Source organism: Falco punctatus, assembly GCF_963210335.1.
Source record: "Falco punctatus genome assembly, chromosome: 4".
Classification (NCBI taxonomy): domain Eukaryota; kingdom Metazoa; phylum Chordata; class Aves; order Falconiformes; family Falconidae; genus Falco; species Falco punctatus.
Genome location: NC_137583.1, coordinates 75865653 through 76322854, shown reverse-complemented (window position 1 = coordinate 76322854; position 457202 = coordinate 75865653). Strand labels below are relative to the sequence as shown.

Sequence of the window (457202 nt, the reverse complement as noted above, 5' to 3'; positions counted from 1 at the left end):
CTCCTAGCATTTTCATTAACCTTGTCAATATTACAATCTTCTTTATTTTGCAGTGCAGAGAGCTAACAAGCACTTTTGTTTCCCCTTTGTTTTTTTTTTCAAATACAGCCCCATTTAATTGAATTCTATGCCAGGACAGGCTGCTATTTCATAATACCTTGGTCTATGCATCTACTGAAGGAAAAAGGAAAAGGAAACACTGCAGTTCCACCTGTAGCTGACCACTAGACAGATCAAGAGAACACAAAAACCTCATAGTGAAATTTTGTCCTGTCCTGGGACGTTTATTCCAGGTGGGTGCCCCCGGCCCTGCACCCCAGGATACAGGTGTACACATATGTTTTATTTCTCCCCTCAGTTACACTCCACTCCCCCAGCTCCCCCTCGCCAAGGCCAGCCCAGCGTTACCTTCCTGCTGGCAGGCCAGGGCACGGCCACTGATGGGAGCCTGCCCGCTGTGCCACTGGCCCTTCACTGCCACCGTCATAACAACACTCATCCTGCCAGGGCCACCGCCAGCTCCCCACCATTGCCACCACCCCAACCGATGCCCTGCATTAAAGCTCCTCCACTTTCACAGAATCACAGAACCACAGAATGGTTGGGGTTGGAAGGGACCTCTGGATATCATCTAGTTCCACCTCCTGCTAAAGCAGGTTCACCTACAGCAGGTTGCACAGGATCATGTCCAGGTGGATTTCAGATGTCTCCAGAGGAGACTCCACGGCCTCTCCAGGCCACCCGTTCCCGTGCTCTGTCACACTCAAAGTAAAGAGCTGTTCCTCATATTCAGATGGAAATTCCTGTGTTGCAGTTTGGGCCTGTTGCCCCTTGTCCTGTCGCTGGGCACCGCTAAACAGAGCCCGGCCCCAGCCTCTTGACACCCACCCTTAAGATATTTGTAGACACTGATAAGATCCCCTCTCAGTCTTCTCCAGGCTAAGCAGGCCCAGCTCTCTCAGCCTTCCCTCATAAGAGAGATGCTCCAGTCCCCTAATCCTCTCCATAGCCCTCCGCTGGACCCTCTCCAGCAGTTCCCTGTCCCTCTTGAACTGGGCAGCCCAGCACTGGCCCCAGCACTCCAGGTGCTGCCTCACCAGGGCAGAGCACAGGGGCAGGATCACCTCCCTCGACCTGGTGGCCACACTCCTCCTCATGCACCCCAGGATCCCACTGGCCTTCTTGGCCCCAAGGGCACCCTGCTGGCTCATGGGCACCTTGCTGTCCACCAGAACTGCCAGGTCCTTCACAGAGCTGCTTTCCAGCAGGCCACCCCCCAGCCTGTACTGGTGCATGGGGTTATTCCTTCCAGGTGTTGGACCTTACACTTGCCTTTGTTGATCTTCATTAGGTTCATCTCCACCCAACTCTCCAGCCTGTCTAGGTCCTGCTGAATGGCAGGGCAGCCTTCTGGTGCAGCAGCACACTCTGTCCCCTCATCCAGGTCATTGATGAATAAGTTGGACAAGACTGGACCCAGCACCGACCCCTGGGGAACACCACTAGCTACAGGCCTCCAGCCAGGCTCTGGGCCACTGATCACAACCCTTTGGGCTCTGCCATTCAGCCAGTTCTCAATTCACCTCATTGTCCACATGTCTGACCCACACTGCCTGCACTTGCCTATGAGCATGCTATAGGGGACAGTGTCGAAAGCCTTGCTGAAGTCAGGGTAGACAACATCCACCGCTCTCCCCTTGTCTACCCAGCCAGCCATTCTATCACAGAAGTCTATCAGATTGGTCAAGCATGATTTCCCCTTGGCGAATCCATGGTGACTGCTCCTGATAACCTTCTTTTCCTCCACGTGCTTAGAGGTGATGTCCAGGATGAGCTGCTCCATCAGCTTTCCAGGGATGGAGGTGAGGCTGACTGGCCTGTAGTTTCCTGGCTCCTCCTTCTTGCCCTTTTTGAAGGCTGGAGTGACACTGGCTTTCCTCTAGCCCTCAGGCCCCTCTTGTGTTCTCACGACCTTTCAGTGATGGAGAGTGGCTTAGTAATAACATCTGTTAGCTCCCTTAGCACTTGGCAGTGCATCCCGTCAGGGCCCATGGATTTGTGGGTGTCAAGTTTGCCTAAATGATCTATAACTCCATCCTACCTAACCAAGGGAAAGTCCTCCCTTCTCCAGTGCTTGTGAGTACAAGTCCAGCAGCACACCTCACCTCGTTGGCTCCTACACCACATATGTCAAAGAGTTGTCATCAGTGCTCTGCAGAAACCTCCTGGACTATGTGTGCCTAGCCATGTTGTCTTTCCAGCAGATATCAAGGTGTTTGGAGTCCCCCATGAGAACCAGGGCCTGTGATCGTAAGGCTACTTCCAGCTGTCTGTAAGAAGCCTCATCGACTTCTCTCCCTCACCAGGTGGCCTGTAGCAAACACAACAGCGTCACCCATGTTGGCCTGCCCCTTAGTCCTTTACCCATACGCTCTTGACTCATTCTTCGTCCACGCCTAGGGACAGCTCAGTACATTCCAGCTTCTTTCTCACATAAAACCCAACTCCACCGCCTCTCCTTGCTGGCCTGTCTTACCTAAAAAGTACACGGCCATCCATGACAGCGTTCCAGTTGTGCAAGCTATCCCACCGTGTCTCTGTAGCTGCACTAGGACCACAGCCCAGCGACCACACACGGAGCTCCGGTTCTCCCCGTTCGTTCCCCGTGCTGCGCGTGCGGTGTACGGGCACTGCAGAGGGAATCGAGCGTGTGGCTGTCCCCGGAGGGGTGCAGGAGGATCCACCACAGCCACACACCCCTGGAGGCAGCTGGCTTTCTGGTACTCATCTTGGGAGGCAGCTAAGGAACATACACCGCTGCTCTGGCTGGCCTGGCGTATCCCCCAGCTGGATGCGATGGCGTGAGCAGTGCCACTCTGGACACCCCCCCCCCCCCCCCGAGCCCACCGGTGTGAGGCCTGCCTGGCCAAGCCGGCTGGCCGCTGCCTCCCCTGCGCAGGTGGCGCCCACCCCTCCCCAACAGGCCATAGAAGCCAAACCCTCACACCGGCTCCAGCCGCGAAGGCCGCAGTTGATGCGCATTGCACACCTGCTGCTGGCTGCGCCCTTTCCTCGCACTGGGAAAATGGAATTAAAACCAGCTTGGGCACCAACGTCTGCCACTCGGACCCCCAGGGCGTGATCGTCTCCTGTGGCTCTGCCCGGTGCTGGCTTGTTCTGTCATTCGCGCCCCCGTGACAGAGCAGCAGCGGCCGGGCGGTGGCACTTCCGCGGCAGCACCTGTCACCGGCCCCCGCCCCACCCCGCCGCCCCCCTCCCCACTGCGCCCCCCCCCCCCCCCCCCGCCGCCGGGCTGAGGGGCGGGGCGCGGCTGAGGCGGGGCGCTAACGGCCACAGCCCTCCGGCAGCGAGGGCCCGCGGTGGCGGCGCGGTCCCGCCAGGCGGCGCTGCGTGGCCGCCGCCATCGCTGCTCCCCGCAGCTCGGCGGCTGCTCGGGGCCGAGGCGGCTGCGGCGCGGCTTCCCGGGCGCGGGGAGAAGGCCTCGGGCTGGGCCGAGGCGACGGCGGGCGGCGGCGCAGGGTCTCGGCAGCGCCATGGGGAAGCGGGACAACCGGGTGGTGAGTAGCACGGGCGGTCCGGTGGGGAGGTGGCGGCGGGGCCCGGGCCGGCGCGGCGGCCGCCCCCAGGATCCGCCGCGGCGGCGGCAGCAGCTTCGGGCGGGCCCCGTTGGGGAAGCCGCGGGGAGCGGGGCGCTGCCTGAGCGCGGGCAGCCGCGGCGGCCTAGGCGGGCCCGTCCGGCCGCTGCCGTGCCCCGGGCGCGGGGGCGGAAGGGCCGCCGCCCCGCAGCCGCGGGGAAGAGGGGCCCCGTTCGGGCGGGCCTGCGCCTCGGCGGGCGAGAGGCACTCGCGGGCCGGGTACGCGGCGGCGGGGCCGGGGGGCCCCGTGCCGCCAGACAACAAAGGCGGGCCCGGGCCCTGCCGGGCCGCCCGGCCGCGGTGGGCGCCGCGGGGAGCGGGGCCTGGGCCGCCCGGGGCGCTGCGTGCCGGGCCGTCCCTCAGCGCGGGCGGGCGAGTCCCCGCCGCCCCCGGGCCGCGCCGCGCCGCCTTGTCAGAGCCGGCGGCGGTCGTGGCCGGTGCCCGCTTTGTGATCTGCTGCGTGAAGGTGATCAAGATGCTGGCCGGGTCCTTACAAAACTACGGTGTTCCCCGTGGGAGCTGCAGCATTCCCTGAAGTAGCTCCGCTCCTCGCGAAGCCGGATTTCCTTAAACTTGGCGTTCCGCGGTACCGGAGCGGTTTCAAATGTGCGAACCCTCGGAGCCAGCCGCCGGGTGGCCGCAAATGTGCTCCTACACACCCGGCGGCAGGACCTCACTTTATACTGCTACCGCGTTCATCCCTCTTCGTATTTTTCTTGAAAACTTTTTAATAGCAGTTAGCCATTCACCTTATGCTCATAACTCATTTAGGCACTGTAAATTTACAATTAATGAGCTTTACGAGTAAAACCAAGTCATAGTGTTCTCTACCCACACACCCCCACCTCCCACCCCCCCCTTGTCTCTGGTATGTGCTAGGAGTTCATACTCGGATCCATTCAGGGAAATGTCTTTGCTTACCTTGGTGGAATAATACGAAATAAGACATGGTGGACATAGTTTGTATATGTGTATTTGTATAATGTATAAAGGCCTTTGATTACTTTATTGAGGCATCAAAATAAGTGTACTGAGAAAGTGTGGACAGTGTTAGGCTGCAAGACCTGGCCTGTGCTCAAAATGTGTTGCCCTCCCATAATGTTTTTGGGTCTATTTGGGTGTCTTATATTCTTTCAATGAGACAGTTGGGATGCACCTACCAATGCCAGCAAATCTTTACATTCTTACATAACGTTCATTATGCTATGACAGCTGCTGGCACAGACAAGTTATAATATAGGAAGGACCCTTCACCTCTGTTCTATGATCGTAAAGCTTCCTACCTGTTGCTTCTTTCCCATGACCCTTTTTAAATACACCATCGTTTTGACAGTTTGGATATGGAAAATAAATTTAGGTTTTTCATATCTGCAGGATACTTGCAAGGCAGTAATAGCTTGTATTGCTTGCCCGAAGAACCCTAGCTGACTGGAGCCTTATGCTTTTCATAAGCATGAAAGCTATACAACAGATACCTTTTAATAACTGCTTGAACAAACTGCCAAAAAAAGAAAATGAATGTGCAGACAAGCACTTTCTTTACTGAGGGTGCATTTCTGTGCTCTCTCTGGCGAGTGAGGTGCAGTTTGGCAAAGTAGCGTAAATACTTGTAAGAAATGTTTATTGATAAAGTAATTCTTCATAAATAAACCTGTTTGAAATTGCAAGAACGTCTTTTAAGATGTCAGTTTCCTAATTGTGGTATATATTTCCTAATCGTGGTATATAGAGCAGTATTCGGTCATTATGCACTTGCTTCTAGAAAGTTAAAGAAGGCCACTTGAATGGAGGAAGCTTCCTAGCTGCTTATCTGGGATCAGTTTGGGGAAGTAGAAAAACAACACTTGACAGTTCTGGCCTCTTCTGCAGGTAGTGAGTTTTGTTTGGAGGTGGTAAGGTGTTTGTTTCAGGTTAGCTCAGGTAAGAAGGTAGCTAATTTCTATTAAATTTTAACGTTGGGTATAATAATTATGTAAGAAGATAGACCTTTCAGATATAAATTGTTGAATGGTAACCGGAAAGACTTGACTTGCTTTGCTCCCTGGAGTAAGCCAAGTGATTAAGCACGTTGCTGTTGTTTTCTATAGTGGATCTAGTACATTGAAATTACCTTTGTTCAGTGAAAACAGTGTTCAGATACTCTCTTCCAGCATTGCTGAAGGAGCTCATTTTCTACTTGAAGATGAATTCAAATGCAAATACTTATTTGTCATATAATGAAATGCTAGAGTTAATAATGTGAATACTTATCTCTAAGTGCTGTAACTATTTGAGTGCATACATCCACCAGGCTACAAAAGAAGGTGCCAAGCTGAGGTTCAACTAGTTTAAATTGGCATACCTCAGCATTTACCTGCCCATGTTAGTTAGTCCCTTTTTGTGTGAAGTAAAGGAACACAGCAAAGCCCCAAGAAATGGCAGCAGACCGCAAAGTTAAGAGTTGCAAAGTCAACCTGAGTCAAAAAATGGTCCACTTGAAAGACCCCTCAGATTGCTTCAGTGTGGTCTAGCTGATGGACCATGAGCCAAACTCCGTGTGGGGACTGTTTCCCTCTGGCCTGCTGCCCCATCCCAGGCAGAGCCTAGAGTCTCTTTTCCAGGACCAAATGTGGTCCCAAGAGCTGCAGGCCATCAGCCTGCTCACAGTCCAGTCCAGAAACTCAGTGTTGCAGTGTCCACTGCGTCTGCAGTAGGGGGAACAAGAGAGGAGGCGGCAGCTGCGGTTTTTGACAGCTTTCACAAATGCTCACTTGCTGTGCGTGGTGGTTTCCAAATGCTTACTTTATGGCCTGATAAAAAGCAGTGCCGGCATGTAAGAGCTACTGTGCGTATGGTCAAATCTTTATTTTGAATCTACAAAACGTTGTACTTCAAAAAAAAAAATAATCTTGAGCTGGTCAACTAAAGCTAATCATTGACTGTTGGGTCAGTGTTCTTACTGTGGACAGTAAGAACAGCATGTGTTATGTTTTGCAAAAGTAAATTGTGACATGTTGAGAGGATGTAGTGGTAGAAGCCCTTGAGATAAGGGGGTACATGTACATTCCTTTTGCATAAGTAAAATATTGGTATAAAAATAATAATTGTTTGCTAGTTAAGAGTTTTTTCATGAATTGCTGAGGTGGGTTATGGTTTCTAAGTTTTAAATTAATCTTTTGTAAACTGTTACGTTTTTAGGGTGAATATGAAGAGGCTGCATGGGTTTGAAAAATGGAATACCTCATAAGATATTTAAAAAAAAAAAAAATTTCCCCCTCCCTAAAATAGCCCTAAATCACAGAATTTTCACACATGCATGACTGTAGCACAGCATCACCACTTGCTTGTTTTGGTGTTACAGCAAGAAACTTTATGCAGAATTCGTTGAATCTACTGTCATGAATTTGAGCAGAATTTTAAAGGCATAGTAGGATCACTTGTCCCAGAGACAATATTTCAGCAGTTGTGATACTGTACTCGGTTTGCAAAATCATTGCTCAGGGAGGGGAATTACTGTAAGCAACATAGTCTCTTTGTGGATGAGTTCTTTCTGCCAGTCTCTAACTGAAAGCACATACCTGAGTCTTTCTGCCAGACTGAATCAACTTGGTTTAGTTAAATATTTTATATCTTTAGAAGCAAGTCAGAATTATTTTTCAACAAGCGAGAAGAAGTTCCTATGAAGAACAAAAAGGACAGATTTTGATATCACAGCGCAGCTAGTGAATTTTATATTTCTTTTTTTATTTCATATTCAAGGCGTATATGAATCCCATAGCTATGGCCAGAGCGCGAGGTCCTGCCCAAAACTCAGGACCAACGATACAGGACTACTTGAACAGGCCAAGACCAACATGGTAAGTGGCAACAGTTGTCTGTCTGTCCTTCTGACCTTTTGAGAGAAAGATTTGGTCCCTCTTACTAAGATGACAATGGTACCTACCTCCTCCCCAGTAATACATCTTGAAAGATGCCTTGTCTTTGGCCAGGGTGTTCTTTTTCAAATATGTATTTAATCTCCTCTTTTAAAAACAGTATAAAGAATAGTATTTCATTTTGAATTGCATATTTCTTATTTGTCTTTAAATGTTTTGGCAACAGTTTCTCAGAAGAGGAAAACATCAGTCATTTTACCTCTTTCACAAATCCTACTACCTAAAGCCTGCAGATACCTATAATTCTTAAACAAAGTAATCTCTAGCAAAAGCTTTTGCTGGTATATTCACAGAACACAGTTTACCCAACAAAATCATCGCTTTGAGATTATCAACAACTTTACATTCAGTCCATTTTGCCTCCTCTCATTAGACATTAGAGAACAGTTCACCTAATTACAAAGTTAGGTTTAGATCTTTCAGAGGGATTTAATTACCATACTTAAGTTATTACGGTTAGGTTACGATATGCATAACATCTAAGATGCTTTCATTCTTCTTTTTGTTGGAAGTTCAGCCAAAGTTAAACTTGAAAAAAAACTACAAAAAGTTAGATGCCAAAGAAGGTATTTTTAATTGTGAAAATTGTGATCTATCATCCTTTTTATGTAGGGAAGAAGTGAAAGAACAACTAGAAAAGAAAAAGAAAGGATCCAGGGCTTTGGCTGAGTTTGAAGAAAAGATGAACGAGGTTGGTAATGTTATTAGTATGTTAGTACTTGATTCTTCATATCTTACATACCACTTTTCTTCCGTTATCTTTAACAGCACCAAGTGGCCATTACATTTTACTTCACTCAAGCTTTCAATGAGTAAATATTTTGTCTCATTTGTGTCAGAAGTTAAGGTTACCACTTAACCAGTGAAGAGTTATTCTCAGTTAAGAGAAACACTATATAAAAAGTTTCGACAACTGCTGCTGAATAGAACTTTTTAACTTTTCAAAAATGTAAATACAGTTTACAAATGCATGTGTTTATATTAATAAATGAAACTCATGCACTTTCCAGTATGATAAACTGAAGTCTGTTGGGCTAATCTTCTCTTGTTTAAGGTCACATGATCCGAATATATTTTAAAAACGTGTATTAGTGGAAATGTGTCTTTGGCAAGAAACGTACACATAATATTAATATGGGAGAAGGCACAGAGAATGGCCTTCAATACACAGATAAGACTATAAAGCACATTCTCTCTCATCCTAAGATGATCAATTCCATGCTGGTTCCCTGCTATGAATGCAACCGTTCTGATGCTTGTGTTCAGTACCTACTGGAGATCAGCACAGTGTAAAAGTTCACGTGTAAGTCCTGTTGTGTATGTAGGAAGAAATTAGTATACAATGAATTAAACTGTTCCTGTTCCTTTTTGGATTCTGGTATCTTGAGCTAAGCTTCAAGCTGTAGTCTCCGTCACTGTGTGTGAGTTTCTAGTTGAAGTAGATTATGCTCCTGCTCTGTTACTGGAAGGGTATAGTACTCGTAGTACTCCTGCTACTACCTTTTTGCCTAAGAAATTATACTGGTATTTGGAGGGTCATGGTGTGCTATTCTGAGAGGACTGGTTGTTCTGTGCTCTGCCAATTTTCGCTTGGTGAGTTTGATTTAGTATTTTATTCCTTTCCTGCTTTTATCTTTGCTTTATTATGAAATAATTGAAACTGGCATAGATAGAAGATAACAGCCTTTCAGTATGGCAGAAAGGTAGGAGGGGGTGCAGCAAATAGTGAAGTGGCCACGAGTTCTTCCTGAAGCTCTGAAGGATAGATCTCTGAAAGCTGAAAAGATTACAAGTCTCTGAATGAGTTGCGCTCTCTCCTGTTTTACTGACAGATAATTTAAAGAGAGCACCTGCCTAATAAAGCACAGGCTGTTGTTACAGACCCCTCGGGTAGCTCTGGGTAGCTGGTATATCGAAGTACGCGACCCACCGCAGTATTGCGTAGATGGACCATGGAAGCACGTGACACACAGCAGTGTATCTGGGCTCAGCAGCACTGGTCAGCTAATTCACCATATGCTGACTTGGGTTTCTGTGTATCATACTGCATTGCACAGGTATAATCTTGTTTAATTCCCAATTTTTTTCTGTCCCTTCAGCACAATATGTGGATTATTGTTGCTTTGCCAATACAATACCAATGCGGCTTCATTGTGAAGAAAGGGAGGATCGGAATAGTAGTAATGAAGAAGGGAGCATGTGGTGTGTCTGACAGGAAGCAGGAATAGCACAGATTGGAGCTAGCAGCCTTTCAGTCTGATGGGGGCAGGTTGGATATTTCCAAGCTCTTGAAGAGGGGATTTTAGGTAGACATAAAGACCTTGTGAGGAATTGAAAAGGAGGAATGAGAGGAGACTTCTATGTGTGCAGTGTGTTTGGCCTAACAAAAGTAAGAGTGTTTCTATGAAGTTTTTCTGGTAGGGTACCCTGGCCTTCTGAAGTGCTGTAGCAAGAACACTGTGATACAAAAGTAAAAATACCGTAATTAACACCCTCGAAGATAAATTCCACAGTCCTAAATCCAAAAAACTTGAACATTAAGGTGTGAACTAACATGGTATTTTTGATGAATATTATTCTTCTGTAAAATCAAATGCGTTATAGCCTTGGTTAACATTATATGTTGTTTATTTTCTGTGGGTTTTGTGAAGGCTATAATGCCAGGTAGAGGACAAGATTTCGAAAAAGGCCTCTTAAAAAGACCTATTTGGAAATAACACTTGTGTCACTGTTTCTGTTTGTGGTTTTTTTTTTCAGAATTGGAGGAAGGAACTGGAAAAACACAGGGAGAAATTACTGGGTGGAAACGAGAGTTCCTCCAAAAAGAAAGAGGTACGTTATTTTTCAGTTTCATACAGCCTGTGTTTGGAACTGCATTTATCATCGATGCTGCCAGTACAGAATTTCATAAATACATTTTAAAAGCCATCATCAAAGTACATAAACCTAAATGCACAGCAGAAGAACATCATGCCAAAGTAACATTTGTTTTATTCTATTTTTAAGAAAAAGAAAAAGGAAAAGAAGAAATCTAATAGGGTGAGCAAAATTTTCAGTTTTCTGAGCTTTTTTTGCTTTGGGTTTGTTCCTGTTTGTCATTCAAGTTCTCTTGGAAAGAGAGAGTATAACTAATTTTTAATTTAGCTGTTAAAATAACTTATTTGAGAGGGGTGGCATACATTCTGTACAAGCAGAATTTTACTTCTGCTTAAAGGGAGGAAAGGAGCTTTAAATAGATATCGTTAAAAATGTTAGAAGTTACTTTTTACAGTTTTAATAAATAAAATCTGTAAGACGAGCTGCTTGGAAGTAAAATTTTGTTGATAGTACCTTGCAAATGAATAAACTTTAAAGGTAGGGTTTGGAGGGACTTTAGAATATTTGCCAGACAAAATGCTGCATCTCACAAGCTTCACTTTTTGTTGTGTTTGGTCAAGTTGTCTTCATCTTCCTCTTCTTCATCAAGCTCTGATTCTTCCAGCAGTTCATCTGATTCAGAAGATGAGGTAAGAACTAATAGAATCTAATATGTTTTGTTAATGAGGCTTATTAACAGAGATTTTGGTAATATACTTTAGAATATTGTTTGAGGGCTTGGATCGCATAAAACTGTTTTTTATGCATTTGATACATATAAAGTTGTGAATTTTAGACATGTATCTCTTCAAGAATTTCTTTGAGGACTATAAATTTTTGGTGCCTGGCTTGTAAACTGGATCAATTTCTGTTTTAACATTGAATTGTATATTTTCTCAATAGAATCCCCCATCTAATCATAAAAATGCAAAAATACCATTTTTACTTTTTAGCAAAAATCTTTATTACAGATAATCAGATTCTACAGCACACATCTAAATAATAAACAGAACCTGGATTTTTCACCATTATTTCAATGCAGGAGAGTTATGAAGGTCTTCCTCTTAAGAGAATCTGACTGTAGTGTACTTTATTCCTTCAAGAGAACATGCTAACATGTAGGAATTTGGTGTTCCCTATTCTTTACATTTAATGTAAGTCTTTAATTCTAGTGAGAATAAATTCATTTTTTCTTTTTTTTTCCTACAATATTTGTGGATAGGATAAAAAGCAAGGGAAGAAAAGAAGGAAAAAGAAGTACCGCTCCTCACGGAAATCTTCAGCAAGCTCAACTTCTGCATCTGAGTCGGATAGCAAGGTAAATATGCAGGTGTGTTACCCTTGGCAAGTTTTCTTGATCTGTGTTATAAAGACATACACACTTCTGATTTTCACTTACTTGGGTGGGGTTTTTTATCTTCGAAATTTTAAACCATGCATTCTGTAGCTGAGCTGCACTTGTATCTTCCAGATGCAGTCAGGAATCTACCTCCACTGGTCACAATGCCTGGCAGAAATAATTTGATCTTAGAAAAAGAACATGCTTTATTCCAACAACTTTTAGCTATTTTTCTGAGTTCAGACATAGGCAGCTTTTGTGCTGCTCAAATGTTTAGTTTTACTACTACGTTAGCACTTAATGTTCTGTGAAATTCTTGTGAATATGCTATTTAATTGAACACCATCTGTGAAAATACAGCTATTACAGGCTATCAGTGGCCAAAATATTGCCTTTCCAAGTATCTGTGGACTGTGGATATACGGGCTTATTCATTGAACAAAAAAGTAGAGAAGATACATGAGGCAATTTGTTCTCATATGTTAGCATTGTTCTGTGTTACACTGGATGGTAATTGTACTTCTTGCCTAAATATTAATAATATAGCAAGTTGTTAAGATTTTATGTGTAGACTTTATCACAGGCTTTCACTGGAATACCTAATTCAGTGTGGTATAAACGTAAGGAATTTGTGCTAATGGAACTTTTAAAACTTCTGCTACATAAAGGGACACAGATCTATTACTGCTGAAATTGGAAGACAGAAAACTCCACGGAAGTATCTTCCTAACTCCTGCCTGATCAGCAGAGATGGGCTTAGAGAGAGAATAAGAACTCCAGACTGTTATATGTTAGACATACGTTTATGTGGTTATAGTAGCGATAGCTGGTACCCTTTCCAGAGGCTCTTTACATGTACTGCAAGGACTTTGTTACCTGTTTCCAAGGACTTTGTTACCTGTTTCCATAAAGACCTTTTTACGCTGCTGGTTCAAGAAATTAGTAGCTGCATCAAAACTATGACTCTTTTCCTGTTAACTGCAAGGTAGAAAGAAAAACTCTGAAGAACGACCTTCAGTAGACTGAAAAAGGCAATGGGTCAAACAGCTTTTGGGATTTCAGCCTTTTTCCTGAAATAGTTTCGTCATGGTTTGTTTTCCTTTCTATTTAGGACAGCACAAAAAAGAAAAGGTCAAAAGAAGATTATGAAAAAGAGAAGGTATTTTTACTCTTTAAATACTTGCATGAGAACTGCATTTTACGTACGCACTTTTTAAAAAAAATCTTTACTATTGAATGCTTCAATTTACACCTATGGAAATGTTCTGTCCAAAGCTACACAGTCAGAAGGTATTCAGTACCCCAGTTTGACTTAGACTATTAGTTGGGATCAGCTCCTGTTTTAGTAATTCTTGTTAGTGGAAACTGCTAGATCTGTTCATGTTATGAAGGTAAGTGAAAAAAGTATCTGATCTGCTGTAAGTAGATCAGCTGCATTTCATTATTTTGGGTTTTATCATGAGCAGTCACATTGAGCTAAAAATACGTGTGGTGATATTTCAGTGGCATGCCTGGTAGGATACTGGCTGGTTGCTGTAAATTAAGGAATGTTGAGCAGAGGATATATTTATCTAAATGTAGTCATAATTGCAAATATTGTACTTATGACAGCTTTGAAAAATTGCAGAGAAAAAATTATATTGGCTTAAGAAAAAATTATTCTATCTCTGAGCATGAAAACCCTCTCTCCTTTCTGCTGCCACCTCACCATTTTGTCCACACATCTGAGGACTTCCTTCTGTTTAATGCACATAATCTTGTTGACCTAAGTTAGTTTACACATAGGGTAGAAATAACAATGCTTTCAGAGTCCTCCCTAGTCTTTCTCTCCAGTTACCTCTCTTATCACATTGGCCTCTACCATCCCAGTCAACAGTATTGACTTGGATGTACAAATTCTCTGTTGTGTAAGGCGAATGTGTCAATACATTTATTCCATCACCACCCTCCGTGCTGCTGCTTCCATTTCACAGAGCTTCCATTTCCCATCAACTCCTTTTAACTTCTAGGTAGCTTTGATTCAAAGACCAAGTGTCTACCAGAACCCCTTACTGTAATGCTGCTTTCACACATCCTCTGAAAGCAAAGGGCCTTTGGGGACTAGAGGTCTTCTACCTGAAGATCCCCCATTCCTCAAATGTGTTGTATCATGTCTACTTTTCCTGAGTATTTTTGGGAAAGGATTGTGGTACCTACAATAGACTAAATAGCACAACTGAGATGTGTGATCGTACCTTGCAAAAAGTTGATTAGCAAGAAATTGTTTTCCGTTTCTGGCCTTAGAAACCGAATGGAAGAAACTAGCTTCAGTCTTAGGAACACCTTGCCTGGTCCAGAGGAAAGGTGGGGAAGCTGAAAAGTAGCTCATCAGAGCAGTCATGCAGCATCAAGATTGTAAAAATAAAGTCTGTCCTTTCAATGTACCGAGATTATAAAGTGTTGAAGTGCAGCTGGCAGGGACAGCTTTTCCCAACGGGAGACAGATATAGAGGGAGCTTTTTCTTTTAATCAACAAAGCAAGAGTCTGAAACCGCAACATTTGTATGTGTGTTTTGAGACATCTTCATTTACTCAGTATCTGGAAGTGGTGAAACATTTTATTTTCAAACGTTTACTCCTTCATGTGTTATTCTTTAAAATAAGAGACTATACTGTAGTAGTATTGCTCTCGCTTATAGAAGGCTGCTGTATCTTGGTAACAAGAGAAAGGAATATACAGAAAAAGGATTATTTCCACTAAAAGCATTTTAACAGTTGGTAGGGTAATTTGTCAACAATATTCTCAACAATATTTAACAGTATTTCGCAACTTAGAAATAATATTTCAATTTTAAGTTTTAAGCAGAAGTTCTACAAAATTTGAAAGGCCTGACTTTACTCACCAATACATTACTTTGTGTAGGAAGGCAAAAGTCACCACAGGAAAAGGAAGAAAGCCGATCGCGGTGATGGACCTTTATCATCAGACTCCTTATCAGAATCAGATCAGACAGAGGAGGTCAGTATGAAACCTCAGTTTCAGATGTGATAATGCTTTAGCTTACTGATTCGCATGAGTGAATGAACAAACCAGCTTAGATTTAATCTGTTGTTGAAACTGTTCTGCTCTGTGCAGTTGAATTCAAGAGCAGCACATTCAAAGTTGTTTGTGGTTTTTTATCTTTTAATAAAAAATTTTACTAGAATTTTTAGTACAATTCCTATTACTTAGAAGTAAATTAGAATTAACTTTCTTGAAAACTTTCAACTTTTAATGGATATTTTAGATCTCAATGAAATGAGGTTTAAGTGATTGGTGTGGTGTCCTTCACAAGAAATCTGCCAATCTATTCAAAATCATAAGAGAGAAATGAAGATGTCTAAAATGTTTTGGCTCCCTTTTCTAGTGAATTAGAAAATTTTGAACATAATAACCTTACTCTCACCCTTGTGTATATCTACTTTGAGGATTTGTATTCTTGTAGGATTACAGCATTTGGGAAGGTTCCAATGTGTTTTTTTTTCATTAAGAATTTTTGTGACATTATTGGCTTAGTAATTTTACCTTTATATCTCTGCTGTGTCTTGTTCTGCTGTGTATTAAAAGCGGAGTGTGTTTCCCAAATCATATGTGTATAGGGTAATGTGTATTCTAGAACATAGCACAGAACAGATAACCAGTGTTTCTTCAGTATGTTTTACCACTGTTGTGCCATCATTAATTTATATGCAACAAAACCTCAAACTTTTATTTAAAACAGCACTTCCAAAGCTGCTTTCCCATTACATTAGACTTAATTCTTTTCAGGTGCAAGTGAAAAAGAAGAAAAACAATGAGGAAAAAGAGAAAACAGCAAGTATCCTTCTTACACATACTGTAGTCTTAGGGTATAAATATTCTGTACTTGATTAGTTTCCAGTTTCACGTTTTTCAGTAATACAGATGTCTTATCACAAAAGTCTATTGTCACATGAATTTAAATTAACAATTTCTCTATTTACCTGCTGAAGTCACTTTTTCAGTTGTTGAATTAAAGGAAGGATTTTTCACAGAGATACGTGATTTGAGATTTGTGTAAGTTTAACGCTTATTGTAGCATATATTTTACTGTATCAACCTACTAGAACTAGTCATCTGTGTGGTATTGGGTAGGGTAGCAGTTTGCCACACAGCCATCAGTGCTGCTTTTTTATCAGTGTCGTGCATAATTCTTCCATGCTAAGCCCCCTCTACCAGACCGTGAAAAGGGCCTTAGGATGTAATCGCTGCAACATCTACACGAACATAATTCTTCCCCCAACCAAATAAAAAGCTGTCAACAACCTATTACTTTTCTTAATTTTGTCTATTTGTTTCTGTTGGTAAAAGTGAGAGGAAGGTTCAGCAGTGATGTATATACAACTCAAATTCATGACATACACCTGAGGATCCTCAGTTAGGAGTATAGTGATTCTGAGATCCTAAATGTCTGCCAGAGATGTCTGTATCTTTCTATCTCCTGTGTCAGCAGCAGTGCTCCTAATCGGACATCTCAGCTGTCTAGATGAGTTAGCGTGAAGGGAAGGTTTACATTAGTCGCCTAAAAAAACAAGCATAGGAGTGTCAGTGATAATACACATTGTCCATAGTACTTGTTTGGTTTTTCATAATCATATAAGTTGTTTGCCATGAAATTTCTAGTGATACAAAGCTTTCATACCAGGATTTTTTTTGCTTACATAATGTCACATCTATTTACAAATTCCAGTTCAAATTCTGCTTTCAAAAAGACAGAATTGCATCTCTCAGCTTCTGTATTACAGTGATCAGGTTAATAACTCCAGGACTGAATCCAGTAGGGTTAGTTGAGTGTATTCATATTTACAATTGAGATCTTAATTGTTTTACTTTAAATGATGTGCAAGTGCTGGAGATTCTAGCCAAATGTGGTTGAACTATTTAATTGTGCACAGTAAAAGCAAGCACTTACTTTAGAATCTGTAAACATTCTAGTTACTCCCACATATATAAGTTGTCACTGCTTGTCAAAGCACTTCCTTAGTACTTTCTCAGAAATCTATAAAGCACTGAAAATCATCTAAAAGATTAGAAAATGTAATAGTGATGGTGATAAGGGGTGTGAAATAGCCAGACCATGATGGAGACAAATTGAAGACTGCTTATTAATAGTACAAATTACTGGGTAAAATACACATTTTCTTTTTGTGATCTCTAAATAGGCTTTTACAGAAATCTCTTAGGAAATCTTTGTTAAGATACCCTTTCTGTGCTCTCATTTTGCACTAGCAGAATTTCATAGATGGCAATTTTATTATACAATAGCTTCAATTTAATTTTATTATTTTTTAGGATAAAGCAAAAAAGAGAAAGAAGCACAAGAAACATGGTAAAAAGAAGAAAAAGAAGATTGCTGGTTCAAATTCGGATTCGGAATAATAATAATAAAAAAAGACTATCAACAGAAGTGCAATGACTGAAGGAAACTTAAACTGTGAAATGACAGCAAACTTTACCAAACTGCATGAGTTTTCCTGTGTTCTAGAAATATTCATAATCTTTCAGTAGCCAGCCAGATGCAGCTGTGCTGGGAAAGACCATTGTTATTGCCTGCTGCTTAATACATGAGGTACAACTTTTATAAAATTGCAGTAAGCAGTGTTAGATGTTTGAAACCGTATGAGATGGTAGTCCAGCAGAGATGTAAAATATCGGAAAATAAAAGTTGAACTTTTTAGATAGTAAGAGTAGTCTTTTAAAGCATTAGTAATAGTCTTTATTTGTAAATCTGGACAAAGAAAATCCCAAGTTCATCCTGCAGGTTAATATTATACATAAACTATTACATGCTGGTGTCTGCTAATGGCATTTACAAAATGGGAAATTAATGATAACATTTAAAATGCTGCCTTTGTAGAAATGTTTATGATCTGCCCCATTACCATCTTCATGCTTACGAGAAAGGGAATGCTACAATTTTGGCTGACTGCATAGGGTGCCTTTGCCTTTGATTCTTGCAAATCTGCTATTCTTGATCCATGCAGCATCTCTGATTCTAGGGAAGCCAGAACTATTGTCAGCAGACTTCTGAATAAGCAGTTCTGTGCTTCTAAGCATGTGCTTCTGCATTAAGCAAGAGCAATGACATTTTGCAGTATAACTGACATTCGAAACCTGAAGATTTTACCTCTGCTTCTTTGAAATAGTGATAGCTCTTTGCTAGTAAATATGCATATTTCATTTAACATAATTTTGGGTTAGTTGAATACTTCTTGCAAACACTGGGAGCTTTCTTTGCATTATCTTTAGAATTGTTTTGCATGATTTGTACCATTTTTAAATTAACGAAATGCAGGTAATCGTTTGTTGTAACCAGTTCTATGAATTATGTTCCACATGCAGAGTTTCATGTATGTACTTAGTTACTCTTATAGTTAAGTTCATTGCTGTGTTTAAGTGCACACTTGCTGAAGATACTTAGCATGTAAAAAGCAGGGTTTTGATACCTTAACAGCTTCATATTGAAGCTGATTTTACTCTAAGCAAGTTCAGTGGCAGACCTGTTACATGATGTGTCCTGTTAGATAACTACTGCCAGAATCTCATTAAAGATACTGTTTAAACAGTTTGTATTTATATTTTTGTACTTGAGGGCTACAGAATGTTGACTAAATCAGAAAGCTGATTTACTTTTAAATTAGTTGCTTTAGAAATTGAAAAAAAGCTTTTGTAAATTAAACGTGCACACAAGAAAACACAAGCAACCATTTGATTTTAGTTTTTACATGAAATTCTCATAGTACCTTCCACTGAAGTACCTGTCGCTGGGCTTCCATTTAGTTAAAAACGGCCTGTCCCTCCTCTATGGTCAGCTGTAGATTTTGCTCTTGATCCGCCCCTTTTTTTCGTTGCGCAGGTGCTAACTTAGGACTTAACCTCTGTTGCATACAGATGTTTCTCAAATATTGTATTGCCAAGAATTGCAAGACCTTTAAGACCTTGATCGTTAGTCTGCAAACCATAACCAAAAACGGGGGGGAGAAAGGTGATTTCATGTTGGCATTCTACAGAGAAATTGACTTCAAGTTCTTGAGAAAATACAACTGTTGAGTCGCAGCAATGTCCCTCTAGACTGTAGTAAGAATATGTTGATCAGATATTTTATACTGATGGGCTTGATGTTACTGATTCTAGATGCTGTTTTGCCAGTGACGTTGTAAAGACAAGGTGAAGTGAACAGTAGGGGGTTGATTAGGGTTTGTGTTTGATTTTTTGGGGGGTGGTTTTCTTTTTGAGTCATGGTGTTGCAGTTTTGGTAACAGAACTTGTAACGAACCATAGCGTAAATGCTGTGTCCTGTGTGATACCGTATTTGACTTCTACACAGCCACCTGCAACGGAAAGAAATAAAAATGGAAATGAGCCCCAGTCTTCCCAATTCGTAAGCTGGTATGTCATTTTAATTGCCTGAATCTAACGTGTGTGTGCTGGTCAGCTGCGGGCTTCAGGTGCTGCTGCCGTGCCTTGGAAGCGGTGTAGCTGCTCGAGGGGCTGACAGGCCGCGGCAGCTGCCAGCAGAGCTGCTTTAATAGTGACCGTGACACCTCTCCGTTTGCAATACGTACAGGAACGCGTTGGCACTCCTCTCGCGTCCTGCTTTTCCCGGAGGAACAGCCTGGTGGCCGCCCTGCACGGGTGGGCAGCCCGAGCGCGGGACGGTGGTGCGGGATGCGGGTGGCGCCGGGCGACCTGTTGGCGTTACAGCAGCGGGACGGAGCAGGAATGAGCCGTGTGGGAGTAAAAGCGTTGTAAGGTCCTCTGACCGCAGGGGAGCAAAGCGGGATCGCACGTAGTAGGTAACATTAGCTCTTGCTTCCGGAAACATCGATTGAGGTTTGAAGTTCAGTTATTTTATTTCCTACACCCGCCGGTTGTTGTGTGTGAGGAAGGTGTCTGTCTGTTTATGCGTGACCCCCCGGAGCCGCCAAGCGGCGCGGCCCCCGGGCCCGCTGTGCTCCGCCCGGCCGCGTTGCCGGGGAGCGGCGGGGCCGGGGAGCGGCGGGGAGAGCCCGCCCGCCGCCATGAGCAGGAAGCGGCTGCAGCAGCTGGTGGAGGCGCTGGGCCGGTCCGCCCGGCACTGTGAGTGCGCGGCCGGCGGGGCGGGGGCTGCGGGGGTCGAGTGCCGCCGCCGCCTGAGGGGCGGGCGCCGCTGCCGGCCGCCTCCCGTTGTCCCGGCGCCGGGCCCTGCTCGCCCGCCGCCGCCCCCGGGGAACAGCGGGTGGGGGTGGGGGGCGGTGGCTGACCCTCGAGGTGCCCGGGCCCGGCGGCTTCCCCGCGCCAACTGACGTTACAAAATGTGCCCGTTTGTTCCGGCCGGCAGTTAATAAAGGCGAGGTGGAGTGTCTGGTCCGGCTGTTCGACGCGCTGGTGGCCGGGCCCGGCGCCCGCCCCGCCGCCGTGGGCTTTGACCGCAGCACGTTCAGGGACACCCTGCACGGCGCCTTCGGCATGACGGACGACATGATCTTGGACAGAGGTGAGACGGGGGGCGGAAAAGGGTGTGCGATCTGACGTGCGGAATTAAGTTCCGTACCTCAGGATAAGTTATAAAGCGGGTATGTTTATTGCGGCACCGGGTGCAAAGGGGGTCGCTCCTCCATCTTGCACACTTGGTTGTGCTCACAATGCACATTTATACAGCGAAGTTGGTTAGTTCTGCCCAAAGTCTACACCTACTAATTATTGCTTTCTCGCTTCAATTTAAAGGTACAGTTCATTAAAAATTTACTGCGCATGCTCCCCGAGCGGGGTGTTCACTCTCTTCGTGGGGGGCTATTTGAGGAAGGGGTCGTGATCTCCCACTACCACAGTTACTTTATCCTGGTGTCCTTGAGCCTTGTCACTTCAGTGGGTTTTCTTTTAGCAATTAGCACGTCCTGTCAGAAGGCTACTGGTTTTCACCCTTGCAGAGTGATTTAAAGAATCCATCTTTTAGGTCAACAACAGAGGTCTTTGGACATTTCCCAGCTTTAGATAAAACTTAAGTATATCATTCTTCAGGTAAGTGGTACACCGTTCATCATTCAGGAGCTCACCTACACCGGTACCAACTGTCCCTTTGGAAGCGCAGAGCGGCCCGGCCCCAGACCTTCTCTCGCAGCCGGCGGGGCTCCTGCCTGCCTCTTGGCGCTTCTGTTACCTGTGCAACTCCTGCCTGCAGAGTTTTAGGGGTTTCACTGTATTTTCTCACATCACTACGTTGTTGACTTGACGAACAAGCCTGGACAAACCCGTGCCGGCTCACCCTTGCCGGGACAGCAGAGGTAGAGTTGTGCTCAGGAGCTGCTGAGTAAGGGAGGGCTTCCCCCCTCCCCCCTTCTTCGTGCGGAATTATTTTCTCTTGGTTTAGCGTGGCTCACGCTGTCGTACGAGGGAGACCGGCCGTAGGGGGCAGTTGTAGTGCTGCGGCTGTCTCTGTCGCAGTTACTGCGCTGTCGCGACGGCAGAGGGCAGCACGGTGTCGCTGTCTCCCCCGGCGGCCGCAGCGGGACTGCGGGCGCCGCGCGAGGGGCAGCGGGGTCTGTGGGGCCGGGGGTCCCGGGCCGGCGTTCGGCTGGGGCGGGGGGGCTGCTGCAACGGAGGCGCCGCGGACAGCGCTGGAGGAGCCGGGAGGCGGCGGGCGGAGGTGGGAGCATGAGGCAGACACCCCCCTCGAGGATGCGGCCGGGCCGCGAGGGCAGCTGCCCTGGGGCCGCACGGGTGGTCCCTGAGGCACGGCCGCGCAGGGGGTGCGAGCCTGCCGTGCCTCCCAGCTCGGGCTGCTGAGAGCCACCCCTCGGTTCGGCGTGGCCCTCTTCGCCAGCAGGAGGGGTATTTACATGCCGTAACGTAAAAAACCTGTTGTCGTTTTGCACGAGTCAGGTGTGTCTTGGAAGGCACCTTACATGAACACGTCATTAAAAATTATTTTAATGCTTACATGCAAGGGAGCCGATTTCAGTTCGCAAAAGCAAACCTATTGTTTTCCAGTTCCAAAATGCTTGGCTCTGTGTGTAGAGGCATGTTTGTCACCAACTTACTAATTAACATTCAAAAATACGAATTCTTACAGATGTTAGTTGATGCTTTGAAAAAGTCTTTGATTTGTGCTACTGTATTATAGGCTGTATGAATAGTGAAGCTGCACGATTGGAAGTTGCTTATTTCAGGGAAGGGAGAAGAAAAAGATTTTGGTACATGAAAGACCAGAGAGAGTTATTTTTCTTGGTATATTTGAAATATTTATGTATCGTTTCTCAGATTACATTCTCCAAGATTTTCTGCAACAAAACCTAGTAACTGAAATCTTTTTCTGTATTGAAATATGTCTGAGCGTAAGGGATATTGGTTTATTTGTTTACATCTGCATGGCAGTGCACTTCCTGTAGCTAAGTCAGGAAAGCAGCAGATCAAACAAAATATCTTATCCCACAGGATTCTGGAGTGGAAGAACAGTAAACTGAGGGGCAAAATCTATTGTTACATTCTAGAAAGATTCAAGAAGGGTAATCATACCTTGGGTGAAAGCAGAGAAACATCTTCAGAAAAAATATTTATATTTTCGTTGAATTTAAGAAAATATTCCTATGTTTGTGTTCCCCTATTCTATAAATTTAAAAATTATCAATATGCTTCCCAGTGTTCCGCACTTTTGATAGAGACAACGATAGCTGCATCAGTGTGGTGGAATGGGTGGAAGGCTTATCAGTATTTCTTCGGGGGACGTTGGAAGAGAGGATTAAATGTAAGATTTATCTGTACACTTACATTTAGTAGTAGTCACTGAATTCACGCCTACTAAGTTACGCACTGCTTTTATTTCTTATTTCTTATTATTTATTTCTTGTCATTTATTAGTTGCTCTTACAAAGTATTTGGTAATTGAAGAGTTTTCTTCTGTGTAGTTTGGTGAAACTGACTTCACAAATGGCTTCTCCAAGACAGGTTTTCCGTGTAAACTGCTGTTGTCATAGCTGCCACCTTATTTTGTTGCTTACAAAAACTAGCATTTGAACTGAAGCTTGTTCTACAGTATACAGTTTTGACAGAATGTATGTTTTTGTATTCACAAACAGAATTAGAAAGAAGTAAATGTAGCTCAGGCTACATTTGCATTTGGTTATTTTGGCCAAATAACACAGTCTGAAGCCAACCAAGCCTGTGCCAGCATTCATTTACTGGCACAATGGGGGCACAGCAGCAGTTGCATTAATTCCAGCAGTTCTTCAGCTTGGAAGCATAGATGGAAAAACTGAGTCTGTAAGATGGTCATGAGAACCTCCACAGTAGTGATGGAGAAAGATGGGGGAATAAAAATAGCAGGAACTTTAGAGTTTTAAGGAATTACACAAAAAAATAAAGCAGGGCACGTGGGGGGGAAATTGTTATAGACAAAGGAGAATGACAACATGATGTTTCCATAGTTCCCCCGCTGTAGCATCAGCCATGCCTATGCACTATATAAATTCATCTGCAAAGTGGCCTGGGATGTCACAGCACTAGGATGTGTGCCCGGGATGTAATTCAGTGTGTCAATACAACTACAAGCAGTAAAATACACAGCCCTACTGTAAACACTGTAGAATATACTAGAGCGTAGTGATACACAATGTTGTCTGTCGTAATTGTATGCCAGTAGTTTTTCACTGTAGACATCGCCTTTGTCAGAAGAAAAACAAATAAAAAAACCCCAAATAACTCTTGAGTTCCAAGATTGAAGAGTTTTGTTTGTTTGTTTAAAAGTTTTGTGAAGGATAGTAAAGTCTGTTATGATCGTACATTTCTGATTCCAGGAAGGTAGAAATAATTAGACGGGGAATTAGGCAGATACTCATACTTAAAATACTCCATTACAGGGATTTTCTCTTTCCATTGATGGATACCTCAGTTGTCTTTTCCATCCTAGTACAGCTCATTCTTCCTTTTTCTTTTCTTTTCTAACCCAGCTTCTGAAATATCAATGATGTTTTGTAACTGCAGTGTCCTTCTGATACAGACAGCTGGTCCCTGCTGTGGTGAATTGGGCTTCTAAACCAGAACCTTGGTTCTAAATAGACAATTCTAGAGAAGATCTGCAAGTTATTATAGTTTCTGAGAACTGAAGATTATTTATTTGAGCAGAAACAGATTTTTAACTATGAAGGGTAAATAGGCAATAATTGGCTAGTATGTGTATCAAAATGTGATACATATATATTTAAGATACATATGTATGATGTGGCTCAATAGATAAGCTGTACAACATAAAATGCACATTTTCTGTCTGGATCTGTCAACAGTTTTAATGTGTACAGTACAGTTTGTATGACCTTGAAATCAATTTATCTTTTAAAAAGACTGTTTTGAGGTTTACGACCTGAATGGTGATGGATACATTTCAAGAGAGGAAATGTTTCAAATGCTGAAAAACAGCCTTCTCAAACAACCATCAGAAGAAGATCCTGATGAGGGAATTAAGGATTTGATAGACATAGTACTGAAGAAAATGGCAAGTACTTACTCCTTGTGATAATTGAGTGTCTTTCAAACTGAACCTTAGAACATTCCTATGAGATAACAAACTACGGTGTCTGATCTCCAGTGGGATTCTGAGCTATGGAAGGAGTTAGGTACTCAAGGTAAATAAGTCTCTTGAGGAAAGCCAGAAATATAATTCAGATCTAATGAGTCCCAGTCCAGTATCTTCAACTGAAACTTAATGTATTATGTGAATGTATTATAAACTTTATATATAAACTAGCATGTCTATGTGTGCATCTGCATGCCCAGTCAAAACAAATGCCCAGTCAAAAGTGGAATATTCAAAAGCGTAAGCTGCATTTATTCCAGTGTTAGGCATCTGCAGTGGCTTTATTATTAAGTATGTTTGTGTTTTATCAACTGGTTGTGAAATTTATTAATCCGATTTATGTAATTTATTAGAATAGTAACCTCAAGGTTATTAAGGTAAAGTTTGTCTTACTGTGATTAATCTAGGATATTCAGATCAGTGTTTCAACATTTCCATCAAATCAAGAAATATAACCTGCCCTCTTATAGTTCAAAAGATCTCACTTCAAACCAGGTCTTGAATCCCAACTCCTTTTGTCTAACCCATCTTTCCTGTTTTTCAAACCCACTCCTTTTGCACACCCTCAGCTGACAGTCTGTCTTGCTGAGTTACTGAGAACTCTTGAGTTTAGTCTCGTGCAGAAAGCAAGCTATTTGTTCATCTTTGGAGCACCTACACACACAGCTTTCCTACAGGCTGCATCCAAAATGAATACCCTTATGTTCTGGGCAGCTGACAAGTGGGCTATGCTAGTCCAGGCACAAGCACTATGCTCTAGACATAATAAATCTTCAAATTTGTAAGAACATACTGTAAACTAACCATGTACATAATCCCGTTTCAGCTTTCCCACAAGAACTTAATAAAGCTTTGATATGTTTGAATAATTCCCAGATCTGATTTGGCTGCTGGGCAGTTGTCAGAGTAGGATAGTGCTACCTGTATCAGATAACTGAACAACTGTTAGGTATCCAAAAATGCATTTGTGGAGTCCATCGCTCAAGAGAAAATTACTCTTTGAGCAATTGCCTGTACGTACCGTGGCATTCTGACTTAAGCGTAAGTCCAGTCCCGTGATACTATTTTCATACCTTGAAGTATTTGTAAGGAATATGCTCATGCCCTGCCCTCCCTTGTGCTGAAGAGTATAAAAGGTAGAGAGTACCCAGCCACTTCTGTTTCTCTTAGGCATCCGGTGGCGGGTTTTCCTGCTCAGGAAATCTCCATCTGCGTAGCTCCTTGCCTCTGCTTTTCTGGCTGTTGGAACCTGTGTTCTCTGCATGTTCACCAGCTATGATGGTTCATTCCTTGGCTTGATCTTCAAAAATGTTGATTTGGCCCTGTGCCCTGAACACTAGTCATATCTACCTGTCAATCTTCATTTTAAAGCCTTTCTTTTATCTGGTTTAAGAAAGTACTTATGCTCACCATAGCACTTGTTGGTGGTTTAGGCTACCATGTCAGCAGAAAGAGGAGGTTTTCAAATTGCAGAAATACTAAAAATGCAAGGATGCTTTTTCCACCCCCAGAGGAATATTCTGCTGTGCTGAGATTCTGCAGTACGAAGGAAGTGGGCTGGCATCAGCACACTCCACCATACGCTTCTGGGTGCTGTATGTGAAAAAGACAGGGCAGGAGTGTGCCTGCTATAGAACCCACGAGAGTAAAGTATTTCCAGCCTCGTGAATAGGATGTAGGTACACTCATGATGTAAATAACATATACAGAATATATCCTAACGTTTTCTCGTACTTTTAAGTCTCCTTTTAATTTACCAGAGTGCAACTGTGCTTGAGGTTTATCTGTGCAGTTTTCAGCTCAGCCTCTTCCCATCTTAAAGTTTTGCCTTCTCTGGAATTCTGTTAGGAAAGCCATACGAGATAGTTGAGCTTGCTCCACCTTTTATGCCTTAAGTAGAGGCAAATGATACGGACCTTGCCCGAGCAGAGGACTGATGGCCCAAAGAAAATGACTTTTGCATACAAACTAAAAATAGAATCCATGTCAGTAAAATGACCTGCTAAACAAAAATACAAGTAATCATCCTTTACTGAAGAGTTCCTTTGTTTTGTAGGACTATGATCATGATGGCAAGCTTTCTTTTATGGACTTTGAAAAAGCAGTCAGAGATGAGTATCTTCTCTTAGAAGCCTTTGGACCATGTTTGCCAGACATAAAGGTACATAACATTGAGTTTAAAAAAGTGCAATATTTTCTGTACTATTGGTAAGGAGATGTAAATATTATGGTGTTAATTGTCATTATGTGGGGCCTGCTGAAGTCAACTGATAGATGCCTCACTTGGGAGATGCACATGTGTGAGTTCCTGTTTACCTTTCGCAGCGCTGGTGTTTCCTTATACAGTACCAGAGAATTTAGGAACGCACTTTTCATCTGTCCTGGGGCAGCAATATAATGAATGATCCTCAATAAGCATCTGATCAGACTAAGAAAATGAGAGTGTTCTCTTCAATTGTTTATCTGAAAGATCTCCAGGAATACAACTTTCATTTCTTCTTTCTTCAGTGCCACTGGCAACACTTGCCATCACCTCATTTATAGACTCTTTTTTGGGAGAGGCTGGTAACTTTCTAAAAAAAATACCTTGAGTAATTTTCATCTTAGTGTGGCACTGCTGTTTTTTAACCTAACTGGCCTGTATTTGTTAGAAATAAATCTAATTCAATTCAGAATATTTTAAGATGGTAATGCAGAACGTGCTTTTCCCCTCAGTGTCAAGTTCAACTGTGGAGAGCATTTGTGCTCTATATAAAGAATATTTTTTTCCTCATCCAGTAATCATTATTCTATTTGAATGGCACGTCATTTTAAAATACCGATAGTTGTGCCTTCATAGAGGTGGAAAAACAAAATTCTGAAATACAGGCAGTGTTTCCTAGAAACAGAAAAGACTGTAAGACTGCGGAGAACACCACAAGTTTTTGTTTGCTGGAAACCTACACTTTCTGCCAGCTCACCTGCCTGGCAGGCTGGAGGACAGGAAGGAAGAGCCTTGTAGAGTGATTGCAGGCTGTACTGTATCGTGTCAGCTGCAAAGCAGCCGTTTCCAAAATGCCAGACTTCTTGGCAGGCTGTCAAAAGACTTTGAAGGATTTTGGAAAACCCAGGTTAAGTACTCTGGTTTTTTACACCAGTGAAAAGGTTTTAAGAAGTTTCTGAGCAAAATTACATTCATAAATCAGTTTGCTGTCACCGTTGGTGATAAAGCAGGTACACAACTCGTGGCAAGAGGTAGGAAACTTGGCTTGTTTCTTGCTTACAGTATTCGGGCCCTCTGTTCTGTACCCTACCCAGCTTTTGCCTTTTTATGAGGCCTGTAGTTTCAGCTACCAGCTTTACAGGTAGAAAACCTGTAATGTACTAGATTTCCCAGTGGGGTTATGTTGGGGAAATTTAATTGTACCCCTTGACTCAAATTAAACACTTGTTTCTAGTTAAATGTATTTTTTAAAAATGTAATGAACAATGTATTGGACTGAGTTCTAGCACCGTAAGTGGTCCTACAAGAGTCCACAAAGATATGCCATGAGCTGATCTGTTACATGGGCTTGGACCCAGCACCAATCCTGTTGAGTGTCAGCGTGGGGCACCATAGCCCGGTGATGGGCTCATCACCCCAGCACCAGTTCTGCTGCCAACAGCAGCCCTGGAGCGCTCCCCACTCCAGGACTGTTACAACGCAGTGCTGTGGATAGTTATCTCATCATCAAGGGAAATGTCACTCCTTTACTCATTCCTTCGTCACACGTTACCACTGCCGAACAGTTACAATGTGAATTTCCCCTTCGGTTGTAACTTCAAATATTCTGACTAGTCTCTTGGTGATGATGTCATTAATGCTATGGAATTTACCTTTTCAAAGCTAAAAAGCAAGAGGTACCCTAAATGTAAGGACTTTCCCTGCTTACACGTTTCATTTCAGCACTTTTTCTGGCCAAATTTAAATCCTTTAGTAACTGAAAATATTTTGTTTTGTTTTACAGAGCAGTATGGCGTTTGAACAGAAAACTTTCCGGGATGTTCGTAAACTCTAACTCCAAGTGGAATACTGTTGTAAGAGGTTTTTTCTTCACTGTTCTTCATGGTATGGTAAAAATAGGAGCAACTTAAAACTGTTGCCAAGTTTCAATAGTCCTTTACTGTAAAAGCTACTGAATAAATAGTTTACTTCTATTACTCTACCTAAATACAGTTCTTCAATGAGTTATGTAATACATTACACATTCAAAGACAAGACTGCAACAATAATATATTATACTGGTTTGTTCATTCCAAGAAACAAATTGATACAATTTTCAACAGGGAATTACTCTGTAATGCAATATAAAATAGTTTTATTTTTTATATTAAAAAAATAAGTATTTTAATCTATAGCCTTTAAAAAAGGACTGTTGGAAGATGCTGCCAGCAGTACCTATATTCTTCTTCTCTGCTTTACAAGTGGTTTGGCTGAACTAGTCTCTGGCTTTTCCACAGATGTCCTTGAAACAGAATCTGCCACCTAAATTGGGAGAAAAAATAATTTTTAGTAAACTGCAGCCACTTCTTTTTTTTATGCTGAAGTAAGGCCACGTCTCAAATCTGAGTATCGGGAGGGATGTATTACTGTAATCACACTTGTATGGAACTTTCCTGCAGAAAAAGGGGAAAAAGGTAACACCAAATGCAGCATTAAACACAAGGGACGTGAAACTTGGATGTGTTACCAGAACCATTTTTGTATATTAACCATGGAAACTGATTTCAGATACTCAGTAATAAAGCGTTGCGTATCTCCCTACCAGAGGTATTTAAAAACCGTACCAAATCTTACTTTGAAAACTCGGGTATTTCGGGAAGAGATGAGAAAGCAAAAGTCTGTTCAGACACCTATTTTAGAAATGTATTTAATATAAGCAGTGACTGGAGATAAGCTCTTTCAAATCAATCAAGTTAGTCATAGTCAAGGGAGCTTTTTCGTATTATAATGTAAATGGAAAGTTACCAGGAGTGTTTGACCTGCTGACTGATTAATGTCCTCCATAAAAGGTTATAAAAAGCACTTCTACCATGCTTCTCGGCATAGAATTTGTAGTTCTGTACATCTTTTAATGCCATAAGAAGTGTTGGAACAAAATTACATTGAACTCCGACTTTGTTATTTTTCACTCCCTTTCAGAAAACAGATGCAAGTCATGTACTTGATACTGGAGTCAGCACAACTACCTGCAAAGTTGCTGCGCCTCCCCATGTGGGGGGGTGCGGAAAAAGTGTCATTTACTAAAAATCATTTAGGACCATGCACTGACACTTACACTTGCTGAAGTGTTGTGTAAGACGTATGGAGTAGAATTGCCTGCAATATTTTCATTATGGAAGAGTTAAATAGTAAGAACATCAGCTTCATGGCAAATAAACTGCTAAAACTAAATAAATGTTGAAGTAAATTATCTTAGGGTCTCTATTTTTATGGGTAATGAACACATACTATATGTGTTTGAAAATGAAAACATCAGAACTTTTGGAACCCATACCTCTTTCAGTTTATTTCGAATTAATGCAGCTGAAGTATTCAATGAATCATCATCCATATCCACTTTAGGTATTTCTGGTAGCTGTGGACCAATAATGACTTCAGTATTGTCCACACTTGTTCCAATAAGGGAAAATTTGTTATCTTCTTCTCTCTTCCTCTTACGTTCTTGCAGGTGAGTTGTACGAGGCATAAACCTATCAACTCCATTATCAATCGGAACCATTCTTTGCTGCATGAAGGAAGTTGGTGGAGTGCATCCTCCTGGATGTACACTTGGAGTTAGGGATATGTTTTGACCAAAGTACCCAGAAGTTCCAGTGCAACTGTTAGCATACTGGGGAAATGTCAACAGACCCTGATTAGGATTCCCAGGTGGATACCCCGTGTGGTGGAACACCCCATGAGAATTTGTAAAGCAGGATGGATCCCAGTTACTGGCTGCACGTGATCCTGATGTACTCCACAGACAGTTGTGCTCGGAGCTCTTTGAGACTGTCTTCTTAGGCCCCTCTACTTTCTTTAACACAAAGCAGTCTTCAAAACAAAAAAAAGTAGCTTCACAATTTCACATCATTATTAGTTCTAACATGTAACAAAAAACATTTAGTAAAATTACAGAAGCAATACCAGTGGTCCTTCATTCCCAGCCACCCTTCTGCACTTCTTTTCTCTTAAGCGGCACCTTTCAAACTAGTTTTCCAGCCTAGTCCCTCTGCTGGCTTGTGAGGAAAGCCTGAGCAGAAGTATTTCAACAGTTTTGAGAACACAAGGCAGATATATCTAATGCTGAAATTGGAACTGGAGGTAAAAGTCACTGATTTGCAAGGACTGGCTGTCTTGCAACATTGAAAAAACAGGTGTTCTGATGTGAAGTCAATGATTTTACTCACTTTAAAATATTCTCATGCAATGAATAATTATATGAAAGTACACAAGCACAGGAAAGGAGAAGCCTGTGTTCAGCAATCTGCTTATTTCTTAGCTTGCCCAGCCTTCAGTGCTGCCTGGGAATGCTGCAGTACAGTAGCCTTTATAAACCCAGCCCACTCCTAGCATTCCTCCTGTGCCAATATGTAGGCTGGAGATTTTTTTTGATGAAGGTTCTAGTATAGTCACCTTCCTCACAAAACTGCCCCTTTGGGCATGCCTGAATAAGCTGGAACAAGGGTGAAAAGATGATCTCAAATTTCCTGCCACTGCTTTAAATTTCTGATAACATTTTGCAAAGAAAACAAGAAGAGAAGGAAGTATTTCATTATTAAAGGGTCTTAACCAAACCAAAAAGTTACTCTGAAGAAGGTACAGCCCTCTAAATACTGAAATATGTCTCCAATCTGCTGCAAACAAAATGCATCTTTAAAACAGCTACCCAAAAAGCATTTTCTTTAATGGCCATTTAAACCAAAACCCTACCCACCCCTGAAGTGAGATGTTACGATTCTATAGGAAGTTTAATTACAAACCTCTTTGATTTGTTGCTTTTGCTATGTACTTTCTTCTATCCTGCAACTTCTCCCTAGTTTCTTGGACTGTTTCAAATTCTGGAGCGTAGCACACATGCAGCAAACTACCAAAGAAACTTCGTTCGTCCATTTTTTTCTTGGCCACCCTGAAGGGAATTAAATTGTATTGGCAAAACTGAGGATTTTACTTCAACTCTCTAGAATCTTAACAGATTGTAAATAAAGAAGGTGTAGAAGATTAAGACAGCAAGAGGCAGATACTGCCCTGTCCAATACCTTGCACATTGCAGTTTCTGGAATTTTATAAGATAAACTTCAGTAAATTGCTCTGCTGGATATTCATCTAGAGCGTGGTACTCGTCAATGGCACCATATAATGCAAATTGTTCAACTAATTCCTTCATAACACCTAATGCTGGAACTCCTTGTATTAGTAAATAACGAGATTCCAAGTTGATAGTATAAACCTGGAAAAAAAAATAAAGACGACACAAAACAAAATACAGTAATCTAAAATGCTCACATTCTTGTTTTACTGCAAAAGCAAGGAATTTCTCCGTGTTTTCTGTTGTTCCTCAAATCCTCTCAGGATGCTGAAAATCCCTCTGTGCTCTATTTTGACTGCACTCTTGCAGGAACATTAAGTACACGGCTATCTGGGACCTCTTCATCACTGAGCAGGAACTAAACTCAAGCTTCTTACTCAAAGTAGAACACAAATTAGAGCTGATTCTTTCACACCAGGTTAGGGTACTGACATTTGCTGAGTAAAATCTCTCTCTGGCTAATGCCCTTGCAAGACTGACTAGTAGCCAGCTAATATGAGGCGGTGTCATGATAAAGAAAAAAAAAAACCACACTGAAAAACCTGTCTTGTTCAGAGACAGAGGTCACACAGGTAAAACGGGGGAATCCACAAAAAAACCAGCCAGAAGTACAACAATTCCAGATCACGTATGCGCAAAGCTAAGCTGTCTCCTTGCTCTGGTGCTCAAACAACATACATTTTTAATACAAGATACAAGAAAGATGACAAGAGAAACAAGGTCTTTCCCCTGCAGGTTAAAAACCAGCCACTTTTTTTCTGCTTTGTGTAATGACTGTCACATAACACAGACCCATAAGGGAAGTTCTCTTGACAGCTCACGACATACACTGGGCAGCTAAGCTATTAAGGTCAAAGGAAGTTAATTCTTTGTTAAAAAAACCCACATTTAGACTGCATGAGTTACATGTATTTCTCAAAAACCAGAAAATGCAGGACAAAGAGAGAGCCACTAAGGAAACCAGCTCTCAAACTGCCATCACAAAAAACAGTCTCTGCAAATAGGTCGCACAAATTGGTTTTGTGACAGCGGCTTCCTCCTGCCTGCTCCTTCTCAAGCCAGCCCTAGAAGGTGCCGTTACAGCCCACCGCCGCACGTCAACAGCACCGACCAAACCCAGATCCAGCGTTCGTGCTGCTGTAACGCGAGCCCCTGCCGCGCAGCAGGCACAGCAGCGCCCTGTGCCCCCAGCCCCGCGCTCCCGCCGCCCCTCGGCCAGCGGCGACAGGCGGCCCCGCCGCTCCCGGGCACGGCCCCGCACCGCCGGGCGGACACCCCGCCCGCTACGCGCGTTCCTGAGCGACCAACTCGCACAGTGCAGGGCGTGCGGTACCCGACCCACCCGGCTCCGCTCCAGCCCTTCCCCCGGCGCCTGCTGCCAGCCGAGCCCTGCCCCGCCGCGCCGAGAACAACAACCAAAACCACCCGGGACGGGGCCGAGCACTAATGGCGGTGCGCAGGCGGCGCCACAGCCGCAGCCGGGGGCAGGCGGGGAGCCGGGCTGGCGGTCTGCCCCGCGCCCCAGGAGCCGCAGCCAACGCCCCCGGTCCCGCGCGGCCCCGCCGGCCCCACCTTCACGGCGCGCGGCCTCCGCCCCTCCCGGTATTTGGCGCGCGACTCGCAGACCCCGAGCTGTGCGTGGTGCTTGCAGGCATCACCCAGCCCGCCGCTGCCACCGGCCGCCATCTTCCCATCGCCCACCGCGCCCCGCGTCAGGCCGCTCTAGCTGCTCGCCGAGAGAACAGCCAATCGGGCAACGGGCAGAACTCCCGTTGGCTGCAACTGAGGCGGATATAGACGGGGTCGGTAAACCAGACCCAGCAGCCGAAACCCTCGATAGAGAAGCCAATCAGAGGCAGAGAACGGGTATAGTGCCGCGTCCGCATTGGCTGGCAGCGGGCCACGCCCCTGCTTCGGGCGTGGCAGGGGAGGGAAGGGGGCGCTCTGGGAAGGGCCGTCCCGCCCTCTCCGCCCGTCCCCGGGGAGGCAGCGCCCTGCCAGGGCGGAGCGGGCGCGTGGAGGTGCCGGGCTGCGGGGCCCGGCTCGGCCGCCGGCGGCATGTGGGGCAGCGGCAACCCCGGCGGAGGGGGAGCTGGAGCCGCTGCGGTGACGGTCGTCCTGAGCGGGACCCGAGACTGCTTCCTGCACTTACCTCCCGTGCTGGCCTCTCACCTCCGCCTGCAGCAGGTACCGGCTCGGCGCCGCTCGGGGCCCGGGCGGAGGGGCGTCTTGGGCAGGGAGGATCATGGGAGAGCACCGGCTCCCCGCCCCCCAGCACCCCGCTGCAGCGGTGATACGAAGAGCCCCCTCCCTCCGCGCCTCGGCCCTCCCCACCGCCGGCTGCGGTGTCGCTGTGGCGACGGAGCGCGTGGGCCCCCCCGCCGCTGGGGATCACCCGCCGCCCCGGGGACGCAGCTGCCCCGTGGCCACGGCGACAGGCAGCCCCGCACGCCGTCTCGGGCGGGCCGGGCCCTGCGGGGGCGCTCCCTGCCTGCCCGGCCCGGCCGCTCAGCCGGGGGCGGGGGATTGGGGCCCGGCCTACACCGGCTTTCCCAGTAACTCGCTGGCGTTAACCGAATACTGTGCAAATTAATCTCTCGGGTGTGAGGTAAGGTGGTATATCCGAGCTGAACCAGCGTTCTTGGTGTACGCGAATCGTTCGTTATGTATTCCTGTGCGGAAAGGGACTCCTGTCCTGCGAAGGCCTCTTAGGTAGATTGCTCGCTTGCAGGAAGCCCACCTTCGATTCTAAATAACATTTCCATGTGAAAACAAGAGCAGAGCCTGTGCACATCCCTTGTGCAATGAACACGAGAGTTAAAGCTCTGCTAGCAGAACAGACAGGTTGAAAAATGGCAAGAACGAGCAGGTGAAGGGGAGCAGGCCAGGAGTGAAGCTCAGGAGTGGAGGTGGCAGCCGCAATCCTGGCAAAGCCCCTTCTGGCTAGGCTGGCCTCAGCCAGTATGTGTAACCTGCTCATTTCCCAAGGCCGAAAAGGACATTTCGCAAAAGTGCAATCATCTAGACTTGTAAAAACCTGCTCTTTTCCTTTGGGGTAGTAGAAGAAGGTTGGTAGGGTTCCAAGAAACCTGGTATAAATGTTAGCTTTGCTTCTGCTACGGTTTCTGGATGTCTTACAAATTTGCTGATAAGAGGGAGGGAAGAGGAGTGCAATTCCTTTGAAGTCTTGTGACGAGTGTTATTCTGTACATAGTTGGTTATGGTGGGCTCCCGCTTTTACTTAACGTGATCCACAAAAAAATGCATGATCTCTGAAGTCTTGAATGAAAATATTAAAAAGGGGATAAATAATTACATTAATAGATTACACTGAGTAAATCATTAAAAAATGCAAATGGAATCAAAAGCTAAATCTAATTGCAGAAGGTATTAGATAAGTGAGTGACAAAATGATCTACAAAACTCAGTGTTGTGTGGCAATTAAGACACTATGGGAGAAACTCTTATCTGTGTGAGTAGAGGGAAGAGCTGTAAATTAAATATATCATTTAGTAAAAGAATCTTGGAGCCATTGTAGATGTTCTCTGAAACTTTTCAGAGTTCACCAAAAAGTCAAATAATACTTGAAATTATTAGGATACAGTTGCAAACAGAACAGAAAATGGGACTATATTAATAATTAAATCTGTGATATGTTCACAGTATACATTGTCTCGGTCACTTGATTTTCATTAAAATAGTAATGTTTGAAAAAAATGTCACTTGAGTGATACAATCTAGGGTATAGTCTCTTTATATGGAAACTGAGTGGATATACTAAGATTCTTCAATTTGGGATCAAAAGCGCTGAGCAGTTCTGAAACAAATTAATAAAATCATTTTGGTCTGAGTTCATGTGATTTGTCACTTACATTAAATATTCCCCATCTCATGAAAGCAGTCTTGGAGTCCATGCAAATGTTACAACACATATAAAGTTTAAGCGTATGCTTATGTTTTTTCCTCATTTGAGAAACAGAACTGTGTTACATTTCTGTAAGGTATTTCCTTGACAGACTATAATACAGAAGAAGGGAAGAGGAATTACTGTTCTTACTTAAACATAGTCCATAAAAACTAAAAGCTGTTTAACAGTTGAAACCAGCATGCTTTTCTGTGTTGAGAGTTGTAAAATAGGTAATGTGGAGAAAAATTCTAAAGATGGTTTTAAGAAGTTGGCCAGTCTGCCAGAATTAAAAAATAATTCTGTCACTGCTAATAGAAACACCCTTTACTAACACGTTGTAAATTCTGCAAGTTATTTTTAGGGAATGTTAATTAAAATAGGGCACATAAAATCCAGATAATATTTTTAAATCCTCTGATCTAATCAAATACAGTTTAGGTTGACTAATAGTCATCTTATTTAGCTTGTTTGATGTTAACTTAATTTTATTCCTTTGAAATTTGTAGGGCCAAGCTGTGAAAGTATCCTGCAGTCGTCAGCCTGTATTTTTGAGCTGGATGGAAATCAGGCGTCGAGGTCACCAGGGTGAAAATATTGCAGAGATTAACAGACAGTTAGCAGAGAAACTTGGCATTACAGATGGAGAACAGGTTTGCAATGCAATCTTTTCTTCTTATTTAAATAAAGACTATATTGTAAGATACTTGGTATCTTGTAAGAAAAGGTATTTACCTTTCAAGAAAAGGTAAACAAGTTAACTAGGACCTTCTTGTTTCATATATTTAGACAGTTACTTCATTTATATCTGCTCGTAAGAACAGTTAACAGTCATTGAATGTCTCAAACATGAAAAGATTTGCTCTTTAAATCATTAACAATTGCCTAAATCTAAATAACGTTAGGATAGGCTTGTGGGTAGGTCTTTCCCAGGTTGGAGCCACTCTCTGCAGTGCAGTTTGCTTTAGGAAAGTACACTTCTAAGCAGCTAAATAATTTGGGAATTATGAGAATATTTTGCTAGGGGTTCCTGTTATTTTAAAATAATGATTGACTTACTGCATTATTCTTTGACTTGTTTGGGGTTTAACTTTTCATCCCTTTTTTCCCCCCTTCACCATATGTCCCCATGCATCCTCTGGCTTTGAATGTGTGTTTAAATTGGCCTCTTACTCTTGGATGCTGTGTTAAACTTTCTGTAAATGATTCTTTCATTGGACAGAAGTTGAGAGAGGCAGACAGAGCTTCTTGACGTAGGACTATTAAAATATGAGCATCCAAGTGTGGGGTTTTGGTTTTTTTCCATTAATGGGTGGAAATTTAAGTGAACAGGAATAGAAAAGTATTCCTCTACACAATGTTATTGTGTAGTGTGTTCATATACACCTATTCTTTCATATGGAAAATTTTATTCAGGTAGTAGAAGACATCAAAGAATGTGGCTCAAAGCAGTGTATTATCTTACCTTATTAACTTTTTTTAGCATATTCTCTCTAGAAATGATGTATCAATTTGCAGAACTTTACAATTTACTGGTTCAGCGGCAAGGTAACAACCTTTTTTAGTTCTAGCAATTAATAGCCTTCAAGAGAAAAACAGTTGGCAAAGGAAACCTAAGAAAACCTCACCTAACTGTTGCCTAGAAATAAGCATCTGTACGGTCAAATACGTGAATAATTAGGTAGTTAGCCATTGTTTGGATTCAGGAATTATATGTTTGCAGTGTTTCATAATAATAGGCTCTTCTATTTACCATGCTGGGGAAAAGATACTCCTCTCAACTTTTGCTTCAAATTGAGGACCTAGAAGAATTCAAAATAAATTTTTACTTTTATATATTGCTCTCAGAAGACAAGTAACTAGTTTTGTCTCAAGAAAAAAATAATTAAATTTATTTTAAGATGTATGACATGATATTGTTTTAAAACTGTTACTTTCTCTCAAATGGAACCTTTGGTAGAAGTTGACTTTTGAAATGTATGCTTAATGGTTTCTGAAAAGCCTAAGCCACAATAGCTTTCATCATCCCTCCTGATGAACTTTATGAATGGTTTCACAGGAAGCCTTGCTTCCACAGAACCGTTTTAAAGGAGCTGGTTCTGCTTTTGTGTTATACTTTTTCCTAATTTTTTCAGCTGTTTCTGCGCAACCTAAATTTGCCCGCAGCTTAATGATTTTTTTCAGCATTCTAAAGTCCAGAACATTTAAAAATAAAAATCAAAACATTAAAAGATGATTATGTGATCAATATGCATTAAAAAATTATTGTTATCAGCTGGTAAAGCTCTTGATGCTTTTCACATTCGCTTCCATTCATGGCTTGTTGAAGTCCCCAAAGCATGGCCAATGCAATCTATTTCCCATCTGTTCAATATCCATATTCTGCTTGTGAATTCCCTGGTGTCGTTAAGAAGATGTATGTTCAAAGTAGTGAAAGCATATAATGAAGGAGATGTCCGTTCTGTAGTTGCATTAAAGGTGGAGCTTTTATGTGTTTAAAAGTAAGTAGTTAAGCATTTTGAAATAGTGTTACTTTTGCCAGGTATTTCTTGAACCATGTTCCCACATCTCCTCCTGTCAGCAAGTAGAAGTGGAACCACTCTCAGCAGACGACTGGGAAATTCTGGTAATAAAACCCTTTCCACTGTTCACGTTCTTTTCTTACAGATGACAGAGATTCTGATGCAAGCATTTTTTTTGCAGAATGCCCCATTCTTTTCAGCCCCTAAAGAACTAATAAATGTGATGTAATGCTAATTTGTATTTTATATTTCAAATGATGTATTAGAAGGACATTTAGAGTTTTTACCTTCAAACAAATGTTGAAAATGAATGCAGTATTTAATTGATAATGGTACCACATTTCCCCAGGAACTGCACGCTTCTTCTCTTGAAAACCATCTTCTTGACCAGATTCGGGTAGTATTTCCCAAAGCCATCTTTCCTGTATGGGTTGAACAGCACACTCACGTTTACATCAGAATCGGTAAGCAAAAGCGAAGGCTCTTGTGGAACCTTGAGTAAGCTGTTTTGCAGGAGTGGATGCATTCATGACCTGCTTTGTTCATACTCAGGTACGCTTAAGCCAGCAGCCCCCTATGGGAGATTAGAACCATGCACGGAGCTTCTAATACGTCCCAAAACACGCGAACTTGAGGAAAATACCACCAGCACAGCTTCCACAGAAAGTGACATCTTGCTCAAAAGTTTTGTGAAAAACAACATGGAGCAAGAAGAAACAGTAAAGGATCCTTTTGCCAAAGAACCTTACTTAAAGCCAGGAGTCCTTGAACAGAGTAAGGCTGATGCAAACATGACATTTGGCTCAAATGTTCTCCCAAATATATGGAATTTCATAGGGAGCATTTTTTCTCATACATCTGAGCAGAAACAAAAGACTTTGTGTGATAAAGATGAAGTGAGCACCTTCAAAGACAAGCTGCTGAACTTAATTCACATGGATTCCGTTTTTAGAGTATGTCAGTCCCAGCCTCCCAGCGTGCAGAATGCATCTACCACTCATGCGTTTCTGAAATGGAATGCTGTTCATGTTTTTCCATGGAACTTAGAATTTACTGATTTGGATCCAAATCCTGTAGTATCATATGGCAGAATTAATCAGCTGCTTTCCCCGAGACAGCGTCAACAAGAAGCAAAGCAAAATCTGCCATCTGAAAAGCAAAAGCAGTTGGCTAGTACACAAGACAAAAATCATTCTGGTTCTAATAGCAGTCAAGCATCCAGTGAGGGTTTTGTTGTTCAAATTGTTTGGAATGGATTTGAAGACCTAAAGAGTGTCATAGAGTATCGCCACAGTGGGGAAGCCTTACATGTTGGAAGAGTTTGGGTCAGTTTGAGCACACTTATCTTTTGGGCTTTTTATGCAGTAATATTTTCTGTTGGATAATTGTGGAACTGGCTGGTTAACATGCAGTTTTGGGATATAAACTTTGTGTTAAGCTCTCGAGTATACTAGAATCAAATAATATTTACTAGAGCTGTGCTTTGGTAAGCTGTCTCATTCTGGACTACATTACTTACTGTCATCCTCCAAGATGTACAGTGTATTCTGGGATTCTTCATCCTTAGCATTTTTTTCACCGAATGGGGAAAATGCCTCAGTGTTTCTGGAGGGAATGCATGGTTTCTTCAAAATCTGCTGGTAGTCATTGTATTCAGGAAAATGTGAAAGTATCTACTTACCTACACTCAGTACTGCATAGCAAGATTCTTTTTGTCAGTTAGCACTTTGAAATGTGCTTTGGACTTTAGGTGTCATCAAACAGTAAAGTTAATGGGATCACATATCCTACCGCCACACAATGTTTGTGAGTGCTTTTATATACTCTTTTAAAATACCCCTTAAAATTAATATAACTAGGTTTTATGTAAGTTAAACTATTTTTTGTATGCTGTTTTGCAAGGTGGCATAAGTCTTGGTGTATAGGTGCTGACATTTCAGCTTGTCCTGATAGAACTACAGCCTGGTTATGTTCTGTCTTTCCTGGAAGCACATGTGGGACCAACAAAAATAGATAAAATGCACTCCAAATCACTGTTTGATTATTTTGACATAATACACTTTTCACCGTTCACTTACGTTTTTTTGAGAATGGGAGCAAGAGCCTGTAGTAGTCTTTACCACTAAATCTTTTGAGACACTTAACAGTTTTCCAAATGCCAGCAATCATAAAGTCTTTTAGACTTATCAAACATTTATGAGATGTTTTCAATTTCGATATATGTTTAAAATATCACAGAATATTTGAAAAGTAGTTTGCTTTTTAAAAGGGCAAACTGACTAGTGCAATTTAAGGAGGCTGGGTTTTCTCTCTCTGTGCTGCAGATGTGCTTAGTTCTGATCTGTGTAATGGCCTATTTATGTTTACCTGCCCATGTAAAATTAATTTTAATCAGCAAATGAAGGTAGAGTTGTTGGGTTTCTTCTATACTAAAAGCATTCTTACAATGTTCTAAGAACTCCGCCTAATTCTTCTTTTTCAACCTTTTGGGTTTTTATTAAAGAAGTTAGTAGACCATCAGCTATAGTGAGCACTTTCACAATTAGGATAGAAGGCAATTAGAAGTGTGCATGAGAGAACAAGATTTGGACACTACCATCAGTTTTATGGTTTCCTTCTATTCTATACAGATTACAACCAACAGACAGATCAATGGTCAAATCTAGAAGTTCTGTTAGTGATGAAGAAACTGATGTTGTATTATAGATGCAATATTATAACTGTTTTACTTTCTAATATTTCCTTTTTTCTTTGCTTTTATTTTAAATATTTCAGATTCCAGATGGTCTGAGGAAAAAACTACATATCGAAACACATTCAACAGTCCGAATTAAGTCAATTGAGTCTATTCCTAAAATTCCTGTATCTCTGACACTACAACCTAAACAGAACTTAGTGAGTTTATATTCTCGGTCATGTACATGTTCCTATATTGGAAAACTGATAATGTTGCTCTGGTCAAGTTGGGATTTTTTTTATGTTTTTTTTTTTCTTCATTTAGAAGATGTCTGTCATGTTTGACGTAATTCCAAAGGTGTGTCTTTTTTGAATAATTGCTTTATCTTTCTGCTGTGTAAGTTTAAATTAAGAAGATGCTGTAATCTACTTAAAGCTTATCTAGTAATGCTTTTTTGTATTTTGTTGAATGATACTGTAAACATCAAGCCATTAAATTTTAGTTTGCACTTGGAAATATTTCAAATAGTTTGGCATGCTATCTGTAACAATTTTCTATCTGAAGGAATTGGTAGAGATCACAGAGGGTGGACGAAATAGAACTTCTGGATTCTGACTTCTGGTTTCCTGAAGCTGTTAGACAAATGCTGTATAGTCCCTTTTAAATCCTAGGGACTTAATGTTATTCTCAAATTGTGAAAATTTCTGATGTCTGTCTTATTAGAGAGGATGTTGACATGAAGGAGAAGTAGCATTGGTAGGGAAAAGATACATTTTTCTGTCTAATTAGGTCTCAAACATAAAACAGTTGCTGTAAAACCAGCAACAATAATCGATAATAATTTTGCATCAGACCCTCCCCTGCAGTACATTAATACTGATTCAAACCTAGCAAATGTTCAGTGTATACATTTAAGCCTATAAAAATAAAACACAAAAAAAGAAAAAAGAATTACAGAGTTAAAGAGGAAAAAATACCCATTTTCATTCTTCTGGGGGAAGACATGCTTATACTCTTCAAACATTGCAGTGCCCAGTAGATTTCTAAGAAAGAAACTGCTGTAAAATTATTACAATTTTGTATATGCTGTTTAGGTTTTTACTTCCTTTTAATGCTTCCTTTCAATTTTTCTTTTCCTTGTACTGAAGATTTAATTTTCTAGAGTTGTCTCATTTAATCCCTCTGTTTTCCTGTGAGGCATACCCAGTCTTCAGAGTGAGCATCTGTGACAGTAAGAACATACTTAGTACCAGTTCTTACAGCCTGCCAGGTGTAGCTGTGGAATGACGTATTTCTTCATCATGTACCATATTCTTGTTTCTGTGTGACACTGGCCTGATTTGTCATTTTAGCTGCCCTTCAAAAGCTTAAATACAGTGCTTCCCATCATAGCAGGGCTTATGCAAGTTTGTTCTTTATCCCCAGTATTCTAATTTTGTTTCTTACCCACAAAGGAATAGTTGAACAGCATTGGGTTTTTATATTGGAATTAACAGAAGTATTCTGGCAGTAATCTGCTAAAATTGTTAAAAGTAGTTGTGTGGGTTTATGTTTTAAATACAGATTCTTCCCTTTCTTTCCTTTCTGATTCAGTTGACATTTTTTAGTTCTTGGAAAAAACAGGCAAACACAGAAAGAAATACAGCAGTATCTTTCCATTCCTTTTCTGAACACTGCTTCCATGATCTTGGTTGATTCCCCATTTTTTAGGTAGGAATTAGGCTTCTCTGATTAGGAACTCAGCCAAGAGATACGCAATCTAGACTTGATTTCTTTTCCTATTCCATGTATCTGGGTGATCAGGGGTAAGCTGTTTGCTCTCTTTGCCCGCCTCTTGAAGTTTGTTGGTGGTGCCCGGATAAGCGCAGGGTTCTTTGTATATGAAGTGTGTTATACAGGGAAGAGAGGGGTATTCTGAGAACCCAGAATAAGTCATAGGTCAATATTGGTGTATACCCTGGGTGGTCATTCAAACCCAGGAGCTGAGTAGTTCGCTTGGATCTGGCAATACAGATAAGTAAAACAAGAATAAAGGCTTTTCCTTGCCCTCAGGTCAGTGTTTCAAAGATAAAATCTTCAGAGGTGGCGAAAGATTCAGCTGTTGCCATAGCAAGGGCTAGGCAGATGCTTTCCATGGAGCAGTTGACAGAAATGGTGTTTGCTGGAAAAATGCCATTTTCTAAATAAATAAAATTCTTGTATCTTCTTCCATCTCTCTGCTACCATAAAAGAAACAAATGCCTCGTGCAGAGGAAGAAAACAGTTTTACTTACTAACACCTTGTTCTGTTTTATTTCCCTCTTTCTTTTTTTTCCTATTTAGCTTAAAGATATACATGAAGATGATATTAAATCTGCTTTCAGTTCTTGGCTGCAGGATTCCACTACTGATGATCACCCGTGGATAATGACAAGCACATGCTGTATAGATCTGTCTGTTAAAGAAGGTAAGGAAGGATAATAGTGTCCTGTGGTGTAGCTGTCTTAGCTGTCCATTATGGAATTTACTTAGGCAATATGCCACTTAATATGTGTATACACCATTTAACATAACAGATACCTCTTTAAACTGAAACTGTAAGCATGAATTATGCTTTAATAATGATCAATATTTATTACTCTTTCTTTTTTATTATATCTTAGTAATTCAGAAGACACTAATCTGTTCCATCTTGTAAGGAATAAAAACTGAATTTATTTGGATATAATTTAATAGTTGTTCCTTGGGTTTGTTACAGGAACGGAGGAGTTTGTCCTTAGTGTAGTGCATCCTGTGCACGTTGAAGAAAATAAGTCTGAGAATGTTTTTATACTGAGTCCCAGTTTGCTGCAAAAGACTAATATACAAGTAAATATCACATAGTATCAGGTATCAAGTAATTTAAGTTGTTATATTTTGTTAAAAATGTATTACTTTTTATATATAATGTATTTAGTTTCCATTTTTAAGTAAATAATGTCAGACTGTTCATTAAATTATGTTTGCATTCTTTAGATGTTATTTTATAGCCTGAGGTATTGCTAAGATTCCAGGCGTGCCACACTTGTCACTGAATTTCATAGTCTGTATCAAACTCTCAGAAAAATCAGTTAGAGCAGAGGAATGTTAGTACTGTCCAAGTCTGAACATACTGTCCTTATACTTTGTTGATCTTTCCCTTAATGCCTAAAGCACTGTAAAATCACTTCACAGTGTATCTGGCAGGAACAGTACCTAGTTCTGACAAAGATTCAAACCTACCAAGCTCACACTACCTTCTCTTTCATATAATTCATGTGCCTTCTGTTCCTTCAGTCTTTCCTTTCTCAGAAGAATAAATATTTCTATTTAACATTAGGATTACTGTTTCCATTAATAATTCTGGTTGAACCAGTGGCCATGAGCCCAGGCTTATGGTTATAGGAGTGAGATAACGTTTTCATTTTTAAACTGATAGTTACATTTTAGTGGAGAATTAAGGTGTCCTCTTCTGGCTGTTTAGAATATAGTTTTTTCTGCAAAATTCAGGATTCCTGTTCCAAAAAAAAAGTAAAACTAGCTTTATTTCTACTGGTGGTAGAGAAGTACAAGAAGGCTTCTACAAATTGTGCTAGTGACTGGTGCTAAGATGAAGGGGCAAAATGTGTTTCTTAATAGCAGTGCCAGCATCTCCTACCAGCCTGTTCTCATCTGTGAACCTCTCTGTTAGCCCTGTTTGTCTGCCAAGAGTGAACTAGACTGAAAAATCCATGCAGGTAAAAAAACCAAGGTGTTTTGTCAGGTTATTTTTCATCCAGGCCAGACTCCTGGTATAGTTCACTATCCTGCCTCACAAGTGCTTGTGCCAGCACAACAGGGAGGGCAGAGGAGAAGGAACAAGTAGTTACAGGTAGGGAAAGAGATGATGGGCTGCATAGTGTGGTAGAAAACAGCACTTGGCCTAACATCTAGTCATAGGTTGTTACATCACTGTAAACACTGGGTTGTGTTTTGAAATAGTTGTATCTATGTCATTTCACCAATGCATCTTTCTTTCAAGCACAGTAAGCTTCAGCAGAGCATACATGCAACATTTTCTTTACACAATTCCTAAAATGGCTAGTCACTTTGATACCCTTCTCCTGTAGTTATATTTAATGTAAAGTACTAACTCTTCCCTTTGTTGTAGGTTCTTTTACATCCTCTAACTAGAAAAGCTGATGGTGACAGCCAGCCACCTATATGTGATACAGACAGGAACCTTCCTTACCACAAACTAAACGATTTAGGGTGAGACATTTTCATAGTAGAAAACATGGGAGGGAATGGGAATGAGAATTATAAATAAATAAATAAATTGGTGGAAATGCAGCTTTTTTGAAAAGTAAGCCAGGTCTAAAAAAAAAATCTCTGCACCTTTTGCCTTGTGCCAGGTTCAGACCTTATCCTAGTAAACGTAAATGGTTAATTTTGTCCTCTGAATAGTCTTACTGCAGTGAATAGAAAACTTAATGTGACTGAAGCTGTTCACATTCTGAAAAGTTCACCATGTCTGACAGTAGGATGGGAGGTCTCAGAACTGCCTAAGTTTCAGAAGAAATACTAATGATGCCAAGTACAACATATTGTACTGAGATACGCCGCGGGTAAAATGTGCCCTTCAAACTCAACAGCTACTCAGTTAACCTGCTAGGTGGCCCGTGGCAGAGGTGTAGTCTGGAACTAGCCATAGGACATGCTGTCTCCCAGCAAATAAGTAATAATGCAAAGCTGTGCTCATTGATATAAGGGAAGACAGTGGTACCACGTAGCAAACTTCGAGTAGGGATGGGACAGAGGGGACGTGAGAGAGTTGGAGTGTTGTGGTAGTATGCTATCAGCTTTGTGAAAGGCAACTGAGGATATTACTGAGGTATTTTGAAAAGCAACTGAGCATATTATTATTGAGGAGGGAATGGGAATTGATGTGGGGGTATTGTGGTAGGGGTGGGATGTCATAGGGTAGGGATGTTAGAAACCAGGATTCATTTGTTCATTCCATTTTTCATGGAACAACACTTTTTGTAGAAAGTTGAAATACAAAACTGATAGCCTTGCTGTTTGTGGATCTGAAAGGAGCATTGTTGTGTTGAAAGTTACAAAGATTTAGGACAGGTGCAGGATAAGGATGTCTTCAAAGCAATTATGTGTTGCTTTATTTCTGAAAAGCCTGAGTTTTCCAACCCAGGCATGCTCCTGGGGTTTTTTTTACTGGTTTGTTAACATTCCTTAGTAGGTTGTTACTCAGCCACTCAAACAGGTGAAGTCCCAAAAGATGGTGAGCTCTTACCTTCTGAGACCTACCTCGTGCTAGGATGGTGTACAACGACTAGGTAACCTTGCCATTGTGGGAGTCTTCTGCAATATCTGTCCGTGTCCCCTGTGTCACCACTGCAGAATAAAGCTGCTGTCTCTTCATACTGAATTGTCTTTAGCTTTTTCTTGAAAAGGTGAAGTATGTCACAATGTGTCAGCATTGAAACTTCACCATACGGCAGGCCATTGCTATTTACATCACGTGTATTGATGCTACCCTAGGCCATTTAATGTTTTATTTGCTCTGCAGGGGACTGGACAAATTAGGAACATCCTCATTTGAACACATAAGCCACAGTCTTCTGGGGCGTCCTTTATCTCAAAAGCTGGCTGCTGTTGCTGTGGGACTGCGAAGTGGAGGGGTGCTTCTCACAGGAGGAAAGGTACACACCTCACTACTCTCTACTTGCAAACCCCCCCAGGTTGTTTTCCCTATTTACAAAACTGTTTTTCTTAGTTTTCTTTGATACTTCGTGAATTCCAAAGAATTAACAAACAAGCTGAAGAAAGAGCAGTTAATTGAACAGAATTAATTCAATAAAACATTATATTATATACATACATTATATGCACACTTTATAAATATATATTCATATTTCATGTATGTATAAATATATATATAATGTAAGTTTTAAAGATTGCTACCAATGCAGCTAGGGAATTAATCTACTTTGTGTTCAAAGTATAATAAACACATCATGTCTCTGAAATATTTGAATGAAAATAAGAGTATAGTATTTTCTCCTGTGTTCTAACATAAAATGGCAGTGGAGTTGATATGCTTCTTTTCCTGTTGCCTCTTATGTGATCCATTTAAGGTCATATTCCACCGAAACTAACAGATGTCTTAACACTGAACTCAGTGGAATCAGAGCACTCTCTGCAGTGGATGTATCCACTCTTGAATTTGTTTATACTTGTTTTGCTCTATGGCTTTGGTCTCTACCAAGTGATATAAAGACAGCATTCATATATACCTGGTGAAAATAAAACCAGTGTGTGTACAGCTTTCTCAGCTTGTTAACCGGTACATTCTGTGACAAAAACAGAAGGAGCTAGTTCTGTCGATTTACATTAGCTCACATTTATTTTTGTAGGGAAGTGGAAAGTCAACATTAGCAAAGGCCATCTGCAAAGAAGCATTTGATAGACTGGACGCTCATGTAGAAGTAATCGATTGTAAAGCTTTAAGAGGTACGATAATATTTTTTTATATATCTCAAATGTTTGCTGTATGATGAAGAAGCACAATTATGAAGTTGCTATATTTAGTCTGCATAATTTCTCTAGTGTTATTACTGCTTTTGCAAGGATATTTGATGCCCTGCAATAAGCATCTTTCTCAGCCTGATGAAAATACAGCTGCTGTAAGCTTATTTCACACTTTTATCAGTTTCTGTCCCATGTACCACCACCAAATTCAAACCATGCTTGCCATGCTTATTTCTAATTATTGCAAAACAGGAAGAAGTTGCAAGTTGAACTATGTTTTTTTTTGGCTGTGCTAGCTGGAACAAACGTTACATTAACAAATCATAAGTATTAAAGATTACCTGTATTACTCAGTGAAATGATGACACAGGCACCAAAGAAAGATCAACCAACCAGCTGAAACCTGATTTATGATGACATATTTACTAACCTAGTATATGTTGGCAATAGTCATCTAACACTCATCATTATAGATGATGATGATGAGATGGATGAATCCTTAGGTTTTGTGAGTTCGAAATAAGTAGTTTGCACCAAAGATGGAAGAGGACAAAAAAGGCTTTTTTTTAGTCTTTCACTTGCTGGCTTTCCTAAATAATCTTGATGTTATAGAGGCAGAGAATACTCAACTGTTTTCATACAGAGTCCTTGTATTGCATGGCTATACTCCTTTTTTTTCTTAAGTTCCTGCCAAGCTCCTTGCTCCAGAGAAAAAGGGAAAGATTGATAAAGAGCTAGGTCCTGCACTCTGAAAAATTCTTCTAATTGCAGGACTCCTTAGTAGCTAATTTAGAATGCTGCTGCTATTGCTCTAACTGTCTAGGAATTAGACCTGTAGACTTCTATAGTGGTTGGTGAAAGATGATTAATATAATTTTAGTACAGGTGGATCCTTCTAGTACTTTTTTTACATGGAAGATATGGTCTCTTTACTGAACTGCTGACTTTGCTTTAATCTTGGTACTTGGATTTTACAGGAGTAAAGTTAAGCTACACAAATCAAAACATTGTAGTATTATGTGAGCACGATGTGGTCAGTCTGATGATTTTTTTCCCTCATATGTTTTGTCATTAAAATTGTATTTTCTGTTTTAGGAAAAAGATTAGTAAACGTAAGGAAAAATGTGGAAGAAGCTTTTTTAGAGGCAGCATGGAGGCAACCATCTATTCTTTTGATGGATGATCTTGATCACATTGTTGGAGTACCTTCTACACCAGAGCATGAGAACAGCCCTGAAACCATTCAAAGCAATAGACTTGCTTATGGTAATATTGTGGTACCTGTGGATAAAAATATAATGCAACTTAGAATTTCTTGCACCTGAATCATACTGTCCTACCTGGACAATTCTGTTTGTCATTATTGCCTGTGGACCATGTGGTATTCCATGGCAGGGATTCACAAACCATGGTATGTAGACCGTTTGTGGACCACTAGCAGAATCAGAACAGTTCACTCTGGAGCTTGGAGTAGTCATTGCCAATGGTACTTACACCACAGCTGCTGATGGTAATGCCTGTTGTCAGTACCACTGCCAGCTGTAAGGCTTTTCGGTTCCCTTTTATATTGTTTGTGCACTCAGATATGTTCCAATTGCTTACAAATTACAGGTGAATCTTTAACTGATAATTACTGATAAGATCAGTATTATAATTGACATATCATTAATATTGATCCTGGTTTCAATTATTATTATTTGTAATTACAGAGGTACATATATTTGGTACTTATTGATATTTAGAACCAACTTCTTTTAGCTGTGTACTAACGTTTTTGTCATCCTACTTGGTATACTTTGTAGAAGTTCTGTTTTATTTTACAATGTAACAATCCACAGATTTCAAAAATAAGGTAATTGTTGTAGCTTGATATCCCATATACAGTTCCTTTTTAGTCCCTAAAATCTAGGCAGTGATAAGTTGCAAAATAAAATTTAAGTGATCAATATCTTTATTTTATTAGCTGTATTAAACTCTGTTCATGTAAAATTAAAGCCACAGCAAAAAACCACAACCTTCCCTTTCTTAGCTCCGTTTGAGGGAGTTAGCATATTTTTAAATTAAATTATTTTTGAAGTTCAGCAAATCTTACTATAATTTCTCTTTTAAAAATCTGCATTTAAGTTACTTGCAGAAGTGTTTGTGTTTCTTATTACTTTATTTACAGGTATAATACATACAACAGAAGCTTTGAGTTTTAAAGAATATTCCTTGAAGATCCACCTTGTATCCATAATTTCTTTGACTTCCATATATTATTTTTTCCTAGACGGCTTATTTTCTAGTCTTTGCAACTATTTTCAATCTTACAACTTTCCCTTTTTTTGTTTGCATGGAGGGAATAATATTTCTAGAAGAGTGATCATAACGCACAAAAAAAATTAAATAAATCCTTGTTTAATATCCTGTGGTAGACATCATCAGTGATGTTACAAATCTAGCTTTTAAAGAGCACTTGTGATGGTATTTTATTAATGGAATGTACTGTCCTAGAGAAAATAACTATAAATCTCTCTTTTTTTTTTTTATGATTAAAAAAAAGCCTGTAAACATGGGAGTAAAACAAATAAATAATGTTACATTTTGTGTGCCCTAATGCTGCTCTCCAGTACAGTAGAAATGTCTATTATGAAATGCAGAATCTTTTGTTATTTTGCAATTCATGGAGCAATGTCTTCTGTGTTTAGTTTTGAAAGATCTGATAAAAGAAGTTATTTCCATGGGGAGTTTGATTGCATTAATTGCCACAAGTCAGTCTGAACACTCCTTACATCCTTCCCTGGTTTCAGCTCAAGGAACTCACATATTTCAATGCTTCAAATGTATCCGATCTCCAGATCAGGTAAATTTGGGTAAAATGGTTAGTGTTGTTCGCCTTCCCTGCAACCTCAAATACAGTACAGGAACAGCTGCAGAAACAGTAGGTTACACCCAAAGATAAGAAAAATATCTGGAAGTCTTAGAAGTTATTTCCTGATACTTAAATACCTCAGAAATTACATATGACATTATAATGGTTTTAAAGAATAAAAGTAGTCTAGTGAAAACTCCCAGTTGCCCCCACTTATTACTTGTAAGGGTATTCTAGAGGAGCAGCTTTGAAAAAGTAAATGTAAGTCACTACAGTTAGATAAATGAGATTAAACATGAGTGTGTTTTTTCACTGCTCAGAGGAATAAGTATGTCCCTATAACATGTATTTTTTTAAAACGTTCCTAAAACTAAATGTTAATTTTATGGGAAGGGTTTGGGTTGGTTTTCTATATTAATTATATCGCTCTACTTTTGATTATGGTTCATTTTGAAAACCGAAAAGGAAAACCAGTATGACTTCTTTGCAGAAGACTTGACACTTTCTACCTGTGCATGCCCTAAAGACATGACACAGACATGGCAACTCATTTGTATTTCACAGTTGTTCCTGCCTGCTGGTCTGCTGTCCAGGATAGCAATTAAAAGGAACTGAGGAGAGGATTCTGCATTAGATATAGTGTAGCTTTCTCCCACTTCCTGCAAGTCTACTTTTATTATTTTTAATACAAAAATGATTTAATAAAAAAAATTAATAAGGATGAGACATCACTGGAAAAGTCAGGATCTCAAAAGACAGAAAATTATCTGATGTATTTTAATATAATGCAATATATTTAATCTCAAATATATTCTGCTCAAATTGGCAAAACGAAGGATGTTCCTTTTTCTGTGAAACAGAAAAACTGGTTGTAAAACTATAAAATCTGGGGCGTGGAGGGTTGTTACATTATTATTTTTGGCTGTAAGATAGCTATGGTGAGGTAAACATTTAAGGGTATAAAACTGGTGAATTTATTGAAATTCACCTGAAGAACTAACTTCTGTTTATCTTCGTGCCTGCTCAGATTTTGTTATTGGAAGGTTTGGTGACATGTAAATATTTAAGGAAATTTTAGTAACTCGTATGTTTTTACTTTCTGAATTTCTGAAATTCATATGAGACTAGTAATACACGCTTGCTGCATAATTCTATTTTTCAGAAGCAAAGATGTGAAATGCTGTATTCCATAATAAAAATGAAACTGAATTCTGATGTAAAGAAGTTCTCTGATCTTGACCTCCAGTGTGTTGCAAAGGAAACGGAAGGTTTTGTTGCTAGAGATTTTACTATGCTGGTTGATCGTGCCATTCATGCCAGTATTTCCAACCAGAATGCATTTCAAAATGGTGGTACGTTGACAACAAAATCTCTTACTTCATAGCCTTGCTTCTGTCATCCAGAACCTGTGGAGTAATACAGAAATAAAAAGGCATTTTTTTTATGGTTTATGTTTAGAATGTATGTAACTGTTACATATTGTGAGGAATTTGTTACTGGTAGGATGTGTGTTCTTTTTTTTTTGTTCAGTTTTTTTTCTTTTTTTTTTTTTTAAGTAGAATTGATTCTGTCAACTGTGGATTTTCAGAAAGCTCTAAAAGATTTTACTCCATTAGCTCTGAGAAATGTCAACCTTCATAAACCTAAAGACATTGGCTGGGACAAGATTGGTGGCTTAAAAGATGTGAAGCAAATACTTATGGATACCATCATGTTACCTGCAAAGGTAGACAAGCTGTTTTTTTTTTTTTAATTAGTTACTTGAATTTTGTACATAATGTTAGCAGGAGAAGAATGATTTTTAAGGTTTGATACAGTATTTGACAGAAAGACAACAGGTGTGACTTTAAGCTACTTTTGTAACTTCCCAGTCTTCAGCTGTCTTCAGCTACTGAAAGACTCTTTCTCCTTCCCTTGCCCTGTTCCAAATACAAACGGCAATGGCTTGTGCTTTCCTGCAGATCAAGTGTTGCAGTACTGCTGACATCATCTTTGCTCCGTGCTCTGTTGCAGTGTTTGTGATTAGGCTCTGTGATGATAACATTTTCAGCTGTCTTCTGCAGTACTTTTGCTAGAGTATTCTCTTTTGGATTAATGCCAGTCCATGATTCCCCTTTATTTTGCTTTGAGCTTTCTGCCTTCCTTAAGACTTCATCAAGCATTGAGATGAGCCATCCATTTCAGTCTTCAGAGAAATGACCGAACAGTTTTCTGTATAATGGACAGAATCTTTCACTGTATACTTATATAATTTGATCATATCAGTCAGTGATTAAAATAAGAATTCAGAAGTGCCAATATGGGCTTTATAAAGCTCTAGTGAATTCCTGTTTTGTCCTGTTTCCTCTTAGTAGAAAATGCCACTTACTTGTATTTTAAGTACATATGAAGTGGGTTCCTAGGCTTCAGTCTCAAGTACACAAGCCCAGATGAGCTGTTGTGATAATAATGTGGATTAAAAAAACTGGAGGCGTAGACAGAAATTAACACTAGTCAGTGATATTACAGTGCACTGCAGAATAATTACATATTTTAGAATATGTCTTGTTGAAACTCTTTTCCAGTATCCAGAATTATTTGCAAACCTGCCCATACGACAGAGATCAGGAGTCTTGCTGTATGGAGCACCTGGAACAGGAAAAACACTGTTAGCAGGAGTAATTGCTCGAGAAAGTGGAATGAATTTCATCAGCATCAAGGTAGCAAGATTATGAAGTTTGATTGATTCAGTTGATTAACTGAATGAAACAGCTTAACATAATACCTCTGAGTATTTGTGATGGCAAAATTCCAAAGTAAGAAACTGACATTTAAAATTTGGTATATCTTTGGATATCCTACCATCTGACTTCTGGAACATCACAGTTTTATTACTGGGAATTTTTTTTTATATATCTATAATTATTCATAAGGTAGAATTATAAAATTTAATTAGATGTTCTTAGTTTCCCATTTTTTATAAAAAGATCCTGGATTTTGGTTCCATTGGACAATGAAGTTAAGCAATGCATTTTAAACATATTTTCAAAATACAGTGTAAGCCATTGCCTTGTGATACTGTAACATATGTTCTGTCATAGTAGAAAAATAGAAATTATTGCTTTAAAATAAGTTGGAGTGCTTCAGAGATTCTTTTGGTTTATCTAGACCACTCAGCTCTTCTGTTCAGAGATGCCATTCTTGGCTGCAAGAAAATTCACTGTAGTATATAAAATGTAGGCTGATGTTGAATCACACATTAAAACTAAGAAACAAATCATGAAATTTTTATTTTATTTTTTTTTAGGGACCAGAGCTGCTCAGCAAATACATTGGAGCAAGTGAGCAAGCAGTTAGAGATATCTTTTACAGGTTGGTTTTGTAAAGATTGGTGATGTTATCGATGAATTTTATTGGTTGAAGCTCCAAGAAATAATTTGGTTGTCTTAGGAGAGACATGGCATCAGATCACAAAAGCATCTGAAATATGATTAGTTGTGCTGAATCAGATGTTCAGATCTTGACAAGTTCAACTTGACCATCATTATTTAAGAACTGAACATTTTGGCTGAGATTGGAGTGCACTTTTGAAGCTGAACTCCCAGTTCTTTCCATTTACCATGCATTGGTCCACATCACAGAACTGTCTTGGAAAACACATGCAGAATTCCATTCCCAGCTGATTCCAGGACACCGTTGAGTAATGCGTCAACTAGTAATGAACACTCAGTATACGGGTTCATACTAGACTTGGTATCAAGGTCCTCTGTGCCAGTTGTTACTACAAATCTGCCCTTACTGATTCTCAGAGTTCACTAATACAGACATACCCTACACAGCCTTTGCTTCTTGTGTAGTTTGAAGTGTAGGCAGTCTGTTAGATGTACATAAGCCAAGACCTGATCTGCAGTGATTGGATTTTTGAACTTTCATGTATATTAACATGACAGTTGAGTATTTCAGAAATTAGTAAGTGCAAAATGTGCTATAAAAATGAGCAGTGATTCCATTGCAATCTAATTCTTCAGAACCTCTTAATTTCTACAGAAAAGATTTCATGTTCTCTCTTTAAAGATAACTGAATCTTTGCTTCTCTGAAGCAAAAAGCAATTACCCTTAATATTTCTAAGCAGTTTTACCTGTGACCCAAACTTAAATAGAATTTAAGTATTGCTGCTTTTTTTTTTTTTTTTTTTTTGCCTTGCAGAGCTCAGGCAGCTAAGCCTTGTATTGTTTTCTTTGATGAGTTTGATTCTATTGCTCCTCGCCGAGGTCATGACAACACAGGAGTTACTGACAGAGTGGTCAACCAACTTTTGACTCAGTTAGACGGCGTGGAAGGCTTACAAGGTAATAATTCATCTACGTGCTCATTTTTATGCAAAAATTTAGCAGATGTTAATTGTGTTTTTTCTGTACTTTCTAAAGGGGTTTATGTGCTAGCTGCTACTAGTCGCCCAGATTTGATTGACCCTGCTTTGTTAAGGCCAGGTCGCCTGGATAAGTGCCTGTACTGTCCACCTCCTGATCAGGTGAGGAAACAAAACATTTTAGATCGGAGGCAAGGAAAAAAAATCAAACTAATGGGGTTTATTCTCCTTTTCTTTATATTTAGTGGCATTTCAAACCCGTACAAGCAGATTGGCTTGCCCAGCTCCAGTAATACAACAGTATAAATTCACTGATTTTAGTGTCAATGTGTTCACATAAAACTAGGGAAACACAAGGCTGTTTACCACAGTCTGCAGGACCAAATCATGATCCTGTGGATATAGCAGATTGAAAAAAAATAAAATTAAAAAAGGAAGCTAGTTGCAGAAAGAATTTGGATGCAGGGTAGTGTTTATCATGTTCTGTGTCTTTCTCTGAATTTGAATCCAGTGGATTTGCCATTTGCTTGAAGTGAACTATAGCCATTCCCAACCCAACTCTTGAATTACCTAAAGCTTTCCAGAGTAGTTTGATTCCAAATTCAGTTGATCCCACACTTTTTTATCCACATTTAATTTGGAATATTCAAGCTCTTTTAAGTCAGATGCGTCACTAGTTAGGAAAGGAATGATTCCCATTGGTTTCAGTAGGCTTTGGATCAAGTCTTAGAGGCTGTACAATGTGTGCCTTTGATTCTCCATTTTATGAGGAAAAAAACCAGTGCTGTTCATTTTCAGATTAGCACATTTTGCAAATGCCGTATAATTTAATTCTGAAACACACATGAAGATGATGAATCTGTGCCTTAAGAACACAGATGTACTCTTTTTCCTTTTTTCTTTTTTTTTTCCTTGTAAACTTCTGGTTTGGAATATTCAGGTAAACATAAGTTTTTCACTTTAGTCGTACTTCTCTTTGGAAAAGGTTGTGTGAGTAGCAGAGTTCACTGTCATATTTTTATATATTGCATATATAAAAATCCCAGATATTAACTGCATATTTAAGGAAATATATTTCTCTGTATACTTTATTTGGTACAGTTTCTCTTAGACTTTTCAAGAAAATGTAACAAAATGTATGCCTATATTTTAAAAATTGCTATACAGTATGTCCTATACATACTATTATTAGGGTAATGTCATCTTGAAAAAAGATCCTTCCTCCCTCGCATAGGAGGTTGCTTGTGACAGGGCCAAAGCACTATTTAGAAATCAGAACAAGGAAGAAAATAGGTTGCTTTATTGACTTTTTCTTTTTTCTCCCTTTTTACAGAATTCACGCTATGAAATCTTAAAAGCTCTCAGTCATTCCCTGTCCTTGGCAAACGATGTGGACTTTCAGGATTTGGCAGCAAAAACAGAACGGTTCACAGGGGCTGACCTAAAAGCTTTGTTGTACAACGCCCAATTAGAGGCAATCCATACTAATTTAGGTTCAGGTTTAACACAGGTAAATAACACTGATATAAGAGAAGTCTCTCCTCCTTTTTATTTTGATGTTGATATGTTTGAAAAGGCTAATTTTATCCTTTTTTTTTTAACCAAAATTATGTTTAATAAGATGTAATTTTCCAATATTGGTATACAGACAATTAAAGTTTTAGTATCTTTGCAGAAAAATGTAGGAATAATTTAACAAACTAGTTTAAATACTTAAATACAATTTTTTTCCATTTTATGGTAGGTGTTTAATGTTAAATAGATTTATGTAGCTATATCTGCTCATCATTGTTATGAGGAATGACTGACAGATCAATAGGAGGTATCACACTCAGTTTCTTAGGACCAGCTAGCAAATTCAGTTTTGAGGTGACACATTTCAGATGATGGAGGAGGCAAGAAATTGGTGGGTTTTGTAGAGTTGCTCCAACAGATTGAGTTTGACCTGAGGTCAGGAGAAAAGCAGCGAGAAGATGGGGTATCTGAAGCGGCCTGCTCTGGCTCGTCTTTCAGGCACCAGCTAATACTTGCACTTCCCAAGTACAGGATTGCACCCCTGGCTTATACCCCTTACGTGGCTGACCGTTCCTTTCCTCTTTTAACCTCTAATCAGCCACCTCTCCTCATATTTTTAATGCCGGTCTTCTGGTTCTAGCTGGAAAGGGGCAGGCATGGCTTCTGCTACTTGGTGGTCAAAGGGAGGGGTTGGGGCAGAGGTGCAAAAGCAAGGAGACTTCTCCGGTTCTGTTACCAAGGGATGGGGCTCTGAGGATGCAGCCCTTAGTACTGGAAGGGAGGGATCTACAGCATATCTTCCCTAATAATTCCTTCGCTTGTAGCGTCAGTAAGTAGTTCTAAGGATACCTGATGATTATGCATCGATAGAGGCGGCCATTATCTAAAGCAGTTGTCTCCGGAGTGGTGTGCACAAGACAATCCACTGAGGTGCAGGAAGAAAATATTAGAACTTCAATAGCAGATGTATATAAATTACAAATAAATAAATGTGCATCTATTTGGTGGAATGTATTTAGAAATGTTTTACTGATAGGGGTGTACAAACAAAGATTTGCAGACACCATTCTAAAGCAACAACCGTGACTTCTACACCAATCCTTAAAATGTGTTGACTGTGACTAAAGGTGAGTACAGCAGTTAGGCACTGTAAAAGTAGATTTACCACAATCTCTTACAGCACTTTACACAAGACACTAAATTGCCTAGAGGGAATGGTTGAGACAGAAGTGATACAGTTCTACAACAGAAAATGCGCATGAAGTTTCCCAACACTTGCTGTCACTGAGGGAGTGAGGCAGTTCAAAGCAAACAAATAAAAACCTTAAGATTCTCTCCTCAAAGTACTTCTCTAGCGTGAAGACAGAAAGTTCTGCTTAAAGGCATTGGATTTTCCTAGCAATATATTTAGAAATACACTCCCAGAGAAGGACAGAATACTAGAATCAAATGTAAATTGATACTTCCACTCGCACTGTATATTACATTTTTAAATGTATTTCAGATTGCAATTGGCTCTGAGTTAACACTTCTAATGTTCTGTTCTTTGTCACAGGATTTTGGTTCTAGTTCTGATAGTGACTTCAGTCTCTCTTCCATGGTTTTTCTAAACCACAGCAGTGGCTCAGATGATTCAGCAATAGATGGAGACGCAGGGCTAGAGCAATCTCTTATTTCTTTAGACATGTCTGACTTGCTTCCTGAAGATCCAAGGTCCAATATGTATCGTCTTTATTTTGGAAGCTCTTATGAATCAGAGCTGGGAAATGGAACTCCTTCAGAACTGGTAAACTACTCGCTTCCTATTTTGAAATTTCTAAATATTATCACTTGTGAAGCAGAAAAACTGAACTAGGCAAGTGGTGCGGTTTTATAAATACAATTATGTCTGCTTTGTCTTTCAAACTGTCTTTAGCCTGTATCTTGTCCGTGGTGTGGCAGCAGATGGAGGGATGTCATCTGACAAAATACAATATGGACTTCTCTGCAACTATGCAGGACTTCAAAGTCAAAATCCCCAAATATACTGCTTAATACTTTATAATAAAGCAAACTGTATTCATACTAGATCTTACTGTCTGGTCCAATGGCTTTTTGCCTTTCAAACTTCAGTACTAAAACAGTTTTTTACTTTGTTTGTTGTTTTTTGGTTTTGTTTTAACTTAGTTTTATTACTAAACAATGACCATTCAGTTTTCAAGGATTCAGTCAGAATCTTAAGAATCAGCCAACGTTTTTCAGTTTCCAATAGTGTGTGTATTAATGGAATAATCTGACCATGGAATTGTGTAAATAACAGAAGTAAACTTCGGCTTCCATCCTTGCTTTTAAGAAGCAGAATTCCTGTTATAGTATCACATTGCACAGAGGGCAGCACATTCTCTGGCTAGCTTGCAGACAGGAATGTGCTGGCTACCCAGCATGTGCGTAGTGATCAGCTGGCCAGCTTGTCTTCCTTGGCAGCTGCTGTGTAAGCAAAACAGAACATGCTGTCTTCGAGCTCCTTATGGTGAACATACGACCTCAGAGTTCATGTGTGATCCACGGGACGTTAATTTTCAAAATCTGTTGCAGAACTACTACTACAAGTAGTTATCAAGGTTGTTACGCTTTTTTTTTTAATTCAAAAGTGTATGGCATTGATTCTTAAAGCAAAAAATTGCTTGTTGACATTGGAAAACAAATTTCTGAGCACTAAGGTGCTTTTGTGTGCTTTATCTTACATAAATTGAATGCTGTCATCTATAATGCATCTTTAGAGACTTCAGTTTTCCTCCGAGTGTGAAAGTTTTTCAGCAAGGTTACAAGGACCTTGATCTCTTTAAAGTTGTTGAACTTAAAACTTGCATATTTTATCAAGTGACAGAGAATTTGGATGTGATAAATATTTAAATAATGAGGAATTTCAAAGCTTAACTACATAAATTTGCCCAGATTTCTGAACCACTGATTTTCATATGTACATAAAACAACAGAGTTAGTAGACCTTTATTCTTTTTGAGATAGGCCATTGCAAAAATATTTAGATTTTTTCCGAACATGAAACATGTCACTTTGAAACTTTTACTCTTCCCCAAACACCTTGGCAAATTAACCTACATCTTTCTGTTCAAAAAGTTATGTGATATATTTTATAAGAGAAAATACTCTTTTTGCCAGTGGAGGCAAGCTTATACTGAATTGTAGGCTAAATCTTAATGGCAGAATTACTCTTTTGGATCCATAATGAGGTAATTATTTCTTCTTATGGTCAATTTAGAGCTCTTTGTGTTTATCTGGACCAAACTCCCTAAGTCATGATTTTATCAGTGTGACGCAGAGAGACACAGCATCATCACAACCTTCAATGCTTAGAACAGCTTCTCAAGAAGACTACCTGGAAAATAACCAGGAGCAGCAAACAGAGCACCTGAGGACAGAAATCAGTGCTATCAAAGCCAATCACAGAAGCAAGAATGGGGTATGGCAGTTTTTTCAATTATTTAGTCTTAAAGCTTTTCTGTTGTTCCCCTACACTTGTTGGTATTTCAATAAATAACTTCTGCAATAATATGTAACGTAACAAAAATAGCAAAGATGAAAATATGCCAGATGTTGCATTCATATGACAGAATAGTTGTTTCTGTGTTGTTAAGGGGGTGGGGGGTTGTGGTTGTATTTATAATACATTTGTCTGTACATGTAATGGGGAGGTTCCAGAGTTACTGGTATTCATGGCACCATGTTTCTGTGGTAATTTTCCATTGTCTGTTCATGGTTCTGTTTTCAAGGAGGACAGCACCCTTAATCAGTCCGTGCTTGCCAAGAACAGTTTAATTATTACCCAGTCCCATCTGATGGCTGCACTTGAGGGTATAAGACCATCCATTAGCCAAGATGACTGGAAGAATTTTACTGAACTGTAAGTATTACGTTTTAGTAATTGTGAATTCAGTGGAGATTTGGTATTTTCACAGCCCTTATTCATCAGAAACACAATAGTTATTTAATGTGGGGAACGGCAGTGGAGTTGAATAGCTTCTGACGGCAGTTTTTTTCAGGAATATTAAATTACATACTGGGAAAGGGAAAATATGTTACCAGTGCGTTGTCTTTTATTGTTTTTATTAACATAAGACCTAGAAATTGTAATCACAGACCAGAAAACCCTTGTATTATGTTAAGACCTATACCAATACGAAAAGGCACTGATTCTTTAAGACTCAGAGCTAGGCCCTTCCTGCTCTCACTGAATGGTAGCCCCTCATACTTTCAAATGGCTGGATTTTGTCTCTCCATAGTGGTCTTTGTAGCTGCCATGTTTGGGAAACACACAATCATCTGTGGAAGTATAAACATACTGAAGAGGCGAGTATTTCTCCTTAGACTTGGAAAAGCTGGAAACTGGTACAGGGATGTTCTGTGATCTCATCATGGGGTTATTCTGACATAAAGATTGTTAAGGAGTTGTCATCCTCAGCTGATACATGGATAAGGGAAGGTCTTATAGCAGGGGAAAGAGAAGGAAGGGACAGGAAAGGAGAATGAGAGATGCTTCCCAGGAGTCTATACCACCCTGTCCACTTCTGTTCCTTGTCCCACCCACATCTGTCCTGTCCCCTCAAAAAAAAAAAAAAAAAAAAAAAAAAAAAAAAAAAGCCCTGTAGAGAGCTCTCAGTCAGGTCTGTGGATGAAGACTCCCCCAGGTCTGAGAAGACATGCACTTTTCAGTTACATAAAAACATACTTAAACATCTATAGTTCTGTGTTGCATTAATGTACATCTGAAAAGGCATATGCAAACAAGGGAGTTTCATAAGAATTTGCTAATACCTTTTTCTGTTTCCAGGTATGATAATTTTCAGAATCCCAAGAAGAGGAAAGGACAAGTTGGCTCAACACTCAGACCAGGACAAAAAATTACTCTAGCATAGTAACTTGTATTTACTTGTAATTGATAAACTGTAACTAGGAATGACAAATGTGATTTAAATCAGATTATTTATATTCACATGGATTTATTAACACAGAAGTTGAAGATAAGTTTCTTTTAAACTTACATGCTGTAAAATTACATCATATTTTATTTTGAAGAAAATAGTCTTCTTTCAGAGTGGTATTAAATTTTTGAGAGAACATTGGTTATGTTCTGTCCAGTTGTTTATCACATAAAATTTTAAATTTTGCTTTTTATCAGTATAGGTGCCAAAACATAACAATGATTTCCTATCCCTGTTTATTTCCTCACAACAAAAAGATTCTGTTTGAAGAAATTGTAATATCTAATGGTGAAAATGTTTTAAAAAAAATCTATAAAACCATTTTCTAATGGCCTTTGGAGGGCTTAGAGAAGAGTGCTACTTCATGTGTTTATTGGTAGGTAATTAGATTAATACTTCCAGAAAAACTACAGGAAAAAAAAAAAAAGACAAACCAAGATAATTGTGTCTTGGTTTCTGCCACTGCTTATTATTCAGAAAAATATCAATTGCATTTCACAAAAATTGTATCTTCTTATCCCCATCTTTTCTTCTTGGAGGCTGTTCAGAAACATCTCTGATGTTTGGAAGTTTTCTGATGTTACACCCAGAAATTATTCACAACTACCATCTTACATGAAGGCTGTTAGAGTTGTTCTCCTCAGCTGATACGTAGATAAGCAGGTCTTAACAGAAGGGGAAAGAAGGAAAGAACAAGGAAGGAACAGGAAAGGAAGAAAGCTAGAGATGTTTCCCACGAGTCTGTGCCACCCTTTCACAGCATTTTGCCATTATTGGAGAGTTTTACTTGCTTGGTTTTTCACTAATTTTCCTTCCCTACTATTTACATACCTGAGGTAATTAGAAAACATTGATTTTTTTTAAAAATTATTATTATTATTTTTGGGGTTTTGGTGGTCTTTCATAGCTGTTATGTGCCTTTTCACACCTGTATTGCATTGAGCCATTGGGCATTATTACCCTTTCCATGATCACATAGTATGTCCAGGCTTCCTCTGATCACTTCTTCAGGTACATTAGTAGCAGCAGCCTTCCAGAAGTTGCTTCTATATGTTTGATTATATGGTCCCACTATATTTTTTTCAATTTGTTACTTCATTCATATATCATGCTACATCAGTAATCAGAAGAACCCATCGTATTGACCGTATGATTATATTGTTCACTGCTGTCTACTGGTAATTCCTATTCTCAGTGCCAGCAAATAACCCAAAGAATACATGATTTGTATGTTTATTCTTGCAGCCTGGTGCAGGTGAAGCCCGTATATACTGCAGGTCTTGATACAATACAAGTCTTAGCTTATAGCAGTTAATAACCCTGATTTTCTCATTTATGGTGAGCTATTGCTTTTTACTCGTGCTTAACTGTTGCTTCAGAAGGTTTTGAAACTGAAAATTCTTACTGCATTACTACAAAGCTCTACTATATTGAATCCCACTATGTCATTAACATCACACTTGCTTCTTAAAAGTGGGTTTAGCATTGGAGCCATAGCCTAGATTGCCTCTAAACTTGAGTTCATCTTTCTTATATAACAATGTAATTATTTTTTTTTTTTTTTCCCCTTGGCCACTTTATTTTAAATGGCTGTAGAGGTGAGTATGAATAGTGGTTGCACAGATGAGCAGTTTGCTGCAAAGGAGCAAGTTATTCCCTGTCAGATGCTCCATGGCAACTCACATTTACACTGCGGTAAATACAAGGTACTTTATCTTTTAACAGATGAGGGCTAAAAATCATTGATACTGCTAATGAAGTGCAGCAGCTGGCAAGCCATAACTACTTGCTCTGCTTTGTTTGTGTATTAGAACTCAAAAACTTAATGGTTCTTTTTTTTCAATTTAACTTTCTAGGTTCAGTAGTTCATTTTGGGCATTTCTGGCCTTCAGGATGTAAGTTATTTGTTTATCAGCTTCTTGTAATCTTTTTTTTCCTACGATTATTAGTGCAGTGGCATTTTGAGCTCACACAAAATATTTTTTTCAAATACTGCCTTGGGAAATCCACGATGCTGGATTATGTTGACTGGAAAAAGTTTTGGGAAAAAAATGAGATAGCGGGTCAATTCTAATTCTGTTAAATGCTGATTTAATCAGTGCAGTCAACTCTACTGAAAGGCTCATGTGTCTGAATGTGGGTATTAGAATTTGGTAATTCCTAATAATCAAAATCTGCCAGACTTATTTTTCCAAGAACTGGGGATGCTGACATAAATAATGTTTGTTGTTTATTTGGGAAACAGAATTTCTGTTGTCCAGTAAAAACTTTGTAGGGTATTTATTGTATAACTTCTGCGTCTTAAGGAATCAAACTTTGCACCATTTCTAAAGAGAAAAAAATAGAAAATATTTCCTACCTCATTTGAAGTCAAATTAAAAGATAAGCAATGTTTGCTGAGGCTTAGATTGCATTAGCCTTATGTTTCATAATAGACATCACCAGCTAGAAGTCTGCTTGACAATATTTTAAGCATGACAGTTAGCAACCTGGTTAAAAACACACAAATTTGATGATTTACATTAGGTTTGAAAAGTACTTTGGATTTAGTTCACCCAAACAAGTCTTAAATTTTGTGTGGACCGATCTACATGTAACACAATGCAAAGAGTTCTCCCTCCTCCTCTTCTGGCATTAAGGAAGCAAAGTAAATTTCTCCAGCCCAAAAGCAAACAAATCTTTTAAAATATAATTTCAAAACAAAAGCATTGTATTAATTTAGTTTTATCACAGGGTATTTTACTCAAATTAACTGAGGGGGTGTGTGTGTGTATACATATATATGTATACATATGAAACATGAACATATAATTGGCCTTTTTAATATTATGAATCTAATTTATCATTTTACTTGTTGCCTAATTTATTTCATAACTCCTAGCTGTTATGAAAATAGTAAAATACATACATGCCGTATTATTGCACAAGGTGTTTATTATTTAATACGTCCTAAGCTCATCTAGTAGCGTGGGAGTGAAGCCTACTTTCCAGGGAGTTAAGATAGCAATCACAAAATTGTAAGGAATGCAGGAACTTGGAAGAGAGCAGAAGCAGAACAGAATTTCTTGCATGAGTTAGGCTGGTATTTGCAGCATTAACCCTATGGAACGAAGCTGGGGGACTGGACTCCAGTTTGTCAACCTCAGTTGGCAGGTAAGTGATTCATTCTCTCATTCTTATCGGGGAATAATCCATTTACAGCTGCCACTTGAGCACCTCTGCCAGGGCTGTCGAGGTGGTTTGGCAGAGGTCTGTCAGGTTGGCACTCCTTCAGCACATTTCATTGCAGGGGTCTGTAGAGTCTCTGTTGCACTTACTGTGCCCTCTTAAAAATAGGCCACCAGTTAGCATGACCTTGGCATCAGATGTAAGCACGGGTTAAGTGAAATATTTTGCATCTGAAGCACAAGGGAGATGACAACTTGGTCATGATGATAATGTGTTTGACCTCAGTGCAAGCTGTTGTAATACACAAGAAGTTCAGCATTTTAAGTAATACGCAGTTTTGCCTCAGGTACAAATGTGGAGACGTAGTTCTATAATCTGCTTTAGCTTTTTAGCAAGTCGTCCAGTAGGTTATTTCTCTCTTTGATTAGTAAGTGCACAACAGGGTTGGAGTGGTACAAATCTTGCTTTAAGGCTCAGTTGCTGTAGTTTTCCTATTTATAAAAGGGACCAAATGGTAACAATCTGTCACAATTGATCTGTGCACTGACATGAAAATCTGTTGGCTAAGGTTCAGTGTGCTGTGCCAGTGATGCAGCAAGGAGATCTAGGATGAAATGCTTTCAGATGCTCACATAGTGGTAGGTAGAGAATTGCTGAATCAGTTTCCTAGTATTTGGTCACAAGCGTTAAGTCAGACTAACAGAAATAAAGTGTGAAAAATTGTCTCCTCTGTATCTTCTAGCAGCTGGTGGGGCTTTTGCACGTACCTCAGTACGCTGCCTTCCTGTGGCATTGTACAGCAGTGGTGTCGCGTCAGCTGCCATTAGATAACCAGGGCAGATTTTGCATGTTTTAGAAGTGCTGTCACACACCAGTCTCCAAAAGTCTTTAGCAGCTTGTATTGGTTGTGACAGTTTAGTGAAGTGTGATACCTTAGGGAAGAAGTCAGTTTGGGACTCCTAGGTGCAAGATGCTGACCTCTTTCTTCATTGTTTACACAAAACCAACTCTTACGATTCTGCAGTAATTATTATCCCGCAATTTAGGCACAGCTGTAACAGTACTATCTTGTGGAGACCCAGGGGATAGGTGGGTGCTGGCACCACATTTTGGTACCTCAGGGATTGCCAGGGTCATACAGCTGCTGGGCCATTTCCCTTCCTTCCAGAGAGCAACAGCTTTGCCGAATCAAAAGCAAAATATGTGAAAAAAATATGTGAAAACACCCACAAAATCCTGTCAATGCTGTTACTATGCAATTCCAGTATACGCACCACTAGGATTAAAGCCATCCTCACAGAAAATGTGCCATTTTTCCGTTGGGAAGATATTTGGATCCTTCAGATGAAGTAGTTAAAAGATTCAGGGCTACTCTCCATTTCCCTCATTATTGCCAAGTAATATATAACAGTAATACAGTTAATAATACTTATTACTTTAATACAATACTTTAACAGTGCATTGGCAAATAACTGTGTAACTCCAGCACCATGACCTTGTTTAGGTACTAAAACGCTTTTCGGTGCAGGACTGTTTCAGTACTCGCCATGAGCCAACTCTTACCCCTTTTCTAACACCCTTTTTCCCACACCCTTTTCCCAGGATTTTCTTATTTCCTAAATGCCTAAAAGACATTTTTTATTTCTAAAAGACAAAAATGTTCTTCAATTAAAAAGCAGGGGTTTAAATATATCTGTAGAAAGTAACACTTGCAGCCAGTGTGTTGACACTTACTTTTTTCTACGGCCCCCGGGGGAGAACACGGCCGCGGCCTCCCACAGGCGCCCGCCCCGCCCGGCCGCCCCGCAGCAGAAGCTGGTCCCGGGCGCCTCCCGGCGTGCCCCGGCGGCTGCGGAGCCGCGGGCCGCTCCCAGCGCCCTGTACGGCCGCGGAGCTGGTGGGAGGCTCCGCCATGCTGCTGCTGCCCCGCGGGGCCCGGCGGCCGCGGGGCCCCTTCCCCGCCCTCGCCGCGGGGCTGGGGGGCGGCTCCCGGCGGGGCGGGGCGGCGGGACGCTGCGGGACCCCCGCGGAGCGCGGTGGTGGGCGGCGGAGGATGAGCGGCGACCGGGTGGACGGGGCTGCCGCGGCGCCCCCGGCCCCGGCCCTGTCTGCCCGCGGCGCTCGCATCGCCGGCGGCGCCCCGGGGCTGCTGGACGCGGGCTTCGCCCTCTACGTGGCCGACCCGTTCGATCGGGAGCGCAACCCGCAGGTGCGGGGGGCGGCCGGGCCCGCGGCCCCGGCCCGGAAAGCTGCCGGGCGGGGGGGGCCGGGGCGGGGGGCCCGGCCGGTGCCTGCCGCCCCCGCAGCGGCGCCCTCAGCAGCTGCCGTCCCCTCCAGGGCATCCTGAACCTGGGTACGAGCGAGAACAAGCTCTGCTTCGACCTGATAGAGGAGCGAGTGAGTGCTGCCGGCCCCCGGCCGCTTACCGGGGCGGGGCGGGCTGGGGGCGGCCGGCGGCGGGAGCCCGGTGCGGTGGCCTGGGGCTGCACGCTTGGAAACACGCTTTGCCAAGTAATGCTTAGGTTGAAAACTTGCCGCCGGTGGAAAACCAGGATGGTTTTGGTTTTGCTTCTACTTCAGTTGCGTTTAACGGAGCGTGTGCCCCAAGCGGGGCTGGCGGTACCGGGGCCGGTGCCTGCAGGGCGGAGGACACAGTTCGGCACGGCAGCCTTCGGGAAGAAGCGTGTTTGCAGAGGGGGAAGTCGCGGCCTGATGAGATGCTGGTTGTCCGATGGCAAAGCCAAAGCTTTGACTGAAAATGCGCCATCCATGGAATTCAGGCTTTGAGCAAATTTCAAGTTGTAACGTAAACATTAACGCTACGTGTGCGCCGCGGTACGAGCCAGTCTCGGAAACGCCACTGTGGGGAAATGGCACCTTCTTTAAAGACAGTATTTCCCCCAGAGCTGTTAGTACTGGCTCATCTGCGGGAAGGCATGGGGTTCTGCCTTAGGCGTTAACCACGTGAAGCTCCAGTTGCCCGGCCAGCCCTGCAGCGTGCACTTGCCTCTTGCTTCTCCCTCCCGCTTCCATGAGGTGATGCGCAGCTGCTCCTGCCTTTGCCGTGCTTGTGGCGCAGGGTCAGGCGTGAGCTCCACGTACAGTTGGGTTAGCTGATGAGCTGGCAGTGCAGGCAAGTCAGAGAGGATTTTTGTTCTTTGGAATAAATCCAAAGGAACGTCACAACGAACGTAGGACTGAGCCAGTTTTCAGGGGGTGCGGGGGGCACCTGCTTCAAGAGCAAGAAAGCAGCTGCTGGTAATACAGCGAGTTTTCTTCTGTAGTGGATAGAGTTGCAGTCACTTTTCTTCTGTTGGTTGAGAAGCTAATCAAAGTTGACGTGAATTATAAGCTGGTATCATAAGTATCGCAAGCATTGTTTGAGCTTTAATGTATCTCAGAAGTGGCTGCCGAATCTCACAGGTACAGCTGGGATGCGTTTCCTCAATGTGTTATTCAGGACTTGGTTTAATATATGACAAAATAACCCAATAAGTAATTCTTTCATTATTTTCTTCCTTCCTTTTGGTGATGTTTTAATGTTCTCTAGTATCTTAAAACTAAAGAAGTTTAAAGTATAACCATAATTGTAACTCACTAATTTTTATATTCTCCATTTCCTTAACATTAATGAATAATGGGGTTTTAAAAAAAATATCTTTTACTCTGCTACAGCAGAACAGAAACTCCCAAGAACACTGTGTTTTGCATTCTCTCTCTTGCATGTCACTAGTTCACAAGACCTGACATGAATTATCTGGAGCCTGATCTTTTCCAGTATTCTGATACACAAGGTACTAGAAGGTAAGAAGTTTGTTTTTCCCATTTATCACATTGCTTGTTGTCAGCCATGCCCGGGGTGAAGCTGGGTGCAGTTTCACTCTTCTGGTAAGCCCAAAGGATAGGTGTGTTACTGTTAACCTGCATGCTGGCAAGCTCTCGGATTCCTGTGCAGGAGTTGCTTTTCTGAGTTTTTGTTCGGGTTTTCTTCCCACCCTCGGTGTGCCACAAAGACCCAGAATGGCAAAGGTCAAAGATCTGGGGGCTTGTTGGCAAGCAAGAGAGCATGTATTGATGTGGAGAATGGTTCTGATGTGGGGAATCACTCTTGGAATGGTTCATTCTAGTCTTTAGTAAGGGATAATCTGAAACTCTGGGGTCTGTGAAGAGTAGAGAGGAAATATTGGCTCCCTGGAGATCTATAGGGAACTCCACCGTTGCCTTCACTCAGGCTATGAAAGCCTGTCTTGATCTAAAGACTTGTCGTTGACTCAGGTTCCACTGTTTCACCCAAATTTTTGTCCAAAAAACAGATGCGACTTGGGCTCAGAGATGCTTTCTTTTCTCGTTTTTCTAGTGTACAACAGTAATAGTTGAGGCACAGTCACTGTTATTCAGGGTAGCAGATGGCTTCTGTGTGCTCCTGTCTTGCAAAATGTAGTGTGCTAGATATCTGAGGAAATTGCATTATTTAATCAAAATCTTCAAGGCTTTTGTAACAGAATGAATTATGTGTTTTTTCTGGTTTTGGTAAGCTTCATTCCTCTGTGTGTATTTTGTGCTTTTATTTCCTGAGAATTACGTGATTGCCTATTTGACTTTAATTCTGTATTTTAGCTTCAGAGAAGAAATTGCCAAATTTCTAACTGACTATGCCAGAGCTGCAAAAGCATTGAATCCAGAACATGTAAGACAAGTGCTTTATCTCTGCATCTTATTTTTCCTAAACTGATAAAGATGAATAAATCTGAACACAAATGTCAGCAAGATCCTACAGGAGGGATATATGCAAGATTTGCAGAAGTCTTAGTGGTGTTAATTTTCCATTTGAAAAAGCGGGCAAGCTTTAACACTCAGGGACTAGTGTTATAGGTGTAGTAGGGTGGCTTTTTCATGCTGTTTTTTTGAATTTAAACTAGTGCTGATGTTTATGAATTTAAACAAGTGCTTGTATTTTTGCTAAGTATTTGACTGCTACATGAAATTATGTACTACTTTCAGATAACTGTTATGAATGGCTGTTGTTCTGTTTTTGCTACTCTGTCAACCGTATTATGTGACTCTGGTGGTGAGTAAAAACTTGATAATTTTACTTAAAAACATTTGTTCGCAGTGAATATAATCGTACTGTGACTTCTGACAGCCTGCTGTTACTCTGCCTAATGAAGCATGGCAAGGAAATCCTTGTCACTGGCAGAGTGTCTTTGAAATAATGCCACTGTTTCTAGAATGGTGGAAAACCTTTGAGGTGTCAACGGGCCCACTCACTTTCTGGAATGCAACCTATAGTTTTTTAAAGAGTGTTACAGGAAGAGGAGAAGGGCATCAAGAGAACGCAGCGTATTTTGAAAAGTTAGGAGAAAAAGAGGTGGGAGCCGTGGTGGAAGCTGGAGGGAGCAGGCACACAGGGAGGGAGGTGTACTGGGTTGAAATCTGGGACCCAGAGAAAATTTGGGTAACTGGGTAAGGAAAACACAAAGAAGTCATTTGGGACAGAAGAATGGAGCTGTAGCAAAAGGGGGATTCCTGGCCAAACAAGGGTGGTAGTGAGGAGGAAGCAGAGGAGGGAATGCAAAGCAGAAGGACTGAGGTCCCGGGAAACACTCTGCTCACAGCAGGAGCAGGCAGTAGGAGAAAAAAGAGAGCCCAGCAAGGGAAAACAGTTACCTCTCTGGTTTGGAACGAGGAAAAGCAGAGCTGGTGTGCAGTACAGCAGAGAAGGGGGAATCCAGAGACCTGCCAGGGAAGGAAGATGAGCAGGATGACTTATACAGCCTCCAGTGCAGGAGGCTGTGCCACCACCCATAGCACCCTGTTACTGGCACCAAGACCCCCTGGGAGGAGGGTGAAGCGACGCAGAGTGGTGCAGTGACTTCAGCGTATTGATGGTGAAACCATGTGAAACCAATGAGGGGTTTTTAGCTTTAAAGGATAACAGTACTGATGGCTCCTTGTATCCATATCTATTTTGCTGTGTTCAGATTTCATTATATTTGCACAGTTTTAACAGGAACTCTTCCACTTGAAAGCTAACAGGCGCCTTTTTACCCCTTCATTAATGCAGGAAGCCCACTCCATCCCCTCTGAAACCCTGGCATGCAGGGCTTTTGCAGTATCTCCAGGAGAACACCAGCCTTCACAGGCTGAGCCTGTGAGCCAACACAACCTGGGGCTCCTTCACAGCAAAAAATATGAGGAGGGAAACAAGTTTCATGGTGCTGTAGGCTCCCTGGCTGTAAGGTAGCACCTTGGCAACCAGAAAGAAGTAGTCCGAGGTTTGCAGCAATTCTTCATGAAAAATTGATAGTAACAGAGCATTAGCAAAAGTATTGAGAGCAAAATCATTATTTGTCAATATTATTATTTGAAGAAATAAAACAAGTAGTTGATCAGGTCCATTCCCTTTTACTGAAAATACGTATGACTGTCGAATCTGCTATTGCAAACACTTACAAAGAATATTGGGAAGGAATTCAGGTTGACTGATGTATGCTGAATTTTCAGGTTTGTTTAAATATTGGTTTAGGACACAGTGAGGGCTTTGACAGTGAGTCAGATGTCAATTTCTTAGATTGTCAATTTAGCCTATTAGAGTATAAGGAAATAATGGCTCATGAGAAATGTTCATTTCATTTTTTAATATTTTTAGATGGGTATCTTATTCCAGCTCCATACTATGGCGGTATAAATTCGAAAACATGGCTATATGGTGGAATACAGCCTGTTCACGTGCCCTTATTCAGTGAGGTAAAGCTTTAGCTATTCACGTACCTTAACAGACATTTCACAGGGAACAGTCAAAAAACCCTGAAAATGCAAACCAAATCGAAGTGAAGAGACAGGTCCAGTCTACCGCTTTAGAGACAGCCTGTCTTTTTCTCAGACTGCAGCATGATAGGAGGCTGCTGTCATCAGATATATAGGGTTATGCTTGTTCTGCGCAGACACCGTTCTGCACCGACATGCTGAACTATTAATTTGTCAGCTCTAAGTCTGTCACTCCTACTCTGAGCAAATTTGGTTTGCAAATTTTTCAGTCACATTTTGCAAATCATTCTGTCAGAGAAAAAGTAAATGTGATCTTTCAGGTACACATGTTATTCTGTAAGTTGCTGATAGTATAATCTTGGGTAAGGGCAAGGTACGCTTAAATGCAAAACAATGAATTATATAGAAAAGACTGATCTTAGTTTCAGATTCTGAGCTGATAATAGTATTGTTGTTAGACTGCTGTTTTTTCCCCTTGAGTCTGTGCCATGAGTAACTTATTTTGTTTAACTTTCCTATATTATAAAAGCCAGTAGCAATTGTATTTTCACCAGGTGGGACTGTTTCCTTCACTGTCTCCTTTTTAAAAATTTTTAAATATATTTTGTATCTTTCTATTCTTGCTGATTTTTTTCTTCTTTAGGTGGCTGATGAAGAAAGTCACCCTTTTCAGTTAACAGTTGAAAAATTAGAAGCTGCGTTACAGAAAGCTAAAAAGCAGGTATCAATAGCATTGATTTCTGATTTTCATGTTTTTGTAGTTACTTTGTAAGCAGCGTATGTTCTCAACATTGAAGCATTTGTACAGTTTCATCTCTGCAGATTTTCAGTCTTGTGGCTGAGGTGGTTCCAACTCTGGCAACAGGAGTGGAATTGATTTTATAATATCTGGGCACTGTAACAAAAAGCAGAGAAGCCCCCTGACTGTTTTATGAAGAACAGATCTTAACTTGTGTTTCAAGACCAAGTTTCTTTCTCTGTAGATTTTAATGGAATTTGAAGTGTTGCAAACAAGCTATTGTTCTGACCCTCAGGAGAGAGAATATGCTACTGTAACAACCCATTCCGTTAATGAAAGGAACATGTATAACGTGATTTTGAAGAGGGTTCTTCTGAATTCCAGCTAACAAGGAATTGCTAGCAGACAAAAAATTACAAATGTAATTTTTCCAGAGTTTAGGGAAGTTCATTACTTTGAAATGCTTAGCATGGTCAGTGGGTTTATTCTGATCGGGATCTCATAAATGAGGTTATTACTGCTTGTCACATACAAATCTATTTTTTTTTCCATTCCTCTGTGTATTTGGAACTGCTTTTCTTCCCTGTGGAAGTGTTTAGTTTAGTGATTGTCCACAAAATAGCGCTCACCAGTCTTTCAGGCTAAAATGTTTCCTGTTCTTATTGTCTTGATATTCATAATCCACTCGCTTAATGGAAAATTGTAAATGCACTTACACTCAACTGCGTGTACTCTTCCTTGGAAGGAGGAGGCACAGGCTGAATAGTAAAACATTTTACCGAAGATGGTAACATAGTGGTGGTCACCAAAGATGGTGATGGTGGTAGTGATGTTTCAAAAACATGAAGTGAGATAGACTTCTTGTGTCCTCTTCCAGAATAGAAAATTAGGTTTAATGATAAAGATAGTTAACAAGGAAGGACACATGTAAAAAAGTGGGTATTTTGGATGCACACAAATGTATCTTAACATTTTTTTTTATAGATATGTTGAAGCTGTCCTAGTTAGAAAATTGCTTGATCAGCACGGTGCCTATGTTTAGACACCATCTGTATGTCTGTGTCATCTGTCTGTGCCTTTGCCAGCCCGTGTGAGCCCAAGCGTTCGGACACTTCTCACTTGATCCTAGCAGGAGGCAGCTAGCATCCCTGCTGCACTGTGGTGCTGTCAGGACATGAACTGGCTGGACAAGGCGCTGGGTCACAGACCAAATTAACTCTTTAGAGATCCGCATGTGTTTTGTCAGGCTTCTAGAGCTGAAACTGTCTCACCAATAATATTATAAACATCTGCTTTGGTTACATGTCATATCATAAATAGCTAGAGGAGCTAGACTAGAACAACAATCGAGACACTGCCGTCCCACAGCAGCTGTTCCTGTGAACAGCATCTTCAGCATAATACACGCCAGATATCAAAGATATCTGACACCAAGTGTGCTATTGTGCAAGGACTACTTGTGGAAACAACTGTTTGTGCTCAGGATTTGCATCTTCTCTTGTTTTAAGGTGATTTCTTTCTGTAACTGGAGTCAAAGGCAATACACTGAAAGTTCATTACTTATGAAGTTCTTGCTCATAGGACTCATTAATGTTCAAACAAATTACACGTGGCACAAAAAGCAAACGTCGGGGCTTCCTCATCACTGAACTTTATTTCCTGGTGTCCTTGGGAGTTGATCTTTGCAAATAATCTCCTTTGGAGGAGGCTTGGGTGGAGTGAGAATTTGCAGTGGGTAAAGTTTTCTAAAAATTAAAAATGTGGCATCAAAAAATATATAATAGTTTAATTTCAAGTTTATCCCAAACATGAAGTAATGATCAACACATTACTTCAGTCTCCTGTTGATAAGTTTAAAGTCTTGAAAGTTCCTGCTGTAGTCATTGCACTGGGTGATTGTGTACACCAAAAATATATTTGCTGCATATAGTTTACATTAATGTACATTAAGGATTTTTTTAGCAAATACAAAATGGGTGACTTTCTGAAAAATACCTGTAGACTTAAAAAGACTGGTTATGTTTGTACTTGTAATCTAATTTTTGGTCATTTGGGAGTCTTCTTATTATGCGGTAGAATATTTAGCTTCTGTGGAGAGGATTTCTGTAAAGAAATTCTGCACTGTTGATAAAGTACAATTAAAAAGTAATTATTTGCTCAAGATCTCTGCGCATCTCATAGAACAACAAATAATTCCGTTTTCAGTCTTCTGCAGTTCCTATTACTTGTTTAAAGAAAGGAGCAGCATTGAAAAAGTAATTACTTGGCAGGTTATTAGATGTCAAAGTCCAGTTTCTGTTCAGCTTTCCCACGTTTATCAGCTGTAACTTTGCTCAGTCGTGGGAAATTATTTTGGAAGTATGCCTGTAAAACCAGTATTAAATGCTACAACACCGTAATCCTGCCTGTTGATATCAATGGGTGTTTCAAATGGGTGCTAACCTGATTTTCATTTACTAATAAACTATTAAGTATGGGTTTTGGGGTGGTGTTGGATAAATTATGGAACAAGGTCAGTAGCTGGAACCTTAGTCTGTATAGTAATTATAGTATGTAATTAAATAATTTTCGAAAGTGGCTTTTCACTGAAGGTTCACAAACTTCCTCGCTGCATCCTTGCTAGTCATTGGTTTGATGTTGTTGTCTTCAGCTGTTGGTTCTTCTTTTTCCAGGGCATCCGAGTCAGAGCATTGATCCTGATCAACCCCCGCAATCCATTAGGGGACATTTACCCAGCACAGCTACTGAAAGAATGTCTGGAGTTTGCACACAGGTTTGAGCCCTAGTGCTATTTGCTGTTTCATTTTCTATTAATGCAATATAGCAGTGATGAAAAATCACCTTTGGTGATAGCCTGTTCTTTGCCCGTACATGTTCAGAGGAGGTGGGCTGATGGACAGGGTCCCGATCATGTTTCCTGCATTGCCATCCTTTTTACTTGGCCTTTCTGGGAATACTAGAAAAAATTGCTTGAACTGGGATCCAGCAATGTCGTTCTGAATGAACTGCTGTTGGGATTTTTTTTTCCTTTAGGTGTGGTTTAAACTTACAAAGCTTTTTATTTGCCTAACAATGTTTGTTAAACATCTTGATGCATGGCTCAGAAAAATGACAGCAGCTCATTGTCAGTGTTTAGCAGTAGTAGATAACATGGTCAGCATTGTCATTTGACACATTATCAAAATAAGAAAATCTTAACATTTGATACTGTTGGAAAGAAATTGAATTGGCAAGAAATAAGTCAACAGTCTGAAGTTTTGTAGCATTTGTTATACCTGCTTAGCTCAAGATGTGCAAGCAATTTGCTTTCCATCAAAGGAAGATACTTCTGAAATACCTCATCCCCATTCCACTTTTTTTATCCTTTCCCAGCTCAGAGTTCATATTCTAAGCTCAAAGCTTGTAACCATCTCCTGAATCCCCTGGGTACTGGTGGAGAAAAAGCACTTCCTTTTGAAAAGGATCTGTATTTTTTTAGGAAAAGATACGTTCCTTCATTATTTCAGTGAGCTTCTGCCAAAGAATATCACAAAATCCTGTACACTTTGAAAGCGAACAATACTTAGTTTCTGACAATCATAAATAGAGTAGGTTGGTATTAATTGTTCATTAATTACCAAAGATTACTGGGGATAACACAACATTCCTGCATTTTGGCATGATCTTCTTTTCATGGAAAGAGCAGTGGAGGTTGGTAGAATTCAGTGTGCTACTTCCTAAATACTAAGTACTAAAATAGTATCAGGGGATAAGAATTAGAAACAATAGTTTTTAGTGTAACAACTGTTCCAAAAACAGACTTGATTTTAAAATAATTTGTAGAACTCAACAATCAAATTAAATGAGGTTTTCTTAGAAGAGGATACCTGCACTACTTGGGTGTTTAAAACTGTTCTGCATTTTTTTCAGTATTTGTAAATATGTGCATGGCTTGTTGGTATCCAGTATGGTAATATGGCTTGCTGTTAACTGTGGCTTTCAGAGCGAGAGCGTATAGAGGGTTATTTTAAGTGCATGACAAGTCTTTTTTAAAATCTAACAACTGCATTTTACCTAGTCTCACTGGAGAAATCTTGCAGGGTAAAGGAGTTTATAATATGCTGCTGTGTTCATTTTAAATTTTAAGTAAGAGTTGGGTAGGACCATGCATATTCCAGAGAACCCTTGGATTCAACATGCAGTTGGATTTTGGTTTAGGTATATGGAATGTTATTCCTGGTGTGAAATATGCAATATGTATACACAGAAGTTGGTGATGATGCACAAGTGCTAACAGTATGCCCTGTCACCTCTTCGTGTAAAATTTATAGGGGGAATATAATAGCAAATAAGTGTGCTTATGGATACTTTGCTATGGCAGTAGTTGAGATTATACATATATATATGCAAATAAATTTATTTTAAATATGTTAATGTGACTATTTTTTTATACGTAGATATGAATTGCATGTAATAATGGATGAAATATACATGCTGTCTGTTTATGATGATACTGCCTTCACCAGTGTTCTTAGCTTAGATTGGTAAGTGTGATTTCTTAGCAGGGATCAGAGATTTTTAATCCTATCCAGCACCCATGCCATTTTTTTTCAAACTTCTGGTTAGCTAGTGTAACTGGTGTAGTTCAAATTAACCCGTATCCAAGTCTTTGCAACTACGAGGCTAGTTAATACAAGATATCTTCTTCACAGACAAGTTTATATGGCAGATCTCTTGCTTCCAGCTAATGTGTATAATACGGTAATAACAATACAAATTGATAGAGCCCTTAGTCATTTTGCCACTGCTTCTTGTTGTTGTTCCCTGGCACACAGCCTGGGCGTAAGGTTCTCGCTGTAATGGTAATGAAATCGCCTAAGGTTGTGCAAGATACCTGCTAGAATGGGTTTCCTTCCTGACTAGTATGCTGTTGGGCTCCTAGTTTCCTAACGTGTGATGAGAAGAATAAATGTTTCAAGAATATTTAAACCTGTTGGTATGTGACTAATAAAACTTCTTTCCCCGAAAGATTGTCTTTATATAACGGCATAAATTTCATACTGATGGGAAATTTCCAAGTCTGTCATACAACCAAGCCCAAGCGAGCCCTCACTCATAAAAGATCATGAACTATAAATGAAGCCTAAAAACCTACTCCTGTTACTGAGAAAGTTCACCCAGCTCCATTAGGCTGAAGAAGGAAATTTCCAGCCTTGGCCCTGCTTGCACAAAATTGTCCAAAGGAGAAAAACCTACCATCTTCAGTGGTACACTGACAAGGAGTGAAGGTTTTGTTTAGTTGCATCCCACTGTGTAGGTGTGTGCCCTAAAATGTTCGGTTTTCCCTTCCCTTGCCTGAAATATAGCATAGCTGAGTGAACAATGCTTCTCCATCAAGTACAAAAGCAGTCGTGCATCACTTGTTGAAATACTGGTTTTGTTTTAATGTGTGTGTGATCACTGACTACGCAGTGGGAACCTGGGAATTTTAACTGGACCATTACATCTTAGTGCAGATCCTTTCTGTTCTTTTTTTGTTTTGTTTTGTAAATTTGTGCCTCAGCACACACTTAGGAGATCAGGGTCATAGGGTAATAATTTGTTAAAAGATCTGTCAAAAAAATGTCACTTTAAATACCAATTTTACCAAGAAATTACTATAATTTTACAAATTCAAACATTTTTTGTACCTTGTATAACTTGTTCTTCTATAGCAACAATTCTCATCTTCATCTTTTCTTACTCAGTTTACCAGATCCAGAACGGACACATTTTATGTGGGGTTTTAGCAAGGTAGGTCAAAATACTATGTTTGTGTTTTAAAGTATTTCTCCACAAAAATTGGTTGGGCTATTCTGACATAATTTGTGTTCTAGGTGCCAAAATAAGTTTCTCTTTGTTTATTAATTTGTTTTCTTCTTTGGTAGTGTAAAATTTCTTCAACTCTGGAGTTTAATTTGGGATCTAGTTAACAGCAACAGTTAATGCATATGTATTGAAGGCATTGAAATGTATAAGCATGTTTCAGATCTGTAGCATTTTGCCTTTTCTTCTCTTGGAGGGAACAGTCGGCTGATGAATGCTTGGAAGCAGCAGCAGGGTGTAATGGGGCCAGGACAAGCATGTTTCCAGTTGTGTGAGAAACAACCCAGTTAAAGCCACTGGCCTCCATGCTGCAGGGTTTAGAAGCTGCTGCCTGGTTTTCATTGTGCTTGGGACTGCATTTGGCAATATTGAGAATTTACTCCAGAAGGTGGTTTTTTTTCTTACACATCACAGTGGCTCTAGAGTTGCTGGCTTGACAAAGCACAAACATAAACTAAAAATTGCACCTCACTCTCTTCTTCTTGACCTCCAAGGATTTTGGTATGAGTGGTATCAGAGTTGGAGTACTGTACACCACAAATCAAGAAATTCGGAAAGCTGTGAATCAACTGGCTGTCTTCCATAGCTGTCCTGGACCTGTTCAGCACATTCTCAGTCAATTCCTTAGGGACAGAGGTTAGCCACACTGGAAATGTTTCCATTGAACTGTTTTATTTTTCCATTACAGGTGGAAGTAAAACAATTACATTTTTCTTGTTTTCTTGCTTTGATAGATTGGCTGGATAATGTGTTTTTTCCCACCAACAAAAAGCGACTTAAAGAAGCACAGAATATTCTTGTGGATGGGCTTGCAGATGTTGGAATACCGATACTCAAAAGTTCAGCAGGACTCTATGTGTGGGCAGACTTCAGAAAAGTATGTAAGAAGTTTGAAAAGGGGTGGGAATGTAAAACTTGACACACTTCATCAAGTCCTGGAAAATACTTTCAATGAATTTATGCAGTTGTTCAACCTTTAATAGAAAATTATTTTCTTCTTTTAGTTCTTAAAATCACAGACATTTGAAGCTGAACTTGAATTATGGCAGAAGCTCCTGGATAAAAAACTCCTGATTAGTCCTGGAAAAGCTTTTTATTGTTATGAACCTGGATGGTTTAGACTGGTTTTCTCCGATTCTGTAGATAAGATTTACTTGTGTAAGTGGGTTTTCCTTCTAATACGGCATGTAGTAGCATCCAAGTTTTAAGAAACATTAACGTTACAGAGTTCAAACCTAATTATTCTCTTGTCAGCTTGTGAGGGTCATTTTTAGAATTTGTTTGAACTGAGAGATACTAGATTGGCCTAGAGCACAGGTTACAAACATACACTGGATTATATTAAACCTCTGAAGCTTTCAGAATTTAATTTTAGAATTTATTTTTACCCTATCAGAAGTAAGGAACCAAATTTTATGTGAAAGTGTTCTTAATCTTTCAAATTATGCTTTGCAATGGAATTCCTCACCATCCCTCATTTTTATGTGGCCCGTATTAGGTATGAAAAATGTGTTCATCTCTTATGCTGTAAAATACTTAATCTTGAATGAATGCTTTATATTGTTGACAAAGTGGATGTTTGTGAAGCATATAGAGCATACAGTGTTACAGACAAATGTGGATGGAAAGGGAACTCTTGGGTCATCTAGTACAGCGTCCTGCTCAAGGCAGGGCCAGTTTCTAAGTCAGAGCAGAACTAAGTCGGGACCTTGTTCAGCCAAGCTGGAGACTGTATAAAGATGGAGATTGCGTAACCTCCTCAAGGAACCCATTCCAGTATTTAATCACTCGTGGTGAATTTTTTTCCATACGTCCAGTCACTATTTCCCTCTGTATTTCCTTTCTGCAGGTATTCAGAGACTTGAGCAAATGTTGCACAGTTTCACTGCTGAACCAGTCACAAACACCGCATCTTCTACTGCAGATGCTTTATGCAATCCAGAAAAAGATTCTTCAGACAGACCTTCAAACACACCAGGAAAAGATGTCTCCCAGCTAAAAAAGATACTTGTTTATTAAAATAATATATTAATTTGATGATTTGATATAATTTAGCATGCTTATGTTTACTGAAGGTGTGTATGACACCAGTATTTTTGGTTGTAGCCTTGCATAGCACTCTCGCTTCACTGTGACCTGGCATTAATAATCTGCAAGTGGACTTACTAAAGTTGAATTTTAAGGAAAATGGACCTCCTGAATATTGTGAAATTAGGCGCTGTTAAGTACAGCACTTGGTTTTACTCCATTTCAAGTGTGCTATGCGTCAGTCAGATCAGTGAGTCTTAATACATACTTGCACAGTTGTTGAATTATGAAATTCTGAAAAGACTGGTAAAATAGCTGTGCACATTACTATATATTATGGACTGTATATTTTAATCAGAATACTGAAAGTACTGAATCAGGTGATACTAAAATTTTGCTAAACTTCTGTAGCTGGTAGGATGTTTTTGTATGTTCATGAAATCGCTTTAAGCATACACAGCTCTCAAAATTGTACACCTTTCTGTATACGCACCCTAAGTGAGTACTTTCTGAGAAAGCATTTAGTTTTGGCTTCTGGGCTCCCTTTCAGGTTATTTCTGTGTGCCTGTGTTCATCGGATAGCATTTTCATACATTAATCCATGGAGGTTTGCAATACATACTTATTTGACAGAGTTATACGGGGACTTTTTTATGCTTTGTTTTTGATTGGTTGGGGTTTTTCTAAAAGTATTTGTAGAATTAATTCACTATTTGCTCCCTTGTTTAGGTTTGGTGAGAGAAAGCTAGAACTGCAGAATTAACAGACTGCTGCTGTAGAGGCTCGGTAGGAGGATTGTTGCGCTGTGGCTCCCTAATAAACCTGGAATTTGAGCTCCTGATGGTAATACGGCCTTTGACCTGTTTTTTGTAGCTTTTAAACTTGGCAGCCTTGCACTGTTCAGGCTGATAACATAAATAATCTGCGGTACAGCACTTTTTAAAGCTCATAGAATCATAGAGTAGTTGAGGCTGGAAGGCACCTCTGGAGACTGTATGGTCTAACGCTGTTGCGTGGAGCAGAGTCAGCCAGAGCAGACTGACTAGGATGGGTCTGGTTGGGTTTTGAGTATCTCCAAGGATGGAGACCCCACAGCCTCTCTCAGCAGCTTGTTCTAGAGCTCAATCACTCTCTTTTTTACTAAAAAGTTTTTTCTTACATTTGAACAGGTTTTGTGTTTCTCATTTTGTGCCCATTTCCTCTTGTCCTGTCACTGGATACCCAGAAGAGTCTGGCTCATCTTCTTCCCGCTGAGCCTTCCCTGTTCCAGGCTGAGCAGTGTCAGCTTTCCCCCGCTCCTTGTATTTCAGGTGTTGCAGTCCCGTAATCATTGTTGAGGTCCTTTGCCTTTACTTGTTCCAGTATGTCCGTGTCTGTCTTGTATTGGAGAGCCCAGAACACTGGGGCCCAGTACTCCAGGGGTGTCACACTGGTGCTGTGTAGAGGCCTGTGGTGTTTAATGGACTCATCTGATCTTGACAGGGAGAGCGAAGGGTGAAACTGCACCGACAGCAGAAAACCCTGATGAGTAACCTTCTCAGGCCTGTGAAAGCAAAGGTTGGCCATAAAGCACTACAGCCCTTCACAAAATGTGCTGACTGCACTTAGATGCACTTTACTGTAGATAAAGGGAAAGGAAAAGCACCATGGTAGGGTCTAATGACCATTGCTCTTCAGTAATGATCCCCCATGAAACACCAGCTTGTTGTTAAGAAGAATTTGAATGTTAGAAATTCTTAGAGAAGAAATAGAAAAGACTTCAGAAAGTGTTCTGTCATAATATAAAAATCCGTGGTGTTCCTGCCTGTGTGCTGTTGAAGGTTACGTGCAGTTTAGGTCCTTCTGCACCAAAAAGGATACAGCAGAGCTGGAAAAGTCGGTTCATTCTACTGAGGAGTCCTAGACACGCATCTCTGAAATGTGTTTTCAGCAAGTAATATGGTGATTGCCTGGATCTCAATACCAGTCTGTGAGGCATTAGAAGCTGGAATTTGGCCATTATTGGAGGTGGGCTACTATGCAGAGTTTAGGTTTGCCCTGGTACATCTGTTCCTATGTTACTCTGAAACTCTACTTCTGAGCATTGGGGGAAGAAAGAATGTAGAGCTCTGTAACAGAGAAGTGGGGGTTGCTGTGGGTGGCGGTGTGCCAGCACCAGCGGAAACAGCAGAACAGGAGTGGAAGGCATGGTCTGCATCGATAGCGACGGAAGCTGCGCCCAGGCAGTCTGGCCAGGGAGTGGGGCAAGCCTTGATGGTCGCACGCTGACAAGACCGTGGCATGGACAGCTTCTGCAGAGGGCCCTGCACTCTACAAGGGGAGGACGGCAACAAGCCAGCCCATCACGTGGCATTCCTTCATGGCATTAATGTGAGTGTGTAAAACCAGTTTGTTAAGAGAGTTGTTAAACGGATTTTCCCCAGATCTTGCACTGAGTTTTGTTACACTAATTTTCTACAAGAGGCACTGTTTCTACCTCAAAGTACTGTAGTGGGTTGGTCAAAAACGTTGGTCACTAAAAGCTACGGTGAACTTTTCAGTTCCTTTTTTGACAGTCTCAACTTCCTCAGGGTGGGCTGTAGGTCCTTATGAACAGGTTAAGCTTGACTTGAAAGCCTATGGAGGAAGCATGTCACAATGTACGTTCCTGTCATTATCCCACAGTATGTGTTTCTATCTATAGCCTTACATGGATATGTTAAAGTTTCAGCATACCATTTCCACGTACCTGACAGAGGGAGCAATTAAGCCACAGACAGGCTCTGCAAACTCTGCAGGTATGAAGTAGTTGGATTCGGTTTTGTTTTGGCCAACAACAAATGCAGCATCTGCTTCCATTTCCTCCACAGTTTGTTTGAAAAGGGGACAAATCTTTTATCTTGCCTAGCAGTGGTCTGTTACTAAGCAGTTTAGAAACAAAGAGCTAAGAAAGCAGGAAGATTGAACCAGAAGTTAGTAAGATCAGCACCATGAAAAACTATTGATCTTCTTGACACAAAAGGCTTCCTTACACACTGTACAACCATCCCACTATTGGTTGTATGCAGGGGATGAACATGGGTAAGTTTTTCAGTAAGCTTTGCTACCTGATATTTGCTTATAATGTTTGATGATGTTCTGTTGAACGTGTATGTAATATTTAAATCCTTAATGCCATGACTAGTTTGTGCAGTCAGACTTTACAGCTAGTTTATGCATCCAGCTCTGAACCAATAGGTGCACAGAGATCAAGATTTCATAGGTAAAGACCTTGTTTCTTGAGAAAGAATGACAAAGCTTTCCCTTGGCCATTCATTATACTTCCTACAGTCAATTCTTGTTTTGAAGTTAATAGTCACTAATTGTTTTGTGATATTTCAGAAGATGGGAAACACACGGACAAAACACCCAGTGCAGAACGACGACTAGTGTGAAGGATCAGTATCAGTAAGATCCTGGTGGAAAAACAGTAAGTGAAGATCTCCTGGGATTCCACCTCCATGTGCAGGACACGAGAAAAAAAATAATAAAGCTGTTCCTCTGTAAACCAGCTAAATAACGTTTTCACTCTGCTATGTCATGATGCCTTCAGGAGAGGTAACTGGAAAATTCTGTATGCAGATTCCCACAATTTTGGAAATTAGCTTCAATTTCCAAGTAGTTGGCAGATTAGGCTAACAGGTTAAAAAAATGTAAATAAGGGCTACACCCTAAATGCAACAGGAGCCTGCTTGCTTTGGATGCATTGAGCAGTATGGGCTGCTGCAATGACTGCCTTGCCTCGGGCACAGCACGTTAGCGGCTCCTGGGAAAGTTTCGTGTCCTTTTGCAGTTTTGTGTGACATACAAACCATCCATATTTGCTAGTGGAGATGTTAACATCAGCAGTGAATGCCCACCTTCCTTAAGTAGGCAATTGCTGGTTTCCTTTTACTTGCTTTTTCAGCGATGTAGGGGAAATAAGACTATTCACGACATCTATTAAATATACATTTCCAATGTGGAAGGAAGGGAAAAGTCACCCTCTTTGCGTAAACCTCATCTTCAGCACACAGGCTCCAGAAAGCATCAGAGATGATCACAGACACAGACTTTTGAAATCTAGGCAGCATAAATCATCCTGTATACCATCACCAGTATAAAACTTACTGTTCAGCACTGTTGCTTGTCACTGTTCATCAGTCATCTTTGACAATTCATCACCTTGTGTTCTTGGCCCTCTGGGAGCTGTGGATGTAAAGAAACCTGGGTTTGAAGAGTATGCAAAGAAAGCCAAGGGGAACAGCACTGAGCACAAGCAGGGGGACATTTTTCTTCATTCACACTTTGGTAATCCTGTTGTGCTCAAGGTGCATGCTGAAATTTGTATTTTGCAGCCTTGTAACTACTGCTTGTGCTTTTCCTAGGACAAGGGTATTAAAGCAGCTGGAGTACTATTGCTGGCTTTCACTTCCAAAGTACACGGAAATGATGCAAACTGCTTGTTCACATAAGTGTTACAAACCAAGAGGCTGTTAACAGTACCACTTGGGACCTCTGCTGGAGTGAACCGGGTTAGTATTTTGCTACTTTTCCTACATCTTCTGGTTGTCTTGGTGGCATGAGAAGGAAATCTAATCTAATTTCTTAACCCTTTCTATTCACATCTTCCATACTGCTTTTTCTTCATTGAAGGCTGGAATTGCAATGTGAGGATAGTAAAAAAAAAAAAAAAGTGTGTATATATATATACACTTACCCTGTGTGTTGAAAACCGCAAAGTTCCACTTACTGATTGTTAGGCTTTTCATTGTCTCTCAGCCCGTTCTTCAGGTTGAAATGGTCAGTGTTGGTCTATAGCACCAAGTGCAACCATTGTAGCTTCTCTGCAAGTTCAGGGCTCACATGTTCAGTCAGTGTGTGTTGCTGTGCTTGGTGAGGTGCAAAGTGTTGAGAAAGAAAACCGAACAGCTAGGGGCTCTTGGGCAGGGAGGGAAGGGAAAAAAGTTGGTCTAAGGCCAGATCTGTTAACTGGGTCCCAAGTCTGGCTTCTACTCTGTCATGGGCTCAGATCCTGCCCACCCAAGGCTGTCTGTACTGGCCCAGGTAGCTCTGGTCCTCACGTTCAGGCGTTGGAAGGAGATGCAGAGACACCAACAAAGCAGCAGAATTAAAAAGCGTTTGTTAGAATGTAAACCCCATGGGTACGCCACTACAGTGCTTATCAAAAAGTTTCTAGGCATAAATTATTAAAACCTGGAAAATTAAATAAATTCAGTTCTAGAAAATACAGCCCTTGTATTTTTCCCCTTGATCCAGCCTTCAAATACAAATCTCCACATCTTCAACAATACTCACTCAGGCAATTTAGAGGTAAAAAATTTAATACAGACCCAGTGCCTACAAATATATGACAGACAACTACCTGAGAAAAAATTATTTGCATGTATGCATCTGAAGCGAGTCATTTTTCCATTTCAATGAGTATGGCTTTTCATAACAAAGACTCCATTTCAATAATATAAAAATATCCTGAAAAAATATTGAGTATTTAATAGGCAGTCTTCACATATATGAAATCCGAATGCTTTGTTTTCAGCAAATAAAGCTGTTACTTTTTATTTCCTATGTTTAGTTGAGCTATCAGTCACTAGAAAAGTTTTGTTTGCTTCTTTATTTTTATTTGGATGAGTATTGCTATTATTAACCTGCGTACAACTACCAACCAAACGACTTCATTGAGTGCCTCTTACACCTTGAGAAGCAAGTACATTGCTTAAGTCCATGATTTTTCCTTTTCAGGCTCTTTTATTATTTCTCTTACAAAGACACAAAAGTGAAAATTCTCCTCTAGGAGTAGTTTTAAAAAAAGTCTGTGTTATTTCTGTCGTGGAAACTTTTTCCTGTTCTGCAAGGCAAATGTTTTTGGATTTTGTTTTCTACAACTACAAAAAGGGTATTTTCTTCCTGCAGGCAGATGGAACTGCAATGTATGTATCAGGGCGCATCCTGCATATTCTGTACCTTACTCAGTATATTATATATGCTCTTCCAGCTCTTGGCTCCACGGTCCATCTTTAGATCTAAAATTGCTTAACGGGAATGTCTGTTGGCAGGTCATCAAACTCTGAAGCTTAACACATGGCCATAAATTCACCAGTAGTATATCCACTCACAGTCCAATGATGCAAGAATGAAACGTACCTAAATTTTGGCATGGGAGATACTGAACAAGAAAAGAGAGAATGGGTGAGCTCAGCTCCTTCAGCTGCAGGGCATCAAAGCTTTTCCCCATGCGATCCTGTAATATCGCTTCTGCTGTAGAGTCCATTTTGCAGGTGTTCCTTTTGCTCTTCCTAATACGAGGAATTTTCACAGAGACGTTGCTCTCTGAGGTCCTGTTCTTTCACCTGTGTCTGTAAGAAACTGTCTGGAGATCTCGTCAGTCATCCTTCCCATGTTACTGGCTGATGTTCTGGACATAAAAAAAACAAAGACAGCGCAATTGTTCAAGTATCTATAAAGTTACAATGCTTTAATAAGACACTGCCTGTGGTTCCACATTTTTTAGGGACCTTCCCATCAGAATCCTTGCCCAGTTGGATTATTTTTTAGCACTCCCTAGTATCATCAAAAACAAAAAAATACTAAGGGAGGTGAAAAAAAAATAATACATTTTGTCTTTTTTAGACTGTAGCTGGAAGTATATTTAGAATTATTTTAGATTGAATATTTTAAGCGTTTTTCTTTCACTGATTTACATTCTGCTTGACCTTTTTGAGCCAAGAGGTTGCCTCTTCGGCCTTAGCTCCCACTATACTGCAAGCTGGAAGAATAACTGCATTTGTAACCCTGTTACTGTTTTTATTTACTCTGAAGACAAAAGTAAGTACTATTAATGGATTATGTCACAAATAATCTGTCATGATTTTAATGACAGCTTTGTATGTTTTATCGAGTCACTCAATTTCTACTAGTTCTGTTTGCATCTCCAAAATTAGCAAAATTCACATTAAAAAAATGAAATAAAATTGAGCGGTCTGTGCTGGAAACTGTTAAAACTAGCAGGACTGATCCTGCTCTGGTGAGAACCATTAACCCCAGGGAGTTCCGGCCATAGAATCACATCTCACAGTGTCTGGAGCTGACTGGCTTGTAAAATGTTTAGTGCAGAACACTGGTATTTTAGTATGCAGCATTTTTCCCATTCTGCAGTTTAAATATACTGAGACTGTCAATATATAAAATCATTCTTATTTTCCTTAGCGAATGTTTTTTTCATCTGAATTACTTGAGGATTTTTCTCTACTGTCATTAATTGCAAAATAACAATTTAAAATCAATTTTAAGAGACCCAGCTAACACACACACAAACTCAAATCATACATCAGTGTTGGCTGGCTCAGGAGATGAAGACACATTTCTGTCACGAGGATGCCAGGATGGCAAGGCCAAACAACATTAATCTTTAAATCTGCATCCAGCCTTCCAAGAAATTTGTCCCCTTACATAAGCAAAGTTTAGCAGGAAGCTACACATGTAGGCCCATATTTTAGATTCAATTGAACAAAATTCCTTTAAAGGTGACTTAAATAGAGTACTGCTTTGCAGATGATAGATTTCTCTTCAGGCTAAAACCTAAGTAGTTCGCTCCTGTCTCCAGTATAACAGAAAACTGTTAACTGCATCACTGACCAAGTTTAGCATTTACTTGGAGCTAGTCTTAAATTATTTAAGAAGTAAACAAAAACTGCAAGTATATATACAAGTGTATTTATATACAACTACAAGTATATAAAGTACTGGATGATTATGTCTTTAACTCCTTTTCTAGAAAATAAGTTAGAAAATAAAAACACTAAAGGCAACTTTCAGAAGTCAATTATTTGCTCACCAGAGTTGGAAGATGACATGAAACTTGTGGGTTTGTCCCAAAATAAGCAATAATGCCTGAAGAACAGAGCACAGAAATGACGCATCAAATGGAAAGAAACCTTCCACTTCAAAGATCTGATATAAATTAAAATAAATACCATAATCCATAAAGTAAAATGAGTATTTTATAATTTTTTTAAACTTCTTGTATGGGGTTCACAGACCTGAGAATACACCCAAAGTAAATCGTCCAAAGTATTCCTTTAAAAAAATTATAAATTGTTGGTAACAGTTTCTTTAATGGAGATTGCAGGAGTAGGTCCCACATGAGTCCATATATAGCCCTTCTCTGGTCTTGTAGGAACAGTAGGGAAGGGAGATGATCGAGATTTGAAATATTCCGAAGGTGCATGACAAACAAATTCTAAATATTCCATTTTCCTTGGAAGATCTTCTTCTGGTCCTAGGAGAAAAAAAAAAAGTAATCTTCAACGACAAAACTTAAAGACATAAAATTGGAGTATGCAGGACTTAAAAATATGCAGCCAGAGCCAGCATCCCTTAGAGAATGCACCTTTTCAGTGAATGAGTTTCCTAGCAAAGTAGCCTCAAACACTAGGCAAGAAACTTACCTTTATTTTGCTGGCCTGACACCCCCACCCCAAACCAGTTTGAAGCATTCAGTTATTTGTGTGAAGTACTTTAGTTAATGTATTTTAAATAGATACTATTTATGGCCTTTCAAAAGAACTTTTCTGAATTATTAATAGTTTTATAATCAGTAGCAGAACACTCTCTATGCCTTACATATTTTAAGTACCCAAGATGAAGATCAGCTAATTCAGGTCACTTTAAAAGAAACAGCTTGGACTGGTATCAGATTTTAATAACTGTGCCTCTATCTATGGAGTAACAATTTGATCTTTAAAGTTGCAAGACTAAAATTGTGTCTGTGAGCACAAATACTTAAGATAATCACACTCACTGCAGTAATGCTAATCACATGTTATACGCAAGATAAATAAAAAAGGTTATTGAAGTAAACAAGACGCTTACAGGATTAGGGTCTAAAATGCGGAAATTGCATAAATGATCTTGACAAGCTAGTAAGTTCACTTAAAAAAATACAACTCTGCCTTCTTCTAGGCACATATAAATAGCTGTATAAAATGAAGGCCTACAGATTACCTATGATATAGGATGCTGGATCAAAACAGTCTTTGGGACTGGCTTGTGTAGGAATGAGCCAGGTTAGCGCAGCACTCTTTTCACAGTATTGGTCCTGAATAAACCCACGTATCTGAGCGTAGTATGTTTTTCCATCCTGCTCGTCAACCACTGAAACAACATCTCCAATTTGATAGTATACCCCCTAGAACATACAAACGATAATTAAACAGTCTGATTCTGTAAGTTTCATTCTATGACTCTGATTCGTATCTTAAGTATCAGTATCTCAAATTACCCCGAATTTGAAAGACAGCCTTAATTCAGCCACATGCAAAAGAATGGTGGCATAAGATAAGAGTGCAGTCTCACTTAAGCAGTCATCAGCACTGGTTTTGCAGTCACCCAGTGCCCAGGAGTCCGAGCCTGCACCTCCTGGCTGCACAGTGGAGATGGCCTCACTCTACCAGAAACACGAGAGCGCAACACCACCTTCTAGAAAAGGTAACTATATTGATTTCCCTGTGTGCGCAGGGAAAGCAGCTTTCTGTCTACAAAGAAGTTCACTGATTTGAATGCAAAGGAATCCCAAAACACAGATCCACCTCCTGCCACCTTCCACGGTGCTCCGTAACACGCAAGGCTGCACAGCAAAGGCAATTCACTACATGTTACAACAGTGTCACACAGCACAAGGCAGTGCCTGCACTAGTAAGATCATAATTTGCCAAGAATCATCCAGGAGGGTTTTTTTTTTTTGCAAAAGATAAAAGGAACACAAAACCCCCAAACAATCCCCTTCTCAACCCAGCACAGTATCAGAACAGAAACATTTTGCATGAAGAGATTAAAGAGATCAGGGTAAATAAAACTTCTGACAGAATTCTTAGGAATTTCTTATAAAAAACAAAAATATGCAATAAAAAGACATTAATTCTTTTCTGAACTAGTCAACAGCAGAGATTCATCTTAGATGCCAGACATGAAGCATCAGGTCTCCAGAGAGTATACGGAAGCTGAGTCTTCCACTTCTCCTCTGGCTGTGCGGTCTCCCACTAGCCCTGACCTTTTCTTTTGGCAAAAAGACATTTCAAATGGTTTGTACTACCAGGAAACAAAAGCAAATTCCAGAACTTCAGAACACTTAACACCTTAGCAAGCGTGAGAAGGCTAGCTTCTGCTTTCATTGCAATAGTCAACTGACCTTGTTCCCAGGGTGTTCAACACTGCTTGCACCCAGCTCTGAAATGGGAGCCCGTTTGGATGTTAGGGCAGTGCAACCCATCCTTCCACGGGCAATATTCTCTGTGCCCAAGGTAGGGAACATCACATAAATTTAAATCATCAGCTATAGTCACCTTTGCTTGACCTCTGCACAGTGAAACTTAAAAGTTTAAAAACCTTGACTGTAATCACTACTAAGGAAACCAGATGCATCTTTTTCTTGGAAGAAAAAAATGGGGGGACGACATGTACGCAGGCTACAGTCGTAAACCACCTTGCAAGATTTAATGGCTATAACATAAGGCAAAGGAACATCGTACACAACTGCTAGGCAAGGAATAACGGTTTCTGTGAATACATCTCTAGTGCTTTCACTATCTGTGATAATCCTTGAAATTTGAAAAAGGAACAGCAAGATCTATTTTGCAAACAAATCTGCATAAACCATACCTTATAAAAGATTGATTCTGCTGTAATTATAGTGGATACAGACTCAGGAGCCTTGATGGGCTATGAAAAGAATACAGAAATGGAAGACCGAAAGTGTTAGAACAAATCAATCATATGATGTAATTCCAGGTTGTTGGGGTTTATCTTTCAAACAACATACTGATACATTAGCTTCTTAGAAAATTAGTAAAGACAAGAAATCGGGTGCAAACATTTCAAACTACCGCACTTTAAAATGGAAAACAATACAGTTAGCGTTTTCGTTCTCAGGATTTTAAGTGGAGAAGCGGGTACTACATTCACACGGCTCCCACTCACGCAGCTCCCTCCCGCCGGAGAGGGGCCCGGCTGCCGAGGAAGGCGCCGGCACCAGCCGCTCCCCGCCCGCTCCCCGCCGCTCTCGGGCTGGCGCTGCGGCCGCACCGGGGCCCAAGGCCGGGGCCCAACGCCGGGGCGGGGGTGGTTGCTCGGGGTCCGTCTCTTCGGGGGACGGACGGGGCACCCCCCCGGGCCCGCCGCCCCTCCCCGGGCCCGCAACGAGCCGCGCACCGCCTTACGTTTTTTAACTTAAAGATGTGCCTCCTCCCCTTGCCCTTCGTGGAGACCTTCTTCTCCGCGGCGGGCGCCGACTTGTACTTGGTGTTCCGCAGCCGGGCGGAGCGCCGGTGGATCTCCTGCTTGCTCTAGGGGGGAAACCGCCGAGTCAGTACGCGGAAGGGCGCTGCCCCGGGCGGAGGTACGGCGGCCCCGGCCCGGCCCGGCCCTCCCCGCCGAGACCCGGCCCGGGCGGGCTCACCTGCTTCCCGCCGCCGTTGCTGTGCTGGGCGGCAGCCGAAGTGGTGGCGAAGGCGGCGGGCCCGGGCGGCGCGGAGCGGGCGGTGCAGTTGTTACACAGGATCTCGCCCTGGCCACCCTTCTTCCACATGGAGGAGGACGTGCTGCGGCACACGCTGCAGGTGGGCTTCAGCCCCAGCGGCATCCTGCGGCCGGCGGCGGGGCCCGCGGCCCCCGGCAGCGAGACGGCGGCGGGAGCGCGGCGCCAACACCGGCCCCGCGCCGGCCCCTTCCCGCCGGCGGCGGATGTCGCTGCGGCGCGGCGGGAGGAGCGGGGCGGCCGGCCCTGCCCTCTGCTGGCGGCGGGGGGCGGCCCCGGCCCGCCTCGCCTCGCCTCCGCGCCCGCCCCGCCGAGCCCCGCGGGGCTGCCTGCCGCCAGCGGCCGGGCCCGCCGCGCTTGTGCCCCGGTAGGGCGGGTGGGCGCCGCTTGGCCGGGCCGTGCCGTCGGGGCCGCGGCCTGCGGGGCGGCTGTGCGGGCAGGGCGGAGCGGAGCGCCCTGGGCCCGTGTGCTGGCAGCCTGAGGGCTGCTGCTCTCGGGAATGGCGCTCTGCGGGCGCTGGCGCCCGGTCCCCGGAGAGAAAGGGCCCCTGGCCCGGGCTGAGCGCGCCTCTGGCCTCAGCAAGAACCGTGACAGAGAGGCGGTGTCCCTTCAGTCCCGGCAGGGCCAGAAGCAGCCAGGACAGCCCCGGCGGCTGCAGCAAAGCGCAGGAGCTGCCGCTGGTGGCCGCTCCGTCCCCACCCGCAGGGGGCCGCCGGGCGCCGCCGTCGCAAAGGTGCCCCGGTGCCGTCGCCCTGCGCACCGGGAATCAGTGAAGAGGTGGGCTCACGTGTTGTCCTCATCCGGGAGAGCCGTGACTGTGGATCTGACCCGCAGGGTACGCCAGCCTCAGCCTTCGTCACGCCAGCAGCCCTCTTGCGTGGGCCCTCAGGCACATGCCACACAGCTTAAAATGCCGGGGAACGAGCTGCCTGCGTGAGGCCCGGTGGGCTGAATGCAGGAGCCGCCGAGCTAAGGGTGGTTCCTCACCCTGATGCCACCTGCATGGCCCCCAGCCATCCTGGGTAGGTGTCTCACGTCTGATGTTAAGAAAGGCAGACCCACTCCTGCACGAGGATTTGCAGCCTCTTAGTTTCCATACTAAGCCTTCATCCTTAGGTTTCATTTAAACCTTCTTTCGTGCAAATTAAGTTTCTTTTTGTCTTGTTCTCAGTGGCCAAGAAGAACATACAATCTTCTTTAATAACATTTTTTTACACAGAGGAGAATGATCCTGCTAAAATAACATCATTATTTTAGGTAAAATAAAGCTATTCCATTGAGCGGTGTTATGGTAACAGTTGCATAATTAATAGACATAATTAGCAGGGATCTGTTTACCAGATGCTCCACTCATGCAGCTGCAGTGGATGCCTGGGTTGGTGCTGACTCATGGGCAGCTTTGCTTAACCTCCTGCATGCCTCTCTTTCACACCAGCTTTGACTTTCTTATCTCAGGTGCCAAATTTATTTCCTGGTTTTGATTTAAACCCTATTTTACTTGCATCTTCTTTCAAGCTGTTCATAGTTCTTGGGCTGGTTTTTGGGGGGGTTTTCTGTTCTTCCTTGTGCTTTCATCTATCCCTCTGTAGTTTTGTGTGATTGTCATGGAGATCAGTGAGATCACAGAGACCTTTAAACTCTTCCCACCACTTTTTTTTGCAGCTTCTGCCTACCTGCCTTCCTAACCACCCAGCTCGGAAGTTCTCCATTGCCCAGGCCCTCTCAGTGCCATCACACTGGCATAGCATCACTAGTATGCACAGAAAAGCAGTAGAAGTGAGTAACAGTGTCCATTTCTGCCCAAGTGAGTGCCTAATACTTTGTGAAGGCTTTTATTCTGTAGGTTTTATGAGATACAGTGTTAATGGATAACAAGTAAATTTGGAAATGGTTGGGGTTTTTTTCAACACCAGTTTTGCTGTAGCCTTTCTACTACTTCCCCCACTCTCAGTTTCTTCCCCTTCGGTCTTTTCAAAACAAAGCTGCAGAGTCTTTTCTTCTGCCACAAATGTAGAATGTATGTATTTTACATATATCTCTATATTCTTAATTAAAGATGCTACTGTATGTTGTTCTGATAACTTATCCACCATGATTTTTTGTTCAGTTTTGAAATTATAACTTGAATAGAAAAAAAACAAACCTCAAGCTTTAAAAACCCTAATTTGAGGTGGTAATTAAGATAATTCAATGGGGTTTAGACAACCATATTTACGTAATGTTGGCAGAAAAGTGTTTTCAGTATTCCTTGACAAGTCAAAGTGCAGCTTCATTAATGACTGTCATTTCAATGGAACCTCAATAAAACAACCACTTCAGATTACAGTGCATAGTATGATTATTCTGTTGGTCTTGTGAAAGGCCGTTAGAGCTACCATGGAGAGGCAGAGATTGCTCTCAGTGCTGTTTGATCACTCCCTACCTAGCCTGAAAGGTAATGGAAAGACCAGTGGTTAGGATGTTTTGTCAAAAATTGAAAACAGCCTGTCTTTTACTGTAGTTATGTCCAATAAAATTAGCATGGGCTAGTGATTTTTGTTACTTGATAGTTAACTCATTACGTAGGCAATAGCAGAAATGCTCTGATTTGAGAGTTGCTGAATACGGAGTAGTTACGGGTAGCAGGGGATGGGGGCTCAGGACTTCTTAAAAGTACCCCTCTCTAGAGGATCCCAAGTTTTACAATGTTGATCCTAAATTTTGAGCATCATCTTCAATCTCCTGATTCTCCTTAAAAGAACTAGGCTCTCTTTAAAGCTGAAGTGGGTTGAAAGGCAACTCTTAGTCTGTGGCCTGACTGGAATTGGAAACGCCTGACTTCACTGAGGTATTTTGCACAATGTAACCTCAGCTAAAGCCAGAGAGTAAATATGTTTTCCTCCAATTAATGCATATTTCCACTTTTTTTTTTTTTTTTATTTTTGACCCAATAAGAGAAAGGTGTGCTCTTGGCTAAGCTCTTTGGAGTCATCAGAACCCATCCCTGCTCTGAGAGACTTCAAATGTAAATAGACAGGACAGAGAAGTGGAGAAAACAAAATATTGACTGCACTGGGGGAGCAGGAGTATGAATTTTTAAGAGACACACTGGCTGTTGCTGCGGAATCATTTCTTACTGGGAGCTTTTGGGAAGGATGTTTTTTTATTTGAAGTGATCCACATCCACGCACACTCTGTGTATCTTCTGCTCAAGTAGCTGAATTGTTCTGCAGTGGTGGATTTAACTGCATTGCTTCCTGTTATATTCCTACTGCTGTCCTATAGTCTGCTGGTTCACAACTGAAGAATCCTTTATTCTGATTTTCTGTGTGTCACTGCTCCACAGTCAGCTGCAGAGGATGCACCTGAAGTGCTTCTCCAGAAATACTTGCATTTTAAATGCAATTAATTTAATTTGGTAAATTTGTAAATTTGGTATGAATCTGACTGGTGCACTTGCCATTTCTACATCGTCCTGTACTAAGGTTCTGTACTTATTAGGTCTCTTGTGAGAAAAGCAGGTTTTATTCTCTCAATTCCCATAGCTAAAAATGATGCTGTCTTGAAACTTACTGCACAATTATTCTTTGCATAAGTAGCATGCATCTATGTTTGCCACTTCTGGGTCTTAATTACTCATTCAAGTGTGTGGTAGAGCCAAGCGCTAACCCCAGATTTTGTGAGGTCTTTGGGTTTTGGCCCTGTGGGACATGGCTAGGTAAAGCATGACAAGTACTTTGTTCTTTTAAAACATCTTAAAGCTGTCTCCTGAGCTACTTCATGTGTACTCTAAAATGCTTCTGTGTTACGTGAACAGCAAAACCACACCTTGTAACAAAAATCAGTCTGTCTGCACTTGTTGTTTTGTCAGTTCAGGCTCTCAGGACTGACTGACTTTTGTAAAAGCTGACACTTTTTCACTATTGTATCTTCTTGTAAATGGGGATCCTGTAGTACAGACTTTCTGCTTAGCAGGGTATCTTTTACTGCTTCTGCTTTGACAGTTCTTGCAGATCTTGGATCAGTTTTGAAGCAAGTCTTTGAACAAAATTTTAATTGGTGGTTCTGCTAAACTGCCACTAAAAATAATTTAGACTTGGGTTTTAGCCTTTAAAATGCTGATGTGGTCCTTGGATGCAACCTCACTTATGACTTTGGGATTGTCTATCTGCACTAGTGACAAAAGTAGGTATTGCCCTTAACTGTGAGTATAGAAGTACATTTTCTTTATGTATGTATTTTGTTAAAGAATGCTTTCATGTCTCCATTATAAGCCAGTACGACAGCTGCAAGTCTGCACCGATTCCTGAAGGCACAACAAGCACGTTCCTGCTATGTATGTAAATTAACTTGTTAATCACATAGACTTTCTCTTCAATGAATTAGTAAAAATACATAAAGGAAATCTGCCAGTTGTGTAAGATTTCATACTGAATGAAAACCAACCTCAGTTGTTTACCATTGCCAGTTTATTAGCTTCAAAAAACATGACAGAAGTTTGTCCTTTGGAGTCAGCTGCACCTAACAGGTGACTTGGGATTGCCACTGTAGTAGTTTTTATGAACTTTTCCTCTGAGGTAAGACAGATCCCTGCCCCTCTGCTTCTGATGCCACATCAGCTGTGTTTTTTAAAGCAGTGCTCAAGTCCTTCTGTGGCTGTGGTTCTGTATATTGCACACGGGGTCCCTGTTTCTGAGGAACTGTGTAGTTAGAGCCTTTCCAGACTCCTGAAAGGTGCCAGGCTCATGGTATAGTTTTGTGACTTTTTGTCTCTTCATACACTAGTCAAAAGACCTGCTGCAGCAGGCAATAAACTGAGTCCGAGTTCCTTTTGTTATTTCCAGTGGGACTTCACTGTAGTACCTGAAATGTTCCTGGTTCTGATCTTAGCACCTGTGGCCTTTGGCGTTCTTTGTGTCATTCTGCAGTGGTAAGTGTAATCATGAGTACATGGGACTACTGTAAGTATACCTCATTTTCCATGAAGCTTTGCAGCATGTTGCTTCATTTGTTGGATTCTGCAGCCAGTTCAAACTTGCCTAGGATTCTTTTCCATGGTTTAGTCCGTGAGTTTTTCCCACCATCCCCGTTTTATTCCTTGTCGGGCTCTGTTAGTGAACTTCAACCTTTCTCTACATTGTTATTACAATGGAATGTAGAACTACACTCTTCCTTATTTGAGTTCACTGAGGTTTCTTCAAAGATGAAACCGGACTGCTGTGCTGTGTTGATACAGCAGAAGCCCTGCGCTCAAGGAGAACTTTGAAGGCCTGACAAACATGAAAATAGCCATGTAATAGGAAATTATAAGAGGACACATTTTTCTTTACATAACAAATTGCTATTTTGTTTCAGTGTAAAGATTTCCAATGTGAGTCTGCAGAGCAGAGTAAGATCATTTATGAAAAAATGTTTTGTCCTTTCGTTTTCTAAGAGTAGCTACAAACAGGTTATGCCCTATTTGAACAGTAGTTTTCAGTATTTTGATATAATCTATTCAAAGTGATATTCAGTATTTTGATATAGTCTATTCTGGTCCTACCTCACAGACTTGCCTAATTTAAATCTCTTAACACTGTTTTGGAGAAGAGCTATATGGTAGCAGAAGCTGCAAAAATCCATCAAGACTGGCTATATGTCAAGGGAAAGGTACTTTAAGTATCTTACATATCTCCTGGTATAATAAATAAACATATACACCATAAAGGTCTACTGTCTCTTTCTGTACCATGTGTATTGTGCTCACTTTGTACAAATAGAGTAAATGGGTTTTTAGTTAGACCATCAGAGTACCAATTTCTTCTGCCTTCCAGAGCAGAATCTAAAATAATGGAGTATGGGATTGGATGGCTAAATTATAGCCAAGGAGAATCTGGACTGCTGTGCTCACTAGCACTGTCTGTATATACTCCAAAAAACAGAACTGGAATTTTAAGTGGCGCCTCCTGCTGAATTTTGTGTAAAGACATCATGGTCAGAAGGAGGGCCTCAAACTCCAGACGCCTGAACAGAAAATAAAACACCACTAATTTAAAAATAAGTGGGTTTTTTCTTTACATTCTGAAATTAAAAAAAAAAAAGAAGAAAGTTTTCTGTTCTGACAGGTATAAATTCCAGTATTCTTTGCAATCATATTAGTGAATCTTGGCTAGCTAATTAATATGACAGTGCTGTTTGTTTGCATTCCTAAAGGTGATGTTGTTGGCTACATGGACTGTCATGCTAACAAATGTAGACAGCAAGACTGACTTTGGCATTTGCAGAGTAAAAATGGTACTAAGACCTTTTTTCAAATAAATTATTATATATAAAATTGATCTAATAATTAGAGCAGAAGATGCAGTGTCCAAAGTATAACTGATGAATAATTTGCATAGTTATGTTCACTGCTGCTCACACAAAAACACCTGGGTTTGTAGACCAATAAATACTCCTTAAAAACTATTATTAAAACTATTTATGTAAAGGTAAATCATTCTTATGTAGTGAACAATTCTTATGTAAAAACCTGAAGATAAAATCCCCCATCTTTTTTTTTCCACTGTCTTGTGGTGGACAAGACACTTATGCTTGGATGAAAAATCACTGTAATCTGAATCATGAAGATTACATAAATTGCAGTACTGAACATCTACCTGGATATATTAAATATTTTCTTGCTTATATTCCATTTATCTGGATATTCATGAAAATGACCTAAAAAAAATATATATATGTATGTAAAACACCTTTTCAAGTTTGTATTTCACTGCAGAAAGGACTTCTGTAACGATCAAGACCTGCATAATTTTAAAATAACACCATTCTGTTAACAATTAGCTTTAACATTTTGTTGGTGAGAAATAACCCTAAGCATCTATGAAAAGCTGAGGAAAAAAGGGCTTTGCAATTAAGTTAGGAAACATTTTTTTCTTTACTCCATGTTCTACTTCTAGTAATTTTTTATGAACTACTGAAATTGTTTTATATTGTTATATATTTGGAGAATAGTATGAATTCTATACTTGCCTATTTTTGAAATGAAAAGAAAGCCTATCATTGCAGAGTCAAGCCTTCATTCCTTCGCCCTCATACAAAGACTGACAGGAAACACAGCTTTATGCAGTATTTACAGGGGATCCATCTCCTTCTGATGCACATCTTGTGCTCTATGCTTCAGTTAAAAGGATGAAATGGTGCAAATGACAACTCACTTTTGTGTCATCACTGGCTTCTCTACCTCTTTCAAGTTTCCACATCTGGCTGATCTACAGAAGAGTAATGAGGACAATAATCAGTATATTGGCTATTTTTGACTAGATTGTCTACACAATTTTTAGTAAAAAAAGTAGTTATTACATCTATGTTTGGCTTCCTCCATTCTTCCCAGCCTCTATGAGTATTACAGCCTTGTTGTGCTGGGAGAGAAGAGATGGTAATGGTGAAATCAACGATAAACAGATCTCTGAAACTGGGCTGTGGGGATGTCAGATTCTGAAGCATGTTGTGATTTTAAACACCTCAGAAAATATGTTTTAAATTTGTCTATCTATTAGTATGTTCTAGCTTCCATAAACCCCAAAATCTCTCCTGTGGTACTCATGCTCTCAGTAAAGCTCAGCGCTTGCTAATTGCGGCATATGCAGTGACACCACAGCAGCAGGTGATGGCAAGTGCCTTACAGTGACTAATCCAACTTTCTAGATCGGGTTTTAGGAGCTCTCCAGCATCTTGGCATGCTTGTTGGAGGAAGCTAATTAAATTACTGTAACAATGAATAGATTAGTTTAGTGCCTGTTAACATCACAGAGGCAGTAGGCAGTCTGGAATTTCCTGGTAACAATGGAGACTCAGTATTAAGTGGCACTTAAGTAACATTAATTAACAGGATCTTCCTCAAAAATTAGTCCCCCTACTCTCTTTAACACCACTATTTGTAATGACAATACTCCCTGCAAAAAAACAAGTGCACAGTATGGAGTAGCAATTAAGATAGGATTGTCTATTTTAGATTTTGTTTTCAAAGCTTAATGAGTATAAGTACCTTATTTTTACACATCAAAACATTCAACTTACTCTATGGTCCCCAGCTAATCTGGCACAGGACTGAACATATCCTAAAAATGTCTGTCATCAGTCTTAAAAATCTGCTACAGTAAGTCTAAAATGTAATGAAACAGAACGGAATTAGTTTAAGTAATAAATGTTTAATCAAAGAATTTTACATATTATTAACAGCATTCATTTGGCCAAACATCTACATGGTTGTAGTATCCTACTTGTATATAAAGTGGGAATGTATCAAGTATAGACTATGAAAGTGCAAATAACAATTCAAGGTTAGAGTAATTTTTTTACATTATAAAATTAACAGGTTTACAAAATAGTCTTGCCAAACTTTATTTTTGAATTGTAAAGTCAATGACTATGGTGTTAAAATAAGTACCAAGAAAATACAAATTTAATAGGCTAATTTCATGCTTGTAAGAGTAACACGGGAACAATGGATATACTGCACAACCTAACCAAATTACAAAAAACCAGAACCCACAAACTTCACTATCTTCACAGAGAGCACTCTTACATATCTTACTGTAACTTTGCAAGACATCTCAACGCAATACACAATCTTTTTGTGAGAATCTTTCTATTCAGAAATTACAATTCAAGGAAGCTATGCCAGTTAAACAACTTTCAGACCAATTCATGATGACAGTTCATGAAGAACTGTTTTAGTTGAAGGATTTCATACCACAGAACAATTTTAAATAGGTATTTTTCAAAGATGTCCAAAGGTTCATGATGACTATGTCAGGAGTAGGGTGGCTAGAGGAAGAGTTGGAAAATGAGTTCAGACTATTCTATTCCGTTGTCTCTAAAGACGCTTGCAAAATGAACAAGGTTTTTATAGGGTAAGGGTAAAATATTCTTACTTCGGTTTTTTTACTAATACGAACCTTGTGACTGCAAGGTTCAAAAGCTGGATTTGCATGAATTAGTTACCAAAACACTCACTTGAACTCACAGTAATCAATACATAAACTTTGCTATCATGACACTTGCCTACACACACTCAGTAGTAATAAACTTTATATCATATCAACAAATCTCTGGTAACAGTTAAGCAAAACTTAAAATGGAGTGTATGTAATTTGCTTGTGTTATGACAAGTTTTGATTATATGTAATTAAAACAGCCATTTGAACAATTTACTCTAGTTGTAATTACATACTGTACCATTGTATCTCACTAACTGTAGATTGATGCTTTTAAGCAAATCTAAAACCGGTATTTTTTTTTCACGGTACAACAACTAGGAAAAGGGGGTTTTGTGGGTTTTTTTTTGTTTTGTTTTTTTTGTTTGCTTTTTTTTTGGTTTTTTGTTTGTTTTTTTTTTTTTTTTTTTTTTTTACACTAAACAGTAATCACACAGCAAATGAATATTGTGCAATTGAACAAATACCTACCAGTGTTTTGTTTATGCAAAAACACTGACTGAACATTTAGTTATTTACTGTAAAGGCAAGGCCATGGGTGGTTTTATGGAGGTCTTTGCAATTAATAGCATAGTTACTCCAGAACAGACACTGAATTTTAATTACTTGTTTAACTGTGGCAACTATCCAGTTGGGTTAGGCAAAGGCACCATAACATGTTGAGCAGAATGTGTTATCTGAACTTTAAGTGTGGGACTGGCTAATATATGAAAATTCTGTATTCCTGTATTTTTATAAAATGTTATCATTAAAAGTAATTGCACTATTAGTGCATAGAATGCTTTGTAGAATTATGAAAACAAATAACTATGATTGCACTTCCGTTAAAGTGTCTCTTAAAATACAGCATAGCTGTTGCTAACTCACTGTATTTTAATATTTAAAATAACTGTTTAACAGCAGCATTAGGTTTTATTAACTTAAGATACAGGCTACATTTAATTAAATGCAGTCACCATGGCAACACATGCCAGTTAAATTTAGAGAAGCAATGCTACCCAGTGGTTTCATCATTGCTAAGAATTGTGGGATTAGTTTGATAGAGTAACACTGCACTGTTTTGTTAGGCTACTGCCAGCTAACTATTCACAGTTTGGCACATTTGGACTGTAAATAGACATGAAAAAGTCTTTGATTTTAATGGGAAAGAATATCCCCTAAAATGTGTTCCTGGAGCAGTACTAAAGAGAAGCATTAAATACCTCTGTTCACACTGCTAACAAAAATGAGAAGTGAGTAAGGAAAAGATACGGAAAACAAAAACAAAATGCAAATGAACTGCTAAATGTTACTTTGGTGAAAGAATGAGTTCTAAAAAATGGAATAAACTATTTCTTAGGAAAACCAACCAAAATAATCAGTGTAAGCCTTTAATCCATACTTTCAAGTTAAGGATCATCAACCTAAGGCTAAACAGATGCTGCATTGTATTAGGAATGTGGAACACAACCTACTTATTCCTTTTTCTTGAGAGCAAAAAGGCAAGTACTACCTAATTAAATGCAAAGGATATTCCTTGAAAGGTTCACATTATTATAAAGAACTACAATTCAAGAGAACTCCTAAATATCTGTTGTTACGTCAGTGGTTACAACTGAGCTGCAATTATGTGGATCAAAGCCTCCATAATGCTTACTCCACATACTGTACCATCTGTCACTGCCACTCACTTACTCCAGATTTAGTTTTTATTCATACCAGATGCACATGTTCAATCCATTCACTTGAGGTTTGAGGAGTCTGACTTGAAGTATCTCCTGAAGTATCTAGGGTGCTCGTTACTCCCCTGTGATTATCACCACTTTGTGATACCATTTCACCTGGAATAATGTTTTCTTCAGAAGTGCTTTCCTCTGTTTGCGTTCCTCTGCCTTCGTTTTTGAGTGCATCCTCAAACAGTGCATGCTCTTCCTGAGGCTCCAGCCCTCTGTCTATCAGGTTTGGTTGCCCTGCTGACCCATCTTCAGTACTGGGTTGCTGTGACTCCTCATCTGTTTCTGTACTTGTTGAGGGGATCAGAGCAATACTCTGTGGGTTCATGTCATGAAACCAGGCCATAATATTTCCAAGGAGATTTTCATTGGTATTGGGTTCTTGACTGCTGGAATCAGCATCACTAGATGTTGAATATAATCCACTTCTTGTTTCACTGCAGGGGTGTGAATGAAGACGATCAGCTGCAAAGGGATCATTGCCTGCACCTAGTCTCATCAGGCTGTCACCAAGTTCTAACAGTTCAGAGCTGCTCAACGCGCCTCTGGGATTATCTATACTTATGGGAGCAGAGTCCAATCTTGTAGGTAAAGAGGTACCTATTGCTCCTAAAGATGCCTCATTATTTAGAAAGTCTCTAGTTTCTTCATCTATGGCCAAGCCAGATTCCTGTAATGATAACTGAATGGCTAGCAGGATGTTTGGGTCATCTTCATCCAAAGAACTCAGAGCCTGTGGAAATACATAAGGTTGCTTTCAGAATAAAACTTTCATCTTGTTACGTATTTTGGATGAAAAGTAATTTGGGCTCAAATCTGAAATTAATTCATTATCCCTATGTGCCATTTATCAGAATCAATTTTTACTGACACAGTTAACAGAATTTAAAAGGTGATACTGTTACCACTAGCGATTGTTTAAACAGTTCTTACCGGTGTGAATGTATAATCTGTTGTCCTAAATTCTCCCTTTCTCACGGAAGAATTAAGATTTGGAGAGAGACAAAATGACACAGAAAAGCAGACCAGTGGAAGCCAAGCAAGCAGAGAGTATGGAAAACAGATCAGGAGAGATACCTGAAGAGAATCCTGGTTTTCAGAGCGACTGACAGGGGTATAGTCATGAAGTGAAGAGCTGTGCAGAATACCCATAGAAGCTGAACTCACCATGGACGTGCCATGTCTTCTACTACTGCCACCTTCCTGAGTGTCTGTTTGGACAATTGAAACAAAAACAGTTGAAGAGCCAGTGAGGAAGCCTTCTCCCCTATTATTTACTCAGAGAATCTCTTCCTTCCTTTTGGATTCCAGCTGCGCAATTTTACTCCTTTATTCATTCAGAATGAAATAATCCAGAACCTTCCACACCAACTCTTACGCAGTGGCAAAACACCAGCCCCACTGTTTCAGGAGTGACTGCCTGGCTCATTTGTGCCTTTCTGCTCTCGATACCCTTCTTCTCTTCGAAGGGATGGGGTATGCCATCAGGAGCATGAGCCCTTTGGCAGGAGGGGCAAAGTGCTTCTAAGGCACATACATGATTTATGCAAAGTCCTGAAAAATACTGCACATGGACACGATACAGGATGCATTTACAACAACTCAGCTGTAATGCTGACATTACATTAATTTTTACCATAACATTGCTGCACAATTAGGAGTGGAGTCATTAGTGTATACCTCAGCAATTATTGACGTTGTTTTCTTAAAACAACCAACAAAAAAAAAGGAAAGTAGTAAAATGCTGTTTCTAGAAAAATTGCTCCATAATAAAAATAAAATGGAAAACGCAATTTTCCATTTCAAAACTCAAAATGAAGTAAGGGGAGACAAACAGCATGCACTGGTCATCAGTACAATATCCAACTGTTCAGTCAAATTCTAGTCCTCAAACTAACAAGATGGGTTTGCATTTTATATGTGTAATAGGGAAGGACCAAAGCTCACCAAAATTCTTTTTACAGTTTCTAAAATAAAGAACGCATTTGTTTATTTCTCCTCAGGAAAGGATTTTTTTGTTTTTAGAGGACAAGCTATATATAGGACCTAAGTTCATGAGACACAGCAATTAGAGTTTCTGCAGCGTGGCTTAGCCACCGAGCACACAACTGGTAGCACTGAAGAAACAGTGTCACGGGATGATTTGGGTTTGAGCTATTTTTGTACCGTTGCAAAGGTCCTGGCAGAACAGCCCAGACAGCCAAGTTACAGTGACCTTAAGGTACGGTGCTACCAGCCGTAGCACTGCTTAGAAAAGCAGCACGGTGGAAGCCATAGCCCATGGCGACTTGTTTCTTGGCTGTCTTTGCCAATACAGGAGTTCCTGTGCAGTGTTTTGGAATACAGCGTTATGACCACCTGTCAGCAGGCCGTGTAGCAGGGGAACCCTCTTCCAACTCTTTATGCAGAACTGGTCTCCTTTCAATTGGCGTAAAAGAGCTGCTACATGGGTAAGACTGTCATATGAAGCATGCGCCCTTCAGAATTTCTTCAGAAAAGCAAACCTGCCCTAAGTAGCTGAGGAGCTGTTCGTGGGAAGATCAATGTATTTCTCTTTAAAAAGAGGAGCAGCCATAATGAACTCAGCAACACTTCTAAGATCACATACAAAAATGCAAAAATAACCCTTTATGATGTATCCTGGAACATACAGCAATGTATATGAAACTTCTTTGAAGTGTGTCCACAGAAGAACACACGCTGTGGTCACTACTAGCAATTTCTGAAGCAGGAAAAGAAAAAACCTAGCACCAGGCAGAACATACCTAATGTACTCTCACTGGGGTCATCAGGATCCGGAGTATTACTCAGCAGACTGTGCATGTCTCCACGTCGGCGCTGTCTGTGCCTCCTCCGATACTGAAATTCAGCATATTCCTGCATAAACCAAAGGTTACAAAATACAGGGCAGCATGCAGAAATATTTTTCTGATGTAACAAGCACCACATTTTTATAAAAAAATGTGTGATTTTATATGTACATTATAAAATCACCTGTTTTCAGAAAAATAAATTGCAAGTTATATCATGCAATGCTTAACATAAATAATAAAAAAAATTCCAAGGTAAGCCTGAATCTATAAAATAATGAATTAGCAAATAAAAATACTTGACATATTACTGACATTTTAATACTTGCAATCTCCCTTTTTAAAGAATTCCAAGTATATATTTTTGTTTAAAAGCTTTGATGCCAAACTTTATATACACACACACACACTGTTTAATAAATATATACCTAGTGATTTTAGAACATAAAAATAATGAATCTGAATTAGACCAACAGACTAACTCAGAGTCCCTGTACCAGCAATTACCAGTATAAAATAACCTCTGGAAGACCATAGAAAGCTGGCAAACATACATTGGGACTTGTTACGCTTTTCCCAGCCTCCAGGACACTTTGCTATGCCTCAGAAACTTCTTAAGCCACAGCTGATACTCTTCGACTGAACAGGTTTTGATGGATTTTTATTCCATGAATTACAAATCTCCTTTATTTTTTGCTTAACTTGAGCAGCTAATGAGCCATACCACACAGATTTTAACTCCTGCAGCCTGTGCTTTCTCATGTTATATGAATTTACCAAAGACGGTTTATATAACGTTTATGGAAAAGACTCATTTTTGACCACATGAAACTAACATCCCAAAAGTTAATTATCTTAATACTTGGAAATAAATGCTTTGATTTCCATGTCTTTCCTATTAATAAGAGACTAATTTTATGCTTTGAAGGCAAATTTCCAGATAACATTTTTTGGTTAGTACAGATGACACTGAACTTGACTGGGTAGATAAGATCTTTCGTTAATTTCAGTTATTCATTTACACAAGGCAATAAAAATATACACGCAGGTACTAGCTCTTCTCTTCAGAAAAGATTATTGCTGTTTATTTCCCTGAGCCCCAAGCTGAGAAATCTGTAATCCAAAAGCTTCATTTGGCCAAATGAACTGGGAAGGATAACTACCTACCATTAGCTTACCTTTCTTACATTAACTTTTCATCCTAGAATCTCTCAACATCTAAAGTATCTCAAACTTAAATCCAGAAGTGTAATTTCTCTTACACAATAACCTTACTACTTAATTTTGATGATATTATGATGGTATATTGTCTTTCCCTGAACAGTTTCAGACCAGGTTCTTAGTCATAATGACAGATGCAAGGCAAAAAAAAGAAAAAAAAAGGGCACAAAATCATCATTGTGGGCAGATTTTTATCTGTGTAAGAAAACTGTAAGAACAGGAAAATAGCTGTACTTGACAAAAGCTGTATTTAGACCAATGATCTGTCTTCAACAGTGGTTAGTAGCATATGCTTGTTAGCCTATGAGACAGCATAAAAACCAGGACAAACATGAAGTGATTCTGCTTTAAAATATTCTTCCAGCTCCTAGGGAGCTCAGGGATTTCCTAAATGGTAGTGCCCCAAACCAAAATCTGGTATGAAAAATGAAAATAAAAACTTGATATGGAACAGTACAACTGAATTACTTATAAAATATGTATTACTGTGAATCAGACAAGAAATAATGGGAAGCAATCACTGAACACTAAGATTTATTAATCATATCAGATCTTATCTCTCATCTGTTTGCAGTAAAAAAGTATTTTTACCAACAGCCACTTAAGTTTTGGTTGCTTTTTAACCCTTAGAAAGACACTCTTAATTACTCCTGATAAAAATTTATTTCTGATTACTTGGAGCAACAAATACATGTGAGCAAAAGAAGTTTTAATTTTGTTGGGTAGGAACATCATAGTTTCACATAATGGTCTACAGTAAGCAGTGTTCCTTGCTAAAACCAGTAAGATTTTGTTTTCTGTAATAATCTGGTATACACAGTAATTCTACTACTTGTCAGTAAAAGTACAGCTCTATGCAAAAAAAACCCTTAGTGAAACTCACTAAAACAAAGATGACTGTTCTTAATTCGACACAATTCCTTTAGGATAGGTGGTTGCAAGTATCCTTGACAGCTATGTAGCAAAGAAACCAACTTGCATCACACAGCATCACATTTAGGCAAATCATAAAAGCTCATAAGCAATCACCTAAGCATGACTGCAATGGCACCTACTGCTAAACAGCTTATCAACTTATTGCTTATCAGCTTTTTCTCATAACCAGTTCCACTGATGATACAGTAACATCACAGTGAGTTTGACATTATCAAATGTGGAATTATTTCAAAAGCAAAGATTAAAGGAACTAGACAGGAGAAGCAAGTTGATCTTTTGTAGAGAAGCAAGCTATTTTCTCACCAGTGTGATGCTCACCAACAACAATAGCAAAGGAAATATATAGAAAGAGTACATGGAGTTTTCCAGGATGCTTTAAAATGAGTAGCTAGAAAGAAAACAGCACCAAGGAAATGTTGAAATGAAGTTTCCTTCCCAACTGAATGCTTTAATCTAATGTTCTCAAAATATTGAATAAAAATTAAGATGATAAAGGAAAGCTTTATAGGAACCTTCTCATTATTTTAGTGCAGAGTCTCAAAAATTATTTACTCTTTCCCATATATAAAGATAATGGAATATTAACTTTTAAAACTATAATTTTCATTCTTGGTTAAGTAGCAGAAGCTCATCTCATTTAAGTATGTAATTTCCATCCTGCTTCAATAAATAAAAGTAAAAAGAAACATTTCAAATAGTTAACAATATTTAGGCATATGCCTGTTATGTTTTTGTTACTACAGGAGGATGGAAATTTCTTAAGACTTTTTGTCAAGTTGTGCTGAACTGATGTTGCATTCAAAAGTAATCTATACAATTTCATATATTTGTTACTGTAAGGTTCCCCAGCACACAGACACCAGTTTATATACAATTATAAAACTGGTTATCTACTTGGAAAATAATGAATACAACTCAGCTTGTCTAATGCCACCTTAAAATAACTATATCCATATTAGAGGCATTGCACAATTAGTGATTAATATATTTCCTTCTATTGTGGAAGAAACAAAACGGTAAGCTTAAACCAACTTGAAATGCTTTGAATCAAAATACGGAAGCTCTTCATGCAGATTGCGATCATACCTTTGTTTCTAGAATATGCAGAACTAAGTTAAAAAAATTAAAAAGAAATAGTTTACCTCGGGGGATGCAAATCCTAAATACTCCCAATCCCATGTTCCACCAGCAAAGCTATAAAATGAAGAGATAAATCATAAAGTTTAGGAAGTAGCACAAGTATGAACAACCTCCAGCGCTTCAAAACCTATCAATATCTAAACCCTAGTGCAACTGTAACTCTAAACAAGTCTTCTACTTCAATTCTTACCTTGAAATTAATTTAGACAACCATACAATTAAATTGTTGACTATTCCAGAACTGCCTGATATTTTTAGCAAATACTTAAAAGATTTTTGAAGCGTACCAGATATTTAGTGACAATCTTGAAGGCAAAAAGTGAAATGGAAGCCATGACATCTACTCCTTAATACAGCACAGATGGGGTAGCAATTTAGGTTACAACATACAGAGCAGTGATGCTCAAGTATGTTTTTCCTCAGTGCAAAGCTGGAATTCCACGAGGATCAAATGTCCAAGAAAATATTACTGCTCGGTGATTTCCAACCACCATGCTGATCAGCTCCACTGTACCTCACGTTCCAGCAATGGCAGCAGCTTCACGCGCTTTGGCAGCTATCATTTGACCTGCCCAGAATTCTGGTTGGGTTACCTGCGCCTGGGTGCTTCTGGCGAGTCGGCGGGAGCCACGCCACGGGCCACAGAGGCCAGGAACTCCTGCCGCTTCTGCTGCACAAGACAAGCTGCCCGGATGATTTTATGGCGAGGAGTCCGAAGGTAAGGCCTGTTCACTTTCTGTGCAAGGTCTTCAGTGACCATTTCTAGGTCTGTCTGCAATAGTTAATAAGTAACGTAATTTTACAGTGAAATGCAAACAAGGGAGAGCTCTACACCATAAATACCGAGCAGAATTATATCTATTTTCCTGAAAATACCATTTGAAATACCAAAATAACCCAAAATGTTTGTCCTCTAGCCTACCCTTTTACCAACCTAAATGCTGTCCTCCAGCCTGGAGCACGGCTTCCCTGCACTCACAAATACTGAACATCTTCGGAGGCCCTGAAGGAAAGGAAAGGAGGTGGCAGCCCCTGCCACTGATGCCACCGCCACCCAGCTACACCCCCAGTTTTGCCCCCACCCACTTGTCAGACACATGAGTAGGTAAAGACAAGAAGAGCTAGAGGAGATGAAGACTGTAACTAAAATGTTACCCTCAGAAAGCAGACGAACAGGAAATGATGTTCTTCCTTTCCCCCGCCACCTGTCCTTATCTCTTTCCCCTTGCAGCAAAGCGTTGTTTTTAAAAATTGAACTAAAAGCTACTGTGTCACAGAGTAATAGAAGTGGGCTAATTTTCCAAACTTGGTTACAAATACAAAATCAGTAGATCAGTTTTACACTACAAAAATGACAAAAAGACACTGATAATAGTATTAAAAAAAAAAGAAAAAAAAAGAGTAACGTTAGAAAAGCAAAATATACGCATGTATTACCTGCATAAGTTCAAATATTTCCTTCTTTGTGCTTTTAGGCTCCAAAAAGAATCCGTATGGATAAGAACACTTAAGAATGCGGCGAGTTTTTAGAAGCTCTTGCACTGCATCTTCAATGAATGTGGTATCAGGACAGCCTCCCTCAGCTGTAAGAGGAAACAAGCATTGTGAAAATATTTTCCTGGTGATGTCAGCATTTCTTTTAGCGTATGAGTTTTCCTCAAAAATAAAATTCATATGTATGTCAGTTGAGTATTTTGCAAGTAAACAGCAGCAGATTCTCAATGACTGCACAGTGTTCTTACTGAAGAAGTAAGCACAGAATATTAGCTTCTGCCTCACTAATGCTATTTTCTTCTTGAGTCTTTGGAATACTTAAGATATAATGTACGTTTAGCTTTCAGCCACTGCTTATGAATTCCAGTACTGGAGGGATCACATCACACAGCAGACTGATGTGAGATCTGTCCAGAAAAAAAAAAAAGGGTTTAACCGTAACAGAGATGATTTGATTTTAAATCAAATTCATAGATCACAGCAAACACTTACTTCCACTGAGAGCTCTGCTCAACTGCTCCATCTTTTCTTTGGCTGTTTTTAGAAGGCGCTGTTCTAACTAGAAAAAGAAATTAAATAAAATACAGTAAGATAATTATGTTTTGATTAATAAAATAGAAACAGAAGTCATTAAAATGGCTTGACCAATACCTGGTAGCTAAGTTCATGGTTCTTAAATCTTGTGTAATAGTGCATAAACCTATCAAGCTCTTGAAATCTTCTATGCTTCTTTTCAGCCTGGAAAACAATAGGGAAACAAAAGAAACCAAGATAAATCTTATGATTTAATTTAGAAATAATCATTAGAGATAATTACATAACCAAATCTTTCTATTCCCACTATACATGAAGTACTGTACACAATGCTGATGAGTGCCATATAAGTAAAGAGACAAATTTAATTTTTGAAATTTGCAAGTCTGCAAATACCATAGCCAGAGCGTTGATAGATTGTCTGTGCATGCTATTTAAACAGACTGTCCAAATGCCAAAATTAAGGCATGTCTCCTGTAATGCACAGCAGCTTAACTGCAGTACCAGCATGCCCATTTCACAAAAGGGAACCGTGGCACAGAAAAGTAAAGTAACTTGGGTAAATCACCAGTGGTTGTTGCCAAAGCCAAAAGCAGAACCAAATCTTATGTTTCTATAAAAAAAGAAAAGCAGTGTTTTCTTTCTGTCTCTTTGATATATTTAAGATACATTTAGAACTTGGGTTTGGAAGAATTTTGAGGAAACTTATCCTAAACAGAAAACTGCAGCCTTAGCGCTATTTTTCAAACACATTCATTACCTCTACTGTCATCTCCTTGGACTGTTCCTCTACATGCTGAATAACCTCATAGCGAGTGCATCTGTAGTAGCCACCAGTGGAAGAGCTGTGCTTCTTCCATTCTTCTAAGCATATCCAGCAAAAGTCATATTTGCACTTGATAAAAAAAAGGAACAAGGGGGAAAAAAGAAAAAAAGTTGGTAACATTGTAGGTTCGCACTTATGCATCATTATTCCTCCATGAACAACTGAATTAACATCATTCTGAGTCTGCTTTTAAGGAGCCTCCTTCCTATTTTACCTACTACAGATCATCTCAGTTATCAAACCATGTCAGTCATAATTTTTGTTCCTTAGATCACAAGACTGTGTTGCATCTACATGTTAAGTTTTAAGTGGATGAAGTAAATCAAATTAGAAATACAGCTGTTGAAGCCTGATTTGTTATCGTTTTTTTAAAAAATCCCATTTTTTAAGCCACATAGAAACTGTTCGTGAGAAAGACTGATTTTTTTCCTAATATCACTTACAAAAATGTGATTACTGGTATTTCTGTGATGTGGTATTCCTGATGCGAAGTATTAATAACAACTACTAAAGCAAGAGAGAAGAAACCAGGACAAAAACTTTGAAGAATGGTTGTTTCAAGGTAAGCCTCTTCTGCATTGACTCAGTAGAGAGCTTTCAAAATAGGAAACACCTTACAAGATCTGACTTATCCAGGCTTCTCTGTGTCAGAGATCAAACTTCTCAACTCAGCACTGATTTCTCAGCTAGTTTATTTCAAAATAATTGCAGCTATTTGCAGATGGATGAGCAAAAGACTTTATGACTTGGTGAATTGTGTTTATTTTACCTATTTTACAGATAAGCAAAGAAAAATCCTGAAAAAATGAAGGAAAAATTTACATTAATTAATATGAATCCATTAATATTATTAGAATTTGATAATTAAGTCATATTTTTTCTGTCTTTCGTAAGTTTAACCTTTCCAGGAATGTCCATACCAGATGTGTTTATCTGTAGTTGTTTTATACAATCCATTAGATATATTACAGGAAGAAATGAAATCTAATTATTGCATTGTACTTTTGCTGATTTCATGTCACCAGTAGTGCCGATTTTCTCCTAAAAAGCAATGCAGACTAGGGTGTTTTGTCTTGTTATTGTGCTGCACCCCCTTGTTCTTAAATTTTTTGAAGCTGTAAGATGAGTGCAGAGAATGAATTATGAAAACGACTGTCTACAGAAGTGTTAAGTGTGTATCACTGCATCATTTGCCTATCATTCAAAACTACTCATGCTCATTATTAGAAAAAAGAATTACAAAATATTCAAAACCCAGTATGAAACAACTTGTTTCACAAGCAACAGAACTCATAAAGCTTGACTTCCTATTAATTTATGTGTATATGCTCCTACTGCAATAATCTCACCTCTCCCAAACTATCTCCCCTCCATGACCACTCCACTATATATTCCTTCTAATCTCTCATATCTCCAAAAGTGTCCTCAAAACCCCAAGATTCACCCAGTGTTCCCAGATCCTAATTCAAATACCTTAGTCCCATTAAACATTCAAGACTACATCATTTGTTTCTACACATCTCCCAGCCCCCTGAGCTCTGCATTTTGTGCCTTTCTGATCACCTAGCCATGCAGCAGCACTGCCGGGGCTTCACGTCTGCTGCCTGGCCACCGTCTGAGACAAGCAGAGAAAGTAATTGCTGAGCAGGTAACTGCTGAGTAAGTGTTTCTGCCTCTCTCTTGGTGGCAGTACAAATTTTAGTCTCTGCACCATACAGCTAACAAGTTCCAGGAAAGTTGCAGTAATTTAGTGTCTGTTGTGCTGGTTCTGGCTGGGATAGAGTTAATTTTCTCCATAGTAGCTAGTATACGGCCATGTTTTGGATTTGTGCTGGAAACCGGGTTGATAATAGCAGGGATGCTCTAGTCCCTGCTGAGCAGCGCTCACACAGAGCCGGGGGCTTCTCTGCTCCTCACCCCACCCCACCAGCGGGTGGGCTGGGGGGGGACACGGCCAGGACAGGTGACCCCAGCTGAGCAAAGGGATATCCCATACCGTATGGCGTCTGCTCGGCATGTGAAGCTGGGGGAAGAAGAAGGGGGGGACGTTTGGAGTGATGGTGTCTGTCTCCCCAAGTCACCACTACACGTGACGGAGCCCGGCTTTCCTGGGGATGGCTGAACTCCTGCTGGCTGATGGGAAGTGGAGAATTAATTCCTTGCTTTGTTTTGCTTGTGCAGCTTTTGCTTTAGTTATTAAACTGTCTTTATCTCAACCCACGAGTTTTCTCATGTTTACTCTTCTGATTCTCTCCCCCATCCCACAGGGGGGAGTGAGCAAGCGGCTTTTTGCTGCCAGCTGGGGTTAAACCACAAGATCTGTGAACCCTCTCTGCTCCTTCATGTCTGGTTCAAAGAACCCAGGAGGTTAAAAAACTACTACAGGTAGGGGAGTGAGAAAGCAGGTCTGCCTAACACTTATCTCCTTAGAAACTGGGCTCATAAACCTGTAAGATATCTGCTTAAGTACAGAAATGTGATTTTATGAATAAAGAGTATCCCCCTTTACACCAAGGTACATGCTAGCTGCTATGAGGCAGTCGCAGCTTATCATGTAGTAGGCTTGAGCAGACCTTACTGCAGCAAAGGCAGAAGCTCCACCACAGACCGTCACTTCAGAGGAAGAGACAAGTGAGGTGACCACTATACCTGTGTCTGAGCTCTGCAATGAGCTTGAGGATACCCTTCCTTTCCTTCCTCACTAGGCTGAGGGAAGGCAGCTTCAGTTTGCAAAATTGCTCCACCACAAAAGGAATCTGACTGTTTTAAGGACACCTGAAGCTGTTTATAAGGTACAGCATCAAAGAGGAAAAGAGAACGGTGGGTGTCAGCCAGTGCCTCAGAACGGTACTGAATTAAATTATCTATGTTCAGCAGTGTTTAATGGCCAAAGTCATCTTCAGCCTGCAGCCCTACTTCTGTTCAACTGAGATGAGCTCAGTGGCAAAAGCTGCAACATACCTTTCACAGTTTTTAGTACTATGAAACTGATGAGCTCTTTTAAAATAATTTAAGCTAAAAAAAAACCAACGGCAAACTTGCCATAAACCAAAGTGGAGGAGAATCTGTTCTCTGCTGCCACAGACAAAACCAAAGAAAGGCATACACAAAAAAGGCCCAACCTTCAATTTGTATCATAGAAAGAGAGACACTATGTGATTGTAATATAAAGAAAATCAGATCTGCATAGCAATGGAGAGAGACTAACATATTTCCAGAAAAATAAAGGGAATTACTTTCTAAATCTCTTAGCTTTTTATTAGACTATGTAGTGTGTGCTTTCTTATTTTCAATGATGCTCCTCAAAGAGGTATTAGCTGTAGTTATAGAAGGTATTTCTGATATAAATAGTATTCTAAATATGCTGCTTTTAACTAATTTGAGAGAAAAGGAATTCTCAAATGATACTGAACTCATGGCAAAACATTTTTTTCTATTTCAGTGACATAGTGCTAGCTCATGACTAATTTCTTGGATGCTGTCACCAAAGAGTTTCTTTTGGAATTACTCTTTGCTGTCTTTTCATTAATCTACTGATTAATTCCTGTTTACAGTTTTCTATTTAAACTACTCTGGTTTGTTGCTATGTTAGAAAAATAATGCAAAAGAAATATGTAGTAAGGCGAAACCTTCATTAAAGCTTACCATTCCTCAAAACTTTCATCTTATGCCAGCTAAGAATGTTCTTTCTCTTCTACATTATTAATGATGATTAAATTATCAATTATTTCTGTTTCCTCAAGTTTCATACTGTATTGCCAGTAATTCTTCGGTGTTTAAGACATTTTGATTGTTACAGTGTTCATCTGCCAGCCAAACAGCAAATATTACACATTTTCTGTATCTGTGCTCCTAAAACGTGTACATGACACACGATCTGAAGGATGGGTTTCACAACAAAATATATGAAGGGTCTTTCTTACCTTTGCACATTGCATGTGGTTGCAGCCCTCATTCTTCTGAATTGGAGATTTGCAGTTGGCGCATGGTTTGGAGTTCGTTAGCAACCACAGGCAGTTGGCAGCATCTTCATATGCCTCACTCACTCCCACAACTTTTTGAGGGTGACAGGAGGATATGGAGCATGCAGAAACAGAGAAGTTGAAATTGTACTTGTGTAATCTTTGGTGAAAATCAAATTAGGAAAGACATATGTTTACCTGTTTCTTGACAGAATATTGTTATTACTCACTATATATATTTCTTACATCTACAAATATATATAAATTTTCTAATTTATATATATTACACATACTATTTCTGTATATTTCCACACATATATAAAAAAATTTGTATAGAAATATATCTATAGGACATTTATAGTTTATAAATGAGCAAATACATACACGAGAAAAATTGTCATAGTTTGACAAAGTATTGTGTATTTTGCCTCTTTATTAAATTTTCTATGCTTTCCAGAATGTTAATAACATATTACGGAAAGGCTCTGAACTGTGGTAACCAAATTAAGTTAATATTTATTCAAATTCCTGCTAATCTTTAATCTTTTTTAAATGCTTACCAAGAAAATGTCTGTCCTGTGTAAACCCAACCTTTATTAGTTTTTTTCAGTAAATATTATTTATCGTTAAGCCATTCCCCACAACTCCCTTGCAATTCACCCTCAACCTTACAATCATTCTCACCTGTTGGCTTGAATTAGTTTTAAAGCACACAAACTGCATGGAACACAACCGAAACAGAAGTGCAGACTGGGCTACAAAAATTGCCGAGGACAAATGAAGCCATATTCAGGAATAAATCAATTGATTAATGAAACAAAGCTGTAAGAGGAAGGGAAAAAGAGTTTTGTATGCCCTGACTGAACCACAAGCAGGTTTATGGGGAGGAATGGTTTACAATCTACCACCGAGCTGCCTAATAGGCTGTTGAAGTGCGAAGCAGCCCCCCATTTAGGGGTTCAGTTTTCTTCCCCTCGTACCCCATTTTTTAACTAATGTAGAGTTCTTACCTAATGCAACTAAAAAAATCCCTATAAACCCAAAAGATAAAAACAATAGCAAAAAAAAATTAATCCCCACCCATCCCCTGGCATGACTCTTACGTTCTTCTGGTTTCATTTCAGATATTTTCTGCAGCCAGTCCTTCCAGGTTTGGCAGTCACAAGGTTCATGTGCTTCACCAAGACATTCCCTGAAAATGACGGTATATACACAATTACTTCTAATTTAGAGATTTAGAATTAAAGTTAAAATTGGTTCAAGCTAAACCCCATGGAAACGTATGAAGACATACTCAAAAGTCAGGAAGATAAAAAGACATCCAATTAACATTACTTTAAAATACTCTTAGACTACTTGCTCGCAAGCATAGATGACCATTATTAAGATTAACAGAGTGAAATGAGACAGGAAAAGAAAAAGAGATTTTTATGGGTACTATAGCACAAAAAGTGCTAGTTTCTGTGATAAAGGTAAACCAGAATAAAGAGATTATCCAAAAGTAGGTAGTTTGCTATAGCTGAAATGCATTTTATGTAGAACTACTTGCATCTATTCAGTTGTAATAATTAATCTTTAAGTAGCCTCAAGCTTTTAATCTAGAACAAGTTCCAAGTCCTTCAACACCAGCATTAAGTATTTATGGATGTTTACTCTTTCCACCAGAGTCTCTTAAACGGAGGCTTTAACTTAGATATGTGCACACAGTGGAGAAACGAGTCCCTTGAGCTTCTCTTGAAGTTACTACTAGCATTAAGGATGGCAATCACTAGCACGCAGTGGCAGATATATAGTTTCCAGATGGTACTTTGGTGTAGATGTGTCAATATGGACTCCGGATTTGTAATGACTCCATTTTTTATTGGAATGACAGCAAATAGCCTCAGACAAAACAATTCAGAGGGAGTATATTTCACATGGGCACCGGCTGCGTCAGAGCATGCGGAAGTTTTCTGCAGATTCAATGGTGAACTGCTCTCTGCAGCACAGATTCAGAAGCTACATCAGTACTGTTCTGATCACTTCTGTCCACATCTTAAGCAGAAATGCAAGAATGAAGAAAAGGTTACGGTAACAGTTTTCAACCTTTTCCCCACTAGCTAGTCTGCTATCAAACAAGCTTAAATTCACTAGACAAGGGTCTCTGGTTTTGAGATATTTAAGATCTGTAGCTGGGGAAGATTGTATTGGAATGAATAACTAGTCTGTAATGAAGCAGTCTCAGCCCTGGTTGAAAACTGACACCTTTCACTTCTGTAGGACAGCAGTACACTTAAATCATTGACTTCAAGAGAGCCAGGACCTCTCACACAGTATTTGTTCCCAGAACGAACTGAAACTAGCAAAAATTAACTTTAACAAACTCACTTTTGAGTTAAAAGTTGATTAGTCAGTCTATTATGGGGTGGCAGGGGGAGGTGGTGTCTTTAATGTTTTCAAATTTGTAAATCTGTGGATTTTTAATGAAGTGCCATCATATATATCTCATGTATCTATATCTATATATTCTATATATGACAATGAAAACAGCGCTAAAGAACAACTTCTCATGGAATAAGTTCTTCCCTCAACCCACCCCAGAACAAAGATTTTTTTTATACTGGGATGTCATTTTACTACAGCAAGTGCATTGAGCCTATCACTCATAAAATTTTTTATGAAACAAAGTTGTATTTTGGAAGACTCCCTGACAGCCCTGAATGAAGGGAACTAATTGCCGAATGGCTGTGCCAGTTAACAGCGCTAGCCTCGCCAGACTGCCTGCCTCAGGACTCAGCAGGATGAGTTACGTGAAGGTGCAGCACATTCTTAATACAAATGCAGCAAGTTTCAACAAGTTAAAATACATGGAAAGGCTTAAAAGCATCATCCAAGAAGAATGCAGTTCCAGATTTTCTTTCCCCTCATGATAATATTTATGTAATTTAATGAATTTTGAATCAAAATAGAAAAACACTGTTTCCGATTTATAATCAGCTTCCCAAGAGCACCTTGAAGAGACATCTCTCCCACAGAACAAGACTCTGCTTCTCGTCTCCATCTAGGATGAAAGGATGGTACAAAACGAAGTCTGTACTGCCTGCTATGACTAGCTTCCAGAAGTGTCTGCTCACTGCAATTCCTTGTGCATCTGAAACAGCATGAAGTGGTTCTAATATGTTGAATGTATCTGGTAATACACAGATGTAGGATTTGTGCATAATTTTCATTTGTACTACATTTAAATATCTTAGAATGTTTTTTTCTGAAAGGGAATGGAATTTTGTGTTTGTCACAATAGATTACATTTTGTTGAAATCACTGTGAGTCATGGGTAATGAAAAATGAGCAAATTCTAAGGAACTCTGTTTTTCAGAGGAACATTCCTACTTCCACACTAAAAAGAAAAAAGAAATTGCTCAACAGACTTGGAGAATTTTTCCTTTCTTGCTTTCATGAGTAGGAAGGCTGTAGATCCAGAAAAAACAAGTGGTTATTTAGGGGTTGGTTGGGGTTTTCTAATACATAAATTCCAAAGAATCTCTTACTAAATGAAGTATCAGTAGCTATTACAATGTCTAAGCTGCAGATTACCTGGGTAAAACTTGCAAAAATGACCTAAGTGTGGAACTGTGGAATGTGCTGGTTGAACTTTACAGGTATAAAGCAAGCTCCCTTTAAGCATACAGTAATGATGAAAATCCTCTGAACTGAGAATACACTTTCTTTTTCTCCAGAGGGACTCATTCGTGCGTGGGGTTTTGTACTGTAACACTAATATGGCTGTCCTCAGCAAAGGGTTCTGATTTACAGTACTGCGGGATGCTTTGGTTGCTAGCAGAACTTTACTGCCATCTCTGAAACTCTTCATTTGCTTTTGAGGGGATGAAAAAAAGGCCTCGGAAAGGTCTTCTTGCACATTTTGCTGCTAAAATGAGATCTCTTCCAAGATCTTAACCGTATTTTCTTGTGCAGTATCTCACAGCATTAACATAAAAAACCATTCAGAAATATTATCAGGAAACATAAAGATGACATCTCATAAAAATTTGGCACTCAGAGGACATTTTCACATTCAGAGGACGTTCTGGGAAGCTAGTACATTCAGCCCATGTAAAGGAAGCACAAGCTGGCAATGTCTGAAGGACCATGTCAGTATTACACTAAAGTGGTCTCGAGCTTTGTCCTTCAGGTTAATGGAAAAAATGATTCTCCCTCTGTAATCAGAAGCAAGGATGGTACTTTCTGGTGGAATAGTACTCAGTTTTGTTATAAGTTCACTGGTAAGAAAAACATTTTCTGGTTTGTTTCCACAGGATTTGTTTCTTTCTGAGCTCTCCATCCATTATGAACAACCCCTTCTAAGAAGCTCTGTTTTCTGGCTTCTGTGGTTGTTTCATTATGTCTACTTTCCTCTCATTCCTTCTCCGTTTCCATTCATATGGGCAAAGAACTAAAATCAGAAGCATCTTTCATTAAGAGTCTCGTGATATTTGGAATCAAGCACATTATTCAGGATCTCTTCTTCAATTGAAAAATGAAAAGGACTACTCAGCTTGTTTGAACATCTATACTTTGGTTGACCCTTTTTCATTTCCCAACAGCAAAAAGGATGCTCCACAACAATAGTCATAAATGGTCAGTCTGATAAAGTCAAGGAATTAGGACAGGGCTTTGCTCTGCACTTCAGAAAAATAGAAGACAGGCAATGCGAGGGATGTTTTTAAAATATCTTTAGGCTTTTTAGTCCTTCTCAAGCTTGTATTCATCTTAAGACTCAATAGAAGATAACATAAAGTAACGACCATGAAGGGAAAAAAGGATTGGAATGATCCTGGACAGAATAGCTATGTATGAAGCAAAAGGTCCTTCATGGCCCTGTTTAAAGTACAGCTTCTTTGATGTGATTCTAGAACAATTCAGAAAGCTAAAAACTGCTGATTTTCTGTACTGCAATTCAGAATGTGCCATGTTTCAATTATACAACTATCCAGAGCAGACACAAAAATCCCTTCACCAATATCCCGCTTCTCCTCTGTCCTCTCAGAACAGAACATCACAACACTCCATACTGCTGTTTAGCATCTAAGAGAGCCAATAATAAGACAGTATTATATACCTTTGCTGTGCCCCAAAATGCTAAAATATTTGTGCACATAACGTTATTTAGTGCATGGATACAGGACAGTACAGTCATATACCATCCCATACAATTTTTGTTGTGTGCTTGGTACTAAGTGGGACTTTTAAATTAATCCTGGAACAGCAGTAACTGAGTTTATGTAGATGTAGGTAAGTTTCTAGTACTAACCAGCAGAAAAGATGTCCTTTTCCACAATCTACAGCAGGGGCTTTTAGCATAGGGAAGCTAAGCGTATCTGATCCTGCTGAATTTGATCCTTGCCTTGTTAGCCTTACTGCTCTTTCACAGCCTGGTATTGGACACCATTTAATAGCAGGATTATTTTCAACAAAGGCCTGGGGGGAAAAAAAAGGGAAAAAAGGAAAATGTTTTATCACATAAGATCAGATCTCATCACTGGTATAAACCAACCTGTATTCATAATCTTATTTTGAAGGAACAAAGCCAAAAAACATAAACACAATCTTGTGGCTACTTTGATACACTTTTTAAAATAGTTACAGGGAATAATTCAGTTTCCACCTTAAAGATGTGGTGGTTTTCTTTTTAAATAACAACAGTACTCCAGACTTATGCTAAGATACAAATTACTTACATCCCTAACAAAATGTTAAATGTGTGCAAGTCAATTCCTTTGTGATATGGCTTTACTGTAAACCTCTACTATATATGCACTGGCAATCGAACTGACTCTTGCAGTTAAAAAGAATTAAAACCTTACTGAATAAAACAAAAATCCCGTAATATATCCCACCCACAATAAACCTGAAATCAGAAGTAGACTAACTCAGGAATTTATCTCCAATCTTTTTTGGTTAATGTAGCAGGTCTGCTCTTGTAAAACCTGCTTCTAATAAATGAGGAGGAAAACGAACTTTCACTACTTTACTTCAAACCTATGCTGATCACCAGCCACGTGAAATTTGAAGATATAAAAGATTAATCAGATCTGGTCATTTAATTTGAATCTTACTGTGTAAGACTGTTACTGTGTATTAAAAAGAGACTTGTCACACAGAGAAAGCATAGTGCATAAAAAAACATTTCTCTACTCTCCTTTGCCCTACACCACCACTGACAAAGTAGCACATCAGCTCAAAGCCAGGTTCATTACTACACTAATATAGAAGAAAAAAGGTGAATTAGAAGATTGCTTTTAAAAACAAGTTGCAATGATGGAAATAAACACGTGAAAAAAAAATTAAACAGGAAAACCAAATCAAGGTTTTCCTACTTCTCTTCTGATATATAGCAATCATATAAAACGTTGGATGGAAAAAAATTAAATAATTCACTTGTACTAACAAATTTTTGAAATGGAAACAGGAATACTATTTTTGAATGTAAACAGTCCCTTGATAATAAGAATACTCCAAAAACTCTTAACAGTTTTAGATAGCCAACATAAACAAGTCCAGCTGATTAAAAGCTTCATATCACCTGTTACAAACATTACTTTGATCAAATCTTGTTATAAATACTGCATTAAGTTACACATTATGGAAGTTCTGCATTTGTGCTTAAGGAGTAAATATAATGTTCTTTCTTTTTCTCACTGGTATATCAAACATTGGTATTATGGCATAAAAGCCAATAATTCAGTGTACATATTAATTTATGGATTTCTGTTTAGAAAGTTACAGACATATTACAGCATATCACATAGAAGTTGTAAGGTTCTTTTTATGAAATGAAATACAGTTCAACAGTACAAGAACAGTTTGATAATTTACCTTGATGTCAAATTGAAGGTATCTTTTGTCCATCTCCTTGGAAACCACACTTTCTATGATGTCTACAGGCACAAGCTGGAAACAATCATATGCTGGGCAAAAAATGTTGTGAGCTTCACCCTCCTGAATTTTCAGATTCAAAAATCTGCCAGAATTTTGTCAGTCAGTATTTGTGAATAAAAAGTAAAAATTAAAAGGCTGCTGAATACTTTATACTAGGTTCACAGATATTCACATTTATCAATTTGTATTAAACAAACAATAGGAAATATCCCTTTCTGCTTCAAAGGGCTACAGATCTAATGAAGAGCATAATTTAAAAAAACAAAACACAACAAAAAAAACCCCAACACTGTCATGGTTCAGAAGTGAGCACCATCAGCTATGCTAGCCATTATGTGTTTGTGTTTTTCATCCTTGCCATTTATAAGAGACAGCTCTTCAGTGTTTAATTAAACAGAGCATTACTTCTAACTTAAACCAGAAATGGGACATATAAGTGTAATTAATCTAGGAAATAGTTAACTTGACATACAATTAATTTTTGCAAATATGCTAGTCAAAACAGGTCTCCTCTTGGAAACAAATTTATAAATTGAGACCTTTATAGCCCCTAAGCACCAGAATGCAAGACGGAGCGAGTTCAGGAATCTGCTAAAAGCCAGACTTTAGCTAACAGTGCACAAGGTAGCTGAGTTTAAAATCTGTAGCTTATAAAAAAAGTTTTATATATATGTGTGTGTATATATATTTAAAATCATATAGAGGACAGGCAGCTATTCTAGTCACCTGGGATCCTTCAATAGTTAAGGTAGGGAGATTTTCCAATTCATCCCATCTTAGATTCATTTCTTAGAATAGGAGAACTCAGTCCTGGCTGTACTCTGGTTAAACAGAAATGACTGGCTCTGAAAAATGAATCCCACCCTACCGCAAACCACAACCGCAAATGCTTGCTTGACATTGAACTGTACCTCTGAGTGCATGTGCAAATTGCAGTACACATAGTCCAGCACCCAAATTAGAAGCACCATGTCAAGCCAGTGATCCCTTGGTAATTTCTACATTGCTGCATAGCAATTTGCAAGACAACAGAAGCGTGGCTATTAATTTTCTTGCCTTTCTGAAAAGAACTGCCTTCTAAAAGCTCACATTGAAGAGAAAATGCTCTTCCTTAACACAGGAGGAATGGATTCACATAAATTGGGATGATCTGCAGTACAACTAGCTGTGCTGATATGACACTATAACAAGACACTACAGTGGTACAGCTCAAGCAGTATAATCTCTGAAATGGGGACAAAGAAAAATACAAAAGGCACTGCATACAGACATAATTATTCCTGGGAAGTATGATTAATATTTATACTAGCATAATTATCCACGTCTGAGTTTTTTACTGGCATGACTATTCTGCTTTTAAAAAAAAATTATGTAGTAACAAGAGCATTACACTAACAGAACTTTTAAGCTAAATCTACTCAGTTGTTATCCCTCAACATAAGAAAGCATTTTAATTGCTTTTCTGTCTGGAAATGGATTTATGATGCCTAAGTTTATTGTGCTAAAGTAAGAGATGGAATTAAGCATGTGCTTAATTTAGAAAGTGTAAACCCCAATGCTGCCAACACCACATACATAAAGGGTAGGCTCACCTATTTACACACAGGCTTGAAACATTTGCTTAAGAGTTTTTCTGAATCAGGACCAAAACAAACTTTATATAGAACAGCTGATGGCCATTTTTGAGTGATAACTTAAATATCTGATGGGGTCAAACCACCAACTCTTTGAAACCCAAACAGTACTTTAACATTAGCTGTTTATGGTCTTTGTCCTTTCCTCTTCAAAATGGCAAGTATCAAAGTTTCTCAAAAGATAGAAAAGCACATCTACTCACGCCTCCCAGCATGCTCTGCAGAAGTCATGTCCACAAGGCATATCCACTGGCTCTTCAAACACAGAAATATTACACATACAAATGTCACACTGTAGATGAAAAAAATACTTCTGATTAAGAAATACCCTAAAGCCTTTCATGCTGTTAGCAGGACATGTTACACAAAGGAACCTCAGCAAAAATTTCAAGGAGTGCTCAGTAGGAGGAGAAAAAAATAATCTAATTGTAACCAGAAAGAAAGTTATTTAAGCTATAGAAATAGAAATGGTAAAGATTAGGTATATATATTTCTACGCCTCCCTATTGAAAAAGCGTATTTTGGGGTGCCTTCCATCATGTCCTCCAGCTCAGCGAGTGCTTCATCCTGCAAATCACTAGGACATTATAGAGTTCTAGCGATAAAAGGGACCTGAATTTTTCATCAGCCTCACAGGCAGTCAGAAATGGAGTTTGGAGATGATGGAAGCTACAGGAAATGTTTAGCATCTCACACTATCAGGTCTAAATCAAGGTGGAGCAATCTGGTTGTACAACAGCCGCAAATATTTTAAGCAATAATCTACATACATATGGTTTTTTTTAAATACTTTGAGGCTTTTTATCACAATAAATAATTAAGTTAAGCTACAAATATTCCAACAGATATACCACTGCTGAATTTTATACAACTAGGTACTACCAAAAAAATAAAACACTGAATATTGAGACCAACCCTTATTCTGAAAACATTTAAAGCACAGAGATGAAACTGCTCATTGCTTGTGGTCAGGTGTGAAAATAAACATTCATGTTCTTCAAGGAGTACAAATGGATTTTTCTTTCCAGAGGAACAAAAATTCCATGCAAATTTACTTCAGCTTTCAATACATTAGATATCATACACACATAGCACATTTTCAAAAAGTTAGTCTACAGTACACCACTTTTTAAAAGCACTTGCATCACAGCCAAAACAAAACCAAACAAGTTGGCCTTTAAAGTACAAAACTTGATGAAGGCATTTATTGTTTCAGTTATTTCAGCTTATTCTTCTGCCAAAGTTAAATATTTTAGAAGTTGACAATACATCAAAAATATTCATTATTAAATTCATACGAGTTTTCAATTTTGTTTAAAATGTAACTTTAAAATCAGGAATTTCATGAAGCTCTGAGTTCAAAGTATCAAGTGCAGGACATTTACCAGAACAGTTTTAGTTACAAGATAGGATGTAAATGCAAAATCTGAAAAGGAGCTTTGTAGCTTGGAGTTTTATTTTATCTATGCTTTTTAGTTTTCTCTTTCCATAAACATTTTGAAAATATGATTTTAATGGCTGTTTAACATTTCTAAATGAACAGGAGTACTAAATGTATAACTCTGGATTTGGATTCAGACACACTAGATCTAGAATTGCAAACCACACCTGCATTCCTGGCTTATGGACAATCAGCGAAAACAAAAAACAAAATGTAAAACTGAAGACTTAATCCTTCATTACATATTTTAATTAGGAAATATTCCCAGACAATATTTAACTACTAATGTAAATAAGTATATGATAACATTATTCCTTCTATATAGCTTCTTTTTCAGCATTTTACAATTGAAGACAAAAAAGACTTCCACGCAGGAATGCAAAATCTTAATTTTAATATGAGATTTAGGGATGATCCATTTGCAAGACTGTACATAATATTTTAGAAAAATGCTTAGGTAGGTCATGGAGCAGAAGTTTTATAATGCTGCAGCTGCAGATTATTAAAAAGAGAACTCTGTCTTCCAAAAGAACCACACTGATTTTAATGAAAGGCGCTTTCATATTTAAAATTTGCAATAGCCTTGTAAACTGCTTGAAGCAGCCCACACATAGTAAAAGTAATTATAAGCTTACAGTACACTAGTGGGCTGACATTTCAAAATGCAGACAAAGAGAATTTTGTTTTCTAAAGAAAAAATTTTCCAAAGGCAGGGTTCACAGCATTAAGTACATTCAGGGAAATGGATACAGTGGAAGTGAACATCTTGGTAAGTATGAGACTAGAAGCAAAAAGAGCCAAATGCGCTGATGTGACCATAGCTGGCTAAAATTCTACTTTTGTGAGTGACAGCCAAGGTGTGAACAGAGTGCTTTCCATTAAGCAGGTGCTCAATTGTGTTATCATATTGAACATTTAAGGTGTCAACTTCTCTGTTCACCACTTTTGGGAAGAGAAACACTTTGCAGCTTTACAAATGTATTTTCAGAATGAGATGGTAACACAGCTTTCCTATCCACATAGGTGTGCTATGTTTAGAAATAAGCTCTTTTGCCCTGCTAGTTTCAGATCTATTTATAAACTTACCACAGCTGTCTCAATGTCTCCTGGCGAGGGGCTGATTTCATCAGGGGAAGTTACAGAAGAGCGAGTGGTGCGTGGGGTTCGTGGAGAAGGGAGCGTATCCCATGCATTGTATCCACTTGGAGGTGGAGTTGGCATCTGAACCCCTGAACGTTGGCAGCAGTTCTCCGGATTGGACATCCATGCTTCAAGTAACTTCTCCCTGTCCCAGTCTTCAATAAATATATAGACACAGGAAATTATGCAGGTGACAATGTTAAAAATATATTTTGTAACTACACCCTCAAAAGAATATATAAACCCTCAGCTAGAAAATTCAGAAATAAATTATATTTATCACGGGTTAGTTTAGTTTAACATGTGTAAAGATATGCACTCCGAACATATTTACACTTAAAGAATTATAAATTGTATCTGCATTTTTCAAATTACCCTAGGCTTATAATCTTTCAGAGGGGAGGTGACTGATGCTAAGATACAGGTAAAATTTGCTAGAAGTTTTCTTGAGCTCCTTTGTTGGCACTCTATCTTTAAAATCAGCCAGGGTTAAGACATGCTACTAAATAGATTCCACTGTGTTTCTTTACTAACTTCGGATTTTTAGTAAAATATGAGGCAGTTATATTTGCTGAATTGCCTCTCTTATCCCGAAATCAATTGCTGATTATGAACTAGAAGAGAAATAGGAACAATATTGAAAAACACTTGTAGAAGAAGTGATGTTATTAATTTTCATGGCTGCTATAATAACGTTTCTTTATCTTGGCTCTAACTACATATTTCCGCCTCTTTATTAAAAAAAAAAAAACAACACAAAACCAGAAACCCGAAAAACCCTACCAAAAAACCACTCAACACTTGCAGCCTGTGTCAGTAAATTGATACAATTGTATGATAAAAGAAAGCGTCTTGGATATTACATGTCTGTAAACTATTAAAAATAGTACACAAGAATGATCTTTCCAAGAATTTAAAACATGCTTTTCATATATTAAGCACGAATTAAGTTGAGATTTCACATTATTCTTTTATGAATTTCAAGATTAAATGCAAAAACATTACAATTTGGCATTTGATGTTTCCCCAGTTGTCTAAGGCTTTGTAAGTAGCTCAGTAATTCCCCCTTACCAGGCTGAACCAATGCCTTCACTTCAAATAAAATAGTTTGAATAATTTCTAGTGTATGACTACAGCTACAGGCAAAACAGTTGACTTTCTCATGACTTGTAAATCGTCTGTGCTTTTTTCTCCGCACTGGCCAATTGCTTTAAGTAACTGCTATATCACTAGGGCAACATCAGTAGAATGGCCTTTCCAACACAGACTGATTTCTTCTCAACTTTGAATCCCTGCTTGCTAGATGCTGGCAGACATTTCTCCACAGTTTACATCAACCTCATTGCTTTTGGACTTATTATGGGCTGTGCTGTGAGTTTGAACGCTATTGCCATATTTTTCTTACTCAAAATGTCTGCACAGGTTACAGAATCTGCCTACCCACTTAGTCAAATATTTAGTAATATTTAGCCTTAATGAGAGTAGTCTGAGCATCCAAAATAGCATTCAAATGTTGCACATATTATAAATACATTATAAGTATTAAACACATAATCAATGTTAAAAAGCCATAAATGCAAAGATATGCCTTAAGTATCAGACTGGAACAACTTCATGTTGACTTAATTAAATGTTAAAAGGGATACAAATACCTACTATTGAAAATAATGTAAGAGATGAGTTTCAGGTAGCATACCACCTCATGAAAGTCTGCCAAATTTTGTGGGTTTAAAACGATGTTTTCCTATTTCACTTTTCCCTTTCATTTTCACAAGGAGCACACAAGAAACAGGGTATGGAAGCTTAATCCAGCATTATGGCGACGAGCATGCAAACCATTAACTGCCCGAGTAGTTCCTTTGGCGTACAGCAACAATGCAGATGCTTCAGTAAGCATACGTTTTGAATCACTGAATCAAAACTTAAAGCCTCTGCTGAGTTTCAAAGATACTTTTGTCTGGAGTGAACATACTGAATTCAGTATATCCTCATTCTGACAACCCCAGTTTACATTACACGACAAGAACATAGACTGAATTCAGTGAAATTACACTAGTTACAGATACAAACATGGAAAAGTATACTCTATTAAAAGAGTAACTATAAAAAACCTTTCAAAGGCCATACGCGCTTATGCTTTAAACTCCAAGGCAATTTCCAACCATCTATTACAATGGTCAGACTGCTTTTATTGCAACAAAAAAATAAACAAATAAAAAAATGTTGATCCAGTTTTATACACAAATATATAGTGGCAGAAAACCAATGGTCTGACAAAAATAGATACAATGAAATTGACTTTTTTGACAAATAAAACCATGGAAGTTCTACTTCTGTGCCTCTCACTAAAGTAGGAAAGCTCTGTTTCTCCACACTGCTTCAGTTAAAATCTCTTCCATTGTAATTCCTAGTTTGTATCTCTTTCCTATTGGCTTCCCTGACTGCCTCAATGCTTTCTGACACACCACAGCTGTACTTTCCGAAGTACTTGGGTGAACTGTTTCCTGGTATTTGATGGACTGTTACCTCTTTTACTTGGAAATAAAAAGTAAACATACAACCGCAACTGTGATTTTGCTGAAAATACATTTCTTTAGTCTTCAAGGTTTTGGATTACCATGTGCTCGAAGTAGAGCTTCTGCAGTAAAGAGCGGGGCTTGGAGCATGTCAGCAGATTCCACGATCAGCATATCCTTAAGCCTTCGCAGGTCCTGAAGTCTTAGCCCCTCATACGGCTTTGAAAAGAAGAAAGACAATTTATGTTTAGCAGTATTTTCCAGTTAGCCTCTAATGCCATATTAAAATGAAAGCATTCAAAGCACCGTTAACTGATTATCATCTCAACTGGGAGGTAGTATGTGACAAAATGTATTCACTGTGCAGACCAATGACCATGCAAAGCTATACGGAAAAACAGTAACTGTGCAGTATTTACAGTATGATCTTTGTACATTTCAAAATCTAAAAGACAGTATCTCTAGGGTTCTCCACTAAAATTGAAGGCCATGTTCAAATGATGAACTATCCTAACTGACTCCCTCTCTCAAAAAAAGCTAGATTTCCACAGAATCCAGCTGAATTTTGAAGTGATTAAACCTCAGATGTTGTGGCATGGCAAGAGAATGCCTGACTAGATTTGAACTAAGGATTTCAGAGGAGAGCAAGAGAGAGGTTAATATGCGTTGCATGTAGATTCTCTGACACTAACTTTATACGTGAATTGAGACCCATTAACTTTGCATTGATTTGGGGGAGGACACATCGAGATGTTAGATATTAAGAATGGGTATGTTTGTGAACAGTATCAGGTACCGGTCTTTTAAGGCAATATCTACCCTCACAGAAGTGAAGTCAGTCATGAACAAGGATAGATGAGACATGCATTAGAGGTTCACAGAAACACAGAATGGTTGAGGATGGAAGGGACCTGCAGATGTCATTTGGTCCAACCCTCCCACTCAAGCAGGGTCACCTAGAGCCAGCTGCCCAGGACCGTGTCCAGACAGCTTCTAAATATTTCTAAGGCTGAGGATTCACTGTACATGAAGATGCCAAAACTCTTTTGAGATGCAATGGCCGACCAATAGCCCTACACAGTCAGAGCTGATCATCCAGGTGCCGTCCTGGTCTGGAGCTCCATCCCCTTATTATAGTGTAAAAAAAAAGGCTGAATTAGAAAGACAAAAAGGCAGTATTTTCACAATTCTGAATTAGCTCCAACCAAGGTACTACAGATGCTTACACGTTTTGCACACTCCTTTTTTAAAACTAAGAAAGGAAGAACATGACAGTAAATAATGTATTTGTTAGGGCAAATAATATATTTGTTATTTGCATCTGGAAAATGCCCAACAGGTAGAAAGAGAAAAACAAGTGACAGGATACATGCAGTGAATGGATACAGAAAGCGTATGTAAAAAACTTACTCTCACATACACTGGTTTTATTTATATAAAGGATAGCCAACAAAAGAATTAAAGTATTTGACATAAAACTGCTATGTGCTCAGAACTTATTAGTAACGTGGCCACCAAATGGCAATTGTCTTCACCAATTTGGAGAAGAAAGGACACAGAGCAACAGTAACAGAAAACCACAGTTAAGATTATGCATCATTATTATCTCCTATCTATATTTTTATTTTATGTCGAGCATAGTCCAGGACTCCCCAGTGCTAGATGATATGCACACACATGCATGCATACATACACACATGCAAAGCAATAGACTGGTTCTGTCCTAAGAAGTTTACAATATAAGTAAAAGTCTACTGTGCATAATCGTTTGAGGATAACAGGCAGAAGGCAGAAGAGATGGGGGAGAATGGATACCCTGGGCTCCTAAATGATTTTGTTCTTTTGAGACACTCTAAAAACATATCAATACTTCCTACATTCTAGGTATCATAATAAACTCTGTAAAATGCATCTAAAAGCTTAAACTGAGTCCTACAAGGGCTTCTTCTGTTAGCTAGTCAGTAAAATAAATAGGAACTTCTTGGTATTAGAAACTTTGTGATCGGCAAGAGTAATGGTGCCACAGCCCTGTACTGGGTCTTTGTTCTTTTCGAGAAAGCAAGAGGAGCAGAAGAGAAATGGACTTTTGAGTGTCCTGACCTTTACTTTGATTGCCCAAGTTCAGGGAGTTTCTCTATGTCCTTGCATTGCTGATCATGCATGACTCAGTAAAGGACAATCCGAACATTAATGGCTTGCACTGAAATAAATCTGGGCCGCTTGATTCATAGCATACTGGAATCTGAGTGACCTACTTAATTTCTTACAAAAAAGATCATTTATAAAAACATGTCACAGAGACAGGGATACAAACAGCTGGGTGCCTGAATGATTATAATTGTGCAAATATACTGCAAAAAAATGGAAGCAAATATTAAATCATCTTGACTGAATCTGAACTGCATTTTGAATTAGAATTGTAAAACAAGTAGCTTTCTCAGCACAACAGTACTCAATTCTTGAAGACCACATATATCATAAGAAGAAATGTCTTTTCTGTTAAACCTGCAACATATATGCATATTTAGGAACTAGGATCTTATCCTGAAATGCAGATATGCTCAAAATTATATTTAACTGATCAGGTCTAGGTCAACCACTGGCAAGTATCTCCCTTGAGTAACAGACTATTATATTATGTCAGCTGGAGCATTCCAGACAACCCAGAAGGGGTTTTTGGATGCTGCAGTTTTTAAGAATCCTAATTACATCTTTTTAAGCAATGAGGGAAGTACTTCTTAAGAATTTGTTGAAACTTCAGACTTTTATTTTGTAAAATAATATATGAGCCCACAGAAGAAGCTGAAAGGAAGGGAATTCTAGGCTGGCATCATTAAGCAGCTCAATCTGGAAATTCCAGAGTGAAGGCTTTATACAACAAGCAGCTTTAAAAATGTTAGTGTGTACAATACACAGTCTTTTGCTATAAGGATGTATATCCTTAATAAAAACATACCTCTGCGGTATTACAACTGCTTCAAACGTTGATGACTATATCTGCACTGTCATATACTGTAAAGGATTTTGGTTACAGCTTATCATGCTCAGAGACCTCCTTTAATACTCATTTATGGAGGAACTCTATATTTGCTGTAAAAAAGGCATTGCTCAGTATTAGCATCATGTAACTATATAATGATTTTGGAATATACTACTTGAGTTACTACTGTAACACACTGGTGAGCTTCTCACTACAGATTTCAACACTTTTGTATTCTCAAAAGCCCCTCCTTTTAGCTATTTTCTTCTCAAGTTTTTACCACTAATATTTAGATATCATAAATTATATAGTTTTTTTTTCTCCTGAAAGCACTTTTAATATATAAGCTGATTATTTTAAAGTTCATTTCAAATTATTATTATTTGCTTCACTTTTAAAATATCATTAAAATAGACAAGGGCAAAGTAACTTTCCTACAGTGATGACTATATAATTAAATGGTGTCAAATCAACTCATTTATGGGTGGATGGAGTTCTATAGTTAACGGAGTCATATTAAAAAAAATTATTTATACTCCATGTAATTCATTCAAGTATATACACTATATGTATATAAATGTGTACATATCTCAACTACCTGTTGTCCCCTTCTCTCCTTTCACTTAATAAACCATTCTCTATCTGCAAAGATAAAGTAAATTTTGATCAATTTAGATAACTCTTTATATTTATATTTGTATAATATATATATTTATATGACATCAGTTCTGGAACAGAAGAAAACCATTCCAACTGGTATACACTCACTAAGTCTGTGATACATTGACTAGCAGTGTATTTCTACAGTATGCCATGACCTGTACGTAAAATTAACTAAGAAGTTATATACATTGCTATTGCACAATATATTTCACTGAGTATGACTGAGAGCCAAAACTGTTCTGGATGATCTGCTCTGAAGTGCTGCTCATTCCCAGACGTTTCTTATGTAAGTTTAAAACATTGCATGATGTGACTGAAATGAAGGTGCCTGTTATCTTCCAGGAATACATCACCAAGACAAATATGCTCCCCTGCTAGAATACACATCAAATTAAAAGACTGTACAAATAAAGAAACTGCAAAATCTGTAACAGTCATTTAAAAAACAAGCAGTTACGGTCATATTATTTAGTGTAACTTCAATTAGATTTAAAAGAAAAATATAAACTTTGACTTTATAGAACAGATTTTTATTTTTTTAGATTGTTCATCAACAAAAGAAAAGAATCAAGACAAAGAAGGTCACCCAATATATTCCCCTGGCTTGTTTTCTAATACCTTTTCTACTGCCCACACAACATAGAAGAATCTTTTGCTACAACTGTGTTAAGAGTCACACTTTATACTCCATTCTTAGAATATTTACCATTTCCATTCTATATAGGGTAATGCAGACTATGTATGTGTTGGCACATGGTTTCCTTCCAAACTGTATTTTGTGGAAGCACACTTAACACATGTTTCTGTTTCAAATCTATTCGGGCCAGTTTTCTGTCCGTTATTAACTGCCGTCTCTAATTTGATCACTAAAATGTACTAAAACTAAAGTAAAATAGAAATGTTGCTTTAATGAGGTTTTAAAAGGTTGGGTAACGGTATGACAGAAATGGACTTTATTCAGAAACCCCTTTCGGAGTAAACTGAACTGCTGGAAGATGGACAGGTCTCTGCTGTTGGGTCTACTCAGCAATGTGTATTTCTTGACAGCTTGAGAGCCTCTGTAATCAAAGAAAGGTATGTGTGCAAGTTATTTTTTTCACTATTACTAGTGTTTTGATTCTAAACATGAGCAGTAACGTAACTACTTGGTGAATTTCAATGTGATGAACACCACCAACTGGTTCTCAACATCAGAAACAAAGCTCTGTTATTACTCTGAATATGCATGCTTAATTCAATGACGCTGCATAGAGCACTAAAAACTCTTTTGCTCTGTATGAAAAAGAGGATTATTTTCTGCTGTAAACATGGTAGGTCTGGAAGGGGAAGTATTGGGTACTATGAGTCCAGACAGTACTGTGCATGTCATAAACACCAGAGTTAAGCCCATTTGGTTGTTTTGCTTGGGAAGAAATCTCATTCATGGTTTTCAAATGTTTCATCTTTTCCTCTAACCTTCATTCAAGAGATGAAATTACTTTGAATTGGTGTTCCAAAGTTTTTTAATTCTTCATGAATTACTTTTTTTTACTTTGGAAGGATGTTGAAGGGCATCACTGAACAATTACAATCTAAACACTATGTTAAACAAGCATTTTGCACGCTCACGCCCCTCGGTGTTTAATATTTTTAAAAATGAAATTGAGAGAAAAAAAAATGTAGAGGACCATCTTTGAGGGGCAATTTTGGTGAAGGGTATGTGTTCTGGGGAAGGCTGTTGGATCACCTCTTGTGCCCCATTAAGCCAACAGCTGGAGGGACCACCATAGCCAGTGGTAAGCACAGCTTTCACTGCCCATCCCAGACATCTGCCCACAGACCTCGAGGATGAGAACATGCAGTCATCTGGATTGCAGTTCAGTCCTAGTCTTTCTAAGGCCGGGGTTTTTTCAGGTGGTTTTGGCTACACTGAGGGCTAAGATTGAAAAACAAACTTTTCCTGGCTACGTGCTCTTGGCATCTCTCTTGTGCTAGCACTTGTGCTGTTACAGTTACACAAGAAGTTAAGAGAACTTACCCCACTGAAAAGTCACAAAGAGAGGGGGGTGTGGGGAAGAACCGAGCACATGAAGGCAGAACTGCTCTATGCAAGTGAGGCCCCAAGACCACCAATTTGTGTGCCAAATTCCAGGCTGACATTTTTTGGCTTGTGAATCTTTGGAACATGTGGGAAAGCTGCCCTGGTATGTCAGATGGATCTAGGTTGGCAGGCCTGCCTGCATTTCAGTTCTCATGCTCCACAACTTCGCAAAAAACAAGTCAAATAAGGAACAGAACCGTATCTTTTTAACAGTCGCAGTGAAGTGACCCCAAATTAACACAATTACCTTTTACTCAAGTCTTTTGTAACTACGAAGTCTTTAAACTGATTTTGCTCGGAGCATCTACCTTAAACAGTCGTAAGAGATTATTTTCTTTTGCTGAAAGGCCCGTTCAAGTGGTTCTCAGTTTCCCCACCCTTATTTGTAAGTTCACTATTCTCTTGGCTGTGCTGGTGCATATGCCAGCAAACCCATGGTATAATATAATGACAAAAATTATCCAGCTTAAATAAAAAAATTAAATATTACCACTCTTTTAAAACTTTTTCTTCTTTTAAGCCAAATCATTGCTATGAACCAGCATCAAAATAGTTCTAGTTGTACAACCAAAGGAGCAGTAAACTGCAACTGTGGCAGGAAACTGCAGCAGTCTTTTAAAGTGGTTTTGCCAACAGAGAAAATAGAATTTCAAACTATACTTTTACAACAATTTGGGTGTCTCAATCTGGGAATATTCAGAAAACCTAAAATCAGTTAATTACATTTGGTATTTCAATGTACTATTGAAGTATATTAAACCTCATCTCAAAATCTTTCATTTAGCAATAAACAATTTAATTAAGCTTGCTTTTATTTGCATTTACTCAAGAAAATTGGTCAGAAAATTAATTGACCAGTACAAAGACTTTCAAATAAATGTGACCATGAGCGGTATTTTTCAGGGAAACAGATGATGTGATCTAAGGCTACTCATATAAAAATCTGAATTAATTTTCTTCTGAATGTCATTAGGTCATAAGTGGGCAAAGCTAGTGAAAGGCAAGGCCATGCTACTTTTGAAGGGAACAGCCATACAGAAATCCATTGTCCTTTAACTTACACAGAGTGACTTCGTAGTATTTACTGATTCATATAATTTAATCTATGTATTCTTATTTAAATTTTAGTTAATTAAAATCTGATAATGGATGGGGAAGGGTGCTTCTGCTCAGAATCATTTTGGTCAAACTATCCTTATCAAATCACAGTCTTTATCAGGCATATAGTGTCTCTTACAAAAATTTACTTCAGAATAACAACACCTGTTAGTACCTGTTTTTCATACAAGTTTTGGTATGCAATGGTTTTATAACATGATGCCTGAAGCAAGAAAGTAAATGCACTGCTTTGAAATCCTGCACTACTCGTTTTTTGGTGATATTCAACCCAGTCAGTCTGGGAGGATTCACCAGAACATTTTCCCTGTTGTATCCCACAGATCTTCACCTTTTTAGAATTTCTCCTGCTCTCATTCTTAGACAAAAAGGCATTTGAAGAAATAAAAATATGTAAGAAATGTTTGTTTTAGAGAAACTGTTTCCCAGCTTACTGGTCTTACTGTATTTCCTCCAGACTCAGAGCCTGCAACACTTTCAAGACATTCCATGTAATTAAATGTATGAATAAACCCTCTCTCTAGTTTTGACAATATATGTGTTACGTTCCCCAAGCTTAACTTGAAAGCTATAAAGAGCTGTATTAAAACCAAATGGATTACAAATACACAGTACCAAGTACAGTACCTACCAAAATACTTTGCATAATAATTTTGTCATAATGTAATGGCTACAAATATAAATGTGTAGAATACCCCAAAATTAAAGTATCCTCTGACCTCTTTTTTGTCTAAAGCAGCATATTCAGCTTCAATGCTTTCAGCTTCGGGATCACGTGAAAATACCATTCGAGATTCCAGGTTAAGAGCCAGCTCTTTGTGGTGTTGTTTCTCTGCGCAGTCACATGGGGTATCTTTATTTTCATTTTCTGCAAACAAATCTCCACCATGTTTTACTAGAAGCTGAAAAGTAAAACAGCAAAATAAACAGTTATTAATTACCAACTCTAAAAATACCCTGAAGATTGTCGGTTAAGAGCAGCACAAAAAAACATGAACAAGGAAAACAGAAAGAAGAGAGAAATATAATAGCAATGGTCTTCTGGAAGCAAAGATACGCTATTGTTATTAAATAAATTACTGGTTGCTTTCAAACATGATTATACCTATACCTACCATAACTCCACAGAACCCCAAAATCTCAGAAATATGTTACAAGGCAACACTGTCCAATGTCTCTATTAGGTTTCAAAGATTAAAGTTCTGCTCTACTGCTACAGTCAATACTCCATAGAAAATAAGGGGCCTGAAGTCCTCAAGCATCTGGCAAGATGCAGCTAAAAGCACCTTTAAATATTCTTTATATATGGGTGTAACTCCACCATTATTATCAGCACTGGTATACTGGTGGTGACAGAAAATGAGAGAATCCTTGAGTAGGAAGGATGATGGGGTACCAATTCACAGATTGCACACAATACTACTGGTAGCTCTACTTTATTATTGAGAACATGAGAAAAGTGAAATGAAATAATACTAACTCTAAAAATCCTAATACAGTCTAGTACTGTGCCATTTCACCAACGTTGTCTCTTGCCAATAAACACCCAGACACACAGTCTCTAGCTAATAAACACTAACTGTGCTGCTCTTACTACCTTGCCAACCTTGTCTCTGCTACAAACTAGTCTGATACAAGCAAGGACAACATACGACAGATTTTAAAGGCCAACGGTGGACCATTTTGCTGATTTACCATGACATCTTTGTAACACATGCTAAACTTCTAATGATGGTGCACCCAGTACAATTATTCACTACTAAAATGATTCATCTTATTTCTAAACAAAACTAAAATCTGTAAACATTATCTCGCCTTCAGATCATGATGGCTGTAACACTGTTGTGTATCTTCAGCCAGGATATTCCGAAACTCAGCTTCTAATTTTTATGCTTCTGAAAAAAAAAAAATTTCCCCCAAATGATCTGTTGTCCACATAAAACTTTCAGATCATAATCAGTCACTTCTTACTTTTCAGCCGATTGTATTTCCTTCATCTGTCACTTTAAAATACAGAATGTATTTTACATACCTAGATTCTTTGGAAACTTTTCCCATATTCTCCAAAACAAAAAGAAACGCAAACCTCAAAAACCCACAAGCCAGTACAATAACAAGATTTAGTTAAGAAGATATTAAGTGTCATTAAGTACGACACTGTATTTTATTTCCATAGCAGAGTACCAGGCAGAAATAAAGATAATACTAGGATAATTATCAAGATACCCAGCCTGCAGTTATCTTGTTCTGTCTCAACTTCTTAACATTGCCAAAACTTTGCCGAGTTTCACATTCTGTCTGTATATTTTAAACTCTAACAGAAATTTAACTGAGCCAACTAAGATACCTTCTGAGGAAGAAAAATATTAAATATACTTGAAGGAACACTCCATAGACCTATGCAGCTCAAAATCTAATCCACAAGTTGAGGAATACGCAAATCAACCAGCTTTTAATAATGATGCCATATTTCTCTGGCAGCACTGTTAAAAAGGCTTGTGTCTCTTAAGTAATTAAAAGGATATGGATAATCTAAATAATCACCTTAATAATTTAATTGCAAAAACGCCATTTAATATTCCAAATATGCTGTGACAGAGCAGAATATAGTTGCATAAAATCAAACCTATTCAGCATGAAAGGTAAGTCTTTTTTTCTATTCAGCACTTTCAGGTAAGCACATTAACTTTGCCCAAACTACCTTTAGCAATGGATTCCATACAGCTGTTCTGCTCAGAGGAGAAATTTAACACATGTGAATGGAGTAGTATCAAGACTGCACATTTAACTATCAACTCTGAACAAACCAACTAGTAGCTGGTTCACCCACAAGGGGCTATGTTTGGTTTTTCCTTTCCTTATGTGGGTGTGGTAGGGAAAGGGGAAGATACAATCTTGGGGTTTTCCTAAAAAGTTATGGAAAAATAAGGAGATGATTAAAGAGGACTGCTGCTCTGAAATGAGAGCAACCACCACAAACTGCCAAAAGGTGCTCCTGGAGTTCTAAGTAACCCTCAGTTTACTGGAGAGAGGGAAGACAACTTGACAATTAGGCAATTGTGGGTTTTATATCTTTTTGTTTTGTTAAGATTTTTAATCCTCAAATACTTCCAGGAACAAAAAGATCATTGTTAAATTCCTTCACCAAGCTGTTTCAGGCTTTTCATAATGTAGTGTTCCTGTTCATAATCCTGTTCCTGTTGAAGGAGTTAGGACTACAGACTATACTGGAGGACTTAAGATGTCTTAGAGACTAATCTTAGGATCCAAGGCCTTCTACCCTATGGTAGGGCACATAATGAAGTTTGAACTTGGGGATGTACTCTATGTTTCTAATGTAGAAACCGTGATTAGTTAAGACTACACAACTGCGTCCAAACTCTGGCAAATAGCAATCCATGTGGATCAGACTGTAAATTCTTCTTCAAAGACAAACTGAAGGCAAATTAGAGTCAGGAATGGCTTAGTCAATTGAGCAGTATGTATTGTCATGATAACATAAGCCAGTTTATATAATTAAATGGGGAACTAGTAGTCTAGTAGCTGGATTAGTCTTATGAATCATATCACAGATGGTGAGAAATAGCAAACGATAATTTTATGAAAAAACGCAAATGGTGAACTTGTCATGATGAGTTTAAAACCAACTGATTTTATAGTCTGCGGTTAAAATGTGCAGCCCAGCTCCAGAACCACAATCTACTCCACAACTTATGCTGCAGTGACTGTGATTCTTTCCAACATCATAGCCTGCCCGGATCGGATCTTACTGTGGGACCTCACGAGCTTCACGCTCTTGAAACTGAAACTTCTGAACAACTGTGTCTACCTCTAATACCACTACATAGCCCCATTTGCAGGCATGAAGGCAGAATAATTGAGGCTGAAGACTCATTGCTCAAATCCCTTGTAAATCTGAAGTCTGAGTTACCCGGGAATCTCAAGTGTACAGAAAGATAAATGACGAAAAATAAAGAGTTCATGTGTATAATGTAATTGTTGTGGGGTTCTTGCAGTACATACTGATATGAATCCAACTGTAAACACTTCACAAATCAGTGTAATAGACATAATATTTCACAAATGTGAGCAAGCTTGTAAATACCAGAAATAGAAATATGTTGGAAACTGGTTACTAAACTTTTCTTCTGTTCACCATTTCTCTACCAGACGCAACCCTTTCCATATCAAATAATTTTATGTGTTTTTAAGACTCTTTGTTCAAAGAGGCTGTTAAATGATGAACCCCAGTATCTCCCATTTTCTGATATGACGTGCACATTTGTCCTCTAATGTATAATAATGTTTAAAACCAATTGGATCTTCTTGGGAAAGGCTAAATAGAACAATTGTGACTGAAAATGCCTGTAGCTAGAATTTATCAGACAGCTGAACCAAACAAGTGGCAGTAAAAAAAGAAAACAAGGGAAAAGCACCAGCTTTATGGAATTAATAATTTTTGTTTGTTTAACAAAGCTAAAAAGAATTAAAAGTTGACAATCAACATAAAAGCAGTATTAACATAGACAGCCTGATATTTATTTACAATTCAACCACATCAAAAGAGGCACTCAATCAATCATATAACCATACAAATAAAGAAAGGGTCATTCTAGTTGACAGGAAGAGCCAGGCAACACCTCTATGTCATTCAGTTATCACATACATAATTAGCAGGGTCTGAGCATAACTCAGCTAGCAAAGACTGCACGGTGACTTGGCTCCCTGTAGAGTGTGTATATAATTTCTAGGGACATGTTGAAGACAAACCGCTAGTGTGGAGCTTGAGGAGCTTTAACAACATGGGGCAGACAAAAGAGAAGGTGCAGGCTGTGATACTGGAGGTTAAGCATCAGCTCCTAACAGCAGCATCCTCTAACTCCTTTCAGTACTGAGCAGGGGACCAAAGAGACAGAGGCTTAAGTTACAGCACAGAAAATGGCATAAGGAAGCTCAGTTTCCATTCATTAGAAGCTCAGAAAACTAGGATGACACCAAAAAGCTTTGGTGACCACCTGACCAAAACTGTAACATAATAAAAGTGACATGCTGACCAAGAGCAGAAATACTGCAAGGGCAGAAACCACAAAAATAAAGGAAACTTCAGTCACTGCATCTCTCAAGTACATTGAGAAAATGCTATGCTAATACATGATGCTTAATTAAAATTTCAGACTACATAAGTGACAGAATAATAGACAATAGTTAGCACACAGAGAACCAACTCCTGACTGTCCAGAGTAGTCTACAAGACGTAATTCAAAATGTTATCATCAAAGAAGCACAAAATGTACTTAGATGTACCATTCTTGCAGAAGCAGAAAGAAGACAAATAACCCACTGTCTGCTTTCTAAAAGTGGTACTAAATAAAAGCATGGAAAAAAATTCTAGAAATACCAGAACAATCTGTGAAAGTAGAACAATGGGACAGAATCATATAGGAACTACAAAGCTGAAGCTGTCTCCAGATCTGTGAAGAACAAACTCTGGGAAAGGTAAATGTAAAATCACAATAAAGAAGGCTCTGAATGTTTTTTGAGCAGTATGCCAAGTGCATAACAACTCAGAATAAATAATTTTAAAACATCACACAGTAAATCTGTCAATGTGTTTCTAAAGTTGGTTGCTGGACAAAGTGCAAAAGCAATCTCAAAAAACATAAAGCAGAAAAATGATATGAATTGTTGGGAGTCCAGATTCTCTGTGGATGTACCACACATGCTTTATGAGGACACAAAACTAAGTGTTTCAAATTGAAGTCTCAGCACAAGAGGTCCTGGAAAAACCAATAAACCAAATACTAATATACATACCCAGCACCAGAGGGTACTTATTCATAAGCTCAAATATGAAACTTCTGAACTATTTATTGTAACATGCAACTTAATGCTTAAATCTGTCAAAGCACAAGATTAGAATGTGGCAAAAGTAACACCAATACAAAAATAGCTCCAGAGAAAATCAGGAAGGTACAGGGAAAACATCAGTTTTGACTGGTGACCTGTCTCTGCAGTAAAGTTCCACAGGTGCTGGGACCTGACTGCTTAAGACATGCAGACCTTATCTAGAAACAAAGGTGAATAATGAGGTGATAAACTTCGCTGATGATACTAAGTTAATGTAGTCTTAGAAGTGTAGTCTCAGTAAGCATCAAGTTACAGATAGAAGAAAAATAACCTAAATTGTACAAATAAATACTAAACTGAATAAATTGTTACCATTCAAAACAGAAATCTTGACATAATAATAGACAGACTTATGAAAATGTTAGCTGGTTTTGCAAATGTTAGATGTCTGTTCTTGCGTTCTTTAAACTTAATTACCATCACAATTACATACTAGTATAGTTTAAAAATAAATTTGATGGGAGACTTTCAAAGTCATTATGATTCCCAATTAGTCATTACTATCCACTACTTTCAAAAACATTAAAGTAATTTTAAATTTGTAAAAAGGTAATTATATTTAAGTATGTTAGCACAGATTATGGCATAGTCTAAAAAAACTGGGCACTGTAAATTAAAGACATCAAGCCTGTTCTTGAAACATGGACAGCATTTCCCAGCCTCAGTTACAGAGCAGAACAAAAAGAGCTCCAATTTTCTCTCAGGCAGTTACTTCACTTCTCTTTACACATACAGGTGTGCCTATGCCTACCTTTAAAGCTTTTTCTCTGGTGTTAGAGCCTTGCAATTATTTCCAACTTTTATAAGCCTACACAAGTCTTTGTGCTGAGGAGTTTATGTCATGAAGTTAATGTATATGTAATCAATTTTTTCATTGTTCTCCACAGACAGTGTATGCTTTGGGCTGTTTATCTTTGTAAATTTTCCAATTAATGATAAAAAAGAATTTTAAAATTAATCTAATATACTGCATCATATTTTTTTTCCTGAAACAGCTTGTTGAAACACTGCATGTCATTTACTAATAGCAATATATAAACTTGTGATTATATATGAACATTTACCTCGACACAGGTTTTCATCCCTGAGGCAGCAGCATAGTGCAAAGGTGTATTTTTTTTGTTGTCAACAGCATCAATGGCGGCTCGTTCATATTGTCCTTCATCCAGCTTTGCTCCCTTCCACTTCAGGATCATTTGCAGACAATCTGCTCTTCTGCAGTCATCTTCTGAGGGTCGTGTCAGGCGAGGATGAAGAGCTCCTTCTGAGATCATGATCTGAGGTCCCATACACAGTAAGTGCATAGATGTCTCATTGTGCACATTCCGTTTATTTGGGTTACCATCTCTAACAAAAAGGAAAGTTCTGCAAGGGGGGGGGGACGGACGGGGGGACGGGACAGAAGAAAAATAATTAGCACACAATTCCACTCATTTCCTTGAAAGGGGAAGGGTTTATTGCGACAGCTCTCTTTTCTTCTTGCCAAGATTTTGATTAGCCATGTTAGTGATAAACATTCTTAGTAGGTAATTACTACTGGACAGCTCTCCATTTTTCTTTGGAGTCAAGAGCCAGATCTGGATGAATTACTGAAATATCATTAAATGCCATATATATTTACTCTGTCAGTGTGCAACATAAATTTTAGTTTGAGAAATTATTCCAAAATTCTGTGTTGTGTTGCAATAAAAGTTATTAAGTCACAAGATTGATGAAATGGATACTTGCTTTTTTCTACTGTGTATCCTGAATAGTAAGTAGTGCATTTGGTAGTTTGCAGATACATAATGCCAGAGCGATTTCTTAAAAATTCATTCTTATTTCCTGTATCTTTTGTCAGATGTCAATGCAGTACTTCTTACTTATTGAAAACATAGGAAATATTTTTCCTACTAGCACTGCATGCACTGAGGAAAGACTCTATTTGCTTTTTCACTCCAGAATATATGGAGGTGCAACATAATGCAAACCCTCACCTATGCAGGTAACAGAGGTTGGCAAGAATTTAAGTCTTCTCTTGAATGCTTTAGAGGCAGTTCAAAGTGGACAATATACTGACAAAAAGGATTAGCTTAGGAATGAAAGGGAAATAATAAAACTGACTCCTGGAATCACAACCCTGATTTCTGACAGCTCCTGAGACAAGGCAGCTCTCTGTGCTTCTTGCCAAAAGAAATTACAAAAGTTATAATCCAGTTCTGAAATGGAAGAACCGAGGCTTATCATAAAAGCCCTGTGAATCCAAACTTGCTTTAGCCTTTTGAGGTATACTAAAGTAATTTTTTTATCAAGGCAGAGTGAATGGTAGGAAATGGCAGAGAAGAAAGACCATCTCTTTGTAGGACTGTCATTGGAGACACAGCAGTGGTGAAAGACCAGAGAGGTAGCATCAGGCTAGACCAAAGCATGGCATATGTTCAAGAAGTCACTGCAGAAACACCTGCACTACTCCCATAAGCATCTCACACATAAACCCAGCAGAAGCCGCTGTTCATCTCCTCTCCAGGCTGTTGCCTGACTCTGAACAGTTTTCAAATATGAAAAAACCAGTTATTCAGGAATCCTTAAGTCGATACAGCTTCCACCCTCCCTGCCCTCACCGCTAAAGCTCATTAAAGGGTTTTAATAACTTCCAGTTTAAAACAGGCATCTCAGCCACCTGAAGGCAGGCGCTGCCTGAATACAAAATCAGACCATCTTGCTCTTGGTGAACGGTGGAGAGCAGAACAACTTGATAACCAAACCGACAAAAGAAAACATTATTTACCTCAGTTATTGCCTTATGCTGTGGTTACAAGTCTAAATGCTACCTCCCCTTTCCATCGTCACTGAATACCTCCCACCAGGCACTACACAGTATCCCTTTCTCACTCCCAAAGTTCTCCCATGCTCTGTTCAGGACAAAGAATAATTCTGAAATTATTTCATTAATAAAGAAGGAGGCTATACATGGTGGGTGTGGGATTTCCCTTTCTGAAATTATTAAACAGAGGCTGGGCAAGTATTTCAGTAGAAAAAGCCAGGCACAGCTGATCTGGTCCTGCAATGGAAGGATGTCTTGATGACAGCTGTCTGGTCAGCTGGATTTCTGTCCTTTCTTCCCTCTGAAAAACTCTGAACAGTTAAAAGTTCAAAACGAAACTTACTACTAAAATACTGTTCTTATAAATAAAAGATAACAAGTTATTCAGAGGAAAACATAAAAACAAAACAGGCTCCTCTGTGTCCCATTTTGGCAGGAAGAATGTTCCTTGGAGAAATCTCTCTTTCATTCCATGATAGCTGACATGAAAGATGCATTTGTTAGGAAATACGAATATGCCAAACTTGAGATTAAATATGTTGCGAAAAGTGAAAGCACATTATGTTTGCTTGGGGTTTTTATTGTTTTCAGATAAAAGGGATTTAGCAATACAGACAAAATGCTTCACAGCCAATGACATGAAATAAGACTAATCAGTATCAAACACTACCCAAAATGAATTTGCTTGTTTGAATTAGCTTCAAACCAGTCACCAAATCACCCCCAATGTAGCCTCCAATGCATTTGTAAACTGCAGTATGAGCAGAAAAATGTAAAGTTGTTCATTTTTCAACTCAGAGTCCTTACATCAAGAATAAATGAAGCTTTTTTTTTTAAAAAAAATATTAATCCCTTCTCCCCTGCCCATGGCATTTACTATCCATATGCCTCCTAATGTTTTATCCCAAAACTCTTGCATCTTCCCCAAGAAAAAAAAAAAAGAGATCATAGCACTGGTAAGAAAGAGCCAGCAGCTAAAGATTGTAAAAGACTTCATGTGTGGCCCCTTTTTCAGTCGTTTTTAAAGCTAGGTAACACTAATGTTCAAGTCAGTAAGGCCTAGCTATTTTTACCTGATGCCTATAACAAAGTTTGTAACTGCAGCACACATCTGTTAACTTCAAATTTGCTGTGGAATGAGTAGAGGAGAAAGGATAAGAAGGGGCCAGATCCCTCCTGCAATCACCACAGTGAACTGCAGTGCAGTACCCAGAGTACCAGTTTCCTGCAGAAGCATTCAGCAGGAATCCCTGCGGACACACAACTGAGCAAGTACCGAGATTAAAGGCTTCAACTGGCACCAAGGCACAGCACCAAGCTCGCCGTATGAAGCTAACCGAGACAATTCAGTATTGCAGAGTGTCGACTTTGTCTTTCACAACAAGTGCCTGAACTCTTATTTCAAAGTTTGCACTTAAGACTGTTTAACGTGCTGGATGGCTGCACTAATTAGACCACCATATTTTGACTGTCAGGGGAGTCCTTTGGGTATTCATTAACCACATCTTTTCTTCCTGCTTTGAGTTGCTTTATATTCAACATACTGATTGAATACTACTACTAATATGATTGAATAATACATACTACTTCTCTAATTCAAAGTAAAATGTTACTTTAAAATTCAGTGGAACTGTCTGTGGTTTCTGTATGACACTGACCAAAGGCTTAAGTTTTTTTAATTGCAAGAAGACCTGCACTGTTACTCCTTCCAAATCAGATGAAGTTTCTCTAGTATCTTTAGCTATCTAATCATTACCTTCTAGGCTTGATAATATTATAATGTACATTGCTGTTCTTAATATTTAGCTCTTCATCATCAGTGGAATTCCATACTGTGGTATTCAGCATGGAATAAAGCATGTGATTCCTTCCTGAATCAGATTACAGTGCATCTGATTTCAGAACAGCACAATGTTTTTGTGGTGACCCGTGAAAGACATAAATCACACACTTTGTCTTAAAGATCAGTATTTTACAAACAAAAAAATTCATAACCTCGCTAACCTAACAGCAAGGTTAACTGAATCATATCAATTAAAGAGATCATCCTGCTTGTATTCATCTCCCCCTTTTTATTTTTTTAAAACTTTACTATATTTTTCCCAACAATTCTTTCAAAATTCTCTTTAATAATCCCAAGCTATAGGGACTTCTTTGACTGACTATATGCTGTAACCTATTAGTTTTCCATTACTAAGATTTGTGCAGGTTTATAGAAGAACCTTTGCAGAAGACAAAAATGCTGAATAGATACAAATGCTCTCCCATAGCTCAAGGTAGGCATTTCACCTTATCCGGAACAGTTCAGTTATGAGATAGTTCTGCCCTAGGCTGAAACTGTGCATAAAAGTAGAATTTGAAGGCTGTCAAACCAGTACCCCCTTTTAAACCCAATATTACTCTCCAAAGCATTAAACAACAGTTTAAAGGGTAATTTTAGTAGTGACTATTAATTATTATAATATTATATATTTTATATATATTAACTATTAGTATAAATTTTTCCATCATAAAATTAGGCTTTTGTGGGGAAAACCCCAATAAAACTCTTGTTTTAAAAAGTTACATATATACTAATCTAAAATGAGAAGTGCTTACAGCCTGCCTGCTTGCAGACTCTCTGTTAAACAAATAGAAAGGTACTTTTCTGTACTAACCAAATGATGAAAAAATCTAGGATGGATTTAAATCTTTAGAAGTGTCATTGTGCGGTCTTACTATTGCTTCATAGCACAAAGAATATCCCTACTCAAATAAATCTATCAGCAAGGTAGATTTTAAACTCTTGCAGCAAGAAGTATCAGCAATTTTTTTTTTCCAAGAGAGAAATGCAAAAAACCTCCCTAGGAAGTTATTCCCTTGCCTAAATGCAACATTTGTCCTTCTGTCAGAGTTATCTGTTAAAAAAATTGTCCAACTATCTCTAAATACGTTGAAATCTTCAGTAAAAACCATATGCAAATTTTCAAGAACGATTTGTGGGATTTATAAAAAACACTGTTGGGCTTGGGGGAAAACTAGGCTTGATTACTTCTTGTTTCTCACTCAATATCTCTGTCTCATAAATGAGTATGACAAACACCAGAGCTGCCAAAGGCAACCAGCACCTTGCTCTGGACACATAAATAGGCTTCAAAATGCCAAGTATCCCCCCTTTTTCTCTCCTTAATCTCTTGCAAAAGTGAAAGGATCAGCTCTTCAGTGTAAGGGGAAGTCACATCAACACTGAAAAGCCCAGCTGAAGCCATGACTTGAAGTTCAAATGCTAATATAGTGTCCAAAAAAGGATAAATTAATACATTTTACATCCACAAATTCATTATTCAACAGGGATCCATTTCTACCAGTGGTATCTGGCATGTAAGACTTCAACAGAGCAGTGCTATAAACTCCTGCAATTTGGCTCACAACTTCAGAGGTATAAAAAGCTAAATGTCTGGAAATGTACCGATAGAGTGAAAATATGCATTGCCTATGGGAAATACCACTTAACCACAAGGCAGCCAGACTTTACTCTAGTTGTAGTTTCCAGATTTTGCTTCAAGCTATAGTTCTTTGCAGAATCCAAACCTGAGGTGACAAAAGCATCAAAAAGTACTGGTAAAAGTGACAAAAAAGAAAGGGCTGTAATATTCACACCTGCAGAAAAAGCAGCAAGAGATTCAAGATCACAAGGCTGTGAACTTGAATAATAAACAGCTGGCACATTCCCTCACTCCAGGAAGATAACATCAACAGAAGCGTTTCTTCAGGTTTTAATAAAATTTTGCATGTCTGGGGCACGAAAACCACCATATTTACAGTCTCTTTGTCTCTCTAAACAAATGCTATATACATGCGTACACATGTATATATATGTATGCATATAAAAACATACAAAAATGTACCTAGGTACAGAAAGCCAGAACAAAAATAAAAACTAGTGTAAAATGAAATTATAAAGGTAGTTCTGACAGCTGGAGACTAAAACAAGTCTGAATCTGCTCAAAGACAGTAAAACTTACTGACTTTTGAATGGAAACTTATGTAAAATATATATAAACTATACAGAAAATTGCAGTGTTGCTTTAAGCAATATAAGAACAGTACCATAAAAAGTTGAGCTGCAGCAGTGAGATAAAAATAATCTGCACAGGGTTACCTTTCACAACATCCCCTCTGGTCCTTGGGTTAGATAGCCTGTGTAAGTCCAGCTTGCTATTAAAAATAAAAAAGTTACACTGCATGCTGCAGTGCAGACATAAACCCAAAGCTCATAGCTTTCTGAGCATTAAGGGACATACAGGTAAGCCATGAGTTAAAACAACATACAGAAGAGCCAAGCCCTGTTACACAGTAATTTCAAACTCAAATGCAATGAATTAATTCCTACAATTATTGAACCATTCAGCTTCCAACACAATAGGTCAATACTGATGCATTAAAACTTGAATAATCACAGTTATTTCATTAATTCAAAGTACTTTCCCCTGAAAATGTACTGTAACAATACCACCAGTTACTAGCAAGCACTTCAAGAAATCTTTTTAGTTGGCTGTACAGAAGTATGAGCTGGTTTAAATAATTTTGTGCAGAGTATTATTATTTACCCGATGTTGAAAGCTGTATCTACTAAAAGTAATTATTGATATTTTTATTCATTATATAGTGGTAGAAAGTTATTTATTAGTACTTACAGTTTCTTCTCTGTTTCATTAAGATTCTCAGGCATCTCTTACAGCCCAGGAATCTTTTGAATACAGTAAAAACTGGGGCAGGTGACAGTGACTATTTCTATTCTAACATAAGGAATCTGCTGACAGATCGTTAACTATTTATCAAAGAAAAAACACAGACTACTATCCTGACTTTTTGTAAGCCTTAAATTCAGTTGGCCCCTTGCCTAAGAACTGTTAGGAACACCACCAGAATTACCATAGTAGTAATATCCTGCTATAGTAAGGAGTGAAGTTATACCAGTGGTGAGTTGAGCTAACAGCAAAGGGAGCATCTAAGAGGCTGTCAATGATACCGTCTCCACTGCTGACGGAAGTCTGCGAAGAGCTAATTCTTCTCAAATTTGAAGTCTTCACAGACATTTCATGATCCCTTACGTCAAGTACTCCACTTTGGCCTCCAGTTCTGTATTTTTCCTAAACAGAAATGGCTCCCATTTGTTTCCATTCATATGATACCTAGTAAGTACAGTACATCTGGCAAAATGGGTTAAATCAATTTCCTGAGTACTCAAACAATTTCTGCTGATCTTCAGATAAAATCACCAATTTGAGAACCAAGTCCAGAATATGGCACATATGAATCCTGTCTTTACTTAGAGCAATCTAAGGTTCAAACAGAAATCGTTGACTCTGCCAACATACACTCTTCTGGGCCTCATGTTCAGTACAAAAATACTGCCTAGAACACAAGCACTGTCCTCACTCTCTCCTAAACCGGCTCTAAAAAGCCTTACAATCTTTTTCACTCTATTGCTGTCATTTCACCTATGTTTTCCCAAAACAGCTTGTTTCCGAAAGACTACTAAAGTGACTAAAGGTTGACCAGCACCTGGGTCTGAGTGCCAGTTCTGGACTGACTCATGTTAACATAGCAACCCATCACCTAAAGACACCTAAGCAAGGTCTTGAGATATAATACACATCAAGAACTTGATATTCTCTTTACTGAAAAGATACAAATAGGTGGAAAGGTTTCTTTGGTTTAGTGGTTTTGTGTCAGCTAATATGATTAAGTACAACCTTCTGTACGTGGATAGCAATCTTTGGCATGATAAAACACAAAAAAATACCCAAGACGGACAATGTGCAGGAGTGGCAAAGGGATACAATTGAATTGTGGAGCACAGATCCAAAGATGATGCACACTACAAGCCAGGAACAGAAAACTTGGTTAATCCTTACATTTGTTACACTGTAGGCCAAAAATAGCATGCTTTATATATGGTTCCTGTGCCTGTTAGGAGGAACAGCAACACTGAAACACAGAATTAAACCATTCCTGATGCAAAAAGGTATCAACAACATCCTTAAGTTATCCTTAACCAGAAAACTACTGCTTTTATTTATGAATGACTTGAGCTTAGCCTTCCCTTGGACAGTCAGGAATACAATTTCCATGATCCCATGTCACTTCTGGCTTTTATTTCAATATTCTGAGTCAGATTTCAACAGAAAAAGAGCTGAGTGCCAAATTAGAAGCAGCTTCCACTGGAGCTGTCTGCTTACCAGCAGCTTTTGTGACTAAATGTCTTCTGTAAGACAGAATCTGTGTGATTTTCATCTGTCTCTGGCCCTTCTTCTATACACTTCTTCGTAGCTAGAACCAATTCTCAAATTTAGGTGTCATCCTTCCATCCTTCCCTCCTTTGAACAGTTTTTTCTGAAAAGACACTGAATTCTCTTCTCATATAACTGTGAGACTATTATTTTTAGATTGGTTTCAAACAAATGTCAGATGAAATTAAAAGCATGAAAGTACCAACAAGTGGGTTCATCTTCATCATTTAAACACATATTGTATTTCCACGAAAGGACCATTATCTACATATCAGCCTGTAAATCACCTAGCAGTGTATGACATCTAGTGTTGATATTATTTATACAGCAATAATGATGAAATTTCAGAGAATACACTAACAGGTTTTGCATCATTTCTGTTCTATTTTTAAAGCTATGAATTTATTCCAGAGATTGTCTCATCTTCCTCTGTGTCTCCCTCCAGAAACGTTATTTCAGCCTGTATGTTGCTTGATACTTGATGACACTAAATTTTATTTTCCTTAAATGTCTCAATGAAGTAATTTTATTACATTTAAATTGAAAAAAAATTACAAATTTAAAAATTCAAATAAGTCACAGTCTATATTTTGGCCAAAAGGTACATTGGGTTTATATACAATGTCACTGATTATTTTAGCTGGATATTACATTTAGCTGTATGAGTTAATTAGTTATTTCTGATAAATCTACTTCTGTTTATCAGAAACTGCAAGTCTCTCAGTCATTATTCTGGTAACTACTGAACCAACATTCTCTGGTAAGGAAGCCACGTGTGCCTCTAACCCCAGGGCCATTTGTTAAGTTAAACCATGTGACACAATGATTCAGCAGTTACCAATCAACTCCACAGAGTCACAAACTCCACCTGGTAACAAAATTAGTAGAAATAAAGATTCAGTCATCTTGGCTGGCAAGGACCACAGCTGTACTCCTCTACAAACCAAATATAATTTTACTTTGCCTGTGGTAAAATGTTCACAAGGGTTCTACTAAGGAGAACAGACAACACACATTAAAAAATCTTTAATAGTGTACTGCATTAATGTGTCTCATCTCACCAGTCACTAACAAAGCGATCTTATTCTGCAGTACCCTATTTCCAAGGAAAGAAAAAGATGAACAATGTGGGGAATAGGTGATCATTTTAGTATAAGCATTTAAATGGCACCTAAACATGCAAGAAGAGCACAGCAGCCTAAGGCTCCTGCTTTCCTAAGCAGGAAAACTTAGTAGTAAGAAGCAGCAGTAACTCTACGCGTTCAATGGTGGCACCTGTGACTGGAAAGCAAGGCTGTGTTGTAACTTACAAACTCTGCAGGCATCACATATATTCAGCCTATTAAGGTTAATATAATCGGAAAACATCTATAAAAAGGTCAGTTTAAGGGCTAAAAACATAGTAGCTGACTGGCATTTGAGCTTTGCTTGTATGTCAGACTACTATTAAGATAAAGCCTACCCACCATTTTGTCTTGTGAGGAAGTCATGAGGAGCACCAGGGAAGCCACCTTGGGAGGGCTCACATCTAGTTAGTGAGAGCAGCTGCTAAACAAGATTTTGAGCTTTAGAGAAAAAACCCCAATGGAGTAAGTCAGATAAGGGTTTGAGTTTTTAAACCTGCTTTAGCTGTACTCTGGTAGACAATGCCCAACTGGGTGACAGCCTTTGAGAAACCTAGCAAACACTAGTGCTGCTACTTCACACCTGTAGCTGCTCCTCTAAATGTTCCTACTCTTTTCTGTCTTTGGCAGTTTTCTCTAGCGAGGATTCAGCCACAGTAAGGAGTTGCTCAATTTTACCATTCCTCCATTCCCTTGAATGCTTTTGAGACTAGGTATCATGAAAATGACCTTATAAATGACTGTTTTCTACCATTGTCACATGCTCTGCTACTGAAGTCATGGGCATTTCAATCCACTTGGTCCTCTTGCTTCTTTATGAACATTCTCACAAAGCCTGGTCAGATCACGTGCTTCACATATTGTTCTCTTACATCAGATCAAAAAACTCCCTTCAGTGATTCATATTGCAAAGCATTTAGTAGGTGACAAAGCCTCATAACCATATAAAATAACTAATCTGAAAAGGGTCTTACAGAGCCAAAACCCTGGTATTTTTCAGCAGAATGAAGGTATTTTCAGTGGAATGACAACAAAACATTCAGGGAAACGCCAGTGCTCGATGGCACTCAGATGGATCCAAACATTCACCACAGACCACACCAGTGAAACATTTAACACCATGTCACAAACTATCTCCCACAAGCAGCATTCATGTCTGATACTGTAAAACTGTGAAAGTGTTGAATTTACAGCTTTGCAGGCGCTTACTGTTCAATTTTACACAATTTAGCATATTCTAGGATAGAGATCTTAGCAGCTCTGGAGATCTACAGTGCAGACAACTAAAGCTGATCCAATTCTCTTAGGTTCCTTTTATAATCAACAGGAAGCAACAGGCACTTCTAGCACATAATTAAATTAAAATACTTCATGGTCAACTTCACAGTAAAATGAACTGTGCTTCACTGTCACTGATTATTCTGACTGGATTTACTACCTAGGTCTACACCGACTATAAAAGGAGCCTAGCATGAGTAATTCCAATGCAGACATACTTACTTTTATGAATAAAATTAATCTTACATAAATTATATTCTAAATATTCAATTTATGATTTATATTTAAAAAGAATTTTGCTTTTTCTTGTTCAAAAGTGCATAATCTAGACAATGGCATTCCAATAAATTATTCAGATGAAATATTAAAAGGCATTGTAATATTTTAAGTTATTGAAACAGGACAGAATTCTTTTGTTGTGTGGGAGAAAGGGAAAATAGTTAGGTGAATATATTTTATACTAAAATCCAAAGTCAAACTTTTAAAAACTACTTTTAGGAAAGAAGTTTACATGACTATTATCTCTTCATAATTTTTTTCCCAAATGAGCTGTAAAATTGCCTGGAAAACACCAAGCAAATTTAATCATTCAGACCAACACCCCCCCCCCCCCCCAACCAAACCAAACAAATGGGGGGGGGGGGGGGGGGGGGAAAGGAAAAAAAGAAGACTCCTCCATGATTTCTGAACAACCTACTGAAAACATCCATACATTCAATACAAATTTCCTTACACTGGGAACCTGTTGTTTTGGTTAGTAACTCCATATTTTTTTTTCCTATTTGCCCTTATTAGACAAACAGCTGCTATTAACCTTGTTATTTTTCTTTTGCTCACACTTATATTGGAATTACATTTATGAGAGTAATTTAAAAGGGAATACCGGTCTTACTGGCAAAGCACTGAACAGATTTTTAGAAATTTGATACAGAAAGAATGTACTTTGTAGCACCTTTCTGAAGATTTCAGCATGAATGATTTAGGTCAATTTGGACCTTAAAGTTTAAACATTTACCAAACTTCTGTCACAGTCAAAACAGCAGAGAGTGAAGTTGCCTGAAGTACCCTCTCTTTTATTTGCATCTCCAGAAAAAAAACCAACACAACTTATCAGGAAATAATCAACTACAGCAGCCTCTCTAAAGCCAGAAGACGTTAACAAGGTCTTCTCTAGTAATTCTCCTTGACATAATTTTTACAGCACAAAAATCCTCAAATATCCTCTCAACTATAGAAAAATAATGTTCTGAAAAAGAGTCTGCACATATCTACCTGCTATACGTGCAAAACTAATTTTCAATGACAGCAAAAGAAATAAAAATCTACAAAACCTGACATGGGAAGAGCCAGTCCCGAATGTGTTGTGACCAATGTGATGCTCCCTCTGACATCAGCAAACATTCTGCTGAATTCATCCTGTATAACATATTGGTAATCTCAACACACTTTCCTTGATTCCATTAAAATTGCTTAAATCAGCCTTTACTGAAACCCCTTGAACAGCCAAGAAAACTAGATAAAGTACAGTAAGACAAGACTAGACAAGAGTGTAGCCTACATCAACCTGAAATTCCAAGAGCTGCTTAATTTATGTAACATATCAGGAAATTTCAACCAAGAGGAAACCACCACTACTTTGATCTTCTGCCATTCTACTGCACTGAAAAGTACTTCCCAAATTATAGCAGTGAAACAAGAAATACTTTCTATAGCCAGATCCCAGGCATATTTACCAGTGCTTCTCTCTGGCTAGCTTAGCTATGCCTTCAGTGCCAGAGTTCCTTTACTATTATTACTGACTGGCAGGCATCAAGAATGTTAAAGTGGTTTGGGGTTGGGTGGGTTTTTTTGCAGTTTCAGCATTCACCTCAATTTCCAGAACCTTCTGTAACTAGAAACCTTTGTTTTCCATGTTCTAGAAAAAAAATCAGCTTCACAAACTGGTCCTGCCTCCTCACAGCCCTGTTTCTATCACCTCCTCCTCCTCCTCCCCCTTCCACCCAGGACCAACAGCAACTGCTACGAACAATCCACTTTTGGCTTGAATACTCACAAAGTGCTCAGACACAGCAGCACAAAGCACATGATGAGGAAAATCTGTCATTGATCCAAAACGCTTCCCAGCAAAGCTAGAACACTGAATGCCACGCCACAACACACATTGCAAAATGACAGTTTTATCTAAGATATTTTTTTTTCCCTTTCAATCACAAGTAGGGTTCCTCATGATTTCCAGCCATTCCACCTCAGCTGCCCTCTAGAAAAGCCTATTCCCTTGCTGAATTTTAGGAGTGGTTCACCAACAGCCATACCCTAGCAACTTTCCATACTGACAGCAATTCTTTCAAACTGACAGTCAAGACGGTCTTAAATGTACCATAGGCAAAAAAAGCCCGAGGACATCGGAGGTGCTTGACCATGTGAAGACTGCATTTTCTAAAGAAAACAGATTTCCTGTGTGCGCTTTCTCTGTAATAGTTTTACACCCATTTAGTGAATGAAACTCAAACTATCCTCTTGAATGTGAATCTTCTGTCAAGACTTTCATTCACAGGGAATTGTGATAAATGTTTATAGCAGAATAAAACCAATGTATATCTTGTACAAAGCTTTCAAAATCCATCTGTAAGTGCTGCTACTATTTTTTGATGTTTCTGAGAGCTACGTAACATTTTTCTCTTACTTCCAAGATGCCCTACCTATCACCCATCAGAGACCACCTATTTATTAGCTTGCAGTGAACACAGTCTGAATAGCAACATCAATACAGTTTTGTAACAGAGATGTCATTTCTGAATAAGAGCTGTTAAGACCAAAGCAAACTTCTCTGAACATTAATGCCCAATCTAAGCACCACCAGCAGATGTCTGGAGACTGGAGAAGAAAATCACTGAGTAAGTCACCCTTAAATTGTTCCTGCAGTAGTTACAATATAGTCCCATAAAGAAAACTTGAAATGCTTAGTTCTTCGCTTCCAAAATTGAAAGTAACCTTCACATGTTTTCTGGAGGCATTTCAAGGCATATACTTTCTCTTTGTATCTTTCTATGTTTAGTAAAAGGCTCCAGATTGTTAGGGGTTGGCAAAGATGGAGGCAAGGCTGATGCAGCTCCATGCACCCAGGTCCAGCCAGCAGAGAGGCTGGGCTGTATTCCCAATAGACACACGTCATCATATATACACGATACATGTATACATGTGGTCCACATAGATGTACATGGACAGAAACACATGGCACTCTCACGACCACAAACACCACTAGCAGCCTCATTCTGTTCCCCCTTCGAGGCAAGCAGGATGAAGGTCTACTAGTAGCAAAAATATGCATATAACAACGTTGATTGTTTCAGTAACTGGCCTTGGATGCTGATTATCCCATAACTGGCACTGGATGACCTGGACCTTCCAGTTACCTTGCACACACACATACTGCAGATCCCCAGTACCTGGCCCCTTGATCCCCTCATTTCCAGTTGCCTTGAACAGGTCTCCTGGGTGACCTGTGGACTTAATGCTGACTTGAAACATGGCTCCCAGGCCACTTACCCAACTTGCTAGCTAGTCCAGCTTGATATTCATTAGCTGTTACACATTGATATTCGTACTGACATATGCGTGCACTCTGGTCTCTCCGGCTGCTGGCATCCCAGGCTCAGGGACCTGTCTGTCATGAGGACTCTACTTCAGTTGCTGGTACTTAGACCTGTGTACACAAACATGCACACAGCAGAATCCCACCACCTGGGAAAATAACTAGTAATAGAGTTTAATGAGAAGACAGGACAGACTGCAGTGATCAGGCATGATCAGAAAAACATTGTGGTCTGATCACACCTCCATTTCACCAGCCCCTTTTAGCCCCTGCTTTGTTGTCCCAAGCATGTTCCTCTCCAAACCACCCTGATCACTGTGGTGGGTTGACCTTCACTGGCTGCCAGGTGCCCACCCAGCCACTCACTCTCTCCGCATCTCAACTGGATGGGAGGAGAAAATACAACAAAATTTGCTTGTGGGTTGAGATAAGGACAAGGAGATGGCTCACCAATTACTGCCACGGCAAAACAGACTCAACTTGGGGAAATTAATTTATTTCCAATTAATAACACAGTAGGATAGTGAGAAATCAAAACAAAACTGAAAACACTTTCCCCCCATTTCCCCTTCTGTCCAGGCTCAACTGCACTCCTGACTCTTCTATCTCCTTTCCCACCACTGCTCGGTGAATGCAGGATGGGGTTGTGGTCTGTTCATAATGCTTCATCTCTGCTGCTCCTGCCTCTGTTCCCCTGCTCCAGCATGAGGTCCCACCCGCATGATGCAATCCTTCCAGAACTGCCCCCATGTGGGTCTTTCCCACAGGCTGCAGTTCTTCAAGAACTGCTCCAGCGTGGGTCCTTTCCACAAGGTGCAGTCCTTCAGGAACAGACTGTTTCAGTATGGGTCCCCCATGGGGTCACAGGTCCTGCCAGAAATCCTGCTCCTGTGTGGTCTCCTCCCCACAGGCTGCAGCTCCTGCCAGGAGGCTGCTCCAGCAGGGACTCTCCACAGGCTGCAGGTGGAGATCTGCTTCACCATTAACCTCCAAAGGGCTGCAGGAGGCTGCAGGGAAGCCTCCCCATGGGCTTTACCAGGGGCTGCACGGGAATCTCTGCTCCAGTGCCTGGAGTTCCTCCTCCCCCTACTTCTTCTCTGGACTTGGTGTCTGTAGGGCTGTCTCTCTCACGTTTTCTTCACTCCCCTCTCAACAGCTGCTGTGCAACATTTTTTAGCCTTTCTTAAACACATTATCATGGAGATGCCACCAGCACCACTGATAGGCTCAGCTTTGGCCAGTGGTGGGCTGGAGCTGGCTGTGCCCAGCAAGTGGCAGCTCCTGATCTCTTCTCACAGGAGACACCCCTGTGGTCCCCTGCTACCAAAACCTTGTCACATAAACCCTGTACAATGCCCTTCTGTAGACTCCTCCTGACGGGGTGGATGGCCTTCCTGTGACAGCCCTGGAGCAGGTGGCTTCTCCGTCTGATGAGCTTACCAGGCTACCCCTGCTGCTCTGCCTCTGGGCTCCCCTGCGCTCCTGGGGATGAGCCCTCCATCACACCACCTCACCCAAAATCTAACTACATAACCCCACTAACTGGACGGTGAAAATGGACAGCAGCTCTCAGTTACGGGGAGCTGCTAAGCACTATGTAATAACTTCAGGCAACTTCAAGCAATGCTTCGAAAATTATTTTTTGTGCTAGTTAGCTGTGACCAGCAATTTTTGGTTTTTAAACAGTAAATGGTCTGCTAAAACAAACTGGTGTCTCAGCTAAACATTATTTAGGGCTGCAGACCAAGCAGAAGTTATATATTAATGGAACGTCTACCTATTTTCCATTTTTATTTCAACATTACTGAAACACCAAAGCTTTCTATGATACTCACAAAAAATTATCATAGAAACAATCCTAGTATTTTAACACACTCTTGCTGCATCTTGTATAGAGAGAAAATATTAACAGCAAATTTCCAAATTTTTACAGCTCGATTATATACCAAATCCAGTTTCTGCACTGTAGATGCTGGATGAAAGGCACCGCAGCCAGTTGACTCAGACACCTGATGTAAAACAACCATGCAGTTCAAAATGATTGAGAAAGTTTTGTTGGCTTAACTTTCTGCCAGTAGACTTCATGCTGGATTATACAAAGTTTGTCCTGGTCTGGAGTTTCGCTTCACGACCCTTTCACCTCTTCTCTTGTTTCTTGTTTCTTTACTCTTCTGAGACTGATACCAGGATGTCCCTAACTCTCTCTCATTGAAAACTAGGTACCTATGCTTTCACTGTGTCTTTGGACAGTCACCACCAGCCATACATCTGGTAACAGGGAATTTGTCCCTTTGCCGCAGTATTTGGTAACAGCATTGCCAGATAGATTATTTCTAAAGATCTCAGAGTATCTCTCTCAATGTATTCTGTTATGCAAAAGGTGTACTTACAACTGCATTGCCCTACTCTATTTTGAGAAAATTTCACACAGTGAATTGTAAAACATGTCAGTTCTTATCCACCTACAATAATACACATATAAGCCTATAAAGAAAAACTGAATTATATGGTATATGTCTAAGTAACATCTAGAGTTTGAACTACAAGTTAGCATAGCTACAGATTCCCAAATATTTACAAGGTTTAATGAAGGGATGAATAAAAAACATTATAGTACTATAGACATATCATAATTGTGAATTTCTCTCAAAATACAAACAGATTAAAATTCATTTATTTTCAGCTACTGCACTTCATCAGTAAATCAAAGCATTCATTTTAATATTCTATTTAATCTCTGCCATATCCAGGACTTCCTGTATCAAAAGGAAGAGACTTAACTGGAATTCACTTGTGCCTTTCCTACTGTCAACTTTGCAAACTGGCAAGCTGTAAGACAGTTATTTATTCACTCTTACTAACAGACAAAAAGGCTCAATTTTTGTACATTATGTCCTAGAGAACTCTGAACAAAGCCCTTAGAAAGACAGCAGAAAAGTAACTAGTAAAAAAACCTCAGCAAATTACTCCTACCAACAGCGACAATTCTAACAGTACAGGTTTTCAGAAGCAGACTAGCAAACAATAGCACTTTCACTGCTTACTGGCAAGAAATGTATTGCAAACCTTGGACTCAAACTAGAAAAAAGAATGATTCTGTTGATTGTTTGCTTGCAATGTGTGCAAAATCTAAGTGAGTTGTCCGGTGAGACTTAAATGTTAAATGTCCCATGCAGCTAGTAGTAAAATGTCTTTTCTAAATTACCTTTTTTTTTAACACAAAGCAATCATTTGAGATCTCAACATAATGGTGCAATATGAATTCATTTAATGGACAGTTCAGAAATCAGTAATTATAACTCCATTTCCTTCCACATGTGCAAAAAATCTCGCATGTCCCTGTTTCAGCGAGGTTCTATTTTCTTAAGAGATATTTTCTTGAAAGAGATAACCTGAAACTCTCAGAGAAAAAAAGAAATCACACAGAAAATTCAAATAAAAACTGGATGCTATTTTAAATCTGGTTTAGTTATTTTTTTCCTGTAATTCAAGAATCAGGAATGGGGGAAAGTTTTGGGGCTGTTAAGAAACAAACAAACAAACAGATTCAGCAATGAAATAAAAATATAAATTAAAAATATAAATACAGAATAAATGGGAGAGAAGACAAAAATACTTAGCAAAAATCAAGATAAGTGATAGGTTACAAAGTATAAAAACCGGTTAGGTAAATCTAAAACACTGAGGAAAAATTTATGGCAGGACACCAGATAACTAGTGAAGTTACAGCATATGAGGGACAACATGAACCGTATGAAGAATACCACAGACCCATCAGCTGATACAAACACAGAGATGAAAAGAATATTAACAACAACACAGTTCATTATATATTTCCATCCTGCTCCCTAATATAAGGAAGAGGATGTTTACAAAATTCTCTCTAACTTACTACCTACTGAAGAGGTTTAGCAACTTCTACTTGGTACTAGCTTCATTAAATATTAGACCACAACAGCTTGTACCTGCGATGTCTGGACATAGATAAAGTGTTAATCTTTAATTGATCTTGAAGCACTGACAAAAATATAGAAGAGTGGAAGTAGCTAACGTCAGGGATTGTCATACATATCAACTGCAGCAATAATAAACTTAGTCACTATCAAGATACTAATGCTCACTGTTATCCAAAATGAAAAAGAAAAGCTGCCTGAATAACACAAGAATAAACATATATTGTGCCTTCTGGAAGTAGATACAATCAGTGTGGTATCCATTATGGACGGCCTTACAGGCTATTTTAAGAGAGGAAAATACATCAAGAATGCTGGAACAGTCGCTATTTTCAAAGAACCATGGTATAGGAGTATTCGGGAAGCAAGTCAAAACTGTAAACCAAGACACTAAAAATAAAATTCAAAACTGTTATACCAGTCTGTGATGACAGACTAATTTGCATGTTTTCTATTACTACTTGAATATGTAACGCATTCCCTGTCTGCAACACACACATACATGTACACATATATGTGCACACATATTAGGTATTTATAACCTAGCTGACACTCTTGCATTTCTTAGGTCAGCTCTTCACACCCAAGCAAAACTTCAAATCATACTTACCCCAGTATACGGTTCATTCCATGCCTAGCAGCATAATGGAGCGGAGTATTGTGCTGGTACGTTTCTCCATAAGAAGTATTTGGGTCAAGAGTTTCTTTTAGTTGAGGGTTACTCTCATAGATTTGGCAGGCCAAGTTCTCATCTCCATTTATAAGAGCTTTGCGGAATTTGGTGGTTGTATTTCCCATGTTGCTGTCCTAGCTATCAATGGCACTTTTTCCTTTCCCCTTCATCCACTTGTATGGTTCTGTAACATGCCTCACAGCCTAAAAAGACAAACAATATTTCAGTTATTCTGTAAAACGCTCTTTCCGAGATGAATTCACCCAAAGCTACAGCACTGTAAGAAGGCATGTGAAGAAGTACATAGGGCCTGTAAACTCATGAATTGCTTAAGTCCTTCTAGGCAAATACACACACATTCCCAATTCTTCACAGATTATTTCCCTGATAAATTGCACCATCTCCCTATGCAAGTATCTGCACTACCTATACTCTTTGAACATACAGAAAAGAAAAAAAAAAGGCCAATATCCAACTGTATTGCAAGACACAGATGAACACTGAATTTCTAATTTTTAATTCAATTCATGCATAGAAGTGACTTCAAAACACAGCAGAACCAAAGCAAAATTCTTAAACAAAGAGGTAAAATTCTTCAAAAGCATGCAAGAAAGCAGACATCAGTTTAACTTTTACTTAAAGAAGATCACATTAAAATGTGCTTGAAGCACCTGTGCTGAGTAGATGGGTGTAAACAGCACCTTTCTGTGCCAGGAAGACAAATGCACATCAACACAGGAATTATCACGGCCCTATCTTAACAGTTCTGCTAAGCAGACTGTTCTTAAAACACCTAACTTCAGTTTTAAAATGACACTTAAAAGATCAACAACAAATGGATCCATACGATGGCAGGCATTATACTGGCACAAACCAACGGCATCTTACAAGTATGTCAAAGTACTTTCCAGCTGCTGTGCTCCCCAGCCTCTCACCTTTATCTGATGGAGGGGACCAGCCGATCCAGTTGCATAGACAGGGCAGGCAGCATCTCTCCTCATGAGATGGGACATGAGAAGCTTATCAGGTCGTACAGCCAGAAAGAGCACTCACTGGTCTGTGTCAGAGGGACAGACAGGGGACTCAGCACCAGGCTGCAGCTGATAGCACAATGAACCTTCTAGGACGTTTCCTTTTGTGCATGTGTCATCCTATCCAGATTGCTCCATGCCAGACCTTTCACCCCACAAAGCACACATTGGGATCCAAATATGCCAGGCACAGCAGGTTAGGAAATTGAGATTTGTTATGTTGGGCACATATAAGCAGGCAGGGCAGAAGCTGCTTCATGCCCAGTATCTTATGTTCAAGTTGTTGGGACTATCTCGACACTTCTATTTCTACATTGGCTTTCCAGCACAGTTACTGCCCAGACAGCCTTACAGACAGAAGAAACTGAGGAATCCAAGGGGTCTAGAGCTGCAGAAAATCCAAGGGAATCAGCATGTGGATGCAGGATCCAAGGGAATCAGGTTGTCCCATAAAAGGCTTTGGGGAAACCTGGCAAAGAGCTGCATCGAGGTATTTTTGTTTCCTGAGTAGTCCTCTCATGAGCTGCCTTCAGCTACTGTTGTGAACTTACATGTCACCCTGCATCCCAGCCTTACTATAGCTTTGCTCAGATCTCATTCTGCATGAAATCCTACCAGCAGGAGTCTTGCATTGTCTCCTCTCTACAGTTCCTCTGAGATGTCATTTTGTGAAGGGGAGGAAAAAGACCACTTTCGTCCTAATCTCACGAGCGCTGTCAGGGCTGTTCGAGAAGGAGAGCAGTGGTTTTCATGGCCTCCATTTTCATCCCCTTTTCCTAGAAAACCTTGGGGAGGCAACCTTTATTGTGGAGCTGTTGTATCCTACCTTTTTATCTCACTGTGCGAGAGAACAATGATACTGCTGAATCAGCTGACTCAACATGCTAAACATGTTGCCCATATTCTCATCTGTGACCAGAGTTATCTAACAAGCAACTGAATTAAGCAGCTGAAAGTTTCTCATAATAATAATAATAAAGTAGGCACTCATCTAAAAGCAAATGCACACCCTTCATGTTTAGTTATATACACAAACCAAAGCCCAGATCCTTCAAACACACTAAGGATTTTGCAGTTTTTTCCATCTTCCCGTCATCTATTTTAAAATATAAACATACAGATACTATGCAGATACAGTATTTCTTCCAGAAAGTCACCGCATGTTCACATCACCATATCACAGCTCTCAGTGCTGTAGATTAAATGTGTTTTCAGATGCAGAAAGAGCTGCATTACTCTAAATATTGGATACTTTCAGGCCTTCACAAAAGGCTGTACAAAACCAAGAAAAACTCTACACACTTTTCAATCAACCAGCAGTTCAACAGCTAGGATCTCAAAAATAACTTGAAAGAACGCTTTTCAGTGAAGTTTGTTAATGAGATTAGTTTATGGTATTACATTATCTGTCTACCCCTATCCACCACCAACAGATTCCAAGAGTATCAACTAAATTAGACATGACCAAGTGCCTGAAAGATACCATTTTCTTAGAATCTTCATGTAAATCAATAATGAAGGTACCAATAGTGCCCATAAGAAGACGAAAAGCATAAAACCTTCCATAATTTGAAATTAGAAAGTACAGCACCAATTGCTATGCACTTATTTCTGTCAATTAGCACATGGATAGCTTGCATCAGCTGCAGAACATGCTGCCTCTTGCCCAGAACTGAAACATTAAACAAACCTGGGTAGGGATGACAGAGGGTTTTTTAGAGTATAAGGAGATAAGAAGGTGCCCTCGCGCAGCCTGAGAGGAAGCTGGGACAGGGTGGTACTACTGAGATGTTGACGATGAGATCTCAATGGATTTGGGCAGAGGTCTGGAAGTGCATGGGAGAAATGAGCAGCTGTGTAGGGTGGCTCTACAGAACTAAAAGCTCAAGTTACTGCAGCACAGAAAAGGCAAAAATTTTAAGTTGTATTGATTCTATATCACACCAAGCAAATTATTTATTTTTTATGGAGTATGGATGCATTAGTAGGTAGCACAGTATTCAAAAACTAATAATATAGAAGTTGTAGGCACATTGCTTGAACTGTTATGTACATTATCGTAACATCTGGGAATGTTAGGAATATGCAGTATGTACTCCATAAGTCACTGAAACAAAACTGACATCTGCTTCCATAAAAAAAGCTTACAGCCCATGTGCAAAATTAAGGGTTACATGCGATACAGAAATTATATAGGAAGGTGAATGAAATAAAACCAGTGTAATACTTGTCTGCATAACATGGCTACTCTCCAAATGAAAAAATTCTCAGTCAAAGAAAAGCAAGAATTTGAAGGGTTATGGAACACAGCAACTATGTGGCTTCAAACAGACAGAAGTGCAGCTCCCTGCAAAACCAAGAATCAGCAGAGAAGTACTGAAAATTTAGCAAATGGCTAATGTAACTATAATCATCACACTATCAAAATAAAATGCAAGATGATAGAATGGGGATAGTCCATGAAAGCCCTTCAGGTGAAGGCAAACAGCTTATATTTGATGTGATATCAAGAAACCAATCCCTGGAAGAATGCAAGGAGAGAAGTGACAGGATCAAAACTAAGTCAGAAAACAATTCCACACTTAAAATATATGATATAATAAACTGTGCTAATAGTTTTCACTTTCACAAGGTCTTTCTTTCATCTTTAACATTACAACGGGCATTTTATGCTTTGGAAATTTGGTGGGACATGCTGTAGTCTTTTCTGAATCAGTCATTAACCATCCTAGTAGAAATACAGAGAGACAGGGGAGAAGCTGCCTCAGTACTCTGGCTGTAACAGTTGGCTTCCAGCATGTTTGGAAGTCCAGAAGAAACCAAGACGTGACAGCTGCTGCCGCTCTCAAGCTGCTGTGGCTCACGAGTGCCCTGCTGTAAAATATTCAAGATCTGTCCATTTGCAGTCTTCAGTTCATCTGTCAGTTAACAAGCTACGTTTGCCACCAAAGCCTCTACTCCAACTGAAGGAGAAAAAGGACAAAATATGAGCTGATGCAACAAACTTTTTGTCCTGGTTTCGGCTGGGACAGAGTTAATTTTCTTCTTAGTAGCTGGTGCAGTGATGTATTTTCGATTTGGTGTGAGAACAATGTTGACAGCACATTGATGGGTTTGGTTGTTGCTGGGTGATGTTTATACCAAGTCAAGGACTTTTTCAGTTTCTCAGGTCCTACCAGCAAGTGGGCTGGAGGGGCACAAGGAATTGGGAGGGGACACAGCCGGGACAGCTGACATGAACTATCCAAAGGGATACTCCATATCATAGAACGTCAAGCTAAGTATATATAAACTGGGGGAAGAAAGAGGGGGACACCATTTGTCATTGTTGCATTTGTCTTCCCAAGTAACCGTTACACTTGACAGAGCCCAGCTTTCCTGGGGATGGTGGAACACCTGCCTGCCCATGGGAAGTGGGGAATGAATTCCCTGTTTTGCTTTGCTTGCGTGTGCTTTTGCTTTACCTAATAAACTGTCTTTATCTCAACCCATGAGTTTTCAGTGTAGAATCTCCCAAATATCATGCCATATTTCAAATCATCAGGGGAAAGCCAGTATCCTACCACTGACACCTGACTACACTACGGAGAGGACCAGCGCTCTGTATGCAGACTGCTGATAGTCTGCATGTTCTGAATAAACTAAGCCACACTTACTGTAGTTTATCATACAAATAACTGAAAGCACTGAAAGAAATACTACACACCATTTCAACTAATATGCAATGTCTGCAGGTTCTCTATTTTCACTTAAGCAAGCTATGCTTTGAAGAGTGACAGAATACATGTCTACTTGGTGCATTATAATTATTTTATAAGTATCTGTGGAATTAGATTTTGTAAAATATACTCTACTTACACTAAAGAATATCTGTTTCTATGCTATTCAAGTGGGAGGTGAGGAAAGCACATTCAGCTGTCAGAGACATGATGAACAATGTTCACAGACGTACCGGACTAGAAACAAACACGCACATATTTTTATTGTTTCCTGGAAGCATTCTTACATGCTGGTTTTGTTCTCCGTAAGCTAAAAGACAATGTGACCCCACTGATCTTTGAAAGAGATCTTGATTTTGTTCAGATGAATGAACAAATCAATTTCCTTTTAACAAAGAGGTAATTTAACTGGTCAGCACTCCTTCAAAGCAATACATTCATTTAAGGTCTAAACACAGAATCCAGATCACTCTGTCTAAAATGAGATGATTCCCACAGCAAAATACATTTTCTACACAGTATTTCACAAGCATTTTATGACATTTCTGAGAGAGAAGTTTAGGAACTCCTTAACTCTTTCTAGCCCAAGAGGTACACATCCTGCTTGTCCTGGTGCTAAGTTCCCAGAATCTCAAGTCATCATTGCTAAGAACAAGACATTCAGGTAACTGCAGTGACAAGGATCATCACTTGCACCTAACATATGCCAGAAAAATAGCAGAACTGCAACTGCTGCACTTCCAATAAAATATTTAACATACCCACTGGCAAAATTCTGACTCTGGCTGGGAAATAGCAAAAGATATATTGGACCTCATCTAATTTACACAAACACATAACTAAGAAATGTTTTTAACTTTTGCCAGAACACCTCTGCTGAAATATTGGGCTGTTTTTCCCACTGTGTACAAACTGTTTAATCATTTACATAAAGGCTGTGGATAACAAAATTTAATTATAGCATGTCACAGTTTGTATTTACGAAGATTATTCTTGACTCTAGTGTAATTACAATGAAACAAATCCTTGTTGTGTGATAACTATTTTTGGCTTCAAGACAAATATCAAGCTGAAGAAATCAGAGAGCAAGAATAAAGCTTACTTTAAAAATCCAAAACAATCCGAGCTTGAATTAGAGAATCACAGAATGGCTTGGGTTGGAAGGGACCTTTAAAGATCATCATGTCCAACCCTCCTTCCACAAAGACATCTTTCAGTACATCAGGTTCCTCAAAGCCCTCTCCAGCCTCACCTTGAACACTTCTAATCACGGGGCACCTAAAACTTCTCTGGGCAACCTGTTCCAGTGTCTCACTGCCCTCATCATAAAAAAGGTCTTCCTTATGTCCAATCCAAATCCACCCTCTTGCAGTTTAAAACCATTGCCCCTTGCCCTGTCACTACAGGCCTCGGTAAAAACTCTCTCTCCGTCCTTCTCATAAAGCCCCTGTTAAATACTGAAAGGCTGCTGCAACAAGGTCTCCCTGGAGCCTTTTCTGCTCCAGGCTGAGCTACCCCAACTCTCTCAGCCTTTCTTCACAGGAGAGGCGTTCCAGCCCTCCGACCATTTTTGTGGCCCTCCTCTGGCCCTGCTCTAACAGGTCCAGGTCTTTCTTGCACTGGGGAGCCCAGAGCTGGACACAGCGCTCCAGGTGGGATCTCACAACAGGAGAGGAGAGCAGAGCAAAGGGGAAGAATCACCTCTCTGGACCTGATGGCTACGCAGTTCTCCTATTAGTTCTTCTATCAGTTCTCTATTAACAGAATCAACATACCTAGTCACTGATGTAGACACCAAGACAATACAAATTACTACTGTTCTTTCGAGAATACTATTACTGAGCTTTCCTATGTAAGGCAAGGAAGTAAAGAGAAATACAAACTACCCAAGTCCCTTATTTTGCAAAATCTGAGCCATTTGGCATCACAGTTGCACAAAATGGAACACACTATACAGATTTTGTATTACAAAGATTTTCAAGAACCAGTCTAAAAAGAAGCATTCTGCTTTACCGAAGTCATAAAATATTTATAACTTTAACTGAGAAGAGTTTCATCTATCTACTTGACATTTCTACCAGAAGTAACTGTACAGACACTGGGATCATCAAACAGTGAATGGTGCTTGATAGTCAGTGGATCCTTCTCTGTGATCCAGCTAGTCAGAGGAGACAGTAACACAGTTATGCCATTTCTCCTATGTTGTCACTATTCCTGCTGGCAACCAGATAAGGTGGTGGAAAAAGACAGCAGGAGTAACAAGCCTGGCTGGATTGCCAGGAGCAGGAAACAAGGGAAAACAGTTTGCAGTAATCAGTGGGTGGAAAATGGAAACAGAAAACAGAGACTACAAAACCTTCATCATTCATGGACCACTGTCATGAAAGCTGAATAAGGCAAAACTAGTACGTGTTCATTTAAACTAAAGGACATATTAATGAAGGGCCTATATAAGCAGGTGAATTGTAGATGTCCTGAACAAACATCCCTTATTCTGGCACTTCTTATTTCTAGGAAGTTACTGAGACTGTATAAGTCTGTTACAACGATTTTTCTCTTGTTGAACCTTTCTCAAGTAGTATGTGCCTATGCTACTTGTCACTACAAAGCTCCAGTCAGAACAATGAAGCTTCTTTAAGAAACAAAGAGAAGCACAAACAAACGATTAACATTACTACCCCTCCTGACATCCAAGTTTAAGAAAAACGCATGTTACAGTGTGCTTGAAAATTAGTACTTATATTAAAAATCTAAGACATAAGTAAAGAAAGCAGGTGTTCTATGACAGAAATGAATTAATTTTTAATTTCACTTTTTCTATGTTCTTTTCACAGCTAATATTGTTGAGAAGTTTGGTAGTATCAGCCAGGGAGTTTTCTGCTCACTCCCACCTGGCACACAGTTCAGCTTACACGCCCCAAAAATATTAGTGAACACAGACCTACCGTTAATCGTTCTTTTAAAAGTCCCGTTACAGCCTTTCTTGAACAGCAAAACTTTGATACAAACCCCATTCTTTATATTCTAAACCATGACATTCAGGTCACCAGATTCTTACATCTGATGTGTGCCGAAACATTGCACTATTGCATTCACTGTTTCAATTTCCTATCACGCCTGAAAACAAAAATCTCTCTGTTCATGCAGAAATGTGTCATACCAATAGAAGAGCATCTGCGCTCCAACAAATCCAACGGCATTTGTACTGATTAAGGCTAACCAGTTTGCACTTAAGTTTTCATTTTAAATTACTGCAATACTGTTGCAGAAGGCCAGGAATGATTTTGTTGTATTGGTTTAGCACAGAGGCTGCATCACACCACGCTTCACTAACCAGCCTGTATAATCAAATTACCCTTCCTTCAGCCAAAGTCTTTTAAAAATCTTCTTTGTCTCCAATGCAGTAAATTTGACAGCAACTTCCATGAGTTTAGATTAAACAAAAGACAGCTCTTTGGACATCATCTTACTGTTGTGCTAAAAGCCAAGAGAAGGCAGACAAGAAGGTTGTTCAAAGGTATCTGGGGCAAGATAGAATCTCAGCCAAATCTGATGATCCAAAACTATTATATCAAATAAATGTTTGATCTAGGTAAATGGCTGATACAGCAAAAGATAAAGATGCAGACCAACAGTTTCTGGATTAAAACTACTGCCCCAATTCATGAAAGAATACATGGTATTTCACAGAAGAAACCAAGCTTTTGGGTACTGAGAAATGAAGGATCCTTGATAACAGTAAGGTCTCCTAATACCTGTGCTTGCCAAGATAAAGATTTAAGTAATCAGAAAGGATCAGGATGGTATGGAACTTCTGGCAGAATCTCACCAGAATGAGTTTAAAAGACTTTGAAGACCTGCAGGAGTTGCATTCCTCAATTTTATTTACCTTCTTCTGCATGCTACAGAGAAATTGTTTCCCTGGATTGCAACCTCAGAAATTGATATAATCCATTATCTTTCCTGTTAACAGGAGGAGTTTCCTATTACAGAAAGAGTTGTAAAAAGCTTAAACAATGAACTGCCAAGGGAAGAAATTCTTTAGTTCAGCAACTGATTGACCTTGTCCTGAAATGAGAATTCTTCGTCATTTGTATTTACTCATGAGCTTTCTTATTGCTTGCATCCACAGTGTGCAATACTCCAAAAATTACAACAGATCCTTGGAGCCAGTGTGTTCTACAGATAATGGGTTCAATTGATACTCAGTTTGGAAACCCGAAAAACTATCTGGCTTCTACAGCAGACCAAGAAAGTAGAAAGTTTAATGAGCTTTTTGTAGCTACATTATTAAGCTAAAAAAAAAAAAAAAAAAGGAATTACAAAAACATTAGACAAGCCTTTAAAAAAATATAAAAGCAAACCCCAGAGGGTTTTTTTCAGCTCTGTAGATTTGGAAGGGTTATAGTATCAATTAAAAATGACTGTAAGTCTGACAAAGACTGGAGTCCTTTTTTGTTTTGAAAGTTGTTTCAGACTTACTGGAAAAAACAAAGCGTCAGTTCTCAAAAATAAAGGCAGATTTTGCTTAAAAATAAATATCTGAAATTCTAAATGGCAGAAAACCTAGTTTATTCCTACCTTGAAAGAACTCTATCCCTAACAGCAATTCTATTTCAAGACATTAGCTTAAAGCAAGCTGAAGATGATTTTCATTATATATACTCAAATTGGGTTCATTATATACACTCAAATGGGGTTGTTCAGCCTTGAGAAGGCTCTGAGGAGACCTTCTAGCAGCCTTCTAGCACCTAAAGGGGACCTACAAGAAATCTGGAGAGGGACTTTTTACAAGGGCATGTGGTGACAGGACAAGGGGTAATGGCTTTAAACCAAAAGAGGGTAGATTTAGATGAGATATTCAGAAGAAATTTACTGTGAGGGCAGCGAGACACTGGAACATGTTTCCCAGAGAAGCTGTGGATGCCCCATCCCTGGAAGTGTTCCAGGGATGGCTGGAAGGGGTTTTGAGCAATCTAGTCCAGTGGAAGGGCGTTTGGAACTAGATGATCTTTAAGGTCCCTTCCAACAAAACCCAAACCAGTCTATGATTCTATGGAAAGTTATTAATGACAACTAGATTACTTCTTCAATTCTAACAATCTCATTTACCACTTCTACTGTTTAGATGCCAACATTTTATTGATTAATACAATTTATTGTGTGCTTTCATGAAAACAGCATTGTATCTGGTTTGCAGCAAAATTTCCATTGGTTTTAGACTTCACAAATACAAAATCAAACACTTGATATGTAACTTTACTTCTTTTAGAAGTCTGCTGTTACCAATATATGCATTTTTCTTTCCCATTTTGTTTCCAAAGATTATGAACAGTTACAGTAGTGGCCATACTGGATCAAATACTACTCATCTAATACCTTGTCCGGAGAGTTGCCAGCATAGTGTACCAATGAAAAGTACAAAAACTGGGCAAGCATGAACTGATACTTTTCCACAATCCTCTCTTAGTCTTCCACAATTTATCACTTAGTGAATTCTTGAGCTAGGTGAGCTGTTTTTATATTAATAACCTGTAATGCATTTTTCTTCCATTAACTTGTTCAAAAACTCCCTGAACCTACGGAAAATTTTAAGAGCCACAGCATCCTGAAATTTCACAGCTTAACTATTCATTGCAAAGAAACATCTGTTTTTAACCTGACACTTGTTAAATTTATTTTTCACTGTCTACAAGAACTGAGAGGTAGACAACACAAAAGCTTTCCTATTTACTCTCTTCTTTCCACTTGCAATTTTAGGGATTTCTATCATACCACCTTTTACAGGTGATCACCCTTCTATCACTATCAATCTTTTGCTCTTTTACAGATTGACTAACCCTGATTCTTAAAGAATGGATTCTGTGCAACTTTTAGGATCCTTTCTGCTTTTTCTGACCTATTTCCAATGCCACTAACATCTTTTTGAGGTAGGAGCCAAGAAGCTGTGTACAACATGCAAAATGCATGGATTTACATGGTGGTAGCATGGTCTCTACTCTTTCAACATCTGACTTACTTTTTGGACTGGTAAGGACTAAGCTGATTTTCTTCAGAGTTTTTATTATAACCGCAAGATCTTGTTTCCGAGTGGTAATAATTAAGAGAATAATATTCTACATAAATTTAGGACTCCTTTTTTTCTCCCAACAACATAATGTCTCACCTTTTAGCTATACTGAGTTTCATATACTATTTACCACTGTGTGTCATAAAATTCTTTTGCAGTTAAACTGTGTTTGTAGTATTGTCTACAGAGACTATCATCTCATGACTTACCATTTTTTCCAGATCGTTTACCCTCACATTAAACAGTACAGGTCCTAGCACAGATCTACCTGGGACTCTATTAGTAATCTCCAGACACTGCGAAAACTTTCTCTTTACTCCTACCTAATTAAACAGCATGCAACAGACCCTCCCTCTTCCCCAACACTGTATGGACTCTAAGACTTCTAAGCAAGGGATCACGTGAAATGCCCTTTGATAATCCAAGTAGATTATATCAAATACATTTTCCCTGCTAACGTCTCCAAATAATTTTAGTAAGGTTGTGAGGCCAGACTTTGCCTTACAATGCTATGTTGACTGTTCCTTGGGACATCACATTTTATCAATGTGTCTGCTCATTTGGTACATTATTACATCATTTCTATTAATACTCCAGGAACAGGCATCAAGCTTATGCATCTGGTGTTCCACAAGTCTGTCTTGGAATCTTTTAAAAATTGCATTATGTTAACTCACCTCTAGTAACGTGGCACCAAGTTAGTTCTTAAGAGAGAGGTTAAAAATGACAAAATGCAAGTTTTTTTGCACAGTTTTAATTATCCAAAAGGTACTAAAGAAAACCATATCTGCACTGAGAAGAATAACCTGAAACAGAGTCTCCACCACTTTTCTACAGGATACAACAGACAGAGTTCTGAGATCTGACCTACAAAATTAGACCCTGGCTCTCATCACCAGTTAAGTACATCTCACTTCAGCAAACAATACCTGACAAAGCGATGGTGCCTATGCTAATCTGCCTCTACCTTGTTTGATTCAGCCAGAATGCAGGAAACCTGTAAAGCACATCTGGAACATCGTTTACATTAAGATAAAGGAGTGCTATTCTGTCTTTTAAGAATGTTGAATTATTTTAGACTTCTCCCCTATTTTCTCATGAAAGACCTCTCTCGCCAAGAGATGCTGAATGTCAAGGAAAGGTTGTAGCGAAATGCTACAAAAAAGAAAAGAAAGCATAAGAAGTCCTGTGTGTTTTTTCTCCTACTCTCATCAAGTTCATGGGATCACATACACAGACCTTGCTTCTCCTTACTCTTCTCTACTTCATAGCAATAACAAATAAAGGGAAACTTGCCAAACAAATTGCCCCTCTCCCTACAATTCCCCTGTTCTCCTGTAGTCTCTAAACCTTGTCACTTTTATTACTGTTCTTCTCTTCATGTTTGCTGGGGAGGAACAAGACGACACCTCCTCACAAAAAACACTCGGATAGCCAAAGCATACCTGAAAAATTTCACCGAACTTCCCAATATGAAGGAGAAAATTCCTCTGATCAGAAACAGATCTAAGCATTCAACACTAATTATACAGTCTAATATACCTGTCAGGAAATTACTTTTTGTGCTTTAAATCAGAACACTGCAGCCTAAAAAAGGGAATTATCATAAAAAGATTTTGATTGTAACTTGACTGTTGCTGGATCTCCGTAGAACCTGATCATGTGAGGTACCAGATTTAAGCCTGTTCAACAGGAGATTGCTAATGGTCATACAGTAATGCTCCCCCTACTCAGCAGAAGTCTTTGGCTTGCTGTCCAGTGGTCAAGATCATCTCAAGCCTTGTCCACTAATTCACCTTCATGTACTGCCCAAGTTTTTGTGGGATGGTTTGGGGTTGGGTTTTTTTGGATGGAAAGCTGCTACCTTACCTCTTTTTACAAGTCAGTTACTTCGCCAGCAAGCACGTGTTCTGAAAAGCAGCATTTATTAGATTTACGTAACCTTTGTTTCTAATACTGCTTGCCCATGAGCCTGTCTGGTATCAAAATACATAATCAGAGTTCATCACTGGCTCTGTTCCTTCCACATCTGCTCCATAGTTCCCTGGGTCGTAAGAAAAGAATGACTGACCATGCTGCAAAACATAGCTAGCTCACCAGTGGATCCGGTACTTCTGGTTAGGTAAGGTGACTTCTAGGACCTCTGTGTCTCTTATTTGCTGCTACATTAGACAGAGAGGTCCTGCAGGGCAGAAAGATCCAGGTCATCCTCCTGACTCAGGAGGTGTCAGTGAAGCCGCACAGGAGGTTCTTAGCCAGTGCTATTTCTGAATGCTGCTCACAAAGTCACAGAGGACATCTGTACATGGGCTTTCCCTGCTGTGGTAGTGCTTCTGTGATGAGGACACACTTTCCCTTCCTTCTACCTCCATAGCTAGGCATGCCTCCTCACATCAGGGAAGACTTTTACTTCGATGTCTACCAAACCTGGCAAAGCAGTGACAGAGGCACTCTGTCAAAGACAGCCTGTGGCCACCTGAGACCAGGTAACCCTGCATGCTTATGTAAAAGAGCAGGCTTACAGCTGTCAGTCAAGTCACCATGTCTCTCCAGCTTGACAAGCCTATTCACCTTCCTTTACCATGACTGGTAAAGCTGTTCTTAAGCAGCCTGAGTCACCACTAGGAAAAGTTCAATTATCAATCCAGCATTTGCTAGGTACTGGTAGAACTTATATCTGGCTGCCTGAAAATGAGACAGAAATCCACTGGGGTAAGGTCAAAGAATACAGTTCATTAGAAGAAGAATCCCACTGCCACTTTCACTGCACACACCTGCGGGAGCAAAAGCAAGAAGTGGTAGATGAGACAGAAGTCAGAGGAAGCAGCTGTATTAGTTTCAGCAGCTCACAGAGTTGTGATGCTCAGGAATCCCTTGATGGCTGTTTTATGAACAAACAGCCCCAGTGCCAATGTAACACACAGGCACTTATTTAAAAATAGTTCTTCCTGCTTGTAAAGTAAAAGGCATCACAAGAGAATCTCTTCCCCACAAGAAAAAAAAAAAAAAAAAGAAAAAGAAAAAAGCGTATTTCTTTTTCTCCGGCACCTCTTGCTCCTGTCTTGGGTTGTTCTCCTTCAGGTCCAGTTCCCTGTTACTGCTATCCAGATCTGTGTGTGACTTCTACCAGACTTCTCCAGAAGCTTCACAAGTAATTTTAAGAGTTATTATGAAGCACGCACTCAGCAAGTTGGAAATCTGCCTCCATTATCTTTTTATGACACTAATGTTGTTTGAGAAACTTAGACTGTTGTTTCTAAAGTGGTTTTCATTGACACCAAAGCTGATCCTGCCCTTTCTGTTTCAGATTTGCCCCTTCTGTTTGTCCATATTCCTGCACTTTATTTTTTACTGGCATGTGCCTTTGTAACTGCCTAGAGAAGTGGTAACTCAGAGCAGTTCCTTCTTTTGGGTTTTCTTCCTGGATGTTGATGGTCCAAACAGCCAGAGCACGGCAGCAGCAATAGGAAGGCAGGATGATTTGTACTAGTGCATACTGTAAAAAATGGAAATATTTTCAAAACAGTGTTTTTTCAAACCAAAGTGCAGACAGAAGCAGAAACACCAGCAATGTACAAACTGTGCAAAGCCCACAGCTGTCTGGGTGCTGCAAGCCCAGCAGGACTCTTCGTGAGAACAAACTCTACTAACCTGGTACAAAGCTTTTTGAACAAACACAGTCTTGAAGTGGGGGGTGGTAAGAAATATGTCCAATAAAATCCATATCCACATGCACTTTGGGAAGGTCTACTGTTGAACAACAGTCATCCCTTCCTTCCCTCCTATACTGCACATCCTTTGGCATTGTGTTTCATAATAGACAATCCATACACCAGATTTTCAATCGCTGGTAGATATGTAGAAACAACCATACTTTATCAATAGGGTCAAGGTATTCACTAGAGAATTTAAGTCTTGAGGTCTTCTGAAAATTTCCAGCAGGCAATCTACCCTGGTGTCACCCTATGTGCTCGTATAACATCCTGCATAGCAAGAAGCTTGTTCTAACTGCATTAAACTACTCTCTAGAAGATTCAGAAGGGGGGAAAAAAAGGAATAGACAAGAAGTGAAAGAAATGGAACAGTATTTGTATTACAGTAAAAGTAAGAAGCATCTTTAAGCCGTTAAATGCTTGCTTCAGAGAACAGCCATGACTAACAATATACACTAATAAAAAATATACCCCTATAAAGAGATGAAATAAATATAAGAGATTCCATTTTTAAAAGGTGGCTTGTATGAAAACATATCATATTGCAGCAGAAGGGCACGAGGCTGGAACATTCCAGGAATCAGGGATGCTAGAACCACCTACTCTAAAAGGCACATAATCCACCTATGCAATAGCTTGGTCATTTTCAGGATGTAATCAAGTGTCTGCATAACATAAAATCTTACTTCCTTAATCAATTAGAGCAAACTGTGTTAAAAAAAAGCCCAAAACGTCACATTTTACAGCCTCATGTCCCATTTAATCCACTCTGAAAACAGAATACTGCTCTCAGGTCTTGAATTCTACATTGAAAAATTTTAAAGCCACTTCTATTTTTAAGAATGCAATACATTTAAATAGAATGAGAAATCATTATCAGAAACATAATCAAATGTAAGGAATCAGGGCCACAACACACAATTACTGCATCAGAACGTTTCTCAGGTTCCCTCGGTTACAGCTGTTTGGATACAGCAGCTGGGTGGGCAGTTTAAAGAGGACAACAGAAATCATCAGAGTTAGAGTAAGCAGACCCAGGCAGTACTGGGGAAAACAAAATATACAATAGCTAAAACCAAGGCATGGTCAGAATGGACTGTCTGGCTTTAAGAATGTGGAAGGATTTATTTTCACAGTAGGCTGTGGGCAGACTGGTTCGGGAATATTTTTTGTTCAAAGCTCATACTGAGGTTTTAAGTTTCAAAAAGAAACTTTTTTGAACAATTCCATTTAGCACTAACCCCATCTGCTTTGATCTGCATATCATCATACTGTGAAGGAGCTAAAACATGCTGAAGACACCCAGAAAATACTGTCTGGTTTTGCTAGAAATTGTATTATTCACACAGAAGTTATTCCCAGGAAACATATGATTTTGGGGTTTAGGATTTCTTCCCTCATACTCATGAGTAGATGCTAAAATTGAGAACCTCTGTAAATCTGCAAAATAATGAAGGACATTTATTACTAACTCCTCATAGCTACCCTGATACCACAACCTACAAACCTGAAGTGAATTCACTATACTTTTAAGGCTTGTGACTAATTTAGAAGAAACTTGACTCATTCTCTTCTTAGAAAGTCATATGAATAGCTAAAATGGGGTGGGGGTGGGGTGTAAAAGAAATTAACCAATCACTGGTTTATTGATTTTAAAACCCTGGTTCTCCAACTGATTCCCCAAATCACTGTATACATAATAGAAATACATGCAGGGAAAAAAAAAAACAACACACCAGCAGGATTTCTGAATTGAGCTCACTGAGACTGAACTTAAAAGGTGTTTCTATGAAATAAAGACCAAATCAACAGGCACTTTGCATTGCCTTTGCAGTAAAATTATGTGACTGTTTTAAGTTTGCTTATTTTACATTGTCATAACATCCAGTGTAATAAAGACTAAAATCTCAAAGTTATTTCTTTTTAGTTAAGCATTACAACTATTTTATGCTAGAACATGCTGCCTGTCTAACTTCCATTCCAGACAAATTAATTTAACTTCCTATTCTTTTCTATTCCTTTATTAAGTAGGTATAAATCTCAGGCAGCTCCCTTATGCGAAAGTCTGGATTTATGAATCTGGAAAAAAACCACCCAAACAAAAAAAACCCAACCTCAACAAATAAAACCAGAATAGCCTGTATTCCAACTACAGTTATACATTTATTTCATTGTCTGAAAGGATGCACAAGAAACCAAGCTACTTCTACAAAGCAGGAAAAATTTATAAAGTAGTATTACAGAAAAAAACCCACCAACATTATTTAAAAATACCAAACTCTGGAAAAAAGATACCTTGTTCAGGATTAGTTTATTTCATTACAGACACATGATAATTCAAAGCACTAAACTAATCACTTCAAATCTTTGACTATATAGAAATCAGGTTAAAAAACAAGGTTTGAGCCATATAGTAGAATTTACAGGAGATTCTCTTTTATGAAGCTCCATTCTGGGCCATGGGCTTCAGCTGAGCCAGAACCAGCTGTATGCAGAGGAGGGATAAAATGGTTGTGCAGCTACATCATCTGATATGGAGCAAGTACGCACTTATATTGGAAGGAACCTCTGGAGGTCAACTGCTTCAATCTCCTACCCAGGGCAATCTTCAAAGCTTCAAAGGCTGCTCAAGGCCATTCTCAATTAAGTTGAGTATCTCCGAGGATGGAGATCCCACAGCCTCTCTGGGCAACCTGTACCAGCATTTGACCAACCTCATTGTGTAAACCTTTCCCTAATGTTTAACTGAAACATTCCTTGCTAGAATCTTTTCCGTTGCCTCTAGCCCTATCACCCATCTCCTCTAAGAGAAGACAGAAGTAGACTCTGTACCCTTCCACTAATTGAAAATAAGATCCTCCCCACCTAGTGTTCTCTCAAACCAAGGACACCCAGCTCTTCCAGCTTCTCTTTTTACATTATGTGCTCCTGCCCCCTAATTATCCTGGCAGTCATCTTCTAGACCTGCTCCAGTGTGTTAGCTTCTCTCCTATAGTGGGGAGTGTAAAACTAGAAGTTTCAGACGCAGTCACAGAAATTGCCAAGCTGACAGAAATGCTTGCTTCTCTCAGCTACTGGCTTCATTCTTGCTAAGTAAAGGCACATGGTTGACTCACACTGGGTGTCCACCAGGAAAGTGACATTTGCTGCAATGTTGCTTTCTAGTCATTGGTTCCCAGGCTGTACTACTGTGTAGGGTTATTGTTTCAATTTTCAGATGCTGTTGAACACCATGAGGTTCTTGTCAGCCCGTTTCTCCAGCCTGCTGAAGTCCTTCAGAAAAGCAGCCCTGCCCTCCAGCACACAACCTGGTGTCACCAACAAGCTTGCTGATTCCATCGCCTCATGCAGATAGCTAATGAAGGTTATAAATGGAAAACTGCACTATTTAATTTTACTGAGTATTAATTACCATGTCCTGAAAAGGATAAAGGACTTCCATGTTGTTTAACGTTAACTAATTAACAGGTTGGTAAATGGGACGTTACAAAGAACTTGCATTTCAGTACACAAGCCACCAAATAAAGCCTCTTCAGTCTTTTTTTTAATGGCCAGTTTGCACTTGGTGACTCATTGAAAAAGCTCCAATGAAAGATTTCTCTCCAAAACATCCTTCTAAATATGGAGAACTAAATACATGAAGTATCTGTGTCAGCGACTCAAGAAGTCAGGGAAGAGGGCCTAAATTAAGAGCCGTTGTATCTTTGTACTGCAATAAGCCACAGAGCTGTTAGTAATGTCTCAGTACTGCAGGTTGTGCGCCTTCATACACAAGCTTTCAGAAAATGCAGCTGGAGTTCTTCCATTAAGAACAATTCCTTTCTCTTAGAACTGTATACAACTCACAATGCTGCATAGCCCTAGATTATTTGGTATTACAACTTTGTAGTAGAACTATTTCTACAGAAGAAATGTGTCAAATCATTGCCTAAGAACCACATGTTTTGCTATTGTGAAGTCTGCTATACAGCTGTGTCTCAAGATCTGAGCTTTAAAATACCAAGATCCTCACCTTGTGGGTACAGAGGTAACTTCAATATTTAGCAAACATGAATGAAACCGCATCAGTCAGTAAGTTCTTAAAAACATTAAAACATTTAACCTGCATTATTAGCACAGCTGGAACTCTGGTTTGTAGTAGCTACACGCTTTTTTGGTTTTTTCAAAACATCAGTGAAATTCACCATTTTGACAAACTAACAATATATTTTCTGGGCTCTACTCTGCCAGGATGTTTCTACACATAGTCTTTCAACATAATAAGAGAGTTAACTGGAGATTAATACATTTGCTTGTTCCCCAGCTGCTTAGAGATCTAGGACACAGCAGAGCCACCTGGATTTTAAAAAAATCCTCAAAAAATAACAATACTGCAAGTAATGTACAGGCAAGGTAATAAGAAAAAGGACATTTCAGAGGAAAAGTCCATTGCAACAGCATTTACAGGTTGCTACTGCTGAAAATCAGTACTGATGTGCATCTAGCCTTGCATATATTATTCTTATATCTTACACACATAGTAGCTAATAATAATAAAAACACACAACTGCATACCACAGCAGTACTGTAACAACCAAACCTTCAGTACAGAGAACAGTTCATTAGTAAAATTACAACAGCCCTAAAATTCCTGTTCTTAAGTCCATGATAAATTATAACAGGACCAGTATTTAATGTAATGGCAGTGCAAACCCATAGATAAATACATATCATGATCTTTTCTCATAATTTTTAACTTTGCCTTCAAAATTCCAATTAGAAATCCACTTGAAATAAAGGGGGTGGGGTGGGGTGTAGAGTTGCTACCCCAATTAATATCTGTGAAAGCTCCTTGCAAAGGAGATCTTAAGTGGACTGTAAACACATCTCAAACTAATAAATATAACAAAAACAATTTTATCCACTAAGTTATTTGTAGTAATTTACCATCATCATCACCAAAACCGGCTAAACACAAACAGGACATGATGTTCCTACAATTACTTAAAGTACCTGCTATAAGAATAAGCAGGGCCTGTTTTTAAAGTGGAATTATATTTATAAACTAGAAAAAACTTGTTCTTTTCTATGCTAAATTCCAAGAAGACTGATTAGAAGTGAAGTACTTGGGGCAGATCAGAGAATCAGTTTCCTACTTATGTTTACATTTAAATGCAGTTGAATACAGAGTATATAAAACAGTCAAGAAACTTGCCATTAGTATATACATAATCAGCATTATATATGTTACCTTTAAGTGTATTTTCCCAGAAACAGCTTTGAAACCTCCAAACCTGTATCCTTCCTCAAGTCATCTTTCATTTACAAACAAACAAAAAAAAAGGTGGGGGGGTATCGCCAACACTCCTGTAACACATTTTTCAAAAGTCAGTATTGTAACTTTTAAAGACAATAACGACAGAATTAAACTGGGTAAGAACTTTCACAATTAGCCACAATCATCCTTTTACCACTCTTCAAGTAAGTTATCTCAGTGGTTACCCCCGGCTGACATCATCTATTGGAGTCTAAGTCAATACAAAATTATGTTTTCCTCTTTATAAACTTTAATTCTATGTGAATTACAGTTATATATTCATTCAGGTTGGTATTCACATAAAAACTTGCCCATTTGACTTAATTTCCCCTTAGTTTATCTCACTTCTTGATAGTGCTTTGCTTCACAGTGTCTGCAAGACTGTGTCTCTATTTTTTAAACTGCTAAGAACTGTTTAGAATTTCTACTTGTATAGAATTGCCAAATCATTGATGGTGGTTAAAAAAAGCCCAAACAAACAGAAAAAAACCAAACCCTCAACACCATAATGTCTCTAAAAGGTGTCACCCATTCAATTAACTTCACAAGACAGAGGCAACAGCTAAGTATAAAACAGCATATGAGACATTATCACAGCAGATAATGCTGAAGACAGTCCTGACTCTACAAAAATGTTTTACAAGAGCAGATCAAAGCTACAAGGCATTCATGTTGTCAACAGAAGAAAAAAAACCTTTGCTTCATGAGGTATAAAACAAAAATGAAACACAAAATAATTGTAAAAATAAGGGGGAAAGGATAGAAAGAAGAAAAGCAAGAAAAATAGGAATAAATATTCAGAAGCTAGAACACTATATAAATAAATACAGAGGAAACACCAACACAACACCAAGGTAAAGCAGCTACTACAAGATATGGGAGAGACACTGCACAGAAGAGAAATGACACAAACCTCAACAGTAGTAGCAATCATGGTCCAAGGAAAAAACCAAAACTCTTACAAGTTAAACTTTTTTTAACTTGCATAAATGGAAAAGGATTTAAATGCATCAGATTTAAATACACTACATGAAGGAAAAAAGTCTGCCTCCATGAAACATATTTTAGTATCTGAAGTTAATCCAGAATTTGAAAATAAGCAACGGACCTTTTCTTTAATAAGTGTTTATTATCTCCCTACCTCTGATAATGACTCTTGAAAAAAAATGCCACACGTATTTAAGAACTTACTCCACGTTACTGAAAAATGGCCCAAATTTACAGTAATTTCTTAAAGCTATATTTAGGAGGTATACAAGTGATTTACTTTCCTGCTTAATACAGAGAATAACCTACAACCAATCGATCTCTTCCACAGCAAAACAACTCTCTCTAGATTCTTTTGGGTTTCAAAGCTTATTGTCCTGTTTCTACAAGTCAAGATTCTTAAACTGACTTGCATTGTATACAGTCTGGCAGATGATCCAGAAATCAATCACTCTTTATTTTTTCCTCTAAATCATGCTTTGTTTCAGAATGCTGTAAGCGAGAGAGGGTTATGCATATGCCTTACAGACTATCAACTGTAAATATAGGAGAATTTCAGATCATTGTAGCAAATACCACAGTAACCTGGAAATGCCTAAATTGTATTTTTGACCACGGTCTTTATAATAAAGCAAGGACTAAATGGTTCAAAGCAGTTTAAAAATACTCCTTTGAAATGAACATACACTATTTGGCTACCACATAACAGTCCTTATTCCATGGAACTTGGTGACTGCAATATTTGGCGGCCCAGACCCCCCTGCAGAGCCTCCTGCCCTCCAGCAGATCAGCACTGCCCCCCAGCTTGGTGTCCTCTGCAGACTTACTGAGGGTGCACTTGATGCCCTCATCCAGATCGTCAATAAAGATATTAAACAAAAATGGCCCCAATACTGAGCCCTGGGGGACACCACTTGTGACCAGACACCAACTGGATGTAACTCCATCCACCACCACTCCTTGGGCTCAGCCATCCAGACAGCTTTTTACCCAGCATGAAGTATGCCCGTCCAAGCCATGAGCAGCCAGTTTCTCCAGCAGAATGCTGTGGGAACCGGTGTCAAAGGCTTTACTAAAGTCTAGGTAGACAACATCCACAGCCTTCCCCTCATCCACTGGGGAGGTCACCTTGTCACAGAAGAAGATCAGGTTCATCAAGCAGGACCTGCCTTTCGTAAACCCAGGCTGCCTGGACCTGATCACCTGGTTGTCCTGTACATGACACATGACGGCACTCAGGATCATCTGCTCCATAACCTTCTCTGGCACAAAGGTCAGGCTGACAGGCCTGTAGTTCCCAGATTCTCCTTCCAGCCCTTCTTGTAAGTGGGAGTCACATTTGCTGACTTCCAGCCAACTGGGACCTCCCCAGTTAGCCAGAACTGCAGACAGATGATTGAACATGGCTTGGTGAACACTTCTGCCAGCTCCCTCGGTACCCTTGGTTGGATCCCATTTGGCCCCATAGACCTGCGCGTGCCTGTGTGGTGTGGCAGGTTGCTGACCATTCCCCCTTGGATTATGGGGGCTTCATTCTGCTCCCCATCCCCGTCTTCCAGCTCAAGGGGCTGGGTACCCCAAGAATAACTGGTCTTACTATTAAAGACTGAAGGAAAGAAGGTATTAAGTACCTCAGCATTTTGAGGAAAAAGGTCCTTTGTCACTAAGTTTCCTCCCACATCCAATACAGGATGGAGATGCTCCTTGGCCCTCCTTTTATTGCTAGTTATATTTATAGGTTATTCATAAATTATTTTAATTGTCTTTTACAGCAGTAACCAGATTAAGTTCTAGTTGGGTTTTGGCCATTTAATTTTCTCCCCATAACCTCATGACATCCTTATAATCCTCCAGAGTTGTTGCCTGCCCCTTCTTCCATAGGTCACCAACTCTCTTCGCCCCCCCCCCCCCCCCCCCCCCCGCCTTCCAGCCAAAGCTCTCTGTTCACCCAGGCCAGTCTTCTTTCCTTCCAACTCATCTTTTGGCACATGGGGACAGCCTGCTCCTGCACCTTTAAGATTTCCTTCTCGAGTAATGTCCAGCCATCCTGGACCCCTTGCCCTTCAGGACTGCCTCCCAAGGGACTCTGTCAACCAGGCCCCTAAACCTGCCCTCTGGAAGTCCAAAGTAGTAGTTCTGCTGACTCCCCTCCTTACTTCTCCAGGAACTGAAAGCTCTATCATTTCACTATGGCTGTGCCCAAGACAGCCTCCAACCATCACATCACCCACAAGTCGTGCTCTGCTCGTGAACCACAGGTCCAGTGGGGTGCCCTCCCTAGTTGGCTCCTCACCAGCTGTATCAGGCAGGTATCTTCCACACACTTCAGGAACCTCCTAGACCGTTTCCTCTCTACTGCACTGCATTTTCAGCAGACATCTGGTAAACTGAAGTCCCCCACAAGAACAAGGGCTAGCAATTGTGAGACTTCCCCTAGCTCCTTAAAAAATTATTTCATCTGCCTCTTCATCCTGGTTCAGTGGTCTATAACAGACTCCCACCATGATATCTGTCTCGTTGGCCTTCCCCAGTTAATACCCATAAACACTCAACCCCATCATCACCATAGTCAAGCTCTAGACAATCAAAACACTAACATGAGGGGCTACCCACTGTTTCTCTCTCTTTGCCGATCCCTTCTAGATTTAGAGCCATCCATTCCAGCACTCCGGTTATGTGAGTCATCCCACCATTCTTCCATGATGGCAACTATATCCTAGTTTTCCTGCTGCACAATGGCTTCCAACTCCTCCTATTTATTGCCCTTATGCATGCATTGGTGTAGATGCACTTCAGTTGGGCTATTGATCCTGCCATCTTTTTGAGCAGATAAGCCCTAATTTCTACGTGACCATCCTCAGGTGCTTCCATGGTTTCTAACACATCAATAACACTTGTGTCTTTGCCACGCCACATGGATCTGCATCCCCTACCTCCACTGTGACAGCAGTCCAAAGGCTCTCACTAGCACACTGTCCCTCAGTTATTGGCATGCCAGCCCCAGGCTTGTCTCTAGTGAGCCTGGTTTTATCCCTTTCTCCCTTCAAATCTAGTTTAAAACTCTCTCAATAACTCCTACTAACTCGGGTGCAAAGATCCTTTTCACCCTTTGATATAGGTGTACCCTGTCTGTTGCCAGTAGGCCTGGCATCCCGTAGACTGAGCCATGATCAAAAAGCCCCAAATTTTGCTTGTGGCAGCAGGCTCAGAGACAGGTATTGATCTGCTGGCTCTTCCTGCTTCTTCCCTCATCATTCACTGCAACTGGAAGGGTAGAGGGGAACACTACTTGTGCTTCTGATCTCTTAACCAGTCATCCCAAGGACCTGAAGTCTCTCTTGATTGCCCTTGGACATCTTGTTGCAACTTCATCCCTGCCTTCCTGAAAAATCAATAATGGATAATAATCTGAGGGCTGTACCAGGGTAGGAGGCTTTCTCTTCATATCTTTAACACTGGCCCCAGGGAGGCAGCAGACTTCCCTAAGAAGTGGGGTCCAGTCTGGACACTGGGCCTTCTGTTCCTTTCAAAAGGGAGTCTCCTACAACAATGATCTGTCTTTTTTTTCTTTATGGGAGCAGTTTTGCTGCAGGGTATAGGCAGACTTAACCCTGGTGACACCTCCAAGCTAGATACACCATCATCCTCATTACTGTTCAGTTCCACTTGCAGAGCCTCACACATATTGCACACAGGCACCTGGGAAGGTGGGGTAGTCACACAGGAGATGTGCTTGCTGCTGTGCCAGGCAGAAACTTGTTGCCATTGCCCCTATTCCTTAAGTCACTGTGTTCAGCTGGGCAGGGAGAGGTTAGGGAATCCTCCGTATCATGTGCCCTTTAAGTTTTTCAGGTATGTCAGAACAGTAAGCACAAACCACTGGGAAACTCCCTTAAGTAGGAAGAATCCCCAAGTAATTTAATAAAGTTTTCTCCAACATAAGAGTTTTCTGCACATAAGAACCATTTTATATGTAATTAATGATACACTGCCTTAGTTCTCATGATGTAATATTTAAACTACACTAACTTATTGTCAAAGAATAACATTACCATGCTGCAAGCTGTGTGCAAACATCCGTTCCTAGGTGCAAGTTTATACACCAACATAAAATTTACTTTTAGAGAATTCATTTTGGCCCTTCCTCTTCCTTATCAGAACAGAACTGAACAAGAAAGGTTCCAAGAGGAACTATACAGATAACACTGTCACGCAGCTGCTCCATAAAGCCATCTGAGCCAGGAAGGATCCCAGGCATTCAGCAGAGAAGCCCTTCCAGTTCCCTGCAGTAATGCATTTACAACCTGTTACTGTATTTTTACTGCAATTATCCTTCAACAGTCAGAGTTCAGAATTTATGTGCTTTAAAACATAAATCAAAGCAAAACCACTACATGAAAATATCTCTTAAGCAACTCCAACAAAAACCCTTAAAGAAAATTCAAGGATACTAGCAGTACAACAAATTAGCTCTAGGTCAAAAGATGTGTTCGCCTTATCTAAAAGCATGGCAATTCTTTTGTTTGGAAAACAGGAGACTTAAGGATACACATAAATGTGAACTTGAAATATTAACCTACATAATATATGAGATGATTGCACTTCTGAAAATTACTTTTTATTACTAAAAACAAGAATACAGAAAGAGGATCGGAGAAATAACAAGGACTCCTTCAGACCACCTCGACACATCAGTAGAAGAAAAACCCTGGCTGATTTTACACAAAGACTTCTTTAATTTCTTTGTATTTTCATAGTATAATTTAAGGTAATGTCAGACTAAAAAAAAAAGAAGCAGAAAGTAAGGACTATACTGTTAAAGCATGGAGGGTAAAGGAAATTCAGAAAACAGTTAAAAAACCACAAAGCAACTAACTAGGATCTATCTTTCACCAAGTGATTTTTGGACTAATAAACTGAAGATATCCTGCTGTTGCTACATTTACTTGTACAGCACACCGAGCATTTTTTGAGATGAGGAGATAAATGAATGCACATATACATAAAAACCCATAAATTAAGAGTTTCTGCAACGCAAAACATACTATTTCACTGACACTAGAGAAGACAATCTATTATTCCTTAGGGCAAAATCACAGAATGGCTTGGGTTGGAAGGGACCTTTAAAGATCATCATGTCCAACCCTCCTTCCACAAAGACATCTTTCAGTACATCAGGTTCCTCAAAGCCCTCTCCAGCCTCACCTTGAACACTTCTAATCACGGGGCACCTAAAACTTCTCTGGGCAACCTGTTCCAGTGTCTCACTGCCCTCATCATAAAAAAGGTCTTCCTTATGTCCAATCCAAATCCACCCTCTTGCAGTTTAAAACCATTGCCCCTTGCCCTGTCACTACAGGCCTCGGTAAAAACTCTCTCTCCATCCTTCTCATAAAGCCCCTGTTAAATACTGAAAGGCTGCTGCAACAAGGTCTCCCTGGAGCCTTTTCTGCTCCAGGCTGAGCCACCCCAACTCTCTCAGCCTTTCTCCAACAGGTCCACATCTTTCTTATGTTTGGGGCTCCAGAGCTGGACACAGAGCAGAGGCGAGAACTGTCCCCCTTGACAAGCTGGCCATTCTTCTTTCTACATAGCCCAGGATATGGTTGGCTTTCTGAGCTGCAAGAGCACATTACCCACTCATGTCCAATTTTTCATCCACCAGTATCCTCAAATCCTTCTCCGCAAGGCTGTTCTCAATCCATTCATCTCCCAGTCTGTATTGACACTAGGATTGCCTCAGTCCAGGTGGAGGACCTCATGCTTAGCTTTGCAAAACGGCAAGTGAAAACTATTTTTACTAGTTCCACTTTAAATCTGGAAGACATTTAGTGGTTCTGAAGAAAACTAGCAGGTTTTAAACGTCACAGACTTCTCTGGCTTGAATTTTTAATGTAATGTAATCTTGCATGAAATATCCTTTACCCCTAAAATTTATACATGTGTGATTTCAATAACACTCCACAGAAAAGCATGCGGCATTGGGAGGAGAGAGGGAAAACAGTAAGTTTCTTGTCTGATGATGATGGTGTTGAAAACACAACTGCGTCTGTCTTTTTGAACATTTCAGAATTTCCACAGGGTTGCTCTTCAAGCAAAACAGATCTCTCTTTGCTATGTATCATTACCAACTATGGAACTACAGTAATGTGATTGGAAACATAAACTGGTTCAGCACATGTATTTGTAACCTCCAGCTTCACTATTTTCTTACTGGCATGAGTAACCTTAGCAAAGGCTACAAAACTTCAACAGTGATAACTGCACAGAACAACTTTAAGTTTTCAGATTCCAAGGTGAAGTTAATTAACTAGTCAGGTAACAGTAACTACATGACAGCTAAACAGCAAAGCTAAAACCAAAAAAACCCCAACCAAACAAAAGAATCAACCCAAAATCACAAATAAAAAACCAAAACAAGAACTAAAAAAACACAAACAAGCTAAAAAAACCCCACCCCACTAAAAAAAAAATCACCACAAACCCTGCTAGACAAACTAGTTAATAATTAATAAACAAAGCTCTATTACTGAAATAAAAAGCAATGTAGTGGTAATCAATTACAGCAGAGGTGTCACAGACCAGTGGGTGAGAAACTGCTGAGGACAGATTAAATCAGCTGTTGGGTTAACAAGGTCTTACATAGTTTTCTAAAACCATTTCTTTATAGTTGTTCCATTAAACGAAAGCTGACAGCTGGAGAAGACACTCCCTTTTAAATGTATGTGTTTAGTTTCCTTTAATTTCCTGGAGCGTATATGCCTGATATAACAAGCAGGTATATGTAAACTTACATACAATATAAAACTAAGTCTAGGAAACTCAGTATTTCTTTCAAAGAGGCCTAATCATGTACATATATGTACATACCCAGTGCAACCTAGATGTGTATGGCACAAGTTAAAATTAAAGGGAATGCATAAAACTTACTTGTTTAATTTTTCTATTTTGATTACTGATGCTATTATTGTAACAGGGCCGCTGTTGTTCTTTTGGTTGTTGTTTTTTTTTAATTTTCATTCACAATATTCTCGGGATGCATATATATAAATATATATATGTATATAAATACGTTGGCACCACCAACGTAATTTAGTTTTTTTAGTAGATTTCTAGGAATATTTTTATTCAGGAACAATATATTGCACTGTTAAAGTATTTTATTCTTCTGTTTAAGGACAAAATTTGTTAGAGAAGGAATTTGCTTGAATACAGGACCACAGAAAGTCTTGGAATTAAAGTTTCCAGAAGCCTCTTCTGTAAATTGGTCTCTTATTTGTAAGGACTGTCATTTTACCTTTTACACGTCCCGGGGTGGGGGGGTGGGGGAAGTTGCTATAAATTCTACTACTTCACTTCTGTGTCGGCACCTCAAATAAATAAGCCACATGTTCTCAGAAGTTGAAAAATGCTGTTGTGTCCCATCTAACTAAAGCCTTCCCCCCCCCCCCCCAAGGAAGAAGAGTATTTTTTCCTGTACTCAAGATAGATTTAAGAGAAATTAATCCACCAAGCTTCATAGTGAAAATCAAAGAGATGAAAGTAAGAATAAAACATGTGAGGAAGACACAATCTCTTTCCTTGCTAACCTCCACAGCTAATAATTCTCTCAAAAGCAGTCTCTTTAGGGAACACGCTTAAATTACAGCACACCTACTGATGTTACATCTAAACTAAACCTCTTTTTCTGAAACTTGTAAGCACAGAAATGCACTCAAAGAAGAAAGCACAATCAACAATGGTTAGTAATGGGGTGGGGGGGAGAGAATTTAAGCTGTGGTATTAGTGCCTTACTCTGCAGAGCCTGTTTTTGTGACTCCACGTTTCGTCTGCATACCGTCTGAACTGTAAATAAAAGGCAGACTGAGCAATCCTGAATTGTCAAGGTTCTTAATGTTCAAAAGTAGCCGAAAACGCCAGTACGTGTTTAGACATGCCTGGAGAGTGACGCTGCTACTTAAACAAAACTGTTACAGTATCAAGACTCAAATTTTACTCTGAGAAAATCAAAATGAAAATTAGGATACGAGCTCGCGAGCATCCGGTTTCTCTCAGGACAGACGGCTCCGGACGGCGTCACCCAGCCCTGGAGCCAGGCTCCGTCGCCACGGCCCCCCAGCAGCAGCAGCACATGCTCCCGCTCCGGCCGCTCGCACTTTTTCCCTTCTGCCTTCAAGGCAGCATTTCCAGGCTACCGACACGGCGGGCAGGAGCTCAACAGCGGGAGCTGGCTGAAGCCACGACATCGGGCAGCTCCAAACTTTCCACCGCCGCCGGCCGAGGGAGCCCCGCCGCCCCGGGGCTGCCGCTGCCGAGCGCCCCGCACCCGGCCGGCTTGCGGGCGAGACACCGGGACGGCGGCGGCCTCTCCCCCCCGTAAACAACCCAGACCGGCGGCCGCCGCCTCCCACCATTACGCTTCCCCACAGCCCACCGCCCACCGGGGCCCGCGCTGCCGAGGGCCGGCCCGACACAGGCAGCCAGCCTCGATAACCTGCTGCGTGTTTACCTCCGCTCGCCGGCGCTAACGCTGCTCTCGCCTCCCCTGCTCCGCTCCCCCAGCCTGGCGACGGCGCCGAGGAGCTCTCGGAGCCGCCTCCCGGCCCGCCCCACCCGCGATGCGAGCGGCTGCCGACGCCCAGATGTGCAAAGCCCCCCGGCTGTGCCCGCGGCCCGATTCCTCCGGCCTCGCCCCTCGCAGCCCCGCGGACCCCGCCCGAGCCTCCGCGGGCGGCGCCGGGATCGCTGCCAGCGCTGCGGGGTACTCACCGGCTCCTCACAGGGGCTCTCCTCGGCCCTTCCCGGCGCCTCCGCGCCCGCCACCCAGCGCCTCCATTTGCTCAGCGACTACTCCCCTCCACTTCTCCCGCGCCTCGCTCCTGATACGGCGCCCTCTGGAGTGCCCGCTCCGCCGGAGCTCCGGCCGCGGGCAGCCGGGGCCGTCACTCAGCGGCTGAAGCGGTGGGGAGTGCCCGCCCGGCGGCAAGGCTCCCTCCGCGCAGGCAGGGCGCTGCGGCTGCCGCTGTGTCGCTGCTCCTTTGTTCGGCGGCGGCTCCTGGCGGCGTGGCGGCGCTGACAGCTGCCGGCAGCGCTCCTCGGGACCAGGCGGCCACTTCACCTCAGCGCCTCCCTGCCTGCCAGCAGCGCCTCATGCTCCCGGCCCGCGCCGCTGCGCGGTCTCTCTGCTTGTTTCTCCGCCCGCGGTCAACAACCGGCGGCAGCAGCAGCAGAAGTTCAGGCCGCCGACCCGGAAACTCATCGGTAGCCGAGGCCCGCGGGGGTCCGACGGGAAGCGGATCCGCCGAGCCGGGGGAGGGAGCGGGGCGGGGCCGGGGCGGAGCGGGACGAGGGGCCTGGGTGCCGGGCGCGGCGAGAGGATGGGGCGGCAGGCGAGGCGCTGGAGGAAGGCAAGGAGGGAGCGGGCGAGCGGGGCCGGGGCGCTGCCCTTCGCCCCGATGGGGCCGTCCCGGGAACGTGGAAGCCGTTGCCGGTCCGCCAGGCTGCGGCGTGAGCACCCCTCCGGGGCCCGGCTCCAGGGCGCCACCGGGAAAGTTCGGGGGGGCGTTTCCCGGCCGTGAGGCGCCGAGCGGCGGGGGGGCTGCGGCCGGAGCGGGCGGTACGGAAGGCGCGGGGCCCCTGCCCGCCCGCCGTACTCAGCGGTCGGCGGCCGTCTCCCTCCGTGGCGGCGGTTTCGCCGGGCCGAGGCAGCGCTGCGGGGGAGGCCGAGGCCTTCGCCGTGGCTCCCTGTGCTGGGCGGCCTCCCTCGCGGGGGTGGCGTGGCCGCGTGTCCCCGTGGGGCGGTGGGGGCCGCCCGCCGCCTCGTCCCGGCGGGTCCGGAGCTGGCGGGGGGCCGGCGGGCCGCGCTGTGGGAGGGGGCGAGGCCGGCGGCGCTGGGGGGAGCCCGGCTGAGGCGTGTTCGCTAGACCTGCCTCCCTTGGGAGGGTGACGCGTTGTTGGCACCCGGATTTGGTCAGGGTCAGTTCACTGGTGGTGCCTTCTGAAGGTGGACATCTTTATTGTCCTTGCAACCCCACTCTTCTTCATCCTCTGTTTTTGTTTTCTGGAGTCATACCGTAGTTCTTATTGTGAACCAGACGTTCTCATCCCGCTCAGGATTTAGTACAGAGCAGTGACAGAAGGAGTTCACCCGCTGCCTGTGCCACCTGCCGCCCAGGTGGCCCAGCCCTGCCTCTGCAGGATCCCTCCTGCAACCTGTGACCCAAACCCGGTATATCCTGGTACCTGTAGGGAAACCCAGGGAGCACACCTTCCTCAGCTGCCTGTAAGGGATGGTTGGTTCTTGTTGCTTTCAAAACTCCTAATATCCCGAAGTACAAGCTCTCACAAGTCAGCACCTTGCTTGTTTAACGTTTCTAGGTGCTACTGTAATGCAAATCAACAGGTATTTCTACATGGATATTATTGTTCAAGTACCACCATTAAATCCTCTAATGTATTTATCTTAACCAAAGGTGAAAATGTGCATGCTGTTACTTACGTTGGGTTTTTTTAATATGTTTTCAGGTAGTCTGATGCCAGCAAAAATACTGGACTAAGGGCATGGGACTCTGAAGACCTTTGTTTCTCCTAGAAGAGGTGAAGAAGCTAGAAACAGTAACATCCAAAATCTTTGTGGAGGGATTAAGTCTGCAAAAAGCATGTGCTTAGGGCTGATATAGAATGACAGGAAGTTCATTTGCAGATGAAGCAGATGATTATCTGGAAGGTGCTAATGGCCAGACATGACCTTTCTCAAATCTGATATATGATTTAGCCTTTGGACGTTTTCCCTATCATTTTTATAAAATTTTGTGATTACTGGAATTGTCACTTGGGGTAAACAGAAGGGTAAGCAAGCTTTTGTCTTACATCTAAAAACCTGTGTCCACTTTCTGCAAAAACTAAAGATTTATTCCTTTTAGAAGCTCTGTGTTTGAATTAATTGTGCATCGGTTTGCAGCTTCACTGAAGTAAAACTAAGTAAATTAATCCATACTATAGTTCATTTTCATCAGCTTTGTTACTTGGGCTGTAGGGAAGATGGTGTTCTACTTCTGGTGGGGGTGGCGGGCAAGCAGAATCAGGTATTTTCTTGAAATCCCTGTGGAACTCACAGAAATGGAGTGCTTTGTTGTGGCACATACAAATTACAGTGCCTTGTCACTTTAGAATGGTTTTCTTTTCCATTTCATATATTCTTCAGAGTCCTGAATTTCTCTGACATTATGGCTAGCTTGCAAAAAGGGGAAGATAGTTACAAAGTGGGAAAAAAATATACATTATTTTTATTTAAAAAATGGGTTAAAGAACAACATTATTTGTATTACATCTATGTGATATAGAATTCTCCCCTTTCATGAAAGGGAAACAGAATTATATCAGCCATTGATATTTCTTCAGCTAAAGAGCAATAAATGAATAATGCAAGGAATCAGTGGATATAAATACTGCATCCTGAACTTTATCATGCTGTTGGATTTTTTTTTAACTGAACCTTTACTTTCTGTTTATTCATTGTTTCCAGTGATAAAATAAGAAGGCGAAATGGGAAACCCAGAAAACATTGGAGATGCTTATGTTGCTGTGATTCGTCCAAAAAATACTGCTAGCCTGAATTCTCGGGAATATCGAGCTAAATCCTATGAAGTAAAACTATTTAAATTTTTGTATTTATTAATGTTTTAAAAGTTTTTTAATTAAACCAGAAGAGAAAATGTGACAATAAAATATTTAAATAATTTCCATGTATGTCATATACCTACTATGCATTGCCCCATCCTTACGGTATTTGAACACTTTAAGGTTTTGTAATATATTTGTGTTTCGTTTCATTTCATTTCAGGGCCTCTTGCCCTGCGGGCTGCTCATTACAAGGGTACAGCCTGGTCTTTTTCTCTTTAACCTTACTGTTATGGAGGTCATTCTGACTTTGCCATCCTGCTCCTCCACATTCAGCACTTTCTGAATTTTGTTACTGCTTTTACAGTCATACAGTAAATAACAACAACAACAAGTTCTGTGCTTGTTTCAGTTGTACTTAAACTCCTTTGGTTTCATTATTGCTTGAAGATTTTATTGCTTGAAGTTCCCATTGAAGGCCAAAAGAAAAAAAGAAAGAAAGTTTTGCTGGAAACTAAACTGCAGGGAGGCACTGAGATAACTCAGAGCATCTTGGATTATGTATTAGAAGCCACCAAACCAATTTCACCAGCCAATCAGGGCATTAAAGGTAAAAAAAAAAATATTTGTGGTTGATAGCTCTATAAAAATACTTTAAAAATTAAATGGGCATGGAAACATGCAAAAGCATGAAATTAGTTTTTTAAAAAAAGAAGGAATGTTTTGAGGTTCATTAAAAAAATGCAAGCCAACTATACAGCTAAAACCATTAATTTACCTTTTTTCCTTTTATCTTTCAGCTTTATTAAATGCTTACTAAATTATTTTTATTAAGTGAAACTTTTCTTGTCTGTACTACTACTTCATCTCAAATTGAGGTTTGTAGCTAAAGTTCTGGTAAACTGGATTGAAGTGGCTTTTTTATCCTCAATTTCAGCTAAAACTTGACTTGAACTAGTGAATTGATTGCTTCTAAAGTCTTTTCTAAAGCCAGCATCGTTCAGTAGGCAGTATCTACATGAAAATATTTCTGGCATAATTTACCACTTACAGATATAATTTGATTAGTACATTTTCTTTTTTGCTGTTGTTGCATAGCTGGTCTAGCAAAGAACCTCATGCTTGTGCTGACAAAAATTGTTTTAGCCAGCATATTTCATTTCCAGATTGGTATAAATTGTACTGACTAAAGCATGGTTTTTTGCTGTGTATCTCATCTCTGCTTTGTAAGTAAAGTTATACTAGGAGGGTTGTTAGTTCAGACAAGGCAATGCAGTGCTAACAATTTAGAAAAGGACTAGCTGGTTGCATGGTAGAATGTTGTGGGTGGCAGTAATTGGGGCTGGATGAACTTAACAAAGCTAGCTGAGCAGCAAACATGAAATAACATAGTGGTATTAATACACACTGAGGAATACCTAGTAAAAGCAAAAACTGTTTCTTCCATGGTTTGGAGAGTTTTAAATTGACTTTAACAGAGGGCTGAAGCATTAATATGCATAGCTTAGTGTGGCCACTGCTAAAGTATGCAAGTGAGATCAGAAAAGCAAACAAAATGCTGAATTCAGTAAGAGTGTAAGGGAGGATAACAAAGGAGGAAAATACTGTCATACCACTACATATAAAAAAGCATAGACCCTAACATGGAATATAGCATGCAACTATAGCATGCTTTCCCACTTCAGAAAGAATCTTGTTTAACCTAAAGATTTTGAGTGTGAATGCTATGAAAAATCAGGGATATAGAAAAGTTGCTATGAAAAAATCAATTGCATTTTTCATGTTAATTGATATATATATATATGCATATTTATGGTCTATTTTTTAATATGTATTTAGATTTTCTTAACTTGCTTTAGATTATATATTTCATAGTTATAATTTTTTTCTTCTCAGAAATAGGGAAATTGAGTCTGGTAAGCTTTCAGATAGCAAACTCTAGGTTTTATTGGTTGGTTGGTTGGTTTTTTTTGTTTTGTTGGTTGATTAATTAATTAATTTGGCTTTTTTTAATACTGTGCTAGGAAAGCGTGTAGTGTTAATGAAGAAGTTTCCTCTTGATGGAGAGAAGGCAGGCCAGGAGGCATCGCTTTACATTGTTCCAACTGTTGTGAAAGGTAACGTTGAGCATAATTTCTGAAATTGTACCCATTTTAGCAGAAGTTCAGTTGAAGTGTTATTAAGGATTTTTGTGAATATGATAATATGGCTTTTTCTGTATTTAAGCATTAAAAGTTGCATTCAAGTGGAAACCTCTCCCTGAATACTCTAAACTTGAAAAAGTTACTTAGAATTAAGGAAAAAAACCCCTTGTTTTTTAATGTATTACTTTTGTTTCTGTAACAATAGTTTACTTCTGTTTTAAGCTGTATTTGTTCACTTGATTATATGTAAAAACATATGCGTTAACTTGTATAGAATTTACTGAAAGCAAGTATGAGACAGATACTCTATTCAGTTCAGTGTTCTTTACTCAGAAAAGAATACTTCCTGAAGTCTGTGAACAGTTATAGCAAATAATGTCTTTAGAAGGCAAAGTAAATTGCTTGTCAGGAAAGTATTTTTTTAAAAAAAAGCCTGAAGTGGAAGTCTTTGTGCTTTTGGGGAAACTCCTTCATTTTTGCCTTACTAATAGTTTTTATGCTTAAAACCTATCAAATAAATACCATTGTGGAGATACCAGTGGCAATAAATACCTCTTCTAGTCCTGAGTCCTATTCTTCTTTTCTGGCAACAGAATACATTTTGCATTAATGTTTTAGATGAAGCTGATCACACTGATGAAATAGCAGCTAAACGCTTTTAAGGTTTTTAAGGCTGCTCTGTTGGGTTGTGAATTGTTCTGTAAGGATTGTATGTAATTTCTATCAATTGTCATTTGGAAAAAATGAAGTTATTGTAGCCTAAAGTTAGAAAGTGCTCTCAAGAGCATGTAACTGCAAAAGATGCAGAAGGGAAAATAAGTTTCTTCTCATCAATTTGTCTTCAGAGTATGCTTTCTTTTTAGATAATACGAAATACGCATACAGTCCTGGATGCCCTGTGTTCTACTGTTTACAAGACATCATGAGAGTCTGCAGTGAATCCAGCACCCATTTTGCTACGCTTACTGCAAAAATGTTAATTGCCTTGGATAAGTAAGAAATTTCTCAGTAAAAATATGTTAAAAAACAAGTTAAGATAATTTGTAGATGTAGCACATATTTTTTTATAGCATTCTTGTGATTAAGAAGGAAATCATTGTGATATCACATTATTTTGTTCTTGTTTATCAGAAACTGAAACCTTGACAGCAGATATCTAAATCTTTCTAAAAAAGTTTTTTGCAAACTCAAGAATGGTGTGCTTATCTAAATCAAGTGGCTTTTTACAGGTTCTTGCTCACAGTGAATGTTTTGTAAAAGCATATACTAATGATGAATCTTTTAAAAGTGACCTTTAAAAGTATCTGCCAGTGTAGTAAAAACACCCCATTAATTGTATAATGTTCATGCTTACCTTTAAACTAAACCTCCCTTTAGAAAGGGAGTGCATCTTCCGCAGCCATACAAATTTATTCGCACTGGGGAGTTAACTTTCAGAAGGTGATTATTTGTTTAGTCAGATTTATAGTAGTTTGAAAATTGAATATGTGAGCAGTTTTTTGGTCTTTTTAATGTACCCTTAACAAATAAATAGCAGACATACTTACGTATGAACTTATTTGCATTAATAAAGTTAGCTGAAAATCTTGGCTAACGTGCAGAATTGTAAGTTATTAATTATAAGTTAGGCTATTATCTACAAAGATTCTGTGTGTAGGGTTTTTACAGTTTTATTGGTAGAGTCATAATATTTGCATGTATACCATCATGCCAGTTAGACTTATTTGCTGCTTAATGAATGCATTCAGACTCTAAGCTCTGCTTAAAATGTGTTACAAGCCTTACAGTTGTGCAAGAAGCCTTGGCAGTGTAATAGTAAATAGTTTATATTGATTATTCTGTATGTATGTAATCTGAAACACTTCTGAAAGATTCAAACTACTGTAACAAATTTATCTACCAACTGTTTATAGAGGAAAAGCCTGAAAATCCCTCAGGAAGGCAAGAGGGTGTTTATAGCACAATGGCCGCAATTTTACAGTCCTCCTTTCCAGTAGGACCGTGAATAAGGGAAGGAAATACAGCTTTTGCAGCATGTGATAGCTTGGAGGTGGGACTTAAAAATCCAGGCCTAAGCATACGTGGTGAACTGCAAGCCATGTTCTGCCATTCTTACACATGGTTCTGGGACAGACAAGATCCAAGTGGTCTGTCAGTGGATCTATCTTTCCAAAGCATGTACTACTTCTGTATTTCCAGGCTAACTCTCTAAATGGAATTTATATGTTCCAGCAAAGCACGTGTTTATCTCAGGCTTGTGAGAAAGTACATGCAGAAACCTAAATACAAACCTGGCTTTAGACCCTTAGTTAAAATGTGCCCCATTCAACATAACACTAAAATAATTCAGCAATTTAGTGAAAATACATTTATACAAAACCTGAGATGAATAACTTGTCCTGAGCCCTGTGTTTTATGTGGCGGAAAAAACCAGCAAGTGTACAGTGCTGACTGCCCCAGTAGCTCAGAATAAGAGGGCTCTAAAGCCCTTCTGTACTGACAGTAGGGGAGCACTTAAAAGAGAATAACCAGCACAGCTTTGTGAAAAGGCAGGTGGTAGCCTATCTGAAAGAGGCTTAGCAGTTCGAAAACTGGACCTTCTGATTTTTTGTCTTTCTCCAACTCTCCCTAATGAAACACATAAGTTAGAAGACTTAAGTCAGCTCAGATATTGAAACTTCAAATCATCCTTAAAAAAATGCTTTAAGTTTCAAAATGTGTATGTTGACATTATTGAAAGTACTGAAAGTACACAAAACGGTGACGTGTTGGTGTGGTTAAGTGTTTTTTCTATAACCAATGTTACTCTTAGTTTAGCTTATAATTTCCGTTTCTTAGAGTTTGTATTAGCAGGAAATGTGTCTGAGCAAATATATTTGCTTAACTATACTTGGTTAAAAAATACTGTGTTTGGGGATTAATTTAGTCTTACAAAATCAGCTGTGCAGCTTATAATTGTTTTTAATTAAAATATGTGATTATCATACGTGCAACCCTTACTCAAACAAAATAATGGACAGGCATGACCAAAATAGTCCTTTTCTGTCTGAAAATAAATTACTTGCGCATTCTGCCCTGCAGGTGGTTGGATGAACGGCACACCCAGTCTCACTCTATCCCAGCTTTATTCAGACCATCTCCTCTTGAGAGAATTAAAACAAATGTAATAAACCCAGCCTATGCTATAGAACCTGGTCAGACAGAGAGCTCATTACATATGGGCTATACTGCCCTGGAAATAAAAAGTAAAATGCTGGCACTGGAGAAAGCAGATATGTGTATTTATAATCCTTTGTTTGGATCTGACCTTCAGTATACCAATAGGGTAAGAATTACATTTTCGTTTTATATTTGTGGAACATACATATGTTTTCATTTTACAATTCATTCATTTATTTGATATGAGTGTGTGCTTTATGTTTGATATAATCAGATTTCTTTATTGCACACTTACTGCTAAATGGTTTTTAAAATCCTCATATTTGAACATCATTCTTGTTAATTGCAAAATGTTAGTCATAACTTGTTTCAAGAGAATATTCGGCCTGGATGGGGGATTGTTTAGGCAAATCTCAATAAGGTATTTTTTCAGTTGTGCTTTAAATTATGTCTTCACAGGTTGACAAAGTGGTAATAAATCCATACTTTGGCCTTGGAGCACCAGACTATTCAAAGATTCAGATTCCTAAAAGAGAAAAGTGGCAACGTAGCATGAGCAGTGTCACAGAGGACAAGTATTATGTTACATTCCTTTTTCATTAATGGATATTTTTGTTTTGTTTTATTACACTAGTACTTGGTAGACCTGGTCAGAGTGATATTCTTCTTACCTTAGGGCTTTATTGTATAAATATTTTTTAAAAATTCTGTTTGAAGTCTGTAAGTACTGAAACACAACAATTAAAGGATGGATCAAGAAAGGTTTAAATTATAAACATTAGGGAAGCATTTCTTAGCATAATTATTACAGCTGTGGCTTGACTACTGCATGATGAAAATACTAGTTATGTGAATACTGGCACGTTCTAGCTGCATGAGCTTCATTTTTGTTCTTCGTGTAGATCTAGTTAGTGCTATGTTTATGATTTAAAAAAAGTTGATGCTCTTAACTATTGAAATATTTCTGATCTGTGTTTTCCTCTTGTTTCCCCTTCTAATTCATAGAGAACACCAGTGGGTAGATGATTTCCCTCTTCACCGCAGTGCTTGTGAAGGCGACTCTGATTTACTAAGCCACCTTCTGGATAAAAAGTTTTCTGTTAATCAGTTAGATAGTGACCACTGGGCTCCTATTCATTATGCATGCTGGTGAGTCAAATTAATATAGTTGCCAGTCAAATGCACGCTTGTTATCATGATTCTTTATCACTAATCATTTATGTAACTTGTCATATAGACACAAAAATAAGTAATAAAAAAACCCTCTAGACTTGTTACGCTTTGACTTTAATATATGTTAGTGTTACCTTCTGAAGAGAAAGATTGCTTCAGGTTTTGAGGTAATTTCAATTTGAATGGTTTCAGAGACCAGGTGTGGAAATCAAATCATCAAACACTTACCTATAGCCTCCTGTATCTGTCCTGAAACATGTGTTCTAGTTCCTGTTGGAGACATTGGGTCTGGTTTAGCGTGGTAACTTTCACAGTCTTTGTTCATTAAAGGCTCTGAGCAGTTTTACAGCACAGCCATAGCTGAGCTGAGCACATTTTGATGATGGTCAGGCTTTGAGTGGGAAGCTGGACTAGGTGACCTATAGAGGTCAACTTCTCTGATGTTTTAATGAGATATGATGTTTTAATCTGTAAGTGCTTGAGAGCTTTCCTCAGTTGTAAAAATGCTTTTATTTTATGCAAGTTAGTCTTTTGTATTTATAGTAATGTCTGATGATATGAATAACATCAAAATCAAACTTGGCTATAAAAAAAAATAGTTGATTTGCAGTGTTTCAGAAAGCTTACATAAACAGTATACGCAAGATTTACCAGTTATCAGCATGAGGCTTAAGAGTCCTCAGGATCCATCTGCATGACAATCAGAAGCTTTACTCTGATTCTCACACAGAGTATTTTTTTTTTCAGGCAAGGCTGAATTATGTTTTGCCATGACTGAATTGCTACAACTACATAAAATTAGCTAGTTTAACATAAGGTTCGGTTTGTCTGTAAGTAATCCAATAAATGGTTACTAGACCAATGGTTACCAAAATGGTGCAGAACTGATACTAATTTCTGAAAACATATTAATGTTGCATTGTCTTTGGTGTCCTTTCAAACCTAAAAACTTGAGCATGGGAATACTTTTCCATATTTAGAACTATCTGGAAAAAAAGATTTTATTTTACATTTGCTGTGTCTGTTCTGCTTTAAAACCTGTCTACAGGTATGGAAAAGTTGAAGCCACTCGAATGCTCTTGGAGAAAGGGAAATGCAATCCAAATCTTTTGAATGGCCAACTTAGCTCTCCTCTTCATTTTGCTGCTGGAGGTGGGCATGCTGAAATAGTACAAATTCTGCTAAATCATCCAGAAATTGACAGAGTGAGTTCTATTTGTGTATAGAAATAGAAATTTTAGCAACAGTTTCTAGCTTGTGTGTGTGTGAGATATCTTGTGTCAAGATCATGATGTGTAAACATAATGATGCTATTGAGAGATTACCAAAGAATGGTTAATTATCTTCTATTACCTCTACTTTCCCATTGTGTATCAATTAGATGTTTGAACTGTAGGATCAAGGATTTTAATTATCTCAAAAAATGTGTACATGCTTTACCTATCTCCACTGAAAACACTGTATTACCAGTGTTTCTGTTTCTGTTTGTAGCATATTACTGATCAACAAGGAAGATCTCCGCTGAATGTCTGTGAAGAGAACAAACAAAACGAGTGGGAAGAAACTGCAAAACTGCTGAAGGAAGCCATAAATAAACCTGTATGAGTTTATTTTCAAAATAGTTTCAAGTTTATATTTAATTTACTCATAAACTTGTAGAAGAGCTAGGCTGACATAGCTGCTATTGGAAATGTGCAGTATACTGAAATTGTTAGTGTAAATATTGACAAACTAACGTTTTGTCTCTAAATGTTTCTGTCTATATTGCTCGAGAAATATATGCAAGACTTTAAACATGATTTTTAAATTTATTTGTAGAAGCATCAATCATGTCAGCTACTGATTTTTTGTCTGCTTTTGATCATATAACCATCAGCTTGCTTTGTGCAGTGGCATCCTTAGAAGGAGCGTTCAGCTGGCTAAATGTAGGGTTCTACAAAATAAGCTTTACATCAGTTAGTCAGTGTAAGCTTCCTTGGCAGTCAGTGGAGATCGAGCTAGGATAGTAAACAAAGCGTACGATGTGATTCCTCTAGTTCTGAAGTAGATTTAGAATCAGCCAAATGATACAAACCCACTTGTTTCTTTGACTTCAGATGCAACTTGTATCTCTGTAGGCAGGTGGCAGTAAACCTGTTGATTTTTCAAGATGTTTTAAATTATTTTCATTTCAGTCTATATGAATGAGTTTTCCAAAATAATTAATGAAGGGAATTGACCTCCTTTATTTTAGGGGTCTTATTATGCAGTTGGTCAAATGGCAGAAACATTTAACCTGTTAGATGAAAACAAGATGTTTCATGGATTTATGACTTGTGTGTATATGCTTTAAGCATCTGTTTTACATAGAATTACGTCTCACAGGAGGCATACTCCGGGCCCATATGCAATTCAGTGAAAGCTGTGGGAGTACTGAAGGGGAAAGTTATTTATTAGTAGTAATATTGTAGAAGTGCTAAAAGAAATTAGTGAAATTGTACTCTTGTTGTACTGGGGTCTGTGTAAAGGGTGGTTCTTCCGTCTGAAAAGTAAGTCTTTAGTAGAGACTGATGAGGGGAATCATTCATAACCTGTGCGTTAACAGTGAGGTAGATGTTTCAGGACATGCATAGGCACTTGAGCCCAAATCCCTTGGGGAACTTCTAAGTGCCTGCTTACCTTTGAGTTCAACAGAAGTGAAGTCCTCAAAGTATCAATAAGATCTTTCTTGGGGTTATTGTGGTAAGAAGCACAGTGTAAGAATTTGCATAGGACATAAAACAAGCAGTTTTGATAAATAGTAAATCTGCAGGAGTTGTTCTTTTTCTCAACAGTATGGATTAATTGCTTAATTATGGTAAAATTGCTTTTCTCTTCAGAAGCACCAATATATTTGTTTACTATGTTTAAATTTTTATGTAGTATGAAAAAGCACGAATTTATCGTATGGATGGGTCATACCGCTCTGTGGAGTTGAAACATGGAAACAATACTACTGTACAGCAGATAATGGAGGGAATGCGTTTGTCTCAAGAAACTCAGCAGTACTTCACTATCTGGATCTGTTCTGAGAACCTCAGTAAGTAACAAGGAAGATCATTATACTCGAGAGCTTGTAATGTTTTTTTTTATTTCTGCTTGCCTTTAGAAAAAGATAGTATTTCCTTAGGAAAACAGGAAACATCCTCTCTCACAGTTCTGTATTAACCTCTTTCCATCAGCTTTTAAAAGTCATCCTTTACAAGTTAATTTGTACTTAGACTGTCTGTTGATACACTTTGCCCCTGCCAGACCCTCTGTAATGCCTGTAGGTCTCATTCTTTCTATCTTTTGCATAGGGAGTGAGACCAGGTTTTCTATTCCCTCTGCTTAAGCTTTCCTCCAGTAGATCAACTGCCAGCCTTTACAGCCTGGTGTCTCCAAACTGTGCTTTCAGAGCTATAGAAAGCTTCTCCAGTTTAGGTTTTTGGGTACTTGCAATAGTCTGACCCTGTGTCACTGTGGCATCTAGAATGTACTTCATCTAGATGAAGATGAGGCTAGTCCAGACTGCCTTTCTGTTACAAGGCACATTTGCTGTCATAGTCCTTACTGCTAACTTACCCTGATTTTAGTAGTATTTTTCTTCCCAGAGCATCTGAAATTGGATGCATGTAGTTGTGTTTACCAATATTTAATCTATTTAAAACTAGTAAGTAAAGTAAAGCTGATAAATATTTTTTCATTAGGTCCTTTAATGATATGAATTTTCATGTGTTTTGCACCAAAATGATTTTTGATAAACAAGTTTTCAGATATATTTGGTGGAAGGGAATTCTGATGCAAAACATAATTACATTTGCTGTATGTTTTGGTATTTATGATCTAAATAAAAAGTGTATTTATAGTTGTAATTTGAGATGTAGCAAAAGGTAAGTAGGACCACAAAAGTGATTGTGTTTTGTCAGAAAACATAGTAAACAGTACTGCTGGAACAAGAAAGCTATGGGATACATTATAATGGATTTACAAAGCATAATTCAGGTCTGGTAGGATACTGTGTTGCAAGTGCCATTAACACAGAAGCCTTGCATTTAAATTTTTATTTACTATTGTCAATCTTCCACTACAGTGGCATTGTTATTTTTTTTTTTATCTATAAGTTTTGCAGGATATCTGTTCTTCATTCTTTTTAAATCTTTTTCTCCCAGTGTCACGCCATTTGCCTTTTTACTTTGCTGTATGCCGCATGGCTACTGTAACCCTCAGTTAAACATAGATGTTAATGTCTGGAAGAAAAGGAAGTTTTTGGGTGTTGAAGTCTCCCTGCTTGTGCCTTTTTTAAATATATTTGTCGTGTTTTACTGAAATCATTGAAGTATTACCCTTGCATTTGAGGGGAAGAGCTCACTACATTGTTTAAAAACAAGTAATTATCTAGATACTTTGCCAAAGTTTGAAAATGTCAGCTGCTGATTCACAGCTTCAAACAACTACTGGACAAATTTAATTATAAAAAGTATTTATTGCAGTTTGTGTACAACTGTAAAGCCTATAGTTTTCTTGTTTGTAGGACGGATAACACTTTTCTGTGTTTGAAAGTAAGATGGATAAGTTGAGTGAACAGATTATTCTCAGTGAAAATATGTTGCGCTGTTACATGTCCTTTGAAATTTTTCATATAATGTGAAATGTCACAGTGTAAAAGCCAGAGCAGCGAGGGTGAGGCAGACACAGCCTTCTAGTTCCTCACTACTAGAAAACAGCCAAGCAATAATTACAAGGACAGGCAGGGTAAGCGAATAAGCATAACTGAAGGTTTGGACCTCTAGTACATAGTAAAACTGTAGTAAAAAGCTCTGTATTAATTTCTCAGCTCTCATATACACAGGAGAACATGAAGCATTGAATGACTGTAGCCTGTTAAGAATAAAGACATTTTACAGATTTTTTTTAAAAAAAAGCCTGTTCTGAAAAGTTCATGGTTTATATATATATATCCAAAAATGGCAGATGTGTTTATAAGATAAGCTATATCTGTATTTCTCTGTCAGAAATAAGATTACTGGACTTTGTATTTCTCCCATAATAATTGAGACAACAGTCTCTAATGTTTTATTATTGCATTCTTAAGGTCTGTGTTGGTATTCCATTAAATTTTTAAATACCACTTCACTCTTGAGAAGCTGAAAATAACAGAGGTTCACCAGTAGTGCATTTAGTGAGTTGATGTTGAGAGTTTTATCAATAAATCCATATTTTCAAAACCTTTTTTTTATGGCAGTTTAGAAAACACAGGGGAAAATGTTTGTTAATGAGCCCTTAGTTTCAGATACTCTGGTTTTGGTGCAGCATTTAATCATATACGTATATATGTGTGTGTGTATATATGGGGGGGTGCTGGGTTATTCTGTTTATCTAAAACCAAAATCTCTTATTTTTCAGGCCTCCAACTGAAGCCGTATCACAAGCCTTTGCAGCATATTCGAGATTGGCCTGAAATATTCACTGAACTGACAAACTTGGATCCTCAAAGGGAAACTTCACAGCTTTTCCTGAGAAGAGATGTGAGACTTCCACTGGAAATAGAAAAAAAGGTCTGCACTTGGAAGTGATGGCATGAAATCATGGTCAGAGTCAGAACGCTTTGACTATCAACACTCAGTGGGTTTAATGACTGGAGTAATTTCCAAACTTATTTAAACCTGACCTCTCCTCTCCTTTTTTGTACTAGTTTGAGTCTTCAGGTTCTTCTCTCTTTCCTTCCTGCCTCCCCCACCACGGTTTGGTTTGTCATAAGTCTGTGTGTCTCAGTCTTTATCTGTCAGTCATACAGCTAAAGACAACCTGCCCAGTTTTCTTTCTCTTCCTGTGCTGTGATTTTTAAGATATATTAATTGCTCAATTTCTATGGAATTATTTAGATATATTATTCAAAATAGATTAATGGGAGAAAAAAGCCCACAGATGTCAGTATTTCTGTGAACCTTTTGATTGGGCATGGTATGCTAGTCACCTTTAATTTGTGTGTTAGGTCAGTGAAGTGTTGAACTAAACCAATGAACGTATCATTTTTTCTATTACAACACATTACTAAAATGTACACTTCAGTCAGGATCACACCTTTGTCTTCTGTCTCTGAATCAGTGAGAAATTCTAGTTATAGTTTCTAGGCTTATTTTCTTTTACAAAGAAATCATATTATTTAAATTTTTTTGATAGATTGAAGATCCATTGGCTATTCTTATCCTTTTTGATGAAGCCAGATATAATTTACTGAAAGGTTTCTATACATCACCTGATGCCAAGCTGATCACACTGGCAAGCCTGCTTCTACAAATAGTCTATGGAAATTACGAGAGCAAGAAGCACAAACAGGGCTTTCTAAAGTAAGTATGTGTGTTTAAAACTTAAATCATGCTTTTAGATTAAGTATTTTTAGATAGCACTTACTATGGAACTCTTGATTTTTAGGTATGATATATTTATTATTTTTCTTCATCACTGAGGTCTAGTTCAGAGTAATCGCATAACCCTCATAGCGTTAATAGAACCTGGACAGGGGTCTTAAAAATGTATTAATCTTAATCATTGCAATCCCAGGCAGAGGGATGGAGGTCCTGTATTCTGAGTCTATATAACTCTATACTGAGATACAGTAATACCAAAATGAGTAATAGTATTCATGTGAATGAAGGGTTTTGATGGGACTGAGACTTTGGACAATGCTCAATAAACTTCTTACTGTGTCCAGTTATTCCATCTTGTGGGATTGGCTTTCCTCCCTCTTTGAAGAGCACAGACCATGCAGAGATATTACTTCTGTTCTCTCATTTGTGGTGAACGGCTGTACTAAGTTGGTCAGAAACATAGCACCAGTAGGGCTCTGCCAGATGGTGCTTTCCCCTCCCCTTCTCTCTGCTTGCCAGCACAACAGTAGCTGAGCTGTTCTGAGATACGACTTTTTCTTCCCACATACATTTCTGCAGCAGCATCTGAGCCCACCGGGATTCCAGTTCTCTACTGTGTGTACCTTCACTCCACCCCCTACCATCTCCACCTCAGTTCATTCATGTAACAGCAGCTGTGCTATTCTCAAACGCTACGATACTTCTCATCTCCTGTCATTCACAGCATCAACTGAGCTGTCTTGGTTTCTTTTCTTTTGGTTGTGTTCTCCGCCATCAGTGAATCAGGGTGCATTTTCTGCTATAGTTACTCTGATGTAAGTGTGGGCTGCCTCTGGAAGGGCCGACTGCGCTTGCTCATTCCTTTCCCTTCATTCTGTCAGGTGTAGAGGCTATACCATCACAGAGTGAGCTAGGTGAATGAGCTCACTGGAAGGGTTTGGGGTTTGGGTGGGGTGTTCAGTAGGTTCAGCTGTTGACCCATCTTGTCCCAGAGTTACACAGTTGGCAGATTGAGCATAAGGAGAACTGGGTTTAAGTGGGACTGCCTACCTGCAGGAGTGTGCAGTTAAATGCAGCTGGGGTTAATACAAAACTACCCCCTGCTGAATCCCAGCAGCTGCAGGGCACTGGTCCTCTCCATGCTGAGGCAAATCGGGAATGGGGTTCTGAGTTGATCCTGCTCCATGGAAGTGTTTGACTCTGTAGACAGGACTACTTGGAAAGAGAGTTTAGGCCAGATAAAGAGCCTCCTGGGCATCTGGGCATGTTTTCCACCCATATTCAAATTTTGATCTTGGAAAGTATCTCAGCTTGTTCTTCTCCAGACAGATGAAGAGGTTTATATTCTGATTTTTTTTGTCGTTGACATAAACGTTTTATTAAAAAGACCGGTCATTTCAAAAATGTATCCAGGCTTTTGTTTGTTTCAGAGTATCCTTGACTTTAAAGATTAAGTTGCATTGTCGTGTGCAGGGTTTTTTCTTGATAGATCACATGTGCAGTTACTGACATAGTTGTATGACTAGATTTTGAGACTACCTTAATTGTGCATAAAAGCAAACTAGTAAAGGCTTCCCTTTAGTGTTTTTTGTTTGCTAACATTTCCTCTCCCTGCTGTGTCCATGATGCATGACACAAAGTGTGTAACACAAAGCTAGATCTCCATTAATTGAGAATTACACTATATCATATCTTAGAAAGCCTTAGCTTACATTTCAGGAAAGCTTCTCACCTGATGAGGCAAAGTAGAGTAGGAGGTGACTGTCTAGCTCAATATGTGACTCGAACATAGAAATTGTCAGACGTGTTCTTTCTCCTTGCTTTTTTCAGTGAAGAAAAACTTTTTTTTCTGCTTTGTTTTTCTCTTAGTGAAGAAAACCTTAAATCTATAGTACCAATCACTAAACTAAAAAGTAAAGCTCCTCATTGGACAAACAGGATACTTCATGAATACAAGGTAAGATAAATAATCGAGTAGTAGAAAATCCTGTCTTAAACATTTTTGGACTGTTTGGTTGTCAGTTAATTAAAAAAAGACTGGTATATAAAGCTAGAAATGTGTGTGTTCTGAATTTTTGGGATGGGTTGTTGGAATGCTGTTTTTCTTGTACAGTTACAGTTGATCTGTTTCTTAAAAGTAAGTATAATTGTCACCTGTTAATTTATCTTCAGTGTCAACTGTGTATTGGGGATACTGCCAATTCAGACATACATGTGAAAAAATCTACTCTGACTTATTTTCACATGTTTGTAGCGACAGATCCACAGTCCTTTTTGCCAGTGTAACTTGTCTGTTAGGGATCTGATAGTGCTACTGATGTGAGCATGTGTATCTGCACACACAAACTCCTTTGACCAGAGCAGTTAATTGAGCAAAATTTTTAAATGTGGACTTGGGATGCTTCTGTAAAATTAGACATCTAACTGAGGGCTGTGGATTCCAGCCTGGGTCATAGGCACCTGAAGGTTAAATTCGTGAACTTCATAAAAAATTATGGAAAAAGTGAGGTGTGTCAGAGGGAGAACTGTACTGGCTGACATGCATCAGTAAAGGTAGCTGCCAGGAAACACTGCAGAGGCACCCAGGGAATGTTTTCAGGCCTTGGCTGTCTTCTGAGGTTATTTAAAACCATACTTTCTCTTGGTGCCTACACTGTTTTTGTCAGAAACCAGCAGATCATTCCTGTTCTTTCCAATACAGATGAATGAGAGGATGATGGTGGTCTTTCTAAGACTGTGGGCATAGCAGCATAGTCTCTGCTCTTTCTTGTATCACATAATATGTAGGAATAAACATAGCTTTCTTGACTTCAGTTCTTAGGCCATTATTGGGGTGCAGGGGGTGGGGGGAGGGGAAAAGAGTTTCAATCTTTTGTTCCAAAAATACTCATATATTTTACGTTTTTAAAATAGCTGTGTAGAATTCAGGTAAGCTGTAATGCAGTGTGGATCCAGCGAGGTTGGTCCCATACACTATACCCAGTCATGGTCCCCTGACTGTTGAAGATGTGCTCTTTTATGTCTGTGCCTTCTTATCTTGCACATGGCCCAGCCAAGTTTTCTGCTTGTTACTGTACCTTACACCAGTATATTTTGAGGCAGGAACACTTGCAATCCTTCGTTGCGACTGTTTCACACTGCTGAAGAAGGCGAAACAGAAGCCTGTCTCATTGTGAATGAAGGCTCCACTAAAGCAAAGAAATCTGCACCTCTGTTTTGATTAGAAAAGAAAAAAGAAAATCCATGGTTTTGGGGGGAAGGTACTTGCTCATCTTACGATGCCTCACTGGATTGGACCCCTTAAAGGAGGAAGAATGCTTAGTTTTAAGTGATGCATTTAGTGTCAGATGAGTGCATAGGTGCTTATCCCTGATGAGCTGATCATATTTCTGAGAGAGGCAAAACTGGGGGGCCCTGCACAGGTGAGGTGTCTGTGGCTCAGATTTCTGAGGCTCATACAGGTATCTGCTTTCTGCCTCAGTCTTTTTTGACATTTGGGCCTTTCTATTGCTCTGGGGTTTAGAGTAGCAAGACAGTTGCTGGGAAGGCACTTCGGGAATACTAGTTCAGTGAGAATTCCTCAAAATAGTGGATTTTCTTCAAATAGCCACAACTATTTGGGAAGACTTGTTGATTGCCATCGTTCCTTTATTTCTAGAACCTCAGCACCAGTGAAGGTGTAAGTAAAGAGATGCATCACCTTCAGCGCATGTTCTTGCAGAATTGCTGGGAAGTTCCTACTTACGGAGCGGCTTTTTTCACAGGACAGATATTCACCAAAGCAAGTTCAAGTAGCCATAAAGTCATCAAAGTGTACGTAGGAGTAAATGTAAAAGGGCTGCACCTCCTCAACATGGAAACGAAGGTCAGCTTAAGTGAATTGCCAGTGTTAACTGTTAAGCTTAATTCTGTTATCTTGAATTCTTTGTGCTAGTAGTCATTTCATGTCCAGCTGTTTAGTTAAACTTGACTGTGAAGATTTCTAAGATTTTATAAGACATACTAACTGAAAGCCTTGTAATTTTCCACTTCACTCCTTCATAAGCTACAATTAGATTGTGGAACATTCTGTTCCAAGTCAGAATTCTGTCTAAGTGAATGAAGGAAAGTTCAGTTTGTAAGTATGGAGAATATTTTCTGAGTGACAGTTTCCTACATTTCACTGTAGGCTTTACTCCTCAGCCTAAAGTATGGTTGCTTTATGTGGCAGTTGGGAGATGGAGATACGTGTTTTCAAATCCATAGTCTGGAAAATAAAATGAGCTTTATTGTGCATACCAAACAGGTAAGCATTGTCATTTTTCATCCTTTATGCTCAGTTATTGTTTCCTAAACTGGATACGTTCCTCTTCTCATTTGAGATTGACCACCCTTGTACAGTATAAAAGAAGCCCAAGCCAAGCCCCCACAAAAATGATCTTAAAAATGTCTTTTTAGTATTGCAGAATGGTGCTTATTTTCCTAGCACGTGAAGCCTTTAGGCTTCAAAATACATAAAATGCATTTGTTATCATTAAACTTTTTTTTTTAAATTGAAACTGTTTGTTGCATGTGTCCAATCCCTCAGACTCTAAGGGTAATTCCAAATATGATGCGAATCACAGAGTTGGAGCTGGTAACTTTGCTCTCAAACCTGGCAGGGTTTGATATTGAGTAAAACTAAGGGTCTGTGAAGGCAGTGTTAGAAAGCAACTTCACTGCAGTTGCTACCAGCAACTGTGATAGTGTTTGTGGATGTCTGATAGAAAACGCCTGTTTTACTCATGGTCTGCGTCAGTGATAAGATGCCATGCTAACATGTGTTCTGATGAAATTACAGCTTTGAGTACCTTGCATACTTTGACCGTACTTGCCTTTGATTCTGTTATATTAAGGTGGTTACAGGGGAACTGTTTGAAGGTTTTGAGAAACACTTTCTGATGGCTGAGAAAAATCCAGGGTTTATTTTCCTGATTTCTAAAATGATGCAGCTTTTATCTTACTATTTTTATCTACTTGATCTGTCATATACTTGATTGTGTCACGGTTCTGAAATGCTGATAGAATTTAATTGTATACCTTTATATAGGCAGGTCTCGTCGTAAAGCTTCTGATGAAATTAAATGGCCAGTTAATGCCAAGTGAACGAAGTGAATGATGGAAATGAACAATAGTTACAAAACAACATCTGATGGCTAAGCAAAAAAATTACTTCTCATCACAACAGAAGACTTCCATGTACATGAATTTTACACAATAGAAAAGTCAATTTGTACAGTTTTTTAACTTTGTACAGAAGCTGCATGGTTTATTTTTTTAAAAAAATTGTACAACATATCTATTATTTTTATAAGTATTTTTGTGTTTCATATATAAGCTATTGTAGGGCTTGAGCTTACCCAATAAAGCTAATGAAATGTAAATGGTTTACCAAGTTGGACGAGCATGAATCAAGTAAGGCTTTTGTTCCCGGAGGACTATGGGACTGACAGTGCCATTAAGCAAGTCTCAGTTAACCTGTTTACCTTTCATGTTATTCTGTGGAACATTAAGGAGGTTGTATATGTTAACAGTATTGTGTAGACACACTTTATTTTTAAGGTATTGTTGATAAGTGTGCTTAAAAGACCAGTCAGAGCTTCAAGCAACTACTTTGGGTAAACCATTCTTACTGGGTTTCTGACAAATGTTATAACTGGCTTTATTTTTACTTGTAACTTTCTCATACTTTGTATTCATATTTATTCTAAAATATTGCATGAGGATGTCAAAAGGGAAATACTTAAAAACATTCAGAAGCCATATAAATGTTTAGCATGCTTGGGTTTTTTAAAGAATGGTTTTTACTTTTGCTGTGCAATATAAAGTATGTATATGGAAGAGGGGGAGAAACAGATTTACTTACAAATTAGTCTTACTCAGAGGACTTCAGAAAGTTTAATAAATCTTACCCTGGATTGCAACACATAAGCAGTAATGAAAACTCATATAGGAGATACTAAGTTATTTCTGTTAAACTAATTTTCTTACTGATTGATTACTTCAGTTTCTTGAGACTACAAGCAGTGCAGAGTGCAGGAATGAAGATTTATATTGCAAGGAAGTTGGATAAACATTTTGCCTGCTCTTTGCAGAGTCAGGATTGGATCTCAACCAGTTGGGTCCCAAGTGTAAGGTGGGAGCCTATGAAGTCTGAAACATATCCTCCTATGTTAAAACAGTATCCGTAAGACAAATCTTGTAAAATTTCTGGTTGTATTTCAGGGTTTTAAGTGCACTTGACTATTTCTTCCGTGTAAACTGCATGCTAGAACAGTGTGCAATATTTTGTAAAGAAGTTTTTTTTAAAATAAAAATTAGCACTTGCTTCTTAAGTTTTCAAATAAAAGTTAATATGAATGTTAGGAACTGTGCTGTTGTGTAGTGACTTTACTCATACCTTACTACTATTAAGCACAGTTTAAGAAATAAAGTAGTAAGCAGTTAAAAAAGTGAACAGGAGACATAATTTGTAATCTTCTTAGCAAGTTATACTTTTCTAATTAAACTTCACAGGCATAAATAATGGTAAATCTTCATGGGTTGTTGTATTTTATTTAAGGTAAATAACGCAATAGTCGGGTCCTTCATAGCGCATCCTTGTTATCACTTGGCACTGCTATCAGAAATATACTTCACATAGTACTGCGTTAGAAAACTAGAGGAAAAACATTAAAATGTACATCAGTTGCATATTTAACAATACTATTAATATGCCTTATTGCTGTATAGTTCTTTCTGCTGAATTCTTATTTATTACTAAATAAATTGTTTGCAACAAGTCATGTTTGTTGGTTTTATTATTGCAGCCAGCATGGAAGTGCCATCAGTCTTACCAAGCAGGTGTTCTTACCAAAGGGCAGTATTTTGTAACAGGCTCATCTATGCAAGGTGTGTAGAAAGATCATCAGAGAGGATCATCGGGAGGCTCCCATGGCAACTACAAATTAAGACAGCACACAGTGGGAAACCACTCGGACATTCATCAAGGGAACTGAAGACTGCTCGTCATGGCAAACCAGAAATTGGCAGATGTAGTGTGTCAGTTGAGGGCATTAAGTAGCAAGAGCTCATTTAAGGCAGTCCTAGCAAGCTTCTTGCAGCTGGGTGCGTAGGAGTTTCCACTATTGCTGCGAGAAGGCAGGTTGAGTACAGTCGTTTCATCCAGAAGTGGGTAAATGAAAAATCCAAACCCTGTAGAGACAGACTGGTAGTAACAGCCCTCCTCTCTGTACCAAACACAAACAACACTGCCAGAAGGGCGAGTCTGAAAATCCTACCTTTAAGTAAGCAAGTGATGCTTGGCTCAACTCCTGTAGCTAATCTATCTTATTGACCACCCTTCCAGTGAAGAAGTGTTGCCTGCTATCCAATCTAAACCTCCCTTGGTCAACTTGAGGCCGTTTCCTCTTGTCCTGTCACTTGTTACATAGGAGAAGAGACCGACCCCCACCTGCCTACAGCCTCCTTCCAGGCAGCTGTAGAGAGCTATAAGGTCTCCCGAGCCTCCTCCTCTCCAGGCTGAACACCCCCAGTTCCCTCAGCCGCTCCTCATAAGCCTTGTGCTCCAGACCCTTCACCAGCTTCGCTGCCCTTCTCTGGACACGCTCCAGCACCTCAACGTCCCTCTTGGTGTGAGGGGCCCAAAGCTGAACACAGTGTTTGAGGTGCGGCCTCACCAGTGCCCAGTACAGGGGGACAGTCACTCCCCCAGCCCTGCTGGCCTCACTGTTTCTGACACCAGCCAGGATGCTGCTGGCCCCCTAGGCCACCTGGGCACACTGCTGGCCCGTGTGCAGCCGGCGGTCAGCCAGCACCCCGGGGCCGTTTCTGCCGGGCACCGTCCCAGCCGCTCTCCCCGAGCCCGCGGCGCTGCCTGTGTGGGTTCGGAGTCCCGTGGGGCCGGCACACGTGACCCCCACAGGAGCCCAGACCCACGGGTACCACCCCCCGCGCCAGCTCGGCGCCGGCACGCGCTGCGCACGGGCGTGTCCCCGCGGCCTGTTGCTGCCTCGGCGCCGCGGCACCGGGCACCGGCGGCAGCCGCGCGGGGCGGGGCGGTGCTCGGGGCAGGGGCGGGGAAGCCGCGCAGCGACAGGGCGGTGCCGGCAGCAGTGCGCGGGCCGGCCAAGGCCGCGCCGGGGCTCCGCTCCCCGCTGCGAGGCCGCGGCCCGGCGCCACGCTGCTCTCGCCCGCCGGCAGCTCCGCCGCGACGCCGCTGCCGCCCCACCGCCGCCGCCACCCCCCGGCGCGCCGCGCCAGGCAGCCGCCTGCCGCCAACCGCCAACCACCGCCCGCGGCCCGGCGCCCCGCCCCCCTCCCGCCCAATGGCGTTCCGCCGCGGCCCGGCAGACGCCGTCACCCCGCGGAGCGCGGCCGCCGGTTGGCTCCGGCGCCGGGAATCGTCACATGGGCAGAGATCAGCCCAGCGCGGGGGGCGGGGCGGGGCGGCTGCCGGGCCCGGCGGCGGGTGCTCGGCGGGGCACGGCGCAGCGGCCGGCGGCGGAGGCCGGGGCGATGCTGAGCCTGGCGGAGGTCGGCGGGTCCCTCCTGGAGCGGGTGGCCGTCGGCAACCCCCTGTCCCTGGTGCTGGCCGCCTCCGCCTTCGCGCTGAGCCTGGGCTACCTGCTGCAGCTGGGTTACCGGCGCCACGCCGGCTCCGACCAGGGGGTAGGCGCGGGGGGCGCGGCGCCGCAGGCGGGGGGCGGGGGGCAGGCGGGGGCCGGGGCGGCCACCGCGGGGCCCGGGAGCGGCCCGGGCGAGCCGGGCGGGGAGCGGAGGCAGGGCCGGGGGGGCCGCTCCCCTGTGTAGCCGCCCTGGGGGCGCAGGGCAGCGGGGGGCGCAGCCCGGGCGTGCGGGAGGCGGCTCGGGCCGGGGGGCGCCCGCAGCCGCGGGGACGGTGTGTGACCGGAGCCCTGTGCCGGGTTGTGCCTGCGCCCGGCTGCGCCCGGCCGGCGGTGTCACACGAGGCGGCGGTGCTGGGCGGGAGCGGCTGAAGGCGGCGCCCCTCGGGCGTGCGGCTCCCGGCCGGGCCGGTAACGCTGCCGCTGAGCGCCGCCGTCCCAGCTGCGGTACCCTCGTGCTTGGCTTTCGGACGCCCCTTAGTAAGCATCTTTAGCTGTATTTATTTTCTTTCAACCTCTGCTGGTTTTAAATGCGGCTTGCTCTTACTCTATTTAAAAAAGAAAAGAAAATCACTTTTCCACGGTTGGCGTTTTCACAAAAGAGTTTAAACAGAACATGTCTAGCGTCTCCTCTGTGTTTAGTTTTTATGTAAATGGACATAATCTTACTACTTTCTGCACAAATTTCAGTAATTATTTTTCTATTTTTTTTTCCTCAGAAACACCCACCTTACATTTCATCAAGCATCCCTTTCCTTGGGCATGCAATTGCATTTGGAAAAAGTCCCATTGAATTTTTGGAAAATGCTTATGACAAGGTAGGTGTGTTTCCCATGTGACTGGCTGAGCATATGCTAAAATATTTCTGTGTATTTACGACATTCTCTGTCTGGAGTCTGTGTAAAATCAATAATTCTCATTTACCACCTCGAATGTGGAAATGGAGTGTGCAGGGTAGACTCTTGTTTCTTCAGATCTTTTTATGTACATTGCTGTTGGAGAAATAATGTTTTTTGAGGTATCTCTTATGATTCAGGTTTAAAAATATGTTTGTGTATTTGGGTAATGTTCATAGCCAAATCACAACTTAATTAAAAAGCCATTTTCATGATGTTATTTCATGCCTAAATTGGGAACTTTTAATCTCGCTCTATTAATCTGTGACCAGGCTGGAATGTAGCTGATCACCTCTGCAGCCAATTTGATGAATTTTAAGTCCCTCACCAATGTTACAGGGGCTGGTGTATAAAACCTTAGTAGGTTTTATACTGTAACAGCCCAAAATAAATGAACTAAGGCAGTACAGCCTTAATTCCAATAAAAGAAGATTTATTGATCTGTTTCACAATGTCTAAAACTTTCTAGAGTCATAAGCTTCAATATTAGCTTGGTTAGCTTAGAGAGAGGCAAATTTGGTACATGAAGATCTGCTGAAGATGACCTTTAAACTTCAAAATCTTTTGTTGCTCTTAATTATTTATGCATAACTCCAAATCCGGAATTTTTTGAGACTGTGTTTGTAGGTTACTGGAGGCTATATGTGCTTTAATTACCCTGCTAGTTTCTGTAGTGTAATTGGTCTTTCATTTACATTTTTAAAACTAAATGGTTTTAAAATATGCAAGATCACGTGTGTTCATTATAACGTTAGGTATCGCTAATAAATATATTGAGAACAGAATTTAAGTATGGCTTAAAATATTTCTATTCTGATTAAATCTCTAGATACTTCCTAGGCGAGCAAGTGATTTCTGGCAGCCTGTATATATAGAGAAATGAATTTAATAATTTGTGTTGTTCATATTTAAAATAAATTGTTGCCACTTTTTTTCCTTTCTTAGTATGGACCTGTCTTCAGTTTCACAATGGTTGGCAAGACATTCACATACTTACTGGGTAGTGATGCAGCTGCTCTACTCTTCAATAGTAAAAATGAAGATTTGAATGCAGAGGATGTATACTCTCGGTTGACCACACCAGTTTTTGGCAAGGGAGTTGCTTATGATGTCCCTAATATGGTATGTATTTTAAGTATGAGTAGAAAAGTCGCATAATTTAAATTCTGAGTAGGCAGCCCTGAGCTCTTGGCTCTGTATGATGGAGTTGTGTGTTCATATGCAGTTCTGGCATATTGTTGGTAAATTGTCCTGGTTGAATAATCAAGACTGAATGTGTTTAGGTTGGTTTATTTACTACATGGCCCTTTGTCAGTATGGATGCTATTTTTTCTTGTTGAAACCATCTAATCCCACCATAGAGGAAAAACCAGTAAATGAGTCTCTTCATTTTTCCTTCCCTTACAGCACCATTGGCCACAGTTTACTTTTCCCTTACGAGCAAGTTTAGGTCTTCCTTCTGAGAGAGCTTTAAGAGTGATAATTTTTCATTTATGCCATGCCAAATCTAGATACGGGAGTATTAATTTGACAGTTTGCACCACAAAGTTTGTCTTGCTCAAACAGAAATCAGTCTGTATATGTTCGCTGAATACAGTCTGCCTGGGTCTGGAATGCTGTGTCGTGTGGCATTGTTTCTGAGCTACGTGTTGGCTACTTTCTTATTTGTTCACGTTGCTGTCATGACAGACCCTTAAGCGGCAGAAGCCAACTTTTCTGTGGATGGCCTTGCTCCACTGGGACTGTGTTCAGTGTATGTTGGCGTTTGCAGCCTGTTGTAGAACAGAGTAATCTGGTGGCAGAAACAGCGCTGTGATACACCGTATTTTGGGGTTTTTGGTTATGGCTTCATTTTGTTCGTATAAATGCGATCATATAACTGGTAATAGTTTCTACAGCCATCAGTACTTTTCCTCCTTTGCGTGCCCCTTCGCTGTCCCCTGCTGAAGATACTTGCAGTGATTGTTGCCCTCTTAATTATGTGCCTATGGGGCACTAGTCTCTTTTCCTCCACACTGGCATTTTGCAGGGATTCACAAAGAATGTATCTTGTTCTTACCCCATTCTTTTGGAAATCTCATTTACAACTAATTACCAACAACTTCCATTTAGCAAATAAGGAGAACTTACTAGTCGCCTGCTTTGTCGGGAAATGTTAAATGGTGGGTGGACAGTGTCACAAAAGTTTGGGGGCAGGATTGTTTGGTTGTTGGGGTTTTTTTGCACTTGATGGGTTTGAGTAGCCTCTCCCATCCCTTCGTGAATGAAACTAGCAGGACCGCAGCCTGGATGACAAGTAGATCGCTTCTTGTGTCCTAGGAGACCTCTTCCACAAGTGGGGCCATTCTAATGGACTTGTTTTGCCAGTTCTGACAGTTGGAGGTCTTCCTCAAAAAGTCAGGGATGGAGTTGTGGATCTTTTGGAGCTGCTTGAGTGTAGAGGGTACATGATTCTCTGCAGTGCATCTTTCATGTTCTTCTCTGGTATATGCTAGTTTCAGAAAAGTGTCTATGAATCAGATGTCGACTGCTAAGTCAGCCAGTTTTTCTTGGTGTTGTGCTTGCTCTTTGGATTCCGACTGTCGTGGGATGTCTGCTTGAAAATAAAAAGTGCTGGTTTGTCCTTAATTCTGTGACAGTTCATCCACTTATTACACCTGTTCTGACTTTTGCTTTCACACTCTAGAGTTCATGGATGGATTTGAAGGTCTGTCTTCATTCAAGAGCTAGTTCTTTGATGGGATCTAATCTCATCCTTCAGCAGTTTCATAAAATTTTCTATAAGCTCCTTGGAAATAGGCATTTCCTACAATTATGTTCTTCAGGTATATAGGGATGATTAAGGCCTACCTCACTGATCCACCATATACTGCTTTTTATCTGAAACGAGTCTTTTTCTAGAGTTTTTTCCCCTAGGGTGTGTTTGAGTTCTGCTTTAGTCAAGAGATTAATATTTCCATATTACTCAGTATTGTGGTTTAATGTCATCTAGCAACTAAGCACTACACAGCTGCTCACTCACTCACCGCCTCCCTGGTGGGTTGGGGCGGAGAACTGGGAAAAAGGTAAAACTTGTGGGTTGAGATAAGAACAATTTAACAATAGAAATAAAATGAAAAATAATAACAATTGTAATGAAAAGAGGAGAGAGCAAGAGAGGAATAAAATCCAAAAAGGGAAAAAAAATCCCAAGTGATGCACAGTACAGTTGCTCATCACCCGCTGGCCGATGCCCAACCAGTCCCCGAGCAACAATCACAAGGTCCTGGCCAACTTCCCCAGCTTATATATACTTAGCGTGATGTTCTGTGGTATGGAATATCCCTTTGGATTGCTCGTGTCAACTGTCCTGGCTGTGGTCCCTCCCACCTTCTTGTGCCCCTCCAGCCCTCTTGCTGGCAGGGCCTGAGAAACTGAAAAGTCCTTGACTTAGTATGAGCATTACTTAGCAACATCTGAAATGTTGCTAAAAATCTAAATCCAAAACACAGCGTTGTACCAGCTACTGAAAAGAAAATTCAACTCTGTCCGAGCTGAAGCCAGGACAGTTGGTCAGTCTTGAGTGTCTGTGGATAAGTCTATTTAGTTCATACCTTTGATATTAAATGGACTTCTTCCTTTTTATCTTTGCAGATCCAGGTTTCTAAGAAAATTGCCTAGGCTACTTTTTTCCACAGCTGAGGAGATGCAGGGACTTTGCTCTTGACATCCACTGATTGTTTCTAGTTGTGTGTTTTCTGATGCGAAGCTGGAGAGGTAGCATGTTGGGTTGTGGCCAGAATTCATTCTGCTAGTAGTGAGCTGTTTTTTTGCATAGTGCTACCACCACGACTTCATTTCAGACACCTGCTGGGAGGGCAGTTGGAGAGACATTCAAACTTTCATTGGCGTTCTAGCATTGATGGATCATTCAGAACTTTCTTTTCAGGCCCCCTTCTCTCTGCTCAAGCTGCCAAGTCTCTGTCTCTTCAGTGACTTTCAGTCATGCGTGTAGAAGCACCACCCCTTACTCTTTAAAAGGAAGTAATTCTGGTAATTGTTGGTTAATATACATAGTCTATATATCAAGTCACATTCACTCTCTGTCTCCTCCCCTCGAGCCTTTTGTTGATAGTTTTGTGTTGAGAGATGCTGAAATGGCAGAGGACGAGTCTGCTCCTGCGTGTCATTCCTGTCTCTGTCAGGCTGGAGATGGAGATTGGCTAGTGTGTTGTAAGGGACAATGTGCTTGTCTCTGCTCTCTGGCACGTGTACCCTCTGACAGACGGCTGGAGGAGTCCCCACTGCATTCACTCTTTTGAGCAGTTTCTAGGAAGTAACCTTTCTTTTTATGCCTTTTGTTTTGTGAATAACTTTATAGGACATGCAGAGCCCTTGGTGGGAAGATGGTTTTTGGCATATTACTCATGGTGCAGTGCAGATCTGTAGTTCAGATGCCCTCATTTGTAATCAGGGCTTAAAAATTAATCAGATAACTTTCTGAGCCAGTGTCCTATCAATCCATTGAATGGTTCTCATCAAATAATGGGCTTTTTACCAGTAGGTTTGTTAGCTTTGAGTCTGTTCAAAGGAAAAGAGGAAGAGGTGAGAAAGACGTGAAGCTCACCGTTTTTCTAGGAGGCAGTTTGCTTCCTGCTTCTGTGTCTGACTTCCTGGGCAGTGAGGTCAGAGGGCCTTTGAAAAAAGGTGTATCTCTGGACCAGAGGTAGGGTGTTAACTGCGTGAGAGAAGATTGATGCTGTTGGGGAGAGGAAGCAAGGAGGGCACGTCACAAGGAACACAGACTGAATCCAGACTTTGCAAGGACAGGTTTCATTACATTTATGGTCATGTATCTGAAGCGTGTTCCATATTTCAGTCTTGAATGTTTCTTGTATCTTCAGGGATAAAGTTTAACAAAGATTCTCAGATTTATTTTTTGTTCTGGTACTGCAAGAGAGAGAACTGTATTTTACTTGGATGTTGCTAAACTTTTGCTTGAAAAACAAAGAAGGTGAAAACTAGAATAGTACCTGTTATTTAAATTTAAGTGTCTGTTGTACACTGCAGTCCTAATCACAATCTCTTTTTAATTCTGTATGTTCTTATAGTACAAATGATAATAAGTTGTTAATTACATCAGTATGATGAACCTTGTACTGACCACTTTTTCTGTCTTGGTTCCTCTAGGTATTTTTGGAACAGAAGAAGATGCTCAAAACTGGGCTAAATATTGCCCAGTTTAAACAGCATGTATCTATGATTGAAGAAGAAACAAAGGAGTATTTCAAAGCATGGGGAGAGAGTGGAGAAAAAAGTAAGTGAGATCAGATGCGTTTTTCCACCAGTTTTCTGGGAAGGCATTAAGGCCAATGCAGTGTATGGTTTTGTAAATTATTTACTGCAATAGTAAAGAAATTAAAAATGACATAGGTAAAACTGTACCTAACATCGGAAGAAATGTGCAAAATACAGATTTTGTTTAATGAAATTTAAGGCTATTGAAGAATAAAGTTGCTCAGAGAATCACTGAAAGGAGTGACGCATTATCTTACTTTTGCTTGCTTAGTCAGCTTATGGAGAGTGTACCTGCGGCCTGGCTGAACCATCCTCATTTCGCACGATCTGAGTCAGCCCAGTGTAACCACTTAGTCCCTAGGAAAAGATCCTGCTCTGCAAGCCCGCAGTGGCATAACAGTGTCATAAATATTATTTATTTAAACATATATATTTTAATTAAATTGGTAACATTTATATAACACTTGTATATTTTAATGTAATATGGTTGTAATTTATTTTGGAGGTATATAATTTATATATAGAATGTGATAATACAGAGTTTTATGCTTAAAAGTATAAATATTATATAAAGACAAATCAGTGAGCAGCAAAACTATAACTGGTTTCTCATGCATCTGGGTTTCAAGGTTAAGTTTTCATATGACTTCCTTTATGTTTGTTAAGGATTGAGCTTGTGCTGCATGGCTTACTTTGGAAGGTTTACTAGCTCTCCTAGAAAAATTTCTAGAAAGGAATACTTCAGAAAAAAGCTGTTGAAATCAGCAATTAAAGTGTTGATTAAAGACAGACCTGACAGACACACAGAAATTTAAAATCAGATGCTCCGTTCTCGGAGTAAAACAATCTAAAACTCATAAAATCTGTGTCCAGTTACTTATTTTTCTCTTCTATAAAATAAAAATAAACCTGTAGAGCATAACATCTCGCCTGAAATGCATCTTCAGTAACATTTTTTCAAACCTTTCCTCAGACCTGTTTGAAGCCTTTTCCGAACTTATCATCTTGACAGCAAGTCGTTGCTTACATGGGAAAGAAATAAGAAGTTTGCTGAATGAGAAGGTGGCTCAGCTGTATGCGGATCTAGATGGGGGCTTTACTCACGCTGCCTGGCTTCTGCCAGGTTGGCTGCCTCTGCCAAGCTTCAGGTACCAGAAATAACAGATGAAGCAACTTAAGCATCTTATCTAAACATCTTTGTTGTTTGGATCCCCCTCCCCACGTTCTTGTTCGTAAGCTATTCTAGATGTCCCAATAAATCCTCTTAAGCATTTTTTGTGTTGCATTGTATAAAGTTGATAATAGAAGTGTTTTTAATTGCAGACGTCGAGATCGAGCGCACAAAGAAATAAAGAATATTTTCTACAAGGTTATCCAGAAACGTCGAAAGTCTGAGGAAAAGGAGGATGACATGCTCCAGACTCTACTTGATGCTTCGTACAAGTAAGCCAAGGGTTTGAAGACTTAGCATTTATAGATGTTTTACCTTAGCTTTGAACTATTCAGTTAAAACTGTCTACCAAAAAAAAAAAAAAGAAATATTCCCTCATGGTCTGAACCGTTTTTGTCGCCAGAAATTGGTCCTAGCTGTAGTCAAACAGCTTAGAAACCTTACTTGTTAATGGCTGTTCAGATTTCTGTGATTTTCATCGCTGGTCATGAGGTTGTTTCCTTTCTCTTTGCTGGCTGTTCGGTAATGATTTTCTTTAAGGCTCCCAGAATGTGTCTCTCCCTCTGTTCTCCCTTCTCCCTACCCTTAGAGCTTTTGCTGCTCCATATAGGGTAGGCAACAAAATAGAAGGAGGAGAAAGAAATACATTAGAAGAAATTGTAAATGCTGCTGTAACTGGAAAACTGATCAAATGAAGTTCTAACATAACCCCCTTTAACCTAGGGATGGCCGTCCACTGACAGATGATGAAATTGCTGGAATGCTTATCGGTTTGCTGTTAGCGGGGCAGCACACATCCTCCACCACTAGTGCCTGGCTTGGCTTCTTCATAGCCAGAGACAAATCAATACAGGAACAGTGCTACGCAGAACAAAAAGCAGTTTGTGGGGATGACCTGCCACCATTAACTTACGAGCAGGTTTGTATGTTACGGTATTGCTGCTGGGTATTTTTATACTTCTCAATGCTTCTTTAGAAAGATAAACAACAACAAACAAACGTGAAATAGTCATGTGCTTTGTGTTAGAATCAGTGTGTCGCTGTCACTGTCATAACACTGTTTGCCAATATTATTTCTTCCTCTCCAAAGAAATACGCGGCTTGCTACTGTTTTGTTGTGTTTTTTTTTTAAATTGGTGTTAAGGAAATTACAGTTCCTACAATGTCTATTTAAGAAACAGTAGTTCTGTAGAGGAGGAAGAGCTTCATATTTCCACTGAGGAAAGGGATGCAGTGTGACTCTGTGCTTTAATTAGGTGTCAGAAAACACTCATGAGACAAATTAGAAGGAAACTAGTCCTATTTGATTGCACTGGTCAGAGACTTTTCCTTCTTAATCAAATCAAATTGGGGAAAAAACCCCATCAGGATAGCTAATGAAGTACATGTAAATATGAGCTGCTTACTCTGTTTTTTTTTTAAATTTAGTTTTACATGGTATAAAAAACATTTTGTTTGTGTTGAATAAACTTGACTTTATTTTGATACATCGTTTTCTCTATATTCAGCTCAAGGATCTCAGTTTGCTGGATCGCTGTCTAAAAGAAACTTTAAGGCTTAGACCTCCTATTATGACCATCATGAGAATGGCCAGAGCTCCCCAGGTGAGTATGCTCCTTGGAGCCGACTTCACTTCAGTAGAATGGGGCTGGAAAAGGCCCGGTGGGGGGTGTCCCAGGTGGCAGATGGAAAACATGAGTGAGCAGTGTTTGCTGAGAGGGAGGGGAGCTGATGTCTGCCTGGGTTGTATCAGTGGGAGTGTAGCTGGTGTTGATTGAGGAAAGCAATGAATACATTGAACTTGGTAGTTGTTACCTTCCGCTGAAATTGTATCCAGTTTTCGACCCCTCTGGCCCCCAGCAATCAACATGTTGATGAAGTGAAGCAAGCAGAGGGCCACCAAGCTGGCAGGGGACTGCAGCACTTGTCCTGTGAGGCTGAAGGAACAGGGTTTGTTCAGCCTGGAGAAGGGAAGGCTTTGGGGGGACCTGGTAACAGCCACGTGTGCACATGTCTTCTTCAGCAGAACTAACCCTTTCTTCCATCAGTCTCACTGGAGCTTAGTTTGGTGCTACCATTTAAAGATACTTTTTGTTTGCCAGCTACTTTTAGTAGTTATCTTGGAAGAATTTGGCTTGTACTTAAACTTGCTGTTTGTACAAATAAGAAAGTAAAATAATTATTTAAACAATTGTTCCTCTCATAACAAATGCTTTCAATAAATTTAAGGTAACACTTTTTTTTAAAAAACCCTTCTGTAGAAGTGCCAGCCTTGTTAAAGGTTCCTGCAACTACTTGCACATTGTGCCCTGTACAAGTGAAACAATGAAGTATGAAGCTGCATTTATTGTAAATGAGCTTAGGCAAAATCTCTGGAAATTCCAGCGTCATGATACAACACTTCAGTTAACACTTTAAAAATAAAAATGGAGAAGTTTTGTCACGTGTGGAGTCTTGTCTCTTCTCTTGCAGACTGTCGCTGGATATAATATTCCCCCTGGCCATCAGGTCTGTGTCTCTCCCACTGTTAACCACAGACTCAGGGACTCCTGGAAGGATGCTCTAGAGTTCAAGCCTGACCGGTATCTCCAGGATAACCCAGCAGCTGGAGAGAAATTTGCATATATTCCATTTGGCGCTGGTGAGTAAGAGAACACAGCACTTTCCTGAGCGATTGAGTACTGAAGTAGCTCACACTGGTCATCTTGTACAGCACCTCCCCACACTGTAGTGCCCAAGGATCTATTTTTTCCTTTCTATTCCCACCTGAAAGTTTTCTTTATGTGAAAGCGCTGTTAAAAGAATGAAGTAAATTGAGCAATAGCTGTATATATCACTCAAAGTAGCAATCAGAACAAATTAGGTCAGCATGTGTGATATTTGACTTGTCTTTTCAAGTCAAGGTAAAAACCTGGTAATACAAAGTCAGTTTTAGGCACAGCAAAAATGTGGCAGTTGTGACTCCATGCCCAACAGTCTGCAAATGTCACCACAGCAGGGTTAAAGTCAGCATCTTTTCTCTGTGTTGCAAATGCTTCTCCGGCAGTACGTGAATTAATGCTTTGTGGTGAACACAGAACAACACAATCTCATTCAAATGACTCTCAATGTTTTATACAATGACAGTTTTTATAAACAAGACTTCGGTGCATCAGAGTTCCATAATGGTTTGTGTGCAACATCAGAGCCTCCTGTTGTTTAGAAAGAAGCAATTACTGGCTGCGTAAAACTTTCAAAGTTAACTTGTTGTCAAAAGTGGTTTGATAATATGTATTCTAAACTGCTGTTTATGGCTTTCCTCCTAGGCCGTCATCGCTGCATTGGAGAAAACTTTGCTTATGTTCAGATTAAGACTATTTGGTCTACTTTGCTGCGTTTGTATGAATTTGATCTCATCAATGACTATTTTCCAACTATAAATTATACAACAATGATACACACCCCTAATAACCCCATTATCAGATATAAGAGGAGGTCACTGTAAATTCTGTAGCTAAAACCTTACTTGTGTAAACTAAGAGACTTTTGAAGAAAACTGTCACAAAATGGGTGGCAAATGGAAGCTGTTGCAGCTACTGTTAACAGAAAGCAACAATAATTACCAAATGCAAAGTCTTTGCATCAATTTTGTTTGGTGACATCATTTAATGCTGCTGTGTATAATTGCTTGTTCTACACATTTCTCATTGCATTTTTAAAGAAAAAGTGTCTTTATTGGTGTAACACTTTTAAGGTGCATGCCAGCTCTTCAAGGTGAAGAAATAAGTAATTTCTCTAAACAGAACTGTTTGCTTTGGAAAGATAATTGAAGATTATTTTCCACAGATAGTAAGAGGTTAAGACTGCGTACTGTACCTCTGTCCAATTCCAGTACATCTGTCAGGGAACAGGCACTGCAGGGGAATGTTTGTGATTCTGTTCCAAGCGAACAAGGTATGGTTTTGGCTAATTATTTCTAAAAAATGTTACTGTACAGCTGAGCAGTAGGCAAATTGTTCACAGAGAAGTCTTTTCTGAGAACGAACAACTTAAATGTCTAACATGAAAGCAGTTGTAAAATGCTTAGGTTCAGAAAGAAAAAAAAAATAATTCTTTAAAAAAGCCTTCTGAAAGTAGTGATCTCTGGAAGCTTGATGTTAAGTGTGAAAGTAACTGATAATACAAATGTTGATTTGGTAAATAACATGTTTGTGTATAAAATGGTCAAAAGTTAAGTGAAACGGCTGAATTTTGTCCCCCTTTGTAATGACTAATGCAGGACTGTGAAATGGCATTTAATTCAAGAGTGGCAATGATAAATAGTAACGAGCTCTGGGTTACAGGAACTTTGAATTACATTTATAAAAAGTCTTCTTGTGACAGATTTCTGTGCTCTACCCTGTCACTTCTGAAAAGCTTTATGAAGAAGAGTGGGTCTTGCAAAGAGCTTACCCCCCCTTCATCAGTGCTCACCATAATGGGGGTGTTGCCATCAGGCACAGCAATGGTGGGAGTGCAACAGTCTTCCCTTGCAGCCCCCCGGGATGTGACCAGGGTCTTCAGGAGCCAGGCTGGTACCTGTCCTCTCCTCACTAGCAGCAGTGTCTTGGAATCCAGAAAAGTAAAGCTGCCGCAAGTAGGAGGAGCAACCTTTTCCGTGGGAATAAGGGAGTGGTTCTTGAACACAGTTAAAGCATGAAGTCGTCTTTATTTCAGTACTTTGACAAAATACCCATAAAATTCAAAACTTCTACCATTACAAAAATAGGTCTCTACAAGTGATATTCTGTCTGCACTGCCAGTAGCAAATATTATGAGAGTCATGTAACTTCAGTAGCCTTGCCAGAAAAAGTGCAAGTAAACTTTGCTGAATGTAGCTCAATTTCATTAATACACAAGTTTCATCTTCGCACCCTTTTGATAAATACACACTTGATAAGTTAATCATTTAAATTAGCATTCCACAAATATACATGTAATTTAATGAGGTGGGGTTTCGTTGTTTGGGTGTTTTGAGGGGTTTTTTTGGTTGTGGGGTTTTTTTTTTCTTCCATGATCGCAAAGTGCCTATATACATAAATCCCAGTCTGCGTGGGTGTGCCAGGATGGAACTGTATACAATTGTATAGCTGCGTTCATATTGGTCCCACGATATACACATTGTACAGAAGCATAGAAAGAGCACAGATCTAGAGAAGGCAATCCATTAACATCACTGCCAGTGATAGAGATGTTGAAAGGGCATTATTATCTTCTCATACCCAAGTGCAGCTGAGTGTACGAAGTTGAACCTGTGAGATGGAGAGATTTCCATTAAGATTACTTGAGGATTCCCAAATGGCATGTTATTCAGCTGAAGAAGCATGAAAGATTTCCCATGGGTAATCTTTCAAGAACAAAACTTCCTCAAATGATGGATTTTATGCTGAAGCAAGACTTTAATACAGTAACTGCAAAACCCAAGTTTGATAAATTATATCCCATTGATAATTTTCTTGATGTATTCCTTTTGCAGCACAAAATTTACTATCATCTATGGGACAAAAAGGCTGTAACTTTGGGAAGCAAAGTGGTAGGAGACGAAATCCCCTTGTACTCCCACATCCCAGTCTCTTGGGTACATTTTTCTCCTCTAGCTTAAAATCGTAATAGGATGCAAACTGAATCCTTGCTGCACATTCATTCGAGATCAGGGAAAGTTAAAGCATTACCAATGACCTAAAAACCTGTAATTAAAGCACAGCTGTGTATCTCCCTTCAAAGAATTTTACAATTTTCTTAATGAGCTTTTTGCTACATCTCAGAGTAGCCTCTTGTTTAAGGCTGAAAATGCCTAAATTCAAAGCCGTTTGTTACAGATCTTGGAGAACCAGCACATGCTTTCTGACGTGGAACTGAGCCCTGTGCTACCCAGAGTCATGGGGAGGACTGCCCCAGCCCTTACCTGACTGCATGCTGCCAAGTCGCCTTTGTAGTGCTTCCAGCCGATTGATATAATCTGTTAAAGCTCGCTCAGGATCGTAGTTCTGCAGCTGAGAACAGGTGAAAGAGGCTGGGTTTAAATCGGCATGCATACCGTGGAGCCTAGGGGCAGAACACCACAGATGTTTTAAAAAAAACAAAGTTTGAAGTAAAACAAAAGTATCGGCAGACACAGTACTGACTGCACGTCCCTTAACTTACCCAGGGGTAGCCAGCACACCGTACCCATGTAGCCTCCCTGCCATTTACTGCCCAAGTCATCACACTGCCTGCCCCAGAGAAACCACTTTTCCCAGCTTCCCCTTCCTTCTACTGATTTGATGCTGCATTTCCCTGGGACAACGACTGACCAGCAAATTCCTGCTGAGACAGCAGCAGAAGCCATGGTAAACTCAGGTTTGCTTTTCTATTTAGAAGCTTGTGTGAACAAGGACACAGACATCTTTACAGGATTCTGTCTCTCTTCATTACTCTCTAGAATTAAAAATGTGGCTAAAATAGATCAAAGATTTTTTCCATGTAAACTGTTATGGTTGCCACAAAATAAGATTACAAATGTTGAGGTGGTTTATATAAAAATGAAAAACCAAAATGGCTAAAATCTGATCTTCAGTAAAAATCTGAGCTCCCAACTCCACGTAAACTCATCAAAGGCTGACAGTGCTTATAAAAATGTTGCTTTTGATGAAAGACACCTGGTTTCACTGGCATCTGACCGATTCCTCTGGTATCACAGCTTAGTACAAGCCAACCACAAGGGTTTAAACAAGAACAAGCATGGAGCTACCAAGCAGCTTCCACCCACGCTCTGGCCACAAGGCTGTGGCAATCCCTCCCAGCCCGCAGCAGCCCCACAGCCTGCCCCAGCCCCAGCAAGTGGCCCTGCTTTTTCCTGGCCCTGCTTTTCCCTTCTTTTGGCTGAGTGCACCTGAGGCAGCACCTCTCCATGCCGTGCTCTGCTGCCAACCAGAAAGGTGGACAGGTTCACTTGGTCGCGAAGCCTAGACTCTACAGACGTAGATAACTGTAGCTCCAGCCAGTGACCTACCACCAGTTCCAAGAACATGACATAAATCAGAGAGCAGAAGGCTGCGAGCTTTGGCCTTGATCAGGTGGTAAGTAACCACACACTGAAAGCCTAAGGTGTAATCTGCTATGTATCCTTACAAAAGAAGTTTAAAAAACAATCTTCTGGCATCAAAGATTACAAACCTTAGCAGTAAGCACTGATGCATTCACTTAGTAAAACAGTGTTCTCACAGAGAAGAATAATCTAAAATAAAACGTACTTATGGTGAAAGTTTACAGGAGATCTAGGAGACTCCATGTCTGACCTGGATCTATAGGAATGCCTTTGTTCTCCATAAAGGTCCATGCCACCAGAGAATGCATCAGGCCGTAATTCATTACCTAGAAATAAAAAAAGCAACAGCTTGAAAACTAAAGAGAGTAACATCTTTTGCACTTTACTGGGAATCGAAAGTGCGAGTTTTCTGTTTGCATTCACAAAAACAGTGTTTAACAAATGCAGACCACTTTCAGTCTGCTTCAGAGAAAACCAGAGGTGAAATCCTGGCTTCGCTGGTGTTAATGAGAAAACTCGCACAGACTGAGCAGGACAGGGTTTTAGTGCAGACCTAGACAGCCACGAATTAATGATGAAGCTTCTGATTCTCCTTAGGCTCGTACCAAAAAGCAAACAGAAAATCAGATTTCCAAAACTTTTAAGCTGTAACAAAAGAATGACACTCTTTTGTTCTGAGGAAAAGGCCTGAGGGCTGGTCAATAAGCTCTGTCATCACTGCAGGGTCCAGCAGCTGCTACAATTCCCCTGTCCGTCCCTGTCCTCAGCACCCCCTCTCAGAACTGGGTGTGCAGATCTCTTCTGAGAAACCCAAGGACGCAGCTAAAATTGTTTTTGCAAACACACTCCATACGGAAAGTTGCCATAATTTTTTTTAATCCCACCCACAACAGAGCAAAACAAGCCTGAAAAGCAAGCAGCCTGTGCTGAGCATGAGAAAGTCTGTGCTGAGCATGGAAACTCTCAGAAACCTGAGAAACAGGTTAATTCAAGCAATTATAGCAAAAGGAAGGGGGAACAGCATCCCACTCATTCCACATGAGGAAATACAAATGAAGACCCAACTCCATTAAGCAGCGGTGTGACTTGTGAATACCATTTTTTCAGTCATTACTGGACTATGATTTACCTGTGTTCTGGCTAAAGACATCCCTATTGATACATAGTATACCAGAGCCTGTAACTCTGTGCCATCGACGAACCAGGAACTTCATTCTGCAATTCAAATTTTAAAAAACCATTGATTATTGATAAATGAAATAGCTAAAAATAACCTGCTTGCTGTATTCTAGAAGGCATAAGAATTTCTTAAAACAGCAAGCAAATTAATGGATGGGCATCTAAAAACCTGAAGCTTGAGTAGAAGAGATCCTTATACACATCCCTAAGAAAAACATCTTTTGTCCAAATCTGCTTTCAGCTTCACCTCTGCAATTCCAGTGATTCCAGAGGTGCTGCATAAGTCTAAGTGGACAGCAAATAGCTTAAGCCATGAAGCAACAGGGCATCAGCATTTAAAAATTATACTAAATACAATTTTTGCCCTGTCACGTCCCCAGAATTATAACCACAGAGCTATATAACTATGAGTAAAAGCCTCACAACAGGTACATGAATAGTTCTCTTGCATTTACACTGCACAGAAGGCTCAGATCAACAGCAAACAGAAGTGCTTGAGGGTTCAAACCTTTCTGAAGAAGTTTTGCAAGCAACATGGCAGTACTATGCAGCAATAACCTTCACTTGTTCTTCCTCATTTATTCCTATTCATCCTCAGTCTGAGACCTAAAGTCTTGTGAATTCAAAGGACTGCCTACATGGATAAAATTAGTTCACAGATCTGTATTATATTTACGTGTAAGAATTTAACCTTTAAAGGAAATCAAGCTGCAAAAAATATCTTTGTAAGTAAGGGCATACCCTCGAATTGCTAACAGTTTTCCCCCCCCTAATATTATGACTTTAATATACTCCATCTTTGCTTATCTAATACAGAGTCCTTTTCAGCTACGATGTCTGCTTATTCCTATTGCAGATTTTGCCTATGCTCTGCTCAACTTGTTGCCCTACACAGTATCTACTCTATTCATGACTACCAAAAATATGTAATTTAAACAGGATGAAACATGACAAGTTCTAGATTCAACTACAGCTAGAAAACTGTATATTAAACGTCACAGCCCTATTTGTTCAAAAACTTAACTTCCTCCAGTTTACCTTGAAATTGCGATGGACACTCTGACTGCAGAGCGAAATCTTGTAAAACCCTTTGAATGATGAGTGATGATTTCGAGGTCTGTGTAGGAAGGCTGTCCACCCATTCGTGCAATGAGGGCCAGCGTGGCTTCTTCACACTCCTGGAATCCGCCTAGTAACAGCAGCAAATATTTTTTCTGATATATGAGAGCTTTCCGAAAGCTCTCTGCTCGTAGGTATTTGCCATAAATTCTCTACAACAAGGGGGAAAAAAAAAAGGTCCCATAAGCTCCAAGAATGATTACAGTTTTAAGACTTTTGGACATCATTACTCCTATAGTATTTCTGTGATTATTCATTTTTCACTGTCACAGAGAAGACTGTACTGCTGCTCACACTTGTTAAATGTAGTTTTGTAATTTGACGGTCACCTGAGCAGCAGGAAATATGAGCATACATGAAAGGACAACTCCATTCTTGGGGAGAAAAACTGAGTCAGGTATCTGAGGATGAAAATTTAAAAACTGAGTATCTGTTTATATATGAATAAATAGAGTGAACACAATGATAAATCTGCCCAAATCAAAATAAAAAAAAGCAGCTGTAGTTAGTATGCGGACAACAAAGTTTTCCTACCCTTAAAACAGCATTTTCAGAATCTGATCCCAGTTCTCTGAGGAAAGCTTCGCTCCTGAGCTCTGCTCTCAGCTTGGAGAGCTCTGCATCAGCTTGTTTCAAAGATTTCTGTAGTGACAGCTTTTCTCTGTTCCAGATTTCCTTCTCAGAGGCAACAAGAGTATCGATATTAATTCCAACATCTGATGAGTGTCTAGAAGACTGAAGACAAAAGGAAGTAAATTTGAACCACACAGTTTGGAGAAACTTGAACTGTATCATTCCAGTCATTGGTTTGGTGGAGAGCTCATAAAATTAATGATAAAATTACCCACTGATTGGATATGAGGCCACTCTTGCATTCTAACACCTCAGAAGCAGTGAGTTTAGGAGCCTGATCAATATCCTAGAAAAATACAGCTTATCAAAAAAAAAAAAAAAAAAAAAAAAAAGATGATACCAGCTTTATGATCTTGAAGCTACCTGGATCTGTTTGCTACTCATCATCATGGTGATGAGATACAGATCAAAAAGAGAAGCGCATGGAATTTAAAAGAAAAGAGCAGTTAAAAAGAAGCTGGGTAAAATCACAAAGTTTACTGTAAACAGCATGAGCAGAGATATACTGACCACAGGACAAGAATAACTCACACCCATTTACTCTGCAGGGGGCAGTCAAAAGACAGACGGCTTGATCATTCCCACTTAGGTGACTAGGACAAAGAACAATACTTTCATGCCTATATATACATCATTATATCAGTACCACTAAAGACATACGTAGTCTCCAGAAGGTTGTCTGTGCTGGTAACTTTTCAGTTGTTCTTCCAGTTTCATAATAGCATTCCTCAAATTATTCTTTTCTTCACTCAGTTTGCTGACAAAGCCCGTCAGCTCAGCATTTTGTTTCAGCAGCCTCTCGGTCAAGGAGCTGGATGGAGTCCCTGGTGGCAGCACTAGCTTCAGCTAGAAGGAAGAAAGAAAACCAAAGAAAAGTTGTATTAGATCCAAGTTGCCAACTTGAAAATAAGTGGCTTACAGTGAAAAACTTTTGTAGATAATGACAATAACTTCATAATAACTTACATAAAGAAAACATAAGTGTACATGTAAACTATAGATTAACATGACTTTCCCTTTTGTGCTTATCCTGTGTATCACAGCAAAATGCTTTCACACGAGCTCAGATGTACTGGCTGTAACAATTTTCAAAGCTTTTCTACTGTGTTTAGGTTTATCTAACTTAGAGGAAAAGGAAAGTTTCAAAGTTTTTTTTCAAGTCATGTTGGAAAAACTTGCTGAAAATGCAGGTAAGGACCTAGCCAAGCGCAGTTAAAATGAAACATTACTGAATTCTTTGTAACAGATTACCTCATTTTATTTTCTACAGAGGTGCACACTACTCAGTCTTCAACTGCCTTTCCTTTGGTAAACACAGATTAAGTAAATGTATCAACACAACGCAGTAAATGTTAAATGCTGATTTCAATACCAGGAAGTACTGAGCAAAGCTTCCTCAGTTACAGAAACACTGCTGTTAGAAAAAAAAAAAAATATCTTTTCTTAAAGAAAAAGCCATGAGATTCAAAAATTTATAATAAAAAGAAGAGAAGTTTTAATTTGAAAGTTGAAAATTCACTTTTTAAGGTTATTAAAATTGAAAAAAAGAAAAGGGTTTTTTACATTTCTGCAACTCCAGATCAGAACAGTTACTAGAGCAGATTTTCCTGTGTAGAGTACAGACCTGGCTAAGTACAGACTTAACTCCTTGCTGGTTTCCACTCATAACTCACCATCCAAACTCTCCCACCGAAGTTTAAACGTCACACTCACCTCTTCCAGACAGGACAATCCAGGCAGTTTTTGCAGCTCTGAAATAACTTCTTCAATAGCATTTTGTATTGCGATGAAGTCTTGATCATCTGCTGTTTCAAACTGTAATCTGAAACAAAAGTGACAGTTTCAACAGCAGGTATCCTGACACCATGGGCCAGCCTAACAGCACTTTCCATCGATCCACATGCACTGGGACTTTAGCAAGTCACATCAGCATAGTTACCGACGACACAGCAGCATTTTCAAGACTGCTCAGTGACTCTAAATGAAACTGGCTCAATTTTACAAAGAATTTGCATAGAACAGTTCCCACACTTATTTAGAAAAAACCCATGTTCTACACGAAGCACATTTAAAACTGTGGTTCTGCTTCCCACAAATCTGTTGAATCTGTGTGATCAAAATCTTAGGGTATTTTCAGGACAGAATGAATTCCACTTTGCCCAAATGTATCAGAATGAATGTTTAATATTAAATCACCATCACAGCATAATATTATATATATATATAAAATAAAACAGATTAAAACCTCCCATGGACCTGGTACTATGCTACATTTTTTTCTTAAGAAAACAGTAACCCAAGAAAATAAGAATCAAGGTCAGCTTCACTTGACCATCAAGTATTTTTTTTTCCTGGGGGAAGCAAGGGGGATGATCCATAGCAACAATCCCTATATTCATCCTCTTATACAGTGAATTATTTCATTACTAAATTGTTTTAAAATTACCTATCTACATGATACCCAAATAAACCTTACCACTTTTCAGTGAAAAAAAAAGACAATGTTGCTGTAATTTACAAAAGACCATATTAAGCATGTCAGATTTAGAGCAGCACCTGATACTCTGTGATCCTGTCTTACATCACTGTACCTCAAGTACTGGGATACACTATAAAACTAGAACAACCCAAAAAACAGTTAGGCCTGTGGTCTGTGAATTACGATTAATCAGTATTATTATTTCAATTATAGAAATATAAAATAATATTAATTAATATAAATACAATTACAATATATTAACTTGTTGGTTGCTATTAACAAAGCCAAGTAGCTGAAGACTGGTCTAACCTGCTAGCAGCTTTCCGAGCCAACTGCTTCAGCTTTGGAGATACATTTTGCAGCTTGTGTCTGACATTTTCCAGAATTTCAGTAGCAGCAGAGAGATCTCCTCCTCCTGTCAGCGTCGGGTAGGTCAATTCATTTGTCTTGGCTCCTTCCATTTTTTGCTGAAGGACCCAATTTCTTGTTCTGTCATTGGCTGTGTCCCAGGTAGTCTGTAAATAAATATGTTTTTTTATATTTTTATATATATATATATATATATGTATGTATGTATAAAATGCATGTGTCCTGGTGCTTTAAAATGGAAACATTTGATTTTGAAACACACCCAGAAATTGAAGAACAAACAATTCTGACACAGAGTTTAGTGTGAATACACTGGTGCTGTAGTGTACCACTAGACTTATTTGTGAATGGCATAGTGTGATGCCTCTCTTGACTAAGATCTACCAATCATACAGCTACAGCGTGAATCCATTCAACAAACTCAGCCAGCGGGATGCCACCAAGCCTTTCTGTTTCTTCTACCAGAAGCTGCTTTACCAGCTGTGTAGGGAATTTGGGCAACTGAGCCCATGTGTTTTGGTGACAAATTCATAGTCAGAGAAACAGGACTGGAAAAACCCACCACAATCATGGAGGTGAGTCCACAGTCACAGGCAACTGTACTACTGATGCTGCCACAAGTGAAGCAATGTGCTGAACACGTGCTCCTCACCCGCACTAAATCCCCCTGACACTGGCCATGGAAGAACTGCAAAGCCCTTACAAGGAAACCTGGGTCTATGGCTGTGTCACTGCATATGGCTAGGGGCTCTGCTGCAGGCTCAGGGAAAACGGCTGGGAAGGTGCCCAGGAGAAGCAGACCCGGGGGTGCTGGTTGGCATGTGCCGGCTGCACATGGGCCAGCAGTGTGCCCAGGTGGCCAAGGGGGCCAGCAGCATCCTGGCTGGTGTCAGAAACAGTGTGGCCAGCAGGGCCGGGGGAGTGACTGTCCCCCTGTACTGGGCACTGGTGAGGCCGCACCTCGAACACTGTGTTCAGCTTTGGGCCCCTCACACCAAGGGGGACGTTGAGGTGCTGGAGCGTGTCCAGAGAAGGGCAACGAAGCTGGTGAAGGGTCTGGAGCACAAGGCTTATGAGGAGCAGCTGAGGGAACTGGGGGTGTTCAGTCTGGACAGGAGGATGCTCAGGGCAGACCTTATAGCTCTCTACAGCTGCCTGGAAGGAGGTTGTAGGCAGGTGGGGGTCAGTCTCTCCTTCCAATTTAACAAGTGACAGGACAAGAGAGAATCGTCTCAAGCTATGCCAGAGGAGGTTTAGATTGGATATTGGGAAAAATTTATTCACAAAAAGGGTGGTCAAGCATTGGAACAGGCTGCCCAGGGAGGTGGTAGAACCACCATTCCTGGAGGTGTTTGTAAAATACGTAGATGCAGTGCTTAGGGACATGGTTTAGTCGTGGACTTGGCAGGCCTCGGTTAACGGTTGGACTTGATCTCAAAGGTCTTCTCCAACTAAACAACTCCATGATTCTGTATTTGACCACTGTGTAGTACCAGTGAACAAGAGCAGAGTGTTTAAAAAGTCACAGGAAGCAGCAGGAGGTTCATTATTTGAAACTCCAAGCAGATCCTGGAAAACAGATCATACTATCTGCTGCCGAGGAGGCGAAAAAGCCCCAGCAGCCACTGCCAACCTGAACCAAAGGAAGATTTGTAACTGACCACAGTGCTGGCAGGTACCTCTGAGCAGAAAAGCAAAGCGCACAAACTAAACATTGCAGTTATCAATACACTCAACGTCCTGCCTCTAGCTGTGGGTGGTTTCTAGTGCTTCAGAAGATTAAAAACTAGTAGCTAAATCAGATGAAAAATTTCCTTCCTGGCTCCACAGACAGCTGCCAAAAAGCATGGAATGATGGCATGACGGACAAAATCATAGTCAGCAAAAAGGCAAGTCTCCTGTCAACCATCTCTGGGACCACCCACAAATCTCCCACCCAGCAACACTTATCGTACAGGGAAGTTTCTAAAGAGTTTTAAAAGTAATTTAAAAGTAATTGTAAAAGTTTCCAAACCTTTTATGAGAGAGAAAAATTTACAGGCAACAGTGGCTCCAACTTTCATTCACCTACAAATTAGGCTAAAATCTTTTATTTTTTACTTCGATTTCTTCCTTCTATTTTGTTTGCTAACATATACATATTCATGTATATGCCTGTTGTGATCACTTAATTGCTGAAGTCATTCAGAAATCACTTTTAAATATTTCAAAGCCCACTTGTGGTTTATGAACTAAAGATTAAGAGCACTGACCTGGAGCATTCCTGAGTAGAAAAAGTTCATTCCTGTGACTGGGTGCAGGGAATATTATTCTCCTATACTGCCACACCAAGTGTGTGTATACATTCAGATGCATTTCTCCTGCTGACGCTCCCTGCTTACACACCTCTACAGCTTCATTCTCAGAGGATGTGTGTGAATCGTTGTAGGTAGCAAAACTGGAATGCTTTCCCTTTCTTTGGTGCCCATATTTTGTAATCTGCAGACTATTTTATAGACTGAGTAAAGGCACAGTGACACACAATGCTAACCGAACAAAAAAATTAAAAGCTAAATTGCACAGTTCAGTATTATATATTGCTCTTAGTCCTACTGTACCTCATTTGGATTGTGGCTTGGTGTCCTTTCAGCTTCCTTTCTTCCTTCATTCTCCTGCCCTTTTTTCTGTAGTTCTTGGATTATTTCCTGCAACTTCTTTGTTTCATTCCCTAATTTATGAACTTCTTGCTTCTTTTCTCCAAGCTGCCACCGAAGGTCTTCTACTTTGGACTCCAGTTCATGGAGTTTCTTCTGTGCTATTATGTTAGCATCTTGTTCTGCTTGTAATGCTTTCCTCTGGATCTGCCTTTCTTTTTCCATTTGCTGTCTCACTTGCACAGATTCCAGTTTGTACTTCTCCATCTCACTTACTAACTCCACTATACGGTCATGCTTTTCATCCATTTGTTTCTGTAGCTCTTTAAGTAATTCCTCAGATGGATTAGGTGCTCCAGCTTGCCCCTTATCTTCAGCACTTTGAAGCTGAGCACATAGCTCTTTTTCCCTTTCTAGGGCACTGCTTATTTCAAGAGCTCGAACCTTCTCTGATTCAAGAAGCACCTGCAACTCAGAATTACGGCCTTGTTCACGTGACAGCTGGGCAGCACTGAGTGCTTCTTGGGATTCAATTTTCTGTTGCAGATCAGTTGACAGCTGTTTCTCTTGCTCCAAAAGTTTAGTCAACTCTAAGTTCTTTTGTTTTTGATCTTCAAGTGAAAATTTTAAATCCTTAACGTTAGAAAACAGAGGAAAAGGATTTATTAAAGCCAGTTATGTATACATTACATTACCTTCTGCAAACTGCAAATATGCTACCTCTACACATATTGCTTTTAACAGACTGCGCTATTCACAATCCATGTGACAATACTCTGAATGCTACATTACATCTGATATTAAAATCTATTACAGATGTCTTTACTCTAAAATCAAATAATTTCATAAAACAGTATTTGTAACATATACTTCTTCGTGAGATACAAACAGCCATAGCTCTGAAATGGAAAACAACTAGCTGCTTTTACTTTCTAAAATTGTGGAAGTGATTTTTCAAGTAAAGATTTCAATTCTATGCCGTTCAAGTTATCGCATTTTTGAATTTATACTTGTATTATGATACCTGCTCTCTCCCTCATTATATCTGATACTGCAGAGGTACCTAGGAAGCTACTAATGCATTTTCTCCTAAAGTAAACTCACTAATTTGGTTTTCATGAGGTGAAACTGCTGATTTTTTTAAATGGCAGCAAACAATATATGTCCTTAAATACTATCTTTTGTGAGTTAAGTTGTGGTGGGGGCTAGGTGTAGCCATGTTAGCAGTGTCCTGTCCCCTTGGGTATCTGAGGGCTATTATATAAAGTAGAATTTTTTCATCTTGGCCCTAAAAAGCACAGCTGTAAAAATTCCCACCGATTTAAATGGAATTTGCATCAGCCTTTTTCTTTCTTTGCTACACAGCTTCTGTACATCTTTCTTCAGCTCTAGATGATACTGAAGACAACAGGGAGCACACATTAGACAGAACAGTAAGCTGAGATGAAATGTTAACTGAAAGAATGTTTGTGAGCTCCTTAATGTTCCAGGTCATTTGGAATTACGGAATACCTCAAGCTCTTCTCTTCCTCTTTCCTCATTGCGTTCCATTTTAGCTTTTTCCTTTTCCAAAGCCCAATGTAGCTCTCTTGATTTTTTCTGTTCGCTGGCCATTGTATCCTTGAGAATATCCAGCTCAGCTGCTTTTTCTTTGACTTCAGTCCTAAAAGAGAAATGGGCAACCTTTAGATTAGACAATGGCTTTGATCCTATCATGGTAACATCAATTACCTGATACTTACTCCACCTTGTGCACTAACATTTATTCCATTTTGTGCTACCTGCTGATGTAGTAGAGTAACAGTAAAAGCCTATTTCGAAAAACAAGCCTAACTCTAAAACAAAAAAAACCCGAAAACCAAACAAAAGAGTTGCATAGGTCAAAAATGACATAGACTGTGTCCATCCTGCTGACTTTGCAGCTGCTAGATTTTAGTGTTCAACTTAATCCAGTCCCTGGCCAAAATCTGAAAGAATGCAGGGGAAATGCATCTTGCTGTCATGTGTCTCAAAGGAAAAAAGAAAAAAAAAAAAAATCTATCTTCCAGGAAAAAAAGAAACAAACAAACCAAACCTACGCCCTGAATTTTCTTTTTTTTCTTTTTTGCAAATCAATTTTGCATCCATTTGTGAAAGAATCTTGTTCCTGATGGTCTGTGACAGCTGTAAGGTAATTTATAAAGTAATACCAACTTAAACTCTGTCTTAACTTGTTATTTCTGAGCTGAACATTAAGATATCGTATGTGGGCACATCCATCTGGTAAAGGCATAAATAATAATGGCTTTCTTGAGTGCCAGATATTTAGCCTGTTACCTCTGCTGTTGACTGTGCCAAAACAACACAAGTTGTAGAATTTCACATGGAGGTACTTGCAAAGTCATATTAACTCTGCAATTTTTTTCTCCATGTTCAGTTTTAGAAGCAGAAAAACCTTTAATAAATACAGTATACTTACTAGCTTCTACACAGCAGCCTAATGTGTCAAAATTTAAAAAGAAGCTTGTTATTAATAAATCACTAAAACTATGAATCACACCTTCTTAATCTATACAATTGCATTTTTTGTCACATGGAACAGAAATCTATTTGTTGTCACATATTTTTACAGAAAAACTGAGAAGCATTTACATGGCATGAGATCAACTTCCTTAATAAAATCAGCGTTACGATTTCAGACAACATAGAAAAATATCATCTTCACTGTCAAGACAGAAAGTTTGGCACGGAAAGCCATACCTGATGGTTTCTAGTTCCTTGAAGTGCTTGTGCTGTGCTTTAAGGGTTGCTTCAAGCTCTAGTTTGGCTTGTGCAAGTTCATTCTTCAGCTCAGCACCCATCATTCTCTCCGAGTTCAGCTGTTCCTGAAGCTCAGCTGTCCTGTCCTTCATACTGCGGAGTTCCACTTGCATCTCCAGTATCTGTGACTGCTTCTGCTGCATATTATACTCCAGCATTTCTAATGAGAGTACCATCAATATGGAAATTACTCAGTAAACAACCGACATTGCCTATTTGGGTAAAGCTTCCCCTAGCACAGAGAATGACCACAAGGCTATCACAAAGAGTGGTATTTTAAAATAATATATTCTTTCAATAGTGGAGTGAAAGCAAAACCATGCCTTTTATACTGGAATACCTTTCATATGTTCCAAGATACCACTTCAACTCATAACATTCTTTAAAAGACTATGTGCACAACCATATCAATATTTATCATTTGAGTTACGACTTACTTAACTGAAGTTATGTCTGCTTGTGACCAAATTTTTGTGACAAAACACTGACAATGAGCATTTACTTAATTTTGAGGTATACCTGTTCTCTGAACTTTTTATTGTTCATTCTGATTGCTTCTTAGTTTACTCATTACGACTGACTATCCAACTTCGATAACTTCAAAGCTGCTGAACCTAAACACTGAAGTGCATATATAGAAAATAAACTTAAATACAAGCCTGATTTTCATAGCAACTGAAATAACTTTGTACCACTTTCAATTTGATACAAGTCATAAGTACACAGACTATGTCTTAATTTTTGCAAAATTAGTCCAGTAAGGTGGAAAAAGATGAAAAGTATGCATGGTCAGAACATGAGTATCAAGATCAGAGCACAAAGAAAGTATTTTTTCACCTACAATGTTATGACCACTGCCATGAAAGTGGCATATAGAAATAGACATATATTACCACAGAAGTCACCTTGGCTTTTTGAATCAACCTCTTGTCCTCTCTTTGGATTATTTTTCTTACTGTTCATCTGAGCATGTAATACTTGAATCTCCATCAGCAAACTTCTTCTGTCTGCATTCTGAAGACAGTCCATTGCTGCTCTCTGGTCAGTAGCCTATTAGCATTAGAAACACTTTAAGGTAAAACTCCAGATTTTATTAGAGTATCTATGGTGTGGATCTTACATTTACTTATATATTCATAGGGCAGATATATCCAGAACATTTTCAATTAAGTCATAATTAAGTCAATATTATAACACTGGGAAGAATTGCTTGTTATTTTTGTATTTCTCTACCAGGCATAAAAAAATAATAGAATCAAAAGAGCTATCGGTTTTATGGCAAACTAATTTTCCTCACTAATCCAGAAACTGACCTCTCTGTCCCATAGCAGCCTTATCACTTCCTCCTTACAACTTGCTTCACATATACAAGCTACTTTTTCTCTTAGACAGTGTAAGCTAATTCTAATTAACGTAATAAAATCAAGCTCAGAACCTGTGTTTAATTGAAATTGATCTCTGAAGGCTATATTTTTTCTATAGTTGGTGCACCCAACACCTCTTCTTCCTACAAGTCTTACTTTGTTTTCACCCTTAGACTATCAAAACTACTATTAATACATGTATTTTAAATAGATTTATACATTCAAAATCTAATGTAGACAAACATCCTTTGACTAAAGTACGTTTTATATTACCTGCTCTTGTAGTCTGTGCTCTAACTGATTCATCAATATCACTGCATCTCTTGTGCCCAGTTCTGCAAGTTCGGTTTGAAATGCAGCAAGAAGAACATTTTTTTCTCTTACAAAAAGCTGTTGAATAGCATGCAGGAGTTCTCCTCGCCAGTCTGAAACACCTTCAGGAGATTCAGCACTTTCATAAATCTACAGTGGTACAAAACCAGTTTAAACAGCAGAATTCAAAGACTACATCAAGCATAGTCGTTATCATTTTATGTAAAGTGGTTTTCAGTGGAAAATTGAGCTTTTCTTACTTGATAACTATGTAACAAGCGTTCATAGAAATGGATGTATTTATTGTACAGCTTATGATTTCTTCTGCATGCAAAAATGCTAAAGTTTTAACTGTGTTGTAGAAGGAAACAAGTTAGCTTTTTATAACTGAAAACTCTGCCCTGTGTAGTTATTATTTATGTTACTGTATCACACTACCCTTTTGATTTTTATGATGTTATATATATGTTCCTAGACTCTCACAGAACTATGTGGTAGTGTGCAGATACTGTGTATGGAGAAGATTTAATTTTATAATGATATAAAATTAATCCCCCCACTTCACATGCTGAAGGAAATGCCAAAGAAAGAAATGCAAGCTGTAATTTAAGACTTATTTTATTATCAGAAAGTGCAACATGCAGTGTTACTGCATATTTTTAAAATCTTTTGCCTCGTTGCAATATATTTAGAGCATTTAAACCTGAATTGTGAATGTGCCTGATAACGTTATCATAAATTATTTTTTATTTAGACAGAATCTTATGATATTATTTATACCTCAGCTTCTCTATGAAGTTGCATTTTTGCAATTAGATCTTTCAGAGATGAAATGGTGCTTAGAAAAGCTTTCCTCTCCTCAAGCCAAGACTCTGGCTCTTGCTTAAAAGGTGGGATCTCTCTTTCACCATATGGAAATTCTGTGAGAGACAGCACCTGTACGCCTTCATGATGGACTGCTCTCAGCAAACCCTACAATAAATAGAAATCAGTAATGCCAGTCCTAATAATAAAAATAATAACTACAACAGCAACAACCACCACCACCTTATTTCATACATATTGGAATACTGGCACTTCTAAACTGATCAGTGTAAGGAAACTATTTTTACTTCCTGGTATCAAAACCAGAAGCGTCACCTAGTTCTTCATATCTGCCAAATGGTAAAACTTATTAAATAGGTTTATTTGTCCTCAGTTTTAAATTAAAATTCCCAAAGTTCATCTGTCAGATCAATACTCAGATTTTAAAGTGGTTTCTGATAGGAACGGACATTTTAAAAGCAAAGTCCTGGGAAGCTTCCAGGTGAGCTTTGCAATTCACTTACTGAAATTACTGTTAAGCTAAGGCTTTGCTGCAGAAGACTTGCCTTTTTAAAAAAATATAATTAAAGCACGATACCCTTACTGTTTATAATAAACCCATTTGTTTACTTTCATAATATAGGTATTATTCTACACCTATAACAAAAGTATCTATACAATTGCGTAATATATGATCATGACATTACCATTAATACACAATAACTACAATAAATTATAAATTAAAGCAGTTATATTTCTTATAATTGAGAACAAGCCTACAATTACAAAACTCATATTTAACGTAATTTAACATGCAAAAATGCATATATGTATCAGAATTATCTTAAAATCTATCTAGAATTTATTCAAAACTTATCTAACTGGCTCTTTTCACTCATCACGCAGCAGCTAATTTAAGCTTTTGATAATATCACTCTTGTTCCATAACAAAAATGACTGGGTTTATTTTACCTTAATTTTTTTTGGAAGCAAATCTGCTGAAGTTTCACCTTCGTCTATTCCTTCAGATATCATGTCAGAACCCTGGGTCTGGGCAAGATACATTCCTTGACTCCAGTCTGAACTGGAGTCTACAATAAAAGGAGAAAAAAAACATGAAAGCTGGATTACTGTGAAACTTTGAAGAACAGGCATCAAAAAAATATTTTTGTCTGTTGTTGTAACAGGTGGTTGCATGTCACCAGAGTTGATTCTAAGCCTGAAGACTACCTGTTTTATAGATTTTCTTTTCCAGTTTCAAAGCAGCAACAGCACAACAAAACTAAAAAACCCCGAACTTAAAATCCTAGTTTAGTTCTAGAAACAACTACTTGCACAAACACTTCTGCCAAATGACCCCCCTCCTTAATATGCTACAAAAAGGATCATGTTAATAATTGTTATTGTTCTTGGAGAAGTCAGTACCTACCATCATCTCCCACTGCTAGGGAGGTGTAGCTTTAAATTGTATCAGGAGATCATGAAGCTACACTGAAGAGCTAACATAATATGTAAGTAGAATATAGGAACTCCAGTGGGAAGATAAAAATCGGCATCTGATGCCTTGACTCAACCCATCTCCACTCCAGTCATTTCCCTTCCAAAGCAAATTAATAGACATGGCACGCTCAGCACCTTTTGTTAGCGTGACAGGCTTCTGCATCGACCTGGGATTTCTTAGAACATAAACCCTTTAATGGTAAACAATATTAAAAAAGCAGATTTAATTTACTATGCTGTTTGAAATCTATAAAAACAAGTTTCTTACCACTAGAACCTCCATCTCTAGCTTGATACGGTGAGGAATGTGCTAATCCAGAAATGGGGATTCCCTATATTTAGAAAAGAGAACAATTCAGTCTTTAATCACCCGACACTCACAATAAGGGAGCTAATGCTAAGGAGCAAGAAACGGTATGAGCCTCTTTGCTCGTTCCCTGGCAATCACAGTAATCACAACGGAGACAAGAAAGATGGAATATTTAATGGGGTGACCTACACTTGTCCCCCCTTCACAGAGCAGGACAGGTCCAAGGAAGCGTCTGGTAGTCAAGCACACTCCCAAACTTAAGCTGCTGAGGAAGGGGTTCACGATCTCTCCCTAGGCCATGGAAACATTAGAACACTTAAAAGCTTTATACTTACCATGTGGTGGTTCAAACCTATCAGACTTCAAACGGCAGTTTCTGTAGCAGGAACAAAAGCACAGACCAAAGTAGTTCAATGAATAATTATAGGATACATACCTCTTTGGCTTGCAGAGTTTCTATGACTTCCTTTAATGTATTGCACTCTTCAGTCAACACTTGCACTGCAACAAACTTCTCTCTCTTTAATGCTTCAGATTCAGAGATATGCCTTGTCTCCATGTCCATGATTTCAGCAGCATGGAGTTCTTGCATTTGGTCGATTTTTTCAGTAAATTCTCTTATGATCTCTGCAATCTCTTCTGAAGAGCATCCATTTTGCAAATCAATTTGGATTTCTGCATTTTTAACAAGGACTGGTGAAGTCTGGATACAGCTGTTGATTTCCACAGTCATGTCTGTTTGTGATGATGAGCTTTTTCTAATTAGAGTAGACTCACTGGTTGACAAATCACACAGTATTTCTGCATCCTTTTTGCTTTCAGTTTTTGCCGTTTCCTTGCCCTTTCTCATGTAACTCACAAGCCTCTCTTCTGCTTCAACTAGATTCTCTTTGGCTTTGCACAGGTCTTCCTGAAGATGTATCAGACTTGCTTCTTTTACCTGCAAATATGGAGAATCTGAATCACAGTCCTTCCAAATGCTTAATTAAAAAAAATAAATTAAATCTAAACCCTCCACACCATTAGAGCATAGTTTACTCCTCTTTTAAAAGCAGTTATGACACACGGTAACAATAATATCTCCTACGAAACACAGCTCTATATCCACTGTTGCACTATAGGGGACTAAAACTACTTCAGCAACAAGCGAAGATTTGGTCTTCAGCATCAGTTCTGTTCCACTGACAGTAGGTACTGAGTGACCGTTTTTCTTAGTGGCATTCTCAGTACAAGATTAAAAAAAGCTATAACATGCATATTTGCTCAATTAAGTTCTGTATAATTATTTGCTTTAAATACAATATGGAAAAATGCGTGATTCTTACTGCTAGTTCTTGCTGAAGTTTTTCTGCCTTTTCTCTGTAACTGCTCAGTTCTTCCTTAGCAGCAGCTGCTTCTTCTTTAACTTGCTCTAGTTCAAGTTCATTAATAAGCACATTTTCTTTTTGACTTTCCATGAGTTGTGCTCCTACCTACATGGCAACATAAGATACGGAAAACGGTGCAGAATCTTTTAAAAAGAATCAAGTATTAACAACACTGATTACTTTCACACCAACTTATAAAAAACACAAATAAAAAGAGCATAGGGGGCAACAAATGTATATTATTTGAATTAACATAGTCTTAATAAATTAATCCTGAAAGACCATTTTCCTAGGATTAACTCCCACAAACTGAATAAGCATGGGAGGAAAGACAAATGTGGGAAGAAAGACTGCCTACTTGCAGTTCACTGAACTGCAAACAGAAGTTGGCTACACCACACAGAAAGCACAGGGAGGAAAGCCAACAGAGTAGGAAATAAAGTCTGATAATATTATTAAATTGTTAAGACATTTATGACATTCATTCAATCTGCATTTGGTTGAAGGTCTGAGAACCTTCATTGGCCAGCACTGGGTTCTATGATGTCTCTGAACTTAAGAGTTGCAGCAATCAAGCCCACGTTTGGGCTATCAAGCATAGTCAACTTTGACCAAAGGTTTTAAATTCAGAGGCAACATAACCAGTGATGGATGCAAATTAGGACAAAAATCTACTGGTAAAAACTACCGATGGGAAATATCTTTGGCATCAAGACAGGAAAGCAAGAAAAAGTAAACCAAAACCAAAGCATATATAAGCAAACAACTTGCCCCCCCAACCCCCTGTATAAATTGCTATCGCTCCCTTATCATTCTGAACTCTTAGATAATTTTTATAATTCTAATTTTTATCTAACTCCAGGCCATGTAAAAGGGTAATTCACTCCATTCTATGTCAATTCAAAGTAAGAATAAGAAAGTGTACATCCAAAATTAAAAAAATCACCCTACGTTCATGAAAAGGCAAAGTACTTTTAATGCAAAATGGAAATGGATAGTGGAGCTCACCTGAAATCCTCTCCTTGTTGTAACTCCAGGAATAATAGAGAAATGAAGGTCTAACCCCACACAGAAGATTCTTATAAAGACTAGTCTCATTAAGAAGTGTTTCATTCACTATAGTTTACATATAAGAACAGATTTTAGTGAAAACAAGCCAAACAAAAATAGCATCTAATTACCTGATATGTCTGCATTTCTTCTTGCTTGATGTATTTCTGAATCTCTCCTTTGTGTTTTTCTTGAACCTCTTCCAGTAATTGCTGAAGTTCTAAGAGTCTCTCTTCTTTCACTTTAGCTTCCTTTTGTGCAACTTTTAGATTTTCTTTTTCTAGCTTGAAGTTACGATTTACTGTTGCCAGTTGGTCCTCCATCTCACTAAGCCTCTGTGTCAAGAATGATAATTTTGATTCTGTCTCATTTACAGTTCTATCAGTCAGATCCTCTGTTTGGGCACTCCTACTTGTTTCCTCCACACATCTTGAAGCTTCCTGAATTTCCTGCATGAATTTCCTTTGCTCTTGAACTGCATTTAGCTGGACCTGACTCACAAGAGCAGCAGCAACTTTTTCCACTAGTGTCTTTTCCAGTTCCAGTATCCTCTTTTTAAGCATTTCTCTTTCAGCTTTGCCTTGCTCTTTCAGGTCTTTTATTTCATTGTAGGACTGACGCAGCTCTGAATCTTTTTCCTTAACATATGCCTGAAGTTGCTGCAGTTGTACCTCCATCTTGCTAACGGCGACTGTTGTATTCTCACCTGGAGACCTAAGCTTGGATTGATCTAGCAACTCTACCATCTCACATAAGCCTTCTTCCATTTTTTCAGTTTTCCCATTGCTCCTGTCTTCCGTTTTCTCCCTATCACCTTTCATCAGTGCACACTTATATTCCTCTGTCATTCTTTCATGCTCTTTTTTTAACAGACTTATTTCTTGCTTTAGCTGGTTCATTTTTAACTTAGTTTCCTCAAGCTCATTCTTTGTTCGAGATGCCTCTACATTTATGTTTTCTACTTGGTTCTCCAAAGCCTCTTTTTCTGCCAGAACTGTTTCAAGTGTGTGTTTCAGACTGTCAGCATCTTCTTGAAAAGCAGCAATGTCTGCAGGTACTTTTTGTTCAATATTTGACAGTTCCTGCTGAAGCTTTTCAATTACATCATTCAACTGCTCTACTTCTTCATCGTTTTTTTTCTTCAGACGTTCTTGATCACTTTTCAGATATTCTACCTGGGCTTCAAGCTCCCATATACGCTCATTTTGCTCTTCAATAACCTGAAAAAATCCAATAAATACAAGAAAATAACTTCATAATGGGTAACTAAAAACCTTATTTTTTTCTTCACAGCAAGTCTGATTAAACATTGAAGCACCTTGTAAAACAAGGTCCTTAGTGAATTTCTTATTGGGATGTCTTTTGTAAAGCTTTATGAGAATCAGGACATCTTTACATGACTGACAAAGTAGCCCGTGACCTCAATGAACTGCAAAATAGGTGTGAAAGCATCAAATGAAGTGAAAGCACTTCTAATATTCAGAGAGGCATGAAACACTGCAGTTTAAGTGTTCACAATACTTTTTTCCCCAATACTTTGGTCTAAAGCTCTGTCTTGTTATTTTTATTGAAAATTAGAATGGAAACAAGTAGAGTGGTCATGTTTGCTGCTAAATCTTCTTATGAAACCAAGTTTTAATACACTGTTTTTCCTGCATTACATTACATAAAGAACTTCCTCAAAAAAAAAAAATCTTCAAGTTTACCATATACTGGTCAGATATGTTCAGTTAGATTAGATAGATACTGTGCTCTTTGTGCAAAAGCACCACTCATTCATATGGTCAAACAGATTTATATAGGACACAGTTAAGATGGATATATATTTTAAATACAAATAGACCTTTAATTAATTGTGTTGAAAATGCCATTATAACATGTTTTCTAGTTCAAGACCAAAGAAAACACCCATTAGTTGTCTCTGAACTTCCTATTACAAACTTAAATATGTGTTTGCTTATGTGTGTGCACACATATACAGATGTGCACAAAAACATGCAGGGCAAATAGTACCCACAGAGCCAAAGCACAGTTACTTCTTTCTGCTACAGTTTAAACAGTAGTAAAGAGAGACAAAATTACAGAAGTATTTATTTTAAAATGTATATGACTATCCAAACAAAATTAAAAAGAGAGATTGGTGAAGACATGAAGAGAGCGAGAATAATACCTTCCTAGATTACTTCTAAAGACACTTAAAATTACAGGCTGTGTAAGGGGCTCAGAATTCCAAGATATTAATAAAATCACATAAATTAGCCAATATCAGGGTGTTGACTTTATGATGAATAAAAGAGAAGCCATCTTATATCAGCTTCTAAGAAAAAAATAAATGAGTAGACACACAAAAAAATAATCATCAAGTGACTGGTGTTGATGAACACTAAGTTTAATAAATAAAATTGTAATAAATAATATAATTTCTTAATTGACATCTACTAATTTATTAAACACTAAGTTTAATAAATATAATAGAATAAAAATACAAGTTATCAGATTCCAATACGTTTTATAAAATTAATTAAAAAACCTGCTTGTTAGATGACAGTGGGAGCAAATTCTCATTTACAAAGTCAAAAGACAGAGCAGATTCTAAGTAGAACATCTAAGAAACAAAGTGGATATATTTTCTTAAAGGAGTGTCTGGAGATCTGAAATGAACAGTACTTCTACAATGGAAAAGAAAAAGTTAAAAGGAAATTTGTTAAAAATATTTGGAAAGAGATAGTACAAAATAAAATCAGTTAAGGTACATAAAATAGGTCAGAACTCTAAAAGGACCTTTTAGAAACATGAAGAAGAAAAAAAATGCAGAAGAGAAGATAGATGACTAAATTAATTACTAAAATAGCCATGCTTTTTCCTTTATCTTTCAATACTTCATTATGTTTAGTTAGTTAAATAGAATAAGATGATGACTTTGTAGTAAGTCTAATATGTGGAAAAATAAATGATAAATGTGACCATATAAATTAGAGGAGCTGATTTGCCAACGAAGAACTTATTTTTAAAAATCCACAGACTAGAGGAAGCTCAAAAACACTAAATAAAATGTGAACAAGTCATTTGTTTTCATAAGAAAAGAACAGTGATCCTGGTGGGTGATTGCTATCAAGTCAGCATAACAGTTTCTGTTCTTAATAACATAATGGAATAAAGGACCACAGAAGGCAAATACAGCAATTAAAAGAAGCACGTAGTGGGATGAATATGTCTAAGGGACTAGGAAAGCAATTGACCTAGATATTAAATATCTATTGATATTTAATACCCATCTCATAATCAAGCAGAGCAATTATTTAATGTCCTGGAAAATATAACTGAGTAAGCAGATGAAATTAAGAAAATGAAACTTCATATAACAGGAGAAGAACCAATCATTAAAATGAATTCTACTTGAATCCTGGGTGGTTTTTTTTTTCAAGGCAAGAAATGTAACAGTATTACCGGTCATTGTATAAAGCAGAACCATTCCAGATTTCTAAAGTATGATCTTTCCTAAATCAAATTTCCTAAGTCTAATTTCCTAAATCCAGTTCAAAGTTTTGTCATTATTCACTGAGGTTCATTATAACTAAATTTTGCACATAAATCCACAGTGAAATTATCCAGCTCAGTCTGAGCTCTATTTTACTGGTCTCAATATGTCCTAGTAGAGTATTACCCTAAATGTTCAATCATCTACTGAAGGGTAACAGAACTCCTGGTCTTACCTTACTGAATAATATTTGCTTTGGGATTAAAGCTTACGACTAATAAATGCTCACATCTAAAATGGTCAGAAAAAAAATCCAATTTTTTTTCTATAAAAATATGTGATACTGAATGCCTGTTTCTGCTATCACTTACATCAATGCAAAATAAGTATTATTTCTTAAGTAAATAAAAGAAAGATGAATCAATGTTTCTTGCTCTCCATTTCTAATAAAACACAGCATTTTGTTTGCACATCCATAATGCTTCAAACTGCATTAAAGATGTTGCCAACATCAGTATGATGGCAAACTATTTACACAAGCTCATGGAGCACAGAAGTTCACTACAAAATTCAACGCAATCCAGTAGATGTCACTGAAACATCACACTGAAAGTAAGTCATTGTAGGGAATATGGTAGAATGAATGTTGAGAGTCCATCTATACACTATTGAATGCTTGGAAGTATTAGATTAAGGAATGCAAAATTGAAGACAAAAACTCAAGCAGAAATAAGGCAGAATGATAAAAAGAAAAGCAAGCAAAAAGTATCCTTCATAAAAAAAATGAGACAAAAGAGGAAAAACAGATTAGGGTTAAAGTGTTGCTTGAAACTGAAGCATTTGCATTTTTAAATTAAGGCAGCAATAGAAGATAATGTAATTGGAGGGGGGGACATGGAGGGGTTTTTATTCTGTAAACAGCTCACAACACAAAGTAGGATTCTCAAAAAGATTTCAAAAGTGCATACTTTGTTGTCAGTTGTGACTTCAAGTTGCTGCTGCAGTTTTGCAATTTGTTCATGAAGATGATCTATTTCCTGCTCCTTTTCTTGCATGACGTGAGCGAGCCTCCCAGCCACTAAATGATGGTCCTTTATGGTGGCATCTTCAGATTTCTGGATAGCTAGTCCCAGTATTTCCATTTCATCCTACCAAAAAAAAACCCCAAACAAAACACGTTATAGCTGTACATAACATTTTCTGTATATTCCTGTATAAGCATTTAAGGCATAGGAATCAAAATACACAAATTGCATGGAATGGGAAGTAGTTATATGAGTTCTTTTAATATTTTGCAAGTTGAACTGTGGAATGCTTGACAAGGAAAAAGCCAAAATGCCAAATTCTAAGAATTTCTTTCTGGGCAGGAGGGAGAACTAAGCTCTAGGCTTTCTGTTACACAATTACCTTAAATAATCTGTTCTCTTGTTCAAGTTCTTGCAAGTGTGTAGTAGACTCCTTTCGCTGAATTTCTAGTTGCATGTGCAATTGCTGAACTTCTTCATTTTTATTTTCTAGCTCCTCTCGAAACTGCTCCAGTTGTTCCTCAAGGTTCGTGACCTACGTTTCCAAAATGAATGGAGAAAAAGGAATAGACGGCCATATGAAAAACTGAATGTCATGATTTTCAAGTGCATTGTCTACAGTAAACTGGTTTGATATACGAAAACAAAAGAATGGGTACTCAGTGACATTCTGAATCCTTAAACTGAATGGAATTTTAAAACCCAGTAAAAACAAGCTGAAATCACTATGAAGTTTTTCTTACTTGGGCTGAATTTTGATTCCAGAAACACACTTGTAAGTGATAAGCATGAACATAGACAATAACAATTACCATAGCTCACAAGAGAATTCCAAAGGGATTTGGACTGCTGTCTCTCTGATCTGTTAAAAAATTTCATCTGTATAGTTCACTAAACTCAACAGAAAGCAATAACTGACAAAACAAAATATCAGCAGAAACACAGAATGTTTCACAGGTATTTTACCTCCTTTTCTTTTCTGTCCACAGCTTCTCGTTCAGCTTGCAGTTGTACTTCAAGAGGTAATTCTCCCTTTACTACGATGGTGCCAAACTGTTTCCTGTCCTCCACCTTTAAATATAAGTAGTATTAATAATAAACAAATAAAAAAGATATACCGTTTTGTTCTCAAGAAAATAAGAAAGTAGTAAATGATCATTTTAGATCAAGCAATACCTTTTGCAGGTTGTCTGCACTGATGATTAAGGCCTGTTCCAGTTCTCTTATCCTGCATTCTAGTTTCTCAATTTCTTCATTTCGTTCTTGTATATCTCTCTGAAGTTGTTCCTTAGAGAGCAAAAGCTCACTGCATTTGTCTGTTTTTTCTTTTAGATGATTTGTTAACTGTTCAACCTGGTGATAACATGGCAAGATGATGAATATGTTGTACTAGACTGGAAGGGTTTGCTAGCAATAGCAACAGCAGTAGTTTTTGACAGAGAGAAAATATCCCTCTTTTTTCTCATAAGAAAACTCCTACTCTATAGGTGAAACAATATAAAGTTAGGATACTGTAGTGCTACACCCAACAAATATAAACAGCATTTTTTAAACAAATTTCATGTTCTATGCTCTATCACCTACTCTCTAGAACTGACCTTGTCCTTCTGAATTTTTCAGACTCTGTAGTCAGTTAAAAGCAAGTAGCATGGCATCCCTATGTAGCCCACTAAAAAGATACCTTTAGCATCTACAGATGGAATGTCTTGACTGTAGGGTCAAGATGCTATTTGCATCTTTAAGGAGTGTCATAATTGTAAGAATCTGCGTCAAAATTATTCAAAATAAGGAGTTGATTAGTGATATACAGACATATCCTAAAGTCACTGGGTCTTTAACATTGACGAGAATTGCTGTACTTCAACCTTGAGAAACAAAGTTTTGTTTTCTTGCTGGGTTTGTTAAATGGGACCAAATAGATATGATTGATGATACAATTTCACTTTCTACAGGGGACAAAGCACCCAAATAAAGCATTCTAAATCTCAGTAGGTCAGATGTTTGCAGCTTAGAAACAACATATTAGAAGAGTAACTGAAGCAGTAGAGATAGAAATGATCCCAGTTCTAGCAGTATTTCAGTAATGATTAATCAAAATTACAGATAAGAAAGAAGTGTGACAAATCCATGGTATTAGGCCTGATGCACAGTTAAGACCTGAGTTGAACTAAGCAATCGAGCAAGAGGCATGGAAAGTAATGTTCGTCCCACTCAAGAAACTGATTTCAGTATTTACAATTAGGAAGTTACGATGTAGCCAAAAGGTAGAAGACTCAAAGCATTTCAATAGATAGAAGAGGACCAGAACATAAAGCTGACAGGATGGTATTATTGACGTTATCCATCCATGAGTAACATCAAAGTCTGAAGTGACCACAGAAAAGTCCTGAGAGAGAAATGGAAAAAGAAAAATCAAGTCTAGAGCAGACTCTTCATGACAAACTTCCCTGGAATAAGTTGACAGAGTAAGCTGAAACAACATTAAAAAAGAAATGAAGTTATCAACCGAATGCTCACAGCATTCACGCAAAGCAGAAGAGCATTTTAAAAAACGGTGCAACTACGAAAAAAATAAAGCCACTATCTCAGAAAAGCATGAGAAAGAATGAGAAAAGGTATACTTACAAAATATTCCAAGTGACATCTAAAGATACTATTTAGTAAGACATGTGCCTCACCTGATAAAAATTAAATGTAAATCTAATACGCTGTTGAACATTCTGTCTATAATTTATAATATATCACATTCGACATCACCCAGCTCTAAAACAGCTGTCACTCCTGTGGTGCTTGCAAACATTATCTTATTGTCTGTTTTTCTACCTACTAGAAACCTCTAATTTAAAAGCATCTGATACAAATCTGAAAAATTTAATCACAGTTACATCTGTCTTTCATTTTAAAGTATGCTTTCAATTTCTATTGTAGCATACCTGCCAACTTAAAAGAGTATATACATATGCTTATATGTGCATATAAAACAAAATTATTTTTACCATAGATTCTGTACAGAAAAATAGGGCAATTTTTATTATGGTATCAAATTTGAATTTTTTTCTTGGGAGAATTTTTATTTTAACATGTGATAATTTTAACCAGGAATTCACATGCTAGCCATGCCATAAATTATACACATACACAGAATGAAATGAATTCAGAATGAATATTCCGGATTCAGTAAAACTAATCATGCTAAAAACTCTCCACCATTTGTGGAATGTGCCAACAGAAGAGGAGCGTGCACACACTTTGCAATAGAAGGAAACAGAGGCAGAATTGCTCTGTATGTGTTGGTTAACACACACCCAGCTAATCTCAGAAGATTCATTGTGCAGAGGCTGATGACAGCCGTATCACATACTACTGAATGAATACTTTGTAAGATTTCTTACAAACCTTTGTATTAAATTTTATAAAAAAATCCATGAAATACACCTCTACATCTGAGAATAAGTAAATAAATATTTTGACAACTTGTATCTCACATATATCAATTTATGTCCTATTAATGTCTATAGTTCAGGACCATAAGTTTAGGACTAAAGTATATAATACAGAATACTAAATATTGCTAATATTTAAGAATTCAATTACAGCAACTGAACTACCTCAGTAAGAGCTTCAATTTGAAAATCATAGTGCAACCTAATAAAAGGCATTTTAATACTGAAAATCAGGCAAGAAAATCATGCAAAAATATCAGCCTTGCTCAAAAAGCAGGACACAAGAAAATGCACAAAAAATGAAATGCACTTTAATTGACTAACAGGTCATTAAACAAAACATGCAAAAGCTTCATAATATCTAGCATTTGCACTGCTGCCACTTTTCTTGATTTTGTTGTGTCTAAGCATTTTCTGTGACTCCACTGAGCTGCTGTCCTACACTCAACACATTTGTTTCAGTGGAGACAGACTTTCACTGGGGAGGTTCCAGTGCACACAGAGCGCACTGCTACATCTCAGGTGCTAAACCTTGGTGACTCAGTTTCTCCAGTCGTGTACCTGTGCTACAAATGGGATGTCAAAAAACAACATAAACCCATGTGAAATTGCTAAAGAAGTTCTAAATGTTTCCACAGGCTTTTGAAAACAGTGGATTTTCTAAATTGTTATGTGAAAGAACCTTTTTGAGTTACAAATGCCTACTATTAAAACCAAACAACCTGCCTAAAAAAAACCCTCAAAACACAGTTACACCACTCTCACCTTACCCCTCACCTAAGGGGAATTGCTTTCCTGGCTTGTAAATTAACGCAGGTTAGGTACACCATAATATAGCTTCATTACATTATCTTAACAGCTGTCAACTTGTCATTTATACTCATTGCATAAAAGGAAAAAAAAATGTGTTACCTCTCTGGTTTGATGTTCATTGACAGGCTGACTCCTTTGTGGAATCTTAAGCTGTTGTTCCAGCTTCTGTATCTCTTGCTGGAATACATCTCTCTCATGTTCTCGGTCGATTGCTTGCTCCTGAAAGTTAAGAAATCATGTGGATACACCATTTGATTTAAAAACTACCTAAATTAAGTATATTACTACTTCTTATTTCTGTTAATGTGAGGCTGGTAACATTATGTCAGTATCTTTAAGGTAGCAGAACCTTTTGCAACTACATTCAACAGAAGTTTCATCATTTGGGGCAAAATTACTTATTTATTTATTTTTAAAACTAAAAATTTAGGACAGGATAGATGCATTATTTCACAAAAATGACAGTTGTGTTTCTTCTCTTCTGGGTACACCACAGAAATGGTAATAACCCAGTATTTTTCTTTCCTAATGTTTATCTCCGATATACGTAAGATAAACGGAAATTAAGAATAGAAATGAACTCTGTGTTAATATCAATGAGGAGCTGACAGAAAAAAAATATATTTGAAGTTTACATTTCACTTTACTTTCAACCGGTTTCAGCTGTTATATATCCCAGTCTGACATTTGGGAAATACATCTTTATATCGGAAATAATGCACAACTGGTAGCATCCAGTGAAGCATCACCTTCAAATGACACTTCATAAAACAGACAAACCTTATCAGATGCATTAAAATAAACTAGCTGAAGTATCTGATACACAGAGGAATGCTTCCATCTAGCAACAAAATATTTTGCAAAAAATCAGGAAACCAGAATAAATCCTCAACCGTTACAAGTTGCAGATTTTAAAACTCACCTGCTGTTTCATGGAAACAGTAGAGTACTAATGCTGCTAGCACAAACAGCTGCCCATCTCAGTATTCCATAACTCTGCAGTTCATGCTATTGATAATCCCAAACCACAATGCATTTTTGACTATAGGACTTGTAACAGGAATTTTTACTTCTGAACCTTGTCCTATTATGACACACTAGTTTTAGTCAGAAGAATAATCTTATAACTGCAGAAAATGAAATAAAGCAAATCCATTTGTGCCAAGAAGTATCTGGAAATATCTCTCCTTTAATAGTGCTTAGTCATAGATTACACAGAGAATGTGCCACAGAGTGTTGTATTTATTAAGTAAAGAATTATTCCACCGTACTGCTGTCAGTTAGAGAGTTAATTGAGAAGGCACAGAAATAAGTTTTCTCCCAACAGCACCATAGGACATTTAAAATGGGAAAAGGTGGAAGCAGGGAAGATAGTGTTTGCTGAAAATAGGGTAGAGTCTAAAACAAAATCGCAGAGAGTGCCTAAGGCAGGAAAGAAGTTGTGTACAATAGAGACAGCTGCTCCTGTGAATGGGGACAAATACACATATAGTGTAACTGTCTGGAAGGTATAGCTTTATATCTGGAGGTACGTTCTTGGATACTATGAAGGAAGACTATAAAAGAAACTTAAGAGAAATTCTGCTTTCAATTTCTAAATACAAATAAAGCTGACAATTCAGAGAATCATAGAATAGTTTGGGTTGGAAGGGACCTTTAAAGTCATCTAGTCCAAGCCCCCTGCAATAAGCAGGGACATCTTCAACTAGATAGGCTGCTCAGAACCCTGTCCACCTGACCTTGAATATTTCCAGGGATGAGGCAACCAGCACCTCTCTGGGCAACCTGTGCCAGTGTTTCACCACCTTCATCATAAAAAGCGTCTTCCTTATATCTAGTCTAAATCTACCCTCTTTTACTTTAAAACCATTACCCCTTGTCCTACTACAACAGGCCCTGCTAAAAAGTGTGTCCCCATCTTTCTTACAAGCCCTCTTCAAGTACTGACAGGCTGCCATAAGGTGTCCCTGGAGCCTTCTCTTCTCCAGGCTGAACAACTCCAAGTCTCTTGGCCTGTCTTCATAGCAGAGATATTCCAGCCCTCTGATAATTTTTGTGGCCCTCCTCTGGACCCGCTCCAACAGGGCCATGTCTTTCTTATGTTGGAGGCCCCAGAGCTGAGCGCAGTACTCCAAGTGGGGTCTCACGACAGTGGAGTAGAGGGGTAAAACACCCTCCCTCAGCCTGCTGGCCACGCTTTTTTTGAGGCAGCCCAGGATACAGGTGGCTTTCTGGGCTGTGAGTGCACATTGCTGGCTCGTGTCCAGCTTGTCATGCACCAGTACCCCCCAAGTCCTTCTCCTCAGGCTGCTCTCAATCCCTTCACTCTCCAGCCTATATTAATACTGGTAGTCGCCCCGACCTAGGTGCAGGACCTTGCACAGACAGACTAATTCTAACAGACTTTATTGGAAAACATGGAAATTCCACAAACTGTTAAAAATGAAGGTCACAAAAATTTGTTTCCTCATTAATTTTAGAAGTTTCCCATTATTTTAAACATTTAAGAAGCCTACTAAGTTATACTTAGAAACACAGAGAAGTCCTAAGCAAGCATCTCAAATGAATTTTCAACTTTTAAAACTAATTAAATTCTTGGGCTGGAACCTCTAACACTGTTACTATTGTGTGCTTCTTTATGTTTGCACAGAAGGTGAAAAAATTAGCATTTCCCACTGAACCAATCCCTAGTACTGGTGCCCACCCACCTTCATGAAACTAGCCTTTTATCATACTTACATCTAGAAATTTTCTTGTTTTCTCTAGTTGCTTCTCCAAAGCCTGGTTTTGCTGCCTTAAGTCCATTAGTTCTGCATTTTTTTCTTGCTCTAGCTCTATGAAACGATTGACCTGTTCTTCCAAGTCGATTTCCAAGACTTTCACTTGCTTCTGAAGGTCATCATACTCTTTTTCAGCTTGACGTTGTACTTCAATTTTTTCTTTCATTAGCTTCTCTGTTTCCTCCAGCAATTCTGGTTGTAATAAAAGCATAACACACTACTTTTAGATAGTTAGTAATGTTATGAAGTAAAACCACTCCCCAAGGTATCCATGCTGTACTCTGCAGAAGGATGTGAAGTGGTTTGGGTTTTCGCTATTTTTCTTTTTTTAGAAAATATATTTTCTTCTGAGAAATAATCAAGATCACTACTCAACCAAATTCATATTAAAATTACTATCCTTTAGTTAGTCTTCAGAGGACTGTTAAGTTGTATCAGATCACTTTCCTGTTTAAGTTTCATAAAAATTAAAAAGTCTTTGTACAGTTGAAAAGAAAATGCATGGGTTCAAACTACAGATAGTCAGCACAGGGGTTAACAATGAAGAACAGAAAACCCAACCCTCTTCTCATTCCCAGCATCAGTAAAATCAATCCACTCCCAGTCTCATCATTTACTGTGATACATATAAATAATTTGAAGGAAATATTTAAAGACTTAGTGAGGTTGCTGGGCAGGCAGAGGGGGAAATTACTGACCTGTAATGGAGCTTTGCATAATCATTGACTGCACGGACGCCCAATTTTGAGTCCTCATGAAAAGGCTGGCAAGCATATATAGTAAAGCCCCAAACCACTCTACTGAGACTCTTAAGCCACAGCCCATTGAAGTACATATTAACTAACCGTATGAATCCCTTGAGGTAAAATCCAAACTGTAAAGTGCAATTTCATTTGAAGAATCTTTAAAACATGATTGATATTTAGACAGAAACAATACAATTTCACTATAGAAGAAAGATCCTTTAGGCACCATCATCTTACATCATATTTAACCAATTCTCATTTCTAGGTAACCATTATATATCAATATAATACAAGTGTTTAGTTATCATAATGAATTAATCAACTGTATTTGGAAATAAAAAGAAAAAAAAAGGTTACAAAAATATCCCTCCAATACCACCTAAGTATCTGTAATTCGTAGGTGAATAAGATGATGGTTATTAATGAATTTGCTTATTATGTTTAGAAAGTTTAAGAAATGTTGTTAGCAAAATGTAAAACTGAGTATGAAATACAACATCAAAGCTGCAGGCCAGTAAGAATTACAAGTAATGTCAGTAAACCAAAAGCCCAATAATCCTGATTAACAATGTCAGTATGTGTAAGTCTTCCACCCAATTACATATTGGCCATGCAACATACAAACACACCTGCTTGGGAAGCTGCATCGACTGCAGCATCTACTAGGCCTAGGAGAATAGAGAGAGAGAGAGAGAAAACAAAAAAAAGAAGCAAAGTAATTCACATGCCAGCTACAGTTTTCTTGTGGTGCAACAATGTAAGAGAAAATGAAGCCAAAGATAGATGTGGCATTTAATGACAAAGTTATTGAGGTAACTTAAGGAATGTGGTAAGTTATTCTGGTATGCATGACATAAGTACCTACATGTATTTATAGAAATGTTTATCCTTACAGTTGTTATACATAAAACAAGTAACTAAACTGGAGTCATAGTTAAGTAACTTCTTTACTATAAAGCAGGAAGCGACAGGTTGGTTTTAACATTTCATCGTTACACAAAGTAGATGCAGGAAATTGCAAATATACACCAAGATGTGTAATTTATAAAAACAGCAACATTATAAATTGCCATAAACTTTTAGATGTTAAATAAAATAGTAATTTCATCCTGCTATTCACAATGTAAGTTCTGCAATCCTTGAAAGATCAGTACTTCTTAAAACACCACTATTCTAACTTTCTTCCCCTCTCAAACATAAAATATTAGTTTATTAGATTAAGGAAGAATTAAAAGACGTTACCTTCCTGAAGGTAAATGCTCTTCTGAGTAAGTATTTAGTTAGATTATATTGACATAGTATTTATCTGAAATTATCACCATCAGTGCCGAAAGTTTTCATTACTGGAAGATAACAGGCTTTCTTTATCATGCAACTTTTCTGCCATTCTTCCCCAAAAGAGGAATTTGTTAGAAAAATGTATCTTCTGTGTCTAAAATAAGTATAGCCATTGTGTAGTTCGATCATGTTCTGGTAGGTATGCTTGCTAGTCGCTCTAAAACTCTGTTTGAGAAGTATTTAGACCAGTACTTTTATCCATAGGTGCTAACTTTCATCTCCAGTGATAATATAAATAAAAGCAGATTTTCAGAGGTATCAAGCTTTTGCTGGCTTAAAAAAACGGTTGTGATTGCTTGATACTGCTGAAAATTCAGTCATTTTTTGTTTAAATATCAATAAAAGTTATCATGCTAACATTAGGCATCTGTTATGAAAATACCACATTTTACCCTATTAGATTTTTATTGATTACAAAGAAGTGGGGGAAAAACCTTTGCCAAGATTACTTAGTAATTTATTTGAAAGTGTAAGAAAATCTCATAGAAAGATTGTGAGGAATACGTACGCTGCTCTACTGGCCCCGCATCTGCTCTCATGGCATCCTTCTGTCTGGAGAGTAACTCTTTTTCTTCCTGGATCTGCTGCTGTTCAGCCTCTAACTCCTGCAATTTGTTACCTGTACACAGTAGCTCTTGCTCAAGATGGTCAATTACATCTATTTTTTCCTGGAGTTTTTTTTCCAGAAATGCTTTTTCATCTGCATAACCATCAATGAGGCCTGTAGAACATCAATGTTGGGGCAGATTTAATAGACAATAAAGAACAATTTGGGTTTTTTTCCATGATGAATTCACACACGTTAGATAGCACCTGACAGCTTCTACTCCTGTCCTTGCTATTCTTCCATGATCAACAAATGACAGGAAGGATAGCACAAGACCAAACATAGCTTTTATTTTTTTTCTTGGCACAAGATCTCTGGAGCAAACAGGAACTCCAAAGCTCTGGAGCAAACAGGAACTCCAAAACCAAGGAAAAATAAGTGTGTAATAAACACAGGAGAAGTAAGAAATTTCAAATAAATTCAGGTGCCAGGTGCAATTTTAGATGCCTCAAGAAATTTGCCTGACCTCAAACCACAGTTTCTGTAAGATCATGGGTCTCCTGTAGGTCAGGTATAATATAGATACCTCCTACATCATAAGGCACCAAATCTAGCTGCAGGTGTCCATGCTTAGCACCTGAATCGCTCCCAAAAGCCCTGTAGCAGTTGACATTTAAGAAACAATTTAATTTCTTTACTATTAATGCACAATTTTTAAAGTAGCACAGAACTAACTATTAATGATCTTGTTAACAGAATTCTGGACGCCACCTTGAGAACATGTCTTGTATGCTTTTGAAAACTGGTTCACAGTCAAATAGTTTATCTAGGATTCTGAGGGGAAACTATTTTAGCCTTATGAATGACATCATGGCTGTAAGAAATGGCACCATCTTGGAATAATGTGGAAGTGAGCACAAAGCTAAAGACTTAGGAAAAAACAGTGGATTTCCTTGAGGGCTGTACAAACTGAACTGAGATCCTGCAAGGGTATCTGCTTCGGAAGATTCACATCAGTCCTTTCACAAACATCTGACCACAGAACACAAAAGACATTTACTGAGTGACAGAAGGTACTAAATAGGTATCCCAGATTTCCATGATAAGGTGTGTTCCATCACGTCGGATACCCATGGTTCCAAAAGGTAGACAGAAATCAGTCATACAATGTCCAAACTTTCTCAGCTGGACACACACACCTATCTCACAGGCTTCTTACTAAACCCACAGAATATAGAGCAGCATTTTTTCAGTATCAAACTATTTTCAATATGAAAGTACTTTATCAGTACAAATCTATAGTCTTGTGTCAGCATCAAAACGGATTTTACCCTGGCTTGACAATGTAGGAGAACTAAAGATGCTTCCATTCATTATCAAAGTAGGCAAAGTAAAACCTCTGTGAGCATCTAGTTTTGTATGAGAGGAGATTAAGTAACAGTGGTCCTTGTATATACAGTCTGAGAAACACAGGTCAGGTCCTGCTGTGTATCAGTCATGCACACCTGACCAGTCTTTTTTTTACAGACTTAGATTCACAGAGAATACAGCCACATAGAGGGACTGGCTGTTGAAAAAACGCCTCAAACCCAAAAAACTAAACTAAAACCATCATTAACAGCATTTCAAAAAATTGAGACAATATGAATTCTAGTAGTTACTTCCACCATACCAAATGTTGTTCACAATGAGTACTTAACAGATCAGAAGTTGAGAGGGCATTCCCAGGTTAAATGGAGCATGCACCCTCACCAAAAAGGTATGAACCATGAAGTCTACTACGATCACATGTTGTGGTATTTACTCCTGCCTTTTTTTTTTTTTTTTAAGAGATGTAATGAAAGTTGTCAGAGTTCAGTGAACACATTGGCATTAGCTTTTCTATCACATTAGGTAAGTGATATCTGACATGACTAAAACACTAGAGGTTTGAAAAATGTCTCAGCTGCAGTAGTTTTTGTGGTAAGAAAAAAATGATCAAAAATGACACATTTTATCTCGAGAGAAGACAGAGTACCATCAGATGCATAATGAACTGAGACATTGTTCTGCATACCTTTCTAAGGAATTTGATAAGAGAATGTAGTTTGGCTTTGTCAGAGAATGCTCACAACTCAGTTCAATAAGCAGAAGAAATTAAATAAAAAGAGTTCTATGGCATTTTTGTTTTGTCACATCAACACCAAAATAAAAGGTGCCTGTCATTTAGAAATGCACTAATTTCGGAAGTTCACAGAAAAAAAGGATGAACAAAGATTTAATTAATTCAGGAGTTAAAAAAGCATTAAAGCAATTAAAAGGGGAAAATGAGCTGAATTCCTGCAAAAGACTGAACTGAATTAAATACCTACATGTGACATAAACCTGCACCTAACTTTAAAAGCTCAACTGTGCAATATATCTGTCAAGGGCTAAAGCTAACATCAAATTCTGTGTCATACTCCAGAACTTTTCACGAACCAAATCAATACAGCCAGTCTGTCATGTCTTATAAACTAACACTGCTACTGTTTTGATTAAAATTAAATTCCAGTTAAAATTTTTTGAAGATGTTTCCACTTTATATGCTTCCAGGTTGTTTTTTTTCTCCAAATAAAATGTGATCAGACAAAATCTGGAGAGAGCAAAACATAGCTTCATAGCTCTCACTAAATTTTTGTGCTTAATATACTTTCCTTTCTAGCAAAAAATACGTATTTGACTCATCCGTTAGATCCCCAAACCAGGTTCTGATGGAATATTTCAAGTATTTAATAAAATTTTACAGGTAAATTTTGCCTTCATTTACATATGGGCAATCCCATTATCTACAAACTACCAGTGAGTAAGAGTTTGCAGTTTCTTTGCTCCTATTAGTTTGTTTGCATAAAGAAACTTTATAACAGAAGTGTATTGCTCAAGAACCTAGTTAATTTTAGATTTTTTTCTTGTCTGGTGGTAATACGATAAAAATAATACTTTAAAAAGAAAATAAAACATGGATAATAAACAGGTCTCATACTGGGGGATGGCATCTTCAAATACAATTATGCATGTACTCTTTGCAATAGACTCCTGCATAAGTGGAAATTTATTTATTGTAAATGAAGAGGCAAGCTTGTAGTTCTTAGCGGGAAACCTAACTAAGCCCCAAAATACAAACCCAGAAGGCAAAGCAACAGAGATAAGTTCATAATAAAACTTTTTTTTTAATAAATAAAATTAGTCTCTAGTATTATTTTTTAAATGCTACTAAATGCTACTAAAATGCTATTTTAAATTTTAAACATACGCAGACAGTTCTGACATTGACAGACTCCAGCCTTTAAAGAGAACTTAACACTAACCTCTCTGCTTTGTCCTAATGTATTATTCTGTTCTCCTTAATTATTGAAGATTTGTGAATAAAGACTATCACGAGAAAAATATTATCCTCCAAGGAGAGCAACAACAGACTTATAAGCTGCCTGTGTTCTGAAATTCATCAATACTAAACATTTTGTAACTCCACATGTACAAGAATATAAATTCTTAGGTCATCTATATTTTGGTGGAAGACTTCATCTATTTTGCATGTTAAGATGTGTTGTAAGATTTTTTTCACACAATTTAATATTTGGAAAAAAATTAACAATGCCTCTTTCATATTTACATCTATTCCATCTGAAATTAATTTTCCTCCTTTCTAGTTTTGCTAAAGCTATTGAAATGCTGCAGTCAGTACTGGTGCTGATGACACACAACGTTTATCCTCTGTGGACTGACAGACTACCAACTATCCCTTGCACCCTGTTTTAGACACGTGGCTTAGAAACCTGAAAAGTTTAAGTTATGTGCGTTCCAGCTGTTAATAGTGTGTGAATAGAACTCATGTCGGATTATCTGTCTATGTAAAAAGAGGAGGAAGGCTGGCAGGATAGCATTCTCCAGGAAAAACATTTTGCTATGAAACTTTACGCTATCCTCCCACTTTGAAACAGAGAAGTCTGCTGAGCTTCAAAACCAACTGAAATATCTTTCTGCTTACTACTACAGAGATCCTACCTATAGGGTAGGTGTTCTTAGCATCTTTTCCAGATGCTAATTACAAACAGATTGAAATGTATCATTACCATATCATCAAATTCTAAGTGAAGGTTCTATGTTTTTATCCATGTTTGTGTGGAGCCAGGCCAAGGTCAAGAGGCAGCACACACAAACTGAAACATGAGAAACTGCATTTCAACACACACACACACAAAAAAAAAAATATCCCTTCCTGCTCTTTGACAGCAGCTGAACACTGGAACAGGCTACCCAGAGAGGTTGTGGACATTCAAAACTTGACTAGACACAGTCCTGGGCAACCAGCTCTATCTGACCCTGCTTTGAGCACAGGGTTAAAATAGATGATCTCTAGAGGTGCCTTCCAGCCTCGTGATTCTAAATTGTTAATATAATGCTTGTCTGTTAATATAATGCTTGTCTCCAAACAGACATGTTATGATGAAATAAATTAATTTTGAGCCTAACAACATATATTCTACCTATTATTTTTATTAAGTTAGACAATAATAAGTCAGGGAAAGTTGGGAAACAGAATCACACAGTGGTTGCTGTTGGTAAGGATCCATAACTATCCAGAAGGCTCGTAACATTCTGAAATTTGTAAAGAAATTAATCTAATTTGCAGTTTCTTTACCCATGAATAGGTAAGTGAGTGCAAAGTTCAATGATTCATCAAAAAAGCTACTCACCTTCAGCTTTGCTAAGCTCCAAAGCCAACTGCTCTCTGGCTTTGCTTTCTTCATTAAGACGTTCTTGTAGTTCTTCCTGATACTTGATAAATTCTGTGGCTTCTTGTTGCTTTTTGAAGGACTCTCGCATAAGTTCTGTCTGAGCAATTTTAGCATGTTCAAGCTACCACAGGAAAAAAAAGTAAAGAAATTAAACAAACCAAAGATTTTCTGGTTAATAACTATTCTATCTTTCCCCTTTAATTAAGCTGATTTACAGTGTGATGAGAACTCTCACATAACTTCACTAATTCAATAAGACCTTTGCTGAACACACATTCACAGACTACAATAGGAATGTGACTCGGTATGAAAGTCTAAGCAAACAGGCTTTGTCAGTACAGTGCACTCAATGAGCCACCTGGCTAAACCCATGTCTTTGTTCCAGTAATTCCTGGTTTATGAGTTTATACTAGATTCACCTTTATTTAACATACGAGTATTATCCTAAATACAAGTAAGCTATCACACACCATATAATTAGACTGGCTAAAAAACATTGCATAAAACTGGCAGAAGTTTTAATATAAACTGAAACAAGTGGTGCTTCATCTCTTTTTCTCCTTAAGATGAAGATAAATCAGAACCTTAGGAAAACGTGAACTTTGAATACACTGTACTTTTCAACAAAGCATTGCTTCTTCCAACTATGTCCACCTAATAAATTTATTAAGGATTTTTTATTCTTCTTTGCTTATCTGATGGGTTAATATTTAATGTCTACTACCACAGGTTTAGCACAATATCACTATGTCACTGTCCTGCACTGCTGGAAAATCAGGACTAAAATGCATAAAATTGTATAGTTGCTGCCCAGTTTAGAGTACCCAAAGCAATAATCTCAAAAAGAATTCAAATTATAATTACAAAAGCAAAATAGTAAAGAAGAAACATTAAAGTAATGTTGGAAGTTTTGATTACACAATATGTTCATCTAAGATAACAGCAAACTGGAGTCAAATACCAAGATGATCTCTACTTCTCAACTGTTAACACTTACAGCCCACACCTAGCTCTTTGAGGGACAAAAATACAAACTGTCAGAGCTGAACCAGGCATAAGTTCTTTGTGTGGCTTCTATTCAAATACAAATTGTCAGAGCTGAATCAGGCAAGATTCTTTGTGTGGCTTCTATTCAAAGTAAAACAATTTGTTTTGAGTAAGAACAGTGTTCAGAAAATGAAATAACACAAATACATATTTCCTGCTCCTCTCCCTCTTCTCTTTTTTTTTTTTTTTTTTCTTTTTAATATTGTGGATATTGGCAGGTATTTGTAAGACAGTAACATCTGTGGCTTTGCTACAGTTTCTATAAACAAATTATTGCTCTCAATTTCTTAAAAAATAAAAGCTTTCTCACCATCTCCAGCTAAGTTCATGAATATGATTAGCTTGCTTTAAAATCTCAGAAAAAATGGCTTAGGAGCATGTCATAGAACAGTGCACACAAAATTACCCACTTATGAAAAGAATGTCTGAATAATCAATACATTCTCCTTTATAACGCACTGAATTTAAATACTTTCTTTTCTAGAGCATTCCTTTTTAGAGGGACATTATTAACATGAACTATGTATTCTGACAGGAGTTAAAGTAAGTTGTAAATACTGCAGCTGAGTATTGGCACTGGTTTGAGATATTTTAAAAATCATGGAGTATTTTTACTTTATTCTTAGATTTTGAAGTGCTTCATGAAAGACCCATCTCAGATAAAAGGGAAACATGATAGGTTTACTGTACATGGACTACCATAAAAAATGGCTTACTCAAATGCATCAAATACTCTAACTAAAACTCTGAAAAAAAATTTTTCTCCAGCTTTTTTCAGTAGTAACAGCTCATGGTATTATTAAAAAATATCACAGGGTAAAACCAAAGAGAAGCACAAACATGAACGTGATTTGTCAAGAATAAAAATTTCTTCATGGGATCACTGGAAGCCATTAACAAGCTTCTGCTAGTTAATGTTACCAGTCAGTGCATGAAGGCTATAAAGGAACAATTTAAACTGACTACTGCCCTGCCCTCCCACTCCTCCAAGTTATTCACAGTGAGAAAAATGTAGTAAGTAACATTGAAGTGCTTTAAAGAGATCTCAGATCTCTTTAATTCAATATATTTCTGTCTCTGGTAAATATCTTTTGTTAGAAATGAACAGATAAAATTGTATAATTAAAGCTTTTTCAGTGCCCATTAAAAACTGTCTAGGAAAAAAGCCTGTCAGCAGTACATAACAGCTTTAACAACAGAGACAAGTTTATATGATTTTTCATTGCATTCTCTTCTATTTAAGCTGGTTTAAAAACAATTTCTTTTAAAAACTTTTATACTTACTGAATAGGGAGGTGTAGGCAAGGAGATTTTAGAGACAACTTTTAAAATGTGCCCATTTTTTTTGTGGCTGAAGTGAAAAATTGAAGTATTTACGACTACAGAATTATTCTCATCTAAATGTTCAGTGAAAGGAAAAGGATATGGTAAAGGCACACGAGATTCAACCTCGTATGTATCTTCTTCTTGGCCTTCAGTCCACAAACTACTGAACAGATTAGATGCCCAGTAAGCACGGTAAGAATCCATTCCAAAAAAATATCACTGCTTCTGTCTTCTCCACTATCACATAGGTATTCTGCACTAGCCAGGCTGGTTTTAGAAATTTCTAACAGGAATTTGTAACAGAACATGTACATTTAACAATCTGAAGACACGTATCAGCACTGTTGGTCACAAAGGTACTCAGAATCAGCAGGAAGCCTCAGATCACAGTCTCAAGCAGAGTAATTCAGACTGGATTAATCCAAAATAGAGAGAGGTGCAAGAAAACTTCATACGATCACTCCTAAAATTTGTTCTTAGACAAGTTTCACATGAAAAAGCAACAGAAATCTTCCAAACGGAGTTGGCAGGTAAGTTCCAAGGCAAGGAAGCCTAATTTTCAAGCTGCACAGGTACGCTGCAGCAGACAAGCAAACTAGCAGAACAGAAACTAAAAATTATCTTCCCTCTCCATTATGGCAAATGAAAGAGTATTTGCCCTCATTCTTGTTCTTGGAGTTAATTCAACAGGAAGAACTTTCTCAAACTCTGCTATTTTAAAGGCTTCCCGTAGGTATCTACCAGCCAGCAGAGTTCAGGGGAGTGGCATGATTTATTTACCTATACGTAACGCCAGCAGGTGGAATTTGAATTAAAACACCCACTATATGCTTTGCCTGAGAAGATTCAAAATGCACTTCAGGTCTGAAAGTGTGTGTTCAGACAGGTCTCAAATAGTTACTTTGAAGATTTTGCCAGGTTTCTCTCACTCTTTTAAGTTTATTTGAAGAGATAGGTACATCTGCCTGTATGCACAACAAAACTGATTAAGAGGAAAGGTTAAAATCTTTTCTAATATTTAGATTATAAAATACTGCAGAGCAGAAAAAAAAAGTATTTAGTTTCTGAATATGTAAAAATAATTGTCAAGTGACCTACAAACGCTTGGTATATACAGGAACTGTTTACAATCCAGTAAGCACACAACAGACATCGCAAAGCAGACAAGCTTGAATGCTTGCAAAGTACCTCTACAGAGAAGATGTCAATATTTATACTTAATACTGTGGGAAAATATGTAAACAGGTTAACATTTTTTAAACTTAAAAAACCCCAAACAAACAATCATCAGGGATAAATCCTTATTTGTGTAATCCATATTAATGAAAAAAAAGCATGTTATGTGTTTGAGCTAAAACATAACGCTGTTGCTGGTATAGGCAAGATCTCAGTTACAAAGTCATGAAGGGAAAATAAACTTTCTTGATCAATTGACAATAAAAAATAAGCTGCTTAGAATACAATGAGTACTTCCACTGGTATCATGAAAAGTAAAGACTTGCTGCAAAAAATCAGTCACAATAGTAAAATAATTTAAATAATTTAGGGCTGTGTATACAACTACTGCATTTAAAGATCAGAAGCAAGATGTCAGAAAAAAAGCAGCACCAAATAACTGACAATACTGTTATAATCACAGCATGAATTCTTACGTACTGTGAAGCTCTGAAGTTGTTTTTCTTTGTCTGTATCATCTCCTCTTTAAATGCACGATTTCCTACAAATACCTAAATATATCTTTAAAGACCTCAAGAAGCCCAAACATCTCTTTTTAACTGAACTCATGCTCGAACAGGAGGGTGCCTTGCAAAATGAGTTTGCAAATAAACACAATGCAGAAACTGATTTACAAGATCCACCAGACTACTTAATTTAGTAAGCCAGAGAGGGGTTCACCAAATTTGTATTTAAATTACTTTTAACTTCAGTAACTCACAAATTAGTCTTTTATCTTTTTCTTTAAAAAAAAAAAGTATCAACCTCATGCTTTTGAAAAATATCTCAAACAACAAATACTTAAAAGCTGAAAACTGAAGTATTAGCTGAACTTCCATATTACTTTTGTAATTTTCTTCTCCTTCATTTCCAGTAGTTATGATTTACACATTTTACAAGAAAGCAATGACTTTTAAAATAATATTATTACTAGGTTAATAGATGGGTCTGTGTCATAAAACACACTGTATCCTTTGAATTCCAGTCTCACACACAATAAAGAGCTAACTCTATAAAGACAGTCCCTCAAGAGAGCTTAAAAAGCTACAGTGAGATACAAAGTATTTACTTTGATACCTTCAAATTGAGATGTACATAATGTAAAAGTAAAGCAGGTGATGTAAGTAGTGTGATTTGAACTGATCAAACTAGGTATACAGCTCCTACGTCAACAGGGAAGTACCCCAGAAAGCAACCAACATCCCACCATGCAGCATACCCTGGCAGCACACAGAAAGGTGTACCCACACATGGCCTCTTTCCTGAAGACCCTTCATGAATCACCTCACGTGAACACTGGAGAGCTGGAGTGCAGACTCCTTTTCTGTGCTTAACTGGCCGTGTTTAAATCATGGTTGGAAGAGACAGCAGGAGAGCTCCACCCTTCTGACCAGTCAATTGACTAAAATGTTTGTCAAGAGAGTTGGGCACAGCTCCGCTTAACCCTCCCTCTTCACACGGACCAGCCCAATGTGCCCTGACACCTCCTGTCTCATCTCTGGATTGCAGCAGAACGCAGATGACCCATACGAGCAATGAAAGAGTGCCCTAGATTGACAAACATGCCCAAATTCAGGCTTCCTTTGCAGTCCAAAGCAGATTTTGAACATTAATCAATTATCGTTAAAGTCATACTGGAGTAGAATTTTTTGGGTGTAGGCACTTGAAGCATTGTTTTTGCTTTCAAAATCACCTTACAGGTTTTAGGCTTGTAAAAACACATTTGGGGGGGGGGGGGGGGGGGAAGACACACAAAATTTAAAATGCTTCACTGTTAGATCACCCTACCTGATTTGAAGTTTCATTGATAGCTTCCAGAAGCTTTTCCACAGCCGCTTGCAGTCGAGAACTAATATTCAGAATGAGTTCTTCATTTTCAGGATCTATTTCCACTCCACTTTCTGCAAGATGTTGGCTCAGTAGCCCTTCATCCATTGCTCCTGACCACAAGTTAATATCATCATCTCCCATACTACTACCATGATATGAGGAACAGGACTCTGGAAAAACAGCAGTTACCTTTTCACACAGACTCTCAGCACTTCAAAACATGAAAAAAATGTACATCCGAGGTATGATTAGAAAGACAAGTCATAAAATGGTTAAAATATTTGCATTGGTCAAAGACAGAAAGGGAAATATTGCATACTCAAACAAGATACATAATGTGTTAACTAAAAACAAGCAGCAGGAAAGAGAAAAGGAGATACTAATAGGGAATATTTTAGACATCCTTTCAGTACACTTTTGGGCTCTGAGGCTCACCCTCAAACCTTTGTTACTATCAGTAACCATTACTACTTTGAATAACTTGCAATAGTGACTTACAAGATTGTCTTTAAAATATGACTGGGTTAAAAAAACCCAAACAAACAGGCTGTCAGTCCGTTTCACCAATGCCCAGCTATGTTAGTGTACATTAACACAAAACTATTTAAATTTAGTGACTCAAAAGCACAGACTCAAGGGAGTAAAGGAAAAGACATGTACATAACAGACTAGAATACAGAATATCAGGATTCAGCATTATTATGAGTGAACTGAAAACTGATTAAAATGGGTTGCTGAACAAATCAAGTACAGTGCAGAGGGACTGTAACTGTCCCTACTGATGGGTCACCTGGCACCTGCCTACTTCTCAATCTTCCTGAGGTCTGATTCAGTTTAGAGGCATTATCCATTCTGCCCGAAAAGCAGAAGACACAAAGTTCAGCTATGGTATTAAACTAAGAGCAAGGCACCTAGAAAACAGTAGATTTGCCACATGTCCAGTTCAGGGCTGTATTTAAGCAAAAGAAGTGAAAGCAAACTCTTGAGATGTTTTACAAATCACACTTCCAGTATGAAATAACAACACAGTAGTACATCATGACAGTAGATGACAACTGTTGATACAGTGTTTTAAAAATGAAGAAGTGTTACGTCATTAAGCTGTTAGATTTGAAATATCAGAAATAAATGCTACTGTCAAAAGTTTTTTTAAAAAACAACAGGTTATTTTAATGAAGTATATTTCTGAAATAGATAAAAAAAATTGTTTTGGTGTTTTGGTTTTTTTTAAGAATTAGATGTTGGTTTTGCTTAAGGTTTTCTCGAAAAATATTTTGGGAAAGAGCAGTATAACTAAATGAGTTAAGAACAGTCAATGCTTGTTTAGCAATAAAGTTGCAATCTTTGAATTTAAGTTCCTGGTTACTCCACAAATTGTGGCTGCTGAACTGCAACAGTTTGTTTAGTTACAGACGTTAAAATGACGTTATAATAGGTCCATCTGACAAATTGCCTTTAAAAACGTAGTTAGTACTCTTGTTGTATACATTTTCCTTATACTTGCTCTTGCCTCTTAATCAATCATGCAAATAACATTGGAAATAGGAGTCCTCTTGTTGAAATTGTTTGAACCTAGCAAGTAAGTCAAATTCTAGTTTTCAGGTTTGTTTTTGGTGGTTTTTTTAAACAAGTTGCAACATGATCAGCCACCTGGTTTACTTACAATACTTTTATACCTGCAAACATTCTGATAATAATACCTACACATTTATGTCATTATGTATGCAGCTCTATGTATGACCCATATACAACAAACTAATCTACAGTGATTTTAATTTGGAAAGATTTTGTTGTTTACTTTTACCTCATAATTGCTAAAATTTTTAAAATGCAAATGTATTTAGTAGTTCTTTTCTTCTGGTTATATGATTATTGTTTCATATCTCCTTTTAGATATGTGGGATATAATGTTAAAAACTTTTTCGCTCTTCAAAGGGAAAGAACAGAAGTACACTATATGTGTGAATGGAACGAATAATCGGATGAATTTAATATACATTCACCACATGGCACCTTTCATCTACACAGGATTTCTACACCCTAGCAGTGGCTGGCAATCATTTTCTTCCAGTACACCAAATATTCGCCATGGGTTTGTAGAGCATAAAAGCTTTCCCATAACATCTTAATATTCCACCCCCTGTGGTGTAAGGAAGGCTGCAAAATCAACAATTTCATAGTTTTTATTCAATAGCATTCCGATTTCTCATCAGCCATATTTGGGTTGGCTCTGGGTGTCTCAAAATACCAATAATGATGCAGAAGCTTTAATATCCTCAGAGTAGAGAGGATCTTCATTTAAGATGGACATCCAGCAGTGTAAATATTTCCAAATGCTATGCCAAAGTATTGGTTGAGGACTGAGCTGAAGGAAAGCATATTCCCTACTGAGCCACCGACACACTTACTGTTGCACCTAATGTTCTGTTAAGGCCACCCATCTTAAGTACTGACCAGGTAAGACTGCTTAGTTTCAGACGTATATCACAAAATAAAAGCCCAATGTACACAGCTATAAACAAGATAACCCAATGACATACTAGTTACTGCACAATCTAATTATTTCCTGATGGAGTACAAATTACCTATGTAACGTCCTGGTTTTCCTTCTCTGGCTTAACCCATAATTCATGCCCTATAACCCTTATGTTTTACTACATTATTTGCTTGAGAGCTACAGCTGAATTGTACAATGATGAGCGTATGTCAAATACACAAATAATCATTATACAAAATAACTGCAGAAATGTAGTCTGTTGCAAAATCATCTAAGCTTCTGGCTGTCTGGAAACTTAGGAGAAAACTTAAAAACACTGATGCCTGCTCAGAGTGTTATCTTTTGAAACCAGGTCCAGAATATGTCTATTAATAGTATCACTAATACTATTACTACTTCTTGCCAGTGACCAGAACAGTAGAATTTGGCCTCTCATAATTCATGCCAAGACTTTAAACTCCTGTTTTGCTTGTATCAGTTCTTTTGTAATTTACTTCAATTTGTTCTAGATAAATACAAAATAAATCAATGTTAAAATACAATTTTGTTATACGAAAAAATCTCAGTACAAAACATCATAATTTACCTCAAATATAACTATAAAAAATGAGGAAAGAAAAAGGGAGCTGTCAGCTAAAGTATAATTTGGCACACGGAAACTTTACTATGGTCAAAGATAAAAAAGGAAAAACAAAACTTATCAAATGCACACAAAGCCTACAATAACACTGCCTATACTGTACGGCTGGCAACTCAAACAGAAAAATCAATGCCAAATGATAAATGTAGACATTCATATTATAATTTCTACAAAGTGGCACTTAAGAACAGGAGTTCATATTAAATGTCTTCCTAACTGCAAAGTGAAAATCTCTGTATCTTTTTCCCCTGAAGATGGTCTTAGTATACAGCATCTTAGTACAGCATCTTTCCAGAAGGTTTTCAGTGGTGGAAGCAAGAAATAGAAATGTTGTCAAGTCTTATTAACTACCCATGGCAGCTGAATGCCTAACCCCCATTTTACTCATGCTTATAATAATGCTGTTCAATTTCCCACCCCAACAGAACTAAAACAATTTTATTTTTTTTTTGGTCCTGCAATTTTCTTTTTCAGTCAACACAAAATAAAAAATAGAATATAACTGGCCCAAGTAAAAACATCTTCTCCTTGTGTAAACTTTCTCCTTGTAACAACCCCCCCCCAACAAACAAACCCAACAACAGTTCACATTGTTTCCTTTGCCACAAAGCTTGCAGTTCAGCACGTCAGATGTCATGGTCCACTAAATCTGAAGAGAAGTGCTTAATTATACAGTGCTTACTCAGAAATTTCAAATACAGAAGTTGCTTATGAGATGCCAACTAACATTTGCGAGGCAATACATATTTTGCATCACATACAGCTAGTTTCTCAATTTACTCCTGAGATTCCACTGAGGAATTAAGGTCAGGGGTTACAAACTGGGGGAAGAAAAAAAAAAAAAATCCCTCCAAAAAAAACCCAGTTTTATGGTGGTTCAGTGTATAAAGCTATTTACTACCTTGTTCCTGGTACACTGTTCAGAAACAAGGAGCTCAGAAAGTAGGTGAGAGGGTTTAGTATTCAAGGCATGCCATAACCACGCCAGCTTCTCCAGAGCAACCTGCATTACTGCAGCCCCTCTACCTAAGGTACAACATCTGGGGCAGGAGAACAGCAAAGACTGCCTGGCCCGATCTCCAGATGCAATTGACTCACTGAATTACTTTGCACAAATACTGTTCACTTCCAATGGTATGCTTTATGACTGAAATTTGAACTTTACTCACTTTGCTAGAAATAAAATCCTGTGTTAGCCAATAACCTAGGCAAGGTCCCAGATAAACCTCTATATGCTCTATAAATCAGGTTGTGGTTATCAGTATGTGACCTTAATGATTCAGCTTTTTAAAATGCTGAAACTCAGCAAAAAACAGTAAGCTGAATTTTGCTCATCAATAAATATGGATTATGTTCAAAAGGTCAGAGAGAATTTACTTTATTAAACACATTTTTTCTATTTTAGGATTAGATTTTTATTGGTACAGATTTATTCCTCCAAATTTCCTAACAAAAAGGAAGATCTTTTTGGCTAGGTATTAGAAAATTACAATAACATGCACAGGTTAAAATATAAAAGTACTGTCTACCTATTTCGTACTTCCAGAAAACAATGGGGAAAAAATATTAAAAGCTAATGTCCTCTCAGGCCATTCAGTGGAAGTATAAGAATTTAATAACAACAGTCCTGTTGCTGAAAACACTAATAGAATTTGTCCCCTAATTTCATTTGAAAAGGATCAAATAATTCAGCGGATGAAACAGTATGACTGCTATTATTACTGCCTGACCCCAGTGGCAGAGCTATGTATACAGCAAGGATGCTGCTGTATCATTTTGAAAGAGAAATAAAGAAAACGAGAACTGTGAACACAACCTCAGAGATACACTCAGCCATTACAGCTACTGTGAGCTTGGATCTTCTTTAATCCTCACTCTTTTCTTTGGTTTCTCCTCCTTTCATAATTATTTCTAAATGTAAGGAAACACACACACAAAAAAACCCCTGGAATAAACAACTGGTATGTGGACAGCTGGAATGCCGCTCTATACCAAGGAGGGCCATTACAATAACAGACATAGCGTGTTGTTACAGAACAGTGAAACCTTACGTGTCTCTCCAAAATGCAGCAGTAGCAAATACAAGGAGTTAAAACAGTCAGCTTTCAACACAAGCAGAATGGATTAGGGTTCTCTTCTATTTAAGAGAGTAGTGTCTCATCAGAAGACTGCACAAGAAATCAACAATACATTCCAACTACAGGGCCTGTTGTGGGTTTAGATGGCAGTAGTAGGAAAGCCAGGCATAAGCCTATATTGTACCCAGCCAAAATACCACATAAAGGTAATTTTTAAATTGTGTTTTTCTACATATGTGTAATGCAAGTATTCCAAGTTAAGAATTGTTAATTACAGTAATTAGTAACATATACAAGGATACATATTGCTTTGCAGGAGCAGGCAAAAAGCAAATGCACGTATTGTGTATTGTACATGCCTGTGCAGAGCAAGCATGTATGAGAGTAGTGAGGGGCAACAATCACATATTAGTACTTTGTACATACTGTTACGTATATATTATCCGAGAAAAGGGAGCAATAATATTCTCAGGAAATGACAGTGAGGGAGAAAAAAACCCAGTACATCTTCTCTGAACAGGCACGACGTAACTGTGAAGTATGTTCAGTGAATGCACGAGGTAATATCACCACACACAGAGCTGTGACAACCTGTGATCACTTTCTTCATAACCAGAACATGTTTTCACCTCTTTGGGTAATGTATGTTGTGAAAATCCCAATGCTTTTCACACACCTCAGACTATACAATGAGAACACCAAGAATATTTATAAATTTCTGGTTTTAATATAGAAAACTTACTTAAAATGCAGTTTACATAAAATTTAAGACTGCCTCAGAAAACCAAAGGAGGTGGTGGTAAACTTCAAGCATGGTCATTGCTCCTTTTACCATTTAGCTAGGAGACTGCAGAAAATAGTTGCCAGTGGTTGAAGATACTTTTAAGTGCTTTAACATAAGTGAACTGTATTAATTTCCCACCTCAAAGTAAATTGCATTTCATTTTGAAAGAAGTGATTCCTTCAATTATAGTAGCAGATGTTCTCCATCTTTAAGGTCTCCTGGACAAGTATCAAAAATTAATGCCAGAAGCTTAGTTATTCAATCTAAAATCTGGAGACAAAGACAACCCCTTGAAACTCTAGGTTCAAAAAAAAAGTTTTCCTCACAAATAAATACAGTGAACTGTGCAGAAAACAAAAGTTACGAGGTTTTTTGATGAAACAGCAGTACAAGCATAGAAGTGCTGTTAACCTGAAAAATTCAAGAATTCTTAGACTGCAGTTGTACACGTTTCACCGCAGGTAACCTTTTGAGTAATCCACTGAGAGAGATGAAACTATGCTACAAAGTCATACATCCTTTCCTGATTTGCCCCAAGGCTTAATGTGACCTATATTTAAAGCCAGAGGGAATCAATAATATTTAAGTTTTTTTAAAATTTTGAATGAAAGAGTTAAAGTTCATCTTCATTTACCGTTTCTATTATCATTGTCTATTACTGAAATGTAGTATTTGACTTCCAGTTCTTTTTCTCATTCACTATAGTTAAAATTCCAGCCAAATTCAGATGTATAATGTGCTTCAGGCTGACAGGTTGTATATTGCCTTCCCATAAGAACCAGGAGAAATCTACACACCCTTAATGGCACCTAAATGGCAATATGATAAGAGCACCTATTCTTGCCCAAAAGAGAAATAGACAGACCCTATCCTAGTACAATCACAAGAAACTAAACAGAGCCTGGGAGAGTGTTTATGCACTGGTAAGCAATTAACTGCAACACTAAAATGCTCATTTAGGCTTGTTCCCATTAGTGCTCCTACAAACAGCTGATGGGCAAGTCTGGGCAGTTAGAAAGTTCCTGGAACTGTTTTCAAAAGGCTATTTACATGCAACCACCCACTTTAGGAGGTTAAGGAAGTCCACAAACAAATATATATACACAGACATACACACACACACATCTGTGTATACATATATACACACACACGTGTGTGTGTATATATTTATTTATGCTGTTCCATGCCAGCTGGCCTCAGAGACCAGCAATATCCTCGCATACATGAAATGCCCATTCCCCATGCATACAGAGGAAGGTGTGAAGTTGGTGGAAGATGCCATGGAGCTGTCTCATTCTCTTTCCCTTTGCCTCCTTCAACAGGAACATACTTGTTTTTTTACTTCTCAATCAATTCCTCATTCTGCTGCAGCCTTTGCAGCAGGACCCTAGATATGAGTCTTAACTGGCTTGAGGCATGACCCAGACAATGCCTGAATGTTGTCTCTTAAACAGACATGTCATATGCATTCAAATTACAAGGAATTGAAAAAAAAGTTTATTTTAATTTAAAAATTCAAAAACTAAGTTTATTTAAATATATAATAGAAATATGCAAGTGCTACTTGTTATGAAATAGAAACCCACGCAATGGTACCTTTTTCATATCCCACACGGATACAGGGTTTTACTGACTCCTCTGTCTCCGTGTCCCAGCCAGGTGGTTTGGAAGGCTGGACTTTCCCAGACCGATCCAGTAACCCAAGAACATGGCGACCAATTGTCTCCTCCATCGCCATAGTTGTCTTCACAACTTCTAAAAGAATCTTCATGAGTTTTTCATTAGCCTTCTGGAACACAAGCCTACAAAAGACAGAAGCTAATCAGTCCTTTGATTTCCCCTGCTTTCGAAGTGTTGTTTATACTGTCTATACCCTTGCAACCAGGAAAGATTTGCAGCTGAAGCAGTAAAATTAAGGTTTCTTTTTTAAGACACAAACCCACATGACATACATAAATATTACATTTGTGTTAGAACTCAGTTCTTCTTACAAAATATGTAAAAAGTCAAACTATTTATCAATATTTCTACTTTTATCTTGCTACTTTACCTAGTTATTCCTGGTCTACATTTCCCTGGTATTCATTATAAACTTACTCTTTCCTCAAAGTGACAATTGAAAAGATTGCTCCTCTATACGGATCAAAGAAGTTACAGAATAGTCAAAAGGTATTACGAAATGTAACAATCATATTCATACAAACATATTTCATATATGTACATACAATGTGTATATGAACACATGTGTATAGATGATATATACAATTCTATACGTGTGTAAAATGAAAGATACAGTAAAATAGGCTAAGATTTGTCTCATCTTCTGTGCCATTACATTGTTAGGGCTTTATGAAAAATAAGACACTATGTAATCTAAGTCTGTAAACTTAGCAATATAGTTATCTAGAATAAAAAATGCCATTATCATCAGTCGGAATAAAGCTTGTAAGTATTATTAACAACAAGAACATGATTCTCAAAATTTCTTAGAAAACGTTTTCTTAAGAGTTCTATGCACCTTTCTTTAGAAAGAAGAGCTGATGTTTCATCAGGCTTTCTTCCTCCATCTTCATGTTCAAAGATCTGCAGTCTCACATCCTTTTGGTTTTCATTTTCATTCTGAGTAAGTTTTTGCAGAGGGAGAGAAGACAAAAAGGACAGAAATCCTGTCATGCCAGAATCAACACATTCTTATACACAGCAGAATATGACATTTAAAACATAATTTAGTTGTGTTCTGTTAATAAAACTTATGTACCAAATTCAAAACCCAAGAAATAACTCCTCCTACACGGAAAAATTAACTAAAAGATAAATAAAACCAAAACAGGAAATTCAAGGCAGGGCCTATTAGAAAGAACTTTGTTATAGTGATTAAACAGTCCTTGTGTTTTCTGTTGGTGTTGCTATAGTGATATGGAAATGTGAGTTTACCTGAGTAAATAGCTATAGTAATAATCCCCACCTTCAAACTGTTAAAACTAGCTTCTGTTCAGCTGAAGTAAAAAACTACGTCTACCACTACCGTCTCTTGATTCTTAAACCTCTGTTCAAGCAATAACCAACATCTTTTAGGAAAATATATTATATAAAAAGAGTAGCAGCAAAAAGGAATCTTACTGGTTTTACATGCCACAGCTGCCAAGAAAATCAAAGTCCATATTTACCTCTGTTTGCGTGCTGCTGTTTTGTAGCTGGCAAAGCAGCCTCTCTTTTCCGGGTACAGAATGTTGTTTTAATGATTCCAGTTCTTCTAAAAGTATTCGCTCTCTTTCTGCAACCAGGTTGTCATTCTCCATTGAGACACGCTAAGAAAGAAGTGTCATAGAGGCACACTCAATTTTTTAAGCTTCTGAGTATTAGCGAGTCCTGTCACTTCTAATTTTTTACATATTTTGCACAATAAAATTTCAGTCCACCTCTTTAAATGGTTAAAGAGACATTGAAAGCTTTCTAGAATGGAATGCAGCTAATAAATACTTTTGGTATCTTATACCTTCAAGATTTTCGTGAAATTTTTATGCTTTTTATGAAACACAGTGGTCACAATGCAAACTGGAAGGAATTTCTGGATATTACATGCTGTAGTATGTTTCACACCAGAAAAAAAGATGAAAATAAGTTCTTTTTATAAAAAGCCTACACACACTCTCTTTTAGAAGAGCTAGAAGTGTTCATGGCTTAAATGCAATGTATGCATTTCTATGCAATTCTTATGAATAAACATCCTTGGCTTTAAAAACTGGAGAAAAGCCAGCAGTGTAAGTTCTACTTAATGTTTTTCTAGTTTCAGGAATTTGCAATTTGCAACCTCTAACAAAAGATGCAGTTGCAAATTGACAAAGAGGTAAAAGGAGAAAGGATGTATCTACTGAAAGGAAAGATTATCAGGACAAATGACAGAAAGACACCTACAAAGCAGCTAGGAGAAACAGACACCTGACATTGCTGGAGAAGACAGCTAGGACACAAGTGACCGGCTCTCTAGATTCCCCAGCTCCTTGATCCCAAACTTAAGCAGAAAAGAACCAGGTCTGGATATGGTATGAAGGAACGTAAAGCTCCACTCCACAGTGAAATCAAAGAATTTTAGAATTCACTGATTACTATTTCCAGGTGCATTTTTGTACTGTTGCATTGTTGAAATTAAATCAGAGCAAGACAAATTCTTCTGGATTCCGTTTATTTTGTCTTTCAAGGGAAGAAATCCTTGAAAGCAAGTCTATAAACAATGTTATTTTTGAAGACTTAATTATTAAGATAAATTAATGAGTTTCATTGGCATACCTACTATAGGCTTTGAATAGATGCAGAGTGACGGCAAGTTAAGTTTAAAAAGGCAAGGAAACAATGCTGTTTCCCACGAAACCACACAGATCTTTTTGGATTCCATCCACCTGGAATGTGGCATGGTTTACAATGCATCTGCACTCACTCTTCCAGCTGCTGTGAAGCACTACAGGTTTTCTCCAGGTTTACAGAAGTCTAAACTGACCCATCACTGACTGAGCTTTGATTAAAGAAATATGCCTTTTATACATACATGCATATATGTGTTTATATATATGCACATATGTGTGTATGCACGCATATAGTAAATATATGTATACCTCAACATACAGAGAGATGCAAATAGAAATAAATATCTATCTGCCTGGTGATGTCCCTTTGTTAATCCACATTAACCCACTGGGTCAAACTCTGTTATTACCTCAGCTAATTGCATTTTAAGACTCTCAAGCTCTGCTAAGAGTTGCTCTTGATTTTCTTTTTGGCGTTCCATTTGCTGCATGTGCCCTTGTCTCAATAATTCTGTTGCCTGCTGATGTTCCTGATATTGCCGTACTAGCTCCTGTCGCATGTCTTCCAAACGTTCCTCATATAACAACAGCTCACTTGACGTTTCTGTGTCTGATGCCATCATCGCACTGTAGCGCTGAAATATTGGACCTATTTTAGCATTTTATGTTCAATGACAGTTTTTAGTAAACATTTAAATAAATATTAGAAAATACTTTCACAAATTAAAGTAGCTATCACAAAAGCGTTACCTTGTAGCCAGCTTCTTGGGAAGTCCAGGCTTAAAATTATTCTCCATTTAATTATTTTTTTTTAAATAACTGAACAGTGTTAACACTTAGCTTTTTAGCTGGCAGGGATTTCAACATAAAATACACTGGCTGACATACACACGTGTCAGTGTGTGTACAACAGCAGATGTTTGAGAGCAGTATCATACAAAACAGGAATATTACAGTTTATTCACTATCAAGATAATACAAGACCAGAATATTTAACCGTTATGGAAATCTGAAACTATAATTTTTAGTCCAGCTAATGCCAAATTTAATTAAAAAAAACATTAAACATAGGATGAAATTGTGGAGTGAAAATTTATGACTGCTTTTTACCATGTTTATTCCACCTTAGCCCCACCCCATGTCTTTGAAATGCTAAATATATATTTTACATATTACTTTTATAATTTTTATGTTCAGCTGATAGCCTTTATCACATGTGCCTCAAACTCTTTAAGCACTATATTTAATTTGTTCCTTGTATAAACACTAGAATATAACCTAGCTTACAAAATGTCCTTATAGAATTTATTGCCTGCAATACAGTTTTATCCATAAAATGGAATAATCTATTTTAATGTAACCCGTGTTATGTTCTATTCCTTTCCTCACAGCACAGCATAACGCCACGACAGGCAGAATACAGGAAAGACAGGTAGGTAATTTAGGTCTAAAATTGTCACCTCTTTGAAAGGGAAATATTTAAATGGAATTTTCATCTTAACCTTTCTTTGCAGTTCTCATTGATGTCAACTGTAAATCTGTTGGAAAAATTATTCAGATAGTGTTACATGCTGCCATTTTTTTTTCCTCACCCCACTTACCTGTGTTTCTTCTGCCAAAAGCCCTTTGACATCGGGAAACTGTTCTTCAGAAATCTCTGGTTCATGTGTGGTCTGTACTAATAAGCAACCAGGCTTGCTATTAGCATGAAGCCGTTCTCCAGGCAAGTTGATCTCACCAGACTCTTCACTGAGCTCCTTGCAAAGTGATTGCAATTCTTCTTCATCCTTACCGCTTTTTCCTGTTGTTTTTCCAAGAAGGCTGTCAACCTCTTCTTCACTACATTGCTTTTTAATTTCAAAATGCATTCCCGGTTGAGGTACAATCTGTGTTTGTGCTGCTGCTTCCTTCTGCCCAGCAATTCCTGACAACTCAGTCTGTTTGGCAAATGTTACGCTCATTGACACAATTACCTGAATAAGAAAAGTCTGTATTAGTTCATGCTTCACAGCATCTCCTGTTGCTGAAGAAATCTCACTGCTGACCACAATTATATAAGTACTAAAAGTTCTGAACTACGATCTGCGGGTTTTTTTTTCCTGAGGAAAACAGGCAAAAGAACAAAGACATCTTGCCAATCTCATCAACAGTCACATCTTAAAATAGAGACATGCTGTATTTAAGGTAGTTTATTAAACTGTGATGCTATTTTCAGTTAAAATGCATTATTTACCACAGAATTATCTTGTCCTTTTTGAAAAAAAGATTCTATAAGGCGACTTTAAAAAGTCCTGGCATACTGACATAAGTGCAGTTTTGCTAAGCTTCCTCTAACCAATTTATCCTTTGTAAATGTTTCACCAACATGGAATTTTGGGCTGTACAAAGACAGTAGTGCCATGTGCTTGATACTCAGCACAGGAATTGTACTAGATCAGAAAGAAACTTCTACTGGCATTAAATAGCTGAAGTTGCAGTTACAACAGACTGGTAAGTTTTGTAAGTATTGCTAAGTATCTCCTTCTAATACAAATAAATCCCTTTTCCAATCATGTGAGCAGTTCTTTTCTAGATTTAGAATACAGCCATTTATAGCATAAGCTACAAAAAAGTGTAAAAATATAGTATAATAAATACAGAAGTGTTATATTTGAAAAGACCTAATACTTCCTTTTCAGATAATGCGTTTGTCTTTTGAACTTAAAACTGCCCTTAAGAAAACACAAACCAGTCACGTACTTTACCTTCCCATAAAGAAGGGTCTTCTGGGCAGCAGATGAGAGAAATGGCACTTTTACTCCAGAAATGTAGATTACTTAAATTAATGCCAGAACCCAGTGCTGACTATAACATTTTTCTTAACTCTGACTGCAAACCTTTTTAAGAAGTACTCCTTTGTTTTTCCCAATTTTAGATTTATGTTAAACTGATTTTTATTTATGCCATGATATAATGGAAAGCAGAGATAATTTTTCATTCTCAATGAAGTGAAAAGATTTTTGGAAGTCAAAAAGTAAGCAAATCCACAATTTAATATGTCACCTTAAAATCTTAATTTTACTTTTCGTGTTTTAAATAAAGTCATCAGATCCAAATAAAACCTACACATTTTACACAACATATTAAAATGCACAAAAAAATATGATCAGAAAATTGTATGAAACTGTTAAATGCAAAATCGTTTGAACTGACCTGCTGTTAAGGCTACAGTAGCAAGAAATTCATTCTCTAAACCTCTGGATTTCCTAAATAAATTCTAGTATCAAGTATGGTTGCATGTTGTCTAGTCTCTTTTGCATCTTAAAGCAAAACACCACCACCACCCCCTTACATAAATAGAAATTACGAGTCACAAATAGGACAGACAGCTAAAAAAACCCACAGTGTTTCAGGTTTGTTTCGTTTTGGTTTTTTTAAAGACTTTCCCATTCAGAAATGGCAAATGAAAATGTCGATTTTTTTTAAACACATTTTTAAGTACGAAAATAAAAATAATACCTTTGCTATCTCTTCTTCTAATCTTTCTTGGTACTGTTTTTCTAGCAATTGAAGGACATCCAGATCATCATTCCCCATTTCACTTGCACTAGTAAGCTGTAAGAAAATCATGAAATCTCAGATCATGTATTTGTGCTTTTATTTAATTTCCAAAGTTTCAATCTGACAGATTTTTTTCTTCAATTAGGTTATCTTCATTTCATGCAAACCACATAATTTTGTACCACAACATAAAAGAAATGGGTAAAAAAACTTCAAGTTTCTGCTTCAACATGAATTTTAAAAGTAGAATTTGCAACAGCTCTTCATCCAGCACTATCTGAATTGTCAAATGCAGAGAAAACAGGTGAGAAAGCACAGGATCACACTGCAAAACAGCATTGGTATTTTTAAAAATGCAGAATTTTTGAGCCAGGTTTCCAGCAGCAGAGGGGGAGAAATGTATGGGGTCTTTTCCATTTGCATTTGGTTTCTAAGATCTTTGGGATTACTTTTTCAAAATTTCTCCAAAACTGTGCAGTCTATACTTCAAAAGTATTAGGATTTCACTTAAATCACTCTTCTGTCATAACCAGTTTTTAAAGAAAAGTCACAATATTACAGACTCCCGGAGAAATCCCAGAATTTGAACACTAATTTTCTTCCACTTTCATAAGAAGCAGTCCAACCCCAATGTCTTGTTTTAGAGAAAAAATAATAAAAAAATAAATTTAAATCCAAGACAAATAAAGTAAGTTTTATCCCTCATAATTTCCAGAAGTGTTTTTCAGCAAAAATTATCTTTTTACTCTAATATGGTCTAATAGTATAGCATAGTACTAAGATAATTACTTTAATACTACCAAATATTAGTCTATATTTCAAATTCATCTTAAAATTTAAAGCATCTGTATTATATTGGCCATATGTATATTAGCTGTCAACTGAGTTATACGATACCTCCAGTGTTTCATCTGTTCTTTGCTGATGATTTTCAGTGCACTTCACTTTCCTGAAAACTTCTTTTAGGTTTATTTCTGAATCTGTGGATACACTAGAAAAGTAAAAGAAGCAGAGGGGGTGAAATTTAAATAAATCAGTATTTCAGTATCCATTATTTTTCCTCTATTAAAATATGCATTTTATAAATACATATATACATTATGTATATTCAAAGACCTATAACTTCAAATATTTTACTCAGAACACACCTTCTCCTGTGCCACTAATTTCATGCACTTGACAAGGTAATTCATCTGCCTTCCAATTGCTAGTTCCTCCTCTCAGTGCAACACACCTTAACACCAGTTTTGCCAATGACCTCACAAAACTTACTTTTAAAGCTACCTAAGAATATTTCATGCATAGTAACTATACACAAAAAGATGAAGACAAAAGCACCTGTTTGGATCATAACACTATGAGAGAAACCAGAATGGCTATGTGTATGAAGCCCTAAAAAATGGTTATATTTATTTTGATACTTTTAAATTTATGTTTATCAGAGGCACTGCTTTCTTTCCTCTTGTGTTATATAGATGAGGCATACACAGGAGAATAGTAAGAAATCTGATTCACTTTATATTTAGATAACAACATGCTGAAATATATTCAGAGACAGTCTTTTCCAACAGAACCTCTCTACGTATTCACAGTGCTGTAAGTCAATAAACACCAAAGTAACATCACACATCACCAAAACTCTAGCTCCCCTTTCACTACATATTGAAAAAGGCTTAACAGAATTACACTGCCAAAAGGAAAAGATACAGTATCAAACTACCTAAAATAATAAAAAAAATATCTCCTCTAATATTTGTGATCTGCTACCAAAAAGGAACTAACACCTTGCTAAAAGACAGGATACAAATTTAAGTTAGCAGGCAAGTTTATTGTCTGAGAGACTTGCAATCTTAACTACGCTAGGGTTTTACATAGACCATGAAGCTTTCCTTTTGCTCAGATCTGAGAGCTGGCATAAATAATCCTGAAATGGAGTCCAGAACAGTAGTTTTTATAAAATTTGTGAGAATTTTAATTACAAGAGCAACCCATTATTTTTAGCATTCACATTTCATTTGGTGAATGAATAGTAGCAACTGGTTGGTTGGGTTGGGTTTTTACAAAAATTCCCGCGCTTGGCCACAGCTATACTCAGATCTTAGTTTAAAAGATGCAGCAACAAATCAGGTATGGAGATTGAGTATGTAAGAGATCATTCAACAGGCTACTGACTACACCATTAAAAGAGACTCATCTCTTCCAGCTGGAGATGTAACGAGACAGACCTCCATACATTATTAGAAACCAGTTTAGGTACCGATCTAGGAATTCTTCCTGTAAAACTCCAGTTTAATTTTAATGTTTAAAACCTTAAACATTCAAGTATGAAAGCTAAGAGAATGCAACACTTCAAGGGAAATGTCTTCCCTACTGTTAGCTCCTAAATATCGATAAACACTATAAATTCTCATTAAACAAATGTAAAGTGAATTTTGAGTATTTTAGGTGAATAGTTAGCACAGATTAAATCAGAACACTAACTATCCATTTAAAAACAGTTTAAAAATTATATATGAATATCTACACCTTGTCTTGGCCAGCACACATACAGAAGTATATAGTTTTACAAAAAGCGTTTTGAAAATGCTCATAGGGTTTTTTTTCCTTAACCAATTAAAAAGTAATTAAGAAGCCATATAGTCCCTTAAAACCAAACTCAGGCTAATAAACTAATAAACATGTACTGACTCTACAAGGCAGATAGTGAAAAATAGTGATATAAAATTACAAGTCTCAGTCTTACAGATAAATAATCATTTGCAGAACTTGGACACCTCTTGTTTATAAAACCAAATATATATAAGTGTTAATTCATAGAAGGAAAAAGATTTGGTTATTTTACTTGCCACTTCCAAGATTAGAAATATATTTTAAGGAATGAAAGGAAAACTGTTTAAAAGTTAGAAAAAACAGATGGCTGAAAAAAGGCTGTGATCAAGCAATAACGGAAAAACAGCTGGTTTGGTTCTGATGGGTCATGGTTGAAGGAAAATACTTTCATCTTCATTTCTCTCGCCTTCTAAGGATTTATCCTACCACAGTCCTTTTGCTTTTTAAGGGTGTACTGTGGTAAGTATATTAAGTATTTAACAATTTCCAGAAACATTTAGACAATTTCCCCCCCTTTTCAGTAGCAGATCCTATTGCCACTGTGTCTATCCATTTGCCTTTTACAGTTGGGCACTGGTCTGACTAACAAGCCCTCACAGTTTTCTCTCACAGAAGGGAGATTCAGATAAAAGAAAAATGCAGAGAATCTGAGCAGATTTGTAGTATAGTAAATTAAACTATAATGTAAGTAAATGCAAGGAATACAGGGGTCAAAAACAGAAGAACAGGAAACCAGATATGACACCGAATCAGGCACAATTAAAAGCACCCACCACTCCTTGAACACATTCAAGGAGACAATGAAAGAATCGGGGAACAGAAGCAGGCTCCATAGCTGTCAGGATTCCCCCATGACAATTTCAACTCTTTCAGTTTTGAATGGCCACAAAGGTCAGGGCCAGGAGAAGGCTGTTGAGTGTATCCCATGGCCCACGATTTGGTGAAAGCCAGAATGTGTTAACTGGACCTCAATTCTGCCGTGAACTTTATTGTTACATATAATTCTAGAAAATCACCAATTTCATGCAGCTGTCTCTTAACCAGGTGTCTTTAGTTGTAAAGTACACTGCCTGGAAGTTCAAGGCTTAAAAGTGGTCTATCAAGTCAGGAGTTTTGAAATTACTGCTAAAAAGCTCATCTATACAAAATGACATTTGTACATTATCCCAATTATCAAATCATCCTCTATTAACTATAAAAATGTAATAAATTCTAAATGCTGCACTACTTAGTTTGCAATGTTTACGTCATTTCTTCATAACACTCAACAAGTCCTGATGGAACAAAACAACATAAGAGTAATGTTTTTATAAAGAATTTCTCAAATTTTGAAATAAAACATGTAGCTTTACACAAATGGTTACCTGAAACACTTGTTTTGTAAGCAGTGCAAAGTTACAAGGATTAAAGAACAGATTAATACCTCATGTGGTCAGAGGATACCCCAGCACTCTGAAGCTTGTCCTGCAGATGGACAATCTCTGTAATGTATCTCTCTTCATGTTCTTTCAGCTGCTGTTGGAAATAGGACCGGAGGTGTTCCAGTTCTTGAGCATGCTGTTCTTCAAGCTGTGTTTTAAGGTTCCCCATCTCCTTCAAACAATATTCTTGAACTGTAGAATCTATATGTAGGTTATTTGGTGGGTGGATGGGAATAATAAAACTCCCTCTCAAGTTATTAGCAATGATGGACTGAATAATTATCGTTGTTTAAAAATTCTTCTGATATCATATCAATTACTTTTCCATAACAAATAATTCTAACTTCATCTTCAGTTTTGCAAAACTATATTTGATATGGCTAACAGAACTTTTTGGTGGAAAACCAAAAAAGCCTAAACCAAAACTGTTTCACAGAATGTAATTCCAAAATATTACAGCAATTTAAAAAAAAAAAAATTATCAGAGTATCATACTGCAAAATCTGCAAAAATCTCTTATGCGCTTTAAGCTGTAGCAATCTATAAATCAGTTAAAATTTGAAGTCATTGTCCTCTCTCTCTCTGAATACGTACTCATTAAGAACAACTTATGCATCTTTTTACCCATTGGACCCTGAGAAGGGGTCTGCAGACACTCATTCCGTGTTTCCAGGTGGCTAGGTTTGTCTTCTTTCCTCCTTTGTGAAGAAGATAGCCATGGTTCTTTGACCTAAAAAATAATCAAGTAAATACAAGTGATGACAATTTGTCCAGGAATAATACAAACATATTAACTGTAATTATAAACATATAAGAAAGGTTGATAGTCAATTGCATAAGAGAGCGTAACCAGTGTTACATGTTTCATTTTACAGCCCGAATGACCAAGTATACATTTATTAGCTAGATGATCAGCCTATGTAGAATGTCTACCGTAAATCTCAGATTCCTCTCTTTGGACCTAAACTGTTAAGTCATAATTCCTCTGACTCCAGGACCATTATACTTCCTTTCCAAGAAGAAGAGGTAAACGTTAATACCCTCCTCAGGCCCAAGATGCAGTTTTCACATACAAATGTTTTTTTTCTACATCTATATCCACCAATACACGTGACCTGCAACCATCTCTTGATATAATTGGCTAGTGTACTCTATTTAATACATGGAAGTAACTAACTCCAACTTCACTGACAAAATTTGTCATTAGGAATCCCAGGCCCCCAAGATAAGTGTAAAAGTTTGGAGCAAGGAAGACAACCTTGGTGGAGGAGAATCAGGTTAGGGAACAAACGAGACATGAAAAATTTGGTAGAGCCTGATGGGAGACACCAAGCAGTGCTGACGGAGCTGGTCTATGTTACTGAGAGGCCATCCTCAATTATCTTTGAAAGGACATTGTGATTGAGAGTGGTTTCTGAGGACTAGATAAAAGCACTCCTACTTCAAGAAAATTAAGAGTTTTGGGGAACTACAGTCAAGTCACCCTCACTTTGATCTCTGGGAAGGCAATGGAGGAAATAATCCTGGAAACCATTCCCAAACACATGAAGCCAAGAAGATACTCCATTTGGGAGTACTCGGTATGGATTTATTAAAGGGGAAATCATACCTGACCAACCTTTCAACATCACCTCCTATTACATGCCCACAGACACACTGATGAAGAATGGGGATGGCAAGGCCAACTGCAAACTGGCTGGACTGCTGGGCTCACAAAAATTGTGATCGGTTGCACAAAGTCCAGTTGGAAGCCAGTAACTAGTGGTATACCTAATCGGTTGATACTAGAACCAATACTGTTTAATCTTTTCATTAATGTCCTGGATAACGGGACAAGAGTGCACCCTCAGCAGCTTTGCAGACTGTACGGAACTGGGAGGAGTGGCTGATACACCAGACGGTTGTGCTGCTGTTTCAAGAGACCTCAACAGGCCAGAGAAATGGGCTGACAGGAGCCTCATTAAGTTCAGCAAAGGTGAATGGCAAGTCCTTCACCCTAGAGAGGAATAGCCCTTTGCCCCAGTACATGCAGAGGACTTCCCAGCTGGAAAGCAGCTTTGCAGAAAAGGATGTGGGGGCCTAGGCGCCAAGTTGGACAGGAATCAGTAATGTGCCATTATGACAAAAGTCCAACAGCCTCCTGGGCTGCATTAGGAAGAGTGTTTGCCATAGGGTCAAGGGAGGGGATCCTTCCTCTCTACCCAGCACTGGTGAGGCACATCTGGACTGCCAGTTCCAGTGCTGCACCCCCAGTATAAGAGAGAAATGGACATACTGGCATGAGTCCAGCAGAGGGTCACAAAGGGGATGGGGGGCTTGAAGCATTTGTCTTACAAGGCCAGGCTGAGAGAACTGGAAATGTGTAACCTGAAGAAGACAAGGTTGGCCACTAGACTCTCCATCCTTGGAGATACTCAAAATTCGATGTGACACAGTGCCAGGCAACCTCCTCTTGCTGACCCTGCTTTGTGTGAGGGGTTGGATTAGATAAACTCCAGAGGTTCCTTCTAACATCAGCCATTCCACAATTCTGTGACGTGGGTAGCAGCTTTCTCTATTTTATCAAATCTTTGCCTTCCTCTGCCACTCAACCACAATACACAAACACAATTGCATACACATTCTTTGCTCGTTCAGAGGGAATTCATGCAAGAGAAAATTCAAACACATATATATTAAAAATGTTTACCTGTTTACAATCCTTTTTCAGCTGTGTTTGAAGTGCTTTCAGCCTACTGTACTCTTCCATTATCCTGTGTAGAAGTGCATCCATACGCTCTTGCACAGCTAAACAACATAACCAGGGACTTAGAAAAAACACAACCAACCAACAAACTGAAATCAAACATTTTACCTCAAACTTTAACAATTTTAATACAGTGAATTGTTCACAAGTTCTCTAATGAAGAATTATCTGATAAACATTACATATTATTGAAACAACTGAGGCCCCTTCCGAATTTTGGATGCATTTTTATATAGTATTGATATATATGATTTTTTTGGTAAAGCTGCTAGCTTCTTCTACAAAAGGAGAAGGGGAAGGAAAACAAACCCAAACCACTTTTTTCACCAATTTCCACTACAATGAAAGCAGCAAAAGAAAATACCCATAATAAAAAAAAAATAAATCAGAAGTGGTTCAGAATAGTGAGGAAATCCCTAAAGCAGCTATTTAGTCACATTAATCAGCACCTGAACAACCAACGGTATAATTGCCAGTCTGAAATACTTGAAATCAGTAATTTATTATGTTCTTTTAACCAGCATGATAGTACAGTGTCATTACCTTGAGCCTGACCTCTATGTATTGGTAATTCTACACTCAGTTTTTCTTTCACAGCAGCAGGTTCGTGGAAAATATCCTGTCCCCTATCACCAACTTCTACAGCAGGTGAAGAATGTTCCTTTTGATTGTAACACAAAGCCTGCATAACAAATTAAACAAAAAAAAAAAGAGTGAAGAATTTTTTGTTAATTTATCAATCACAATTCTAAAATAAAACAAGAAAAACACTGGCAGGAAAGTAGTACTTTGTGAATATTATCTTCTGTGGAAATGATGGCATAGATGTTTTGTTCTGTCATAAGGACCTAGAAAATCTTTAAAACTCCTGATAAAAGAAACAGGTATGGAAAAACTTTTCAGCTAAAACATAAATACATGTATTTTTGAATTCTTATTTCATTTGGAACTGCCAAGTATTAAAATCTTGCAAAGAAAGGCCTCCTTCATTAATACTGAAAGCAAATTTATGTTATAAATGTCTCATTCTTGTAAACAGCAATTTTACTTGGAAGAAGGATTCCCTAAGGCAGAAATGTGTACCTCTTTAGAGATTACCATTCATCATGTCCTTAAGTATTCAACAAATAGTATAAAAGGGGATGGCATAAGAAAACTCATGCAAATCATAAACCAGAATGCCTCATGTTTGTTGGTGTTATGTGGCCAGCAGAATAGCTACCATATTTACCATGACTAGGCAAGGAGATTTATCTGTACAATTTCTGAAGATAAATGATCCTGAAAAGAAACAGGCTGCTCAGAGCACACAGTGGCATTCTTCAATTAAAGATTTTGGACTCCATAGACAGCAAATTCAGCTTACAAAAGTAAAATCATAATTCCTCCAAAAGCTCAACATGGAACCATACATATCAGCAGCGTTCTTCTCAGCTGTGAAACAACTGATGTCAGGCTCTCATCTAGCTGCTACATTCTGTGAGCTACCATGGAGTCCTGTTTAATCTCTCCTAAGTTGGCTCTCAAGTAAAAAAGTTCTGTTGTCTATTTTCCCCAAAAGATATGGCAAAGTAGTATTACTGGTGGCTGATACTAGAACGCAGACTAAAAATAAGCTTAAATTTTTTACTATAATATTTGATTACTGAGAACAATATAGACAGCAATTTTACTAGCTTCTTAGACACTTAAGTCTTTGAAAGATATCCTGCAGCTAAGAAAGAAATTACTATCTTACTGCAGATATGAGTGTGATGTCCTGTGCGTCAATATGTGCGTGACATTGGATGACTGTTAAATCAAAACATAGAGCCAGACACACACAGAAAGAAAAAAATACTTCTGAACTAGTAGATGTAAGAGAAACATTAGACAGAAGATTAAGACTAGGTACAAGACAGAAGAATTGTCTGAACAAGGATATAAAAAGCAGGGGGAAAATATTACAAAACTCCTTGTTATTTTGGAAGGTCAGGTTTAGCAGTCTCTGTTTTGAGATCAATGCAAAGAGAAAAGCTGCAAAACCCCCCCCCCGTTAGAAATTATGCAGAAAAATATGAGGACTCTCTGTACACACGTTTTTGTTTTCAGAATTTTCTTTTAAAAAAGGCTTTTTGTTAAATCTTACCTGAGCAAGCCTAGTACATTCCTCAGTTACAGCTTCATTCAGCTCTTCTATAAGTCTTTGTGTAGATTTGACTTCATCATCTATAAATAAAAATAATATGAATAATTTGTAAACACTAGATGCACAACAACTTTTCAAAGGCCTAATTTCCTGCCTCAGTCACATTGCCTCTTCAGCTTTCTTTTTGTTCCATCACACAGACTCACTTATAGTAGAACTGCATGTTCAAGAGGAGTAAGTGGTAACAAATGGCTTTGTGTGTTAGTGATGTCTAGAAACTTTACAGAAACATACTGTAGGGCAAAGAACTTACGCCAAAAAATTATGCAAGGGCAAATTATGGGATGACACAAAAAAACCCATCACGATAACATAAAAGCTCACTATAGCAAAGAAGTAGTAGCAAAGAAGTTTAACTAATGTGGGCAGGGAGTCAATGCAGGAATTCAAAGAACAGAGAACAGAACAAGCCAAAAATATTTTGCTGATGCATTTGCTTATTATTTCAGTAAGGAATACAACTGTGTATGTTAATCTTTCGTATATTTCTTTACAATTAATTGACCCAATACAAATGGCAAAACACGAGTACTTTCTGTTCCTTCTTTTATATTATTATTACTTTTTGTTTGCTTTTTTAAGTACACCAAGTAATAGACTACTTGTAATGGGTAAGCAATTTGGTACAAAACCACTACAAAATGTTCTACAAAAACAATTTATTGGATAGCTACATGCACAAACTTTTGTGATTTTTTTTTTAAAGACACTTACATATCAAGAGCTTCACTGCCATAATTTTGGCCAAGTTACCTGCTTGTTGAATTTTCAAGGTCTGGAGCTCCAGCTGATGTATTTTTTTAAGATCATTCATCTCTTGCAGGTGACTACTTACAAGTTCCTCTTTAAGACTGCAAAGAGCACTCTCTTTTTCTGCTTTCAAGCACTCACGAACCTGGTCTACATGAGCTGAATAAACCAGGGATAGGCAAATGCGCTGTGCTTCCATCTGTAGCCGTAAATCAGTCTTTGAATAAAAAGACACATTTTACAATGAGTGAGAAACAGGAAAATAAAGTCCCATCTTAGTGAATTTCTGAAATCAATAGCATTGAATGGAATACTGCATATATGGTATACTTTAGGTAAATTTAAATATACAAAGGTTGGAAAATTGAATTGTAACAAAATAGTATAAGACTTCTTAAATTTAACTAAAAATTGAACTAAAACCAACAAAACTCAATATGCTCCAATTACTATTTTGCAGTGATAAAAACTCAACGAATGTTACCTGATGAAGTGAAAGCACTATCACCATCAAAGTAAGCTAAGAAAGTTCACTCCAAATACAGGAAAGAAGACTGTATTATTAGTAGACCTTAAAAACATTGATTTCCACGGCTTGTAGTTCTAGCCTGCACTTTTGGTTATTGTTTAGGATATGCCAATAATGAGCTATTTAGAGTTCAAACCTGAACATATTTTTATAGACACTTCTGGACCATAATGATTTTTTAGTTCTATGGCAGGAAATTGCAACACCCTTATTCACATCCTCATAAAAAACCCCAAACAAATATTACACAGCTGTAGCTCTTTTCTATAATCTCAGAACTGTTTCCAATGTGGCTTTACTTGTGATTTTATTTCTTAGGAAATGAATGAACTACAAAACAACATAAAAGTAGGCAATGGTGGTATTAGTTCACTGCTAGGTGCATTTTTAGAACATGAAAAATAGTAGACTTGTTCTCATCTATTTCTACAGAAAACTTGGTTGCATACTTCTTGCAGCACGCTATTCAACTTCATCACTGTATATAAATTTAAAGGCAGATTTATGATTCCAGCACCTAATTAAATACTGGTAATTCAATACTTAGCTATTTTTACTAGCAAATTACAATCCTTTCCATACTACCTGCAATTCATTTACAATACCAAAAAATATGAGAAAAATTTCTCCAGAAAAACTAAGAGATTAGTAACAATCACATGACACGTAACTTATCTTCACACGCTTCTCTTCTCACATTCACATCCAGATACATTTCTTAAGAAGTGGTAACAGCATACACACAGAGATCTTGATAATTGAAGATTAGTTTTTCACAAGCTTGATATTTCACAGGTTTGACAAAAGATAACTGAAGAAGTTAAGAGTTTCACTATCTCTATATTGTTTGAATTGACTACTTAGCAAGCTGAAAAGCTAATCACAGATTAAAGAATTACATCCTGAATAAGTTTTCACCTCAAGTAGGTTAAATCCTATATCAAAGTGTGAAATGTTACAGGCCTCTTCTCCTTACCTTTTTTTGTTGTCATTGTTGAGCTAATTAAATGCAAGGGAAGAATATTTCTTTCACTGAAAAACAGTATCCTCATACACACTGAATACGGTTACCATTCTGGTCATTCAAGTAACCACTTTCAACCACCGGCTACACTGCCACACACATACAACCACACATCTGTACTTCAAAGTAGCTAATAGGAAAAACATGATGCAAATTTCCAAGTGCAAGGTCCTACAAATTTTCATAGGTAAATTATTTTCTACACTGCTTTATGTAACATACCTGTTCTGATTTTAAGGCATCCACTTGCTGCTGAAGAGTATTATATTCACTCTGTGCAATGGCTATTAATGATGTTTCATCCGTCAGTCTGTCTGTCACTCCATGCAAATTTTCTACAAAAGACTGCTGTTCTGGTTTCAACATTTGCTCAGCTTCCTTTCTTTTTGTTACCTCATGACTGGTATCTTTATCCAAACCTAGATTTCCTCTTAGATTTATTCTTTCATCAACTTTATTCCTTGGACCAGGGGTTTTATTTCTACTTTCAGCTACTGCAGCAGCAGTCTTTAGAGATTTTCCTTTAGAGCATTTTGTCTTAGTGACACTACTACTGCTAATTCCTCTCTGAGCATGGCTAATTATGACTTCTAGTTCTTTACATTTTGCTACAACTTGTTCTTTCTCATCTTTTAAGGATTTAACTTTTTCATTTAAATGACAAATTTCACTATGTTTTGACTTCAACTGTTCCGAGAGATCCGAAAGTCTCAGGGATAATTCCAGTTTCTCACGCTGTGTAACCTCGAGCTTTTCCATAAGTTCTGTCATATCTTTCTCAACAATGTCTCCAGCCTCAAATGTGTCTGCCCTGAAGACCTTGATTTCTTTACTTCCTTCAAAATCAGAAGTTTCAGTCTTAAATAAAACCAATCTATTGCTTTGTAAGTGGTGAAGTTTTTCATTCAAAGCTTTGAGTTTGCTTTTATATTCAGCTTCCTGCTTATTCTTGGTCTCTTCTAACTCAGTTTTTGCCTTCAGAAGACTTGCACATTCTTTCTGCAGCTCTTCACAATCAGCTTCAAATTTTTTCTCGGTAAATGCAAACACACTCTTCTGCCTTTCAGTATCCTCTTGGAGTTGACCATTTTGGTTTTTAAGTTGCTCATTTTCAGTAATCAGCTTTTCTACTGTTTTTTGCAAGTCCAAAATTTCTGACTTAGAGCTAACACTGTTGTTAAAAATGACATTTTCTTCAGAGCTTACCAACATACTTTTTAATTTCTCTTCCAGAGATTTGTTTTCCCCCTTCAGAATGTTATTTTGCCTTTCAAGTTCTGAACACTTTTTTTTAAAGCTATCTTCTGTCTTCCTCATTTGTTCCTGCATCAACTCAGTTTTAAGCTGCAGCTCCTGAATTTCTTGTTCAAGGGTACCTTTTTCCTTTTCCTCCTGCCTAAGCACTTCAATCTCATTCTGCAGCTCATGGATTTGAAGTGTCATTTCTTCAGATCTAGAATTCACAATAGACTGCTGTAAATCTTTTAGGTTTGAAATCTCTAATATCAACTGATTTTGCTTTGTGATTAAGTTGTCCTTTTCGTATTGCATGGCTTCCATCTTTTGACTCATTTCATTTTTTACCTCATCTAACTGCTGTTTATGATGCATATTCAAGTTATCTTTAAGGTTTTCCATGTTCACCATGTGCTCTTTTTGTAAGTCTTCTTTAAGTCTGGAAAGTTCCTCTTCATGACTAAACAGCAGCTTTGTTCTTAGTCTCTCCAATTCTGCTTCTTGAGATTCAGCCATTCTGTCCAAAACCGCATCCTTCTCCCTTTCTAGCATTTCAAGTTTTATTTTGTAATTTGTGACTTCTGCCTCATGTTTTAATTCCAATTCCTTCCTAAATTCAGAAGCAGAATCCAGCTGAGTTTTTAAATCTTCAATCACAATCTGGTATTTTTCAGCTTCATTTAATCTACATTCCATGTCCACTATAGTCTGTTTGGCTCTTTGAACCTGCTCTCTTGAAAAATTCAGCTCTTGGAAAAGATCTTCGATTTTATTTTGTTGAAGAGACTTCTCAGCTGAAATGACTTCCATCTGTTGTGACAACTCTTGCTTTATTTTTTCCCTTTCATTATCAGCATCTTGCAATTTTACATTCAATTCATTAATTTTAATATTCATTAAATGCATTTGATCTTCATTAACATACTCATTCAAACACAGACCTGAAGTTTTCTCCAATTCTACTTTTTGTTGCAAAAGACACTGTTCTATTTCCATTGCATGTTGCTTAATTAATTCTTGCTTCATTTGTACAATCTGCCGCCCATGCATTTCATCTAATTCAGCCTGAAGTTGTGCCAGTCTCCTTTGTGTTTCTAATTCCATTCTTTGCACAATGTCAGCTTCAGACTGGCTGTCTTTATAACATCGTTTCTGCAATTCTTCCACAGTTCCCATTAATTGTTTTATTTCATCGGAACACTGCCTTTCTTTCTGTTTGTAGGTGGTAAGTTCAACTTTCATGTTACTTATCTCCTGGTTCTTTAGTGAAATCTGTTCTTTCAATTCTTCAAGCAATTTACTGACATCTGATAATTTTTCCTTAAGCTGAAATGAATTTTTTTCTTCTTCTCCAAGTTTTGCTTCCAGCTCTCCAACTAATGCTTCTTTTTCCTGTAGTTTACTCAAATCTTCTCCCTCATTTTTCTGTTTTTCCTTTAAAAAATGAGCAAAAACCATGTTCTTATTTTTAGTTCATCTGAACATATAAGAACATTTATAGACTTAGCTATTTAAACACAATGCCTTTTTTAGAAGGCTAGTGATCATTTATAAGAACTAAATATAAATTATTTGTTGACCTCATTTAAAGGCTTTCAGTACCTTTGGAATAAGTGACAAACCCTGCCCCCGCAAACAAAGGAAAACAACCAAACAAAATCAAAAAACACCAGTTACTTCCATTTTCCCCAGTTGTGCTCTGACACTTTATAAAAAAAAATAAAATTGGTACAAGCTTTGTCTCTTGTCACTGTTAATGATATTTTATTTTTTTAGGACCTTTTAAGATGTTTTCTAGGAAGGATAATAAAAAAAATTACACGAAGAAAAGAACTGGTTCTTTCCTTATACAGAAAAGACTGTTCAACCAGGTTATTTTAATTTTTTTTCCTAACAAAATGATCTAATTTAATCAAGACATTCTAATATACAGTATAGTTTCATAATTTGTTGTAAATATTTCTTCATTTTTTTAGAACATAATACATATTACTGACTTAAAAATTTCAGGTTTAAACTATGCATGTATTACGTGTTAGTTAACAGAAGCAGTCTTAAAATTTAAAATTAGATTAGAATTAAAATTAAATTAGAAGAATCTTTGTATGCATTATATACAGTACGCTCACAATCTGTGATTTGGCCCTTATATTTCAAAGCAACTATAAAATCCTGGAAGGAACAAACAGATTAGGAAAAGTGATCTTTCTAGTAAGGAACATACCATTTCATACGCTGTGATTTTGTCTTGAAGGTATGTAATCTGCACTTCAAACTCGTCATTCTTTTTTTGGTAATTCTTCAACAGACATTCTTGTTCTTCTAGCTGTTGCTGATGTGAAATTATCTGTTGCTTGGCTTGCAATAAATCAGCAGCTGTGCAACTATGGCTGGTGTTCCTTAGTGCTTCACTTGCCTGCAACTTGAATGTTAAAAAAAGTAAAACTTAAAATACATCAAGTTCTTCAGAAACAGCTTGTACTACATATAAACCATGTTTTTATTATTATTTGTATGTATTTTTTAATACAGTAATAAAATTATTTAAAAAGAGTGATCTTTATTTTCTTCTTCCACGTCACAGGCCTGAAGACTATTGCAAAATTTTAGAAGGTCTTTTAGGAGGTACTGATATAGCCTTATTCGTTTGGGATGGCTAACCAATAAAAGATATTCAATATTAAATCATTTCATGGTGAGCTAGCACAGGACAGCAGTGTCTCAGAAACATTTCTAAGTAGTAAAATGAACTAGTTGCAATTACTGTCCCCATAACCAGATTTTTAATAATAAAAAACTCAGGCTTCAGAATATAATCCACTTGAAGCTCAAAAGAGCTTTATAAGGTGCTTAAACAGCACAAAATACTACAATATCAACTGCAACACTGTAAACTGTGGTCACACAGGCTAACAGAGCACCTCAGTCACTAGTGCTTTTAGAACAAATGCTTCTCTGAAACTTAACTTTGTTATTTAAATTAACTTCTAATAACACAACAAGAGGCAGGTTTTACCCAAAAATACAGGAAGGACTAGAGCATGAAGTGGTGGGGCCCACCAAAGTTGATGACTGGCTGTTTTGATTTCAAAGGGAACAGGCTGGATTTCTGCCCAAAGCTCTGGGAGCTAATTACACAAGTGTTTTCCCCTAAAATAACTGTCATTACCCAGTATTTATTAGAAGCTACTACCATATACTATGAAAGAAAACAGCCTAATTTTTACTATTCTATAGTGAATTAGTACAATAAACCAGGTACTTTAATGACAACTGTAGGACCCTAAAGTGACTGCTGATCTACACTATGAGAGCAATTCTTCAAAAATGCACAAAAATTCTGTGTTTCTGAAGGAAGTAGCCTTTTATGGACCATCCAAAGTGACACCAATTTTCAAAAACCGATAAATATTGGTAGCACTGTAACTTACATGCTGAAACTGAATTTGCAGTTTTTGACTTTGTTCAGTAAGCTCTAAGAACTCCCTCATAGTTTCATCCTTTTCTTTCCGTGCCTGCTGTAGGTTAGTAGTGAGCTGAGTGATAATGTCATCTCTTTTTTTGATAGCAGCTTCAAATTCTTGCAGCTACAAAATATAAAATTTAAACTATTAGTGTACCTTAAAAAAAATATACTAGCTTATTCTAGTTAATTAGAAATAAGTCATCCCTAACCTCTCAATTTAAAAGATGTCTCACAGACCTACTGGAGCATTTATGTTTTCACAAACCCTATTTATAAAAATTTCAGAAACAGAATTTCCCCCCTCACCTAACAATATATGACTTCTCTTTATCAAAGAACAAAAGCTGAACCTTTAAGAAGGTTAATTGCTATGTATTTAACTTGCTTTTAAACTAAAAAGTGTGGCCACATAAACAAACCATCATAAAGGAAGCCAGAGTATCTACCTAATAGTGTTTCAGCAATTTTGTACAACTACTCATGTCCACACACTTTTCCCACAATAAATGCAAGTTATATCACCTTTCACTGAAAATGCAATAAATTGCATTCATCATACTAAAAGTATGTAATAGATACCATGCAGTACTCTACATTGTGAACCCTGAGAAATTATTCATAACTACATGAGAAAATCAGCTCAAGCTGCAAAACTTACACAGTGTACCTAACAGATGAATCTTTTGTAATTTGTAATGATGAAGAAATGACAAAAGTACAGAAAAAAATCCTTTGCAACTGTTTAACTTTTTGTAGGATTACAATCAGGCCGACAGGAATTCCACAATACTAATTCCAACTATTTTACGTGCAATTACATAAATACATGTGTTACTTGGTTAAATGTCTATTTGAACTTATTTAAAGACTAGCGGAATCTTCATCTCTACATATTGCAAATTTCTTAAAACAGTTATAGAGGATGACTGATGGTTTGTTCCCAAACTGTTCCCCAAAAGAAGCTTCTCCAGGTTATACGCTGAGTCTCAAAGTTAAAATTGTAATGCTTCCAGATAAATCTTACTGATTTAGAGGATAGGGACATTATTCAGTGGGATACAAAAAAACAGAAGTCCCTTAAACAAGCCAAACTATGCAAAGAATTTGAGGAAATTCCTGTAAAGTTCTTTTCACAAGAGTGAACTCCTACTTTAAAAGCACAGACCTAGTAGAAATACTAGATGTTTGTTATAATAGAGAAAATTAGGAACAGATCAGACACTTAAGTATGTCATACCTTTCCTTTTGCATCTGTTCAAAGAAATTGAATTAATAAATATCTCTGTTCCAATCCACACACTGTTATGATAATTTTCAACTTTTTTAATTTAATCTTTTTCTATAAACAACAGGCAGAACTAAAGCAACAAGGTATCTTCCACACTCCCCTTTTACAATTCTTTTGTTTCTTCTGAAAAACAAACTATATGCATTTCTCAACTGAGATAATATGCACTGTACTACTATCATAAAAAAACATGCTGCAACTATTAAGATATTATTGTACCACAGCCTGCTTTGCTTTAATATATTTTAATTTATTTTTAAATAGTAAACAATCATTTAAAAAATGCAAATATTTCCACTTTCAGCTTTTTCAGGAAAATCTAGCAGTAGTCATAATTGTGAGAAGCTAGAATTATGTTTATGTTCTTTATTACGCTGTAATTATTACTATTATGTTTAGCAACACAGACAAAAGACACACTAATCAGAAGCTGAGTTTGACTTAAAATGCAACACCAGAAATTCACCATCAGACAAAGGAATGGTAAACCACCTCCTCCAGGGCAACCAACAAGATCAGTCTAGTATGGTGGAAAAATACAACATCCATTTTCACAGAAAAAATACAAATGAAAGCAGAAAAAATTATAACTGTGCAATAATAATGATTGCGAAAATGACTGAATATTAGAACAATTTCTGTAGTAGTTTGCAACAAATAGAAAAACACAATGATGTGACTTTAATCCAAATTAAAAGAGAGAAGTAAGACATGAAGCATGACAAAGCACTGCTTCCAGTGCATTGCCACACTTGCTTGAACTGGAAGAATATTCTTTACTTTACAATCTAACTTTAAATTCCAATGGCATTTCTAAAGTACAAAATACTTCCCTGTAATCCCAAGATGTTTATTGAAACATTCTGACACAGCTGCCTTGTATTCCAGACCGTGAAGTCTGACATACAAATATCTTTTTCGTTCAAGGATCAACTAGTTATATTATTTCTTAGAAAGTAAAACCTGAGGTTTTTTTTATCTTGGAGCAACAGAAAGGTATTAAAGAAACGCAGTCTTTGCACAACTAGAGAAGAATTAGGGCTCTCCTTGAAGAAAATTGTCTTTGCATTCCTGATTTGAAGTCACTTCAAAGACAACTGGAATTTTAGTCACAAAATACAGAGAAGCAAGACACACAATGGAAATGCCATTCAAAGAAACAGAGTGCATAGTATTGATTGAAAGAAATTACGTGTAATTCTGTATCACACACTGACTGCATTGTGAACAGCTGCCATTAAGTGTGAACTCTTTCAGGTGATGCTCTGCAATTTTGCATGTAACCAAGTAGCAAGCAGAAAGCAACATAAGGTAATTATACCTGTTGCAATCCTTCTGTACCATATGCTGCCCTCATTTCTTCTAGCTCTCTGTTTAGCTCTTCAATTTCTTGTCGTTTCCCAGCCAATTCATCCTCCATCACCTCTAGTTGCATGTGAGAGTGCTGCATTCCATACTCAGAACAAATCTCTCCAATTCCAAATTCTTCTTCCTAAATCAATCCAAGTTCCTTAACATGCCATTTTTTTATGCTTTATCACAGTAAACTAAAATATCAAATGCCACCTTAGAACATTAACATACAAGACAGCATCAAAGATCTTATTGCCATGGTAACCTCTTTTGTTAGTATAATTCACATCTCAGAAGCACTAACATAAAGCGTTTCTACCAGTTCTGCTTTATAATCTTAGCCTTAATAGAAGTAGTAATTTGTTTTTAATTTCAAGTTTAATGACACACTATATTAAAATATAATAAATAATGTAGATGCAGAGCAGAGCATGCAAAATAAAGTATTAGTCAGCAACATAGGTTTTGTTCAGAACAAATTGTTTTGAGGTTTTTAGTATTTACCATTAGTATTATCATTCAATTTGCAATACTGTACCCTGATTAAGTCTGCAGGTATAGCTGTTCTTGTCACAAAACTGCAACCATTTACCTGTATAAAGACAATTTCTAAATACATTATTATTTGAAATAAACCTTGATTTCTATTTTCCATTCATTTGAATCTTTTGTGGGGATTCCTGCAGACCAACAGGAATTTTTATGCTACAAAAATTTCATTTGAAATACAAAGTAGCTTTATATATAGTAAATTGCATCAAAGTAAGCATATGTAACAGGTAAAACACCCAAAACTGCAAAAATGGATACTACTGTCTAAAACCAAACCCCATATTTTGAATTTAAACATCTAAAGAAAGCAGAGGGATTCAGATTTAAAGGTCAATGCAAAGCTTTATACTTAAAATTATTAAAATGCAGTATGCAGTACTATTGCATTTTAAATTGTTTAATATTTCTCTATATTACTAAACATAGTTATGCATTCTAAATGTTATTTATACGCCCCCAAGATTTACTCTTTCTGAAAGTCACCAATCTCTCAATAGTAGATGAAAGGCAGTATCATAAGACTCTTATCCTCAATTTGAAGGAATTTCTTAAAATTGAAAGAACAAGGCAAAAAATTATGCATTTAACATAAGACATTTTGGGAAAATCCTCTTTCACCCACCTCACATTGCAATCCCTTTCAGCTTCTGTGAGAATTTTGGTTCTACACACTGTGCAAACCAGTAAGGACAAATCTCCAATAGGCAAGCAGAAGCCCAAGTGGCAGTTACAGGTCAAAAAACCACCTCCAAATGAAAAGAATTATGTTGTGTACTTCTGGGTAACCATAAAACAGACAGGCAGGCTTTTAAAGGAGCAGACCAATGTTTTAAAATGAGAACGCAGTAATAGCTGTATTCCCCCTCAGAGCTTTCTATTACATCAGAGCCTGAAACAAAATAACGCTACTTGAGACCGAAAGGCATGCATCATAGTGTTTCAGACCCGAATACTATGTTTCCATGAAAGAAAGAAGCTATACTGCTCAGACTTTTGCCATAGTCTAGATTAGGGTTTACTTACAAAGGACTATTACGCCTGAGCAAAGCAATAAGCACAGTTAGAAATGGGATCGATATAGTCATCAAGTTTGTATTAAGAGAATGAATAAACTTGCATTAGACAAGAATTTGCAGAGCTGACACAGTGCCCTTTCAATTCCTGACTTCCAGTAAAAAGGAAGACAACACAGGCAGATTATTACTTTACTTTAGAAAGAATTAAGAAAATTGCAGTAAACAGCAGTCCAGGCAACTCACAGAGGCACTGCACATCGCTTGTGTATTGCCAGATGTTCGCTCTACATTCAGACATACAAGCATCTACACAACGCCTGGCACCAACGTCTTTATTCAGATTTTGGGGCATGTCTCAGATTAATAACACTAGTAGTTTAACAGAAACTCTATTTTGAAACACTTTTCCTTTTTTTTTAACTCCCATTTTATTTAGGCTTAATTGATAAAGATGTAGTATAGGATTCTTGTAATCTACCACAGTGGACATGCTTCTCTTCCTGTGAACCATTTCTGTGTACAACAAAGACTCTTAGTTGCTTTATAACAAGTGCTGCTAGGAAAGACATAAAAGCTTTATCTCATTAAATGTTCCAGACTCCTCAGCAGCTGAAATTTCTACAAAAGACCTTTCCCTTATAAAAGGGATTTTGCTATATTCATTCAAAACAACTGCCTGGAACTTCAGAAATCCTGCCTCATTTCACAGGAGCCTAACTCTTAGAGATCACAGAAATGAACCACAGTAATACAGTAGTCCATGCTATTTCTCATCTGGTACCTTCTCCTTTCAAATGCCTTATGCCTTCTCTTAAAGTGCAATCTGAAACACAACAAGACAACAAACTGCACTGTAATCCATGGAAAAAGCAGCCAGACCACAGCAGCAGGGTGCTGTGCACATGGGAGACTCAAGAGCAGCCTGGCAACTTCTAGCACAACAAGAATCCTTCTAAGTCAGAACAGACAAGACAGTTGGGGCTGAGTTACTACCTTCAAAACATCTTAATTTAAAATTATTTTTTCACTTATCTGCAATATATGAAGACTGTAATCCAGATGTCAGCTTCAGCATTAACATCTGTTTACACAAGGCCTACTGAACTTTTGTGTTTTCTGTCATGGCCCCAGTAGTTTACCCATATAGAGATCTTCTGCAAGCCCATAAATACTACTGATGTAGATTCTTAGAATTTTTTTTCTTTTAAAGCTTTGCAGTTCACCTTTAATGCTGAAACATCCTTATGATGTGCTTAGTTACATACCCCAGCAAACAATCAAAGGTGTAAAGAAACAATCAAACTGCATCGGATTTTAAGGTAATGGAAACAAGGAGTAACCAGAGCTCTAGATACAATTGCATAAACAAAGTAAGAAAAAATTAGATTTTACAACACATTAGCTGCCCAGGAGCAACTGTTCTGGTGAACAACAGACAGGAAACAAGCGAAGGTTATAGAAGTCATTCAATGGACATTCTGATTTTTTTCTTCCTTGTTTGTATTTTCAAAATAATTCACAGAAACAGTATTTACTAATACAAAGTAAAATAAAATTTGTAGTCTATTGGCTAAAAATAAAGGTATTATTTATATTGCATCAGTAAATACATATGTTTAAAACAAATTAATATTCCAGAAGAACACAAAGAAAACCCAAGTTCCACAACTGAATTAAGGCAGCAATTCATGACAACTGCCACCAGGGGGCAGGATTACACTTACGAAGTCACTGTACCTCTTTTAATGTTCCTTAGACCTTGTAAGACTTGAAACTGTACCCCAGAAAGAGTAGCAATAATATGTAATGTGCGACTACTTATAACATTAATGCCAGTACTACAGAGATCTCCCTTTATCAATAGCTAATTCATGCTCAGCATACTGTTCAATCACTGGCAAATATAAAAAATGCCCTCAATACAACTTATTACAGACAGGCAAGAAGACTTCTGATTAATCAAGTGCTTTGATTTCATAGTAGAAACATACAGAAGTATCTTTGAATGGATTAACAATTTTACCTCATGTTTTCATTCCCCCCACCCCCCTTTTCTTTTAACTTTTAGACATCTGACTCCTTCACAAAAATTAATACGCAGACCAGCAACACTGCTTGTCACTGTTCTTAGCCTCTCCTCAATTATCTAGTTATGTCACAACTGACTGTATGAAACATAGCAATTAGGGTTACTTGGGAAAATGAATTTCATTTGTGGGATTTTTGTGTTTTGTTGGGTTTTTTTAATACTCCATAAACAAAAAACATTCTCAGTTTGTGATGAAAATAATTACAATCATCTAACTACAGTTAATAACTTCTGAAGAATAAAAACTAATGGCTTTTTAAAATATCATGGCTTAATACACTTCTTAATATATTAATAGCACACAATAAAGGATTTCTTCATGTAGTGGTTAAGGTTGAGGTATAGAATTTCATTAACATTAAAAAATATTGGGAAGAGAGTCAATAAGGGGGGGGGGTGGGGAAATAACCAGGTGAAACAGTCTTTCAGTCATACTGTAAAATTGAGGCATACAGAAAATATATGGGGGCAATTTCACCTTACAGTTATAAAAAACCCCACAAATATAGCTGTTGGAAAAAGCCTAGCTTCCCTTAGTTCCGAGTTGAGACCATAACCTTAAATAGCTAATCACCATTATCATTTAATGAAAGACCATGCAGGTAGGTGTCATCCTTGGTCAAAGTAAGTAATTTGTTACAAAAGGCAAGCTGGCCACATGATGGATTTATCAGTCTCCAGTTTGGCTACTACCTTTGATAATGTATGTATTTAGAAAGGTGGCAAAAAAAAAAACCTGAACAAGAGACTGTATTTACAATAAAATTCCTTCAAGACAAGAATTCCTATATAAACATTCACTGGTTCCTACAAGTTTCGTATTGGCTTATCATTGTGTGTCTGGTAAATTTCCTAAAAAGCAAAATACTCATCACTGAATTTTATCCAATTCCCCAAAAGAAGGGGCTGAAGAATTATAAACATCTGACTTATTTTATCAACTGCAACAAAACAAATTATTTATTACCTATTTTACTTTGAAGCATGACAGCCTTGCTTTCAACATAATTTCTGACAAAAACCACTAAAAAGAATACCAATGTTCTAACCAACGAGGGGAAAGATGAATCAACAAGCCTGTGTTTCTACAAATGGGTCATTTCTTAGTATTCTGAAATGGAGGCCATGTATCTGAAAAACGTAAGCACAGCAACATTTCATGCAACTTCAGAATTATGTTGTTACAGATGGAATTCAACTTATTCTCATCTTCTTCAACCAAAAAGGCCTCAGATCACTTTATTTACAGGGTGGACGTGAATTTAATTAGAGCTTTTAATAATAAAAATAACATTACAGCTGACATGAAAAATATAGAAAATTCAGTTCCTAAAATACACACATTCCTAAACACCCTGTTTCCTCACTGCAGATACCAACCGACTGTAATGAACTGGAATTTAAAAGAGCTTATTAAGATAATAACTCTCACCACTTGAGTTTCTTCTTCACCAGATCCAGTATCACGTTACTATCATCATGTTACTATTCACAAGTTTTGTGTTGCCTGCTTATGTCTTAGAAAATAACTCTGAGGGAGGTAAAAAGTCTTTTTGCATGAATGAGAATAAGAAGTGCCTAGAAATGCACCCATCATTGCATTTTTGAAAAAAATCTTCAGTTATGAGGAAATCTGCCATTTTGTAAAAGGCACATTCAGAAGGCAGTCTGGATGTAATTCTGTTGTCTTTAGTAGCTGAAAAATTGCTCCCTGATATATTCTGTAGTCACCTACAGAAATCTTTAAAGACTGAAGCGGGGTAAAGTCAAGTGTTTAGATGTGGGAATTCATTTTAAAATAAAAGCTCTGAATTCAAATGATACTAACAACAAAACACTTAAAATCAGAATATATCCACAATTATCATGAGGCACTATGACAGATCTTTTCTGTATTCCACCTCCTCGTGCAAAGATGTGTTTCTTAAGCTTTTGCAATCAGTCTTCAGCACTGCTTCCTACCACCTCAGAAGTGATCAAAATTTCTTAGTCTTACTTAGTTACATATGTAATACCTCTCACTTGTAAAAATACATGAACATCAATGCCACTGTCAACTGTTTTCATGGGTTCATTCTTCACATACTGCATATTTCATTTAATAGTAATCACATACCATGGTGATGCATATTCTAAAAAGGTGCAGTAAGGTCACAGGCAGTTGTTCAAAAGTCCATTTGCTACACTCTCAGTGGCAAACTGCGTGCACATACCACCCTATCATCTTACCATACATAAAGCAAACTTGGACCCTTTTTGTCCTTTGCTACTTTAATTCCTATAAACCACATTTTATCTATGAAAAATACAAAATCTTTAAACTGATTATATTTTTCCTTCAACCCCTTGCACCTATCCCTGCATAAAAATGTTTTTTCTTTCCTTCACTTGCAGCACGCCCCAGCAGCTGGACTGGAATTTTCAATTCCAAAAGTGCTGGTCTCAAGGTTTGGATTTGTTTTGTTGTTTTTTTTTTTTTTTGGGGGGGGGGTTGGCTTTTTAAAAAAATCTGCATCACAAAAAACACACCCTAAGAACAATCACAACTGACCATACCAAGGGTCCATATGGTTCAGTATTCTGTATTTTCAAAGTAGTCAATAACGACTGTCAGGGGATGGGGATGTTTTCCCTGTACTCCCAAGTGCCTCCCTCCCAACACACCAGAAGAAAGTGAGGGTGCTTATCAACAAGGACAGGAGGAAGAAAGGACAGTGGGAGAGAAAAAGTCAGACTGGGGAAGAGAGGGACAGGCAAAGAATTCAACTTAAAAGGCTGAGACCAAATCTATGGAAGAAAGCGCACCTGGGATTTCATGAGGGAGGCTGGAAAGAAAAACTGCCGCTTTCACCTAGGACAAGTTGAGCTGAACAGTAGAAGGACCCCAATATAAGAAGAGGGAATAAAGCAGAAGAGGTTTTCAAGGGAAAGGGAGAAAAAAAATATTAAAAGAAGAAGCAAGAACAATGCTTGGATGAAGCTGGAAAGGCTGGGAAAGAAACTGGGCTTCAGAATGACTGAGAAAGGAAAACAAAGAATGGAAACAGACTAAAAAAGTGTAAGACTGAGATAAGAAACCAAGCAAGAGGAAAAGGAGATGGGCAAGGGAAGACTGACAGGAGCTATTACAGAGAAGGGAAGGATTTACAAAAAAACAGGGCACAGGAAAAAAGTCAAGGGAATAGGCTGGGAGAAGGAGCAAGTGAAGACAGAGCAGCTGAGCTGGGAAAGAAAAGTTGTTCCAGTTTTCAGGGCATGTCTAGACTCCCACTGCAGTAATGGTTTTACTTTTCTGCCATACGGTGTGACAGGTCAGGGACACATTGTCTCGTGTGTACATTCCCTTAGGCTTCACAATAAGCATGTGTAATACTAGTATGGAACAAATGTTTGTTCCAAGATGCAGCCACCTTCTCTTCTAAAAGGCTAAATCAAGAGACAAATGAAGTATTCTACACCAAAGTTACTTCAGCAACAGAGGCTCATTTGGTTAGTACACCCCCTCTTACTTGTTGCCAAGCTTAAAATTCTGGGGTGTGTTCTGCAGAACTGTTTAGCACAAAGATCTGCAAAACAGGACCCAGACTGTCACCACAGAAAGCAATTGAGACACAAAAAATTACTTTTTTAAACTAGAAACAATATTTACTGTAATCAGATATTCCATGGCTATTTCTTGCAAGCATGTTCTTGACCCATAGTTATGAGTGAGGTAGTTTACTCCTCACAAACATACAAACTGTTTTATTTGGCATGACCAAAGTTCCGTATATGCTACCAGCCTTCGATGTTACAGAGATGAGCAGTAGATGCCAATGTGTGGTGGCCTGACCCCTGCCCACAGCTAGGCACCCCTTCCAGTCACTCACTCACTCCACCTACCAGCAGGACAGAGGAATCAGAAGGCTAAAAGCAAGAAAAATTCACGGGCTGAGATAAAGACAGCTTAATAAGTGAAAGAAAACAAAACAAAGCCCCTAAACAAGGGATGCAAAAGCATCACGTCACCACCTCCCATCAGCGGACTGATGCCAAGCCAGTCACTGAGCAACAGCTGCTTTGGAACTCATTAAAACATAATCAACTTGTTAAATAGTTGCCCACAGAAATTTAGTAGAGCTTATGCACAGCCACAACTCCAATGGCAACACGACGCATTAATACAACCATAATGATGACATTGTTACAACAGTTCATATATCTACTGCATTATTGATTATAGTAGCCATCCCATTATGTAGTCAACACAATGCTTGCTTTAATGGTACATGAATGATACCAGTAATAACATGAAACAGCTTTCTCTAATATCATGTCTGCTCTTTCTTTCCTTCTCTTTTTGAAAACAACGCACAGCATTGCAGTAAACACGCAAAAGAAAAGTTGAAAGAAAAGTTAGGAAAAACATTACTTCAGTCTTACCTCAGAACTGTAATCTTCTACTGTGGTGGAAATTTCACTTTCCGGCTAAAATAAAATATTAAAATATTTACAATGATGGCACTCTAACAATATTAAAGAAGACATTTTCCATCCGTTTCTGAGAATGCAGACAGTATTTGAAAATAGTAAGGTATACATGAATTTGATTAGAATATATCTATATCTATATATCTATATCTATATCTCAAAGGCCACCTTCACTTTCTTGAAATCCCAGCTTAAAAAAAAAAGTTACTTTGCTATTCTATGATCATGGAAACATTGTAATTATCTGACAAAGTCTTCTTTGCTATACTATGATCATGGAAACATCATAATTATCTGACAAAGTTTTCTAATAAAAATACAATGTACAGGTACCAAATAATATTTGGAAATATTACTTGTGTTATTTTTTTTAAAGTAGTAAGGAGTACCAAGAAAAGGACTTTTCTCTGGTAGAGCTATTTTACCCAATTAGCAACATTGCTGGCTTAAAAACATCATCACCATCATCTATCGAACGTCATTTTCATACAGGCAAGACTTTTGATGTTGACTAGAGTTTTAAAACAAACACTCATATTCTCCTTCAGCTTCCATGGAAACCAAGGAAAAGTAAAAGTGACCAGGAAGATCAAGGACATCTTGTGATCTAATAAATCAGAGCAATTAAAGGAACAAAGTCTTAACAAAGTGAGCATAAACGTGCCATGAAGGACACTTGATTTAAATACAGAGTATCTTGATGACCTATATACAATATATCAGGCTTGAGAATCAAGATGTTAGTAGGAAAATATGCAAAATCAAATTATCTACAAAATGTGCCCTACTGTGGAGTAAGTACGTACCCTTTTGAACTCAAAAGGCGTAATTTTGAGTTAAAACTACTTTAGCAAAAATGAAGTGTACATAATAGGCTTTTCCAAAATTCATTTAACACATTAACCAGCCTCACATTAAATCAGTTTTCATTTCGCACTTAATTCTGTCAGTCTTATTTTCAAAGGAACATAGTCAGTTTTATATCAGTAGACATGAGTAAAATTTGGAACTGTCAGCTGCATTTTGTTTTGTATTTTTTTTAAAAAAAATCTGCCACTCAGACCTATTGGACGTCTGCAGTTTTTATAGTCCCAACATCATCGATTGTACCTATTTTGAATCCAGTATGCAGCTCCACAGTGCAATTAACCTAAAAAGAGGGTATTATGTACAGAGTACTCAAACCTAATTAAAAATACAAACGTGGAAGCTAAAATTCATACAGTGGTCCACCTTAAAAATAAGTCAAGCTAAAACAGAAATCAAAACTATGGTTTAAAACCACAGGGTGACAAAAGTGTTTCTGCTGTGGAATATACAATTAGTACTTCACAATATTTAATTTTTATATAAATATATATTGTATTCCTATTATATACACTTATATGTATAACTGTGTATATAAGCATATACACACACAAATTTTACATTGTATTTGTCATCTGTGTCCTTGTTCTAGGACAAAGTTCTCTGGAAGGAATAATAAAATCAGGGAAAACCACATTGTTACTTATATACATATATACTTATATACATGACAAATGTATGGCTTTATCACACTACAATTTTTCATTGTTTGTTCCAATTCAGAAGACTTCACAAAGAAATATTAGAAGTATTCCTATAAATGTACATATTTAATTCTTTAAGTTCTTTATATGGTGCATGAAACGCAGCTACTTCAACATGCAAAAAACAAGGACAAGTAGTCTGACTTCTTATATAGTTTTTCCTTGTAATGTTTTTGAATTATATAAACATCTCCTTGTTTATAAGATGACAAATGAATGTTTAGATCCTGGGATAAACACAAGCCTAGTACATAATTACAGTAAAAGGCAAAGAACTTGTAGATCGAACACATTAGGTTAGAGTGAGAAAATATGATCTCACAGAAAGGTGATTACTGAAAATAATTCTCTATTTTTTCATTATAATTTGGCCAGATGCTTTAAAAATTAATATATTGCTGGTCTTTTCTAAATACCAATCTAAAGAAAAAGAACCTCTAAAATAGTTTTTAAAAAATTATCAAAACCCATAGTGTTCCATCAGTCTAGGTGTGCAATACCTGTTAGCAGCATAAATATTCTAAAATATCTCCTTCAATCCTGGATCTAGATATTTTTTTGGCTGTTAGGATCAAGTATTTTTGCTAAGGGATTTATTGAAGGTAAGTACAGAAAGATGGCTAAATGAACTCAAGTTACATGGATCTGATTTTTATGCTAAGGGGTTCATCCAAACCCTGCTAAAAATCAATTTAAAAGACTTAAATTCTGTGAGGTCACACATTAAACTGTAAGACTTAATGCTGTTTTTTTGCTGCCAGACTCAATAACATTACAAGTAGCCAACAATTTACAGGCACTCATCCTGCCCTCCTAACAGCTGTGCCTAAGACCTGATCAACCTTATTTCAAAATCCAGTACCTTCCATTAGCCATCCATTCTGTATGCTTTAGTAGTTCTTTGGTCAACAGAATTAATTATGTTGTATACGGATCAGCTGTCCAAGCCACAGGGGTCCAGTTTAAAAGGAACTGCTTCAAAAAGTTCATATATACCCACACTGTATTTATGGAATTTGAAATAGCTATCTGTTACACTGACTTCAGGCTGTTAGTTTGCATGTATTCTACCATCCACGCCCCAGAACATTCTCTTGCTACAAACAGTTCTCCTCTTCTGGCAAGATGTTTTAATTCTTTACTTACTATTTTCTTCACTGACAACGAGGTTGATAGTTGCCTATAGTCTTTCAGATGTTTACTCTGTATTTTAACTATCTCCATCAACTCTGCACATAGTACCTTTAGTGATAACACTTAAGGATTCAGAAAATTTAACACAATTTCATCTGTATACATTCTGCACAGGAAATACTGCAAGATGATACAAAAAAGGGAATAATCAGGCTGTGGAACACAGAAGTTTCATTCCAGAGTAACTTGCTTCTGTACGCAGTTAAGCATTGCTCAGAAGTTGTGTTCTTTGGTACTGGATGCCCAACATTATCACAGCGTTCACAAAAGAACTCATATATGAAACTGGCCACAAGAACTGAAAAGTTATTTTTCTGTTTCTTTAGAAAACTTTCATATGTAACAATAAAATGTTTGGCAAGAACAGACATCCAGTATTAAACTACTGCAGCTGCAATGGATGAGAGTATTAAAGGGCAAGAACCAAGACCGAGTATTCATGGAACAGAATTCTACCTGAAGTAGATTCTTTGACCTTTTTTATGACCTCAGTGTAAACTGTTACAAAAATGGAACTCCAAAATTCTGGATTCATTCCTGAATGCACAATAGCCAGTGTCAGAAGCAAAACCAAGTTATTTTAGCTTGGCCAGTTTCACATGGGTCACTAGAGATCCATAGATGATCACAACCTGAGTGAGACTAAGGAAGAGGTCCATGACTAGGAAGAGAGGCCAAGAGAATGTAATCTGAAAATCCCAGTCATGAAACCCTCTCTTTAGGTCATTCTGAACTTTATGGATCTTTAATATTTGCAGAACATTCTGAATATGATGTGCTATTATAATATATTAACTTGCCACGCCTTTTTTAGTTCTTAATCCAAAAATCATTCAATTCAAAGGAATGTATTCCCTGGTAATTTATGACCCAAACCATCTGACTACAATCAGATTTAAATAGAGCACATCTCAGTGGAGATAAACCATGGCCAAATATGCATATAACCTGCAGTGAGTTACCCCACTCCTCACTGTATAAATTTCCTGTATCAGAAAACATCATAATTTAATTAGGTTTCTATTCTTTGATAATATGGCCTTATAAATGTTTAAATTAAAATTAAATACTCTGTAAATCTGGCAAGACCATCTTCAATGCAGGTAACTTCCATGTCAGTAAATCTATTACAGATCAGTATTTACACAGAGAAAGGAAGGCAGCATACCAGAGGTTGTCTCATGCATCAAAGTAAAATGGCAAGATATTCTGGCAATCTTTTGGCCAGATGGTGAAAGGGAAGATGACTGATTTCAGTCAGAACCATATGCTGCTGAGAATCTATTATCTTCTCTTGGGGCACTGACTTTACTATTGAACAGACTATTTCCAAACATTTTTTTATCTTTACTCTCCAATTTAAAAATATTTTTCAAGGGTTGCTACATTGTCTGAAGTGACTGGGCTAATTGTCCCTACATTTTATTTACCCACCCTTTTCTTCCAAATCCTTCATCACATTGTACTTCTTAGAATAGCTCTTCTCTAGTCAAAGCCTTTGGCTGCTCTTTGCTTTCATGTGTGTATCATAGGAATGCCTTACCCACTTTCACCACCTACACTTTTCCTCAATGAGGCAACCTCTCTGTGTCTCCGCACTGGTTATGTTATTGTATTTCTGTCATTTTCTTAGTTCTTCCCAAGAATCCTACACAGTGTCTCCCTTCTCACTCTAAGTTCTTTGCCTGTCAAATCTCAGGCACTAACTGGAATAAGTTATAGAAATGAAACAATGAACATGGAGCTTTATCACCTGTTTGAGCAAACAGTTAAGTTATTCTAAAACTATCGCCAAATGGATTTGTCCTGTGAAAAACAAAAGACGAGTTACTAATCCAACCTTAGTCAATTAGCAGGTATTCTTCACCGCAGAACTTTGAACTTTTCTTTTCTAAGAAGCTTTGTATAATAGCTTTTACTACCAGGTGACTCAAGGACAATTTTACTGTGCCACAAGTTAATTTCTTTTGCTTTCCTGGCATTGGTACATCCTTCCAAAGCAGTCTGCTCCAATGCATCATTTCAAGACTTCTCAGAGAAGGTGATCTCATCAGTTATTTACCTTGGAAGTGGCTTTTGCTTTCTTCCATTTTTAATTGCAGGAAGTAACAAAAATAAGCAATCCCTAAACCAAGAGTTCCATTGATCCAATTTATTTCCTGGGCTGTGTCTTCTACGATTATTTTTACTACTATATGGAAAAGGAAACTATAGATGTCAAGACCAAAAGATAACAGGGTGCGACAGAATAAAGACAAAAACCAAAAGGAACTAGAAGTACGATCAAGACAAAAAGCATTCAACATGAAACAAATTAAGACGCAGAGACTTTAACCAAGAAATACCAACTGGCATTTCTCTTAATAAATCTTGTAAATTAACTGTTCCTCTGACAGAGGATGGAAAACCTTATAGAGATTACAAGTAAGTTCAGACAGAAGGTAAAACGGAATGGATAAGGACAGTACAAAACAATGATAGTTCTTCCAGAGTTCTTCCAATTAGTTTCTGTAACATGAGAGATTACAGGGGAAGGGAGGAACCCTTAGGAAGACAGAGAGAAAAAACCTGAAAGGGATGACTGCAAAAAATAACATTGAATTCTCTGAACAGACTTTTACCCTCTCTGAACAGGAATTCCTCTAACTTCAGGTGGGCAATAAACTCCCAGGCAATAATTCCCAATAGGGACTAAAAGAACATACTAGAAAAGCTTCAGGGAGATACACTTCTATCAACAAAACTATCACAGAAGAGCCCAGGTGGGATTTTTAGATAAGACAAGCAGTATAGTCAGATGCTCTATTCTGTGGTACAGAAGGAACAATTCTAAATATGAATCCCAGTAAAAAATGAAATAAGTGGAAACAAAATTTAGCTAGAAAACAATCCTTCATGATGCTTCCAGTAATCTTGTCTTACTCTCCTGACACAGCAGCCTACAAAGATTTAATGTTGGGTGAAAAAAGCAAACAGCTCGAAGAAGCTGTCTGTAATTCTCCATCGCAGAGATTAGTCTGAAACTGTCTATTACATTGGCTGCCATTTCAGCTAAGCAAGTTCTAAACCAATTACTGTAATACAGGCTCTCTGTCCAAATCATGCCACTTATAAGACTAAAAACAGCAAGTTGTGAGATTCACTGTTTCAGAATTTTTCCTCTTTCATTCATAATGCACAGATAGAGACTTTAGCAATCACCTTCCAACTCCAAAGTATCATATACTTATTTGTCATGAATAAGCAAGCCACAAACAACATGTAACAAAGCAAATTGCTCTCTCAGTTGGGAGCAGTGTTATTTTAGTGGAAGTGAACAGTTTTAGAAATCACTAAGACATGAGTAATTCAGGAGAGTCAAATTACAAATAAACACTGGTTACCATGCTTATTCTTTAAAACTACATTTAAAAAAAACCAACTAAACAAGAAAACCCAACAAGCAAAAAACCCCTCTGCATCTCTATATTTATTTATTTAAACATAAGTTGAGTGCTCCTGGGAATAAGACAGACCTCAGAAAAATCATACCCAACCTTAAGAATGTATCTATCTGTACAATCTGTAGCAACTGCAGCACAGATATTTTTTCCATTTTTAAAATCATCTGTTTTGCACTGTTAGAATTCAAAGGCCAACAAAGGCTGCTAGTACCAACCAATCTAATCAGACCTACTTTGAGCACAGGTTCGGACTAGATGACCTCAGAGCACCTAAATTATTCTATGATTCTGTACTTTACACCCTGTTTTTCCAATTGTAATAGAGATACTTATTCCGACTGAGAGTAAGCACATCAGCAATGTCCATCTGTAACATGCAATCATGATGTACCTTAAAATGTATTTAAGTTTCTTCATACAGTTATCATATTTATGTAGACTATAATAATCTTAAAACAACAGTTTAAGTGATTCCCTCTGAATAGCTCTCTGCCCTAGCAGTCCTCTGTCTTTAGCTGTAGCTAATCTACTGCATTTCATAAAGTACACTTCTCTCCTTTCCTAGAAGGTAATAAGTCTCATCTTCACCTATGAGAACAGTCACTGTGGTATTAAATACTCTTTGAAAAATTTATTACCTCCTCCAGGAAAAGCTCCAAGTTGAACAGTTTTAGTGAGTTACTACAAACAGTTGTGAAGCCCTAACATGATCTTTCTAAGTATGAAAAGCTACATATTAAAGGCATGCATCTATAAAGTTCAAAATAGCTAGTGTACTGACATACTGTAGGCTGAAAATTGTGAAATAAATGGACCTTTACATGTTTTTATTTGCATGTATGATTTAGTCTCCCTGGTGGAGGGGCAGAATGACTTCTATTTTTTAAAAAAACACAAATGCATAATTTCTCTATTACTTCTCAGCTGCTGGAAATGAGAGAATGGAGCCAAAACAGTTTAAAATGGGTCTATACTAGCACAGGACTGACAAGTCAAAAGGCAGAGCATTCATCTGTATTACATCTCTCAGAAAAGACTGCATTCACATGCACAGAGCTAGGAATCTACATTGAGCTGGTTGTTCAGAATGCCACTCATGTCCTTAGAGGCACTGCTTTCACGAATGGAATGAGCTATTCTGTAAATAACATCAGCATCTCTGTCCCTCATATCTAGAACCACATATTACGTTACATGAATACATGTCCACCCAGAACTGAACTGCACTGCCAGTGTGTATCACACCGGGCATCTTACAACCTTCCCAGAGCATGTACTTTCAGCCACTAGCAATCAGGATTGTATTTCATTAAGTAGTACAAGTAGACTATCTGTTTATCAGTCTCTTAAGTCATCCAGTTCTAAGTAATGTTTTCTAAATTCATTCCTCTTCCTCATTAACCAGAAAGACTCAAATTACATTATGGATACTAGTTCCGCATTTTGCTGTAGCCATAGCTACAGTGGTCAGAAATTCACTGCAATTTGTAAATTTTTAATAAAACAAAATGCATAAAATGAAGTGATAAAACAAAACCAATTTTTGCCAATTTAGGGAGCACAGCAGTACCAACAAACCTTCCATAAATTACAGCACACGCACAGCAGGCAGGTAGAAAGTGCCTTCTCTGGACATATTAAGGACAGACAGAAATAATATCTAAAATCTCCACTCTGAAAATTAATGGACCATTTTGCTCCCCTCAAAATTAACTGTTTACAGCATGAGACAAACTTACCTCAATGGTGTAAGCCTGGCTGTGTTTGATAATTTCTCCACTATGCAAAGTCCTGATAACAGCAAAGTCAGCAGTAGCAGCTGCTCCCCTTCGGCTGCTGCATGTGGATGTTTCATCACCTCGAGATTGATCAGTATCAGTCCCATCTTGTACTGATTCTTCACCTTTGATGTTTGCTGTTTTCTTCTTCTTTTTCTGCTTCTTTGATCCATTCTGACCATCAGTTTGTGCCTTTCGCTGCCTAAATTGGGCAAGCTGTACAAAGACAAAAATCTTGTTAAAGGTGAAAGTTTTCCTCTTTATTACTAATGACATGCTCTATAATGGCTTACTAGCTATTCTACATAAAGCTTCAAGACTCAGATTATTTTTCCATTTACATACATTTCCCATTTCCATAGTTTGCTTTAAAAAATAATCTTAAATGTAAAACAGCAATCTAATAATGAATTCCTTTCCAGTTCCGTATGATCAAGTTACTGTTGTACAGACTGATACCTAGAAATCAAAATACTTAAAGTAAAGGTACAAATGTCATTATAAAGGACAAACACAATAAAATAGCCTCTGATCTCATTTTTCAATTATAGAGTAACAAATCCCTCAAAATTAATTTACAGAAATTACTTTTATACCAGAGAGAAAAGCAAACCTTTCTTCCAGCAAGTTATCATATAAAGTGTTTTTTTAAAGTTTGTTAGATATCAAAAAGCAGATCAAGTTACTGAAAACATTCTAAAGGAACAGCAAAATCTGTAACAAAGGAACAGTCTAAGACCAAACAGTGAGCAAATTCTAAGATACACCACCTTGTAGCAAAACATGCTGATGAACAAAAAGTCACAGGTGAGCCAGGCACACAGTTGAAAAACCAATTAGTATGTAAGCTATTCAAATACTGTAAGACACTGCCTTTTGAAGAGCTTATCACTTTTAATCACTTTATAGTGGTTTACACAAGAAAATCCATTTAAAATATTTTTTTTTTCTTAACAGGAACAGTATTTCTGTTCAAATACAAAAAACAGCATGGCAGGTTTAACCAATTAAAATTCAAATTTAAACAGATCCTACCAATAAAATCTGGAAACAAAAACATTTATTTTCCAATTGAAGAATCCAAACTTAATAAAGTGCTAAAATATGTTTTACAAATGTAGATCCAAAGTAAATATTTAGCATGCAAATAAAGGCACTAAAGCTTTGAATACTTTTTACATCAACTAATACCCAAATATACTGTATTTTTTTATAAATCTGCTGCAATTTTAGAAAAAGTTATAGAAAAGATAGCACATTTGTTCACAATATTCACCCATCGAGACAGCCGGGCTTCCATCCAACTTCTGCAGGAACACCCAAATCAAGCAGGACGGATCCCCTTTCCCAGTCACCGTTCAGTTACAGCTCAAGCCGTCACTTGAACTGCTCTCTAGTTCTCATCTGGCCCCAAGATAGCTGAGAAGCCCCAATTTAAATAAATGCAACACTGACAGATCGGTTCTGACTTCTAGCTAGTTTATGCTTTTGTCCCTTTATCTGTATTTCTTCATGGGTTTCTTCAGCCTCCTCTCCGTTCTTAGGAGAACTGACAGATTGGCATATGGCTCCTGCTCTGTTTACAGGAGGAGGACCTGAAGATCTGCTGAGCCAGATATGCTCACCTACGTATTTAATACTTACTTCCTCCCTACTACATCTCTAATAAGTTCAACTTCATGGTTCTTCTTCTATTTTTAAATTATTATTTCACCAAAAATCCACAAATTCTGAACTGGGGGGGGGGGGGGGGAGAGAAGAAAAAAAAAAAAAGATGTCTCCTCCTGACTTCAAAGTTTAAGGAAAAAAAAATAAATCTCAAAAATGGGGAGAGGATGAAGATTCCAGTTGTCTCCTTACATCACTATGTTCTCCTAAAACTGTATATTTACCTCAACAAAATAATTTCAGTGTATCCAAAAGTCAAGTGGAATATGTCCAAATGCCACAATGACATAAAGCGGACACAACCTGACTTCAAGTGTAACTATTGAGAGATTTTGCTTTTTTTCACTTTTTCTTTTTAAATAATGAAAGACATGTAGTGCAAATGGTCAAGAACTCTCTTCCCCAACTTGATTGAAACCTTCTGTAATGGAAAGTTAAGTTGGCTTTTTAAAAGCAGCTTTACAGTCTTTATTTGTCTACAAAATTAGATGTGTAGCTCAAGGACAAGTGAATTACTCTGTGTCTCTCCTCAAGTATTTGCATATTTTAGCTGAGGCATCTGGGCCTGCCAGATTTCTCTCCTTTCAAAATCAAGTTGTTGACTTCCACTTCTTCAGAATTAACAGATTAAACTCTACCACGGCAGCTACAAGCATAATTTACTTTTTTCTGTTTAAGCATTGATGAAGAAGATGGGCACGTATGAAAGCTAAACACACATGCAAATACAATTTACATTTCTGTATTACACAAATTCTCAACTGACAATTTCTGTATGAGTGTCTAGTATTTTGGAAATAACTACACTATTAGTGACAGATGCATGCATGAATCATAGCAATTTTTACTCTGCGCATTCACACATATAACACCGAACTGTCCAGCTACCAATGCAACATAGCTTCCAATTCACATTTTTAATCAAATTTTAAAAACTAGAAATGAGAGAAGCAGATAACAAAAGCTACTGCTGGCCAAATACACTCTGGTGTTCATATCAAGACAGGGGAGTCTCAGATACTGAATTCCTTCAGAAAATGAGACTCAGGAACTAGAGTTGAGGATCTATCTACATTTCAATGACAAGCACAAAAAAGTCCACCAGCAGTCATGGGAACTAAAGGAAAACAAATTTTGTAGAATTAAAGCTGCCAAATACTTACAGATTTTGTATTTCTAGAAAAATACAGAAAAATATTTTTTCCAGTGCGAACAAAATGTGAAACTAATACAAGCTGATACAACTAAACGCTCCTTTACCCTGTCTTCCAGGCACATCAGCTTGATAATGCCAAAACTAAGCCCGTGGAGAGCTTACACTGCTTCTATCAGTTCTGAATCTGCAGTTTTGAAACAAATCAGTGTCAATTCTGTTGAGTTACAAAAGTTGCAAGCAAGAATAAAAGACGTAAAAACATGAGTTACTTATAGAGGAAGGATCCAAAACGAGAAGCTGAAGGACACCCAGCACAGGCTCTCTGCATTGATTTGTCTCCAAGGAGCGACAGAGAACGAGCACCTTACCCTGGGAAAGCATCAGGAACAGAGTCTGCCATGATGCAACTCTACCACAGGCTTTAGTACACCTGAAAACAGACCTACAGCAAGTCTTCTTTCACTCCACCTGTCTGCCAGCCCATTGCCTCCAGCTTTTCCCATGGTGTTGGTAAGACCCTGGATTCTGCAAGCAGTACCGAATCCTGTTAAAAATTCCATCAGTGTTTTCCGGTACTGAGTAACAGCTGATTTTGGCTCTTATCCTTGATTCTCAACTTCTGCATCTAAAATAACTAACAAGGTGCAATTTCCACTTCATAGGTTTTTGAAATCCTGCTTCTAGGCAAAAAAGCCATCCTTTTGGAAATAGACATGTCCACTTTATAGCAATATTAAAAAATTACAATATGGAGTACATGCTTACTGTCCGAATTATTTCCGTCGATTACCCAGTGTACAATTAAAATCTTAATTATAATAAATATATGGAAGTTTTAAGCTAAACTCTGAGAATGAAACTATGTTTGTTTCCTTTTAACGTGTAAGAAACTACAATAAAATTGTGCAGGAAGAATTACATGTTTATTTTCAGATTTCCAGAAGTACTATTTACAACACCTGCTCAGCTTTCCATTAGTTTGAAAAAAATGGGAAGTAACTGGATGTTAGCACTAAATTCTGTGGATGCACAAGACATGTTGCCTCTTATAAACAGAAAAACACTTACCGAAAGTCACAGGACTACAATAAAGTAGCATGCAGGTAAGTAATGCGTATAGTTTTCAAAATAATTTCCCACAGTAAAATAACAACTGAATAGAAGAACTTAGGTATTTACACAATACAATTATTTATTTAGTTCTAATTAAAACTTCTTTCTACTAATGAATCCCAAAACAACATACTAGCCCAAATCCCACATCACACACTGCAGCAAAATTAAGACACCTGGCACAACATTAGCTTAGCTTTTAAATGCTGGTATCATCTAACTGGCAGAAAGTCAGAAGAGCAGAGGAGAATCAACTGCTATTAGGTACTAAATAAACACTCTTGAGACAGAAGGGAACTAACTTGCAGCATGGTGCAGATTACTTGTGTAAAAAATGTCAAACATCGTAGTTAATGTACCGCTATAATTACAACAGCGGCATTATTTATTTATTCAGCTGTCTTCAGCACATTCTGACCCTTGGTGACTGTGCCAGCAATCGAGATTGCTGGGATATGCTGACATCAATTAATTTCAAATACGGTCTGACTGAACTATTTCTAGAGTAGAAATGCATGTTAAAATAAAATTTGGCTCCAACAGAATGCAAAACTTAATCTCTTCCTAAGCATTTAGAAAAAGGTATATATAAAATATCGGAATAAAAGCTGCAACATTTCATCACTGCCCATGTATCAGCACAAGAAAATACTGAAAAAAATCCACAAAAACTAAGTTACATTTATAAAGCATGGATAGATATATTTTAATTTCACATGCACAAGAGACTTTTAAAAACAGGAACACATTTAAACCATTTAAAACTGGATGCTGCCTTATAATAAATTGTTATTCCTTAATATTCTCAGACAATGTATTATAACTGGATAGTTTAATTTTCAGAGCTACTACAGCTAACAGGAACTGAAATTTTCAGTGCCTCTGAAGAAGGCTGTTATATTTGCTGTTCTTATTGTTTAAAAATCAACTTCTAAGTGCTAAGACAAGAAGTTTATAAGTAGCACATCCGATACAAGTATTCTTGTATCATTATACTTCATGTACCTGTACACAGATATTCTTAGTCTCAAATTTTAAATTACTAACTTCAGATGCTTACATCTCATATTCAGTGCTGCATAGGCACCTCTTACAGAAAGAGCAGAGTCTGTTCAATTCTCACAGTTCCTCTTCAAGTACAAAATCTCTATTTCTTTTTTTTTTTAAGCTTGTATTTAAAGCATCAGCATAGAAAGATGAGTCATGAACTTAGACTGACAACAAAAAGAAACTTCAGAGAAGCTGCTCCAGGCAAGTAATTACTTTTTCATTTCTACACTGCACAGTAAAAGCATGAATGGAGACCTACATCACAGTCTTGCATTTCTCAACTAGTATAATTTCAAAAGGTGTTCCAGATACTGCTTAAACTTCAGCCTAATGTGTCCCACTCACATTAAGGGACTTGCTTTTTACTTCTTCTTGGTCAGAAGTTCTCACACAGTCTGGTATCCAGTGAGAAATGTTATGTGCTGGACCCAGTCATCTTTAGATCATTTAGTCAATGTAAGACAACAAGGACTTTTGAATATTCTTGTCTCTAACCACTGCTCTGAGCTAATGAATCAAAGTCCAAATGGCAGTCCTATAACATCCAGTATCTTAATAGATAATCTGGATGATGAAATTGAACGCACCGAGTTCATAGATGACATCAAACTGGAGAAAAATGCAATATACCAGAAGGAAGAACCACTGCACAAAGAGACCTCAACCTGCTGGAAGACTAAGCCAAGAAGAAATGCATGAGATTTAACAAAGATAAACATCTTTAAATCCTGCACCTGGGATGGGATTATCCCACATAGCAGTAACAGCTGGGGACTGACTGGCCTGGTGTGTAGCTCTGCTGAAGAGGACCAGACATTCTTGGTGGATAGCAAGGTAACCATGAGCAAGCAGCATGCCCTGGCAGCAATGAAGAGAAGCCATGTGAAATCTCTTTGAAATGACTCTCAATGCCTACCATAATAAATGACTAAGATATGAATCCAATTGTTGGTAAACCACTTTTGCAATTAACTACTTATTGCATGACCAAAAAGACCCTACACAGTCGTCTTTCGTAAAACAGAATTTGATAGCAGTAATACCATCAGCTATTTTAAAATCTGGTTTCAGAATACAATGAAAAAAGGCTCAGTGAGCCTGACAAACAACTCCTAGCTTCAGTGCTCAATACAAATGTTGCATTTAACAGTAGAAAGCATATTTTAAACTTTCAAACTAGCAGACTGAAACTCTCCACAGGAGCAGTATCTGCAACTAAGCATATGGAAGGTAGGCAAAAGTGAAATAGTATTCTTTGTCAGGTGTTGCTTGAGACTTACCACCAACAGAAAGGCCACAAATCTGTCTGAGAAAGGGTTATTTTTTTCCATATAGAGTGAACACTAAAGATTCTGCTCTAAGTTGCATTGTGGCAAACTGTATTGTACAAATGATAAATATGATAAATCCCAGAATCAGACAGACTCCGGCTGCAAGTGCAAGATTACACTCAGAAGCATCATGAAACTCATATAAGATCATAAACAGTCCTGTGACAGAAAAGCTCAGGCTTTTCCTGTTATAATGCTCCTAACCCTCATCACTGAATGATAATAAGGTATAATTTTGGAATGATTACTGAGTCTAAATATTTTGGTTTCACTTTCACTCTATGACAGACTGATAACATGTCTTCAAGGGTGAAGGATTAATTTAAGATTCACCTGCCCTATTAATGATAGATCACTACTCCCCTTAACCACGGGTAAGCAACTATTGCTACAAAGTCTTTCAGTGACACACAAAGGACAAAAGCAGGGGCCTGTGGTGGGATTTGCTTTGATCATCTATAAAGCATGGATACATCCCACAAAGTATTGATTTGGGTGTCTCACAAACCAATAGGGTCAAACCAAAAAGACCAACCTGAATTTGAAATTTTGACATCATTCAGAAGCTGGAGATCTGCTGTGGTTCAAGTCTCAGGTTACCTATTCCACTTTCCCCTAGAGAACTGAAAAATACCTGCTATAATCTCTCTTTTACCTGTGATCTGTTTTTTCCAATATACAGTAACATTTTTATGTTGCATGGCAGCTGATATGAGGCCCTTAAAAGGGATAAGGGAGTCTGGGGGACAGTAACACTGAGGTTTAGGCACTAAAGCCTCACCTAGGCTGTTTAAAACTCATTTGTTGTTGGGCCACCAAGTTTTTACAAAGCTTGACAGTCTGCCCCCTAAAGAGGTGTCAAACAGGTTAACTGGTAACTGTATTAGAGAAGAAAGTGGCACTCTCACTTTTTGCCATATTCTCAAAAGGTCTAAGCACTGAAGATTGTGTTGTCAAAGCAATAGTTCCTGAAGTATAGGCAAATTTACAGTGCTCCCTGCATCTTTTAGCCTCCTGATGCCTGTACTAAGAAAAGAATAACTGAGAGCAAGATGAAAATTATCAAATACGGAAGATAAACAGACATTTTCCTAGTGAAGTCTGTTGATTCTATTTTATTAATATATATTATAAATAATATAATTAATATAAAATTCTGTTAATCAATAAACAGAAGAGTATCACAACTCTTCCCAAATCCAAAGATAAAAACCTCAGAAAGAATATCACTGAGCAAGCAACCTGGAAGTATGTTCAATACATTATGCCACATAGCTAAAAATCCTGTAAAAAAACCTGTAAATAATTAATGTTCTTTGCAAGTTTCAATCTGATTATTTGTTGAGACAAATAGAACTTTAGTTTATTTGTTCCATTCAACAGATGATGAATTTACTAAATGGGAAACATTAGGCTGGATGAACAAGAAAATAATCACCCAGGAATGAGGTATTTCCAATCTACCCATTCTTATGTTGCACTCAGATTTTCCCAAATAACATGAGCAAAACCTCAGAATGTCTCCCCTTACAGAGACTTAAGTGGCTCATGAGAATTTGAGGATGCCAATAAGGCTATGAAAACTTCCAAAGAAGAAGTGCTATAGTTGCTACCTAAATACAAGCTTGAGAGTCTTTCAACTTCAGAGACAGCCATTCCTTTGCAGTACTCTGAAGAAAACCAATGGGATCACCACAATTTACATTTAAGGCTGAATTACCATGAAAGAGAATGCAGGATAGTGAGAGGAATAGCACATTGGGCAATTCTCTTTAGCAGTCTGTATCAAGTTAGAGTACTGTTGGCAGTGCTAATAACCAAGGGCAGTGAACTTGAATGAACCCCTCCAGATGGCACTGTGAGCTGGAAAGCCTCAGAATTAGTGTGGTTCTGATCTGGTCTGCTCTTCCATGTCCTAAGAATTTAAATAGGAACAGACCTAGGAACAGCTAAGTTAATTACAGCTGGGTTATTTTCTGGACAAGGAATAGAAGTTAAGGGTACGAAAATACTCTCAAGGCAGGTTACAATGACAGACTCAAGCACCACAAGCACATTTCAATGCTGGACTGCTTCAGGAAAAGCAATGCCTCAAACTAACTGCTAAAAAAATTACTCAACTGAACTGGTCTCTTAACTAACTTACTTCTACATACATGATTTACATATTGCTTCTGTCTACTTTTTAACTTTATTCTTCTCACAGTGAATGCAGTATAACTGCCTCTGCTGATATACAGGGTGAAAAAAGCATCTGACCCACACTGGTACTGTATTTCCCCAAAGTGAAGAGGAAAGAAGTGGACTGGGCCAAGCTGACAATGGCAATAATAAAGAGGGCAACAGAGTGTAAAAAAGCACAGATCACCCATGTGTGAAGCCTGAAACATTAGGAAGACTCTGTCCACCAAGGCCAAGGGTGCTGACATAAAACAGAACCTCTTCTAACCCTGCATTACGTGAGGGAGATCACCAGCTGGATGCTGTCTCAAAAGGCACAGTCCATCCTCTGCTTTTGCTTGGAGTTTCAAAGGCTTGGTAATAATGGGAAGGCAAGAATTATGTGCTGACAGAAACGCACTCCTGTTCCACTAGGGTTTATGTGTAACACCAACTGTAATTAAAAACTGGATCCTGAAACTTTCTTCAGCTATGCTAAAAAAAACCCAACCCAGTATTCAATGTCCTACAACCTTCCGAAACAATTTTTGAAGGGGAGGTGGGGAAGGATGACAAGGATTAATGAATGTGAAAATCTTTCAACCCCCAGCAAGGAAGAATGTCTCCTCCCTTGGCCTTTCTAAAATCATCTAGCTTGACAAAGGCAGTAAATTCCAGGCCAGAGCTAAAATTTGGTCAAATACATGTAAAAAAGGAAACAGAAATGTTTCTCACATTTTATCCTTACAAAAGAATGAGGAAAATAAAATTTACTACTTACTTTGCTAAACTGCTAGTTTTTAATGAATCGTATGATTTTATTCACCATCTTTTTGAAATAGAAACCTTCACTTCTTTGCAATGCCATTCCTCACATCTCAAGAAAGTGTTTTGAAAATACACATGCAGCAGACAGGTTTGTACATGAATTCATTCTTGAAAATGAATCCTAATATTAAGATTTCAATACTTTGAAAGCATTAATTGCTTTCCACATAGTTACAGTACTGTTCACTGGGCTGTATGAACTTATCTACAGCCCTTTAGAAACAAAAATATCAGTATTTATCTTCAAGTGCTAACAAATTTCCAGTGTTCTCATAATCTTCAAGACAGTCATAAAATTCAGTCACTAGGCTGTAACATTGCAATGATTTTCTACACACCATCACGCTTATGTCTACATGCAAATCCACTTGACTCCATTGATTTAGTAACATGTACTAGTTGCTAGTAAGTTACTCCCCAGCTGTACCAAATTTTCTAGGGTGTTTTGATATCCACATAAGGCAATGGGTAACTTCAGCTCTGACATCCATGTAAGGACAGTAAGTTCACTAAAGCACAGGACACTAAACAAGATATAAATGTAGACAAGGTTCTATTAACTCAAACAGTTGCTGTTTTAGAAGTGTACATGAAAGACTACAATATGATTTTACTATCACTTTCCTACTGACCAAAGAAACTGGATGTGTAGGTTTTGTTGACACAACCAAAAGACAGACTCTAGGAAGTGAACAGACAACTTTATCTCAGTCATTTAAATAGAGATTAAAAATTATGTCTTAGTAATACTCAGCAGCCAAACAGTAAATGCTAGAGATTATGACAGAGAAAAAAGTATATAACGTCTATGAGCTTCAAAAGGTGATACAACCTTACCTATCATGGTCTTAGATGTATAACAAGATGATACCTCTCATCTTAATGTAAAGTTGTCAAAATTCTAAGTTGTCAGATATTGAGTTAGACCTCAAGAATAACTAATAAAATTAAGACACTGGTGGCATGTAGTAGGCTAGATGAGGTAAACTACACATGACACCAACCAAATGGAAACTAGGCTGCTGTGTGTCCTCTACTGGCCTACGGGATACACAGCAACCAAGACAATGCTTGTGTTCAATAAATTCAGTAACATGAAGATAACCATAAAACAAACAAACCCAAACCAACCAACCAGCCAACCAACCAAACAAAAAGGCGGCCTGGGACTTGTAAAACCAATCACACCTTTAAAGTCACTGGGACAGGTCATACTAATGCCTACAAAATACACTTGCAGAAAAATCATTAGACCGAAAGCCGTAATTATTACAGTATTTCATGAAGACGAACTCTTTAGCAAGCTTCAGCACCGACATTTTTTGTAAGGTTGTACAATTACAGATTTGGTTAACACTATAAGTACTTTTCCCACCACTCAACTCCTGATGAAATCAGCCTTGTGAAACAAGTTACCTTCTGGAAGTAAAAGGCAGATATAGCCCTCCTGAACAGAAGGCAAAAAAAAAGGAAGTTCCCAGTCTACATTAAAATTATGTACTAGCTTTCAATTTTATATCCATATTTTCTTTCAAAATTGTTTGATTCAACAAAATGACAGTGTTAGGCTTTATATTTACTGCAGCTGACTTCTAAAAAGCCATGCAGTCAAGTGAATTACAAGGATCAATTTGACTAATTTTTACCTACAGAACCATACTTCATGAACTGTTCACAATGAGTTATTTAAACAAAGCACGCAGATGAATACCATACATCAAGAAATAAAGAAAGAAGTAACAGCTATTTACAGATAACAAGCTTCAGCTGGGCTTCAAAGAAAACTTGTTTTATGGCACAGTAGCAACTTAGTGGTTAAATATAGGCATTAAATCGTTAATCTATTCAGAACTTTAATTTTTGGAAAGCATCAGAGTCATCCAACACGGGAAAGTAAGTATGTTGCCTTCTGTAGCACTAAAAAAAAATAAATTACTAACAATCTAAGTGTTGCTTATGTAGTTACTTTATTTCTTCTTAAAGCAACTGGTTTAGCACCTGTTAAAAAGCATGTAATTGTATCAGCTATTTAACTATATATAGTTAAAACAGCAGGTGGAGACTCATTTAATTAATCCCTTGGAGTTCTTTCAGGATAACAATTTATTTTCAGAAAACAACTGCAATACAGTAACAGGTTAAGCATTAAGACCACTGTATTTAGGTCTTAAAAATTATTCAATTCAGAAGAAATGTCTTCCAGAATAGCAATAGTCTAAAAAGCCATGAAACCATGCCATTAAATACTACATGCACCAAAGAATAAACCTCCGTCCTGTTCAGTAATTGTCTTCGCATGCTGCCCTTCTTCCCCCAAAAATAATCTTAGTACAACATTCCTAAGACCAGAAGGCAGTGAAAAAGTGAGTCTGCGTTTTCCCTGAGCCCAATGTAAGGCTAAACTCCAATCTAAATTTCTGTAATAATAGATGGAAAGAGGAAAGTTTCCTTCTGGTAAAAGAAAAAATTATTTTTATGTCTAGCATTTAGTAATATTTCTCCTCAATTACAATTTTTCTCCTTATTAACCACACATAATTGCAAGTTATCAAATCCTAGAGAACTGAGTTTAGTCCTCATTTTTGCTAGGATTCTGAAGAAAAAACCCAAAGTTATATAGTACACTGAACTTCATGGAGTGGGCAGAACAACCTTGATCCTTCAAACTGAAGTTCACAGGGTTTCTCTAAAATAATTTTAAACTCTGGGTTAAAGCAGTCCCAAATACTTTATGAAGTACCACTGAAACAACAAATTCTGACTTTGTGATAGAACACTCCTCATTACCAGCAAGAGAAAGGCCTGAAAGTGTCAAATCTGATAAATTTTTTTCAGGAAAAACTTCAAAATGTTGCTATTATCACAAAATAATATTGATTACTTAACGAGAAGTTACTTGAGAACAAGTCTTCCAATTATTCCAAAGCTCATTATAGGTACCTTTCATATCATTAATAAAATATTACAATAGCTTGTTCCAAAAATCCTATACTATAACTTAGCAATTAAAATCAAAAACCATATAGAGTAAACACATGATATTTAGACAATTAAATTTAAAATACCATATATAAGTTTTCTCTAAATCAGAAACATAAAAAAAATCATAATCTATAGCCATCTGTGCTTGCCAGTTAGAAGCCAATTGTAAAAATACAAAAGTATGCAAAAGCAACAGTTGCCAGTAACTCCACACAGTGCTTGTCAATCAAATCACTGGCAATCTGCACGTTTGCATGCAACACAGACACTTTCTTCCACTTACTAATTGTCTTACATGTTTACAAGTCCAGGTAGACACTTTATATTTTTAGAAAGAATGAACTTTTAACATTAAACTATAAAAATGGAAAATATAAAGCTTTAAGAAGCAAGGTAATGATTCTCATATTTCTAATAATAGGAATCTAAATACAAATTGCACTAGATTTGATTATGAGTATTAACAGACTGACTTATATTCTGGTTTAGATGCATTTATGTATAACTAAGCAGAACACTCCTATTTTTATGTTTTCAACTGGGGGAAAAACATTGGAATAAATTTACTTTCACCAGTTTTATAGTATTCTGTACATTGAATTCCTAATAAGATACTTGAAAACCATTTTCCCCACACAGATACAGCCACATGGACATTATAACCCAAATTAAAAAGGTGTTCTTCCCCACACCCAGTAGATGAATACAATATCCAAAACCAGACTTATTTTGGAAAGCATAGAAAGAACACAGCACTATCAGAAATTACCTTAATCGCTTAACATCTTACTGCACTGTATCAAAAAAATGCTTTTATAAAAATGCTTTTGTATCAAAAAAAAGGTTTTATATAATCCTTTAGTTGCATAGCTCCTTAGGATATAGTATAGTACTGAATTACTAAATATATGCTTACATATTTGTATTTTCTTAAGTTAGCTTTATGTTGTGCCTAATCTGGCACTGTGAAATCAAGTTTTTGAATGTGATTCTCCCAATGAAAAGAAATACCTTATTCCAAGTTGCTTGGAAAGAATAAATTGGTACCTAGCTATTTTTGCAGAATTAAAATAGAATTTATATTTAATGTTAACATCTGAACATCCTTTGGAATAAACAGAGTAAAACAGACTATTTGCTAAAAATGAGTAAATGAATCTAAAAGCTGGTTCACAACATCAGCAAATAAATACAGAACCCCTCCCCTTGCACAATATATGCTGCAATGAAAAAATGACATGGGGAGGAGCAGGAGAGATGTGAAAGATAGCTGTGTTGGCTTCCAGCTCCCCTTAAATTTCTGAATAATCAGTATCTGACCAACTCAGTCCATTATCACCTGGAACAACACCTATCATGCTACTAGATAATTATATTATGTACCTCAAGTTATTCTTACCTCGTTTCAGGTAAAACCCAAGATTATTACCTACCCAAGCTGACCGCATTAGAAAAGTACAGTTTAACTTAAAGAACTCATGAAAAACAAAAATATACCAAAATTGGGATTGCAGGTAGGAATCAATTTTGCCCTAATGTGGAGTTCACATGCATTATGGCACAGTCTTTCTATTTTTTTCCCATAGGATTGGCCTTAATCTGTGCCCAGACTGTACTGAGATACTGCCATCTGTAGAATTACCTTCTCTTTCACTGTAAATTGGAAGGCACATAGAAAACAAGACAGGGTGGTGCAGGAATATAAATGATGATCTTATGCTGAAGAAAGGAGAATACTGCATAAAGAAAACCTCTGTGCTTTCGTTATCTCTTTATCAACCTCCCTGGCCAGTCATCAAAGAGGTCATCCAGACCAAATTTTTTATGATGTTCTTCAGCTGTCTGTTCTTCAGTTTATAGCTACGTACCCTGGAAGAGGAGGAGGGCCCCAAAAACACACAGTGCTGACCCACTACTGTGAAATGCAGCATCACTTCCTGACTTCAAGTTAGACCACAGCATCACCAGTTTTAATCACTGGAGGATCCTGCAGGCTACTCTTACATCCCTATAATGAAATGATAACTTGAAATTCTTCCTTTCTGCCATTGGGAGAGTGTGTGAACTTTCTTCTACCATCTTCTTTCATGCTGTTACGATCTCATGAGTTTTCTGTCAACCCATTTATCCAAACTGTCAAGGTGTCTCTGAAAATAAGCTGTAACTCCTGTAACATATCACATCAAATGCCTTCCTGAAGTCAAGGTAAGCAACATCCACCATTCTCTCCTCATCTACTGAGCCACACAGCTCATCATAGAGGACAGTTAATTTGCCCTTTGTAAATTTCAATCATGTTCTTGCCCTTCATGTGTCTGAACATGGCTTCCAGGAGGAACTGCTCCATAATTTTCCCAGACACCACAGCCAGGCTGACCTTCCTATTGCTCCCCAGATCCTCCTTCTTGCCCTTCTTGAAGAGGGTCTGATGTTCGCTTTCCCCCCTGCTCATTTAGAATCTTCTAATCACAATGACCTTTCAAAGATGAGCAAGGAAATAGCCTTGTAACAATAGCAGCCAGCTTCTGCAGGATGCTTGGATACATTGCACTCAGTCCCATAAATCTGTGTACATCAAATTGGCTTCAGTGGTCTCTAGCTTGACCTTTTGTACTGTGGATAATGCTTCACTCCATTTCCATCATTAGATTCAAGGCACTGGGAAGCCCAAGGACAGCCCTTATCATTAAAGAGGCAAAGAAAGCCTTGAGCATTACTTCCATGTCCTTTTGTACCATATCCTTTGTCAAGATCATTTTGAATTCTAAGACTCTTTACTGTGTTTGCCACCCACTTCAGTTTACATATAACTGTATACATATAACTACACATTCTTTCCACTGGTAATAATGTAAATAATGAATGACACAGGCCCCTGAAAGACTAAGACCACCTGCTTTGGGAGTAAGCCATTAAAAAAATAACAATGCTAAGCACAATTTTTTGTTCAGTTGTAACCACAAAATGATGACTGTACCTAGACCAAGTCTTTAGTTTTCTTGTAAGATCATGTTGAACAGTATCAAAAATCTTAATACCAACAGACGTTCAGCAAGAAGTACTATTGGAATCAGCCCTAGTTACATAAAGGCGCTGTCATATTAACAGTTGTGCAGATCCCCAAGGACCTTAATGTTGACAATTCATTTAGGCAAGTCTGTTTCCTTGAAAGAGCAATCTTTGCCAGTCTCTTGCAACTTCCTAGTGAGTATAAGCAAAGTCTTATTGATGACTGCAGCCTCGGTTATGGTGTATTATCAAGCATCAGTGTAGCTTCTAGGGGGCAAGGGTTGAGGGTAATCGGCTGTTTCTCAAAAATCATGAATACTGATTAGAATTCTACAAGAAAAATCCTGATACATAGTCAGGCAATTGCTGCTTCCCATGGGATCCTCATCAATACTCCATGCCAGCTCACATAGTTCATTCTTCCACAACACACTGCAAATAGTCCACTGCAATTTCTAACTAATTAAATTGAAAAAACCTACCATTTCTAGAGTATAGGGCTTTAAAAATGCAGCAATCTTGAGACATATAATGAAATGCATGGTGAGAATCTGTATCTGAAAAGGCTTTGTCCAGACTTCTTTATGTAGTGAATGCAAGAAAACTTAAATCACAGAAGCATTTGCCATTCCTGGTTTGTGTTGATGCTGCAAGAAAGGGACTGCAGCCGGCTGCGTGTTTTTTCTGATCAGGACTCCTCCACTTCACAACAATGCACATTTTTCCTTCCTCCTGCACTATAACCTTTCCTCTATATACTAAATGAGGAAGAAGAGTTTATTAGAAGTTGACTGGAAAGGGCTGAAGAGACTGGTTTTGGATGTTAGAAAAAGCATCAACTATTAATTTACTTTGAGTGACTCTGTACTGCTTATATTATTCTGATTCATGTAAATCTAATTTTTTCATCCTAAGAGAAAGAAGAATTTATAATAGCAAAAACTTTGCTGTAAAACTTTTTAGTTGTATTTATGTAGATTACATCTAGATTTTTTCCCTCTGCTTCACACTGTGTCCTCTTTAATAAAAATGTAACTATGTCAGAAATATTTAAAGATCAAAAATTAAAGAAAAAACTTTAAAAGGTAGAGAGAACATAAATAGGAATGGAATAAAGCACAGTAAGCTCTGAATAGTTTTGTTCATATCTAATTTCTCATTAACTAAGAAGTCCAAAAGAAAAAGGCACATTTAGAATTAATAGACCACACCTAAATAAGTCTATATTAATAACCAACACAAAACTATAATATTTGTCAAGTTGACAAGTGCCATGAAATTGATACAGAATTTGAGAGGTTCCGTTACAATTTTGGCAACAAGACAATCAGCTTTTCACATACAGATCAACAGTTTAAATTCTGTCCAAGTTAAGCAAGGCATAAGAGCCACTCCTTGTCAACAAATCCAAGTGATGTGATGACTTCCAGCCGGTGATCAAAGGCAATCAGGCAATCTTTTCACAAAAGTTAGTGTTGAGATTTTCAAAGCAGTCTGGAGAATTTACATACATTTTTAGGAGATTATTCATAAGCATTCTGGCCATCTCTGTGTAGAAACTGAACAAAACTTTACATTTTCATTTTACAACCTGTTTGTGGTGGGGTTTGGGTTTTTTTTTAAAAATCAATTGTAAGATACTTTAGAACAAGTCAAACTCAGCTGCACTTCATCATTTTCCCACCTTGTTTATATTATTTTTACATGAATTCATACCATGTGGCATGTCTGGCACTGAATGGACAGAGTGAGAATGAAGCCCCCAAACTCAGTAGGTTTGTGAGAGACAGCTCCTTGACGAGCAGAGCAGACATAAGGAAAGAACCAACTGCATGAATTTCACGCTCAGCATGCAAGACTTGACAGGCTTGTATTATTTTGACATGCTTCTATTACTTTTTACAAGCTGCAGAACCATGGGCGAAAAGCGATCTCACAAAGACACTAACATTGCTCCCAAAATTCCAGACTTGTCTGTGGACTTTGCTTTCTTAAAAAAAGAAAGCAAAATTAAATTCCTGGAATATATTCCAAACAATGAAGAAAATTTAAGAAACGCATCCCTCTTTGAAAAGTCTTGTATCGGGATTTCCATTATTTCTTTAAACACAGCAATTTAGGCTACTTGGCACAACATACTACTGCACATACAAAGGCAGGGTTTTCTTTGTTACGAAGCATTACCTGTATCTATCTCCTACATACCTTTTAATTGAAAATACATACTCTCAATGTATGGTACTAATGTTAAATCAGCCACCTTACCTGGACAATCCAAATTTAGGAACACTTAAAAAAATTTTCCCTTGTTTTGTGGTTGGACAGAGGAGGTTTCTTTACAGAAAAGCAAGAGTTTAAGGGCAAGTTAAAATTTCCAAAAACTAAACCAGGATTAAGGAACAACCACTTCTGTTAAATCACAGCCTACCAGCGAAGTCAAATTTGATTAAACTTATGTAACTTATTCTGCTTATTCTCTGTAGCACCTATTTTATCAGCATTTCCCCAAAAATATACTCAGCCCCAGAATTCCACCTCTTCAACTGTACCAATCTTCTTTGGTCTTCTGCTCAGGATCATAAGCTTTAGTCATATGCTGTAATTTTGCCATGACTACAGTTTTCACCAAATCTATGCTTTTCCCTGGAAATATCACAAAAATGGTATATATCTTTAAAATTATTATCTCCAATTGTGGAAAGTCTTAAAATTTCGTGTTTTCAGATTTAGAAGCATGGTCCAATACACTACCTCTTCTTTGTTTTGTGATGATGCTACAACTCAAAAGTTGTTACAACTGTAATTTGATCACTTCCCCCACTTTCCTGAACTTGGTGTTTAATTTCTAAAGTTTCACATTCTTTTGCCCAACTGACAACTATTGAATCTGTTCTATTTGGAAGTTTGTTGAGGTTCCTTTTCAGAAGAGAGGAGAAACAGGAAGACGGACTCCATACTTCCAAGAAACTAAGAATTCTAAGAAATCTTAACATTTTTATTCATTCATTCTTCTGTCTTTTTCTCCACTCGTAGGAAAGGTAGTTTATAATATGTTGGCTTCTCAAGAAATCATGTGAAAATGCAGAATAACGTTTCTTTCAAGAAACAGGAACACCAGAGCTATCAACACAGTGTAGCATGCCAGGACTTTGCAGTCAATATACAAGTGTCTAATCATAAATTTCAAGATCTATTTACTTTATGTTTCAGCATAGCAGTCAAAAGACTGCAATTACTGGATGTGTTTCATTAAAGCGTGGCACATTTATCAACATGTCCTTGCACATTCAGTGTCCCATTAGCAGGTACCAGTAACAAAATGATTTTTAAACAAATACACAGAAATACATTGAAATCTCTAGCTATGGGGCAGACACATAAGACAGAGCTTTCAGCCCCTAAATTACAATTCCCAACAATTGTCTTAGTATATAAACTTACACTGCAATATAAGGTAGTACAGCAAAGTTGGCCTTTTTTCTTTTATCCTCATTTTTATCAGATTTTTACTATTCCAAACACCAAGGTGCAACAGTAACCCTATGTTATTCTGCAGTTAGTGTATCTGTACAGCAATACTTAAGAGAACCTACTTGTTTGATTATTTCCTGTTGGGAAAAAAATACAGGAATTTCTGGTAACACCTACATATGTCAAAAGGTTCAATCTACTTTTCTTGGAGTATCAGATACACTTTACTGGAAGTACTTTAGAAAGAATATGTGGTGGTGATAATGCCTATTTCCAAATCTGGATAAACAAACAAACTTGTGTGGATACTGTTATAACTGAGGGAAACAAATGCCAGTCACATCTGTTCTGCTATTGCAACACCCATACTAAGAAAATAAATAGCTGGAAAGCAGACCATAAAAATGAGGGAAGAGACTAGCACTAAAATGAAGTCTTGTATGTAGGCAAAGAATAACTCTTGTGTTTTCTTCTCTGTAATTCCTTCTTTTTATACATGGAGCAGCAAGAAAATATTTTAAATCGTTTTTCTACAGTGTGATTTCTTGCTTTCACAGTGCTACTAAATACTGCATTTTCTTTTTTTTTTAGTTTTGTGAAATTCACTGGGCATCTTGGATCAAAGACCAATTTTCTCTAAACTGGCTACAGAACAAAGGTTATTTTGAAGAGCTATTTATCTACATTCTCAGAGGAAAGTAAGCATTACTTTAAACTCATTCTACCTTGCATCACTATTGAAAGGTAGACAGCTACTTTACAGCTTTGACCAGAAGGGTATACTGACAATAACATTTAAAACAAATAATCAAAGCCCTGTATCAAAAGCAAGATTAGATCTCTGGAATGAGGGAAATGGAGATCAAAACAAAAACAGAGAACAAAGAAATAGGAAGAGTTCTAGTAGTGTCAATTGAAAAAGAGAGCTGAAATCCCAGATTTCAATTCAAGTACTTTTTTTTTTTTTTACGAGGACCCAATAAAGTCCAGAACAAACTTGAACACAATGAGAAAAAACATGATTTTTTTTAAAGGAAAAGAGAACACTGAGAAAACCATAAAGAGCAGGTAATTCTATTATCCTTAAGAGAACATCAAGTTTATTTTAAGAGAAAAGCAGAGTAAGAAAATGCACACTGAAAAGGAAATTCTTGCTTCTAGGACTCTAATTATTTTTGTTCACATTACTTGAGGCAGACAGAGGATAAATAAAATGAATAGTCTACAACTGAAAGCAAAACAAGATGTGTTAGGTCAGCCCTTTAATGAAATGTAAGGTTTAAATGCATTTAATATCTTCTATGATTAAAAACTCTTAATAATCACTGAAATGCTGCTTTCTCTCCTCTTCAGCTAAATTACATGGCATTTAAAAGGACCATGTTAAACAAACATAATCTACATGTTGAATTATTCTGGGGTTTTTAAATTAGAGCTTTAATCACTGTGGCACATAGCTATTCCATGCTCCACTTGAATCTTCTATTTAAAAAAACCTGATCCAACAGCCTTCCTAGAGAAATCCAAAATTTCTCAGACCAAAGAGGTCAGATATGAGGAAGTAAAATCTTTTTCTCTCCTCAAAAGAGTAAGATGTAAGAATGCAAACATTCTCAGGCTCTTAAACAGTGCTATTTTAATAATATGTATAATTTTCACCTTCAGCCACCTGAAATACTTAGATGTTGTCATGGTTTAACCCCAACTGGCAACAGAGTACCATGCAGCCTGTCACTCATCCCCCCCTCCTCCATGGGACAGGGAGGAGATTTGGAAAAAGACAAAATTCTAGGGTTGAAATGAGAACAATTTAATAATTGAACTCAAGTAAAATATTGTTATAGTAACAACCACAACTAGAGGGAGGGAGGGAGGGCAGAAGAGGGAGGAATAAAGCCCAAGAAAAAAAACAAGCAATGCACAATACAATTGCTCACTACCCATTGACTGATATCCAGTCAGTCCCTGACCAGCACTTGGCAGCCCCTAGCCAAGTCCCCCAGTTTATACACTGAGCATGACATTCTATGGTATGGAATATCCCTTTGGCTAGTTCAGGTCAGCTGTCCTGGCTATGGTCCTTCCCAGCTTCTTGTGCACTTCCTCACTGGCAGAGGTGAGAAGTCCTTGATTTAGAGTTAGCACTACTTAGCAACAACTAAAACATCAGTGTGTTCTCAACATTATCCTCATACTAAACCCAAAACACAGCATTGTACCAGCTACTGAAAAGAAAATTAATTCTATTCCAGCCAAAACCAGGACAATATCCACCCCTTATTCCATACCATTTATATCATGCCATACTTTCCAATATTCTGTTACCTTTCCTGTCTTTTGATATAAACACACAGGTACTCCCTTAGTCTATGTACCATCCCTATAAAAGCCCATTGACCTCGTTCAGTCCATGACTTTGGGCTCCATCTGTCATAACAGTCTTTCAGGGCAGGAAAGACAATGCAAGGTGTTGGACTGTTCCATGCTGAAGCCAGTTCTGATTCCACCACTGCTGCACTTGTCCCATCTCCTTGAAGTTCATTCTTCATTAATGTGGTGATGAAAAGGAGGTGGGTTCAGATCCCCAAATCCAGAGTGGCAGAGACAGGCGCTGCAAGGTGCCTAGTGCAATAATGGGCATACAGCCACCATAGAAGTGACAATATACAGTGTTGCATAGCAATTAACATCATACAATTTAATTAATTGGCTATTCTCACCCAAAATCAAATTCCCCGGAGGCACACACTGAACTTCCCCATCCTCCCATGCTACCCACCAAGTGCACCCAGGTCCTTGAGCAAAAGCAATCCTATGAACAAGTTTGCCTTTGCCTGAGGCAGGAATAACCCAGACTGTTTTCCCAAGTATATTTTTGATGTGCACTACAGGAACTTTATCCCCTTCTGCAGTACATAAAAGCTTCGACTGGGCAGGACCAGCTCAGCTGGCAGACCCTCTGGTGTTGACCAACCAGGTGCCTTTTACTAAATGTGTACCCCAATGTTTGAAGGTCCAACCACCCATTGCTCTCAGTGTAGTTTTTAACAGTCTATTGTATCATTCGATTTTTCTGGAGGCAGGTGCACAACAGCGGATGTGATATACTCACTCAATGCCATGCTCTTTGGCCCATGTGTCTAGAGGTTGTTTTGGAAATGAGCCCCGTTGTCTGACTCAGTTCTTTTCTGGGGTGCTGTGTTGCCATAAGACTTGCTCTTCAAGGCCCGTGATAGTGTTCTGGGCAGTGGCATGGGGCACAGAATACATTTCCAGCCATCTGTTGGTTGCTTCCACCATTGTAAGCACATGTTGCTTGCCTTGGCAGGTTTGTGGGAGCGTGATATAGTCAACCTGCCAGGCGTCCCCATATTTGTATTTCAGCCATCACGATCCATACAAAAGAGGGATTAGCAGCTTGGCTTGCTTAATTGCAGCACATTTCACATTCATACATAACCTGTGTGATGGTGTCCATGGTCAAGTCCACCCCTCGATCATGAGCTCATCTACGTGTTGCGTCTCTTCCCTGATGGCCCGAGGTGTCATAAGCCGACCAAGCTATGAATAATTCACCCTTATGTTGCCAGTCCAGATCTACCTGAGCCACTTCAATCTTAGCAGCCTGATCTACCTGTTCACTGCTTTGATGTTCTTCAGTGGCCTCACTCTTGGATATGTGAACATCTATATGATGTACCTTCATAACCAGGTTCTGCACCTGGGCAGTGATACCATGCCACAGCGCGGCAGCCCACATGGGTTTACCTCTGTGCTGCCAGTTACTCTGCTTCCATTGCTTCTAGCTTGTACAAGCTATGGTACCAGCCCCACAGGGCATTTGCCACCATGCATGAGGTAAAGCATTGGCCATTTTTCTCACTCAGCAATGTCTAAAGCCAGGTGGATAGCTTTCACCTCTGCAAACTGACTCCATTCACCTTCTCCTTCAGCAGTTTCTGCAACTTGTCACAGGGGACTCCATACAGCCATCTTCCACCTCTGATGCTTTCCTACAATATGGTAGGACCCATCAGTAAACAAGGCATATTGCTTTTCATTTTCTGGCAATTTATTATACAGTGGAGCCTCTTCAGCACATCACCTCCTCTTCTGATGACATTGTGAGATCTTTGCCTTCTGGCCAGTCCATGATCACTTCCAAGATTCATGGACGACTGGGATTTCCTATTCGAGCTCATGTGATCAGTGCTACCCACTTACTCCATGCAGCATCAGTTGCATGATGTGTAGAGGAGACCCTACCTTTGAACATCCAGCCCAGCACTGGCAACCGGGCTGCCAGGAGGAGCTGTGTCTCAATGCCAACCACTTCTAAATAGCTTGAACCCCTTCATAAGCCACCAGTATCTCTTTTTCAGTTGCAATATAGTGAGCCTCAGATCCTCTGTATCCCTGAGTCCAAAAGCCCAAGGGTCAACCCTGAGTCTCCCCTGGTGCTTTCTGCCAGAGGCTCCAGGTAGGCCCATTCTCCCCAGCTGCCGTGTAGAGCACATTTTTTACACCTTGCCCTGTCTGGACTGGTCCAAGGGCTACTGCATGAACTACCTCCTGTTTAATTTATTCAAAGGCTCAGGGCCCCATTATATTCATACAAAATCCAAAACACTGCACTGTACCAGCTACCAAAAAGAAAATTAATTCTATCCCAGCCGAAACCAGGACACATGCACGACAAGACAAAGTGCATTTATTTCTTTTTACTATTCAATCTGTGAAGATAACTTGTTAAATTAGTTATACAACCCATAATACTTGTCCACTGAGTGCCATTAGCGCTTCCTAAACGAACTTCACTGTTCTGTCTGCTCAGCGATTTTCTGGTATAGATCAAAATTAGTAACACTACTTATTCTGTGCTCAAGTGTTTAACTAAACTAGTTCCCCTAATTTTTTAAGGTTCTTCAACAATTATAAAGATTTCTCCAAACACCACAACAAGAATATATTACAAACATACACTGAACCTCTGAAAATCAGGACATTAAATTCTGCACTTACAACGTTAGATCTGAAATCCTAAACCAACCTGAGAGAATTTACAAAGTAAATTAGTGTCTTTTCCTCATTCACCCCTCCCATACCAAAAAAAGCACACAGCTAAGGAGCGTGCCCTTTCCTCAACACAAATTTAAACAGGAGCAACACACAAATTTAAATACTTTGCAAATAAATTTTCAGTACTGTGAAACTGACCGTTCCATAAAACTTGCTATTGATAGTTTCATCTCTCTTAATTTTACCAGTTATAATAGCTGTGTGGTTTTTGTGTGTGTGTGTATAAATTAAATCACTTTTTTTTTTAATTTCAAAAGCTTTACCAAAATACTGTTAGCCATTTTCTCATAAGGGAATCCAAGTCCCTGATGTTTTTATTCTGGAGCTAGCGAACTCTTCTGTATAGTTTTGAAAGTTGATTAAAATAGTGGAACATCCTGATAAGAAAAGCCAGCTACTAAGCTGCTAAAATGAAATAAAATATTTTAAAATATTAAATTATATGTAAATATTTTTAAATAGTCAATAATAAATATTAGACAGTATTTAAGATCTTTTTAAAAACTAACTAAAAGGCCCAACCACCATAAATAGTAGCCACTGTAATGTTAGATGAGATTTCCAAGCAAACTGATGCACACAGGCATGCACACATAGTATGCGTGCACATAAATATCAAACTAAGATCTCCATCAAGGTCTTTTGTAAGACCAGCTATATCTACACTATCTCAGGTCATCAACAATATTCTAGAATCTCTTTAACAAGGCACAAAACATACCTGATTGATTTCTAAGTTCATGGTGTTTTGGGGCACTGATCAACTTAACAACATGCATCTATATTTCTGTTGCTGGCACACATCATCTTCTTTCCACCTTCCATCACAGTCAACCCTGTTACCCCTAACTAGCCTTTCTGACACTCTCCTTGCACCACTATAATCAGTGCAGGATCTAAGATGAAGAAATTGTCTGGGGAGAAGAGACTTCTATAAAGGCACAGAGAGACCATTTAAATGGGTAAAGGAGACAGATATTTGCAGAGGCTGGGTTAACATCCAACACATTTACCTTGCAGCCAAGGAAAATGAATGACTACAGGTCTGGAAAAAGGAGCCTGTAATTTACTGGGTTTAACTTTGTGCCTCCCTTGCCTTTGTGGGTTTGTAACAGACAGAACAGCAACATACGGTGCAACCGCCTCATAATAAAGATTTGGTGTAGTCTCCAAAAGTCAGCAGGTACGCATTAATGTTGATGAGCCTTTATCAAGAGCTTTTAATTCCATTTTTCAAATGATGTACTGGCAAAGGCTGTGTTTTCGTGCCGAGACCCAATCTGCCAGGCTTGATCATACTTAGCACCTTTCAATCAAGGTAAAATTCACAATGCAGCTTCTCATTTCTAGTAAAAATAAAGGAGGACTCAAACTTCCATTGCAGAAAATCCATTTGTAATACACTTCCCTGTAAAAGATCTAAGTGGGGAGACTGTGTCTTAAGAAGACAACATGAAAAAGTTCCACTGCAGATAAATTCACACAAAAACAAACTCCACAGCTTGCCTACTCAACATTATGATTGGGGAACAACCAAACAATTGCTTTACAGAATATTCATATTGCTTAATACACACATACTGACATTTGGTAGTAGTTAGCTACCTCCTTTTCGAGGAAAAAAAAACCAAAACGAACCAAACCCAAACAAGAGTCTATGTCCTAATTTCAAATAATAACTCCACTGTTAGCAATGTACCAGCCACCTCCGTGGCACCTACTAGACTCTTTTACTGGCCTCCAAACCACCTACATTCATCCCACACTTTATGCAACATCTTATTTACATATTTATAATTTTAGGTGGATGTATTAAGGTATCTGCAGCATAGCAACACCTGCACTTTTAGCACAGTAACAGCACGATCTTTAATACATTTTCCCAGCTATTTTACTTAAACAACACTCAATGGTTAGGTTCAAAAGTTTTTGAATGCTTGTTGCTGTGGTTTGCAGAAAATACTCGTTGGAGCCAAGCCGTTTTAGGAGACATACTGATTATGCTAGTGTGAATGTGTTTGTATCCTTGAAAAAGAGAAAAGCAGCTTCAGGAGCAACTCCTGCTTCCATTCTCTAATAATTTCTTCTTTTCTGCATTTATCAGTGGCATTTGTCACTGGAAGACTATGCCCTAGTCTCCACAGTACAACACGTTTAATTACATCATTCACACATGAAAAAAGGGAGTAAATGGTACACAGAACACCAATGAAAAATCTGAAAAACTAACACTGCTTTTACAGTACCTTCCCATGTAAATCACATATAGCTTTAAAGAGTTATAATGACTTAAACCACAAGGGATGTTTAAAAGCACAGAATATGAAAGTCTTCAAGTGAACACAGGATCATTAGGTTTTAGTCAGAAAAGTCTGGAAGAAGGGTGAAAATTATGACAGCGCTCTTAAAATGCAACAAGTTAGTAAGGTGTGTACACATTTTTTCTCAAAGAAGGAAGCCATTGAATTCCTGCTAGAGTCCTGGCTTTTGGTTCACCTCTCAGTAATTGTCATTAATTTTCTGTGTCGATCCCAGGCCAACATGGACAGAAAAATATAAATTCTCTTGATAAATCCTTCATTGTGGTTTATAATACTGGCAAATTAACTTCAACCATTTTCTTTGCAAAGTACTTTCTGATTTTCTGCAAAAGAATTAGCCAACCTGGGCGTGACAGAACACAGTGCCACCAGTACCTGATCTGTCCCAGTGCCCTTTAATAGTACTGCATAACATTGTGTAAACATTATTCTTGCTCTCAGCACTTAAAAACAGGTCTCCCTATATAAACATATAGCTCCATCTAGGAGTTTCCCAGTGTAGGTTTTGAACAGTCTTTCAAAGGGAACAAAAACTCACCTAAGTTACAAAGTTTTTGCCTAATACAGCAAAATACCTATTCAAACTTAACAGCCAAACTTACCTTGTCTTTTTCATGGACCACAGAAACAAGACAATGATGATGTTCCAGTTTTATCTTTAGGACGTCTAGTTACCTGTACTGTGAGCTCCTGCCAAGTTACATGTGTACGAATGACTGGCTGACAAACTACTAAACTCATTTAGCAATGATTGCTGCAAGGAACCAGACGGTAACTAATATCAAAACACTAATTTTATCTTCTTTTCCTACGAGTGCCATTAATTACCTTACCTCACTGACCACGCCAAGGCTTTCTTTGAAGTAAGAAAGAGGTCCTCCTAGAGCGCCGTAACTCCGCTCTCGTCGCCCAGAGGGCGGAGTGCTTTACAGCCGGCGTGCGCTGAGCCGTGCTCGAGGAGTGAAATGATAAGCTCCCCGATTAAGGCTCCGGTAAGCCCGCAGGGCCCCGTCTGAGCCGCCCGCCAGACCAGGAGGCGGGGGCGGGGGGGACACCCAGGGCTGCCAGCGCCCGCGGCCGGGTCCCACGGCCGCCTCACGTACTGCCCGGCGTCTCCCAGAGAACCGGGAAAGGCACCTGGCCGCGCCACCGGCGGCACCTGTAATCCCCTGCCTCCTAAGGCTCTCTCGCGGTATTAGGGACATGGCTTAGCGGTGGACTCGGCACTCCTGGGTTAACGGCTGGGCTTGATCTTAAAGGCCCCTTCCAACCTAAGTGATTCTGTAGTACCTCACCGAGGAGCAGCTGTCGGTTTCATGCACTGCCTTACAGGGAGCTTCCCAGGCTTAACAGCAACAATTCGTGCCCCGGTTGCGAAGGGGTACGGCAATTAGCTCTCCTCCTCCTCCTCGGCTCTTCCTCCACCCGGCGCCGCCAGCGGCCGGGCCCCACAGCTGCGGCCGCCCGGCCCTGCGAGGAGCACCTGTGGCGTGCGGGGCCCGCTGTCACCGGCCACTCGCACCCACGCGCCGGCCGAGGAGGGCCCCGCGCGGCCCCGAGGCCGGGCGCGGAGCCCGGGGCGGGCAGGGCGGACAGCACAAAGCGCCTCCTCCGCCCGCGGCTTTGTTCGCGGCGGCGCCCCGCGCTGAGCCTCTGCCGCAGCCACGCTCCGCCGCCGCCCGGCCCAGCCCCGCTAACTGTCCTCCCCTGGCGTCACCGCGCTCCCCACCGGCTCCCCGCCACGCCGCCGCCTCCCACCTTGGCTTTCCCCGCTTCCAGCTTCTTCAGCCGCTCCTCGTCCTCCATGGCGACTGCCCGACGGAGCAGACCGTTACCGGCGGCGCGAGGCGGGGCCCACCCTGCCTCCGCCCCTCAGCCGGGGCGCGCGCACACGTTCGCTGTCCCGTCCCGTCCCGTCCCGTCCCGCGTCACAGCGACAGAGGCTGCCGCGGCGGGGCTACCGGCGCCGCCATCTTCATCTCCACGTACACATTGCGGCCGGGGAAAGTGACGTGCGGGCCGCCCGCTCCTCCTCCTGCTGCTGCGAGCTCCTCCTCCCGCCGAGCGCCCCTGGCCGCCAGCGCCCCCCGCCCGGCGGCGAGCCGCGCCGGAGCCGCCCCCGGACGAGCGGGTTTGCCCCCTCCAGGCCGGGCGGCCGGCGCGCACCGGCGGCGGGAGCCGAGGGCGGGCAGCAAGCCGCGAGCACGGCCGCAGCCGCCGCGGAGCGGGGGGAAGGAGGTGCCGGCGGGCACACACCCCTCCGCACCCCGCCTCGCTCCTGCAGGCTGAGGGCGGGGGGCTTCTCTTCCCACAAAGAACGGCATCGCCGAGACGCCTGTAATTTGCTGCTGCTTTGATACAAAGGACTGAGCAGGCACTGCCCGAGGTGTGCAGGAGTGCTGCCTTCTTCTCGCAAATCCACCCTCTCTGGCTGCAGTGCTAATTTTGACAGTTTCAATACTCTTACAGTGTTTTCTTGCTCCTGCCTGCGGCTCGCTGATTTGCAAGCTCCCTATAGCGTGGATCTCAAGCCTGGAAATACACCACCCAGGCTTCCTGAGCGTGTGTCGCAGGCTGTGTAAAGATGACAACAAAGGATGTGTACCCCCACACACCCCACCCCGTTTAAATTACTTAATATGCACTCATCGTGCCAGAGGATTTGAAATGGGAGTGTTAAAATCACAATGGGAAATATGGCACGTGGCTATTAAATGCTAATGCAATTTCTATGCCTCAGCATTTGATACAAAGCAATATTCTGGGCTTATTTAATATCGTCTGCTAATTGTATGCCTTGCAAGTCTAGTAGCAATTTGTATTACCTGTTCATACTGTGCTTTTTCTTTCAACTACACTTAAAGTCAGTTCCGTTTGCGATGGTGCAACGGATGGCACAGGTTTACACATTCCTGGCATGCCTTTTATCCTTAGTGTGTAACAGCTGCCTGTGAATGGATTCCTTATTCTGCATCTGGAATCATTCTACTTTATTAAATGCAAAATCCTTCTGAATTAATTTAGATTTCAGCCTTGCTCATCTTTTGAACGCAATTCATCTAGTATGTGTTCCTTCCTTGCTTGATTTACCCAGCAAGGACCAGGTACACCCAAAACGGGAGAAAATGTCAAAGAGAAAACATCTGCACAGTATTACTGAGCAGGACCAAGATGAAAAATATTAGGACTCATAGCAGCAGAATTCCACACCCATGTTACTGCCAAAGTAAACTAAACCTACAATCTGAATTTTTTAAGGATTTTCCACCTCTCCTAAAACACATTGTATTTCATGGAAAAGTCTGAAATCATTTGTTGATCAGTACACATAATGTGCATTCCTGTATTTACAAAACAATGTCCTCAACCCTCAGTCAAAAAGGAAATTAATACCATTTATGTAAAAAAAATAATTCTATCCATGGTAGGGAATGACAAATGTCCACATTATACTTTGTTCCATATTTGAAGCAAGTGTATGTTTCAGTTAAAGTTCTCAGACTTTGCTATCTCACTAAAGAAAGTGCATGTTACAGAGAAAAGCAGCAAATGAAAATTAAATTAAGAATTAAAGAGGAAATATTTTTATAGAAATACAAACTTATTTGAGTTCATCCCCTAAAAATATGTTCTTGAGTCGGTAATAGAAAGTACTTTATTTTTTCCCAGTAATTACAAAGGCCCAGAGGTCCCTGAGGGAAAAATAAATCACCTTTTCTGTGCCAATGACATTTCTCGGCTGATGGAGCCCACTGTCACAGAACTAGCTGTTCAATGGCTGTAAAATTTCACCCACACATAACATTATGATAGTAATTTCTTAATCAGTACATATCCCATTTAGAAGATAATTACAAACTTCCCAAATCCCATAATTAAATGGGTTCTTGAGTCAATGCTAAGAATTGATGGGCCTAATTTCCCGCTCACAGATTTATATCCATGTAATTCTAATGGATTTTAGTTAAACACCTAATTCACGACAATGAAAGTCACAAAAATCAGACTGACAAACTGTAATAGAGTACTGTGGAAATTACTGCTGGATAAAATATCCCAGAGAATAATATTTCCATATTTTTTTAACATTAGAAGAGCAACAGGACTTTCTCTCCTAGGAAAAAAAAAAAAAACACGCAGTCCATACAGTATAATCTCCTACTTCAGCTATTTAAATTCCTATGTTATGATACATGCAGGGTGAGCTGACTGGAATTCATAACTTGGTTAGCCAATTAAACTTTCAGTTACAGAAGGGCATTAATCTTGCTTGCTTAATTCTCAGAATTGACCAATAATGTTCACTTGCCTAAGAATGTAAGATAGTGCTCAAGAGTCAGGCTGTAACTGCTTTAAAAATTGATTAACTTTCTAACGCTCCTTGAATTCACATAAGTTAAACACACATTAACTGTTTTCAACAGTAGCATATGTGAAGCAAAACTGATTAACAAGGTAAAAAATATAGATCAGACATTTCCAAAATAGGAGTGACTGGGGGTTTGGCCCATGCTTATTTTTATATGCAAATATATTGATTATTGGAAGTGCTCATACAAAACTGCACTGAACTAGCTTCGAATATCAGATGTAATTTTTAGTTGTGTTTGTAAAGAAGGACAAAGGCCTCTTTGCCTACAGCATTTTCTGTAACAATGAAACTCCACCTTCTTCTTACCCCTGCTGTTTCCTTTATTCACTGTTCACTGAAAATTTGCCTGGTGACTCTCATCATGGTGCTTTAGTGGACTGCAAAGCCAAAAGATGAAGCCTAAAGACCATGTGTGATAAAGTCACAAAGTTCTAGTTTGGAAATTCAAACTCTGTCATAGTTCACTGAAGCCAGAATAAGAGGGCTGTCAGATCATAACATGCTGCTAGTAAATCACATGTAAATAAGACGCAAAAAATACAAAATATCACAGGCCTAAACTGGTGATAGAACCTCTTCTGACAGCTAAGGAGCTCAGATACTGTGTGTTCTCAGTTGTCATAACTATCAGCAATACCACTTAATAATGAGACTATCCAACTCTAATTAATTTCCTTCGAAAAAAAAATACAAATTGGAATGAAAGACTCCTACATGAACCACATAAGATTCCCTGAACCAGCTTGCAAAACCAAAACATTACCTGATAACAGTCAGATCTTTTTCCTAGCACCAATTCAATGACCATGGCACTTTATGTTTCTTAAGAGAACCACAAAAATTTTTAACTTGAAATGTCTGTATTTGGTCAACATAATATGGTAATGGAGTAGTCCTCCTGCTAATGGATGTGCAACCTCTGATACGTGTGCCCAACAGTTCTGCTGTACAAAACCTACCTGGCAGGAAAACACCTTCAATTATAGTGAACATTAAATGGATCAAGTGTAAAAATAAGAGACACCTCCACCTGAAAGGTGACCATGCCAAAGGTTTTATTTGATGGGACATGCACCACTTTCACTGAACATAATTGGAGTTCTACAGCTGATTTTACTGACAGTAAGGCAGGGTGTCAGTGCTTACCTGTCATAGAGCTTGTAAACCAGAATTATTTGCTTTCACCTCAGTGTGAGGTTGCATGAAGAGTATGAGGTTGACTTAATGAGTACCTTACCTCTGCCTTTGCGACAGTCTGCTGTGCCACTCTGTGCCTTATCAGCTGCACGGAGCATTGCTTTGCACTGAAGTTTCCCACAGTGCTGCTTTGTTGGCATGGTTGCATCAGACAGGTCATTTAGGTAAACGTGTAAAGTTCATAATTTCAGAGACCCATTTGTAGGTACTGCTGAGGGAATATTACCAAATCATATTAATTTACTATTAGCAAATGCAAATCAACTCAAATTTCAGGTAGAACTTGGCCTATTATACATAGATTGTCTGACTACATGTTATAAAAACATTTTTTAAGTCCTCAGTCACTTTCATCTCAGGGATTTTTGAGGTATGTTATTTATGTTGGGACTACCCCCAAGTGTGTTTTAGAAACAGACAAATGTTCTCTCCTTCAAAGCAGGGCACAACAAATGCCATTACAGAATAAATAGTGAGGCTTGGTGGTTAACAAGTAAGTGAGCTACAGATGTAAGGAAAACATCTTATGATTTAAAGTTTGGTGTGGTTGTTTGGGTTTTTTTCCTTTTGAGAATCACTGGAGAAGCATGGTTGTATGAAAAATTATTAAATGGGGTGACTGATGAATATATATAGAATAAAGGTCCGATGTAACAGCTAAATTTTCTATTCCTCTCATATGTATTTTTAATGAAAAAAGTTACCAAACAGCATGAGCACTGAGGATAAAAATAAAATGTTCTGACATAAGGAGAAACAAATTACCAAACCCATGTGATTTTTAACTCATATCTGCAGCTGTGAAGTTAGACAAACTCATATTAACCATTGCAACCAGTGTCCCACCAAATGTATAGCTTTGTCACTACTCAGAATGCATTTTTTTCCTAAATTAAAATAAGTTTTATTAAGTTTTGTTGTAATAGGTGACAGAAGAAATCAGACATTAAAACCTTCCCCACACATATGTGACCCAGGCATTCACTTAATACATGAATAAATGTGGGCTTGCTAACATGCTTCAGTTACAGTCAAGTCCAGCACACAAAATTATTTTTCTTGTTTCTAAACCCAAACATTTTTCTTCTGCTGAAAAGACAATAAAATAGCCTATACAACAGCTGTAAAGCACAGGCCTCTTGTGATATTACAGTAACACATACCTACTGGAGCTGTGTGTCTCTATTTCTTGTAATTTAATTGATTAAGACAAATATGGTATTTGTTTGCTGCTTTGATGCAAATACTGGAAATAGTAAGAGGCAAGACTCTTTAGCTAATAAATTTTGACATGGACAATTTATTCTGCAGACATAATATATCCAGGAAGGTAATTTAAGTAAGCTTGCAACTAATACAACTAATTAAGTGACCCAGAAGCATCAAACTAGCATTTGATATCTGAGGTACACACTTTATTATAGAAATTATAGAAAGATTACTTTCTACCACAAATCAGTTATTTGTATCCGCTCTATGTAGAGCTATTATAGCACACATTTCTTTATAGCTGCTCACAGTTCTCCAAGTTTACATAAAGATTCTGCATATGATTTTCTTATGCCTATTGCATATGAAGGTATAAACACTAGTTATTTTCCTACTATTCTGTTATTTTATATGGTCAAGTGTTATTCATGAAACTCCATTTAGAACATGGGAGAATTTAAAAAAATTACCAGAATGTCCACATTTGAGCACAGTACTGATTTGCCAGTGTGAATATTTTCAAATTTATCCAGACTGTTCACCTCATAGGTCAGCATTCCCAGTGGGTTTTTTTTTAGAAATTCCAGAATTTCCAGTGCTATCTGAGAGGAAGTGCTCCAGGCAACAGAAATGGCAACAGAATTACAAAATCCAAACAAGGTATAGCTTCCTAAAACTCTTAACTATTTTGATACAATTGGGTGCTAAAATGGAGACTTGTTATTCGTATGTTAGCAAAGCTCAAAATACATTAAAAAGATAATTACTTTCGTAATGAGAATTACTCCTAAATTATTGTATCATGGTGGGAGATATGGCTTTTTTAGCATTATTTTTTTGGGGGAAAGGGATAGCACTCTGGGTAATCCCATACAAACTGCTAAGTACAAGGAATTTCCTAGGCTTAACTTCAATACTTCCAGGGAAATCTTATGCCACCTCAAATAACGAGTACCCCATACACAGCAGAGCTGTGAGAAGCGTGTGTAGGCCTTCCAAAACCAGCACGCCTCACTAACACCCTGGCAAAAGGATTTATTACTGAACTGCTATGAAAACATGCTGGGTGCTCTGCAAGTATGGCCAGAGCTAATCCACCAGGCCAATGCAGCAGGAGTGAAAGCAGCACGGCCACCTTCCCAGAGCCACGTCTTCTTCCTGCTTTACCCACAAAAAGGCTGTGCGTCACAGCCTGGTTGGGCAACACAGCTGTAACTGTGCAGGTTTTTCAGCAGATCTGATTGTTTACCTGTTGGGAATTTTATTTTTATTTTTTTTTTCTTGTTTGCACTTTTGTGAAGGCAGGACCGGCTGCTGCCTGGCCAAAGCACCAACACTGGTGCTGGCCGGCCTGTCTTCCTGGCTTGCACTCCCTCGGTGTGACCGCAGCTTTTGTTGTCACCAAACTTTAACATGCTCTTTAAACAAATTGGTTTCTACCTGCTGCTATCAACCTAGCAGCTGTAAAACTGACTGAAGTACAAGGGGTTTGTAGCCCACCACCTACTTCTGTACATCAAGATCTTCGTGTGAAAGGCTTCCCAGGAGGCCCGTACGGCTCTGTGGGGGACACCACTTTGCTGGCGACAGCTGGGACTAAAATTCCGGGATATTTTATCATATGCTGCCATCTCGTGGCAAACGGCTCATTACAAATAAAATGGTGAGTAAAACGTCTCTGCTAGGCGGCAGTACTGGCAACAAAGGCGGCCTCGCGTAATGGCGGTGTCTGCCTGTCCCCCGCCCTGCCCTGGGCGGCGGCCTGTGGGGAAGGGCGGGTTTCCCCGGCACCTTGGGCCTCCGGGGGGGGGTCGGGCAGCCGCATTTTATGTTAAATTTAGAGGCTGTAAAGAGCAAGGTGAAAGCTCAGCACTATGATTTCTGGTTAGTGCGTGTGGCCTGTAGTCAGTGAGGTGAAAATAGGTCCTTGGTGCGCTTTGGCACAAGCTCGTGTGAAAGCGTGGGCTCTTTCTGCAGGGCAGTTTAACCTAGCAGAGATGGCAAATGGGGCCCATCTTCTGTGCTGGCACTGGGAAAAAGGAGAAACCAGAGAATCCTGTGCTGCCTCTGTAACAAGGATGGCAGGGAGCCCCAGTGCCTTCCCACTGCCTGCCTGCAGCTGCAGCACCGCAGGGAGGTGTTACGGAGATTCCCTTCCCTAACGGTTGTTATCAATCAGACTTCATATGTGAAAGTGTATTAACTTTGTTAATATCTATATCTTAGTTTCACATTGTATACTGTAATGTAATGAGGTAGCGGCATTTTACTGCACGTTTTAGTATAATTCATGCTTAACTAAAACTAAAGTGAAGAACAACCCAGCCCTGGAAATAAGGACTATTGCTTCTTGGAAGCTTAGAGCTGTCCATGAAGGATAATGGTTACACCTGGACAACCAAGATAACGCCAGCATCCTAGCCCCTCTGGCACATCTTTGAAACCCTCTCAGCATCATCTGGTGTCATAGATAAGTAACTATAGCAAGACTGACTGCAGGAACATCTGGAATCAATATACAAGCATCAAGAATGCTGCAAAAATATAGTTGCTTTATGAAGTTCAGTGTGGGTGTTTGTGATTAGTCAGATTGTGGTATACCTAAACATTTGAAGGGTGTAAGAACTTTGTGTAAAAAATGTAGCTGTGACACCTCATGCACATGAATATTTATCCTTGTAATACTATTCTTTGTGTCCTAACTTCTCTCCCCTGTTGACATGGATCAGTTGTGAATTTCTGTGGCAGACATGAGGACAGGACAGCTGCTGTGCCCCTCTGTGTCCGAGTGGTGCTGGAAATGGCAGATCCAGGATTATCCAGGGCCAATCTGTATTGTTTTTCCCTGTGTTTGGGTTATAGCTCAGTGTTAACAAAGTGAAGCACTTATCAGACTATTGACACAGGTAAAGGCAAAGCCTGGGAAGCTTGCTTCTAGGGGAGGAGAAAAGCAGCTAGTTGTTTGGGAAACTGCTTCTTTCACTGGCCCCAGTGAAAGGACCTTGGGTGGTTTTCCACTCATTTTACTCTGCATTTGGAGGCACGAACTGCAACAATTCTGTAGAAGTGTGGCTGATGATTAGCTGGGTTGTCACGGGCAGTGGTTGTACCTCTGACACAAAATAGAAAAAAAATGTTCCTGATGTAGAGAGCTAAGTGATATTGCTTAACTAGTAAACTTGTGTGCAGGACTTTAGGGATGAAAGTAGAGAAAAAAGCAGTGCCAGAACTTGATTTATATTTGCTAAAGGAGTAGCCTTAATCATATTGGTCCAGGATATTGTATGACCTTCCGTTCGCTGTGTATTTCAGGAAATGGTAACGTCTAAGGTCTGAAGTCCTTCCCCATAGGCTCTTCAGTTGCTGTGGAGCTGGAAGTGATGTGTGGTATTTTATGTTCATGCAATGCCACAGGTTTAGCTCTTTGAACACTGACATCGTATTGCTGGGAAACTTCACTGAAACATGCTGAGGGCTTATGAACATGAGTAGACCTCACAGCACTCATTGTTGATTAAAAAATTGTGGTGACTTTCATCAGTGATCTATGTAACAAGCTCTGGGTGTTGTGAATTTTTTTATCTTCAGCAGTGGATAGACAAGGTTTGATGTATGTATGCATCTTCTACTTGAAGAAAATTAACAGGCTGTTTCCATGCACTTGAGGGTTATTACTGGGCTGTTAAGGCTTTTTAGTCTGAATTCACTTACCTGGCTTAACAGTGTGAAGACTCAATGTCATAAGCATCACTTACAGCTGTTTGAATTGAACCTGGCTTCACAATCATTTGGGAAGAAAAGACTTGTGAAGAAATGAAAGAAGTCTTTGTGTTATTTGTTAGAGATGGCTTCAGGTATTGCTTTGGTGGGAGCATAGCTTCTTCCCTCTCCCCATCTCATGCTACAAGAGTTACTTGCAAAACAGTGAACAGAGACCGGAGGGTGAATCAGTCTATGCTAAACGCCTACTGGATAGTCATCTGGATTGGACCCTAATTTTGATCTCCATTAGCTCACATATCGATATATATGTGATCCATATAGATCACATATCGATAGCTACATTTAGATTATTGTACTGGGGTGTGTTGATCTTCAGCTAAAGTGTTTCCTAAATTGTTGATACGACACTTCATCATGGTTTAACCCCAGCCAGCAGCTAAGAACCATGCAGCCACTTGCTCACTCCACTGGTGAGATGGGGAGGAGAATCAGGAAAAAGGTAAAACTTGTGGGTTGAGATAATAACAATTTAATCGGGGAAATAAAATGAAATATAATAATAACAACAACAATTGTGATTAAAAGGAGGGAGAGGGAAAGAGGAATAAAATCCGAAAGGAAAGAGACCCAACAAGTGATGCACAATACAATTGCTCACTACCCACTGACCGATGCCCAGACAGTCCCCAAGCAGTGATCGCAAGGCCCCAGACAGCTCCCCTCAGTTTATACACTGAGCATGACATTCTATGGTATGGAATATCCCTTTGGCTAGTTCAGGTCAGCTGTCCTGGATGTGGTCCTTCCCAGCTTCTTGTGCTCCTCCAGCCCTCTCGCTGGCAGGGCCTAAGAAACTGAGAAGTCCTTGATTTAGAGTTAGCACTACTTAGCAACAACTAAACCATCAGTGTGTTCTCAACATTATTCTCATACTTTGTACCAGCTACTGAAAAGTAACTCTATTCCAGCCAAAACCAGGACACACCTGGTGAAAGAGGTGGCCTCTCAATGTTACTGTTGATGTCACTTATTGCAGTGACTACTTGCTGTTCAGAATCTGTGTGTTTGCTGTTAATTATTTCAAAATAAGGGATCAGATTTAAAACAGTATTTTGTTGTGTGTTGTTTGTTTTTTTTTTTAAGTAAAAATAATTTGCTCTTTAAAAAAGAGGAATGTTGCCAGCAGTTAATCCTGAGAGGTCTGAATCCCATTCTGAAACTTCTTTTGTCACTTTTACGATTTTTATCTTTTGAAGCTTACTTTGTGAGCTTATTCAGCAACTAGGTTTTGTAGAGTTCTTAAAAAAGCATGAAAAATCCCAGTTTCACTGAATAGGACAAAGGTTTCATTCACTTCAGCGGGCTGCTTGCGTCACTGGCTGAGAAAGTGTGCTGAGATTTAGGACTTCCAACCTGATTTTTGGCACTAGGAGAGTGACATCATTTCCTGAGTTCTGTGACTGTGCTGGAAAATTAAAATACATGGGATTTTTAAACAATCAACTTTATTTAAAATCCCAAGAAATGACACATTATGCTGAAAATCAAATAGTAAATTCTACATTAGAAGTTACTTCAAAACAGTGAAGAGGAACTCTGAAAAGGTGTGCATTTTACAACTTAGGAAATTTTTAACTTATTGCCATACTAAGATTTTGTAAAATAGTGACTCTTTAAAAAAAATAATACATAATGTCTTTGTAACCATGAAACGAAGTCACTGTGAACCAGAATCAGATGTTGTGATACCTCAATTTTAATGAGAAAAACTCCTTTGGAATGAGATTGCTGTGGAAAAAAAGCTAGATATTGTCTTTCCAGGACTTCTTGAACTCTTACTTAGAAAGTATATATAAGACATAGCTGGGGAGTGTTGGGAAAAATTTATAGGAAATTCTGGATGGCATAGTAGTTGCCATAATTTATACTGGTTTTCAGGACTATGTTTGTGAAGCTGAGTACTCTGAGACTCTAAGGGCATGCAGAATTGGGAAAGTTTAGCAGAAAATTCAGTTCATATTAGTGATTCATTCTCTGAGGGCTTGCGATTCTGTTTCACGTTTCTTATAAATGATGCTCTGAAACTTTAAAGTAACTTAATTTGGCTCCGTGACAAGATCAAACATCCCTATATTGTACTTTTGAGTCTGAAGTACAGCTTAATTTTTTAAGAGTTTGGGTTAGTACTAACATAATTATTTTGAGCCATTTGTTTTATTTAAATAATTGCTTGCCTTTTCTTATTTTGGTTAGAGGTTTTTTCTCTTTTTAATCTGTAGCTAATGTGTGTGTGGGAAAAGCCTCAATACATTCTTTCTTTTTTCGTTCAGCTTGATTACGTTATATGGCTTTTCTTTTTCCTCACCTCCAGATGAAGAACCGTGCAAGAAAAGCAGTATGAGGATATATACAGCTTCTGATCCCCACCACAGATGATCAACACACATAAAGAATGTATTGCTTCTCTAACACTCACATAATTTCTAGCTATTAGATGTTCAGTGGGAGCTGTATTCAGACTGGTGCCTTTTCTGGTTTCAGAAAGAAGAGAATCGAGTAGTGGTGATGCAGAATCACATGAAGAACAACCTGGCATGTATTAGGGTAGATGTCAAAATAGTAAGACAAGAGCCATTGGGTGTTCTTAGGAGACTGATTACAAGCAGGGCCTGAAGCAATTCCTGAAGATCAAAGGAGCTAGCAATCTATGTATTACCATCAGAATCTAACAGTAGCCATGGGTCAGCCCATGAGTTTCTTGGAAAAAATTGGGAAAAATATTATCATGAGTGATGTAAAAAGTAAAAAGATTCTGGAAAGTTACCTAGAGTCCTTTCCTCATTCTTGTATTAACAGCAATGTGGAGAAAAAAGAATACTGTTTTTTTGCTTTCTTGGGTTGATACCTAAAAATCTTTAAGTTAAACAGAGCACCACAAATGTTTTCAAGCAGAGTAGAACTGGTCGATGACATACCAGCTTCATGAAGTCACCTGTACACAGTGAAAACCAAATGGCTTTTTAAAGAAGGCCATTTTTAGAAATACCTTAGTCCTCCTGTAGAGCAGAAAGTAACAGCACTGAGTTTCTCTAGGCATCTTTCAAACAGAACATCTGAGAACTGCTATCCCTTGTTGTGTGGCTGGTATTTTGAACTTATCTAATGAGCACACTGAAAGAAATCTTACAGGTATCAAGGAGAAACTGCCTTCTGTTGATTATATTGGAAGAGATGTGGATAGACTTATTCTTGACTATCTGCAAGTTCTTCTTTCATTCAGAAACTTCAATGATAAAATAGTTCATTTTGTACAGCCAGAAATCTACATTAAACATGTAACAATAAACTTTTATATTCTATGTACAGGTGCATTAAGCAGTTGGATCAGAGAACTGGAAAAGCTTGATTATAACTGAAACTTGCAGAAGTGGCAGTCTTGCTGTAATTAAAAGGAGATTTGAAGCTAAACTGAAAACATTACACATTGATTAATCAGATATAGCTATTGTTCATAAGCTATTGTGTGACAATAGCTTGACCAGATTTTGTAATTAAAAAAAATATAAAAATTCTATATTGCTTTGAAAAAAATTTAATTCCCCCCCCCCCCCCCCCCCCAAATAAACAGCTGTAAGCAAATGTTTTGACATTAGTACTGGAATTGTCTGAAGTGGCCATGAGAAAGTTCTGATGGTTGGCCTGTAATTTGTGAAGGTAGTGGACCTCTAAAGATGTATTGATATGCTTCTGCTGAGGATTTGAATGGAGTCAGCAATGGCACAGACTGTAATGAATGACTGACAGAGGTGTAAGAAAGGTGGATCTGTTGCCCTAGTGTCTTGAGGGCAGTTTCATTAAAGGCTACAGAAGTCTTCATGGAAGATCAAACTAGTCTGATCTTAAATACTTCTTAATTCTTAAATACTTTAAGAAGATCCCTGTCAAAAAACAAAACAATAACAAAAAGACCCCAAACCCAACCCAGTAACCTGATGCCCCTGAAGTATAAAAAAGGAGTAATTTTGTTTTTCAGATGCTTTTTTTTCCTACTGCTAAATTACAAGATCTTCAAATACATACATATACGCACTTGTCTTCTGATCACACAACGGATCTTTTTTGCTTAGTCTTGGTAAAAGTAAGTTTCTGTTGTTTTGTTTCCTCCTTTTTAGGCTGCGGTGTGTGGTCTAAAAACACCTATCTTTAGTCAGAAATGCAGGTTTTTAAATTTACTTTTGTTACTGAATATTTAGACTTTCTAGATAGAACGTTAATTTCTAGTTAACAAGAAAGGCATTGTTCTTTGTTAGCTTTCCTCCACAGTTGTGTTTTTCTTACTATTTCCTCTTGTTAGGAATGCCTGGGGGAAGGGTGCCAGGAAGGCTTGATCCTGACTGCTGTAAAGGAGAAATGTTGAGGCAGGTTGTATTTGTCTTTTAGTAAGAACTTGAGTTTCATTTTTGTCTTAACTTTGGTTTAAATTCTGTTATGATTAGAAGGTTGGCTTTTCTTTAGCAGGAAATCAGAATGCAAAATTAGGATTTTTTTAAATTGCCTAGATGTTACTATTTAAAGGGACAGGTGATACAAGAGAAAATGGATGCACATCCCTCAGGAATGAACAGAATTACCTGTTTTTAAAATCTAAGGTGATCTATATTTGCAATTAGTGCGTAATTAAGTTAAGAAGGCCCTCTAGTAGTTTAAAGAGTCTGGCTTTATTTCTCTTAGTGTTGTTTTTCAGTAACTGAAAAAGTGGAGATCTTAGAGACCTACAGTGAGTGCGTGAATACTTTTTGGCCATTTCAAGATTTGGTTTTTATGCAATGCCATTTTTTTTCTTTATGATTAACACATAAAAGATACGAAGAAATGTTTACATAAGCTGCACTCTTAAGACAGTGTAAAATAGTAAGAGCAATAGCTCTAATAACTGCTGTAGATCAATGCTTGAAAACAGATACTCCAAAATGTCAAGCTGCGTATGTATTACTTGGCTCTGAGAGAAACTGCAGTAAATGCTGCTTTTATAGAGACTTTCTCTGACTGCCAACGGAAGAACTGTAACACATTTATAGGGAGTAAAAATTGGAATGAAACATGCCAGAGTAGTACAGTAATTACTTCCTTTTTACCAATGCAAGAGAATTAATAGAATAAATCATTAGGACAATAATTGGAGAGATGTTTGAAAGATGGCTTAGTTATTAGAAGCTATAATTTAATTAAATGATACATTACAAATAATGACAAGTTTGTATATAATTCACCCCAACCCAAATTTTTCATTAAGAAGTATGTATTTTCTTTCTATTTAAGTATTAAAGAGAATAAATCAAAAAATCCTAACTTCTTTTTTATTAATGTGTATGTGAAAGCAGAAATTTTATGAAGGAAAGATACAGCAATAGTAGCTCTTAAATGGAAAAAGTGACTGACCTTGGGTTACTAGAAAGGGTAAAGCTCATTGTATTTGAAGGTTAGCAGTAGATCAGATTGTGGAAACCTTTGGGAAATATGTTATTTTATTTTATTATGTGATGTTATTCCAACTAATTACTGTACATATGAAATATGAAGTTCACAGATTGTTTCAAAGCAGTCATGACCTTTCTTGATAAGAAAAAATCACCCATTAGATGCTTTTGATTATAAAGTCAAAATACATATTTCTGTAGATGCCTCATTTTGTCATCTGAATGCTGTTCAAGCCAACCTGGTAATATGACTGTGTTTGAGACTGTGAATGAAGTTGAGCTGTTGATAAAACAGAGTTTGTTGTAGGACCACTGAGACATTCAGGGAGTGGTGCACCTGACAAGCAAGGAGATGCTAAGAAATGCTAAGAATGCACTGCATTTCTTTAGCCTGGAGAAGGAAAGAGAATATGCGGAACCTAATTAATAGCACTCTTCTGCTCCCTAAACAGGCATCATAGGAAGATGGAGCCAGACTTTTCCTCTGAAGTTCAGAGTGAAAGGACAGAAGCCAACAAGAGAATTTTTGATTAGATATGAAGGATGAGAATGGCTAAGCACTGCAATAAACTACCCAGATTCACCCTTGCAGATTATCAGTATCTGACTAGGCAGGCCCCTAGGCAACCTGATATATGCTCCCAGATGTTTCTCTTCTTCTACTAAATTTTATCACTGTAGAACTTTCTCTGTGGAAAAACCGCACCTCCTCTGCAGAATAAAAGTTATTCTGAAAAGCAAACATCTTTCCTCACTCTCCTCTCTACTTCTAGACAGCTCAGATATAAACTCTTCAATATTACTAGGATAACAGTTATTTTAAGGACTGGAACAAAGAATGGCAGTATGTTGCTGGCACATCTGCGGAAAAAATGCTGTGATATGGGAGAAAGTGGTGAAAGAGCAGGAATTGTATGGATGTTAAAGAAGCAACATAAATCACAAGAAGGATCTATGTAGGCCTAGCTTGTTAAGCCCACTTTGTCTCAGAATTGTGGAGGATTAAAAACCAGTATAAATCCTCTTGTTTTATTGCAGAACTGCCTATACTACATTCAGGAAGGCCAAAATAAGCCAGCCAAACCTGGTAAGTGGCTGTGTTCCTTTTCTACTGAGAACAGATTTCAGAAGGGAAATAATTTTCTATCATGGTTTTTGAAGCAAAAGATTTGAAGAAAATACCTGGACTCAGATAATTCAGAGCAAAAGCCTATACATGAAGGGGAAGTGTTATGTTTCATCTACACATTATCTAGTTTTAAAAATAATTTCTTTCTTACAGAAAACAACTTGAAAACAGTTGAGTATAGCACTGTTTTTTTTCTGGAGTTGTAAAGGAAGTTCATCAGCCAGATTTTTGTCAGCTCCATGTACTATTTGACAGAGGTATTTCTTACTGTGAAAGATAAGTAACCAAATACTCTTTAGGGAGAACTGTGGCATAATTGGCTTGCAAGATAGAAATTCATACTAGTTTGTAAGAGTTGCCAAACTGCTTGGTATGTTCTAGACCTTTACTAGCAGAGATGTCAAAAGTTTGAGGGTCCTTCTATGTAAGATCTATACAGATATTGTCAGTAAAGGTTCTTCCCAGCCTGTTCAGCCAAAAGCTAAAACATACAGGAGATGCTTTTTTGCAGCTGCTTGGCTGTATAATGCTGAGGAGGTTCTGAGAACTTTCCTATACATCTTCATAATCCTTGTGTGCATACATGTCACTTCTAAATAAAGAAAACCACATTGTTAGTTATTGGTTAAAAGATGGTGTCGCAGCAAAGGTATCTCCAGGTCTTAGAGAACAGATGAAATCAAGCAAATTACCTAAGTCACACAGGATATAAATTGCCTAGTGGATGAAATTTGAATTACATACAGAATATGTACATACTAAGAATTACATCCAGAATACAAATAAGTTGAAATATAAAGAACTACATAGTTCCTGGCCAAAGACCTAACAGCTAAGGTGAACATTTGGTCTAGATGAGCCATTGTGTCTTTCACTGAAAAAAATTTCGGAACTGGGATTGAGAGAAAGATAAGAGTCGGCACAGAGCTCCCAAAGTGGTAATTGCATTAGAATTTGTAGTCTGTATGAACTTTTAGAAGTTTCCTTACAAAAAAAATTTTTCTCAACAGGAATGAGAATCCTGCTCCTTCCTCTGTGGTAGAATTCATAAACATGTTGATAAATTCAGAGATGAGGGTGTCATCAGTATCCTACCAAGTTGTATGCATTCTGTGGGAGGCTGATGAAGACAGAAATGCTTGTTGCAATTTGGTTGCTTCTGTTAACCAGGTGTCCTAGCTTTCAGTATACTTTAGATATTGGCCTGGGCTCATCTTAGAACTTACTCTTATTTGTAGATGATTTAGTATTTACTAAGCTTTTACATTCCTGATGCTCTGGGGGCCCAGCAACAGAGGTAAGATGTATTAAAAAGACGACGTTATCTTATGACAATGTCAATGACTTGACTTCATTACACTGCATAGCGGGAGGTCATGTCTGAACTGATCACAGATAGGTACTATACAATTTTTAAGGCTGCAGAGACTCCCAGTAGGGAGCATGTTCTTCATAGTAAGTAGTTTTCTTAATAGGTGATGCCAGTAAATTATGCTAGAGGCCTTGTCCACAGGTGAATACGATTAGAAAAACTATCCAAGATCAGACAAACCTTTTAACTGAAAGTCTGCTCTTTATGAACATAGAGACAAAGTACTGCACAGGCCCATTCCAGCCAGTGCTGTACTAACGTTTTTGGACTGACTGAAACAAGGAAGCTTGATAAGGGATAGAAGGAAACATCCCATCAAACAAGGAAGTTTGAGGAGCAGGATGATTCAGTCCCTGTGTCCATTTAGGCCTTCAGTGTTGGATTCATATGTAGGAAGTGTGCAGACATGAGCGATATGAGTACCACTCCCCTCCACTACCAAAGATCCTGGATAGGTCTAGCTATTCTGAAAGATCCAGTTTACTGTAGAGAGAAGCATGAGTGGTCCTTAAATGAGTCCCTCAGAAGGGAAATTATAATTTAATTTAATTTTCCTTTCTCACATTAGAAAGAGTGCTAATAAGTAAAAAACCTGATGCGGTAGTTTGTCAGGAAACAACACATCCCCATTTCACCAAATAATAGATTTGCTGAGCCTATAGCCATTGCTGTAAGATGTTGAGAGTAGAGTCCTTGTAAAAAGCAATGTCCTGGTTTTCTAATCAGATGAATGCACAATAAGCTTTTCCCTGACAGTCTGAAATCATAAAAAGAAAATTTAAGGAAAGACCCAAATTTTGTATGCCATCTGAAAACTTATTGTTTGCAAGTAAGTCTTAGAAAACAGTAAGAGCCTAGTTTAAGATAAGATGCCAGGTAAGACCTTACCTGAGACCGATCCTTGAAAAAGCAGTTGCAACAGTAGGAGAGATCCAGATCTCACTTCCCTTAAGGAGCCTGCCTGCAAATTGCTGTCCAAAGGAATGGGTTAAAAAGGTTCCAGATTAGCTGAGGTACTGGCAGCCAGGGCAAAACAAGCAAGAGGCTCTATTTATTGGCTCCTGCCACAGATGACTAAAAGTCTGAGGGCAAAAGGAATTCCAAATGTTTCTTGTTAATAGAACTGAAACATTGGCACACAAATCCTATGTTTATGGTGTTTTTTAAAAGACTCTTAATTATTAATGCTATTTTTCTGAGATGATGGGGGAAGACACAGAGAAAGTGCTGCTAAAGGCCTCACAATGGTTCTTTTGTATGCAAAGCCAAAAAGAAATTTTAAGACTTTCTTTGGCAGTCAAAATAAAAATTGCTTTGGGCTTTTGATGCCCTAGACATTTATTTTTGTATATGCCATATGCTCCCTTTAAATTATTTGTTTTAAAAATATTGTTTCACTTGGAAGAAACCCGGAACAGAAGGAGAATTGCCACCAGCTGGAATGCTATTATAGCTGTATAAGGAGCTGCAAACTATTATTTTATCTTCTTGGAGCTCACTGCTGACAAATTTAATTGAGTTGTGTAGGTCTGCATGACTTCCCAGGGAGGGATGGCACCTTTAGGTAAGAGGATTGGGTATGCACTTTGTTAGATAGACTCAAGCTGAATCTAGTTTTTAATATAGCTTCCTAAAACAGGGCAGGTATGTCCCAGAAATGGGACCACTGTCCCAACAAATTTACAACCTCAGTTTACTCAACATGACTCAGTATGTTATGGAAACAAGCAATAGAGAGAGAATGGGATGAGGAACTAATACGTTTATTAATGAGAAAAGATGTGGTTCCTGTTAAGTTCCATTTTCCTGTTAAGCTTCTGAAATCCACCTTTATAAGGGGAAATACAGGATGCACTATTTGTTTAGCACAAGGCTTGTAGAAAAAGGAATTTTCAGGACTGGTTTGAAGCGGAAATTAGCGGTGTTGAGGGAGTAAGGGTCTTGTGAGATTTCCATGCACGAGGGGAAATGAGGCAGTCACAGACCCCTGCTCATTAGCAGCAGTACAAATTCACTCCTGATGCAAATTGGAGCAACTCAGCTGACTTTCATGGCACGGTATGTGTAAGTAAGCCAATGTGGCTCAGTATTGCAACTATGCTTATTAACAATGAAACTAATTGCAGGGTTGTTTTTTTTTTAAAATTTCAATGAATAATAAAATTATCAGCTCTTGAATCATTTTATAGGTGAAACTTTCCTGAAATGGTGAGAACAGAAGTGGGTGTTTTATTCACTCCCTAGGCTTTATGTGGAACTCATTGCAGATTGCTGGTTTATAGTCTTAAACTTTTTCCCTGATTTCCTACTTCTCTGCTTTCCCTCACTTGTACAGACCACCAGACTATACCCACTAGCACATTGAAGGTAATTTCTTGAGATGTGATTTCTACAGTTTGTCTCCACTTTTTCTCAATATCAGCAAGCTCTTTTTCTGCCATTGAGTTTTTGAATGGATTCCCTGAACTCAGCTTTCTCCGTGACTGTTTGTTTGGTTTTTTTTCTTGAAAACATGATGGCATATATACCTCCTGGTTAAGCACCAGGTCCATCTTAAATTTAGGCCCGTCTTTAATTTACAAGAAAGACTTTTAAAAAGTTTTTCAGTGGTTTGTCATCACAGCAGCCCATTAAGTTACCTCTTTTCTTTCACCAAGGGAAACTTTTAAGTACAAAACCTTGGTATTATCCATTGTTATTTAATAAATAGTTATTTGTAACTATATATTTACAGTCTCTTAACTGGAATCCCTCTGTAGAAACTAGGTCTTTGGAATTTCTTTTGCTAATTTGAATAACACTGATGTTGGTGACGCACTAGTTGCTTTACTTTGAGTTGTCTTAGGCTGAGGACTAAACTGAGAGAGAGACTTCAGAATTGTAGTAATTTAAAAGGTTATTGAAGCAGACTCCTTAGACTTCCCTTGTGGATCCTAAGGAAGCTTTTCACTATCGTGACGCAAGATGAAGGAATGAAAAAGCACCTTTTTCCCTTTACTAAATTTTAGTTTCTGTATCTTGTAATGTGCACAGCTTAGTGAAGCTCAGAGTTCTGGTTCCAATATGTAACTGTGTAATGATATTTGAACTTCCATTGGATTTAAGAGTGTAGGCTTTTCTATAATAGAGCCAGCCCACATCCTGTCTTTGACAGTTACTAGTACCACGTATGATTTCATTAGAAAGACGAAAGAATTTGCTCAAAGCTGGTTGCAAACATTGTAATTTGCTCAATAGATGGCCAAATTATTATTGATTGGGTTATGCCCTTTATGACTGAGATAATGTCTAAAATAGTAATTGGCTAGTGTTACTGGGACATCTCATGTTCCTCTCACAGTTTTGAAATAAACAAGAGAACATCTCTGCTAGAGAAATGTCAAAACTCTTGTATGGGTCTCCCCACCACAATTTTGTTTCACTGTGGATGATGTATTCTTTATACCATCTATAAATCACCAATAATGTGCTACAAAAGCACAGCATACTATTTATAACCTTTTACTAGGCAGAAGTAAATATATAAATACATGACCAGTTTGTACAAACACAGTTGTTTTGTACCCCAGCTCACTGCCAGCACACCCATTACTGAGCCCCTTGTACGTGTCAAGACCTATTCCTGCAGGTGTCCTAACCATGCTCATTCCCAGGTCTTCTGCTGTGCTCTCTGCTCCTTTCTCCCCTGCTCTGTATTAATTCATTCCCTTTGTGTGGCAGTGAGAACAAACGCGAGAAGGGAAAAGAAAGGGCAGCTCTGTTGAATTTTCTTAGCAAGAAGCATTTTCTGGAAATAAGTGTCTTACTAAAATGGGCGAAGGAGCCTTCCTCTGTGTGCTAGAGGCAAGGACTGTGTGGTTCTCAAGGAGTCTGAGACAGACAGAAGACATGGGGAGTGCTGCTGTGTAAGCAGATGAGAATTGAGATGAACCGGTTGTTGATCTGTATTTGGTTTGTTTTTCCATAGGGGAAGATAGCGTAGGATTGTACTGTTAGAAGTTTGAAACATGCATACTAAAGGGCTGAATTAAGTTCCCTAAAGAATTTTATTTTCTACATTTCTCAGTGTTTGACTGTGCATCTTGAAGAATGCTTTTCTGCATAGCTTTTTCTGTGAAGTGGAGAAGTGCTTCAACTGTCTTAGTGAAATACAACAGAATATACTCTCAGTGGGTTATTAATCAATACTGAAAGATCACAACTCAAAGTATCTTAAACTCTATTTCTGTAAAAAAAATATATATTTTTTTGTTAAATCAGATTTACATTCCTTTTTGTAAGGATAGTGCTTAGTTTTTGCCTAGCTGGCCTTTCTGCTATTTGCAGCTAGATGGGGTGAGTGTAACAGTAACATTCAGTCTGAACACCAGCATTAAATTACAAAATACAGTGAGTAGCTAATGTAAAAGTCCAGCAGTATATTGAATATATAGCTACACAGAAATGTTTGGTTAGAAACATGCTATACGGTAATTTCTGGCAGTTCAGTAAACAGGATGCAACTTAAATAGTAGTTTTATGACTGTTAAATGATTTTGTAACTTCACTGTCTTCATATTCATCGTGGCTTATACCTAAACTGTCAGATAGTGTTTCCTTGGCATTGTCTGTATGTACATAATTGACTTGGAGAGTTATGTATCAAATTTTAAGGGGATGGGAAGGAGGGAGCATTGTTATTTCAGAAAACAAACCAACTGAGGGAAAAGAGGACATATTTTCTTTTTCCTTAAATATTTATCCTTCAAGACCGCTTCATGTAAGTAATAACTAGATAATCATCTGTCTTGCTGTTTTTCTGCCCAATTGTTAAGAAGTTTTTAACTGCATTTTTCTTTTTTCCTAAACCATGGACAGCTGAGCCTTCATTTATCTCCTCTGTCACTCAGTTCATAAAAAAATGGCAATGAAAATATGGCAAGGCTTTGAGAATAAAATGTTTTCTAATCACAAAACATTGGCAGCTAAGGGGAAAAAACCAACAGTTGGATGCTTAAAAAATGTTAAATACATCCAGCTGAAATGTTTAACTTTGCAAAATGGAACAGATGCTTAGACTTTATATTTAGAAGATAGAGAGGCATAGATTTTATATCACTTATGCCCTGATAATCATATACAATCTACAATAGTTACTGTAGAATTTTAACCAGTAATTCCTTTGTCAATCCCAGTAACTTTGCTGCTGAACTAGGTATGTATGGGAAGCTGAGGAATGGAAAGAGCACTTGACTAGCTGAAGGTCCTGTGGGAATCTGTGGTAGAGCGGCCAGCTGAATCCAGATCTCCTGAATCACAGGCTAATTTTGTACAAAACAATCCATTTTCTCTAGTCAGCACAATAAAGCACTGTCTTTTTGTCAGTGAACATTTTAGCTGCCTAATGTTGTCAAACTGTGGTAAGCATCTATACTACTTCACTAGGGTCCATTTCAGCAAAGTTGCAGAGTGCCACAGAACTGGCTCATTGTGTTGTCTACACTGAGCTGGGCTGCGCTTTGGAAGACTCCTGTGGTACTGTGTCTGTGGAAGATGCCTGTAGCAGATTTACTCCACGTTTTTGTTCTTGCTATATAACCAAGCAGTAAACCATTAACATTTTTTCTTCTTTCTTACTAGTACTTTACATTTTCAAAGTGTGCTATCGATATTCATATGCCACATCAACACTCCAGTTACATCAATGTAATGGATGAAAGAGTGTTGTAGCATATTTTACTTCTGGGGAAAATGAGGCATGACTTTTCATGTAATCTGATTGTAGGAACTGTGGCCTAGTGACTTATGCATGGATCCAAGTGGCAAGAGACCTGTGTTTCAGTCAGGACTCTGTCCGTCTCATTATGTGACAATAATGAGTAATCATTGCCCTGTGTTTTTTTATTGCTAGGAGCAGAAGACTTATGTGTGATGGTGCACAGTGCTGTGATCAGTCCAATACACCTCACTTCTAAATACCTTGCAAAGGAGGTTAATTCAGACAAAAGCTACGCTGCTTTCTCAGGCAAGGTAAGAGGGGTTCTATACTGAATGCTATGCATACTGTTTTGTCAAGGGCACTATGTGTATCACGAAAATGAACCATTTATAGACTTCTGAATTTCTGAATGACTATATTCTGGCTTTGGTAAAGTTTATGGAAGTAGTTAAATGGCGGTTTGGGTTTGCAGCAGTGCAGAACACCCTGACCATATATTTCTCTTCTTGTTCTGATGAGTCTGCGGAATGGATAATGATAAAGGGCGCAGTAGGAGAAAATTGAAGATAGAAGAGCTAGGACTGTTGATTTGACCCTAGCTCATACCTTCATCACAATAATACAGTTCTCTGCTGACTGCATTGACCTACTCTCCAGTCTCGTGCTTCCTAAAAGGCCAAAGGCCTATGTTTCCAAGGGAATTATTTAAATACAATTTAAAAAAAAAAAAGTGTTTAAATACAAGATGTATTCTGTTTTGGTGTTTTCAGACATTTGGGTGGGTCATCTGGATTCATTAACAAAGCATGTCCTTTCTCCTTTACGTGTTGATGAAGCAGGAAACTAATTTCATTGAAAACTGATAAAGACAGCTTTCCTGTCACAGAGATGGCCTGATACTGCCTTAGCCTGTCATATACACAGTGCTGGAAAGAGTGCCAGGCAGAGTTCATTGGCTGCCTTCTGCACACCTGTGTTACAGAAGCCATGGTATCTTGGTCATAAAAAAAGGTGTAATAAACACTACTTATATTCCTTTTTGGCATTAAGGGTGTTTTCTCACCTCTCTTGGATCTGAACAGTGGAAGGTTAATTAAGCCTGCAATCAACATGAAGTAGAAAAGATTTAACGACTGTTATTTGAAAAAAGCCTAGGTGTGGTATCTACTGTATCTGTTTGCCTCTCAGTAGGCTGGGCAAGTGGCTTCCTGTATTTCAAGGGGTTTGCAGAGAGGTAGGATTGCTCACGCCAGTAGCACGCTCTGATGAAAAATGGAAAGCAATGATTATCTTCGAAAGTCCACAAAGGTTCAGTTAAAGTAAAATATGAGACGTATGATCAAAGGACTAAAAGTACAGAAAACCCAGGTGAAGGTCTGATTCCATGACAAATACTCTGTTCAGCCTTTACCAAGAGACATAAGGGCTCCAGAGAAACCATCCTGGATGACTGAGGATATGCATCCCATAGTTCACTTTAGGAGGATTAAGAGCACATCTGCTTCCTTTTGTCAAGGCACGTATTCCCAGGCTGCTGATGGATTAGGTTAGCACCAGTAAGATGCAGACTGCATGACATGTATCTTTTCATCATCCTAAAGTGTTGTGGTTTTTTTTTTTTTCTGTTAAGAGTGGGAAGAACCCTGAAATGAAAAAAAGTTGAACAAAGTGTTTTTCCTCAAAAAGTTATATTTGTTTTTTCTATTAAAATTCAAGAAAGTCTTATTATGATTAGGCTTCTAACAATTTTTTCAATCTGTTTTACAGTATTGACAGTGACCTGGAAGGTTAATAATTGCTGAATTTCAGTGATTTTTACCTCCTAATGTGTAGTCCAAGGACCTATACCCTTATCTGGTAGAGATTCCCATTAGAGCTTTTAGTTTAAATGAAGCTCTGAAGTAGCTCTATGTCTGGGGGAGGAATGAGGGGTTTCAGACAGAACTAGGAGCCAGGAAATCTTCAGCTTTCTCTGGTTTTAATTCTGTGTATTTTTCATTAAGTCCCATATGCTTCCATGTAGGAAAAAAATGAGGCTATTTTCTATCATTCTTCTTCCAGCTGTTTATTTTAGGACAGCCACAGGGCTGCTCTAAACTTAACTGCTTCCTAATTATCTTTAAAAGACAATTTCATTTATAGTGATGAAGATAATGGATGAAACAGAGGGAGATAAAAGAGCAACTAAAGTTCACTGTGCTTTGACCCCCTACCCTGTCTCCCAGCCCCCACTTTTCCCAGGTCTAGCACAATGGAGGCAGAATCTGGCTCTTAACCTTTTTGTAACCTGGAGCAAGACAAATCCTTAATATCTTTGTCTTTTTTTTTTCCATTTGTAGGAAATAATCTCAAAGTAGCAAGTCTATCTCTGCAAACGAAAATGAAAAGTATAAGTAGAGACTACTATTATAAGCTAATTTGGCTTAGCTATAAAACAATATTTTGTTTAGTAATTTAATCAACAAGGGGATATTCACAGATCAGGTAAATATTGCAAAAACTTTTCAGAAAGCAACAATCTTTTTTTTATGCATCATTATAAGAAGTGCCAAAAAAGTTACTATATATGTTTATGTAATGTACTGGGATTACCCCTCTCAGAAACTTTTGGTTTTCATTTGCCTCTTGTTTTTTAGCCTGGGTGTGACTGCTAGCCTAGAAAAAAAAGAATGTGCATTACCGTTTAGCAGTGTTCAGTATTTAGTTTTCTTTTTAGGAGGAAAATACATTTCACAGAGACTATCCACTGAATTTATAGTGCATTGCCATGGTGATCACTGTGGAAAACTCAACAGTTATGAACTATCATGTTCCACAAAATGTTAAGAAAATGCATAATTTCTTACTGTGGGGACACTTGTCAACCTGTTGTTCTGTTTAGCAAATGTTTCATTGTAATGAGAATCATTGAAGTAATTCCTTTTGAATATTTTTATTGAGGATAGAGCTTAGATTTGCTCTTGCAGGACTGCTCTGCTTTTAGAGGGAATGTGGGGCTTGGGAAGAGGCAGTGGTGTGAGGCTGCAGCTGGGGAGCTGCTGTCTACCTGCAGGACTTCGGAGCGTGGGATCTGCCTCGACAGCAACCGCTCACTCCCTGCTACAGTGTGTGCTTTGCCCTCCCTCCCCAGGCAGGACCCCATCTGCCAAACACAATTTGTCGGCACATGCATCTGATGTTGGATGCCGGAGCTAGAGGGAAGCTGAGGAGCTGTTGTGTGGTTGCCTGAGACTGAAGCACCGCACTGAAGAGAGTGAGATGGAGCCAGATGAATATCCTGTGTGTGAAGTATGAGGCTTGACAAGTCTGGCATTACACACTCCAATACTGCTTTTGGCTGAGTTAGCTTTTGATCTGAGTTACACCATGATAAGTCTATGTAATTCTACTGAATTTTACTTAACAAAATTAAGTATCAGAGTGTTTTTTTCAGTAGAGTTATTCTGCATTTTACTGGATGCAATTAAGATCAAAATCCTGTCTCAGTTATATTGTTGTCTTTAATTTTGAACAATTGAAATGTAAACAACACATTCAGCAAACTTATGGAACGATGAAAGGACAAATTATCTTCGTACTTATGTCTATGGAAAAAGAGTGACTAGAGTTTGACGCTGGTTCTGTCAAGGCAGAGTGTGGCCCTGGATGTGTATTTTCAAAAGGATTCAAAGCGTGGTTGAGTGAGGCTCACCTCAAATGAAAGCTTAATGACATCTTTTCCTCTCTTGTAGTAATTACTTTCCTCCTTCTATGCTGTCCGCTTTTTTCCATATTAATGATTAATTGCTTATGTTCCTGCTTTCTTACTAAAATGCTGTCTTCCACCTACTGTTTCCTTCTGTTTTATTCCTTTATAGTTGTTCCAGCTAAGCACCATCTATATGCAAAGCATTTAACCGTTTATATGAAACATGTGGTTCTTATTTTGCTTTGCTCCAGACATGACGTGTGTGTGTGCATAGGAAGGAAGATGAAGTAGTTGAACAGTGCTAACAGAAAGCTAGATGTTTCAGAAGAAAACTTCTTGCTTAACTGAACTAAAAAAAAATACCATCTTTCCAATTAAAATATTCTTAAATAAAGAAAAAAAAAGGACATTCTGGATTATTACTCCAAAAGGAAATATCTTTAGCATTGCAAATTGTTGCTTTACAGTCTGAGACTACAGCAAGATTTCCAAAGTCTGGTTTAAATAGGCACAATTCTTAAGGAATGCAAAATGTAAAGCTTGAAATTTGGGGTTTCTTTCTTTTTTCTTCTTTTTTTTTCTCATTTTCCTCCCCCCCTCCCCCATTTTCTGTTTTCTTTTTTCTCCTTCTCCTTTTCCTCTTCCTCTTTTCTTCTTTGCCTGCTTTTCCTTTCCTCTTTTTCTCTCTTTTTCTTTTGCTTTTTCTTAGTTAATTGACAACTTTCCAAATATCTTTTTTAGATTACTCTTCAAGACATGGAAGATTTGTCCCATTTTGCATATATTCAGGAGGTAGTAGTATTTTAGATTGTATTTAAAAAGGAAGTAACCCATGGAGAGTCTAGTCCTTTTTATAAGCTGACTCTGGGAAACCTTTTTCTGCAATCTATATAGAAAATCAATTATAAGGAATACTGTAGCATCAGGGGACTATTCTTAGCTTGACTTTGCTATGGTTTACAGTGTGGGGATTTACATGCTTGAGGGCTAGATACTCAAGATCTTACATGGATGTCGTGTACCTAGAAACTGTCGTTTCTGCACATAATTGTGTTGCTGAGCTCCCATGAAAGTCTTTAGACATACAGGTTAAAATTCACCCTGCCTGTCATAAGGAACACTATTTAAAAAGAAAGAAAAGCAATGTGTATGTGCAAGAGTTTAATGCTTACACAGAGATTGAGTAAACTGTTTTTTGGGAGAATGAAGTCGGGGCTGGAAGTTGGGAGGTACTACCATAGTTCACAGGCAGGAGTACACAGTCATCTCTGTTGGAGTGATGCCTCCGTCATCTCTATTTGCAGATCTCTGAGGTGGTAGGGCTGTGTGTGGACACTCTCAGGCCTTTCTGGCTGTGTTTCTACAGCAGGAAATGTTTCTGTTGCAGTGTATGAGGTTTAGGACAGGGGTTTGTATTCCACCTATTATTACAGCAATTGCCATTCTTTCCCAAATGTTTATGGTACAAAGCTTATGGTTTCCGTGGTGCAGAGAACTGTGTCCTGTTAACCAGAGGCAAGGGGTGCAAATTCACTTTACAGTGCACATCAATTGCAACATCAGGGTTGCTTTGCATCTCTCTTAATATGTTGCAGGGAATGGAGAGCAGAAGTTAGACAACTCTTGCAATAGATTTGCTGATTTCATTCTCTGTCTAGTGAACAAATAGCCTTTTACTGTTATTTTGGTATCTCTGTGTCCCTCTTTTTCTGACAGTGTGTCTGTTCCATTTTTTTCTTCACTAAATCCTTTGGGACAGGAACTTTATTTTGTGTTTGTACAGTATCTAGCACAGGGGGTCCTGATCTTTAGCTGAGGTTGTGATGAATACTATGAAAATGCAGGTAACATTAAGAATATACAAATGTCTGTACTACATAAAACCAGACCCAGCTAGCACAGACTCCTCCTTCTGATGGTGAACAATTCTGACTATTTAGATTAAGTATGTAAGATAGTGGGCAAGAGTAGCAAGATGTTTGTTCTTATTTACCTTCCTGGATTCTGGCACTCAGATGCTGTACAGGGACTTGCTTAGCTGTAGTGTGCATCTAGGTCATTGTATGCAACAGAGACAATAACGGAACTACCCCCACCCCCCTGCTCCCCGCATCTGATTCTTTCTCTAAAACAAACTGTAAAGTAAAACCAGGCAAATAACACAGAAGATACAAATAGTAGTGTGGGTGAAAGTAAATACTATAGGGAGTGGAATAATGTGGACTAGCTGCTAATGCTGTTGGAGATTTTAGGGAGTGGTGCAGCACAGCTCAGAAACCATTAACTAACTCCTTCCAAACACATTTTTATTCCATGAGCAGGTTGGGGAACCACACCTAAATTCTACTGTTAAAAAAGATCATAATGGTTTTATTCTTTTAAGCTTTAGTGGCTTTGAGCACAGCAGCAATGTGTAGGTATTATTTCAAAGAAAATTGTATTCAGAACAACTACATTACCTTTCCTTTGCTTTAGCAAGCCCAGTGTACATGTCACATCTCATTTTTCCTGTCCGTAAGAAATGCAGTTTTAGTCCAGATGGACTACAGAATTAAGATCCTTGTGTCACATTCCTCATTGATCACTCATTTTATATTCCCAGAAGAGTACACGAGCCTTTGTAATTGCAAGACAAATGATTGTACATGCACCAATGCAGTTTTGTATTAATAATGCTTTTCGTATAAATGTGGAAAGTCGCCTTCTGACTAGCTGCTGGACCAAGACCTTATATACTTTAGAAAATAGTATGGCTTATAATTATCTCACTCTTTTCTTCCACAACTTTTCTATCACAAAAAATTGTCATTTTCCTTACAGGGAGCTGCACAGATGCTACATTTGATATTTTAAATTGGAATAGTTTCTGCCTAACCTATTGCAAAGATATCTTAAGAGATCTTCAGCTAAATAAATATCCTTACACTGTTTTAGGTCTTGTGTATCTGAAGGAATAACTGGATGTTCTTCAAACATGAAGAGTATAAAAGATAGGAAACATTGGTAGGGATAGAAACAAGGGCAATATATTTCAGGCCAAAGGTAATAGCTGAGAAAAGTGCTAAAAACAGAGGCTTAGAAAGAAAATTCGATCTTTACTGTACAGTGACTGAAGCAAAGCTATAGTACTCTTCAGTGCTCTCCACCTAAGAACTGGCAGCCTAAAATAAAGTTTAATTTCTACCTATATCCCTAGGTGATAAGAAATTAATTCCAGGAGTTAATTCAATTAAATTAAATCATGTAGAAGATTAGCACCTTCCATGTTGAGAAGAATCAAAAAAATCCACGTAGTCATGAACACTTACACATTCTGTTTTTCAAGCAGAAATTCAGTCTCAACGTCATGTGCAGAAAGTTATGTTTTCAAATTTAAAATTGTGGTACTTGTACATCAACTGGCTAGAAACAAATGTTTATTTTCTGTCTGAAAAATGCACGTTTTCTAGCTTAATTGCCTAACAGCTCTTTATTTATGTTGGATATAAATTCATAAATGTCTTTTTCAGGAGCAAGCTTGCCTGCAGATGGCCACTATATGTTTCTGGAAATCTTTTAAAAAAATCTGTCTATTTAAACTTGCTTCAGTAGAAATCTTGTAAATAAACAAAGGTTTCAGCTAATTCTTTAAAATATTCTGGAAAGAAAGCCATGTCAGGCCAATAACACGGAGCTGTTCTCACTGAAACTTTTTCACTGCAAATACTGGATGTGGCCTTCGATTTTGCTTATGAATGGGCAATGGCATATATACATTTTCATGCACCCCCAACTTCACTATTTCTGGTAACATAAATAGTTCCTGACTTGGTATTTTTTCAAAGCACTCCTTGAAAAAAATCTTTAAATTTTGGTTGGTTTCACTTGGAAGTGTTACTTTACTTTACTAATCATGTATTAAGCAGTTCTCTCCATTATTTGAAGTCTTCCAATACAACTGTCCCCACTTTCATAGCTGTAAAATCAAGATGCCTAATATACTATGTTAAAGCAAAAAGAGACCTTATTAATTGGTTTTAGTTTTCTCGGGGCTAGAGGAAGAGCCTAAATCTCTGCAACCAAATTAAAATTCACCCATAGTGCAACATCCCACAATTCACAGACACATCTTGATTTCCAGAGCAGATGAATCAGGTCACTTCAAATCCAAAAGCACAAGCATGTTCTATTTGAATTGCAAATTACTTCTTAGGTGGTTGATAATGTGTCCTTTACAGAACCTTTCCTACATCCTTCTCAACCATTTAAATTCACACCTCATTTCTTAGATAATTTCTACAAAGAAGTTTCTGCCCGTCATCATAGCACGTGGATCCTTGGCGGGGATATGGCTGCATCTGCTGTTTGCAGTTTCTCATGGGTAGAACATACCTTGGTAGTTGAGAAGTACGAATTTAGACAGCACCATCAATCACTGAACACAGGTGAGAAAGAAGGAGTTATTGCAATTCATAACCTTCTCTTAGGCAACTGCAGGAGAGCTGTCTGCTGGAAAAGCAAAGAATTCACAATATACAATGTCTGTTAGGGCCATGTGAAGAGAGAGAGTAGTGACTTCAGGCCAGCTTTACTACCCATTGCTCAAGTCCCAGCTTTGAGGCACTTAATACACTGATAGATGCGGTTAGGTGAGCAGAATATAGTCCACTCTGTGACGCCACCCATCCATATGCAGTTAATCGTTAATGTATAGCTAAAACAGGAAACTTCTACAATCAGATAAAGAAAACTCTACAGAATGTGATTATGGTTTGGTCAGATGTGAGCATCTGTATGAAAAATAATACCTCAGGTTGAATAACAAAGAACAGCTTGTATTTGAACTTGGCTGTGGTGCATTAAAATGAATTCCCCAAGTCCCTTTGCTCATAGTAGCTTTCAGTTTTGCAGCATTTTTCAACCCTTTTTCTCCTTCAGGGTTATGAGTGATTAATTTTATTGACTTAATCTCAACCTGATATTTTTACTGCAAATCCTTCCAATGTTCAGAGTATAATTACAGTTTAATGATTTAAGTTTGTGGATTCTTTTCCCCAGAAATAAAGGACTATATTTCACTTCTATGGTTTTAAAACTGTTTTTCTGTTTCACTTAGAAAATGAGCAAATAACACATAGGAAAATCAGGAAAGTTTGTTAGTGACATATTAATCACTACAGGTCTTCATAATTGATTCTTTTTGCCCTCTGTTTATAATTTTATAAAAAAGTCTGTACGCAATTTAGTCTTATCCTTGAGGAGGGTGGATAGCAGAAGAATCAAGAGTTTGAAGTTTAATACAGGAAGCAAAATAGTGTTTCATGAGCTGCAGTATAGATCTATATTATGTATTCTGCACACCAAACCAGTATTGATATTAATGGAATTTCGCTATGTGTAATGAGGGGAGCATATTCACTGGAGATATATGGTACAGCTGAAGAATCCACAGCATTGACTTTGCCCTGAACGTAGAGCTCTGAAAGACAAAAATACCTGAACTACCAGACACATTTAGTATTAAATCTAGCTAGTTACAATGAAACAATTATAACACTGCTCAGATAGGGTAAGAAAGAAGTAACTTAGTGAAGGTCAAATTTTTAGAGGCCTAGTGTGATCTCCGTTCATATATGCCTAAGTCACTTGCATGGGCTCTTATGTTAGCTACCTCTTGTGTTAACAAATAATTTTTTTAACCCAGAAATCCTCTACTCTGGTTGTGAGCTTTTTTTTTTTGTGTGTGTGCTTTTGTTTTGTTTGTTTGTTATGTAGGCTGATTAATGTTAATGTCATTTCTGTCACATTTGCTCTCAACTGCTAACATGAAAAAGGGCACATGCAAGAGATTTTGCTTTACATAAGTAGACACAGTTAAGGCACATTTTGAAAATCTGGCTTATAGAGGTGCTATATTCCATAGACAGAATAAAAAATGCTTGACATAATAATCAAGATGAAAAAATAAATATTCCTATAGTGATGGAGTTTTTTTCATCTTCTCTTTGTCTTTACCTTCACTGTACCTCAGATATCCATAATGAAATATGAAGCTGAGAAAACGTGGCAAGAGGCTAAAACATTTTTTTTCTCCCTACATTTTGTCAGGCTAATTACTTTTAGAACATCATGCTACCTCCTCAGCAAGCTATTTCAAAGGAGTCTAGGAGAGTGGGTATCCAAACTGCTTTTAAGTTTTCACTTACGTTCCAGTTGTTACTGTTCTAATAAAGTAGTATTGCTGCTTGAATTTGCTTTATTCAAAATTGCACTGGAATTTTGTTCCCTTTTGTAGAATACTCCTTCTGCTTCTGAATTTACATTTTGGGGTACATGTGGCTAGGGAGATGCTCTGCAGCAGAATGATCAGTAGAAACTTTGATAACGGCTAAAAGCAGCTTAATCTGCCCCTTCTCTGAAGACAGAAAATTGTCCCATTCTTCATTGCAGCATGGTTCAATACTTGACAAATACTTGGCTCATTTTCCTTTCTAGAGGAATCCTTCCTCTGTCATTCTTCAGGAGTCTAGGAAATAAGTTTTTTCTGGTATGATTTGTGTAATAGAGTCACAGTTAATATTGGCAGATGTCTTCTTTTGTAATATTGGCAGATGTCTTCTTTTGATGGTATTCCTTAGGCAAATGCCCTGAATGAAAGAAGTAGCACTGGCAGAGGCAGAGAAGTTTTTGATTATAGAACTACTCCTGCATTGGGACTTTCTGCTGACAAAAAATGGGGCATAGTCCCACTCCTAAGTGAATACTGTTTCTGATGTATTAACATATTTCAAATAAAGAATAACACATTTTTTGTAAACCTCAAAGCATGCACAAGACATCTTTGTGGAACTTGCTTTATATTCTTTTTGATGGCCACTGCCAGCTCTTTCTAGTCAGCTACGCACAATTACTTTGTAAATAGATTTAATGTAGCCATTTCTATTTGATTCATTATCCTGTCCCTAAATCACTGTAGCAACATTTTTCATCCTTTTTCAGGAAAGTCGTATTCACAATGAAAAAGAAAAGAGAGAGCAACACCTGTGATCCCTGCATTGCACAGAGAGTATATAAGATAAAATATGGACACTGGCTTCTAATCACTGCAAGCAAACTTTGCAAGTTTCATGCATATGTTAACTTTCCAGGAAGTGAGAGTCAGATCTTAAAATTCTCAACCCACAGGAAAGTCTCTGATCCAAAGGAAAGTCCCTCAGTTGGGTAAAGTGAATCAAAAGACCTGGGTCTTTGTAGGTCCTATTAAAAGAATTTCCATAGTCCTGTGTTCCACATGGCCATGCCACATGGTTTGAAGATTAGTAGAGAAGCAGTTAGTTTATAAGTATCTACCTGTCTATTTGTCTTCAGAAAGAGCTTGTCAGGTTTCAGCAAGCGTTGCTGAATGAACTTGTAAGGCCTTGTCCTGAATTCACTGCATGTTTTCTGACCGGAATTGAGGCTTTGATGAACTGGGGATGCAGAGCGCCACTGGTTAGTAAGGCTACTGGCTTTAAACTGCATGAGCTGTAACCTGTAGATCATTCATTTGTGGTAGTGGTCATTTATTATAACCGAGGAGGGAGCAAACTTCTCAAGTTTGTTTCACCTATGGATCAAGGGGACAGTAAGAAAGCTGCCACTGAATGAACAAGGAATGGAAATAAAAAAAAATAGTTTCAAGCTCCTGGTTAACAGGCAAGCCCTTCTTTTGCTTTTTGTTTTTGGAAGGAGGATCCGTTCTGGATTAACAGGCTTGTGCAAGTTTTTACTTGGAAAATTGCAGCACTTTCTTGTAAGTACAAAATATGATTGTTTTTCTGAAAATCAAGCCTCATATCAAGGTGATGATTTTAAATTTAGTGAAACCTAGCATTTGTTTGCAGTGAACACAATTTTCACAGCTTAAATACTCTGTATGTGTTTGTGGGATGCTCAGCTCTGTGCTTTTCACTTGCTGTATATCACTACAGAGCTGGATAATAACAATTTTTGGAAATGCTCAGAGTTATTGCATGTTCAAAGAAACAAAGTCAGCTACCCATAAAGAGTATGGAGAAATGCTTATCTATTTCAACAGCATTTTTCAGAACCACTGCCTCCTACATACACGTATGGGCGTTCTTTCTGATCAGCAAACACTTAACAGATTCTGTCTTTGGCAGGTACACTTTTAAACCATATTTCAGTCCTTGTATGTCCCCTTACACACCTTGAAACTGGATTTTTTTTTTTTCTGGAATTATGCCCTTATACAAATACTTGGGCTTGATAACAGTTCTAATTTCCAAATTTCCACATATAATTGCTGTCTTGTGCTTGCAAAATTGAACAGCCAAATACTTGAGAACTAAAGCTGGATGATGAATTGGAAGTGTTTCAACCTTTAACCCCACATGTCTTTAAGTCCTGTCTACTTGCATAAAACTGACAAACCCACATTTTTATGGTTTATTTTCTGTGAAACAGATCTAAACCAGCTTTTTAGAGGAAAAGGAAGGTAGATTGTGTTCTGCTTCTGTCAGTATCAAGGTAATGAGGAAATTTAAAATTATGGAGGCATTGTGTGTTATTGAAGAAAGTATAAGAAAGAGAAAATACTTAGCTTATTTTTGCAAACCTGAGCTTAGCAAAGGCAACTGACAACTTCAGAAAAATAATATTCTCCTTTTCTATAGTCACATGGCCCTTTTTGAGTTGGTTAGGAGGTCATTCAGTGTAGGAATTGCTACTCACTACAATCTGCTCTCAGCTTCCTGGCTTCAACTGAGAGATTAATCACATACACAAATGAATCCAGCCATCTCTGGCAAAAGTGTATTTTTTAAAATCTAAATTTCACATCAGTTCTTTGATATTAGACTATTTCTGGATGTGGTTTTTTACCTGCCACTTTGGCCCTTTATTGTGCTGGCTAGATTGACACTTGAACTGTGTAAGTAAATACAAGAGTAGAAAGGATGTCCTGATGCATATTAGATAGAGAGATAACTTCTAGCAGGAGCGTATACAAATTACAATAACCCACAATTCAGGCTATCACCTGTGATCTGTTCCTTTTCACATTTGTGAGATCCTGTCTTTTCTGCTTCTTGTACTGTCAGCAATTCCACTCATCTTTGATAAAAACAGCTAACTAAATTTGGAAAAAATCTTAATGCAGGAGAAATACTGCATATACTAAACTAAAGCCACCTTCAAAGAAGGTTGAGATACCTCTTTGAAATTAATGTTGCAAGCAATGTTTTGTAACTGTATATTACAAAGAGGTTAAACTGCACTAGGGAGAAAGTGGCAACAGAAGGAAAACTGTAACAGGAAGAAATAATTATTCCTATGAAAATAAAGAAGACTAGATGTGTATAAATTAGTTTCCATGCCAGAGCTAAACAGGCCCCTTAGGAAGATAATAAAGGCCTCTTGAATCTCAAAGGCTTCTTGCTGCTTTCATATGCAGCTTCTTCTATAATACCTGTTTTGTTCAAATTAAAACTCACACTCCTGTTGCCAATATAGAAATCTTTTCAAGCACATTGAAGGCATAGCTCTTGGGACCAGAAGTGGGGTAAAGCATTCTGAAGAAATACATTTTCCAAAGTGAATTTGTCATTTCTTTAACCTCATCCTGCAAACACAAACCATAACAAGAATTTTGATAAACATGTTTATCTTCAGAAGAATGTAAGATCTGAATAAGATGTTTCTTGCTTTATTGTTCAGAGTGAATGGACTTGCAGTGTAATTGCAAATGATAGAGAATATTTGTGATATATGTGATAGAGAATGAAATACATTAGCTTATTTAACAGCTGTGATAAGACTACACTATAAAGCATGTCTACACTGGAAGATCTGTTTGAATAATGATGAAATTTGTGAAATTAATCATAGCCAGACTGAACAAATGAGTCTAACAATAAACCGTGCATCAGTATAGTAGAGCAGTGTCAATGGAGGCCAACTATTTAAATAACTGAGTGCCAGCTGATGCTTTTGTAACAGGAGTTAGAAGCAGCCCTCAGATTTCATTAATTTTTTTATAGCAGTATTAATTTTAAAATCTATATCAGACTATGTGATAATAATTGAAAGGTCCCTTTTACTGTTTGAAGAGCCCTTATGTAAATAAAGGATGGGATAGTTTCCCTCAGAAAGAGTCATGAACCCATAAGGGAGAAATGGAAGTCTGAACGACGTGTCTGAAAAATTTTCAGCACTGCAGGATTATGTTTGGAGGAAGAAAACAAGGTGTCAAACCAATGAAAATCCTGGTGGTGACATGAGCCCTGGAAGTCCTGTGGGATCGTATGTTTTGTCCAGACTGAGGTGCTTTCTGGTACCAAATTTATGTAAAGGACATCGTTTAAGTATTTTTGTATTCAGATGTTTTACTAAAAATGACAAGTAAAAAAAGCCCAAATCAGTAGAACTGAAAATCATTCTAAATTATAGAGAATGTGATTTAGGGAGAATGAGAAAGTATGGCATTTGTAAGATGATTCTCAGAAGTAGAATGTCAGCAAATGTGAGGATTTATCTGGAAGTGGTAGGAAGGGCAAAGAACTGAAGAGTAGATCCCACATTCCAGAACTGCGCATAATTCTAGCATGGTGCAATTTGACAGTACAAATATGTGGTGGTGAAATATTTCGGGTAAAGATAAAAGGGATAGAAACCAAAAAGAGAAATAATAACAACCATCTGTTACACATCAGAAGATCTGGAAAACAGTGGGGAAAAAGAATTCCTGGAGCCGTTCTTTATGCTGTGGGACACTGCACTCCTGAGGAATGTTTACAACTCGGGTATTTGCTGGTTAGCAAACCCAACAAGCCTGCCTCACTGAAGAAGTCTGTAAAGTATGTAGAAAACAAATTTTGGAAGCAGTGCTTAACTGTGCCTGTAAAGTAAAGGCCTACTGTGAGGGACTGATGAAGAATCATTCTCTTTAGTGAAACCCCACATGTTTTAGATATAGTCACTATTGTGAATTCTACCCATTTGGATTCCTACTCATTTTTGACGACATGGCAGTCAATTTAGGAGGGAAGTGTGGTACGAAGAGATAAACATTTATCAAGTCTTTGTTCTTGCCAAGGCAAGGCTTAGCTGAAGTGTTCTTTGAAAGGCCCAAATCACCTGAGCCTGTGAGACTTCACAAACTGATAAAGTTCAATGCAAGTGTGGGCTTTGTTGCATCACTGTGGATGTTTGAATGCCCTGAAATCGTACACACAAGTCAGGGCATTGCACAGCTGGAAAGGTGAACTGTAAATAGAATGAAAAAGTGCTGATTTTTATATATATATACATATATATACCCTTCAAAGCACTATTTTGCTTGAGTTCCAGAAAATGCTGAAACAGGTTTGAATTCTGGTTTTGCAAAGTAGAGATTACTATTGGCTGCTTTATATTAATTTCAGGGTTACCAGAAATGTGAATGCAAGAGGTAAAGTTTTCTCTGTCTACTGCATGACTTCTCAAGTTGATTTATGCGATGACAAGCTGGCATCAGGCGAGAAGTGTTCACTGACAGAAAGAGAAACACACTGTTATTTCTAAAAGAAGTTAAGGTCAGAGCACAAATATATTCTTTTCTTGTTTATTTGTTTTTGCAAAACCCCAGGCCAGTCTGGTCAAGTTCTTCAGCCACACCAGGGTCTCCATTTCCTGCTTGGAGAAATTTAGCCCCACAAGGTATATGCTTCATTCCTGACCTAGATTAGAATCTTCTCTCTGTGGAATTTGGTCAAAAATACAGAAAACTGCACACTTTGGTAGGGGCAGTAGTAGCACATTCAGGATACACTTAGAATTTACTTCTTATGAATTTTGAAGTCTTGGCTTAGCAAAAACGAATAATCAAGTTAGTTACAAAAGAATCCAGGAGAACTTGTTCAGTCCTTCTTCAGTGCTAACCATACTGGAGTTCGGTTCAAGAATCTGCTGTAATGCAAACAATGATTTACAGTTAGAGACAGCTTTGGAAAGAAACATGCTTGACTGCTGTGACTAGTTGTGGTCATAAAATTCATAATCAAGATGAAACTAACCTGGAACAGAGATGAAATATGACAGTGTATAAGAAAAATATGAAAATACATTTTTCCCTTTTACAGTTTGAGAAACTTGTAAGCAGTACAACTGTTTCCAGGGTTTTCTGAAATACAAAATTATATAAGTGAGACAAGTGTATTTTTCTAAGTGAAATTAATACAGTGTTAAAAATATCATTTTTTCCAGTTAATTTGTATTTCTCTCAAAATCAAAGCACACTCTTAAAATACAGTGTGTTCAAGGAGGAATTAATTCTTAAGCATACTTGAGGTGCCTTCAAGGTTATTTATGTGGGAAGAAAGCTCTCAGTAGCAGTTGGGTTGTAACAGCAGCTACAAATACTTTTCAGGAAAACAAGAGGACAGGAACTTTGCATGTCCAATATTGTATGCAACACTCATAAACTTTATGATAAGGAGCACAGCAAAAGGGAGTTTGTCCCTATTATGGTTTGTTTAAAATTTTCCCATAAACTACACTAAGCAGAAATATTGGCTTGGATCACAAATCCCTCTCAGCCACTGCCTTAACACAGATTCTCAAAAGCACTAACCTATGTGACCTTTGTGTGAGTCTCAGATGACTCCAATTATTCTGCTGTGAGCTCTGATTCTTTTACACATCCTGCTCTTAACTTTAAAAAATTTAAGAGGGTGGAGGTCTGAGGGGAATGAAAGCTGTATCACGTGGCCTGACCACACTTTGTACCCTATCAGACAGGCCATCGAAATCCTGGAGAGGTAGAGGGAGGGAATTTATCTCCCAAATCTGTAGATATCAAGAGCAACTGAGTTCCACCACACTGGGGTCAGCTGTGCAAAAGGACGGTATTTTGACACAGTCAGCTTGAAAAGTGATGGTGAAGCAGAGATAAATGAGAAACAGAAAGTAGGTTACGAAAGGGAACAAAAATGTGGACCAGGTTATGCAAGAACAGAGGGGTCAAAGCTTGAAGAACCTTGAAAGTTATTGGTAAAATCCTGAACTCATATCTCAATTTCAGAGGGAACCAATATCGTGTCATGAACAAGGGGGCAGCATGGTAACAGCAGGGGCAGCAGCAGTGGGATGAAGGTGAGATAGGGTGCTTTGATAAAAAAAGGTGTTGCTGATGCAAACCCTCAAATTAATGCTACTTCTATGTAGAAATTTGAGGCCAAGTCTAGGTCCCACTGAACCTTCTAGCAAAATTTCCATCCAGTTCAGCAGTGTCAGGTTTTGGCTCCTGAATTTAAAGTTAGATACCAGATTGCTGTGAATACACAATACACACTTCAGTGTGTTACGACTTCAAGATTTAGCTTCAGGACTCATTTGTAAGGGTTTGTTTTCTACCCCTCAAGGTGTCGCAAGTACAGAAATGTTCTCTGCTCTACATCACGTGCTACTCTGTGGCCAAAGGTACCACAGGGCAGTGGACAATCCTGAACAAAGGTTTTAGCTGGAGTCAGGAAGAGAATCAATTTGGCTGTCCTGTGAGAGTTTTCACTGTTTCAAAGAGTCTTCCTGTCTAAAATCAAAATGGAAAATCAAAATCCATTTTTCAATCTGAAATAATAACTGGAATAATGGGTAATCAGAGTGCACTAGCTGAAATGTTGCAATATATTCACCATACTTTCTTTCAATTCTGAACTTACAGGTTTTATTTTTTTTTCTTTTTAATACTTTAAATGAACTAAAATTTTGAAATTAAAAAATGTTGAAAAAAATGCCCAAAAAATGTTTTGACAGTTTCAAAACATTCTTCTAAGATTTTCTTTAAATAGGAAAATTAATGAAACTTACAATTCTATGTAGATAGATCAGCATTTCTTGTTTTATGCTAAAAATACTTTCACTTGCTCCTGACAAAAATTACACCCTAAAATAAATGACAGAATTTGGGATTGACTTTGACCCACAATAGAAAATACCTTCCTTCACTGTTAAACTGTTAACCACTTGCAGAAGAACACACATTTGTGTGAAGGCAAGTTGCACAGCCATGTGTACCACGTGTTGACAACTACCTTCTTCCTATACCAGTGTATGTTAGTCTTGCTTTTGATGGAAGGTATGATCAGTCATTTCTATGGATAAGCCACATAGAAGCTATAGCTGTCAGACATAATGCAGGTACCTGTCACTGTCTGGCCTCTATATGGCAAGTGCGCTCTGACCACCTTAGACTTGCGCCCCAAAATGTTTGGATTAGGAAGTGCATCATTCTGGCTCACACAGCCAGGTTTCTTTCCTGTGAAGACCTCGATGATGAGGGAAATGCCTTTGGCTCTGAGTGGTGGGAGGCACTCTTGTCTAAGCAAATACGTGCAGACATTGTGTATTTGAATCTGCTTTTTGTTATTCCTTTTTGCTTTATCTATCAACTCCTGCTTCAAATAAAGGATTCTGATTTCACTAATGTTTAACTTAAATATGGCAACTTCAAAGTTAGATTCAGCAGTATCTAATCTATACTTTTACCCCATCTAAAATCATAAACTGAGCTTACTTGAGACAGGGAATATTTATACTGAGTTGCCATATTTTGTAAAGAAAACAAAGAAGGAGGATAGTGGTTCAGAGTTCACAGATGTTTTGGGGAAGGTGAAGAAGACAGAAGTTTTGCCTGACTAGTAAAGACAGTCATTGTCTTTGTAATCTCCCCAAAGAAGGAAGAGGGGAGAGGTAATGAGAGTGCACTGGGGTGTGCTCCACAAATCCTCCCTGGGTATTCCACTGCGGGTTGGCCTGTCCTCATACCCTCAGTGGTGGCTGTATGTAAATAGATGTGATGTGATGAAAACAAATGCTGTGAAGTCAAAATTACCACAATCACATTCATCATTAGACCTTAAGAAATAAATAATTATTTTTCAGTAATATCTTATACATCCATTTTTTTCCTGTGTTAATTTAAGACAGTAATACAGATGGGACAGTTAACAGCCAAGTCAGTTAATGGGGTGACCATCCTTGCACTTTTTGCTAAAGAATGTAAAAATGCTTTTTTAAACACGAGACAGCATTCAAACAAACAAACAAACAAAAAAACACAATAGATGATTCAGCTATAAAAGCAGAAAAACATAAACTGATTTTTAAAAGCTTATTGACTATGAGAAGCTGAGTGGATTCTTGCTCCAGAGTATTTTTAAACAGGACATCTCAGAAGATCTGTTATAAACTAAATAGTTGGTAAAAAAGAGGTCTTTGGAGAATATGGGTAACAATAGAAATAGTTTGGGTTTTTTTTTTTAAAACTAGAAATAGTAACAGATCAGCCAGAGCATGTGGTGCTCACTTGAGTTATATAGGAAGTTAGCTATGAAATGAGTGAACTATTCGTTATGCCATACAGTCTTCTAAAATTTCTCCCTTGCTTATGAAAAGAAAATGACACAGTTTGAAAAAAAAGGCTTAATGGGGGAGTTTAGGCTATATAAATCTTAGTAAATCTGACATTTGCCTTTAGCAAATTGGTAGTAGTTATAATAAAGAATAGAACCAATGAACATATATAAATATGATTGTTATAATAAAGAACAGAACCAATGAACATACTATGTATTATTTACTGAGTAGGACACAAGCATTGTGTTTCCATCGGCAATTATTCTTTAAAATGTGGATTTCATGGAAGGAATCAATCAGCATTGGATGGGAAAATCCTGTTGATACATTCTACTGGGTTTTTCAGAAGGATTTTGAGGAGGTCTTCATCAAATGCTTTTAAGGAAATTAAGCGTCGTGTCACAAAATGAAGGATCCTAGCATGCTTAAATAGCAAGTTTAGAGGTAGAAAAGAAACCAAAAGGAGAATTGGTTGGCTTGTCTGAAAGATGCACCAGTGGAAACTTACAGAGCTTGTTGCTGACCTCTGTGCTGTCAAACATGTATAGGTCTGGTCAAAGCAGTCAGCAAAGTGATGTGGCACAGCTTTTCAAAACTGAACTAACAATTCAGGGTAGATTTGGAGGATCTTAAGGTGCTGGCTGGATGATAAAATGGCAGATATAATTTAGTGTTGGAAGATGCAAACTGATGCACCTGGGGTTGACTCTGGGATTGACAGCTGGAATTATTAAGAGAGGGATAAGAAACAAAATAGAAACCATCAATATAACACTTCATAAGTCTGTGGGTAGATGTATCTTGAAGACTGTCCCCTACACCTCAAAAAGGATAAAGCAGAAATAGAAAAGCATGAAAGGGTGCTCAAAGTTATGAAATAGCTTCCAGATGAAGGTTGACTCCATTAACTTGGTATCCTGAGTAGGAAAAGAGGTGTCTGAGGGAGGAGGGAATAGAAGTCTATAGATAGTGAGTAATACAAGGGAGGTAGCACAAATAGGGCAATGGAGTAGCAGGTTTGACAAACTTTTTTTGCAGAAAGGGTAGTTAAATCGTTGGTGGCATTAGCACAGGATTCTGAGGATGCCAGAAGTTTACATGGCTTGAAAAGGGATTAGACATATCCACAGAAGAATAATTCATCACAAGGTGTAAAACACATTGATGCTCTTTCTGGCTCAGAAAATCTTGGAGCTCATAGCATGCTAGAAGCCAGGGGAACATTACTGCATGTTTATCTTCATTTGCATGTGTCCCTAGCCTCACTTGGCCACTGCTTGAAACAGGATGCTGAACCAAACGGTCCTTTGGTGTGACTTATGATCATCCTTACCTGTCTATGCCTGCTTTCCCTCTGCCATAGCTTGGAAACTCATGTCTGCTTCTGCCGAGGTGTGAAGCAGTTGCTGGTGTTGGGGATAGAGGGAGGATGTCCATTCCCAGCAGCAGTCTTTCTCCTGTTTCCCCCACTCTGCTAACAGCCGTAAGGGCTGAGTTCTCATCAGGCTGCCTCTGACAGGTGTAGCCCAGTTTTGCATCCTGAAATTTGGGGTGGTAAATTTCCATTTTGCCTGTATTATGAGAAGCTGTGGATGAACTTGTCCTGTGTTTGGGCCCTTTCAGAGCCAGTAGACCTGACTGGTAGAGTTGTTCTCGCCTGCTGAGAGAGTTTAGCACTCAGCGTGAAACCCCTCAGAAAGGCATTCAGGAGTTTCCAGCCAAACATATAAGTCACTCCAGGATCTACTGGAACTTGGCCTGGTTTTACTCAACCAAACAAAGTCAAGCCAAGCCAAGCAAATAAACAGTCATTTTCAAAATAATTCCTAAGTCTTCAGGTGCAGAACTGAGCTGCAAACAAATAGCAAGTAGCTCCTGGTTTTTACTGAAATTGTGTTTGGGTTAATAGTAAAAACCACAATTTTTTAAGGAACTTAAAATGTTTGCAAATATGAATCATCTACAGATAAATTCATCTGAATAAAAAGTAAACCAGATATGTTTTTTCTTCAGAAAATTAGGGAATTAAATGCTTCTTTTTAATACCCTAATTTTCTGAAGAAAAATAGGTTTCATTTTAGAAATGCTATAATGTTTACTTTTTACATTTGCAAAGTAAACTTCTGTTTAGAGTTTAGTAATAGCTCACTGTAAAAAGAAAAGGTTTTTAAGTGAAAGCAAAAATCATTATAGATTAATTTGATCCTTAAAAAACCCACCCCCCCCTCTATTTTTTCAAAACCATAAAATGTCTGTTTTGATTCAGACTCAACCGATTACATTTTGTTTTCCTTTTTCTATAGTGGCTGAACCAAAAAAACCTACTTGTTTGTCTAGCTCTGGTTTGGTTTTGGTATGAAAGTTTTACAAAGGGGTTCATACTAAATTGAATGCATTCATAACAAATTATAGCTGCATTTTCCAGCAACAGTAAATACTGGGTTTTATCTTTGTTTGCAAATAATGGTTATTGCCCCATGAATATCAATGAGGAAGGATAGAAAGGATAAATTCAAAAATTTAAATTTGCATGGTTTTTGAAGCTTCTTGTTTTAAGTGCTTAATGCCGATTAATGCTGATGCCACATTTTCCCTTTCTTCTTTGTGATCGTTTTGACTTCCTCATCTTAAGGAAAACATTCAGAAGAAATCAGCTTCTCTCCCCTGCCCCTCCCTCTTCTTTTTTCTTCTTTTTTGGCTGGCTGTGGCTTCCCTAATTCTTCTCTTTCTTTGAGTCCTTCAGTGCTAATAAATTCTTTTAAACTAAAATTTGTTTAATGACTTTTTGAATGGAAAATTTGCTTTGTTGATTCCTTAAAAAAAAGGCAGTTTATTTTAACAGAAGAATAACTGACTTTTTGTGTAATCATTCATTTCAGTGAGTGCTTGCCAAAAGGACCACACAAACAAAACACTGTCTCTAATCTCAGTTGGCCATGCAGAGGAGTGAGCTTCCTACATGCTTATTTGCAAGATGATTTGAGGGAGAGCTGTGAGAGAAGGCAGCTTCCCCATGTGAGGGTGACTCTCCATGAGGCAGAGCTGCCACCCGTTTTCTCCTAGCTAGATACCTGGAAGGCATGTGAGGTGGTGTAAGCCCAAGGAACACGTCAGTCCTCACAGACATTATTAGCAAGGACTTGTTCTCCATGCAGTGCATGGTACTTCTGGCTGAGCTGAGTCCCTTTCTTCACCTTCCTTTGGAGAAGCAGATGTCAGTCACTGCTGTAGGCTGGGTACTGTGCTGGTTTACTGCTGGTATGTTGCTATTGCTAAATAGAGATGGTTTTCACTCACAGAAACCCCCTTGGCTAGTACAGCAAATAGGCTCAAATAGGCCCATCCTTTCACCTCAAGACCAAATAATGTTGCACACATTGCACCCACCCTCTTCCCACTGAAACCACTGTGGCTTCACTCCTGCTGTCCTGTCTCTAGCCCCCTGTCCTGTGGGTCATGCCCAGGCCAGAAGGGTGTTTTACACCCTCTCTCAGGCAGGGCAGTGCTCCATCCCATAGCCTGTTCGTTTACAAGCATGGACGCAGTCGTGACTGGGGCTACAGAGAGGGCTGGTCCCTTGGCCTCTGCTATGCCATGCATGGGAATGTATTTTCCTTGTAGTAAAAGCTGGAGGTATTTGATAATTTGTTAAAACCATTGCTATTACTAATTGCCATTTTATTGTGCCAACAGTGACAGCTACCTCCCAAAGGAAAGCAGACACAATCTATATCTGTCCTAAGCAATTTATAATTAAAAGGCCCCAGTCCTATGCTGCTTTGTGTAATATGTGTAGTCTATATTTTCATTAGGTCTTCACCCAGATTTAGCTTTAGAGTTTGCCCACCTTTTTCAGGGTGCTGAGGGTCCTTTTAAAGGCACCACAGCTTCTAGAGAGAGATTTAGAGAGCCTGGGTTTCTGTAAAGCTTCTGAACCACCATTATAGTTTACACCAGGAAGTTTACTCTTAGTTTTAGACTCGTTCGTAACTCTCTCTTCAACCAAACACTGCATATATTTAATTCGGCATGCTTCCCTGATATCCTTTTTTTTAAAGTATGGCCTATTGCTGGTGTGGAAAAATCTTGCAGGTTTTATTCCCTTGATTTGTTTTTACCCAGTTATCTCGTTAGTATCAGTGGGACTGACTGAATGAGGAAAAATCATTCACATGAAATGTCTGTGCAATCAAGACTTCAGTTACCATGACTGAGAGACATTGAAGTCTGTAATGTGAAAGACATTTTCCTTTCACAAGGTGTTTCCAAACCCAAAGTGGCAGATAGTATTCTTCTGTTGCTGGCCTATATTAATTTCTAGTGTAATCTCATAAAATGATGTAGAACTACACCAAGAAGAAATTTAGAGCCCCAACTTGAAATTTCATTTCTGCTTCACAGAGCTATAAATTGCAGTGGTCTGGCATAAGCATCTGTGGAAACATGAATTGCTTAAAACTAAATGTATATTGTTGTGTTCAAGAAGGTCGCACAGCTCTACTTAGTTTTTTGTGATTATGTACCTCAAACATCCAAGCAGAAAAAGCAGACCATGCCATATACAAGGAAACACTTACACGACCACAGCAATGAGTGATTTAGTGCAGATTACCTGAAAGACATATTCACATTTTGCATTTTAAACACTGCCATGTTGTCTGAAAATTCTGGGACATATCCATGAACAACTGCAGAGCAACCCATGTTAGAAGCACAGGAAAGTAATGGCAATCTGAAATAACAAACTCTGATTTTCAGTTTGTGAAGGATGATTTCTCTGCATTCTGGGTCATTACGATGCTATGTATCATATAGTTAAGCTTAGAGACTTCAGTGAATTTAACACCTCATTAAACAAGGCATAGTAGAAGCACATAATGAGAGACAATCTTTTCTGAAAACATTACTTACAACGTGCAAGACAAGAGTGGAACAGAAGCATAGAAAAATGAAGCCTGTGAAGATCATGCTGTAGATCAGTGGCTGAGTCAAGAATATAAAACTGAGTTTCCAAGCTCTTAATTTCACATCATCTTATTTGGATCCCACTGCCATAGACACGAGATTAAATCTAAGCATTGTGAACCGAAACCTTATTTTTTCTGTAATCATAGCAATCAGTAACATGTGGTGGCCATAATTTCAAATAATTAGTTTATCTTTGGAACTCTCTGTATAAAATTGTTGGATTTTGCCATGTTTAATCCCCCCATAAGCATTTCTTGTACATTATGCATAATGTTGCTGCCAGCTACGTGGAGAGCACAGGGAAACTTATACATGGAAAGCTGAAGGAATTTCCACAACTGTTTCAGTATGGGGAAGGAATTTCCACAACTGTTTCAGTATGGGGCTGGCATTGTCATTTTTCTCTGGGTTCAGTGGCATACTGAGGGATTCAGCCACAACATAAAGTAATAGAAAACATTCCCAGGACATCTGAAAAAATGTGGTCATGCTCTCATCTCACTAAAATATCATTCCCCTGCAAGGAGCAGTGCAGCAAAAGCAGTGTCACATTACTTTAACAGAAGCATTTAACATTTTTACTGACAGACTCTAAAGCATGTGGTTATGGAGTGTGAAATCCTCATTAAAATTCCTCAAGAAAAATCAGTTGAGTAAATATCCAGTAATTGTCACGGTGCCCTCATTGCTGTACTTTTACAATACAGTAATTCTCTCCATTGATCAGCTTTATTCTTCTATCATAAAAAGAGCTCTGAATCTTGTTCAGGAATTTACTACCTGTCAGGGGAAATTCAGATATTTGTAAGTCTAAAGCTGTAAAAATATGTTGCAGTAACCGTGGGCTGGGTCATACCGCTGCACTCGTGCAGCTTCCCTGTGCCGCTCCTCTGGAGCAGTGGCAGTCGCCCCTCCCTGCACATCTCTCCCACTTTCCCCTTCACGTGGTGTGCACATAGAATATGGATAAGGCAAGTGGGATTCTGAAATGAGCTGGTGACTCAGAAGTGGGAAACACCATTAATCCTACTCGTGCTCAAGTCTCCTCTGGGCATCTCCCTTTACTTTTCTCTGTTGAGAGGATTTCTGGAGAGGGACCACGCAGCCTGGGTGTGAAAGGATGGGACACTGAACCGATACACAAGGCGTGTGCTGTCTTTATAAATGATCCTGGAATAGCTGAAGATTTTAGGGAAAACTTCAGTATCTTGAATAAGTCCTAGAATTTCTTCAAAAGTAGAAGGGAATGGCCAAACTCTGCCCCTGGACTGAAGGGTACCAGAGATATTTTATAAGGGAATATGTGTGTGTGTATGCATATATATGTGTGTCCAGGGTCTCTTCCAACTATTAACTTTAATGAGCATTAGTACTATCTTTACCTTGATCCTGTCACTGTTTTAAAGTGCTTGGCAGTTCAAAAGGACCAGAGTGAGGTATTGAATGTATCTTAGAAGAGCTGCTGGCTTCTCTAGTGGCAAATTATTCTTATTTTGGTTAAACTGGAAAGTATTTACATCTTTCTTATCTCCAAGCTGTTATGAAAATGTCTCTGCATGTTTCAGAGTTAAGAGTTTGTAGCTATATGACTCCAATAACACGAGGCTCTCAAAAGAAAATTCACAAAGGCCTAATTTTAAAACATCTTTTCTGCCAAACTTATTAAACCTTTGAACAAGGAAACATTATTAAAAAAATCAGGTAGTCTGTGAAAAGTGAGTGTGTTAAAATTGGAGGCCAAACCTCATTGCTAGCATATGAAATAAAAAGATTCTTGTCTTAAGTTGCAAACCTGCATTGAACTTTAACTGTTGAGTAGCAAGGCTCTGCTTTAGTCCGGGCTGGACTGCTCCAGGAAGTTCAGTAGTGGATATACTGGGATCTGCCAAAGAAACCGGTCCAAGCAATCAACTGTATGGTTATTATGAAATCATACACAAAACGATCTAGTTCAGCACATTTGAGAACAGATGAAAATGTTCAATACAAAGCTGGTATATTTTTTCTTCACATTTTAACCAGAAGGTGGCATTGTATCATGTCTTTTGCAGGCAAACCATCTTTTAAAAATATTTTTTAAGAAGTCTGGGGCTTTACAAACAACACTAACTCAGGTTTTTCTTTTTTGCTGTTTTTCGAGGGATTTATTTGTTTATACAGATGCGATGGATCATCATTCCTACATGTTTCATCCTCACTGAAAAAGTGTTCTTTGTTGGCAGTCTGATACTCATATTATTGTTTAACTATCCAGATATATTTCTGGTCAAAACAATTTGAAGAACTTTATATAGAATACTACCTGTATATATATACTGTTGTGAAATGTTATTTCAATTCACAGCTATGTTTGAAATAATTTATAATGATGCCAAAAGAAATTATATTGCTTTCATCCACAACCGGGGCAATTGCATACCACTAAATGTAGAAACCTCTATTTATGGTGGCTCAATAAAGCTGTTCTCTTAGAACAGAAACAGGACCTGCTTAAAAGCCAGAAACCAAAGCAGGTAGTTGAAATAATCTGAATGAGTGGGAGAGATTTACATTTTACAAATGTCTTAACCAGAGTCCTCAGGGGTTTGAGCAGGTATCTGAAATCAGGAAGGAATGTCAGCTGTTTTAAAAAAAAATGTGTTTGTTTGTTGTGTGTGTATGGTTTTTGAAAGGCAGGGGCTTGGCAGATAGTGTCAGTCAGATATACTCCTACAGTCCATGGACTCATGCAGATTATGGGAAAAGATTTCTAAAGGGGATAACAGTCTCAAAGATTGGATCAATCTCTTCAGCCACCCATCATGTGGACTCCGCGATGGCTTCTCCTCTGGGTCTGTGCCAATTTTAGTTGTGTCCTGTGCAGTATGGGCAACTGTCCATTGGCAACCACACAGATACCAGCAACCAGCCGTAAGAGGGTGACAGCTGCTTATCATCCAAACTAATCCAGCATTCTAAACAGTAAAGATCTATTTTACCTGTCCTTAATCAGCTGTTAAAGGAATTTTGCACATAGTGCAAAAATAGTGAGCCAACGAACACATTCTGCTGAGCTACAAGCCTGCCCCATACAGGAAGAAAGCATCCATCTCAAAGCACGGATTTTCAGTAACAACTTTTGGGGTACTTTGCTAGAATATTTTCACACCAAAATGGAAATAGAGCTGTATCTGAAAGTGAAACATATTTAACTTTTCTATGGTGATCCCAAAACTAACATCTCTGTTTTTCACATTGGGATAGGTATAAGTGTCTGTAGTATAGGGTACAGGTGAGTTCACAATGGCATTTGTGCAAACCTTCTAAATCCAGCCAAAGCAAGGAAGTGTAGTGTCAAAATCAGAAATGCTTTGCACTAACCTTGCAAAGAGCCTATGGTCACTATGGCTGCTTAAGATTTTAGACATTCAGAAACAGCAGCTTGACTCACCACAAGGGACTCATACAAATGCTTTAGAAACACGCATTATAATCATCTCCTTAACCACTGGTTAGCAGATCATGTTGACTGGTTTGACACTGAAACATCCTTGCATCAGCAAGTAACAAAAATCATATAATGCAATCAACAGATTTGGTGTGTTTCTGTGCTGTACATGGTTGCAAACCTTATGCATCCTCTACAATGTGCAATCCAATCCAAGATATTACACTAACAGAGTGAAAAGCCTACTGATACTATATTGCATCAACTTGAAAGTGATGGCATGGTCTGTGTTTCTGATTTTGAGGACCAAATACTGGCACTGCCATATCTTAGAATCTGTCAGCTGTGTGCCTTCGTTGTATCTCAGCACTGAACCACACCTTCTATCTGTATTCTGGAGGGTACTGCAGGCATGCAGCTAAGACCTTTCCATTTCTAATAATATATGATGCAAAAGGTCACGAGACAGATGAGAAACCATATTCAATCAATACTGGACTGATTTTTTCCCCCCACTGATTTTGGAAAGTGTTTCCATGGTTCGTAAGACTCTGGGATACACAGAGAAAGAACAGTTAACTGATGTGCCTGTAAACATATTTATTTGGCATTTTGCTTCACTGAGCATAGAAGTCATCTGGCCAATCTTAATTTTTTTCTAAGGGACCATCACAAAAAGACCCTGTAACACAAAGGAAAAACAATCTGCAAATGCTCCCTTGAAATGTGGCCTTTTCTGCCTAGTTACAGAGTGAAATTGATACACAGCTGCAGATTTGTTGACCTGCACATGAGACTGAAACTATAATATGAAAAAAATGAAATTCTTCCCTGATGATAGATTTTTCTCTATTTAGATACCACTAGTGGGAACAATATAATGACTGGAAGGATCTGCAGACCCCTGTATAATGTTAGAGAAAGTCATGTTGAGAAAGGGCATATGTTCTCTACATCACTGCTCCTTAATCTTCTCAGATTTTCACAAAGAAATCATATTAATCAAATCTGCTTTCAGCTATATGAAAAGTGTAGTTTGAATGGTTCACAGCTTAGGAAGAAATTGAATGTAGAAGAAAACCTTGGATAGAAATAAGCCTAGAACTTAAAATAACTTGCTGTTGTCAGTATCTCACTTTATGATTCTGAATAGCTGTGACAATTATGCATCAGAAAGCTCTGAAACTGCCCCATACTGTGGCTATGGAGTGGTCCATGAAGGCAATACAGGAGCAGAGGAATCGCCAGATGAAATCAGACTGGTGAGCCATCTGCTACTGGCTTGAAAAGAAAAAAAGCAAACCCAACAAAAAATCATACCCAGAAATACATCAGCAAGGGGCAAAATTCTGCCTGGTACTGAACAGATACAACTGCTCTCCCACATCATTTGAAAATCTGCTTGGGAGTTGAGGGAGATTGGGCTGTATATATATGAGGTGCAGGTTTTGTTCCAGTCTTGCTCCCTTTCCATTGCCCTGTTGGGGACAAACTGAGGGGGCAGAGAGTGGACACATTCTTTCGGTTCCATGCAGCGGAGGGGATGGGTGTAGAGGGGAAAGCAGCTGACACTCTATAATGACTGGGAGAAGCCAGCATATTCCTCCATATATAGGACCTGTCAAAGAGTCATTGTGCTTTCTTAAAGCAGGGTAACCCTCCAGTGCTCCCTCTGACACAGAGCTGCCTCCTCATTTTGGGTTGTTTTGAAGACAGCCTTAAATCTGTGGAAATATGTTTTTTAATTAAATATACCAAATAAAAGACACAACACTTGCATGTGGTTTCCTCATTGCTATTAGTGTTTAGTGTTTACTGGGCACGACTATTGTGTTTGGCACCATTCAGACTACAGAGATAGACCTGTTTCCCGTGCTGGAAAGCTGATGACCCACCCAGTCTTGCTCACCTTGGAATCACGGGGATACTTGCTGCTGACTTTGGATATTAAGAATAAGGGGGACATGAAGATGCACTCCTTTCCTCTCTGTCAAATTTGAGTATCAGACTTTTAGGTAGATGATCACCATATCACAAAGTAAGCTTTGGGATATGAATGACAGAATGTTGATTCTGGCGATAGATTCTAGAGAGCACTTCTGTGTCACTTAAAAAAAAGGTAACAGCATTTCTTTTGAAGGTAAAGTATATTTGATTCTAGAAAAACCATGAATAAAAAAGAGACACCAATCCAATGAGAATTATATTTTAAATTGGTGCCAGAAAAACAGGATATTCCTGAGGTCTTTCTGAACATGTCTACTTCTGTCTGGACTCTGGAGAAAATCTACTAATAGCAAAGGCATGACATTAGATTACAACCACAAAATTGCAGTCTTAAGACTGTAATGAAAATGGGTTAAGTCTATACCGTTTCTTATTTGTATTATAATTCCTGCCACAAGAATAGCCTTTCCTGGAATTATTGAAAAGGAAAGTCTCCCTTGCTTGTAAATGTAATTTCATTTTTCCTCTCACTGTATTTGTAAAGATAGCTGAAACTGTTTAGCTTACCATTTTTCAGAATGCTATCCAAGTCTGAGGGTGGTTACTATAAAAGGAATCTAGCATGGGCTAAACATTATTACACTGTGGTGTTTGAAATCAGGAGTGTTTAATTATGTACAGACACATGGTGAAGTCAAACTTCTAAGAAGTGAGAAATGAGATTTGTAGTCTATGGTGCTTGCAGATGTTCAGGATTGAGGTGTTAAGACCTCTGTCTGCTCTGGTTGCTGTTGGATTTGACTGCTATGCATACGCCACAGCATTCCTAGCTTACGAGAAGACAACCTTCAGATTTGCAGGTCTTTTGCTAGCTGGGATATGTTGGATCTCAGTAAAGTAGGGGAATAATTCTGTGCTCAAAAAGCTAATTCTACAAGAACGTGACATTATTTTTTTTTTTTTTAGTAGGTCCCAATTCTGATGTTGGTGAGAGTGGAGATACTTCTTGTAGTTAAGGGAAGAGGTGTCCAACACACAGTCTGTATGATGTGTGTTAAGTCACATGACTGGGTGGCAGGAGAGGCTGTGGGCCTCAGAAGTACAGTGATGGGGACAAGTGTGCCAGTGCTATTCACTGGGTACATAGTGATCCCCTGCTTGTATAGAGGTGCCTTCACAATGACATCTGTCAGGAGGAACGAGCCATGGCAAGGTGAAATGCTTCATGCGTGGCAGGAAGACCTATTTTGTGTGTGGCCACTTCACTGATAGGGATATATGCCGTTAGTATGACTCTTTTTAGACAGGTGGGCTTTGCTGTGTGTGCTGCATATGTGTGCCTGCAGAAGCATTGAGCTAGGTCCTGCGGCCTGCCTTTGCAGGGAGCCTGGGCACTACTCACTTACAGCACTGTTTGCTTTGAAACAATCACTCAGACATAAATGACTCGCTATGAGGTGCTGGAATTCATGCTGGTTGGTGTAGCATTCAGCGGTCTAACAGCCTCAAGCTCAGTGCAGGAGAGGAAAGACAAATTTTTCACTGGAGTTGTAAAAAAGTAAAGAAAGGAGCATGCTGCTTATATTGCCTTTTTGATGCTGTTCCTATCTAGAAATTGCAGTAGACAATCCAAGGTGAGCTATGATGTTTTAAAAGCACTTATTGAAGGAGGTGATGAAGATTGCATGCATAGAGTCAAGCTTGCTGGCATGTTAAAATCAAAGCCTGAAAGTATGGAAAAAAACCCACCTGATTTGGGAGAAAAGCTATGTTTTTAGAATTATTTCAATTATTTTTATATTATTCTACTTTTGCTAGATCTTCAATCATTGACTTTGAATGGCCAGCTAATACGTGAAGGTCTCTGGTGTCCTGCAGCAGACTAACAGTAGATGTAACTTAGCAGGAAACCGTGATTAACTTGGAGCTTGTGATTCAGTTTTACTTGACTCTTCACTTTGCTTTTTGCCCAGAAAAGTGGTTGGGAGCTGAAGCTGACTCTTTTTAGAGTTATACTGAGTGCTACACATGCTGTGCTGCTGGCAGCAGAGGGAGGCTGGACTCATGCAGGTGCCATAGCTCTCCAAGCACTTTGTGAGGGTGATGGTGAAGAGTGAAGGGAATGGTCTTATTCCAGGTATACCATAGTGTGGTGTAGTGTGTATATATAGATTCATCAGTGAAATTGACAGTTCCCCCTGGAAAAGTATAATCATAAGAGATTGTTATCTCTCTGCATGCTCCCATTCTGGACTCACTTTAACTATTTCTATAGCAGGGATGACTTGTTAAAGAGATAAAACTGTATGTTCATTTCCTTCCTTGATGCAGCACTTGTCTCTTCGTAGCTCAGCACAAACCTCCAGTCATTTGGCCATTTTATCTGTCATGTACAGACAGAAGACAGAGTTGGCTAGTGTGAGTATTTGGAAGATTTTGAGCTCACTTAGATGGAGAAGTGGGCCAGACGTAAGTCCAAAGGAAGAGAAGGTAGCACAGACTTGAAGTCCTGGGTCTTTAGGCACAGGAAGGGTACCAAACCCTAGCCTTATGGTGGGAGTGCTCTGAAAGTCTCCAGCTGTGATTTTTGTGGTTTTTGGAAAGTCTGCTCATTATGGTAAGATGGACTAAAAAGCTGATATTCAAGAAATGTACAGGCTGCTGCCCCTGACATTTTCAGACAGAAGGTTATAATGTTTAAACAGATATATTCTTTTGCAATTCAGAATGAAAATATGAAATTGTTGTTACGGGTAGCCAAATACAGTCTATTTAACTAGGGTATTAGATACAGATTCATTCATGACTGCTAACTTTCCTCTGTCTCAGGAAGGCCTTCCTCCCAAGCAGCTAATTGCAGGAAGTTCGTAGTAGGTAGAGGTCACTTTGTACCTGTTCTCTTTCTTCTGCTTTTTCTCTAAGGAACTCGTATTAATCACTGTCGGATGCAGGATACTGTGCTGACAGTCTTTGCTCTGACTCAGTGGTGTTCTGAAGTTGCACTCTTATGTATCTCGGTTTCCATACCAACTGCTTAACTGCTTGACGTTGCAGACTCTTGGGAAATGTTTGCTGCAGACATGGTTTTCTAGCAACTGAAACCTGAGGAACACTTACATAAACTTTATAGATCTCCCATTTTATAAATCTCTCCTCATCCTAGTCTTCTTTCGTCCCTGCTTTTTTTTCCTTCCATTGCATTCTCTCAAATGCCCGGTGTCTTGCTCCTTCTCCAGATACATTCCTGAATGTTGATTATGTTTTCTTGCCTCTCCTTTTCCTTCTCAATAAAGAATTCACTTGTATCACTTGATCCAGCGGGCCACCTACCTTGGCGAATACTGCATTAGGTTGTTGTCCCTGGTATTCTTGGACTTCACCCGAACTAGGATTAGTTCAGGTTCTTTCATGTACCCACTAAACCACAGTAGAGTTACAACATGATTTTTTCTGTATTCAGTAGCTTATAAAGAGGGCAGCACATACCCTAATCTAAATGCTAAAATGTACTCTATTTTGAATGGCTGCTCACACTTCCTCTTTGTCACAGGTGGCCAGGTTTGTAAAAGGAGAGGAAAAAGAATTGTAAGCTTGCTAAAATTATTGAACCTTGAAAAGAACAGCTAGTATAACCCCTGTCTGTCTGTCACAGAATGGTTGAGTGTCTAGAAACATTACAGCATTTCTTATATGATTAATGAAAACAGAAAGAAATCATGCAGTCTAGATGAGGTGTTTGTAACAAGAGTCAGAGTATCAGAGTGGGCTGACTGGAAAATACCAACATTTGGGTAAAAGGGGAAAACCAAAACTTTTGACCTTAAGCACAAAAATTGTCTGAAAATCAGAACTCAAATATGCAGTTAGGGACTTGATACAATTTCTAGTTGGGCTTCTTGTTGGTCTGTCATTCTCTATTGCTCAGTTTGTTTATTCCATGATATGCCATCTCTTGCTGATCTACTGGACTTACGAGAGCTGTTGGGAGACAATGATGAAAAGCTTAGTTTCTGTTGAGAACTAGATATTGAAAAATAATGTCTTTGAAAAACTGTGGGAAAATAGATTTATATGGCTATGTATAAGCCTTAATTGAGACCAATCTTCTACAATCCTAAGAGACATTGTGATTTTTGTTTTCTTCAAACATGCCATAGCATGCTAAAGTAAATTACTGGAGGAAATATACTGAAGGGGCAAGAAAAATGTTTTGGTTATGATGCCATCTGTCCAATGCTAGCTGACTGCTGAGGCAGTGGAAAGGGAAATTAATATAATACAGTTTCTGTAGTCTTCTTAAATCTCAAATTAAATTAGCATCAGGATTGGCACATTTAGACTGAGTTGATGGCTGTGATTACGGCTCCTTCTTGCTTTCTTTAGTTTCATTTATTGTTAGTTGCTATTATATGTTTATTAAAAGTAATTTAATAAATCATGGGATTTCCTGCCTGTAAAACAATTATCAGAATGAAGTGTGATGGCAATGGTTGGGGAATATGCTGAAATCTGGTAACCCTTTGTGAAGGCAAAGCAGGACACAAATCCTTACTATTTAATTAAAAAACTATTTCGTATAATAGTGCTTTCCTCTACTCACCATAAGTGAGTGAAGCAGGATTTGAGGCATCTTCTGGGTTCTAACTCTATCATTGTGGTAGGTGAGCGTGCAAAGGTCACTTCTGTCAGTATTTTTGGGAACTAGTGCTGATTAGTATGTTGGTTATTCAGGTAGAAGGATGACTGGGCAGTATCGTGACACTGGGGACAGAAATTCACAGTTTTCTTACACAGGTGAGTACTGAGGACTGTAGTGGAATGATTTTAGGGAATCACTGCCCGATTAATTTAAAAATTTCAGAGGCCTCTGGGTATCCAAGTACAGACTCTGAACTTCATCGAGCCATGGACGTATGTGAAGCCATTCAGAACCAGGTGCTTTTTAGTGGCCTTTCTGTACTGTTTGAATACCTCTATTCAACTTGCTTAAAAGGTCTCCAATCACACAGTGAGAGTGAGGAATGGTGGAGGAAGCAATGAAAGTTTGGTGAGGGGGAATGGGGGAGACTGAGAGAAAAAGAGGGAGATTGTTCAGACAGGCAGAGAGCATATGAGCAATAACTGGGACTGTGTTTATACTGTCATGTTAGCTTAGGATTCAAGGTCACACTCAATGGTTTCCTCATTGCTTACACATTAATGTTCACCCTGGCCTTACTGGCTGTCAGGCAGAACTCAGGTCTGACCATGAACACAGCTGCATACACACTCTGCAAAGGCCCAACGATTTGGAGGTCTAGGGAAGAGTCAAAGTTTATGTGGAGGGAGCTGAAAGAGGCAGGCTGGTGAGGGATGAAGTGAGATAAATGATGAAGCACAGGACAAGGAAGGGTTAATCTCGAGGGGATTCAAGAGAAAGCAGGATGTTAGCCAGGCTGGCCTGGGGGACAGAGGAGGCTGTTGTCTTCTGCAAATGGAAACTGTGTCTAGAGGTTTTCCAGTAACTTCACTGAGATGCAGATTACCAGGAGTCACCCTCCTCATATGCTAAGCTGGTGTGAAGCCTGGAGAGAGCTAGTGACAGCAGCCACTTCTCTGACAGCTGCTCTGGTCAGTGCATAGCCCAGGGCAGTACCTGCCCAAGGAGACTTGTGTTTCTCATCAGTGGTGGAGAGAAATTCTCAGCATAAAGATGCAACAACAGCAACAATTTTTTTTTTCCTGGAGTTCAAAACAAATAATTCCTGTTCATATAGTATCTCTTTAAAACAGACAAATATTTCTTAGTAATAGCTGTGGTACAAGGAATTAACATAACCCTGAGCACTCTCTGAGGACAGTGCAGCCTTTAGAGCCAGAGAACACACCTACACCGAGTATGATGTGTGCTTGTATGACTCAAAGATAATATTTGCAGCTGTGGTGGTTTGGTTCCTCAGAGCATGCCCTGAGCCTTCCTTTCACACTATATTACCCTAGACTGCATTGTTCTGTAAGGGAGACGCTGAGTCTGGCTCTCTTTGGAGGATGCCGGGAAGCCAGAGAATGTGCATGTGGTACTGAATACTACAGGATCACTCACGTTCATCTCAGAGGTGGCAGGCTCATTGCAGCTAATAATTCCTCTATCAAAACCTGGCTCCTCACCATCTTCTTAAACCCTGAAGCAAATGTAATAGTACCCTCAGGCCCTCAAGAATGCTCGTACAGCAGGAATTTGGCATCTTCCAAATGTGATTCATAGGCTTATTCATTATGTTGTGCCCCTTAAAATATGAAGAGGAGAGTCTAGGTATACTGCATACATGAGTTCGTTCCCATTTGATGAGGGAATATGTTTGCCTGGCCTGGAGGACTTGACATTTCTGATAAACTTGGAATTGAAGGATCTGGTGAAGATGCAGTTGAGAGTGCACATGGGGACGAAGAATTAGGAACACTCAAAGTTTATATGGAGAGAGGTGGACCAGCTGGAGGATAGACTGAGATAAATGATAGAATAATAATTAATAAAAAGGAGATATAGAAGTATTAAACAAGCAAGCAATGAACAGGAATCAGATAAGCTCTGCAGCTGGGTAGGCACCATGGTTACCTGTTGAAGTTACATGGCAGAAGGAGAGAAAAGATCCCTGTTGCAGTTAGCGTTGAATGGCCACAATCATGGTATCTAAGCTTCATGTGTTAGATGACTTCTCAAATTTACAGTGTCTGAACAAACATCCAAGTCAGAGTATCCAGACATTTGCCTATGAGCTGCAGAGGACAAATTCTCAAAAACATTATAGACTGATCTCGTGTTGCAATATTTTCAAATCTAGTACTTACTTTGTTTATTATTATTTTATGAAATGTATTACAGAGGTTTCTGCAAGTCTGAATCATGACTCAGGATGTACTAGATACAGTAAAAATAGATGTTTCTTATCTTCAGGAGGGTCAAAATGTGTAACAGGAGACTGCAGAAGGAACAAACACAGGAAAACATGATTAATAAGGTAGACGTTCAACCTTTAGGTTGTAGGTTTAGTCACTTATGGATATTGGTCATGTCATCTAAGAGACTGTTTTAGTCTTTCACTGTTCTGCGTCTTTTTCAGTAGAAGGTATTAATTGGCTAGAAGATCCATCTTTTTCAAAGAAAAGTCACAGTAAAAACGGTGTCTTTCCTTCCTGGAAATTGAAATGCCTCAACACAGGGACAAGTCATTAGTTAGCATGCAGTCATTCCTACCTTATTCAAATACCGACTTTCTGCCTTACCCACCTGAAGGGGGCTGCACAATACACAGACAGGGTTGTTTAAAAAGGCTTCAGATGAGACAAGAAGAATAAGAAATAGGTATAATGGTGAAAGTCCTTGGCAGAATGTAATGCTGGACAAAGGTGTGTGGTGAAAAAAAAAAAGAAACAGAGTCATAAAAGGAAAGATAGTCTTAGAAGGGAGACCTTAAAAATGATACAAAAGAATATAGGAAGCTTTGGAGGTCATTTGGGGTAAAGAGAAATGACATGATCCTTATAGCAGAGAGAATTTTATATCCAGCAAATACAATTCACAGTCTTTTTAAGGACCTGCATAATAATTTGCTGGTGAGAAAGAAACATTTCTTCTCACTATGTGGTCATTCAAACCATGCTAACATACTGGCACCCTGTGCATGTTATGGGATTGCTCCTTGGTGAATACTGAATAATTACTCTTACCACTGGAGAGATTAATAGCATGAAAATTAAGCTTCTCTAAATGCAATCTTGATTATTGCGGTTCTGAGTGTGTTGCTGGGAATGCATTGCTCAAGTGTTCAAAAAAGTGCACAGTATGCACTGTGTTATCAGTAGTTTGAAAGTTAAGAGTTTGACGGGAATTTCAGCATTAAATGTAATCCCATATGAAACACTCTCCAGGAGCTAATCTATTGCCATTTCCTGTTTATATAACTAGATCAGCCATAATGAATTAATAAAAATACATGGCAACTCGATGCACTTAGCAAAGCATGAACCACTGACACATCCTTGAAATGCCTACTGGCTTATACAACACATTTCTTTTGCCCACTGCCTAGGCTTTTTGAAAGTAGTGTTTTATTTTGGCACTTAGCTTAGGCACAGAGCTATGTGGAGGAGGATGTCTGTCTCCCATACCCAGATTAGGACCTGGGATAGTACTGTTGCTTCTGCACCCAGCACAGACTGGAAGTTTTGTCCCAGTAGATTGGGAGTGCCTTTGTGCAGAATCAAGGAGCTGGAAACATGGAGCAGAAACACAGCCATTTGTTACTTTACCCCTCAGTGTCTGACCTTGGGAACCCCATATTGGCTGTTACTGACCTGTTTCCAACCTCTTCACACTGTGAGAGGGAGTTGTGGTTTCCTATGCAGTGCTGAGTGAGGACACAGTGCCAGCACAGACCAAGTGGTGTGCCCCAGCCCCTCCTGGAGCAGGGACCACGTTACATATTCAGCAGGACTTTCAGAGTTCCAGTCCTTGGGAGATTTCCATGATTTACCTTCTTAGCACGTGCTTTTCCTATTGTTGGTGTGGTGCTTTCTGACACCTATTTCTCCATCCAAACCTACAGATACCTGAAGGACCTGCTCTTAGCAAGACACAAATCAGGGGCATTTCTGATGTGGGTTGTATGAGCTCTCAACTTGCTCAGGACAAGCTTGAGCTCTGTGTCAGCACTGGCCAAGTTACAGTTATGCTGGATCTGTGGTTAACTAGCACTTACGTTTCCTAGATTTTTCCATTACCTATGGTATCCTGGACCTCTTTCAGTTCAGATAATGGAGTGTTAATAAAGGTCCTTTTGCTGTAGTTTGCATTAAAAATGAGACAAACTTTTTTTTAAGGAAAATATATATTTTTCCCTCTTGCATTCATAAAGCAGAGAAAGGGGTAAGACCCATATTTAAAAAATAATAACGAAGAATAGAAAAAGAATAACCATGGAAAAATCAACTCAAGTCATTTGGGAGGAAGACAGAACAGGGCAGACATATCCTGCCGTAACAGTTCCATGGCACTGTACAACTGGAAAAAAGGGTTCTTTCAGTTACCATTTATTGTTAATGCTCAGTTGTCCAATGTTTAACTAATTCTTTCAACAAAGTTTTGCAATGACAGTTCTTTTTTTTTTTTTTTTTTTAGTTTTAAAGGGTAAATCTCTAAAGTAGTACATGGAGAAAAAGGAACTGAGCTTATAGGACAAAACGTGACACTGGGTGCAGTGCCACTATCACTGTTCAGTGAACTTACTCTGTTAGTGTTTTTTTCCTGTATGAAGACCAGGAAACACCCATGATTCTCTCACAAGTGGCCTTGTCAGAATTTTTTCATGTTAAAAAGTTATTAAAATATTTACAATCTTAATTAATAATGAAAAGGCTGCACTAAAATACTTTGCTTTCATGTGACAATTACAAAACAACCGCTTAGCCAGTTAACTGCAAATGAAAAAAGAAAGGGAAGTTTTCAGGCCTGAAAGCTTTGAACAACACCAAGTACAAGATGGTGGGTTTTTTGAGAGATGGGAGGCTGCTATGGGACACAAAGTGCAGGAGATAAAGGGACCTTGCAAGAACAATTGACATGCCTATGTGAGGGAACTGCTTTTCAGAAAACTTACTTGTAATTGTCCAAAATGATAATAAGGATTAGAGCTTTACTTTCAGTTTCATTCCGGGAAAATGTAAGGATTTTTATGCCAGGTTTTCTTTAAAGTAGCCATTGGTACAAAATGAGGAGTTGTAACCAGAAATCCCTACTTGGTAACACAAACTTATTTTCAATTTAACTGGAAATTTTTCTAACAGCAAATGTTTATATGCAAATTGGGATGGGTGCATGTTGTGAAATCTTTGGAAAGACAGGAGGAAGAAAGATACTGATGAGCAAGTATGAAACCAAGGTACTCACAAAGCTCATACTCATTAATGTACAAATTTTCTTTTACTTTTCAAAAACCATGTTGGTTTAGTGAGAAATTCACCAGCTGGTTGTCTTCTGAGAGATTATGGGATTGTTACAAAATGCAACTTGCTTACTTTATTTTTTTTAAAAAATCTGCTTAAAGTTAACACTATGGATGAGAGATTTCAGTCATACCTGCTACACCACCTCCTCTCTTGCTATTCCTGCCATTGCAGTTCTTTGGAGCAATAGAGCTGAAAGTAGATTAGGGCGTCTTTCAGAGCTGTTCCCCAAAACCAGCAAAGGTAAAACCTCTAGAACTACATAGGTCTTCAAATGGCTTTTCAAATGGCTCACAGTGATGCTGAGCTTTCTGTTTGCAGCTCATTCAAGCTGTAGAACACTTCTACACAATGGAGATTATTTTCTCTGCCAGCACATCCTAGGTGTCTCAGTGTTTCCCGGATTATAGCAGTCATTAGAGTGCTGTGGGAATCAGCAGCCCATCTGTCCTGAGGGAAGGGTAAAATGTGGTCACAGTGATTATAAACACAGTCTTGAACAATTACATGAAACGATGTGGGAATGGAAAATAGTGATAATGTGGTAAAGGACCACAAACACAGAAGGTTGTTCTGGTGATGCCATGCATGCTTCGCCTTTCTTTTCTTCTCATTGTGTGCAGCTTGGTTGAAATTTCCAAGTAAATTTAAATTCTGACTCCAGCCTACACTCTGTTCTCAGCACAGGTTATGCACAGTTCTGCCGTGGGCTGTCAGTAGCCTACAGCATACTGAGTAAGCGTGAAAGAGCAATTTTACTTTTTTGAATGACTGGTGTTACAACCCTCCAGTTCCTGATCTGGGACTATCACACTGGAGATCTCTGCTCCTTAGATCATTCTTAATCGTGACATAAACAGAAGGCAGGTAATGGAGAAGGCAGAGATTGGAAGGCCATAATACTGGTCACACAAAATATGGAAAAAAAGCAGATATACAACATATAATTTTCCTTGAAAGTAATGTCTGGCAGCGAGATCACAAAAGGCTGGGCTTTTTGTGCTCTAACAAGGATTAGCAGTACTTTATTCTGTTTGTTCTGTTCCTTATCTGTCATGATTCTTCCTTCTTCCTGACTATTTTTTTTTAAATCCTGTGATGGGTGGAATGTCACCCCGGTTCTTATGACTGTATTTATTACCATAAACCTTAATATTTTTAAATAATATATGATTACAACTGAGTTATTTCTGCATTTGGTGGCTTTTTCTCTTTCAATAATTTTGTTTTGCTCCTTACCACGGCTGTTTTCCAGTTCTCTGGACTTCCCTGCATCTGATGGCACTCCATTTAAATAACTGCATAATCATTCCACATCTCACAGCGATGGCAAGTCTGTGGAAATTCTGAGTTAGGACTGCCTGTGGGATTAGCGCATGAATAAACTGCTAGGCTCTTTGTGAGTGCTTGGAAACAGGAAAACATCTACCATCTATTTCCTGAACGTTGTCCAGCACCTTGTCCTTTTGGGGGTATAAAACAATATGTTAAATCCTGAGTAACATTCTACATCGGTTTGCACTCACACAGCTCTACCAGTTGATTCATTTCCATTACTATCATTGATATTAAACCAGTTAGATATGATGGTCCAGGCTGTTATTTAAGTCAAGGGCTATTACATGGCAAAATGGGGTGAAGTGGCCAGAACATAATGAAGAATAATTCCCCAGCTCCGAAAGAACAATCTGGAGCTGGTGCTGAGAGACAGTGTAACAGTCCCTTACAGTATCTTCCACGCTATTTCTCATGCTCCAAAAATCAGACAGTGATTTTTTTTATCTTCAAAGAAATAGGGGGGGGGGGGGGGGGGGAATCTAGTTTGCTTAATACTGTATTAATTTTGTTTCTGTGTATGTAATATGCATTATCTCTAGTAATTGCTGACAAATCTGAAATGCCTACGTCAGTATATTGGCCGTCAATAAATGAGAAGTGACAGTAAATATATGGTTGGCTGCTGGACATGTTTCTGAACAAGATTGCTATAGTTAAGAGTGGAAAAATGCAGGACAAAAGGGCAAGAACTTCTGGTGGGAAAACATCTCTAGTATTATATTTATTCTTTAAATTGTCTTTTGATTAACTTTGTAGATCACTACGTTCCTAGTGTAGGTTAGTCATTATTTAATTAAAAGATAGAGACAAAGAAGAATCCTGTTTATAACTCTTAATCTACTTAAGTTATTATCTAACCAGCAGTCCTGAGAGAATATTCAACATATTGAACTGATTTGTGCATGCTTCATTAGCTCTTTATATCTTAACTGTACATAATCATTCCCAGCTCTGTCATGGTTGTCATGGTGGAATTTCCACTGAAGTCCAATGAACTCTGAGTGTAAATTGACTGCAAAACAGTGACTGGGACAAATTCTCTCTTTATCTGAAACCTTTGAAATGCCACTGGCTTGAGTGGAATTGCTGGAGACGTGACTGAATTTGGTTTAATTTTCTGGTATTTATTCAAGTTAGTGCCTTGAAGACCTGGAGTTCTCTCATTTAATTTTAATATTTTGAGCTGAACTTGACAAATACTGATAAAAATAATGCCTTTAGGGTTTGCTTGAAAAGCCTTTTTGTGACAACCTGGAAGATTTCTGTTAGCATCAGCAAGCCCTTGACTGAGCTTTTAGTGGTCATAGAGGAAAGGTAATTGAAAACATCAGTCAACTAATAGGGTGCTTGAAAAATGGTATTTTTTTCACAGATTTTTAAAAATACAGCAAAAGTTTATTGCATTCAGATTTGTGAAAGTACAGCAATTTAATCTATATATGAAATTAATATAATTTTGTTTCATTCCAGGTTCAGGCCACATTTTCTGGCCTTTTCTTTCTAGTATAAAAGGAAAATAAAAGGAGAAGGTGGAGAAGGAGAGACCCAGAGCAGTCAAGGCTTTTTCTATTCACCCTGAAAAAGGGGAAATATTTGAAATGAAATTATTCCATCAGATTTTTCCTCACTTACTTCCCCTCTTCTTTTCTTTTTCTTTCTTCTCTCCCTTTTCCCATCCTTTCTTCTTTCCTTCATAAAGGAAAAGGTTTAAGGAAAATAAAGGTTTAAAGGAAAATCTTTAGCAGCCTCACTGCTATAGGCACAGAGCTTGCAATTAGAGCACTTTCTGGGGCAATGTGGCATCCTATAGAGTCAACAGAGAAGAGCAATTACAATGTCTAGAACTACCACCTAGCATGGGATTTGTTTAATCTAATTTTAGCTGCATAAAGTTTAGTTTTCTAGTCCAGAAAATAATTTAGGCTCCTCTTATAAAGAGTGCAGGGATTTAAGTGCTTTCAGAGGAAAATTCTTCTAATTTATGTTGGTATCTGTCCTACAAAGAATTGAGCTGCCCTTGGGATGTTCTTTCTCTCTGTGTACAGAGGGAGTCTAGCTGACCAGCTTAGACAAAATACTTGTCTTTGGAAGACGGTTAATGATGGCTAAGTGAATGCCAGCCAAGCTGAATATGGCCATGTGCATTTCCATCTGAGATATCAGAAGACCCATTAATGTCCCTCTAAAGCAGGTTCAGCAGGTATGAAAGAGGAAATGTGGATCATATTGTGGTATGCAGAGTTTTTCAGAAAATTTTGGTGATGAACCAATCCTCTTTTTAACTAGTACTATAAAAATACTAGAGACCAAGTTATTAAAGAGAAAGTGTATTTTGCAGCTTTTTTGTGTACATCCTCTTCATGCTTCGATAGTTTTAACGCATAAAAGAACCTATGCTTTTTGATTTCCACAGATCTTCACTGTGGAGTTAACTTGAAAGCCGCTTTAATTTTGCATCGTATCTACATACAATGTTTGCTCACCTGACTTTAGTGATGCTGTAATTTCAGGATTATTGACCCAGACGGAGATAATGATAAGAGGATGCCATGTTCATTCAGTTAATTGTCTTCCAAGCAGGACATTTCCTGAGTCATTTACATACTAACAATTCTGCCATCCTTTTCGACAAATCTCCCTCTTGTCAGAAGACCTGACAAGTCCCATCACAATTCATCATTTGGGGAGAATTGTAGAGGCTTTCTGGAGTGTGAAGTCACTCACTGTGGCCCCAGAATTCCCAGCCATATGCAAGCATGAACACAGGACGAGAGAGGACCAACTTCTTGGAAAAGGCTTTGCATAATGTGGGTAGTCAGAACAAAATGAAGAGTTTCTTTCAGCATCACCACATCTTATGACAGGTTGCTATTACCATAAGAGGTCCCCATCTTGTTCTAATTATGCTACTTATTTCTAGTTGCACAGAATGATTGTAGTTAGAGGCTGACAGTTCTCCTGCATCCTGTTTCAGGAGCAGTGTTAAAATGTTACTCCTGCTTTCTGAAAGTAACGAACTGTACTGCAACCTTAGCAAAATTTGCAGGGTAAATAGACTCTAAATCATTAATACTATTTCCTAAAACTCCAGTGAGGTTTCCCACCCACAGATTGACTTAGACCAAACCCAGCTGGACCCGTGGTACATGGTGAGGTCACAGCATTAATTTCTGGGACTGTAGGTGCAAGAGCCTATAAGCATTACCGTTGTGAATATCTTTCTGAGGATTTATAATTTAGTTTTTAAATATGCATCAATCTGAAACTTGGCATAGGTGCAAGATTTGGTTTAAAGGGGAGAAAGGACTTTAGGTGATCAGTTATTTTTCAAGTTTTGGGAGTTTTTGCTGACATTCATGCTATAGTAATAGAAAAAGCAGTCATTAAAACTGAAATATTGCAAGCTCTTTCTGTGGAAGATGTGGTGTGCTGGCAATTAAGAAAATCTAAAGAACAGAGTCCTTAAACTGCAAAGACAAACACTTGGTTTTCGTATTTGCATTGTGTTTGCATGTTTTGTCACACAAGATACTTAGAACAACACTTGTTGTACCTTATCCAAGCTATATATTCCCATGACACATTTTTGTTATACTCAAGGTTGAAGGACTAAGTGGCTCCACTATACTCTGCTCTACCAAATGATGTGATGAAGCCTATAATGCTGTATTTCTGAGGTTCCTTTCCCTTTACTGGTCTGAATCACACCTCACAAGAGAAAATCATGCCTCTAGATGAGTCCTCTTTTAGCAGGTGCTAGTATTTGAAATTACAAGTAGGCCACATAGAGTTGAAGTATTTAGCTTAATTGGGTTCATGGAACTAAGCTATTGTTGTTGCAATGTACACACAGGCTTAGGATTTGAAATGTGAACTGTGTACCCATGCACAGTGAAGCAGGGGAACACAGGGTAACACCTAGAGTTCCTGATTCAAGACTGGGCACTGCTGGCATTGTTCACAGCAAAAGGACCTGTAAACCTGTTAAATCCACGGTGTCTGCTGAGTATCAGAGGAGCTCTTTTCCCTTTATATCTAGTCCAGCCATCAGCCAGTTCTGCCCCACTGAGGACAGCTTCTTTTCACCTTCTGGGAGAGTCCCCTTTATTGATTTAAGGCCACATGGAGATGTGATATGCTGGACCTAAAATTTCAAACTTAACTCTTTGTCTGCACTGCCCAGTAGGGTTCAAGTTATAAAAGCCAGTATGCATGCTGTAATTAGCTGACCCTATTAGTTCAGGTCAGGCCTGGCTGTAGTCCTGGAGGAAAAGACACAACTTTTGACAACATTAATGTTGTCTCCTGACTCAGACCTCTCTCTCACCCATTCCCTCCCCTCCTCCTGGCACCTGAGGGTAGCAGGCATCTCACTGGCTCAGGGCAGCTGGGGTGCTGGTGCTGTTCTGGGTTCAGCCCCAGTGAAGTTAAATACTTGTCTACAATTGGAAATTATATGGGATTAACTGAATGGTGTGAAGTGAGTGTGCAATAGCTGCTTCAGAATAAATCCATGTGTACACAAGCCTTGTGGGCTGCCCTAATCTCTTCCAGCTGGCTGCGACATCCAAAGGGACATCCCTAGGCAGCTGAAGCAACAAGTTCTCTTGCCATGTCCCCTCTGTGCCACCTCTCTGGAGAAGAATTGCAGAGCTCCCCACTGACTAACTTTTGCTAAGCTGAAATTTTCCTACTCATTCCTCCCATTTGTTTTCTTTCTCCGAGCCAATTTCTTATCTATAAGCATATTTTGCCTTTTACTGCGTGATCTCTTAGTTTCCTCTACAGCCTCTTGGGAGGGACTTTGTGAAAGGCTGTTCAAAAATTAAAATAGTTACATCATCTTGCTCTCTTATCTGCTTATTTTGACATATTCAAACTATTCTACCGGATTGGGATGGAGGGCTGGGATAATGAAAAGGAATTGGCAGTACTACTGAGCCCCTATAGAGGAATACTTTTAACAGTGCTGATTTAATGCCAGGTTTTGTATTTACTTAATTAGTTATAGAAGAATCTTCCCAGCTTTATGTCCTGGTGGTAATCTTGGTTTGACATTTTCCTTGAATGGGTCAAAAATGAGTCGAACAGGGTTACTGTTAGAATGAAGAAAGGACAGCTTTTTAAGGGTAAACATCAATAGCATTTCATTTTTTCCCCAGTAAAATTTAATGACACCTTTACAGCCAATTACACATTTTTCCATTCCGTTTTCTGTTTTCTGCCTTTCTTTTTTTCTCTTTCTGTCTTTTTTTTGTGTTAAAGCACTGGGGCTCATAAATGGGGAAAAGATAATGGTTTACAATCAATGCTCATGGTCCAGACAGCTAATCTGAACTTAACTAAAAAGTCAATATTTAGCTGTACGTTATCAGTGGAGAAATGTCAAGCACAGAGGTAGACATGAACAAATTTCCAACTGATTTCTTTTTCTTATGCCTCAGTGTTCAAAGCTTCATGGAAGAGTTTCAACATCAGATAAGACAAAACTGGCTTTGAAAAAAAAAACACATAACAAATGACAAACTTGCGGCTGCAGAGACTGGAGTTTATGAAATGAAAACACACGTCAAAAATTCATTCTAATCTCTCCTCACACATTCCATTGGTCACCTTCCAGTCTGTGTGATGCTAGCAGTTGATAGTTAAACACTGCAGGCAGTCTTTAAGAGATAGCAGCAGGAAATGTTTTCTTGCTGAGTGAAGCCGTAGTTTGTTGCCACCCAAAACAAAATTGACATAAATCATTTTGAATTCTAAAATTGCTAAGGATTTTAATATATGTGTGAGGTACTGACTGGGAATTGTGCTGTTGTGCAAGAACAAGTCTCACAGCATACAAATTTTGTAATTAAAAATTTGTTTGTTATTTATCAGCTCAGAATGATAAATCATCACTTTTATGGTCTGCAAATCATTTAGCTGTCTTGGTTTTTGTAAAGGAACATCTAATGGAGTTATACCAGTAAAGAATTTAATCCTTGGCTAGAAATTGGAACTGCTTAGTGTATTCTCATTGACACCCACTTCATGGGTGATCTCTTAATTTTGATGACCCACATCTCTCAAGCACAGTTATGGGGCTTCCTGGACTTGAGGGTAAAACAGTGTTTTTAAAATTTTTCATAACACATGGAATCCACTAGCTTTGTACTTGTGTAATTTCAACATATCTCTGCTGCTCTTTGTGGATGGGAGGGAGAGGAAGGACAAAAGGTGGGCTGTGCTGTGCAAAGCTACAGTTCTGGTGCTTTATGCTCATTTTCCTTAAGGAGATTTTAATCATGTTGGACTACAAAATGTTACATAAAAATCTGGTAAGAATAAACCAAACAGGGAGTAGAAATAACTGCATGACTGGCATTTATTAAAGCTTAAACATAGCAGAAGAAAGATTGCCAGGGACTCATCAAGACTGCAACAGTAATGGGAAAAATCAGAAATTAAGAGGTATATTTGGATCCTCAGAAATGGTCTTCATTCATACACTAAAGATCACATTTTGTTTAGGATTGCACCACTGTTCTGAACATTTTTGAAAGAGTAATGACATCACCAGACTTTCCATGGTCCCCAGGTGTTTATAACTTGTTTTGAATTTTGGATGAATCCTGCCAAAATTAAAACCTCAACTTCTACATTGCAAATACTTTAATTTTCTTTGTTCCGTCTTTCTTCCTTTGCTGAATGAACAATAAATATTCAAAATGAGTTTAACACGGGGGAAAGACAAAAAAGAACCTGGGTAAAGTTTTCAGCAATGTTTTTGGAAATACTCCACTAATGAGTCCATTTCTTTTGTGAAAACGTTTGAGATTAGCAGTGTGTGTGTATGCACTTTATCAAAGAAACATCTTGGAAACGCAGACACTTTATATATTGCTACCTCTCTACTGTATCTTCAAAGGCATTTAACCTTTGGCTCCTACACACAGCAGAGCCAGAAAATGAATTCAGTTGTTGGACATATATGGATTAGATTATAATTAAACAATATTAAGGTAAATTAACATTGACATTTTCCTCTGAATGGAATATAAGATAAATATGTTATAATTCAATAAGAATATTGCATTATTTTCTCAGCCTGATCCCTCATAGAACAAAGCTTTACATGCACTGAATTAACACATTTTGCTGCTTGAGTTCCCTGCTATTTTATGTTCGTTTCACACGGAGCCTTCAGAAAAATAGATACACAGTCTGCACTTTAGTGTAACTGCATTGTTATTCTATTTTTGTTTGCATGTGCTTTCAAGATAAACAAAAAGCCTTTATGCTTCTGGAGTGTATCTTTTCTTCTACTTAGGAAAAAACTACCTGTAAATGATGCCAATGTTTATCATCGCACCTCCATTGCATTAGACAATTTGGAAAGTTTGGAATCCTATGACTGGGGGGTGGATAGCAAGGTGTCACTGTTATGGATGCACGCAGGATGTTTGGAAAGGGTAGGCGGGGAAGAGGAGGGATATTTTTGTTCTGTATAAAGGAGCTGTTTTCCTTCACAGAGCTCCAGTGTGAGAGCAGAGAAGTGCCTGTGTACATACATTGGGTCAAGATCAGAAGGGAGGATAACACTGCTGATGCTGAGGAGGGGTCTGTTATGAGCTGCTTGACACTGCCCAGTATCCCCACACTATTCACTTTGCTAACAATCTACAACATCCTGTGCATTTGGTAGTCAAATGACCATGAGAAGGTAAACTAAGTTTAGGAACTTGCAGTTTTTCCCAGCTGCCTGTAGAAATAGTGAAGTTCTTACATCTAGTGAATGAAATGTGTGGCTGAGCTGTTTCTGCTGACCCTGGGTGTCTCCTAGTGACTTATTTCAGAGAAGGCTGGCAATGAATTAATCATGGTATGACAAGCTATACCAAAGGGAGAGAAAGGTTGCTCAATCAAAAAAGTGAAGAGCCTCCAGCCCTCTATGTGGACTGGCTTTAGCTGCATTAGGGCAAACACAGCCAGAGTGGAAGAGATTTATCAGATGTGTCTGCCTGGTATATCTGTAGAGATTTCTTTTCTACACAGGTGTCAATTAAGGAGCTTCAAAATTACATATTATATACGGGACAACTTGTTATCATTTTTACCTAAGATGAAAAGTTGGTCATTTGATGTGAGCCAAAGATATAGGAAATTTGCTTCTGATAACTAGTTGCAATCTGTTATAGAAACATGTTAAACAGGTAGATTTAACATGTTTTATTCCTTTACTAGTTCTTTCTATGATGTCTTTAAATCTGATCAAGATTTTTTTGCAGTTGAAGTACAAATAAAGGAATTGGAAACTATTATTTGTGGACTGCTGCCTATTGAGAAATGCACAAATTAAAGCCAAGCAAATTCATATTTTGAAAGACAATATAATTCCAATGCAGAATTTCACCCATTTGGGCCTTTAGTAATTTGTCCACCTGGGTTTATTTTATAGAAAGGCTTTCCTTTTTGATTTTCAGACACCAAGAAATGGAGACTCCTTCATTTTTCTTGGCAGCTTTTTCCAAGGAGTAATCACCCATAGCTCCTAAGATATGTTTCCTCTTCCTAGTTCTGTTTCAACTGTTGGTCTTTGATCCATTTTTCTTTGGTAGGCTGAAGAGCACATTATTAACATCTGGTAAGTACTTAGAGAACAGTGTCAGGTGACTCCTGCATCTTTCTTTTGACAAGCTGAAGAGATGGAATTCTTTAAAATGTTCTCAATAAGGTATTTGTTTAAAGTCTCAAGTTGTTTTTGTGGCTTCTCTTTGTAACATCTCCAAGTTTCAACACCCTTTTTCTAATGTAGATACCAGAACTGAACTTGATATTCCAGAACTGATCTTGCCAGAGCTGCCCAGAAAGGCAGAACAATTTCCTCACTCCCAGCTCTTCTTTTTTCTTTATCCAGGACTCAAAGAGCCCTTTGGATGTGGCATTGTACAGAAGCCTCATGGTTAGCCTGTAATCAATCATAACTTACAAATATTTAGCTGCTGCCTCCCAAAGGTCTCATCCCCTCCAAGTACAACCTCTGTTCTTTGTTCCCAGCTCTATGACTCCATGACTGCTCAGAAGAAGTCTCTGAGACACAAAATACTTGCATGCTTACGTCAGGGTGCTGTGTGGACCAGGGGCTTGCATGGATGGGAAGCTCAGCGGGGCTTATGGATGGGCAGGGCAGGGCTGTGGGGAGATGGAGACCAGCCCTGCTCCGGCATCACTGGGTCAGTGACTGATGACCCCGGGGGAGCTAAAATGGGGTCCTGAGCTGTGGGTAGGGTGGTGGGCTCTTAGAGGCTGGGCAGGGTGAGTCAGGCCTGTTGGTGAGGCTGGGCAGGGTGAGTCAGGCCTGTTGGTGCTTTGAGGACATGGACAGTTTGTCGGGCTCTTACCTGTCTCTCCAGGTGTCACAGTTGGCTGTGTCTGAAGGTAGGTCATGGTGGAGAGCAGGCTTCAGGTCTGGTCAGGCACAGCTGCTCTTATCTCGTTTCCCTGAGCTGGGCTGCTACTGATGCTCCTGGACATCTCCAGCGAGCGTACCAGCAGCCTTAGTGCTTCTGCTTGCAACTTTTCTCTCCTCACTGGCCATACTAAAACACACAATGTTAGCTTTAACCCCATTGACTGAGATGACCAACTCCAATGGGCTGCATAGAGTCAAGGTATTTTGTGGTTTATCCCTGAATAACTTGTGGGGTTTTTTAACTTGTGGTTTGGTTGTTTTTTTTTTTTTGTTTTGTTTTTTTTAATTTTCCCTTAAGGAACATCCAAAAGGCAGACACCATCACCTTCCAGGTTTTTCTCTTGATGTGATTGCCTGCTTTTGTCATTTAGAAAGTTTTCCATTGCCTCTGACTTTTATCATTTTTACAGCAAATTAAACTGATTTGTTCTGGTCCTGCCCCTTCTGCACTCAGAGAACAGTTGTCTTTTTCAAAGACTGTTCCTGTGTCTCTCATAGTCCTTTGTTTGTTAAACTTATAAGGTAAAATTATTTTAATCATCCCATACTTTCTAAATCTCTTATATTTATTCTTCTCCTGGCTGTCTCTTTTATTTGCCTATTTTTTTCTTAAAGTACAGTGCCCCAACAGGTTCCTGTACCATAGTGATTTTTCCAGCTCCAGCTAAAATGATTACCGCCTAGATCTTGCATATGACACTATTATTAATACTTAAACAGCATTTAAGTATCAATTGCTTTACATATGAGGGTTTTGAGGCAATATGTGAATATAATAACTATGTAGATATACACTGAAGGTCAAGTGCATTTTATGCCATTTGCTCACATGGAAAACTCCATGAAGGGCACTTTCTGTTACATTAATTAGGGAGAACAGTGAAGCAAATTAAGAAATGGGAACCGAGATCGTAGACATGTTTGCCTTTCATTATTTTTGTCCTAGTGTAACTTTTTCTATACAAATGCATGTGTAGGCTCCATTGTCTGCTTTGCATCATTCAGCTGTCTTGAGTTGGTATGCTTTAGGTCAGGTCACATATATATCATTTCTGAGCAAGGAAATTCTTTATTTTGGATCAAGTAAAATAACGTTGACTTATCACTAAAAAGAATAATTGTCTGGAATGTCTGCTTTTAAGTCTACTATTATGTTCTGCAAATAAATTATTGTGTGAATGGTACAATAAGCAGGGATATTCCTGAGTGACAAAACAAGAAATGCAAGCTGTAAGTAGTGTGAATTTTTGTGTCATCATGCTTATCGTTAGTCAAATAGGCAATAACAAGCAATCAATCATTGACATGGGATAACTGAAAATGGTATTCTAAAATATTTCTTGAAAACATCATATTTCATGATGCTGGCTTCCAGCTTTTCTTTGTGCACGTTTTGGATTATTTGTTGAATAAAGCCAGCTATAAAATATAGTAAAAGGCATGACAGATTTGACTTTGACAGATGTCTTTTCCTCTGTTCGAACATCATCGGTCAGAACTAACGTGGGGTTTTAGCATTACCACACTGCACTCAGTGAACTAAAGCACACACTTTATGGAAAATGCATGGGGTTTTCTTTTTCTGAAAACTACAATTAACACTCCAACAAAAAAAAAAAAAAAAGAAAAAAGAATTTTTTATCTCTTATGGATATTTACACCCAGTAAATGACCTTTCTTATCCTCTTCGAGATTTTTCTGAGAAAACATTTTTCTCCCATGAGAAGACATTTTGACTGTAACATTCATTCTTTTAAAAAGCACTGATGTGATGCCAAATATGAGATGAAGTCTAATGAAGAAATGAAAGTATTTGTCTTGTTGCAAAACCCCTCTGGGTTCTTCTGCTAAGCAGTAAAGCTAAGCGAATGAAATGAACATTAATTTCTGACCATTTCCTGTATTTGAACAGGACTTTGTTTCTTAAGTGACGTACATTTTCTTGGAAGCCAAGGATTACATATAAAGAGAATGGAAAAACAGTGTTTAAAGGAATGCAACTTGAGGTTCATAATTGAAAACCATTAACACAATGCTGCTAGTTTGGGATGAAACAACGCTATCTGAAGCAAAGTTAGAAACAATTCCAATATTAAGTTAGGTCTTCTGTTTAGGTACTTGCAATCATATCTGTTGAACAGTTGCAGTTAGCAAACATATTGCTGTCTGAGACAATCTAAATAACCTGTCTGTGGAGGAAAATGAAAGGGTAATTTTTCCAGACAAATCTATTATGATGAATTGTTTGCTGACAGTCGTTACTCTGAAGAAAAACAAAAAATCATATGCAACTGCTGAATCTGATAAGCCCTCTGTATGAGAAACACTTTCTCCTAAACACACCAGATCATAAATCCTGTATGCAAGTCCCCACATTTAGGACAAATTCAGTTCTGGATGTGAATTTTGTCATCTTGGGACTGTCTCCAGCTGTTTATAAATGTTATGGTTTTCTGTTACATGACTGCAGCTGTATCGTTATACCTGTGTAGGTTTCTGGTTTCATAGATCCAGTACCTTTCACTAGACCAACTGCTATAGTTGTTCAGATTTGAAAAAAGAAGAAAACTTCAAATGAATCAGATTATAATTACACATAATAAGAGGAAGGCAAAAGAAAAATGATGAAAGTAAAATCTTCAGAAGAGGTTTAAGGAATTGATTTATTTATGTCTGTTCTGTAGGTTACCTGAGACCAAAAGCAGTGGCTCTTTCTGCTGCATCGAGATTAATTTCCTCTCATTTGAAGGTTCAGTCCATGGTAAACATGCTATAACAATTTATACACACCACATACCCCCCGACACTGGGTACCCTGGCAAACACTACAGCCTTGATCTTCTGGGAACTGAGAAAAATTTTATAATGATTCAGCTTCCAGAATGAAGAAGAATGGAGGGAGAAGTGATTTGAGGACAGACATCGTCTAATGGAAGGAGATGATGTGACTGACTGTTCTTGCTTGTCTCTTTCCAGTGCGTTATCCTGGCACTCAGTGGCAGAAACTCATCCCTTTCCTGGGACAAGGGTTTGTTTCCCTTTGCTGTCAGAGCTGTAGCAGGAAAATGCAACGTGAGGAACCATTTTGGGCTGGAATGGTGAAAGGAATGATTGCACCAGGGTCAAGGTGACATGGTTACTTCTGACTGGAGAGCAAATGGATGTAAATGGTAGGAATGTCTGTCATGGATCACATTGAAGAATCAATGTGGTACAAGAGAGAGAGGTGGAGAGAAGGTTTTTAAGGTACAGCTGTTCAAGGAGAGCAGATATATTCTTAACAGCTAAGTCCTAGAGATAGAAGGAGCAGTAATGCCAAAGGACAAAAAACCCAAAAACCAACCAGCCACAAAAATTGGAATGGAATTCTGTGATATTTTTACAGCATCGTGCTGGTAATAGGGGCTTTCTCTAGGATATGCATATTCCTGCACGAAACCAAATTACAAAAACCCAAACATGTGCTATGTATGTGTTAGGCTGACTTTGAAAAGTAGCGTGTGGGAATAATAGGGAAAAGAATAATTTATTAAAAATATTCTTTAATGGAAAGTGCGTAAATGCAAGTTTCCAGAATAGGCTTTAAGTGCTGTACGTAAAGCGTGTCAAAGTAGCAGAAGACATATCCATACCTAAAGAGAGAAGAAAGCAAGAGGAAAAAAACTGGAACCCTTCCATTATTAAATTGCAGTGCTGGTTATTCTGGTGGCTTCAGGAGATGGAACAGCAGTCCATACAATGGGGCCCAAGTGCTGAGAGGCTACGTTATGTTCTGGAAATCAAGAAAGATGCAAACAGATCTGACAGGGGAAAACAAGTGTCAGGAAATATTTTTTTTTTATCAAAGGCAGGAAGCCTGTGAAGTTTTATCTAAGTATCCAAATCATTCTTGCTGCCTTCCTTATCAGAAAAAAAATATGTGGGAACCACCATCTTCCCAGGCATTTAAGACGTGTTGATTCTGTGAAGCAGGATGAGGGGAAAAGGAACTGCTGTAGCTGCCATAGTGCTGAAATTAAAGATTAATTCAAATCAAATTAAAAATTTACTTGGGACTGGAAAATCATGATGTCTCAGTTGGAAGGGACTGCTGGTCCAACCCTTCCGTTCAGAGGACGATTCTGAAATGAGAGCAGGTTTCTCAGTGCCATGTCCAGTTGGGTGTTGAATATGTCCAAGAAGGGAGATCCCACAGCATCTCCAGCCAACTTACTGTTCACAGTGATTTTTTTCCCCCCTCATCATATCACCTGCTCCTGACACCTGGTGCAGCATTTTTGCCAGCATATGGTGACACCCGCTGTAGACCAGGGAACTGCAACAGCACCTGAGATATTCTGGATGGCTAAACTCTTGATCCATCGGTGATCAGGGATCCTGCAACTGTTCACTGAACTCTTGCTCACATTTTGGCTCTCACACAGCTCCTGCTAAGGCCTGATGTATGCTGGCAGCATCGCCAGTAAGTCCAAGAAAGAGCAACAAGTAGTCAGGAGACAAAGGAGAGGAAGAGATAAAGATCATTAAGAAGCCATCACCCCCTGCAGCTGGCCGTCTCCTGCAGCATATGGATTGTCTGGCAGCCTCTTCAGAATCCACTTACCACTTAGGAAATGGTAAACACCAAACTGAGAAGCATAAATGCCTCGGCTTATCCAAGAAGTTTTTGAAGTGGATCCAACAGCAACCGGCCTGCTAAGGCTGTCATGTGTCCCGGTGTGATACAAGGGATGCCCAACCACGAGGAAGGGAAAGGGGGAGCACCCTCACCACCATCGAGTAGGGGACCAAGACACCACCTCCACTGTTCTTCCTCTGAGGGCTCAGTGAGTGACTCGTGTACTTTATAAAGACAGTCTGGATTGTGATTATTGTATCATGTGCTGACTATCACAAATATGACCTGATGTGTGGAGGGTCCAAGTAACTGGAAAATCTAGGTAACTGAAATTTTAGGTAATAGGAAAGCTATGCTAATTGCTAGAAATTCTGTGTAACAATAAGTTATGCTGTTTACTAAAATCTTTATATAGTAACAAAGCTCTAAGTATAATACAATCCTGTGGCCAGTTCTCATTCTGCCAAGGATCCTTAAAAGAGCCTACCTGTCCCCATAGTGTCAGGTATTGCTGGGTGACAGGTCACAGTTAATGAGAATTTTCTTTGCTGCAAATTTTGTCTGTTGCACCTTATCCTTTCTCTGGGATAAGCATGACTCTGTCTTGTCCACGTACTCTATACCCTCTATACCTTCCTGCTACATAGCTAAAGGCAGCAATAAAATCTCCTTTAGCCAACATTTTAATGAAGAACAAAACCTTTTGCTCTCAGGCTCGCTTCTTGGACCCTCAGCTCTAGCCCTCTGGCCATCCAGGTGACCTTCCACTAGACTCACTCCAGTTTGTCAATGTCTTTCTTGTATTGGGAAGCCCCAAACTGGACATAATATTCCAGATGTGGTCTCATCAGTGCTGAAGACCAGGCAGTAATCACTTCCCTTGACTTGCTGGCTCCAATTTTTCTAATACAGCCCAGTATGTGTTTAGTCTTCTTTGCTGCAAGGGTGCTTGGTGGCTTATGTTCAACATGGTGTGTACCAGGACATCCAGGTCCCTTTCTGCAAAGCTGCTTTCCAGCCCCCGGTCTGTACTGGCACATGGGATTGACCTTCCCAAGGTGCATGCAGGAGTTTGCATTTGTGTTGGTTTCAATTGCAGAAGGCTCATATAATCACCAAATTATAATCCAAATTGGAGGATTTAGCAATAAATCATGGAAAAGATGTCAAAATACAAATTTTCAGCATGAATGTGGCAAGGTCAGTTGCATTTTCTGTGTGCAATTATGTGCTACAGCTCCTTGAGTAGGGTAAAAGAAAACTGGTGAATGTATTTTATGTGGACTTTCACAGTCTTTTTTATAAGATCACTCATAAATTGCTCAGAAAATAAAAATAATCATAAAATGAGAAACATTTATGTTATATCTTAACAACCGACTAAAATGAGAAAAATGGTGAACATGGTCCATTTTCAATAGCATGAACAGTTAATGTGCATTTTTCCTGAAATGAGATTGTCTTGGTTAAAACCATTTTTCAGTCATTGGAAAAGGAGAGTGGAAACCTGAGACAATTTTCATACAGCACAAAATTACTTAATTTGGTAGGATTATGGAAGACACTGAAAAATTCACAACATAACTAAATTGGCAGTACTATGGCAGACAGTTCCATGTGGCCAACATCAAGACCGCACAGATTGAAAAGAGTATTTTTTATTTCTTGTGCATGCGACAGGGCTTTAAATTCATTGTAGCCTCATATCTCAAAAGAACTTTTGGAGTCTGTGCGAAGAGATCATTAAAAGTTTCTGTATTTTGAAAAAGACCTTCCTGTGGCAAGTTGTATTAATTTCTGGTTAGAAAAGAAATCAAAAGAGATACAGTTAGGTGGAAGATGAAAGGATTTTATATGTAGAGAAAAAGAGTTATTAGAAACATGGGAGGTCCCACAGAAACAAATAACAGCAGTCCTGTAGTAATAACTAATGAAAAAAATGAAAATTATTTAGTAAGAAACAATTAGACTGACTGTAGCAAATAGAGTAGCTATATATAAAGATACTCTAAAGCAAATGACAGACAGAATTTATATTGTGTGCTTAAAAGTTCAAGAGCAGAGATACTGAACAAAGTAGAAATATAGGAAACAAAAACTTTTAAGGAAATATTTTTCATTAACAAGAAAATGACCTATGGAAATATGTGCTGCTGGGTGTAGCTGATGCTAATAAAAATAGAAAAATACTAAAAAGGAAAACATTTACAGGAATAAGAAGAAAAATCACAACTGTAGAGGACTGAAGCTATGAATTTTATGAACTTCACATTTAAGTGTGTTCATCAGGCATTGAATTCAGTTGAGCCTGGTAGGTTGTATGTCTTGTGTCCGAAGATTTTAACCACCTTTTTTCTATGGACTTTAAATGAAAGCTAAGATGCTTTACAAATCTTCCATTTTTGAATCTTTATTTGAAGCTTTTGGTGTTGGCAGTATGAGAAGTAGGACTTTGGGTTAGGTAGATCCTAGGTCTGATCCATTAGCATTTATGTTCCTTTCATGCAATTACCAAGAGAAGGGGTTGAAAGCTTGATGTAGAGACTGACATGGAAACTGCTGTGCCCTTGAGGCAGCATCTGAATGCAAGTGCGTTACTTTAAGTCTAGGAATATCTCAGCAAGGAGGAATAAAGCCTGCTGATGGTGGGTTTATAGAAACGCCAGATACAAATGTCTCCAGCATCTGCAAAATATGAATTTATGAAAACATAAGCTGGGATCCTCTGATTCACCTTGTCCTAGTGTAAAGGACAAAACAGGAACTGGCTGATAGTCCTGCAAGAGGGGGACAGACAACCTAACCAAATAGATCTTTTTCATTTTAATTTTGATGATAATGGCAGTGAGTTCACAGAGAAAGCTGAAATATCATCCGTAACTTGCTTTCTGTGTCTTGGCATTGCTGCAGACTTTTTCTGCTGAGAGACCTCTGCAGTGCAGAGGCACCACAGGCTGAGCTAAGCACATGCTGTAGCTTTCACTGTGGATTCCATTTGGAGTCTCACATTTTTAATGCATTTTTATGGCTCCATCCCCTACAGATTTCTTTCAAATAACCAATAAGAAAGGGAAACGTCAAATGAAAAGGAGAAACCTTTCACGCATAAAAGCATTTGGAAGTTAATTCACTTTCAGAGCAGGTTAAAAAACAGTTTATCAGAGGCAATCCATCATCTACACAATTTGCATGTTTTAAAAGGCACCTACTATCTTTCACAAGACTCATTATGAACTAATATGCAGTCCTATAACAACAACAGTAGTTTGGTCAGTTAACAAGAACTGCTAGGCAACATTGGAAAGCATGGTATTTCCTATCCAGTAAGAGTTGTTGTGAATGAGGATTACAATATGGTATGGAAAAGTGGAGGGTTCACTTGATGTGATGAGGTTCTGGTGGCTTTGATTTGTGGGACACCTACAACCACACACTTTTTTTCAAGAACTGTATATTTTTTGAAGCACAGATACATACACAAATGGAGATTACAAAAAAACATGTATAAAATATTTCAAACCCTTGCAATTCTGTTTAAAAATCACAGTAGTGGGAATGATTTAATAAAACATGATTTTCAGAATGCCAGGTGAAAAATTTGTAGGGAAAATTAACTTTGGATGTTCCATTTCTTACAGTTACTGCTATCACAATATTGCAAGTTATGTCTGAAAACAAGCCTTGAGCCAAAGCCACACCCATTTCCACATTTATATTTAATTTTCAAGACTGAATTTTCCATTTTAATCCAGATTGGAGGATGTACTTTTTTCTTTATGACAAAGAAAAAGTGTCTCTATTTTTCCATCATCACAGATTCACCCAGAGCTAGAGGTAAACCAGTTCAGCACCAGTGAAAACATACAAATTTTACTGTTCTATACAGCAGATTTGCTGGTATTACAAAGATCAAGGATGTGCTTCCAAGAGTATAGTCTTTATCACATGTACTTTGTACAGCTTAACCTACACTGATAATTCTGTGATAATTGGAGAGCTAGATTGTTTTGGTTTGCCTGAATCTTATCTCACATATATTGTGACCCTTACCGACCTGTGACTCAACTAGCAACAGATGTCATCTCTATATAGGTTATAGCCATCTCTTTTGAAAAGTAAAAGGGACCCCTGAAACACTGTCACATCTTATATGGAGACTCACAGTTCCTGGCCTCTGCGCTGGGCAGCCTCAGTTTCTGCATCTTCACACTTGGATGTCATATAGTATGATTTCTGATTCTAAACAAAATAGAGAAAATGTGATATTCTTGATATACCCCAATGGCAGAAAAGGATTGATATAGATTTTTTAAGTGAAAAACATTTATATGTTGGCATTCTACAGTGGTGTTAAGTGCACCTTGTGTGTTTTAACATCTGTGAAACTGAAAAATAGTTGGTATTGGTAATCCGTACAAGACTCTTGTATTTATTTCCAACTGAGTAACACAGAAGAAAGTAATAGACTTTCACACATTATAACCTACTCAGATTGATGCAGAAATAACTTTAAAAAAAAAAAAAGAAAGAAATTTCTGTTCCTTCATGGTACTTCATTGTGGCCAGATGGGTTCAGAAATGATTCCCAGAAAAAAAAAAAAAAAATTTGCCATTCAGTCTGTATTGTAACATGATTTGTTGGCACACCTTTGTGCAGAGAGGCCCAGGTTAATTGTTCACCAACATCCATCCACCTTGCAGCAAGAAGAGAAACTCCGATTCATCTGGATAACTTATCAATCCTAAATACATTCCGGAACACTGAAGAAAAAGGACTATATATGCAGCTTATTGTTGGATCCTTGTTGGATCACTAACTCTTTTATTATTTCTAGGTAAAAGATGCTATGATTAATACTTTCATGCTTATTTGTCTTCTAATCTGTTGGAGCTTCACTGAAAAGTTGCTCCAGTACCGCAGCATCACTTGTAATGCAACACTACTGTGAAGTTGGCACAAGAAAAGGTAATAATCTTCTTAAAGATAGAGATATGGAGTGACTTGCCCAGAATGGAATGGAAGAGAGGTGATGGCATGTTTTGGATGTAAGGTCTCCTGCTGGATTCCCTGCAGACACATGTTTTCATGAAGGAAAGGGCCAGATACCTGCAGAATGGGGAACCTTTCATCTTTATCTCTTCCTTCTGAGCCCATCGAGACCTCCCCACATGAAAATTGTACATATGGGCGGCTGGAGGATTTTAGAGGGAAACATGTTTGGCAAACTGTCAGGAGGAAGTTATTTACTAGGAACTGGTGAATTGGCATCAGTCCCCTGGCATTGGGAAGTGTTGTGGGAAACTGGGTTCTAGCTGAATTGTGTTTCTGGAGGAAGAGAGGAATCTGAAAAGCAGCATGTATTGCAGAAGAAGGAAGAAATAAGTGTACTTATTTTCCATCTTTCTCACACAGATTGGTGGGGACTGCAGCACCGGGAGATCACCTTGCTGCATCTGCAAAAATGAGAGGTACCGAATACCCTGCTCCCCAGAGGGAGGGTGCTATAAGAATTAATCAGATCCGAGCTGTAAGGTCTAAGGGATGTTTTTACCATGTCTGTGGAGCAGTAGGAGCAAGAAGGTAAGTTGCCCCCCAGCTAAGGTGGGAAGCAGGGAAGCAAGCCAAGAGGAGCTTTGTTCCTCTCCCGATTTAATAAATAATGAAGCTCTGGGATGAGAGCAGGGTGTCTCACATACAATGTGCTAAAACACTAAATGACTGAGACAAGCTGCACTGGGTGCTTTTTGGCTAACAGTGAAAAATTAAGGCTTCTGGGCTAAATGCTTCCCTGCTGAGCTATAGCTAAGGTGAATTTTCACAGGAACTCTTGAGAACCATGTAATGTAAAGAAGGGCTTAGTGACACCCCCATCACTGGGTACCACAACAGAGCCACTACACTTGCTGCTAAAGAGACTGTCTTACGGTTAATGCTGTAGGTTTAGCCTGAAAATCAGCTTTGGTTCTCCACTTAGTTGCAAGCAATTTAAAAAGATTCATACGTGCAGTTGCAGGACTATGGCTCTCTTCCGACATGCAAGAAGAGCTCTCATTCCTGGCACAACATAACAGATCAGAAACCCCAGGTCTGCTTTCTGTTTTCTGATGATGGTTTTGATTCACAGCTAAATTGTAATTACACAGGAAATCCAAATGTAAAGCTATGTAGCAGGGAGAGGTGCTTTTTCTTGTTCAAAAGCATCTCGCCATTCTGTGGGTGGTCGCATAATTCAGCAAACGCCCACAAATGGCAGAAGGTTGTATCAGCCAGCTCCGTGCAGCCCAGCACTGGTGTGCAGAGCTGTGGCACACTTCACCTAAACACTCCAGGGCACTCCGTCTTCGCTAGGAGGTAAAACTGGCACTGGAAGCAGCATTTCAAAAAGGATCACATTTGGAAACAGAATGTTAAAGAGAACAAACAGCATGTAAATCAGCATTATTATATGCTCTTACCAGGCGAGGTTTTTAATACTCATTTCCTCAATGAAGTACAAAAGTGGAGAGTCATGAAATCCTCTGATAGAAGATGATGCTGTAGGATTTTTTTGTGATTGTATGCAAGTGTCTGGGAAGGAATAGTCAGAAGTTCTCCATAAACCATTTTGGAAATACGAGTAAATCTGCCTGACAGGATTCACTGTGTCCCTGCTACCCATTTTCTGGGCCACAAAGTTTATTTCTATGTCTTTAAATTGAAAATTCACATTGAAAATGAAATGGTCTTTATCTAAAACGTTGATTATCCAATGGCTTATATTTTGTCTCCTGAGACATTTAGATAAACAAATTACAGCAATGCATGGAGAAAATGAATTGTGGCTGCAAATAACTATGTAAAAATTGTACCTTCTTTCTTGATAATATAATCCTGTCATGCATCTGAGTCCTATCTGTTTTCTTTACTGACTAAAGTATGGGTTTGGAAAGCAAAGCAAAGGCTCCAAAGTTGTAGCACACTAGCTGAATTCTGTCTCCAGTGTTGCCAATTGGTCTGTCAATTAAGTTGTGATTACAGGATGTTTATTATCTAACAGAAAGCTGCCTGCATTAGGGATTTGTCTTCCTCTTGTCCCATGTCTATGCTTCCACAGTTTATGATCAGGAATGGATTAAGGCTTAAATCGATGCCCAGATTTACCAAAATCACCCGAGTGCTCCAAAAAGCTCCTTTGCTGCCTCTGCCCATCCAGTCTGCTCAACGGCTCCCGCCTTCCTCCCTCTCCCCGCAGGATGCCATCTCATCTTCCTCTGCTCCTGAGCCCTTGATGTCCCAGCCAGGGGAGGCAGCTGAGCCCCCCGGGAGGCTGGCTGGCACCCCTCCCGCTGCCTCTGCCACCCCCCGTGCTCAGCCCTGGCTCCCGCCTGCACCCCGGCTGCTGCTGACCACAGATCCGGGGCCCCAGGAGGGCAGCTTAATCCCCTCCTGCTGATGCTGGGGATGCAGGAGGCAGAACCAGAGCTTGCTTGTCTGATGCAGCGGGGTTTTGCAGCAGAAGAATCTGTAACAATAATATTTAGGCACATAAAATGAACTGATTATATTTAGAAGGTGAGGAAGGGGTATATTCTATCCCCACAAAATGTCAGGACTACAAAATAATTTATAACTGCACTTCACACAAAGACAAAACTGAGCAATGATTAAAAATCAGCTCTGTGTTATTATTTTGCTGTGGCATCATAATAGCAGTAGTATAAACTACAGTTGAGAAGACTGAAAATCTTTATTTTCACACACTTACAGTCATTAAAAAATAAAGTGCTCAAGGGCTTGAAAATTGTCAGACCAAAGAGCTGAGGTTTTTTTTCCACCTGAAAGTCTTAACAACATTGTAGCTGGAACACTGACGTGCTGGGAGCCTGCTGCTCCTGGGTCAAAATTATTTCAGCCCTGCCAGCTTTTATGCATAGACTTTTCTCCTTCTTTTTCTACATAGGACAAAGAGAGACTGAAGGTGTGGATGGGAGATTGCGCAGAAGCTGCCTGAAGTAGTCTGTGGGTCCCACTGCCAGCAGGTCCCCTGGTATCCACGATTTGGGGCATGATGGTGGGTAGAAACCCACAGCCCCAAAACGATGCCCCTACAGTCCAGTTCCCTTGCTGATGTTAAATAATCTGGTGACTATTTCTTGAGGCTGAAGAGTATCACAATTAGTAATTCATAATGTTCCTTCTCAATGCTGGCCCACCAACAGTAACCCATGTATTTGTGCCTGTATGCAGGATGTATTTGTGTGACTATTTCTCTTTTGATCTCAGTGAAAGCTTATCCAAACTGGTTTGTGATTTTTTGATGTCAATGTCTAGAACTCCAATCAACTTGAAAAATCAGAATGTCTGTGTTGTCTATTGTCATTAATAATGACTGAAAAATTGTTGCCTGTCACCTTTAAGTACCACTGGAGTATGAATTACAGAAACCTCCAAAGAGTAAATAGTAAGTAGTTTGTGAACGTAAAAGGCAAAATTATGATAGACAAATGTCAAGATTTTAAATCAAGTTGATTATTCAATGATCTGTTAGTCAGAAGCTGACTGATCTTTATCTTTACAAATATATTCTTTCTTGCATTAAGTCTTTTAAATACTAGACAACTGTTCTGTCTGAAATAGCTTAGGGATGGTAGATACAGTTTTGAAAAAGAGGTATGGGCTAGGAAATCTCCTGAGTCTTCTCTGTTGCTGTTTATATAACTCAGTGTCTTTGGGGGCAGATCAGAATACTATGCTGTCATTAATCAGCGTGCAGATTACACTTTTAATGCCACCTTAATGAAGGGTGGCTGAACACTTTCTGCAAGAGGGGAAGGAACAATTCTGTATCTGTAGTTCCGCTGTGTAACCCCGTGTTTCGTAGCTCTGTTTTGTCTCATATATTGATCTGCACATTTTTGATAATTTTACTGTATATACAATGTCATTTCTGCCAGGTAGCTCTAATGCTGACCTCCTACTGTCTCTCACACAGTTTGCTGAATGGGGATGTTACTCTTGGCATCAGGCTGTGGCACACATTTTGGGAAAAAAAAGCTCAAAGACCAGTCAGGCAGCCAAAATAAAGGCTGAAATAAACAAATGTAGCAGACCACAGTTGGTTTGCTGGCATATTATTTATTTTGTTAATCAATGCTGATAGTAAAATCCTTTCCAAGAAGTCATTCAAGTTTTCTATTATTTCTTTTTGAAGCCGTGGTTCATTAAAGCCCATTTTGTTATTAGCATTAAGGGTCCATGCATATAAAGGCTCAGGCTCCAGGCTCCAGGTCAGGCACAAGCAGTTTAATAAGTTTCAGATGGTATACAAGCTATCAGAGAGGTATAAAATTCTTCAGACTTGCAATAACAGCTCCTGTTCCTGGCAGACCATAATATCAGCAAACTCCAGTTCCGCTGTTTACTGTAGATGGTTCTGATTCACAGCAAAATTGAAATTACACAGGAAATCAAAATATTCCGACTTAAAGGTATGCAACAGAGAGGCTTTTTTACTCTTCCCAGACTATTTTATAATTCTGGGGAATGAGGGCATTTTGCAGTGGTTAGCAAGCTAAAAATCTTACAGGGAGAAAAATATGCGATAGGAAAAAAGGCAACATAAAAAGATACTAATCCTCATGAAAAAAATTGCAGTGTGCATAGTCAAAAGACACATGATTGAGAGACTTACACTTTCTATTGTTTAAAACGTTGCTTCTGGTGTTTAACATTAAAAAGCATGATGCAGGAAGAGAAGAGCAGTATTGGATGGAAATATCTGCAGATGTATCCAGCTCATCAGTAACTCCTTATTTGAGCTCTGATTGGAGTTTTTGCATAGAAATGAGGTTAAATCTCTAAGCAGTTGCTAATCCCCCACTTAGAGTTGTAAATTTCCGCGCTGAACGGTATTCATGTGAATGAAGAGAGTCAGTCTTTGCACATGTGTTTGCATGTATGTATATAGGTATATGATACACCTGTGTCTTCTTTAATTGCAGAATGCAGAATTTAAACAAGAAAATGGATTCATAGAAATGTTCATATCCTCTCTATTTTGTTTGCAGAAGGTCTCATACTTTTGGCTAGATCTACCATGCTGACAATGGATGTACAGCCTGGAAACAAGCCAACTTCACCATTTACTTATCTCCTATTTAGTTTGCTAGTATTATTGGCAAATTGGACCAACATACCACCATCTCTTTCACTCCAAGGGAAATGGGAAAACTTTAAAGATGCTCAATATTTTTTGTGTGAAATGTAGATACCAGTGAGGGTGATAAAAGCTCCAGCAACAAGGAGAAAAAATGAAAGCTGGCAGAAATCACGTGTTCTTTCATGCTCTTTCAACTGTATTTTTGGACAAGTGTGATTACAAGGCAATTATACTCTGTTGCACATTGGGTTTTATATATATATATATATATATACACACACACACACACACACATATGCATGTGTTGGGGTATCCAGACAGGCCACCCTTTAACAAAGCACACCGTCCCTGGATGTGGTAAAAGACCCATGTTCTCATTTCGGAGCTGTTCTCAAACTCGCTAATTAATTCTACAACTCATATTCATAATTACCATTATCATCTTATTTTTAATAATGAGTTTAAATTCCACAGAAACCTGGCATCTTTTCCTCCCTCTGTTTCCACACAGAAAAGCTGTTGAATAAGCACAATCTATTCCTTATCTTTCAGGAACTCAGGCTGGTTCACAGTGTAAGCAGCTAAGCTGAAAGATTTAATTCATCTTGTTCATTAAAATTCAAATAATTATAAAGTCAGAGATGTTAACTTTTCGGTTATTACAATACAGCTGGCAAACAGAGACTGTTGTGCCAACTGGGAGACTTAAAACCTCATCTTTGGTGGCCAGGTAATTTTATTTAACAGTTTAGTAGGAATTTAAATCAATACTTCTGAGAAATCTGCTTTATGAAATTATTATTATGAGTAATTGATTTAAATGTGCTTTTCACAATCTCCTGATATTTCTCATGACATATGTGTAAGGATTATTTCAAGTGCCTGTGGGCGTGTTTCTTGCCGTCTTTAAGTACTGGATAGAGTTCAGTGTAGAGACGAATAACCCACGACCCCTTTAAGTCCTGAATCTGCAATTTTAATGGACAATTGCACTTAATTATACAAGGTGGGTGGGACTGCTTGAAACCTTTGTGCTCAGGAGACAGGGTAGAACTGGGTTTATAGCCTTTGCTGAGGCATTTTTTATTCCTTTTTCTAACTTTTTGCTCTCTGAAATCCCCCCTTGGAACATTTTTCTTTGCTAGCTGCTTTTGCCTTTGCAGCTTAAAACTTAGGACGCTTCCAAGAATAACCACCAAAAAGTCAAGTGTACAGTTAGCTACAAAGCTTTGGCATTGCCACACTTAAAGATGAAATATTTCCACCAAGGCATTTACTCTATAGTATATTTTCACCTGCTGGTGCAACTGGTCAGAAATGTTCTGAATGGATATGGATTTACCAGTTGTAAAATGAATATCTGTCCTTTGGGAAATCCCTCTGAACTTCAGCAGCACCGGTGTTCATTTATTGCTTAAATTGCACTTTTTCCTCAGTTATATGCCAGAAAACAGACTCGGCTCCTACACGTCTTGAAGAGTAGTGGGAATGAGTGAGACAAAGGGAAGATATTCATGGCATGGCTGGCCCCATTTATCATCCAGATTTCAGCTTTCAGCTTACAACCTACTTTGAAAAAAAAAAGAAACTAAAAATTTGACTGACCACCACATGTCACTGTTATGCCATACAGATGTGTCCCATTGTAGTCCAGCCTGTTTGTGGATGCAGTCATTTGGGTGATGGGGATAAGGAGGCAGTCTGGACAAAGGAGCAGAGGTTATCTAGCAGTCTGATGCTTTTTAGTGTGATTAGAGATACTAGTAATGCCTCTAGGGTAAAGGGATATTCTCTGAATCTGGTCTCGAGGGATGTGAAAAACTGCTGTGTGATTTGGCAGCCAAAGGTACCTCTTCCCAATGCAAGGGGTAACTCCCAGCAATGTTTCCAAGGACAGTAAGAGAAGAATTTGTGGACAATAAAACAGCGCGTTCCTAGCACCATCTTTGCACCCCTTTTAAACGAATAGCTCTCTCCAGCCTTTCATATTAAGTGATTAGAAAGAGTTAAATGAGCATGATTGCCATGGAAATTTCTTAGGCATTAATGTTTTCTACTTCTGTATTGAATGCCCTTGTGATAGAAGAGAAAGAACAAACATCAAAAGTACCTTTTAACTTCACAATTCTTTCTAAATTTCTTTAAACTTATAGGCTATACTGCTAGCTTTCAAACTTCAAAGCATCCAGGAAGATCAGGGTCACACAGAAAATTATTTCTTACGTTTTAATAAAATATGCATGTGAATTGTATGACCTGCCAGAGAAATTATTTATGTGTTAATGTAATGTTGTAACATTAATTACACACTTTAATTTCTTCCTTAGCAGCTTCTTTACCAGGAAAAATAGTACCAGTTCTAAATTGGGTTTGAAACATAAGTTATGTTACTAAAGCTTGAATTATTTCCAGACGGAATTGCTTTTTCGCTTCTACAAGATAACAATCTTTTTTTAAAAAAAGTATTTGGTAAAAAGGAAGCAACTGAGATCTTTTACCTTTAACTCAGAGGATTCATGATGGATCATTTTCAGCCTCACTTTTCCACAGTGTTATAGTCTGTACATACTGTATTTACTGATAGGTGCAGAAATGCCTGTTGCACACTTTTTGTGAATTAATCACACATCTTTTATTTGTGGTCACTGTTGTGAAGTACTTAATCTCATAGGATTGGTTCCTTTGGACTTCTTTCCTTAGGGGATTTCCTACCTGTTTTTCTATGGTATATACATGATTAAAATCATGTATGTGCTAGCACAAGGACGTATACTGAGTCTTACCTTCTAAGTTATTATTCATATAAAGTTCTTAAGAGATACAGAAAAGTTCTATGTATGTCACTTATTTCAGCAATGTTCTGTAGCAGCTCTATAGTTCAATTCTAAATCGTCTGGAAGCAGTGAAAGTAAAAGAAAATAGGTTCCCCTCTCAACTACCGTACAAACTTTCTGTATGGCCTTTGCAAATCACCTACTTGTGTTTTAGTCTTCTTGAATGTAAGTCTGAGGCCTAACTTCATTAAAGTGGTTTGAAATAATTCAAGGAAAAGTGCTATAGATATGCAAAGATTTTTTATAAAGAGTATTTTTTTTATCTGTTTTCATTGATTTACCTTTTAACATTTCTTGAGTACTTATTTGTTCTTGTAGTATGGCCGAAGGTAAATTAAGAAGAAAGTAAGAGAGCCCATTTGGCATTGCTGGTATCATTCATTATGTTATATATGTCTGTCTTTTCTTAAGAATATACTCCTTGTTTCTCTATTCTTCTAAAGTGTCTATCTGTTTAATATTTCAAAGATTTCCTTAGTGACAATGATATTTGGGTTATAATTTTGTATAAATTATTGAATTTTTTTTGCTTAATGTCAAATGGCTCACTGCTGTACTTCAACTATCCCCTAATAAGCTGAAACCACAGATCACTAATGGCTAATATGTTTCCTCTAGCTAACATGCCACCTTTCTTGTATTTTATCCTGGCATCGATGCTATCTCATGGAAAATTTTTTTTCAGTTGTTCCACATTCAACCAGTCTTTACCCAGTTTTGATGTCTCTCCATAGCATCATGATGCCATATGAGGCTTTTTTGTCATGAACGTGCAGAACTTGGAGCCCAAATTCCTTTCATAAGCCTCCTAATAAACATGTGGCATTTACACAGAACTACTTTTAGGGCTGTGCTGGATTTTACTCAGTATCATCTACATTCAAAATTGTTTAGCCTCTATTGTTAGACTTTTGAGTCATACAGATCTTTGCAGTTGCTAGGCTTGAGACATGGATAAGGATCTGATGGTCATTACCAAGTATAAACCACCACTTACATAAGGAAGGTAGCTTTGTTTCGTATAATATCCTTTTGAGAAAATTAATTGAGAAAACAAAATGTGTTTGTCTAAATAGTGCAAAATAACAGTGCCAGAAGTTCAGCTGGTACAAAGTGCATTGTGGTTTTTGTAAAAGTCATGAAGGACTCATCAGTAGAGATGAACAACACATTCCATGGAAAATGCCATTTAACTTGAGCTTTTCCCTCAGCAAATGAGCCAAATATGAAATTTTTTTGAGGTTAGGAATAGTGTTGAATTTTACATTTTCTCACATGTTGGCACTTCTTGGAATCTATGTGAGGGAAAGCGGAATTACCAAAATACCACAGGTATTTTTTGGATACTGCTGGTCTAAAAGATGTCAGAAAATACTGAACACCATTGAAAGACATTTTTTCTTGACATTTCCTACCACTACCATTCTGGGGTGCTTTAGATAAATTTCCAGAAACTTTGGGTGCATGTCCAGGTTTTGCAGTTCTCCTTCAAAATGTACTGAATGGCCAACCATTTTTGCAATTCACTTGCAGCAGCTAAAATGTTTTCATTCATTATCAGTGATACTATGACATCTTTGTTCCTTCACTTATTCATGTCCTGTTCATAGATATAGATTCAGATTCTTTATATTACAGGCTACTGAGTAAGTGGTAGAATGTTTTCTTCTGTCTAAAGATTTTTGATCATTTGGGTTTAGGATTAGCACAGCTGAGCTGTGAGCTCTAAACCTAAAGAACCCAATGAAGAACCAAGTGAGTCAGGAGACAAATGCCAGGGATTAAGAGAAGACAAGGGGATCCTAGCAACCTGTTTTGTTTCTTTTTGGTTTAACTTAACTTTTTCTAAATAAAAAAAATTGTTCATCCTGGAAAGACCTAACTCCAGGGGTCTGCAACACACAGTCACATAGCTCCCCTCCTCTCCCTCCTCTATGTTTACTGGCTCTGCCATGGTCCCCTCCCCACAGTCTCTTTGCTGCCTCAGAACTGTGTGTTGACCCTGTATCTTCACAGTTGTTCTGCCAAGTGGTTGCCTGCCCCTGCCTTGTGTCACTGACTTTCCCATAGTTTCATATGTTAGCTTGGCTTACACTGACATCATGTCTGTGTTACAGATTTCCCACAAAGGAATAAATTCTGTTCTTCTCACAGATCAGTGTGCTCCCTTTGCCCTCTTGTCCTGGTATGGCTTTTTGAGAAGTAGTTAAGCTGGAAGAGGACTACTAAGCGTGGCCTGGTGCTGGGATGGACACGGTGGAAGACATGAGGGACAGCACCCCATGAAAGGTATGCTGCATCCACACAGACCATGAGCCTCACCCAAACTCAGGCTTAAGTTTCATCCCTTCTTGAGTTCCTCCCCAGATTGTTCCCTGTTTCATGTCCCCTTCATCAAGTGCTTATCTGGGTATATAACAGATGACGGGCATACCCCGGCAGCCACAAGCTTTCTCCTAGTTAACTCCCAATTCCTCTCATCAGTCCCTCTGCCATTCAGGCTGTCTCAAGACTTTAAGTTTTTGTGTTGTTTGTTTGTTTGGGGTTTGTTTGTTTAAGATAGCGCTGATGCTCACACATGCCATAAGCTTGCTCTACATTTTCAAGTGTGCTATGGTTATACCTCCATGATCCGGCCCACAGCATGTTAAACACATCCACATGGCCAGATATATGTTAACAACAAAATGCTATCTAGATGGCCTGAGCAGTGGTGTATTTCCTGCATATCTAATGTTTTCCACTGGGAATCAAAACCAAATCAGCACTGCTATTCTGCTCCATCAGCTTTCCTCATCAAATCAGTCCATTCATTGAGAGGACTGTCTGGCTATATTTACATACAACATGTATCTTTCCTATTCCTCATTATACATATGTAATTATTTTTACATTGCATTCCCAGAGGTGAGTGACAGCATACAGATACCAGAGATGCTATTCTGCCTCCAGCAAATGCTCTGAGAAGTGTGTGGTATTAGTAAGGACCCTGTTTCCTTGGTTACATTTAGCAAATTTGCATGCCAGCATGGTGCTATTCATCATCAGAGACATTGCAGACCTGTCCATGGAGAGAGGGTTTTGGAAGTGAATAACCTTTGCATTCTTAGCTTCTGCTTTGAATATACAGATGAGGAAAAAACAGTTGTCAACATATGCATAGCAGGAGATAGGCAGGCTGAGAAGCTGAGTCCTGGAAGCCTTTGGGAGTGAAATAGAGTCCTTTATAAGACTGGGCAAAGTGTCTGTGCTTGCAGGAGCGGTTTGTGTGTTTGGCTCTAGTGCCGCCTATGAATGACCACGAGATAATCAGATGATCTTGCTCAAGACTTGTGTCCTGACCACTGTCTCTGGTTATGCACTGTGATGGGGAGGTATATACATGAAGTATAAGGATTTTTTTTCCCCCTAGGTCTATAAAAGCAATAGATCAAGAGCAACTTAACATGGCTACAGAGGCCAAACTAGTGAAGGCAGACCAGTAAAGACTACCCTGGAAACTAAAGCTCCCCCTTTCAGATAGCCTATGTTAAAAATATTACCTGCCTTCTTGAAGGCATGTGTGTCTTGGCTGAAAGGCATCAGCCTTGTCCTAGCAGGCACAGCTTCCCCCACATCCCCCAGACACGGTGGATAGATGATATCTTATTCCTACACTGGAAATGGGATTCTCCTCTGAATGAGCTATCTGTGTCACTGTATACAAATTCAGCTACAGGTCCAGTCCTAGCTGACAGTTTCAGTGAACAATCCAAAGCCAAGGTAAAGTGTTAATTTAATTTATCTTCTCAGAACTTTTTTGTTAAAAAAAAGGTAACAATGTCCATTTGGTGACTGACAGCCAAGGAGCCTGCTACTCACTGAATAAAAGGTCTGTTGCCTTTCAAACTGGACAAGGACAAAGAGGGTACTGCAGGGCCACGTGGATGGGTGAGGATTCAGGGTTTCTGGGTTGCTCTGCTAGTGATCAGCTGCACACATGTGGGTAACTCTACCTTGTGTTCAGTTTCTCCTTTCTGTAAACGTCTCTGCTTTGCAAAGTGCTTTGAAATCTATAGAGAAACAGTGCAGAGTGGTAAGCAGTTGCATTTCCAAACCAGCTAAAATATAAGTGCAGTTTCCAGTACCACATTAGAAATGGATTGAACAGTAAGCCATTGATCCAGACATGTGGGCAACTGAAGACAACATAAGCTGTGAGTTTATTAAATTGGTGTACCAGCTATTTTCCAAGTTGCTCCAGGACATGAGTTCCCGGAGTTCCCACCAGTGTGGTAACACAGACAGGACTACGTGCAGGGCCCCTTTCCATCTCCAGGTCTCATGGTGGTGCAGTGAACTCCCCCGTGTCTCCTCAGGCAGCAACTCAGCGTGTTGAGCTAAATGTCTCTGTGAAGTGCTTTAACGGCAGTGTTACACTTTGAAATCTATTGCCCTAACTGTGCTTTTATGGTGCTAAGAGGAAGATGGAATAAGCTGAGAGTCCATACAGGCCCAGCTTGAAAAATTGCTTCCTGATCTCCCAAAGCAACATCCTTAAGTCAGAGCCATCTGTGAGGGAGGAAAGAAGTAACTCCCAGACACTCCAATGCAAATGCTTAAATTACCAAAGGGAGGGTAAAAGCCAGCTCACTCCCTCTACTTCAAACTGGCTAATGGGAAGTACGAACTTTTACCTGTCCCCTTTGTAAAAGGCTTTCCAGCCCCTTGGTCTCCACCTAACTCAGCCTTATTAAATCTTGGCACTGAATGAAGCAGGGAGAGGGGTTTTGAGATAAGCTATTTCAGAACGGTGGTTAATGGTTTAAGTCTGGGAAGAGTGAATACATTTTTCTGTTTTACAAAGGAGATTCTTATCAGTGTAGAAATTAATTACCTTTTTTAAAGTTCTGATATTTTTTCTTGTATTGCAAATTAAGGTGTTGGGAGATTTATTGTCAATGCATAAAGTGCTAGCGTTGTCTGGCCAGGGTTTCCTCTTTTTGAGGTGCCCTTCAAACTGCCACTAAGGACATCAAAAACTAGGCTGATGTGTCCAATTTAAATTGCAAAGAAACTAATTTTAAGGTAAAGAAACATTTTCAATCCTGGCATTTGGCTGATCTATGAAGTTGCATTGGCAGGTGGCTTGAATGAGCGCTGCTTCAAGCAGCACTAGCTGTGGGCATCAGGGCATCCAGCTGTGAAAACAGATCTGTATGGCACAGTAATGATAACTGGTACTCAGGGAAGTCTCTTTAGCTTGAAGAATCCCAAAGCGATTTATGGCTGGTGAGGACCACAGCCAGATGTACTGGAACCAAGATACTGATACCATTTCTGTCTCTGCTGGGGGCTCATCCATCAGGTCCAGATTATTTCTTTTGGCTCTGCCCTGCATTGGGTGCTAGACATCTTGCTTTCCAAGCAGTACTTTCTTCCCTATTACATGTCTTTTATTTCCAAGATTAGTCAGACCAGGAGCCAAGATCCTAAATCCCAGCTCTGTACAAATTCGCAGGGGTCAGAGCCAGCCACAGAGCTAAGCCTCAACTGCTTGCAATAATCATCAGCCTGAAATCATAAGGGATGCCTTCAGACTCTGGTGAGACAGGCTTCAAAATCAATTTAAAAAATGTGGTCTTTTTATTTCCTGCTTATATTTTGTTCCTTGTTTCAAGATCTTCTTTGTGAACTTGGGAGCTTTTTTCATTAAAAATGGAAGTGGAAATTGTCATGTAATCTCCAGAAGGCAGAAGAGAATGTCATGTCCACTACAGGGAGATTCTTGATAAAATCATGAGAGTGGACAGCTGGATACATGGGGCTATGAAATTTTTTTAATACTAACAGAGTTTAAAGGCTCCTATCAGCCCCCTTGTGTTAGGTCTTGTACTCCCAGAAGAATTTACAGGCATATATATTCTGTTTTAGAGTATCTCTGTTCTTTTCATGTTTGATAAACAAGTATTATCATTTGTGCATAGATATAAGTTCCATGCCAAGGAAACAAAATAAGCTTGGTCTTGTTTCTTGAGGGTGAGCAACGTTAGTGGGTCTCCCTCTTTTAGAACATCATACCAGAGTTGAATGGCACCAAGCTGTCTTACCCGGGGGTGAGGCCAGGGCTGCGGGCTGTGAATTCAAGCCCTGTGATTCCTGGGCCAAAGCAAGAAGAGGGAAAGGAAAACCTGAGGGATTCCAGCAAATGTCCTGAAATGAAATATTCATTCGTTGGTGGGTTTGTTGTTCAAAATTCTACATCAATACATACGTTAGTGTTTTCGGCATCCAGACTAAAGAGCTGTTTAAAGCCTTTGGCTTAACCCAGATATACTGAATTAGATGTAGAAAGCATGCTTCTACATCTTTTAACTTTTTTGTTTCTGGTCAAACATGAATCTCTAGTTCCTGGATGACAGCCCTGGTGTGAAGCCATCTGCTCTGTTGAGCACAGGCTTCTTGAGGCTGCACAAGTCCTTGTACATCGTATGTTATACTAGTGCTCTGCACCCTCTTGCCTCCATGTGCAGCCTCCCTGGTGTGTTAATGATGGAATTAGTCCCAACAGAGCTGCATGGAAGAGAAGGGAAGAAAAGAAAGGTATGCGTAAAGATGGGAAAGGAGGGTAAAGGCATGTGTGCGTAGATAACATAGTAACTCGTGTACTTCTGAGAATCTGAACTGTATTTGGTATCACTATATTTCAGGGGTCCTCAAACTCTTTAACCAGGGGGCCGGCGCGCGGATGCAGTGGCAGGCAGCCATCTGCGGCTGCTTGGTTTCCCCCCCCAGCCCCTGGCGGGGGTTCTGTAAATACCGGGGGGCCGGATTGAGGACCCTGGGGGGCCGTAGTTTGAGGACCCCTGCTATATTTGGTAATGAATGTTCTTAACAGCCGAAGTGAGATATTGACACTAAAAAGAGAAAAATAATTTTAATAAAATTACATGTTTGAATGACGAATTCTGGATGCAGAAATCAAAAAATCAGGAGTCTGAGTCCATGAACAAGGACAGAACACACAATTCAATTAAATGATTCTCAGTTTAATCTATAAAGCAACCTGGGTCTAATACTTTTGCCAACATGGGCAATCTTAAGAGCTAGATTGGGTTAAAGGTAATAATTGTGGAAATCAGTCTTTCATCCTGATCTTTTCAACTTCAAGGCAGTAGAAACTTAACAGTGAAAACCTCACGGAACATATTAGCAGTATTTCTTTCCCACTTGCCTACGATTGCTTGGGTGCATGGGAGTGCAGCTTTGGGGTGCTATGGCAGGGACAGAGTGCACACGGGCCATGCTTTTAGAGTTTCAGTCCCCCTTTGAGAAATACATTCTCATGTACCATTTAACGTCCTTTTTAAAATCACAACAGGCAGCATAGATTCATTGGGCTGAATTTAGTTTGCATAAATATAGTATGCCCAAATTAGCTTTTCCCCTTTCTCCCTTAGAGGCAGCAGAGAGCTGTTTTTCTTTTTATCCTTGCAAATCATCCAACTCTGGAATATACAGAGTCAAAGAAATATAATGACTGAAAGGCCTTTATGTGCATTTCTCTGTATCTCTTACGTTACGCTGACTTCTTTGAGTCACAGATCATGGAAACTGAAAGCCTATAATGGGAAAGTAACGCTCCATGCCATCCTTACATTTTATATTAAGCATCTGCTTTTGGCTGTGATCACAAAAGGAAAATGAGCAACTGGACCTTTGATATGACCTGGTATGGCCATTCCTATGTTATATTGATAAATATAAAATACCTAGAGAAAAGACCTTAAACCAACATAAGGAATCATAATACATAGCTCATCCAATATGCACATAAACCACTTTTAACTGAGGAGCCTGTGCTGGCACTAGTAAAGATCCTAGAAATGTAAAAAGTGAATGCATATCTGTTTTCAAAGGAGAGGCAGAGTACCTAATTAAAGCAAAATCTATTTCAGAGCCTGTTAGAACCCAGTTCTCCTAAAGGTCTGAGCCTTAAATTAGTCGAATTAATAACAAAATTACTACTTTGAGATATCAGGAAGCCAGGTACTGTGGTAAATCTCCAATGGCTTCACTTTTGCTTCAATTTACTGAGGACAGACTATAGCCTAGCACACTGAAAAGTTACTTATTGGTGGAATCCTGGCAAACAAAGAGGTGCTCAGGGATGAGGGCAGGGCTCTCTGCCTTTACCAGCCATCTTGATTTAAACCTTGGATTAAGTAGAAAGAGATGGAGAAAAGTGCCTTTTTGTGTGCAGGGAAGAAAAAAACCAGTAGGCTCTCTTAATTTCATGCAATACAGCTGGAGTGATATATATCCAGTACAAGTTTCTTTCTCTGAGTAGGAGTCTGAGCACTTAAACCAGAACCACACATTTTTCTTGTTAAATTCTCAAAATTCAACACCTCTATTTTACTCCCAGAAACACAAGTATTTATGTTTCCCATTAAAAAATAAGCTGTTTGGGCTCCCATACATTTGAGACAATGCTTTTTCCTTGGTTTCCATTAACTAAGTTGATGTAACAGACTCCTGTTCTCTGCTCCTGTGTTTTACCAGCTTTCAGGCAGGCAGTGTCTCAGCTTTCAACTGCAAAAGCAAATCCTGTTTCTAATCAGTTCTTGAGATAGCCCATTTGTTTGCTTGGTTTGTGATTAGGCTGTGGTGCTCACCTAAGAACCTGACTCGCTTTGCTGGATCAGATTTTGCAAGGTGCTTGTGTTTCTACAAGCTTTCAACAAAATCTATGGGAAACAGGAGATGGTCAAGTTTAGGCATGATGCTGATAACAAGAAATGTACTGAATTAAGAAGGCAGGTGTCAAATTCAAGACTATTTGGGTGGAATATGAAGTTAATGCACTTAAAACATAAAAATACTTAGGATTATTTTTTTTCTTTTTCTGACAGATTCATCACATTTTCTTTGGAATATTTTCTTTTTGCATGATCAACAGAATTTGAGGGAGAGCTGAGAAGTATTTGTATCATCATGCCAAATAACCTAAAAATTTCCAAATTCAATGGCAGGGAAAGAATTGTAATAGAAACTAGTATCAATAAAAGATCTGTCTAACAATATTATAGAACAACCAAATGGTTTGTTTTAAAAACAGAAAGGAAAATATTGTGGTTTTGCTTCAAGATAAATATTTCTGCTTTATGCATGCTGTAAAATGTATCCCCTTCTGGACAAATTAACCAGTTCTAAAAAACCTGACTTTTTTTGCACTCCCTAAATCTTTCTTTTTTTAATGACCTCTGTGCCGCAATTTTTGCCTCCAAGCAGTAATTAACCACTCTGCAAGTCACCACAAGTAAGCCAAAAATGAATTACACTTAAAAAAAAATAATCTGTAGCATTAATATAGTTTAAACCAAAGTAATCATACTTGTACTGCTACCCTCTTGTGATTTTCAAGTACAAATGTTATGAAATTTTCAATAGCTTTCAGTGTCCTGCATAACAATTGTGGTTGAATAAATTGCAAATCCTGAACCACCAAAGGAAGTCTGAAATGAGCAGAACTGTCCTTGAACACACCTTAAGATAGTTTACATTTATTATCCAGGCAAAGCAATACTTGCTTTATTTAACTTTTTCCCAGCATCTTGCATAGAGTGATGGGGAAATATGCAAATAAGATTAAGCATCTTGCATTGCATTTGATCATATCTTGCAACATCTTAGGGGTGGAGAAAATATGAGGAATGCCATCATCCAATTTTCCCTCAGGTTTTTAGTTAACCAGCAGAATGTCTACATACAAAGCTTGATTTTTTTTCACTTAGGCTGGTACCAGTTGGGAGTAAATCTATTCAAGTCAACAAAACCTCCCTCAGGCATACAATGCTTAGAGAATGGAAGGCTGCACATCCTATCAGTTTAAAGCTACAAATCTTTCTGTAAGTTTGTAGTAAATCTCCTTGCTTCTGAGATATGACCTGCTTCGTTTAAGGAATACATAGCAATGTCTTTACTATGTTTGCTTTACATCAATTATATAACAGCAGTTTTTATCAGGGGCTTTTCTCTGACATTGCCTTTGCCAAAAGACTTGGATTTGCATGACCAATATTGCCAAATTAGAATAAAATGCACAATTTTACCATTTTTTGTCAGTTTTCTCATCAATGTACACCAAAGTGTGACATATCTCATTAAATCTCTGCTAAGTTTGCGGGAGTAAGATTCATTTGATTTGAATGTTGATATACAACTTTTCCCTTCTTACAGAAAAAACTGTTCCCTTCCTTCAAGGAAAAATAGATTTTTAAGTAGGAATCGTGGAGCAGTGTGATTAAATTTTTTTATATACTTCTAAGTACATATTTTGGGGTCTGAGAATAAAGATCATCTTTGAATTTGTTATGCCCAAATCCATTAAACCAGTAAAAAATAGATTAGCAAGAATAAACCTTTTAATCTACTGGAATTAAGTATGTAATCAATACTGGGCAGAGAACATAAAACCTAAGATACACCGATGGCAAATTGACTTTGAACATCAGAGAAATTAATTAAAAATTATTTTTATAGGCATCACAATTTAACATTACAGTCAATTTTTTAGACTGTACTGTGTTCATCTAGGTTGGAAATATTTCTGGGTGAAATCTTGAGGAAACTCTCACCTGCTGTCTACCTTCATATTTGGAGAAACTAGATGCACCACAACAAAATTAGCTAGATTTACATCAAAATAACTAAAATCAGACTTTTCATTGCATAGTCAATCTCACTTGAAATGGGGCATAAAGAAGCATTTGACTATGAACACTCAGACAGAGTGATCCAGTATCAGCAGTGTGTTCTGCTTGCATGTGTACGTACTACCTTGTATGGTACCTAAGTGCCCCCAACGTAGGCTTACATTCAATTCTTCTGTATTAGACCATTTTCCTCCATGCATGTCAGAAACCTTGGAGAAAGGAGGAAAAAAAAAAAAAAAAAAGAGAGAGATTACGAGTTATTACAAAAGGTTTTCCAGGCAGGAGAAGGGCCATATTGCATTCAGTTAGTGCAAAATGACTGAAGAGTAAATGTGACACTCTGGTTTCTCTAAGATGGTCTGGAAGCCTTAGGCATTTTCCAAGACTATTGCACCCCAAAGTCAATCCTATCCTACTTCTTTTGTCTTACCATTCTTTTTTTAGTTGTTCTTTGATGACAAAAGAAATACAGGTCTCAGGTATTATGTCTGAGGGTGTAACAGAACAATGGTATTATATTGGCTATTGTGTCACAGAAACTGTGCAATATTTAAAAAGAAACAGGTGGGAGAGAAAGAAAAGGACTAAAATATAAAGTGAAATGTTCTTTTTTCTTTTGGCCCCCTTTACACAGCTTTCTCTGCTCTCCTCCTCACTCCTTTTCCCCCCACTTTTTGGTTATTTCATCCTGGACTTCCTTTTCCACTAGTTGTTCTCTCTTTTCTGTATTTGTTTCACCACTGGAAGCCTGACACTGGACTTGCAGAGAAGTGCTGCCATCAGCCGCCATGGGGTCTGTCTCAGTGCACCAGCCTCCTCACTCTAGCAGGGCTGGCAGTGGGGGAAATCCTGTACCAGGAGCAGCAGGAGAAGCAAACAAATAAAGTACATCCATTTCATAAGCTGAGCTAGAGATTCCTCTGACCAAGAGTCAGAACCCATGGATGGGGACATAGAGATCTCAAGCTGCTGATAGCACCTCTGTACCCATTTCACCTGATGTGAAGGCAGGAGCGGGAACAGAAGCAAGATCAGGAGCTCACCTGATGAATCTGGCAGGGTGGTGAAGCAGTCTACGTTTCACCCAGAGTGACTCTACTTGGTTTGAATCTTCTCAGGTTGGACTTTGGGAGTCATTTCTGCTTTTTTGTTGTCTGGGTTAGTATGTTTCTCTCCCCTTGCTTGCTCTCACTTCTTCTCATGGGAAGCAGCCTTGTCTTTTTTTGCAGGGTGCCTCTGTGCATGTGCTGAAACCCCACATTCCTGCATATCTCTGAGCATTTCAGTTTTCCCTTGGTTTTTGGGCTCTTCCTGGGGAAGGTAAATCTTACTTGCTGGATCTGTCAGGCAGATGGGGTCCTGAGTTATTGGCTGTTCATGTTGTTCCCTCCCAAGTTTCCTTTATAACCTTATCTTTGGCATTGTCTCATTTCCTGCTTGTTTTCCAGCAGGACTTGCCTTTGATTTAGCAGATGAACTTAGGGGCAGATCATGTTAAAAAAATATATACGGGTGCCTTATTCCCCACCAAAGCCTTGGGAGGGCTTTTCTTGTGCCTCCCTGTACTGCTCAGAGGGGTTTTTGAAGCTAATTGCAGCTCCTCCTTGGCTAGCTTGGCTGCCCTCCTGCCTGCAGCTGTCTTCCAGCCTCTGAAAGTCAAGGACAACCCAGAGAAAAACAAACAAAGGGAATGTTTTGTTGGCTTGTAGTTTAAAATAATTGCTTTGCTTAGACCTTGTAACAACCTCCCTCATTAACTTTTGGGAGGGGGTTGTTTCCTTAAATCCAAACACATGCTCACACACTCTCTGGGAAATTTGTGACTTAACCCACCAAGATGGTGTGACCTTCTGCTGGGATGAATAATTTTTCAACAGAAATTCCAGTGGCACTTAGTGAGCTGTGCTGAGAAGGTCACATCCATAGCATTACTCGTGATGATAACAGCATCCCAAACCTTATAATTACCTTTCTGTGTTCATAAATATTTCAGCAATAATTTGTGGCATTTTGCACTCAATTTTTCACATATGCAGAATCAAAGATTGCTAGCAACAAACCAGTGAAGCAAAGGGCAGTAAAGCTGCCTGGTATATGGATTCACTGATACTGTATTCCCCGTGTATCCAAGAAATGGGCTGTTTTGGGTTATATGTTAATGGCAATAAGAGGTGAGGCTGAAGTAGGCTCCCCTGGAGACAAAGATCTACCACAAAGCCATCAGAAACCACTTAATAATACACTTTGCAGCCACTTCTCTTGTCCATTCTACAGCATAATTATAACTTGCTTACCTTAGAGCAGGATTGATGAGATAGCATCAAAAAAAATTCAGAAAAGAGCTTTTGACTTTCTGCTGGGGAGAGGAGAAAGCAAGAGCAATACACCAAGAGCAATAGCAGGCAACTGTACAAAACAGTAGGTGAGAAATGTTACTCTGCCTAAGGTCATCTCGTCACTTTTTGTGCTAGCTTTACTTTCAATTTGTCAACCAAGAAGTTTAAGCTTTTCTGCTTTCTCCCATTGCCCTGGTTTTGGCTGGGATAGAGTTAATTTTCTTTCTAGTCACTGGTACAGTGCTGTGTTTTGAATTTAGGATGAGAATAATGTTGATAACACACTGATGTTTTAGGTGTTGCTAAGCAGTGTTTACACAAAGTCAAAGACTTTTCAGTTTCTCACCCCACCCCACCAGCAAGTAGGCTGGGTGGCACAAGAAGCTGGGGGCAGACACAGCCACAACAGCTGATCCAAATAGGCCAAAGGAATATTCCATACCATATGACATCATGCTCTGTATATAAACTAGGGGGAAAGGTGGCTGGAGGCTGCTGCTTGGGATCTGGCTGGGCATTGGTCAGTGGGTGGTGAGCAATTGCATTGTGTATCACTTGTTTTGTTAATGATGATGATGATGATAATAATAATAATGATAGCTATTGTTATTTTCCCTTCCATATCTGTCCTATTAAACTGTCTTTATCTCAACCCACAATTTTTTTTTCCAATTGTCTCCTCCATCCCACTGCAGAGCTGGGTGGGAGGGGGAGTGAGCAAGTGACTGTGCCGTGTTTAGCTACCTGCTGGATTAAACCATGACACCTACCAGGAGAGCTGCTTGCCTAGAAAAAAACAACCAAACAAACCCAATATTTTTTCTCAGCTGTAGTTGTCTTCATTTTTGTGTTCTTCACAGCAAATCTCATGAGTGTTGGTGGGCATTTAACCTGGCAGTAAATTTAATATTTGCATAGTCTTAAATTGAGCCCTCTTGCGTGAGGTACTATGTCAAACACCACATAGCTCAGGAGATCTCAGTTTAATAGATAAGGAAAAAAATAAGTGGATGAGATACAATGAGCTGGGATAAGAGTGCAGTAAGGAGTTGTGGTAGCATATGACCACTTTGTTGCTGCTGTTCTTCTCTGTACCTTCCCATAACTAGGTGTTACTTTGTTACTTACGGTATTGAAGGGATGACTTTTTGGAGAGATTTGGTTAAGGATGACATCTTGGCCTCACAGTTTTTTACTGGAAGTTCTCTCTTACAGGGCTGCTGTAAATCATGAATAACTTTGCTCTGGACCTTAAAACTGATAGATGTGAATATTTATACCAGTGATTTGACCATAGGGAAAAAACAGTAGAATATAATGTGTCTGATATATCTGATTAAAATGAGTCAACAGGGCTCAGCTACCAGTTTGCTGACATCCAGTAGATTGCTGGTGTACAATCTGCAGACTACTTACATGAATTACTTGTGGAACAGTGTTGGACAGAGAGGACACCTAATAAGGCTTCAGGGAATAGTCAACAAAACCCCCAAACCCTCAGAGCACTGAGTGCACAATTCGCTGGGAAATATTTGCAATTTATCTTCAAATTTTGCACTTAAAAATATACCACAGTTGCAGTTTGGTAAGAGCTGTGATAGTGCATACTTCCTGGGTGACTGCTCAAGCACACATTTTGCTCTGTTAGGGGTTTTAAACTTGCTAGATTTCAGTGGAGTAGCCATTAAAGATACTGCCTTCTTATTAGCAATAAAGGGATAGATTAAATAAAAGTATTGCTGACAAGATTTCATTTTTATAGCAGAGAAATGAAATGCAGGAAAGAAGGGGTGCAGGGGCTAGAATCATGATTGTGAGTCCCATAGACTCTGCTGTGGGTCTCGAAACAGGTCTTGAATGACGCTATAAAACTCTGTAAGAGGCACACTATTTCTTAGAGTTTTCTATATCTACAACCACGATAGCTGCTTTAATCTGTGATTAAGAAACGGGGTCTACAGAGCATCCTACTCTACCAGTTGCAAAGTAGGCATATCATACGATGACAGAAAAGCATCAGCAGCATTTGGGTCAACTTCACACTATGACTTATTAAGCCTTTTATAAAATAAAGCTCAAAGACCTTATTAATATCAACAAGGTGTGTTATAGTCACTCTTAATGGCAGGGATTAACCTTGTCATGGTTTGCTGCTTTCGTTACACTGCTAACAGCGAGCTAGGCTTATCATTCTCTTCACTATACTGTATCTTTACTGAGTGCAACGAATAGCTGATTTGGTCTTATTCACAGCAGTGAAATGATATTTCAGGATTTCAAGTTTCAGGATATTATGAATTTCTTCTGCAAAGCATGGATCTAAGCCTTGAGATACTGTGGCTAATCAATTCTATTAATTTCTTGTTGAAGCAGTGAAATAAATTTTCTGACCTCTTATGTATTTCTCTAGTTGTGAACCAGCCAGGAGAATTGTGGGGACGTAACAGACCTTCTAGTTGAAAAAAGAAAACAAAACTGGAATATGAAGCTAATATTGAGCTGTAAATTTAGGGGTAATTTCTAATCTCAGTTGGGGAAGGTGCCAGAGATTATTTCAGCATCCCTGAAATCCCTATTAGTGGTATTCAGTGTCCCTGTCAGCGGACTCTGCTATATTAAAACTGGGAGGACTCGAACAGGACTGGAGCAGACAGCATTTTGCAAAAAGGGCTACTGCTCCAGAGTAAACAAAGTGACCCCAACACTTCTCTATAGCCTTCAACCACTGAAGGAATGCTCCTGTTTACTCCAGGCAATAATCAGCCTGTCAGTATGGAGCTGGCTGCCTAAAGCACACTATGACATTTTAAAGTGCAGAGAGTAAACTTAAGCTGCCACTACCCAGAAAAGTGACCATGTTCCCTTAACTCTAAGAGATTAAAATATTTGTGTACTCTTTATCCTTTTAGGCTTTTCACCTGTGACTCTTCCTTCATGCCAGGGGAACCTCTTGAGTCTGATTCCTGCTTCCATCAGACTAAATGGCAACTTTCCATGGGACAGGTGAAAATACTCAAGACCTCAGAGACTCAGATAGTACATTTCCTTTTAAAGCAGACTGAATAACTGGAGAAAAATCTGCCACAGCAGTGAATCTTAATGATTCTAATGCACATTATGTTGGAAACTAGGACAATTAACGGTTTTACCTAATGACATGTACTCATGCAGAATGGTCTTAAGGATGGCTCTAAAGATTCACTTCAAAGTCAGGCAGAATCCACATCTGGGAAGAGGCAATGCCTTTGTCTGCAGCTTCCATGAAGTGAGTGTTTAAACAATTTTCTTCCTCTGTAACAGCTGGGGAAAAAACTCAGGGGACTTGCTGTGTTTGAACCAAATCTCAAGGTGATCTATTTCAATGTAAAGGCTGTCGTAAATACAAGGCGGAGATCAATGTGTCATTTTATAAAGGGGGCAGGAGAGGTATAAAGGTATTCCCACTGCAGGACTGCTTCACTGGAGTCTGCCAGGATGCCCCAAGGTGCGTGAGACCTCCAAACATACACACAAAATGACTCTCCATCAGGTGGGCTTACCCGCTTGAGCACTCTTCTACCAGGCCTGGAGGATGGCATGGGTACTTCTGCATTTTTATTAACTTGACATTATAATTTATTTTATCCTCATGTTTTATATCAATTTCTGCCATATGTCGTTTATGAATAATTTGGGAACAGTATTTTAAAAAGGAAGCCAGAGTATCAAAAGGAGACTTATGATCCTGTGTGTCATATAAAATACTATCACCTGTACATGTGTGAGGTGTGTGTAGGTATGATCAGCTGGGTATTCCCCTGGTTGTAGTTTGAATAATGCATAGGTCCACACACATGTCAGAACCGTGCACACAAATGAGGTGGGTATGTAACTGGACCTTCACAGGAGCTCCAGCAGGGTGTCTTCTGATAGTTAAGGTCTGAAAGCACTCCTATGGCTGGATGAATTAATGGCTCCATGTAGAGGAATGGAGGCAGTGGGTTGATTGGCATTGATAACATGCAGCTGTGGCCTTGCCTGAGAGGCAGGGGGTTGATTGACATGGACGATGTGCAGCTGTAGCTCATCCTGCTAAGTGGTTAAATAGCCCTGAGGCGTGTGGGAGAGGGGCTTTGGGTGAAGGAGGGGCCTGGTTGAGGATGCCTGGTTGAAGCAGCGACAAGGAGTGGGGTCTGGCTTTGGGAGGATGGAGAAACAGCATGGATGGTAGAATCCGACCCACAGTAAAGCCTTGTTGCTGCTTGCTAGTTTGCTTGTGCTGCAACAGCTCCACTCCTGGCAGTGCAGGTGAAAGAATCGCTGGAGTCTGTAATAGTTATGCTGGTTTGTCAGGAGACTCAGGACCACTGGTACCCATTTCTGAGAGTGTCCTAAGAAACATCTAGAGTTCCTAGTGAATTGATGCCATCCAATGTTACCCACCACCTTTTTCTGCTTTGTTTTGGTAATCCTGATGACTGTTTATCTACAGGGTATGTTTTTATGGGTTTTTTTTGTTTGTTTGTTTTGCTTAGAGGGTTTTTTACCTGCTCCATTCCAATTTGGCCTACTTCGGTGGGGTGAAGCTTGGATCTGATTTCTTCAGCTGAGCCAGAAAAACATCCAGGGAATAAAGGGTGTCTCAAGCTGTACCTTGCTAATACCCAAACTGTTTTCAGCTATGCTGGGATAAGTGCCAACAGTTCAAGTTGGCTTAAATACAAGGAAACTGCAGATGAACTGCCCCCTCAGCTCTCTCATGCACAAGCTGAAGGTATCAGTGGACCTGGTCCTATTTTCTCATTTGTGGACATCCTTTTATGCAGATTCATCCTGTTTGGGCACCAGAGACTGGAAGAAAGCCTAACATGCCTTTGAAATATAACACACTGTGCTTAAAGAGGGATCTGGAGGAATGACTTGCATTCCTTGCAGAAACAAAGATATTTAAAATCAAGGTTAATATGGAGACAGTGCAAACCAACGTGACTTCCCTTTTTCTTATGTTTCAGTTCAGCTGAATTTTGGGGCTGTGGTGTTGAGGCAGAGTGGGACACCAGGACAGGTAGCTGACAGTAAGCCACAGCCATGGTGAGCAGCACTGTGTCTACTCTGGAGAAGGGACTGGGGATACAGGATTGTTTACTTAAGAAAGCAGTTCAAGTCCCAGGTCTGAACACTCCCTGAAGATTCAGATTTCAAGTTTGAACCTCTTTCCCCTCTGAAGACAAATGAGGAACTAAACTAGAAGTGAGTAATCGGAGATGTCCCCAGTGGAACTGAGTTATTTTAATGTAGTCCAGAAGATTGAAAAAATGAAAGTGTATGAGCTGTGTGATAAGTATGTAAAGAGAAATTCTAGGAGAACTTGCCATTGTGTTCGGATGTAACTGACCCAGGTAAAGGAGACTAATAGAGCAGAGGCACTAGCAAACCTTGAGTGGCTGCAGAATCTTTCTGTGCTGGCTTTGCATTGGTTTTCTTAGGGGATTGCCCCCATGGGCTACTTGTCTGCAGCATTTATCTTGAACAAATTTGTACATATTTTCTTCTGAGGAATCCAAGTATAGATCTACTGAAGGTACCAGGAGACCTATAGCCTCAGTGGCATTGTGGCAAGTGATGATGCTTGTGTCACTGGGTAGGAAAACCAAAGGCACTGATGCACTGCCTTCTCCTCAGTCCTGTTACCAAGCAGCCCTGACAGCAGAGCCTGCGGTCTGCCTCAATAAAACCAAAGCACCAAAGTGCATTAGCAGCTGGGACTAACAAGGGTAAAAGGAAGCCTCTTTGCTTTCCTTCATGAATAGCCCATAGGTTTAGAAAGTATCCCTCGCTGCATGTCAGCACCAGGGCTAGCCTCCCTGGAGGGCTGCAGGGAGAGGGACGGACAAGACCCACGCTCAGCAAGTAGATTAGTTGGTTTAGCAAGCTGGAGGGTGAGTGAGGGTATAATCGTGTGTGGAGGGCTGGAAAGCAAGCTCCTCCTCCTGGGCTGAGTCATCCCCACTTCCACCTAAAGCACCCACTATCTGCATCTTTTATGCTTTTGAAGCCAAAAACCTTGGCATCACTGCAAAATTAAGAGAACTGAAGTCCCGGTTATGTTTAGGGTGTTCTGAGCTTGCTCAGCTGTGCTGACAGCGATACCACACAGCCAGGCATTGCTTCTGTGACCAGTCTCGCACTG

The 457202-nt window shown here is 38.8% G+C and overlaps 10 protein-coding genes and 1 long non-coding RNA gene across 48 annotated transcripts; 7 read left to right on the top strand and 4 right to left on the bottom strand.

Annotated features, from left to right (window-relative positions):
* The first annotated feature begins 3378 nt into the window (after positions 1–3378).
* Positions 3379–19165, top strand: FAM133B (family with sequence similarity 133 member B). Of its 7 annotated transcripts, none has more exons than XM_080383633.1 (12): positions 3379–3578; positions 7395–7492; positions 8183–8261; positions 10328–10402; positions 10577–10609; positions 11008–11076; positions 11649–11756; positions 12877–12924; positions 14668–14763; positions 15553–15601; positions 15756–15819; positions 17095–19165. In XM_080383633.1, exons 1-12 carry the CDS (start codon positions 3555–3557, stop codon positions 17216–17218), a joined length of 867 nt encoding a protein of 288 aa, XP_080239759.1. In that variant the 5' UTR covers positions 3379–3554; the 3' UTR covers positions 17219–19165. The 7 variants fall into 7 exon arrangements, with proteins under 7 accessions (XP_080239759.1, XP_080239761.1, XP_080239763.1 ...); XM_080383634.1 differs by having other exon boundaries at positions 3384–3578; positions 11649–11744; XM_080383635.1 differs by lacking the exon at positions 15756–15819 and having other exon boundaries at positions 3381–3578; positions 15553–15632.
* A 520-nt stretch (positions 19166–19685) lies between these two features.
* Positions 19686–30180, top strand: CLXN (calaxin). 3 transcript variants are annotated; one of them, XM_080383642.1, is made up of 7 exons: positions 19696–19881; positions 20123–20278; positions 22421–22525; positions 24117–24268; positions 26406–26510; positions 28336–28405; positions 30040–30180. In XM_080383642.1, the coding sequence occupies exons 1-6, from the start codon at positions 19824–19826 to the stop codon at positions 28384–28386; spliced, it is 627 nt and encodes a 208-aa protein (XP_080239768.1). In that variant the 5' UTR covers positions 19696–19823; the 3' UTR covers positions 28387–28405; positions 30040–30180. The 3 variants fall into 3 exon arrangements, with proteins under 3 accessions (XP_080239770.1, XP_080239768.1, XP_080239769.1); XM_080383643.1 differs by lacking the exon at positions 30040–30180 and adding an exon at positions 29511–29783; XM_080383644.1 differs by lacking the exon at positions 30040–30180 and having other exon boundaries at positions 19686–19881; positions 28336–28533.
* Positions 28580–33892, bottom strand: RBM48 (RNA binding motif protein 48). 2 transcript variants are annotated; one of them, XM_080383628.1, is made up of 5 exons: positions 33809–33892; positions 31607–31797; positions 31331–31476; positions 29866–30401; positions 28580–28853 (listed from the first exon to the last, which is right to left on the bottom strand). In XM_080383628.1, exons 2-5 carry the CDS (start codon positions 31732–31734, stop codon positions 28767–28769), a joined length of 897 nt encoding a protein of 298 aa, XP_080239754.1. In that variant the 5' UTR covers positions 31735–31797; positions 33809–33892; the 3' UTR covers positions 28580–28766. The 2 variants fall into 2 exon arrangements, with proteins under 2 accessions (XP_080239754.1, XP_080239753.1); XM_080383627.1 differs by lacking the exon at positions 33809–33892 and adding an exon at positions 33229–33434.
* PEX1 (peroxisomal biogenesis factor 1) lies at positions 33589–61116 on the top strand. Of its 4 annotated transcripts, none has more exons than XM_080383603.1 (24): positions 33589–33843; positions 36070–36213; positions 38103–38186; positions 38432–38546; positions 38635–39407; positions 40858–40977; positions 43082–43205; positions 43497–43606; positions 44907–45007; positions 46323–46455; positions 47170–47266; positions 48380–48550; positions 49972–50126; positions 51298–51487; positions 51695–51861; positions 52700–52834; positions 53422–53486; positions 54322–54464; positions 54543–54646; positions 55818–55994; positions 57555–57785; positions 59259–59459; positions 59770–59900; positions 60828–61116. In XM_080383603.1, exons 1-24 carry the CDS (start codon positions 33715–33717, stop codon positions 60910–60912), a joined length of 3885 nt encoding a protein of 1294 aa, XP_080239729.1. In that variant the 5' UTR covers positions 33589–33714; the 3' UTR covers positions 60913–61116. The 4 variants fall into 4 exon arrangements, with proteins under 4 accessions (XP_080239729.1, XP_080239728.1, XP_080239731.1 ...); XM_080383602.1 differs by having other exon boundaries at positions 51692–51861; XM_080383604.1 differs by lacking the exon at positions 33589–33843 and adding an exon at positions 34146–34264 and having other exon boundaries at positions 51692–51861.
* Positions 61117–61262: 146 nt separating this feature from the next.
* On the top strand, positions 61263–80372 carry LOC308062314 (1-aminocyclopropane-1-carboxylate synthase-like protein 1). Of its 5 annotated transcripts, XR_013927533.1 has the most exons (15): positions 65920–66355; positions 66484–66543; positions 67880–67950; positions 68764–68833; positions 69148–69214; positions 70796–70893; positions 71558–71635; positions 74326–74426; positions 76090–76176; positions 77380–77425; positions 77992–78133; positions 78232–78374; positions 78502–78655; positions 79347–79572; positions 80255–80372. XR_013927533.1 is itself a non-coding variant. In XM_080383621.1 (14 exons), the coding sequence occupies exons 1-14, from the start codon at positions 66059–66061 to the stop codon at positions 79514–79516; spliced, it is 1584 nt and encodes a 527-aa protein (XP_080239747.1). In that variant the 5' UTR covers positions 65921–66058; the 3' UTR covers positions 79517–80372. The 5 variants fall into 5 exon arrangements, 4 of the variants coding, with proteins under 4 accessions (XP_080239746.1, XP_080239744.1, XP_080239745.1 ...); XM_080383621.1 differs by having other exon boundaries at positions 65921–66355; positions 79347–80372; XM_080383620.1 differs by lacking the exons at positions 65920–66355; positions 66484–66543 and adding an exon at positions 61263–64131 and having other exon boundaries at positions 79347–80372.
* On the bottom strand, positions 80187–91311 carry GATAD1 (GATA zinc finger domain containing 1). 4 transcript variants are annotated; one of them, XR_013927534.1, is made up of 7 exons: positions 90996–91311; positions 90757–90882; positions 90200–90259; positions 88547–88730; positions 87583–87821; positions 87378–87493; positions 80187–85958 (listed from the first exon to the last, which is right to left on the bottom strand). XR_013927534.1 is itself a non-coding variant. In XM_080383641.1 (6 exons), the coding sequence occupies exons 1-5, from the start codon at positions 91176–91178 to the stop codon at positions 87631–87633; spliced, it is 744 nt and encodes a 247-aa protein (XP_080239767.1). In that variant the 5' UTR covers positions 91179–91311; the 3' UTR covers positions 80187–85958; positions 87583–87630. The 4 variants fall into 4 exon arrangements, 2 of the variants coding, with proteins under 2 accessions (XP_080239767.1, XP_080239766.1); XR_013927535.1 differs by having other exon boundaries at positions 87378–87433; XM_080383641.1 differs by lacking the exon at positions 87378–87493.
* A 150-nt stretch (positions 91312–91461) lies between these two features.
* On the top strand, positions 91462–97135 carry LOC308062323. The gene is made up of 2 exons (XR_013927538.1): positions 91462–92095; positions 92736–97135. It is a non-coding gene; the product is annotated as an uncharacterized lncRNA (long non-coding RNA).
* A 2083-nt stretch (positions 97136–99218) lies between these two features.
* ANKIB1 (ankyrin repeat and IBR domain containing 1) lies at positions 99219–190479 on the bottom strand. Of its 5 annotated transcripts, none has more exons than XM_080383606.1 (20): positions 190341–190479; positions 160693–160958; positions 142122–142422; positions 135870–136052; positions 128413–128530; positions 125742–125950; positions 123418–123506; positions 121518–121662; positions 119953–120119; positions 115766–115854; positions 114624–114754; positions 110635–110769; positions 109992–110078; positions 109833–109899; positions 109284–109429; positions 108440–108618; positions 107849–107900; positions 104505–104616; positions 102817–102950; positions 99219–102472 (listed from the first exon to the last, which is right to left on the bottom strand). In XM_080383606.1, exons 2-20 carry the CDS (start codon positions 160878–160880, stop codon positions 101720–101722), a joined length of 3285 nt encoding a protein of 1094 aa, XP_080239732.1. In that variant the 5' UTR covers positions 160881–160958; positions 190341–190479; the 3' UTR covers positions 99219–101719. The 5 variants fall into 5 exon arrangements, with proteins under 5 accessions (XP_080239732.1, XP_080239736.1, XP_080239735.1 ...); XM_080383610.1 differs by having other exon boundaries at positions 102907–102950; XM_080383609.1 differs by having other exon boundaries at positions 104505–104598.
* Positions 190480–190697: 218 nt separating this feature from the next.
* Positions 190698–212835, top strand: KRIT1 (KRIT1 ankyrin repeat containing). 5 transcript variants are annotated; one of them, XM_080383613.1, is made up of 19 exons: positions 190895–190978; positions 191685–191853; positions 192096–192167; positions 193096–193217; positions 193641–193800; positions 195215–195307; positions 196198–196327; positions 198416–198659; positions 198953–199068; positions 199499–199642; positions 200715–200871; positions 201158–201265; positions 202568–202724; positions 205070–205221; positions 205847–206013; positions 207904–207991; positions 209693–209899; positions 210203–210319; positions 211103–212835. In XM_080383613.1, the coding sequence occupies exons 4-19, from the start codon at positions 193116–193118 to the stop codon at positions 211169–211171; spliced, it is 2211 nt and encodes a 736-aa protein (XP_080239739.1). In that variant the 5' UTR covers positions 190895–190978; positions 191685–191853; positions 192096–192167; positions 193096–193115; the 3' UTR covers positions 211172–212835. The 5 variants fall into 5 exon arrangements, with proteins under 5 accessions (XP_080239740.1, XP_080239738.1, XP_080239739.1 ...); XM_080383614.1 differs by lacking the exons at positions 190895–190978; positions 191685–191853 and adding an exon at positions 190698–190832; XM_080383612.1 differs by lacking the exon at positions 191685–191853 and having other exon boundaries at positions 190876–190978.
* A 1658-nt stretch (positions 212836–214493) lies between these two features.
* CYP51A1 (cytochrome P450 family 51 subfamily A member 1) lies at positions 214494–226383 on the top strand. Its single transcript, XM_080383617.1, has 10 exons — positions 214494–214722; positions 215396–215494; positions 216518–216694; positions 220742–220868; positions 221823–221997; positions 222173–222292; positions 222744–222939; positions 223529–223624; positions 224493–224661; positions 225326–226383. Exons 1-10 carry the CDS (start codon positions 214570–214572, stop codon positions 225502–225504), a joined length of 1491 nt encoding a protein of 496 aa, XP_080239743.1. The 5' UTR covers positions 214494–214569; the 3' UTR covers positions 225505–226383.
* Positions 226384–226687: 304 nt separating this feature from the next.
* On the bottom strand, positions 226688–355974 carry AKAP9 (A-kinase anchoring protein 9). 11 transcript variants are annotated; one of them, XM_080383589.1, is made up of 51 exons: positions 347819–355974; positions 319854–320108; positions 311859–311903; positions 304318–304371; positions 303748–303918; positions 301104–301259; positions 299897–300094; positions 296659–299106; positions 294887–295100; positions 294074–294153; positions 292489–292627; positions 291889–291986; positions 289824–289929; positions 289202–289400; positions 286066–286159; positions 285127–285222; positions 283230–283601; positions 282039–282263; positions 280495–280635; positions 279846–279946; positions 278924–279129; positions 271287–271498; positions 265869–266031; positions 261115–261327; positions 259898–259936; positions 258482–258714; positions 255842–255961; positions 252663–252839; positions 252453–252557; positions 251869–252021; positions 251430–251609; positions 247115–248203; positions 245892–246038; positions 245003–245506; positions 244525–244588; positions 243729–243847; positions 242733–242924; positions 241914–242102; positions 241170–241326; positions 240217–240436; positions 238990–239140; positions 237442–238110; positions 234785–234990; positions 233710–233818; positions 232657–232842; positions 231898–232098; positions 231283–231515; positions 230195–230280; positions 229271–229391; positions 227944–228083; positions 226688–227290 (listed from the first exon to the last, which is right to left on the bottom strand). In XM_080383589.1, exons 1-51 carry the CDS (start codon positions 347864–347866, stop codon positions 227247–227249), a joined length of 11868 nt encoding a protein of 3955 aa, XP_080239715.1. In that variant the 5' UTR covers positions 347867–355974; the 3' UTR covers positions 226688–227246. The 11 variants fall into 11 exon arrangements, with proteins under 11 accessions (XP_080239715.1, XP_080239721.1, XP_080239719.1 ...); XM_080383595.1 differs by having other exon boundaries at positions 229316–229391; XM_080383593.1 differs by having other exon boundaries at positions 241182–241326.
* Between the last annotated feature and the right edge of the window lie 101228 nt (positions 355975–457202).

Excerpts from the sequence above, each read along its gene's own strand:
- FAM133B (XM_080383633.1), top strand. The coding sequence starts at position 3,555 with ATGGGGAAGCGGGACAACCGGGTG. Across the intron at positions 11,077-11,648 it reads CATCTGATTCAGAAGATGAG|GATAAAAAGCAAGGGAAGAA; the intron begins GTAAGAACTAAT and ends ATTTGTGGATAG. Across the intron at positions 14,764-15,552 it reads AATCAGATCAGACAGAGGAG|GTGCAAGTGAAAAAGAAGAA; the intron begins GTCAGTATGAAA and ends AATTCTTTTCAG.
- CLXN (XM_080383642.1), top strand. The coding sequence starts at position 19,824 with ATGAGCAGGAAGCGGCTGCAGCAGCTGGTGGAGGCGCTGGGCCGGTCC. Across the intron at positions 19,882-20,122 it reads GGGCCGGTCCGCCCGGCACT|TTAATAAAGGCGAGGTGGAG; the intron begins GTGAGTGCGCGG and ends TCCGGCCGGCAG. Across the intron at positions 24,269-26,405 it reads ACATAGTACTGAAGAAAATG|GACTATGATCATGATGGCAA; the intron begins GCAAGTACTTAC and ends TTTGTTTTGTAG.
- RBM48 (XM_080383627.1), bottom strand. The coding sequence starts at position 33,342 with ATGGCGGCCGGTGGCAGCGGCGGGCTGGGTGATGCCTGCAAGCACCAC. Across the intron at positions 31,477-31,606 it reads CAGAAACTGCAATGTGCAAG|GGTGGCCAAGAAAAAAATGG; the intron begins GTATTGGACAGG and ends AATTCCCTTCAG. Across the intron at positions 30,402-31,330 it reads AAAAGCAACAAATCAAAGAG|ACTGCTTTGTGTTAAAGAAA; the intron begins GTTTGTAATTAA and ends TTTGTTTTGAAG.
- PEX1 (XM_080383602.1), top strand. The coding sequence starts at position 33,715 with ATGTGGGGCAGCGGCAACCCCGGCGGAGGGGGAGCTGGAGCCGCTGCG. Across the intron at positions 50,127-51,297 it reads GTATCCGATCTCCAGATCAG|AAGCAAAGATGTGAAATGCT; the intron begins GTAAATTTGGGT and ends TCTATTTTTCAG. Across the intron at positions 59,901-60,827 it reads TGGAAGAATTTTACTGAACT|GTATGATAATTTTCAGAATC; the intron begins GTAAGTATTACG and ends TTCTGTTTCCAG.
- LOC308062314 (XM_080383621.1), top strand. The coding sequence starts at position 66,059 with ATGCTGCTGCTGCCCCGCGGGGCCCGGCGGCCGCGGGGCCCCTTCCCC. Across the intron at positions 67,951-68,763 it reads GATACACAAGGTACTAGAAG|CTTCAGAGAAGAAATTGCCA; the intron begins GTAAGAAGTTTG and ends TCTGTATTTTAG. Across the intron at positions 76,177-77,379 it reads AGTGTTCTTAGCTTAGATTG|TTTACCAGATCCAGAACGGA; the intron begins GTAAGTGTGATT and ends TTTCTTACTCAG.
- GATAD1 (XM_080383641.1), bottom strand. The coding sequence starts at position 91,178 with ATGCCGCTGGGGCTGAAGCCCACCTGCAGCGTGTGCCGCAGCACGTCC. Across the intron at positions 90,883-90,995 it reads GCAACGGCGGCGGGAAGCAG|AGCAAGCAGGAGATCCACCG; the intron begins GTGAGCCCGCCC and ends TTTCCCCCCTAG. Across the intron at positions 90,260-90,756 it reads ACATCTTTAAGTTAAAAAAC|CCCATCAAGGCTCCTGAGTC; the intron begins GTAAGGCGGTGC and ends TTCTTTTCATAG.
- ANKIB1 (XM_080383606.1), bottom strand. The coding sequence starts at position 160,880 with ATGGGAAATACAACCACCAAATTCCGCAAAGCTCTTATAAATGGAGAT. Across the intron at positions 109,900-109,991 it reads ACCATGAACTTAGCTACCAG|TTAGAACAGCGCCTTCTAAA; the intron begins GTATTGGTCAAG and ends TTCTTTTTCTAG. Across the intron at positions 109,430-109,832 it reads GAGCAGAGCTCTCAGTGGAA|CTGAGGGAGGCTGTCCTGAT; the intron begins GTAAGTGTTTGC and ends TTCCTCTTACAG.
- KRIT1 (XM_080383614.1), top strand. The coding sequence starts at position 193,116 with ATGGGAAACCCAGAAAACATTGGAGATGCTTATGTTGCTGTGATTCGT. Across the intron at positions 195,308-196,197 it reads TGTTCCAACTGTTGTGAAAG|ATAATACGAAATACGCATAC; the intron begins GTAACGTTGAGC and ends CTTTCTTTTTAG. Across the intron at positions 207,992-209,692 it reads GGATACTTCATGAATACAAG|AACCTCAGCACCAGTGAAGG; the intron begins GTAAGATAAATA and ends CTTTATTTCTAG.
- CYP51A1 (XM_080383617.1), top strand. The coding sequence starts at position 214,570 with ATGCTGAGCCTGGCGGAGGTCGGCGGGTCCCTCCTGGAGCGGGTGGCC. Across the intron at positions 221,998-222,172 it reads CTGCCTCTGCCAAGCTTCAG|ACGTCGAGATCGAGCGCACA; the intron begins GTACCAGAAATA and ends TTTTAATTGCAG. Across the intron at positions 223,625-224,492 it reads GAATGGCCAGAGCTCCCCAG|ACTGTCGCTGGATATAATAT; the intron begins GTGAGTATGCTC and ends CTTCTCTTGCAG.
- AKAP9 (XM_080383589.1), bottom strand. The coding sequence starts at position 347,866 with ATGGAGGACGAGGAGCGGCTGAAGAAGCTGGAAGCGGGGAAAGCCAAG. Across the intron at positions 258,715-259,897 it reads CGATGCAGCTTCCCAAGCAG|AATTGCTGGAGGAAACAGAG; the intron begins GTGTGTTTGTAT and ends TATTACAACCAG. Across the intron at positions 242,925-243,728 it reads TGCTTCCAAAAAAAATTAAG|GGTTTGCTGAGAGCAGTCCA; the intron begins GTAAAATAAACC and ends TATTTATTGTAG.